The sequence below is a fragment of the Ambystoma mexicanum genome, chromosome 5p (genome assembly GCF_040938575.1).
Source record: "Ambystoma mexicanum isolate Mex_15411 chromosome 5p, UKY_AmexF1_1, whole genome shotgun sequence".
Taxonomy (NCBI): domain Eukaryota; kingdom Metazoa; phylum Chordata; class Amphibia; order Caudata; family Ambystomatidae; genus Ambystoma; species Ambystoma mexicanum.
In genome coordinates, this window is record NC_090930.1 from 1,079,893,570 (window position 1) to 1,080,470,285 (window position 576,716).

Genomic DNA, 576,716 nt, shown 5'->3' on the forward strand with positions numbered 1-576,716 from the left:
GACGACGACATGTTCTCCTCCAACTCCCTGCAAATTGCCTCGAGGCACTTGGCGCGCCTCAGGGCGCTCCGCACAGAGTTCTCCGCCCTGACCATCGTGAGCCGTGCCTCTTCTGCCCGCTGCCGCTCCGCATCTATGGCATGGCCTAACCGCTGCCACACGGAAGACACTTCCCGTCCTGGGTCCTTCTGCCCTCTGGCCGATGCCTGCCCCTCCGATGACGAAGGCCCTGAGCCATCATGGCTCCCACCTTGTTGCTGCTGCTGCTGTGCCTCTGCCCGTGCCCTGGCTCTTGCTGCCTGCACATCCTCCTCTGGCTGGGGTGCAGTTGTTGAGGTGGCCACCCCTGCTGGACGTCCGACTCCCGACTGTGGCAGGGATGTGTCCTCCACCAGCCTGGCCGCAGGGTCAGAGGCAGCTCCACTGGGCACCCAGGTGACACATGGGTGAGAAAATGGCACGGTGTATGACTGGCGCATTGGGGGTTCAGTTGAGGAGGGGGTCGGAATAAGGCCCAGCAAATGGAGGAATCGGCCCTGGTGACCTGTCCCAGTAGGTCGACGTGGTCAATGAGCCATTCGAGACGACATGCAGTATCCCCATGAAAAGACTGCATTTCGTCTTGCATGGCCTGTTGACGCAACGCCACACCACACAGGACAGGCTCAACCCGGTCCCGGATAGCTACGTCCGCAGGCAGAGGAAGGCCAGTTGTCGTAAGCTCATCCCCTGCCTTAAAACGGATCTGGACGTAGGTATCCCTGCTGGTGCAGGATGATGCAGTCACAGGATCAGGGACAGGATTACACAGAGGCACCTCCGTGGCGGCCTGTGCTGCCTCCTGTCCCTGCCCCTGCACTGCACCACTAGCACCAGTGGAATCCCCACCTCCAGACCCCGTCTCTGTCCCTTGCACGGCCTCCTCCTCCACCAAACCCCCCACCAACCTGGATGACTCCGTGCCATCTTCCTCCGTCGGGCCCTGTGGGGTCTCAGCTGCCCCTCTGCTGCCGAGAAGTCCAACTCCGACCTCCGCCTCTTGGACCGCCCCTCGGCAGCTGTGACCTGGGATGCGGCACCGGACTCCTCACTCCCCGACGAGATGACAACCTGGGAGCGGAGCCGGGCCTTGCGTTTCCAGCTGGCGGTGCGATCCCTGCCGCTGTGCTCCACAGCACCCTCTCCACCCTCTTCATCAGTCGACGCTGCAGACAGGGAGAGATAGGACACAGGAATCAGGGCACTGTACAATGGACTCATACACACATGACAGTTGCACACGAGTGTCATTGTCAAACTTCAGACATGGCATCACAATCCCCAACACACATGTAATTTCAAATCACACACATGAGCTATTCCACAGCCATATCGTAACAGCCATCACCATCCATACACATACAACAGCATGAGCAGGCAAAGGTGAGCCAGACATCACATGAGACACAGGGAGTGCACTAGACATGCACACACGCCACCACACTTACATGCATGTGTACACCTCCACCAAGTGTTGCAGTGATGAGATCGACATCCATGTCACATCTGGCAATCAGTCTTCTACATATCAGTCTCACATGCATCCATGTTGCATGACAGTTGCACACTTGTCAGATACACATACATGCACATGTACACAGTGCAGATACATGCAGCTGGAACCAACCTCCATGTGTGACACCACAACCTTGACAACTGACATACACAGTCATTCAAACATGTGTGCTCATACATCTGCATTTGGCCTGCATGCTTACCCACAAATACACCATCCATGTGTCTCACACATGAAAGGACTTGCATGTGTCAGCCTCACGGCCCTGTGCATACACATCCATACACGGCCCTACAAAACCATATGTGCAACGTGCACACTACTGGCACACCACCACACGCACAGCTTCCAATCAGTATGCATGTACACTTACCGCTTGACTCCAGACGGGTGTGCCTCTCAAGGACCTGGACGTGGAGCGCTGGGTATACGCATTCCAGGACCCTCATTTGGTCTTCCGACAGGTGGCCCTGGCGCCCCTTAGCATCCGCTGCCTTCAAGAGGCGCCGGGCCTTGTTGAGGGTCCTGGATCTGAACTCCTCCCAGCACTTCTTGACATGATGGAATTCGCGGACTGCCACCCCCTCCGCGTTGATGGCAGTCACGATGTCCGTCCAGATCCTGGTCCGTCCTTCCTTGTCGGCGCACGGCCTTCCGAAGAGGGCATCATACTGCCCCAGGACTTGCTCCACCAGGACACCAACTTCGGTGGCAGTGAAGCTGGTGGCCCTCTGCCTCTCCGGCTGGGGGTTGCCAGTGGCACCAGATGGTGTAGTGCTGGACATGGCAACCCCAGAGGCAGGAGTGGGTGGGCAACTGGATCCTGGGGCTGGGCTGTGGAGCGATGGAATCCCAGTCAGGAGTCTTTGGTTCCAGCAGGGGTGGTCACAGCAACAGCACCCCTGGCTGATGTGCAGGCAGCAAATGGCAGGGCACGTGGGCAGCAGGCAATCAGGCAGCAGCAGATGGCGGGTGGGAGCATGCTCGGGGCTCTGGGGGGCAGTAATTCGGCCTTCTGGGCAGGAGCGTGGTCTTCCCTGTGTGAACGCGTGGCTAGCTTGATAGGCAGTTATTTGGCACATGAAAATCTTGCACGTCAGCATGTAATTCGAGGAAAGGCCCTTAGCGGGTAAGCGCGTCAGCGCACATACGCAATTTCATTGGACCAAAGGTCCTTAGCGCGTAAGCGCATCTGTGACATGACGCGCGTGGGTGTTTCCCTCAGATCACGTGATGACAGAGCACACGTGGAAAAGCTGCATGTCCAAGTGTTAGCGCGTGTAATTGGAGGAAAGGGCGCATACACGCGTAAGTGACGTGTATGTGTGGGCCGGTTTAAAAGATATGTGTAGGATGCCATTTCCTTGTACATGCTTTTTGTGGAGAGCGAGTGGGTGGATTCTGTACTTCTTGTCGGTTCACACGCGATTACTTCACAGCGTTTCAAGTTCGTACTCCCTGTTACCTCTGACAGCTTTCATTTTTCTACTTTTTTTGGGCCTGTTTCCTCAAACAGCGTTCACTTCTCCTTTTGTCCTGTCTCCTCAGACAGCCTACAATTCTTCTTTTGGCGGGTGTGTTGCCAACGCGCACATGCGCGTACTTTTCACGTTCTTTTTCCAGGCAGACGGTGAGTTCCGCACGTACTTAGCAACTGTGCTTGCCCCGTCTGTCGCGTACCCCTTCAGAGGTCATTGTAGGCTGCGTGTATCACGTGTATGCTTATTTTTGTGTTTCTGGGTGCCACAGCGTAGTGCGGGTTCATTTTTCAATGCACGTGGTCTACGAGGGGTTGCGTGCACGTTTATTTTTGTTTTTGGGCTGCCTGTGCATTGCGTGACCCGTCATCTTCCCCCAGGGGTCACAGACAGCCTTGTTAGAGCACTAGGGTACGAATTCCATCTAGTACCCTACCCCTTTGACCCCCAATTGCCCAGGACAATAGTTTACTGCTCCTCCCATACGCACAACAACATCAGTGCCATGGTTGGGAGGCGACCAAGCGGTAAGGGAGGCACAGGTGGCCGACCTTCAAAAGGTGGACGTGGTGGGCGCGGTAGGGATGTGGCCGGGATTTGCAGGGTGCCCCTATACCCCCATGTTTGGAGGACCAATCAGGGGCACCCATGCCCCCCCCATGGTTGAGGAAAACGTGGTTGAGACCATCCCAGCTCAGCCCTTGTTGGACCAGCCCATTGTGGCACCTGACCTGGCACAGGATGACTCCCTGGCTGACTTCCAGGTCAGCAAGTCTAAGCCACGTGTGGTGGTGCAAGTTGTCACCAAGCCACATGGATCTGGGGCAGCTATGTCATCTGCTGCCCCAAGTATGTAGGGTGGTGAGGCTGCAGGGGCAGCTGCAGCTCCATCCGCCCCGGCTCTGACTCTCCCAGCCAGGACAGTGTCGGTCCTGGTCCATCATACTGATGTTCCCCCTGCCAACATCACACTTCAGACAATGCCTGCACCAAGTCCTATGGTCAATGTGAATTCGCACACTCCAACAACCCAGTCCACCGGTGATTCTGCCCCTACCGACCAGAGCGGCGTTAGCCACTCTGGCTCCGCTCCACCTTCTAAAAAGAGGAAGAAGGGTGCTCTGGCACGACAGACTGAGACCCCAGACAAGGCTACACACTCTGGTACCTCAAGGAAGCCTTGCTTCAATGATTCAGAACTTGATGCACTTGTGAGGTATGTGTTGGCACATAGCCACAAAATGGTGATGACTGCAGGATCCAAGACCACACCTGGTCAACGTAAGGCACACTGGCAGACCATCGCCAACCACATAAGTGCCCTTGGATTTGTGAGGCGCTCAGCTGATGATTGCTACAAGCGGTGGAACGACCTGAAACGCAGAGCAAAGAACAAGCTGGCCTCAAGTCATGCCGCTACTCTGGTGACTGGCGGTGGGTCTCCACAAGAGGACAACAAACTCACTGAACATGAGTCTGTTGCTGGGACCTTCGTCACAGAGGAACAGATCCGAGATGTGGGAGAACTACCCGATTATGACACATTGTCCGGTGAGTGCCCATGCGTATGTGTGTAATGCATGTGTATGTTGTTTGGGTGACGGGTTCTGATTGAGTGGCAGATGAGGGTGTGTGTGACTGGGTAGTATGGGTCACCCATGTGCTTCATCCAAAACATTCTGCGGCCTTGAATTTGGGTGTGACACTATCCCTTCTGCATACAGTAGTAATTTAGCACAACATTACGGCAGTTGCCCTTGAGGTGGCATCATGCAACAACATTGTATGTATTTTTCAGTGTTCTTTCAGGCTGATTGTTTCAATTCTCCCACTTTTGCAACACATTCCTCAGCCCTATTGTGACATATGTGACATGCTTCTGTCTTTGAAGAACCCCACATTTGCCCACATGTGTCACCTTGGTAGTTGAATGATTTGACCATTCAGGCTGAATGAGTATTGTCCTGATCACATGATGTTTTTGGGCCTGTTTGAATGTGGAACATGCTAGTTGTTTCATGTCATGTTGAAGTGCACAACCATTGATGTCTACATGGCCCTGCAATCACTGGATTTTTGTACACTGGATGTGTTGCAGTGTGTGGCACATGGCGTATCTTTTCACACTATGTTGCATTTTTCATCTCTCCATGTCCATCTCACATGGATGGGTGACAGTACTCATTCACTGACATATGGATGCACTTGTGGAATGTACCATGGCTATGGTACATGCCATCTGTGTGATGGCATGTGTCATTTATGTTTATAGGACATGCCACTCACAGGCCAATGTGTGATGGCAGTGCTACCCACCATGCAGCAAATGTGTTGCTCTTCCATCTTGGTGTCATCAGTGTCTGACTTTTTCCTCCCCTTCCAACTCTGTGACAGTGCATGCATGGGAGGGTTACAGTCATGTGGGACATGTGTAAATCATGTACTGGTTCTGTAGCTTGTCAGGCCTATTTGTGTGCTATGGTGCTAATGTCTGTTTCCATTTTTTGTCTTTCAGGTTTTTTGCAGGGGATGACGCACTTGATGCTGTTGAGGTTGAGGAGATGGTGCAGACCCAGTAGGAACCTGAGGCACAACCGGCCACCAGTGGGGGACGTGGTGTGGTGGTAGGTGAGAACCCACTCTTGCTGCAGACGATTCTGTCAACGGGTGTCTCTGGGTGCACCTCCCCAGACCTCTATTCAGGTGCTGATTTGGATGATGAGACCTATGTGGCGTCGCAGGTAAGTGTTTCTGGAAGGGGTTCTGCTCTGTCCAACCCAGCTGCACCAGGGGTCGAACCCTCTATGGGGATGTCAGTGTTGGTTAGTCAGCCTTTGGCGGTTACGGGTGCAGGGTCACACTCCACAACATCTGATCCTGTTCCTGGGCCAGCAGATCAGAGGGGGAATGCAGTCCTGCAGCCTTAGGCAGTGCCGGCACAGCAAGGCGCAGATCGGCTTGCCCCAAACAGGTGCGGTGCCCGCCGACGTGGTGGCCGTACGCCACCAGGCAATACCGCATGGGAACAATCCATGTACGGTATTGCAACCCAACAGGCAGCATCAGTTGAGATGATGGCTCAAGCAATGGAGAGGGTGGCCACTTCCATTGTCCCCCCTGAAAGGCAGATGGAGCAACTACAGCAGGCAACAGACTCCATTTGCCAATCACACAGGGAGGACATGTTGGCGTCCAACAGGGACAGACGGGCAGCACTGCAGACTCTACGCCAATCGATATCAATAGAGTCCCAGGGCCACAGGGAAGCCCAGAGGGTAGAACTCCATCACCTCAGGGAGACTCTTGTTGACCTTGAGACTTTCACTAACTTGAGGACAAAACAGCAGCTGGAGCGGCTCACAAGTTCGCTCTCAGCTGAGATGCAGGCAACTCGGGAGGAGATCCGGGCATCACGTCAGGTGCTACATGGGGATCTCTGCACTATAATCCTCCAGAACGAGACCTTCCACACACGCATGCTTGCTGCCATGGTGGACCATACCAGGGCTTTTCGTGGGCTGCCTCCCATAGCACCACCATCTCCTGTGGCAGCAGCAGAGGGTGATGAGAGCGACAGCAGCAGTTCTCCCACATTGGCATAGCCGTGCAGGCCATGAGCCCATGAAGGTGTTTTTTTTTCCCAACATCCACGCAGGTGGCTGTTGGTGTGCACCCTGTCCTCTGACCTCCTGAGTGCCCCCCCCTCCGGCCTCCACATGGCCATTTTTTTATTTTTTATTTTGTATTTTTTTTTTTTTTTGATTTTTTTTTTTTTTACAGTGTGTTGCCTTGTGTGGCTCCCGTGGGCATCCACTGTATTCCGGCTGGGCACATGCAGGCTTGTCCTGAGTTTGGGTTTGATGCTTGGGTTCGTGAGACACACACCCCTCCTGCTTTCCGTTTCCATGGCCTTGCAAAGGGTGTGACCAAGTGACAGTGATGTACACAGTGATGTTGGGCTCCCATGAGCTGTGTGGGCAGTCTGTAGTCAATGCTGTGTAGACATTCCTTGTGTATATTGTAGTTGTATTGTACACTGCATGTTGTAATTATGCATGCTTCTGCTTCCATGTCTCCCTCTAAATTTGCAGGTTAATTCCTCATGTCTTCACAAGGCCGTCTACTTTGGAGATGGAGTTCATGTTGTATGCAGTACACAGACAAGTTTTGAAGCCTGCAAGACTATAGTTGGAAGGGGGCGATGTGGTGGCATATTCAGGTTGTAAGACTACGACTACTTTAACTTAGTACTGTCATGTTTTAGTTATGTTTGAGCTTGTGTAGCTGCATTGTATTGTTGCTAAGTATTTGGTCATGTGTGTTGTTAGTTCAACATTACTGGGAGCATATTGTGTGTGGCCATTTTCCATTAGGTACACTGTACTTTGTGACACTTGTGTCAGGTTTTTGGGATTGCTTTGTTTGCTCTCACATAGCATGACATGCCATGGTGTGTTGGGTGGCGGTGCTGGGGATGGGTTGGGTGACATGGCACTGTTCTCATGTTTTATTTTGCAAGGGGGTAATGCATTTAGCAGCATATGTGTCTTTTGATGACACAGCATTGGTGGTGTTTCTGTAGGTAGGGATGCACACATTGTTACACTTCTAGGTGACCAATCTCAGGCTGGTATGGTTGTGACAGTTGACTGTCCCTTATGTCATAATCGATTGTCAGCTGGTATGTGGCAGGGCTGTGTGCACTCCACAGGGATGTGATTCTAAGTGAAGTAATTAGCCACCAGCTGCGTTCGGGCTGCCTCACCACATGCTCTTTCCCCTCCCATGCACAGCGGGCGTGCATGTGGTTGGGGATGTGGGGGCACCACCATGTCCACCGGCAGGCCCCGGCGTGTTGCTACATTGTGCAGGACACATGCTGCCACTATGATCCTGCACACTACTGGGGGAGCGTATAACAGCTGCCTGCCAGAACGGCCAAGGGAGTGAAAGCGTGACTTGAGCACTCCAAATGTGCGCTCCACTATGCCCCGGGTTGCAATATGGGCTGTGTTGTATCTTTCCTCGGGTGGCGTGGTGGGGTTCCAAATTGGCGTCATCATGTGGGTGCTCAGAGGGTAGGCACTGTCCCCTGGGGAGGTGGTGATGGGTATCATTAGTAGGGTTGTGACATTACTCAGTCTGGCATGCATGCATGTGCTGTGGCATTTATACTCACCAAGCAGCCATGTATCGCCATGCCGCCCAGCTTCTAGGTCCCGGTTTAGGGTTGACATTCTGTAAATGAAACTGTCGTGGGTGGACCCTGGATAGTTGGCATATGCTGAGGTGATGATTCCCTTGGTATCACATACTACCTGCACGTTGATGGAATGCCAGTGCTTGCGGTTTCTATAGATACGCTCTGATGCCCTGGGGGGACGTAGAGCCACATGGGTGCAATCAATGGCACCTAGGACTTTGGGGAATTGTGCCACCCCATAAAAATCCTGGACGGCAGCCTGTCTTTCTGCAGGTGTTCTGGGCAGGTATATGTGCCTGCGGACTGATGGATGAGCAGTCATGATGGCCAAGACCTGGTGTAGGCAGCTTGACTGCGTGGCCTGTGACACCCCCCCACTATGGCACTTGTCTGCTGAAATGATCCGGTGGCCAAAAAGTGCAGTACATTGAGGACCTTCTCCAGGGGGCTGAGTGCTTGGGAGCAGAGGGTGGGTGATGTGAGGTCATCCTCCCACTTACTGACCAGGTCGAGTATTATGTGAGGTGGAAACCTGTACCTCCCACACACCTGGTCATCAGGCATCCCAAAAAGGCTGGTTCTGGGTGTGAAAATTCTGGGCCTGACTATCCTCCTCCTCCTCCTGCGGTATCCCACGACCACTGCTGCTAGGAACGGTATGTTCATCCTGGCGTCTGAGCTTGCTTGTTGTTTGTGCGCACTTTTATGCTGCGCGGGTCCACGTACTCCTGCTTCCTGCTGGCGTACGTGTTTCCGGATTAGTGCGTCTTTTTTGGCGCGTGCGTGTGGGCGTACCCATTTGCACGTCATTTGTCCTAGAGGGCCACAGTATGGGACATTCATCAGAGCTGTATATACGTGCTTTTTTTAGCGCACATGTTTTAATGCGCAGGGATGCTACCGCCTGCCTTCGTGTGGCGGACATGTGTTGATGTGCATAGTTGACTTTTGGTTTGTGTCATGAGATCGCCATTTCACTGCTGGGGTGTGGGGGTTCTGGGGGACATGAGTGGGGGCCTGGTGGCAGGTGCCCTGCACTGCTGGGTGGTGGGGGTGCTGGGGGACATGAGTGGGGGCCTGCTGGCAGGTGCCCCTGACTGCTGGGGCGCGGGGGTGCTGGGAGACATGAGTGGGGGCCTGCTGGCAGGTGCCCTGCCCTGCTGGAGGGTGGGGGTGCTGGGGGACATGGGTGGGGGCCTGCTGGCAGGTGCCCTGCACTGCTGGGGGGTGGGGGTGCAAGGGGACATGAGTGGGGGCCTGCTGGCAGGTGCCCTGCACTGCTGGGGGGTGTGGGTGCTGGGGGACATGTGTGGGACATGAGTGGGGGCCTGCTGGCAGGTGCCCCTGACTGCTGGGGTGTGTGGGTGCTGGGGGACACAAGTGGGGGCCTGCTGGCATTTGCCCTGCACTGCTGGTGGTGGGGGTGCTGGGGGACATGAGTGGGGGCCTGCTGGCAGGTGCCCTGCACTGCTGGGGGGTGGGGGTTCAAGGGGACATGAGTGGGACATGAGTGGGGGCCTGCTGGCAGGTGTCCTGCACTGCTGGGGGGTGGGGGTGCTGGGGGACATGAGTGGGGGCCTGCTGGCAGGTGCCCTGCACTGCTGGGGGGTGGGGGTGCTGGGGGACATGAGTGGGGGCCTGCTGGCAGATGCCCCTGACTGCTGTGGGGTGGGGGTGCTGGGGGACATGAGTGGGGGCCTGCTGGCAGGTCCCCTGCACTGCTGGAGGGTGGGGGTGCTGGGGGACATGTGTGGGACATGAGTGGGGGCCTGCTGGCAGGTGCCCCTGACTGCTGGGTGTCGGGGGTGCTGGGGGACAGGAGTGGGGGCCTGCTGGCAGGTGCCCTGCACTGCTGGGGGGTAGGGGTGCTGGGGGATATGTGTGGGACATGAGTGGGGGCCTGCTGGCAGGTGACCCTGACTGCTGGGGGATGGGGGTGCTGGGGGACATGAGTGGGGGCCTGCTGGCAGTTGCCCTGCACTGCTGGGGGGTGAAGATGCTGGGGGACATGAGTGGGGGCCTGCTGGCAGGTGCCCTGCACTGCTGGGGGGTGGGGGTGCAAGGGGACATGAGTGGGGGCCTGCTGGCAGGTGCCCCTGACTGCTGGGGGGTGGGGGTGCTGGGGGACATGAGTGGGGGCCTGCTGGCAGGTGCCCTGCACTGCTGGGGGGTGGGGGTGCAAGGCGACATGAGTGGGACATGAGTGGGGGCCTGCTGGCAGGTGCCCCTGACTGCTGGGTGTGGGGGTGCTGGGGAACATGAGTGGGGGCCTGCTGGCAGGTGCCCTGCACTGCTGGGGGGTGGGGGTGCAAGGGGACATGAGTGGGACATGAGTGGGGGCCTGCTGGCAGGTGCCCCTCAGTGCTGGGGGGTGGGGGTGGAGGGGGTCATGCGTTGGTGATCAGTAGTGCTAGCTGACATGTGGTTTGCCTGGGGGGCATGCCCTTGGTGGATGGGCTGCCTGCGGGACATGACCAGGGGTGCAGGGTAGTCCCCTGTGGTGTGGGCTGCCTGCAGGGGCCGGGGAGGGTGTAGAGCGAACACCTGGGAGGAGCCACACTGCCAATTGACGTGTAGGACTCCACGGCACCCCCTAAATACATGTACCCTGCTGAAATCATGTGTGAGACTTCCCGCGAACCCCAGATTTACACGTACCCAGGCCAATCGCGTGTAAAACTTCACGTGAACCCCAGGAATACACGCACCCCACTCGCTAAGGGCGTATCGCATGTGAAACTTTCCGCGAACCTCAGATTTACATGTACCCCGCTCGCCCAAGGCCAATCGCGTGTGAAACTTCCTCCTCACCCCCGAAATACACGCACACGCTATTTTTGACACAGCGGTTGTCTGTGTTTGTTGTGTACCCCTTTGCACGTCATTTGTCCTAGAGGGCCACAGAATGGGACAATCATCAGAGCTGTATATATGTGCCTTATGTTAGCGCACATTTTGGCGCACATTTTTTTCATGCGCAGGGACGCTACCGCCTGCCTTCGTGTGGCGGACGTGTTTAGGCCTGTGCGCGTCTTCGCCCGTGCGCTGGTTTGCCCTCTTCGATTCCATGAATACGTGTTGTAGGCAAGCGTGTGGGCGTTCCGCGCACTTGCCTCCTGTACTTCCCCCGTGACGCCCACATATTGACACGTTGTTCCCCATTCCGCGTGTCACGCCCCATGTTACGCTTACTTTTGTTATATGCGACGCGCTATGTGTGCTTTCGCTGTGGCCGTAGCGCACACCGTTAGATGACCTGTGCGCCGGCGTGCGCCACGCAGATTTTCAGCGCACAGCCCAGATTTTACTCGCGCACGGACTTCCATGAATCGATGTGCGCGGGTTTTGCTGCGATTTTCACACTTGCACTGCGATTTTCACACTTGCACTGCGATTCGCACGGTTTCGCATGCTTGCGCAGGAATTTTCAGCGCACATTAATTCCATGAATCGGCCTCTTAATTGTGTGGCAATACCCATGCAATTTACCAATGCCTTTATGGAACACCTTATTAAACTACCTCCCCACCTCCTCCAGGAATTCTTCTGATTTATCCGTACAAATCATCCTTACTTGAACTTCTTTTTTAATATTAATTTGTTTTTATTTGGCATTTAGTTTATTACAAACTTTTATCACTCTAATACATATCTCCATTAAAAAATTAAAAACATGCTGCCAATGAAATGTAAGGTAAGAGGCAGGGAAAGGAGGAGTGAAAAAAACCTCAAAGCCAAAAACCAAGCAAGTAAATTCAGTAAACAATAAAAGCCAAAAAAGTGTAAACCCCACGGTGGCAGTCATTGTGGATAGAGGCTTAATAGCAATATTAAACCCCGCCGTTCCAATTCTGCTCCGGTCCTTTAACATTTCGAGGCAACTAGCAACAGCTTCTTTTTCCATTTTTCAACAAATTGATTTTCCTAAAAATTGCTTTAAGGAACTTTACGAGGGCATACATTGCTATGGTGTTTTTTTCCCCCATAGAGAGCCTCCCACCATATCTCTGTATCGGTCCCGAATGTCTCATTCATATGATTGTATAGATGTATTGTCTGCAGGTCTTTCAACTCAGCACAGAACAAAGTTAGATGTTTCATGAGTGCATTCCACATATGCAGCACTTGTCATTCCCCAACTTGTCTCCATATCTGAGGAGAGTGACATTTGCAAGGAGGACATTTATTCAGAATCTTAAGAAGAGGTCCCTCTGTCTGGTGCTTGGGAATCTTCTTAATTATTGTGGTGTAACGTTTGGAAGTGCAAAGATGCTCCTTGAGAGCGTATAACAGTTGAATTTGATCTTCGCTTTTCCGTTTCTCTCAAATCATCTGCCCACAGGATTATTTTACATATGATGGGTTTTTACAAAGGTTGTCGATTGAGGTGCCCAGATTTAATAGAATAGCTTTGCATCATTCAAGCCACACGTTCAAGTCATTCATACCTGACTGTTTTAACTTGATTACACCAAACTGCTGTGGACTGTCGGTGAGGTTTGCCTACCTGATTAAGAGCAAGGATTTCCATGTCACCCTGGCATATAACGATAGCAGGCCCACCTCGTGTCTAATTATTGCCATTGGTACTGAATTTGGTAGGCGCAGGACTCTTTTCCAGAACCACCTCTTGAGGTACTCCCAAAGTTCCCATGGGAGGCCAAGGCAGGCCTCTGCCCCATAGGTGAGAACTGGTGTAACTTTTTGGTTGCAATAGTTTATGACCGGTAGGAGCGAGAATTTGTCAAACCTTCGTCCGATCCTAATCCCTTGTGTCGTTAGATGTTTTATTTTCCTCTTTAGGCAGTCTGTCCATGGTGATTCACCAGCACTTGCACTTATCATGGTGCCGAGATATTTTATCTCGGTTGTCGGCCAAATACGCTTTCCATTCAGCACCCAGATCCGCTTTATCTTCTTCTTCTGGCCCTTTTGGTTTTCCAGCACCATTATTTCTGATCGTGCAGCCTTCATCTTTACACCGTTTCGGTCAACATAATTTTGAAGAATGTCTCATTTCCTTTGTAGACGAATTAGTGTCTGGTCTAATAGCACCAAGTCACCATGTGCGTATAAAAGCCAGCCAACTGCAATTCCATTTATCTTTGGTCGAAAGGCAGATTTGTGATCCATTACTTTTTTAAAGTCCTCAATGAAAGATTAAACGGGGCCGGTATGAGAGGGCATCTTTGCTTTAGACCCTTAAAGGTGACAATTTGTTTGGTTGGATGGCCCATCTGGACAAATATTATCTGCATTGAGTTCCTGAATAAAAATCCTTAATGGCTCGCACTAGATCTTTAGGGCATCCTCGTGTTTTAAGCTTCTGCCAGAGTAGCTCTTGGTTGATGCTATCAAAAGCCTGCTCCATCTCTATACACGTAAGATAGAGTTTGCCATCTCCACTTGTTCTTATTTTCAGGAGGCTAATTAGTAGTAGATTCAAACTGCATCCCACCTCTTTGAAAAATCCAGTTTGTTGGCAGTTGTCACCCACTAATTCAGACGTTTTAGGAGTAGGGCAGTAAATATTTTCCCCAAGACGTCCAGGAGGGTGATCGGTCGGTAGTTCTTCATTGCCATTCTGTCTCCCTTTTAGAACATAGGGACTACCACCACTGCTTTACAGGACATTGGGACTTTCCCCTTCAGGAGGATTTTCTCTAACCGGACCAGGCAGAAGTTGGGCCAAGCCTCCAGAGCTGCTTTTAACATTGCATTTGTTAGGCCATCTGGGCCGGGGCACACAACTGACTTTATTTGCATTAAGATTTCTTCCTTGTCCATCTCGATCTCCCATTTCTGTCTGTAAACCTCTGATGTAGTTCAATCAACTCGATCATGTGCTTCAAAGAGGCTCCCAAAGAAGCTCACCCAGGTGTCTTCTGGTATAGGTTTCAGCTCTAGTGAGGAAACGGAGGCCCCTTTCTCGTTCAGAAGCTGCGACAGTGTTTTGTTATTGTTAATGTTTAAAGCCTGTAACATTGATTTGTATCTCTCTGAATGATCATTGCTTTATGGGATATGATCCAATTCTTGTATTTTTTTTTTTACTTACGGGATTCCCCTTGATAGCACGTGGTAGTCCATTTAGCCCTCTTAGATTCCTACTTAGGAGTTTTTTCTGTGCTACCACTTCATTGTTGTAATTGTGTATTGGTTTATGCACGGGTTGCATTTCCTTAATTTGGAAATCTCTGAAGGCAGCCAAGACTCTATCGTATTCAACTCCTTCTTAGTCCCGAACTTGCCATGTTAGTAAGGAGCTGGTTAATTGGGGGACTTCTTGAGGTTTTAAGCAAAGTCTGATTCTTCCCCCTTCCACCTCTAGCTTTTTCTTCGAAAATGTAATTGTTTTCTTTTACCATTCTGGCACACCTCAGAATTATTGGATCATGGTCACTGTGGGTAGCGTGGGAAACTCTCAGACTTATCACTTGAGGAATCAAGTTGCCAGAGACAAATATTCCAAGATAGAATTAGTTTTCCATTGTGCGATGCCGAAGCTCCCCGGATGTCGCCATTTAGCATGTGTATGCCTCTCAACTCCATCTCATACAAACACTTTAGGCCTCTGTGTGTCTTGGGCCCAATATCTGCATCTGAACTTCAGACATTCCTTTGGCTGCTAATTATCAACAGAGGATCTGATAGGGTGTTGTACATTCTATCACTCCACTCTGTCACTATATCTGTGAAATTGGCTCCTTCTTCGGCGTCCAGGTTCCAATATAAATTAAACAAGATCAAGCAGTCCTTGCTCCTGTCGCAGCACTCCTCCAAGTCGATAATCAATATTTGAATATAAGGGTTTGGGTTGATTGTTTGAATTACCCACAGGTTCAGGCCTTTTCTTAATATTGTTAGAAGCCCAGACAAGGGCCTGCCCACCTGCCCCTTTTGGCTTGGTTTAGGTGCAGGGAAAAAACAATCCATGAGCAGAGTTTCCATCAACCAATATTCCTGAATAGATATTATATTCAATTTGGGAACAACCGGGTCCATGCTATGAAAAAGATGGGTGAAACTCTGGGTGTTCCAAGACACGATTTCAAGACACCTTGTCCCTCCATTCTTCTGGCTCTATTCTTTATCCCTCGGGGCCAGAGCCTTGGCTAACCAATCCCAGGAGTACTCATTCTCTCTGGGCAGTTTTTCCCCCAGATGGACCACTCTCTTTAGTTTATTCTCAGTATTTGGCCCGCATATGGTGATCTTTATCTGTTTTTTACTAGCCAGACCCGCGGCCTGATTCCGTGGGTGTAACAAGGCTAGCTGTAATTTCTGGACATTTTTCTTTGAGTTATCTAAGGGGGTTCTGGCTCTCTCTAACTGCGATTGCTTAGGATGCTCTGCCCTCTTCTCATTCATTTTCTTCCATACTTTTTCGCATTTCCTTAAATGAATCCCAGGGTGCAGAGCTCATCACTTGCATCCAAAAGCAATAGGCTCAGAGAGGCAGAGCCCGTATGCAAGTAGACTCCATCATTTTGTCTCTCAACGAAGAAGTCAACTATCTTGATGTCCTCTGTATCAATCACCCTTAGTTTATGGATGTAATGGAATAAACTCATGATGTTTGAGCGATTTAAGATCAAGCCATCAACCGCTCTTAATATCCTTTCCAGGGTTATAGTGTGTCTTGCATTAGTCTGATTATCAGATCCATGAGTCACAGCTGATTTAACTCTGTGGGGCTTTGCAGTCCCTCTTACTTTCCCTTCACTAGGATCTTTGGTGGATGGGACTAGGGTGTATTGTATTTTTGATTTTAGGAGTAGTTTGTTCATGACATTGGCAGCTTTAAAGGGACTGTCATCCAAATCACTTGTGCATATTACTTTATCCCTTCTCTCTGCCAAAGTGAGGAATGGGGGAGATTGGCATGCAATGTTTACTGGTTGGTATGCCAGCCTTGAGTCTCTTTCAGTATTTAATTGCTCAGCTGGTTTCATCTCTTGATCAAGTTTAACAATATCATTATCTTCGTACACAGACATGTCAAGTTGTGGATCCTTTGCACTGTCTAATTTGATGGGATCTCCTGATTGTATTGGAGCATTTGGTGTGACCTCTGACAGTCCTTCAGTGGCAACAGTTGTGAGCTCCAGCAGTCCTTCAGCAGCAACAGTTGTGGAGGATCCTACATTTTTCCTGTTCTTTCGCATTGTTGATGGGCGCCGAAGGACCACATCCTTGAGGTTTCTCAAGTAGCTTCTAGATCCACATGCTTTCCTCTGCTTCAGTTTCCTCATGTTTTTTGATTTCATCACTTGCTCACTTGTCTTTGTGGTATTCATGTCTTTTTCATTGGTTTTATTCTGGTTGAAGATTGAGAAGGTATTTATCCTAAAAGGGATTATTCCAGAATGATCATCATGGTTGGCTTCTGAAGATGCACTGGCTTCGATAGCGGTAGCTGGTTCCACCCTTTTCTGCACCAAGATAGCCTCTACTGCTACAGACTTAGATGTAAGCGCTGAGACTGATGGTTGGGGGGTTTCTTGTTGAGGCTCCTGGTCCCCTTCCACAATTCCGGACAGTCGTGTCCTTGCTGGGGCCTCTGCCTGCAAAGACTGCAGACAGCAAGTGGCCTGCCTTGGGGCATCCCTAAGGACAACTGATCCTTTAGGAACACCTCCAGTGATCACTGACTCGATGTCGTTGGCAGGATTTTGAGTCTTCGGTCATGAGGCAATTCCGCCAACCCCTTCAAGAAAGATTGTCTTATCGGAGCTAGCATCTTGCATCAGATCGTCCAGTGATTTGAGAACTACTCCCACCATTTATTTTTCCCTTGTTCTTTTTTCTCTCAGTGATTCTATAAAGGATTCCAGATACATTAATTTGGAATGCATCAGCGTGATCAGAGTAGTCTTGTCTTTATATTTGTCACTCAAGTTCTCATATAGTTTCAAGTATGGGGCCAGGGTGATTGTAACTGCGGAAGAATGTTGGTTTGCAGTTGGGTGATCCGGGGCTCTATATGTTCATGCTCGTCTGGCCACCTCTAGTTTTTCAATTTTTGTTTTGATGTCCTAAAGTTAATTTCCATAGCTTCCATTTGGGGGTTGATTCCCTGGAAGATTCCAATGCAGATGTTGATTCAACGTTGGAGGTCTCACTCCTGTTCATACAATCTCTGCCAGCCACTGACACTTGGTAGGATGTCCTGATGTCACAGATTGCACTTAGACGATCTTATGACAACTGATGGTACTAGAGTAGCATTAATTCTATGGTTTTTTGCCGGGATGGCTGAGACCAAGTCCAGATCGTCACCTGATTCCGAACTATGGTGTTTCTCCATTCTCGAGCTTGTTTTCGCACTTAGGCACAAAGCCAAGTGCACAATATCTTTAGTGAGTCTTGCAGCCAGGGTTAGGTTATCCTTTGGGCCGGGTGATGTATCCCCAGACTGAATACCTTCTTCAGGTCAGTGGGTAGATTCAGCTGTTTCTGTGGTTGGTCGCCTGTGCTCAGCCCAGTCGACCAACCATTGATGGTTTTGAGTCGAAAGATCATACCTCGTTGCTTCCAATGCCTCCAGTGCACTTTCGCTTCTTGACAACATTGTGCTTGGGACTGTTTCTTTTCCCTTTGGTTCACCAAGAGACAGCTCTACCGAGCAGGGTTCCACAGGGGTTTGTTAATTGTCAACATCGTGGATGGAAAGATGTTGATCTGGGCCCGGGTTTCCGCAATGCCCAGCATGCCTGTGTCGGTCAGGTTGCCCCATCTGTTTGTTGTGGCTTCAGAGGCTTCAGAGGCTTCAGAGGATTTGGAGGGGACCTCTGACAAAGGTGTGGGCCCAGGCTTTCCTCTCCTCCTTGCATGTCTGGTGTATCCAGTGTGAGGTTTGAGCATACAGAGTTAGCTTCAAAACTTTAAACCAGGGCATGCGAAGGCTCCTGGCGTTTAAAGTTCCACTTAAGTTTACCAATGACAGATACATAATGGCATCTTTTTTGGAATATGGGGCCACTTTACTCCCCGGCGGCTTTTTTGCTCCATTAGCTGCGCGTTCGATACTGTCCATGGTCATCATGTGGACGCAGGGTTCTCACTCCCCACCATATATAATCTCACTCCAATGTCATTGGAACAGAAACGCTGATTTTGTGCGCTTAAAACCCTTTTGTTTCCATGAAGGGTATTGTGTGGGGGCTGCATATTTGGCATTGATTTGGGTCTAGTTAAAACTGAGGCAGTTAAGTCAAATATTTCATAAAACGGGTATGTAGGGATTACCTATAGCATCCGTTGGGTCTCTAACAGGATTTCGAGTGGCTTCTCCCTGCTTGTTCCGTACTTGTAGGCGTGTCTGCTGTCTTGTTTGCTGATGGCAGCCGACTTCAGCTGACTGATGGTCTATGAAGGAGGCTGCTGGCTGCTCTCACCTCGGTGAAGACTCTGCAAACACTCTGCCATGCTCCATGTCCGGGGGGGTGGGGGGGGTTGATGATGCAGGTGGTATGGAAAGTGTAAACAGACTTTCCATGGTCCAAAGCGAAACAGCAAAGCAAGATTCTCCTCCATGAGTCAAACACTCGGCAAACACTGCAGGGTGTAATTCCAATCCAAGCTTCCCTTGGTGCTTCCATCCCAATAAACTATCACCTTTCTCAGCAACATACACTTTAGCATAGATATGCCTGTCCCCATATGCAACATTACACATTACAAAACACTATGTCAATTTTACCACCTCCATATGATTTGGGTCAGATATCAGATGAATGCAACTTGTGACTTTTGCCACCCCAAATCTCCTCATTTATTTTCTCTCAAATAATAGTATATGGTGACCCTGAATCTGCCACTGCCTTTACTGGACACCCAATAGCAAAACAAAAGAGTTGATGGCTGGAAGGTTTAGAATAAATCTTGACCTCTGGCATTGCTCTGGGCAACCCTCCAGACCATCGTTCTTTGCCTGCCAAGCCATTACAAAAAGGGGAAAAACCATATGCAAATCAGGCTTGGTCCCACCCCCAAGGGGGTAGTCCAGCCCGAACTGCTAGGTCACATCCCTTTTGCACGAGACCACAAGCATCCCCAGACATGTTTCAGCCTTGTTGGGCGTCATCAGTGAGGAGTAGCTTGGGTCTCTAGGCCCAGCAGGCAAGGGACCCACGTCTGGGCATACCCACAAGGTTCACCTCAGATGGGGTGTATTCTCCCTCTTCATGACCTCCCACCTCTCCCACAATATGGACTTTCGTGTTGGCCCACTCACATTTTTCATCCAACACACACTTTACACTGGCTTCACCCTCAGACATTGTATTAATAGATTTGCAAAACCTGGTGAAATGTCCCGCTCTGTTGCATTTCCTGCATTTTCCTCTCATTGCGAGGTACTCCTTGGCATTCATAGCTTTTCAAATCCACATCTGGGGCAATGTGCCTTTTGGATAGACTGACTGCCCCCTGCTTTGTTGAACCTTTTAGCCACACACACTCTCTCATTCTCACTGACAGACTCCTTTGTTCCCCCACAGAACTTTACCACATTCACACTCTCCCCAGCATTTTTACCTCCTTCAAACATCTGCTTGTAAGCTCCATACCCGTAGCTAATGTTAAAGCCTCCTGTAGTGGCGGGTTCTTTGCCTGCCACAACCATTCTTGGATTTTGGGATTAGATGTGTGCATCATTAATTGATCATGGATGTATTCATCCTCTGTCCTTGTGAATTAACACACATCTAATAGCCCTCTTAGGTCAGCCACAAACGCATTCACAGACTCACAAATTCCTTGCTTTGTCAAAAATAATGTATTTCTTTCCATCACAAGATTTCCCTGTTTCCCAAACTGAGCCTCCAATGTCCTCATTGCTTTCCCATATAAGCCATCACCATCTACACTTGCAACATCCTCACCATCCCCACTTTGAACTACTGGGAGTTTTTTTTTATTGCTCTTATCGCTTCCTCCCCCACACAACAAACAGTAGAACATGTCACCTTGCCTGAAAACGTCTCAAACCCAGATGCTACAAAATAACATTTGAAGAGCTCTTTCTAGTCCGCCCATGGTACTGGTGGTTACCCTAGTGTAGCTAAACTTTTTGGGGGCAGTTCTAGGTTCTGTGTGGTTTATATTGCAAAAAACAGTAAAGGTATTGATGCACACACCCCACACCCTGTGAAAATTGACAGCTGTAAATTTGAATCCAAAACAGTGAGTAATGAGCACTTATGTTCTTACTGTGATGACACTTCCCATGAACCCTGAGGTGTGCTAGTAAAGGGAAAATGTTCTTCAATATACAAGTGATAAAATAATATGCATCTCACCACATAACCAGCATGAAAAGTGGGCCTACCCAACACCCCTGTAAGAAAGGTAAAATCGAAATTTGCCAAAAAATGAAATAAAAACATGAGCAGTAAATGTCCCACCTGAATGACACTTCCCACCAACACCAGTGGAATAGAGGAAGAAATCCTGGAGTACGGGTATCTAGATTCCTCCCCTTCTATGAGAGCAACAACAAATTCAACCGGAATGAGCTCTAATTCGCAGGTCTAAAACCACACTTGCCGCCCACCACCAGCTCACCTCCAAGGCTCCAACACTGCTTGGGGCCACATTACACCCGCCGACACCTGCCCCACATGGCTGGGTGTCGATGCTGCTTCTCCAGGTAGAGCTTCACCACATCCCAACATAGAATGGGGATGTGAACTTTGCCACAGCAGACTCTGTGACAGTTACACCCCACAAAAAAATATCCACCGGGATGAAGGACTCTCTTCACCGCTGATGGGGTCTTGCTAGATCTGTCTCGTTGCCGCAAATGTTGGAAGGATATATGACACTAAACCAAGGTAAGGCACTTCACACACATTTATTTAGGTAGAGGAATGCAAATCAGGTCCACTCATCAAGACAACGGGGCAGGAGTGACATAGTATATATGTCTGCCATAGAATGGGATATGAAGTCTGTTCACCCATTCGATGGTGGCCATATAAAACAGTAAAAAAAAGTAAGCAAAGAAGATGGCCGCTGTGGAATAGGAGAAGGGAGAAGGGACAATATATAGTCTCTTTTCCCTTTCCCTAGCAGCCATTAAAAAGATAGTAGAAAAAAACAAAGAAAATAGCCGCCATGGAAAGGGAGTACACATAGTCCCTTCTCCCTTTCCATGGCAGCCACTCGCAGAACGAACACAGAGGGGCGTAGCGGTAACTTGTGCCTTGTGAGGCTGGTAAGGACCAGTGAGGGCCAATCAGATCATTTGTACCAATCTGATTATCCCTTGTCTGATACTAATTGTACTTTAAACTGTCTACTTCGATAACATTAGAAACATTTACACATTCAAGATATAGTGGAAAAGAAAAACTGTTACATACAAAAAAAGAAAAACAAAGTAAAACAAAAAATAGACAAACTGAGCAAATCACAAGACAAGGGAAAAGAGGATTAGGTAAAAGTGGGTAAAAAGAAGAATTAAAGGGTTAAAGCAACCAGAAATTCTTGCAGTTACTTGGATAACCTTCCACTAACAAACACTTATGGCAATGATCAATAGAAACATATTTCTTGTAGGTCGGGTGATTATTCGCGGCTGCCCTCATTGGTCACTTTTGCATGCACAGATTAAGTCATACAGCGCAGGCATAGCGGCGTCAACACATCGAAATGTGTGACTGGGCCATTCGTTAACGCGGCTAGGACTCATGTGAAGTTTTGCAACCGCAGCGCGTGATATCATTGGCTGGTATATCAGGTGCGAAGATGCATAGCCGTGTCAATGAAGCTCAATGACCTATTGGGTCTGGTTGCATGCATGGATTTTGCCATAGGGCATGGGCGTAGCTATGTTAATCCATCGCACCATGTGATTGGTCTGTTTGTTGACGCAGCCAGAAGTCATGTGTAGGCGCACAATCACAGCGCCTGATATGATTTGGTAACAGGCGCGAAGTTGGGTAGCCATGTTGATGAAGCATGATGTCCTATTGGGTCATTTTGCATGCACAGATTTAGTCACACAGCATGGGCGTAGTCCCGTTAAAACATGGCAGTGTGTGATTGGCTTGCTTTTTGATGCGGCTAGGAAGGTGACTGCAGCCCATGAGCCGATGTCCTGTTAAAAATAGGGGCAAAGCTGCGTAGCCACGTCAATTCAGCTTTCAAAGTGATTGGGCCTTTCCTCGACGCGGTTATGGCCATGTGCAGGCACGTCTTCTCGTTGTCTTAGTTGATTGGTCAATAATTTGGGCATGAACATGTCATTGTGCTTGGGCGTAACACATTCCGGTTTGCTATATCGGGTAATCAAGGTTATTCCCCTTTCCCAAGAACCTCTTTCCTGTTTCCTATCATTGCTTTTTGTCTTTTGGTGGGTACACTTCTTTGTAATCCTTCAGGAACTTTTAAAAAGTAGTACCTTTACCTCCACGGAAGAAGTAATGTGCACAAAAAACAATTGCTGACAGTTTGGAATATTTCCGGGTAAAGGACCAACACAGCAAGAGGGAGCTTGGGGAAGTGATGTGCAACTTCTGCAGTAAGGTTTTGAGGAGAGGACCTTCAAACAAGCCGTTGCAAAGTTTGGGAACCTCAAGTGCCGACAGGCTGTGGCCCCCTTACTCTACCCACATACCGGCTGAACACTCTACTGCCCCTCAGTATCTATAACCTTTGTTGCGGCACCTCATAGGACTCTGGACTTGATACTGCATTACCAGCCTACCACCGGCGGAGCACCTTACTTCCCATCTAAGGACACTTTGTGCGGGTTAGCAGGTAACTGCAAACAACCACTAGCCTTTGTCAAATTTTGTAACATAAGGCCTGTAATGAATGTGCTTTTATCACCCTGGTCTGATTGCAACGAGCGTATGCATATTATCAAATGCTATCCCTATGTGAGCTCCTAAAAGTTCCTAAAATCTGTGTCCTTTCATTAATTGCACTGTGACTAGCTGTCCATTATTTAGTTTACTGGATGCTCGCAAGTCGTGCCACCACTAGCACACCACATTATGCAGGATGTATCCTTGCAGACGGTATCCAACATAATGTGCCTTCCCTGCTACCTCTTTAGCAATTCTGAGACTTATGTGCATCAACACCTTTACAATGTTTCTCCTTTGCATTATCTATTGCATCTTGTTACCATTTGCTACTTTTAATGTCAGCATGTATGGTATTTCACTGTTGTCCCTCGTGTTTCTCCTTTGCATTATCTATTGAATCTTGTTAGCATTTACTGCTTTTAATGTCAGCACGTATGGTACTTCACTGTTTTCCTTGTGTTTCTCCTTTACATTATCTATTGCATCTTGTTAGCATTTACTGCTTTTAATGTCAGCACGTACAGTACTTTTTGTTTTTGTTACAGCACGTGCAGTACTTCACTGCAGTTCCTTGTGGAGCTTCACACATGCCCACCCATTATTGATATGTCAATAGGGGGGGTGAGTGCGTAGAGGGGGTCAGTGCGTAGAAGGGGAGAATGCGTAGAAGGGGTAAGTGCGTAGAGAGGGTAAGTGAGTAACGCGGATGAGTGCGTAAATTTCAGAGCAGAGAGTAGAATGCAGGAATGCGCAAACCAGATGAATGTGCAGAACGGATAAGCGTAAACCAGATGAGTATATAGAACAGATGAGTATGCGGAGCAGATGAGTATGTAGAGCCCCCGAGTATGGATAGCAGACGAATATGGAAGTGCGAAGAGTGTGTAGATTGTCAGAGCAGATGAATATACAGACCTGGCGAAAGTATAGAATGAATGAGTATATAGAGCACATAAGTATATAGAGCACTTAAATGTATGGAGTGGATGAATATATGGAGTAGATGAGTGTATGGAGCGGGTGAGTGTATGGAGAGGGTGAGTGTATGGAGCGGACAAGCGGACGAGTGTACGGAGCGGACGAGCAGACGAGTGTACAGAGCGGACGAGTGTACAGAGCGGACAAGTGTACGGAGCGGACGTTTGTATGGAGCGTATGGAGCGGATGAGTGTATGGAGCGGAATGAGAGTATGGTGCGAGATGAGAGTATGGTGTGAGATGATGCGAGATAAGTGTATGGAGCGGATGAGTGTATGGAACGGATAAGTGGACGCTGCGGATGTGTGTATGGAGTGGATGAGTATATGGAGCAGATGAGTATGGAATGGATGAATGTATAGAGCAGATGAGTGTATGGAGTGGGCTGAGTGTATGGAGCGGGCTGAGTGTATGGAGCGGGATGAGTGTATGAAGTGGGATGAGTGTATGGAAGGGATGAGTGGACGGTGCGGATGTGTGTATGGAGTGGATGAATGTATGGAGCGGATGAGTGTATGGAGCGGATGAGTGTATGGTGCTGATAGCTGGATAGAGCGGAGCAGACTAGTGCACGCGGGGTGGACCGGAGTGTATTATACCAGACTGGGGTGCACGGAGTGGATATGTGTGCACGCTAAAGACTGGAGCGCACAGAATGGGACGTACATACTATGGTTTGGAATGCAGAGAACGTTGAAAGAACATATAACCCATCATATCACACCACCATGCTTACTCTCTCCTTTACATCACCACTCAACTAGAACACAGGGATACTATGACACCATTCGGTATAACTGTTCTCATACCAACATCCGCCGCTTACTCCACATCACTCTGAATAAACACTGCTGGTTTCACACCCTCAGCCTGGCGTTCTCCTCAGGCCTAACACAGCCACAACCGTTCTGGATAAAACCTGCCAGAACTAACACATTCTCCTGATCCCTCAACCACCACACCTACTGCTAAGAAGCAGCTATTACACGAATACCGCATGAGCTGCACACATACCCGGTGCTCACATGCACCTTTGACCCTCTCTACTCTCTCTACTGATCTGAACTTCGGTTCCCAAGGGCGTTCAACCTACCAGCGCCTTCAGACCATACCAATGGTATATAAGGCGCTATATAAGTGCAAAATAACATAACATAACATAACATATAAATGCCTAGTAGTCCACTTGAACTTATTTTGCCTTGCATTCGCCTGACCGCACATAATTATGTACATCCTTGACCTACTCTGGAGCTCTCTCCTATTTATTTGAGCATTTACCCCTCTGACATCTACACTTAACCAATACCTTGCTGCCTTATATACACCATGTACGCTTAGTGAGCAACCCAATCCTAGTCTGCCTTGCATAATTAACTACCACCCCAACCACCAATCTAAGCTAGCACCGCATCTGAGCTCACCCCCCACAACCATGCCCATGACAGTACCACCCAATCCGTACATGAATGCACCCGCCCTATGGCTGGAGCACTTTGCAAACCTACCCCTAACCAACCATGCGCCTTACACCTAAGGAACTTCAGATTAGGATCCAGGTCCACAAGCACAGCACGTCACCTACCCACCCACCACCCCATATCTACTTCATCCCGCACCTCTAGCGTATCGCTTAACAATCTCAGTTAGCTCTGAAAACACTGATCAACGGGTCAAGCCCAACCTTAACCTGAGAAACCCCCTTTTAAACACTGATACGTCCATTAAGGGTGCCCTTGTCAATACCAGATCCCTCTATGCTCATGCACTGGACATTGCAGACTTTATCATAAACCAAGACTTGGATTTCCTTGCAATCACTGAGACTTGGCTACATGCAGCTTCTGGCCCTTCACTATCACTCGCTATTCCCACATATTACACCATTACTAGATGTGACCATAACACAAACAAACCAATGGCGGTGGTATTGCCTTTATTCATAAAAGCTCTCTCAGTCTCAGAGTCATACCTTACCAAAAGATCCCTCCGGCTGAGCTGTTAATGGTCAAATTACCAAATTCTCCTAACCAAACCGCCACCATGCACCTGGTTTATAGGCCACCTGGACCTATCACCACCTTCACTGACGACATCACTCCTATTTTAGCAGACAAAATTAAGAGCAATTCCCAAATTATCCTTTTAGGGGACTTTAACTTAGGTTTTCAAGACCCCAATGACCTCAAAGCACTGGATTTAGCTAATACCCTCACAGATCTGGGATTCTCTCACCGCAACGTTGAACCAACCCACAACAAGGGAAGATCTCTTGAATGGCTGGTTGATCTGAATTGCATCATTTCCCTACAGGAAAACTCTCCTTGTGCTTGGTCTGACCACCATTCTATCACTTTTAACATCAAAGCCAAAGCAGCACCCACCAAACAGGACATTGCACCACCAATTTATCCTAGAAATAAAAAAGACATTACTAGAGAGAAACTACTCCCCCTTATCTTACCGCTATTAAACAAATCTGCATTGTCATGCACTTACCCGACTGCCCTAGTGGATACCTTTAACGACTCCATGCTTAAAGCTTTGAACACCATTGCACCTATTAAACTACGGAAATCCAAACCTCGTGCATATCTCAACTTATCGTTCACACCACGACTGAGAGTGCTTCATAAAGAAAAGAGGAACTCTGAAGCCCGTTGGAAAATGCACACATCAGATACCAACGAAGATAGCCTCATTATAGCATCCCTTAACTATAAACAGGCAATCTTCCAAACTAAAAAAGAGACATACAATAAGCACATTATGCAAGCTGAATCCAACACCAAAGAGCTCTTCAAAATAAATTCTCAAAGAACTTGAATCTCCTTCTACCCCCACTGACACCTGCAGCAAAGACAGTACATGGTGCGCCAATATTCAAAAAGCTATCCTCAACAAAATCTCAACACTACAAACTAAAATCAACTCCAAAAAAAGTAGCTTAATGATCGACATTCAGCCTGATTCCCCCCACGGGATAACCCCCCGCAAGGTACACACTCCTCAACCTTTCAATTTCTCCCCCCTCACCATCTTAGAGGTTGAAAACATCATTAGCAATCTGAAACCTTCTAACTGCCAGGTTGATGTGAGCCCTGCTCCCATCATCAAGGAGACTACCCATGAACTAGCCCCTTTCATCACGGTCTTCATAAATACTTCCTTCAGCTCCAGCATCGTCCCTGACAACCTAGAGGACGCCTAGGTCCCCCTTCTCAAAAAACCTTTGTTAGACCCCAACATACCGACTAATTACAGGCCCATCACCACTGTTCCCTTCCCGCTCAAAATCCTCGATTGTGCGGCTTATCTGCAGATCCGGGACTGTCAGGGTGCAGGCATTGGGATTGTGTAGAGGGGAGCCTGGAGTAAGCTGTGGACGTGGTCCACACATGGGGAAACACAAAAAACCCCAGCGCAAACGGATATTGCCTTATAGAAGGCTTCTGTGCCCTCTTTGCAGGAACAAAGGCCTACAAACTCCACTTCCCAGCAGGCCCTGGGCCGGAAACTACAAAACCCCACCCACGTTGGATGGAGCACATCCGCGCATGCGTGCGCGCACGTTAGCACGGGGCTTGTGCTTGAACTCCCGAACGAAGAGGACGTGTTCATTGCAGCTCTGAGGAAGGGGACACAAACGAGGGGCCACACCCCAGCCAGCCATCACCCGGGCCCCTCATACGCCAGAGATAAGTACCGCAAGCGCAGGGGAGCAGCTGCAGCACATGCTGGGAAAGCCGCGCTTGGGCAGCAAAGCCGCGCTCAGGGGCGAACAGTCAGGAAACTCCCACGCAAAGCGGGGCACACGCAAGGGGGCACCGCCCAGACTCATGAAGTCCCCTTGTTCGGCAAAAGATAAGTGCAGAATGTAGCAGCCATTAATCCAAAGCTAAGACCCGCGCAAGACCCGCACCGAAGCGCAGCGATCCCACGAGCAGTGCATATTATTTGCTTGCATAATTAGCCATGTGCACCAGCTAAGGGAACCGCAACTGGGAACATGGCGTGGCTTGTACTGAAGTCGCACTGCGCCACGTGCGACTAGCGGCACGTTTATTATTTAATCTACGTGAGCATATTAACACGTGGATCAGTGTGAACTGCGGGGCCACGTGCGGCCTAACCGCATATCAGGGTGAAACCCACTCAAGGGGGCATACAAGTTAGAACATCTCAATTTTGAGATGAGTGGGGGTGCATGAAGGAATGTCGTTTACCCACTGGATGCATCTGTGTGTGTGTGAGGAAACACCCACAAGGTAGTAACTCATAACTCTCTTTGCAGCATTTATCTGCTCCGGAGACTGGACCTGAGAGTGCGCAGGCAGGAGGCCAGCACTCAAAAACAGAGATAAGTCCTTTTGCTCTAATTGCCTCATTGATGACAGTCTGTAATATGGGCATGTAATGTATATGCTGGTTTTGGGTATGCATGTTTAATTGTTAGTTCGTATTTATCCTGACTCCCCCAGTCCTGTCCACCTTCCCTCTCCTAACCCTTTATCCGGTGATCCTGAAAACCAGTTCCTGTCCAACCAACGATTCCCTAACCCTCTTTCCCCGCCGGGGTCTCGGAGGTCTGTGTAAGCTGTGACTTGCAGGCACCCAGACCGCGGAGGGGGTGGTTGGTTCGTACCACTCCTGCGCTTGAAGGTTGGAGCCTGACAGGGACTACGTGGAATCCAATAAACTTCTTGGACTTAGACAATCAGGCTTCCGTCCCAAGCACAGAACAGAAACTGCCCTCATAGACCTTAAAACCCAAATTGAGGACCTGAAAGACAACAGAAAATTAGCCCTCCTCTTACTACTCGATCTGTCGGCAGCCTTTGATTTGGTCAACCATCAAACACTCTGCCAGCATCTTAAATCGGCAGCCCACTTTTTGGACAATGCCACCACATGGATTAGATCATTCCTGGCCAATAGATCCATGAGGGTCTTCTCCCCTTCTGCAGCCGCGGAACCATCTCCAGTACCATGTGGGGTCCCCCAAGGATCATGTGTTTCACCGACCCTTTATAATGTATTCACAAAGCCACTCTTTGATATTCTTGATTCCCTGGGTGTCAGCTACACAAATTACACTGATGAGACCCAGATACTCATCACTATTACCGGAGACCACTTAGCTGATACCAAAGCCTTTAACAACATTTATCTAGTTATCCATGCCAGGATGGCTCAACATGAGCTGTGTCTGAATGATGAGAAGACATAGCTTCTCATCCTGGGCTCTCATCACCGACTCAGTAAACATGACCCTATTTTCAAATATTTTATTATCGATGGCAACACCATTACGGTCTCCAACGACACTAAAACTTTAGGGATCCTCCTCAATTCCACCTTATCTCTATCCAGACAAACCAATGCCATCATCTCAGCAGCTGCATATTCGTGCAAACTCATCACAGCATGCTGTCCCTTCCTTTCCACCTCCAACTGCACTATCCTTGCCAGAAACCTTGTCATGTCCAAACTAGAATATTGCAATGCACTCTACTTAGGAACGAGCCAACACAATCTTAACAAACTTCAAGTCACACAAAATAATGTCATCAAAGTTGCTTTAAACACCCCCAGAAACCAGCATATTTCCAACGCTAGGCACAGTCTACTCTGGCTCTAAGTAACACATAGAGTCTCACTCAAAACCCTGACCCTCACACATACATGCCTGGCCAAGCAAGCTCCTAGCTACCTGGCCAGTCATTTCACACTTCACACTACTAGTTGCCCTCAGAGAGCAGCCCAAGCACCCTGCCTCTCCTTACCTAGGTTTAAACTTCAGACAGCGGGCAGCTACAGCTTCCCTGTCCTGGCCATCAAAATTTGGAACTCACTCCTCATCCCACTCCGAGCTGAAACCTCCTTCCATGCTTTCAAGAGTAAAGCCAAACGATGGCTTCTGGCCCAAGACACCTACAAGCCCTGCCCACTTCCTCAAGGTTAAACTCAGCACCTGCGACTGTTACCTACCTTGCACTCTTCTGTAAATACAAGGTACATTATCATATAAGATGTTTATATTGTACATTCTTTAATGCTTTGTTCAACTTCTCCTCCATCCTATACTGTATATTCTGTAATTATTGTAAATTCCATCCAAATGTTGCATTTCTACATTTACACTGTTGATTGCATCTTGTAATGTAACCTAAGATATGTTCCCAGACGCCTGTGGGCCAGGTGCGCTATACAAATAAACAAATACAAATAAAACGTTAATACAACATCTTGTCCGCATGCATTGGGATGAAGTGGACGAATGTTATAGGAAAGCTCATGTGAACGCCTTATCTATAACCTTGATTGGACATACCTTTATCTTGGACTGTTATGCTTTGCTGTCTCGGTTGTTACTGTTTCACATTCACATCCCTCTTTAGAGTATAGCCTTCCCTCGGCCCACGTTACCACAAAAGGCAAAGGCGGTATATCCGTTAACTGTGCATGTTTTAACTTATATCGTGTTTGCTCTTCATTTGTAGAAGAGCACTGAGTAATCTTTGTACTCTTGCAGGGCAGAAGTCAATTTGTCACAGGGATCTTTTGTTATCTGCCAAATTGCAATCCTGTTGGGTAAATTGAAATGTCAATCCATACCACATTGTGAAACTGGAAACACAGGGCATCATGATAAATTATGCATGCCCATTCAGTTTGTACAAGTACAAATTCATTTTGGGTATGCACAAACAGCACAAACAGCAATTGTGACAAAGCAAGCACATATGCGCTGTATTTCTGTTTTTGCTAATGGTGGCTGAACATGTGCAAAGCATGATTGTGGATGTTGACAATGTAAATCTGGACGCACGATTTATTTTTTCACAATTTTGTCATCGATCGCTATCGCCTGCGTATATCGTTTGGCTTCCTGTGACCTTTCCTTTATTTTGAGAATGTGGCCCATTTGCCAATGCAAAGTGGGTTATGCATGTGTGATTTTCTTGCGATTATCTCTGCCTGATCAACTGAGATTATTTGCAGACTCTTTGTTGATAACATTAGGCCTACTGAAACCTACCTTTAACAATTATGGACTGCCTAACTGCTTCAGGACATTTGTTTTATTTTCATCTATTCACAAAATATTAAATATTACAGACAGACCAATTTTATATTTGAGATATTGAAAGCTAGATCTAACTAAAGAAGGCAGACGCTAGTTAACAATTATAGTATATTGAGAGGTGCAGACAAGTATATGAGTGCACATCATTGTGTCTCTTAGTTTTGTGCCTTCCCTATCCGCCTCCCTCTAGCTAGCCAATGTGTGTGACAACAGCATTGATCAAACACTTTCTCTTCTTGCTGTGCTGTGCAAAAAACATTCATTGTTTCATTTGCTCATTTAGAACTGTCATATCATTTCCAATTAAATGCACCTTACTTGCCCATTAATACTGCAGGCCTCTCACAAATAATTAAAACAGATGTGCAATGTGTTTAAATCTTCACAATTCAAATGTATTACCTGCTAATTACCATAATGTAACATTACATTTATTGTATCAGCTTTTGTTCCCTTGCATTTTAGAACCCTGGGGCCTTAAATAAGGAGTGTGTAATAAATCTGTGTTAGCATATGACAATACCATGCTGGAAGATGTTTTTTACCTGAGAACATAAGGCTGTAAATTAAGAAGCACATTGTTTTCCTCTTTACCATGATTACCTTTGCAGGCACCTCTAAAGTTCCGGTTTTGCAATATCATGTGTCTGCCTGTTAAAGCATGAGTTGCTTTTGATGTTTTCTTACACCACTTTGCGATTGTTTCCCCAAATCAAGCATTCATTCTTCACTTGACTAATTAATGTATTCATTCATTTGTGTGCTTGCTTGTTCATTCATTTATCTATCATTCAAATGCAATCCTTGATTCTCCAAAGTGGCTTGTTCATTGGACACCTCTTGTGGTGGACCTCTCCGGGCAGGTGTGGGTGGAATCCTGTGAGGTGAAGTGGAGAAGTATGCTCCCCAAAAGACAGGCCGTAGGAGAGCATCCTCTAAGATGGAATGATGGGAGGATGTGTGATGTACCTTCCTTTGGCCATCCCTGATTTATTTATCTATAGTGTGAATTAGGAGGGCAAGTGGGTGCACACTCTTTAAGTTTAATGCATGTGCCTTGTGCATAGAATAATAAAGTGCCTTCACCTGTAGTGCATGGCAGGTCAAATGGATGGGCCCTACTTTTAGCTGCAACACACATTTGTGATAAAGGAAATGCAATAATACAAATGTTTAAAACAGACAGTTTTCCACAAATAAAAGAACACTCAACTCGGTGGTAGTGACTTAGTACTGCAGATAGGTGAAGCAATTGTGTCTTTGATGATAGAAGCAGGAATTTTGGCAGACTTTTAGACCACACCCTAATCAACATTTTTGGCCATCTCTTGTTTTTCCTGTAACAAAGGCAGCAGTCTGTTGCAGCGAGATGAAAGCAAAAACAAAGAGGTGATGGCTGGGAGGTTTAGACTGAATTTTAACCACTGGCATTGCTCGGGGCAACCGTTCTTCGCCTGCCAAGCCATTACAGAAGGGGAAAGACCATATGCAAATCAGGCTTGGCCCCACCCCAAAAGGGGCAGTCCAGACCGAACTGCTAGGTCACATCCCTTCTGCACGAGACCACAAGCATCCCCAAACATGTTTCACCCTTGTTGGGGATCATCATTGAGGAGTAGCTTGGGTCTCTAGGCCCAGCAGGCACGGGACCCACGTCTGGGCATACCTGTCCCACTTGGGGTGACAAATCAAAAACAAAGAGATGATGGCTGGGAGGTTTAGACTGAATCTTAACCACAGGCATTGCTCGGGGCAACCCTCCAGACCATTGTTCTTCACCTGCCAAGCCATTACAGAAGGGGAAAGACCATATGCAAATCAGGCTTGGCCCCACCCCAAAAGGGGCAGTCCAGCCCGAACTGCTAGGTCACATCTCTTCTGCACGAGACCACAAGCATCCCCAAACATGTTTCGCCATTGTTGGGGCTCATCAGTGAGGAGTAGCTTGGGTCTCTTAACCACTGGCATTGCTCGGGTGCTGGGTAAGTAAGAAAGGACACTTGCTCCATGTGGATGGATTTCACTGCCTTTATTGCTGCACCAGATAGGAAGTGCCTCGCATGACACTAGATGTAAATAGGGCTGAAGGCCTGAACTCTGCCACCCAGGCTATCGCTCTCTCTCTCTGACTCTCTGTTCACTCCCTGTTCACTCCCATTGGTGGTCCTTAGAATCCCATTAAATGTCTTATCTCTTCCACCCGCATGCCACACATGCACGCATGTGACCAGGCAGTTTTCTGCCTTCCAGAAACTCACTATCATGAGATACACAAGACCTAGGCATAGCCCTTTTTAAAAAATGCAGACAAGTTGTCATTTAGGTATTTTAATGTTTGTAGATATTCATTGTTCAATCATTTACTTATGTTCACGGAATGCCTATTCTGCAATTTAGAAGTATTAATTAAGTAAAATAGTAAATAATATATTTTTTTATTTCATTATCAATTATTTATTGATGTTTATGTAATGCAAATACAGTGTCTTACACTACTGGCTTGTATGTTAGTGTTCATTATTAAATGACTATTACTAATCCTCAAACAGATTATTGGTAATAACCCCTCCCATATTTCAGTCAGTCCAAACAGCGCCACAAGTACAAAGAGCAGTACGCTGTAGGGCAGCCTTCCTACACTTTCACTGTAGTGTGCAGCCTTTGCTTCCCTGCAAGCTTGCATAGACTCTGGTAGGGTGGTCAAGGATATTTCCCACCCACCTTCATCCTTCTTCCACCCCAATCACTTGGCGATGAAATCTGTGGTGTTGCGACCATCTTTTCGGCCCAGCAGTAACTAGCCTTGTAGACAGCTCTTTCTGTATACTGAATGAGTGCATCTTGTGAAGTAGATTGAGAATTGCTTTACCTTTCTGAGTAAATAGGTATTTTCTTGCCTCATTAAAATGTCCGTCACTGCTAGTACAGTCATATAGCAAACCTGCAAATCTCTCCAATGGCTCCAGCATTTATTTCACTACCTGCTGACTAGACTGTCAGAAAATCCACAAAAAGCTGAGGTGACATCTCTGTATGCATTCCAGGTGTCCCATGCAGTCCAAGTGCCTCTTCCTCCAAAAAAGGACAGTGTCACACCCAATTATTGTGTGAAATATTGCTACGGCAGTAAGGCAATACAATGATCAGGACCCAAAGCTCATGCTAACTCAAGAACAGCAAAGAACCAGAAGTTCTTCCCAACTCCAAATGCAAGCCATAGTCCTCAATGTTCAGAAGTTGCACAGATGAGATGGTGAGAACTACAATGTTGGTAAACACAGTGCATATTTTGGCTTTGTTATATGCTTGCTGCACATAAAAGGAGTAGGATGTGAGTGTCTGTTTCTTCATGTGAGAATGAAGCCAGTCCCAAGATAACTTGACAATTTATAGAAAGAACATTGGTACTATTTGTGGTAAATACCTGCGTGTTCGTGTCAATAGCTGTTATGGTTTTTGCCAAGAAAGAGAACAAGTCTTATGTTCATCAACCCAGAGAAAATCCTGCCAATTTTTAGGAAGTGCCTTTCTTGGTTCAACACTTTTCTGCACACCTATTCACCTTTTAATGCGTATGTCACTCTTCAAGCTGTCAGGCCTGTGCACATCTCAGATGATATCTAGCCTTGTAACATATTGAAGCTGAGATTTGATTTAAGGTATGAACACAGTACTGGTATAATCATAACATGTTTTGCCAATCCTTTTGAAAGCATGTTGAAAATTGCAGCACCGTTAAGGATGGTCATTTGGACAGTTGGTTTAGAAGTAGTGTTTTTTCCGGATGTGAGTTTTTCCTGGCAAATCAATAAATCAGACTGTGTTCTGGATCTTAGACTCCCAAACTTCGACAGTGCTGGAGGATAGGCTTGGTTTTCTCATCAAAAGAAATCATCCAGATCTTCATTACGTATCTGTGATGCAATGCAGAGTCTAGAAAACAGTGAGCTGTCAATCCTCAGAGATGTCAGTTCTAACTGGTTACTTGACTTTTCATGAACTGGAGGAGGCTGAGGAGGTTGAGGTTACTCTGCTTAAAAAGATGTGTGATATTTTTAGGTTGGCTAATAAGCCTGTCACTGATATATAACTCATACTGGTGAACTCTAATTTGTTCAATATTCATAAATGTGTCTGCAGTTGCTGGATGTACTATAGTTATGCTGTCAAGTACCATTAGGTCACAGCTGGTTTCAGTAAATGTGTTTCCCGTATCTTGTATTGCATGAATAAGAGACTTGATATCTTTTGCAAAAGCCATCTGTGAATGCTTGTTGCCCGCATGGTGACGCTCATCTTTTTCCTATCTCTTTGTCTATGTAGAATTAAACTCTTGAACTAAGTGGCCATCTCAGTACCGGAGATCATTTGAGGATACAGAGCTGTTGGGTTTTTTGTCAGGCTGAAAGCCTCTACACCACCTTTGACTGATGCCTTATGTTGCTCATGGGCCTGATCAATAGCAATAACAGAGAACATACCCTTTGACATTGTTGTGACAAACCTTCCTTTCCTGAATTTTGCATCAGTGTGAGGATGATGCTTTTTTAAGTGAAAACATATTATGTAAGTGTGCAGGAATTCATTGGGCATAGTGAGTATGGTCCATGGAAAAGAACCAGGGAACAATCCTGGATAGCACCTCTAAATAGAGTGGACATCTCCTTCTTGTATCACTCTTTACAATAGTCATCAAAAGGATTTCTAGTTTTAGAATGATGTATCGGAGTCTAAATTGGGTACATACATCACTTCTTTCTTTACACCAATGTTCAAATGATCTAACCTGACTGCTATCCTCTATGTCCTGGCTGTATTAATTGTAGGCCTGCTTCACAAATAGAGACTTCACACTGTGATTTGATGAGCCCTACAGGTACGAGTCATATGGGAACCTTTTATAAACAAATCCGCTTTTCAAGCTGTGGCAACATCAACCCAACAGCTCCAGTCTTCCAAGAAACTTGAGAACTCCCATCTCAATATGCACCTCACTAAATATTACAATTACCTGATCTTTGCCATGAGTTGTTGTCCAGTTCCACTGGATTTGTGTTGCCAATGCGCAGAGTGACTGGTCAAATATAATGATTGGAATCTGTCCTGGATTAACTGCTGTCTTCACAATATCCATTGAATGGTGAATCATGGCCACAGAGATAACATGGTCTGGACATAGATGAAGCAGGGATAAAAGTCTTCATTCACAATCGTTTGGAGTTTCTCCTTGTTTACTTGTGTTTTATGCTTCCCAGGTGATTATTTCATCCCCTTGTAGGTTGTCACTAGCCATAAACTGTGTTGCAGGCTTTAGCCGGGTGGATTCTTTCTCCATAGCTTGCAACATATCTTGGTAGGCAACTCATTTCTCTTCTACTATTGGCAGAGGACGATCAGTTCTTATAGGAGGAATAGGGGGCACACTGGTGTAGCACTCAAGAAGATGTTTAGCAACTTTCTCTGCACAATTATTTTTATTCTTTGTCCAATCAGTCCCCATAGAATTATTATCTGGATGTTGAATTATTGATATTCCTGTACCATGGAGTCATGAGCTACAGTAGAGTTTGTATTGAGATCTATACTGTTGCCACACTAGTCATGAAGAACCCTCCTTTTAACTAAAGAGGAATTACAGCATATACCGTGTGATAGTGATGACATACTTCATTGCCAAGTTCTGATGAAATGTGTAGCACACAGCCATATGGTATGCTTAACCTGAGCTCATGCAGGGTTTCAACAAAGTTCACGCTTGTGAGTTATTGTATGAATTAAAATACCTAAGTAGATAGGCAAAGGTGTTTGCTATTCTCAGTTGTGCCTGAAGGCTCTTTCAGACTCATATTCCTGACGTCTCACCAAACTATTGTACATTAAGGATTTGTTGTGGCATTGTTGAAGAACTTGACAGTTCTGTAATGTTTGGGTCATTCATAACCATAGAAATCAGTGCAAACAGAGATGCTGCCACCGAGTATTCCTGACACTTTTTTTAAAAAGATATGTTGAAGTGATTTTTCTTTTTGAAATGTCTCTTCTCACTATATTTGCTACTTAAGCAAGATGAACAGTATCACTATCTGCATCGTATTCACGTATTCCGGCTTGAACAGAGTTTATGTAGTTTCTCTATTTATTTATTTATCTTCTATTTCTTCTTCTTAAATTGTCATACAAACTCCTTCATCTCTGAACAAAAAATAATATTACACTACTGTTTGTTCACACCCTTATTTTGTGTGTGCCTTTATATGAGCAATTGGATGTTTTGCACACATAGATACAACAGACATTCACAGAAAATCACATTTAATTTGGAAGTAACCACATCAAATAAAAAGAGCAAATTAACAATTATCAGAGGCTGTCATTTTGTATGTCACCATTACTGTTAGGGGGGAAATCTGGGATGGCCTTTTAGCCAAGATAAAATCTTTCCATATGTAATATATGTGTCCCACGTTTAATGCTTCTACCATCAATAGCACAATTCTTCCAAATATTGCACCTAACTGCTGTATTAATTGAAATGTCTTTGATAGTATATTTGTATTACGGGTTTTCAAACACAGGGAGGGGCAAAAGGCATCCATCTATAACTCCTGGTAAAACATTACCATACAAACAAAGCAAACTGCCAAGATAAAACTCTTTTCAAGATGAAACAGTCTGTGTAATCAATTACAATCAATAAAGCTTTGAAATCAATACATTGCAATACATAGCTAGTATTTGCAGACATAAATTGTGATGGTTGAGAATAAATATAATAAATAAGACCCTGGGTAAGGAATGAGTGAAATTAAAGTGCTAGGTAAACAAAAAATACAAATGATGCTTAGTCATATTGTGAAAAGAACAAAAACACTTGTAGAACAGTCAAATTCAATTGTCTCTATTTAGAGTGCCTTGCAGCGTATACCTTTCTAAAAGACTGATGCAGTCTGTCTAAAGCAAAAAAATAAAACAAGAACAAACGTACAAACAAACACATGATAAATGATAGGAAAATAGGCACATTATGCATTCACACATACTTCTTCATGGGAACCAAACTGTAAAGCTGCCTGACAGTGTATGCAGGTTAGTGGCACATGCTCTTCAGAAGAATGTTCTAGGTTCTTGAGGCATTGATGCCAGCTTTCGATTGGGCTAGGCAGCACTGAGATGCTGTAGAGACCGGACAGGCTGGTGCTGCTTGCCTTTTGTTCGATAGTCTCTGGTGTTTAGAAATCTGTCTTTGTCAGGCGCTGTAACATGTTCAGTGGGCCTCATTACAATTGTGCCAGTCTGGAAACAACGATGCCGGTAAGCCTACCAGCACCGTTGTTTCCGGACCGGCACAGTAAAACTCTGCAGATGGGTGCCGTCCCTCCTGTCAGGGTCAGACCTGTTGGGCAGGATGGCACCCGCTCACAGAGTTCCCATGGGAGCACCGGCACTGTTGTAACTGTGCCCGTGCTCCCGTTTCCCCATTCCCATGTAGTCCTATGAACCTCCATGGGAATAGGGAATAACAAAATTAACTTCCCGGCCACCAGACTTGGAATAGCCCAGTGGCACCGCGAAGTCAGGCACCGGTAATTCATTACCAGCATGGTTATTGCCGGACCCGTAATGAGGCCCATCTTCAGAGGTCAGAAGGACTGTGGCAGTGTTCTGGCAATAGTGAAACATCTTTAGAAGTAGTTGCAAGCACAGGTAAATCTGGAAGGGTTCTGGTGTTGGATCTGCTTTTTTACTACGATTTTCCAGAGAGATTGTAACAGGCCAGAAGAACTTGGGTGATATCCCATTGATATCCCATTGAAGCATTCCATTTGGAAGGCTTTATTTTTTGTGTTTTAGTTATCTGAGGTACTAGTGTGCTTGAGAAACGCCTTGGCCATAGAGGCTTCCTTATGAGGTAGTGTAGGCTAGACAGTTTTCATTTTCTGGAGGAAAGCTGTAGCAAGGGTGGATTGATGGGAAGACTTTGTGTTAGAACTTCTATAGTGAAGCAATGGTATTGACAGTCACTGTGGGCTCACAGAGGCCTGTGAGGCTGACATCTGTTCCTTAGTTGAAGGGGCCTCATCTGGTCATAGTAAATCCACACAGGCTGACCCATATCATGCAGCTGATACCCATTTGTTTTCATTTATTTTGTATTCTTTGGAGTGCACGGGCAGAAGCAATGGATATGGCATGTTCCTTATTTCCCATTCAAGGGCAAGAGGCATGTTCTCTTTGTTTTTTACAACTGAGCACACTTTCAGAAGTAGATGTGTCTGGAGCAAGATTCCCAATACTCTCCCACCAGTGCAAGAGCATTCTCAGATATTCTGAGACCTTGGGGTTTTTTACACTTGGTGCTCATCCAGGCCAAAGCATGAATGTCACGCGCTATCATAGCTGGCACTTGTGGGATCGCTGGTGGTCTTGCCACCATTGAAACACCCATCACGTTCTCTTTCACCATCACTATGTGCGGTGTAGTCTTTCCCAGTATGGCTGCCAACGGGAGGATCTTATTCTCCTCCCTCCAGACAGACGGCTCATTGCAACCCTGCATCTTTCCTCGCTTTCAGATTAACACACAGTTTTCTTGCTCCAAGCTCTGCTGAGTGCTTTTCTCCCTCCTCTCTCCCATCACGCCCATCCGCAGTGCACTCTCTCTCTCGCTCGCTGCTGGTCCCGCTTCTCCTCGCGGTTCCACAGGGGAGCTCTCTGTCTCTCCTCTCGCTTCCCACTGGCTCTCTCCTGGTCTTCTGGTCCCTCCTCCTGATCTCTCTTGCTTTCTCTGTCCCTTCTTCTTCCTCTGAAGCCGACAAAGAGTATTTTATTATTTTCTCTTTGCTCTTTGGTGGCACTATGTAATAGAGACACATTCATTTTTAAGGATTGCACAGGTATGCTTCTGAGCAAGAGGAACCGAGGGCATCAGAGGTGGCCACAATGGCCCCTCACTGCTGGAGTTGACACATGTGGTGAAGTAGCCAGTGGGATACTTTGCAAACATCCCTAGCTCTCTCTCTTTCACCAATTGCCAAAAACCATGGTGCTTTTTCTCTTGATTCCACATGGCTCCTACTGTTCTCCAATAGGCTGTCAGACACTTAGGTTGCACTTCCTCTCCAATCATGGGACCGACGCACATTTCAAGGTGGAGGCAGAAGCTCAGGGCAAAATATATCTTACTTGAAGATGTCAGGCATGTCCCTTTTTCTGAGAGGATTTGGACCACCACCAACAGGGCAGAAGTTAGGTACCCTATTTTTTATGCATCTCCCTAACTAGTATCATGGATGCAAAGAATGACTCTTGGTGACACTCAGCGCTTACCATCATGGAGCCAGTTGCTTCTTAATCTGTCTTTTCCTTTGCTTCTGGGCACAGGGTTAACTGCTGGGGCGGGCAAACAGGTAATCATAATCCTGAGATTCACATTGGGGACAATGACGAGGTCCAGGACAGGACTTAATAGGGTTGAAATATCCAAAAGAACGCGGACTGAAATATGTTAAAGTGCATCCAAGGAGCTACACTAATTTCATTGTCTTCATGGGGGGACAGATTAACTTTACAGTTTCCCCCATGATGAGGGCATGTGTCCCCCTTTTTGGAACTTACCAAAACAGACGTTTTTATTTAAAACATTTCTACAGGATTACATCATAAACAGGTTATTTATTACAGTTAGAACACGTGAAGAGTTCATTTAGAGTAAACAACCAAAGTACAAATACAAGAAACACATTACTTGCATTTTCCAATTTTATCTTCACTCAGATATATTTCTAAAATACAACGTTTTACTTTTGTATTATTGAAATTAATGTGTTTTTAATTCAAGTGAACTATCTCACATATATATTCACAATACAAAGAATACAATCCAATCCAACCAGTCATTATTATACATTCAATTAAAATTTAAAATCATCCAATTAATCATAAAAATAAAGTGCAGTTTCTATTTCATTTAGTTCTTAGGATGTTGGTATTATATAATTTCATCATTTTATAGTTTCATCTAAATACTGAAATATAGCTCCAAAAGACACTCTCACTTATCACGTTTGGATTACATACAAAGCCTGTAATCAATGTTATATATATAGGCTTTAGATGTACACAAGAGGTTAATATGTGCTGTGCTGTCTCTATCACATTTGGTGTACAACACAATCGGCAGAGACGTTCATTTCTGAGAATCAAGAGCCTTGGTCCCAGCTTTGAGAGGGTGGGAAATGGACTGTTCCAAAGAGCAGATCAAATCTATGAAACATACTCAAAGGACATTTCAAATGATAACTTTGAGGAGACGAGACCTTTTACGGGATTCAATTTGAGTGTAATTAGAAACCCAATCCCTGTCATAAATCTTATGCACACATTATTTTTTCAATTGGAAAAAGCCCATAGTGCAATCTGGGGTCTAATTTATCTGAGCAAACACATCAACTGTTAACTTTGCCCAGGTATATAGTCTGTTCGCCCTGGTGCCCCTCTACATGACATGACTCATTTCTCTCAACAGAGGACACTTTGGGTCCTTCATTGCTTTAAGAAAAAGGATACCTCATTGTTTAAGTACCATGGTGGAGAGTGATAAAAAAAAAAACTCAAGGCAGATCAGTTCAATAGGAACAGCACGTGAGAGATTCAGAAGAGTTCTCCAAAATGTACCCTCCATTTGTTTTAGCCATTTCAGTTTGTTCATGCTTATTAATTCCAGGCCATCTAGTATCACTGGGAAAAAGCTTTGCTTGTACAGCAGGATAACACCAGCATAACTGTATCCAGCTGTTCTAAGCTGGAATCATTTAATCAAAGCCAGCTGAATGATTGCCTTTTATCGGCCCTTGTTTCGGATACCATCCTCTTTCAAATTCCGCCCCCAGTACTTATACTCTGGGACCACATTTATCTCTCTCTGCTTAGTGACCAGAGGTGTTTGTCTACAGCCCGATCCATAACACATACGTTTGGTTTTTATCAGCATTCAGTGCCAACTATGCATGGTCAAAAGAGAACAATATCGCCTGCGTATGACAGTCAGCGAACATGCTCACAATTTATCATAGGAGGACAGAAATGTACCTTCTCCAAACAGTCAGACATATCAGATATATATACATTGAAAAGTAGAGGTGCCAGCATACAGCCCTGCTTAACTCCACGATTTGTTTAAACTCGGTCGGTGCCAGTGCCTACACCTCCCAACTGCACACTTACATTAATAGACTCATGCAACTGCCTTACTGCCTCCAGCAACCAACTTGAGATTCCTAGCCCGAACAGCTTCCACCGTAGCTGTCCATGGTCAACCATATCAAAGGCCGCCTTCAGGTGAATGTATAAAACATAAAGAGGATGCAAGCCCTCGACCAATGCATTCCTAATCAAGGAATCCACCAAAAGCAATTTATGTGTCATAGCGAGCCACTCCTAAAACCGGTCTGAAACCTTCCTAGTAGTTTATTTGGCTCTGCCCACTCCTGCAATGATCTTAGCAACAGGAATGCAAACACGTTGCTAGTAATATCCAACATGGACAGTAAACGAAAAGTAGATGGCACGCTCGGCCTCCCCTTTTTAAACACAAATATTAATATTGAGCGTTTCCAGGACGCAGAGATTAAACCTTCAGCACATACCTTTAAAAGAAAACATCAGAATCACTGCCCACGTGACCAGATCTTGTTTCAATACAGTGTTTACCAGCCCATTTGTGCCAGGTGAGTTGGATAGTTTCAACTTTTTTGATCAATATTTCCAGATCTAATTTATCAAACATGAGCTCAAAGGGCACTAGTGTACGGTTTAGCTCAAAGGGCACTAGTGTACGGTTTAGAATACTCACTGACAATGCATGCTCATCATAAAAAAACGTGTTTAATATGATGTATCCATGTTGAGGGTGACACAGAGGCAACAACTGTACGTGTGAAGTGGTTGCTTCTGTGAGTGTTCAATACTTCCAAAATCAATGTGGTTGTCCCTCCTGTCAGAGCATTTAGCATACATTGCCATCGTGCTTTATCCAATGAATATTTATACCTTCTGAGCCATTTAGTGTGTTTATGTTTTGCCTGCCGTATTTGCACATGGTGATGTTTCAGCTCTTCAAAATTCCTATTTATATTCCCAATGTTAGCTCTCAAAATAAGGTTTGCTTGCACAATGATTTTATCATATTTTTGGGAAGTTTCTGAGTGATCGGCACACAAAGGTCTAGTGGCCAGAGCAAAGGTACTGGTTAACCCAGTCATCCACTATTCAATACTGTTGGCTTTCATATTTTTAATATCCACCAAGTGTTCCATTAATCTATATGACATATTTTACAATTCCCATTGAGTGTGTGTGTGTAATTTTAATGACTATACACAAGCAGATTGCTAACACTTTATTTGTTTTACCATGTGCCTGAAGCATAGTGACACCAACGGTTAGATGGCATTACACATAAATACATCAAACGCCTATGGTGCAATCCCAATAGATTATAGATATCAAAAGTGCAGGTCAAGTATGCTGGGCATCATGGCCGTTGAAGGGGTACACATTCCACTCCAGGAAATGCATGCTGAGTAAGTGCAAGTCCAGACTTTCACTATGAGGCCCTTGAGCATGGTCAGCATGACGGGAACATCAGAGGTAGGGAGAGATGCTCTAGTCATGGAACTCAACCTAGAAGCAAACTCCAGGCTGTATTAATTCCTGTGCCACTGCAGGGATGCACGGTGGTCTGCGCCCCCAATCTGCTCACAGACCCCACCAACCATAACCAGCTACATCATTATGTGTTGTTGCCCCTTGCTGTTGTAGACTAATGAGCCTGGCCTTCAAGCTCAAATTGTTCTTATGAAATGCCATGCAGCGCTCTTTGACTTCTCCTCGGCTCATTAGCTCACGGGGGTTTTGGACTCTTTGTGCATCAAAATGTTTTCCATTTCATTTCCAATCCTTTTTCATGTTTGGTATCCAAACTGTGCCTGCTGAATGGATCTGTTTATGTGTTTTTAAGATTTTATATCTTCAGTGGCCTGTGTACATATTTGCATTGGAAGAGGGTGCAGAATATTTTGGCACATGAGTACATCGTTGAAGGAGTCTGCACAATGAGTTGCTCATCTGTACATTTATGAAGGGGCTTCATAGAGGTACCCTTTTGTATACTGGTGAGAGTTTGGAGGCTGTTATGAAGAGTCTGTGTGCTGAGGTGCTTTATACTGGGTGCTGTTCTGTGCATTGGCTAGAGGGCTATTGTGGTCTCAGGCTATTTGGCTCTTAGGTCTTTATTCCAGACCCACAGTGCTATGTATTTCCATGCAACAGTGGATTGCAGCCATACAGATTTGCTGAGGTGACATTTGTAAAGTGTCAAAACCTCCACCGCATTTATACAAACTGAAGGACCAGAGGATAGCACCTGCTCCTGGAGTAATTGTAAATCATTCACCATCAGATGTGACTGTGGCTAAGAGCTGGGTTGCTGTCAGGCTCAAGGTGCACAGTGTGGGCTGTTTGATTTACGAGTCCATGTGTGACACACAGGTAGTTTGTACCACGTCATTCCTCACTCTGGAATTTAACACAGGTCTTTCATATGTGGACATGATGACTCTGTGTAACCAAATGTAATTGTCACAAAGAACTTAATAGATTCCTGTGGTTCCTGCGCCACATTGGTAGGTGCACTCTGACAAGGCTCCTCCCTACTGATGAGGTCCAACCAGACCGAAACACGTGTCTGGGGATACTGTTGGTACTCTTGTTCAGAGGAGAATTGCCTAGCATTTCGCTGCTGGACTGCCCAGGGCAGTACAAAGACTGATATGTTTGGGATATTTCTTCTCTGTGGAAGATAGTGAGCTAAAGACTCTGGGTAAGTCCCTCGTAACCTCCCAGGACCCCCCTTGTCAATTTGCACTCTGACAATGCACCTTATTCTATATAATGAAGAGCATGAACGTTACGCCAATACCCTTTCTATAGTAAGTTACCTGTATTCCTTGAGAGATAAAACCAAACACAGGTCCTGCCTGCCTCCCCACCAAACCCCTTTAACTGTCCCTCTACAGGGTTCCACTTTCTCCTTGAAACCCTCAACTGCATACTCTCTCACAGCAAACAGTATCAGGCTGTGACTGCAGTAAATACATACACAGATACACAGTGATAGAGGTCACGTGTGAAAAGGGTACAAAGAATATTGGTAGAGACAAAAGATGCATTCATGAACAAATGACAACATATGAAAATACCTTAAAAAAACACAACAGTCTACAACTCGACCGTGCCTGTTGCTGCAAGCTCGAGAATGGCAGTGTCACCTCTTCAGCACACTTTTGACTGTCAATCCATTTGGAGATGGCCAGTGTCAAACGATATGCACAAAAACAAAACGTCTGCATAATAAAGGCCATAAGGCTAACACACATGAGTTAGAAGCACAGCATTTGCACCCCAATTCATTTATTTTGGGGACTCTTTTCACAACCAAGGTAATTGAATGTTATTTGTCAGCAACATATAAGATTTGCTGAATACAAAACAAATATATATATATATATATATTCAATGAAAAAACGTTGTTAAAAGGGACGTTATGGTTAAGTTGCGCTAGTAAAAACCTATCAAATTCAGTAAAAAAACTTTGTTAAAGGGACGTTATGGTTCAAAGTAAAACCGAAAAACCCCTGAAATTCGGCAGTTATGGTAAGATAAGCAACCATAACTCGCGCCACCATGCACTGCTAACACTAACACCCAGGACATCAACGATGACATCACAAATGTCATTGATGACATCACTGATATGCCAATTGTGCAATATTCAATTCCTCAATGCATTGCTCAAATGGCAAGACATACAGGCCGATTCATGGAAGGAATGTGCGCAGAAACCAGCAAACCAGCGCACGGGCAAAGGTGCGCACAGGCCCATACACGTCTGCCACACGAAAGCAGGCGGTAGCGTCCCTGCGCATGAAAAAAATGTGCGCCAAAATGTGCGCTAACCAAAAGCACGTATACACAGCTCTGATGAATGTCCCATACTGTGGCCCTCTAGGATAAATGACGTGCAAAGGGGTACGCGACAAACACGGACACCCGCTGTGTGAATAATAGTGTGTGCGTGTATTTCGGGGGTGCGCTGGAAGTTTTACACGCGATCGGGCCTGGGCGAGCGGGGTATGTGTATTTCAGGGGTGCGTGGGAAGTTTTACACGCGATCGGGCCTGGGGGAGCGGGGTACGTGTATTTCAGGGGTGCGCAGGTGTTTTCACACGCGATCGGGCCTGGGGGAGCGGGGTACGTGTATTTCAGGGGCTTGCGGGTGGTTTCACATGCGATTGGCCTGGGTACGTGTATTTCAGGGGCTCGCGGGTGGTTTTACACGCGATCGGGCCTGGGGGAGCAGGGTATGTGTATTTCAGGGGTGCGTGGGAAGTTTTACACGCGATCGGGCCTGGGGGAGCGGGGTACGTGTATTTCAGGGGCTCGCGGGTGGTTTTACACGCGATCAGGCCTGGGGGAGCAGGGTACCACTCACCGTCTGCCTTGCGTGTAGAAGAACGCGTAGCCAACACCCACCCGCTGTGAAGTAATAGCGTGTGAACCCCAACGCCTGGAAAACACAGGCACCGCACCCCACGAAAAGCACATACAGAGCAATGGAAATCCACGTGGGATCTTCAAGCCCTGCCAGGGCAACTCCTGTGCGCGATACGTCACAGACGCGCTTACGTGCTAAGGGCCTTTGGTCCAATGAAATCGCATATGCGTGCTGACGTGCTTACGCGCTAAGGGCCTTTCCTCGAATTACACGCTGACGTGCAGAATTTTCATGTGCCAAATCACTCCGTATCAGGCTGGCTACGCGTAAGCACACGGAAGACCACGCTCCTGCCCAAAAGGCCGAATTACTGCCCCCCAGAGCCCCGAGCAGCCTCCCACGAGCCATCTGCTGCTGCCTGCCTGCTGCCACCGTGCCCTGCCATTTGGTGCCTACACATCAGCCATCTGCAGGGGTCCAGTTGCTGTGTCCACCCCTGCTGGAACAGAAGACTCCCGACTAGGATACCATCGCTCCACACCCCAGGCCCAGGACACAGTTGCCCACCCACGCCTGCCTCAGGGGTCGCCATGTCAGGGCAAACACCATCCGAGACCACTGGCGACCCCCAGCCAGAGGGGCAGAGGGCCACCAGCTTCACTGCCACCGAAGTTGGTGTCCTGGTGGAGCAAGTCCTGGGGCATTATGATGCCATATTCGGATCATCACGCGCCAACAAGGATGGACGGGACAGGATCTGGGACAAATTTGTGGTTGCCATCAACGCGGAGGGGGTGGCAACCCGCACCATCAAGCAAGTGAAGAAGCGCTGGGAGGACTTGAGGTCCAGGAACCTCATGAAGGCCCGGCGCCTCGTGGAGGGGGGCCGGGGCACCATGAGTACCATCCAGCTGAGGGTCCTGGAAGGCGTACGCCCAGCGCTCCACGCCCAGATCCTTGAGGGGCAGACCCGTCCGGAGTTGAGCCGTAAGTGGCCAAGCATTGCTGTGTGAGACAGGGCATGTTGCAGTGTGTTGGTTGTCTGCTACGTGTATTTGTGACATAGGCCATGTACGTATGTGTGTGTGCAGGGACATCATGGTCATGCATGTGAAGCCAGTAATGTGTGAACCACATGGTTGGTGCATGTGTTCAAATGCAACATGGGGAGATCTATGCGGAATGGACACCTGAAAGCATGCCAGTCTCTGTTCCTGGACATGGGTGGGGGTGAGGGATGGGTGCTGATGCCATGCACATGTATGGTGTCCATGTCTGTGTGTCTGACCTGCGTGTCTGTGACTTGTAAATGGCATGGATGCATGACACATGTCTGTGACAATGTTCAGATTCACTGATGCAGCCTAGTCATCCTTGTATCCACTGAGTCTTGGGTGTACGAGTCCAGATGGATGAAACTACGGTGAAGTGTGTGCATGTGATAGGCATGATCCATGATGCATGTGAGTTTCAAACCAACATTGTATGTTTGAAGAGTCCCTTGGACATGTATGCTAATGTCCATAGCTTGTGCCATGCCTGTTACTCCATGTGTTTTGCCTGCACTCACTCATGTGTTGTGGAGGGACATGATGGAAGTGATGTTTGACAGTGCAACTCATCTGCTATTGCTTCCTGTCTAGGGGACCATTGTACAGTACCCTGATGTTTGTGTTCTATGTCTCCCTTTAAACAGCGGCAAGTGAAGAAGAGGGCGGAGACGGCGCTGTGGAGCCAAGCGGCGGGGATGCCCCCACGGCTGCAGCGGAAGGGGTGGGTGAGCCCCCACAGGGGCACGCAACGGCAGAAGACGGTGTGGAGACATCCAGGTTGGTGGTTTCCACAGAGGAGGAGGAGGCCGCTACTGAGCCGCGCATGGGGTCTGGTGGGGGCATCCCTGCTGGTGCAAGTGGTGCAGTCCAGGGCCAGGGGCAGGAGGCAGCACAGGTCGCCGCGGAGGGGCCTGTGCATGTCACTGTCCCTGACACTGTGAATGCACCACCATGCACCAGCAGGGATGCTCCATCCCAGGCCCGTCCGCAGGTAGGGGGGATGTCCATGTCATCTGACACTCCTCTACCTGCGGACGAGGGGACCCCCAGCCATATGGAGAAGGTCCTGATTGGTGTCTCGTTGCGCACGGGTGTCATTCGTGATGAGGTGCGTGCTTCCCGGGGGGAGCACGCACGTCATCATGAAGAGCACCGTGCCAACATGGCCCAGTTGGGAGCGACCATGGTCGGGGGCTTCGTACATGTGTCGGCCACTTTGGCGACCCTCTCCTCCTCTGTGGAGGCTGTGCGCCAGTCATTCTCCATGCCGTCTTCCAGCCCAGATGCCACCAGGGCCCCCTGTGGACCTGCCCCGACCAACGCAGCCAACTCGGTGGGGATCCCATCCCTGCCACAGTCGGGAGTCGGAGGTCCAGCAGGGGTGGACACACCAGCAACTGGACCCCAGCAGATGGAGGATGTGACGGCATCATCTGGCAGGGCACGTGCACGACGGCATCGGTGGATTCAATCAGCCTGGATGCCGTCATGCCGGCAGAGGCAGTGGCGTCGGAGGCAGCGGCAGGCTCGACGTGGGAGGCATCAAGGCTCGGGGCCATCAACATCAGAGGGGCAGGCATCGGCCGAAGGGCAGGAGAACCCTGGAATGGGAGTGTCTTCCGTTTGGGAGCGGTTGGGCCAGCAGATAGGTGCGGAGCGGCGGCGGGTGGAGGAGGCATGGCTCACAATGGTCAGGGCGGAGAACTCCATGTGGAGGGCGCTGAGGTGGGCTGAGTGCCTCAAGGGTATTCGCAGGGAGTTGGAGCTGGGCACTGCATTATCCCTGCGAGACCTCGGGGCCAGTGAACATGCCCGCCTCCAGGCCATTGAACAGGAGTTCGATGATGCCCTGGCCCATGACATCAACCAGTGAGCCGTTGGACATGCCCGCCGCCATTGTATATAGTTAGTTAGTTAGTTAGTTAGTGTTAGGTTTCATTTTGGTTTTCATTTATTTTGGGGTGCTTGGACAGTGCCCCACATTTTTGTATATAGTTCTTCATTAGTTCGTGTATTTTGGTAGGTTTCATTTCAACTGTTGGGCACATGGACCCAGGATTTCATCCTTGTAAATAGTTGGACTGTGTATTTTTCGCCATTTGGAATTTTATTTGACCATGGAGCAATGGATTTTACTTTTTTCTTGCAGCTTGGATTTGCTTTGTTGCAGTGAGAGTTTGGAGTCATTTTGTTTTGTTTTTTTTTGGATTCAGATTTCATTTTTTAATAATTTTCTGTCATTCAGCATTTCATTCCTTATGTCCATTGTTTGGTGTTGTTATTTGTTTCACTGCATTTTTTGTTCAATACATATTTTTCCTTAGTTCAATGTGTGGTATTCTCTAATTGGTTTCATACATGTCACGATGTGGCTTTTCACATTCACTGGCCCCCATTGTGTGTGTGTGACAGACATGTGTTGATGTACATACATGCCATTTGGGTTGTTTCATGTAATGGCCATTTCAATGTGGGGTGTATGTTAGACTTGGTTGGTTATTTGCCCAGGGGTGGCGTGCGGTTGGATTTGGGTGGACATGAGAGCCATGATTGTGGGTCATGTTGTCGTGTTGGGGGGGTACATGAGTGGGGGCCTGCTGGCAGGTGCCCCGCACTGCTGGGGGTGGGGGTGCTGGGGGACATGTGTGGGACATGAGTGGGGGCCTGCTGGCAGGTGCCCCACACTGCTAGGGGGTGGGGGTGCTGGGAGACATGAGTTGGTGTTCATATTGCAAGGTGACATGTGGCTTGGCTGGGGGGCATGCCCATGGTGGATGGGCTGCCTGCGGGACATGACCAGGGGTGCAGTGTAGTCCCCTGTGGTGTGGGCTGCCTGCAGGGGCCGTGGAGGGGGTAGAGGGGACACCTGGGAGGACCCACACTGCCAATTCATGTGTAGGAGTCCCTGCGCACCCCTGAAATACACGTACCCAGACCAATTGCGTGTAGAATTTCCCGTGCACGCTGAAATACACGTACCCAGCACAATCGCGTGTAAAACTTGCCACGCACCCTTGGAATACACTTACGCCGCTTCCCCAGGCCCGATCACGTGTACAACTTCACGCGCACCCCTGAAATACACGTACCCAGCCCAATTGCGTGTGTAACTTCCCGCGCACCCCTGGAATACACGTACACCGCTCCCCCAGGCCCGATCGCATGTAATACTTCCTGCGCACCCTTGAAATACACGTACCCAGCCCAATCGCGTGTGTAACTTCACGCGCACCCCTGGAATACATGTACACTGCTCCCCCAGGCCCGATCGCATGTAATACTTCCCGCGCACCCCTGAAATACACGTACCCAGCCCAATCGCGTGTGTAACTTCCCGCGCACCCCTGAAATACACGTACCCAGGCCAATTGCGTGTGAAAACACTTGAGCACCCCTGAAATACACGTACCCAGGCCAATCGTGTGTGAAACTTACCGCGCACCCCTGGAATACACGTACACCGCTCCCCCAGGCCCGATCGCGTGTAATACTTCCCGCGCACCCCTGGAATACACGTACACCGCTCCCCCAGGCCCGATCGCGTGTAAAACTTCCTGCGCACCCCTGAAATACACGTACCCAGCACAATTGCATGTAAAACTTCCCGCGCACCCCTGGAATACACTTACACCGCTCCCCCAGGCCCGTTCGCGTGTAAAACTTCACGCGCACCCCTGAAAAACACGTACCCAGCCCAATCGCGTGTGTAACTTCCCGCGCACCCATGAAATACACGTACCCAGGCCAATCGCGTGTTACCGCGAAACCCCGTAATACACGTTCACCGCTTGGCGTTTGCTGTTTGGCAGGCCGGTAAACTTGTCCAGGGTTTGGCGCAGCCCTTTGCGCTGGTTTGGGGATTTTGATGGCTTTTCCTTGCGCAAGGGCGTTCTTGGGGGCGAAACTGGCGCTGCTGCAGGGTCGCTGCGCCACTCTGCGCCACGGCTGGTTTTGGATGCGTAAATCCATGAATACGCTGTGTGCGGAAATCGATTTTAGCGCACGCGGCTGGCACAGATATTCGCACGGGCACACTGTGCGCCAGCCGCGTGCAACACTTTTGTGCGAAATTCCATGAATTACCCTGATAGTGACACAGACAAGTCGATGTTAGGTATTTTCTTTTTTGATTTCAAGGAGACTCTCCCTTGGAAGCTTAATTTTAAAATCTAATTAGTGTATCTCCGTGCCAGCAGGCGGTTTTTCATAATGTTTGCCTGATGGTAAAACTCATATAGATTGGTAAATAGTTTAAATAAATACTGTCAATATATTGGCACAACAGACATAAAAGCAGGGAAAGTACCCTTTTATGGGAGATTTAAGCACATTTTGTGTCTTTTTCCTGATAGTAGCTGGATTTCAAAATTTAATTTGAGATCATTTTAATTGGTTTAACAAAACATTGTTGTTGACTGATGGCTGAGTAATCCATATATAGATAGCATTGTAAAATGTATAAGTGTATTTTAAGTATCTGTTCAATTTATGAGGAATGTGAGGAACCTGAGGGCATCATCACTTCTTTTCCGGGTGGCCAGAGAAAAGCCATGGCTGTTGGATCCTGACCCTGAGTTGGATATGCGTGTGAGGATCACCTGGGTGGAGGGGTCTTGGGGAGTGGGGGAAGACTTCTTAAGGTGAGACATGGTATCCCCATTTCCCTTTCACCACAAACCTTCCATCCCTCAAGCCTTTATAGGCTTTTGTCAGCCTTTTTCATGTGACTCCCCTAAAGAATTCCCCAAATTGTACCTGTATGTTACTGGGATGAAGAAGAGGACAGTTAGAATAACACATCCTCACTTTGTGAAAGTGAAAGTGAACACTTGATCAACTCTTGAGAAACCAAAATGGGTCTCACCCGCTAGTCCCCGGAGTCTCTCTTAGGTGGCCAGGGCACGGCAATCGCCTTTGGATCCAGACCATGGGTGTAATGCTTACCTCTGTGGCCGTGCAGGAGAGCCTGTTCCGGTCTGTCGGCGAACTCTGGTCCGGTCTGTAAACGCCTTCTGATGATGCCCAAAAAACTCCCTCCACTCTGCTCACTGCAGGTGAGCTCACCCAGCGGTCAGAGGGGCAGGAGTCACCAGGATGTACAGAATCTGGATCACTCTTATGTTGCGCCTCCAAGGCGTGTTGCACCAAGACTCTTAGTCTCTTTAATGATGTTGATGCTTTAGCCCGGGTTACTCACTGGGCTAGTACCAGTCCTGCTCAGTTCCTTCACTGAGTATTAGTTGGTTTCCCCGGTACACTCGCCTCCAGTACCTTCACTGAGGCGTGGCAGTTTACCAGTTGCTCCACTAGTGAAATGGGCGCCCAGACCTGCTGCGACCCCCAATCCGCCTTCAGTTGTATTATTGTATTTAATAATAGGCAACTCTCCACTAGCTAGTGGGTAATATGTCCTTGTACCTGCTACTGCGCTGCCTTACTCTATTCTCTGCTTTCTTCCTAGGGTTGGGATGCTGATGGAATAGGTTGGCGAGGAAGAAGATGGGCACTGCTGCTGATATATATTGTCCAGGTAAGATATTGCGAGGGTGGCGGGTGGGGTTATTTGACGAGACTGCCACTTACTATATGTCTTTTTGTCTTTCTTTTTCAGGTGTGGAGGTTGCAGAACTCCGTTGTGCGGGTGGAATCCAGCGGGAGTTGTAGAGCGGGCGTTGCAGAAGAAGTCAGAAGATTTGCAGAAGAAGTCAGAAGAGTTCCGCGACCCGCATTCAGGTAAGTAGCCGACATTGACCCGCGTAGTGAAGACTCTGACTTCCCACGTCAGATGCCTTGACACGTCGTGCTGATCGGGAGTTCAAATCTTGATCCAACGTGCAGAATGAAACAGGACCGTGATAGGCAAGCGTCACGCTGGCAGCCGAAGAAAACCCTAAGCACTGGGTGTGGCCCAGGGCGGGGTTTATATAGCCCTGGGCCCACCCTGAACCGCTAGACCACCATAGGAACTACCACAGTTGCCCTCTAGGGGCCATGTTGAATGTAACTGCCTGGTTCAGCCTGGGGGCCATCTTGGAAGGGGCTAAAGACATACATAAGCCTGTGTCTGCGCCAGACAGCCAGTTTCTCGGTCCAGGTGCCTCTCTGAGCCTTAGGGGTTCCCGGAATCATGACAGCACTCCCCCTCAAAGCCCCCCATTGAGAGCCACTCCCGGGCTGGGTCGTTCCAGATGTTCTTTATGGTAACGAGCCATCAGGCGAGGTGCATGCAAATGTTCCACTGGTTCCTAAATCCGATCCAGTACCCCATAGCCTTTCCAGTCCACCAGGTAATAAAGCTTCTTCTGTCTTCGTATTCAGCTTCCCCCTGCACTACTATAGGTGGAGGCCTTTCAAGAGTGTGTCGGGTTCCTGGATGGACCCATTTCAACAATGAGACATGAAATACTGGATGTATATGGAGTACAGGTGGTAAATCCAGTTCCATGGCCACAGGGTTAACAATATTCTTTATCAAGTATGGGCTGATGTATTTTGGGTGGAATTTCCTGGGTCCCTTTAGCTGTATATGCTTTGTAGACAGCCATGCCTTGTCTCCGATCTGGTACTGGGGTTCAGGTGTTCTTTTCCTGTCTGCAAAGTGTTTCTGGTTGGTTTTGGCTTCCTGGAGAGCTTGCTTAGCCCTTTTCAAGGTTTCTGTAATGTTAGTATGCAGGGTGCTCACAGCTGGCGGGACCAAAGCCTCTGGTGGATCCAAGGTTGAAGTTTGTGGATCCCTCCCATATAAGAAAAAAAAGGTGATATGCCGGTGGAACTATGGACTGTGTTGTTATATGCATATTCCACTGGCCATAGTAACTCCATCCAGTTCTGATCTGTTTGGGCAAGCATGCACCAAAGGTACTGTTAAAGTGATTGATTTGCCCTTTTGGCCTGTCCATCGGTCTGTGGATGGTAGCTAGTTGATAGACAGACTTCTGCCTTAGCACAGCAAGCCCTCCAAAACGTGGACACAAACTGGCTTCCCCGGTCCGAAATTACCACAGAAGGGAATCCGTGTGACCTGACAAAGTTGGTCAGGAAAGTTTGAGCTAACTGTCCTGCATTAGGTATTCCTTTCAGAGCGATGAAGTGTGCCATTTTAGTTAGGAGGTCCACTACAACCAGTATGATATTGTAACCTCCACAGGAGGGTAGGTCTGTGATAAAGTCTAAAGATATTGTGTGCCATGGAGTCAGTGGAATTGACAAAGGGCGAAGCAATCCTTGAGGCTTGGTTCTGGATGCTTTGTTTCTAGCACAAACATTGCAGGACTTTTCCTGTTGCACAATGTCTTTCCGCCATCTTTGGTTTTGGCTATGCCAGGATGGCCTGCTGTAAGAGCATTGTGATAAGTGTCCATGATTAGTTCTCGCATTTCAGGATGTGGCAAATAGAGGTGTCCTCTGTAATATGGCAGATTGTTAACTACAGTGCGTTGTGGTCCTTGTGCGACCCATGTTTGTACTTGCATTGGGGTCAAGGCTTCTTTGATTTCTTCATGCAGTGTCTCCAGTGTGGTCTGGTGGTCGCTAATTAGTCCAATGAGTTTCTCTTCAGGTATGATGGGCTGAGGAAGAGGGGATGCATAAGCGTCTTTTTCAGTATTCCAACCAATCCGTGACAGCGCATCCGCTTTTCCATTCTTCATTCCGGGACGATAACTGACCGTAAAATCGTATTCTGAGAGATCTGGGCCCATCGCAAATGTTGTGGTGTTTGCACCCTGGCTGTCCATAGCAATTGCAGGTTGCGATGGACAGTAAGTACAGCGACTGGATGTCGTGCTCCTAAAAGATGGTGCCGCCACTCTTTGAAGGCTGCTTTTATGGCAAGAAGTTCCTTATCGGTTACTGCATAGTTTAGTTCTGTAGGATTACATTTCCTTGACCAAAAGGCCACTGGATGTAATTAGTTGGTACCTGGATCTCTCTGGGACAATATCGCCCCCATTGCCACATTGGAGGCGTCTCTTTCAACCATAAACGGGAGGTCTGGATTTGGATGGCAGAGTATTGGCACTGTGGTGAATCGTGTTTTTAATTCCTGGGAAGCCTTCTCGGCTTCTTCGGTCCATTGAAAGATACGTTTTTTTCCAGAGAAATGATGTAATTGGATGGACTACTTCTAAAAAGTCAGCAATCAACCTCCTATAAAAGTTCACAAAACCCAAGAAGCTCTGGACCGTCTTGATTGAAGTAGGTGATGGCCATTTCAGAATTTCTTCCACCTTGCGTTTGTCCATCTGGATGCCCTGGGGACTGAGTATGTATCCAAGGAATTCCACCGTGGTGACGTGAAAAGCGCATTTTTCAAGTTTTGCAAACAGATGGTATTGACGTAACTTAGTGAGGACTGCGCTTACATGATGTACGTGCTCTTCGTAGGTTCTGGAATATATCAGGATATCGTCTATGTAGACCATAGCGCAAACGTCCAATAGTTCTCTTAGTACATCTGTCATAAAATACTGAAAGGCTGCTGGAGCGGTGCATAGCTCAAAGGGCATGACAGTGTACTCGAATAGCCCAAACATGGTGCGGAAGGCTGTCTTCCATTCATCTCCAGCCTTAACCCGAACCAAGTGATAGGCCCCCCGCAGGTCCAGTTTCGTGTAATCTTTGCCCCTTTTACTTGATTTAGAAGTACTGGAATCAGGGGTAATGGATACTGTTTTTTTACAGTGATTTTATTGAGCCCTCTGTAGTCTATGCACGTCCTCAGATCTCCCTCCTTCTTGGGGACGAAGAAGAGAGCTGAGGAAACTGGAGATTTGGAAGGGCAAATGAACCCATTGGCTAGATATTGGTCCAGGTTTTCGCGTAGGTGCTGGTTTTCTTTTTCTGTAAGGGCGTAGATACGACTACATGGAAGTTGTGCTCCAGGGATCAGATCGATTTGACAGTCATAGGGCATTTGAGGTGGCAATGGATTGGCTTGTTCCTTGTGGAAAACATCTTGAAAATCGCTATACTCTGGAGGCAGTTGCTCTATGATCCCAAGGGCAGTTCCTGACGTCTGTACTGCCGACGTGGGTTCCTTTTGGGTTGTAACTGAAGCTGAATAACAGGTTTGAGTACATTTGGGTGAAAACCTCACCGTATGCTTATGGCAATCTATGACAGGATTGTGATATACCAGCCAGGGCATTCCCAGGATTAACTGGAACTGAGGAGCGTTAATAAGGTCAAAGACTATGTTTTCCCGATGACCGTCATGGCATAGCATCACAACTGTACCAGTATACAGGGTCACCGGCCCCGAAGTCAACTGAGTTCCATCCACGGACAATATGGTATCAGCCCTTTCCCTTTTCTGGGTAAGCACCACTATCCGTTGAGCCAAGGTGATGTCCATGTAGTTAACTACCGCTCCGCAGTCGATATACGCTTCCAAGGCGTGCATCCGTTGTGACTGTTCGGGGCATAGTAGGATGACTGGTGTTGTTAAATGCGAGACCGCTGACGTCTCTTCCTGTCCCTACAAGCTGGCCTCTACTCTTGCCGAGCCTGGTAGTTTTCCGATGACTCTTGCGACTCTGCTGTGGCTGCTGTTGTGGCTTCCATAGCCCCCAAAGGCCTTTGTTTTATCTTGTTTGGGCAGTCTTTTAAGAAATGTCCCGCTTTGCCACAGTACAGACATAGTGTTGTTTCCTACGTCGTTCCGTTTCCTCCTCGGTCAGTGGCCCTCAAATACTTCCCAACTGCATTGGTTCTGGTGTGTTATCAGTGGCCCGAGGTGAATCCCGGGGGCGGACATACAAGGGCTGATTGTCAAAACGGGCACGGTTGGATCTCCTCTCCTGCAGACGGTGGTCAAGCTGGACTACCAGGTCTATGTACTCAGCACAATGATCGGGCAGGTTCACGACATGTGCAAGAACGTTCTTCAACTCGTTTCGTAGACCTCGAATGAACAAAGTGGTCCTCTTTTCCTCTGGCCAGTAGTTGGTTTCAGGCACCAGGTAATGTAAGCCAGAAGATCCTGAGAGCCTTGTCGAAGACCTAGTAATTCGCCATCCAAAGCATGTCCCCGAGTATGGCGGGAGAAGAGCTTGTCCATCTCTTGCTGGAACTGTACAAAGTTGTGCAGAACAAAGTCATCTCGGTCAACCAATGGAACTGACCATCTAGCGGCATGCCCCCCAAGGTAGGATAGGATGAAGGCAACTTTAGTTTGATCCGTCGGAAAAGCTACTGGTCATCAGAAGAAATGGAGCCGACACTGAGTCATAAATACTCCATACTTCAGTGGGTGACCCATGAATCTTTCTGGCGGGGCCAAAGGGACGGTAACCGGAGTGGTTACCTGTATCTGAGAGGTTGCTGCAGCTGCTCCCATCCACTGCGCCTGGCAATGAGGTTTTTCCTGCTTGAGTACTGGTGAGGTGTCTTGCCAGTTCTTCAGTTCTGTCTCGGTTCACTTCCAACTCCTTTCTTACGGCACTGGTCTCCGAGCGTGCATCATGCACCTCGGCTCTCAATTTACCCTGCAGGAGGGCCAACTCGTTGACCACTGAAGCCATGGAACTCGGGCAGAGCAATTACGTGGGCTTAGCGTTCTGTAACGCTTACCTCTGCGGCCCTGCAGGAGTGCCTGGTCCGGTCTGTCGGCGAACTCTGGTCTGGTCTGTAAATGCCTTCTGATGATGCCCAAAACACTCCCTCCACTCTGCTCGCTGGAGGTGAGCTCACCCAGTGGTCAGAGGGCTGGAGTGGCCTGGAGGTACAGGATCTGGATCACTCATATGTTGCGCCTCCAAGGCGTGTTGCACCAAGACTCTTAGTCTCTTTACTGATGTTGATGCTTTAGCCCGGTTTCCTCACTGGGCTAGTACCAGTCCTGCTCAGTTCCTTCACTGAGTATTAGTTGGTTCCCCGATACACTCGCCTCCAGTTCCTTCACTGTGGCGTGGCGGTTTACCAGTTGCTCCACTAGTGAAATGGGCACCCAGGCCTGCTGCAACCCCCAATCCGCCTTTAGTTGTGTTATTGTATTTAGTTATAGGCACCTCTCCACTAGCTAGTGGGTAATATGTCCTTGTGCCTGCTACTGCGCTGCCTTACTCGATTCTCTGCTTTCTTCCTAGGGTTGGTATGCTGATGGAATAGGTTGGCGAGAAATAAGACGGGCAATGCTGCAGATATATATTGTCCACGTAAGATATTGCGAGGTTGGTGGGTGGGGTTATTTTACGAGACCACCACTTACAATATGTCTTTTTGTCTTTCTTTTTCAGGTGCGGAGGTTGCAAAACTCTGTCGCGTGGGTGGAAACCAGCGGGCATTGCAGAGCGGGCGTTGCAGAAGAAGTCAGAAGATTTGCAGAAGAAGTCAGAAGAGTTCTGCGACCCGCATTCAGGTAAGTAGCAGATCTTGACCCGCGTAGTGAAGACTCTGGTTTCCCACGTAGTGCAAACGCGATACCTTGACACGTCGTGCTGATCGGGAGTTCAAATCTTGATCCGAATGAAACAGGACCGTGACAGGCAAGCGTCATGCTGGCAGCCGAAGAAAACATTAAGCACTGGGTGTGGCCCAGGGCGGGGTTTATATAGCCCTGGGCCCACACTGAACCACTAGACCACCATAGGAACTAATATAGTGGCCCTCTAGGGACCATGTTGAATGTCACTGCCTGGTTCAGCCTGGGGGCCATCTTGGAAGGGTCTAAAGGCATACATAAGCCTGTGTGTGTGCCAGACATCCAGTTTCTCGGTCCAGGTGCCCCTCTGAACCTTAGGGGTACCCGTAATCATGACAATGGGGGTGGACCAGTGTAGGAGATAACTTGGGTGAGGGGTCTTCGGAGAGTGGGAGTGGGACACCTGATGGAGAGATGTGGTATCCCTCTCCCTGTAACAATTTTAGCCCATCCTACCTGGTAGGATATTTAGGAACTCTACCCTGAGAAAACAGACTCACACCAAGCATTGTATCTGACATGTTCCACTACTATGGTCAGACAATGTCAGGAAATTACTGGTAATCACTCACCACTCACACCTGACTTCCGTTAAGCTGTCCCCACACAGATAAAAGGCGTAGCATGAGAACACACTCGGAGGGAGGCAAAGCACATGAAGGAACAGTATTTTCCCAACAGCAGCTGGATGAGGGAAGAAAGGCAGCAAACCAAGAAGGGTCACAAGGAGGGGGATACCCTTGACCTTTCTGGGAAGAAACCGGTACTTTCCAGAACCCTTCAGATTAAAAAGCAAAAGGCCAGGAATCCAAACTGAAGAATCCTTTATTGCGTGCTGGAGATACCCGGGGCCCTCCTGCATGGCTGGCCGAGTCAGGGAGGGACAGCAGGTGCAGTGGTACCGCCATTGACTCCAAGATCAAAGCAGCGCCAAAAAGATCAACACAGCCGGTGAGTTGCGGAGACCGATGCAAGACCAGTCTGTGTTGAAGTTGAGGTTGTAAGTAACAACATTGTACGTAGAGTGCAAGAACGAAGATTGGTAATGCATGTGATGAAAGATGCAGGGAAAGCTTAATTGCTGATGGATGGGTGAACATTAAGGAAAAAGATACAATACCAGTGACAGAGTGCTCTGGCACTGTGAGGCTGCTCAATCAAAGGTCTCTGTAAGGTATCAAGCCAAGAAGTGACAGAATCGAAAGTAGAAGAATGATAAGTGACATGCATCGAAGTGGTCCTGCTACAGTTTAAGCAAAGCCCATTGCACATTCAAAAGTCTTGGATTTTTGTCTACAAAGAGGAAAACTTAGAAAGTGAGATTGATGGTATGTGCCCGACCAAGGGAGACAAATTGTGAACGTTGTGCTAAAGAGGTCCGAGTCCAAACAAGGGAGCCCAATTGTGAACATTGTGCTAAAGGGGTCCGAGCCTGAACGAGGGAGATCCATGGCCCAAGCCCGATCAAGGGAGACCAATTGTGAATATTGTGTTAAAAGGGGGTCCGAGAGTGAAGGAAGGAGACCCATGATGAACAATGGAAGCAAAAAACAGTGAATTTGAAAATCCTGATAGAAAGGAACTTTGGTGTTTGTTTGATACAGCAGGCCCTCTGCAATAAGAGACTGTTATTGGGGAAGAGGTTTTGACAGAAGGCCCTGATACCTTTGCTTTGAACTGTATCCTCATGGCAGAGAAGCCAGAGTGTGTGCGGAGCTAGAAAGTACTGCCTTGCCCTGTGCTGAAAAGGTGGGGAAGTGAAGCCAACTGCTCAACTATCCTGACATATTATTTCTTGAACACTTTATTATTTTTGCATATGATATGATATGGCATTATAAAGATCCATTATTGTCCCACACCATTTGTATTTAGAAGTACAGATTGGCAATATGTTTATTAGGATAGGCTCATTAATTTTGACAGAGAGTCCACTAGGACTGCGTTATTGTTATTTGATGGCTGTAGCTTGCTCCCATCCTTAGATTTAGACTTAGATAGGCGTTCAACCAACCCATTGAAGTTCAATAAATACCCTTGAACTGTGATCACTTGTGTATGTTTTGACTGTTTGATACCATGCCTTCCTCACAAACCCGAGCAAAGTACTGGGACGAGGAGGATGACAACAAGAGCAAAGCAGGACTACCTCTTTGATCGTAAGTCGTCTAGTCTTTTTTGGAATGGAAATGGAGGTGGTAGCTTTAAATGCTGGAATCCCAGAAGGAATGGAGTCAGCTGTGGGAGAACACCCACAAACTGCTGGTTGCAGGAAGACATCTCTGGTGTGGTGGTGTGGCAGGAGAAGCACCCGAGACCCGAAAAAAAAAGGGCAGAGCATATGCAGTGGGAAGCAAAGGTATAAGACACTGGAGGCCAGTGGCAAGCGGTAGGAAGAAGGCCAGTGGGACAGAGGAAAATGGTTGTGTGAGTCCTGCAGTGCAGAGGAAGCACTGCTGTGTGTGCCTGAGCCACAGTAGACCACTAGGAGAAGGCATGAGGGACCGCGCAAAAAGGAACAATACTATGGTGGCGGAAGACCTCACGGGGAGCCATAAGATGGACTGCTGAGGGCAACCAGAAAGGGGTAACCCTGGGCTGGCAGGCAGTCATAGAAATAAAGCTATGTACATTCATATAAAAGCAATTTAAAACAGAGAAAAGACATTTTGAATATAGAACAAAATGCAAGCAAGACATTTTGAATACCGGACTAAATGAAAGCAAGTTGGTAACACTCTGGCATCTTTAGAGAAGTGAAAGAAAGATTGTGAATCCTACTGAAGGGAACTTGTTGAACTGTATTGAAACAATGAACTGCATTAGTTGAGAACAAGCACTAGAAAAGCCTTGAAAGCACAACGCTTTGCATGCATGATATAAGAAATCCAGCATTGTTCACAGCCACGGAAGTGCAAAGAACTGTATATTATAAAGAAGCAAGCATTGGCAAGAGCCAATGGAACATAGGAAAGTGTAACAGGTGTGTGGTGTCCAACCAAGCCACAATTCAGTGTTAAGATTATGTGGCACATGTGACTGAGGCAAGCCTCACTGCTGGGGAGAAGAAGTGGACTGGTGTTAAAGGAAAAGCAGTCAAGGAGGGGTTCTGGTTGCGTGACCTGTAAAGGGTGGACCGTGTGGTATGACAAGCGCACTTAGACCGTGTGCCCCTGAATGGAATAATAGCTGAAACTACCAACAAAGAATCTTGTATTGTGAAAACATCTTTTTGTGACTTTGAAGTCAAGTATTATTTTGAAAGGTCTGAACTCTTGGTGAAATGAGCCCCCTATCTAGTTGTGTTTCAAAGTTGTAAGATTTTAACTCTTAGGGAAGGGAACCCCTGTGATTGATGAACTACATTGAACTTGGGGAAGGGAAGCTAAGATTACAAGACAAAGAGTCAGAAGAAGCTCTGAACTTTACTTTGAAATAATTCATGATATCATTACCCATTTTATGTAGTTAGCAAGTATCGTTTTTTGGACACAGACAGATGCTTTTACATTGGACTTCCTGACATGGACTATCCTTAGTTTTCTTTAGCTAGGGATCTCCCACCATAGTATTGGGCAAGTTAGGCATTACTCCATCATGCCTTTTTGAGTTAATAAAACTTGAAACTGCTGTCTGAGTCTGACTCATGATGCCTTCACAAATATTTTCAGGAGTGGGATCTGGCTCAACCGATACATGTTGGGGAACCCTAAAGTTTGAGAAGTGAAGTCCCAGAGCATCAGACCCTTAGCTAGCCATAAAGGGCTCTATTGGGTTTGATATTTGCAGCAGTAGGGAAGAGACCATTCTCCCAGGTGAAAGAAGAATAATACCTACTGATCGTATTTTGATTCCACTCCCAAATGCCTACATCACATTAGCTAACAAATCAGAACTAGCCTCGAACTTCAGAATTGATGTACTGGCAGGGTTATAGATCCAGACTTTAAGGGTTACATCAAAGTGTTGTTACAGAATCATGGAAAGGATCCCTTCCAAATCCACCAGGGGGGATAAAATGGTATTATGGGGGTTCAGGAGAGCTGTGTTTCCTAGGGTAAAGGAGTAGGCCGGAAAGGAGTTAACTGATTGAGGTGCCCAAGGCTTTTGGGAGGCTAATAAGACATCTGACAGTCCTCAACACACCGAGCACAGAAGGGTCAACGAAGAGGAAACAGAAACTCTTCTCGACCTAGCCTTTGCCCAAAGGAAAGATCCATTGTTGGCTGAAGCCTTTTTACAAATTGTCCCTGAGCAAGAGTGGCATGAAAGAGGAGGACCTTTTTTTCTTTTGGAAACATGGGTTATTATACTAGGGAGACACCAGTTCTGAGCTCATAGTAAAAACACATTTAGCCATCCCTAGATGTCATAAGCAGGTGCTTCTGGAAATAGCCCATTCCCATCTGACAGGAGGTCCTCTAGCACAGTCAAAATGCAAGCTCAAATTCTGAATATGTTTTACTGGAATTCTTGCTGATATTAAGATTTGTGTTTGGTCTTGTGCAATCTGCCATAATACCAGTACCCATAGACCACCACCAGTTCTCTTACAACCACTTCCAATTATTGAAGTCCCATTTTCAAGAACTGGCATGGACATTGTGTGCACCGTGGAAACATCAAAGATAGGGAACAAGTATATCTTGGTGATAGCTGATTATGCCTCCCAACATCCAGAGGCCTTTCCCCTTAGAGCCAATACCACCCAACAGATCTTGAAACACCTACTCCCTTTCTTTTCACGAGTAGCATTTCCCAAAGAAATCTTGACAGATCAGGGCTCTACATTACTGAGCAAACTCATGGGGGAAGTGAAAGGACTGTTACACATAACCACTCTAAGGACCTCAGGATTTCACCCAAAAACAGATGTCCTTGTCAAATGTGTTAACAAGACCCTGAAAACCATGTTACAAAAACTAGTAGAACAGGATGGCAGAAATTGGGATCACATGATACATTGGGCTCTCTTTGCCGTAAACAAGACTACCCAGAATTCTACAGGATTCTCCCCAGTCAAATTTCTTGAGATATCCTACCTATGTTGAGAAACCTGGGAAGAAAAGGAAGAAGAAGCAATTCCACTCTCACAAACTGCAAACCGACTAAAAGAACACATGCATGTAGTTAGGTCTTTAGTTGAAACCCACCTGGCCAAGGCCCAGGAACAACAGAAAACCTCATATGACAAAAAGGTTACCTTAAAATTCTGCTCAATAGGCCAAAGGTTCCTGGTATTGTTGCCCAATTCTGAAAATAAATTAATATCTAAGTGGCACAGACCATATGAGATATGATATGATAAGTTATTTATAGCACGCTTAATGCCCAGAGGGTTCTAAGCGTGGACCCGAGGATCGAACCTGTGTTGCTCCGTGTCGTCTTGCTTCCAAGGCAAGCACATTGCCCCTGAGCTATCCACCCAAGATATTAGAGCAAACAGGTATGCATGACTACATAATTTCCCAACGTGACAGATGAGTGAAAACCCAGGTATATCATGTGAATCTATTAAAAGAATGGAAGGAAAATCCTACAGGGTCTCCTGGCACTATTCTATAATGTCTGTTGCCTGAAGACTATGATAAATCCTGATTCCACAGGAACTTAGCAATAACCAAAATTAGAGAAAGTTAGGCATTACTCCACCCTTCCTTATTGAGTTAATAAAACTTTGTTGAAAGAACTTGAACCTGTTGTCTGTGTCTGGCTCATAATGCCTTCACAGGTTGCTGTGCCATAAGTTAAAGTGCAAATTATTATGGAATTTATATTGACCTCAGTTTAGGTTTGAGAATGTAATCGCTGTTTAAACATTGGCCTTGATAAATACATACTTCAGAAGCACTTCACCATATCTTGTAAGGCAATCTTCAATGCTTCGAAAGTGATGGGAATGTCTTAATTTTATGAAAGCTGTGAAAATGGAAGACGAGAGAATGGGCTTTGGGGCTAACCCCCTTAAAACTAGAGGAAACAGATGTGTGGGGCGGGGTAATGGGGAGTGTGAATAGTTGGATATGGAATGGGGGAATGTGGCCATTGGGAGAAAGCTCCCATTTAAAAAATGAATGATAAGGTTCCAATGTCAAATGTTTTCAGAAGTAAATTATTCTCCCATGGAATGTCATAGAATAAAACATGTTCATACACATGTTTACTAGCGTGAGTGTTTGAGCTAAGCTTATATGCAAAATCTCCCCCACAAGCTCCTGTAACCCCTTTTGGACATCATTTGGGGGTTACCAGGGTTTTCAGCCGTGACCCCTGAGGACTCCCTTGATACCCCTGTGGTCTCCCTTGCAACCTCTGAAAAATAAAAAGAATCAATATTTTCTGAATTTTTCTTTTAAATACAAATGCACCTGAGCTGTGGCCAGCACCATGTGGCTCTTTGTTTCTGGAGTGAGTGGCTTTCTTGTTCAGGCCTCTTAAAAAAAACAGGGGGTTCCACAAGTGCAACACTTTGAGCAGTGACCCTAAATAAGAAAGAATAGGAATAGCACATCATTTGTCTTTCTGGAATTCTATACAATAATTGCTAGAGTCATTAAAGGTTTATTTTTGACAGACTTCAGGAGGTGAGTCACTGGTTTAGTATGTTCTTAAACACCTCAACTCAGCCTTTCATCCTTCTGAGGTCGATAAATGAGTACCAACACAAGTTGGGTGATATGATATGTATATTTGTTGTATATAACACGCTTAATTGAAAGTGCTAGAAAATAACACATCATTATCATTTGGCCTTGGACGTCACAGCCATTTGGTAATATGGGCCTATAAACACTAATATTAACGATATATATAGTGATCCATTCTTGTATGAAATGTATATGACATTATAGTGATATCGTAGCCATGTTTTACGTAATGTACCTATGAACAATGCAATGTTGCTACCACTTCCTGTTTTGTCAAGAGGTGAAAGGCCGTGTTCCATCGCTTCCCATGATTTCACTTCAGGGTGGGATCAAATTATATCACGTCCGGTGATGCCATCAGAGGCCAAGGGTCGTGTGATGTCACTTACACTACACCTGTCACTTTGGTGAAATGACGTCCATGAGCCACCTAGCAAAGAAAGTACTCAAATTGTGTGTTCTATGTTGTATCAGAAGATAATAATATCTTCTAATAGATTGTTCCTGTAATAATCAGTGAATCTTATCTTCGAAGTAGTCCTCATTTCCTGTATGTGCCTACATATAGGATATTATTTTGAATACAAGGGGCCACATTTCAGTGGCATTTCTTCAAATGGCATGCATCACCAAAGCGAAAAATGTGAGTGTTTACAGTTTTTCATTGCATTTCACATGTGTAGGCCTGCATTTGAGTTGGCCCCCACAAAGAACAGATCGAGATCAAAAAGCATGCATCCTGGTGCACTAGTCATCATGTTACTGTTGTTAAATGAGCTGTAACTTCTTCTGGTGAGTAGAAACGTCTATTTGGAATCAGCACATTAGGCATAACACCCTCAGGTAACGCAGGATCCAAAGAATGCTTTTGGTCTGCATGCCATCCATCATGGCATCATTGATAATGTTAAAAGCACACCTTAAAGCTCCAATGACATGGGGGCCATACACTATATCCAAGAGAATGGTGTACTGTAGTACCAAGACTTAAGAAAACCCTCAGAAGGCAAAACATTACACTGAACCTGAGGAAGAAAACATTTTGGGTTTACACCAAAAACCTTGCCTCTGTTATATGGGCCACTGAAGTTGAGTATACAAAGCATTTGGGAGTTGAAAAGGGGCTCTGGCAAGGCTATGTACTTTCCCCAAGTTTATTCTGAATCTATGTGAACGAGATTGCCATTGACTTAGTAAACCTGTAAACAGACGCACCAATGCTTACATCCCGATGTTATTGATCGTAGATGTTGCTAATGGAGAGTTTTATCGAACTCTGCACATGGAAGGGGCTTCACCTTAAACCTAAAACTATGGAATTCTGGCAACTGTGACGGATGGTAAGCAGAAAAACGTAAGCAGGGATTTCGACACATGGGTTGTCTGGGGAAAATAGCTTGGAAACCAGACTTTAGACGTGGTACCTGCTTTGAAACACTAAAGTATATATTTAAAAAGAAGCTATGTCGTTGGGATTGGATGGAGACTTATGCCTGTTTGTATAGGTTGCGGTCCCATGTTGAAGATACATTATATGTTGCACCAGCCCTGCTTTGAGAATGTTTCTGCTGAAGGTTTGGACAAACTAGCTGCCTACATTGATGCATCTTGGTCCAATTTACCATATTGCTCGTAAGGAGCGCACATGCCGGATATGTAAAAGTAATAGCATGTTTGAAACCACCAGACATCTGTTAGCGAATGTGCGGGACTAGCATTGGCTATTATGGCGATATTATGGCAATCCTTGGGTGCTTTGTATATATTGAGGCCATTAAGTCAGACCCATTCGGGACATATTGGCTGAACCCTACGAATGGTAAGGTGCATCTTGCTCTGTCTAGACTGTATAAAGTATAGAAACCAAATGCCATACTGTACTTAACAGTTGTCTGTCAGGATGGGGGGTCAACTGAGCTTGGCACATGGAGTGACTATGGGATATTTTAAAACATAAGCTGGTTCTTATAATGTTATTGTTTATGATATAGATGAATCACTGTGCTGATGATATTATGGTTTTGACAATATAGATTTATGAGTTTTTATATGCAATATAATGCATTGTGTTTTATCAATTCAAATGTATTTATACTTGCTAAATTATTGTTTGTAAAAGTTGAATTACTGTATGCAAATAAATAAAAATAAATAAAATAAATAAAAAAACTATGGTATGTTCAACCAAGAGAACGAATATACATGAAATTAATATGCTAATCAAAGACTTAGTAATTGAGGCAGATGCCACCTACGTCTATCTGGGAATGCAATTTGACTAAAGAGGGAGCTGGTCCCATCAGGTAAATACATCTCTCTGTACTTTCCCAAGTTAGACAGGCAGCTAGCTATTTACAGAGCACAATTATTGGGATTTATGCAGAACACCACTACTACCACTGAAGGACATAACATTTTTTTAAAATAATTGTGTGTCTGCCAAAAAACAGCACCCCATTATATTATCCACCTTTAATTAGACTGACAAGGTATAAAAACCTTTGTCTTATGGGGACTGTCTATCATCATCCCCAGACCTAGAAAAATACAAATATGCCCTGCTGGACATTTTGAATATCCCATAAAGCATAAAGCTCCCCTGGTTTAAACATGTGTTGCAGATCACGCGCACATTGGGAATAGAACATTGGTGGACCTCCCCTCATTTGGTGGTCACATACTCAATAGTGAGTATTTGACTCACTAGCTGAAGAACATTGCTGTTGAGTGGGTAACACAGTCTCTGCTAGTTAATAGGTGTTACAGTAGCTTCCTGAGCTTTTGATTTTCCATCAAAGAAGAATGCCATTTTGGAAAATGTCATGAACATTTTCAAGGAACCATATGTGTGCTCTTTATTGTTCAAGCTAAGATCAGGTATGTTAACTGTGGCCATTTTGATGAGTGTATGGAAACCTGGCTCCACTCCACCCTTTTGTCAACATTTCAGTGAGAGTGTTCAACACCTCCTGTTCATCTGCCCCACGAATACTCGAATCAGGAAAAGACATTTCCGTCCATGGGCCTGATTTATAAAGCCATTCTCAATGGGGTTTTCCCATTTAAAAGTGCTTTTGTAAATCAGGCCCAGTAGCTGAGAAATCACTGGATTAGAGGCATCTATACAGCAGATCAGTTTTGCAAGCCTGTGCCTCAGCAGGACGCCATTTCTGCAGTGGCCCATTTTATAGGGAAAGCACGTAACACAAGGAATGCACATATTATCATGCTGCAGATGACCTTATTGTTCAGCGACAACATTGTGGATAAAAATGAAATCGTATTATTTTTCTTGAACAGTTTGACGTATGAATGGATGCCATCACAATTGAACACACTGCAATATTTTTTGTTTTAGTTTTAACACAGGAATCTGTATATACTAAATCAGGATAGACACGCGGATTAAATTTAAAAGGCCATTACTGCATCTACTTTTTTGCGCTCGGGATAACATGCATTTCCAATTGATTGCATGTGTGTTTTATGTGTGTTTAAATTCTGTATTTTAGAACTTTGATTTTCCTTTGATACAATGTGATATCAAACTTGTTTTTATGTATGTTCAGTGTTTTTATGACACTCGAGTTGAATCAAGATTGACTTGACTTGAGAACACTCTTATTGAGCGACTGAGGATAATAGGAAATGTGTCAGGAAGTGCTCTTAAAAGTTTCACTTTTTTTTGTCAGGACGACAACAATGTGTGAAACTAGGGGGCTTTCTCTCTGATTCCCGTTGGCAGTGTTGTAGAGTGCTGCAAGGATCTTCCCTATCACCAATATTGTTTAATCTTTACCTACACCCCCTAATGGACATCCTGTGAAGACACAAGGTCGGCTTCCAGTCATATGCAGATGACACCCAGGTGTTCCTTGGTTTAAACAACGTAGAGGAATCCTTCATACGGGTTAGTAACTGCCTGAAAGAAGTTGAAAGTTGGATTTCCACTAACTGGCTCCAACCTAATCCAAACAAGATTGAGGTGATTTGGTTCAGCCCAAAGCATTTGAGTGGTGGGAACAGATGTCCCCCAGTACCATCTTTTCTGGGATCAGAGTTGAAGTATGCCTCTAAAATTAAGAACTTGGGGTCCATAGGGCAGAGTGATTTGGGTTGTGAAGTCCAGGTTACGGCTAACGTTCAGGCCTTTTGTTTAAAGTGTACAGTTGCTTCGACAGGCATTCCCTTATGTTCCTAAAAAAGATAATGCCACGGTGGTTGGAGACCTATTAAACTCTAAATTAGAATAATGTAACAGTCTACTAAAGGGGGCCCCTGCCAAACAAAGACACTAATTCAAAGCCACGTTGAAAGTTTCTAATAACAATTGTTTACTTTTACTTTTCCATGCAATATTGGAACTTTCTCTCACGTCTACAAACCGCCTCAACATGTACAGTCCGACTTCTAATTTACAGTTCTCTGCAATTGCGAAGAAATTTAAAAGGTATGCTTTGACAACTGTAAAATCTACTTTATAGCTTTACATATTGACAATTGTCAAACTTTTCATTTTGACAAAGCCATTGAGTACTCATGAACATATTTTCTAATGACACATTGTACTTTTCGCAGTTTAATCACAATCACGAATGAACATGCGCATCAGAAATCCTTCAATCTAAGGTAGACCAGTTGATCCTAATTTTGATCCACATATGAATAATGTTATAACGAACGCAACACTGCATTGAGCAATTGGACTACAATAGTTAAATTAGTGCAACTGTTGCCGCTCTGTTTCCCTCCCCTGCCTTCTCTTTCCTGTGCATTTAATCCATCTCCTCAAATAATGAATCAACCTGTTGTATTTTGGTCTTCTTCAACTCTACCATGCATCTAAATTATGGTATTTAAAAATCTTTTACGTCTATAACTATATGGAATATTAATGTTTTACCATGTGTACCCATATGCTAATTTTGTCTGTCGCCTACCTTAACTTAAACTTGAATCTGTTAAGTGACATCCTTTCCACATGTGTTAGCTCGCGAAAATTACCTATAATTTTTTCTTGTTTTACCGCCCGTCTCGATTGGATATAATTTTCAAAACCATTGACAGCACATCAATGTTTCGTACAATCTACAATGTTTTTTTTCTTTGATACGTTTTCTAACTTTTATTTTTCATCAATTATCATACATATTTTTTTTTAAAATCTTTTTTCCCCTTTTTTATGTAACTTTTGCGCAAAAATTGTTTCTGTGTTGAATCACACATGTTACTTAATATGTACTAGCATTAGATGAAGAGCAAGGTTTGCTCGAAACACGTGTCAGGCTGTACACCACCTCATTAAATAAATCTGCAACCCAAGCAGTGTCTATTACTCTTTGTGTTGGTACGTGAGACTGGAAAAAATTTCTTTCAGTTCATTATTACCGTGGAGTACTTGGGCATCGTACCCACACCCTCCTGCCACCTGCTGCCTCCTGAGAGCTTACCTTACTCTGCAAGTTCAGTGTCCCACTAGGCCTTTTTGTCCAGTCCCTCTTTTCCGCTCAGTTTCCCTCCTCTGCCTTCTCTTTCTTGTGCATTTAATCCATCTCCTCAAATGATGAATCAACCTGTTGTATTTTGGTCTTCTTAAACTCTACCATGCATCTAAATTACGGTATTTAAAAATCTTTTACGTCCATACCTATATGGAAAATTATTGTTTTACCATGTGTACCCATATGCTAATTTTGTCTGTCTCCTACCTTAACTTAAACTTGAATCTGTTAAATGACATCCTTTCCACATGTGTTAACTCGCGAAAATTACCTATAATTGTGTCTTGTTTTACCGCCCGTCTTGATTGGTTATAATTATCAAAACCATTGACCGCACATCATTGTTTCATACAATCTACAATGGTTTTTTTCTTTGATACATTTTCTAACTTTTATTTTTCAACAATTATCATACATATTTTACATTTTTTTTTTGTTCCCTTTTTTTGTCATAATTTTGCACAAAAATTGTTTCTGGGTTGAATCACACCTGTTACTTAATACGTACTAGCCTCAGAGGAAGAGCAAGGTTTGCTCGAAACACGTGTCAGGCTGTACACCACCTCATTAAATAAATCTGCAACCCAAGCAGTGTCTATTACTCTTTATGTTGGTGCAGTGAGACTGGAAAAACCTTCTTTCAGTTCATTATTACTGTGGAGTACTTGGGCATCGTACCCACACCCTCCAGCCACCTGCTGCCTCCTGAGAGCCTACCTTACTCTGCAAGCGCAGTGTCCCACTAGGCCTTTTTGCCCAGTCCCTCTTTTCCATTGAAAATATCATGCCTATTAAAAGAGCTTAGGTGTTATGCCTTGTCTAAATCCTTGAAATAAGTGAAAACCTCAATAGTGAAAGGAAGAAATACACATACATGGTGCCTCATTACAGGTCAGGCGGTCCGGAATTAACAGTGGTGGTAAACCCGCCGCCACTGTTAATTCCAAACCGTCCGATCCCGACTCCTGCAGATCTGACCTGGCGGGTTTAACGCCTGCAGGCGGACATGAAAACACCAGCACCATCACGAGATGGTGCTGGTGTTTCCACTTCCCCATTCCCATTGAGTCCTATGGGACTCAATGGGAATGGGGATTTACCGAATTACGCCTCTGGAATTCCTGGGACACCAGGGTCGTAATGCCCTGGTATTTCCGGGAGTCACGGAGGCGGAATGGTAATACGAGTCCGGCGGTAACCAGGCGGTTTTACCGCCTCGGTTACTGCTGGACTCGTAATGAGGCCCAAGGTCTTGTATACCGCCCTCCTGCCACTATTGCTGGCATCGCTATACGTGGCCCTGGAATATAAAAAGGGCAGAGGGAGAGACAGATGCAAAGCCTGTGATTTTGGTGGATGCAGGTTGGAAGTTCCTACTTCCTTTGTGCCAATCTGGTTTCTGTGGGTTTGGCGGAAAAAATTCAGGAGTATGTTATCAATACGGAAGAACCAAAAATTTGATGAACAACATGTATGGTCTGGTTAGCTGCTTATGTGCGAAAGTGTGATAGGGCTAAACGGTTCCATGTGTTTATAAGATATTCACTCATAACGAAAATCTTTTGAATGAATTTAAAATAACGAAAACATATCACCTTTTCTTTTGTTTTTCAATTTGGGGGGTCCCTCCACCAAGCCCACAGTTTCCCTAGCATTATTACTCCACCAAAACACCCTGCCCTTTTTAATCCCTTACCCCACCCAACATATATTCTTTAACCCCAAAATTAGATATTTTTGGTTATTTTTTATTCACTGAAAAATTAATTTGTTATTTATGTTTCGTTATTTTCACTGTATACCAGGCTTAACAGGAGAGCTTAGTAAATGCGCTAATGCCTTTGGCTGCCTTTAAAAAAGACTGGCTGAACGACAGAACAGGAAGTTGCCTTGGCAGCGGGGAAGAGCGAAGACGCTGCCACGAGGGACTAGATATGCATGTATGTGTGTGTGTGTTGAAGAAAGGAAGCTGGGTTGTGGCACCAAGGTGGGCCCTGTCGGTGAAGTCCCTCCAGCACAGGAGCCGGTAAATGTGGGGGGCATGTTAGATTTTGGCAGGGTTGGTGGAGGCTGGGGTGGGTGTGGGGCAGGACAGCAGCATCATTGTGATTTCACAGGTTGAAACCCTATAATAAGCTGAAGATCCCTCCATTTGAGGCAGCTACAGGGTGGCCAATAAATTGTGGTCTTTTAGAAGAGTGGCCACCATTGGGCGGTTTTGAGACATGCAACGCAGAATCCCTGCTGTCTCCTACAAGATGCAAACCCTTATCAGACAGTCCAAATGAAAATGTTGCTCTGTGCCCCCAAATGCCACAACTCCCCAGTTTTTGACGTGGAACTAGGGCTTCAGTATCAGAGTGCAGCTGCACTCTGCAGGGGGTTCTTCATAATGAAAACAAGAAGCAGAAAAGATAAACACTGGAATGTGGATTCCTCAAAATATGCAGCACTTTAGCCTAAAACAGGGGGTTGGTGGGTGCAGGCAGTGACTTCAGGATGGAGGCACACAGTATGTTGTCAGTGGTAGGAATAGGTTTTGGATTGAGGAATAGGATGGACTTTCCAATAACAATGCAATCTCGAGTTTGGAGTCTCACTGGCCTCTTGCTTGGTAAGGGTCTCAGATGAATTTCAAGCAAAGCTATTTTCCACACCTAAATGATAGAACCAGGGCAAAACAGACATATTTTAGTCATCCACATTTTGAGGGCTGTCCTTCCTAGAGTAGGGAGGGACTGTCATGGTGTAAGCCTTTCCCAAAAGGGGGCTATACAATAATTGTGGCGTTAACTAAATTCTGCTCTTGCATTTACTATGTTTTTGTAAATTGTTAAGATGTCTGAGAAAATGTCACCAAAGTCAGAGCAGGTACCCCTCACTCACCCCTAATCTGTGCAGCTACGTTGTGTGCCCTCTGTGTCTGTGGGGGAGTGTGTTATGGTGTCCTCTGTGACCAAAAACAAAGAGGGACATTTGAAAGGGGAAATAATAAAAGATAGAGGATGCGATACCGAGAGGAGAGTGGGAGTGTGAGAGAGGGAGAGACAAAGATAGGAAGAGAGAAAGAGAAAGCAGGAGACTGAGATTGTGACTGACTGAGTTTGTGACAAGACTAGGACAAAGGTCTATGACTATGGTGACGGAGAAGGATAAGGATGAATGAGAAGGACTAGTATAAAGGACTATTGAAGAAGGCAAAATAATGGGATGATGGAGGACTAGGTCAAAGGACTAGGAAGAAGCGCTTGGACAAAGGACCAGTTCTAAGGAGTGGGAGAAGGGATTCAAACAAAAGGAAAGTACTAGCTGTAAAGGAGGAGTAGAAGCATGAAGGAGTTGGTAGAGACAAATTGGGAAGTCTAGGATGAAGGAGAAGGACCGGGGATGTCACTTCACCAAAATGCCAGGGGTAGCGGAAGTGACATCACACGACCCTTGACCCCTGATGACATCACAGGAAGTGATGTAATTTGACACCACCCCAAAGTGATATTGCGGGTAGCGATGGAACACAACCTTTCACCCGTTGACAAAACAGGAAGTGGCATCACATAGCATTGTACACTACGAAAAATATTGTTACGATATCACTATAATGTGATGTACATTTCATGCAACAATGCATCGCCATATGTATCGTTAAGATCAGTGTGTATAGGCCCATATTACGAAATTACTGTGAATGAATGTAAGCAGGCGTCCATGACCAAATGATAATGATGTGTTATCATATTGCACTTATGCTTAAGCGCTTTATATAGAAAAAATAATCACCCAATATCACCCACCCTGTGTTGGTACTCATTTATCAACCTCAGAAGGATGAAAGGCTGAGTTGAGGCATTTAAGAACACACTAAATCAGTGACTCACCACCTGAAGTGTGCCTGAAAGAAACCTTTCATGAGTCTAGCAATTATTGTGTAGAATTGCAGAAAGACACATTATTTGGTATTCCTATTCTTTCTTATTTAGGGTCAGTGCTGAAAGTGTTGGACTTGTCCTGTTCACAGCCCTGGAGTTTGCATCACAAAAAAAAAAGTAAAAAAAAAATACCATTTTTTTTTAGAGGTCGCAAGGGAGACCCCAGCGGTCGCAAGGGATACCTCAGAGGTTGCAGTTGCGACCTCTGGCCACCCCTAAATGACGCCCCTGAGAAGGACTCAAATGAAGTAGGAACTATGACAAATTACAAGTGTTAGAATAAAAGACTATCGCCTCATTACAATTGTGCCGGTCCGGAAACAACGGTGTCGGTTACCCTACCGGCGGCGTTGTTTCCGGACCGGCACACTACAACTCTGCGGGTGGGTGCCTTATGCCCACCAGGGTCAGACCTGTCGGGCGTAAAGGCACCTGCTCGCAGAGTTCTCACCGGAGCAACGGCAGCATTGTTAACGGTGCCGGTGCACCTGTGTCCCCATTCCCATGGAGTCCTATGCGACTGCATGGGAATGGGGACTAACAAAATTACTGGCACCTGACTTCCCGGCCACCGGACTTGGGAAGCACTGGGAAGTCAGATGCCGGGAATTTTTGATGGGTTACTGCCGGACCCGTAATGAGGCCGTATGACTATGAAAAAGGGGGAGAACTAGAATGGCAGACTATTAAGAAGGAGAAATGGTGTCCAGTCTTTATAACAACATTTGTATGTAGACATACACATATACTGAACATTTTACAAAGACAAACCGTAACAAAAATGTATGTGGGGTTGGGGGTGAGGTAAAGGGTTAAATATTGAGGAGGGAACACAGTTGGGGTGGGAATTTAGAGGTGGGAAACAGGGGCTGTGTGGGACCCCCCAAGAAATGTGTTATGTTTGTAGTTGCACATTTTTCGGTATAAGGGCATTTGTTATAAAGACATGTAACCAGGAGAAACACTATAATGGAGATCTGTGACAAAGGAAAAGGATGTTGATGATGGACTATGGTTTAGGGGTAGGACTATAATGAAGGACTGTGACAATTGACAAGGGGAGATGATGAAGGAGGACTAAGGTGAAGGAATATGATGAAGACATTTGAAGAAGGATTATGAGAAAAGAGAAGGACTAACATGACGTACTGCAATGAAGGAGGAGGACTACAATGAAGGTCTATTATTAAGGATAAGTACTATGATAAAGGACAATTGAGAAGTGGAATACCTATGATGAGGTACTATGATCAAGCATTATGAAGAAGGATTATAATGGAAAAAGGGCTATGTGAATTCCTAGTAAAAAGACTACAATAAATTAGATTTTCTACAACAGATCTGAAGGTCTTTGGTAAAGGACTGTGATAACGGAGAAGGAAAAGGGTGAAGGACTATGATGAGGAATGAGGACTAGGATGAAGGACTATTATGAAGGCGAAGTACTATGGGGAAACAACATGATGAAGGACAATAACAAAGAAGAAAATGTAGGACAAAGGATTATGATGAAGGAGAAGGAGTAGTACGAAGAACTATGGTGAAGTAAATGGACTATGACAAATGACCATGCTGCTAGAACGAATAAAGGATAAGGACCATGATAAAGAAGAAGGACCATGTTCAATGACCATTATGAAGGACCTTAATGCAGGGGAAGAGCTACATGAAAGGAGGAAGGGGAGAACAGAATACCATGAAGGATTATGGTGAAGGACTATGACTAATGACTATGACAAATGAGAAGGACTAGTATGAAGTCCTATGATGAATAGTCATGATGATGGTCTATGACGAAGGACTGTGGTGAAGGACTATGATGAAGGAAAAGGACTAGGATGAAGGACTATTATAAAGTGAAAGCATTTGTGAAGTAGGACAATGAAACATAGATGGACAATGATGAAGAACACTAGAAGTGTCAGAATAAAACACTATGATGAAGAAGAAGGGCTATGATGAATGACTAGTGTTAAAAGAAGCACTATGATATGACAGAGTAGCACTATGATAAACTAAATATGACAAAGGCCTATGATTAAGGATCATGAGAAAAGACTATGATGAAGTTCGATTATGAAGGACTATTGTGAAGGCAACATTCTAGAACAAATGACTATGATTAAGGTGAAGGACTAGAATGAAAGTTGAAGAGGAAGGAGAAGGACAATGAGGAAGATGAAGGACTCAAATGACCATCCTTGACATAGCACTATGATAATGTAAAAGGACTATGACAAAGGACAATCCTTCAAGAACCATGAGGACGGAAGAAGACTAGAGAGAAGTACTACGATGAATGAGAAGGGCCATAACATGGGACTATGATAAAAGAGAAGGACTTTGATGAAAGGAAAGGACTATGATGAATATTTATCTCTAAATAGACCTACTAGGTTAAATGACTTTGATGAAGGTCTATGATAAAGGAGAATGAGTATGTGTAAGTACTGTGATTAAGGAGAAGGATTAGGACAAATGACTATCATGAAGGAGATGGACTAGAAAGAAGGATAATGCTGAAGGAGCACTATGGGGATAGACTAATGGGAAGGACCAGTACTATGATGAAGGGCCAGGACCTGGACAAAGTAGAAGGACTATGACAAAGGACATTGGTGAAGGAATATGATGAATAACTATGATGATGGACTTTTAGGAAGGATAATCATGAATATGAATGACTATGCTGATGGACTCTGAAAACAGTGACAGACTGTGATGAGAAAAAAGATGTAGGACAAGCACTATGGTGAATAAAAAGGACTGTGATTATGGACCAGAATTGAGGACTGTGATGAAGAAGGATGACTTGGATTAAGGACTATGAAGAAAGACTATAAAGAAAGATTATGATGAAAGAGAACATTTTTGATGAATGACTATCATGAAGGGTGACAGAATATATTGATGGAGAAGGCCTATAATTAAGGACTTTGATGAGGGATTATGATAAAGGGGGACTCGGATGAAGGTGTATAATCAAGCACTACGATCAAATGAAGAAAATGGACTAGTATGGAGTAATATGATACAGATGGACATGGATGAAGAACTATGATAAGGCTTTATGATGAAGGAAAAGGAATAGGATGAAGGACTGTAATAATGGACAACAAATACGGACTAGCCCAAAGGAGTCAGACACTGATGAAGGAGTACAAATAAGGACATGTACCAGGACAATATTACTGTGACGACGGGCTATGATGAAGACCTGTGAAGGACAAAATAGTAAAATGAAGGAAAATGCGTAACATGTTTTGTTATGAAAAAGCAGAAAGATGAGGATGAATGGCTATGATATAGAAGGACTATGATGAAGGATTGTGAAGATGGATAAGCATCACAATAAGGACTTTCATTAATAAAATGGACTATGGAAAATGAGAAGGAATATGATGAAGGACTTTGATGAAGAAGGACCAGAATGAAGGTCCATGATAAAACAGAAGCACTGGGGCGGGGGTATATGATGAAAGGGAAGGATTATGATGGAGGACTATGGGCATAGCTACAGTTTTGCTGGTCTGGAAAAATTAGCAGTATAATTGCCTGTAATTCCGGCACTGGCCATTTTTACGTGCCGGCAAATGATTTACCTCCAGCCCTGATATGTCAGTAAATCAGAACCCCACAGGCAAAAAAATCCTACAATTACCTCCTTGCAGTCCAATGGGATTCCACGAAATGGGGATTTACTGGCTTTTTTACGCTGCCTGGAATATCCCGGTAATACTGGAATATCAGGTGGCAGAAACGGTAGGGGCAGTTTGCCAGAATCCCACCAGAATTAACAGCGGGATACAGGCAAACTCATAATGACCCCCTTTGCCTATTTAGAATTGTTCAGTCCATGATTTCCAGTTCCAGCTCACAAAATGAACTCAAAAGAAAACATATTCTACAATAAAGGGAAGTTTGATCTCATTACATCATTATAACCCTGACCAAATAAGTGAAAAGCATCATGCATTGTGACTATCCTGCTGCCTTCAGTGCATGGCATACTCACATATAGCATCCTTTGGACCTAGAGTCTTTGATTTGTGTGAAATAATTAAAGCAAATAGTGTTCTGCATGCATATTTCTCTACACCCACTGTCTTTGTTTGGTGGTTTAATATGTTAGCAGAATGGAATCTTTGGGTTTCATCAGTTTGTAGGAGCACCATGCTTCTATTATAATATGCTAATAGCATATACATAATCAAATATATGCAAAACCGAATTTTGGGATATTTAATGGTGCCCGTTGTAAAGTTTGCAACGTTTTGTACACGTCTTCATGATGAGTCTGCGTAAAGAAAGTCCTGCAACTTTGCACACCCGTAATTTTGAGTTGTTGTTTCCCTTGATTTATATTTCTGTATACAGTAAGCTTTACATGTTACACATGTTGATGCTTTCGAGGCCTACCCAGAACATTTAGGAAGTAGTAATGCCCACATTAATAAAGAAACAAGTATCTAAAGTTTATTTTGTGTGGTCAACAAAATCACTATTGTAATATGTTTTTTGTTTAATTTATTTATATTTTAAATACATAAAACTGGATCTTTACGTACTGTATGGTGTGAGCTGTTAGAGCGACTGGGCACAGATGTGTTTAAATGCCAATGGGCATCCTTATGGTTGAATTCAAAGATCAGGTATAACTCCAATACACTTTTTTGGCCTGACTGGTTTCTCTGTGGTATTAAAAAAATTTGTGATCACTATTGTGATATGTATTTATCAAAAGTCTGCCTGAGATGTTTTCTTGGAGCATTTGTATTATTGTATGGTGTATAGGTGTTAATGCCATACACCAAGATCATGATTGCTGGAATTCTTCAGCAAGAATGGGAAGAATTACCTGGAGAAAAATAAGATGCGACTTTGAGTGTAATTTAGGTGGGGACCACACAAGAACATTTTTACCTGTATCTATGTATGTTCCATTTTCCATGAATCTACTAACTTAAGTGGGTCACTATGTTGACTAATGATGCCTGATTACACATCAGTAAGGAATGGTCTAACAAAAGATTTAAAGTAATATTAAAATCAACTGAACATTTGGCTCATGAAAGATTAATCGTTCCAATGCTTATTTGTCCCAGCAGGCTTTATGTACACAATTTCAACTATAGAACATACACACAGTAGGTTTAACAGGGTGCAGTGGCTGTTCACATTAGATAATGTTCCAATGACTGTGTGAGTCTGACATTGCCCGATTTGCAATGATCTTTGTATGGAGCAATGCAGTAACTACCTGTGTATTACATGTCTGAGTGGTCAACCAATTTTCTAAAGCTCCAAACTGCTTGAACATTGATTTAGGTTTGTATCCCCTGTGTGACACCTGGAGACAAACACAATCAAAGTAAGTGATGAACTATGACCGCTTAGTAGGCTTTGTTTAGCAAGATAGAAGATTTCCATTATGCTATTCTAACACCACCCATTGTTAGAAATGTATGGTTAAAAAAGTGGACAATACTCCTACACATTGGGCCTCATTACAAGGCTGGCGGTAGCTGTGCCTGTACTACAGACACAGCTGCCGCCGGAATTCATTTTTCTCCAGCGCCCAGAAACAGGCAATTACCGAGTAATTACAGCCTTGCCGGACCCGGTATTTGCCCATTCCTGGGTGCCGGAAAAAATCTTCCCCATTCCCATCTCTCCCTTTACTTTTGTCTCTCCACATATCCTCACCAGTGAACCCTTGCTGTTTTGGATTGTCTGTTAGACCAGGTGCTAGTGCTAACCCTTGCGCTTGGAATGAAGCAATGGTTCCATGTATATGGAGGCTTTCTTAATGGTCCATTGACCCACCTTTGTTCTCAGTGGGGGCTGCATTCTGGGAGCTCTGACTAGCTGTCTCGACCCACTTAACATTGACATCAAATCACTCTGCTCTGCTACCCACGGCATGTTTCTTCTTCATATGAGCACACAGTTATTGTGAGAGACATTTGACAATTGATAGTGAGTTTGGGAGCGATACTGGGAATCCGACCCTCTGTTAACTGCTGGACTCAGCAAGAGCCCATTTTGAGCACCGTTCACTCTCTGTGATTGCACTGCAAAAAAATATGTGATTTTGTATTTTTGCAAAAAAAATGGGTGTCATTATATGTTATTTTCTGTTGCCTCGCAGAAAAGTGGTATCATTCTATTATGTTGTGTTCTCTCCTGCAAAAAATCATGCATCTATCTCTGATTGTGTGGTATTTCCCTCTTAATAATGTGTCACTCTCTATTATTTGTTCTTCCCACAACAATCATGTGTGAATCATTGCTGCTTTGTGTTTCCTTGAACAAGCATCTTATGTGCTCCTTGTATGTTTATGTTACTTCACAGAAGATCTGGTATCCCCCTCTGGTATCCCCCTCTGACTATGTGTTTCCTGCTATAAAAGTTATGTGTCACTCTGTGTGATCTTGTGTTCCCCCGTCAAAAACTGTCTGTCAATACCTGGAGTTAATCTCTACAAGTACTAATCTTCTGTAGGAGTAGGGGCACTGAATTGCAGTGGCTCATCATTATAGTGTGGTAGTGCACATGTAGATTATGTAGCTGTAGTGTGAGTCTCAGAGAGAAATGCAGAAATGTTCAAGGCACATGGTTGCCAATGCATAAGGTACATGATGGAAAATGCACAGGGTTCAGAAATGCAGAGCACATGCTTAAACGTGCATATTATTTCAGGATGATATTTCAGTTGACTGATTTGCATTAAAACTAATACTAACATATTAACATAATTAATCCAACCCCAGTCACATATGCCCTCGGTAACAAATAGTGCAAAGTAGTCTATGTGGAAATTATATAAGAAGAAATTGCATTTGAAATGGGAAGTGCAATGCCATTATACATTAATATTGAGAGAATGGAAATAGGTTTCTTACTATGCATCCCGTTTATCTATCAAAATAAGTTGGAGCATAAAGTAGGTTTTTGGCAAGTAAATAAATATGTAAAAATTATAACACACACACATGATACCATTTCACACATGGGAACCTGATACCTTTCTAATCCGGAAGTTAGATACCTGTGTGAAATTCAAGGAGCAAAATTATATATGTCCAGGAAAGCCATTTCTACCTGATACAGCAGATGCTATTTGTGGACTGAAGTCACACAGCAGGGTGTCTAAGGGGTGTGAGGTGATGATAAGTAACACAGAGATTTAAGAGTTAGCCCATGGTAAATTGATTAAGGATAGGTGGTTAGTGAGTACTTCAATGACCAATTACACATTTACTCACCTTAACCATTGATCTTTTATTGTGAAACAATTGAGAATAGTGTGTTTATATATCTATCCGTAAAGATATGGTGGTGTCGGTGGGTGGATTAACCCTATTTCATGCTGATGGCGATTTGCGGGAGGGGAATGTTGAGACCATTAACTTCTTTCCAAAAAATGCATTTCCTATTGATCCAGAACTTCAATTCTTACTGAAACATAAAAGCGTACATATAATTAGAATGAACCTTAAGAAAGATAACATTATTGTGAGCAATTTGGGCCTGACAGAGGGCAGACAGATTCAATAGGGGTACCTGGGTGGAAAGAGGTTTGGTCATTTTGGCGGTTCCAATGATAATTATTTTTATATGGTTGATTGTTCACACCATTAAGATGAACATTATTATCTTCATTTTGATGATGATAGGGAGGGAGAAAATTCAATTGGCAGCAGCACATGCATTTTTGAAAATATGTTTTTGTTTTTTCCTGCAGTGATTTCGGGTTGTATCCCAACAGTAAAACAAAGGAGGGAGTGTAGGAGTAGGGGCTCTGAATTGCAGGTGCTCTGAATGGTAGGGACTTATCATTGTAGTGTGATAGTGCACATGTAGCTTATGTAGCTGTAGTGTGAGTGTTAGACAGAAATGTAGACATGTGAAAGGCACATGGTTGCCCATGCATAAGGCACATGATTGAAAATGTACAGAGTTCAGAAATTCAGAGCACATGCTTAAAAGTACATATTATTTCAGTATGATATTTCAATTGACTGATTTTCACTGAACTAATACTAACATATTACCTTAATTAGCCCAACCCCAGTAACATGTCCCCTTAATAAGATATAATGCAAATAACCTGAAAAGTTTTGGAAAATGTGTGGTGCATTGTAAAACTGAGTCTTGTGCCAACTGAGTTTGGTGCAGTAAGCTAAACTAATATGAAGTTCTTTTCTGCTGAGGCAAAGAATTGCGGAATCAGGAACTAAAAAAAGTGTAACTTTTATTGTTCAGAAATGCAGTTAGCACAATGGGAAAAATACACAGAGCAGATCGGGTGATGTGGGTGGCTCTAGATGGGGAGGTATTGCATTGAGTGACTGTGGGAGCTATTAAAAAAAGCTGTGAGTGGGTGTAGTCAGATCAGACATCCTCGGACACTGCACTGAGAAGATACGGTGGAACGGGGGGGCTGAACGGAAAACAGAGTTCAGTGCTGGCAAGCTGCCTTGTGCCATAGCAGTCCTTATCTGAGTGGCCCACACTGACTGAGATAGGCGAAAAAGACTGGTGCGGATTCCCATGTTCTGCTGAGCCAGAAATATCATCTGCATATCTGGGTAAATATAAGTCTAAGGTGAGGGGTTGTTGGATTGTCTATTGGTCAGTTAGTTAGGGAGATATATGCATGTAATTTCACAATTATATGAATGCCATTGCTGTTTTGTTTTCTCTTTCCTCAAAGTGTATCTCATGCCAAGTTCCTCGCTTTTAAGGACAGATGGTAAGACTGGCTACAGTTTATTCCTTTTTTAAATGTGCCATTGCTCATTGCAATACATTTGCACTGTAAAACCTGATGTATGCATAACTGTTACCATATGTAAATTGAACGTTTATCTGTTGTGATAAAACAACACATTATAAAGTCACTTGCTGTTCTGGTGCATTTTTTACGGCAGTCAGTCATTTTATCTGACCTACACAAAGAGATGGGTGTGCGGCTAGAAATATCCCAAAGAGAAGAAATTGCTGTCAACTATCTAGTTAGAAAGTGAATGAATGTGCAGTATTTCAATGTGTTTGTTTTATGATTTTTATTGCATTATTGTATATAAAATACTGCGAGAAAGGTGAATAAATAATCTACTCAGAGTGTATCAAGTCCAGTAGTCTGTTTTGGCGGGTGGCCCTGGTAAAAAAATTGTTAGACAATATTCTGAAGTTAGTCTTACCACTGTAAAAAAAAAAAGAAATACCCCAACAAATTAACACAAGAGGTACTACCACCATAAACTACCACTCTTTATTACCATAATAAAAATACCACAAAGTAATAAACATAATCCCGAGAAATATACCCCACACCTCTCCACCTCTGCCCTCCTAGAGACCTTTCCCCTTTCACTGGCCTGAGCATTTTTGTCAGCCACTAGCCTCAGAAGATTAATATAGATTTGTAGGTATTAAGAGGCTCTATTTAACAGTCAACATTCACTTTCTCCCAAAGTAGATTCAGTGACACAGTTAGTACACTATTAACATTATTATTTATGTATGTATGTATGTATGTATTTATTGTGCATCTGTAAGGCACTTATACATTATAGATATTTGTTCTTATTAATTGTTCCATATTGTGCACATTTAATTCAGACAGGTATAATGTTCACATTGCACTACTTGATTCCATTGTGCATGGGTATTAGTAATACATTAATGGTTAAGCTCCAATTTGTACTGAATCGGTACTTTTCTGTTGCAAAAATCTGACCATAACTCATAAGGTGACAAATTAACTAAATATACAGTATTTCTCAAATCTGGAAAAGACTCAGTGGGGTAGCACTGATGTATTTACCCAATCATTTTGACTGGTGTTTACTATGCCACACTCGATGTGTCTTAAAGAAGCATAATTCAATGGACACTCCCAGAAGCTAACTGTCACCAGAGTGAGATCCTCCTCATTGGGACACCCGCTCCCTCCTTTCCTCTCTCTTTCTGGCTGGACACTCTTGGCCATCTTCCTGCTTCGTCCTGTGAGTCTAAGAACCTTGGTGTCATCTTCGACTCCACCCTCTCCTTCTCTCCTCACATCTCTCACATCTCTCTAGGCTGGACTATTGCAACACCCTCTTTCTAAATCTTCCTGCCTCTACTATTCGACCTTATCCAGGACAGGACTGCAAGACTTGTCCTTGGCCTCAAGCCCAGGGATATGATAAGATATGGCATTTATAACGCACCTATACACAAGTGTTTCAAGGCACAAGATCATATCTCTCCAGCTCTGAAATCTCTTCACTGACTCCCCGTGGCTGCAAGGATCAACTTCAAGACCCTCTGCATTGTCCACAAGGCTTTCTGAGGCCTGGGACCGCTCCACCTCCAACTTTCTCTCCCAAAACATCTTCCTTCTCGAGCTCTCCGCTCATCCACCTCCAACTCTCTGAGGGTCAGATGCTTCTCCAAGCAGAAAGTTTGGGGCAGATCTCTCTCCTCTGCTGGGGCCTCCCTCTGGAACAGCATAATTGCCTCTCTCAAATTTGAGCAGAACTGCCTCTGGTTCTGGAAGTATCTCAAGACTTTCCTCTGAACTCGGGGCAGGCTCCTGCATGTCCATTTGCCCTCACACTGCCTCCAGGCTCCCCAGCATTTAAGAGTCTGTATCTGCAACGCTACAGTCCCTTCTCTCTCCACTTATGACCCACCTGCTGGCTGCATTGTGAGTTAACTGCACTTCCCCTTCCCCTCCGCTCTGGCACTTCTCCTCTTCCCTCTTCCCGGCACTTGCATGATCTGAATGACACAAGGGCGAGTAAGATTATTATTTTGTCCTCCCTTGTTTCCCCCTCCTTGCCATGTCGCACCTAGAAGCACTCGTGCACAGGCATGTTATAAATGCCACATCATATCACAGATTCTGTCAGGGATGGATGGCTGGCAAGTCATGTAGTGTTCTACGAAATCGTCTGTGAAACACCCCCTGAAAATATAAGATTATGCACTTTTCTTGAACACTTTAAATAAAAAGCCTCAGGTAGTATATTTTAATTAATTACACCTTTAAGGTTTGGAAACTGCTACTAATTGAACATGTGTTATTGCTCCTTATGAGATATTTTCTTCTTTTGATGTTGCTTGCTTTGATCTATTGTAATGAGGTTGTATGTATTATTCTGCTTTAATAATTTTGTTTGTAACTGTTTGTTTTGTGATTTTGTAAATTGGCAGGAGTTCCTTGAACATGGTCTTACTAGAAGAGTGTTGTTCTTAATAAAAACTGTTCAGTACTACTGGTATTACTCTTACCAGAGTCTTTCTGTGATTGGATGTAATCCCTAAAAACAAATACAAGTACATTCAGGTTTCTCTTTGTTATTGTATGCACCCACGGTAAAAATGATCTCACTAATAATGCATAAATCCATGACATATATCTAATTTTAATTATATTTGTATTTACTATACTTATTCCTAAACTACACGCATTCTAAATAACACCCTTCCCTATTCTAACCCTGTGCCCTATCCAGAGCATCACACCTCATCAAATGCCTCCCCATGATTCATACTGAACCTCAAGTGTAAGTATATAGGTGCAAGGCATAAACTAGCTTCAACCACATGCAAACCCACAAAAGGTTTGATAAATGTTCCTTTTGGCGCATTTGAAGGTGTTTAGTTTATTCGAGTTCCCTTCAAACATGATAACCCCTTTGCATGCCACTTCCCACGTGCCCATACCTACCCTGAGGGCTGATTGTTAATAGTATACGGACCCCTTGCCGAGGGCCATATGACCAACATCATATAATGTTACGGGTGGGAAAATGTGGGCTGCTGCAATAGCGTGTACACTGTTCCTCAAAAAAAGCCTGCATTGTTGAGGAAGACTTGTGATATCATGTATCATGATATGACATCAAAGATTATTTATAACGCACTTAATGCCAAGAGGTTTCAAAGCACGGACCGGGATCAAACCTGTGTTGGTCTGTATTGTCTGGCTACCAAGCTGAGCACGGTGCCCTTGAGATATCCTCCTGAGACATCCATCATGACAGCACAGCCGTATTTGAAATTATGGATTCTTTATCAGAAAATCCTGCTGAGACTTCTTTAGACCGTGGTGAAAATGGTAATACCGAACTTAATTGATGAAGACAGTTCATAGAAATATAACGGTGGCACTTTTCACTATACTTTCAGGCTATTTCACTGAAAACTAATAATGATTGACTGAAATCATGTCTATCTTATCTAATCATTAACTTGATTTCTGAAACAACTTCTCAACTTCAAAGAATCAATAGTCTTAAATGAGTTGCTGAAATCTAGAACCTAAACACCCTTACCTTTAGACTGCACTACAGGGTATTTTATAGTGGGGCAAATAATCCTTCTGATACAATGGAAGTCAAGATATTCATTGGGGTTTATAGTCATAATGTCGAAAAAAAATGTCGACAAACAAAAATGTCGAAATTTTTTTTCGAAAACAATAATGTCGACATCCTATACTTATAATGTAAAAAGTCATTTTTTCGAAAAAAAAATGTCGACAAAAAAATGTCACTTAAAACTATCCACCTCACCCAACAACCCCCTGCCACCCCCCCCCCACACCCCCCACCACCACCCTCCCACCCCTCATACTCAACACATTCTAATTATATATTTATTTATTTATTTTTTCAATAAATAAATAACCAAAAAGAGTATCATTTACTATTGGGGGGGTCCCCCCCAACCCCCCCCTCACCCAACACCCCCCTGCCACCCCCCCCACACCCCCCACCCCTCATACTCAACACATTCTAATTATATATTTATTTATTTATTTATTTTTTCAATAAATAAATAACCAAAAAGAGTATCATTTACTATTGGGGGGGTCCCCCCCAACCCCCCCTCACCCAACACCCCCCTGCCACCCCCCCCACACCCCCCCAACCACCCTCCCACCCCTCATACTCAACACATTCTAATTATATATATATATTTTTTTTTTTTTCAATAAATAAATAACCAAAAAGAGTATCATTTACTATTGGGGGGGGTCCCCCCCAACCCCCCCTCACCCAACACCCCCCTGCCACCCCCCCCCCCAACCCCCCCCCACACCCCCCACCCCTCATACTCAACACATCTTAGTTATATATATTTATTTATTTATTCTTACAATAAATACAAAATTTCGAAAAAATATCGAAAAAATGTCGACATTATTGTTTGTCGACATTATTTTTTTCGACATTTATTTTTCGAAATTTTGACTGTCGACATTTTGACTGTCGACATTATGACTGCCCACCATTCATTGGATGTAGAAATCTGGTAATGAAACTCCTAAATCTGACCAATATCAAAGAATCATCCACATGAACATTACACATGAAAATACATAGACGGGGATCTGGAAATCATTTTTTGAATACTATGCATAATGACAATATGGGTTTAGCCTGCGTCAAGACATGTTTGAATAACGTGCGTATATGTATTCACTATTACGATATAATTTACCATTACCCCTCTTTTCACCTTACAATCTCTTCTCTTGAGAATAATTATATTTGTTCACCCAGGTCATGATTCAATGGTGGGCATATTCACCATTATCCTTCTGTTCTGATAACCATTCCCTCTGTCAGAGAATGGAATTCAAAATCTTTGGAATTTAATTCCATAAGGATGTTCGCAGCTGCGAGTAACGTGTTGGTTACCGATTATCTCTGTTGCAGTAAAGTTTTGTGCCCGGTGTCAAGTTTCTTTATGATAGCCTGATGTGCAGTGAAACATGCAGAGTCTGGTGTCTAGCCAATGTTCCAGACGTACATTGTCAGCTGAATGATCTGCACAGTTGATTCTATCATTGTTGTGTGAAGCTGAGACACAGTAACTGCGGAAACCTCTGGCCGCTAGAAATCTGTCATTTATGAAAACAAACATTGCCAATGCCAACAGTTTTGTCTTTTGTGTAGGCATGGGGAAGGGATTTGCAAAATGGTGTAAGTACCTGGGAATATAATATCAGTGTCTGGCAAATGCCTAATACTTATACACAAGCCCAAACTGTTGGTCTGCCAATGTTGTTTTTTCACAGGATTTTAGTGAAGGACACACATAGTGCTTATAATTCAAGTGTCTGGAGGCAGACCTGGTTAAGATATTTTTTTTATTACATCAGTAGTATGTTTACAGCTCCAACTAAGTCATTATCTCTCAGAACGCTGCTTTGAAAAAACACTAGTAGGCACTGTGAGCACAACGTTTGATAGTAAGGCTTGATCACCCTAATTCAAAGGATTAACACGAGGATGTGTTTTGGGTGGGGAGGGCTGGGAAATGGGTGAGAATGGCTTTCTGGATTAACATGGTTATGTGCAGTCAATGGTTGTGTAAATGCAATTTCTCTCTAGGTGTACTTCAATGCAATAGTTGTTTCTGTAGGTGTCATTTTAGCACCATTTAATAGCCAACACTAAAAAGGCTTTACCAGTTAGCAGAATCCTTCCATAGCCTCCAAAGAATAAGGTAGAAGTGTAAGGCCCAGCATTTTTCACAACTTTCCATTCTAAAGGCTGAGATTCATATCTAGCTGAGAAATCATCTGAAATCATCTGAAACAACATCACTAGAAACATCGCACTTGTCCTCTGATGATGAGCACAATCAGATTAATGAAGATAAAAGACAGAACGGAAAGTAATTGGAGTACTAGAAATCGAAGATGTACTGCTCCTCACCATCCCCTTTTCAAGGAAAAGACAAGACCATTCAGAAAACGTTCAAGGAAAGTCGTCGCTATCATGGCGCAGCATATATGAGTCATTTGTGAAAGAAATTTCGGAGAGGAGGACGTACTGCTGGTGTCAGCTGCACAACAGGCTGAACAAGAAAACAGCAAACACATTTTTTTTTACTTCGTTTTGTAAATATTAATTACAAAACGTTCCTGCTTCTAATACTAAGAGAAACGTGTTCAGTCCCTGGTCCCCTACTCCTTTGTTTACACGATCATAATTAATCTCAGAGACGTTGCTAGGGGGGGCTGAGGGGGGTATAGCCCCAGGTCTTTTGGTTGAAGCCCCGGTTAGAAGCTCAGGGACTACAACTAAAAGGCTATAGCTAGCCCGAATTTCACCAGTCTCGACATTAGCTTAGCCCCTGATCTTTTCCAGACCTAGTAACACCCCTGATTAATTTACTAGTGCGTGCCTGGTGAATGAACATGTCTCTCTCTAGGTAGGGGATCACGGTATGATCACCCTACTTCATAAGCAGCACCAGCATGACAGTAAATCTCTTTTTATAGTTTGATGACGGCGCATCACTCCCTAATGGCATGCTCATGTGGTACCTTCTTACCTTCGATTGATGCGCACAGCATTTCACTACGTAAGCTAGAAACGTGTAAACATCAGGGCAACTGGGAGAGCAGGTTGTGGAGACTACATTCTCCCTCAAATATAAAGAAGTCAAAGAATTGTGTACTTACCTCTCTTGTATGTATTGAGAAGATTGAGTCTACGTATACTGTGTTTTCCATATATTATTCATAGACCAAGACGTAGAGCCAAAAGGGTACAATGTTTAGATCAGCAATTAACTTATTAACAAAAAAAGCTGCAGAAATTAAAAGAGTTGTAACAATGAACAGCATTATAACTGGTCTAGATATTAAAAGGAACTAGTGTGTTTCATTTTGATTTATTTAATGTGCACGGGAAATCGAATCCATGAACTTTCAGTTAACTAATATACGTTCAATTAGTTCCAACCTATGTCCTGATGAATTCCTCTTGTCCGTCAGTGAAGTCAACACAAAAGGAGCCAGTCACTCCTTGGCCAAACAGAGCAGTATGGACAAATACAACGCGAATATTCATTTGGCACTGTAATACATGAGCTGACAGAAACATATTGCTCAGAGACTAGCCAAAGCTGCTTGGTATGAATGAGGGGTGGATGAACCTTTTGAAAATTGACCTAGGCTAGAGGACAAATATTTTAGTAAAGATGTGCCCCTATTGCAAGAACAGGGCTGGTCTTTAGACACCAACAATTTTCCAACCAGCATGCAGCGTTGTCGGGGGGGATTCTGCCGGGGTCGGCCGGGCCGTCCGCAGACCTCCGGGCAGGGAGGCCCCAACTCCTCCCGTGTATATCTCGGATCGAGACAGAGTATGAGGCACACACAAGGAGCAAGGCAACTTCTGTCGTTTATTATGCAAACGGCAGGGATGGGTCAAGGAGCGCACGCGTTCGTCCTGACACACACACAATAGTGGGGCTCGCAGGCCCTTTTTACTACATTATGACGCGCTACTTGCGTCATTCCAAAAAGTTACCAAAAGAACCTATCGCCACTCTTGATTGGTTGCTCGAGTGGTGGGGTTAGTATAGTACGCCTATAGAGAATGATATTAGTGGTTAAGGTGTAGTCAGGTGGTATATCTGGGTTGTCCCTACAATTAGATACATAAGAATTGTTACATGAAGACCCCTGAGGATTGGCTAACGTTACTGACGTCTGAGATAAGAACCTCATGTTCTGATTGGTGCATCCGTGAGCTCCCCAGCCTGGGACCACCGTTGTTCCCAGCACACGGTGCACCTGTGGTTGCAACAGTGTTTCAGTATGGGTACGTGCAGGCAATGTGAGGATTTATTCATAGGTGGGAGACTGACCGTTCCCACTGTAGCAGGTGCCCATTGAGCCTTTCAAGTATGTCGGCCTGCGTCTCGTAGCGAGGTACCCAGACGCCTTTTCTCTCCTGGGTTTTGGCATCTCGTCAGGTTCGGCTTGGTCACGTGGGGAGGGACCGTGTTTGAGGCATAATTCTGCACAATTAATATTGTTTTTCCACTGTATGTCTGGTTTAATTTGCAGATATGATTTTAACATTGGTACGTGGAGTGCGAGGTTGCAACATCGTGCCTTTGAAGATTTGTTTCTTGACTGTGGGTTTGCAACATTACGACCTTGGCTGGTTGCTCCACTGGGTTCTTTCTGCAGGCTCAGCAACCTGACTTTTGCTTTGTTAATGTCCACGGGAACTCTTGCTTGAGGCCTACTTGGGCCTGGTGCACGAGTAATCCATTTAGTGCATGGATGCTTTAGGTTATAGTGGCATACAGTTTCATGGCCAGTATCGTGTTTCCATTATATCTCTCATGATGGTAACGGGTTTCAAGAGAAGCGTGAGCAAGCGTTATAAATGAGCTCATGGTGCGTCTTGCGTTTCTGCATTCTGAAAGCCTATGTAAAAATAATAAAGATGCACGTCCGTGAATAAGCCTGTCGCCTACGTCAGAGCACTGAGTATGTTCTTCGTGTAGATTGGTGTGGAAATGTTCAGCGTGTATAATAGTTCAGCGGTGCTTCCCGTTATCTAGGTCGTCATGGCATCTCTAACGATGTGTAGATTTCAGTCTAGTTGGTCCGTGCCGCAGGTGTCGGCATGGCCAGTGCGGGCTGTTGGGCAGGCAGATGGACACATCCGTATGTTTCTGTACCAGGGTATTTGGTCATCTGGTAAATGGGCAAACTCTTCTCGTGGCGGGTGTCTGGGCCGCGACCCTCTAGGCCAAGCGCGAGAGGTGAAGGACGGGAGTCTGGTTTTCCATTCTCCCACTTCAGTCCCCCCTCTGGTCGACTTGTCGACCACAAACATATCCTTCTCGTTATCTCCTCTTACTCTCCATATCTTGGTTATCCCTCCGAGATGTCCATAATGGTTTACGTGATCTTCAAATGACCAATACATGTATTCGCATGTTCCTCCAGGAGTACAGTACACCCATCTTCCTATGTAGCTCCTAGGGTTCCTTGGGTTCTCGATCTTCACTGATGGTGGGTCTAGATGATTGGCGATGATTTGGGTGCGCAACTTCTCCCTTTCGTGTATTATCACACCTGTGTGCTGGCCGTCATCCGCTGGCATCAAGGGGTGCATTCCCACCATTTCCAGCAACTCATCAGTTGAGCGCGCCTTCCGGGCTTTCCAAAATCTAATTATTATCAGTGCAGCTCCAGCCAAAATAGCACATCCCACTATTATTTTCAGTCCATCTGACAGCCAAGATGGCATCCATGACCATAATAGTGAAAACCAGCTTTTATCCTTGTTTACGCCGTTACTTTCGTCCATCATTTTGGAGTGCATCTGGGCCAATTGTGAAACTGCTTCTGTTAGTGTACCATTGTCGGCATCGTTGGCAGGTATGAACGTGCAGCATGATTGTCCTATCTTTGCACAAACTCCTCCTTCCATTGCTGTGAGAAGGTCCAATACATATCTGTTCTGTAGTGCTACCATCCTTACAGCTCGCAGCTCCTCTTTAATTGCGTTAAACCCATTTACTGTCGAATTTATGGTCATCATTAGTTCCCATCTGGTTATTTGCAGCCATTTTGCGTTTGCGTATGCCTGCAGTCCCGGATGTATTATTGAGGAGAAGAACATTGCTGCTCTGCTGAATAGTCTGTGTTCTGGCGGTATTGAGGTTAGTTCCGTTTCCGACCTTCCCCACAGATAATTTCCTGTTAATGGCTCTCCTTGTCTTTTTCTCCTGTTTAGGACAGTATCATTGCTGTTGGTCCTGTTTTCTTGCTCCTTCTGGAGTGGTGCAGATCTCTTTCTTCTCCTGTCTCCTTCATCCATTTTCGGAAATTTCGCCACATCGACATGCTTCTTAGGTACCACTAGTGATGGTACATTGACGTGTACCATTGTGCACACACCACTCCACAGGGGAGGCAGTGTATGATATGCCTTTTCTCCGCAGGCCCAATAATGGTCCATTATTACTGCTGTTCCCGCTCCCCCCTCAGGTAACTCCATCACACTTGCACAATTGGTGTTATATCCCACGTCCACCTCTCCTTTATGCTGGTAACATACTTTGGGCGCAGTCAATGGTAATATAGTTATCGGGTCTTCATCTTCTTCTACCCACGTGAGCATTGGTACGTACTTGATCCATGTCGTCCAACATCGATGATTGTGTGTCTCGATGGTTGAGATAGTTTCTTTTGTTACCATGTTGCTGCCAACCACTCCTATCTCCCAGCTGGTACCCAGGAACACCTTTCCTGTTATCGTCAGTAATGGCCTCTCCCAGCATCCTTGTTTACCCGGAACTTCCGTGGCGTACCAATCACATGGTAGATACTGCAGTGTTACCTTCTTTGTTTCTCCTTTTTCAGGGCCACTTGTTATGTATCTGAATGCTTCAGCATGTAAACTGGTCTTGTGATAACTCAGATAGGTCTTGAGGAAGTTGTTTTCATATGGGTATGAGTCTCGTGTTTTCCATGTCATGTGCACTACTGTTCCTTGGAATCTTCCTTTCGTTTGGAACAGGGCCAAATATATTATGCACTGTGCTGTTTTTTCATCTATTTCTGTGGCAACAAATGTTCGTGAAGCGCTCATGGCGTATGGTATTAATGAGCAAACGTAACAGCTATCCTCAGTTGTCTGCTTACCAATGCGGGTCATGTGCTGGTACCATATGTTGTTTGTGACGTGTGCTGAATCTTGTACATAATTATCAATACCTTTATTGTCTGAGTATGTGCTGCGTTTAACTTTATTTCGCTTTTGTTCATTGTTACTGTTACCACCTGACGTAACACCTGTTGCAGCAGGGAGGTGGGGTACATTAGGTTTGGGTGCAGCAAAAAAACTCATAGCATAGCTGTACTGCCATACAGAGGCAGCCAAAACTCCGGTGATCATAAAAATCCCTATTATTTTTATTACATATGCTAACCTCACCGACATTTTTGCTCTTACCTTGCTGCAGTCCTGGCAGCGTATTCTTGCGACGTTAAAGTTGCCCGCCTAAAAATTCTCAAAAAGTGCTTGTTATTAAATGTTAGTTTTGTTTCATTAAGCTCTCCCTATCAAATAGTCATTCAGTGCCCAGGTGAAGAGTTGCTCCCATGCTACTCTAAGTGATCGGTCTCTCAAGACCGGCAAGTATGGGCGGAGGTGGGGCATGTAATTTTCTATGGCCAGGAGGAAGGCCGTGTAGTATACACGTACCCTTTTCTTTTTTAAGTATGTTGGCCTTTTTATTTCGTATACAAATTGGTGTGACAATTCTTCTGGGTAACTATCGTCTGGCAGCACCATCTACGCCTGCACACTGAATTTGTTAGATAACTTTTCTTAACAATACAATATTACGCAGCTCCTGTATGTGCGAGAGAAAAAGAGAACATTCACGTGTTTACATGTGTATTGGTGCAAGCGAAGTCCTTAGTTTTTATTACAATTGTATTTAGTAGTCAATGGGGGGGGGGGTTTGCTCAGATGGCGGGAGCAGTTTTACTCTTTGAACGTGTGACCATGGGGTGGGCAGTGTGGGGATCGCCCCCTTCTTCGTCCGTTATTCTCTCCGAGGGAACAATTGGGTCGTTGTCTGTGGTTGTGTTTTCTTCCGCTGCCGGGGATGTTGTTGGCGTTTTTCCAATGGACCTGTCGTTGGCGCTGGGGCGGGTCTGCAGTTTGTAGATTTTTACATCATGCAGGTGGTTCCACGCACGCTTATCCTTTAGTTTTACTGCTCTTGTTGATACGTCCTCTACTAAATGGGGGCCAGTGAACCTCTGCTGGTTCCACCTTCTATTAAAATTTCGAAGTAGTACGTGGTCACCTTTGGCAAGTTGGCACAAGTTCTCCTTTTCCAATTCTGTATTTTCGTCTATTTCTTGGTTGCTGGTGGACCCGCCCCGTGTGCGCTCGAGCTGTTGAGACACAAACACAACGCTAGTAATCAAAGAAGACACATATTGATACATTTCATCACCTAACACATTCGCAGAACTTTCTTGGTCGGTGAATGCCCTTGACGTTGGTGTTAGGGGAAGGCGCATTTGGCGTCCAGTAACCACCTCGTGTGGGGTGAGATGGTGGTCGGACCCTGGCCTGTTTCTAAGTTCGAACAGTGCTAACGGAAGGCAATACAACCAACTTTTCTTTGTTGTTTGCTGTATTTTAGCAATTGCCTCCTTCAATAGGCCATTCAGGCGTTCACATACACCATTGGCCTGTGGGTGGTACGCACATGCAAATTTGTGTTTAATGTTCAGTAGGGATGTGATATGCTGGAACATTTCATTTGCGAAATGGGGTCCGTTGTCTGATCTTAACACCTCGCACACTCCCCACCTGGGGAATACCTCCCTTACTATAAATTTGGCTGCTCTAAACGCATCAGGGTGTGAACAGGGCCCTGCTTCGATCCACCTAGAAAATGGGCATACTACTACTATCATGTATCTATTGCCTTGACAAATGTTGATCATATCAACATAGTCAATGTGGAGGTGCCGAAAAGGTCCTTCTGGTCGGGGTATGGTACCTCTTATCACCTTTAAAGTATGACCGGCCGTGAACTGTTGACATGTAAGGCAATTGCTGATAAAATTTGACACATGGGATGTTAACTCGGGACAGAACCAATCTTCTCTAATTCGTGCTGCTATTATTTCTTTGCCTGTATGGGCAGGGTGATGTAATTGGTTCAAGGCGGTATTTAACAATGCCAATGGTATTACAACTTTCCCAGTGCCACCCTGGCGCCATAGTGCGTCGGTTGGTGACATTGTGCATCCTCTTTTCACCCATACTTCTTTTTCGGCCATTGGTGCAGCCGCTTGTAACTCCATAATCTGGGTGGCTGGGAGATGGGTGTACCCTTCTTTTATTAACATCTCCCTCGCTATTCCCCTCCCTCTCCCTCTCTGTGAGTCTGTGGGGTTCCATATCTCACCAAAATATGCAGCATATTTTGCATGTGCGTCTGCTGCTGCATTTCCTTTTGATATATAGTCTTCTCCATTGGTGTGTGCTGTGCATTTTACTAGGGCTAGTTCTTGGGGATCGTTTATTACTTCAATTAGTTCAGCCAACAAGAGGGCATGTTGTACTGGAGTGCCGTCAGCTCTCCTAAACCCTCTTCTTCTCCACTTTGATAGCCCTGAGTGGACAGTGGATGTAACATATGCACTGTCGGAATATATAGTAACTTTTTTATCAAAACTTTCCTTTAGTGCCAATATGAGTGCAACCAGTTCCGCCGCTTGAGCAGAGTAATGCTGTGGTAATTGTACACACTTAATAGCCACACACACTGGCGCTTCCATCATTTGTACTACTGCTGCCCCAGTCCTCCTTATCCCGTCTCCTTGATCAATAGTTGATGACCCATCAATAAACAAAAGCTCACCTCCCTCTAGTGCGTTTTCTTCAACTTTCCTAGTACATGAGTACATCTCAGTTACTTGGGTGCAGTCGTGGGCGTAATCTCCCTCTTCAATTACTTCTGCTAGGAACCTTGCAGGGTTAACCGTGCTACATCTAACAATTGCCAGTTCAGCTTTGGACAAAATAATCTCATAACCTGTTGCCCTCTGTGTCGTCAGTGTGGACTTAGGTTTATTCAATATCGCAAATAGTGCATGTTCTACAAATAGTGTAGTTGGACACCCCATAGTTATTGATGATGCTTTTTCTACTGCAAATGCAGCTGCAGCAAGACCTTGTTCGCAAGAGAATTGTCCTAACATTATTGGATCTAAGTGACCGCTGTAAAATGCTACTGGTTTATAGCCCATGCTAGTCTTTTGGGCCAATACTGCTTTCATTACTGCTGAGTCGCAATGTGAAAATATAAAAAATCGTCGCTCATAGTCTGGGGATGCTAGTACTGGAGCAGTTGATATTGCTTCTTTTAATTCATCAAATGCCTCCTTCATTTCCATAGTCCATCCCAACTTTTTCTCCCCTTTATTTGCTTCCTTCAAACCCTCAAGCAGGGGTCCTATGTAAGAGCTGTAATCAAATACCCATGCTCTACAGTAGTTGCACAGTCCCAGAAATTGCTGCAGTTCTCTTACAGTCTGTGGCACGGGAGTGCCTGATATTGCCTGTGCTCTTTGTGGTGCAATCCTTCTTCCATATTGTGATATCAGTTGGCCAATGTAAAGTACCTGTTCCTGACAGTATTGTATCTTTTCCATGTCTACCTTGTACCCCTTTTCAGCCAATATCGTCAACATTTTTAATGAGTCCTCTCTACATTTATCTTCATTTGTACTGCAAATTATTATGTCATCCACATACTGTAACACTGTGCTTTCCAACTCAACGTTACCCAAATCCATCTGTATTACCCTATTGAAAATTGAAGGTGATTCACAATATCCCTGTGGTAATCTGGTATGTTTCCACTTCCTATTTCGGTAAGTGAAGCTTGTCAAGTCTTGTGAGTCTGGGTGTAATGGTATTGAGAAAAAAGCATTTTTAAGGTCAATCACTGTAAACCGTGATGCTTCTGCTGGAATGCCACACAAAATTGTGGCCGGGTTTGCTGTTACTGGATACTCTGCTTCTACTATGTTGTTCAACGGTCTGAGGTCCTGTATGAACCGCCAAGACCCTCCTTTAGCCTTGCGCACCGGGTACACAGCTGTGTTGCATGGGGATTCTGAGGGGACCAATATGCCATTGTTTATAAGGGCTGTTATGGTTTCGTATATGCCCTCATCTGCCTCTCTTGACAATGGGTATTGTTTCACTCTTGGTAGTATGGCACCCTTTTTTAATTTTATCTTTACACCCCCTATGCTTTTAATGCATCCTACATCATAAGGGCTAATAGTCCATAATGATTTTGGCACCTTTGACATATCTTCTTTAAAAAATGGGACTGGTGTGCCAGCGGGTGCCTCAAGTGCCATTGCAATTTTCTGTGCCACTTGTTTGTGAGCCACTGTTAGCCACATTTCTACACTCATCATGAACACCATTTCATTTTCCTCCTTTTCTTCTGAAAACAACTCTTCATCTGACACCTGGGTCAGCCTACATCCTTCTGCTAGTGCTATCACCGCCCTCCATGCTCTCCCTTCTTTATCTTGGGCGTGCACAGCAACATAATCAGCTGTTGCAATAATGCTCTCAATGTCCACTGCAATGACCTTCCCTTCCAGTTCATTAGCTGGTGTTTCTGGTCGGAATAGATAGGCTGCTGGTCTCCTCCATATTTTCCCTCCTATCCCTGGCATCCATGCAAATGCCATGTCTGTTCCGTACTGGAATAGCTCGCCGTCTACCGGCTCCGCCCTGATCGCTATCTGTCCACAGTATGCTTGCAAAATCTGTCGTGCTGCAAGCATGTTAATCCCTGGAGTAGAGCAAATTATGCCATCCTCTGTAAAGGAGATCGTCATATTTAATCTGTTCATTATGTCCCTCCCCAGTATGTTTACTGGTGAGGCACTATAATACAAAAGTGGTACTGACAGATCGTAATCTCCAATAGATAGCGGAACGTTATCAGTAAATGGAACCAACCCTTTAGCCCCAGAAAACCCTTGTGTGTTCATGGCTTCGCCTGACATCTTAAACTTACCTTCCCTTATGCAAGACCGGGTCGCCCCGGTGTCAACAAGGAATGATAATTTTTTGTCACCTATCGTTACCTCTATGCGTGGCTCCTCCGCACTATTAGGTGTTACTGACAGGATGGGACACACCAAGGCCGTCTGTGGGCTGTCCTATTGGGGGTACAATGACTGGCCATTCCCTGTGTAAGGGTTGTGCCCCAACACCGTCACCCCACCCAATTGCGTTCGTTCAGGTTGTGGTGGTGGTTGTATTAACGCTGCACCAGTTACTTGTGGCAGGTATTGTTTTATTTGTTGTTGTGGTAGGGAATAGTGTTGGTCACTCCCTTGTGGTGACATCTGCTGTGGTTGTATGCCCTGCTGTTCTTGTGATGTCCTATGTTGTGCTTGTTCGTTCCATGCTGGTGTTCCTGGCCTGACCCTGCATGTACGTGACATGTGTCCTAATAGTCCGCAGCTCCAACACACGGGTGGTTCCCTGTTTTGCCATGGGAAGTTCCCTGTGTTGTCCTGGTATACTGGTTGCCCTGTCTGGTAGTTATTTCTGAGTCCCCCAGCCTGTTGTTGGGTATTATATCCGTATCCTCTTCCCCTCATAAACCCTCCTCTCCCTCTATTATAATTATAATACCCAGCTCCTTGCATTGGGTACCCTCCTCCCATGTTCTGTGCGTGTGATTGCAGAGGCAGCACTTGCTCTATTACCTCTTGTGGAGGCGCTATTTGAGCTGGATTTTGTGCAGCCACTACTTGCGTTGGGCTTTGGGCCATTGGTGTTGGCGCAGTTATTAGTGCCCCTTCCATGGTATATTTAGTAAGTTTTTTCTGTACTAATTTGGCCTCTTCTGTTTTCCTGTCCTCTTCCTTTTGTTTCATTTTTCCTTGCCATGTTCTACAGTGATGTACTATAGTCAGTTGTATTTCCGGCCATGGTTTTGCTTCCATCCCCACTACTTTCTTTAATTGTCTCTGAACTCCTTCTGGGAGCCCTTGTACTAGTATATGATAAAATATGGCTGGTGTTTTGTCCCATTGTTCTCTAGTTTCCATGCGCCACTTCTCTTGAATATCCTGGATATAATCAACAGGATCCTCGTTCTCACCCATCTTACGGGAAGTAATGGCTCCTATGTCTGATGTGTCTGGGTACTGCACTCTTAGTGCCTGCCATAGCGCATGTCTGCAGTTTGCAAATGGTGCCCCATCATGCGATGTGTTTGTTATTGTTACCCCATGGAATCCCGCTCTTTTCCAAATGTCATCCGCTCTATCCCCTAATATTGATATTAACAGGCCCTTAACATCTCCCACTGCTAGTTTCTGTCCTGCGGTGTGTTTTTCCATTTCATATATCCATTTACCCGCACCTCCACTTAATGATGGGAGCCTACATTTTATGTTTTCCTTATCCGTATGTTTCCAAGGTACATATTGTGGTCTAACCCCTCCTCTCTCCAGCAGTGGCATTACATTCTGTCTTGTGTCATCCTTTATGCTCCATGATGTTAACTCTTCACACCCCTCCTCTTCCCCCATTCCTTTTACTACTTCAAATCCTTCCTTACTACCTCTTCTCCTACCTCCCTCTTCTTCCTTTCCCCTTTTTTCATCCTTTCCTGTGTTCAATATTGGCACGTCTGTTTGCCTGTCTTGCCTGCGACTAGGGAGGTCCCTAAGCCGACATGCATAAGGTGTAACTTCGTCCATGAAGGGTGCGAGCTTTATTCTGTGCAGAGAGCGTGCAGTTGTTGAACATGTGGGGTGTGGCGTTAGAGAGCGTGATGGTGATGTGGGTGGCGTGTGTTGGTTGGTGAGCGTCGGTGGCGTGTGTTCGTTAGTTTGTGTTTCTCCCATTCTTTTCACTTCCTCCTTACTTCTCTCCAGCTCCTCCCATCTTCTACTCACCCATGGCGAATCTATGTTTGTTCTAGTGAGGTATAGCTTATCTAAGCTTTCCCTTTCACTCTTCCTTCCATCCTCACTACAAAAATCATTCATAAATTGCGCCCCCCACTCTGCCTTTTTTCCTTTTATTGTTACAGTTTTTAAGTCTATTAGGTCTCCCTCTTCCTTTCCGTTGTTACCACCTGTTCCCCTTAGTGCTGACGTTGTTGCTACCTCTCTATTTTTATATACTTCTCCCCATCTTTCACTCTCCCTCTTACTCTCCTCTCTCTCCCCTTCACTCCTCTCCTCCATCTCCCTACTATTTTCCTCTCTTTTCCTTTTTAATTCCTCCATTACTTCGTTGCTCATCTCTTCCAATATCCTTTCATCCTCTCTCCTCCTTTCCCATTTCACCCTTTCTCTTTCTACTATACTCTCTATTACCTTCCCCTCTTCATATTTTTTAGCTGTCTCTGATATTATCCTCCTCCTCCATATTTCCATTTCCTTTTCATTTTCTTCTTCTTCCTTCTTCTTCTCCCTCATCACTACTCTTGATACCCTTTCTGCTGCTGCTTTTACCCTTACAGCTTCCCTCTTTCTCTCCTCACTTTGCTCCCTTAATTTTTCCAATTCGTCCTTATCTTCTTTCCTTTTCCTCACTCTCTCTCTTTCCTCCCCCTCAAGTTGTTTTATCAGTTCATTCTGCTCATCCCTTAGTTTAGCTAATCTTTCCTCCAAAATCTCTTCCTTCTGCCGTAGCAGCTCCTCTCCCCTCATTTCACTCTCTCTTTCACTATCCTCGTTTGTTCTCTTTACCGCCTCCCTTTCCTCTCCAGTTAGTGATCCTCGTAATTTCAACAATATCTGTGCAGCTACCCACTCATCGTTTCCTATCTCTACAGTCTGCTCTTCTCTCCTCCCGTCCCCCATTGGTATCTTTCCATGAGCCACATATGGTGGAGGGCTGTATGCCGGGTTTGAGTATCCTTCAGCCGCCCTTAACTGTCCTTTTATTTCTCCTAATTCTCTTAAAGGGTACAACCCTCCCCCCTCTGTTTTCACTCCCGGTGTTAAGGGTATCTCATTGCTCGGTTCCTGTTTTATGTCAGCTAATTTATCAACCTTTCCTCCACCCAGTTTTTCATTCCCCATATTCTTTGTTCCTTCACTCTCCTTTTCCCCATCCGTTCCTTCTTTCTTAATCTCCTTTTCTTCCGGTGTTTCCCCCATAGTGAACATTCCATTTGGTCCTGGTCTAGACCCCTGGAACATCCTCCATAAGTTAAACACCTCCACATGGTTTGCCAACTTCTTCCCCTTGTATGTATTGTGCAGATGGTTTAATAGTGAATGTTGGGCATATGGGTCAAAGCTACCATTAGGCGGCCATGGTGTCAACATTTTGTTGTCCGTCCCCTGGGTCCACTCTATGCTGTACTTAATTAACTTCTCCCTATGGGGTGGCAGTGTGGTGCATATATGTTGTAGTGGGGTAGTGAGGGTATTCCCCCACCCTCCCAACCCTCTCCCGTATGACATACTAGCGCACCCTTTCTTACCCTTCCCCTTGCTACCAGTTTGCAACATACAACCTTTTATTGCTTACCTTGCCCCGCAAGTGTGGGGACTTACGACAATCCTTTGACAATTTATGCAATGATAATAATCACAAAAAAAAAAAAATTATAAAACAAATATATTTATGATGTTATATTATATTCCTTCCCCTACGGCCCCCTGCGGCCGAAGCGCACGCAGCCCCCTGCAGCTGCGTACCCCTTACGACGATCTTACACAGTCGTCCTTTTTCCCCGTTCTCCTCCCACCTTTACACTTGCCGTGGCCGGCGTTCTCCGTGCGCAGCCACGCCCCCTTCCCCTTCTCCTCTTTGATCCACTCGTTTATCGTTTATCTCCGTGTCCGCTCCTTTATCATGTTTCTCTTCCCCACCAATGTCAAACCCAAAGCTTCTTGTGTTCACGATATCTTACTAAATCCCTACTGGTGACGTCACCTATTTCTTCGAACTACTGGTATATTCGTGTTATGTTCTTTAAATTCAAAATACACTTGCAATCTACCCCGCTAACCCTACAGCTGTCTTCCTGTCTCTCCTGGAACAAGGTAATCTCATCAATACTATAACCGGACTGCGCACGCTGCGTCGCCTCGCGTGTGATACGCCCCTCAACAGGAGGGCTTAACCAGCCAATTATCTTCCGTTTTGGGCAACTACGTAACTAGCCACCGCCCACAGGGAAACGTCATCTACCTATCGAGTTTCTTGCTCGAACAATAGGGAACCTCATCTACCTATCGAGTTTCTTGCTCGAACAATAGGGAACCTCATCTACTCATTGAATGATAAATGTCAAATCGTAGGAAACCACACACACCCACCCTCACACGTAGTCGCGATTTAGGCCAATCAGTGTCTTTCGAGCGGCTGCACGTGATGTTTTCGTGCCCCGCCCCCCTCTTTCGCGTAACGTTAGCTTTTTGTTGCGAGCGTCTGCACGTGTTGTTCTCGTGCCCTGCCCCCCTCTTTCGCGTAACGTTAGCCGCCTTCTCTCGCACTCAATTCACTACCATTCATTCCATTATCATCACTCAATTAAACCTTCACCCCACCTTTTTACAATACCTCCCTCCTCCCTTATTTACTTCCGCCCCCTCCCTCACAATTTCGCATTGCTTGTTGTGCGTGTCATGCTCACCAAGTTCCCTCGATGCAGGGCCGCTCGACTGCGTGCACCCCTCCAAGCGGCTCGCCACCTCCCCTCGTCTGGACCACGTCTGGACACTCGCCGACCGCGGGCGGGATACTTCTCAACCGGCTCCCGAGGGCCAATATCCGGATTGTGCTGTCCGGTCCTCTCGCAGCTCCGCGATTGTCCTGTAGTCCTCAGAAGGGGGCAACGGCAGAGGGGGCCGCGCCGCCGGGCCTCCCCGCAACGGGAGTGCCTGGAAAAATAAAAAATAAAAGTCGATCTTAAACAGATCTCAGCAGTGCCTCCAACTTGTCGGGGGGGATTCTGCCGGGGTCGGCCGGGCCGTCCGCAGACCTCCGGGCAGGGAGGCCCCAACTCCTCCCGTGTATATCTCGGATCGAGACAGAGTATGAGGCACACACAAGGAGCAAGGCAACTTCTGTCGTTTATTATGCAAACGGCAGGGATGGGTCAAGGAGCGCACGCGTTCGTCCTGACACACACACAATAGTGGGGCTCGCAGGCCCTTTTTACTACATTATGACGCGCTACTTGCGTCATTCCAAAAAGTTACCAAAAGAACCTATCGCCACTCTTGATTGGTTGCTCGAGTGGTGGGGTTAGTATAGTACGCCTATAGAGAATGATATTAGTGGTTAAGGTGTAGTCAGGTGGTATATCTGGGTTGTCCCTACAATTAGATACATAAGAATTGTTACATGAAGACCCCTGAGGATTGGCTAACGTTACTGACGTCTGAGATAAGAACCTCATGTTCTGATTGGTGCATCCGTGAGCTCCCCAGCCTGGGACCACCGTTGTTCCCAGCACACGGTGCACCTGTGGTTGCAACAGTGTTTCAGTATGGGTACGTGCAGGCAATGTGAGGATTTATTCATAGGTGGGAGACTGACCGTTCCCACTGTAGCAGGTGTCCATTGAGCCTTTCAAGTATGTCGGCCTGCGTCTCGTAGCGAGGTACCCAGACGCCTTTTCTCTCCTGGGTTTTGGCATCTCGTCAGGTTCGGCTTGGTCACGTGGGGAGGGACCGTGTTTGAGGCATAATTCTGCACAATTAATATTGTTTTTCCACTGTATGTCTGGTTTAATTTGCAGATATGATTTTAACATTGGTACGTGGAGTGCGAGGTTGCAACATCGTGCCTTTGAAGATTTGTTTCTTGACTGTGGGTTTGCAACATTACGACCTTGGCTGGTTGCTCCACTGGGTTCTTTCTGCAGGCTCAGCAACCTGACTTTTGCTTTGTTAATGTCCACGGGAACTCTTGCTTGAGGCCTACTTGGGCCTGGTGCACGAGTAATCCATTTAGTGCATGGATGCTTTAGGTTATAGTGGCATACAGTTTCATGGCCAGTATCGTGTTTCCATTATATCTCTCATGATGGTAACGGGTTTCAAGAGAAGCGTGAGCAAGCGTTATAAATGAGCTCATGGTGCGTCTTGCGTTTCTGCATTCTGAAAGCCTATGTAAAAATAATAAAGATGCACGTCCGTGAATAAGCCTGTCGCCTACGTCAGAGCACTGAGTATGTTCTTCGTGTAGATTGGTGTGGAAATGTTCAGCGTGTATAATAGTTCAGCGGTGCTTCCCGTTATCTAGGTCGTCATGGCATCTCTAACGATGTGTAGATTTCAGTCTAGTTGGTCCGTGCCGCAGGTGTCGGCATGGCCAGTGCGGGCTGTTGGGCAGGCAGATGGACACATCCGTATGTTTCTGTACCAGGGTATTTGGTCATCTGGTAAATGGGCAAACTCTTCTCGTGGCGGGTGTCTGGGCCGCGACCCTCTAGGCCAAGCGCGAGAGGTGAAGGACGGGAGTCTGGTTTTCCATTCTCCCACTTCAGCGTGCTTCTGGGTTTTGCTCAATACCTCATCAGGAGAACCATATCTTATGACATATAATGGGTATAATGGTTGCATTTGTCCTGCTAGTCAGAGTCTTCAAAGGTGATTCATAGAGTTTGTTTAGCAGGGCTCAAGTTGAGGGTACATGCTGGTGGACGGAGTCCCCCCCTTTTTTTCAGGAGTCCCGCCACTTTTTGCAGAGGACACCTTGATATGCTAATTTCTGGTAACACCACATTTGATTGGTATGTTAAAGAGTCCCTCCATTTTTTTTAGGACTTGGCCCTGTTATTCAGTATTCAGTCAACCAAAGTCACGTATCTCTGAAAGGAAGTTAGTCCCCAATAAAAGGCCCAGCTCACTTCATGTTCCTTTGTGGTGTTTGCTAGATTCTAAGGGAAGAGGTTGCATAGATCGGCTAACACTTGGAAGCTGATTGGTGCAGTTTGAAGCTTTTGAAAAATCTTTCGAGGAGTCTTGAGCTTTGCTGTCTGTTTGTTGTTGGTCCTTTTTGTAGTTGCTTGCTGTTTTGTGGGCCTGATTTACAAAGGATTTTTAAATGGGACATTCCAATTCGAAAACACTTTTGTAAATCAGGCCCAGTGTGTCTTAAGCCATTTTTTTTTTTTACTTTACATATCTCTTTGCTCAGTGTTTGACTGTGTCTTGTGTTATTTTCCCCATATAAAAAGAGAGAAAGATATTTGCCAATTTTTCCGTGTGGCTTTCCCCTTTTGTGCCCCTTTTGAAAAGATAATAAAACCAAAAAGGTTTCCCTAACCTACAGTTATTCCAATGACAACACAAACATGTGTTTAGCGTTTCTCTCTGTTATTTGTCATGTACTGTTTTCCTCTGCATTATTGTAGTAGCCATTTTATTAGTATTGAGTAGTGTTTTAGTTTTAGTTGTTTTAGGGAGAGAGTATATTTTGTTCATTTGATGGTTCATTTGAGTTATTTGGGTTTGTGATTTGTTTCTTGTGAAACACACCTTTGGGTAATCTGGTTGAACACACACAGACACTCTTCTTGGTGTTGCCAGTTGTTGCACTTGGAATGGTGCACTGGCTGCAATGCTAAGGGCGAACGAGAAGAAGTCTGGTGAGAGGAGGTCGAGAATAAGCTGAGTTTGTCCTCACAGGAGACGTATTCCAACATTCTTATTGAGTAGTGAGGAGGCATGTGTTCTTTCTGGCACCGCAGTGCTGATCCATTGAGTCAGTCGGAGTGGCTGTGGTATTCAGGGAGGCCTGAGGAGAGGAAGAGGATGCACGGCCATTAATGGACATCCCAGAAGTAACATGCACAGGCAGGGGAAGGCATAGTGTGGCATCTGATACAGGCAGGAGAAGTAGAGCCTCGCAAAGACACTCACACACAATCATTAGTGGAGCAGGAAGGCATGCTCTTCATTTAGGAGGAGGGGTGGATGCAGCAAGCACCTTGGAGGCATTGGTTGGCATTGATCTTGACTGGAGGAGTCTAGAGTAGGAGGTAATCTCCACGAAGCAGGGCAAGGATCAGGGGTGGACTGGCCTATAGGGAACTCTGGAGATGTCCCGGTAGGCCTCTGCACCCTAGGCCGGTTTTGTGTGGTATTTCCAATATTTGGCATAGGGAAAGGGTTGAGCTTGTTGAAAATGTGTAATATGGGTCCATATTGACCATTATTTCCAGGGCCACTTTTGTTTTCCAGTCCACCCCTGGCAAGGATGCCTCCACTGCAGCTGATGAGAGGTCTTTCAAGATGAGGCTCATGAGGAGGATACGTCACAGAATGGGGTAGAAGAGGGGCAGTTAGGGGCAGAGATGGTAGTGAAGGAGCATCTTCCTACCATAGCAGAAGGGGAAGCCAGAACAAGCTAAACGGAGCAGCAACCTCAAACCACCCTTCACAGCCTACAGACTTCTGGGTGTGGGACTATTTTGCCCTGCCAAAAGGGATGACCACTGGGGAGGTGTCAGAGCTCTTATGCATAGTGGTGGGCAATTGGAAGAGGAAATCGTGGAACTGGAAGAGAAGGGTTTGGCACCCTGGGGACAACAGGGATGAGGAACCAGGTGCACATGCCCTCATCCTTATGATATATGATAGGTTATTTATAACACGCTTAATACGCAGAGGTTTCTAAGCTCGGAAGGCTTGAAGACTTGAAAGGCTGCTAGCATACATTTAGGCGTCATCACCCCACAGTCACCATCTGCCATTCTTCCATGATCTTTAGTATATTGGATATTCACACCTCCCCCATTTGTCACATGCTGGGGGAACTGAAGTACAGTCTCCTCTGTCAGTTGTAATAGATTTTCAATGTTAAAGTGGAATAACTGTGCATTTTCTTGTGCAGGACCATATATCCGTGAGTGTAAAAGGAGCTGCAACAGGAGCTGAATGATTACCTCAATTGAGCATGTGCAATTCTAGTCTCCATTGTGCACAGAAACGGCTTATTCCGGAGTTAAAAGACCACAAGCTTCATATCTCTCTGTGACTCTTGCTTTTCTGGGTGCAAGCGTGGCGTTCCAAATATTTTGCCACCTGCGTCGCTGAAATTCTGCTGCTCCATCCCAGGAAAATCAAGTAAACATGACACATCCACAGGCTGGTTTCAAGAATTCTAGTCTTTTTTTGCTCCTGCCCTCAAGTGTCAACAAATGGAATGTAACTCGCCCACTTGTGTCAAGTCACAGCCAATGACTGGTGTGTCAGTTAGCTCCTACAATCACTGTTGCTCCCTCCTAGGAAAATCCAATAAGTTTGACTCACCATCAAGCTGCACTTAGGAATCACCAATTTCTCCTTCTCATTCTTACATTTGTCACTCGATGGTACATGTCTCACGAACGCATGTTAAGATACAGACACTGATTGGCATGTCACACGCCTGCCTGATTCTCTGCTTCTTCCTACCAGCAAAAACAGACACGTGTTATTCTGCCACAAGCCCCCATCTAGGATTTCCTGCTCCACTCACTCCTGCGCCAATGTGTCTCCCAATGTCACATGTTTCACCTACTTGTATCAAGAGATAGAAACTGACTTGTGTGATGCCCATCTTCCTGCAACTCTGCTCCTGCCTCCCAGGAAAATCAGGCACGTGTTACTCTACCATACAATTTCTGAGGGGATTCCTGGCTCATACCGCTTCTCTCTCAGCTGTCAGCACATGCCACGTTACGTGTCCACTTGCTTCAAGAGAATGAATCTGGCTGGTATGTCACCCACTGCCATTAATCTCTGCTGCTCCAACTCAGTGAGATTAAGTGGGCACTATTGTGCCACTCCCCACACCCCGAGCACTGCTGCATTGTTCCTGAGCTAGTACTGCACTTTGAATAATAACATAAATAAGAACGCTAAGGACTAAAGCTGGACACAGCAGGCATCCAGGAGGGTCAGTTCTAGGTTTGTGATGTCTTTTGCCTCAAACACCATATTCCACCCTAATCTATGCATATGTTGATTTCACCACTGAAGAAAAGGAGATCACAGCTAGCATGCCATGTTTTTTTTGTTTGTTTTATACCCGAGGAGATCGTGGGATGCTACATTACATGACGTTTCCATGACACAGCCAAGACACAAACACTCTGGTATCACCATATATGAGTTTATGTTTGTAATAATATTAATACTTTTATTATGTTTAAACTATATCATTTTAAATACAAAAAATAATAATAATACTTTTAAACATGAAGAAAACATAACACCTTTTTGGAATAGAATACATTGTTAAATTAATAGATTCTTTGGACTTCCATTGTTGGCAGCTAAGGCATAGTAAGATAAAACAATATGGTGTTCCAAATATGTTCAACTGTGTCACCTGCCTGCCTGAATCGCTGAGGTCTCTCGCAGTCAAATCAAGTAAGCAGGACTCATTTACACGCTGCTCTCAGGAATACCTGGCTCCTTCTGCTCCTGCCCTCAAATGTAAAAAAATGGCATGTATCTCACCTACCTGTCCCAAAGACAATAAATGAGTGGCATGTCAATCAGCTCCCTTAATCACTGCTGCTCCCTCACAGCTAAAACAGGTGAGTGTGACTCATCCCAAAGCTGATCCCAGGGATCTGCAGCTCCTTGCATATGTCACACAATGGCATGTGTCACACCAACTCATGTTAAGAGATGGACACAAACTAGTGTGTCACACGCCTCCTTGAATCTCTGATGCTTCCTACCAGCAAAGCATCATCTTGCCACAAACTTCTGTGTGGATCTCCAGCAATCCCCTTTCTTCCTCTCAGGTGTCTCCTGATATCACATGTCTCAACTGCTTACATCAAGATACAGACATTGACTGGTGTGCGGCACACCTCTCTGAAACTCTGCTGCTCCCTCCTAGGTATAACAGGCAAGTGGGATTCACTCAGAAGCTGAACCAACGGGATTCCCAGATCCTTCCACATCTCCTCGCAGGTGTCAGCTGATGGCATGTGATGTGTCCATTCACTTCAAGAGACTGTGTATCTGGCTTGTATGTCAACCGCAGCCATTAATCTCTGCTGCTCCCACGTAAAGTCTGAATGCCTGTCCCACAAGCTGCCTTCAGAAAGCTCTTCAGAGTGAATTATACAAATCATCAACAAAGATCTCTAACTCTGTTCCAGAAAATAATTCTTCTCTTTCTTGTTTGCATTTTAATTTCAGTTCAAGAATGCAGTCACAATGCTCTATAAAGTGTGGCTGACATTGCAAAATGGAACAGGAACTGCAACCAAAAAAAACAAGAGGAAAACCTAAGACCTTTCTTTTTCAACAACACCTGACCAAGAACTAATCCCAATGGATGCACAAACCTCAACTCACCTTGCTGGGCTACTTTCAAAAGATGCCTAACACTGGCTATACACACCTTATACAGTGGTCTGCTGTTCTTGAAAATAAAGACATACAATAAATAAATAAGAAAATCAAGGGCTAAAGCAGGGTACAGCATGTATTCAGAACGCCTGTTCTAGGTTTTGTGAAGCCCTGTGCAACCTCTAATTTCCATATATGTTGACATCACCACCAAAGTAAATGAGATCACATAGTGTGGCATTGGTTTTTGATACTCAAAGGATCATGGGAAGCTAGATTACAGTCAGTCAAACAACTTTATTCGGCCAAAAAAGGCCATCAAAGTACAACCTACAAATACAGTTATAAAACTAAAAATAGACACTAATACATAATAACAAAAACACAGCAAAGAAGGGACAGCTGAGCATTGCAAAAGACCGCCCCCCTAATGATGGCCCCCAAACGGATTAGTAAACCAGTGGTCAGGTCCCGCCTGCACCTAACCCCTGGTAGTTCCTAGACTGCCTCAGACCCAAGGTGGTCAGGTTTGCCCCTGAGAGGGGCTTGTTGCCAGGGGTGTCCACGGAGTGCCACACGTGGGCGTGAATGGTAGATGAACTGGCTGTGATGCCACTTTTCCATGACTGCCCGTGGCCATTACACTTTTCCAAGACGGCCCTTGCCATTTGGCTGTCCCCAAAGACTAATTTAACAGTATCCAACTTTCCTGAGCAGTTGGGCAGTCTGATACACTCCAACAAAGAGCCCCCGGACACAAACCCACATTCCCTCACTGTCCGCAGCCAATGAAGACATTTGTTCCGAAGGACATCCCTTGGTTCTCTTGAATCGATGGATAGTTTTGGTATCACCATGGAGGAACACCCTATAGCTACTGCAACCTTTACGTAAATGGTGCCCAGACAGAGGCTTAAACAGGCCAGGCGTTGGGGCATCGGCCTCCCTCCGCACTGGGCGTGATGGGCCCTGGGCTCTCCTAACGGGTTTCTGCAATGGTGAGGGCTCGGTCCCCAAGTCTGTACATCCGGTGGTGGACTCCCTTCGTTCGGGGGATGCTGGGAGGAGGGCCGCCTCTGGACGGCTCCTCAGAGAAGGGGGAGGCCTAGCCACATAGGCATGGGGCAGTCCAGGGTACGAGGAGTGTGTTCCTTTTACAAAGCCAAGAGTCGGTCGCCCTGGGCCGACCCCTGAAGAACCCATTCTTTCCCTTTCCACGCCTCCTTCCCCCTTGTCCCCAAAAACCCCTTAATTAGGACAAGAAGAAGGTTTTTGACCTCAGCCAGTTTAGGGAGCAGGAGGTGACAGGGACAACTTAGCGGCTTGGTGGAGTCGATGGAGGGTGGAGCTGAAGGGGAGTGTTCTCCTTTATTGGGGGGTTTGGAAGACCGAACAGGGCTAAGACAAAACAGAGAGCTAGACCCGAGCATGTGCTGGCTCCCAAGGCTAGATGGAAAGCTGGACTTCACCTCCACGTCCGGCCCCAAACCATCAACAGCCACACCTCCGACATCCAAAGTCATGGGCACGGGACGCGGACATGAGTATACTTTGGGAAGAACCAGTGTCGGGTGCAGAACTTGGGTAACAGGACCTGGGCCAGAACTTGGGTGAAGGGAGGCCAGTTCCAGAAAGGGAGTGCTGCAGGGTGCCAAGGGTGGGACCAGCACGTTCAGTGGCACAGGGGCAGGACCACCAGCCGGACCACTGGTCAACTACAATATGCCCATTGAGATTCTCTCACAGCCATTAGCCAGGTAATTCAGAAGATCAGCAGAGGCCACACAGTCAAAGCACCCACCGGGAGTAAGCAGGCTTATGGGAGATGCAGGACCCTCCCGGGCGGAACATGCTGAGCTGATGGTTGAGGGAGGGGGCAGCATGGTGCCACAAGTCCCAGGGGGCCGAGATAAAGGGCCTGCCAACAGGCTGTAGATAGGGGCGTGTAGAGGTATAGGCTCCCCAGAGGCTCCTTCTAAGACACTCTTTATCCCACAGGCAGTGACCAAAGGTGCTCCACTCCCACAGAGACTCCTGTTACACGCTCCATTTCCCTGCGAAGCCCCCAGAGCCCTGCACTGCAAGCCCCTTTTCATTCTTCTTCCCACAATAGGTTTGCGATCAGCCTGAGGGACCGGGGTACCTTGAAGTTTCGAAAGAAGGGTAGATTGCAGCAGATGGTGGGGGGAGAAAGGGGAAGAGATTTCTCCTTCGTCCGAGGCTCATAGGGTGGGGTCCCTAGGAGGGCCAACCATCATGTGAATTGGATAGTGGAAAGCCCTGCGTGACCGCCCCAAGAAGAACAGAAAGGTTCCAAGAGTTCCAGGGCATTCAAAGTTTGTTTCGTTGTTGTACAGCTCCCCCAACACTGAGGCTCCCCTGAGGCTAACCACAAAGTGAAGTCCAATCCAATCCAGGCCAGTCCAGTCCCGTGGGTCAGGTCCCCCGCGGAGCCGCTAACACCCCCAGCGGGCCGCCAACACCCCGCGCCCTTTCCCCGTGGGCTTCACCCGTTCGGGCTGGGGTCCGCGGCGGAAGTAGGTGAGGGGGGCGTGGCCAGAAGTACGACGTCCCTCCAGGGACAATGGAAGCGGCAGCGGGCCGCCAACACCCCACGCCCTTTCCCCGCGGGCTTACAAGAAGTTGACATTAATCAATTAAAAGTGAAGCACTTTAAGATTCCTCATATATAAATTTGCACGAGTATTAGTATTACTACTATTAAATATGAAACACATGTAAGGCCTTTTTGGAATATCTTACAATGAAGAGGAATAAAACCTCCCCTCTCTTGTAATAATAGACAGGTGAAATTGTCATTCAAGGGCATGTGGCCCATCCTCTTCTCCAACATTGTATAAGTCAGAAGCATTGATCATTGAGGCAGCCAGGGTGCCTATTATAGGCAGGTACATTAGAAAATAGGCGACACTACACACATGTATTTGGGACAAACATAAAACATAAAGACATGCTTGCATTATACACAACATATTTAACACAGCATATAGGTTTCTGTTATAGAATATAGGTCAGCAAAAGGCAGCCATTGCATTACAGATGGCTGAAGGTCTCAAATCTCCATGAAGATTAACAAGTGTAGAGCAAACAGAAAATATAGCGTTGTGTGAAAAACGGGGTGCATTGGGCAGAAGTCAGTATGCAGTGATTCAGCAGTTTAAATGGTAGAAATATACAGTTTCTAACAGTGGTGTTCAAAGGTTTTTTATAAATACAATTTGGCACTGGGCTGAAGCAGATAAGCAAAGTGGGATTACCTTGGACAGAATGTGCTAGAAGTCTGGAAATGAACGCCGTTTCCAAACTATAAGTATTGTCTAAAATGTAAAAAAAGCTGAGATATTCTTTTGTGATTAAAACATCATATTCCCAGCTAGTCGTTATCTGTGTCTGTCTTTTGCACATTGTGGTTCCCTCACAGGGAGGCTGGCAACAGGAGATTATCCTAAGAAATTAACTCTTTAAGAACAGTGTGAAATTCATAGATTTCCTGAACTTCCAACTTTGGCAGCCAAGGCACAGTGAGATAAATTGATTTGCCAATGATCACACATGTCCTTTAAGTGGTGAAGCCAGGATTCAAGACCATTCTGCACCTTAGGCTGTTGCCCACATATCTTCCCAACTCTAGTTGGTGGATGAAAGTCACGTTTGGCCTTCAATAATACTCTGTTTCGGAGAAATGCTATGAAAAGAACAAAACCCCTAAAAATGATTCTGATAAGTATATATATTGTTATAATATGTAAAGCAAAAAGAGAATGATTGTTTTTTTTTGTATCCCCCATCTTGAATGGAAGCCTACAAGTAACAGAATGCAAACCAGGTAAGCACTAAAAAGGTCCCCTGGGTTTCATAAATTTATTTTAATGACTTCACAAGACACAACAAATGAAACTGTGCGACAAGGTCTCCTTGGTTGTAGTCGACACAGGCACGCTACAAATGTGATGTGAAGAAAATGTGAGGCTTCAGAACAAAGCAAACACTTACTGGTTTGTCTGCAAGGGTCACTTGAAAATAGGAGAGGCAATAAAAGAGCAATTCTTGGACACAGTTTGATTGACTTGAAAGAAGGAGCAAAAATGGACAGTAAACTGGAGCTTTGTGTGGGTTTTCATGACAGAAATGCAACTATCACATGTCTTGCCATACAAACATAAAAACGTATTAGAAGCTTGATGGAAAAAATGTTTTCTTCAAAGAACCGTCACCAATAAGCTTACAATTTAAATGCCCTGAGGATAATAAGTAGAGTGTTAGGCACTCAGATATTAAGAGGCCCCATTAGGATATGCTTGGCTGAGTCTGCTGGGCAGTGGAGATGCGGGGTGGGTGAGAAGCAGCAGAGCCTCCAGTAGGTGTGATAGGAAGGAGGGCCTCACTTCAAGAATCTGCCCCACTGTCCTGTACGCTCTAAGCATGTGACAGCAGCTGCATCTTGGATCCTGGGTGATCTCACAGACTGCACTTTTCTACCCTCAGTGGTTTACTAAGTGTTTTCAGTAGAACATTGTCAAGCCTGTGGTTTTGTAACGCATGAGGTATACAGATACGGATGATCCATGATTTGAATTGAGACCGATTCATCCTGATGAAGGATTCTGTTATCAATAATGCATTGGCCACTATCGTCTGTCTGCTTCAATTCAGAATATCTTAGATTTGCATGGACTACTCATAATCTTTTACTATGATGTTGTGTGCATTTATTTCTATGTAACATGTTTTGATGTCAGGTGCCTTGTTTGTCATAAACCCTTTCTGTGAGCACACAGTACCTTTGCTAACTGCTTGGGGCTTCTTCATGGATCTCACAAATTGCCCATGCCTAGTACAAGCCCTGGGTTACATAAATCCAACAAAGTAAAAGGTGTACTAGTCCATAAAGAGATAATGAGGCACATGTCTCTGCAAGCAAATTACAGAAGCGCCAGTATTCAGATATTGCTGTAATCTGCCTTCATGACCTCATCGTGCTGAAGGATGTGCTGCCAGGGCCAGTCGAAGATGTTTCAAGGCTTGTGGAGGCCCATTTCACCATGATGTTGGGGGCCCCCTTGCCTGGGTGGCATGGCCAATATGAGGCACCCGTTGTGTGAATAAATTATAATAGAAATGGAGAAATGTAGCCAGGGGGTTATGAGCCACAGATTACCACAGGGCAGGCTTCTGGATGGGCAGGGAGGGAAAGGGGAACAATCCCATTGAAAACATCTTTGTAAATCAGGCCCATAATGTCCACCTCTCTAAACCTGACTCAAATGTCAACAATGTAGTAAGAAGGCTGCTGGATACCACCGTGGCCAAAAGGAGGCCATCAGCAGAGGCAGCCTGTAACCTGTGCACTTCTAAGCACACATTCAGTGTCCCAAATAAAAGGAGTATGTTGCCATTTCATATGAATGCGAATGCCAACATAAGGACATCTGCTTGCGACCCCTCTGAGGCTCGGGCCCATTTCAGTTGAACAAGTTGTGTGCAGCACACGTTGTTCCCCATCGTCACCGACAGGGATTAAGCCGTTCGCTGCAGATCACTGAATGTTTTGCAATCAGTTCATGAAGTGCAACTCTCTCTTACAGCAGGGCCATCCATAACGAGGGAGTGCGGGTGGGGGGGGCAAAATGCCCCGGGACTTGCATGGGGGGGCTTGAAGCACCCTCCCCTGATTAGAAGAGGCCCTGGGGTTATATAATGGTTCATGGCTATACTGGTTTACACATTCTCATTTGTACATAGAGAGGAGCGGATACGAAACAATGAAGGCTGCCTTTGCCGATTCCCTGCAGCTGCCTGAAAGCAGCCTTTTGGAGAGGGAAGACAAGTCACACAAATCCCTGCCTGGAATTGGGGTCCAGCATAGCTGGAACAGCTTTCCCCTACAGCAAGAGACCGATGGCATTGCCTGCCACTTGCAATTGTCCCTGGCTGGTGGAGACAGCAGAGAACGGAAGCAGGTGCCTTGCACCTTTTCCAGATGCATTTGCAGTGCCCTCCGCTGAAGTTCTGACAAGAAGACAGTAGGGTGTGCAGCATACACTACATGCTACTTGGAAGCTCTCACTTAATCTTGAGCATTGTTTACCATTTCATTCATGGGCGATCCGAGGCTCCTGTGGACAACATAGTAATGTTAGGTTTGTATATTAAGCTTCATGCTAGATTTCATCATCTTCTACGCACTGTAATGATTGCTGTTATCGTGCGACTAATGGTAGTCCATTTATAGACCTTGGAAATGTGATGTGTGCAGTCGGTCCAGCCAGGATTTGAACTAAAGAAGAACAGAATGGCCCAGTACCAGAGGCGAGCTACATGTATCCTTGGGAACAACCCTATAGTGCTAACTAGTGGGCCGATGATGGCTAGGGAAGGTGCAGTGCTCTCCACAAGGCATGTGTTTTATATGCACACTTGATGAAAGACACTTCTGAATGACATGCATTATATGGATATGCTGGTTATATTTACACAATCCACTGGTGGGGCTGGGGGGTGGCACCTACACCCTGGTTCCCAAATCCACCAGGACACTAACCTCGGGGATCAGGCAGATGGGGAGCAGGTGCAAGTGGATCTAGGTCACCTGGCCTAAGCCCTGCCCACCTGGGCCTTCCTGCCTGCCTCTCTTTTTCACCACTTAGCAAGCCCCACCCACCTGGTGCCTTCCTGCTTGCCGCTCTTTTTCCCTACTTAAGGAGCCCTCCAGCCTCTTTTCCTTTGCAGATGGGGAGCAGGTGCAAGTGGATCTAGGTCACCTGGCCTAAGCCCCGCCCACCTGGTGCCTTCCTGCCTGCCGCACTTTTTCACCACTTTGCAAGCCCCGCCCACCTGGTGCTTTCCTGCTTGTCGCTCTTTTTCACCATTTAGCAAGCCCCATCCAACAGGTGCCTTCCTGCTTGCCGCTCTTTTTCACCACTTCGCAAGCCCTGCCCACCTGGTGCCTTCCTGCTTGCTGCTCTTTTTCCCTACTTAAGGAGCCCTGTAGCATCGTTTCTTTTGCAGATGACGAGCAGTTGCAACTGGATCTAGGTCCCCTGGCCTAAGCACCACCCACCTTCTTAGCCCTGCCTCTTCCTTCCTGCTCTTAACTATTAGATCAAGAGTGTCTCTCGGCCAGGCGTCCTAAGTGAAGGGCTGACGCAGAAAAGGGCAATTCCTGTTTGGACCTGTTCGGACAAGGAGGACCCAGGGCCCGACCCCCTGCTCAGACAGCAGGTAAGCATGCACCAACATGTGTTGCTCCCCCTGTCCCCACAGTCCATCCCCACCCCTTCTGGTCCCCCCGTGATGTTCCCTTGTGCCCCCACCATTCTCGCCCACGGGTGTTGCCTGTTTTGCTTGATTCTTCTACCCTGCTCCCCCCTCGTCTTCTTCAAGCCTACTTCTGCAGGAGTCTGTCCTGATAAATTCTGGTTTTACCATCACCATCTTGTGGCCAATACTGGATTTGACTTTTAAGGCCTTCATTGATTCACTGTGCGTCACCCTTTCTCAACTCTCATGCTGGACTTCCTTTGCATCTTGTACTCATGGTGGCCGTGAATCATGCTGTACCCATCTTCATCTTGTATCCTGGCTTGCAACATTATGTGTTACTACTGACTTTTGCAATTGTATTTGCTCTCCCTTCTTGCTTCTCCACTCTTTTTGACTGCTTACGCTCTGTTCTCTCCTCCTCTCCCTTTCTCCCTTTTCCTATATCCTCCCCTCCTCCCCTTACTTTCTTCTATGCACTTAATCTATCAGAATTGTCCCTGGACCTAGTATGATAGCAACCTCGTCTGTCTCCTCCCCCTCCCCTTACTGGTTTTTTCCTCCCCAACCCCCTCATGCACTATCTGAAATGTCATCAGGCCTGGTATAATAGTCGCTTGTTTTGTTCATCCCCTACCTTTCTGCACCCCTCTCCCTCACCTTTTGTTGTTCTCCAGCTCTACCAGAAATGTCGTCAGCCCTAGTACGGTAGTCGCCTGTCTGTTTCCATTTCCTTCCCACTCCCCCCTCCCTTCCTTATCTATGTCTTAGCTCTTGCACTATCTGAAATGTCCTCAGGCCGAGTACGATAGTTAATTTCACATCCTTACTGTTCATGGACTGTAAGAATGTCATTGAATTTTCCCTTGTTCCCCCCTTGCCTTGAAGCGCTTTGAAACACATTGTGTATAGTTGCTATATAAATAAACTATCATATCATATCATATCATACCCCCCCTTTTCCTTGAAGGGCCTCCTTACAAGCACCACTCTCCGGCCAGGATTTTCTGTCCTCACCACTAGTTTTATTGCACTGTCATGATGCCTAACCCCAGAGCACCAGGCCAGGCCCAGCACCCCCGGGAGCAGGCATCACGCTCCCGGGTAAAAGCCCAGCGGCCCTTTATAGGGGCTCTTTGGACTCTGTCCTGGCGCCGTTGGCGCCAGGCTCATGTTGGACATCAGTCCTGGCGCCATAGGCGCCAGGCTCATAAGGGGAAGTGTTTGGTGCACTTACCTGAAGCAGACCATGCTGCACACTCACCTGATGCAGACCATGCTGCATGAAGAACCAAGCCAAATGAGGCTTAGGAGGGACTATTTTTCTGAAGAAACTATTTTGTTACTTGGGTGGGGCTGTGGAAGAATACTCACCTAGAACTTCTTCCAAGGCTATTTAAGCCACGCCCGGACAGCCACACGTGCTTCGCGTTGTTCTGCATCCCAGCAGCTGAATGCTCACTGTGTCAGCTCCTGCACCTGGACTTCAGCCACGCCGCCTCGAACCTGGAACACCTGTAAGGGGAATAAGAGAAGAGAAAGGTGAAATCCAAGAACTTATTCAACCTTCTTACCTGCATTCGGAATCTTCACACCAGCATTCCTGAAGGAAGACTTCCATTAAAAGCACTGCGTTGCTCGCTGCTGCGCCGCGCTTCACTCACCTGTTCCCGAGACGCCACCCGGCTCCATCGCGGCTCTCAGCACCGGTCGCCACATCTCTGCACCTAGGGGAGAGAAGAAGAGACAAAAGGGGAGCAAGGGAACACAAGAGGAAAGCCGAATTTTCAGCCATATTACTTACCGGCTTTTCTTGGTGAACCATTCCACATCTCGGGTTGGCGCCGCATCTTTGGCAGGTACCGCACCCCGGCCCCTATGGGGAAAGGACAAAAGACATTACTGGGGAATTATAAAGACATTTAGAGGGGTCGCCCTCATCACTAACTCACCTGATTTTACCACCGGCAATTTAACCCCTCAACGCATCGCCTTTGTTCTGCACCTGAAATAAAGGACAGAAAAGACAACATAAAAGGAGGCTCACACTTGAACTTTTGCATCTTCATACTTACAGCGTATCGCTCAGAAAAGTCAAGTGGATTTGCCAGCGCCATTCTGAAAACCAGTGAAGTAACTGGACTAACACGCGCCCCTGCACCAGAAGCAGGATGGAGAGTTCATCCATCCAAACCATAAGGTGAGCTTAAACCGGGGATTTTGGAGGAAGTCAGAGACGAACGAAGGGGGAAAGGGGGGAGCAAGCACACTATTCAGCAGACAGTTAATCCCCTTTTTCATCTGCAGAAGGATATTCCTACGGGCCAGATAAGCAAGATTTGGGGGTCCTGTTCAATCGGTGGTCCAAATTCTGCGCATCACGCTTGAAGAGGCCACAGCAACCCAGACCAGACCAGTGCCTCCGTGGGAGCCAGGTGAGCGTTACAGAACAGGGCTCAGGCTCAGATCCTTAAGTGGTCTTGTGGGGAAGTGACTCACGTCGAAACCTAGCGGACATGGTTCAAATCCCTGCCTCACATAGTTTAAGACACAAACACACCACAGCATTCTAAAATACATGTATAGTGCACATAGATTTCCCAGGATTGTGGAGCTGGCTCTGAGATCCATGAGATACTTTTTTTCCTGGATCCCAGATCTGGGCAGATCTGGCCTAATGACAGCACTGGGTACAGTTAGTAAGAAATGGCATATGAAGAGGGACACAAAGCTTGTAGGTTATTTACCCACCCATTGACTTCCCATGGCCATGCTAATCCCTATGGCAATTTCTACCTAGTTCCTGCCTGCCCCCAGCCAAAACACCTTGTCATTGGAACTCTCTGAGCTAGCTTTAATCAAATATCAACCAAATAGAGACGTTGAGCTATTTAACGACGTGTGGACCTGACTCTTTAAACAAAAAATGCTGGACAATCCTTTAACAAAAAGTCGATCACGTCTTCTTGTCACCTTTCTTAGACCTCCCCAGGTCTCTATCTTTTAGTACTTTGAACAAATAGGTACTAAGTGTCAAAAAAAACTTTGACAAAATTGAACCCGACTGCAGTGATGAATAATGTTATTACATTTACTTCACACAATGTCTTTTAACCAACATTACCATTCAAAAAAACCCTAGGTTTATTCTTCGTACTTGGACTGCAACTCAAAGTTGCTTACTGTATTAGTACCATTAGTTGTTGGAACCACCTCTACGTGGCTAATAGGTCACCATCTTCCACCTTATATACCGAGTGTATCATACCTCCTGCGTGCTGATTAGTCTGATATTTAAAAAAAATTTTTAGATGTAAAAAAAGTTTTGTTTACCAGCTCGGGGCACGCTCACATACCTAATGCCCACGGGACTTCCGCTTCGCGTTGGTAGGCCTTACTGCGTACGTTCGCAGCTCATTTATACTTCTAATATTGCCCCCACCTCAAGCCGCAATGCGTCCTTATTCACGGCAAAAATATTGCCGAGTTGATTGTCTGTTCTAAACAAATATAAAAAAACATATCTCTTTCTTAAAAATCGTCGCCCACATCATGGTGCGATTCCACCCTCAGATCACAAAAGAGCTTACCTCTTCCACAGGTTGCTAGGACCTCGTCTGTCACCTCTTTTCGCCATGTACTGCGCTACCGATATTCTAACATGGAAGATTATATCCGGGTGTCTGGCAACACGTACGTTCGATTCCGATCGCGTCACACGTAATGCGTCTGCTTTACCTGGATGGTCACATGATTAACTATGAACGCCTCGCTCTACTCGCTTAACGCTTTGTAGCCAGGGGACACTGAATTTTGTCCGGGTTTTTAGTACCGTGGCCGTTCTATTTGTGTCACACGATGCAAACGAAACGTCCGCACCTCACAGATGCCCACATGACCAACCATGCCCGAGTGACTCCAAAAAGTCAACTCGTCTGCGACCGTGCAAAGGACACCAAGTCCACATCAAACCCTTTATCCTAGCAATGCGCGACACAACGCATCTCAGAGTGCTGCCCAGTCCTGCATGGATTATAATGTACCAGGTACGATTACTAATACCTACCGCCTGTGTTGTTTTATTCTTACCCGTCGCAATAATTATAGTTTTTAACAACACCTTACAGGTTACTTTATTGTGCCATAGTAAAATAAGTGTGCAGTGGACTACTATAGGAATAGTTTTTATAGCAGTCCAATATGACTCTACATTATCCCTGGTCTGTAAATAGCTCTACCCTGCAATTGGAACTTTCGGAATTACATTTTCCAGTCGCTGAATTCGTTGAGCCCATTTTTCGCTGAATCGGTCAAAAAAATTAACCATTGTTCTTTATATTGGAGTTTCTTTAAATCTGCTTCTGAGTTATTCGTTCTTTCCACTTGCCATAGTACTGTCCACTTCAATCCCTCTACATTATGATCCATTGCCAAAAAATGGCTAACCATTGGAGCCAATATGTTCTTATTACGGATACAACTTCTGTGTTCTCCTATTCTTATGGTCACTCTTCGTTCAGTCATGCCTATGTAAATTTTCTGGCATGGGCACCATATGGCATAAATCACATGCGTTGAATTACAATTTGTGAATTTGGTCTGCTGCCACATTTTATGTAATTTCAAGTCAACTTCTTTTGTTCTCCGCGTGTACTTACAGTTGACACATTTGCCACATTGCGCATGTCCTACTAATGAGGGTAACCCCCATGCTTGTGTAACACTAATTTGATCTTTCGATTTTAGATAAACATCGTTCTTCGTGACCAATTCCTTTAAATTAGAGGCTCTCTTATAAGCACATAATGGCCTATTTAGCGGACTCTCACCGCCTGTAAGGATGTGCCAGTTTTTTTTTACAATTTTAACAACTTCATTGCTTCTTTCATTGAATGTACTGACAAATACGATCTCTTTCTTATCTGGATCTTTTGGATGGTACTCTAATAATGCGTCCCGATGGTTGTTAGTCGATCTTTTATAGGCTCTCTTTACGATCCTCTTCGGGTATTTTCTGCTCCGCAATTTCATTTTTAATAATTCTGCTTCCTCGTGAAACGTTATGTTCAGTGTGCTGTTCCTTTTTAACCGAAGGAATTGCCCAAATGGCAAATTTTCTCTTGTGTGTCTCGGGTGGAAGCTGTTAAAACTTAACAGGGCATTCTTATCTGTTTTTTTGTGATAAGGTTTCACTTGTAATATATTTTGAACTGTATCTACCCAAATGGTAATATCCAGGAAATAAATTTTTTCTGCACTATAAGTACAGGTAAATTTCAAATGTCTATTCTGTTGGTTGATCCATTCGAAAAACTCTAGAAAGGAACTCACAGTACCTTCCCATATTATTAAGATGTCATCGATAAATCTACGCCATAATGCGATTTTTGAAAAATATGGGTTGGTGTTTTGATAAATGTACTGTATTTCAAAATTTTCAACATATAGGTTAGCAGCTGTTGGTGCAACTGGCGACCCCATGGCAGTACCATGGATCTGATGGTATAATTCATTATTAAACATGAAATAATTCTCTGTTAGAGCCATCTCAGCGCACCATAGGATGAAGCTATTAGGTGTTATTCCTGTAGTCCTCTTGGTTAGTAAAACATTTTCAAGCACCTCCAATGTGTCGTGTTGTGGAATACACGTGTACAATGCTACTACATCTATGCTAACCAGCAAATGAATGTCAGGATCGAAACTCATATATTCTACGGAATTGATAATCTCTGTTGTATCTTGTATGTATGAAAACATCTCTAATACAAATGGTTTGAGAAATCTGTCTGCAAATTTTGCAAGCGGTTCTAGCAACGACCCCATCCCTGAGACAATTGGACGGCCAGGAGGTGCCAGTACTGATTTATGGATTTTGGGCAGGGTGTAAAATTTGGGGATGGAGGGTCTGTGGACAATAAGATATTCGTATTCCTGTTGGCATATCCATCCTCTCCCTAGTGCTTTCTCAACTTTCTCTCGAATGAGACTAGACAATCTACCAGTTGGATCCTCTGTAACCTTTAGATAATAAGACACATCTCTCAATTGTCGTTCGCATTCTGTTATATAAGCTTCCCTGTCCAAAATCACTACAGCCCCACCTTTGTCTGCCTTCCGGATGATGATACTATGATTATCTGCTAATGATTTTATAGCTTTTCTCTCTTCATTGCTCATGTTTTGAAATTTGGAGGGAACGTTTGTATTTTCCATTACTTGCAGATCGTGCCACACTCGTCTGGCAAAAACTGTGGCCTCGGGAGTGTGGCTAGCTACCGGGGGGTCAAAAGTGGACGGTTTTTTTAGACCACTCTCATTTACAGTTTTTTCAAACTCTTTATCCATAAAGTACTGTTTCAAGTGGATTTTCCTTAGTAGTTGTTCGATCTCTATTCTAGCTAGAAACTTATTGTAATGTGTAGTTGGGACAAATCCTAGTCCATAGTTTAACACTCTCTCCTCTACCACATTGGGAGTATATGTAGATAGATTGACTAATAGGGATGATTGCTCCGAGTCCTGCGCTCTTCTGATTCCCATTCGTTCATTCTCTCTCGTTCGTCCAAAAAAGATACCGTAGAATTGGCAGGTTGTGGTTGTTGTTGTGGTTGTGGTCTAGAATTAAATTGATTACTAATACCTCCTCTTCGTTGTGAACGTCTGTTGCGATAGTTCCCTCTCTGCTGTCGACCTCTATTTCTATAAGGTCTCTGATCTTGACCATTTTGAAAACTCCCGTCATTCGAACTACCCGAGCTATATGACGTGTAACCTCTCTTGTTTTGTTGTTGTTGGCCATAATTTTTTTGTCTTTGTAGTTGTGCTCCTTGAGGCACATAGTCTTCTTTAGTGTATGGATATGCTCCTTCGTGTGAGAACTGTATCAAGTCCTTTTTCATCCGAGTGACTCTATCTTTTGTGCAGAAGCTTTTAAAGTCTTTCATTTCTTGTGTAATTTCCTCTAAGCGTTTTTTATACGTGTCTAATGGTACCAGTTTTTTGATAGCTTCGCCCATTTTATCTAAGTCGCCTGTAATTTTCAATATCATTTCTCTGGCTGTATCAATTATCAAAATCACCCAATCTCTACCGCATTTGTTAGCTATGTAGCTCCACTGGATAATGAACTCCTTATTGTCCAAGAACAACCGTGGTTCGTTCCGTACAATTAGTCCCGTGGGTAACGTACCCGACCGCAAGTACTCTATCATGATAGATCCATGTAGTTCAGTGCGTATTAACCTTTTTTTGATTTGTACAAGTTCATCCCAGTTGCTCAGATTCACCGCCAGTGGCCCTTCTCCTTCTTCAGAGAAAAAGGAAGCTTGTGCTAATAGCTCTTCAACGTATTTAGCATCATAACTTTTAGTTTTATCCGCAGCCATAATTACCGGGTGACTGCAGAGATATATCCTGATTCACACTGTTACCGAAATTTCACTAGTGTAAATGATTCAGCACTTGTGCTTTTTTGTTCTGTCTCTCAAACTCTTTTGAAAAAAAACCCTCTTATTCTAGTCTCACGGGCTTACCCGCACTAACCATATATCAACCAAATAGAGACGTTGAGCCATTTAACGACGTGTGGACCTGACTCTTTAAACAAAAAATGCTGGACAATCCTTTAACAAAAAGTCGATCACGTCTTCTTGTCACCTTTCTTAGTCCTCCCCAGGTCTCTATCTTTTAGTACTTTGAACAAATAGGTACTAAGTGTCAAAAAAAACTTTGACAAAATTGAACCCGACTGCAGTGATGAATAATTTTATTACATTTACTTCACACAATGTATAAAACATGTAAAAATTGGAAAAAAAAAATTTTTCTAAAATCTTATACAAATCTAAAATACAATTACAAAATCATACAATGCGGTACAAAACCTGGTGCGTTTCAATTATGTAACCTCCTGCCTATACAGAACTAGATGGTGTATAGTGCTTCACAAAAACAATACCTTTCCTAAAGAAAGCACAATGGTCAGTAGCCCATAGGTTCCCTTTTAAATGCTGGATACCTTATGTTTACAGCTCTGTATATTGATACCCTTCCTAATGCTACTCAAGGGTTCCACCACAACTGAATTTTTAATGTTGTTTGCGTATTGTCATAAACTCACAATACTACTCAATTGCCCAACATGTTTCGTCCAACAATTCAGTTCTATATAGTGCTCAAGAACTTCATCAGGGGGACCATCTGTACCTTATTATCAAACATTGCCCTCAAAGTGTCTGTGAGTGTTTTCTCAAAGGAGTCTTCTGAGAGTTAATGACTTAATTGGAGTTGTAATTACTGGTGTAATACAAATGTCTTGACCAGGACTTCCTTCAGCCACTTGATTTAAAAGCACCACGTGTCTTTCACTGAAGTCCTGTTAAAACAAGCATTGGCAAAGCCAACAGTTTTGGCTTGTGCATAAGTACTAGCATTTGCCAGGCACTACTATTAGATGCTCAGGTACTCAAACCATTTTCCACCTGCTACCATAAATGACCAGTTAGTACCAAGACAGCAGTGCCTTTCCCATACCTACACGAAAGCCGAAACTGTTATCATTGCCAATGCTTGTTTTGTTTTACCCTCGATGCACAGGACCATGCATCAAAGGTAAAGCAATCTATATAAGAGAGTCTACAACAGCTTCCCACCTTCACACGTGTAAGGTATGTCTTATTGTACGATGCCACAAAAAACAATGTCATTAAATATATTTAGACAGAGTAATAGAGATTCTTACATATTTTAATTAATGTATACACATGAATACAACAAAAATGGTGTTAAAAAGAACATTACATAAAAGACACCACGTAAAAAACATCACGAAAAAACAATGTGAAGTCAACCAAAAGTAGCTGAACATCAATAGGCCCCTAATCAAGTGAAAAGAGGGAGAGTCTGTATCACAAATAATTATAGTGTGGTTAGTAGGGATGTGAGGAAAACATTGCAACCATTTCATTTATCCTCTTTATTTTGTATAGTTGTCCTTGACTAAGTCGACACTTAATAATGTGTTTCTGGGTCGTAGTCACATGACTATTTGACAATCTATAGCCAATTAAATATGTTTTTCGATGTCTCCTGGACCCGTCTTCAGGACGTTGTGTAGTAATACAAACTATTTTGAACTGACCCTTGGGTTGGGACGCCTCACGTGCAGCAATCTAAAAACCAAGACGAAAAACCGCATTGGTAACATTATAAAAACTTATTGTATGTTCTATCTCTATTTTCTGGCAAAAGTAACTAACGTCACTGACCTTCTAATTTCTTTCAAAGTGTGTGAGGCTACATCTGTAGTCAAGTAGCAGACTTATTGAGCTGGTGTTTCAATCATTAGCAACACATGTCTATGTAGTCAAACCATAAACATCGTCAACTACCATGAGCTGAAAAGATCCTCTTTTTAGGGGCTGTGTGGGTGAGGATCGTGAAATACAAACTCTAAGGAATCCCACAAAACAGCTTCCTTCCCTTTCTGCTGAGAGTGAGTTATCCTAGATGCTTGCAACCCTAGTCATGTTCACCCCTTGACCAAAAAAGGGCGAATAACCATGTAATTATCAAAAATACATATTTTAATATTCATCAAAAACACTTAACACATTACAATATATTTTTCTAAAACAACACAACAATATGTTTAAAACACACGCTAAAGTTCATATCTGTGTGTGTACATATTCTACAAATGGCAAACACGCAAACATTTCAAAATCGTTTTTTGTGCCTAACTGGAGGGAATGTCTCTATTTAACCCTCTACTGTTATTAATGATACCCTTCTTAATTCATACGGGAAAAAGAAACTGTGCCAACACTTGAAAAATGTGTTTCTACAACCAACATGAATCTCAAGAATAAACACAGGATTAAATCCCCATTGTATATCCTGTCGGTGCTGTCATCAGGGCACTTAATTTTTGTTATATACTTGTTCTCACGTATATCTTCACGTGCCAATTGCCATAGTTTCAATAATTCTAAAAAACAAACAAACATTTAATCTTAAAAACATGTTTTTCATTTTTTTACACAATAAGTCGTGCATAACATCTTTTTTCAACTTCATCTCCATTTCTAATATAAGCAGAGGGATTTAGTCATTCGTGGTCTTATTACTGTCCACTACTACACAATTTTTCAACATTTTACTTAACCTAATTTAGTGCAATGTCCTGATTTCATACAATTTTACAACTTTTTACATGTCCTACAAGGGAGAGAAAAACATCCCCGTCGTTCAGAACAAAACATGCCCTTATGTGAATGTTTACCTCTTGCTGGTTCCCCAAAAATCGACCAACATAGCACTAGTAACCATTCCGTATTAGCTATACGGTTCCACCCTTCACTCTTCTATTCCTCCAAGGGGTGGGGGGGAGGGGGACTGCGCGGAGTACCTCTCCGCTGTCCACGATATTCTATGCAGAAACAAGTAAAAGCCTGTATTACTAGGGACTGTCTAGAAGAACACTACACTTCTACGTTTTATTTCACATCGAGTCTACCAATTGAAAAATCTCCCCAGAGTCTCGCTTTTCAAAAGGACATGTGGAGTCCAAGACCTCACTGGATATTGTTGCCCACATTGTCACGCAATCTAGTCAAAACAAAAAACAGGAGGGCAATGAAACGTCTTCTCTTCGGGCAAACCGAGGGTATTTGTTCTAAGCGCATTCATCTTACCTTACAAAAAGACGTGTGCGCTTCCCATCTCCTGTTCGCGCCCTACGCTGTCACCTGGTATGTCGAAGCGGCAGGACGATCATTATTTGTCCTGGGCTATTTATCGAACAGCGCCTCGAATCACGTGAGACGCACGCTAATGCGTGGTCATATTACCACGTGATCGGCAGCCATCTTAGTGTGGGTATCATGTCCACCATCTTGAAGTGGTATCTGTACTTTGCTCACTACTCCACTTCAACTGACAGAAGACCGTAAATAAAAGATCATATGTCCCAGTCCAGATTTTTTCTTTAGATGTAATAAGATGTCAGGCACCATCTGCATTGTCAATATACACATATGTGGATTGCTTCAATGTCATGTTTAGTCATGATCATATCATCTCTCATGACACCTAGCTACGTGATTTAACCCACTATTTTTTGTAATGGATGAATAGAGACCATTCAATTGAAATGTTTGAACCGTTCCTTACGATATCCAAAGAATAGATCTACTTTTGTTCAGCTTGTCTCAATTTTAAATCTCTGTTCCCTCCTCTTGGTTGGGGACATATCAGCTCAATAATGACCCAGTGGATGTCATCCACACCATGGTGAACACCCTTAAAGTGTGCCACCAGTGGTTTCTCTTATACCTGGTTCTTCACACAGGATCTGTGTTTGCAGATCCTCTGCCGAATAGGTCTCTTGGTTTTGCCGATGTACAACAAACCGCACGGACACCTTATACCATATACCACCCATTTAGAGTTACAGGTGGTGAAGTTTCTTAGTTTCCACTTTCTCCCTTTCAACTCTACATATTTCATGTTTGATGTTAATTTACAAACCGAACATCTGCCACACTTGTAATTGCCTACTACCGGAGGCAAATTCCACAATGTCAGTTGGGGGCTTGAATGCCCATCCATGGGGGTTCGTTAGTTGTGTACCAATTTGTCTCTCAAATTAGGCATCCGGCGGAAGGCAAAATGTGGTTTATTGATGGAAAAGTCATCCGTATTGATAATGCTCCAGTGCTTCAATATACACCTCAGCAAATCGTTGCTAATAGGTGAAAATGTGGAGACACAAGTGATCTTGTCTTCTGCAATTCGGGGTTGTGGTACAAGACAGTCCTGTCTCTGAGTATTTTTAGCTCTTTTTAATGATCTCCTTACGATGTACGAAGGATAACCTCTCGCTTTTAGTCTAGCGGACAAGTCTTTGCTATCTGTGTCAAAATCCGCTCTACGGGTACAGTTTCTTCTAACACGTAGAAACTGTCCGAACGGTAGGTTTTGACGCAGCGATTGTGGATGGAAACTCTCAAAAAGTAGCAGGGTATTTTTATCTGTAGCTTTTCTGAACAGAGTTGTTCCAAACTTGTTGTTTGCATCCTTATAAATTTCAAAGTTTATGAGATTTTTTCTTTATTTGAACTCATAGTAAAATTGATACACTGTTCTTGGTCATTGACCCAGGCAAGAAACGAATCGAGCTCTACTGAGTTTCCTCCCCACAGCATGAACACATCATCAATGTAACGTACCCAAAATGTCATCAAATGTTTGTATGGGTTGTGCTCAGCATAGACTGATCGTATCTCAAGGTCATCCATAAAAAGATTTGCGAGATCTGGTGCGAAACTAGAGCCCATGCTTGTGCCGTGTTGCTGTAAGTAGAATGTGCTCTGTTCAATGAAAATGTTGTTGGTGAGGGCCAATCTGATGCATTCCAAAATGAATGCTGTTGGAACTGTCCAGTCCTCCCTCTTTTCTAGGTACTGTCCCATAATGGTGACACATTTCATCTGCAGGATGCTTGTATATAGCGCCTCAACGTCTGAGGTGACTAAAGTGTCATTGGCTCCCACAGCTATAGTGTCTAGTACCTTGATCATTTGTGTCGTATCTTGGATATACGAACGCATCGTTTTCATAAACGGTCTTAGAAAGAAATCAGAATATACTGATAAAGGCTCCAAAATTGAACCAATGGCTGCCACAATCGGGCGACCAGGGGGATCCTCTCGATGTTTATGAATCTTAGGTAGGCAGTAAAAAGCCAGTGTGACGGATGTTGCTGTGTCAAAAAAGCTTTTTCATCAATGTCTATCCACCCCTCACTCTCTGCATGGTTCACGAGGCTCTCAATTTCCTCCCGGATTCTTGGAGTAGGATCACAAGGTAAAGGTTTATAAAAAGTTATTCTTTCAAGTTGTTTTTTTACTTCCGCTCGGTATTTCTCCATACTCCACAACACCACACCTCCACCCTTATCTGCTGGTTTAATCACGAACATTTTATTGTCTGCTAGATCTTTCATAGCTGTTCTTTCCTCTTTAGACAAATTGTCTTTATGTATATTCTTTGCCTTGATAAGTGTTTTCATCTCCCTAATGATTTTATTTTCAAAGCTAATGATTTCCGGAGAGACCATGGCGGTTAATGGAGTGAACGTGGAGGGCGGTTTCAACCCTGAGACATTCCTGTCCCGGGATCTTTGATTATCATGGTCTTTGAAAAAGCACCTCAAACGAATTGTGCGGAAGAAGTTCCGCATTTCTACTTCTGTAGTGAAGAGGTCAGCTTTATGATCTTTTATTTATGGTCTTCTGTCAGTTGAAGTGGAGTAGTGAGCAAAGTACAGATAGCACTTCAAGATGGTGGACATGATACCCACACTAAAATGGCCGTCGATCACGTGGTAATATGACCACGCATTAGCGTGCGTCTCACGTGATTCGAGGCACTGTTCGATAAATAGCCCAAGACAAATAATGATCGTCCTGCCGCTTCGACATACCAGGTGACAGCGTAGGGTGCGAACAGGAGATGGGAAGCGCACACGTCTTTTCATAAGGTAAGATGAATGCGCTTAGAACAAATACCCTCGGTTTGCACGAAGAGAAGAAGTTTCATTGCCCTCCTGTTTTTTGTTTTGACTAGATTGCATGACAATATGGGCAACAATATCCAGTGAGGTCTTGGACTCCACATGTCCTTTTGAAAAGGGAGACTCTGGGGAGATTTTTCAATTGGTAAACCCGATGTGAAATAAAACGTAGAAGTGTAGTGTTCTTCTAGACAGTCCCTGGTAATATGGGCTTTTACTTCTTTCTGCATAGAATATCGTGGACAGCGGAGAGGTACTCCGCGCAGCCCTCCTCCTCCACGCCCCTTGGAGGTATAGAAGAGTGAAGGGTGGAACCGTATAGCTAATACGGAATGGTTACTAGTGCTACGTTGGTCGATTTTTGGGGAACCAGCAAGAGGTAAACATTCACATAAGGGCATGTTTTGTTCTGAACGACGGGGATGTTTTTCTCTCCCTTATAGGACATGTAAAAAGTTGTAAAATTGTATGAAATCAGGACATTGTACTAAATTAGGTTAAGTAAAATGTTGAAAAATTGTGTAGTAGTGGACAGTGATAAGACCGCGAATGACTAAATCCCTCTGCTTATATTAGAAATGGAGATGAAGTTGAAAAAAGATGTTATGCACAACTTGTGTGAAAAATTGAAAACCATGTTTTTAAGATTAAATGTTTTTTATTTTTTTTATAAATATTGAAACTATGGCAATTGGCACGTGAAGATATACGTGAGAACCAGTATATAACAAAAATTAAGTGCCCTGATGACAGCACCGACAGGATATACAATGGGGATTTAATACTGTGTTTATTCTTGAGATTCATGTTGGCTCTAGAAATACATTTTTCAAGTGTTGGCAAAGTTTCTTTTTCCCGTATGAATTAAGAAGTGTATCATTAATAACAGTAGATGGTTAAATAGAGACATTCCCTACAGTTAGGCACAAAAAACGATTTTGAAATGTTTGCGTGTTTGCCATTTGTAGAATATGTACACACACTGATATGAACTTTAGCGTGTGTTTTAAACATATTGTTGTGTTGTTTTAGAAAAATATATTGTAATGTGTTAAGTGTTTTTGATAAATATTAAAATATGTATTTTTGATAATTACATGGTTATTCGCCCTTTTTTGGGCAAGGGGTGAACATGACTAGGGTTGCATGCATCTAGGATAACTCACTCTCAGCAGAAAGGGAAGGAAGCTGTTTTGTGGGATTCCTTAGATTTTGTATGTCAAACCATAAACATTCATATCTATTGTTACTTGAAATGGCATCTTGCATGTTACCACCTAGTCCAAGAATTCACTTGACACTTATCATGCCCCACAGGTATTTTAACAGGCACGCAGCTGGGCTATGCATCATAGCGGTACGTATATAAATGTTGTAATTATATGCATTGCCTCCATCTGTGTTATCCTCTAATTATTATATGAGCGAGCAACATGGATAAGAAAATTAGCTAAATTTCAAAATGTTCTTGACTTAAAACAATGCCTAAAACATTAAATCATTGGTTGACACAGAGCTAGTTAATTGAGAAAAACACCAGTACCTGTGCGCGATGCATGCACACTCGTCTTTTTGCAATTTAGCTTTATGGATTGAAGAATGAATTCCAAAAATATATCACGGTGCAGATTTCACCCATTCTGTAAAACATCCAAATCAAAGTTGGATTAGCTTTGTGTTGAAAAGCGCAACTAGCTTTAGAGAAAAAAGCGTGTTCGGCAACACATTACTTACTATTCGTTTGTAGTTGATGGCTGTTCTGTGATTAATGCCGGGAAACTGTGAGCCGAGGCTTCCTCGGCTTCTTTAGATTATGTTTCGAGACTAGACTGAAAGGGTCAGTGGTCACAAGGCGTATTGCGGCCCCCATCTTGGAATATAAAATGGTGGTATACTCGCAATATCCAGATACAAGATGACTACATCTGTGTTGTTACAAGTGCCTACATATTAACAATGTCTTTGGTACTATTCTGTTAGTATTTTGTAAATTTGGTATAAACAACCATTTGAATTGAAAAATGGCAAAGAGTGTGACTCAAAAGATTGTGGGCAGGTTGATGTATAAACCAGATTCATGCAAACTACAAGTTGATGCTGAACAACAGTATTATGGCATGGAGAGATGCATGTCTAGGGTGTGTAAAGAGGAAGGGTGGGGTTGACATACCATACCCCTTCCTATAGACATCACTGCTTTGAATGGAACAATTACTCATACTTAACTTCTCTAGTGGTTGACTAGAGAGACTGACAGCTCAAATAAGGGTGTACTCATTATGTTGGATATTATAATTTTTCGGCCCTCTGATATTTCCCAAAAGGCGCAGATGTTAGTATCAAGCTTGTTGCATTGGACCAAAAGTGCCGGATTCGAGCAGTAAAAATAGCCACCTGAGTGATACAACCTCAAAGAGGAAGTGATCCCACAGGTGGCTATTTGTGCAGAAACGGATTCCACTCAATACCGATGTTTAAACCTGCCTGTACTGTGTTCAAATCATAAATCCATTTTTGTTCCAGTTGTCTAAGTTTGAGATCTCGGTCACCACCATGAGGGTGGGCTGGAACAGTTTGAATTATGAACCATTCAATGTAATTTTCAGTATGTTTAGCCTTAACAAAGTTGGCTCTGAGAAGTTTATCGGCAATAGAATTCTTGATGCAGGAGCGATGCACACAAATTCTCTGTTTGATAGGTCTTTTGGTCTTGCCGATATACAGTAGTCCACATGGGCATTTAATTCCGTAGATAGCCCAGGATGTATTACAATTCATGAATTTCTTTAGAGACCAAATACGGCCTTTTAGATTGACAGTTTTCAGGTTGTTTGTAAGTCGACAGACCAAGCAATTACCGCATTTGAAATGCCCACTAACTGGTGGAAGGTGCCATAAAGTGGTTTGTCGAAGATTGTTGTTCTGCTTTGAAACTTTATACTTGTGTACCAGTTTGTCCGCAGGCTTGGCATTCCTTTGAATGCAAACCGTGGTTTGTTTAGGGCAAATTCTTCAGTTTGTATAGTCGACCTGTTCTTCAAAATACATCTGCGAAGGTCATTGCTAATGGGAGAGTAGGTGGACACACATGTCACTTTGTCTTCTTGTGTCCTACACTGTTTCTCTAAGCAGAGTGTTCTATTTGTATTCCGAGTTCTCTTCATAGATCTCGGGACAATATATGCCGGGTAGCCCCGTGCTTTTAATCTCATTGACAGATTTTTGCTGTTACTCTCAAAATCTTAGTTGTGCAATTGGGCCTACTGCATAAAAATTGGCCAAAAGGCAGGTTTTCCCAAAGAGAATGAGGATGAAAACTAATAAAGAGTAAGAGGGTGTTTTTGTCGGTCGGCTTTTTATATAAGGTGGTGCCCAAGCTACCAGGTGGTGTCCTATAGATTTCTAAATCTAAGAGAGTTATTTTGTTGTGGTCCCAATTCATAGTAAACTTAATACACAGATCTTGTGTATTGACCCAGGAGAGAAATTCTCCCAGCGATGTCTCACTGCCATGCCATAACAGGAATATATTGTCTATATAGCAATACCAAGCCCCTACTTGAAGAATGTAGGGGTTAGAATCGTTGTAGACTGACTTCAGATCTAGGTCGCCTTTTTGAAGTTTCCAATTTTTTTGTCAATGGTGAAAGTTTTAAATTTCACCATTTGTTCTTGTATTTTGTCTAGCAGTGTTTTGGTATAAGGAATAACAGACTCGTCTTGGATATTTTTTTTGAGGATCGCTAGATTTACTTTTTGTTGTTTAGCCTCCTCTTCTGCCATAGCTATTACTAGAATAACCCAATTCCCCAAGCATTTGTTGCACATGCCACGGAAGTTCACCAAAAATGTAGGATTGTCGAGAAAAACTTGAGGGATGTTTTTGACCTGTAGACCCTCTAGGATTACTCCCGCCTTCAGATATTCAACCATGAGTTGGCCATGAGACTCTGTTCTAATGAGCTTCTTCTTTTTGTTGAGTTAGTAAGTCCAGGTCACTCGTGGCAGTGGGCAAGGCCGTGCTTGGGGGGGGAATGGGTGCATCCAGTATAGACGGCAGGTCCAGGAATTTTTTGTATTCATCATCGTTGGACGATACAATATTTACGTTCTCCATACTTTCAAACAGAGTTTTCTGCTCTACCAACCAAAGGAGTTGTCCAAAATATAGTGTACAAAGCTAGAGCTATCTAGTCCTCTTTTTTAAGGGGGCTGTGTAGTAGAGGACAAATAATACCAATGTATATAAGAGAGTCTACAACAGCTTCCCACCTTCACATGTGCCAGGTGTGTCTTATTGTACGATGCCACAAAAAACTATGTCATTAAATATATTTAGACAGAGTAATAGAGATTCTTACATATTTTACTTAATGTATACACATGAATACAACAAAGAATTTTGTTAAAAAGAACATTACATAAAAGACATCACGTAAAAAACAATGTGAAGTCAACCAAAAGTAGCTGAAAATCAATAGGCCCCTAATCAAGTGAAAAGAGGGAGAGTCCTTATCACAAAAAAATATTGTGTGGTTAGTAGGGACGTGAGAAAAACATTGCAACCATTTCATGTATCCTCTTTATTTTACATAGTTGTCCTTGACTAAGTCGACACTTAATAATGTGTTTCTGGGTCCTAGTCACATGAATATTTGACAATCTATAGCCAATTAAATATGCTTTTTGATGTCTCCTGGACCCGTCTTCAGGACGTTGTGTAGTAGCACAAACTATTTTGAAGTGGCCCTTGGGTTGGGACACTTCACATGCAGCAATCTAAAAACCAAGACGAAAAACCACATTGGTAACATTATAAAAATGTATTGTATGTTCTCTATTTCGTGATTTGAAGATTGAAACACCAGCTAAATAAGTAACATCTGCTACTTGACTACAGATGGAGCCTCACACGCCTTGAAAGAAATTAGAAGGTCAGTGTCGTTAGTTACTTTTGCCACAAAATAGAGATAGATTGTCAAATATTCATGGGAATCTCTGCAAACTTGAGACAAAGTTTCTCGCAGTTGCTACCTGTGATACATGTCGGCCTCTTCACCCAGTGATCATCCCAGCAAGGGTCCAGAACCATAGCTGTGACTCTTTTGAAGACCACCAGCCAATGATTTCGTTTGATGGAGGACATTTGTTTTTGATGGAATCAGGTGAGTTTGTTTCGAGCTTGTTTTGCAAAAATATTTTGCCAGGTGAGATACCGTTTTGAGAAAAAATGTCTGGTTTTAGTAAAATGCACACTTGTTGGGCCGCACTTTGTTGCTGTAGAAAACGACCCACTAGATTAGAATATGGTCAGCTAGCCCCACCTGATGGTTACCCTGCTTTTGATATGTATATTACATATAGTTAGGAGCAGTTGTTTTTAACAGTCTTTGGCACCGCCAGGCCAGACATGTACCTGATTCACAGTGACCTGAAAATGGTTCATTTGAATTAGAAGAATACAGCATTTGGAGTCTGTTTTATTGCAGAAAAAGGCTAGGCCAGATGCTTTTGATGAGGTTCGGGATTGGTGCAAAGAGGCCACCCAAAACATCAAAAGTAGGAAAAAGCAAACTTGCAGACATATGACGGTGATACTGGAAATGCATCGGAGGGACAGGGCCACTGTATCCTTGTCCTTTACTGCTTTTTATCTTGTGTTCTGTTGTGTTTTCCACGCAGGAGTTCATGTGGGACTCCTGGCGGTGCAGCTCTCTAACTTTTGGTTTGGTGAACAGACCCGTGGGATACCCTTATGGCACCTATGGGTAGGGGTGCAACCCTGTGCCCCTAGTGTATGTTTTTGGGCACCTGTGTGTGACCCACAGAGAAGGGTACGGGCTGGTGGCAGCTCTGTGCTGAAATGCCTGGTGCCCTGAGCGTCCTCCATTTTGGGATGCCCAGGCCCTGTCATTTGGAATCGGTAGATTCCAGATGGAGACAAAATGGCCCTCATGGCATCTTGCCTTCCATCACCTGTTACCTTGATCTTCCCGAAGTCCCGGGAAGCCCTGCCGCTTTCCCTTCTCCCTGACTGGCTGTTGGGTGGAAGTTCCATATATGGTAGTGTGGAGAAGTGCCGACCAGACTGGCTGGAGCCTTCTCAACAACTGTATGTTGTGGGTACGCCTGTAGGTGGGACCTGGGTGAATAGAGTGTGTGACGAATATGCTTTCTATGTTGTGGCTGTCTAGTATCTGGTGGTTGACACAATGGTTGAGACAGCCCTGCCCGAAACCGGTATGAATGCAGCTTGGACTGTTGAATGGCTTGGTACTTGTCCCAATACACATAACTTTGTGTGAGTGTCTGGAGGGAAGTGAATGGCCTGAATGCCCCTTGTGCCTGATTTGCTGCCTGCCTGCATGAATGACCATAGTCGTGATTGGATGCTTGAGTGCGACCCAGCGGAATGAATGGGAGATCAACAGTATATCTGGGGACCTCTCACTGCTAGGAATCGTGTTCAGAAGCTGAAGTCCACTACGACAAGTAACTGGAGTAACTGAAGCTTGATCTTGAAACCCTGCTGGATGAGAAGAATTGCTGTTGCTCTCCTTAGCAATCTGAAAGCTGCTGTCCTTCAAGAACTGACCCAGAGAGGACCTGGTAAGGCGGCCTCTTCTCGAGCTACGAGGGACCATCGTACACAGCTGATCTTTGCCTAAGATCCCTGGTAGACAGACCTTCGACAGGCTGCCGACCCAATACGGGGATAGCTGCTGAGCGCCCGGACTGTTGTCTGCCACTGTTGCCGTCTGCCATCTCCGACTGGAGCCGCCGTGCTCCCATTGCCTAAGAACTTAATTGATCCAAGGACGCTCTTGTGTGCATCGTTGCCATTTTATTCTGCTGGAGAAGGCCTGACCGTTGACGCGCTGAGGAGTATCCACTGGTGGGTTTCCCACCACCCAAACACCACAGAGACGCCGACGACTCGACGGCCTTGCTGAGCCACAGTTCTTCAACTCTTTGCGGCCCAGAACTATCAACACCAAGGTGCCCCGCACGCCTCTTCCTGGCAGGACATTTACGCTTCCCCGTCAATGAGCACCGCTAGGAATGGTGCAGCCACTTCACCGTCGTAGCTCAACCTGTTCTCTGTCGTGCATTCGACGACCCGTGACTCCTGCCTGAAAGGGAGGACACTCAAGAAGGGTTGTCGATTTCCCCGACAAGGAATGCTACAACGCCAGGTACTTAGGGGTTGCAGAACTATTGGAATGTCTAGTGTGAACAATATATGGACTGGGCTTGTATCTTTCTTCTACAGGTTGCCCAGGTGGGGGGATCTCCACACAGAACTGTGCCTAGTGGTACAGGGCAAGTATTCTGCCAATTGTTCAACCATCTTGCTTTCCTTCCTCTCTCTACTTCTGGTTTCCTCTTTATTTTGATCTGTGTGTCATTCTGACCGTATGCTCTTTAAGGAGAACTAATAACTTTAGTGGTACCACTTTAGAGTTGTATATATTTACCATTGTTGATTTTCGGAGTACAAAGTGAGTTATCATGATCGTGTATATGACCTTGAATATTAATTATATAAAGACTGTGTTTTAACCGATACAGTGTGTGGACATTCCTTTGTGGGTGCTTGGGGACTACACTGTACTTAAGAACCAGCTCGCATCACCTCCTGAGAAGCTAGGCCTTGATTGCTTGTCCATTGCTACCATAATAGCGAATCTTGGCAGGGGTCTCTGTGCCTCCCCTCTACCATATAGAGAGCGGAAGTGCAGACCCCCCTCCGGTCTTTACATCTGGTGGCAGCGGTGGGATGCTTATGGTTTTAAGACTCAGTGCACTTTGTTAGATTAAGGTTTAGTCGTGTATAAGATAACTGCATTACAAGCAATGGCATCTATTGCGAATGGTAAATTGACTCGGATGAGTTTAAAGGCTCTCCAGAGTGCTTGTGAAGCCAGGGAATTAGACTTTATGGATAAGTCTAGGGCTGAGTTGATAGTTGCCCTGGTGGACTACCAGATTGATTGTGAAACTTTTGAAGGCGGGATGCAACCAATGAGGACTCTTCCCCGGGGGTTGTCACCAAAACTGATTCTGGGAATGCTACCATTCCTGCTGCCTCTGTTCCGAACCCCAGAAGTTCTTTAGAGCTTGAGTTATTGAGGATGAAGTTAGCCTTTGAATATCACAAGTTGGATCTATATGCTGAGCTTAAGAAAGAGGAGTTGGCACAGCAAGTGGAGCTCAAGAACCAGGATCTTAAGCTAAAAGATCGGGATCTTAAACTCAAAAATAGGGATCTTGAACTCAAAGACAAGGACACTGAATGTCAGCGAATCCAGCTAGAGAAAGCTCGAGTGGAGACTTCAGAGAAACCAGTTGAGAGTGTCAGGTCCCCAGCAACGAAGTTTATGAAAGATTTGGTTGGTGTGTATGCGGAGGGTTCTGATATCCTCCAATGGTTTGAAGCGTTTGAAATGGCCTTTGCAATTCACGATGTTGATAAGAGAGATTGGGCTAAGTGTTTCTTAAGCAGAGTTCCTCAAACTGGATATGACTGTATTCTGAAACTGAGTGTGGAAGAAAGGGTCAGTATGAGTGCATGAAGTCTGCTTTAATTGCCACGTTTGGCAAGACACCTACCCAGTATCTTAAACGGTTCAGGGATTTTAAGAAACGAGAGAATGTGTCTTGGATTGACTGGGTGAGTGCTGCGCACATGAACATGATGGAGTGGATTGATGGTTACAAAGTGAAAACGTTTGCTGAATTGTCTCACCTCTTGCTTTTTGAGCATTTTTCGGAAGCCTGTTCACCAGAGCTGTGTCAGTATATTGCTGACTAGAACATTTTGGACCCCTTTAAGCTGGTTAGGTTAGCTGACAAGTGGGTCTCCCACCGGGTGTCCCCTAAGGACTCCAGTGGGAAGGACAAGGACAAAGAAAAGGGGGCCTCTCAGAAAGCTGAGGAGTCCCAAAAGCAGTCACAGTCGGGTATACTAAAACCTTCCTCTCCGAAGACCCAAAAACCTAGTGGGGATAAGTCTGTTGTGGGTGGGAGTAAGAGTAGTGGTCCGCCTGCTGAAAAGCAGCATCCCAGTGGTTCCAGTACCGTACCCCGCACGCCCGGCACATGTTGGGATTGTGGGGCTCTGGATCACCGAATGGGTGACCTCAAGTGTAAGGGTAAGGCACTTGGAGTCCAGGCTGTCAGCCTGACCTATCCCTACTGCGTACCTGAGGTGGAGGCCACCGTCCTCTCCTCCTCTACTGTGATCACCTTCGGTGCTCCCGTAAAGATTTCCTTAGTGTCTCTTGGGGCCTGGGACCAGTACGCAGAAGTACTGGCGACTATCCCACAAAACACTCGTAGGTTTTTGAGAAGTGTCCTCTTGAATGGCCAGCCTTCTACTGGTTTGAGAGACACTGGGGCATGACAGTGGTGGACAGGACCCTGCTCAAGCCAGAGGACTATGTAGGTGCTCCTCTGAGAACCACCAATTTAGCTGGTGGGCCTCCCAAATTATCGCCTGTAGCCTTAGTCAACATTACGATTGGAGACAAGACAGCAAAGCTTCCGGTCCTGGTTCAGGACAATGTGCCTGCAAACGTTTTGTTGGGAAATGGTTTGGTCGAGTTGGGGACGATCACGGATGGTCTACCCATGGCTGCTATGGCAGTCACCCGATCGCAGGTCACACAGGGTCCAGCTGCGAGCCCGGTATCCTTGCCGATGGGGAAACCAAAGGCACGAAAGAAACGGAGGAGTAAGAAGGCCGCCTCTGTGGAGGGAGCCCCTGCTCTTCCCGCTGTTCCGACAGCACCCATTGGGATCCATGCTCCGGACGGGCTGGGTCCAGTGGTAAATCCTGTCTCAACTCCTGTGGGAGACGAGCCAGAAGACTTTCCTGTGGGAGAGGCTCTTAACCCGGAGGATCATCCCGACCTTCAATGCTTGTTGGCTGAAGGGGGACCCTCCCGGGCGGACTTCTCTAAGGGACAGAGAGAGTGCCACTCTCTCGAGGGTCTGAGGAAACAGGCCCTGTCCCAGGCACAAGGAGAAGTGCCTAGGAACTTTCGGATTTATTAGGATGGTGAGCTCCTTGTTAGTGAGCCCACTAAGCCTGAACCTGGTGTCCTAAAGAGGTTGGTGGTACCCTAGGTTTACCGGTCCTTCCTGCCGCAGTTGGCACATGAGGTGCCCTTGGCTGGTCATCTTGGTACCAAGAAGAAAAAGCAGAGGCTCTCGACCCATTTCTACTGGCCCAGGATGGGAGTAGAAGTGGAGTCCCACTGCAGGACCTGCCCAACTTGTCAGTTGTCTGGTAAGACAGGAGGAAGAGTCATCGCCCCACTGCAACCATTGCCAGTGGTAGGCACACCGTTTGAGAGGGTTGGCATCGACATCGTCGGTCCCCTTGACCCTCCCACGTTGGGTGGACATCGGTTCATCCTAGTCTTGGTAGATTATGCCACCAGGTACCCTGAGGCTATACCCCTTTGGACGGTTACAGCCAAGGTGGTTGCCAGGGCTCTCCTGGGCATTTTCACCCATGTTGGATTCCCTAAGGAGGTTGTCTCTGATAGAGGATCCAACTTCATGTCGAGTTGCATGAAAACCATGTGGAAAGAATGTAGAGTAACTAACAAGTTCTCCACCTCTTACCAACCCCAGACCAATGGTTTGGTTGAGAGATTTAACAAAACTCTCAAAGGCATGTTGGGCGCTTTGGAAGAGCCCCTCAGGAAGAAGTTGGATCTTCTCTTGCCATGCCTGCTTTTTGCCTACAGAGAGGTACCTCAAGAGGGTGTTGGTTTCAGCCCCTTTGAGTTACTCTTTGGACATCCCGTGAGGGGGCCCCTGCCTTGATCCGAGAAGGTTGGGAGGCCACCCCGCCAGGTCCCGCCAAGCAAGTGGGGGACTATGTGTTAGGCCTCAGACGGAGGATGACACAGATGATGGGTCAAGCAACAGCGAATCGTAAGGCCAGCAAGGAATTGAATAAGTACTGGCATGACCTTAAAGCATCGCAAGTGGATTGGACTCCGGGACAGGAGGTCCTCGTGATAGAGCCTACCAAGCCTCGGCTCCGGCAGATAAATGGACTGGACCCTTCAGGATAATCTCCAAGATAGGCGAGGTCAATTATCTGGTTGACATGGGAGCCTTGGGGGCGGCCCCGCTGGTATTGCATGTCAACAGGCTCAAGCCTTTTCACAGGCAAGCCGAAGTCTCATGTCTCTTGCTAGCTTCAGGGCAAGAAGAGGATGAGAGTGAGCCCCTTCCTGATTTGCTGCATAGCAACACTCAGAATGGCTCAGTGGAGGGAGTGCATCTCTCTCCTGATCTGACGACAGAGCAGCAGAGGGCCTGCAGGGCTTTGCTCCGGCAGTACGCCTCTCTGTTTTCCCTTAAACCAGGCCTTACACCGTGGTGTAGGCACAAGATTGACACTGGTGACAGTGTGCCTGTCAAAAGCAGGTGCTACCATATGTCAGATACCGTCAAGAACCACATCCAGGCAGAGGTCGCCATGATGTTGGATCTGGGTGTTATTGAACCCTCAACCAGTCCCTGGTCCAGTCCCGCGGTCCTTGTCCCCAAGGCAAGTTCCCAGGCAGGTACCAAGGATTGGAGGTTCTGTGTGGACTACCGAGGAGTCAATGCCGTCACCAAAAAACTGACGCGCACCCATTGCCCCGGGATGATGAGCTCGTGGACACGATAGGTGCTGCCCAATTTGTGAGCACCTTCGACCTTACCTCAGGCTATTAGCAAATAGCTCTGACGGACCATGCCAAGGAAAAGATGGCATTCTCAACACTAGAGGGACTCTACCAGTTTAGAGTCATGCCTTTCGTGTTGAAGAACAACCCTGCCACTTTCCAGAGATTAGTCAACCATGCTCTCAGTGGGCTGGAAGCCTTTTGTGTGGCTTACTTAGAACACATTGCCGTCTACAGTTCCACCTGGGATGAGCATTTGACTCATCTGGATAAAGTGTTGCAGGCGTTAAAAAGGGCTAGCCTCACTATCAAGGCCACCAAGTGCCAAATAGCTCAGGGGAAAGTCACATATCTTGGTCATGAGGTAGGAGGGGGTCAAATCCAACCTCTCCCCAGTAAAGTATAGGATGTACATGACTGGGAGACTCTCACTACTCAAACCCAGGTGAGAGCCTTTTTGGGCCTCACTGGGTATTATTGCAATTTCATGGCAGACTATGTAACCATAGCTGCCCCCCTGACAGCGTTGACTTTGCCCAAACAACCTAGGAAGGTTAATTGGACTGAAGACTGTGGGCGGGCCTTTGATGGCTTGAAAGGAAGTCTGTGTCGGGCACCAGTGTTGTGCGCATATGATTACAGCAAGCCCTTTATCGTTCAAACTGACGCCTGCGACACCGGAATTGAAGCTGTCTTGTCCCAGTTAGATGACAAAGGACGAGAACATCCAATCATATTCATCAGTAGACAACTTAAGGGTAGGGAACTTAGGTGGGCTACTGTTGAAAAGGAATGTTTTAGTGTTGTTTGGAGCCTAAGGCGTTTTAGACCCTACCTTACCGGGTCTACCTTCAAGGTCCAAACCGATCATAAGGCTCTGAAGTGGCTTATGCAGATGAAGGGTGAAAACCCGAAACTGCTCTGTGAAAACAAAATCCAAATATCGAGGCTGAGTACCCCAAAAGGAAACACACCGAACACGGGTTACAAAGGAACATACAAAGTACTTTATTTTATACTGAATCCAGTCACTAAGAACAGAGCAAAAATCAGATAGCTATCGGCCCTCAGTACAACACAACGAACTCCAGCGTGGTTCAATGTGTTCAGTGAGAGACGCTGTACATTAGAATGCATTGGCTTTTTATATTTTTTGTGAGCACGATGTCCAGCCCCACTTCGGGTTAATATTCCACTAATACATCACCGATCTAGGGTTCATGCCAAGTCTCGCACATCCGCATATAACTGGTTTGCTTTTAATACATATATCAACAAGCCTATACGGCAACTGTGTATTCTGCGATTTTCCATGTAGGTCTTCTTAAACATTAATACAATGTAGTTAAACAAGTGTTCTACGTTCAGTATTTGGATACATTGTTTTTAATCGTATGCTTGTGGATAAGTTTCATTGCACGAGTAATCCTTTACACACAAGTCAACGAAGGACAAGGTCTCAGTTCACGACCTCAACAAGTGGCCTGCAGGCAATTTACATATTAGCTACATACAGAGGTCAAGACGGCCATGTTGTATTTTGGAATGACATCGTCCACCATTTTAACTCACAGGGTGATTTTACAAAGCAAACCTAAAATGGCAGATTGACCTAAAATGGCAGCTTACATTGATTTTAAGGTTAGGACCTTGCAACACGGATTCCTTTGCAAGCGACTTACGAGCAGCTTGGCATAGGCCAAAATACATATATTTATTGCAATAGGAGGCACGATATAATTTCTCTTTTGACAGCTCAGGTGGTCCATTAGTCTGCAAGGACTACACTTTACCATTGAGCACAGACCAGGGAAGAGTCACGATAATGCAGATGGATTTTCCAGAAGGTATGTTGACCGTCTGGATGAGGGTGTCTATCCCGTGGGAGATTAGGCACCCTCCACCTCAGTCTGGGGGGGCGACTCTGATGCTGGAAATGCATCGGAGGGACAGGGCCTGCATATCCTTGTCCTTTACTGCTTTTTATCGTGTGTTCTGTCGTGTTTTCTGCGCAGGAGTTCATGTGGGACTCCTAGCGGTGCAGCTTTCTCTCTTTTGGTTTGGTGAACAGACCCGTGGGATACCCTTATGGCACCCATGGGTAGGGGTGCAACCCTGTGACCCTAGTGTATGTTTTTGGGCACCTGTGTTTGACCCACGGAGCAGGGTACGGGCTGGTGGCAGCTCTGTGCTGAAATGCCTGGTGCCCAGAGCGTCCTCCATTTTGGGATGCCCAGGCCCTGTCATTTGGAATTGGTAGATTCTGGATGGAGACAAAATGGCCCCCATGGCCTCTTGCCTTCCATCACCTGTTACCTTGATCTTCCCAAAGTCCCGGGAAGCCCTGACTCTGTCCCTTCCCCCTGACTGGCTGTTGGGTGGAAGTTCCATATATGGTAGTGTGGGGAAGTGCCGACCAGACTGGCTGGAGCCTTCTCAATGACCGTATGTTGTGGGTACGCCTGTGGGTGGGACCTGGGTGAATGGAGTGTGTGACAAATATGCATTCTATGTTGTGGCTGTCTAGTATCTGGTGGTTGACACAATGGTTGAGACAGCCCTGCCTGAAACCGGTAGGAATGCAACTTGGAGTGTTGAATGGCTTGGTACTTGTCCCAATACACATAAATTGTTGGGAGTGTCTGGAGGGAAGTGAATGGCCTGAAAGCCCTGTGTGCCTGATTGGCTGCCTGCCTGCATGAATGACCGTAGTCGTGATTGGATGCTTGAGTGCGACCCAGCGGAATGAATGGGAGATCAACAGTATATCTGGGGACCTCTCACTGCTAGGAATCATGTTCAGAAGCTGAGGTCCACTACGATGAGTAACTGGAGTAACTGAAGCTTGATCTTGAAACCCCGCTGGACGAGAAGAATTGCTGTTGCTCTCCTTCGCAATCTGAAAGCTGCTGTGCTTCAAGAACTGACCCAGAGAGGACCTGGTAAGGCGCCCTCTTCCCGAGCTACGAGAGACCATCGTGCACAGCTGATCTTTGCCTAAGCTCCCTGGTAGACAGGCCTTCGACAGGCTGCCGACCCGATACAGGGATTGCTGCGGAACTCCAAAGAGAAGCGCCCAGATTGTTTTCCGCCACTGTCGCCGACCGCCGTCGCCCACTGGAGCCGACGTGCTCCCGTCGCCTAAGAACTTCATTGATCCAAAGCCGCTCTCATCCGCATCGTCACTGCTGTATCCTGCTGGAGAAGGCCTGACCGTCGACGCGCCGAGGAGTATCCACCCGTGGGTTTCCCGCCACCCATAGACCACAGAGACACCGACGACTCAATGCCCTTGCTGGGCCACAGTTCTTCAACTCTTTGCTGTCCAGAACTATCGATACCGAGGTGCCCCGCACGCCTCTTCCTGGCAGGACGTTCACACTTCCCTGTCAACGAGCACCGCTAGGAATGGCGCGGCCACTTCACCATCATAGCTCGACCTGTTCTCCGTCGGGCGTTCGACAACCCGTGACTCTTGCCTGAAAGGGAGGACACTCAAAAAGGGTTGTCGATTTCCCCGACGAGGAACGCTACAACGCCAGGTACTTTGGGGTTGCAGAACTATTGGAAAGTCTAGTGTGAACAATATATGGACTGGGCTTGTATCTTTCTTCTACAGGTTGCCCAGGTGGGGGATCTCCACACAGAACTGTGCCTAGTGGTACGGGGCCAGTGTTCTGCCAATTGTTCAAACATCTTGCTTTCCTTCCTCTCTCTAGTGTTGGTTTCCTCTTCATTTTGATCTGTGTGTCATTCTGACCATATGCACTTTAAGGAGATCTAATAACGTTAGTGGTACCACTTTAGAATTGTATATATTTACCATTGTTTTTTTTTATAACACATTTTATTGCATTTTGTGCAATAATACAAAAACATACAAAACATAACCATATAACTTTGCATACAAAAGGCAGAGTAGTACAATCTGATATGATCTGAATATAAGCGGACGTGGAGACACAGTTGTTGTGAGAAATAGGTGCAAACAGGTCAGCAAATGGCCGTTTACGTATTAGTCTTTCTCAAGCAGCCTCAAAAAGTGACGTCATCGTTCGTGGCCTTGGCAGAATTGCGCAACAAAGCTTGTTGTCCATTCTGGATCTGAGATATAATGTCTGTTCCCATTTACCCCAGATTCTATCTGCTTTGCCCGGACAGCCTCTAGCTTGATAGACTCTGCGTTCCATTAGGATGATGGCGTCCACATCTGACATCCATTGGTCATATTTCGGGGTAACTTCTGAGCCCCACAACTGTGCAATGTTCCTTTTGGCAATTCCTGTTGCTGACGAGAGAAGAAGCTTTTCAAAGCGAGACATGTCTACTGCATCTTCAATACCCAAAAGGAGGAGTTTAGGGTCTGTTGGGATCGGACGGCACATTACTTTAGTTGGTCTTTCGCTACACTTATGCCAGAAGTGTTGTATACTTGTACATTGCCAGAGGATATGATAGAAGGTCCCTTCTTCCTGTTTGCAAGGTAGGCATTTGGGGTTGGTCGTTTTGCCCCAGTTATACAAAGCCACTCGGAGATAATATATCCTATGAAGAATCTTCAATTGAACGAGTCTGATTCTTGCAGAGAGAGGCAGAGTCTCTAGGATACATCAGAGTCGAGATCCAGTCTTCAGGTAATATTGGGCCACATTGCATTCCCATTTCATCTTCAGGTTCAGCAGCTCTTTTGTGGCAAATGAGGAGATAGCATTATACATAGTAGACGTGACCTTGTTGTGCACACTGTCTATAACTATATTCCTTTCCATAGGCGTACATTCCGGCATGTCCGCCATTTGGGCCCTATGTATGGTGAGGGCATGTTGTAATTGTCCATAGTGGAAGTGTTCAGTGTCCGGGAGACCATATGTTGCCACTAGCTCGGGGAACTGTATCAACTGATCGTTCACAAATACCTGCTGATTGGTCAGTATGCCGGCTGTTACCCAGTTTGGCCATTTCGGGAGATTGCTGAGGCTCGAGAGGTGAGCATTGTTCCAGATGGGTTGGACTGGGGTAATTTTGTTGTCCCATCCTTAGTGTTTGTGTACTTCCTTCCACACCAGGGCTGTATGCGCCACTATCGTGCGTTCAGGAGGGCGAGTCTGTTTACATTAGAGGCTTTCAATCGGGGACATGCCGTGTCGTGCAGCTAATTCAGCTTTTATATGGGGAATGGACGGGTCTCCGTGCAATATATCATTGACTGTCACCATCTGTGTAGCCCAGTAGTAGATCTGGATGTTTGGAAGTCCTATTTCCCCCTCCCAGACTGAGCGTTGGAGAGTTTTGAGGGCAATCCTCAGGTGTTTCCCACCCCAAAGGAGTTTACGTGTTGTTCCATCTATTCTACGGAACTCTTCAGTGGGGACATGGAGAGGGGCGTTTTGAAGGATGTATAAGAACCAGGGTAGGGCCAGCATCTTAAATAGCGCCGCCCTGCCTAGCAATGTCAGTGGCAGTGCTTGCCAGTGGGCTGCATCTTGCTCGTATCTCTTAACTAGTGGATGCAGGTTTTGTTTTACATAGCTATCCAGCCCATTGGTGATTAGAATGCCTAGGTAGCGGAACTGAGTTGTTTCTACTTGATATCGGATGCCCGATGCTGGTATGAGGTCTACCCCTTTTACCGGAAACAGCACAGATTTGGACCAGTTTACTCTGAGTCCACTGAAGATTCCATAGTTAGTCAGTAGTTGCGTGACCACGGGGCAGGAGGTTGCTGGGTCGCCCAGATATACTAAGAGGTCATCCGCATAGAGGGATATCCTATCTTCCCAGTTCGGCCCCCATCTGAAGCCAGTCCACGTGGTGGTGTCCCGCAAAAGGACTGCCAGCGGTTCCATTATCAGTGCAAACACCATTGCCGAGAGCGGGCATCCTTGTCTGGTTCCTTTCCCTAATCGGATATTACGTGAGGGCAACCCATTTACTCTGACCTCTGCCGTTGGATTGTTGTAGAGGAGTTGCACCCATTTTATGAACGGTTCCCCAAATTGCATCTTGCACATTATTGCCCATAAGGCCTCCCAGTAAACTGAATCGAATGCTTTTTCGAAATCTATGGCCAACAATGCAAGTGATTGTTGCAAAGCAGGTGCTCTCTCCAGCGCCAGGTGCAGCCTGCGAATGTTCGTTCTCGTGGACCTTTGAGGCATGAAGCCGCATTGGTCAGGATGGATCAGTGATGTAATGACCAATTGCAGCCTGTTGGCTAGCATTTTGGCTAGTATTTTGGCTTCACTGTTGATTAGGGATATGGGTCGGTAGTAGGTGCATTCCTCCGGGGGTTTGCCCTTTTTGGGGATCACTACGATGGTGGCTTTACGGAGATCTGGTGGCAGTTCGCCCTTGGCCAGGGAGTGTTCGAACATGTTGAGCAAGTGCATGGGTATATCTAGATGGTTCAGCTTTTTCCAGTTGTCAAGTGGGAACCCATTGAGACCTGGGATCTTGCCTGTTTGGAGTTGGGCAATGGCTTTTGATATTTCGTCAGCCGTAATTTTGTTGTCTAGAGTGGTAGCTTGTTCTGTGGTAAGTGTTGGGATGTCAATGTCGTTCAGTATGGTGCTGACTGCAGCTTTGGTGGGGGGTTTGTAAAGGTCCTCGTAGAATTCTGCAAAGCGCTCTGCAATCTCGGCATCGGAGTAGACAAGATCTGTATTCAAGGTTCTGATGCACTTCACCTTCTGTTGTCCTTCGTCGCGCTTTTCCAGCCACGCGAGCATTTTGCCTGCTTTTTCTCCCAGCTCGTACAGCCGTGCTTTCATAGCAATGTGTGCGTTTTTGGCACAGTCCAAGCCTAAATTGTGGAGCTTCTGCTGTGCCATTATAAGGGCTCTGTTTGTCTCCGGGGTGTCTCTGGCAATGTGATCTAATTCCTTGGACGTGACTTTGCTTTCAGCTTCGGTGATTCTCTCGCGTTGTACCTTCTTTTTTGCCGAGGTCCATGAGATGATTTCACTGCGTAAGACTGTTTTGTACACTTCCCATAGTGTGTTGGGGTCGTCAACCGAGCCTGCATTCAACTCAAAATAGTTGGAAGTAGCTACCTCCATCTTTTCTTGAAGGTCTGGGAACCCCAAGTAGTAGGTGTTCCGCCTCCACAAGGGGGGGTGGTCGTGGTCTTACCGTTTTCAGTTCGAGTACCAGTGGGGAGTGGTCGGAGATCCCCCGCGGGAGGAAGAATGCGCTGGATATTTTATGAATATGTTGGCATGGTAAGAAGAAATAGTCTATTCTGGACATCGAGGCGCGTGCCCCAGAATGAAAAGAGTTCTGTCGAACCTCAGCATGCAGGTCTCTCCACGCGTCACACAGGCCCAGTGCTGACGCGAAGGAAGCCAATTTGGTGGTGGTGGCAGGATTCCTGGCTCTCAAGTGCGTGCGATCGAGGATATTGTTCATGACTTAATTGAAGTCCCCTCCTAACACCCATGTGTCTGCGGGGTTTTCTGCCAGGATGGGAGTAATTTCGGTTAGCAGGTCATTAAGGAGAAGTGGCGGGGAGTACACTGCCATGAGTGCCAGGGTTTGGCTCCATAGCGTTGCTTGGATGTGTACATAGTGGCCTCCTCTATCTTGTAGCATGTGCGTGATCACAAGTGGAAGTCTTTTGTGGATCAGTATGAGCACCCCTCTCGCATCCATGGAGAAACCAGCGTGCACTGCTGTGCGGTAGTTTGATCTTTGGACGAATTTGCACACATTTCCTGCAAGGTGTGTTTCGGGCAGAAAGACTATATCCGGGGAGTGTCTATTTAGGTGTTGCAGTACCAGTCTTCTTTTGATGCTGGATCCCAGCCCATTCACGTTCCATGACAGGAGTTTGAGCCTTCTCTGGGTTGAATTAGTCTCATGTGCCATTGCCTGTTTGGGGCGTAGATTTGCGCATGTGTTTCCTCGATTGTATACGCGGCAGTTGTACCGCGTTTGGTCTGTACAGCGGATGCCCTTGGATGCTAAACATTGAAAACAGAAAAAAACGTCATCCTCAACTCCCCCTTCCCCATACTCCACCCCCAACTGAAGCATCTGTCGACCCAATATAAACATTCAACCAATTAAAACTTTAACTTTTGATTCGTTGCCTTGATCGAGGGGCGGCTGTTCGGTCGGCCGCCAGCCTAGATATGCCTTATGGTTCGGTTTCCATTATGAAGCGTGAGCTCTGTTGCGTTACTTGTGCGATGTTTCAGGCATCCTCACTGGCTGCTATAGCTCCTTATGCGTTTTCTTGGTGCTGATTCTCAATTCGTTGTTGCTGTTGCAAGTCCAGGTCGGGTGGGTACTCAGGATGTGGTCTATTGCGTTCTCTTCTCCCCCCCTCCACCAGGGACCCAGTCTCCATCTATGTGCCTCTCAGCCCAACTCCACGCTTCCTTGGGATCTGTAAAATGCACCGATGTCCCCTTGTGGTAAATCTTGAGCTGGGCTGGAAAGATCAGTCCGTATTTGACACCCAGTGAGTGGAGGCGCCTCTTGAGCCAATCAAATGATTGGCGTGCCTTTTGCACCTCCTTGGTAAAGTCAGGGAAGAAGGCGATTTTTGATCCATTATACGTGATTGTCCCTTTCGATCTCACCAACTGCAGCACCGTATCCCTATCTCTATAATTTAGAAATCTTGCGATAACTGTGCGCGGCGGTGCTCCCGGGGTGACCCTGCCAGTTGGAATGCAGTGGGCCCGTTCGATGGAGAAAAATTTGGAGAAGGATTGCACGTCGTATGTGTCCACACGCCATTCCTCGAGGAATAGTTTCATACAATCCCCCTCCGCCTTCTCGGGAAGGCCAAGTATGCGAACATTTTTTCACCTGGATCTGCCTTCGCTATCATCCACTCTAGCCTCTAGGAGCTTGATGCGTGCCATCATGCCGGACACGTTGCGGTTTATCCCTCGTAGGCTGTCTTTGGTTTCCGAAATTCGTGCCTCCGCCTCCCCAGTGTGTGAGGTCAGTTTTTGCAGGTCATGTCTTAGTAGGGACACGTCCGCACCGATACTGTCCATCTTTTTTTCCATTGAAGTTCTGGAGCTGGCAATGGCACTCATTATATCTCTGAGGGAGATATCCTCTTCCACGCAGTCTAACTCAGATATTTGCAACCTCTCCGGGGAGCGAGTCACCGGCGTGGTAGCATATTGTTCAATTCTGCTTTGCGTAGAGGTCTTTCTGGGTTTATCCTTCCCCATTGCCGGGTATCTGGGCGGAGCGAGAGGGGACAGCGGCGGGGTAAGAGGCTGGTAGTGCTGCTGGGCCAGGAATGTTGTCGCCGAGTCCAGGCGTCCCGCGGGCGGAACACCCAGGGAACTGCGCCAGTTGTGATGTTGTTGGCCCAAAGGCACTTTGTGATCAGTGCGCCCACCAGTCACTGGGACCCACCCGGGTCTGTTGTGTCGTGGTTCCTTTCACTGGGTGGGGCAGGGTCGGGGGTGGTGTTAGTCAGGCAGTGGGTTCTTCCAGTTCCGGGCCCCTGTTCGCTTCGTAGATCCAGGGGGAACCCCAGGGCTTCAGCAGGGCCGTGCCAACGAGCAAAAAAGGGGTGGATCGGGGGGTCAACAGTGTCTTGAAGCTCGAGCCCCTGTCCGATGCCGCCCCCCTCTCCTTACCGCACAGTTGTTCTCCGGAACGGAGCAGCAGGTGTTAGTGGCTGCAGGGCATAGATGACTCCGTAGGTGCTCTACGCGATGCAGAGCACCCGCGCCTTTGCAGGCGGAGTGTCAGGTAGTGGCCGACCCGATGAGCAGGCCTCGACGTGTCTCAGTGTGTGAAGGACGCCGTCGGGGGTGGGTAAGCGGTGCACAAACGTGTGCCCTCTGTCGCAGAAGTCAGATCAGCCGACTCGCAGAGCAGCCAGGGCACAGTTGGTCATGCAGTATCGCCTCAGGGGCAGGAGCGCTGGTACCAAAGCACGTGTGCTGGTTTGCACAGGGGGCCCGTCCCTCGTATTTACAGGCACCAGGAGGATCGGTGTCTCGCTGCCACAGGCAGTCCCCAGACACCAGGACAGGCCTGTGTACACCTCACTATGGCTCGCCTTCCGCTGCCGCATCTCGATCTCTCCGTCCACTGCTTACATCGGTTTCATGGCAGCCATCTTGGGAGCGCTGCCCGGCGTGGAGGCCACAGCCACAAAACAACAATTCTACAGGATCTTACAGCACCTCTGCTCCGGTTTTCATCGGAGATCGATGCAGCATATAGTCACACAGCTGTCGGAGAATTTTAAGCCATCTGGGGTGGATAGATGCGCAGGATGGATGCAGGATTCAGCTGGCGGCACAGGAGTGATGGAGGTTTACGTCTCCATCGTTCGGCAGTTAGCCACGCCCCGATATTTACCATTGTTGATTTTCGGAGTACAAAGTGAGTTATCGTGATCGTGTATATGACCTTGAATATTAATTATATAAAGACTGTGTTTTACCCGATACATTGTGTGGACATTCCTTCATGGGTGCTTGGGGACGACACTGTACTTAAGAACCAGCTTGCACCACCTCCCGACAAGCTAGGCCTTGATTGCTCGTCCAATGCTACCGTAATAGAGAATCTTGGCAGGGGTCTCTGTGCCTCTCCTCTACCATATAGAGCGCGGAAGTGCAGACCCCCCCTCCGGTATTTACAATGACCCAAGCAGAAAAGGCTTTAGTGCATGACCAAAAGAACCAGGAAGAGTGTATTGTGGCATCAGACATAGCATTTCAGTTGGACGTATGCAAAATATCCCCATTCAAAGACTTGCATACATCTGATAAATGAATGGACGCACTATTGAATGAAAGACGAGAACCACCAATGTACCGCCACCACCACCCTGACCAACAACACCTGTACCCGACACTGACTCTTGGCCTGGCGCACCTTCCACAAAAGCAGTATTTGAGACTATGCAACCTAGCTCCCGTGCCACTTCCAAATCCAAAACTCCTCTACTGCAATATACACGTTCCCTCAGTAGTCAGAGGACAGGGCTTCGTAGCACACTGACAGAAAGAGAGAAAGAGGTTTTAGATTCAACCACACAAGACTACATGCTTAAAGGGACTGACTTGGCTGACTCTTGCTCCTTGAGAGACCATAACCCCAGGAATGAAAATATTTGATAAATCACATGGGAAAGATACTTGCCCATGTTTGGAGTAAATTCACTGATACCATGGTACCCTGAGATCTACAAGACCTGAACTATGTAGAATGCACCTGCAATACACTAGAGGAGGTACTCCAGCACGTATCTGACCTGTTCGTTCACAAGCAGGATATGGATGAGTTACATCTAGGAAGATTAGATGTTTTAGGAATATCTTGTCCCTTTATAAACACCTCGCACATTCAAAAGAGTACGCTCACCAAACACGGCGCACATACTGAAGAAATGTGTATCATCATTAGAGATGCTCTTAGATGGATTTCAAATGCCTCCCTCTACCCTATAGATATTCATGACACTTTCACACAATTCTACCCATCCATTCAGAAACAGGTATTACTGATAATGACTGAATACCTGCAAGATGAATACATCAAAAGAAAATTGTGTTTTACAGCAGATGTTGTGAAACTATATAAGCGCACCTTCACCGATGACACTCCACCCACTTCCCTGTCTCTAAACTTAGCTTTACTCCTGAACAATACAATCGAAAACCCCACCACCAAGATGCCCATGAGCGAGGTGCCCCCAACACTTGTACCACAGAATGAGGAACCAGCCAACGGATATGTGCCTATTAGAACAATTGCTGCACACTATATTGAACAATTTGTATATGTCCCCTTTTCCCGACAAGAAGTTAACACCATTAAGCTGTCCATCCCAGACATCAGAAAGAACCCGACAGGGTTCTATAAGAAAGTGCAATACGTTTTGGCTTCTTCAGGATTTATTAAAGACACAGATTTGTTATTTCCTGTCATTTTACCTTCCACTTTGTGTAAACAAATCAGGAACATAAATGATACTGATGCATTTGGTGGCACATGCCCAGAACTTATTGCCGCCGACGTACAAAGACAAGCAAGCAAGAAACCACCTAAGAAAATAATAGCATTACCTAATGCCATCCTGGCCAAACTTAAGACTTTAGTACCTGAGAAAAGGATACTATGGGACATATCAAAGGCCTGCATGCAAGGGAAATCTCTGGGAGAAACAGATTATTTTAATAGATTTGAGCAGGTTGATGTCTACAGCGAACCCTATTTGAGCCCTGAATTGGGAAAAAGATTGTTTGTTGACAAGTTTGTATGTGCTCTTTTGCCCAAAATTTAGTCTCAAATTACGGCTTCAGAAAGTGCCTGGCAAATCAAGACACCATCCAAAATATTACTTATGGCTGAGTATTATGAGAACAGAGTTAATAATGAGAAGGAAAAGATAGAAAAGAAGAAAGTGGATTTGAAGACTAGGGTGCAGTTACAGCAAGTGGCTAGAGGACAAAGTAGAAGCAGTGCCAAAACAGGGATAGGTTGTGTAACACTCTGGGATGCTGAATGAAAACTAGTGCGCCTACTGCAAATATCCTCGAGCAGAAGGGAAACAATATGTGTGAAAAACGGGGAAGAGGATGTAGTAATGTCATGCAGGGGCCAAATAGAAGCCAATTTTCACAGCCTCAGCAGTTCACCAATAATTTAGCAAATGCAGACACACAGCACACGACTAAGCCCACCAATATTTTTGATAACGCCACCACAGATACATTTTTTTATGAGGACTACATATCCGACAACATATTTTTTGGCTTGGACAGCCCGAAGCAGGGGCTGCAACCCACTCCGATCCCCATCAATCAAAAAGGGCCCTACGTAACAATGAAAGCTACGGATAGACCACACACCTTTCTAGTTCATAGTGGTGCAAAGAAGTGTTCCATTGATCACTCATCTGTTCCAGTTATTCATCTGTCAGGACAACAGAAGTTTTCACTAGGGTTTGCTGGCACACTTGTAATACGTCTCGTGTCCCAACCAGTACCTATTTCACTGGGACCATTTACTGATGCATGTCCTTTTCTATTGACAACTAACTGTGGTGAAAACTTGTTAGGATTGAATTGATTGAAAAGATTACATGTTGTTATTTACTGCTCACCTAATGGTGTATATTTGACTTTTTCACCCGAGCACAGTTCTACATCACAATTGTTGGCACCCCCACTACCCAGTGAATTACAAAATGTACCCACTCATTTATGGGCCCTTGGCTATAATGATGTGGGAATGCTCAATATTGAACAGTACACATCCAGTTAAAGCAATGTCACTATACCTTGCATACCCCAATACAAGGTTTCAGTGGATGGAGAAGCTGCACTTAAAGTGATTATTTCAGATATTGTACATCTAGGTGTCTAATTAATAGATTTCGGGTAGCACTTGTAACAGTCCCATACTTCCTGTATACAAGAAGGGTGACAACACCGTGCCTTACTGTTTTGTAATTGATTTATGGGCTATCAATAAAATAGTTTGTCCACAATTTCGCATTGTGCCTGATATCACGACTATTTTATCTATGATTCCTGGCCAGTCAACACATTTTTCTGTTGTTGATTTGAAGAACACATTCTTCAGCATACAATACATGCTAACAGCAGGTTCCTTTTTGCTTTTACTCTTGGGGATTGTCATTTACCTCCACTAGAATTCAACAGGGATACACTGAAAGCCCTAGCATTTATAGTAGAGCCCTTAAGGAGCAACTGGATACTTTAGCATCCCCTTCATCTTGAACATTGATAAAGTACATTGACAACCTACATACTGCTGCAGATTTTGAAGAATCATGAAATGAGGGCACTGTTGTTTTGTTAACGTATTTAGCAAACAACGGTCAAAAGGCTCTGTTAAAGAAATTCCAATATTGTCAAAAGGAGGTTGCCTAGTTAGGATACCTCCTGTCGAAGGAGGGTAGGCAGCTCACACCAAAAAGAAGACAGGCAATCTCGGACATGGCGGTTCCAAACACAGAAACTGAAGTCAGAACTTTTATCGGTATGACATACTACTGCAGGCAATGGATTCCGAATGATTCCCTTTTTATTAAGGCTTTGTCAGCACTAACAAAAAAAAGATGTCATTTCACCTCTACAATGGAATGCAGCTTGTCAAGATGCTTTTGATATGCTCAAAACTGCTTTGTGCTCTGCCCCAGTATTGGGCACAACAAATTATACTAAGAAATGTGTGTTATTTGTGCATGAGAAAGATGGTTGTGCTTTGTCAGTATTAACGCAGGAACTTGGGCGAAAGAAGAGACCATATAGCAACGTGTCCTCCATGTTGGACCCTGTTGCATATGCTTTGCCAAACTGTCTTAAAGCAGTGGTTGCTTCAGTAAAATGCTGACAAGGCATGTTTTTGAGTCATTTGTTATCCTTCATGGTGCCTCATTCAGTAGATGTACTATTGAACAGAATGCAAACCCAACATCTCAAATCTCCTCGCCTCACTAGATATGGGATCATTTTGTTTGCACCTCACGTTAAAATTAAACAATGTTCTACCTTAAACCCAAATTAACTATTACCTCCTCTAGAGGAGAGTAGCCTTCCTGATACCAATCATGATTGCATCTTCATCACTGAAAAAGGGAAAATCGATTTGACTGCCACAACTCTGACATCCCCAATGGAGAAATGTATTGTGATGGTTCTTGCTTTAAACTCCTGAACAGCACTTCTGCTGCTGCCTATGCAATCACCACACTAGATACAGTGGTAGTTACTAGAAGGATTCCTTACAACTTCGCCCAAGCAGCAGAAATAATCGTCCTAACTCGAGCTTATGAGCTATCCCAAGAGCTTAAAATAGATATTTATACGGACAGTCAGTACGCCTTTGGTGTAGCTCACAACTTTGGGAAACAATGGGCCGAAAGGGGATTTTTAACATCCCTTGGCACCAAGATTCAGCATGCTCCTTTGATAGTACATCTGTTATCAGCACTGGCCTTGCTTAAACAGCTAGCAATAAGGAAATGCGCGGCCCACCAGAGAATCACTGACAATTAAGGGAAAGGCATTGCATTCTGACCGAATTGCCAAACACATAGCCACAGACGTACAGTCTGGAATGTACACATTGGGGCCTGCTAGATGGGTCGCTGAGACTGGGATGATGGAAGAGGGCATTAGCAGTGTAAAAGAGATTCAAGCCGAGGCCACAGCTGAAGAGATCACTTCAGTCACATAAATAAGTTACTTAGGGCCTAATTCATAGAAGTGTTTCAAGAATGGCAAAACCCCAATGGAAAACGCTCTGTGAATAAGGGCTTTAATTAGCATGGAAAGAGGCAGCTGGAGCAGAGGGGTGCTGATGGCTTAGCTCCAGTTACTTGAGCAAATGTATAGCAGCTCCAGATGAAATATGCCCTTGAAAGCTTGACAAGATTTCAGATTCTCACTGGGATGTAGTGATAAAGGAGGCTTATGTTATCCCAAAGGTGACATTTATCAAGCCCTCCTTCCCCCAACTGCAGCTCAGCACTCCAGCTATTCATAGAGGAAAGTCAAACCAGGGCTCACAGACTCCTCGGTTCACCTTTGGCAGTCCAGATGGAAAAAACGAAGCGTAGCTCTACAGGAGGTGAGTGGGCGTAGAAGGAAACTGAAAACTGGACACAATCAAATAATTAGGAATGACCTGCAGGAGGAACTCGTGTTAAAAATAAAAATTCCCATGTTCATTACCATTGAAAAACACTCAGAATGAAACATGAGGCAAACTGAAGGAAACCACGGCTTCCTAGATAAAACAGTAAAAACGTTACAGGCGGTATATAGGTGGTATATATACCTTCTGTGATCAATGCTAGAACATTGCTGTTCTGCTCCGCTGACTACCCCTTCAATATGGGACTTTTTCTATGGATCACAACTTTGTGACACTGAGCAAAAGATGGATGTTCATTTTAAATTCATCTGGTCCCCGAACTTCGAGCGCTGATTTTAATTCTATTGTCTTGCGGTGCTCTTTTGGATTCCAGGGCCCAGATTATCAAAGCTTTGCACTGGTGCAAACAAGTGGAGCAAATTAATTTAGCTCAGATTTTACTGCTTAGATAATTGGGAATGGAACACTCAGATTTAGGCCCAATTTTTATTATCTAAGCATGTTTTACAACGGCAAAAGGGAAAGAAACTGTATTATTTGCTATGTTTGATGAGTAATATGAAAAGAAATGTGTCAAACAGATTTATTTTTATGTTATGCAGCAAGCATGGTACAAAAAACAGTATGATTTGTTTTTGCCAAAGTGCAAATGTTTTTAGAAAATACCAATTGTGACAAAACCTGTTTGCTCCATTCTATATTATCAAAGCATTTGCACACGTTTGAGATCTCATGCAAACGTTAATCTGGCCCCAGGAAGTAGCCAGCCGATATCCCAATATGCGGTACCCATGCTTCTCAGTAGCACCTTTGGGAGAGGGGCTTGTACTTCTTCATGCTCAGCGGTATTTATCGGCTGGATTGGACCATTAGTTGTGTCTTAGTGATACCACAATTGTCGTTTGCTCTTCAATGGTTCAGGGGCGCATATCTGATGGCACATCCAGAGTCTCTGCAACTCCTCAGTAGGCATCTTGCGAGGAAAGCTATTGACGTCGAATGAGAGCATTGCCAAATCTAACAAGTCTGGTTTTTGTTTACATATGGGAGAGGCATACTGAGTGACCATAAGATGGCAACAGCTGTAAAATGGTCTGATTAAATGGTCATATGATATCTGTGTCTGGTAAATGCCCATTTAATACCTATTCACGCACCAAAACAATAGGCTTCACCAATGCTCGTGTTTAGCAGGCTACAGCACAATGAACGGACGGGATGACATACATGTTGCTTATAAACCAAGAGGCTAAAAAGCACATTTTGTTAAGTCATTTGTATTACCCCATGAGCTCATTTATGACTGCAATTAAGACATTAACTGTCAGAGGTCTTACTTAGAAATATCACTGGCAGCTTCTATACGACACAAACTTTGGTGTGATAATGATAGAGCTAGCTCGTAGAGATCCCAGAAGGCTGTTTTTTTGGGATGAGGGGCAGTAGTGGGTGCAAATGGCCATAGAGATTAACATATTCATGTACAGAAAGCAGAACTTTCACAGGATGTAGCTCTCGCCCCCCATCCTATCGCCTTCCTATTTGTACTCCAGTGCAATAGTTTCTGCTCCCGGGTGGTGCCAAAGTGCCACTTAATAGTCAAAACTGAAAAGGGACCAGACACTGGTCATGGCAAGGTTGAAACCTAACATGAGTGACTAATGTAACAAGGGGAGTATGGATTCATGCAGAGCAAAAAGCTATCGGGAGGATCGCTCAGCGGCAACGTGCGCGCCTTGGAAGCAAGACGACACAGAGCAGCACAGGTTTGCTCCCCGGGTCCGCGCTTAGAAACCTCTGGGTATTAAGCACGTTATAAATAACCTATCATATCAAAGACAGATTGGTCACACTGCCTATTTGAAGGGGCATGGGGACTTGCAATGATGTGGCGCAGCCGGGAAATGAACACTACTGGGTTTGGTAACCATGTATAAAGAGGCTTATTCTGGAGTCAGATTACAAATACTGGGGCACTGGGGGAGGGGGGTTAGTCTACGGTTCAGGAAGATGGCCCTGATTGCTTAATGCTCTGATCCCCTAGTCTCCCAGTATACTCTGTTTAGAGCCCCTCAATGAGCATACATACGAAATAGGTTGTAATGTTGTTTAAGAGGAATAATGATGGTTGTAATCAAATATAGTAATCACATGGCTCAGACTGTAACATGGCAGTGGCAGAGAGGTGCAGTAGCGCCATGAATACAACTGTATTGCACATGTTTGCCGCATTCCCGTGATCCACACTGTGCATGCTGACAGATTGATGGAATGGGAAGGAGAACTCAGCAGCACTGCATGGCCTTTATTGCAATGGTGCCACCATGTCAGCAGAAACGATCTGGAGGAGAAAATACAACCATGCAGTGTACCAGGCACACCACGCAGAGCTGTTGCCAGCAGTTAAGACCAGATCAGTTGCTAGGGGAATTGTGGAGGTGGAGGGGTCGGGACACCTGTGGCTTCACTAAACCAGCATCATTACAAATACCTGACATCCCGGAAGAAATATTGCATGCAGAAAATGATTGACAAAATATCAAACAGGAGCTATGACGTGACATCAGATGCAACTAATATGAATTCTAATCGCAATACGTGAAGGAATTATGGTGGCATTGTGTGTTCAGTCATTGGGGCTGCCTTATTATTTCTCCATTTTGTAATGCCTAGCAAGAAGATAACGTATTCATGTTTTTCAAAGTAGCACCATATCACACAATATGGGCAAAAAGGACCCCTTTTCCATATGTGGAAAAAAATAAGTAACCACACCAAAGAGGCCCATGATGCAACGGCCCACCAGGAAATAACCAGAGTTCCCTGTATGTCAGTCAACCCCTGGGTAGAGTGATAATGGTCTGCCTGCCTTCAAGGGGGGATCTCCTACAGACTTTAGCACTACAAGAAGACCAGTGTGCACAGGACTACAACTCTTCAAAAGAAGATACACATCAGACTCACCCATCTGAGACATATGCTCCAGGTGGCCAAGAAACAAAACCTATTAATGTTTTCAGGCTAGATAATGTGTATGTCAACACATTTCCCGAGAAAAATAATAGATATGTGTACACTGTTTTTGCCACAGTTGACACATCTCAAAACATAGTATGGCCGTTTGGTCACAACAAGAATGATTATAACAAGGGAAATTTAAAGACAACAAGAAACTGAAACCACGTAGACCTTGGTCATTAAGAGAGAAGGAAGGGATTCTGGACAAGGAGGCCAGGGTCAGGAAGTTGACAACCAACCAGAATCAGGGAATTGCCTGACCACTTCCAAAAGACTTTCACCTCTGTGACAAATCTAGATCACCAATTATTCTAAAAAAAAAGTCTTAGTGCGTGGATGCAAGACAAGGAATAAGACTGGCCATCAGAGAGGTCCTCCTGATGTAACTTGTGCACACCACCTCATACAACAACACTTAACACTGACTTACACCTACCTGTGCCAATATGCCCACTTAGATCCAGCACAATGATGACATCACTCAATAGATTCTCTGTGCCACATTAAAAGTGAGAGCGGCAGTAAACAAATGAAAGCAGTAGTTGAAGTGTACACAAAGTAGTAGTGGAACTATGTTCTCTGATGGCCTGCTCCGCACCCCTCGAACCCCATCACCACACCCCTTCCCAAGCACAATACAAACCCCCAAACAAATGCGCCTGCTATTTAAGGGAACGTTCAGTGCAGCGCATTACAGTGCAGGTTTCATCTTCTTCCTATACTATTATTTTAAAACGAAATCATTCCTGAACGGTTTCTCTTTAGAATTAAAGTATATGAACCGTTAAAAGTAATAAAGAAGAGTAGAGGAGCACGGCTCCCAACTGCTCCCACCCACTTTGACTGCTGAATGAAAGTCTCATAAATGCTGAAATACGATCAGCATAAACAAATCGTCATAATAACTCTTTCATGGCTTGGACGTCAATGATTTCTTCTGGAACTTTGGATGCATATGTATGACCGAGGGGTAGGGAAATTGTTAACATCTTATGGTTCCAAATACATCTAACAACACAATGTGGGCGGCACAGATGGGAAATCACCAGCAGATGGGGAGCAGGTGCTAGTGGATCAAGGTCACCCAGCCTAAACCACGCCCACCTGGTGCCTTCCAGGTTGCCACTCCTTTTTCCCAATTTAGCAAGCCCCGCCCACCTGGTGCCTTCCTGGTTGCCGCTCTTTTTCCCTACTTAAGAAGCCCTCCATCCCGCTTTTCCTTTGCAGATGGGGAGCAGGTTCAAGTGGATCTAGGTCACCTGGCCTAAGCCCCGCCCCCCTGGCACCTTCCAGGTTGCCGATCTTTTTCCCCACTTAGCTAGCCCCGCCCACCTGGTGCCTTCCAGGTTGCCGCTCTTTTTCCAGACTTTGCAAGCCCTGCCCACATAGTGCCTTCCTGGTTGTCGACTTTTTTCCCTACTTAAGGAGCCCTCCAGCCTCTTTTCCTTTGCAGATGGGGAGCAGGTGCAAGTGGATCCAGATCACATGGCCTAAGCCCTGCCCACCTGGTGCCTTCCATGTTGTCGCTATATTTCCCCACTTAGCAAGCCACGGCCACCTGGTGCCTTCCTGGTTGCCGCTCTTTTTCCCTACTTTAGGTCACCTGGTCTAAGCACCACCCACCTTCTTAGCCCTGCCTCTTCCTTCCTGCTCTTAACTCTTAGATCAAGGGCGTCTCTCGCATGGGCGTTCAAAGCGAAGGGCTGACGAAGAAAAGGGCAATTCCTGTTTGGACCTGTTCAGACCAGGAGGACCAAGGCCTGACCCCCTGCTCAGACAGCAGGTAAGCATGTACCAACATGTGTTTACCCGCTCTGTCCGCACAGGCCATCTCCACCCCTTCTGGACCCTGTGATGTTCCCTTGTGCCCCCCACCCTTCTCGCACACAGGTGTTGCCTGTTTTGCTTTATTCTTCCACCCTGTTCCCCCTGCTCCCCTCTTCCCCTGGCCCCCTCCGGCCTACTTCTGCAGGAGTCTGTCCTGATACATTCTGGTTTCACCATCACCGTCTTGTGTCCAATGCTGGATTTGACTTTTATGGACTTCATTGATTCATGTTGTTCCCATCTTCATCTTGTATCCTGGCTTGCAACATTATGTGTTACTACTGACTTCTGCAATGGAGTCGGTGCAGAGTCACTGGAGTGAGTGGAAGCGTGGACCTTTGCTGCTCTGAATTTGTGTTTTTCTGCTGTGCCCACCTGGAGTCCATCTTCTCTTTCTACTGCAAGAGGGAGGTTCCAGGACTCTTAAGCCACCTAGACCCGCGGAGCGGAGCGGAGTCGGTGCAGAGTCACTGGAGTCCCTGGAAGTCCACGGAAGTTCGCGGTGCGCTTCTAATATCTGCAGCACCAGCAATATAATACAACGATTCAAATTGTCTTGCAGGTAAAGCTGTGCTACTTGGCACTTTACTAGAACTTATTATATTTGGAAGCTACGCCACGTGGGGACTGCGGGGAAACCTTTGACCCACGTGACCGTTCACCAGACAGCCCCCAGTAAAATGCGAGGAAACACTTAACGGATAACACTTTAAACGTGCGAAACTACCGGACATAAAGTCCTTGCTCTCTTGCAGTGTTTAAGGAGCCTTTTTTTTTTTTTTCTTTTCTGCCTCTCTCTTCCCAGACCTACGTCCAACAGTTACATAAATTTCAGACACCGCGAGGGGACTGCGGGGAAACCTTCCTTTGACCCTCGCGACCCAGTTTATTGGTATCTCTCCCCCTCGAAACCTTGCCCTCGTCTTGACACTAGATTGCTTTTCCCTAACCCAAATTAGCTTCATTCAAGCTAAATCCTGCAACTGTAACCTTACCGCTCCCGATTCATCTTTTCCCAGCGTTTTCCATTGGCGGACGGACTCTCTTACCGCCCTCGCTGCTCCCGGACCGCTGTGGCTGCAAGCACGGCGGGTGCCTCCCGGTGCCGCGCATCTCCCTTAGGCCGTTTGGTGCCCCGCTGCGTGTGGGAAGGGTCTGATTGACGGATCCGTCAGCGGTTGTCCCCGCGTTAAGTGCGGAGTGCGTGCAGGGCCCCGTGGCACCCATTGTTTTTGCGGCTTCTCTTCCCTGTGCGGGAAATCAACCGATTTCGGCGGCTCCCTGGCATTGAGGAGGCCCCGCCCATGAATAAACGTCTAGATTCTGCTATGTTAGCGAACCAGGGAGCCTCAACAAACCAGCCCCCTAGTGGTCAAGCTGGTACACTGCGGATGCAAACAAGACAGCAATCCGGCAAATTACACTCAATGCAATGTTCAAATAAAACTAATCAAAACATCAACCAAAACATTTCACTTACGTCTAATGAAAATATCTGCCTCATATCCAAAACAATTCTTAGAGAAACCACCACGTATATGAAGACGTCAGAAGCCCTTCAACAAACCTCTACTTCAGATACCATATCTGACCCAGCAATTACTGACGATATCTCCTCTGTGGTATCCACCACATTACAGACAACTGTGCCACAGTTACCTAAATTAATATCACCAATAGATCTTGAATCTCAACACACAGAAGTCACGCCTCGGACAATCCAATTGGAGAAGAATGACGTTCTGTGTCCTGACCCAACTAGCACTCACCAACAACAGAATCCTGATAACTCTATTCTTTCCAACCTACAACACTCCACTATTCTTCAACCAAAAGCAACTCTACTACCTAGTCACCAAGCCGACCCTCAACTTAGTGCAACTCCCTCACAAACTCGGGAAGACCAAAAAGATAGAGCAAAACTGGCCAAAGCAAAATGGAAATCCCTGCATGAACGCAGAACAAAATCAGAACGGCACGATTTGCTCCCGCAAGCAGTCTCGAAGCAACAACTGCAGCGTTTGTCGCTAGACTTAACGGAGATTGAAGCCCTAATGGAGCTTCAAGAAAACAAAAGGAAGACCTCTAAAAACACTTGGGACCGACTGCAAACCTCAAATAGTGATAGCTGCGGACCATTTACAAGTGCCAAAACACATCAAACAACAAGCACACCATTGCCGGCCATGAATGCAAGCATGCAACCACTACGGCAGTCTAAATGTGAGAATATATTCTCCACATCTGATCCCTACCAACCTCTCCCCGTGCCCAACCCACCCCAACATCAAGAGTCGATCCCTACGACGATGGTGGATCTTCAAAATATGTTGGTAACAGTTTGCACTCAAGCTCTAATTCCGTACATGAAACTACAAGAAGCACAGGCAGATACAGCACGGGATCATGCCTCAATCCTAGCCTCAATCTACTCGAAACAAAAAATCTAAGAGGTACTGATGATTAAAATAGAAGGCCGGATTCAAGCGGAGGCTGAAACCAGTGCCTCCTGGCAACAAAGGCTAGCTGATATAGCACAAAAGGAAAGAACCGAAAAAGCACATATCACTGATGCACTGATACAACTGATGCATACTAACATAGCTAATTCTGCATCAAATGTAGCCCCCCAGCGAGATACGAAATATAGTCCAAAAAATATGGCAACACAAACGGACCAGCACAATCAACACCATCATGAGACAGCTATACGCTTTTCCTCGGAATTAAACAATAGAGGAAGCACAGTTGATTGCTTAATTGACTTAACCATCGATCCAAAAGATTCAACAAGAGAGCCAGCTAATTGTTCAGAAGTACTTGCTGACTGTCCCGTAAAAACGAAGGCCTCCTACAGTATCTTCGATCCAACGCGGCCACACATCAGCGCCAATTCCAGTCATCCGAAATCAAAGAAACAATATAAACAGCATCAAAAAGGCTCACGAGCTTTCTTACGCAATCTCAATTTCCCAGCAAATCATACTACTAAACTATCAAGACTCACACCGCAACAGACTCTGACCCGATCTATCATCGAACCGGATCCAACAATCAGGAATCTGCAGCAACAGCAAATGCTGACAATTCCACCAAGTATTTCTAGTGAAGCTGACATACCTAAAATAGACCAAGCTGAGACAGAACTTTTACTAAATTTATCTACATACTCAAGCAATCATAATGAAGTTAGCACTCAAGAAGAGCTCCAATCCGATGTATCTGCCCAACTCACCATCGATCACTACGAACGGACACAGTCAGACCTCCAATCCATGACAAACCCTGTTGATGAGACCTTCGGAGATTCTGACTTTCAAGTCCCTACCATTGATTTGGATGGTTCTGCTATCTCGCAAACTTCATTAGATTTTTCAATTCTTAACCAACCGATGCCCGCCATCTTGAAACTTCCTTCTTTCATCAATCCACGAGAGAAATCTTCAAAAAACAGACTCCAACTCGCAAGAATTGATACTCAATATGACAATTTAATCCTTAATAGGACAAATACCTTGCGTCTCTTTCACGCCATTCCAGCACTGACTAAAGTTACTACGAAAGACATACACCTAATCGAATTTATAGATCACAAAAAACTTGATAAAATTGCGATTGAATGTGCTACACTGAAGATTCTGCGCTTGATTGAAGCCCATACCGAAGATCTCCGCACGTTGGGTTTTCATCTCAGCGTCACAGATATGACAAACGACTCTAACCTTGAACAAGAGATTGATGAAATGAGCAATACAACAATATATTCTTCATTTAGCTCCAGTGACAGCCATTACTTAGCAAACCGGCCCGCCTCTCACGCGCGATCAATAAACCTTGTGAAGAAGTCTACCCTTTATCATAGACATCAGTCGACAAAGGACCGACAGCCAATATGGAGAGACATGAGCTACATATCCACATCTATAAACATGAGCGTCCAAGAATCTACTTAGCAACGACCGGATCAACACTCAAGCTCTTTGACAATTTGCTCATGGAACACCCGCGGTCACCTTCATCTGTACCAATCTGTGAGACCCGAACTAACAAACTCTGATATAATTTGTCTCCAGGAAACATGGCTACATCAAAAATCAGTAAGTGATGGATACACTGCTTACATGAATCCAGCGATTTGCCGGCAAAAAGGACGGCCTTCCGCTGGTCTTCTAACTTTCATCAAAATGGGCTCTCATCTTAATGTAGTAGAAGCGCAAGACATCTCTCCGTGGATCCAGAGACTCATTATACAACAAGAGAGGACTCCGGAGAAGAACCCTACACAAGATCTTTCGATACCTAGCCACAAGCAATATATGGGCATCTTCAATCTATATTGGAATCCCAATAAAATATGTGACAAGCTCTTTTTAGATTCTTTCTTGACAACAATGGACGAAGACTCATTGAAATATCCTGGAACTATATTTATCATATGCGGCGACTTGAATATCCACCTTTTTTCATCCAACGGCGAAGAGCTACCCGACCACTTGCTAGAACCTCGTGCTCGGCGATGGTCTAAAGAAATGATAGATTGAAATATGATGCGGCTTGATGCCTTTAATGCATCTTCTAACTCATTTTCCCCAACGTGGTCACGCGGTGCTAGCTCTGGGATTATCGATTACATCTATCGTTCACGGAGCATCAAAGAGCCCATACGCCGGATGGAAAATATTGCCACAAAGGATAGCGACCACTACATTTTGATTAGATCATGGTCCAACAGCAAAGAACCTCCACTGCGACTTCAATTGCCTGAATTGGAAGTTAATCCTAGGGCAACAAGACTGAAATTATCACAACCTGAAATAAAATCCCTCCCAGACAAATTCACCAGCACAACGATGATAGATGAATCCAAACTAAATTATGAATGGATACTACAAAATTTCCATCATTCTCCAACAGCTGGACTCCAACCGAGAAAACAACATCATCATGCATACAGCCGCATGATAGCTCTAAGGAAAAAAGCCCTAAGAACTCAGATCAGGCTACTGAAGAAACTATCAAATCCAACCAAGGACATTCAGATCAAACACCTAAAACAAAGTCATAAGAATTGGTTGAAAAACTCTAAGATGACACTGGAACAAAATGACGCAGAGTCCATGTTAAGAGCTATGGGGACGCGAAACACACGAGATCTTTGGAAACTGTTGAATGAAACAACCACTACAGCTGACCACATGATCTCTGAGGTCCCTGAAACAAGCTGGATTATCCATTACAACCAGCTATATCAAAAGCGCCCCGTGAACAACTGCGACGAATCAGCACCCCGACAACCAGACTGGACGTTCGAGTGGAATCTTCCGGATATAAACGATGCAATACGCCATCTAAATGTATCTCGGGCTTATCTAATGCCATTATTAAAAAGAATCCTGACACATGGGCAGCTTTCTGCAGCCATCTATTTGTACTGATAAATCGCACCAAAAAAATCCCTGCGTCATGGCAAAGAGCGACAATAATCCCCATCTACAAGCAAGGACCAACTGAGAACCCTTCAAACTATAGGCCCATTGCGCTTTTGGACCCATTAGGCAAAGTTTTTGCAAACATCCTTCTCTTGAAACTGAACCAATGGGCCACCACAGCAAATAGACACGCCATTCGTCAAACTGGTTTCGTAAAAAATGTCGGGACCAATATCAATTTACTCATCTTAAACCTACTTAAACACGAAACCATCAGATCCAACACCCCGACCTACGCGGCCTTCATCGACCTCCATCTCGCCTTTGATAAAATCAATAGAAACATCTTATGGGAAAAACTGTCAAAATGGGGTTGCCCAGACAACATACTGGAACCAATAAAACTGCTATATTCATCTACACAAGTGCAGATCCGTTTGAGCAAGAGTGGTTTTATCACACAACCGATCAAAACCTGGCATGGACTCAAACAAGGCTGCCCATTGGCTGCAGCCTTGTACAATTTGTATACATCAGATTTTGAAGAGACTATAGCTACTCCACAAATGAATCCGCCAAAACTAAACTCCACATCAATTCCAATGATTCTTTATGCCGATGATATTGCAATCTTTGCCAAAACACCGAGAGGTCTGCAGACTGCCCTGAATAACCTCCAAAAATACATGGACACAAATCAATTGGAAATAAACACCAGGAAAACTAAGATCATGTCGTTAACCACACAAAAGGGCCCCTTTCAGAAAACACCATCATTTTTTCTACAGAAGGAAAAAATTGAGCAAGTGCAAACAATTAAATATCTAGGGGTCTGGCTCAATAAATCCTCAGTTGAACAACCATGGATTGACCATCTGAAAAGCAAAGCCCATTCTCTAGCGCGTCAGGGCTTAATACTACATAAAAAATTTGGGAAATATTCAATGAATCCAGTCATAATCTTCTACAAACAAAGAGTTGTTCCCATTTTAACATACGGCGGAGAGTCATTGATAAACCTATCAATAACCGTATGGGACCAACTGGAGCGAATCTTTTGGACAAAGGTCTTAGCCATCCCAAAATGTATTCCAACATCTAGAATCCGTTTTGAACTTGGCCTCCAATCCCTACACTCAATCATACGGTGGAAACAACTAGATCTTCTCAGGAAAATAAACAACAATGAGAAGATTCCCGCCTTGAATATTCTCCGTCCAATCGCTGGAAACATCAATGCAATGGCTCTGAACAAATGGAAGGTATTCCTTAACCAAGAAAGGATAAGATATGATATATCACTTGAAACCCTACTCTGTAGACCCCAAAGAGCCAAAATTCAAATTGAAAGATTCGATTGGATATCAACAATAAATGAAAAAAATGGATATAAACTTACGTTAAATTGTACCACCGAAGTTAGAGCCCTAAATGTGATCCCTCGCTATCTGAAGCTATTTCCCGACCATCTTATTAGAGACACCTTCATGAGGCTGCGTCTCAATATACTCCCAACACAACAAATCCTTGCGATACGAGCGCAGAAAACTCTCCGACATCAAATATGCAGGTATTGCAAGGAAGATGACATTATCGAAACTTTGCATCATTTACTAATGCAATGCCCAGCCTTAGCAGACAAGCGCCTTGCAGTTGCTATACTCTATATGCAATCCAACAAACCTATGGACCCTAAAGAACGATGGGCACACATTTTATCTGGCAATAATATTTCTATGACAACTGCGGTTATCCGCTTCTGGCAAACAATCCAGACACAAGTAATACCTGATCATGGACAATCGCTTTATCTTGGATAAATGCAAACTATCTTGTTAAACTTTTGTGTGCCCTAATGTAATGAGATTTTCTTGGATAAATGTAAGGTTTAAAGTGATAAACCATATGCATTTTAATAAAAAAAAAAAAAAAATTGTATTCACTCTCCCCTCTTGCTTCTCCACTTTTTGACTGCTTACTCTCTGTTCTCTCCTCCTCTCCCTTTCTCCCTTTTCGTATCTCCTCCCCTCCTCCAATAACTCTCTTCAATACATTTACTCTATCAGAATTGTCGCTGGAACTAGTATGATAGCACCCTCGTCTGTCTCCTCACCCCACCCCTTACTTGTTTCCACCCCCGCCCCCTACAGAACTATTTGAAATGTCGTCAGGCCAAGTACTAAAGTTAATTTCACATGCTTACTGTTCATGGCCTGTAGGAATGTCATTGGCTATCATTACAACTATGGCAGTAGTCGTGCCGTTCAAAACGGCACAGCTGCCGCCGCAGTTGCATTTTTTCCAGCACCCGTGAATGGGCAAGAACCGGGTCATTCTGAGTTAGGCGGACCCGGTAATTGCCCATTTTCGGGTGCCGGAATCAAGGGCCTCCCCAACCCCATTCTGCTCCATAGGGCTGAATTGGGATGGGGAGGTCGGATGAACCAGTACAACTCTGCATGTGCCGGTGCATCCGACGTGCTCTGTTCACGGGTGCCATTACACCCGCCAGGAAAAACATGGCGGGTGAAACGGTTCCTGCGAGCAGAGCCCGTAGTATGGCGGTCCGGGAAGTACTATACCGGCATGCTTACTGGTACCGTACTTTCCAGACCGCCATGCTCGTAATAAGGGCCATTGTATTTCCCCTTGTTGCCTCCCTTGCCTTGAAGCGCTTTGAAACACATTGTGTATAGGCACTTTATAAATAAACTATCAGATCATATCATAACCATGTCATGGGGAATATATGCGGAGACAGGAGCTGATCGGGGGATGGTGGGTAAAGGGATGGCAAGTAATTTAACCAATCAAACTTTGACTGGGTACAACAACCAGGGTTTGACGCAATGAATATGTACATATGCTATTTTATCAATTACAACTCGGAAATTGAGGAAACTGGAGGCATGCCCAAAAAGACCCTGTGAGATAAGCAGAAATAAGCAACGTTCACTGACACATCTAATTATTACAATTTAAGCAACAGGCAAATTGGTATTGTCCTAACATTTCGAAAATAAAATGCAAAATTTACATTTACTGTGCATTCGGCTGGGCCTGAAAATGGCGAATCCCATAATCCCATAATACCGAACAAGTGAAGCACGGATTGCAGGGGTACAATAAAGTAAAAACAAACACACAAAATAACGGATGCAGTGTCAGAAGCTCCCACCCACTTTGAGGTCAGGGAACTGACGTCGGGAGGAGCAGGAGGGTGGTCAAGGTGCGGGAAAGCAGGTAAGTACAGAGCAAATAAGTAAGTAAGTATGGGAAAAGGGCTACCCGACAGTGTGGGAAGCAGGAAAGAGTAATCTAGTTGTTGATCACTGCGCACTTCCATTTTCAGAGTTGGTTATAGGGGCACGCAGTAATCACATAAATCCAATGAAGTTCAGGATTATTAAAGACACACAATCCACTGAAGAACTGTTTGTGTGCAAAGTCTTGTGTTCAAATATGGACAATCTGTGAGGTAAGGGTGGCACAGATAAAGTTGAACCTTCAAAATAGTAATCTAATGCTTGGCTTTGTGTATGCCACAACATAGCACAATGAGAGATTTCCTGCCGGACTGATGGCTGGAGGCTGCCATCTTCCCCCGCCGGGGAAAGTGGTAAGTGGTGTCTCACTTCGCCTCTCCACTCCCGCCTCCCCCATTCACATAATTCCCTCCCCGTTCCCCATTCTCACTTACCTTTGTTAAAGTCCATTTCGGGAGTCGACGTGCTGGAAACATTTATGTCCCCAGCACGTCTGCTCCCGATCTGAGACCAGTTGTCATGGAAAGGAAGAAGGGACTGCTCTCCTTTCCGTGGTGGCCATTTTTTTTGTTTACTTTTGTTTACTTTTTTTTGGGTGCCATGCAAAGAGAGAAGGGGTTAAATGTAGTTCTTTCTCCTGTTTCCATGTCGGCCCTTTCTTTTGTTTACTTTTTGCTATTTTTTTCAATGGATGCATGGAAAGGGAAAGCGGACTTCATTTTCCCTTCACAGGCGGCCATTTTTTTTACATTGTTTTTGAACTAGAGCGTTTCAGAACAGAAAAAAAAAACTTTTAGTACCCTGGTCTTATGGGCCAGGGTAATAATAGCAATAGGTCTCTCGCAGGGGGGGCATTACCACTTCAGGTAAGGCTCAGGACCTTCATTAAGGCCCTCGCTTTGCTCAGGCTTGTAACTATGGGTCCTGCGGCATTACCTGAAGTGGTAATGCCCCCCCCCCTAATCAGGGCCTATTGCTTAAGTAAAACGCATGCAAGAACACTCAATAGAGAAAGATATTAACACACATAAAAATTTCCTTCGGAAACGCCCCTCCAAAAACTTGACATAATACTTGGAAAACATCTCAAATACCTGTGGCAATTGGCTACAACTAAATATGACCTGAACAAGCACAAAAAAGACTCCTAGAATACACTCATTAATACATTTAATCGAGAAGATATCAGCAACTGGAGAAGGGAAATGTTTGCCAGGAAGACATTTTACAAATAAACAAAGGCCCAACCTAATCACAATTCACACTGAGAACACAAAGTCATATGCAGATTTGAACACAGCCCTATACCATGCTAATTTATTTGAAGAACTTGAGTAAGAACACCGATTGCTGAAACAAATGCATTTACAAAATAGTCAACATGATAGAGCCTCCTTTGGGAACACATCCCAGAGAGGAATATGGAGCAAGGTCTTAAAGAAAGAATAAGGCCCATGAGATGACAGACTTCTGGTAAAATTTGACAATATATGTGATGGTTAACATCCTCTCCAAAGTACATGATACCTCACAAAATCGAACAGAGCACTTCTCACTGTGATATTAAAGACAGGTAAATGTGTATCCTAATTTGAGAATGGTTCATCTCTTTCCCTTGTAACTGAAGATGTCAAAATACTGATACGGTGTCAGCAGATGGGCTGTAACTCTTTATTCTACTGCTCATTCATTGGTCATAGGTCGGGTTTGTATGATGCAGAGGGGCCAAGGACAATGCATGAGAAATCCTTCACCTGCTCTGGCAGAAAAAATATTAACTGGAACGCGAAATAGCCCAATGATTATATACTGAAAAGGCTAACCTGTAAATGACTGTACTATAATTTACCAGCTAGATCCAGTCACAATATACACCTCAGAGTTCCTTTACAAAATTGCAGTACCTTACGGTAGAAGGGATCCCTATTGGTACTATTGGTCCTTCTTGCTCTGAAGAAATTATCCAAAGTGTTCAGACACAACAGGAATGTGCAATTTATATCAACACTGGCTAGAAGAAAAACACTGGGTCGATTCATGCAGCAAACGTGCGCCGAAAATCCCAGCGTAAGCAGGCGCAAGGTAGCACAAGCGCGAGAAACGCAGCGCACGCGCACGTGTGCGATTCAAGGAAGACGCTGCGCGTGTTTCCCGCTGTCCGTGCGCCCAATCGTGCCATGGCGCACGCAGGCACACACGGCATGCGCTACGCGCACAGCAAAAGCGCACATAGCGCGGCGCACACAACCAAAGTGGGTGGAACAGTGGGCGTAACACGCGGAATGGGGAATAACGCGTGAAAAAGAAGGCGTAACTGGGGAAGTACTGCAGGGAACTACACGGAACGCCCACACGCACGCCAACAACCCATATTCATGGATTCGAATACGGGAAACCCGCGCATGGCAAAAGACGCACACAGGCGTCAACGCGTCTGCCACACGAAGGCAGGCGGAAGCGTCCCCGTGCACAGTATAAAAGTGCGTGCAAACAACAAACACGTATATACAGCTACGATGAATACCCCTTTTGTCGCAGCACTGATCGTGGGACACCGCAGGAGGAGGAGAATAGCCAGGGCACGCATTTTCGCACCACGGACAAGCCTTTTTGGGATGCCTGACGACCAGGTCTACGGCAGGTATAGGTTTCCACCCCACATCATCCTAGACCTGGTCAGGGAGTGGGAAGATGACCTTACATCCCCCACCCTTTGCTCCCAAGCATTGAGCCCCTTGGAGAAGCTGCTCAATGTCCTGCATTTTTTGGCCACTGGGTCATTTCAGCGGACTACTGCCATAGTGGGGGTGTCTCACAAGCCACGCAGTCACGCTGCCTACACCAGGTACTGGCAATCATGACAGCGCGCCCCTCAGTCCGCAGGCACATATACATGCCCAGAACACCCGCAGAAAGGCAGGCCGTTGTCCTGGATTTTTTCAGGGTGGCACACTTCCCCAAAGTGCTCGGTGCCATAGATTGCACCCATGTGGCCCTACGTCCACCTAGGGCCACTGAGCACATCTACCGAAACCGCAAGCACTGGCATTCCATCAATGTACAGGTGGTATGCGATGCAAAGGGAATCATCACCTCTGTCTATGCAAACAACCCTGGCTCCACCCATGACAGTTTCATATACAGAATGTCTGCCCTGAGCCGGGCCCTGAAAGCTGGGCAGCATGGCGACACCTGGCTCCTAGATGAGTACAAATGCCCTTGCACATGCATGCATGTCACACACACACACACAAATAAACAAACCCCAATAATCACAACCATTTACACCTCCCCAGGGGACAGTGCCTACCCTCTGAGCAACCACATGATGACGCCAATCCGGAACCCCACCACACCACCCCAGGTAAGATACAACGCCGCCCATATTGCAACCAGGGCCATAGTGGAGCGCACATTCGGAGTGCTCAAGTCACGTTTACGCTCCCTTGACCGCTCTGGCGGGAAGCTACTCTATGCACCACCAGTAGTGTGCAGGATCATTGTGGCAGCATGTGTCCTGCACAATGTTGCAACACGGCAGGGCGTCCCGGTGGACATGGTGGTGCCCCCACATCCCCAACCACAGGCACAGGCGCTGCCCATGGGAGGGGACAGGGCACGTGGCGAGGAAGCCCGTACCCAGCTTGTGGCCACATTTTTCACCTAAACCCCCACCCCTGCGGAGTGCACACAGGCCTGGCACATACCAGGTGACAATCGATGATGACAAAGAGACAGTCAACTGTCACAACCCTACCACCCTGAGATAGTTGCCATGGAAGTGCCACATTGTCTGCATCCCTAGCTACTTAAACACAAGCTATCCTGTGTGACCAAAAGGCGCACATATGACATGACATGATATGACCTATACACAAGTATTTCAAGGTGCGATGAGGCAGGGAGGGGGGAACAAGGGAAGACAGACAACGGTACTACTAGGCCAGGTGTCATTTAGATTGTGCAAGTGCAGGGGTAGGGGGAAGGGAAAAGTCCAAGGGGAAGGTGGGGGGGGTGCAGTACAGGGTAAGTAGACCAAAAAACAAATACATAGGCCAGCTGGTGACAACTGCAAAGGTAAGTGCAGACAAGTGCTGGGAAGGGGGGGCTGTAGGGATAGAGAGACAGTCCCGCAGTACAGGGGTTGCCAGGGAGGCAGTGCAAGTGGAGAGTGGCTGGGCCAGGGACCGAGGTCGGTGAGAGTGGCCCAGTTGCAGATCCAGTGCAGGTCCAGTGAAGAATTTAGCAAGGGAGAGGCAGAGAGAAAGCAGAAGAAAAGAGGAAGGTCTTGAGGTGCTTCCCAAACCGGAGATGGTTCTCCTCAAGTTCCAGTGAGGCAGGAAGGCTGTTCCAGAGGGAGGGCCCTGCCACGGAGAGAGATCTACCCCCAGCTAGTTGCTTTGAGAAGCGGATGACCCTGACATGCAAGGTGTGAATCACACACACCTGCAAAACAGGCCATGGCCATCACTGTTATGTCACTCAAACCCTCCCAAACCACAACATGACATGGCAAGCAATACCCATACACCAACACAGTAACAATAAGGTACACATTGCCATGTCCAAAATGTACAGTGGCATCAGACAATGATGCCTGACCTGGAATCAGATGAAATGACTGACCAACAACCTCCCACCCAAAATAAGTCATTTCCAAATGCATTACAAGAGTTGTAGACGTAACATAACAATGAATGCCTGTCTACATGCACATTGTGCATTGCAAAATCAACACTGCAGCTTCTGTGTGCTGTGTCCTACTCCTGCAACACACTGCTCAGCGCACAGCACAGTGAACAGCCATTGTGTATGATGCACACCCTGAGCATCACATCTAAGCGACAGACCACATCAAAAAGCAAATTAGGCATGTACAGGATCCATAATTGGTCACAAAACATGTGCTGCAGGCACACAGTGGGCACCAGAAGGCAAACAGTGTACACGTGGATATGCAAGGGTGGTTGTACATGTAGTGCATCAGAGTGCAAGTGTGTGGGTCAGTAAGGACATGCACTCAACATATGCATGTGCAATCAAGTGACCATCAGTGTTCTCTACACATCACATGTGAACATTCACCATGTGTACACCCTAGCATGTCAAACCACAACTATCCCCTCGCACCTGAAAGGTAAACACAACACATGAACAGGCATTGATCAGCAGAACACAACATGTACATAGGATACCACCATTACAATGTCAGGGTTCCCATCACACTGCACGGCAAGGCAACTATCAACAACAACCCCCCCCCTCCCTCACAAATGACCATGACCCACTGAACAACTGCACCTGGGTCATGGAGCCTTCAACCCTCAATTCCACCTGGCCACAGGATCACCTTTCCCCTTCGTCACCATCTCCCACCTTGTGTGTAAAAAGGTGCCTGCACCCTCAGAATCCACACTCATTTCCAAAATCACAAAATCCAAGCCAGAAAAACGAACCAGAACACCCTCCAGTAGATGAACAGGCATTGATCAGCATAACACAACATGTACATAGGATACCACCATTACAATGTCAGGGTTCCCATCACACTGCAGGGCAAGGCAACTATCAACAACAACCCCCCCCTCCCTCACAAATGACCATGACCCACTGAACAACTGCACCTGGGTCATGGAGCCTTCAACCCTCAATTCCACCTGGCCACAGGATCACCTTTCCCCTTCGTCACCATCTCCCACCTTGTGTGTAAAAAGGTGCCTGCACCCTCAGAATTCGCACTCATTTCCAAAATCACAAAATCCAAGCCAGAAAAACGAACCAGAACACCCTCCAGTAGATGAACAGGCATTGATCAGCAGAACACAACATGTACATAGGATACCACCATTACAATGTCAGGGTTCCCATCACACTGCACGGCAAGGCAACTATCAACAACAACCCCCCCCTCCCTCACAAATGACCATGACCCACTGAACAACTGCACCTGGGTCATGGAGCCTTCAACCCTCAATTCCACCTGGCCACAGGATCACCTTTCCCCTTCGTCACCATCTCCCAGTAGATGACTTGACAAAGCAGTACCTCACAAAGGCCAAGTACTACCACAATGATGCAACAACCAAGGTAGCACAGTAAAACAATGTCACAACAGGATGTGAACGATGTGTGGTACATAACATAGAATGATGCACCATGAATGGATGTGTACTGTCACAGGTCCCGTGTACAGGCGCGGGAGTGTCACGAAACAACCACCCCCACCGTGTTCCGGGTGCCTGCAAGGTCAAACTCACACAGGCCCCTGAGACCCTGGTGGGGAAGGAGGGTCAGGGATATGCAGTCGGGACAGGTGTTGGCACACTGGATAACTGGAATGAGTGGCAGGAGAGGGGAGGAGGAATGACACATGAAAGTAGGGAATGCACGAAAATGTACTACCTGCATGAACACATACACAATCCAAACAAACTTGGACATCATTGTCATGGCCTTCTGTAGTCCAGGCTTAGGAGTGGCACGAACCAACCACCCCCTCTAGGGTTTTGGCGCCTGCAAGTTTGGGGCTTACACAGGCATCCGCAACCCCAGCGGGGAAAGAGGGTTAGGGAACGTTGCTTGGATAGGTACGGGAAGCAGGAACACCGGGTAGAGGGTACAGGGTTCAAAATTGCATAGGATTCCGGGTGATTAGGGGGAAAAAAACATACCAAATTGAATTACACATTCATCCATGCATTAGTGCACCCCCCAGCAAGCCTATGCAGAGCAGTTTGAAAGAAAAACAACAAGACACTTAGCTCTGGTTTTGAGTGCTGGCCTCCTGCCTGTGCACTCTCAGGTCCGGTTACAGGAGCACTGCAATGCTGCAAAGAGAGACACAGTCAACAACCTGTACGTGCCAATTACACAAAAACACACCACCAAACATGCCCCATAGCAACAAACTACTCTACAAACAGACAATCTGGTGTAGATGCTTCGTACCCATATATAACATTACCCCTGTGATGGGTCATACACAGTCAATGCAGTAAGTCAGCCGCCAGTGGATGCGTGGCAAATGGAACACCAATGTGTCACAATTCACACAACATGCAATGTTCCCTGGGTAAGCAGACATACCCATATAGCAAGCCATGACTTCAGAGCAAGTTGTGTACCACCATGACCGAAACAAAGTTGGCAGTGCATTTATCAAAATGTACATGGAAATGAAATGCACTGCACCCGAGTATGTCCCTTGCTGTATGTCCCTGTGAGCTGCCCCTTTCCATATCTCGGAAGGCTACATGGTTGATACAAGTGCCTCAATGGACCTTGGTGTACCGGAGGGTATGTGCCGCTGCCCCTGCAGGTGTCCCAGACAACCTTACAATCAACAGCCATCAGTCCACCAACACATATGAGCTGCATTGTGTGCTTCAACACCAATATTCGTCCAAGCTCACCCTCAGTGCTGTGACTAAGCCTGCATGTGCAACTCGCCTGGTGCAAGCTTTGCTGTGTTGTGGCCCCCCTGTGCTGCTCACCTTGCCTGGAGTTCCTTGGAACACGTCAGCAGTTCTAGGATGTAGGTCTGCAATCCCTGTGCCTCTGCTTGTGCACACATGTGCATGTGGACACCAACAAACGTGTCCAGAGTTCAGACGTCCAATGGGCCATGTCTGCTGGCAAAGGTGCTCTGGAGGCTCATCCCCCTGCAGAAAGGGCATGAAACACATGATTAATGCTTCAAAGTCATCTGTGTGTGTCTCTTCAGGCATCTCATTACTTGACCATGTCAGAGAGTCACATCAGAAATCACACCATCAGTCCGTCTTTCACATCCAAAGTGTGGAACACTATCTACGGCATGAATTGCAACAAGCACGTTTACAGTAAAGATAAGAAACATACTACACAATGCACAGCAATGAATGTACACATTAATCATGAAACACCCCATCTAGCAAAAGCTGAACAGTGGACAATAACACCAAAATCATCCCCACTAGGGGTGTAAACACAAGTCACACAGCACCAGACATGCCACAGATATGACAGTCCAAAGCCCTTGTGTAAAAGGTTGTGACACCGAACCATCCTTGAGAGCCCATGGATAAGGGAGGCAGGAGTGGCATATGTGAGTCAAGGACCCCAAGCAGGAAACACATACACAAGACAAGCCTGAAGGGCCCAGCTGGAACAGACAGTGGATGCCTTCAAAAGCCACAAAGCACCGCACCGTCACATGAAAGCACAATAGACAAGCAATTTTAAACTATATTAACTAATTACACTAACTATGGAAAACCTACATTACCTAATTAAACTAACTATCAAACAGAAACTTAACTAACTAAACTAAAAGAAAAATCAAAAATGGCCACATACTACCCGGGGGGGAGGTACCCAGGAGGGGGGAGGTACAGGGTGCTGCTCAACATCCACATGCGATGATGCTGAGCCAAAAAAAAAACCTCCATGGGCTCAACGCCTGCACAGCCCGACCTATGTGGGAGATAGATGGTCGTCCGAGTCTGGCTCATCCTGTAAAGGAGGACGTGGCACAGTAGCCTGGCCATGCCTAGCCGCAGCTTGCCCCTCGTCGGCAGCAAGTCTGCCGGACGGGTGAGCCTGGTTCTGTGTGGCGATGTGACGTAGGTCTGCATGCAGAACCTCACGTGATACACGTGCTTCCTCTTGCAAGGTAGCACGTGTAACACGGAGTTCCTCCTGCAAGGCCTGGCTGGACAACCGCTGCACCTCCCGGCAAGCCTGTAGCTCAGCCGAGATGGTACGCTCAAGCTGTGCAAACCTCTCCTCTGCCCGCTGCCTCTGGGACATCATAAGGACACCCAGAGTGGATTTGAGGGAAGCATACTCCTCCCTCAGGGCATCCATGTGCGCCTCTGCGTGAGCAGCAATTGCTTGACGCAGAGACAACATTTCAGCCTGGCGTGCCCTGTCTGAGGCCGCCATGCCCAGCCTGAGTGTTAGGCGGAAACCTGTGCAGTTCCCTCTGGGACCACTGCAAAAGATTTAGGACTACAGGTGTTTAGCAGTAAACCCACTTGGTAGCAGTCTGTACCACACAGATTCACTTGGTAACTGTGGCTGAGCAGTCAGACTTCCCTCCAGAAGAGTTAAGCAGTATGTGAAGTATACAAGATAGGGCAATTCTTCAATGTAAGACAAGCAAACACGCAACAAGGCTTCAGTGTAAAGATATAAAGGTATTTATTTATAACGGCACATCTATCGAAAACACTTTGGCACTATCACGGCAAACACTTCAATTACAATTACTCTACGAAGAGAACAGATCAATCCCCCTAACAATAGTTCGACAAGTCTAGGTTCTACCAGCATCACTTAATTGCAGACAGAGGTGTATGCCTCAACCTAGATGGCACTCTAGCATTTGTTAGGACGGGAGAGAAAAATAAGCAGGTTACAAACTCAACACAGTTCAATACTTCACGGGAAAAATGCAAGGCAAGAAGGCAAGAACCACTATAGATCATAAAGTTCAAAGGCCAGACCCACTCGGCAGGAGGCAAGGCGATATGTCCTAAAAAGTCTCTTTGTGGAAATGAGTTTGAGTCTGCGAAGCAAATTGTTATCGGAAGATTGGACCAGTTCAGAACAACACGCTAGAGAAAGCTTGGCGGCGACCCTATGGAGAGGCGAGGATTAAGACACCTCACTCTATCCGGCACAAGGGAAGCCAGGCAGACACAGTACTTTGATTGTGGAGAGACAGCTCCGGCGGGGGCAGTTGTTCCTGGTGGTGGATGCACGTCCGGTCTTTGCCAAGAGAAGAGAGGATCTCGTCGTCGAAGGAAAGTTGAAGATCGTTGCACCACCAGGGAAGAGACCAGCCGCGGAGGGCTCCGTCACAAGGCACCACCTTTTGATCACGGTACAGGGGTAGTGGCTATCCGGTTGCCGAGGTGCTCTGCACGGGCAATTCGACCACTGCGTCCAGAGGCGAAGAAAAAGCAAAAGGGACTGGTTGTTCCCACCAGTCAGGGGAAGAGACTCTCCGGCAGGGAGATCTCCTCTGTCGTCGGGAAGTGGTGAGTCGGTTCAGCAGGGCTCCACCGGAGGCGTCGTCGTTGCAGGTCGGCTCAGCTTTACCCTCGTTGGATTCTTAGGTCCTGTGGCGACTTCTGAAGATCCAGTCCCAAAAGCCCTGCTTTTATGCAGAAAACCCCCATTCATTCAGCCTAGCTGTCAATCAACACATGCTAAGTGGTGAGCGGGGAGGCTCACCACTTGGGCCAATCACACCAGAGTGCGACCGGAGTTGGCAAGGCAACTCGGTCCAGGGTGTCTAAACCCCCTCCCACACCGCTGTGGTAACCCAGACAGAATGGCACCACTTTGGAGGGTCTCTGTACAGAGGCTGCCAAAAGTGGAACAAAGGGCTCGACCTTTGGTTTAGGAGTCACAGAGACGAACACAGACGTCATTTTAAAAACCGAGTTCTGGCAGAAAATACCATCCGATAGACTTATCTAAGATAAGTAGACCGGTGGTATGTTAGAGATTAACGAGAAACAGTATCAATCTCTAACAATGGGAAGAATCCCATAGGGTTATATTCGGGGTCGAATATAACAAGTAGTTTCCACTGCCACCAGCCAAAACTCGACGAGGGGGGACGGGACAGTGCCCCCTCGAATAACAGACCTAGGAGTAATCGAATTACCCCTACTAGTACGTCCACAATAGGATGGTTTGTACTAGTTCTGTTAGTAAATGTAGGTCTAGTAAAGCCAATGGTGACTTTACATGCCCGGGGAGACAGTAGTCAGTCCCCGGGTATGGAGTCTATGATGGAGGTCCGCTAGGACGCCCCAGTGTTACGGCACGTAGGGTGCGGTGTAACACACATAGCAAAACATATGAGACCCTATGGAGTGAAAGACCCCATAGCCCATAGAACACATTGACATTCAAAGGAATTACACACATTCATGTCCAAGAGTGGGAGAAAAAGAGTCTCACTCTTGGCAGGATGGAACAAACTAACTCCAGAAATCCAGCAAAGCTGCTGGGGGACTCACTAGGTTAGGAAATTCAGCCTAAACAGAGAATTCTCCCTAACACTGAGCGAGCGGGCCGTGGACCGTGCTGCCTGCTGCTGGAGAAGCACCTGCCACGGGAAAAATGCAAGGCAAGAAGGCAAGAACCACGATAGATCATAAAGTTCAGAGGCCAGACCCACTCGGCGAGAGGCAAGGCGATATGTCCTAAAAAGTCTCTTTGTGGAAATGAGTTTGAGTCTGCGAAGCAAATTGTTATCGGAAGATTGGACCAGTTCAGAACAACACGCTAGAGAAAGCTTGGAGGCGACCCTATGGAGAGGTGAGGATTAAGACACCTCATTCTATCCGGCACAAGGGAAGCCAGGCGGACACAGTACCTTGATTGTGGAGAGATAGCTCCGGCGGGGGCAGTTGTTACTGGTGGTGGATGCACGTCCGGTCTTTGCCAAGAGAAGAGAGGATCTCGTCGTCGAAGGAAAGTTGAAGATCGTTGCACCACCAGGGAAGAGACCAGCCGCGGAGGGCTCCGTCACAAGGCACCACCTTTTGATCGCGGTACAGGGGTAGTGGCTATCCGGTTGCCGAGGTGCTCTGCACGGGCAATTCGACCACTGCGTCCTGAGGCGAAGAAAAAGCAAAAGGGACTGGTTGTTCCCACCAGTCAGGGGAAGAGACTCTCCGGCAGGGAGATCTCCTCTGTCGTCGGGAAGTGGTGAGTCGGTTCAGCAGGGCTCCACCGGAGGCATCGTCGTTGCAGGTCGGCTCAGCTTTACCCTCGTCGGATTCTTAGGTCCTGTGGCGACTTCTGAAGATCCAGTCCCAAAAGCCCTGCTTTTATGCAGAAAACCCCCATTCATTCAGCCTAGCTGTCAATCAACACATGCTAAGTGGTGAGCGGGGAGGCTCACCACTTGGGCCAATCACACCAGAGTGCGACCGGAGTTGGCAAGGCAACTCGGTCCAGGGTGTCTAAACCCCCTCCCACACCCCTGTGGTAACCCAGACAGAATGGCACCACTTTGGAGGGTCTCTGTACAGAGGCTGCCAAAAGTGGAACAATGGGCTCGACCTTTGGTTTAGGAGTTACAGAGACGAACACAGACGTCATTTTAAAAACCGAGTTCTGGCAGAAAATACCATCCGATAGACTTATCTAAGATAAGTAGACCGGTGGTATGTTAGAGATTAACGAGAAACAGTATCAATCTCTAACAATGGGAAGAATCCCATAGGGTTATATTCGGGGTCGAATATAACAAGTAGTTTCCACTGCCACCAGCCAAAACTCGACGAGGGGGGACGGGACAGTGCCCCCTCGAATAACAGACCTAGGAGTAATCGAATTACCCCTACTAGTACGTTCACAATAGGATGGTTTGTACTAGTTCTGTTAGTAAATGTAGGTCTAGTAAAGCCAATGGTGACTTTACATGCCCGGGGAGACAGTAGTCAGTCCCCGGGTATGGAGTCTATGATGGAGGTCCGCTAGGACGCCCAAGTGTTACGGCACGTAGGGTGCGGTGTAACACACATAGCAAAACATATGAGACCCTATGGAGTAAAAGACCCCATAGCCCATAGAACACATTGACATTCAAAGGAATTACACACATTCATGTCCAAGAGTGGGAGAAAAAGAGTCTCACTCTTGGCAGGATGGAAAAAACTAACTCCAGAAATCCAGCAAAGCTGCTGGGGGACTCACTAGGTTAGGAAATTCAGCCTAAACAGAGAATTCTCCCTAACACTGAGCGAGCGGCCCGTGGACCGTGCTGCCTGCTGCTGGAGAAGCACCTGCCTAGCAGGGGGGAGCACAGATCGGGCCACACGCTCCATGCTCTCAGCGATGTTCTCCATTGCTGCCCCCTGCCGTTCGGAATTGGCAGTCATGTCTTGCTCCCACTCAGTATACTGCGGTTGCGCGCGGCGACCGCGTTGCCGGGCTTGACCCCTGTGGGACCCAAGGACCGGGGGTCCTCGCTGTGTTGGCACCGCCCGCGGCTGCACGACTACATGCCCCCGTCGACGTGATGTCCCAGGCACATCAGTGACTGGTGTGGAGGGTGACCCTGCGTCCCGATCCACCACGGGCGGATGAACCAAGACTGTCTGATCCCTCAGTGCAGGTGTCGCAGACAGAGGAGTGTCCACATCAGAATCACTCACCCCTGACACATGGACTTGATGCTCATACAACTCAACATGGACGTCAGAGTCGTCATCAAGGCTGGACTCATAGGCAGCCAGAGACAAGATGGACTGTAGCACTTGGGGGTTTTCGTGGCCTACCACCCCACGACCCCCACTAGTGCCGGGTTGATGTAGTGGTAACAACCCTGTGTCTGGCATGACAACACCATCCTCCGCCTCCATTGCGTCATCACCTGAAAAATAGAGAGAAAAAAGGTCACTACACATGTCAGAAGCACACAACACACACACACACCGACAGCAAACGCATCAGGCAGACATGTGACACACAACATATAACCTGGCATGCATGCTGGGTCAACTATGAATTGCTTCTGTGATCAGACCTGTTGAAAGCTGGCAGTTTCCATGGAAGTGGGTCTATGAAGTGCAGAAAATGTGTACGCCACTCACTACCTACATGTACAAGGACTCCATGGTGTGTGCCAGGAAATGTGAAGGCAGTGCAATGTCAAATTCAGACATCACGTGCATTGTGCATTCAATGTGTACCATATCTAGAAGCCAAGCACCCTCCACCCCAGTACCAAAGCAGGGATGCCTAGCATGGTATCAAAAGGCTGACCATACACCTGTGTATTGACAGGCAGTGTTGACTGGCATCAACAGCTTAATGTGATTCAAGTGACAACACTGCAAATTATGCTGGGACAGTAAGCAGGACACATGATGAAAACTCTGGATGCCGCCCATGTGTGAAGAAGACACAACAACAGTTGGACAGAGTCATTGGCCATTGAACAGGCTGAGGCCTGTGAGCCACACAGATTGTCAGACCCTAAACATGTGTGCAACGCAGGACTGAGCCACAGTTGACATGGGAAGGCTGATGAGATGCCAGGCAATGTATGTAACCAAGGACTTGTATTACAGTGATCATCCAGTCAAGGACACATAGGGGCATGCGTGCAATGCACATGGAGCATGAATGGGCACTCATGTCCCTGTGGGACATCTGACCTATGCACAGTACAAGTGAGATACCCTGCATCAAGTACTAAGGCTGTACCACACGCCATATGTCTGGCAGATTCTACGCTGAAAGTTAGCATCTACACAGGACGCATCAACAAGAAAGTACACATTGGCAAGATTGAAGCAGACCAGTGCAAAAGTGGAACTGGGGTGCAGAGTGGCGGAGGAGGGGGAAGGGAGCATGCCTACATGGAGTCCCCGCATGCAGGCAGAGGAGACATGCATCACGGAAGCATTGCATTACTTACACATCAGAACCATGTACACGTCACATGTAGTGGCAATCATGCACAACAAATCCCACAAGTGAAACACACACGTCCTCAACAAACACGCATCAACACTCACTGGACTGGGCATCAAAGTCCAGCATCTCTCCCACTCCTTTGACCAATTCAGGTGGTATGAACTCTGCAACGAGTGCCTCATGCGGAGTGAGCACTTCCTCCTCTGGTGCAGGCCCACCGCCATTCACCAGAGTCAAGTTGTAATTAGAGGCACGCTTAGCCTTAGTGCTGCGTTTGATGTCATTCCAACGCTTTTTGCACTCTTGCGCCGTGCGCACCTCATGGCCGAATGAACTGACATGTTCCGCAACATGCTTCCAGTGGGTGTCACGTTGGGCAGCCGTAGTCTGACTATTGGAACCCACTAGCATGTCACGGCTGTGGCCCCGCACGTAGTCCATGAGGAAGTCCAGTTCCTGCTTGCAGAAAGGCTTCTTCCTCGACGTGCAGGAGGTCGTGGCTGTGTGTGGGGTTCCAGCCTGTGCTGCAGGTGCAACCTTCCTCCTCTTGGACTGTGGCGCAGACCCTGGCTGGCTAATGCCGCCCTGACCAGTATGGCCAGTGGGTTCGGTGGATTGAGCCGAGGGAGTGGCAGGTGGAGGGACGACCAAAGGCCTGACTTGTGTCAGTGGCAGCTGGGTGCCCTCTAATGGACCCTGCGCAGCAACATCAGCTGTGGCAGGGTCATTGACCACAACAGTCCTGGTTGGCAGACTCACAACCGGGGTGTTGTTGGGTGCATCTGCCCCTGCACTTGCCAACACCCGGCTGTTAGGGGCAGCAGATGACATGACTGCCCCAGGGAGACGTGTCTTTGTCTGAGCAGCCCGGCCTGCCCCTATGGTTTCCCTCCTGGCCTGTTGGAGATCTACCAAGAGCTCCTCAAGTGCCAACGCAGCCTGCGCTGGCAGACCCTGAGCCTGGGTGGCGGTGTCCACAGCTGCACCTGCAGCTACCACTACCCTTGGCCCGTGGCAGTCGCTGGAACAGACTGCCAGGTCACACGGGCGCCAGTGCCAGATGCAGAAGCTGCATCCCCTGGAACCACAGGGGGTGGTGGCATGACTGCACTGACACATGGCACAACATTGCCTGCCTCTTCCCCCTCTGTGGCCGCCCTGGACACCCTGGAGTCCCTCTACTCCCTGGTCACCACGGCCACGTCCCCGACCACGCCCGCCACGAGGAGGACGCCCAGCTGAGGCGCCCCTCACCTTCGGTGGCCTCCCAACCATGGCACAGATGTAGTAGTGCCGGCACAGATGGAGTGGTGCCAATGGGAGGTGTACACCACAATTGAGCTGGGCAATTGGGGTGAAGGGGGTGGGAAGCAAGATGTTAACAGCCCCCCTGCACCTGCAAGGCTGTATGTGACCCCAGTATGTGACCCCGGGATGTAGTGACGGGTCACGCAACGCTCAGGCACCCCAAAACTGCAGTAAAACCGTGCACGCAACCCTGCAGCCTACGTGCATGGATTCAACCTCCCGCAGTACGCGGTGGCACCCAGTAACACGAATAACGGGTACGCATGGGACATGCAGGCTACTATGACATCGAAACTGGGTGCGACACACAGGGGCACCCGCAGTGGGAAAAAGAGCGTGTGCGACTCACCGTCTGACTAGCGCGATGCAGAAAAACACGCGTAGCCAATACCCCCTACGTCCTTCATAGCTGTGAAGTTGTGATGGCGCGCGAAACAACAGGAAGCAGCAACACACGTCGGTCTACACGAAAGGCACGTACAGCGAACTGCTGGGCCCGCTCACCTTTAACCCGTGCTGAGGAAAACGCCTGCGCGCGTCATGTCACTTACGCGCATGGCCCCTTTCCTCGGATTACACGCGGACGTGCAGTTTTTCACGCATGCTGAAATGCCCATGCACGCCTGCGCGCGTCACGTCACAGGGGCGCTTGCGCTTGAGGGGCTTTCTGTCCAATTAAATTGCGTATGCGTGCAGACGCGCTTACGCGCTAAGGGCCTTTCCTCGAATTACACGCTGACGTGCAGAATTTTCACGTGCCAAATCACTCTGTATCAAGCTGGCCACGCGTAAGCACATGGAAGACCAAGCTCCTGCCCAGAAGGCCGAATTACTGCCCCCCAGAGCCCCGAGCACGCTCCCACCTGCCATCTGCTGCTGCCTGACTGCCTGCTGCCCACGTGCCCTGCCATTTGCTGCCTGCACATCAGCCAGGGGTGCACAGCCCAGCCCCAGGACTCAGTTGCCCACCCACTCCTGCCTCTGGGGTTGTCATGTCTGGCACTGCAACATCTGGCACCACTGACAACCCCCGGCCAGAGAGGCAGAGGGGCACCAGCTTCAGTGCCAGGGAAGTTGGTGTCCTGGTGGAGCAAGTCCTGGGGCAGTATGATGCCCTCTTCGGAAGTTCCCGCGCCGACAAGGAAGGACGGACTCGGATCTGGATGGACATCGTGACTGCCATCAACGCGGAGGGGGTGGCAGTCCGCGACTTCCAACATGTCAAGAAGCGCTGGGAGGACTTCAGGTCCAGGACCCTGAACAAGGCCCGGCGCCTCTTGAAGGCAGTGGATGCTAAGGGGCGCCGGGGCCACTTGTCGGAAGATCAGATGAGGGTCCTGGAACGCATCTCCCCAGCGCTCCACGTCCAGGTCCTTGAGAGGCAGACCCGTCTGGAGTCGAGCGGTAAGTGTACATGCATCCTGATTGTGAGCTGTGCGTGTGGTGATGTTTCAGTAGTGTGCAGGTTGCACATCTGTTTGTATGGGGTCGAGTATGGGTGGGGGTGTACAGGGCCGTGAGGCTAACACATGCAAGGGCTGTAATGTGTGAGACATGGATGGTGCTTGTGTGTGTAGGCTTGCATGCCAAATGCAGTTGTGTGGGCACACATGTTTGGATGAATGTGTATGTACGTAGACATGTTTGTGATCTCACGCATGTATGTTGTTTTCAGCTGCATGTATCAGCACTGTGTACATGTGCATTTGTGTGTATTTGACAAGGGTGCAACAGTGATGCAACATGGATGCATGTGACAGCGGGATGTGGAAGCCTGATTGGCAGATGTGACATGGATGCCCATCTGAAAACTGCGACACTTGGCAGAGGTGTACACATGCATGCAAGTGTGGTGGTGTGTGTACATGTGTAGTGCAGTTCCTGTGTTGCATGTGATGTCTGGCTCTGCTTTGCCTGCTCATGCTGTTGTATGTGTATGGATGGTGCTGGCAGTTGCGATATGGCTGTGGTATGGCTCATGTGTGCCAGTTGAAATGACATGTGTGTTGGGGATTATGATGGCATGTCTGAGTTTTACCAATGCCACTCATGTACAACTGTCATGTGTGTATGTGTCCATTGTACAGTGCCCTGATGCCTGTGTTTTATTTCTCCCTGTCTGCAGCGTCAACTGATGAAGAGGACGGAGAAGGTGCTGTGGAGCACAGTGGCGGGGATCCCACCGCCAGCCGGAGACGCAAGGCCCGGCTCCCCTCCCAGGTAGTGATCTCGTCAGGGAGTGAGGAGTCCGGTGCCGTGTCCCAGGCCACAGCTGCCGGGGGGAGGTCCAAGAGGCAGAGGTTGGAGTTGGACTCCTCGGCAGCAGAAGGGGCAGCTGGGACCCCACAGGGCCCAACGGGGGAAGATGGCACGGAGTCATCCAGATTGGTGGGGGGTTTGGTGGAGGAGGAGGCTGTGCAAGCAACAGAGACAGGGTCTGGAGGTTGGGATTCCACTGGTGCTTGTGGTGCAGTGCAGGACCAGGGACAGGAGGCAGCACAGGCTGCCGCGGAGGTGCCTGTGTGCAATCCTGTCCCTGATCCTGTCCCTGCATCATCTTGCACCAGCAGGGATGCCTACGTCCAGACCCGTTTAAAGGCAGGGGATGAGCTCACGACAACTGGCCTTCCTCTGCCTGCGTACGTGGCTATCCGGGTCCGGGTTGAGCCTGTCCTGACTGGTGTGGCGTTGCGTCAACGGGCCATGCGAGGTGACCTGCAGTCTTTTCATGAGGAGACTGCACGTCATCTCGAATGTCTCGTTGACCGCGTCGGCCTACTGGGACAGGTCACCGAGGGCCGGATTCCTCCGTTTGATGGGGCTTGCTACGACCCGCTCCTGAACTGAACCCCCTGTGCGCCAGTCGTCCTCCGTGCCATCTTCCCACCCATCAGTCACCTGGGTGCCCTGTGGAGCTGCCTCTGATGGTGCGGCCAGGCTGGTGGAGGAGGCATCCCTGCCACAGTCGGGAGTCGGACGTCCAGCAGGGGTGGCCACATCAACGACTGCACCCCAGCCAGCGGAGGATGTGCAGGCAGCAGGAGGCAGTGCATGGGCAGAGGCACAGCAGCAGCAGCAACGTGGTGGGAGCCATGAAGGCTTGGGGCCTTCGACATCGGAGGGGCAGGCATCGGCCAGAGGGCAGGAGGACCCAGGACAGAAAGTGTCTTCCGTGTGGCAGCAGTTGGGTCACGCATAGATGCGAAGCGGCAGCGGGCGGAAGAGGCACGGCTCACGATGGTCAGGGCGGAGAACTCCATGCGGAGAGCCCTGAGGCGGGCCGAGTGCCTCGAGGCAATCCGCAGGGGGTTGGAGGTGGACACGTCGACAGCCCTGCGGACCCTCGGGGCCATGGAGGAGGACCGCCTCCGGGACATTGAGCAGAAGTTCGATGATGCCCTGGCCCGGGGCATCCAAAAGTGAGCCGCCGGACTAGCCCGCTGCCCTTGTACATAGTTCTGTAGTTAGTGTTAGGTTTCCTTTGGTTTTGCATTTTTTTTGGACCTTTTGGACAATGGGCCACATTTTTGTATATAGTTTTTTTTTATTAGGTAGTGTTATTAGATAGGTTTCATTTCTTCTGTTGGGATCATGGACCCTGGCTTGTTCATCTGTACATAGTTGACTGTTGGATTTTTCTTTTTTTTTTTACAATTTACCCATGGAGCAATTGCTTTCAATTATAATTTTCCATTGGATTTTCTTTTGTGGACTGTGACTTTGGACACCATTCCTTTGGATTATGATTTTTGGTTTTGCATTTTTTCACGGACATGCTTCTTTTTATTTTTTTACATTCCCATTTCTGTTTGTTTATTTTTGATTCAATTTATGTTTCCTTTAATACATATTTTTTGTTCAAACTTCAATGTGTAGTATCATCTCATTGGTTTCATGCATATCATGATATGGGTTTTGAGATTCACTGACACCCATTGGGTGTATGTGAAGTACATGTGTTTGTTTCCAAACTTGCAATTGGGGTTCTATCATGTTATTGCCATTTCTAAGTGGGTGGATGCAATACTCGGGTGGGTGTTTTGCATTTGGAGGCTGACCATAGGGACCAGGGATCTAGATTGTGATGACATGTTGGCTGGGGAACATGAGTTGGGGCCTGGTGGAGGGTGCCCCACAGTGCTGGGGGGTGGGGGTGATGGGAGACATGAGTGGGGGCCTGGTGGAGGGTGCACCACAGTGCTGGGGGGTGCAGGGGGACATGAGTTGGACATGAGTGGGGGCCTGCTGGCAGGTGCCCCACAGTGCTGGGGGGTGGGGGTGCAGGGGAACATGAGTTGGACATTAGTGGGGGCCTGGTGGAGGGTGCACCACAGCGCTGGGGGGTGGGGGTGCAGGGGAACATGAGTTGGACATGAGTGGGGGCCTGCTGGCAGGTGCCCCACAGTGCTGGGGGGTGGGGGTGCAGGGGAACATGAGTTGGGGCCTGGTGGAGGTTGCCCCACAGTGCTGGGGGGTGGGGGTGATGGGAGACATGAGTGGGGGCCTGGTGGATGGTGCACCACAGTGCTGGGGGTGGGGGTGATGGGAGACATGAGTGGGAGCCTGGTGGAGGGTGCACCACAGTGCTGGGGGGTGGGGGTGCAGGGGGACATGAGTTGGACATGAGTGGGGGCCTGCTGGCAGGTGCCCCACAGTGCTGGGGGGTGGGGGTGCAGGGGAACATGAGTTGGACATGAGTGGGGGCCTGGTGGAGGGTGCACCACAGTGCTGGGGGGTGGGGGTGCAGGGGAACATGAGTTGGACATGAGTGGGGGCCTGCTGGCAGGTTCCCCACAGTGCTGGGGGGTGGGGGTGCAGGGAAACATGAGTTGGGGCCTGGTGGAGGGTGCACCACAGTGCTGGGGGGTGGGGGTGATGGGAGACATGAGTGGGGGCCTGGTGGAGGGTGCACCACAGTGCTGGGTGGTGGGGGTGATGGGAGACATGAGTGGGGGCCTGGTGGAGGGTGCACCACAGTGCTGGGGGGTAGGGGTGCAGGGGGACATGAGTTGGACATGAGTGGGGGCCTGCTGGCAGGTGCCCCACAGTGCTGGGGGGTGGGGGTGCAGGGGAACATGAGTTGGACATGAGTGGGGGCCTGATGGAGGGTGCACCACAGTGCTGGGGGGTGGGGGTGCAGGGGAACATGAGTTGGACATGAGTTGGGGCCTGGTGGAGGGTGCACCACAGTGCTGGGGGGTGGGGTGCAGGGGAACATGAGTTGGACATGAGTGGGGGCCTGCTGGCAGGTGCCCCACAGTGCTGGGGGGTGGGGTGCAGGGGAACATGAGTTGGGGCCTGGTGGAGGGTGCACCACAGTGCTGGGGGGTGGGGGTGATGGGAGACATGAGTGGGGGCCTGGTGGAGGTTGCACCACAGTGCTGGGGGGTGGGGGTGATGGGAGACATGAGTGGGAGCCTGGTGGAGGGTGCACAACTGTGCTGGAGGGTGGGGGTGCAGGGGGACATGAGTTGGACATGAGTGGGGGCCTGCTGGCAGGTGCCCCACAGTGCTGGGGGGTGGGGGTGCAGGGGAACATGAGTTGGACATGAGTGGGGGCCTGGTGGAGGGTGCACCACAGTGCTGGGAGTGGGGGTGCAGTGGAACATGAGTTGGACATGAGTGGGGGCCTGCTGGCAGGTGCCCCACAGTGCTGGGGGGTGGGGGTGCAGGGGAACATGAGTTGGACATGAGTGGGGGCCTGGTGGAGGGTGCACCACAGTGCTGGGGGGTGGGGGTGCAGGGGGACATGAGTTGGACATGAGTGGGGGCCTGCTGGCAAGTGCCCCACAGTGCTGGGGGGTGGGGGTGCAGGGGAACATGAGTTGGGGCCTGGTGGAGGGTGCACCACAGTGCTGGGGGGTGGGGGTGATGGGAGACATGAGTGGGAGCCTGGTGGAGGGTGCACCACAGTGCTGGGGGGTGGGGGTGCAAGGGAACATGAGTTGGACATGAGTTGGGACCTGGTGGAGGGTGCCCCACAGTGCTGGGGGGTGGGGGTGCAGGGGAACATGAGTTTGGGCCTGGTGGAGGGTGCACCACAGTGCTGGGGGTTGGGGGTGATGGGAGACATGAGTGGGAGCCTGGTGGAGGGTGCACCACAGTGCTGGGGGGTGGGGGTGCAGGGGGAGATGAGTGGGGGTGCAGGCTAGTCCTCCGTGGTGTGGGCTGCCTGCAGGGGCCGTGGAAGTTGTGGAGCGAACACCTGGGAGGACCCACACGGCCAATTCACGTGTAGTACTCCACGGAACCCCCGAAATACACGTACCCTGCTGATATCGCGTGTGAAACTTCCCGCGCACCCCAAGATACACGTACCCAGGACATTCGCGTGTGGAACTTCCAGCTCACCCCTGAAATACACGTACCCTGCTGATATCGCGTGTGAAACTTCCCGCGCACCCCAAGATACACGTACCCAGGACATTCGCGTGTGGAACTTCCAGCGCACCCCTGAAATACACGTACCCTGCTGATATCGCGTGTGAAACTTCCCGCGCACCCCAAGATACACGTACCCAGGACATTCGCGTGTGGAACTTCCAGCGCACCCCTGAAATACACATACCCTGCTGATATCGCGTGTGAAACTTCCCGCGCACCCCAAGATACACGTACCCAGGACATTCGCATGTGGAACTTCCAGCGCACCCCTGAAATACACGTACCCTGCTGATATCGCGTGTGAAACCTCCCGCGCACCCCAAGATACACGTACCCAGGACATTTGCGTGTGGAACTTCCAGCGCACCCCTGGAATACACGTACCCTGCTGATATCGCGTGTGAAACTTTGCGCGCACCCCAAGATACACGTAGCCAGGACATTTGCGTGTGGAACTTCCCGCGCACCCCTGATATACACGTACCCTGCTGAATTCACGTGTGAAACTTCCCACGCACCCCTGATGTACACGTACCCTGATGGAATCGCGTGTGGAACTTCCAGCGCACCCCTGAAAAACACATACCCAGCTGAAATGACGTGAGGTACTTCCTGCGCACCCCAGTGATACACGTAGCCCGCTTGCTGTGCTGGTACAGGGTTAGCGCAGCCCTTTGCGCTGGATTGGGGATTTTGATGGCTTTTCCCTGCGCAAGGGGCGTTCTTGGGGGCGTAACTGGCGCTGCTGCAGGGTCGCTGTGCCACTGTGCGCCACGGCTGGTTTTGGTGGCTGGAATCCATGAATACGCTGTGCGCGGAAATGTATTTTGGCGCACGCGGATGGCGCAGGGATTCGCACGCGCACACTGTGCGCCAGCCGGGTGCGCCACTTGTGCGCTGAATTCTATGAATTACTGTATAAACCTCAAGAAAACCAAGCCAAGGATCTGATTTTCACTGCACAGTGAGATTTCCGGTTTGTGAGATATGCACTAAAATAGCTGAAATGCCAGGCCATTACATAAGTTATTATTAAGATGCGTAGGATAACATGGGGATCTAATGGTGCAAAATAGCCAATACTGATTGACATAATGTCTAACTGCATCCACAATATGGGCACACGTCTCTTCAGACTTGGCAAGATGCAGGAAGTTACAATTCACTCAATGGTGTCAAAGAGTTGATTCATCAAATGTCTATAAACCCATATGTAGTTACTTGGATAGTATGTTACACCTACTTACAGGAAAGGCTGCATCAAGCTAATGAACTGATTGATTAACTAATGTGTGCTGGAATTTCCAAACAGAGATATGATTTTGAGCAGACAAACTATAGTCAAGACCAACATCACGTGGCCTTCAATTCCCCCTTATCTGGAACTTTACTACTTTTAACTTAAACTAAAGCTGTTGGAAATATTGACACCAACTTCTCCCTCAACCTGGAAGTCAATTTCAAGGTGAAGTAGTAACCTCACCTCCAACCCTAGTAAAGAGAGTTTTTTTCTGCTTAGACTATACATATTTCAGAACATTCCCCTACAAATACACGTATACCCTCAGATCTCGAGCAATACAACACTTTACATGGCAGGCACACACTTCACTTTGAATGACGGCTAAAACAAATGCATATACGCTATAACTGATATACGGAAGGGAGGAACACCTCATCATTAAATACCTTTCCAACTTGAATGTGTTTAACTCACTTGCAGAAATACAACTGAATGTAGTGCTTTTTGTTCAATGCTATTAACATCTCAGGTGCTAAGGAAGTGTATGTCAATTGAATTGCACTACATTCATAGGGATATGACAACATTTGCATGTCACCTAACTCAACGAATGGAGTGACTGAAGGAGAATAGTGTCTGAATGTTATGAGGAAATGTTATTCTGACGTAATTATGCTGGCAGATTCATGGCGTTCTGCTTGTTGCATCCGCCCTGCGTCCCGCTACGCGGTGACGCAGGGCGTTCCAATAAAAGCCCCGCCCCCGAGCACGGGAGTCAGTTCCGGGGCCGACCTACACTCTGTGTGCATGTGTTTCTTCCAGCTCCCACTGGAGCTGCGACACAGAGGCCGCGCGGCCTAGCCACAGATCTGTCCGGTCTCCCAGCGCACAGGGCCGTGGAGACACGGACGTAACAATGGCGACGAGGAGAACCACATGGAGCTCATGCGCTCAATGCTGCTGGTGGCTTGCGGCCATCGTAACTAAATTTTTGGACACTCGGTGGGGGAGGCAGCAACACAAACCCCCCCCCAAAAAAAAAAAAAAAAAATGTTTTCCTGTCTTTTGCCATCGCGGAGGACAACAATCCTCAGCAACATCAACCTGCCCCAGACAACACAAGGGCAGTCCTGCAATAAGGGGAAGCACCAAGACTCTTCCTCCACCATCCATGGGTCTGAAACCACAGACGACATCAGGGGAGGCCCACTGCTGACATTCATCAAGAGAAAAGGATCACCCAGGGTACAGCACTGCAGTGAGGTTAGTGAACCACCGCAATGGCAACTGGCACAACCACCCCTAGACCCGGCACGCCGGCCAGAATGGCGGCAAACCTGTCGACACCATCACCACAGGCTCGCCCGCAAGGAAACCTCTCGGGTATGATCCACCCATTTGACCCTTTCACCGACCCGTCATCAGTTGGCCCCAGGTGGCAGCTATGGATCCAGAAATTCGAAATGGCAATGGAATGCAAGGACATCACGACTGCCCGGAAGATGAGGTCGCACCTGCTGCTAAACGTGGGGGATGAGGTATTACGCATATTTAACTCTCTAACCATGGATGATGGCCAGGATGCATACCAAAATGCGAAAGATGCCTTGACGGCGCATTTCCTCCCGCATATTCTGCACCACCATTCAGGCAGAAGAAGAAACTCTGGACGCCTACCACACACGGCTGAGGAAGCTAGCCATTTCGTGTGAATTCACAAACGTTGAAAAAGAGATCCGGAGGCAACGCATCAATGGCATTCACTCGGAAAAACTGAGACGGATGGTGCTTAGTGAGAAAGGCATCTCCCTCACACGAATTCCCGAACTGGGCTGACAAAGAGAACTGGCACGACAAAGAGAACTGGCACATACCAGGGCTGCCAACATGGGGCAACGCTACAAAAATTACAGCCCGCCCTCACCACAGCTATGGTGTCCCATGTCACCAACAGACAACTCATGAGGGAGGAGGCTGGCGCCAGCTACGCACAAAACAGGTGGCAGCCACGTGTCCCGGGTCTCACTGAGTGCGGATGGTGCGGCGGTCTGCGACACGGACGGCGAAACTGCCCCGCGCAAGGTACAACATGCGGGGCCTGCGGCAGAAAGGACCACTATGCGAAGGTATGCCGATCAGTGGGCACCCCGGTGCAGCCCCCGCAGAACCCTCAAGAAAAGAGCGGGACCAAAAAGAAGAAGCAGGCCAGCGCAAGGCGAGTCGAGACCACCAACTCATCGACCGAGGAAGAAGGGGACGATGTCTCAGGCACACCACACGAATCCAGAAAAGAACAGTGGTGAAAAGGGAGGAAGGTCTACCTGGTGTCTGCGTTGGATCAAGGGCAGGCGACACAGAGAAAGAATCTCCGCAGGCGCAAGTGTTTGGTCACCCTGCAGAATCAGCAAGTATGGATGACTATCGACACGGGTGCCTCTGTGAATGTCATGCCCATAAGCATGTTTCAGACATTATGACCACAACCGGTCCTGAAGGACACGGACACACTGTTGTTTGCATATGGCAGCAGGAAGCCCCTACCGGTCGTCGGCAGATTCCACACCACTCTAGTCCAAAAAAAAACAGGCTTTGGTCAAAAATCTACATCGTGAAGGCGGGGATCGAATGCCTTTTGAGTGGGGATGCAGCGGAGGTTTGGTCAAGTTCATCTGCCAGATCGATGAAGTGCAAGACGTTGAGGACATTTTCAAGCACTACCCCAAACTACAAAAGGGGATAGGGTGTCTGAAAGGGAAGACCATCAGACTGCACATTGATGAATCGGTACAGCCAAAAGCAGTGAGACACAGGAGAACACTATTCCACATGCGAGAACAAGTGGAGAAAGAACTCAAAGCGTTGTAAGAAGCCGGCATAATAGAGGAGGTGACAGGGTCTACACCATGGGTTTCCCCGATGGTAGTAACAAGAAAGCCCAAACAGACCGGAAAAGTCTGGATTTGCATATATATGCGTTTCCCGAACACCGCCATCAAGCGGGAGCGCCACATCACACCCACGCTTGACGAAATCGTGGCCGACCTCACAGGGTCGCGAGTGTTCTCCAAAGTTGATCTGAAGGCGGGGTACCACCAGTTAAAACTTCACAGAGACTCTCGCTACATCACGACCTTCTCAACACATCTGGGGATGCGGAGGTACAAACGCCTGAGATTTGGGATATCGTCAGCGGCTGAAGTTTTCCAACAAACCATCCAAGAAGTCATCCGGGGCATACCTGGTGTCCTCAATGTGAGCGACGATATCCTGATTCACGCTCCTGACAGGGAAGATCATCTCAAGAGGCTCCAGACCCTACTGGGCAGGCTAGAAGACGCTGGATTAACCATACATAAGGAAAAGTGTGAGTTCCTCAAGTCTGAAATCACATTCTTTGGGTACAAATTCAGCAGTACAGGCATCTCCCCTGACCCCCAGAAGGTTGCAGACATTCAAGCGGCAAGCCTGCCAATGACACCCACTGAAGTGCGCAGCTTCCTGGGCATGGCCACCTACTGCGGTAGATTCATCCGAAATCTGGCAACTCTCTCGGAGCCCCTAGGCGAACTGACAAAACTAAACGCCAAATGGGAATGGGGGAAGGAGTGCCAGGAGGCTTTCGAAAGCATTAAGGAGTCCCTGTCCGTCGACACAAAAATGGCGTACTACGACACCGAGCTCCCGACGGAACTGTTCGTGGATGCGAGCCCTGTAGGGCTAGGGGCCATGCTCATGCAGGTCACCAAGGAGGGGGAGAAGAGGCCCATCGCATACGCATCAAGAGCTCTCATGATGACAGAACAGCGCTACTCTCATATCGAGAAGGAGGCCATTGCCGTGCTATGGGGGTGTCGTCATTTTATCTATACCTCTATGGACGGAGATTCACGGCGATCACAGATCACAAACCCCTATTACCCATCTTCATGGGTACGTCGTCACACCCACCGGCAAGGATCACTAAGTGGTTGCTGCACCTCCAGCAGTACAATTTTGAGCTGGTTTACCAGCCGGGAAGTGGAAACCCGGGGGACTTCCTCTCAAGGCATCCTCGAGCGGCAACCTCACAAGAAGTCCAAGTAGCCGAAGAGACCAAGGAGCACATATGCCAGGTGGTGCGAGCCATGAGGCCGAATCGGTCAGCATCGAGGACATCGAGTCTGAGACCCACGAAGACCCGTGCTGTAACCTAGTGAAGGACGCCATCATCTCAGGCGACTAGAAGACGTTCATGAAAAACACACACAACAGGACCGTGGAAGCGAAGGTTTTTCTCTCCGGGATGTTCACCGTCAGACAAGACCTGTCGATCACAGAGAGTGGACTGTTGCTTAGGGGTAATTGGATTGTCATCCCACCGAGCATACAAGACAGAATAGTGGCACTGGCCCACGAAGAACATCAAGGGATGGCACGAACAAAAGCTCGGATCAAACACCGGGTGTGGTTCCCACAGATTGACGAGAAGGTTGAAAAGCTGATAAGTACCTGCCTACCCTGCCAAATAACCGGGGCCCCGCCTGAACCCGAACCCATACAGTCAGCGGAACATGGCCGTGGCCGGTGGGAGGCAATCAGCATCGATTTCTGCACATTACAGGAAGGCCTCTACCTCCTGGTGACCATTGACGACCATTCCCGGTACCCCGAGGTCGAGATAGTGGAATCCATTGCAGCGGAAGTGGTCATCCCTGCCATGGAGAAGATGTTTGCAACACATGGTCTACCCACCACCATCAAGAGCGACAATGGCCCCCCCTTCACGGGGGAGGAATTCAAACAGTATTTGCACGAACTGAACGTAAAGTACCATCACATCATGCCAAGGTGGCCTCAGGCGAACGGCGATGTAGAACGATTCATGAGGACCCTAAACAAAGTACAAAGAGTGGCAAAGGCGAACGCTAGCCTGTGGAAGATTGACCTATACTGTTTTCTGCGGAACTACCGGGTCACCCCCCACAGCACGACGGGCGTCCTGCCAGATGACCTCATGTTTGGCACAGTCATTAAATCCTCGATTCCACATCACCCCAGCAGGAACCCGGACGAAGTTGATGAGGAGCGCACGGAGAGGAGGAGAATGAGCGCCAACGCACACATGAGCGTCAAGAGGAGGGCGAGAGCATCTAACTACCGGGTGGGAGACCAAGTGGTCATGCTGCGAAACCCAACAAAGTCAAAACTGGACACCAGATATGACTAGCTCCCATGGACCGTCAGTGGCAGGCAAGGGACCATGGTGACGGTAACGAGAGGGCGCCGCCAGGTGACAAGAAATGTGTCGTGGTTCAAGGCGGTGCCACGAAATCTATGGACTGATGGCGAGGGCCACCAGGAGAATGAAGAAGCTCAGTCCACTGAAGAAGAGCCCGCGCCCCTCCAGGATGAGGCAGAAGCGGGTGACAAAACGTGGGAGCAGTGGAGCGAGCCGGACCTGGGGGAGCCGGACAGAGAAGGTGAGCCACCCAATGGGACAGTGGGGGTCAGTCCCCGAGGAGGGCGATATAGTTTGAGAACTGCCACGCGACCGCCCGCCAGGCTCAAAGACTATGTATGGTAGTCGGCCCCCTGTGGACCGTGAGCACGAAGGGTCCTTGGACGTGAACAGTTGAACATTTGTTTTGAATTGAAGTTTATAGAATTTGTGTTTATCGTTAGTCTTGTTTGAAATAAAGGAGGAATGTTGCATCCGCCCTGCGTCCTGCTACGTGGTGACGCAGGGCGTTCCAATAAAAGCCCCGCCACTGAGCACGGGAGGCAGTTCCGGGGCCGACCTACACTCTGTGTGCGTGTGTTTCTTCCAGCTCCCGCTGGAGCTGCGACACAGAGGCCGCGCGGCCTAGCCTCAGATCTGTCCGGTCTCCCGGCGCACAGGGCCGTGGAGACACGGACGTAACACTGCTCTTGTTGGTGTTAATGCTGGCAGCTGTGCTCTGTCTGCAGCTGGTGTGCCAGAATTTGTCAGTTTTCTTCCTTTCTGGCGGCCCAAGTAAATCCCCCATGCTCCTGTTTCCTGCAATTCTACTCTTAGGACTCCTACCCGTGGATGTCTAATTTTCTGTGACGCTGTGAAACCTCTATGCACGTCCATCATATACCTATTTTGTAACTATGCCTTGTCTCCTGACAATGTTCTTTTCTGGTGGCGCCCCTGTGCTGCCGCCATATCCACTCATGTCTGTATTTACACCTCTTGCCCACACCCCAATTTAATGGGCAGTCGACTGCATTCCACTTCCATTCTTTGTACCCAATTCCGCTTCCTATACGCAGTCCATGTCTTAGTTTTCCACCATCAAACCATCATTTGGTCCCCTGAATCATTGTTCCAGCCGGCGTTAGCACACACATCTTTCATAATGTTGCTGTTCATCCCTTGAATGGGCAAATGCCCAAATGACCACCCAGCAGAGCATGTAAGCCGTTTAGATTATGTTTTGATTTAGTGCGCATTCTGCCAAACTACCTATGTATAAGGGTCAAATGTGTACCTGTGGACTTCATACACAGTGAACCAAATGGTGTTGCCTCCCATAATCCTTAGCACTTACCTGGTGGTATAATGCATGTCATCTCCATGCTGCCCCCTTTCCTCACCTGCTGATTCCCAGATCCTGTAGTACACACGCTACAATGTAGAGATAGAGGCAGACATACGCACAGGGATAACAGTGATAATGTGAGAAAGTGCAATGGGACTAGACTGCAAGAGGACGCCAAGATGTTTTGCTTTGTAAGGACTTTTTCATGTGTTGCTATGACTCTGTGACAACCTTGATGACTGCTATGACATGTTATGATCAGATATTTGTGGTTTTAGGTTTGACTAAGCACCTCACCAACCTGTCCATTGAGGTCAATGACTTCTACCCGCACTAACAAGCTCAACTACTACATTCCAACACACACAATGCATGACAAATAAGCATCTGACAAAAGGTGATTGGCCCACAAAAGCACCAGAACACTACATCTCTACAGCCGTCTTGCATCCCACATCATGAGCCAAAGCATCCTAGCATCATGGGCAAATGAGGATCTAGTTTATCAACACATGTCCTACATTCTTGACATATAACACCTAGAAAATAAGTGTGCAAAGAGCTTCGGGAGCTTACAATCTCCACTCAGCAACAGAAAGCAAAGCCATCTTGCACCTTCCCCTCTCTCCCAGCAAACCTCATGCACCCTACTCTCTTTCCTCTTTCAGATCAGCAACAGTGACTGGAGACTATGCAAATGGCAGCAGAGACTAATATAAATCCCAATAACATGAAATACCATAATAAAAAAGGACTTTGATAACTTTAATTGATGATGAAAGGTCAAGCACATTGGACAGCCATGGCAATGGCCTGCGGAAACTAATTCTAATGTTGTTGAATATATGAGACTCCATACCTGGTACTGGACACCACGTGAGCTCTACAATCAAGTCTGAAGAACAGAGACATTATGTTGAGATGTGTGACTGCAAAGGAGACCTGGTGAATGTTCTCTATGGATTCACTGGTTTGAAAGAGAACTGGAAACAATGTTTAGTCCAACTAAAAATAAACACTTTCTTAAAATATACACAAGCAAACTATTATAATATTTCATTATAGATTGTGGGACGGGTCATTGTCAGGGAATAATGACCTGCCACCAAGTTAAGGCCTGAGGCAATGCTGAAGTGATGAAGACCCCTCTCAAGGTCTATATTGTTATTAGCACAAAGTGGTAATAGCAGTACGTGTTTTGGAGTTTGATGGTTTAGTAAAAAAAAAGTCACAACAGTGATTAAAGTACAAATCAAACTGTGTAAATAAATCGACAAACACCTCTCCTTCAAGACACACTTAGCTAAGAAAACTCAGACAGCTTTGTATCATCTCTCCCCCCTCTGGAAAATCAAGCCCTTCCTGTATCCGGACAACTTTAGAACCACTGTTCAAGCACTGGTCCTGTCCTAGCTTGATTGGGACAAAGCCCTGCTCATAGGTCACCCATCATCTCCCTTGTTTCCCTGAGAAATGTCCTACACGCGCCCGCATGCCTCATCAAATGTTTATGCAGATACGAGGCTGTCCGCCCATCTCCTCCCTCCAACCCTGTACAGCTGTACCCTTCTGTGCTCCTCTATATCCTACCCACGCTGTATTTCTGTTGTATACCTCTGTAAAGTGCTCCGTTGTGTATCTGTATTGCTGTATACCTCTGTAAAGCGCTCCGTTGCGTCTCAAAGCTAGGTCCGTGCTCAATAAATACCATAATAAATGTAGTGTTTGTTTCGTCATATTTAAATAGCAAGGTTATCTAAATAAATTGAGCATTTTAATTGCAGACTTAGTAAAACTGAAAACGTTTTAACATGATCATTAGTTGAAATGTAAAAGTGAATTGTGAAGTGCATTGTGGAGTGCTTGTTGAGTGCAGTTATGCAGGATCCCTGCTTGCTTTGGATGTACTTATATTGATACCGGTGTACAAACTACTGCAACCAAAAAAACACTTTGTTTTGCTCTTCGTGCATTGCTTGTGCCCCCTTTTATTCCAACTGCCACTAAAAACAATGAGTCACGTGCATCTGCGCACATGCATTTTCGGAGTGCTTGTTGAGTGCAGTTACGCAGGATCCCTGCTCACTCTGGATGGTATGGACAATTGACTTTTTTCAAAACCTTGCTGTACTACAGAGACTTATATAAGAAATGGATGTTGACATAACATGTTGTGGTTTCCTCTTTTAACTCTAGTTCTTCTATTGATACCGGTGGACAAACTACTGCAAAAAACATAGTTTGTTTTGCCCTATGTGCATTGGCTCTACCCCCTTTTGCCCCAACTGCCCATGAAAACAACGAATCACACGCATCTGTGCATGCGCATTGCAGAGTGCTTGTTGAGTGCAGTTACGCAGTTGGTCAGAGGGGTGAGGGGTGAGAGCACTGTGAGTAAGGTGAAATCTTGGTACAATGTATACAATTTCTAATTGATTATTTGTTGCTATTGTGTCAATTTATTTATGATGTTTGGGTATACCCTAAAGTCATCTGTGCCAGCGCTAAAAGGACTAGGCAAATCTGCTTAGAGAGGGAGGGCTACTACTGTGAAATCAGAAGCAAATTAACTTCTGCAACCTCATAAGGTCGGGCAAAGTCAAAAACAAGCACAATCATTGACGTTGGATATTAGGGGGGTTTGTAATGTAAAGGGCTCTATGAAAGTAGATGTATTGATATGTCCTATTGAGAACAGGACACGCCCAACGATTTCGTCAACCATATACAGGCCTAAAGATGATGACTTGATATTTACCTCTCCTTAGATTTCTGACCACACCTTAGTGGCTGAGGGATTGCTGCTTGAAATAAATTGAGTTTGAAAGATCATCAAAAGAAAAACCAGCATCTGCCATGTCACAAAGTTGTAGAAAATGATATGGTAATTGATTTGCTTTAGGCACAAAAATGTTTGCATACTACATTAGAACAAATTCTCTCTGGTGCTCAATGCTTATCAGAAACCATAAAAACACCACAAAGTGTACACACGAGTAATTATAACATTGTAGAAACGGTAAAAGAGGAAATGACCGAATCTGTGCCTAACACGTCTACTGCCGTGACCATGCCGGTTAGTCCTATAGAACAACCGACGATTGACACAGTGATAATCCCAGACACACAAGTTCAGACCCCTGCACCATTAAATCTATCACATCTTATTTATTGATTTATTTATTTACTTATAGGTCAATTGTTAGACGCATAGACAATTAGCAAAACTGTTTCAAAGTGCCCACAGGGCCACTGGTTGGGTACAAGGGAAAGTAGACAATGAATTAAAACAAAGATAAATAATTGAATTAATAGTACAACAAACATGAGAATAAAAAGGAGGGGAGACAAATCTACTGTGCCTTGTGAGTGTTCAGAACGTGAAAGTGCAGAGGGCAGGGGGTAAGGGATAGGTTCTGTGGTGCTCATGGAGAAGTGCTCGGGTGAAGTGCTAAGAAGGGAAATCTTAAGTGCAAACTCCCATGGAGAGGGTGAGCATAAGCAAGTGCAGTAAATAAACAGTGGCTGGGATGAGAGATGTGGGGGGTCAGGTCCCTGAGGCTACATAAGGGCCCTGCAAATCAGTCATGCTACTGTATGATTAGCAGGGCAGAGAGGAGGAGAAGGAAGAGGTAAAGCGATAGGTTTTGAGGCTTTTTCGGAACTCAAGGAGGTCCTGCTCAAGACGCAGAGTTATGTTATGTTATGTTATGTTATTTTGCATTTATATAGCGCCTTATATACCATTGGTATGGTCTGAAGGCGCTGGTAGGTTGAACGCCCTTGGGAACCGAAGTTCGGGTCAGTAGAGAGAGAAGAGAGAGTCCGAAAGTGCGTGTGCGCACCAGGTATGTGTGCAGATGGTGCGGAATTCAAGTGGTAGCTGCTTCTTAGCGGTAGGTGTGGTGGTTGAGAGATCAGGAGTATGTGTTCGCTCTGGCCGGCTTTATCCAGGACGAGTGTGGCTGCGTTAGGCCTGAGGAGAACGCCTGGCTGGGGGGTGTGAAACCAGCAATGTTTACTTAGAGTGCTGTGGAGTGAGCGGGAGATGTAGATATGAGAACAGATATACCGAATGGTGTCATAGTATCTCTGTGTTCTAGTTGAGTGGTGGTGTAAGGGAGAGAGTAAGCGTGGGGTGTGTTATGATGTATGCTCTTTCAAATGTTCCCTGCATTCCAAAGCATATTATGTATGTCACGCAATTCCGTGCGGGCAGGTCCGTTCTATGCATTTTGTTCATTTCAGGCGTTCAAGATTGTCCTACACATTCATGTCTGCTCGACATATTCATGTACTCTGGTTCACCTTGCGTGCTCAAGACTATCCTTCATCTTCCAGTGTGCCTCGCGCATGCTCTCATGTGTTCCATACGTGTGCACTCCTGTTCTTCTTGCGCATGCACTCCAGTCTACCCAGCGCATGTGCTCCTGTCTGCCTACGCCTCCCGTCGGCATCCGTTTGGTACGCTCATTTGATCTACACACTCATCTGGTCTACACACTCATCCGGACTACACACTGATATGCTCAACATACTATTCATCAGCTCCACGTACTCATCCATTCAGCATACCGCTCTGTTCAGCATACTCATCCGCTCTACAAATCCATCCGCTCCATGCGTTCGTCCGCTCCCCACACTCATCAGCTCCATACACTCGTCCGCTCCACAGACTCATTGGCACCATTCTTACGCTCCATATACACTCATTCGCTCCACATGCACCCGTTCGTTCCACATACTTGTCCCTTCCACATACACTCGTCCATTTCACACATTCGTCCGCTCCACACATTCGTCCGCTCCACACATTCGTCCGATCCACACATTCGTCCGATCCACACATTCGTCCAGTCCGCACCCTCGTCCAGTCTACACACTCGTCAAGTCTACACACTCCTCCAGTCTACACACTCGTTCAGTCTACACACTCGTTCAGTCTAGACACTCGTTCAGTCTAGACACTCGTTCAGTCTAGACACTCGTTCAGTCCACAACACTCACCCGGTCCACCCACACATCGGCACAACATATTACTCGTCGGCTTGACAATACTACTCGTCTGCTCTGCGTGTCCATCCGTTCCAGACACTCATCCGCACTATGTATTTGTCCGCTCCACACATTCATCTGTTCCACACACTCATCCGCGCCACACATTCATCCGCTTTACACACTCGTCCGCTCCACATATTCATCCGCACCAAACATTCATCCGCTCCCCACACAACATCCGCTCCACATACTCACCCACACCACACATTCACCTTTTCGCACAATCATCCGCTCCATCAGCTCATCCGCGCCACACCTACGTCCGCTCCACATATTCGTCCGTTCCAGAACACTCATCCGCTCTCCACACTCATCCGCTCTCCCCACTCATCCGCTCTCCCCACTCATTCGCTCTCCACACTCATCCGCTCTCCACATTCATCCGCTCTCCACATTCATCCGCTCTCGACACTCATCCGCTCTCCACACTCATCCGCTCTCCACACTCATCTGCTCTCCACACTCATCCACTCTCCACACTCATCCGCTCTCCACCCTCATCTGTCCTCCACACTCATCCGTTTTCCACACTCATCTGCTCTCCACACTCAACTGCATCCTACGCTTCTGCGCTCTCCACACTTAGTCGCTCTGCACTTTTCCACATTCAGTCGCTCTCCACCCTCAACCGCTCTCCATGCTCCTCCGCTCTCCACGCTCCTCTGCTCTCCATGCTCTTCCGCCCTCTATGCTCATCCGCTCTTCATGTTCATCTGCTCTCCACGCTCATCCGCTCTCCACACTCATCCGCTCTCCACACTCATCCGCTCTCCACACTCATCCGCTCTCAACACTCATCCGCTCTCCACACTCATCTGCTCTCCAGTGGGAGGAGTGGGAGGGAGGTTCTTCCACAGAAGGGAGCATGCTGAGGAAAGGGATCAACCACCAGCTCCCTGTTTAGCAAACCACTTCACATGCAGGGAGTTGGTGCCAGAGAAACCCAGGAGTCTAGAAGGAGAGTATTTGGTCAGGAAGCGTTGAAGATAGAGTGGCACCTGTCCCCAGATAGCCTTGTGGATGGTACAGAGGGATTTGAATTTAATCTGTGCTGAGATCAAGAACCAGCGAAGGCTTTGTAGGGCAGGAGAGATGCAGTTGTTGGGCTGGAGGCTAAGGATAAGTCTTGCTGCCCTATTCTGGGTTAGCTGGAGGGGTCACAGGGTGGACCAAGGAAGATTAGGGAGGAGGCTGTTGGAATAGTCTAGCCTGGAGAGAACCAGAGCATGGGTAACATTGAGTCTCTAGGGGAAGGTGAGGAAGGGTAGAGTTCCTTTGAGAAGGAAAATGGGACTTCTTGACTATGGGCCTCATTACGAGTCCAGCGGTAGCCGTGCCGGTAAAACCGGCAGGCTACCTCTGGACTCGTGATGATTTACCACCCCCTGGCTTGCAGGAATAACATTACATCCTTGGCGGTCCGGTAAATCAGGCGGCGGCATTGGCAAATCCACATTTCCATTTGTGGACTCAATGGGAATGGGGAGGACGGAAGCACCGGCACTTTGCGCAACAGTGGGCAGGTGCCATCCCGCCCGCAGAACTCGGAGTGTGCTGGTCCGGTAACAAAGGTGCCAGTAGGCTTACCGGCACCGTTGTTTCCAGACCGACACACTCGTAATGAGGCCCTATGTCTTTAATATGAGGGATGAAGGAAAGAGAGGAGTCGAAGATGACTCCAAGATTCCTGGCTTCAGAGGAGGGGGCAGGGGTAGAGCTCATGGAGGAAGGCCAGAGTGAGGGGAACAAGTAGGGTGCAGGGAACCCATTAGGGAGAATCTCTGTTTTGCTGGCATTGAGGCAGAATTCATTAGCAGTGCACCAGACCTGGATGGAAGAGAAGCAGTCAGGGGTGAAGGAAGGTGCAAACGCATAGTAGGAAGTTTGATGAAGAGTTGTGTGTCATCAGCGTAGCACTGGAAGTTAGGGGAGAAGTAGGCAATGAGTCTTTCCAGCAGAGAAAGGTAAATGTTAAAGAACCAGGTTGAGAGAATCTAGCCCTGGGGGACACCACAGGTGGAGGAGGAAGTAGGGGAGGAGAAAGGGCCCAGAACGATTTTGGAGGAACAGTCAGTTAGGAAGGAGGTATGCCAGTCCAGTGCTCACTCCGAGATACCAAGGGTATCAAGGAGCCTTATTATGAGGATGTAATGGTTCACTGTGTCAAATGCAGAAGAGAGATCACAGAGGATGAGGAAAGCAGGGGAGTTGGAATCAATGGATGCAAGCAGTTTGTCACAGGTGTTCAGAAGAGACGTTTCTTTACCTCTGGATGCTCGGAATCCAGACTGGTGTCATGTAGTCTGCCAACACGTTTGGTATGAGAGATGAGTTAGGGGAAGGCCAACTGCTCAAGCAGTTTTCCCAGAAAGAGGGTGATGGAAATAGGGCGGTAGTTGGCTGGGCAGGAATGGTCTGCAGAGGGTTTTTTAAAGAGGGGGTGCACAAGTAGAAAAGGAGTGGTTGCAGAGATCAGCAAGAGCACATGCGATACAGGAGATGTTGTCCTTGATGGTTCTGGAAGAGCATGGGTCAACCTGTTTGGAAGAGACCTTCATGGAGTTAACCACTCTGGTGACTTCTTCAGTTGAGACAGGAGCGAAGGAGGAGAAGGAGGAAGGAGGAGAGTGAGTGGTAGGGGGGGCAGAGGGGTGAGGGTTGGATTGGAAGAGTGCGCGGCCAGACTGTTCAGTATGTCCTGGGTTTTGGAAATTAAGTGAGAGGTGAGTGCATTGAAAAGGGCCTGGGAAGGAGTAGGGGCAGAAGATACTGCAGACGGGTTGGCAAGTTCCGTGCCGATTTTGAAGAGTTCAGCCATGTTGTTGGATGCATTCGACACCTGTGCCTGAATGTGTGCTCTTTTTTTGGCACAGATGAAGAGTCTGTGGTGTCTCTGGATCAGGCAGCAGGCCAGTTTGTCAGAGAGTGAGCCTGAAGTATGCCACTTCCTTTCAGCAGCCCTGCACATACGTTTTTGGCCTGCAAGTTTGGAGTCATACCAGGTGCTACGCTTTGGAGGCAGGTTTCATCCTCATGACTGGGGCAAGGATGTCAAGGGTGTTGGTAATGGACAGATAGCGGTTACTGAGGGCAGAATCAGTGGTAGAGTCTGTGTAGATCATTAGACATTCATCAATTATGTTTGCAGATTCTTTAAACACATCATCTTCATCTTCAGTCTCATATGCAAACCCAACTCCACGGCAGTCTACATTTCCAAAGCAAAGAAATTGAAAAAGGAAGCACAGGGGAGATAATATGCTACAAAGGTAGTCAAGGAGGCTGAGTGGAGATTAGGCGAAGGCTTGTAGAGTTGGAAATAAGTGGATAGGTGTGCTGGTTCCTTACCATGGGTAGATTTGTGAACCAGGTGAAGAAACTTAAATCTGGCTTTGTTTTGCATCCATCCTGGTGACAATAACAGGAAGTAGGTCTGAAGTGAGAGTGTTCAAAGAGAGTCCTAGTTGCGAAGTTAATGATCTTGTTGAGAGGACAGAAAGCATAATTGAGGGCACCAAAGAGGCAGCTGGCACAGTAGTCCAGTTTAGAGAAGACAAGAGTGGTTTAGATATGCTTGCCAGTGTTGAAAGGAGCGAGGTGCCTGAATATTGTAATATTTAGGAGGTTGAGGTGATCCACCATTACAGTTTTGGAGATGAAAGTACAGGTGTGAGATCATAGGTAATGTTGAGGTTTCTAGCTGAAGAGGAGTAGGGGAGAGAGTAGAGTGGAAATTGAGTGGGCAGGGGAGGACTTGACAAAGGGTATTTGACAGGGCACCTCTGATTTGGTAGAGTTTAACATAAGAGAATGGGAAGCCATCCGATATTTAATGGCAGAGAGATTATTGAAAATTTTGATTGAGAGATCAGGGGAGAGTTTAGAAAAAGAGAAGAAGATTTGGGTGTTGTCCATGAAACGTTGGTACAAGAACCCAAAGGAGGAGATAAGTGCACTTAGAGCAGAGGTGCAGAGAGTAAAGAGAAGAAGACCCAGGACAGAGCCTTGTTGAACACAAACAGTTAGATAAGTCAGTTGAGAGGTGTTGCTGTTCCAGGAGACAGATAATTGTATAGGTGTCAGGTAGGATATAGTTTCTGTAATTTGGTTTTAACCATAAATATGTCTTTCAAATGTACTGAACCTCTCTATTAGATTTCACTATACATAAAATAAGTGATGGGGTGAATAGTCATTAGTATACTAGACATACATGACTGTCTATCCCTTCTTGTCAAACTGATTTAAGGTGATTTTTTCTTCAATGTCTTTTATGTCCTACTTTGGTATTATATGCTGTACTTCATATTATGATATGCTGTGAAGTGTAAATAATGTTCCAATTTGGATTCTCTCATTTACTTTTCTAATCTCTATTCTAGATGCTTATCTGTGCAGCATTTAACTGATGTGGTTCATCCTTATTTATATATGTTCTCTATTTGGATAATTAAGTGGAAACCCCAAGCCACATCCAATTGCATTACCACCCTCACACTCCAATGGATTAATATCATCAACTCATGTCTCTTACATGGTACTATCCCCTCTGCTCTCAAAATTGGAAAAATCTCACCCTTTTCAAAATAAATCTCTCAACCCCATGATCCCCACAAATTACCTCCCCATCACTATCCTGCCATGCCGTGTCTGAATCATGAAACACGTTGTTACTACTCTCCTGCAACATGACATCACCACAAACTTTACTCAACCCCTTCCAATATGATTTTGATCTGGACACAGCATTTTGACCTCTACACTTCCTCGCTGACCTCTACAACATCACTGATAAAGGACACACAGCACTACTTGTACTTCTCAACCTCTCTGAAGCCTTCAACAACATCAAGCATGCCATTATAGTCAACATCCTCTCCCACAGGATGGCATTCTCAGGCACTGTGAGTGACTGGTTCACTTCTTTCCTTACTGACAGGGAATACCTTGACTCCATGCTCCCTTTTCAATCTGACAGTACCACGGTCGAGTACAGTGTGATACAAGGCTCCTGCTTGACTCCACTCTTCTTCAACTTATAAATTGAATCCCTTGGACAGACCTTTAGAAAACACAACATCCATTTCCAACAATATGAAGACGACACCCAATCTGGAAGATTTCATTTATAGGTATGTTTTTGTTTTCCAGTACTTGTAGTAGGTACATTAGAAATTCATGTGGATCTTCTTGTGAGTTTATAGTGAATTTCACCATTCCAGCACAGTAGTCCAATTCTTGTCTTATTCCATGAACACTGTATGTGTTGTCAGGATTGTTGCTTGCATTTCTATGAAGGACTAACATTTGCAAACACAATTGGTCTGTATTGTGTAGGTAAATGTTGTCAACAAATGGTGGCAATTGGAATAGAATATTTATTGATACATTTATGTAGCAATTTACACCAGTTATATTTGAAAATTTGAATGGACCAGATAGTTCTGTGTCCAAGTCATTTCTTTGGAGTGTGTGTTGCTTCTTTGAAGAAGTACCTGAGTTACTGTGGGTGGTAGATTCTTCTTTGGTTGTAGTAATTGATGAAGTATTAGCTTCTTTTACTCTCTTTGGAGGATTTGCAGTGAGATGCTGTTGCATTTCTGTTTGAATTAGTTTTCTTTTACAACGTTTTGTTTTTTGTGGAACAGGATAGGTTTTTAGATGGGGTATACAGTGAACCTAGTCTATTGTATTCTAAAATGCAAGGAATATCAGCATTTACTTTACTTGCATCAAAGTTTATTAGAAATAGACTGTCAAGTGTACGTAAGCATGATAGTGCTACGTAGCTCATGCCTTCTTTAAAGACTGTGTTCCCAATATCTATTAATGCTTTATCTAGGGTAAGACCTTGTGATTTGTGAATGATGACTGCGTATGCTAGAGTTAGAGAAAATTTCTCTCTGCATACATACATGTTTTTGAAAAGAAGGAATCTAGCTGTTGAGCGTCCTATCTTTTTTTCTTCTGATAGTTTGTCAAAGAGAATATTGACAAACTGAATGTTGTTGTCACGTGGGTATGTTTGAAAGCCAACAACTGTACCAAGTGCTCCATTAACTAGTCCTTGCTCCATGGCAAGGTTACGTTTAAGCATTACTCTATAGTTTAAAGATAATTTTAATATTTTCTCCAAACCAGCTGTGTTGCATAAGAGTTTTCTAAGGTATTTAGTCTTGTTGTGGCTTGTTGACACAAGGGTAGTGTCATACCATATATGTCCAGTGTATCTGTGGAGTAAATTTCAATTATTGGTTGCATTTCTTTTTTCAACATTGTTTCATTGAATTTTGAACAGCTTGCAAGAGTTGGCATCAAGGACATACAAGTGAAATTTTGTGTGCTAATTTTTCCATGACATCAGTAGCACATGAATTATGGCCATACAGTGCATGGATGTGCCAGGTTTTTAATATTGATTATGCTTCTTGAGGTAGTACACCAACTCTAATACTTTTTAAAATGTTGGTGTATGTGAGGTCTGCAGACTGGAGCATGTTTTCTGTTAATTCTCTGTATTTGAAATGTTGCCAAAGGTTGACATTTCCTATGCTGCCAACAGTTTTACAGCAGAGTTTGTGTCCAAAGGTTTTAAAAATAGGTTCACCTTTCACTGGTGTCAATTGAAGAAGATCTCCAAAAACAATAATGTGTTTTCCTCCAAAAAGCTCTTCATGGTTTGTTTTGAGTACTTCTTGTAATCTGAGGTGAATCAAGGCCAACATTAGGTTTGAGACCATGCTCACTTCATCTATTAGTAGCATTTTCATTTGTTTTAACACTCTGCATAGTTCAATTGCAGCTTCTGTAGAAAGTTTGTAATATTCTAATTTGTTTTGGTGTTCTACTGGAAGGAGTAGTAATCGGTGTAAAGTGACACAGCCTATGTTGTAGGCAGCTAAAGCTGTGGTGGCAGTTACAACAGCTGACAGTTTGTTGTGTGTCAATTTTTGAAGGAACTTACTGATGATTTTGATTAAGAATGTTTTGCCTGAACCAGCTTGATCACTGACGTATAGTAGTATAGGTTTGTAATTTTGGCAGGTACATTCTTTATTTTCATGTTGTACACCATGTGCAATTTCTTTTGTTACTTCTTGAAAAATTGTGCGCTGCTCATTGTTAATATTATATTGCAGTACAGTTAAGTCTTCTGTATCTCCTTCATAGTGACACATGGTGTTTTCTACTTCTGGCATAGCTAATTCTGCCTCATTTGCTATTAGTGGCTGTCCCAGTGGCACTTGGCTTCCTTTTATAAAAGGTTGACTACTGTCGGGAGTGTCTTTATCTAGCTGCGCCTTGAGTTCTTCTTCGTGTTGCTGTTCATTGTGCAACAATGTTTTGTACTGTGTAAAGTTTACATCAGTTATAGTGCTTTCATTTGCTTTGAAAGCATCTTCATAGGAGTCATAGATATCTAGTAACTCTTCTTCTTTTATCCATGGTTTAAAAAGTTGTAGCAGGGACGTGTAATATAGTTCTTTATGTTGAGGAGTTTTTAATGACAATTTGATATGATTAATTAAGTTTTGTTTGATAAGTTTCACTAAGCTGCCTTCACAATTTGTCACTCTATATTTACCTTTATTTTCATCTGGTTTTTTATTATTTTTGTATGTAAAGTTTTGGGGTATGTGTTATAGACACATGGTTTCTAAAGTGGTACTCCTGTTTGGGTAGTATGTGTCTAGTAAATAGTTTTTCAAAATGTCTTGACTGTTGGGATCATTTTTGGCTATTGTTTCTATGTCGTTGTATGATTTGAGAACTCTTTTTCTAGATTTAGCAGGACCAAGACTTAGCCATACTAAATTTTCAGATTTTCCATACAAAGCAGTACCGGTTGAACAATCTGCAGCTTCATAGCAGCCACATTCTCTATGAGAGAGCATTTTTATGCCTAAACTGTACAATTTCTGAGACAGTGCTTTGTTCGATGATAGGTCATCCCAGAGGTCTTGAAGCTCTGTTTTTTCTGCTTAGGTTAAGTAGGCTGTAACATATTTTGCAACTGCAGTGGAATTGTCTGCAATGTACTGCACATCTATGTTTGCATTCCATAAGAGGGTAATGATTGCATTGTAATCATTGATATATTTTGCTTTGCTTCTTCTGTTCTTTTTATGTAATATGTGTTCTTAGGTGATTTACCTTTAACACTAAGTCTCACTGAAGACATGAAGTTGTTTACTTGACCTGTTGCTGTAACTGGTCTAGGGAAACAAAAGTGGCATTTGGTGTAGTATTTCCCTTTGTTTTTGTATTTGCGACGCCAATATTTCCCACATTTGTGTCTTTGAAATTGTAAAATTTGTGCATGAAGATCACTATTTGTTGCTTCTGATGGAATTTCACAAGTGACATATTTTTCGATAAACTGTAAAACAGTGGCATCACTGTCTTGACCAAATTTAGGAGCACCTTTAATCCATAAAAGCATGTGGATATGTGGTGCTCCTCTGGCTTGGTATTCTTTTCTCCAAAAGAAGTGTTGCACTTCTCCGAGTGGAGGAACAGTTTTATTACAAATAAAGTGTAGCATAGCAATGAAGCGATGATGGAAATATCTTGAAACATTAACAGGATCTAGAGAGCAAAGTTCTCCATTTGTTACTATATCTATGTTTGATTTGTTTGTGTTTGATATGCATAGGAAATCATGTAAATCTTCCCATGCATATTCTGCACAACTTAATGTAACAAACCAAGTAGGTGGGCCAAGGTTTGTTATCATACAATGTACATCTCCGTGACGTCGGAACCAGTACTCTTTAGTACCACGCATGTTTGCTAAAAGATTTGTAATGCTTGATTGTAAAACCTCGTCTTTTTCTTGCACTTTTTGTAGTAATTGCGTAGCTGACATATTTTGAAAGTGGGTACCTGATTTCAATGTGTGTGCAAATCCGTATCATAGAGTTGCTAGTTCACTTTCAAAGAGTAGGTGGAATATGTATTCCATATTTTGTCTAAATCTGGGATCTTCAGAATACATTCGTACCGAGCAGTATTCTGATGTTGTTATCTGAGTGGGCCTATCATCGTACCTTCCTCCTTTCCCAGTAGTAGAGGAAAAGCACGTGCTTCTATACTTTTTCCCCATATGCTGATTGGTGATCCTTTGGTTTGTCGCACTTGTTACATTTCTAGTGCATCATCTAGGGTGTCTTTAGAGTGTAATGGATGAATTATATAATGGTCTAAAATATTGGATACTGTAGCAGGATCTAGAAGTTCAAATTGACCAGTTTCTGGTGACTCTTGAATTATTTCAGTCGTTTCCCTCAGGTTTTCTTCAATATTCATTTCTTTGCAGTATTCATTGTTGTCTTTTAGATATTGCAAGGCTTGTCTAACTTTATGTAAGTCTACGAGTTGTTGCCAAATTATTTTGTATTTTGTAGGTACACCATTTACTAAGACAATTAAAGATTGCTCTATTGGACGTTGCACTCCTAGAGTGTGTACAATTTCTTTCAGATCAAATGGTAAATAAACTTCTTTGCCGCAAATGCCTTTCACTAATTCTGAGGGAGGTAATGTTGCTGTTTTTGGTTGAAGGCGTATTATTGCTTGAAATGGATGCACTGTTTGAATTATGAATCATATAAATTGAGTTGTTTCAAGGGTTTTGGTAGTAGGAATTGTTCTAAGTTATTTCTGATAGCACGTGAAGGAGTTTGGTTGTTGTCAAGTTTTGCAGTGCAGTAACTGCAAAGTATTAAGGGGTCATATATTTCGTATTTGTTTTCTGCTATAAGGTAGAGAGCTAATTCAATCTATTTGGAATCTTCATTGACTTCTATTTTGTATGTTATGTCAACAGTTTTTGTGCTAGTTTTATAAAAAGTTATGCAGCAACACACACACACATGGTTTGGTACTTCAGCGGATGTACTTTTAAATTTTAGTATTTCTTTTTTGTGTGAGTGTAGTAGAAGGTTGCCATTTGTAGAATTGCTCCTAGTCTGTTGTAAAGCTATTACATTTTGTAAGTGGCTTTCACTTCCAAAATATGTTCTCTGGATATGCTCTATTTCTTCGAGTAGGTCTTTGGCTGTACCATGTAGAAGATTGTTATTTAAATTGTCTAATGCTAAAGCTGGACTTTTAGCACAGTAGATTTCTTATAGTTGAATGATGTCTTGATATAATTTTGATATGATGGAAGGTGCTTTTGGTACTTTTGCAGTTAGGTCCTGAAATGCAGGCTAATGAATGTCCTTGTAGTCCTGTGTGTTTGCACACTGCACAGGTATCCATATTTGGTAGAAGTTTCATTTTGAATTTGTCTTTGCCTTTTACATATTGATTGAGGAACTGTCGTAAAAATGTGAAAGATTGACGTGCATGGCTATTTGTATACTGGTCGTTTTGGTTCAGTCTGATGGAGAGGTGATACTGAGTTTTCTGGGGTTATTTTTATGAGCAGCGTTTCTTGTTCCATAATGGTATTATTAGGTTTTTCATACCCTCGTCCACTGCTATGTATGGCAATTGCTTTTGTTTGTATGCTTCTTCATTGAAATATGGTTCTGTGCTCATGGTGTGACTTCATTCACCTCCACAGATATTTAAGAAGTTATTTTTGTTGACATTTTGTTTATTGAGAAGTCTTTTTTGTAATTTAGTTGTTAGTTTTGTTAGTGGTTTCATTCTGTTTAACACTAAAATAAATAACGTCCTTTTGAGAAGGATTGCACTGTCTATGAGAGCTTCTAAGATTAATTTTCTACGGTAGGTTTTAAGGGTTGTGCATGATTTCTCTCCTGTATTTATAAGATTCTGAAGGACCCTTTGACGGAACATTTTTTGAAAAATACTTTTTTTGGTATGGTTACTTGCCACTACATCAAGATTTATAGGAGCAGTGTTAGTAGTAGTGGTAGCTGAATTCTTGTTAATCACTTTCTGTTTCGTTTTACATTTTTAAAGAGGATGCAAAGTTTTTGTACTGGAAGCTTGTTTTGTTTCGCTTAATGACTCTATTAGATGTTTTGTTTGAAATTTTTGTACAAAATCTGCTTTGCTTTGGACACTTTTATTTTCATTTGCTCTATTTCTGCTTTGCTTTCTATGGACTTGCTTTTTGGTAGGCATTGTTTGGGGTCTGTTGAAAAAAAATAAGGTATGGGTTGGGCTGTTCTGCAATGTATGTGTGCTGTGTGCATGAGTGTCTGAGTATGATGGTAAGGATGTATGTGGTGGTGTGTGATTGTGCATTGGGCAGCTACAACTAGTTGGAAAGGCTATTCTTGTATTTTTGTGTTAGTATACTGTGGTTCAGATGACAGTAGAAAGTAAGCTAGTGGTGAGGAGAAGCACTAATACTAACAGGGTAATTCATAGAATTTCGCCGAAAAGTGTTGCAAGCGGCTGGCGCAGAGTGTCCGCGTGCGATTGACTGCGCCAGGCACGTGCGCTAAAACCGATTTCCGCGCACAGCGTATTCATGGATTTTAGGCTCCCAAACCAGCCGTGGCGCAGAGAATCGCAGCGACCCTGCAGCAGCGCCAGTAACGCCCCCAAGAACGCCCTCGCGCAAGGAAAAGCCATCAAAATCGCTAAATCATCGCAAAGGGCTGCGCTAACCCTGGACCAGTTCACCGGGCTGGCAAACAGCAAACGCCAAGCGGGGAACGTGTATTTCAGGGGTGCGCGGGAAGTTCCACAAGCGATTGGCCCAGTGCGAGCAGGGTACGTGTATTTCAGGGGTGCGCGGGAAGTTCCACACGTGATTTCATCAGGGTACGTGTATTTCAGGGGTGCGCGAGAAGTTCCACACGCGATTGGCCCAGTGCGAGCAGGGTACGTGTATTTCAGGGGTGCGCGGGAAGTTCCACACGCGATTTCAGCAGGGTACGTGTATTCCAGGGGTGCGCGGGAAGTTCCACACGCGATTGGCCCAGTGCGAGCAGGGTACGTGTATTTCAGGGGTGCGCGGGAAGTTCCACACGCGATTTCAGCAGGGTACGTGTATCTCAGGGGTGCGCGGGAAGTTCCACACGCGATTTCAGCAGGGTACGTGTATTTCAGGGGTGCGCGGGAAGTTCCACACGCGATTGGCCCAGTGCGAGCAGAGTACGTGTATTCCATGGGTGCGCGGGAAGTTCCACACGCGATTTCAGCAGGGTACGTGTATTTCAGGGGTGCGCGGGAAGTTCCACACGCGATTTGAGCAGGGTATGTGTATTCCAGGGGTGCGCGGGAAGTTCCACACGCGATTTCAGCAGGGTACGTGTATTTCAGGGGTGCGCGGGAAGTTCCACACGCGATTGGCCCAGTGCGAGCAGGGTACGTGTATTTCAGGGGTGCGCGGGAAGTTCCACACGTGATTTCATCAGGGTACGTGTAATTCAGGGGTGCGCGGGAAGTTCCACACGCGATTGGCCCAGTGCGAGCAGGGTACGTGTATTCCATGGGTGCGCGGGAAGTTCCACATGCGATTCCAGCAGGGTATGTGAATTCCAGGGGTTCTGGGGAGTACTACACGTGAATTGGCCGTGTGGGTCCTCCCAGGTGTACGCTCGACAACCTCCACGGCCCCTGCAGGCAGCCCACACCACGGGGGACTACCCTTCACTCCTGCGATTGGCCCAGTGCGAGCAGGGTACGTGTATTTCAGGGGTGCGCGGGAAGTTCCACACGCGATTGGCCCAGTGCGAGCAGGGTACGTGTATTTCAGGGGTGCGCGGGAAGTTCCACACGCGATTTCAGCAGGGTACGTGTATTCCAGGGGTGCGCGGGAAGTTCCACACGCGATTGGCCCAGTGCGAGCAGGGTACGTGTATTTCAGGGGTGCGTGGGAAGTTCCACACGCGATTTTAGCAGGGTACGTGTATTCCAGGGGTGCGCGGGAAGTTCCACACGCGATTGGCCCAGTGCGAGCAGGGTACGTGTATTTCAGGGGTGCGCGGGAAGTTCCACACGTGATTTCATCAGGGTACGTGTATTTCAGGGGTGCGCGGGAAGTTCCACACGCGATTGGCCCAGTGCGAGCAGGGTACGTGTATTCCATGGGTGCGCGGGAAGTTCCACATGCGATTCCAGCAGGGTATGTGAATTCCAGGGGTTCTGGGGAGTACTACACGTGAATTGGCCGTGTGGGTCCTCCCAGGTGTACGCTCGACAACCTCCACGGCCCCTGCAGGCAGCCCACACCAAGGGGGACTACCCTGCACCCCTGCTCATGTCCCGCAGGCAGCCCATCCACCATGGGCATGCCCCGCAGCCAACCCACATGTCACCTTGCACTACTGATCAACAATGCATGTCTCCCACCACCCCCACCCCCCAGCAGTGCAGGGGCACCCTCCACCAGGCCCCCACTCATGTCTCCCACCACCCCCACCCCCCAGCAGTGCAGGGGCAGCCTCCACCAGGCCCCCACTCATGTCTCCCACCACCCCCACCCCCCAGCCACCAGGGGCACCCTCCACCAGGCCCCCACTCATGTCTCCCACCACCCCCACCCCCCAGCAGTGCAGGGGCAGCCTCCACCAGGCCCCCACTCATGTCTCCCACCACCCCCACCCCCCACCATCCAGGGGCAGCCTCCACCAGGCCCCCACTCATGTCTCCCACCACCCCCACCCCACAGCAGTGCAGGGGCACCCTCCACCAGGCCCCCACTCATGTCTCCCATCACCCCCACCCCCCACCATCCAGGGGCACCTTCCACCAGGCCCCCACTCATGTCTCCCACCACCCCCACCCCCCAGCAGTGCAGGGGCAGCCTCCACCAGGCCCCCACTCATGTCTCCCACCACCCCCACCCCCCAGCAGTGCAGGGGCAGCCTCCACCAGGCCCCCACTCATGTCTCCCACCACCCCCACCCCCCAGCCACCATGGGCAGCCTCCACCAAGCCCCCACTCATGTCTCCCACCACCCCCACCCCCCAGCAGTGCAGGGGCACCCTCCACCAGGCCCCCGCTCATGTCTCCCACCACCCCCACCCCCCACCATCCAGGGGCACCCTCCACCAGGCCCCCATTCATGTCTCCCACCACCCCCACCCCCCAGCAGTGCAGGGGCAGCCTCCACCAGGCCCCCACTCATGTCTCCCACCACCCCCACCCCCCAGCAGTGCAGGGGCAGCCTCCACCAGGCCCCCACTCATGTCTCCCACCACCCCCACCCCCCAGCCACCATGGGCAGCCTCCACCAGGCCCCCACTCATATCTCCCACCACCCCCACCCCCCAGCAGTGCAGGGGCACCCTCCACCAGGCCCCCACTCATGTCTCCCACCACCCCCACCCCCCACCATCCAGGGGCACCCTCCACCAGGCCCCCACTCATGTCTCCCACCACCCCACCCCCCAGCAGTGCAGGGGCAGCCTCCACCAGGCCCCCACTCATGTCTCCCACCACCCCCACCCCCCAGCAGTGCAGGGGCAGCCTCCACCAGGCCCCCACTCATGTCTCCCACCACCCCCACCCCCCAGCCACCATGGGCAGCCTCCAACAGGCCCCCACTCATGTCTCCCACCACCCCCACCCCCCAGCAGTGCAGGGGCACCCTCCACCAGGCCCCCACTCATGTCTCCCACCACCCCCACCCCCCACCATCCAGGGGCACCCTCCACCAGGTCCCCACTCATGTCTCCCACCACCCCCACCCCCCAGCAGTGCAGGGGCAGCCTCCACCAGGCCCCCACTCATGTCTCCCACCACCCCCACCCCCCAGCAGTGCAGGGGCAGCCTCCACCAGGCCCCGACTCATGTCTCCCACCACCCCCACCCCCCAGCCACCATGGGCAGCCTCCACCAGGCCCCCACTCATGTCTCCCACCACCCACACCCCCCACCATCCAGGGGCACCCTCCACCAGGCCCCCACTCATGTCTCCCACCACCCCCACCCCCAGCAGTGCAGGGGAAGCCTCCACCAGGCCCCCACTCATGTCTCCCACCACCCCCACCCCCCAGCAGTGCAGGGGCAGCCTCCACCAGGCCCCCACTCATGTCTCCCACCACCCCCACCCCCCAGCCACCATGGGCAGCCTCCACCAGGCCCCCACTTATGTCTCCCACCACCCCCACCCCCCAGCAGTGCAGGGGCACCCTCCACCAGGCCCCCACTCATGTCTCCCAGCACCCCGACCCCCCAGCACTGTGGGGCACCCTCCACCAGGCCCCCACTCATGCCCAACTCATGTCTCCCAGCACCCCCACCCCCCAGCACTGTGGGCCACCCTCCACCAGGCCCCCACTCATCTCCCAGCACCCCAACCACCCAGCACTGTGGGCCACCCTCCACCAGGCCCCCACTCATGTCCAACTCATGTCTCCCAGCACCCCCACCACCCAGCACTGTGGGCCACCCTCCACCAGGCCCCCACTCATGTCCAACTCATGTCTCCCAGCACCCCCAACCACCAGCACTGTGGGCCACCCTCCACCAGGCCCCCACTCATGTCCAACTCATGTCTCCCAGCACCCCCACCACCCAGCACTGTGGGCCACCCTCCACCAGGCCCCCATTCATGTCTGCCAGCACCCCCACCCCCCAGCACTGTGGGCCACCCTCCAGCAGGCCCCCACTCATGTCTCCCACCACCCCCACCCCCCAGCAGTGCAGGGGCAGCCTCCACCAGGGCCCCACTCATGTTTCCCACCACCCCCACCCCCCACCATCCAGGGGCAGCCTCCACCAGGCCCCCACTCATGTCTCCCACCACCCCCACCCCCCAGCAGTGCAGGGGCAGCCTCCACCAGGCCCCCACTCATGTCTCCCACGACCCCCACGCCCCAGCAGTGCAGGGGCAGCCTCCACCAGGCCCCCACTCATGTCTCCCACCACCCCCACCCCCCACCATCCAGGGGCACCCTCCACCAGGCCCCCACTCATGTCTCCCACCACCCCCACCCCACAGCAGTGCAGAGGCAGCCTCCACCAGGCCCCCACTCATGTCTCCCACCACCCCCACCCCCCAGCCACCATGGGCAGCCTCCACCAGGCCCCCACTCATGTCTCCCACCACCCCCACCCCCCAGCAGTGCAGGGGCACCCTCCACCAGGCCCCCACTCATGTCTACCACCACCCCCACCCCCCACCATCCAGGGGCACCCTCCACCAGGCCCCCACTCATGTCTCCCACCACCCCCACCCCCCAGCAGTGCAGGGGCACCCTCCACCAGGCCCCCACTCATGTCTCCCACCACCTCCACCCCCCACCATCAAGGGGCACCCTCCACCAGGCCCCCACTCATGTCTCCCACCACCCCCATCCCCCAGCCACCAGGGGCACCCTCCACCAGGTCCCCACTCATGTCTCCCACCACCCCCACCCCCCAGCAGTGCAGGGGCAGCCTCCACCAGGCCCCCACTCATGTCTCCCACCACCCCCACCCCCCAGCCACCATGGGCAGCCTCCACCAGGCCCCCACTCATGTCTCCCACCACCCCCACCCCCCAGCAGTGCAGGGGCACCCTCCACCAGGCCCCCACTCATGTCTACCACCACCCCCACCCCCCACCATCCAGGGGCACCCTCCACCAGGCCCCCACTCATGTCTCCCACCACCCCCACCCCCCAGCAGTGCAGGGGCACCCTCCACCAGGTCCTCACAATCCCCAATCATGTGCGTTATGGTCAGCCTCCACAGCCAAAAAGCCCTACCAAGTAACCCATTCACCCACATGGAAATGGAAATTACATGTCACACCCCCAATGTTCATGAAGCTAATGAACCCATGTCCGTCACACACAATGGTTGCAATTGAATGGGAAAACACCCAACATGACATGCATGAAACCAACGAGATGATACCACACAGTGAAGTATGAAAACAAAATTGTATTGAAAAAAAGAAAGAATGCTAAAGTAATGAAACAAACTACAATGGGAAGTAAAAAATAATTAAGCTGCATTTCCGTATAAAAAAAAAAAACTGCAAATCATAATCCAAAAAAAATGTCGTCCAAAGTCAAATGTAAAAAAATATCTACCCAATTAAGAACTATGTAAAAAACTCGAAAGGGTCCATGAGCCCAACTGAACAAAGGAAACCTAAAAAAAAACCTAACTAAAAAGCAACTATATACAAAAAGTGGAGCAGTGTCCGTCGACTCCAAATCATAAGAACAAACAAAGGAAACCTAAAACTAAAGAACTATATACAAAGGCGGCGGGCAAGTCCAGCGGCTCACTCCGTGGTGTTCCGGGCCAGGGCATCATCGAACTCCTGTTCGATGTCCCGGAGGCGGTCCAGTTCCATGGCCCCGAGGGTCCGCAGGGACGACGCCGTGTCCTCCTCCAACCCCCTGCGGATTGCCTCGAGGCACTCGGCCCGCCTCTGGGCCCTCCGCATGGAGTTCTCCGCCCTGACCATTGTGAGCCGCGCCTCTTCCGCCCGCCGCCGCTCCGCACCTATGGTGTGGCCCAACCGCTGCCACACGGAAGACACTCTCTGTCCTGGGTCCTCCTGCCCTCCGGCCGATGCCTGCCCCTCCGATGTCGAAGGCCCCAAGCCTTCATGGCTCCCACCATGTTGCTGCTGCTGCTCTGCCTCTGCCCGTACACTGCCTCCTGCTGCCTGCACACCCTCCGGCTGGACGTCCGACTCCCGACTGTGGCAGGGATGCCTCCTCCACCAGCCTGGCCGCACTGTCAGAGGCAGCTCCACAGGGCACCCAGGTGACTGATGGGTGGGAAGATGGCACAGAGGACGACTGGCGCGCAGGGGGTCCAGTTGAGGAGGGGGTCGGAGCAAGCCCCATCAGACGGAGGAATCCGGTCTGGGTGACCTGTCCCAGCAGGCTGACGTGGTCAACGAGCCATTCGAGATGACGTGCAGTCTCTCCATGAAAAGACTGCAGGTCACCTCGCATGGCCCGTTGATGCAACGCCACACCAGCCAGGACAGGCTCAACCCGGACCTGGATAGCCACGTCCGCAGGCAGAGGAAGGCCAGTTGACGTCAGCTCATCCCCTGCCTGAAAACGGGTCTGGACGTAGGCATCCCTGCTGGTGCAAGATGATGCAGGGACAGGATCGGGGACAGGATTGCACACAGGCACCTCCCGGCGGCCTGTGCTGCCTCCTGTCCCTGGTCCTGGACTGCACCACTAGCACCAGTGGGATCCCCACCTCCAGACCCCGTCTCTGGTGCTTGCACGGCCTCCTCCTCCACCAAACCCCCCACCAACCTGGATGACTCCGTGCCATCTTCCCCTGTTGGGCCCTGTGGGGTCCCAGCTGCCCCTTCTGCTGCCGAGGAGTCCAACTCCAACCTCCGCCTCTTGGACCTCCCCCCGGCAGCTGCGGCCTGGGACGCGGCACCGGACTCCTCACTCCCCGACGAGATGACAACACGGGAGGGGAGCCGGGCCTTGCATCTCCGGCTGGCGGTGGGATCCCCGCCGCTGTGCTCCACAGCACCTTCTCCGCCCTCTTCATCAGTTGACGCTGCAGACAGGGAGAAACAAAACACAGGCATCAGGGCACTGTACAATGGACACCTACACACATGACAGTTGCACATGAGTGGCATTGGCAAACCTCAGACATGTCATCACAATCCCCAACACACATGTCATTGCAACTCGCACACATGAGCCATACCACAGCCATATCGCAACTGCCACCACCATCCATACACATACAACAGCATGAGCAGCCAAAGGTGAGCCAGACATCACATGCAACACAGGAAGTGCACCACACATGTACACACACCACCACACTTGCATGCATGTGTATACCTCTGCCAAGTGTCGCACTGTTCAGACGGGCATCCATGTCACATCTGCCAATCAGGCTTCCACATACCGCTGTCACATGCATCCATGTGCATCACTGTTGCACCCTTGTCAAATACACACACATGCACATGTACACAGTGCTCATACATGCAGCCGAAAACAACATACATGCGTGACATCACGGACATGTCTACTTACATACACATTCATCCAAACATGTGTGCAAACACAACTGCATTTGGCATGCAAGCCTACACACACAAGCACCATCCATGTCTCACACATTACAGCCCTCGCATGTGTCAGCCCCACGGCCCTGAACACCCCCACCCATACTCGACCCCATACAAACAGATGTGCAACCTGCACACTACCAAATAATCACCACACGCACTGCTCACAATCAGGATGCCTGTACACTCACCGCTCGACTCCAGACGGGTCTGCTTCTCCAGGACCTAGACGTGGAGCGCTGGGGATATGCGTTCCAGGACCCTCATCTGTTCTTCCGACAAATGGCCCCGGCGCCCCTTGGCATCCGCTGCCTTCAAGAGGCGCCGGGCCTTGTTCAGGGTCCTGGACCTGTAGTCCTCCCAGCGCTTCCTGACATGTTGTAAGTCGCGGACTGCCACCCCCTCCGCGTTGATGGCAGTCACGATGTCAGTCCAGATCCGAGTCCGTCCTTCCTTGTCGGCGCGGGAACTTCCGAAGAGGGAATCATACTGCCCCAGGACTTGCTCCATCAGGACACCAACTTCCCTGGCACTGAAGCTGGTGCCCCTCTGCCTCTCTGGCCGGGGGTTGTCAGTGGTCACAGATGGTGTTTGCCCCGACATGACAACCCCAGAGGCAGGAGTGGGTGGGCAACTGGGTCCTGGGGCTGGGCTGTGGAGCGATGGAATACCAGTCGGGAGTCTTCGGTTCCAGCAGGGGTGGTCACAGCAACAGCACCCCTGGCTGATGTGCAGGCAGCAAATGGCAGTGCACGTGGGCAGCAGGCAGTCAGGCAGCAGCAGATGGCAGGTGGGAGCGTGCTCGGGCTCTGGGGGGCAGTAGTTCGGCCTTCTGGGCAGGAGCGTGGTCTTCCGTGTGCATACGCGTGGCCAGCTTGATACGGAGTGATTTGGCACGTGAAAAGTCTGCATGTCAGCGTGAAATTCGAGGAAAGGCCCTTAGCGCGTAAGCGCGTCCGCACGCATACGCGATTCTATTGGACCAAAGGCCCTCAGCGCGGAAGCGCGTCTGTGACGTGACCCGCACGGGTTTTTCCCACACATCACGTGATGACAGAGCACACGTGGAAAGACTGCACGTCAGAGTGTCATCGCGTGTAATTGGACAGCACGTCAGAGTGTCATCGCGTGTAATTGGACAAAAGTGCGCGTACACGCTATTGGCCTATGTACGTGTATATCAGGGGTGCGCGGGCACTTACACACGCAAGTACGTCAGCGCACCTGTATCCCGGGGTGCGCGGGAATTTCCACACGCTATTGGACTGGGTACTGGATTTCAGGGGTGCGCGGGTCACACGCTCGCCTAAAACACGCGCAACGCATTAATTTGCGCGCTAACAAAATAACAAGCTCAGACCCAGGATGAACATACCGTTCCTAGCAGCAGTGGGCTAGGGCTACCAAAGGAGGAGGAGGAGGATAGTCAGGGCCAGAATATTCACACCCAGAACCAGCCTTTTCGGGATGCCTGATGACCAGGTGCATGGGAGGTACAGGTTTCCACCACACATTATACTGGACCTGGTGAGTGAGTGGGAGGATGACCTCACATCACCCACCCTGTGCTCCCAAGCACTCAGCCCCCTGGAGAAGGTCCTCAATGTACTGCACTTCTTGGCCACAGGATCATTTCAGCGGACAAGTGCCATTGTGGGTGGGGTATCACAGGCCACCCAGTCACGCTACCTACACCAGGTCTTGAACATCATCACTGCACGCCCATCAGTCCGCAGGCACATATACCTGCCCAGAACACCTGCAGAAAGGCATGCTGCCGCCCTGGATTTTTACGGTGTGGCACGATTCCCCAAAGTGCTAGGTGCCATTGACTGCACCCATGTGGCTCTACGTCCCCCCAGGGTATCAGAGCACATCTATAGGAACCGCAAGCACTGGCATTCCATCAACGTGCAGGTAGTATGTAATGCCAAGGGAATCATCACCTCAGTATTTGCCAACTATCCCGGGTCAACCCACGACAGCTTCATTTACCGAATGTCCACCCTAAGCCGGGACCTAGAAGCTGGGCGGCATGGCGATACATGGCTGCTTGGTGAGTATGAATGCCACTGCACATGCATGCATGTCAGATACTGAGCAAGGTCACAACCCCACCAATGATACCAATCACCACCTCCACAGGGGACAGTGCCTACCCTCTCAGCCCCCACATGATGACGCCAATTCGGAACTCCACCACGCCACCCCAGGTAAGATATAACACAGCCCACATTACAACCCGGGGCATAGTGGAGCGCACATTCGGAGTGCTAAAGTCACGCTTTCGCTCCCTTGACCGTTCTGGCGGGCAGCTGTTGTACGCTCCCCCAGTAGTGTGCAGGATCATAGTGGCAGCATGTGTCCTGCACAACGTTGCAACACGCCGGGGCCTGGCCCTGGACATGGTGGTAGCCCCACATCCCCAACCACATGCACAGCCACTGCGCATGGGAGGGGAAAGGGCACGGGGGGAGGCAGCCCGTACACAGCTAGTGGCTAATTACTTCACATAGAAATCACACCCCTGTGGAGTGCACACTGCCCTGGCACATTCCATCTGACAATCAATGATGACTCAACCTGACACTGATCATGAATGTCTGGAGAATGAACCGTGAAAACCATATCAGCCTGAGATTGTTCACCTGGAAGTGTCACAATGTGTGCATCCCTACCCACACAGACACCACCAATGCAGTTTTGTGAAGTAACACATTCAAGCAGCTAAAATGAATACCCACTTGCAAAATGCAACAAGAGGACAGTGCCATGTCAGCCAACCCATCCCCAGCACCGCCACACGACACACCGTGCCATGTCATGCTATTTGCAGGTAAACAAAGTAATCCCCACAACATGACACTAGTGTCACAATGTACAGTGTCCCTAATTGAAACTTGCAACACCTGAAATGCTCACAGTAATGCAGGACCAACAACAAACTTGAGCAGGTACTACCATTAACATGACATCACAAATGTTATATATTAGTAGTCTCACCACCTGGAAATGCCTGCACTCCCACCACTACCAACTGTGCAGTGTTGGCTCCATGTAGAGTTGTAGGTGCACTGCTGCCAACATGGACCCCATATCCAAACTAGAGGGCCTTGTGTAGACATGAGGAAGGGACCTGCAAATTGGGAGGTAGACACAGATGATGAGTTACACATCAATGCAACATGCAGTGTACAACACAACAGCAATATGCACTAGGAATGTATACACAGTATTGACTAGACTACCCACACATGTAGTGGGAGTCCAATGTCACCATGTACGTCAATGTCACTTGGGCACACCCTTTGCAAGCCCATGGAAACGGGAAGCAGGAGGGGTGTGTGTGACTCTAACCCAAGCATCTGAACCAAATACATGACAAGCCTGCATGTGCCCAGCCACAATGCAGCGTATGCCCACAGGAATCACGGAAGCCAACAAATTGTCCCAAAAAAATTGGGAAAAAAATAATTAAAAATAAAAAAAAATAAAAAATGGCCATTGAAGGGCCCGGGGGGGTTGGGGAGGCCACCCAGGAGGACCGAGGACAGGATGCACACCAGAACCCACCTGCGTGGATCCTGGGAAAAAAAAACACCTCCATGGGCTCATGGCCCACACGGCTACCCTATTGTGGGAGTATCACTGCTGTCGCTATTATCACCCTGTGCAGCTGCATCCGGAGGTGGTTGCACTATGGGAGGCAGCCCACGCAAGGCCCTAGTCTGCTCCTCCATGGCTGCAAGCATGCGGGTGTGGTAGGTCTGGTTCTGGAGGATGAGTGTGCGGAGGTCCCCATGCAACAACTCACGGGATGCCCGGACCTCCGCACTCGTTGCCTGCATCTCAGCTGAGAGCGTACGGGTGAGACGCTCCAGCTGCTGTTCTGTCCTTTGGTGTGTTGAAGCCTCAAGCTCAACAAGAGTCGTCCTGAGGTGATGGAGCTCCTGCCTCAGGGCTTCCCTGTGGCCCTGGGCCTCTATGGAGATGGCCTCCTGCAGAGTCGCCAGCGCCGCCCGCCTGTCCCTGTTGGACGCCAACATGTCCTCCCTGTGTGACTGGCAGATGGAGTCGGTTGCCTGCTGTAGTCGCTCCATCAGCCTTTCAGGGGGGACAATGGAAGTGGCCACCCTATCCATGGCCTGAGCCATCATCTCGGATGATGCTGCCTGTTTGGTTGCCATACCGTAAATGGATTGCTCCCATGCGGTATTGCCAGGTGGCGTACGGCCACCACATCGGCGGGCACCACACCTGTCTGGGGCAAGGCGAACTGCGCCTTGCTGTGCCGGCACTGCCTGAGGCTGCAGGACTGCATTCCCCCTCTGATCTGCTGGCCCAGGAACAGGATCAGATGTCGCAGAGTGTGACCCTGCATCCGTAACCACCAAAGGCGTAGCTTCCAACACTGACATCCCCATTGAGGGTTCTGACCCTGGTGCAGGTGGGTGGGACAGAACAGAATCCCTCCCTGGAACACTCACCTGCGACGGCACGTAGGTCTCATCCGAATCAACACCTGAGTACAGCTCGGGGGAGGTGCAGCCAGAGACACCCCTTGAGAGCACGACCTGCAGCAGTTGTGGGTTCTCACCCACCACCACACCACGTCCCTCACTGGTGGTTGGTCGGCCCTCGGACCCCTCCTGGGTCTGCACCATCTCCACAACCCCAGCAGTATCAGGTGCGTCTTCCCCTGCAAAGACATAAAAACAAAGAAATGGAAACAGGCATTAGCACCATGGCACACAATGAGGTCTGAGAAGCAAGAGAACCAGTACTTGATTGACACATGTCCCACATGACTAAAACCCTCCCATGCATGCACCCTCACTGCATATGAAGGGCAGGCAAATGGCACACACTGATGACACCAAGATGGAAGATGAACACATTTTCTGCATGCTGCCTGGCAGTGGCATCACACATTGGCCTGTGATTGCCAGGTGAAACAGACATGCCATCACACAGATGGCATGTACCATTGCTATTGAGTGAAGATGGAGAGGAGGGCAGCACCTATTCATTCAGTCCAGTTCCCGCATGTAATAGCTTTTCTAATTCAAACAGGTCAGATTTTTCACCTGGAGCTGCCAGTCCGAAATGGTCCAATTGCACAGGGACATGTGTGAACAAATGATATCCAGGTAACAAAGTCACTCCACTTTACCATAGCCATGTCAGACATGTGACTAGAGGACTGCGAAATGCCTAGTAAAAGTGGTGGAATGCAAACAATCTGACTGAATGAACAGTGAAAAATAAGCAACAATGTTGTGGCAAGGTGACACTTCAAGGGCAACTGGCGTGCAGTTGGGCTAGATGTCTACTGTTGGCAGAAGGGATACTGCTATGGCCAAATGCAGCTGCGCAGGATGTATTGCATGAAGCACATGGCTGACCCATACGACTCAGGCGCACACACTCTCACCTGGCACACAAACAGAAGCCCTCACACACACCATGCACATGGATGACACACACATGCATGTGCACTCACCGGACAATGCCTCGTAATCAGGCAGATCTCCCACGCCTTGGATCTGTTCCTCCGTGACGTAGGTCCCAGCAACTGACTCATGTGGAGTGAGTTCCATGTCTACTACTGGAGACCCACCTCCAGTCACTAGAGTTGCGGCATGACTTGAGGCCAGCTTACTCTTTGCCCTGCGCTTTAGGTCATTCCAGCGCTTATAGCAATCATTGGCTGTGCGCCTCACGATTCCAAGGGCACTTACGATGTCCGCAACGGTCTGCCAGTGTGCCTGGCGTTGTGCAGGTGTGGTCTTGGATCCTGCAACAATGACCATCTCGTTGTCATGTGCGGACACATACTCGACAAGTGCATTCAGTTCGTCATCCATGAAGCTGGGCTTCCTCGACGGGCCGGACTGTGTAGCCGTGTCTGGGGCATCAGCCTGTGCCGGACGAGCACTCTTCCTCTTCCGCTTGGAAGGTGGTGGTGATCTTGAGTGTCCTGCGCCGCTCTGGACACTAGGGGCAGGAGCCCTGGTGGACTCTGTATCAGGAGTGTGGGATTGCACACTCAGCATGGGAGTTGGTGCAGGCATTGGCTCAAGTGTGATGGTGTCAGGGGGAATGTCAGCAGGATGGACTAGGACCGACACTGTCCTGGCTGGGTGTGTGAGGGCTGGGGTGGATGGAGCCGCAGCTGCCCCTGCAGCCTCTCCGCCCTGCCTACTTGGGGCAGCAGATGACCTTGCTGCCCCAGATGCATGTGGCATGGTGACATCAACGTGCACCAGCGCACGTGTCATAGGCCTGCTGACCTGGAAGTCAGCCATGGAGTCAGCCAGGTCTGGTGCCACAATGGGCTGGTCCAACAAGGGCTGAGCATGGATGGTGTCAGCCACATCAGCCTCAACGGGAGGCGGGGGGGGGGATTATGGGTGCCCTTGACTGGTCCTCCACACATGGGGGGACAGGCTCACCCTGCAAGTAACGACCATGTCCCCTACCGGATCCACCACGGCCACCACTTGTGGCTCTTCCACCTTTGCCACCCTTACGGAATCCTCGCCTCCCAGCCATGGCACTGATGTAAATGTGCGTATGGGAGTGGCTGTAAACTATTGTCCTGGGCAATTGGGGGTCAAAAGGGTTGGGTACCAGATGGTAATTGTACGCTAGTGCTCTTGCAAGGCTGAATGTAACCCCTGGGGAAAGATGACGGGTCACGCTACGCACAGGAGCCCCAAAAAATGGAGATGACGTGCACGCAACCCCTCCTAGACCACGTGTGCAGAAAGAAAAACCTGCACTACGCTGTGGCACCCAGTAACACAAGAATGAACGTATGCGTGTCACACGCAGCCTAGAATGACCTCTGAAGGGGTAGGCTACACACGGGGCAAGCACAGATGTTAGATATGTGCGTGACTCACCGTCTGCCAGGTAAAAGAGCGTGAAAAAGGAGCGCGTTTGGTTGGCAACACCCCCGCCAAAAGAAGATTTGTACGCTGTCTGAGGAGACAGGACAACAGTAGAAGGGAACACTGTTTGAGGGAACAGGCCCAGGTAAACCAGTAAAAGAGAAAAAAGAGAAAAAGCTGTCAGAGGTAACAGGGGATCCGAACTTGAAACGCCGTGAAGTAAATCGCGTGTGAAACGACAAGAAGTACAGAATTCACCCACTCGCTCTCCACAAAAAGCACGTACAAGGAAATGGTGTTCTACACGTACCTTTTATACAGGCCCACACGTCCAGCGTCACTTACGCGGCGTGTACGCGCTAGGGCCATTTCCACCAATTACACGCTTTGTCACTTCTGCGTGTAGGGCCATTTCCACCAATTACACGCTTTGTCACTGCCGCGTGTACGCGCTAGGCCCATTCCCACCAATTACACGCGATGACACTCTGACGTGCTGTCCAATTACACGCGATGACACTCTGACGTGCAGTCTTTCCACGTGTGCTCTGTCATCATGTGATGTGTGGGAAACACCCGTGCGGGTCACATCACAGACGCGCTTACGCGCTGAGGGCCTTTGGTCCAATAGAATCGCGTATGCGTGCTGACGCGCTTACGCGCTAAGGGCCTTTCCTCGAATTTCACGCTGACGTGCAGACTTTTCACGTGCCAAATCACTCCGTATCAAGCTGGCCACGCGTATGCACACGGAAGACCATGCTCCTGCCCAGAAGGCCGAACTACTGCCCCCCAGAGCCCCGAGCACGCTCCCACCTACAATCTGCTGCTGCCTGTCTGCCTGCTGCCCACATGCACTGCCATTTGCTGCCTGCACATCAGCCAGGGGTGCTGTTGCTGTGACCACCCCTGCTGGAACCGAAGACTCCCGACTGGTATTCCATTGCTCCACAGCCCAGCCCCAGGACCCAGTTGCCCACCCACTCCTGCCTCTGGGGTTGTCATGTCGGGGCAAACACCATCTGTGACCACTGACAACCCCCGGCCAGAGAGGCAGAGGGGCACCAGATTCAGTGCCACCGAAGTGGGTGTCCTGGTGGAGCAAGTCCTGGGGCAGTATGATGCCCTCTTCGGAAGTTCCCGCGCCGACAAGGAAGGACGGACTTGGATCTGGACTGACATCGTGACTGCCATCAACGCGGAGGGGGTGGCAGTCCGCGACTTCCAACATGTCAGGAAGCGCTGGGAGGACTTCAGGTCCAGGACCCTGAACAAGGCCCGGCGCCTCTTGAAGGCAGCGGATGCCAAGGGGCGCCGGGGCCACTTGTCGGAAGAACAGATGAGGGTCCTGGAACGCATATCCCCAGCGCTCCACGTCCAGGTCCTAGAGAAGCAGACCCGTCTGGAGTCGAGCGGTGAGTGTACATGCATCCTGATTGTGAGCAGTGCGTGTGGTGATTATTCGGTAGTGTGCAGGTTGCACATCTGTTTGTATGGGGTCGAGTATGGGTGGGGGTGTCCAGGGCCGTGGGGCTGACACATGCGAGGGCTGTAATGTGTGAGACATGGATGGTGCTTGTGTGTGTAGGCTTGCATGCCAAATGCAGTTGTGTTTGCACACATGTTTGGATGAATGTGTATTTAAGTAGACATGTCCGTGATGTCACGCATGTATGTTGTTTTCGGCTGCATGTATGAGCACTGTGTACATGTGCATGTGTGTGTATTTGACAAGGGTGCAACAGTGATGCAACATGGATGCATGTGACAGCGGTATGTGGAAGCCTGATTGGCAGATGTGACATGGATGCCCGTCTGAACAGTGCGACACTTGGCAGAGGTGTACACATGCATGCAAGTGTGGTGGTGTGTGTACATGTGTGGTGCACTTCCTGTGTTGCATGTGATGTCTGGCTCACCTTTGGCTGCTCATGCTGTTGTATGTGTATGGATGGTGGTGGCAGTTGCGATATGGCTGTGGTATGGCTCATGTGTGCGAGTTGCAATGACATGTGTGTTGGGGATTGTGATGACATGTCTGAGGTTTGCCAATGCCACTCATGTGCAACTGTCATGTGTGTATGTGTCCATTGTACAGTGCCCTGATGCCTGTGTTTTGTTTCTCCCTGTCTGCAGCGTCAACTGATGAAGAGGGCGGAGAAGGTGCTGTGGAGCACAGCGGCGGGGATCCCACCGCCAGCCGGAGACGCAAGGCCCGGCTCCCCTCCCGTGTTGTCATCTCGTCGGGGAGTGAGGAGTCCGGTGCCGCATCCCAGGCCGCAGCTGCCGGGGGGAGGTCCAAGAGGCGGAGGTTGGAGTTGGACTCCTCGGCAGCAGAAGGGGCAGCTGGGACCCCACAGGGCCCAACAGGGGAAGATGGCACGGAGTCATCCAGGTTGGTGGGGGGTTTGGTGGAGGAGGAGGCCGTGCAAGCACCAGAGACGGGGTCTGGAGGTGGGGATCCCACTGGTGCTAGTGGTGCAGTCCAGGACCAGGGACAGGAGGCAGCACAGGCCGCCGCGGAGGTGCCTGTGTGCAATCCTGTCCCCGATCCTGTCCCTGCATCATCTTGCACCAGCAGGGATGCCTACGTCCAGACCCGTTTTCAGGCAGGGGATGAGCTGACGTCAACTGGCCTTCCTCTGCCTGCGGACGTGGCTATCCAGGTCCGGGTTGAGCCTGTCCTGGCTGGTGTGGCGTTGCGTCAACGGGCCATGCGAGGTGACCTGCAGTCTTTTCATGGAGAGACTGCACGTCATCTCGAATGGCTCGTTGACCACGTCAGCCTGCTGGGACAGGTCACCCAGACCGGATTCCTCCGTCTGATGGGGCTTGCTCCGACCCCCTCCTCAACTGGACCCCCTACGCGCCAGTCGTCCTCTGTGCCATCTTCCCACCCATCAGTCACCTGGGTGCCCTGTGGAGCTGCCTCTGACAGTGAGACCAGGCTGGTGGAGGAGGCATCCCTGCCACAGTCGGGAGTCGGACGTCCAGCAGGGGTGGCCACATCAACAACTGCACCCCAGCCGGCGGAGGATGTGCAGGCAGCAGGAGGCAGTGCACGGGCAGAGGCAGAGCAGCAGCAGCAACATGGTGGGAGCCATGAAGGCTCGGGGCCTTCGACATCGGAGCGGCAGGCATCGGCCGGAGGGCAGGAGGACCCAGGACAGAGAGTGTCTTCCGTGTGGCAGCGGTTGGGCCACGCCATAGGTGCGGAGCGGCGGCGGGCGGAAGAGGCGCGGCTCACAATGGTCAGGGCGGAGAACTCCATGCGGAGGGCCCTGAGGCGGGCCGAGTGCCTCGAGGCAATCCGCAGGGGGTTGGAGGAGGACACGGTGTCGTCCCTGCGGACCCTCAGGGCCATAGAACTGGACCGCCTCCGGGACATCGAACAGGAGTTCGATGATGCCCTGGCCCGGAACACCACGGAGTGAGCCGCTGGACTTGCCCGCCGCCTTTGTATATAGTTCTTTAGTTTTAGGTTTCCTTTGTTTGTTCTTATGATTTGGAGTCGACGGACACTGCTCCACTTTTTGTATATAGTTGCTTTTTAGTTAGGTTTTTTTTTAGGTTTCCTTTGTTCAGTTGGGCTCATGGACCCTTTCGAGTTTTTTACATAGTTCTTAATTTGATAGATATTTTTTTACATTTGACTTTGGACGACATTTTTTTGGATTATGATTTGCAGTTCTTTATTTTTATACGGACATGCAGCTTAATTTTTTTTACTTCCCATTGTAGTTTGTTTCATTTCTTTAGCATTCTTTCTTTTTTTCAATACAATTTTGTTTTCATACTTCACTGTGTGGTATCATCTCATTGGTTTCATGCATGTCATGTTGGGTGTTTTCCCATTCAATTGCAAACATTGTGTGTGACGGACATGGGTTCATTAGCTTCATGAACATTGGGGGTGTGACATGTAATTTCCATTTCCATGTGGGTGAATGGGTTACTTGGTGGGGCTTTTTGGCTGTGGAGGCTGACCATAACGCACATGATTGGGGATTGTGAGGACCTGGTCGAGGGTGCCCCTGGTGGCTGGGGGGTGGTGGGAGACATGGGTGGGGGCCTGGTGGAGGGCGCCCCTGCACTGCTGGGGGGTGGGGGTGGTGGGAGACATGAGTGGGGGCCTGGTGGAAGGTGCCCCTGCACAGCTGGGGGGTGGGGGTGGTGGGAGACATGAGTGGGGGCCTGGTGGAGGGTGCCCCTGGATGGTGGGGGGTGGGGATGGTGGGAGACATGAGTGGGGGCCTGGTGGAGGGTGCCCCTGCACTGCTGGGGGGTGGGGGTGGTGGGAGACATGAGTGGGGGCCTGGTGGAGGGTGCCCCTGGATGCTGGGGGGTGGGGGTGCAGGGGGACACGAGTGGGGGCCTGGTGGTGCTGCCCCTGCACTGCTGGGGGGTGGGGGTGGTGGGAGACATGAGTGGGGGCCTGGTGGAGGGTGCCCCTGCACAGCTGGGGGGTGGGGGTGGTGGGAGACATGAGTGGGGGCCTGGTGGAGGCTGCCCCTGGTGGCTGGGGGGTGGGGGTGGTGGGAGACATGAGTGGGGGCCTGGTGGAGGCTGCCCCTGCACTGCTGGGGGGTGGGGGTGGTGGGAGACATGAGTGGGGGCCTGGTGGAGGGTGCCCCTGGATGCTGGGGGGTGGGGGTGCAGGGGGACACGAGTGGGGGCCTGGTGGTGCTGCCCCTGCACTGCTGGGGGGTGGGGGTGGTGGGAGACATGAGTGGGGGCCTGGTGGAGGGTGCCCCTGCACTGCTGGGGGGTGGGGGTGGTGGGAGACATGAGTGGGGGCCTGGTGGAGGGTGCCCCTGGATGGTGGGGGGTGGGGGTGGTGGGAGACATGAGTGGGGGCCTGGTGGAGGCTGCCCCTGGTGGCTTGGGGGTGGGGGTGGTGGGAGACATGAGTGGGGGCCTGGTGGAGGCTGCCCCTGCACTGCTGGGGGGTGGGGGTGGTGGGAGACATGAGTGGGAGCCTGGTGGAGGCTGCCCCTGCACTGCTGGGGGGTGGGGGTGGTGGGAGACATGAGTGGGGGCCTGGTGGAGGGTGCCCCTGGTGGCTGGGTGGTGGGGGTGGTGGGAGACATGAGTGGGGGCCTGGTGGGGGCTGCCCCTGCACTGCTGGGGGGTGGGGGTGGTGGTAGACATGAGTGGGGGCCTGGTGGAGGGTGCCCCTGGTGGCTGGGGGGTGGGGGTGGTGGGTTGACATGAGTGGGGGCCTGGTGGAGGGTGCCCCTGGTGGCTGGGTGGTGGGGGTGGTGGGAGACATGAGTGGGGGCCTGGTGGGGGCTGCCCCTGCACTGCTGGGGGGTGGGGGTGGTGGGAGACATGAGTGGGGGCCTGGTGGAGGCTGCCCCTGCACTGCTGGGGGGCGGGGGTGGTGGGAGACATGAGTGGGGGCCTGGTGGAGGGTGCCCCTGGATGCTGGGGGGTGGGGGTGCAGGGGGACATGAGTGGGGGCCTGGTGGTGCTGCCCCTGCACTGCTGGGGGGTGGGGGTGGTGGTAGACATGAGTGGGGGCCTGGTGGAGGGTGCCCCTGGTGGCTGTGGGGTGGGGGTGGTGGGAGACATGAGTGGGGGCCTGGTGGAGGCTGCCCCTGGTGGCTGGGGGGTGGGGGTGGTGGGAGACATGAGTGGGGGCCTGGTGGAGGCTGCCCCTGGTGGCTGGGGGGTGGGGTGGTGGGAGACATGAGTGGGGGCCTGGTGGAGGCTGCCCCTGGTGGCTGGGGGGTGGGGGTGGTGGGAGACATGAGTGGGGGCCTGGTGGAGGCTGCCCCTGCACTGCTGGGGGGTGGGGGTGATAGGGGACATGAGTGGGGGCCTGGTGGGGGCTGGCCATGGTGGCTGGGGGGTGGGGGTGGTGGGAGACATGCATTGTTGATCAGTAGTGCAAGGTGACATGTGGGTTGGCTGGGGGGCATGCCCATGGTGGATGTGCTGCCTGCAGGACATGAGCAGGGGTGCAGGGTAGTCCCCCGTGGTGTGGGCTGCCTGCAGGGACCGTGGAGGTTGTGGAGCGTACACCTGGGAGGACCCACACGGCCAATTCACGTGTAGTACTCCCCAGAACCCCTGAAATACACATACCCTGCTGAAATCGCGTGTGGAACTTCCTGCGCACCCCTGAAATACACGTACCCTGCTGAAATCGCGTGTGGAACTTCCCGCGCACCCCTGAAATACATGTACTCTGCTGAAATCGCGTGTGGAACTTCCCGCGCACCCCTGAAATACACGTACCCTGCTGAAATCGCGTGTGGAACTTCCCGCGCACCCCTGAAATACACGTACCCTGCTCAAATCGCGTGTGGTACTTCCCGCGCACCCCTGAAATACACGTACCCTGCTGAAATCGCGTGTGGAACTTCCCGCGCACCCCTGAAATACACGTACCCTGCTCGCACTGGGCCAATCGCGTGTGGAACTTCCCGCGCACCCCTGAAATCCATGTACCCTGCTGAAATCGCGTGTGGAACTTCCCGCGCACCCCTGGAATACACATACCCTTCTGAAATCGCGTGTGGAACTTCCCGCGCACCCCTGAAATACACATACCCTGCCGAAATCGCGTGTGAGACTTCCCGCGCACCCCGGTATACACGCACACGTAATTTTTTGTCAGCGGGTGTCCGTGTTTGTGGGTACCCCTTTGTACGTCATTTGTCCTGGAGGGCCACAGTATAGGACATTCTTCATGGCTGTATATTGGTGCTATTTGTTGGCGCACCTTTTGGCGCACATTCCTTCCAGGCGCAGAGACGCTACCGCCTGCTTTCTTGTGGCGGTCGTGTTTGTGCCTGTGCGCTGGTTTGAGCGTGCGCTTTTTTGCCCTATTCTATTCCATGAATACGTGTTGTAGGCGAGCGTGTGGGCGTTCCGCGCACTTGTACCCTGTACTTCCCCCGTGACGCCCACGTTTTGGCAAGTTGTTCCCCATTCCGAGTGTTACGCCCCGTGTTCCGCCTACTTTTGTTGCGTGCGCCGCGCTATGTGCGATTTTCGCTGTGGCCTGTGCGATTTTCGCTGTGACCTGGCGCACGCTGTTAGATGGCCTGTGGGCCAACGTGCGCCGCACACTTTTTTTTCGCACATCCGATGGTTTTCTCGCGCAAGGCCTTCCATGAATCGATGTGCTCTGCTTTTCGTGCGATTTTCGCACTTGCACTGCGATTTTCGCTATTCCACTGCGATTCGCACGTTTTTGCCCACTTACGCCGCGCTAATTATTCCATGAATCGGCCTGTAAATCTAATGGTATAGAATTAAAACAGTTCTTTGTTCTGCAATACTAACATTCTAGAGGCTGAGTTATGTAATTTGTGCGCCAAAAAACTGGGATTTGTGCACCATTCTGCCTGCAAATCTTTGTTTAACAAATGGGGTTTTGTGGGCAGAATTGTGCACATATCTCAGTTTTTCAGTGTACAAATTCCATGAATCAACCCCACAGTGTGTTTGAGTAACAGTAAGAATATTATGGTAGTATTGTACTTACTTTTTTTGTTTGGAATAAGCAGGTTTCTTCTGAGGTGTTGTTTGTACTTCAGATGCTGCTGCTTTTCATGAGAGTGGTCTTCACTACAATTGTAAAAGAAAGAAGTTAGTAATTTTGTGTGTTTATAGCACTGATGTTAATTTAGATGTTGATGTTTATGTTTTTCTAGTAGTATTCTTGTCTGATAACTGAACATAGTGCGTGCATGCAGCTTCCTTTGACTATGTGCAGCCTTTATATTTTACTTACAATATGTTCGTTCAACATGCTTTGCAAATGAGTAGAAAACTAATTATATGAAACTCACTTGGTTTCTTAGGGTTTTGTTATTGCATGTTAGGAGATAGAAGAAATACTGGTGTACTTGTTTTGCAATTTTTGTAAGGTAAATACCAGAAACTGTATAGAAAAGCATAGAATGTATGCGTTTGTGAAGGTGTGGGTAATAAAGCAGAATGATGTGATGCACAGGGAGTGGTGTTATTTCAGCTGTGAGCTTTTCAATGATAGTGTCTATCTGTGTGAGTGTATAAAGATGCATGAACTTATCCTGGCTGTGTGTAATTTTATAATACACTACTAAGTGTCTTTCTACAATTATACTGTTATTTCTCCCATCTTTTAATATTATAATTTTTTAGATAGTTGTGTGTGTAAAAAGAATTTAGATAGCAGACAGGTTTGGAAGTGACAGTTGATTATAGCAGATGGAAAAATATAATAGTAAGTTCATTTTATAGGTCATACAGGTTAAATGGCAGTTACTCTGTTTATATGCATTTATAAGAGTTGTACATGTACTGTGCATAAAATATGCACACCTGTGGTTTGTATTCATGCGTGTGGATATGCATGCAGCTGCAAGTAGAAATCTTGGAGACTTGTACAGTAGTTTTTGTAGTAGGTGCTTTCAATCATTTGAGACTTGTACTCGGAGTGATCAACAGTACATTTGAAGTGCTGAACTCTGAGGATGGAGTTAGATGTAGAGGTCTTGGATGTGATTGATGGATGGTTGTGTGACTGCTTAGCTGTATCCAATGAGGGAATGGCACAGAGAGTGAAGTGGAAAGGGTAGAAGGGCTGTCTAAGAGTTACGTGGTCCGCGGACACCGCAGCTGTGCGCGGACAGGGTGTGCCACATCTGGGGTTTTCCAGCAAATCCAGCATGGAAAGGGGACTGTAGGGATCAGCCAATCAGATGTTGACGTCGTGGATTTGTGTTGAAAGAGACTGTGTGTAGTGAAGATGGCAGAGGTGGAGAAAGTCTGGGTGTTGGTGCTTGGAGATATGTTTGTGCATGGTTTACAGCAGTATGCTCAATGCAGGCATGTGGCAAACAATTGTGATGTTAAAGGAGTGGGGGTGGTGTGGAGAACTGTGCCTGATTGCAATGCACAGGGAATTGTACAGGTTTGTGAACATATGGGCAGGATGAACAGTCCCCATGTGGTACTTTTGCACTGTGGTGCTTTCCATTTGGGCTATGTCAGTGCCCCTACTTTGTTGGCAGATTTGGAACACTTGGTTCAAGCAGTAATGAACATCCTTCCAAATGACAAACTTATTTTTTCTGTGTTAGTACCTAGGGCAATATGGGACAATAGTGCTGTTTTTTGTCCTCAGCAAAACATTTCTAGGTGTGCGATCAACTGAGGCATGTGTGCTTTCATGCTTAGAGCTGGTATGTTCTTCTGTAATAATGAGAATATTGATTCCAGTAATGCTGTTTATTTTGAATAAAATGGCATTTCTTTATCTTTTATGGGAAATGCCATGCTGTTCTGGAATGTAAGGGTTGCTTTGGAGAAGGTTATGTGAAGATTTTAGGAGTAAAGTAAGAACAAAAATATACAAAATAACAGGTGTCTGTCAAGCATCTGCAAAACCCCCCAAAAAAACGTCTCTTTTCAGAGCCAAACTTAAAGGGGAAATGGGGAACACTATTTAAATTTAAATTCACCATGCTCAGTTTTTCGATATGTCCATGGACATGGTGGTTGTGCGCGGACACCGCTTATTACATACAGGGATTTTGGGGTGGAGAGGCATGCAAATGAGAATGAGTAGAACAAGTGATTGGTCAATAAAGTTTACTGGGTGTGTTGTGTAAGGAGAGAGTTTGTAAGAAAGTCTTTTTCTCAGAGAAGAACAGATAGCTATGGCTGTGTTTTTCAGAAAACAGATTATCTGGATTTTGGGACACTCATGGATACATTGGTTGGAGGTGCATGCAGAACGCTGTGGAGTAGCTGCAGATCTTGGATTCCCTCATGTGGAAGTGCATTGGCATGGAGTGCGTGGAATGAAGCTGGACTTGGTACCTCTCTGTGCTACTTTGGAGACACAGCATCATCCAGACATAATTATAATTCATTGTGGATTTGCAATGAAAGAAGGACTTGGGAAGGTCATGGACATGTTTCCAAATTCTCAAGTCATTTTTTCTCGTATTGCGCAGAGACAAATGTGGCTGCGTTCCTCTTCATTTGGTCCACAAATGGAGAAAGCGAGGCACAATGTCAATAAGGCTGTTTGTGCCTTTTTAAGAGATGTTGGCAAGTCCTCTTTTCACAATGAAAATATTATGTTTCGTAGCACATACATTTTTCGCAGAGATGGAGTGCATCTTACTTATGCTGGCAATCAGATTTTTCTGAGAAATGTACAAAATGCATTGCAACCTTTTTTGGAATTACAGCCATCCATTTTGCAGTGGGTGTTGACCATTTGAGGTTTTTTAAACACAAACGAACACCACCAAATGGCTTTTTTCAGACCCACCACTTCCTCCCAGAGAAAAGTGCAATGGTTATGATAGGGCAGTACCTCCAAATTTTACCTGTCTGCGAACTGACCGCATACTTCTAAAAAATGCACAGGGCCCTGCTCCATTTATTTGCCACTTCTATTTTTAAACTGTGAAAGGCAGTTCTGAAAAGAGCCTTTTTTTAGGAGGTTTTTGTTTTTTTATATGTTTTTTACACACGACAAAGGGCAGGTGGAGAGAGGAAGATTTAGGGTGGGCCTTATTTAGGTAGGTAGCAGACCTTCTCATGCTCTGTGACCGCAGCCTCAAAAGCACTCCGAAGACTCTCCCCCCTGCAGAGTACTGCGTCACAGTACATACATAATATTGTGACCCTTGAAAGGTAAGGGTCGACAGCATCATGGATGGCCTGTGAGGCAGCTGGAGGGATGTGCTGTCCCACAGGAGTGTCTCTTGTGGTGACAGGAGCGGAAACGGAGGATGTTGTAGAGGAACTCAACCGACTACGTTTATCACAAGGTACAACCTTGCGAACAGCCCCACCGTGGAACGACCTTAGGTGTCGCTTCATGGATGCCGTGCCAAAGCTGTACGAACCAGGCCCCCCATGACTCAGCACCATTTTGCACTGGTTGCAGGTGACCTTGTTCACATGTGCTTTAGGTACGTCACCATGAATGGTAAACAACCGCCACACCCAAGACTCACGGCGAGTGCTGGTAGTAGAGACTTCCACTACTTCATCCTCTTCATCCTCTTCATCCTCCTCCTCTACATCCTCATGCCTGTTCTCCTCTGCAGGCCCTTGGGGAGGTGTTGGTGGTGGAGGGGGTGGGGGTGGTGTTTAGGCACTTGTAGCACCAGCTGGAGCAGCAGCAACCACAGATGCCCTCAGGTCTGATGATGGGGAGCAGCAAGAGCAGCAAAATCAGCAAGATCACCAAAAGCCAAAATAGACAATGCTCTGTGAGGTAGCCAGAAGCACAATGAGGATGAGCTCTGGGGTGTGGCCTTTTATAGGGGTGCAGGTGCACACTCAGTGGACAGCTGCGCTGTCCGCGGACAGATCGAACACCCCAAAAAGGCTCAAAAAGTTCCAAAAAGTATGCAGAAAGCCAGTGTCATTGTCTGGGACATGTGCAATGGTGAATTTTTACTGTAAAATATTTTGGATTGTCCAGAAAAGTACTTTTAAAATGTTCGGGGACCAGGACAGTGTCCGCAAATCAGGACACACGCTCAGCGTGGGTGCCGTCACATGATGACGTTGCGAACACGTCCGCGAATGGGACGGGTGTCCGCAGGACACCATATGCGTAGGAATGGACGTGCGCATGCGCGCGGGTGTTCTACGGACAGTGTTTGTGTCCTCAAACAAATTAAAAGTGTGACACACGTGAGACGGACAGTTACGGACAGGCGCGATGTTCGTAGGACTTAGGGGTGTGGTGCGCATGTGCGTAGATCTTCTACAGACAGTACGGACAGGTATAGTGTCCTTAGGACACCTCCATTTTGGTTAATTGCGGACATTCCCGACACCAAGTGTGTTCTAAGAACAGTTCCATGTTGCTTGCAGACAGTACAGACAGGTATAGTGTCCTTAGGACACCTCCATTTTGGTTAAATGCAAACATTCTGGACACCGAGTGTGTTCTAAGAAAAGTTTCATCTTGCCTGCGGACAGTACGGACAGGTCTAGTGTCCTTAGAACAGCTCCTTTTTGGTTAATTACGGACATTCTGGACACCCGCGCTGTCCGCGGACACCTTAACTGCGTTTAATAAAAATAATAATAACTCAAAGGACTGAATTAAACCACACATAATATTAATTTTTTTATATACAGATATAAAATTTATGAAAGAGACGGGGAAGCAGAAACTGACACAAATACAGGGGAATTAGGGGTTTGGAGTGGATGGATGGGAGGGGATGAAGGGATGGAAGCCTCGTCATAACGTTTTTCTTAGTGGTGAGGGTTTGGGGATAGTAGACTGGGACATGGAGAGGGTGAACAGGTGCATGTGGGACAATGATATTGTTTCTTTAGTGTGGTCCTCCACAACATTTTTAAAAGATTGAAATTTTCCATAAGCATATCCATTTTATGTTCCATGCGCTGCAGTGTATTTTCTAATGTCTCTGTTGCTGTATTATTTTCAATGTTTGTATGGTCTGTTAAAAAATATATATATATATATGTTAAGTACACATAAAGTAATTATTATTAATTTGCTTATATAGAGATGTGTCTACCATTAGTATCACTGTCTTCAGACATTTCCTCACATGGGAAATTTTCTTCAAGCCATTCAAATTACTGGACATTTCTGTTTAAAAAAATATATATTACTTTTAGTGTACCAAATACAGAAAGTTTAGAAATATATAAGAAAAATTAAGTTTACTTACTAGTTTCTGGTAAGTTGTGTTCTTACTGTTGTGTAGGTCTGCTGTTGCTCCTAGCTGTGCAGTTTCTGTGAGGTAATTATGTTGGAAGCATATCTTTTTTGTTTTGGTATATTCCATTTTAGTACATATGGTATTTAAATGGATGGTTGATGTGTTACATATATAGGTTGCACTTACTATTCATTATTACATATAATGTGTTTATGTGCTGCTTTTTGAACTTGTTCAGTGTTTACATGATATGATGTGATATGACATTTTATTTGTATCGCGCTCGTACACAAGTGTTTCAGAGCGCGACTAGGCAAGGGAGGGGAACAGGGGAGAACACAACACAACAACGATCTTACTAGGCCCAGTGACATTAAGAATGCGCAAGTGCATGGGAAAGGCAATAAGGGATCAAGTGCACGGAAGGGGGAGAGTGGAAAGTGCGGAGCAGAGGAAAACAGAATAAATAATAATAAATAGAACATTGAGGCAATAAACAGTGGTAGTGCAGCCAGCAAGTGGCAAGTGCTGTGTTTAAGGCAGCAAACTGGGTAGTCTGATAAGCGCAGAAAAAGAAGAAAAAATGGGGGGCTGTATGGGTACAGATACAGTCCCCAGTGCAAGGGGTGGCCGGGAGGCAGTGCAGGAGGGTGGCAGGGTGAGCAAGTACCTGGGCCCAGGGGACAGAGGGTGGCCAAGTACGCAGTGCCAAGATAGAGCAGATCGGCAGGGGAGAGGGGGAGCGAAGGCAGAAGCATAGAGGAAGGTCTTGAGGTGCTTCCGGAACCGGAGATGGTTCTCCTCAAGTTTTAGAGTGGCAGGAAGGCTGTTCCAGAGGGAGGCCCCAGCCGAAGATAGAGATCTACCCCCAGCACGTTTCTTTGAAAAACGATTGACCCGAAGGGAGTTAGAAGTAGAGGAGTGAAGAGCTCGAGAGGGGAGGTATTTGCAGAGGGATAGCTGAAGGTATTTTGGACCAGGCCCCAGAAAGCCTTGTGGACGATGCAGAGGGTTTTGAATTTAATCGTTGCATCCACTGGGAGCCAATGGAGTGATTTCAGAGCTGGAGAGATTCGATCCCAGGGTTTGAGGCCAAGGACAAGTCTCGCAGTCCTGTTCTGGATAAGTTGTAGAGGGCGGAGATTAGAGGCCGGTATATTTAGAAAGAGGCTGTTACAATAGTCCAACTTAGAGAGAACCAGGGCTTGGCAAACAGTGAGCTTCTGAGGCAAGGAGAGGAAAGGCAGAGTACCTCTGAGGAGGTGCAGTAGGAAGTTTGACTTTTTAGAGACCTCAGAGATATGGGCGGAGAAGGAAAGTGTGGAGTTGAAGATGACCCCGAGGTTCTTAGCCTCGCAGGTAGGGGTAGGAGGAAGGCCAAGGGAGGCCGGCCAGAGAGTGAGGGAAAAGGATGGAGATGGTATGCCGATGAGGAGGATCTCAGTCTTTCTGGCATTCAGACAAAGGTCATTTGCGGCACACCAATCTGGAATGGCAGTTAGGCAGTCAGAGATGAGAGACGGCGAGGAGGTGGCCGAGGGCAGTCGGAAAATGAGTTGAGTGTCATCAGTGTAGCACTGGAAATTTGAGCAGAAAAAGGAAATGCAGTGGGCGAGAGTTGCCAGGTATTGGGGTGAGAGGTTAGACCCCTGGGGAACCCCACAGGTGGAGAGGAAGATAGATGATAGGAAGGACCCCAGTTGGACCTCAGAGGGCAAATCAAAGAGGAAAGAGGTCAGCCAGGCCAGAGCCTGATCAGTGATACCCAGGTTATCACGGAGACAGTCGAGCAAGATGGTGTGGTTCACTGTGTCGAAGGTAGAAGAGAGATCAAGAAGGATGAGGACAGAGGGAATGTTAGAGTCCAGGTTGGAGAGCAGATCTGCACGGATGTTCAGGAGAGCAGTTTCCGTGCTTCTGGCCGCTCTGAAGCCAGACTGGTGGTCATGAAGGCAGCCAACAGAATCTGAGTGAAGGTTAAACTGAGAGATGGCCAGCTTTTACAGGAGTTTGCCCAGAAACGGGCTAATGGAAATTGGGCGGTAATTAGTCGGACAGGAAGGATCAGCTGAGGGTTTCTTAAGAAGAGGATGCAAAAGGGTGTGCTTCAGAGAGGAGGGGAAGGATCCTGAGGCAAAGGAGTGGTTGCAAAGATCAGCAAGGGCTGGGGCGAGGGTGTCACTGTGGTCCTTGATGGTTTTAGAGGAGCTGGGATGAACCTGTTTTGATGAGGCTTTCATAGATCGGACTTGTCTAGCGACCTCGTCAGGGGAGAAAATAGGAAAGGAAATGAAGGACGGTGGGGGGGGGCGGTTAAGGGGGAGTCTGCAAGCACAGACTGAGAGGGAATGGGAGGGGCAGGGGAGGAGATGGTGGACAGGATGTCCTGGATTTTTGAGATAACGTGTGAGGCAAGGGCATTGCAGAGAGGGGTGGAGACTGCTGCAGGGTTGGCAAGCTCCTTGCAGATTTTAAAGAGTTCGGCCGTGTTGTTAGATGTCGCAGAGACATGGGCTTGAATGTGGGCTCTCTTCTTAGTGCAGACAGAGAGTCGGTTTTGCCTTTGTAGCAGGCGACAGGCCATTTTGTCAGAGGATGAGCATGAAGCCCTCCATGTCCTCTCAGCCGCCCTACACTTACGTTTAAGTGTAGATAGGTAAGAGTCATACCAGGAATTACACTTGGCTTTTGACTTCAAGCGGATCCTCATGACAGGGGCAAGAACATCAAGAATATCAGAGATAGAAGTCTAGAGAAGGGACAGGGTTTCGTCGGGGTGTGAGTCAGCCAGAGGAGATGGGGGGGAGAGAAGGTAGCAGTGAAAGCCTCAGCTGACACACGCTTCATTGGTCAGACGTCCGAGAAAGTAAGTGGCAGTGTTAGGGTGGGGTTGGCTTGGGGGGAAGAGAGTGAGAGATGGGAGGAGAGAAGGCAGTGGTCACTCCGGGAGAGAGGAGTGGTCAGGGGGATATAGAGGGGAAGGCCAGGGGAGATGAAAACATCAAGTGTGTGTCCTGCAGAGTGCGTTGGCCCTGAGTTGAGGATAGCGAGGGAGAGGGAATCACAGAGGTTGCGAAAGAGCAGAGATGAGGGACAGAGAGAATCGAGGTGGATGTTGAGGTCACCAAGGAGGAGGAGTTGAGTGGTTGAGGCCAGGAGGGAGGAGGAGAGGTCAGCCCACTCAGAGAGACAAGAGGTGATTTGCCCAGGGGGCCGGTAGAGAGTAGCAACAGTAAGAGAGTGGCTAGGAGAGATTGAGAGCCTGCAGACAAGGCATTCAAAAGAGGAGTACATTTGAATGGGAATGATAGTGGCAGGAACCCACTCTGGAAAGATCAGGGCTACGCCCCCTCCAGGTTGTGTGAATCTGGGTGCGGAGAGGATCTTGTAGCCCTCAGGAAGTAGAGTGTCAAAGCTCATGACAGAGCTGCCCGTGAACCATGTCTCGGTAAGACCGAGGACATCAAGGTCCAGTTCTTCAACGAGGTGGCAGATGTCAGAGGAGTGTTTGACAGCAGAGTGAGTGTTTAGAGTGGCAAGATGAAGAAGGTTGCCAGCCTTAAAGACCTTCCGGGGAGGGGTACAAATCAGAGGTACGCCCAGCGGAGTTGTGGAGGTAGCCTGAAGAATGGCAGAGGAGGAGGAAAAAGTGGAGGAGGAACAAGTGGGTAAGGTAGCCAAAGAGAGAGAGGAGGGGACAGCTGGATATGAGAGGAAGTTGATGAGGTGAGGGAAACGCCTATCGAAGAGGAGGAGATTGGCCTGAGGACCTTGGATTATGATAGTGCCATTTAGGTAGACATTAAGGATGACTCTAGAGGAGTCGAAAGAAGCCATGAGGACATCCCAGCGAGTGCCACCATTAATGGGAGAGGAGGAGACAGGACAAAACACAGACATCATATGGGGGGTCCATAGATCCGGTGAAGGAACAACAAAGAGGATGTCAGTGAAGGTCTGTCTGGAAGAGGCACTGGTATAGGTATCAGCGATAGGGAGACCAGGGTTGGAGGCTAAAATATCCTTTTTTAATTTCTTTTTCCCAGACTTAGTGAGAATGGAAGGATAGTTGATAAAGAAGCAGTTGGAGTAGATGGGAGAAACAGAAAGCGCCATGAGTGGAAAAGAGAGGAGGCAGAGGGAGGAGTAAGCAAGTAAAACAGTATTGAACAGTCACTGAGGTAGCAGGTTACAGTCAATGGGCAAAGTTAGATGCAAAAATACACCCAAGTTTGACTTTCAAGTAAATGCAATAATACAACCAAATTTGACTTTCAGGTAAATGCAAAATTACACCCAAGTTTGACTTTCAGGTAAATGCAAAAATACACCCAAGTTTGACTTTCAGGTAAATGCAAAAATACAACCAAGTTTGACTTGTCAGATGGTAGAGGTGAGTATAGATACAGCTTTAAATGAGTGCATAACAGGTGGGGAGTTTCGAGTACCCTCAGAGAAGGAAGTACAGTTAAATCAAGAAGTCGTGGCAGTCCGATAGTCCAGGGGTTGCAGCCTCAGTGAGGGTTTGTCTCTTGCAGATATCTCATGTTGCAGCCCGTAAAGCAGACGGGGCTAGCTGACAGGGCCTTATAAAAGGGCCTTGGAATGACTGGGCCGGCTAAAAGCCTGCGGTTCCCACATTGGTCCATAGATGAAAACTCCCCACCAATCAGGGAGCAAGTTGAAGGATGGTGCCCAGATCGGAAAAGCCTCCCTGGTACAGAGGGCCCAGGCATCCATGTTGAAAGCACTGCATGGTGCACAGAAATAAAGTCAAGGAACAGGCAGTGTGGCTTCCAATCACGTGCAGGGCAACAGAAATTAGCAGAAGGAAGCTGCGCAGAGCGCGTTAGTGTAGCGCTGTAATTAAGGCATATTATAGAACAATTTAAGATACCCCCTGAGTTTTTGGGTAGTGTTGATGTTGAATGCGTCCGCCCGTGAACATACGCACAGTCCGCGGACATCAAAATCACTAGCCGGGGGTTCAATATGTTCTATGTTAGATGTATATAAAGTAAGGGAATTCTAGTAAGCATCTATGAAATTCACACTATGAATATGTATATTCAGTAAAATAAAATTTGATAAAGGGAGGTTATAGTTAAGTTGCGCTATTAAAAACCTATGAAATCAATAAAAAGACTTTGTTAAAGGGACATTATGGTTAAGTTGCGCTACTAAAAACCTATGAAATTCAGTAAAAAAACTTTGTTAAAGGGACGTTATGGTTCAAAGTAAAACCGAAAAACCCCTGAAATTCGCTAGTTATGGTAAACTAAGCAACCATAACTCACGCCACCACCGTGCATTGCTAAGACTAACACCCAGGACATCAAAGATGACATCACAAATGTTATTGATGACATCACATTATGCTCATAAGCTACTTTCACAAAACGTGTAAAAAGGTCTTACATCAGGACAAGGCCGAGTAGCAGCCACTGTGATATTTACACACAAGTGGTGATACAGTTATACTGAACCATGGGCACATCAAACATACATTTCGAGGGAGTTTGGAGATCAGAGAGGTCCGAGTGGATGCAAAACCTTCAAATGTTGGGAGAGGCGCTAACTTCAGAGACAGTAAGGGTAGGCCAAACTTATCTGTGTGGGGGTCTAGCTTCTTTACACATTGTAATGAGACCATTCTAGCACAGCTTCAATGTTACAAGCAGTTAACACTCTCCTTTAAGTTTAAAAGTACCCACTTAAGGACTGCTGTGAGAATGAGCAGTACCCCGTGCCCTCCCTAGCCTTCCAATTAGTTTCCCGACATGCAGGTACTAAACCCACATAACGATTTCAATTGCCTAAAAATGTATACATATTAGTGCAGGTGCTAACAGTGAAATGCTTTACATTAGTAATTGCAGGACCTTTGTCAACAACAAAGTCCAAGTGTGGTTTAGCATCTGTGCCCTGTTCTCTCCGGAGGCCAGGCTCTGTATGTCAGCCAGGTTTAGTTAACATATCCCAGCTGGGGCGGCAGGGGTTTGGGGGGAAAGGCAGCTGAAGCCCGGTCAGCTGAAGTGTCTTGCCCCACTTGGTTAAAGGGAAGCATGAATGCAATATAATACTGCTTCGGAGCATTAAGTGATAACCTCTTGATCACGTGTATGCATCCAACAGAGTGGTTTGATGGGATTGGACAGAAGACATTGCATCATTTACTGTTATAGATGTGTGCTGCAAGATTCGTAAATGGACTCACATGTTCAATGTGTGAAGCAACACACGTGAGGTCAATGATGTTGCAGGCACTAAGAGATGACTTTCAAGCAAGGCCATTTATCTTCCCTGACTATCAAGTGATAAATGTAGTTAGTATCAGCCCACATGTAATTTTATTTGTTATTGTTTATTTATATAGCGCATATACACAGGGAAGTGTTTCAAAGCGCTCAAGGAGGGTGGGAATAGGGGGAAAAACAACAGTCACTCAGAGCCCTTGAAATTCAGAGAGGATAATTGTCTGCACAGGCAGGGCTTTAAGTGGGGTAAGAAATTAAGGGGGGGGGGGCGCATTTAGGGGCGTGGTTTGTGGGATGGATGTGGCTTTAAAAACGTACACAGACCATAGTAAGGTACGCAAACATTTTATATATGTGTATGCGTACCTTACTATGGTTTGTGTAGTATGCAAGCCATCTTTTATATACATATTTCTATGTTTATAAAAGATGGCTTGGATACTACACAAACCATAGTAAGGTACGCACATAAATATATAAATGCTTACATTTGTATATTTGTTTGCATGCCTTACTATGGTTTGTGTACTTTCCAGGCCATCTTTGTTAAACATTTCTATCTTTATAAAAGATGGCTTGAAAAGTGCACAATTCAATCCATCTTTTATAAAGCTTTCCTGACGGACAAAGCCCGAGGTGTCTTTGTCCGTCGGCAAAGCTTAATAAAAGATGGCTTGATTTGTGCACTTTTCAAGCCATCTTTTATAAACCTCAAAATATGTCGAGAAGTCCCCAGGTTCGCCGAGGGTTAAAGGCCCCTCGCTTGAGAGGTCACCATAGGAAGTTACAGTGACTGACAGAAGTGCCAGCCAGCTACAGCGATGCTGTGGCTGGCTGACACTTCTGTCAGCTTGCCTGACCTAATGGCGGGCGCATCTGCGGCCACAATGGGATAATGCATCCCACCAATGTTGTGGTGGGAGACTTCCGGGGCCGGCCCAGGCAGACTCAGCCCACTTAAAGCCCACTTAAAGCACTGTGCACAGGCAGAGTAAGTGCGTAACATACCTTTAATAATGGAGACACAGCTAATAGGCCTGATGGCGATTCTGCAGTTTTACCAGTGCAATTAAGGGTGTAAGAGATGGCTGGCTCACCAATGGAAAGTATCACAGCTATTTCTAAACGCAGCACCCTGATGTGAGTGTTTCAGCGCTGCAGCAGGTTGGAGATGTGGACATAATCCTGGGTTAAAATGACACCACTGACTTTAGTAATGTGGCACATCGCAAGTGGTGTGCATAGGCATAGCTCTCAACTCACCCGCTTTTGGCGGGTGTCACCCACCTTGCAAAAGGCTGACTCACCCGCCAAGCCTCCTGCACGCCCATTCATTCCAATGGGCATCTCACCCGCCAAAAACAGAATCGGGTGATTTCACCCGCCTTTGCGAGACAAATGGTTGAGAGCTATGGCAGAGGAGCACTGCATCCTTTGAAGGATGTTAATCTGCCACTCATGTGTTCACGTGTTGCGGTTTCGCTACGTGAGGTAAGCCTACGCGTACTTACTGTGAGTCCGAGGCGGTGGTTATTTCGAATCCTGCCGCATATGGTCCATGCATCCAACCCTGGCTGAATCTAAGAGAAATGGTGTGCATTCTGCCGAGGCCGAGTGATTAAGAATGAGCATGTGCAGTTTAAGACATGAGAGAAAGGGAGATCATTCTCAAGGCGTGTTGGAGGCAGGGTACATGAGGCACGGCATGTGATGATCAGTGCATGTTAGCAGGGGCAGCAAAAAAGGGTCATACACATCCTTGCACCGTTCCGTTGCACGAGCAATCACTCAAGCTCAGAAATCTTGAGTGACTCAGAATGTGGTGACAGTTTGCTAAGAGTGCGGAAGTAAGCCATTAACAACGCAAAATACAGTCTGCAGGCCATTCATCAAGACAGTTTGGCTGTGGAGGAGTGACATCCCCTGACGTGTTGCACCATTGCTGCGTCACAGGGTTCCATTCAACACTGACGATCGTACTCTTTTTGTTCAATAACTTGAGTCACCGGAACGTCTCTGTGTTTTAAGAAAACGTGTTTTTTTTTTCTAAATGTTCCAACTAAAATAAATAAGGCGTAAGCATCTTGTTTGAAAAACGCTTTTTTTCTCAACAAAATGTGCAGGGGCTGGCTGTTGCAAAACTTTGTTCCCCTAACGCGACGCTCACAAACAACGGAACTAGTTGGAACACACTGCCTCACCTAGATGGCACTAGAGGACCATCACTATGGCGACAAAGGGGTTTCAAGCAGTCAATGTATTCCACATGTGTCAAAGGCATTATCATGAAAGAACAATTAATTATTTGAGAAGCATAACTCTTCTGGACAAGTATCATTGCTAATTGTCAGGTGATTGGCGTTTCTCTTTGCATTTTACATTTGAATTGCTATCTGATTGCTTAAATGCCAAGTAAACAGCGATCCTTTATCATCAATTAATTGCATTTGGAGAGAAAAACACTCAAGTGTTAGATTCAGTGCACTGAAAGGCCATGCTGCTTAACAACAATTAGGGGCTGCGCGCAGAGCACTGCATGGCAATCCTGTAGTGCCTTCGGATATACTGCAGTCTGCATTAGCATATTCCTTTACCATAGGTACCGACGGTGCCTCTTTCCCTTTTCCCTAATTCGCGTGCTCTGATCGCATGTGGGTCATAATACATGGAATCTGAATCGCTTCTTGTCAATTTCACTAAAGTATTTGCATTATTGAGAGTGACTGAACAGATCTAGATCTCCTTTCATTGGACAGTCACAGGCAAATATCCTGGGAGGGGGATGCTACCTATGTTACACCTACCCACTGCCCCATACCCCCAACTCTCAACACAGTTTAAACATGTCTTTCTGGGGTATTACATAAGTCATGGTAGTGGACGAAGGTTTGTGGGTTGAATTATGGAGTCACATGGAAAGATCTTCAAAGAAAGGGTGGCATAGAAATCCGTGCAGCAGTAAGTATATACATGCTTAAAGCGTTGACAAAGGATTGAGCCAAGTGCATGACACATTTATCTTCAAAATGCACCCAGAATCCAACTTTTCGAAAGAAATCACCTTAGGACATTATCAAACGATACGTGTTTCTTTACCAGAAGCCCTTTCCATGTCCCAGCAGCACAAATCTTGACAGGCGACTTCTGAAGTCGAAATTGTTAAGCTATTGCTCAGAATAGAAATCCAGCAGAATATAGGAAATTTGAGGAGAGGTCCGAGGTGCAGGATCCCACAATCCTGTCCCCCACAGGCAACTGAAAATAGCAGTCCTCTACCACAAACGGCTGACCTCAAGGACAGCACTACTCATCCTCATTGTTGTAGCTTGGTTCTGGGTGTACTATGTTGTGGTGTCACTCTCGGGAGGAAGGAAGACGACACTGAGCACCACAGGTTCGATTCCCGAGTCCGCGCTTGGAAACCTCTGGGTATTAAGCGCGTTATAAATATCATATCATATCACTTAGGAATGTTGGGTGAGTGACTGGTGGCAGGGTTCTGAGAAGTGTAAGTTAGACCTGGGAACTGGCTGGCGTGGATGTTGTAGTATTTAATGTTCTATGTATTTACCTTGCTTGGCACTTTCCTGTTGGAGACACAGACAATATATCTACTTAAATTAATGGTGTGTCCAGGTGTCCTAATACCCACGTAGGCTACTGCATTTTGGTGATGAGTTGGTTTTAGTTGCTGAGGAGTTGGCAGCACATGGACAGGACACTGCCTTCCAGAGCACACATCCATCCATAGGTGCCAGCTGATATCAAGACCAAGTGAACGGTTTTGAGCCTGCATGGCCGGGCAGTGCAGGTACCGTGCTGTTTGTTGGTGATTTGCCCCAAAGGAGACAGTCTGGACAGTGAACAAGCCTAAGCCCAGCAGAGCCTGCGTAGCAGGAGCCGGCCGGAGGTGGGGACACAGAGTGGGAACAGTCTCTGGGTAGTGCAGGCAGGCCAGCAGACAGCAACACACCGGAAATGAGGCAGGTGTGGGAGCTGACAGTTCCAGAGTGGCTGGTGCCGGTGTAGGTGTTAGCCAGTGAGACATGGAGTGGGAGTTGGTGGTCGGGTGTACGGTGGCTGGTGGGACAAGTCAGCAGGAGGAGCCGAGCTGTTCTGGAGCTTGTTGCTCTTGGCTTGTGACAGGCGCGGCCATGGGGGAACCATGGGGGAACATTCTTCAAAGGAGCTCATGGAGTGCTGATCTAATGAAGTTGTCATCTCAGGATGGGTGCGCAGCTGTGCGTAAAACATTCTGCAACGTCACACAAGGGGGAGCAGACGTGGTGCGCAGAGACAGAACTGGCGAGCCCAAAGCCCTTTCCAGCTTGTTTTCTGAGGTGGCAGTGTTGGCTAGTGTGTGCGCTTCTAGGTCGTAGTGTCTCCCCGAAACAGCTGATGTTGGCGCGGGTTCCCAGGAAATGCCTTACATTTCGAAGTGGCACTGTGTCAGCGGATGCTTGCCAATTAGCCCCTTGTCCGTATCCATTGCTGGCCTTGAGTAATGACATAGACCCAGATTAATAAAACATACCAGTAAAGTGTGCATTTTTGATTTGTGACTGGGGGATTGGCAATAGTCAGAGGGGATACAGTGGGGGAGGGGGGGACTTTGGAAAGCCCAGAGGAGAGGGAGGCGGAGAGCACCACAACAGGCAACAGCTTACTTGCAATGAAGGCATTTGCCAGAGGAGTCAGTCTGTGTTCTGAGCAATCTGACTGGCTACAACCCGGCTCGTAGCCGGGTGCTAATTGTACTGTAGTAATTCAACCACCTTCTTCGTTTGCGATCTGGCTTGAAGCAGTCTTATCCCTTTCATTTTCAGATACCTAATATCTGAAGGGTATTGACAGTAATTCCCAAGTCAACTAGGCTAAACCTTGAATTAGAGCCATTCCCCTCTATTTTTACAAGAGCTTGTGATGCATTTGGGCTTTTGGTGGGTGAGAAGGTTAGCAAATTTTGGAGGCGCCTACTGTGACTTCTGAAACATTTTGCCCTTCATTTTTTGTTTTAGAACATTGGATATAAAAGTATATGATATGCCTTTCATCACTGACCTTGGGCGGATGAGGTACGAACTTTATTTAGAGAATACGTTTAGTTTGAAATAATGTATTTTTAGGGTATTGTGAATGGGACTTTGAGTAAACAAATACACTGATTGTAAAAAGAAAACGCTATTGCCAGCCATTCAAATTAAACTCTCAGCTAAACCAAGAGTAATTCACTCAAAACACCTGATTGTTTTCAGGTAGAGGTAGAAGGAGAGCTTTAATCAGGAATCCTCTCTTACTTCAGAAAAGAAGGCATCTAAAAAAAATAAGTATTATTTCAAAAATCAAAAAAATCAGCAGGGTAAAACAAATCAAATTAACACTTTTTTTTCTTTTTAGACAAAAACAAATATTTCTAAGATCAATATGCTGTTCCAACAATAAATAGATAAAGAAACACATTAAGTGAAACGAAAGACAAATACATTTGTAAGAAAGTAACTAGAAAATAAAAACTAAAAACAACCAGGCACTAGGGACCTGACTCAAAAACAAAGGCCTGCCTAATTTCAGAATAATTTTATATTATTCTTAATTTTAAATTACTTTCAAAGTGCACTCTTACAATAGACGCATTAGGCCTCTGTAGAATAACATTCAAAGTAATTAAGAGAACAATTTGAAACGTTATATACTTATGAAACAATGAAAGAGAAACATTACAATGTAACACAACTAAAAAGAGGGAGAAAATGCGATTGATCACAATAACATTTTATAAAATCACTAGGACATAAAAAAATGAGGTCCGATTCCTATGCCTGCTAAGGGGCAGCTTAGCTCAACATTTATGCTTTTAAAGCTTTTTGAAGGCAAGATCAGCAGATCTCCATAGGTTCCGGAAAATCCTCAAGACTTTCCTCTTTGGCTCCTCCTTCTCTCTCCCTCTTCCCTGCTAACCACCTTTTCCCGCTCTGTCACTCCTTCTCCTTTACTTCTGCTCAGTCTCGCTGACTGGATGCCTGGTGTACCTTCAGAGCCGCAGTGTTCCCAAGCTCTCCTCGTCAGTCTCCTGCACTTTCCCCCGGGCCTTGCACTGGCACAGCACTACTGCAGTTAGGTCACTACTCATGAGAGTGGTATCTCTCTGCACTTAACCCATGTTCTGATAAGACTGGGTGCACTTGGTCCCTAGTATCCCCCCCATGCACTTCCTTTTTCTGTGACCTGCATGATCTCAATGTACCATGCCTAGTAAGATCGCTTTATCTGCTTCCTTATGTCTTCCCCTCCCATGCATGGTTGCGCTTTGAAAACACTTGCATATACGCGCATAATAAATAAAAAATCAATCAAATATATCAACAGATAAGGACTTGTATAATCGTGTTTCAATCGGTGAGCAGCCCTTGTTGGAATGATGCTCCCACTAGCAATGCAGATGAAACAAATGAAATTGACATTTTGAGGGAAAATAAATAAAGCAGAAACCACCTAACCAAATTGCTGCACTGCACAATTGCAAAACATTGTAGTCAAATATCATATATTTTACTTACAAAAAGAACACGGTGGAAGAGCTGCAAGCTGACATAAAGCGTTGCATTGCTTGAAACAATTACAGATTTCTGTTTTGACAATGGATCAGTACAATTTCTGATCGCTCCACTCAAACCTATTGCCCCCCCTCTCTTTTTTCCTGCTCCCTTTGCTGAATTTAGCAATCAGAGATCCTCTGCCAACCCTGCAACCTACCTCTAACCCTCCTGAGTCTGTCCACCTGGTAGAGCGTTCCATTGCTTCTCATCACTGCACGTTATAGGCCCCATTACATTCATACAAACAAACATATATGCACACTCTATCGGATATTCTACAAGCAAAAGGCACACAGGGTAATTCATAGAATTTCGCCGAAAAGTGTCGCAAGCGGCTGGCGCAGAGTGTCCGCGTGCGATTGTGTGCGCCAGGAACGTGCGCTAAAACCGATTTCCGCGCACAGCGTATTCATGGATTTTAGGCTCCCAAACCAGCCGTGGCGCAGAGAATCGCAGCGACCCTGCAGCAGCGCCAGTAACGCCCCCAAGAACGCCCTCGCGCAAGGAAAAGCCATCAAAATCGCTAAATCATCGCAAAGGGCTGCGCTAACCCTGGACCAGTTCACCGGGCTGGCAAACAGCAAACGCCAAGCGGGGAACGTGAATTTCAGGGGTGCGCGGGAAGTTCCACACGCGATTTGCCCAGTGCGAGCAGGGTACGTGTATTTCAGGGGTGCGCGGGAAGTTCCACACGTGATTTCATCAGGGTACGTGTATTACAGGGGTGCGCGGGAAGTTCCACACGCGATTGGCCCAGTGCGAGCAGGGTACGTGTATTTCCGGAGTGCGTGGGAAGTTCCACACGCGATTTCAGCAGGGTACGTGTATTACAGGGGTGCGCGGGAAGTTCCACACGCGATTGGCCCAGTGCGAGCAGGGTACGTGTATTTCAGGGGTGCGCGGGAAGTTCCACACGTGATTTCATCAGGGTACGTGTATTACAGGGGTGCGCGGGAAGTTCCACACGCCATTGGCCCAGTGCGAGCAGGGTACGTGTATTTCAGGGGTGCGCGGGAAGTTCCACACGCGATTTCAGCAGGGTACGTGTATTACAGGGGTGCGCGGGAAGTTCCACACGCGATTGGCCCAGTGCGAGCAGGGTACGTGTATTTCAGGGGTGCGCGGGAAGTTCCACACGTGATTTCAGCAGGGTACGTGTATTCCAGGGGTGCGCGGGAAGTTCCACACGCGATTGGGCCAGTGCGAGCAGGGTACGTGTATTCCATGGGTGCGCGGGAAGTTCCACACGCGATTTCAGCAGGGTACGTGTATGTCAGGGGTGCGCGGGAAGTTCCACACGCGATTTCAGCAGGGTACGTGTATTTCAGGGGTGCGCGGGAAGTTCAACACGCGATTGGCCCAGTGCGAGCAGGGTACGTGTATTCCATGGGTGCGCGGGAAGTTCCACATGCGATTCCAGCAGGGTATGTGAATTCCAGGGGTTCTAGGGAGTACTACACGTGAATTGGCCGTGTGGGTCCTCCCAGGTGTACGCTCGACAACCTCCACGGCCCCTGCAGGCAGCCCACACCACGGGGGACTACCCTGCACCCCTGCTCATGTCCCGCAGGCAGCCCATCCACCATGGGCATGCCCCGCAGCCAACCCACATGTCACCTTGCACTACTGATCAACAATGCATGTCTCCCACCACCCCCACCCCCCAGCAGTGCAGGGGCAGCACCACCAGGCCCCCACTCATGTCCCCCTGCACCCCCACCCCCCAGCATCCAGGGGCAGCATCCACCAGGCCCCCACTCATGTCTCCCACCACCCCCACCATCCAGGGGCAGCCCCCACCAGGCCCCCACTCATGTCTCCCACCACCCCCACCACCCAGCCACCAGGGGCAGCCCCCACCAGGCCCCCACTCATGTCTCCCACCACCCCCACCCCCCAGCCACCAGGGGCACCCTCCACCAGGCCCCCACTCATGTCTCCCACCACCCCCACCACCCAGCCACCAGGGGCAGCCCCCACCAGGCCCCCACTCATGTCTCCCACCACCCCCACCACCCAGCCACCAGGGGCACCCTCCACCAGGCCCCCACTCATGTCTCCCACCACCCCCACCCCCCAGCCACCAGGGGCAGCCCCCACCAGGCCCACACTCATGTCTCCCACCACCCCACCCCCCAGCAGTGCAGGGGCAGCACCACCAGGCCCCCACTCATGTCCCCCTGCACCCCCACACCCCAGCAGTGCAGGTGCAGCCTCCACCAGGCCCCCACTCATGTCTCCCACCACCCCCACCCCCCAGCAGTGCAGGGGCAGCCTCCACCAGGCCCCCACTCATGTCTCCCACCACCCCCACCCCCCAGCAGTGCAGGGGCAGCACCACCAGGCCCCCACTCATGTCCCCCTGCACCCCCACCCCCCAGTATCCAGGGGCAGCCTCCACCAGGCCCCCACTCATGTCTCCCACCATCCCCACCACCCAGCAGTGCAGGGGCAGCCTCCACCAGGCCCCCACTCATGTCTCCCACCACCCCCACCCCCCACCAGCCAGGGGCACCCTCCACCAGGCCCCCACTCATGTCTCCCACCACCCCCACCCCCCAGCCACCAGGGGCACCCTCCACCAGGCCCCCACTCCTGTCTCCCACCACCCCCACCCCCCAGCCACCAGGGGCACCCTCCACAAGGCCCCCACTCATGTCTCCCACCACCCCCACCACCCAGCCACCAGGGGCACCCTCCACCAGGCCCCCACTCATGTCTCCCACCACCCCCACCCCCCACCATCCAGGGGCACCCTCCACCAGGCCCCCACTCATGTCTCCCACCACCCCCACCACCCAGCAGTGCAGGGGCAGCCCCCACCAGGCCCCCACTCATGTCTCCCACCACCCCCACCACCCAGCAGTGCAGGGGCAGCCTCCACCAGGCCCCCACTCATGTCTCCCACCACACCCACCCCCCACCATCCAGGGGCACCCTCCACCAGGCCCCCACTCATGTCTCCCACCACCCCCACCCCCCACCATCCAGGGGCACCCTCCACCAGGCCCCCACTCATGTCTCCCACCACCCCCACCCCCAGCCACCAGGGGCACCCTCCACCAGGCCCCCACTCATGTCTCCCACCACCCCCACCCCCCAGCCACCAGGGGCACCCTCCACCAGGCCCCCACTCATGTCTCCCACCACCCCCACCACCCAGCCACCAGGGGCACCCTCCACCAGGCCCCCACTCATGTCTCCCACCACCCCCACCCCCCACCATCCAGGGGCACCCTCCACCAGGCCCCCACTCATGTCTCCCACCACCCCCACCACCCAGCAGTGCAGGGGCAGCCCCCACCAGGCCCCCACTCATGTCTCCCACCACCCCCACCACCCAGCAGTGCAGGGGCAGCCTCCACCAGGCCCCCACTCATGTCTCCCACCACCCCCACCACCCAGCCACCAGGGGCACCCTCCACCAGGCCCCCACTCATGTCTCCCACCACCCCCACCCCCCAGCAGTGCAGGGGCAGCCTCCACCAGGCCCCCACTCATGTCTACCACCACCCCCACCCCCCAGCAGTGCAGGGGCAGCCCCCACCAGGCCCCCACTCATGTCTCCCACCACCCCCACCCCCCAGCAGTGCAGGGGCAGCCTCCACCAGGCCCCCACTCATGTCTCCCACCACCCCCACCCCCCAGCAGTGCAGGGGCAGCCTCCACCAGGCCCCCACTCATGTCTCCCACCACCCCCACCCCCCAGCAGTGCAGGGGCAGCACCACCAGGCCCCCACTCATGTCTCCCACCACCCCCACCCCCCAGCAGTGCAGGGGCAGCCCCCACCAGGCCCCCACTCATGTCTCCCACCACCCCCACCACCCAGCCACCAGGGGCAGCCCCCACCAGGCCCCCACTCATGTCTCCCACCACCCCCACCACCCAGCCACCAGGGGCACCCTCCACCAGGCCCCCACTCATGTCTCCCACCACCCCCACCACCCAGCCACCAGGGGCAGCCCCCACCAGGCCCCCACTCATGTCTCCCACCACCCCCACCACCCAGCCACCAGGGGCACCCTCCACCAGGCCCCCACTCATGTCTCCCACCACCCCCACCACCCAGCCACCAGGGGCACCCTCCACCAGGCCCCCACTCATGTCTCCCACCACCCCCACCCCCCACCATCCAGGGGCACCCTCCACCAGGCCCCCACTCATGTCTCCCACCACCCCCACCACCCAGCAGTGCGGGGGCAGCCCCCACCAGGCCCCCACTCATGTCTCCCACCACCCCCACCACCCAGCAGTGCAGGGGCAACCTCCACCAGGCCCCCACTCATGTCTCCCACCACCCCCACCCCCCACCATCCAGGGGCACCCTCCACCAGGCCCCCACTCATGTCTCCCACCACCCCCACCCCCCACCATCCATGGGCACCCTCCACCAGGCCCCCACTTATGTCTCTCACCACCCCCACCCCCCAGCCACCAGGGGCACCCTCCACCAGGCCCCCACTCATGTCTCCCACCACCCCCACCCCCCAGCCACCAGGGGCACCCTCCACCAGGCCCCCACTCATGTCTCCCACCACCCCCACCACCCAGCCACCAGGGGCACCCTCCACCAGGCCCCCACTCATGTCTCCCACCACCCCCACCCCCCACCATCCAGGGGCACCCTCCACCAGGCCCCCACTCATGTCTCCCACCACCCCCACCACCCAGCAGTGCAGGGGCAGCCCCCACCAGGCCCCCACTCATGTCTCCCACCACCCCCACCACCCAGCAGTGCAGGGGCAGCCTCCACCAGGCCCCCACTCATGTCTCCCTCCACCCCCACCCCCCACCATCCAGGGGCACCCTCCACCAGGCCCCCACTCATGTCTCCCACCACCCCCACCCCCCACCATCCAGGGGCACCCTCCACCAGGCCCCCACTCATGTCTCCCACCACCCCCACCCCCAGCCACCAGGGGCACCCTCCACCAGGCCCCCACTCATGTCTCCCACCACCCCCACCCCCCAGCCACCAGGGGCACCCTCCACCAGGCCCCCACTCATGTCTCCCACCACCCCCACCACCCAGCCACCAGGGGCACCCTCCACCAGGCCCCCACTCATGTCTCCCACCACCCCCACCACCCAGCAGTGCAGGGGCAGCCTCCACCAGGCCCCCACTCATGTCTCCCACCACCCCCACCACCCAGCCACCAGGGGCACCCTCCACCAGGCCCCCACTCATGTCTCCCACCACCCCCACCCCCCAGCAGTGCAGGGGCAGCCTCCACCAGGCCCCCACTCATGTCTCCCACCACCCCCACCCCCCAGCAGTGCAGGGGCAGCCCCCAACAGGCCCCCACTCGTGTCTCCCACCACCCCCACCCCCCAGCAGTGCAGGGGCAGCCTCCACCAGGCCCCCACTCATGTCTCCCACCACCCCCACCCCCCAGCAGTGCAGGGGCAGCCTCCACCAGGCCCCCACTCATGTCTCCCACCACCCCCACCCCCCAGCAGTGCAGGGGCAGCACCACCAGGCCCCCACGCATGTCTCCCACCACCCCCACCCCCCAGCAGTGCAGGGGCAGCCCCCACCAGGCCCCCACTTATGTCTCCCACCACCCCCACCACCCAGCCACCAGGGGCAGCCCCCACCAGGCCCCCACTCATGTCTCCCACCACCCCCCCCACCCAGCCACCAGGGGCACCCTCCACCAGGCCCCCACTCATGTCTCCCACCACCCCCACCACCCAGCCACCAGGGGCAGCCCCCACCAGGCCCCCACTCATGTCTCCCACCACCCCCACCACCCAGCCACCAGGGGCACCCTCCACCAGGCCCCCACTCATGTCTCCCACCACCCCCACCACCCAGCCACCAGGGGCACCCTCCACCAGGCCCCCACTCATGTCTCCCACCACCCCCACCCCCCACCATCCAGGGGCACCCTCCACCAGGCCCCCACTCATGTCTCCCACCACCCCCACCACCCAGCAGTGCGGGGGCAGCCCCCACCAGGCCCCCACTCATGTCTCCCACCACCCCCACCACCCAGCAGTGCAGGGGCAACCTCCACCAGGCCCCCACTCATGTCTCCCACCACCCCCACCCCCCACCATCCAGGGGCACCCTCCACCAGGCCCCCACTCATGTCTCCCACCACCCCCACCCCCCACCATCCAGGGGCACCCTCCACCAGGCCCCCACTCATGTCTCCCACCACCCCCACCCCCCAGCAGTGCAGGGGCAGCCTCCACCAGGCCCCCACTCATGTCGACAACCACCCCCACCCCCCAGCCACAAGGGGCAGCCCCCACCAGGCCCCCACTCATGTCTCCCACCACCCCCACCACCCAGCCACCAGGGGCAGCCCCCACCAGGCCCCCACTCATGTCTCCCACCACCCCCACCCCCCAGCCACCAGGGGCACCCTCCACCAGGCCCCCACTCATGTCTCCCACCACCCCCACCCCCCACCATCCAGGGGCACCCTCCACCATGTCTTCACAATCCCCAATCATGTGCGTTATGGTCAGCCTCCACAGCCAAAAAGCCCTACCAAGTATCCCATTCACCCACATGGAAATGGAAATTACATGTCACACCCCCAATGTTCATGAAGCTAATGAACCCATGTCCGTCACACACAATGTTTGCAATTGAATGGGAAAACACCCAACATAACATGCATGAAACCAATGAGATGATACCACACAGTGAAGCATGAAAACAAAATTGTATTGAAAAAAAGAAAGAATGCTAAAGAAATGAAACAAACTACAATGGGAAGTAAAAAAAATCAAGCTGCATGTCCGCATAAAAATAAAGAACTGCAAATCATAATCCAAAAAAATGTCCTCCAAAGTCAAATGTAAAAAAATTATCTATCAAATCAAGAACTATGTAAAAAACTCGAAAGGGTCCATGAGCCCAACTGAACAAAGGAAACCTAAAAAAAAACCTAACTAAAAAGCAACTATATACAAAAAGTGGAGCAGTGTCCGTCGACTCCAAATCATAAGAAAAAACAAAGGAAACCTAAAACTAAAGAACTATATACAAAGGCGGCGGGCAAGTCCAGCGGCTCACTCCGTGGTGTTCCGGGCCAGGGCATCATCGAACTCCTGTTCGATGTCCCGGAGGCGGTCCAGTTCCATGGCCCCGAGGGTCTGCAGGGATGACGCCGTGTCCTCCTCCAACCCCCTGCGGATTGCCTCGAGGCACTCGGCCCGCCTCAGGGCCCTCCGCATGGAGTTCTCCGCCCTGACCATTGTGAGCCGCGCCTCTTCCGCCCGCCGCCGCTCCGCACCTATGGCGTGGCCCAACCGCTGCCACACGGAAGACACTCTCTGTCCTGGGTCCTCCTGCCCTCCGGCCGATGCCTGCCCCTCCGATGTCGAAGGCCCCGAGCCTTCATGGCTCCCACCATGTTGCTGCTGCTGCTCTGCCGCTGCCCGTGCACTGCCTCCTGCTGCCTGCACATCCTCCGCCGGCTGGGGTGCAGTTGTTGATGTGGCCACCCCTGCTGGACGTCCGACTCCCGACTGTGGCAGGGATGCCTCCTCCACCAGCCTGGCCGCACTGTCAGAGGCAGCTCCACAGGGCACCCAGGTGACTGATGGGTGGGAAGATGGCACAGAGGACGACTGGCGCGTAGGGGGTCCAGTTGAGGAGGGGGTCGGAGCAAGCCCCATCAAACGGAGGAATCCGGTCTGGGTGACCTGTCCCAGCAGGCTGACGTGGTCAACGAGCCATTCGAGATGACGTGCAGTCTCTCCATGAAAAGACTGCAGGTCACCGCGCATGGCTCGTTGACGCAACGCCACACCAGCCAGGACAGGCTCAACCCGGACCTGGATAGCCACGTCCGCAGGCAGAGGAAGGCCAGTTGATGTCAGCTCATCCCCTGCCTGAAAACGGGTCTGGACGTAGGCATCCCTGCTGGTGCAAGATGATGCAGGGACAGGATCGGGGACAGGATTGCACACAGGCACCTCCGCGGCGGCCTGTGCTGCCTCCTGTCCCTGGTCCTGGACTGCACCACTAGCACCAGTGGGATCCCCACCTCCAGACCCCGTCTCTGGTGCTTGCACGGCCTCCTCCTCCACCAGACCCCCCACCAACCTGGATGACTCCGTGCCATCTTCCCCTGTTGGGCCCTGTGGGGTCCCAGCTGCCCCTTCTGCTGCCGAGGAGTCCAACTCCAACCTCCGCCTCTTGGACCTCCCCCCGGCAGCTGCGGCCTGGGACGCGGCACCGGACTCCTCACTCCCCGACGAGATGACAACACGGGAGGGGAGCCGGGCCTTGCGTCTCCGGCTGGCGGTGGGATCCCCGCCGCTGTGCTCCACAGCACCTTCTCCGCCCTCTTCATCAGTTGACGCTGCAGACAGGGAGAAACAAAACACAGGCATCAGGGCACTGTACAATGGACACATACACACATGACAGTTGCACATGAGTGGCATTGGCAAACCTCAGACATGTCATCACAATCCCCAACACACATGTCATTGCAACTCGCACACATGAGCCATACCACAGCCATATCGCAACTGCCACCACCATCCATACACATACAACAGCATGAGCAGCCAAAGGTGACCCAGACATCACATGCAACACAGGAAGTGCACCACACATGTACACACACCACCACACTTGCATGCATGTGTACACCTCTGCCAAGTGTCGCACTGTTCAGACGGGCAGCCATGTCACATCTGCCAATCAGGCTTACACATACCGCAGTCACATGCATCCATGGTGCATCACTGTTGCACCCTTGTCAAATACACACACATGCACATGTACACAGTGCTCATACATGCAGCCGAAAACAACATACATGCGTGACATCACGGACATGTCTACTTAAATACACATTCATCCAAACATGTGTGCACGCACAACTGCATTTGGCATGCAAGCGTACACACACAAGCACCATCCATGTCTCACACATTACAGCCCTCGCATGTGTCAGCCCCACGGCCCTGGACACCCCCACCCATACTCGACCCCATACAAACAGATGTGCAACCTGCACACTATCGAATAATCACCACACGCACTGCTCACAATCAGGATGCATGTACACTCACCGCTCGACTCCAGACGGGTCTGCTTCTCCAGGACCTGGACGTGGAGCGCTGGGGATATGCGTTCCAGGACCCTCATCTGTTCTTCCGACAAGTGGCCCCGGCGCCCCTTGGCATCCGCTGCCTTCAAGAGGCGCCGGGCCTTGTTCAGGGTCCTGGACCTGAAGTCCTCCCAGCGCTTCCTGACATGTTGGAAGTCGCGGACTGCCACCCCCTCCGCGTTGATGGCAGTCACGATGTCAGTCCCGATCCGAGTCCGTCCTTCCTTGTCAGCGCGGGAACTTCCGAAGAGGGCATCATACTGCCCCAGGACTTGCTCCACCAGAACACCAACTTCGGTGGCACTGAAGCTGGTGCCCCTCTGCCTCTCTGGCCGGGGGTTGTCAGTGGTCACAGATGGTGTTTGCCCCGACATGACAACCCCAGAGGCAGGAGTGGGTGGCCAACTGGGTCCTGGGGCTGTGCTGTGGAGCGATGGAATACCAGTCGGGAGTCTTCGGTTCCAGCAGGGGTGGTCACAGCAACAGCACCCCTGGCTGATGTGCAGGCAGCAAATGGCAGTGCACGTGGGCAGCAGTCAGTCAGGCAGCAGCAGATGGCAGGTGGGAGCGTGCTCGGGGCTCTGGGGGGCAGTAGTTCGGCCTTCTGGGCAGGAGCGTGGTCTTCCGTGTGCATACGCGTGGCCAGCTTGATACAGAGTGATTTGGCACGTGAAAAGTCTGCACGTCAGCGTGAAATACGAGGAAAGGCCCTTAGCGCGTAAGCGCGTCAGCACGCATACGCGATTCTATTGGACCAAAGGCCCTCAGCGCGTAAGCGCGTCTGTGACGTGACCCGCACGGGTGTTTCCCACACAGCACGTGATGACAGAGCACACGTGGAAAGACTGCACGTCAGAGTGTCATCGCGTGTTATTGGACAGCACGTCAGAGTGTCATCGCGTGTAATTGGTGGGAATGGGCCTAGCGCGTACACGCGGCAGTGACAAAGCGTGTAATTGGTGGAAATGGCCCTAGCGCGTACACGCCGCGTAAGTGACGCTGGACGTGTCGGCCTGTATAAAAGGTACGTGTAGAACACCATTTCCTTGTACGTGCTTTTCGTGGAGAGCGAGTGGGTGAATTCTGTACTTCTTGTCGTTTCACACGCGATTTACTTCACGGCGTTTCAAGTTCGTATTCCCTGTTACCTCTGACAGCTTTTTCTCTTTTTCCTATTTTACTGGTTTACCTAGGCCTGTTCCCTCAAACAGTGTTCCCTTCTACTGTTGTCCTGTCTCCTCAGACAGCGTACAAATCTTCTTTTGGCGGGGGTGTTGCCAACCAAACGCGCTCCTTTTTCACGCTCTTTTACCTGGCAGACGGTGAGTCACGCACGTATCTAACATCTGTGCTTGCCCCGTGTGTAGCCTACCCCTTCAGAGGTCATTCTAGGCTGCGTGTGACACGCATACGTTCATTCTTGTGTTACTGGGTGCCACAGCGTAGTGCAGGTTTTTCTTTCTGCACACGTGGTCTAGGAGGGGTTGCGTGCACGTCATCTCCCTTTTTTGGGGCTCCTGTGCGTAGCGTGACCCGTCATCTTTCCCCAGGGGTTACATTCAGCCTTGCAAGAGCACTAGGGTACAATTACCATCTGGTACCCAACCCCTTTGACCCCCAATTGCCCAGGACAATAGTTTACAGCCACTCCCATACGCACATTGACATCAGTGCCATGGCTGGGAGGCGAGGATTCCGTAAGGGTGGCAAAGGTGGAAGAGCCACAAGTGGTGGCCGTGGTGGATCCGGTAGGGGACGTGGTCGTTACTTGCAGGGTGAGCCTGTCCCCCCATGTGTGGAGGACCAGTCAAGGGCACCCATAATCCCCCCCTCCCCCTCCCGTTGAGGCTGATGTGGCTGACACCATCCATGCTCAGCCCTTGCTGGACCAGCCCATTGTGGCACCAGACCTGGCTGACTCCATGGCTGACTTCCAGGTCAGCAGGCCTATGACACGTGCGCTGGTGCACGTAGATGTCACCATGCCACGTGCATCTGGCCCAGCAAGGTCATCTGCTGCCCCAAGTAGGCAGGGCGGAGAGGCTGCAGGGGCAGCTGCGGCTCCATCCACCCCAGCCCTCACACACCCAGCCAGGACAGTGTCGGTCCTAGTCCATCCTGCTGACATTCCCCCTGACACCATCACACTTGAGCCAATGCCTGCACCAACTCCCATGCTGAGTGTGCAATCCCACACTCCTGATACAGAGTCCACCAGGGCTCCTGCCCCTAGTGTCCAGAGCGGCGCAGGACACTCAGGATCACCACCACCTTCCAAGAGGAAGAGTGCTCGTCCGGCACAGGCTGATGCCCCAGACACGGCTACACAGTCCGGCCCGTCCAGGAAGCCCAGCTTCACGGATGACGAACTGAATGCACTTGTCGAGTATGTGTCCGCACATGACAACGAGATGGTCATTGTTGCAGGATCCAAGACCACACCTGCACAACGCCAGGCACACTGGCAGACCGTTGCGGACATCGTAAGTGCCCTTGGAATCGTGAGGCGCACAGCCAATGATTGCTATAAGCGCTGGAATGACCTAAAGCGCAGGGCAAAGAGTAAGCTGGCCTCAAGTCATGCCGCAACTCTAGTGACTGGAGGTGGGTCTCCAGTAGTAGACATGGAACTCACTCCACATGAGTCAGTCGCTGGGACCTGCGTCACGGAGGAACAGATCCAAGGCGTGGGAGATCTGCCTGATTACCAGGCATTGTCCTGTGAGTGCACATGCATGTGTGTGTCATCCATGTGCATGGTGTGTGTGAGGGCTTCTGTTTGTGTGCCAGGTGAGAGTGTGTGCGCCTGAGTCGTATGGGTCAGCCATGTGCTTCATGCAATACATCCTGCGCAGCTGCATTTGGCCATAGCAGTATCCCTTCTGCCAACAGTAGACATCTAGCCCAACTGCACGCCAGTTGCCCTTGAAGTGTCACCTTGCCACAACATTGTTGCTTATTTTTCACAGTTCATTCAGTCAGATTGTTTGCATTCCACCACTTTTACTAGGCATTTCGCAGTCCTCTAGTCACATGTCTGACATGGCTATGGTAAAGTGGAGTGACTTTGTTACCTGTATATCATTTGTTCACACATGTCCCTGTGCAATTGGACCATTTCGGACTGGCAGCTCCAGGTGAAAAATCTGACCTGTTTGAATTAGAAAAGCTATTACATGCGGGAACTGGACTGAATGAATAGGTGCTGCCCTCCTCTCCATCTTCACTCAATAGCAATGGTACATGCCATCTGTGTGATGGCATGTGTGTTTCACCTGGCAATCACAGGCCAATGTGTGATGCCACTGCCAGGCAGCATGCAGAAAATGTGTTCATCTTCCATCTTGGTGTCATCAGTGTGTGCCATTTGCCTGCCCTTCATATGCAGTGAGGGTGCATGCATGGGAGGGTTTTAGTCATGTGGGACATGTGTCAATCAAGTACTGGTTCTCTTGCTTCTCAGCCCTCATTGTGTGCCATGGTGCTAATGCCTGTTTCCATTTCTTTGTTTTTATGTCTTTGCAGGGGAAGACGCACCTGATACTGCTGGGGTTGTGGAGATGGTGCAGACCCAGGAGGGGTCCGAGGGCCGACCAACCACCATTGAGGGACGTGGTGTGGTGGTGGGTGAGAACCCACAACTGCTGCAGGTCGTGCTCTCAAGGGGTGTCTCTGGCTGCACCTCCCCCGAGCTGTACTCAGGTGTTGATTTGGATGAGACCTACGTGCCGTCGCAGGTGAGTGTTCCAGGGAGGGATTCTGTTCTGTCCCACCCACCTGCACCAGGGTCAGAACCCTCAATGGGGATGTCAGTGTTGGCAGCTACGCCTTTGGTGGTTACGGATGCAGGGTCACACTCCGCGACATCTGATCCTGTTCCTGGGCCAGCAGATCAGAGGGGGAATGCAGTCCTGCAGCCTCAGGCAGTGCCGGCACAGCAAGGCGCAGTTCGCCTTGCCCCAGACAGGTGTGTTGCCCGCCGACGTGGTGGCCGTACGCCACCTGGCAATACCGCATGGGAGCAATCCATTTACGGTATGGCAACCCAACAGGCAGCATCATCCGAGATGATGGCTCAGGCCATGGATAGGGTGGCCACTTCCATTGTCCCCCCTGAAAGGCTGATGGAGCGACTACAGCAGGCAACCGACTCCATCTGCCAGTCACACAGGGAGGACATGTTGGCGTCCAACAGGGACAGGCGGGCGGCACTGGCGACTCTGCAGGAGGCCATCTCCATAGAGTCCCAGGGCCACAGGGAAGCCCTGAGGCAGGAGCTCCTTCACCTCAGGACGACTCTTGTTGAGCTTGAGGCTTCAACACACCAAAGGACAGAACAGCAGCTGGAGCGTCTCACCCGTACGCTCTCAGCTGAGATGCAGGCAACGAGGGCGGAGGTCCGGGCATCCCGTGAGTTGTTGCATGGGGACCTCCGCACACTCATCCTCCAGAACCAGACCTACCACACCCGCATGCTTGCAGCCATGGAGGAGCAGACTAGGGCCTTGCGTGGGCTGCCTCCCATAGTGCAACCACCTCCGGATGCAGCTGCACAGGGTGATAATAGCGACAGCAGTGATACTCCCACAATAGGGTAGTCGTGTGGGCCATGAGCCCATGGAGGTGTTTTATTTTCCCAGGATCCACGCAGGTGGGTTCTGGTGTGCATCCTGTCCTCGGACCTCCTGGGTGGCCTCCCCAACCCCCCAGGCCCATCAATGGCCATTTTTGATTTTTCTTTATTTTTATTTTTATTTTTATTTTTTATTATTTTTCCCCAATTTTTTTGGGACAATTTGTTGGCTTCCGTGGTTCCTGTGGGCATACGCTGCATTGTGGCTGGGCACATGCAGGCTTGTCATGTATTTGGTTCAGATGCTTGGGTTAGAGTCACACACCCCTCCTGCTTCCCGTTTCCATGGGTTGCAAAGGGTGTGCCCAAGTGACATTGACGTACATGGTGACATTGGACTCCACTACATGTGTGGGTAGTCTAGTCAATACTGTGTATACATTCCTAGTGCATATTGCTGTTGTGTTGTACACTGCATGTTGCATTGATGTGTAACTCATCATCTGTGTCTACCTCCCAATTTGCAGGTCCCTTCCTCATGTCTACACAAGGCCCTCTAGTTTGGAGATGGGGTCCATGTTGGCAGCAGTGCACCTACAACTCTACATGGCGCCAACACCGCACAGTTGGTAGTGGTGGGAGTGCAGGCATTTCCAGGTGGTGAGACTACTAATATATAACATTTGTGATGTCATGTTGATGGTAGTACCTGCTCAAGTTTGTTGTTGGTCCGGCATTACTGTGAGCATTTCAGGTGTTGCAAGTTTCAATTAGGGACACTCTACATTGTGACACTAGTGTCATGTTGTGGGGATTAGTTTGTTTACCTGCAAATAGCATGACATGGCACGGTGTGTCGTGTGGCGGTGCTGGGGATGTGTTGGCTGACATGGCACTGTCCTCTTGTTGCATTTTGCAAGTGGGTATTCATTTTAGCTGCTTGAATGTGTTACTTCATAAAACTGCATTGGTGGTGTCTGTGTGGGTAGGGATGCACACATTGTGACACTTCCAGGTGAACAATCTCAGGCTGATATGGTTTTCACGGTTCATTCTCCAGAAATTCAGGATCAGTGTCAGGTTGAGTCATCATTGATTGTCAGATGGAATGTGCCAGGGCAGTGTGCACTCCACAGGGGTGTGATTTCTATGTGAAGTAATTAGCCACTAGCTGTGTACGGGCTGCCTCCCCCCGTGCCCTTTCCCCTCCCATGCGCAGCGGCTGTGCATGTGGTTGGGGATGTGGGGCCACCACCATGTCCACGGCCAGGCCCCAGCGTGTTGCAACGTTGTGCAGGACACATGCTGTCACTATGATCCTGCACACTACTGGGGGAGCGTACAACAGCTGCCCGCCAGAACGGTCAAGGGAGCGAAAGCGTGACTTTAGCACTCCGAATGTGCGCTCCACTATGCCCCGGGTTGTAATGTGGGCTGTGTTATATCTTACCTGGGGTGGCGTGGTGGGGTTCCGAATTGGCGTCATCATGTGGGGGCTGAGAGGGTAGGCACTGTCCCCTGTGGAGGTGGTGATTGGTATCATTGGTGGGGTTGTGACCTTGCTCAGTATCTGACATGCATGCATGTGCAGTGGCATTCATACTCACCAAGCAGCCATGTATTGCCATGCCGCCCAGCTTCTAGGTCCCGGCTTAGGGTGGACATTCGGTAAATGAAGCTGTCGTGGGTTGACCCGGGATAGTTGGCAAATACTGAGGTGATGATTCCCTTGGCATTACATACTACCTGCACGTTGATGGAATGCCAGTGCTTGCGGTTCCTATAGATGTGCTCTGATGCCCTGGGGGGACGTAGAGCCACATGGGTGCAGTCAATGGCACCTAGCACTTTGGGGAATCGTGCCACACCGTAAAAATCCAGGGCGGCAGCATGCCTTTCTGCAGGTGTTCTGGGCAGGTATATGTGCCTGCGGACTGATGGGCGTGCAGTGATGATGTTCAAGACCTGGTGTAGGCAGCGTGACTGGGTGGCCTGTGATACCCCACCCACAATGGCACTTGTCCGCTGAAATGATCCTGTGGCCAAGAAGTGCAGTACATTGAGGACCTTCTCCAGGGGGCTGAGTGCTTGGGAGCACAGGGTGGGTGATGTGAGGTCATCCTCCCACTCACTCACCAGGTCCAGTATGATGTGTGGTGGAAACCTGTACCTCCCATGCACCTGGTCATCAGGCATCCCGAAAAGGCTGGTTCTGGGTGTGAATATTCTGGCCCTGACTATCCTCCTCCTCCTCCTTTGGTAGCCCACGCCCACTGCTGCTAGGAACGGTATTTTCATCCTGGGTCTGAGCTTGTTATTTTGTTAGCGCGCAAATTAATGTGTTGCGCGTGTTGTAGGCGAGCATGTGACCCGCGCACCCCTGAAATCCAGTACCCAGTCCAATAGCGTGTGGAAATTCCTGCGCACCCCGGGATACAGGTGCGCTGACGTACTTGCGTGTGTAAGTGCCCACGCACCCCTGATATACACGTACATAGGCCAATCGCGTGTACGCGCACTTTTGTCCAATTACACGCGATGACACTCTGACGTGCTGTCCAATAACACGCGATGACACTCTGACGTGCAGTCTTTCCACGTGTGCTCTGTCATCACGTGCTGTGTGGGAGACACCCATGCGGGTCACGTCACAGACGCGCTTACGCGCTGAGGGCCTTTGGTCCAATAGAATCGCGTATGCGTGCCGACGCGCTTACGCGCTAAGGGCCTTTCCTCGAATTTCACGCTGACGTGCAGACTTTTCACGTGCCAAATCACTCCGTATCAAGCTGGCCACGCGTATGCACACGGAAGACCACGCTCCTGCCCAGAAGGCCGAACTACTGCCCCCCAGAGCCCCGAGCACGCTCCCACCTGCCATCTGCTGCTGCCTGACTGCCTGCTGCCCACGTGCACTGCCATTTGCTGCCTGCACATCAGCCAGGGGTGCTGTTGCTGTGACCACCCCTGCTGGAACCGAAGACTCCCGACTGGTATTCCATCGCTCCACAGCCCAGCCCCAGGACCCAGTTGCCCACCCACTCCTGCCTCTGGGGTTGTCATGTCGGGGCAAACACCATCTGTGACCACTGACAACCCCCGGCCAGAGAGGCAGAGGGGCACCAGCTTCAGTGCCACCGAAGTTGGTGTCCTGGAGGAGCAAGTCCTGGGGCAGTATGATGCCCTCTTCGGAAGTTCCCGCGCCGACAAGGAAGGACGGACTCGGATCGGGACTGACATCGTGACTGCCATCAACGCGGAGGGGGTGGCAGTCCGCGACTTCCAACATGTCAGGAAGCGCTGGGAGGACTTCAGGTCCAGGACCCTGAACAAGGCCCGGCGCCTCTTGAAGGCAGCGGATGCCAAGGGGCGCCGGGGCCACTTGTCGGAAGAACAGATGAGGGTCCTGGAACGCATATCCCCAGCGCTCCACGTCCAGGTCCTGGAGAAGCAGACCCGTCTGGAGTCGAGCGGTGAGTGTACATGCATCCTGATTGTGAGCAGTGCGTGTGGTGATTATTCAGTAGTGTGCAGGTTGCACATCTGTTTGTATGGGGTCGAGTATGGGTGGGGGTGTCCAGGACGTGGGGCTGACACATGCGAGGGCTGTAATGTGTGAGACATGGATGGTGCTTGTGTGTGTAGGCTTGCATGCCAAATGCAGTTGTGCGTGCACACATGTTTGGATGAATGTGTATTTAAGTAGACATGTCCGTGATGTCACGCATGTATGTTGTTTTCGGCTGCATGTATGAGCACTGTGTACATGTGCATGTGTGTGTATTTGACAAGGGTGCAACAGTGATGCACCATGGATGCATGTGACTGCGGTATGTGTAAGCCTGATTGGCAGATGTGACATGGATGCCCGTCTGAACAGTGCGACACTTGGCAGAGGTGTACACATGCATGCAAGTGTGGTGGTGTGTGTACATGTGTGGTGCACTTCCTGTGTTGCATGTGATGTCTGGGTCACCTTTGGCTGCTCATGCTGTTGTATGTGTATGGATGGTGGTGGCAGTTGCGATATGGCTGTGGTATGGCTCATGTGTGCGAGTTGCAATGACATGTGTGTTGGGGATTGTGATGACATGTCTGAGGTTTGCCAATGCCACTCATGTGCAACTGTCATGTGTGTATGTGTCCATTGTACAGTGCCCTGATGCCTGTGTTTTGTTTCTCCCCGTCTGCAGCGTCAACTGATGAAGAGGGCGGAGAAGGTGCTGTGGAGCACAGCGGCGGGGATCCCACCGCCAGCCGGAGACGCAAGGCCCGGCTCCCCTCCCGTGTTGTCATCTCGTCGGGGAGTGAGGAGTCCGGTGCCGCGTCCCAGGCCGCAGCTGCCAGGGGGAGGTCCAAGAGGCGGAGGTTGGAGTTGGACTCCTCGGCAGCAGAAGGGGCAGCTGGGACCCCACAGGGCCCAACAGGGGAAGATGGCACGGAGTCATCCAGGTTGGTGGGGGGTCTGGTGGAGGAGGAGGCCGTGCAAGCACCAGAGACGGGGTCTGGAGGTGGGGATCCCACTGGTGCTAGTGGTGCAGTCCAGGACCAGGGACAGGAGGCAGCACAGGCCGCCGCGGAGGTGCCTGTGTGCAATCCTGTCCCCGATCCTGTCCCTGCATCATCTTGCACCAGCAGGGATGCCTACGTCCAGACCCGTTTTCAGGCAGGGGATGAGCTGACGTCAACTGGCCTTCCTCTGCCTGCGGACGTGGCTATCCAGGTCCGGGTTGAGCCTGTCCTGGCTGGTGTGGCGTTGCGTCAACGGGCCATGCGAGGTGACCTGCAGTCTTTTCATGTAGAGACTGCACGTCATCTCGAATGGCTCGTTGACCACGTCAGCCTGCTGGGACAGGTCACCCAGACCGGATTCCTCCGTCTGATGGGGCTTGCTCCGACCCCCTCCTCAACTGGACCCCCTACGCGCCAGTTGTCCTCTGTGCCATCTTCCCACCCATCAGTCACCTGGGTGCCCTGTGGAGCTGCCTCTGACAGTGCGGCCAGGCTGGTGGAGGAGGCATCCCTGCCACAGTCGGGAGTCGGACGTCCAGCAGGGGTGGCCACATCAACAACTGCACCCCAGCCGGCGGAGGATGTGCAGGCAGCAGGAGGCAGTGCACGAGCAGAGGCAGAGCAGCAGCAGCAACATGGTGGGAGCCATGAAGGCTCAGGGACTTCGACATCGGAGGGGCAGGCATCGGCCGGAGGGCAGGAGGACCCAGGACAGAGAGTGTCTTCCGTGTGGCAGCGGTTGGGCCACGCCATAGGTGCGGAGCGGCGGCGGGCGGAAGAGGCGCGGCTCACAATGGTCAGGGCGGAGAACTCCATGCGGAGGGCCCTGAGGCGGGCCGAGTGCCTCGAGGCAATCCGCAGGGGGTTGGAGGAGGACACGGCGTCGTCCCTGTGGACCCTCTGGGCCATGGAACTGGAACGCCTCCGGGACATCGAACAGGAGTTCGATGATGCCCTGGCCCGGAACACCACGGAGTGAGCCGCTGGACTTGCCCGCCGCCTTTGTATATAGTTCTTTAGTTTTAGGTTTCCTTTGTTTTTTCTTATGATTTGGAGTCGACGGACACTGCTCCACTTTTTGTATATAGTTGCTTTTTAGTTAGGTTTTTTTTTAGGTTTCCTTTGTTCAGTTGGTCTCATGGACCCTTTCGAGTTTTTTACATAGTTCTTGATTTGATAGATAATTTTTTTACATTTGACTTTGGAGGACATTTCTTTGGATTATGATTTGCAGTTCTTTATTTTTATGCGGACATGCAGCTTGATTTATTTTACTTCCCATTGTAGTTTGTTTCATTTCTTTAGCATTCTTTCTTTTTTTCAATACAAATTTGTTTTCATGCTTCACTGTGTGGTATCATCTCATTGGTTTCATGCATGTCATGTTGGGTGTTTTCCCATTCAATTGCAAACATTGTGTGTGACGGACATGGGTTCATTAGCTTCATGAACATTGGGGGTGTGACATGTCATTTCCATTTCCATGTGGGTGAATGGGTTACTTGGTAGGGCTTTTTGGCTGTGGAGGCTGACCATAACGCACATGATTGGGGATTGTGAGGACCTGGTGGAGGCTGCCCCTGGTGGCTGGGGGGTGGTGGGAGACATGAGTGGGGGCCTGGTGGAGGGTGCCCCTGGTGGCTGGGGGGTGGGGGTGGTGGGAGACATGAGTGGGGGCCTGGTGGGGGCTGCCCCTGCACTGCTGGGGGGTGGGGGGGTGGGAGACATGAGTGGGGGCCTGGTGGGGGCTGCCCCTGCACTGCTGGGGGGTGGGGGTGGTGGGAGACATGAGTGGGGGCCTGGTGGAGGGTGCCCCTGGTGGCTGGGGGGTGGGGGTGGTGGGAGACATGAGTGGGGGCCTGGTGGAGGGTGCCCCTGGTGGCTGGGGGGTGGGGGTGGTGGGAGACATGAGTGGGGGCCTGGTGGAGGGTGCCCCTGCACGGCTGGGGGGTGGGGGTGGTGGGAGACATGAGTTGGGGCCTGGTGGGGGCTGCCCCTGCACTGCTGGTGGGTGGGGGTGGTGGGAGACATGAGTGGGGGCCTGGTGGAGGGTGCCCCTGCACTGCTGGGGGGTGGGGGTGGTGGGAGACATGAGTGGGGGCCTGGTGGAGGCTGCCCCTGGTGGCTGGGGGGTGGGGGTGCAGGGGGACATGAGTGGGGGCCTGCTGGTGCTGCCCCTGCACTGCTGGGGGGTGGGGGTGGTGGGAGACATGAGTGGGGGCCTGGTGGAGGCTGCCCCTGGATGCTGGGGGGTGGGGGTGCAGGGGGACATGAGTGGGGGCCTGGTGATGCTGCCCCTGCACTGCTGGGGGGTGGGGGTGGTGGGAGACATGAGTGGGAGCCTGGTGGAGGGTGCCCCTGGTGGCTGGGGGGTGGGGGTGGTGGGAGACATGAGTGGGGGCCTGGTGGAGGGTGCCCCTGGTGGCTGGGGGGTGGGGGTGGTGGGAGACATGAGTGGGGGCCTGGTGGAGGGTGCCCCTGGTGGCTGGGGGGTGGGGGTGGTGGGAGACATGAGTGGGGGCCTGGTGGAGGGTGCCCCTGGTGGCTGGGGGGGTGGGGGTGGTGGGAGACATGAGTGGGGGCCTGGTGGAGGCTGCCCCTGCACTGTTGGGTGGTGGGGGTAGTGGGAGACATGAGTGGGGGCCTGGTGGGGGCTGCCCCTGCACTGCTGGTGGGTGGGGGTGGTGGGAGACATGAGTGGGGGCCTGGTGGAGGCTGCCCCTGGTGGCTGGGGGGTGGGGGTGGTGGGAGACATGAGTGGGGGCCTGGTGGAGGGTGCCCCTGCACTGCTGGGGGGTGGGGGTGGTGGGAGACATGAGTGGGGGCCTGGTGGAGGCTGCCCCTGGTGGCTGGGGGGTGGGGGTGGTGGGAGACATGAGTGGGGGCCTGGTGGAGGGTGCCCCTGCACTGCTGGGGGGTGGGGGTGGTGGGAGACATGAGTGGGGGCCTGGTGGAGGGTGCCCCTGCACTGCTGGGGGGTGGGGGTGGTGGGAGACATGAGTGGGGGCCTGGTGGAGGCTGCCCCTGGTGGCTGGGGGGTGGGGGTGCAGGGGGACATGAGTGGGGGCCTGGTGGTGCTGCCCCTGCACTGCTGGGGGGTGGGGGTGGTGGGAGACATGAGTGGGGGCCTGGTGGAGGCTGCCCCTGGTGGCTGGGGGGTGGGGGTGGTGGGAGACATGAGTGGGGGCCTGGTGGAGGGTGCCCCTGGTGGCTGGGGGGTGGGGGTGGTGGGAGACATGAGTGGGGGCCTGGTGGAGGGTGCCCCTGGTGGCTAGGGGGTGGGGGTGGTGGGAGACATGAGTGGGGGCCTGGTGGGGGCTGCCCCTGCACTGCTGGGGGGTGGGGGTGGTGGGAGACATGAGTGGGGGCCTGGTGGGGGCTGCCCCTGCACTGCTGGGGTGTGGGGGTGGTGGGAGACATGAGTGGGGGCCTGGTGGAGGCTGCCCCTGGTGGCTGGGGGGTGGGGGTGGTGGGAGACATGAGTGGGGGCCTGGTGGACGGTGCCCCTGCAATGCTGGGGGGTGGGGGTGGTGGGAGACATGAGTGGGGGCCTGGTGGAGGGTGCCCCTGCACTGCTGGGGGGTGGGGGTGGTGGGAGACATGAGTGGGGGCCTGGTGGAGGCTGCCCCTGGTGGCTGGGGGGTGGGGGTGCAGGGGGACATGAGTGGGGGCCTGGTGGTGCTGCCCCTGCACTGCTGGGGGGTGGGGGTGGTGGGAGACATGAGTGGGGGCCTGGTGGAGGCTGCCCCTGGTGGCTGGGGGGTGGGGGTGGTGGGAGACATGAGTGGGGGCCTGGTGGAGGGTGCCCCTGCACTGCTGGGGGGTGGGGGTGGTGGGAGACATGAGTGGGGGCCTGGTGGGGGCTGCCCCTGCACTGCTGGGGGGTGCGGGGGGGTGGGAGACATGAGTGGGGGCCTGGTGGGGGCTGCCCCTGCACTGCTGGGGGGTGGGGGTGGTGGGAGACATGAGTGGGGGCCTGGTGGAGGGTGCCCCTGGTGGCTGGGGGGTGGGGGTGGTGGGAGACATGAGTGTGGGCCTGGTGGAGGGTGACCCTGCACTGCTGGGCGGTGGGGGTGGTGGGAGACATGAGTGGGGGCCTGGTGGAGGCTGCCCCTGGTGGCTGGGGGGTGGGGGTGGTGGGAGACATGCATTGTTGATCAGTAGTGCAAGGTGACATGTGGGCTGGCTGGGGGGCATGCCCATGGTGGATGGGCTGCCTGCGGGACATGAGCAGGGGTGCAGGGTAGTCCCCCGTGGTGTGGGCTGCCTGCAGGGGCCGTGGAGGTTGTGGAGCGTACACCTTGGAGGACCCACACGGCCAATTCATGTGTAGTACTCCCCAGAACCCCTGAAATACACATACCCTGCTGAAATCGCGTGTGGAACTTCCCGCGCACCCCTGAAATACACGTACCCTGCTGAAATCGCGTGTGGAACTTCCCGCGCACCCCTGAAATACACGTACCCTGCTGAAATCGCGTGTGGAACTTCCCGCGCACCCCTGAAATACACATACCCTGCTGAAATCGCGTGTGGAACTTCCCGCGCACCCCTGAAATGCACGTACCCTGCTCTAATCGCGTGTGGTACTTCCCGCGCACCCCTGAAATACACGTACCCTGCTGAAATCGCGTGTGGAACTTCCCGCGCACCCCTGAAATACACGTACCCTGCTCGCACTGGGCCAATCGCGTGTGGAACTTCCCGCGCACCCCTGAAATCCACGTACCCTGCTGAAATCGCGTGTGGTACTTCCCGCGCACCCCTGGAATTCACATACCCTGCTGAAATCGCGTGTGGTACTTCCCGCGCACCCCTGAAATGCACGTACCCTGCTGAAATCGCGTGTGGAACTTCCCGCGCACCCATGTAATACACATACCCTGCCAAAATCGCGTGATAGACTTCCCGTGCACCCCGGTATACACGCACACGTATTTTTTTGTCAGCGGGTGTCCGTGTTTGTGGGTACCCCTTTGCACGTCATTTGTCCTGGAGGGCCACAGTATAGGACATTCTTTATGGCTGTATATAGGTGCTATTTGTTGGCGCACCTTTTGGTGCACATTTCTTCCAGGCGCAGAGACGCTACCGCCTGCTTTCTTGTGGCGGTCGTGTTTGTGCCTGTGCGCTGGTTTGAGCGTGCGCTTTTTTGCCCTATTCTATTCCATGAATACGTGTTGTAGGCGAGCGTGTGGGCGTTCCGCGCACTTGTACCCTGTACTTCCCCCGTGACGGCCACGTTTTGGCAAGTTGTTCCCCATTCCGAGTGTTACGCCCCGTGTTCCGCCTACTTTTGTTGCGTGCGCCGCGCTATGTGCGATTTTCGCTGTGGCCTGTGCGATTTTCGCTGTGACCTGGCGCACGCTGTTAGATGGCCTGTGCGCCAACGTGCGCAGCGCACTTTTTTTCGCACATCCGATGGTTTTCTCGCGCACGGCCTTCCATGAATCGATGTGCGCTGCTTTTCGTGCGATTTTCGCACTTGCACTGCAATTTTCGCTATTCCACTGCGATTCGCACGTTTTTGCCCACTTGCGCCGCGCTAATTATTCCATGAATCGGCCTGACAGTGTATTAAAGCAGCAACCTGCTATATGAATTGGCCCTGATAAAGTCACACACAGATTTCTGTGTTCAATCATTTTAAGCCAGATGCATCCAAAATTAAACTATACTCTATAAAGTGCAACACATTTTTTCAGCTGGATGGGTAGTGGAATAAGCCATGTCTCTGGATAAAGCACAGCTGCTAAGCACTGAAGTTCTCTCTGCCCTCTCTGCAATACAAGTTAACCAGGCTATAGGTGTTGGCTCTATTACATCATTAAGTTCATGCAATGGCATCCTAGAATTCCGTAATGTTCACATTGATTGTTGTCAACTTCGAATTGGGTAGACCCCAGGTACGTAAATTCACCAAAGAGCGAGGAGTAGCGGAAGTGATATCAGGCAGCCAGCGTCATCACATAAAGTGGTATCATATGACTTTTAACCATGACAATGTGACAGGGAGTGATTATTTCCCCAGGTGGCACAATAGAAAGTGACATCACAGAAGTTTAAAAAAATACTACAATATGTATGATGAATAAAATAACCAATAGTACTAAAGCAGACAAAAAGCTATTTCAGTTCAAAACTATATATTGAGGGAGGTGCTGTCCCAAAATGTAGTGGATGCAGCCATGATATGCTAGAGGGACACACAGCAGTAACATTATGGGCTAGGAACATTGCTTTCTTATGCCAGGTATGTCCCAAATTGCCAGTCACTGGCATATCTTATCTGATAGAGAGATGCCAGGCATAACAATGTTACGTTAAATAGTGTCTCACATGAAGTGCAACCATACATAGCCTATAGTGCTGCCTTATAACAGGTTCATCTTGATAACACGTAGAAGCTACTGCCTCACCAGCCAAGGTGCTATAAAAATTGCCACGTTCAGACTTAATCACCAAAATACTGTTATACTATGCCACATAAAGCCTGAAATTCCAGATACGCAACTCAGATTACATGTTATTTTATAGTACACACATAGCAGAATCACTTTTTGTTGTGTCAATTTCAGAAGTAAATTGCCCAGGTTCACACGTGTTTGTCAAGTGGAGAAGCTGGGACTTGCGCCTATTTCACTGTCAAAATGTACCCAGTCGACCACATTGCATGGATATGTGAGGCACTATGAAAGAATCAAACATCTGACCAACAGGCAGCCAATGACATGCTTTGGGTTCCTAAGCACTCTGCCCAGAAGAACAAGCCCAGTCTGTTAGTAAAAATCTGAAAATCTTTTTGGTCTCCATGACATTATTGAGGCAACTGCCCCACCCCCACCCATAAAATAAAGTTGTTTTCGCTCGCTTTTCAGGGAAATTTGCAAAAATAAAATAAATTGATTCAGACTTCTGACATACAACCGCTCCAAAAGATTGTTGGGGGTCCTATGGAAATAGGCAGAAGGGCATCACCATCAGTGTTTTCCTGGTAGGGATTCAACATGCTCATGGTCACCATGACATTGTGGAAGACTCAATAGTCTGCACAACACAGAGCCAATGACATGCTTTGGGTCTTTAAGCACTGTGCCCAGAAGCATGCACATAGGGTTTAGCCAAGTGAAAAAAGCAAATAAATAAATAAGTAAAGAACATTATTAAAAAACTCAATGTATGAAAGCCACTAGTTGTTTCAAAGGATGAGCCATCACTCTCCCACCAAAAAGCACCCACATGTTCCCCTCTCTGGCCAAGGGAGACAAAAGGAGGATAGCACAGGGGCAACGTGCTGGTTTTGGAAGCAAGATCACGCAGACCAACATAGGTTCAAATTCCAGATCTGCGCTTAGAAACCAAACTCAGGCACGGTATTAGACGCATTATAAAAAATAATTAAATACATAAAATAAATAAAACACCTCTGACTCAAAGGAGGAATGCCATCTCTTAACAAAAAGAAACAGCATTTTGACGCAGGGCAGAGTGAAGGAATGTGTGTTGGGTGGAGTCCTAAACTGATTTAAGTTTGCTATGCCAGACTGCGTTATGTTATACTATTACAAGTAATGTTTGAAGCTGTAGAAACATGTTTGTAATGTATTTCTCTGCTGGGATCCACATGTTCTTTTCCCATAGATAAATGCATGCTAACTAAAATATGCCTGAATGCTACAGCACATACTCATTTACTCCTTTTGGGGGAGTGTGGGAGAATATAATGTCAGATTTTAGGTCATCTTATATTACGTTGAGGTTTCATTATAAATGTATGCTTTAAATGTCTAATTTTGAAGAGATTTTGAAGCTTTCATAAGAGACCTGGTAGCAACCCCTAAACACGTAAAAAAAATTAAAAAAAACAGAAGATAGTTTTGCATCTAATCTCTTAACTGGACATTTCACTCCTATTTTGACTTAACATTTGCACGATTCCCTCTATTAACAGTACACTGTAACTGCAGCCCAGGGTGAAAAGGCTAGTGAAAGTCTGGATTATGTGAATTAACTCCCACAAGTGCCAAGACTCAGCCTAAGAGGATTCTTACCTCACACACCAACCTAACTATTACCTTAAATGCCCTAGCAGGGCTGGGGACCCCGTAGGAATGCAAGACTAGGGGATTTGCTCCCAAGGAAGACATTGTCGAAATTCCACCCTCAGTTAAAAGTGCCCATATTTTCCTTCTAGCTTTCCCATAAGTAGAATCCGGCCATTCAGGGCTTTGCATGCTGTATTTTCTTGGCTATGGTTTTCTACATGCCTTGGCTCACCATGCCACAGTGGAAGGTTCCAAGTCCGGCCATAAGTACTTTCCCCTGAAGCCTATGTTTTTCTGTAAGCATGGCATAAATGAGGAAAAAAATAAATTCAAGTTTTTTTTTGCTAGCTTTTCAGAGAGCTTTTGCAAAATTGGCAGATTCAAATTTCTGATATACAACCCCTCACAAATGTTGTTGGGGACCTAGGGAAGTAAGCATAAGGGTTTGTCCGCATGTCTTTTCTTGGGCATGACGTCAATATGCCCAGGCTCCTGGAGTGAGTAATTTCCAGACACACACCCTCGCGCACACCTCTCTCCAGCTATATCTCCTCTTTGCTCTGCACCCCATAAAATACAGTTGAGTCCCACGATACATTTGGTTCAGTTGTATACATACCTGCTCTACCTTTTCCTTCTCATGCCTTCGTGAGCATCTTATCTATCCCTTCCCCTCACCCCAACTATCTACCCGACTTTGTTTCTCCATACCACTAGTGAATGTTCTATCATACTCCTCATATTTTCTCTCTGATAGGCAAAGCACTCCAAAGTCATAAACTATGGCTGGCTGTGCTATACAAATTCCAGATAATGTAACATAACATGGCCACACTGAGTCTGAAAATATAAAAGAAATCTTTATTGTAACATTGTTGGGTAAAACAAGTATGATTTATTTTAATGGGATGCAGGGAGAACACAATAACTAGTGCTAATTACTTAATTCCATGAGCATCTCAATATATGTCTATACACTGCACACAAAATATGACTTTCCTAAATGTACAGAAATGTATAGAAATAACTTATGTGCACAGTTTAAAATCAAGTGTCACACATAAGTTAAAAATATCACACTTACTGGAGCTGCAAACACAGAGATGGTGCCATATATATATATATATATATATATATATATATATATATATATATATATATATATATATATATATATATATATATATATATATATATATATATATAACATGGCCACGGTAGTGGCCATGTAGTTATGGTTAAGTTGCTGTTTCCATAGGAAGAGCACTTTTTGGGTGGCTTATAACTTCGCTCTCCCTGGACGGATCCTCACCAAACATTGCAAAAAAAGTATTTGGGTCACTCTGAATTTTTCTGCGAAGTTTGGTGAGGATTCGTCCAGGGGGGGCAAAGTTATAGGGGGGGTCCCAAAACTTTTTTTTTCCATAGACTGAATGGGAAAACAATTTTGCTCGCGCCTACAGCCCAAACCGCTGGACGGATTTCCACCAAATTTGGACCAGGAGCAGCGGCTTGGTCCCGAAAGCGTGCTTTTGCAAATTTGGTGAAAATCCGTCCAGTATTTTTTTTTAAAATGACCAAAAAGTAGGTAAAAAAAAATTAGTGATATCTGTGTTCGGTTCGCGGACACACTTCCCTGTTTGCTCCGCGGACAGTGTCCTGATTGGCCAGTAGTCTTGCGTGATGTTCGCGGACATGCAACGTGTTCGCTGATTGGACGGCGTGGAGCGTGAAGCGCGTCAGATTTTTCGGTAGTGCCCGCCATCTTGGATTCGCGGACGTCCGCGGACAGCGCGGTGAAACTTTGTTCAAAATGTGTATTTTGTAGAGTGTGTTTTTTATGTGTTAGACGTTCTTTTTGTGTTCGATTTGTTTGCGGACATCACGGGTGTTCTGAAATGTTCTAAATAAACTGACTGGGGGGTGTTCTAAGGACTCAATATGTGTCTGTTTTGTTCGCAAGCAAAGTGAAACTGTTCTAAGAACACTCGCGGTGTCCGGGGAGTGTTCGTAGGTGGTGTCCTGAGGACGCTGTCCGTATTGGTCTGTCAAGTTGAATGTGTTCTAAGAACACCCGCGGTGTCCTGAAATGTTTGCAAATAAACAAAATGGGGGTGTTCTGAAGACGTTTTTGAGAACACTCCCGGTGTCCTGAAATGTTCGTAGGGGGTGTCCTGAGGACGCTGTCCGTATTGTTCTCTGTCAAGTTGAATGTGTTCTAAGAACACCCGCGGTGTCCTGAAATGTTCGCAAATAAACAAAATGGGGGTGTTCTGAAGACGCTTCTAAGAACACTCGCGGTGTCCGGGGAGTGTTCGTAGGGGGTGTCCTGGGGACGCTGTCCTTATTGTTCTCTGTCAAGTTGAATGTGTCCTAAGAACACTCGCAGTGTCCTGAAATGTTCGCAAATAAACAAGATGGTGGTGTTCTGAAGAAGCTTCTAAGAACACTCCCGGTGTCCTGGAATGTTCGTAGGGGGTGTCCTGAGGACGCTGTCCGTATTGTTCTCTGTCAAGTTGAATTTGTCCTAAGAACACTCGCGGTATCCTGAATAAACTCGGTGTTAGAATAAACAAGATGGGGGTGTTCTGAAGACGTTTTTGAGAACACTTCCGGTGTCCTGGAAAGTTCGTAGGGGGTGTCCTGAGGAAGCTGTCCGTATTGTTCCCTGTCAAGTTGAATGCGTCCTAAGAACACTTGCGGTGTCCTGAAATGTTCGCAAATAAACAAGATGGGGTGTTCTGAAGACGTTTTTGAGAAAACTCCCGGTGTCCTGGAATGTTCGTAGGGGGTGTCCTTAGGACGCTGTCCGTATTGTTCGTTGTTAAGTTGAAAGTGTTCTAAGAACTATCGCGTTGTTCTGAAATGTTCGTAGGGGGTGTCCTGAAAACGGTGTCCGTATTGTTCGCTGGCAAGTTCAAAGTGTTCTAAGAACACTCACATTGTTCGCGGACATTAAAAGTTTCCCATAGATCATAGTTGAACTGTTTGACTCTATGGATGTGATATGCTGCGGTGGTTGTTGCCAGGGCATAGAGTCTTGGGTGCATGGCCATTTGGCCATGCACCCAAGACTCTATGCCCTGGCAACAACCACCGCAGCATATCACATTCATATTTGCTTATAACTTTGGGTGAAAAACAAATGTATAAGGAACAAAGGCATTAGATACTATGGATGTGATATGCTGCAATGGTTGTCCTTATTATTGTATACTTACTGTTTGGTCTAGTAATGGGAGTCCATGTTTTTCTTCTTCATTTCTGTGATAAAAGAAAATAGCATGTTAGTATTAGTATTTTGTAATGACTTATTACATTGTATAAGCAATATACTTTTATTTTCTTTCGACCCTCATATTTAGTAGAGTACAAATCAGAGTACTGTGCAATTTGCTCAGTTTCTGTATTTGTTGCTAAAATCATTGGGTCTGTGGGAGAAAAAAAAATCCATGTTGGATTAAAAAAAAAAACCTTTTTCTGTTATGCTACAGTTTATTTGTTTGTTTGTTTTCAGTGTTCACTTGTTGTTTCTGGCTAATGCTTTATACTTTGCTTTGTTGTATTTTTTTTGGAGCAGTAACAGATTCTTCATTTGTTTTGATATTATAAAATTTTGGAGCAGTTAGATACCAATTGGCGTATTCTAACTGTCTATTTTTTTAATATATTTTAGTGGTTTTGATTTATCTATTTGGATATTGTTAAATTTTGGGACAGTTAGATACCAATTGGCGTATTCTAACTGTGTATTTTTTGGCCTCATTTAGTGGTATTCATTTATCTGATTAGTTGTTGTAGAATCTTTGAGCTGTTAGATAGCTTTTGGAGTATTCTAACAGTTTATATTATTTTAACACAAATTTATAATTTTGGGACAGTTAGATACCAATTGGCGTATTCTAACTGTGTATTTTTTGGTCTAATTTAGTGGTATTCATTTATCTGATTAGTTGTTGTAGAATCTTTGAGCAGTTAGATAGCTTTTGGAGTATTCTAACAGTTTATATTTTTTTAACACAAATTTACTTAAAGGTTTAAATACAGTTTATTTATCAAATTTTGGTTTTAAGAACATCAAATAAGTGTTTGTAAGATTTGCTGGTAATCTCTGCTTTAGAGTAATGGTACTATCATTACATTCAAACCATCCACATTTCTTTTTTATATATGCCGTGTAGTGCCCTGAATTGGTTGTGGCCCCTGCGTGGTAGATTATACCTATTGTTGTGAAGGTTTTCTTACCAAGTGATATTTGACTATATGTGAATCCAGTCAGCTTGCAGTTGTTTTTGGTACCATCTGCATTGTAACGTAGAAGCATTAGTATTACGTATTTACTATGTGTTTGTATTACTAACGTGGAGCGATTATCTGAATTGCAGGTAGAGCATAATCTACCATGGTTTGCATTTTGTACAAGTTGCTGAAATGGAATGGATTCACAATTTGGTATTGATATATATATGAAGCGTTCATTGGGAATTTCTTCTTGTGTCACATTGTTGCACAGAGTGCATGTATGTTTCCACATGTATGAAATCTGGAAGATTTCATTTATAGGTATGTTTTTGTTTTCCAGTACTAATAGTAAGTACATTAGAAATTCTTGTGGATCTTCCTGTGAGTTTATAGTGAATTTCACCATTCCAGCACAGTAGTCCAATTGTCGTCTTATTCCAAAAACATTATATGTGTTGTCAGGATTGTTTGCTGCATTTCTGTGAAGTACTAACATTTGCAAACACAAAGGGTCTGTACTGTGTAAGTAAATGTTGTCAACAATTGCTTTTTTTGGAGTTTTCCTTCCTTCTTTAAAGAAGTACCTGGTTTACTTTCTCTAATTGATTCTTTTTTGTTTGTGGTACTTGATGAAGTATTAGTTTCTTTTACTCTCTTTGGAGGATTTGCAGTGACGTCCTGTTGCATTTCTGTTTGATTTAGTTTTCTTTTACAACATTTTAGTTTTTGTGGAACAGAATATGTGTTTAGATGGGGAGTGTATAGTGAGCGAAGTCTATTATATTCTAAAATGCAAGGAATATCAGCGTTTACTTTACTTGCATCAAAGTTCATTAGAAATAGACCATCAAGTATACATAAGCGTGATAGTGCTACGTAGCTCATGACTTCTTTAAAGACTGTGTTACCAATATCTATCATTGCTTTGTCTAGGGTAAGACCTTGTGATTTATGAATCGTGACTGCATATGCAAGAGTTAGAGAAAATTGTTCTCTGCGTACATACATATCTTTGAAGAGAAGGAATCTAGCTGTTGAGCGTCCTATCCGTTTTACTTCTGAAAGTTTGTCAAAGAGTATATTGACAAACTGAATTTTGTTGTCACGTGGGTATGTTTGAAAGCCAACAACTGTACCCAGTGCTCCATTAACTAGTCCTTGGTCCACGTCAAGTTTACGTTTAAGCATTACTCTGCAATTTAAGGATAATTTTAACATCTTTTCTAAGCCTGCTGTGTTTGAGATTGATTTTTCTAAATTATTTAGTCTTGTTGTGGCTTGGTCACACATGGGTAGTGTCATACCATGTACATCTAGTTTGTCTGTGGTGCTAATTTCCATTATTGGTTGCATTTCTTTACTTAACATTATTTCATTGAATTTGAGACAGCTTGCAAGAGTTGGCATTAAGGCCATACAATTGACATTTTTGTGGGCTAATTGTTCCATAACATCTGTAGCACATGCATTATCGCCATAAAGTGCATTAATGTGCCGGGTTTTCAATGTTGCTTCTGCTTCTTTAGAAAGTATACCAACTCTCAAACTTTTTAAAATGTTGGCATAAGTTAGATCTGCAGATTGGCGCATGTTTTCTGTTAATTCTCTGTATTGGAAATGTTGCCAAAGGTTGACATTTCCAATGCTGCCAACAGTTTTACGGCAGAGTTTGTGCCCTAATGTTTTAAAAATAGGTTCACCTTTTACTGGTGTTAATTGAAGCAGATCTCCAAAAACAATAATGTGTTTTCCTGCAAAGAGCTCTTCATAGTCTGTTTTGAGTACTTCTTGTAATCTGAGGTGAATCAAAGCTAACATCAGGTTGGAGACCATGCTCACTTCATCTGTTAGTAGCATTTTCATTTGTTTCAATACTCTGCGTAATTCCATTGCAGCTTCTGCAGAAAGTTTGTAATAGTCTAATTTGTTCTGGTGTTCTACTGGTAATAGTAGTAATCAGTGTAATGTAACACCACCTATGTTGTAGGCAGCTAAACCTGTGAGGGCAGTGACAACAGCTGACAGTTTGTTGTTTGTCAATTGTTGAAGGAACTTACTAATGATTTTGATTAGGAATGTTTTGCCAGAACCAGCTTCACCACTGACGTACAGTAGTATAGGTTTATAATTATGGCAGGAACATTCTTTATTTTCATGTTTTACACCATGTGCAATTTGTTTTGTTACTTCTTGAAAAATGCTACTTTGCTCATTGTTTAGTTTTGATTGTAGTATAGTTAAGTCTTCCTTATCTTCATACTGACACATGGTGTTTTCTACTTCTATCATAGCTAATTCTGCCTCATTTGTTATTAGTGGTTCTCCCAGTGGTTCTTGGCTTCCTGTTACAGAAGGTTGACTACTGTCAGGAGTATCCTTATCTAGTTGGGCTTGGAGTTCTTCATGTTTCTGTTCATTGTGCAACATTGTTTTGTACTGTGTAAAGTTTACATCAGTTATAGTGCTTTCATTTGCTTTGAAAGCATCCTCATATGAGTCATAGTTATCTAGTAATTGTTCTTCTTTTCTCCATGGTTTGAAGAGTTGTAGCAGGGACATGTAATATACTTCTTTATGTTGAGGAGTCTTCAATGACAATTTGATATGATTAATTACATTTGGTTTAGTGAGTTTAACTAAGCTGCCTTCACAGTCTGTCACTCTATATTTACCTTTTTTTTTATCAGGTTTCATATTTTTTTTGTATGTGTAGTTTTGGGCTATTTGGTATAGACACATGTTTTCCAAAGTATTAATTCTGTTTGGGTAGTATGTGTCCAATAAATTGTTTTTTAAAATGTCTTGGCTGTTGGGATCATGTTTGGCTATTGTTTCTATATCTTCATATGATTTTAGAACTCTTTTACTAGATTTAGCTGGACCAAGACTTAGCCATACTATATTTTCAGATTTACCATACAATGAAGTACCAGTTAAACGATCAGCTGCTTCATAAGATCCACATTCTCTATGGGTGAGAATTTTTATGCCCAAGCTGTATAATTTCTGAGATACTGTTTTATCTGATGACAGGTCATTCCAGAGGTCTTGGAGCTCTGTCTTTTCTGCTTTAGTTAAGTATGCTGTGACATATCATGCAACTGCAGTAGAATTGTCTGCAATGTACTGCACATCTATGTTTGCATTCCATAAGTGGGCAATGATTGCATTATAATCATTGATATATTTTTCTTCTTCTTTTCTTTTTATGTAATATGTATTTTTAGGTGACTTACCTTTAACACTATGTCTAACTGAAGACATGAGGTTGTTTACTTGACCTGTATTTGTAACTGGTCTAGGGAAACCAAATCGGCATTTGGAGTAGTATTTGCCTTTGTTTTTGTATTTGCGACGACAATATTTTCCACATTTGTGTCTTTGAAATTGTAAAATTTGTGCATGAAGATCACTATTTGTGGCTTCTGATGGAATTTCAAAAGTGACATATTTTTCAATAAACTGTAAAACAGTGGCATCACTGTCTTGACCAAATTTAGGAGCATCTTTAATCCATAAAAGCATGTGGATATGTGGTGCTCCTCTGGCTTGGTATTCTTTTCTCCAAAAGAAGTGTTGCACTTCTCCAAGGGGAGGAACAGTTTTATTACAAATAAAATGTAGCATAGCAATGAAGCGATGGTGAAAATATCTTGAAACATTAACAGGATCCAAAGAACAAAGTTCTCCAGGTGTTAGAATATCTATGTTTGTTTTATTTTTATTTGATATGCGTAGGAAATCATGTAAATCTTCCCATGCATATTCTGCACAACTTAATGTAACAAACCAAGTGGGTGGGCCAAGGTTTCTGATCGTACAACGTACATGTCCATGACGTCGATACTCTTTAGTACCACGCGTATTTGCTAATAGATTTGTAATATTTGATTGTAAAACCTCATCCTTTTGTTGCACTTTCTCTAATAATTGTGTAGCTGTCATATTTTGAAAGTGTTATCCTGATTTTAATATGTGTGCAACTCCGTAACATAAAGTTGCTAGTTCACTTTCAAAGAGTAGGTGGAATATGTATTCCACATTTTGTCTAAATCTGGGATCTTCAGAATACATCCGTAATGAGCGGTATTCTGAAGCTGATATTTGAATAGGTCTATCATCATACCGTCCTCCTTTGCCAGTAGGAAAGAGTAGAGGAAAAGCACGTGCTTCTATACTTTTTTCCCATATACTGATTGGCGATCCTTTTGTTTGACGCATTTGGTAAGTTTCCAGTACATCTTGTACGGTGTCATTACAGTGCAAAGGATGAATTGTATAATGGTCTAAAGTATTTGATATTGTAGCAGGATCTAGTAGCTCAAATTGACCAGCTTCTTGTGTTTCTTGAATTATTTCAGTTGTATCTTTCAAGTTTTCTTCAATATTAATTTCTTTGTAATATTCATTATTCTCTTTAAGATATTGGAAGGCTTGTCTAACTTTATATAAATCTACCAGCTGTTGCCATATTTTTTTGTCTTTTGTAGGTACTCCATTTACTAATATAATTAAAGATTGCTGCATTGGGCGTTGCACTCCTAGAGTATGCACATTTTCTTTTAGATTTAATTGGTAAATAAACTACTTTTCCACGAATGCCTTTTACCAATTCAGAGGGAGGTAATTTTGCTGTTTTTGGTTGAAGGCGTATTATTGCTTGAAATGGGTGTACTCTTTGAATTATGATGCTCTCATATAAATGAAGTTGTTGTAGAGGTTTTGGTACTGGGTATAATTCCAAATTATTGGTGATAGAACGTGAAGGAGTTTGGTTGTTGTCAAGTTTTGTAGTGAAATAACTGCAAAGTATTAAGGGCTCAGTTATTTCATATTTGTTTTCTGCTACAAGGTAGAGAGCTAATTCAAACCATTTAGAATCTTCATTGTCTTCTATTTTGTATGATAGGTCCACAGTTTTTGTGTTACTTTTATAAAAAAATTCTACGGCAACATACACATACATGGTTTTTGGTACTTCAGCTGATGTACTTTTACATTTTAGTATTTCTTTTTTGTATGTGTTTAGCAAAAGGTTGCCATGTGTAGAATTGTTGCTTAATTGGTTTAAAGCTATTTCATTCTGTAAATGGCTTTCACTTCCAAAATATGTTTTCTGATATAGTGAATTTCTTCAAGTAGGTCTTTTGCTGTACCATGTAGAAGGATGTTATTTAACTTTGCTAGTGCTAAAGCAGGACTTTTAGCATAGTACAGTTTATAGACTAGATAGTTGAATGATGTGTTGATATCCTTTTGATATCATGGAAAGTGGTTTTACAAGTAGGTCCTCTAACGCAGGCCAATGAATGTCCTTGTAGTCCTGTGTACTTGCGCACTGGACAGGTATCTATATTTTGCAGTAATTTAATTTTCATTTTGTCTTTGCTTTTTACATATTTATTGAGGAATTGGCGTAAAGATTTGAAACATTGTTTGGGAATGTTACACATTGACGTGCATGGCCATTTGTACACTAGACGTTCTGATTCAGTTGAATGGAGGGGTAATTCTAAGTTTTCAGGGCATATTTTTGTAAGAAGTACTTCTTGTTCCATTATGGTATTATTCACTTTTTCATAACCTCGACCACTGCTATGTATGGCAATTGTATTCGTTTGCTTTTGTTTGTACGCTTCTTCATTAAAATATGGTTCTGTGCTTGTAGTGTGATTCCATTCACCTCCGCTGATACTTAAGAAGTTCTTTCTGTTGATATTTCGCTTATTGAGAAGTCTTTTTTGTAATTTAGTTATTAGTTTTGTTAGTGGTTTCATTTTGTTCAACAGTAAAATAAATACATTTCTTTTGAGAAGAATTGCACTGTCCATCAATGCTTCTAAGATTAATTTCCTACGATAGGTTTTAAGCTTTGAACCTGATTTCTCTCCTGTTTTTATAAGATTTTGAAGGACTTTGTGACAGTATATTTTGGCTAAAATACTTTTCTTGGTATGCTTACTTTGCACTATATTAAAATTTGAAGAAGTAGTTTTATCTGTACTGATAGCTGATTTTCTGTTAATTGTTTTTTGGTTTGTTTTACATTTTGATAGAGGAAGCGAAGTTGCTGTACTTGAAACTTCTTGTGTTTCACTAAATGATTGTATTAGCTGTTTCGTTTCAACTTTGTTTACAAATTCTGCTAGAGATGGATGCTTATGTTGGACACCTTTATTTTCATTTGCTCTACTTTTGCGTTTCTTTCTACGGACTTGACTTTTGGTAGGCATTCTTTAGGGTCTGTTGAAAAAAATAAAGAAGATATGGGTTGGGGTGTTCTGGAATGTATGTGTGCTGTGTGCATGAGTGTTTGAGTAAGATGATAAAGATGTATGTAATGGTGTGTGATTGTGCATTGGGAACTAAAACTAGTAGGGATAGGTATTCTTGAATTTATGTGTTACTAAACTGGGGTTCAGATGACAAAAAAAAAGTAAGCTAGTGGTGTGGAAAAGTACAAATAGTAAATCTAATGTATACAATTAAAACAGTTGTTTGTTCGATAATATAAAAATTGTAGTGGTTCAGTTGGGTAATTTGTGTGTCCAAAAATAGAAATTTGTGGGCCATTCTGGCTGTAAATCGCTGTTTAAGACATGGACATTTTTGGACAAAATGGTACAAAATCTCTATTTTTAGAAACCAAAATAGCTCGTATTAACTTTATAGTATATTTGATTAATAATACAAATATTATGGTGATATTTTACTTACTTTTTTTTCAAATTAACAGGTAACTTCTTAGTTTTTCTTTCTTCTTCGAATTCGGCTGCTTCTTTTCAGGAAACTGGTCTTCACTGTAATTGTAAAAGCTTCAAATTAGTAACTTTGTTTGTATATAGCACTGTTTTTAATTTAGATATTGATTTTTTTAATTGAAATCCTCAGTGCCTTCTGTAAAACCATTAAACTCATTTATTTACATAAGATACATTGCATCAGTTCAGCACATATGATATGTTCTTAATGAACAAATTGTATTGAATGACTAACTGTAGCAAAAAAATAATATCTTTACTATGTCTTGTGAAATTTACAATATATTAGTGAATACCACTATTTCTGTAAGTAAACTGTTCTAGGTAATAGCGCCTCAATGTCATGTCTAATTTAAAGTAATTAAGTAAATAAATAAATAAAAACAAAAAATATGAAATTGTATAAGTATTTTTATAAAGGTTTAAACATAGATTGTGTTTGCATGCAATTTTGTTTGAATATATGTAGTCTATATATTTCATTTAAAAAATGTTTGTTTAACATGATTTGAATGTGTGTGTATAAAGAAAGTAAATAGTATAAAGGTTTATAAGTGATAGTTGATTGTAGGAAATTGAAAAAAGTACAGTAAATTCATTTTACAGATTTTACAAGGTAAAAGTCTGTTTGAAAATGTGTTCATTTACTATACAGAAAATATGCATACCTGAAGTTTGTGTTCATGCATATGGATATGCATGGAGCTGCAAGTAGAAATCTTGAAGACTTGTACAGTATTTCTGGTAGATGCTGCTTGCCAATGATATGACACTTGTACTCAGAGAGATTCAGAGTACATTTGCAGTGCTGATCTATGATGATGCATTTAGATGTAGAGGTCTTGAATGTGATTGGTGCATGGTCATGTGATTTTTGAGGTACATCCAATGAGGGAATGGCAGAGAGAGTGTAGTGGAAATGGTAGAAGGGCTGTTCATGTTACGATATGTCCGCGGACATGGCGGTAGTTCGCGGACATTGGGAGTTACATCCGGGGATTTTTGGGTTCAGAAGTCATGCAAATGAGAATAAGCACTGAAAGGGATTGGTCAGGAAAGTTTGGTGGGTGTGTTGTGCCAGGAGAGATTTTCTCAGATACTCTTTTTGCTGAGAGAACAAAAGATAGCTATGGCTGTGTGTTTCAGAAAACAGATTGTTTGGATTTTAGGAGATTCGTGGATACATTGGTTGAAGGTGCATGCAGAAAGCTGTGGAGTAGCTGTAGATCTTGGATTCCCACATGTGGAAGTACACTGGCATCTAGTACGTGGAATGAAGTGGTTGGATTTGCTACCTCTCTGTGCTACTTTGGAGACAGAGCAACATCCAGACATAATTGTAATTCATTGTGGAGGGAACAGTTTAGGACATGTGACTGGAATTTCTTTGCAATTTGCTATGAAAGAAGGACTTAGGAAGGTTATGGACATGTTTCCTAATTCTCAAGTGATATTTTCACGGATTGCGCAGAGACAAATGTGGCTTTGTTCTTCTTCATTTGGTACACAAATGGAAAAAGCAAGGCGCAATGTTAATAAGGCTGTTTGTGCCTTTCTAAGCGATTTTGGCATGTCTTCTTTTCACAATGAAAATATTATGTTTTGTAGTACATACATTTTTCGCAGAGATGTAGTCCATCTTACTTATGCTGGCAATCAGATTTTTCTGAGAAATGTACAAAATGCATTGCGACCTTTTTTGGAATTACAACGATTTTGAAGTAGATGTTAAGCATTTTCAATTTTTGACTTACAAACACCACCCAAAGGCTCTTTTCAGAGCCACCACTTCTTTCCAGAGAAAATTACAATGTTTGTGATGGAGTAGCAACCCAATTTTTTTAATGTTCGCGAACTGTCCGCGGACTCCTAAAAAATACAAAGAGCTCTGCTTCATTTATTTTCACTTCTATTTTTTAACTGGGAAAGGCGGCTCTGAAAAGAGCCTTATTTTTTTTTGATTTTTGTAATTTTGTATTTTTTTTGGTTTTTCAGACACGACACACTAGGAGAGGAGGGTAAAGGAGGGTAAAGGGGGGGACACCAACCACAGGGATAAGAAAGGGCGAGCTGAGAGAGGAAGATGTAGAGTGGGTTTTATTTGGGTAGTGAGCAGGAGAGCACTCCGAAGTCGCTCCCCCCTGCAGAGTACTGTGTGACAGTACATACATACAACTGTGACCCTCGAAAGGAAAGGGTCATCAGCATTCTGTATGGCCTGTGAGGCAGCTTGAGGAAGACGCTGTCCCACAGAGGTGGCCCTTGTGGTGACAGGATCAGAAACAGAGGATGAAGTAGAGGAAATCAACCTGCTACGTTCTTCGCAAGGTACAACCTTGCGAATAGCCCCAGAGTGAAATGACCTCAGGTGTCGCTTCATAGTAGTGGTCCCAAAGCTGTACTTACCATGCTTCCCGCGACTGAGTATCATTTTGCACTCATTGCAGGTAACACGGTTCGCACGAGCCTTAGGAACATTACCATGAATGGTAAATAACCGCCACACCCAAGACTCACGCCTAGTGCGGGTAGTAGGGATTTCCTCTACCTCATTCTCATCATCCTCTTCTTCCTCCTCCGCATCCTCACTCCTGTTCCCCTCTTCAGGCCCTTGGGGAGGTGGTGGTGGTGGAGGTGGTGGGGGTGGTGCTGAAGCAGGTGCAGCACCAAGTGGCAGTTCAGCAGCCAAGGATGCCATCTCGATGATGGTGTAGTCTGCAGGTGGCAGCAAAAATCACTGTGTTCTGAAGAATAGCCAGAAACACAATGGGAATAAGCTCTTGGGCGTGGTCTTTTATAGGGGTGCTTGTGCGCGGTTCGCGGACATGCGCACTGTTCGCGGACAGATCGAACACAAAAAAAGGATCGGAAAGTTTCAAAAGGTATATAGAAACTCAAGATTGCTATGTGGGACTTGTGCCATGGTGAGATTTTATTCAAAAATATTATGGATTAACTGAAAATGTACTTTTAAATTGTTCGGGGACACGAACAGTGTACGCATTTCAGGACACACGATGAGCGTGGGCGTGGTCATATGATCCGTTCGCGAACTAGTCCGCGAAGGAAGCGCCTGTCCGCAGGACACCAAGTGCACGGAGATTGGTTAGCGCATGCGCATTGATGTCCTACGGACACTGTTCGGGTTCTGAAGTAATTAAAAGTGCGTCACAGGTGAAACGAACATTTCAGGACACCGCGTGTGTTCTTAGAACAGTTTAAACTTGGTAGCGAACAGTAATGACAGATATAGTGTTCTTCAGGACACGTGTAATTTCGTTTATGTACGAACATTTCAGGACACCAATTGTGTTCTTAGAACAGTTTCAATTGGGTAGCGAACACTACGAACAGGTATAGTGTTCTTCAGGACACCTCCATTTTCGTTTACGTACGAACATTTCAGGACACCAATAGCGTTCTTAGAGCAGTTTGAACTTGCTAGCGAACAGTACCGGACAGGTATAGTGTTCTTTAGGACACTTTCATTTTTGTTTGTTTACGAACAATTCAGGACACCCCGTGTGTTCTTAGTGCAGTTTCATGTTGCTAGCGAACACTACGAACAGTTGTACTGTTTTTCAGGACACATCATTTTCGTTTATTTACGAACATTTCAGGACACCAATAGCGTTCTTAGAGCAGTTTGAACTTGCTAGCGAACAGTACCGGACAGGTATAGTGTTCTTTAGAACACTTTAATTTTTGTTTCTTTACGAACATTTCAGGACACCACGTGTGTTCTTAGAACAGTTTCAACTTGCTAGCGAACAGTACAAACAGGTGTGGTGTTCTTCAGGACACCTCCATTTTCATTTATGTATGAACATTTCAGAACACTCGCACTGTCCGCGGACACTTTTATTGTTTTTAAAAAAAAAAAACGGAAACTATTCACAATACAATATAAAAATTAAACTTTATTTAACATATATTAATAATTTATGACAGAGAAGGTGAGGCAGAAACAGAAACAAAAACAGGAGAATTTGGGTTTCAACATGATTGGTATTAGGTGAAGAAGGCATGGAAGTCTCATCAAAACGTTTTGGATTATGGAGAGGGTTTGGGGATAATTGACTGGGATATGGTGAGGAGGGACAAGTACATGTGGGGCAATGGTATGAGTTTTTTGGTTTGAAATGATTTTCTACTAAAGTTTTTAAATTATTAAAATTAGCCAACAATACATCCATTTTTTCTTCTATATTGTGAAGACTGTTATCCATAACAGTGTTTTCTGAAGTTTTTTCTATTTTGGTATGCTCTGTACAAAAAAATAATATATATGTTAAATGTATATAAAAAAAATAATAAATAAATGGTTTATATTATAAACTGTTTACCATTAGTTTCACTATCTTGTGACATTTCTTCATGTGGGAAATTGTCCTCTAGCCATTTCTGTGAGAAAAAAAAAAAGATAATATGTTTTTTAATCTAATACAGAAAGTTTATAAATATATGAGTAAAATGAAGTACACTTACTATTTCTGGTAAGATAAGTCCTATGTATTCAGTGGGTCTGGTCTTGTTCTCAGTTCTGTTGTGTCTGTGAGGTAATTATGTTGGAAGCCAATTTATCTTCTTGTGGTATATTCCATTTCAGAACATATTGTATTTAAATGAATGGTTAGTGTGTTACATATATGGGTTACATTTCATATGTATTACTATATATAATGTGTTTGTGTGCTGCTTTTTGAATTTGTTAAATGTTCCTATATTAAGATATAACAATCAAACATACCCCACCCCCCCCCCACAGCTTTTAGGTAGTGGTACTGTACTCCGAACATGTCCGCGAACATTAAATATGTTCGCCGACATCAAGTTCATAAGAAGAGATCTAGTCAGTTCCATATGACATGTATATAAAGTCAAAGTCATTATTGTTAAGTTGTGCTACTAAAAAACTATATAATTCAGTGAAAAAAACTTTGTCCTGGGTGTTAGTCTTAGCAGTGCACGGTGGTGGCGCGAGTTATGGTTGCTTAGCTTACCATAACTGGCGAATTTCAAGGGTTTTTCGGTTTTACTTGGAACCATAACGTCCCTTTAACAAAGATTTTTCACTGAATTTCATAGGTTTTTAGTAGCGCAACTTAACCATAACGTCCCTTTAACAAAGTTTTTTTCACTGAATATATATATATATATATATATATTACATGGACGCAGTAGCGTCCATGTAGTTATGGTTAAGTTGGTGTTTCCATAGGAAGAGCATTTTTTGGGCGGCATATAACTTCGCTCCCTCTGGACGAATTCTCAACAAACTTTGCAAAAAAAGTATAGGGCCCACTCTGAATTTATTTGCAAAGTTTGGAGAGGTTTGGTCCAAGGGGGGCAAAGTTATAGGGGGGTCCCAAAACTTTTGTTTTTTCCCATAGACATAATGGGAAAAAACTTTGCGCACGCCTACAGCCCAAACCGCTGGACGGATTTACACCAAATTTGCGGCAGGAGCGGGGACTTGGTCCCGAAAAGCGTGCTTTTGCAAATTTGGTGTAAATCCGTACAGTAGTTTTTTTAAAAATGACCAAAATGTAAGGCAAAACAATTAGTGATATCGCCGTTCGCTCCGCGGACGGACTTCCCGGTTCGCTCTGCGGATAGTGCCCTGATTGGCCGAGCAGCTTGCGTGATGTCCACGGACATGCGACGTGTTCGCTGATTCGACGGCGTGGTGCATGAAGCGCGTCAGATTTTCTGTGCCGCCCGCCATCTTGCATTCGCAGACGACCGCGGACAGCGCGGTGAAACTTGGATTAAAAATTGTATTTAGTGGAGTGTGTTGGTGTGTAAGAGTGTTTGGGGAGGGTGGGGGAGTATGAGATAGGTTCAATGTTCTGTTTTTTTTATATGCTAGACACTTTTGTTGTGTTCGATTTGTCTGCGGACAACACGGCTGTTCTGAAATGTTCTATATAAACTAAATGGTGGGGTGTTCTGAGGACGGAGTATGTGTCCGTTTTGTTCGCAAGCAAGCTAAAATTGAGCTAAGAACACTCGCAGTGTCCTTAAATGTTCGTACATAAACAAAATGGGGGTGTCCTGAGGACGCTGTCCGTATTGTACTCTGGCAAGTTGAAAGTGTTCTAAGAACCCTCCTTATGTCCGTTGACATTATAATTTCCTATGGCCCTTACCAGACTTTTTGTCCACTAAACAAACGATAAATCAGGCTGCTGTGCGTCAACATTATGTGATAATCCTATCACTTGCCCCATCGACCTGGCTGACCTGCTTTTGCGACACTAAATCATATCTCCCGCCCCTAAGCCTGACATTATCAAAGCATTCATATTCCCCGTCTCTCTCCGTGACGGTACAGGGTGCGTAGCCAAACGCGCCCAGTCGTCTCCAGTCCTACGCGACTTTACACAGATCCCGGAAAACAACAAAGATCATCTCACAACACAGCGCGCAACAATTCGGAATATGAAACTGTGATTTAAAAGCAAACAGCAAGATTGTACATTTCGTAAAGTACTTTTATTTGACATCAAATGTTTAGAGAATATTCAGCTATTTGCATTTGTCTTTGCTGTCGATCCGCAAAAGTTCATCTTGAGTCACGCGCTGTTCCTTTGCGTTACACAGGGTGTTGGTTTATGATAAAAGAAGCACTATGGTCGTACTGATAATCGGAAGGCTGTTCCAACAATGAGGCATTAGACCACCATAATGGTTGGTATGTTGCTTCTAGCCGCTAGTACCGCGTAAGGCCCAGTCGTCTCCAGTCCTACGCGACTTTACACAGAACCGGGAAAACAACACAGATCATCTCACAACACAGCGTGCCACAATTCGGAATATGAAACTGTGATTTAAAAGCAAACAGCAAGATTGTACATTTCGTAAAGTACTTTTATTTGACATCAAATGTTTAGAGAATATTCAGCGATTTGCATTTGTCTTTGCTGTCGATCTGCAAAAGTTCATCTTGAGTCACGCGCTGTTCCTTTGCGTTACATAGGGTGTTGGTTTATGATAAAAGAAGCACTATGGTCGCACTGATAATCGGAAGTCTGTTCCAACAACGAGGCATTAGACCACCATAATGGTTGGTATGTTGCTTCTAGCCGCTAGTACTGCTTAAGGGCATATTGGTCCTTGGCGATTGTCCCATAAAATGGTGAGGGTCATGAAGTTGTTTAGAAGTAGCTGCACCTGGCAGTTAAAAAATCTGTCGGCCGGGGTCTGAAAATCGTGGCATTGACAGTACGAAGCACATACCTGTTTTAAAAAACATAAATTAGTCTCACCAGTCGATCTTCATTAAAAATATTCATTTTATTTATTAGGGCGTGAAACTATTTGCTAGCGAGGATAGTGCAACAGAGTATGTTAACTTATTCCCATTAACCCACCCTCTGTCCTCTGCCTTTTTCAGAGCCCTCTAAGCAACAAGGGACCAATTCGGTGGTGATAGTGCGCGGTAGAAAACACTATGCCATATTGAACGAACAAGTACAACTTAACGGGGCTTTAACGCCACGCTATTGTTATTATATTCCGGTATAAAATAATCTAAAGGGTTACTTACATTATATTGGCATTTTCCATTGTCTAAGCATAGTGCAGTCCCAAAATATGACTCTGTCTGTGCCAACGATCTTTCTCATAGTGATATAGTATATATAAAAGTGGTTTTGTTTCAGAAATTTCATCCTTATCGTGTCTTACGTTTTTGCAACACTCCTTCAAAAGAAGTCTTTTAGCACGATCCCTGTCTGTCAAGGTCAAAAAACAATAGAACCCTATAGTGCGAGTCGTGGGCCTCTCCGGCACGCGAGCAAAAAATGGAGGCAGCTCACCTTCACTGTAAACGACCATAAATTCTTAGTTTGCAACATTCTGTGTTCAGCCATCTCTGAGAAATTGCTTTTTACACTCCATCTTTGTATATTGTTTGCGTGCTAATAAAAAAACTTTGTTAAAGGGACGTTATGGTTCCAAGTAAAACCGAAAAACCCCTGAAATTCGCCAGTTATGGTAAGCTAAGCAACCATAACTCGCGCCACCACCGTGCACTGCTAAGACTAACACCCAGGACATCAAAGATGACATCACAAATGTCATTGAGGACATCACTAATGACATCACATGTGTATGTACTTTTCATGAAATATGTGTCCAAGGGATTCTTATTATAATGTTGCGAAAAAAGTGTCAAGGATCATTGCAATAAATATCATACCCTAATTAGTGCTTTGAACGATGCATTGATATAAATAGCATTCTATTATGGGGTTCTATCTAGTATACTAAGCTACTAATGCAGAAACATAGCATTGTGTGCAGCCTACAAGATGAAGGTATAATATTCGTAATGTTAATATGTTGAATAATGAAATGATAATTGTTTTCTTAATATATTTTTGTGTACTGTGAAATATTTAATAAGTAGCTAATAAAACCCATGTATTACATAATTGCATTACTATAGAGAAAACAGAAAGATACAGGATCACATACCAATATACATATACATAGGGTAAATAGCATCTTTGAAACAGAGAAATCATCATTTATTTGCTTGAAAATAATGCTGTCTTTAAAGCTTGTGTCTTCCCCTATGTATATGTTTCATATGATGTGACTGGACTCTAAGGGAATTACTATAAGAACCTACTTGTAGGATACGTCTACAAATAAAATACAATTTTTAGTTTCTGACTGTTACTGAAGAAAACCATGTGGCCTAGATATGTCAGCAAAAGAAAAAAGAGTGAGCCAGAAGAACACTTGCGGTGTCCTGAAATGTTCGTACATAAAGAAAATGGGGGTGTTCTGAGGACGTTGTCCGTATTGTTCGCTGGCAAGTTTCATGTGTTATACGAACACTCGCGGTGTCCTGAAATGTTCGAAAATAAACAAAATGGTGGTGTTCTGAGGACGTTGTCCGTATTGTTCGCTGGCAAGTTGCATGTGTTATAAGAACACTAGCGGTGTCCTGAAATGTTCGAAAATAAACAAAATGGGGGTTTTCTGAGGACGTTCTCCGTATTGTGTGACTGCTTAGCTGTATGCAATGAGGGAATGGCACAGAGAGTGAAGTGGAAATGGTAGAAGGGCTGTCCAAGAGTTACGTGGTCTGCGGACACCGCGGCTGTCCGTGGACAGGGCGTGCTACATCCGGGGTTTTCCATCAAATCCAGCATGGAAAGAAGACTGTAGGGATCAGCCAATCAGATGTTGAGGTTGTGGATTTGTGTTGAAAAAGACTGTGTGTAGTGAAGATGGCAGAAGTGGAGAAAGTCAGGGTGTTGGTGCTCGCAGATATGTTTGTGCATGGTTTACAACATAATGCTCAATGCAGGCATGTTGCAAAGAATTTTGTTGTTAAAGGAGTGGAGGTCGTGTGGAGCACTGTGCCTGATTGCAATGTGCAGGGAATTGTACAAGTTTGTGAAGATATGGGTGTTAGGAAAGATTTCGTTATTGTAGGGAATTTTCCTTCCATGTGGCAACCCCTAAACTTTTTGCTATTGTTTTTAACCTTGTTCTTGACTTTGCCAGAGAAGTACAGCCTTCTGCCGCACTTCTCTGGGCTTTCGCTCCTTTCTTACGGGGAAACTGACATGCCCTTAAGACAGTCAGTACCGGGGAACGTGGTTTCCCGTAGTTTCTTTTATCGTGTCGCAGCTTTAGTGCAACACGACACAAGAGGGCACTGTAAGCTAAGTTACAGCTCTCTTGGGTCTCTAGCCTTCTACAGGCCCTAGATACTCTTTTAGGATGGTATTTGATCGGTGCAAGTCATTCCGGGACTCGAATGGTGGCAGCGATCGTATTGTTTATTTTGAGCTCCTTTTGGCGTTCTGAGCACGTTTTTGCACTGAACCCAAAATGGTGGCCTGGCTCCCAAAATGGCCAGGCCGCGAGGCTCCTTTGTCTTGTCCACTGACCGTCTTGCTCCCTTCACCTTCCCCAGGTCCGGCGACCCGGGGCCTTCCTTATTTGGGCATGTACTTTCCCGCGAAACGTGGTTGCTTTCGCGGGCTTCTACATGTCGTTTGTGTGCCTCCAGGGTGTGGGCTGGGATGTCTGGTCCCAATACACATCCTGGGTGCCAAAACGGAGGGGAGCCAATGGGAGATCCGCTCATCAAAACACATACCATACGTGGACCAATCACGGACCACGGTGGTCCCAGGCATTCACACCACCCTAGACTGCCAGGTGGTGTTGTATTGCGAGTCCTTGTCCCTCTCCCACGATTCGTACGCTTGGCGTCCCCAGGTCTGAAGGGAGGAGGGTTCATTTGGCTCGAATACACACGGCCGCTCCGTTGTCCTGTGCGGCAACAAAACTGTGCCGGTTTCGTCGATTGGGACGTCTTTTTGCTCTACACGACTACAAAGCGTTCCCTGCTCTTCTGAACCTGCCAGCTGCTGAAACTATCGTGGAGAAGCCTGGGTCTGCTTGCTTCGGGGACCGGTGAGTAGTATATCTAGGATCTGGTCGCCCTCCTGCAGTATCCCATTGCTTTTCCCTGCTGTGTAAAAACAGCACCCTTTTGCCGCGCTCGCGCTCTGCTTCTGCCCGCTGTGGAGGCTGCGCTTGAGCTGCGGAACCTGTTCTTCTTCTGCTGTGCACTAACGTGAACCGCCTGACTTCCTCCGAAGAGCTTCCCCTTGTGCCCGTCGGCACCGGCGTGGCAGGTACTTTGAGCACAAGGCTCCACTCTTCGCAGGGCTCGGACTTCCATCTAGTTAGGTGCCTATGAAGGCGAACTGAGTCGAAAGCATTATCGCACTGCCTGTTTTCCTTCCCTGGCAGGTGGACTACATATTTCGTGCTTTAAACGCTTGCGACTGTGTATTTGTATATATATTGTGTTGATATGGTATGTGTTGGTTTAATATTGTGATATTGTGATTTTCTCGCTACGGTCATTATTTTAAAGGCCTTAAAATAAATGTGTATCTATTTTTGATATAACAACTGTTTGGAGTAGTTTGTCAGCGCTCTTGCTTTGTGTGCTCACTGCGGGCTTTCAGTCACCCTCACCCCTCTTGAGACCTAGTCTTGACCGCCGCGATCGCTACCTTGATTGGTCTGGCTTGTCCAGAGGTTACCCTGTTCCAAGTAATTAGGTTGGCCTTCTGAACTTCTGCGCCACCAGGACAGAGTTCAGAAATCCGTCTTAACAAATTGGTGTACAGCGGTGGGATACGACTGAAGGTATCCAGTGTTGCGCTCGAACTAAGGCATTTCAGGTTATTCCAAACAGTACACGTAGTGAATTGTTATAGTATAACTTTAAAAAGGCCATAGTCCTATCAAACAGTATGGAAACAAGTACGTTGTTAACTTTAAATGCTTCCAAATCAGAAACGCTGAAAAAGATGTGTGCGGAGAGAGGTGTTTCCTCTCAAGGCACGAAATTGGAAATGATCCAAAGAATCGTGGCAAGAAGCGCAGCTTGACGCTATTACTTCTGAGGACAGTGCGGAAGGTGGTGGGGCTGCTCTCACTGGTAGAACCGACGGTTCTGCCGCCGCACTGTTCCACCGCGACCACGAGGACAGGGAGGACGAGCTGTCTAATGTTTCCTCTGCCAGTGCTGATGGGGAGGCTATGCTTGAATTCAAGAAGCAAGAGCTGCGGTTTAGGCAGCAGGAGCTTGAATTCAGCATAGCCAAACTAAAAATCGAACAGGCAGAAAAACAAAAAGACAGGGATCACCAGTTGGAACTGGCCAAGCTTCAGGTTGCAAATGGATCCAAGGGTCCTGGACATGGGTCTGGGGCCTCCTCTCATCCACGGTTTCCAAAAGATCTGCTCAGTGTGTATGAAGAGAGGAATGACATTATGGACTGGCTGAATGCGTTTGAGTATGCATGCGAGGTCCAGGAAGTTGACAATGCTGATAAGATTGCGTGGTTGCTCAGTAGACTGCCCCATTCTGGCTGTAGTGCCATTATGGAAATGTCGAAGGCTGAGCGGGCTGATTTCGCAATGTTAAAGCAGACTCTCATTTTAAAGTTTGGGAAGACTCCGGCCCAATATTTAAAGCGTTTTCGAGAGTATAAGAAAAAGGAAGGTGGTACTTGGGTATCTTATGTCGCTGAATCTTTGAAAAACTTAACGGGCTGGGTCGAAGGCTATAAGGTTTCTACCTTCGACGGCATGATAAATCTTGTCATGCTGGAACACATTTTTGCTTCTTCTTCCCCGGAGCTTAAGCAGCATTTGGCCGATTCGAAGGAGATAGATCCTAAGAAGCTGGCCATTGCAGCAGACTTATGGGTGTCACATCGAGTGTCCCATAAGGACAAAACTCATCCTGGCAAGCAGGAGGAGGGGAAAAAGTCCAAAGATATGGAGGGTGGGGAATCTGCTAAATCTTCTTCCCAAAAGGGCCACAAAAAGAAAAACAAGGGTAAGACACAAGAGAACTCACAGGGTAGTGGAGGTGCGCCTCCGAAACAGAACTCTGGTTACAATAAGCCTCCCTACGTAAACAGACCCACTGGGGCTTGTTTTTCTTGTGGAGCAACTGACCATGTGAAGGGGGATCCCCGTTGTAAGGTTAGACCTTTGGGGGTCCACTCCGCTAATCTGGCCTTCTCCTCCTACGAGGAAGAAGAGATTACAGGAGCATCCTTCTCCTCGGACTCATTTCCCAGCGGAATAGAGTCCGAGGTAGTTTTAGTGTCCCTGGGTTCCTGGGAGCCTAAAGTCGCAGAGGCGTATGCTAGGATTCCGGATAATACCAAGCACTACTTTAAAGACAGTGGCCCTCATTACGACCCTGGCGCTAAGGGGTCTGCGCCAGCGTTAGCTGCGCCGACCCCTTACCGCCAACTACGAGTTCCCGGAGCGCCATGGTCATTTTTCCGCCCGCTTTTTGCAGGCGGAAAAATCCATGGCGCTCTGGGACCTTGGTGTTAATTACGCCACCGTAATTTACGGTGGCGTAATTAACTCCTTCCCCACTCCCATTATACCCTATGGGGCCGAAATGGGAATGGGGAAGGGTAAATGGGTCAATGGGGACTTACCGCCCCGCCGACCTCGGAATGGGGCGGTAAGTCCGCCATCCGCCATGGCGTAAAGGGACTTTGCGCCATGGCTGAAAAGTCCGCCGATGGCGGAAAAAATCCGCCAGGGTCGTAATGAGGGCCAGTGTGCTGATCAATGGAGTGGATACTCCAGCTCTTAGGGATAGTGGGTGCAGTCGAACTGTAGTGGATTCTACCTTGGTAGACTCAGAGGAAGTTGCCAGAGCTACTCTGATGCCCACTAAGTTGGCTGACGGCCCCCTCCGTATGTTTCCCGTGATCCCTGTTAATCTAACTTTAAATGGTACAGCTGTCAGGATTCCAGTGAGCATTCAGAGAAACGTCCCGGGAAAGGTCTTATTAGGTAATGATCTCAGAGCTTTAGGGCTCGTAGGAGACACTGCCGAACGACCCTACACACGGTCTCAAGCACGGGCGGCATTGGCCAAGTCCAATACGCCGCCCCAGCCGAAGGGGCAACCCAAGGCGAAAGGAGTCTACAAGTCAAGACGGGGGAAAGAGAATATTCCCCCGAGCTCGCCTACCACTGCGGTGGAGGGAGTTGGTCAATCGCCCGAGCCTGACGAGGAGGTGGCGATGCCTGAAGTATTCGACCCCAACGATCATCCTGAACTAAAAGACTTGTTAGTTGAAGGAGGTCCTGATAGGGACGAATTCAGTAAAGGCCAACGTGAGTGCCCATCTCTGGAAGGCCTAAGGAGACAGGCCTGCTCCCAGCTTGAGGGTGAACCTCCTGGGAAGCATAGGATTTATTGGGAAGGTGGACTCCTGTATAGTGAGCCCACAGAGTCTACAGAAGGAGACCATAGGAGGTTGGTGGTTCCCCTTGCTGTTAGGCCCTTCCTCCTGCAGTTGGCGCATGAAGTTCCCCTTGCTGGTCACCTTGGTATGAAGAGGACCAAGCAAAGGTTATCCATGCACTTCTACTGGCCCAAGATGGGGGTGCAAGTAGAAAGTCACTGCAGGAGTTGCGCCTCCTGCCAGTTGTCTGGTAAGGTTGGCGCGACAATCCAAGCTCCGTTGGTACCGCTCCCAGTTGTGGGGGTACCATTTGAAAGGGTAGGGATCGACATCGTTGGTCCCCTTGACCCGCAAACATCCTCGGGCAATAGGTTTATCCTGGTGCTGGTCGACCATGCAACCAGGTATCCTGAGGCCATCCCATTGAAAACTGTAACTGCCAAGTCAGTTGCAAAAGCTTTACTCGGCATATTTACTAGGGTTGGCTTCCCTAAAGAAGTTGTGTCAGATCGTGGCAGCAACTTTATGTCGAAGTATATGCAGGCTATGTGGAAAGAATGTGGGGTCACCTACAAGTTCTCTTCTGCATACCACCCCCAGACCAATGGTCTGGTGGAACGTTTCAACAGAACGTTAAAGAGCATGATTGGGGCTCTGGAGGAGCCCCAGAGAAGAAAATGGGATCTTCTTTTACCATGCTTGCTGTTTGCCTACCGAGAGGTACCACAGGAGGGTGTTGGCTTCAGCCCCTTCGAACTTCTGTTCGGTCATCCCGTACGGGGACCCTTAGCCATTGTCAAGGAGGGATGGGAGATGCCCACTCCCCCTGTTACTACCAATGTAGTTGACTATGTGCTAGGGCTCAGAAAACGGATGGTACTTCTGATGGGCTTGGCTAGTGATAAGTTGAAGGCCGGGCAAGCGCTGGTGAAACATTGGTACGACCAGAAAGCTTCCCTCATCAACTTTACACCTGGTCAGCAAGTCCTGATCATGAATCCAATAAGGCCTCGCGCTTTACAGGACAAATGGTCAGGCCCTTACACAGTGGTGGAGCCCCTGGGTGAGGTAAACTATTTAGTGGACCTTGGAAGGCCTGGACAGGCTCCAAAAGTGTTCCACGTGAATAGGCTGAAGGCTTTCGTCCCAAGAGTCGAAATCGCAGCACTGCTACTGGCGTCAGACGTTGAGGAAGAGGAGTCTGAACCTCTCCCCGACCTGTTTCAGAGCGGTCCTTCAGATAGCTCCGTTGAGGGTGTCCGAGTGGCCCCTCACCTGACTTCTGATCAGCAGGCTGAGGTGAAAAGTTTGCTTAGGCAGTTTTCCCCCCTGTTTTCACAGTCCCCTGGTTTGACACCTTGGTGCAAACATAACATTGACACAGGAGACAGTGTACCTACCAAAAGTAGGGGATACAGGATGTCAGATAAAGTACGGTCTTATATTAAGACCGAGGTCAACAAGATGTTAGACCTTGGGGTGATTGAACCCTCTAGTAGTCCTTGGTCCAGTCCTGTGGTTCTGGTTCCAAAGGCAGGCACTTCTGAATTGAGGTTCTGCGTGGATTACAGGGCTCTGAATGCTGTCACCAAGACAGATGCCCACCCCTTGCCTCGAACAGATGAGCTGGTGGATACTTTGGGTGCCTCCAAGTACCTCAGCACGTTTGACCTTACTGCTGGCTATTGGCAAATAGCTTTAGCAGAACATGCCAGGGAGAAGACAGCATTTTCGACGCCAGACGGCCTTTACCAATTCCGGGTAATGCCGTTCGGGTTGAAGAATGCACCTGCCACTTTCCAGAGGCTTGTGAATCATGTGTTGAATGGGTTGGACGAATTCTGTCTTGCATATCTGGACGATATAGCAGTTTTCAGTGCCACCTGGGAAGACCATGTGAAACACCTCAGGATTGTGCTCCAGGCTCTTCAGAAAGCCCACTTGACCATAAAGGCTAGTAAGTGCCAGATTGGACAAGGCTCAGTGGTTTACCTTGGACATGAAGTAGGTGGAGGGAGGATACAGCCTCTACCCAGTAAAGTACAAGCAGTACAAGACTGGCCTACCCCCACTACGCAAACCCAAGTGAGAGCCTTTTTAGGACTCACGGGGTATTACCGCAATTTTGTGGCAGACTATGGTACCATAGCTGCTCCTCTGACTGCCCTCACAACTCCGAAGAAACCCAAGAAGGTAACTTGGACCGACGAGTGTGAGAAGGCCTTCAATGGCTTAAAAGACTCCTTGTGCCAGGCCCCTGTCCTAAGGGCCCCTGATTATCAAAGACCTTTTATCGTGCAGACGGATGCCTCTGACACTGGGATAGGAGCTGTACTATCACAAGTAGATGAGAAGGGTAAGGAACACCCTATCGGTTTTATTAGTCGCCAGCTTAAGGACAGAGAGCTCAGGTGGTCCACGGTAGAGAAAGAATGTTTCTCTGTTGTGTGGGCCCTAACGAAGCTGAGGCCCTACCTCTATGGGACCCACTTCACTGTGCAGACTGACCATAAGCCGTTAAAGTGGCTAATGAACATGAAGGGGGAGAATCCAAAGTTGCTTAGGTGGTCCATAAGTCTTCAAGGCTTCGACTTCACTATTGAGCATAGGCCAGGTGTCCAACATAGCAATGCTGATGGGTTGTCCAGAATGTTTAACCGACCTGAACAAGAGACTCATCCAGGGGTGGATTAGTTCCCCCTGTCCATAGTCTGGGAGGGGCGAGTGTTAGGAAAGATTTCGTAATTGTAGGGAATTTTCCTTCCATGTGGCAACCCCTAAACTTTTTGCTATTGTTTTTAACCTTGCTCTTGACTTTGCCAGAGAAGTACAGCCTTCAGCCGCACTTCTCTGGGCTTTCGCTCCTTTCTTACGGGGAAACTGACATGCCCTTAAGACAGTCAGTACCGGGGAACGTGGTTTCCCGTAGTTTCTTTTATTGTGTCGCAGCTTTAGTGCAACACGACACAAGAGGGCACTGTAAGCTAAGTTACAGCTCTCTTGGGTCTCTAGCCTTCTACAGGCCCTAGATACTCTTATAGGATGGTATTTGATCGGTGCAAGTCATTCAGGGACTCGAATGGTGGCAGCGATCGTATTGTCTATTTTGAGCTCCTTTTGGCGTTCTGAGCACGTTTTTGCACTGAACCCAAAATGGTGGCCTGGCTCCCAAAATGGCCAGGCCGCGAGGCTCCTTTGTCTTGTCCACTGACCGTCTTGCTCCCTTCACCTTCCCCAGGTCCGGCGACCCGGGGCCTTCCTTATTTGGGCATGTACTTTCCCGCGAAACGTGGTTGCTTTCGCGGGCTTCTACATGTCGTTTGTGTGCCTCCAGGGTGTGGGCTGGGATGTCTGGTCCCAATACACATCCTGGGTGCCAGAGAGTCTAGGGTGGTGTGAATGCCTGGGACCACCGTGGTCCGTGATTGGTCCACGTATGGTATGTGTTTTGATGAGCGGATCTCCCATTGGCTCCCCTCCGTTTTGGCACCCAGGATGATATACACACACAAAGACGCACCCACACACACACACACACACACACACACACACACATACACACACACACACACACACACACACACTCACACAAATACATCTGCCCTTAACACTAATAACTCTCAAGATGCCATAGCAGATGTTGTGTAAAATGCTTAGTTTCCACATGCAAATAAACAAAGCCTACCCTCCATCACGAATTACTTGTGGTGGTTGCTTCCACTGTACAAGCAGCACAACTCTGAAACAGTAAATAGGATCAAACACACTTAAAGTCCGAAACCTAAGTGATTCATTGAGGGAAAAGGCCTGATTTCCTTAAGTCTTTTTCAATGGAAAAATGCCATTGAAAAGGGCTTTGTAAATCAGGCCCAAGCAGTTTTTTCATTGAAAAATGAATACTTGTTTGACATGTAAGCTTTGAGGGACAGATGTCTGGGGTCAGAGTGGCAATACCATCTACCCACAACTGACGTCCATAGAAGAGCCGACATGTACTGTTATCTATTTGAGGTTCTTGAATGTCAGTTGAAACCTCTCTAATCATGTTGCACTTCAGCTCCAATTGGTTTGAATCATTGAAGTCAATTAGGACCTTTAATGTTTGGAAAGGTTTGCATTAGAAATGAGGTCACTCGACCACTAATGCCAAAACCACTCCTGACACTAGACCCTGTCACACAAAGGAGGACACAGAAGTTCTCTGAAAATTGGAGTTCTAAGGTAACAACGTGCTGGCTCTTACAATGGAGCTGACTTTGGATAAACATGCATGGTTCAAATTGGCTGTGCCTATCTGTGCAAAGGTCAAAGATTAAACTAAAATCTGGACATTGGATAAAGAATCAAAATGTCGGATTGTTTTGTCAGTAGATCCCCACAAGAAAAAACAATAACATACTGTACTGCAGTAAAATTTAAGAGTGGCTGCCATATTCTTTGTATTTGTATTTTATTGAGATTTAGAAAGCTGTTTCGCCAACACATTACATCAATGTGGTTAAGTTCAAATTATGTTAAAACTAATAAATCCAGGTAAATTGGAACTTAAGAGTTAGTGAGATGAGAGAATATACATTTTGATTCGAAAATGAAACATGTAATAGGATGACATGGATTGGACATGCAAGGGAAGCACATTCCAGAGTTTTGGAGAAAAAAGAGAAACAGAGCGAAACTGAGAAGGAGCATGAGAGGTTTGGGACATAGAGAAGGAAGAGAAACTGGAAATGGAGGATGCAGGTTGGAGAGTACAATGAAAGTAAGGAGGAGAGATGGAGACAGGCAAGACCATAGAGACCTTTGAAGCCTATGCTAAGAATGTGAAAGGCGAGATGTGAGTCAAAGGGAAGGAGAGAGATAGAAAGAACGGAGGGTATTAAATAGAGAAGCGAGGCGGATATTGGAAAAAGAGACAAATTGCAGAGTTATAGATAGAAATAAGAGCAGTAAAGTGAGAACATGGAAGACCGACTAGGAGAGAGGAACAGTAATCAAGGAAGGAGAAGATGAACAAAGCTATGAGTAGCTTGGTCACTTGAAAAGAGAGAAATTGGCAAGCCCAGCGAAGGTTGAAAAGATAGAAGAAACAAATGCGAGCAGTGTCAAATGAAGAGGCAGAATGAAACACTTGAAGATTACATAGGGATTACGGGCTGAGGAAGAGAAGTGAAAGGAGCTGAGGGAAATAGGGGGACAGTAGTAGGAGAATGTAAGGGTGATGAAGTAAGGAAGAGCATCTCTGTTTCGGAAGGATTAAGGTGAAGAAATTGGGAGGTTATCCAAGATTGTAATGCAGCAAGACTGGAAGAGATGATAGTGTGGAGGGAGTCAGGAAAAGAAGAAAAGGAAAAGAATATTTGTGAATCATCTGCATAAAGTGTTGTGGGAGAGAGCAGCCAATTTAGAATGAGAGAGGAATGGTGTAGAGAGGGAAATGTAAGGGGCCAAGAACAGATTCTTTAGGAATGCTGAAAAGTAATGGATGAGAAGACAAAGAGTGTCCAGCCAGGAATCAGAGTTGGAGCCATCAGAGATGTACGAACAAAACCATTGAAGCTCAGATCCAGAGAGGCCAAAGAGGCAAGAGTGGACCAAAGAATAGGGTGGTCGACCATGTCGATTGCGGTTGAGAGACATTCAGAAGTATGAGTACCAAAGACTGTTTGTTAGGGCGTACATTGCGGAGATAGTTTGAGACGTGCAATAGAGCTGTTTCTGTACAGTGTGATGGGGTGGAAAGCCAAATTGCTAGAGAGGAAATATAAAGTGCTGATTAAGAATAAAGAATTTTCCATAAAGCATAATAGTACAAAAATGAAAGCCCTCCAACAATTTTGTTAATCCAAGAATTAGATAACCCATGTTGTGCCCTATAACCAATTACAAAATGGAAATGATACACGATTTTTTAAAAAATGTGATTCATATAGCCTGTGATGAATTTCGTTGTATTAGTAAACTTAATAAAATGCAACGAATAGGGACAAAGAATGAATAAAATGGAAGGGCAAGAATGAGTCACAAATATCAATCCCTCTTTAAGCCCATTAGCTTAAGAGCCATTCATGAAGGTACAGAAACTATCAGGCTGCACTAGGAGCATTTTTGCAGGCCTCGCTCAGTTGCATATAATAATGTGAATAAAATATTATTCTAAAACATGAATGAACAAATGGAAAACAATAAAAATGTAACAGATCTCCATACAAGATATGGGGGAAAATCTTCATTCCTCGAGAATCAGCATGGCTCACGCACACACACACGCACAGACGTTAGTCTGGTATGCTTATTTATAATACTGTTCCATTTGTTTGTTATTGTTTCCAAAAATACACTTTTCAGCAAAAAAAGTTGTTAGCTATGGAGAATATTTATGTGTTTTGATATCAACCAACAATTTGGATGAAACTGTTTCATAGTATGACCTACAGTGCCAATATTGAAGACAATTGTTACAATGCTTTGTAATTTTTGTCTCTGCGCACAAAATTGGGTCAGTGCAAATATACATTGTTGACTACATTTTTGCATTGGCAAACAAATCTGTACTCTTCCTGCATGTTTGTGTAGTGATCGCCAAAAGTTCCGTATGTAAATTGGAAATTTCACGCATGCATTAAAGTGAGAAATAAAGAAAAGAGCAGGGTCCAAAGCAAAACCAAAGGAACTAAAAGCGGTAGGAAACATTGAGGTTGTGTGTGTGGCGTAAATGACTTTGTAGGGTCCTTCGCAATCTTCAGATACTTCCACTTGCGCACAAAGTTCTGTATCCAAACGCAACCTCCTGGAAAGAGCTGTGCTCTCTGTAGCAATGATGATTATTGCTGTTGCTGTGATGAGTCGGTCACTGGTGGAGCATGCTTTTTTTGGTGGGTCACAATCTCCTGATATAAAAATATGACAGACTTTATAAGTTCCCTAAAATACCCCCCCAAATTCATCAACTGAAACTTCAGCAGAATTATGTACATCAGAGGCTGCTTGTGTGAGTGTGAGGAGTGTATGCAGCCTCCTGCCAGTGGCTATCTCATGTGGTGTAAGGTGGCGATCATAACCAGGCTGGTTTTTAATGTGAACAATGTGTGCAGCAGACAGTGTAACCAACTCTTGTGCAGATCATTGCATAATTTAGCAAGACTTAGTTTTAATACAGGATTTAAGTGCTCCACTTCCCGCTGGCCTGAGTGTGGTTAATTGAGCACAGCCTGTGCTTTATGCCCAATAAATCGGAGATCTCTTTCAACATCTCATTGAAAAAGTGAGCCTCATTGTCTGATCTCTGGATATTACATATTCTCCACCGGGGGACTACTTCACTCACTGGAAATGTGGCTGCCAATTTGGCACTGGGGTGAACTCAGGGATCTGCTTCAAGCCATCAGGAGAATGTGAACGCAACAATAATTAGATACCAAAAGTTACTGCACCTGCTAACCATGTCCATGTATACAATGTGCAAGTGTTCAAAAAGCCCTGAGGGCATGAGGCAATGTGGCTTTCAGGGTCCTGAGTGGGCGAACCATGGTGTATATTTTGTATTTTGAACGTGATACAATTGGATATGAAATCAACAAGGTGTTATTGAAGGTTTGGAATGAACCACACTTCCTGTTAATTAACTTCAATGTGCTGTTAGGATATTGTGTAGGGCAGTGCAACTGTTTTATGGCAACTGTAATTATTCTTGTGGCATAAATGGTTTCTCTGAAATATTTTGTCTCCATATTAGATCTGTGTGGATACTGACCACCCTCTCTTTGTTCATACCTCTTTCTCCTACTGTGGAGCTTGTCCTTGAAGTTCAATAATCTTGGAGAAAGGAATTGCAGTGTAAGTAACGGTGAGTTCTACTTGCTCTAACACTAAATCAGGTGATACTGTGGCTTTATAATTGTCTCAGTATGCTGTGTCCTTTGCTGCTTTTTCTGCTGTACTGTTGGCATAAGCAATTGAGTCTGTATTGTTTGTGTGGGCTGTGCACTTAACTAACACCACTGCAGTTGGGACTGCTAATGTGTCAATTCATCTGGACAGTTGCACTGCATGCTGCACTGGTGTGCTATCTGAATTTTGAACCCTTTCCTAAGCCATCTGGTTAGACCTGAATGCACTGTAGATGTGGCATATGCTGAATCTGAATACATGAGAGTAGGACAAACAGCAATAGTTCTAATGCTCTTATGGGTTCTACAAGCTTTGCTGCCTGTGCAGAGTAGTGCAAGGGTAGTCACTATTTTCCTAACACGTGGAAGTTCCCTGATTCAAGGCTTACCACTGCTTCTCCCATGTGTCTTTTTCCTGTTCCGTGTTCAATCATTGATGAACCACCCATCATTATCATCCCCTATTTCTCCATCAGTGTATACAGAGTCATAATCTACACTGTTATTGTGATTGTTCACATCTTGTAGACCCCGTAGCCTCCCCTTAGTTGGGTGTTACTTTCTATTCAGCTATCTGAGGATCTTTGATAGCTTTACTATTAATCTTAAACTGAATCTATCCCACCCTCCATTGGTCTGTGGCTATTGATGTACACTGCCCCTCCCCTTGCCCCAGTGCTGCTTTTGCCTGCTCCTCCTCTGCCTTCTGTAATGCTGCTTTTTGTCTAATTGTCTGTGAGTCTTATTCTCAATTTCTTAAATCAATCGGTCTCTGGGGTTCAACTTGGGTGTCCCTAATGTTCCCTTTGAGTCTTTTGTTGTAGGTGAGAACTGGGGGTTAGTGTATCCTATAGCAGGCTGTAGAGGGCAGGACACATAAGGGGGTGGGGTGGTGGCCTGACTGTGCACCTGAAGGAATCCTTCTTTACCATTGTCGGGAAATTCTCTTCCTCTAAATCAATTTCCATAGATCATGTATGCACTGTCTATTTTTCAAATGTGTCCCTTTATATGTTGACAACAAATACATATGCATACATTCTAGTACATTCTCATTGTGTATGCCCTCTCCGGATCATGGTTCAAACAGTCTACCCACCGTTCCCTACAACCATTCTTTGTAATACTTTAAAATCTTGTCGTTATATTGCAGAAATGCTTTAGATATATGCTTCAGTGGAATATTCATAATAACACGAGGTTTCAACCTCACTCAAAACAAAAATTCACAGATACCAAACCAGCAGTGTCTTATTTCCAAAGCTCACAGCACACCAATAAACCAATTATTCACATAACAATCACAAAACACCAAAAGCATAGAACACATTCACTTATGCAATTAAATAAAACTATCTACCCACAAACACAGCAACATGTATGCTCTGCAAACTACTAACAATACCTGCAATAAAAACATATTTCTTTTCAAAATGATGTAGATACTTCCTCTGCCTTCTTGCCTTGAGTTGAGGGTGCTCAACCCTCCTCAAGGTCCCTTGAATTCTTGAACTGAGGGATCACATGTCCTTTCCTCAACAGACCACTACTTTATATACAGCACCGTTTTTTCCCATTTAAAAGGAGCTTCCCTACATTAATTCATCACTTTTTATCATTTTATGATGTCACATTTCCCTGCATCAGGGAAAATTCACCTCAACACTTCATTAATACTCATGCAATATTGTACAACGTTGTAATTCCCTAATTCGCTATTTCATCAACTCATAAACAATAGAAATTCACAAGCAATAATACAATGTCAAGAATCACTGTGTTTCACACAAAATGTGCACTCATGTACTATGTGTCCTCTGAGGCCCCACAATACCATGCCCCCTAAAGTGCTTGCACAGCCTGGTGCAGTGCCCTCAATCCAGAGATCAGACATACATTTGGAGAACACAGCAGCTGCACAACTACCCTGTTTGAGTGCACACAAACTGCTCACCGAAGGCTGGCATCTGTGGGCCAGGATGTGCAGTGTGACCCCAGCATCCTCAGGGGGCACTGAAGATCACATTGGCAGGTCACCAGCTGCCTGACTCCAATATATGCAAGAAACAATAACGAGGTGGATAAATTGTAGAAAGACAGCTCTTTATTGCTTGCAATTATAGTCCGGGAGGTCAGTCTGTCTCAAGTGACCAAAATGCTGGGAACTCTCACCCCACCCACCCACATCGGGCTACAGTATTCATAGACAAAAACCACAAAGTTGCAATACATTCCAGAAATGAAATAAAGAACGACATACATTATCCTACTCTGTTGGTTAGTACATTACACATGATATTCCAAATCCCTCCCTCTGCAGATGACCCAATAGCAAGAGCAATTAGTAAACAGTGACATCAGCACCTTGTGTAAACAACAGTAAATACACTAACAAAATTTCTCATGACAACAGACATATTTGGCACCCTAGAGCATTCCCCGACCTTGCAACTTCCTCACTATGAAACATAGCTTTGCAACTACCACATTGCTACATGTTGCTGTCGGCATAACTCATCCTTCCAGCTAGGCCAAGGACAGAAACTGTTAGTTTGCAGGATGTTCATCTCGCATGGGGAAGAGGGATACTCATAGAAAACAGAGGCCTTAGTCTTGAGAAGTGATTTCTTGTATTATTTCTGCTACCAAGCCACTACACCATAACATTTGGCAATCCTTTACCTTCACTCGAGGGCAGTAGACCCAAAGCCGGATTCAGTAGTTTGGCAGTGCCTCAAAACAAGGCCCAATTCACACCAGGACACATCCAGTACTACCATTGTATTTCCATCAGTCTAATGCTAAAGACATAAATCATTATTATTCCATGTGCTCAGATTCCCTGGGAAAGCTTTGAGAGAGAGGATGACAGGAACCTCATTCTTGAAACAATAACTAATATGATTAATGTTTGCACTGCCTGCAATCCAGCCACTTACTCTGAAAGTTAAAAATGTATCTTGGATGCCGCCGACCCGATGGATATTCCAAAATGGCAGAGCCACCAAAACAACACCCTGACATTTTGAGTAGTCACACAGCCGGTATTTCCGTTTACATTTAGGACATTACATTTGCATATTAACAGATTCTTCTCCAGTCAAACAGCCATTTTATAGTTGTTACATGTGTATAGACTCTATTGCTACCCTGCAAGATGGATTGCCCTATCTGATCTTGCGAGTGAAAGGCTCCAATATGACATTAGATGTCCCCCTTCTTTAAGAAAATGGGCCTCATTACGAGTCCGGCGGTAGCCGTGCCGGAAAAACCAGCAGGCTGCCGTCAGACCAGTAATACCATTCCGCCTCTGTGATTGCCGGAATCACCGGGGCATTACAACACCGGTGACCCAGTAATTCCGGAGGCGGAATTCTGTAAACCCCCATTCCCATGGAGTCCAAGAGGACTCCATGGGGAAGGGGACCATGGAAACACCAGTTCCATCTATGATAGAGCCGGTGTTTCCATGTCTGCCTGCAAGGCGGGTGGTGTTACTTCCGCCAGGTCAGACCTGGCGGGAGTGACACCTCCCGCCTTCAGGACTCGGAATCAGCCGGTCCGGAAACAATGGTGGCGGTGGATTTATGGCCACCGTTGTTTCCGGACTAGCTGACTCATAATGAACCCCAATGTGTCATTCAGCCACGATGCATTCCTAGTTAACACATGAGAGCAAATATTAGGAGAGCACAGGAAAAATCGAAATCAATGTGTGATGCCACAATCCCTATGAAAGTGTGCCCATTGTTGTTCTAAAACAATTTACCAAATTCAGTAAACCCTTAATGGTGGCAAGAGTTACAAGATCCTCCTCAATCACAATTGTTGTAACATAATTACTTCCGCCCTTCACAAGTAAAAGGGTGAGTAGTGGCTAAAGCGCCTAGCCCGCCCTCAAACTACTACAAATCAAGAGTGATCCCAATCATCAAGGTAAAACAGACACAGTTAAGAGAGATACCTTCTTCACCTTTTGAGGTGACGTGGGCTTAGGAATGGCTATACTATCAAGAGGGATGTGAATGTGATCTAGTAGCAACCCAAACAGCAATAGCACAAAAGTCCAATTTAAAGGGATTGTCTAATCAAGGATCTATATAAAAATAGATATTTGTTAATGAAATACAGCATCTGCAGACATAACTAAATAGAAAAACACTATACAAAACCCACCAGTCAGGAAAGCACACAGGATAGGTACAGATATAACATTGTAGCAATCTGGGTCATTTCTATAATAATGAGGTACCTGGCTTAAAAATCACAAAGCAGTGTCAAGGTACAGGCGTGGGGGCAAAGGAGGAATTATATTATTAAAACTCCATCTGTTCCATGTCCTGGATTAACTACATTTACACTATCCACAAAATACTGCGGGTCATTAATTAGGGGTGCAAGGCACGTAAAAACAACATGTTTGTAAAAGGATGTGAGTGGGTGCAAAAAGGGATTAAAGGTGTCCTAACCAGTCTCTAGGGCCTAAAGGTGGACAGAGGGCTCAGTTAGTAGTCAGGTTGTGGCACCTGGAAATACCTGTGAATAGAAGCCATACAAATGTCCAATAAAATAAAAAAATAATACCTTCTGCGGTTCTTGATAGTTCGACGGCATTGACCCAGGCTTCTACATGCTGGTTGTGCTGTTCAATAAAGTTTGAGTGGAGTGGTCACATTGTTCTAGACTGGGAACAGAGATGGGCAGTGGTCGAACAGGTGAACAATGTGTTTCTAAAGTGATGCTTGATGAAGTGCAGTTCATTAGGGCCACCATGGTTGGTTGGACAGTTGGTTCAACTGCGAAGATGCTGGTGAATGGATGCATGCTTTTCAACTGATTGGTGTGATGAAGCATTCAAGGGGCTGCAGATCGTGAAAGCCACCAGTGTCAGTTTGTTGGTCTGTTAAGAGTCAAAGATACTGGACAATGAATGTGCAATCCGGGTGGAGGAGCTTCATACAGCATTCAAAGATCGGTACTTAATGATCCACCAGGGCAGGTTCAAATGGTGATGGCGAGGGACACTGTAGATGATGGTTGGGTGAGCAGCAGTTCATAGGCGGCAGATGCAACTAAGAGCTTGTGGTCTGAGCCGAGGCAATGACATGCTCAGCTAGTGCTGTGTGGCAGTGAACAGGTTGAACATGCAATTCAGTAGTCCTGGTACAGCAGTCAAATCATAGCATTGAATGCATTATAATGCATAAGATGTAGATAAAATTTTCTTTCTATACATTCTGCATATTTCACATACATTCTATCATTTCAACTTCCTTTACACAAATGACTATATTAGTAATCATACACAACACACACAGCTATCTAACAAAGTGTCATTTCATGTTAAAAGATGGGAGAAATAACAGTATAATTATGGAAAAAGGCTTTCTAGTGTGTTATAAAATTACACGCAGTCAGGATGAGTACATGCATCTTTATTTATGCAGACAGATAGCCAATTTCATTTCAAAGGCTACCAGCTGAAACAACACCACTGCCTCTTCAACTGTTCTTCCAATCTAGACAGCTCTCTCATTCCAGCTGGTTGCCATTCCGTTCTAGATTTCACAACAGCATTCAACTTTGCACAGGTGCAGTCATATCTATCACATCATCTAAAACTATGTACAGTGTTGTAAACCAAGACATACAACATCTCCCCCCTTCCCTTCAGTCTGCAACACAAGCACCAGGTCCTTCTTTGCAACCCTTACTTTTTTCTCAGACTCTCCCATCTCCAAGCACCACTGAAATCAGTACTCACATTTTTGAAAACATATTCCTGAGCAGACCCCATACCTGTCATGATGCCTACCCCCGGGCATCCGGATAGTGTCCATCAGCCCTGGGAGCAGGCATCCAGATACTCATTAAAACCCCAACAGCCCCGGCTGGGGGCTGTTTGGATTCAGTCCTGGCACCTTTGGTGCCAGGCTCATCATAGAAAACAGTCCTGGTGCCATAGGCGCCAGGCTCATAGACTTTACTTACCTTATGCAGACCATGCTGCAAATGAGTCCAAGCCAACGTGAGGCCTGGATGGGACTATTTTATTACAGGGAATATTTTTCACTCGGGTGTGGTTCTGGGGAACTTCTTACCTGGGACTACTTTGCAGGCTATTTAAACCACGCCCGAACAGCAGGCCATGCTTCGCGTTATTCTGCATCCAGCAGCGTGACGCTCACCGTGTCTGCAAGTTAGCATCCAGTCTTCTGCCACGCCCGCCTCGAATCCGGAGCTCCTAGACCAAAAGAAAAGAAAGGAGAAGAGGTTAGATCACGGACATTATTTGATTCCTTACCTGATTCCGGACCCAGCACATCTCCGATCCTGCAAAGGACATTATTTCAGCACGCGTCGCTTCGCCAGCAGCAGCGCCGCGTTATACTCACCAGTCCACCGCATTTTTTGACTCGGCGCTGCCTCCATCATTTTCTTCATCGAAATCCAGCACCTGGGGGGAAAACAAAAGGAATAACAAGGTGAGCCGAGAAAACCGACAAAGACAATCTCTTTGCCACTATAGGCTTACCTGCTTTACCACCGGAGTTATTATTCTTTAATTTGCTGCATCTTCCTATGCTGCACCTATAAAGGGAGAGAAAACAGCAAGTTAAACTCATGCAACTTTTACCGGACAGTGTTTGGTAATACAGACTCTTACCTGAATGCCATCAGCTGCCTCCAGGCAATATTCTTTTGGACCCAGCTGCAACCTAACGAGGGAATGGAACAAGAGTGAACATCGGACATATTGAACTCTTTGAACTTTATAGACACTGGAGTTAATATTCCTCCGGAACTCCTCCAGTACCTTCCACCCAGTGAAGTAACTGGTATCAATGTGCCCCTGCATGGCATGCAGGATGGAGAGCTCATCATTTAAAAACATAAGGTGAGATTACCAAAAGGGGATATCGGATGTGATTAGTGGGGAGAACGAGAACTTTTGGGGGGCCATCACTAAAGTCCACGGGTGGCTAAATCCCTTTCTCCACTTGCAGGAGAATACTTCTACGAGTCCAGCAGACAAGATTAGGCTGGCCAGTTCAGACTGTCATCTCTTCACTACGCAACACGTTGGTGGAGACCGCAGCTGTCCGGGTCCGATCGACGCACCTGTGGGAACCAGGTGAGCGTAACAATACCACAATCAAAATGTTTGGTAGCATTGTAGAGTAATGCTGTGGTGGTTGTGGCCAGGGCCTAGAGTCTTGGGTGCATGGACTACGGTCTACAGCCTTTGGCCATGTACCCAAGACTCTAGGCCATGCCTACAACCACTGCAGCATAACACACCCATAGAAACAAACACCTCCCAAATAACCACAACCCAAAAACATAATACATCCACCTCAAAACTATCCACTTCAATTAACATTCTAAAAATTAAATACAACAAATTAATTACAACCAACGTACAAACTCTTCAATACATGACTATATTAGTAACCAGACACAACAAACACAGCTATCTAACACAGTGTCATTTCATGTTAAAAAATGGGAGAAATAACGGTATAATTATGGAAAAAAGGCTTTCTAGTGTGTTATAAAATTACACACAGCCAGGATGAGTACATGCATCTTTATTTATGCAGACAGATAGCCAATATCTTTTCGAAGGCTCCCACCTGAAACAACAACACTGCCTCTACATCTGTTCTTCCAATCTAGACAGCTCTCTCATTCCAGCTGGTTGCCCATTCCATTTTAGATTTCACAACAGCATTCAACTATGCACAGGTGCAGTCATATCTATAACATCATCTACAACTATGTACAGTTTTGTAAAGCAAGACATACGAAATATCCCCCCTTCCCTTCAGTCTGTAACGCAAGCACCAGGTCCTTCCTTGCAACCCTTACTTTATTTCAGACTCTCCCATCTCCAAGCACCACAGAAATTAGTACTCACATTTTTGAAAACATATCCCCTAAGCAGCCCACATACCATAATCAAAATGTTTGGTAGCATTGTAGAGTTATGCTGCAGTGGTTGTGGCCAGGGCCTAGAGTCTTGGGTGTATGGACTATGGCCTACAGCCTTTGGCCATGCACCCAAGACTCTAGGCCCTGGCCACAACCACTGCAGTGTAAGTGATTTCAATCCAGCACTCCAACTAAGTCAATGCCTAGTATGGGATGCCTAATGGAAACCCTTATTTATATATTTTTATGTCAAAGTTTGTTTAATTCTGGATGATGTACCCTTATATAACACCGCTCTCTTTGAATTCCCCCGGTCTCACTGAACCAAGAAATAGGTTTGTTTTGCAAATTAAAAGATTTTTTTGAAGAATTGAACAATATATATAGATTACACTTTTAGGATTATGAATAATATCTGAATATCACACTTATGAATATGAACAATGGTCAGCAATGGGTAATATTACAATATCAACAATCTCTTTAATCAATTAGGAGTAGGAATAGGAAGAATAATCTAGCAGAGAATACTTTGTATAGGTTCAAGAAAATGCAATGATAGGAAAGAAGGCACACAGAAATAAAACTTCATATGACTTCAATCAAAAGACAATATGATCACTCTTTCCCCTGTTGATACTCACTCCCCCTTATATGCAATATGGAGCTATGGAATGAGAGCACACAGGTATCAGGAATAACAATCACAATGCTGTTCAATCCCAATTCCCCCAGAAAGCTTAGAGAGAACAGGTAAGATTTTAAACAGGCCAATTGCTTTTAAATGTGGTTTGAATTGAATGGGAAAAATGCTAAAAATGATTTTAATTCGCTAAATGGATTCAGAACTAGTGAGAGTTACGGTTCAAAAGTTACAGAGGATTTAGTGAAGGTAGATTTCAAAAATGAAAGATGCGCTTTAAAGATTAGGAATCAAGATGGACTTATACTAAGGAGTTATGAAAGTACAAGATACCCAACAGGACAACCACCAGAACAGGGCGTCTTCCCCTCTGATTGCTGTACGCTAGGACACTTGACTTTCTTCAGAAAATATCAGTGCACAGATGATTATCGCTACAATTATCACAGACTATATAATGAAAAGGATTCAGGTTGGACACAAGATTCTATAATGCAGTTCTGGATAGGTTGAAAATGGATTGAATAGGATTACTTTAAACTAAGAGATGACTATGGACAGTTCTATACTAAATACTCACTCCTATGGCTTTGGAATGGAATGGGCCCGTCAAAGATCTGGTCACGGGTTTGGCTGGGATTCTCTCGCCACCGGAAAGGTCTCAGACACTGGGTTCTGCTCTCAGCAAGGCCCTCTGGTCTGCACAGCCTTTTGGACTGGATCTGACGGGTTGGTTCAGGGTACAGCTCTGCTCTATGGGTCTGGATATTGGTTCTAGCACGAGGTTCTTAGCTAGAATAGCAAAACAGCTCAGCAAGGCTGTTGGATTTTGTGGTGCCCCTTGGAAGTTTAGGGGTTAAAATCAGGTTGTTTAAGATTCTGAAGGCCAGCTGAGAAGAGTTCAGCTTTTGGATTGGGCCTTCCTGCTTCAAAGTTCTAGAGTGTGGATTCTGGGTCGGGTTCTAAAGTCTGGAGCCTGGATCTTCCTGCAGGGTGCTTCACCAAGAAATCAGTTGATGAGTGGAAAGTGTGTGTTTTTGTCTGTTCTCAGCAGTCCTTATTTATCCATTTCCAAAGTGGGTGGGGAGGCTGATTATCTATGCCCAACCCTCAAAGGATCTGATAGGTCAGAGAATTCCCTGTCCCCTGATTTGAGAAAGGAACAGTGTGTCATCATGTGTCATGGTGATGCTGCCATTTACAACCTAGGGAAGAACCTCCCATTTGCTTTTACTTAGAAAATCTATTTTTCCCAAAAAACATATTTCCCATATGCACAACTTGTTAATATTACATATAGACATCACAGATTAATTAAGACACGTCTCTGTTCAAGTCCCATGTTCCTATGAGCTTTAGAACCTAAATGACAACTTTTTCGCACTTTTGGTGGGTTTCTCAATGTTAGTTCTGCACCAATTTTTATACATTAATACACATCCCATCTGGGCATATTCCTGTAATTTTTCAATTTCCTAACATAAACCCCCTGGCTGGAATATGAATAATTTCTGGGGTTCAGTGTCAGAACATTGCACAGATTCCAGATTAGTCTTAAACTGTGAGCACATTTTTCATTTTAACAATCTCTAAATTTCATATTTTTGTCAGTTCAGTACAATTTGCTATAAGCATTTTTCTAAAACATACATTTACTTCCACTTCAATCCACATTTTCAGTCTGTCCCACCTCTAAAGCTGGGCTGAGTCAGAGGGTCACATGGCCTGCCTTCCTGCCAGAGCTGTTGTTGTCAGTCACACCCGAATTAGCATTTTCTGTTCATTTCAAGGAACCCATTGTTTCTTGCTCAGGGCAGCAGAGGAAATCTCCTCCCCATCTGATTACCATGCCAATGCAAAATCCTCTCCTTTTGGTGGGAATGGACAAGGTGGGAGGTTCTCAGGGAAAGAAAGCCTTTGGAAGTTTTATCTAAATCAGGTTACCTTATGGTCAATTGTAACATAGTACCTTGTGAAAACATTATATTTATAAATTTAAAATAAGCAAACATATCTTTAATTCCAGTCTTTTTCCACATGAAATCAATGTGTGGCACTCTGGATGGCATTTGATGAAATACCTTCTTTGACACATTTAACTTTGAAAACACAAGTTTCTCCTGTCAGATTTAGAGATAGCCAGCGTCTGTCGGAGGCGAGTAACGGTACTGCACCCATTTTTGACCGATTTCTTTCCATCAAGTATCTTTAAAAGTGGATTTTGTTCTGATAACATATGATTCTTGCTGACATTGTATTTATATGGGCTCTTGAAGTAGCATGATGTGGAACACCCAACAAGGAGGTTGGATCTTTTGGGTGGTTTGTGAGCCATGATTTTTTCCAAATTTGACAACCAAGAAAACGGATTTCCAAACAGCTCTGTGTTTCTTTTGGCTATCAGCATTGCTTTTTCAAGTGGTTTCAGGCTACTTGTGGGTAGCCCAATAGTGGGTTTTGGCAGTGGTCTCCTGTGCTCACTGAGATAGGCAAAAGTGTATGGCAGTCTATTTTTCAGATTTTTACTGCGCAATTTTGGGTGATTTTAAGCGAGCAGCATGCTTTCCAGTGGCCATTTCTGAGGTTTCTGCTGCCAGCAATGCACAGTAATGTTGCAGGGCCCGGACTAGTGGGTTGAAACATCCCACAAGCCCCCCTCTTGTGATTGGCGTTCGATCGTCCATCAATGGAATTCGCAAGACTGGGATGTCAGTTTCATCTCTTCTGATTCCACAAATGGCAAAGCTAATCATCTTTTTCTCCATCAGGGTTCGATCGATCGGTTCTCGTCGCCAGTCCTGATGGGAGTATTGAGCGATACTCCGGGTCCCTTGGATCTTTGCTCCCGGTCCCCGGGTAGTCCTCCTTGGTTAGTCTCCATGGTCTCCAATCAACTATAGGTTATCCTAGGATGACAAAGCAAAAACATAATCGTAGACATTTTGACACCACTATTAATGTAGTGGGGCGGACACATACATTTTGATAATCAGGACACATTTTTATTATTATATTTTATAGACTATGTATGGAATATTTTAGAGTTGTAATTTTATGGAGCTGGAGTGGCCCCCTCTGGGGTTCCAGAAGACTCCTCCAGTTGTTGCAGAGTGTGCCTAGGATGGCAACACTTTAGTTGATTAATATGGACCCACTTGTCTTCCCTTTCTGCCAAACTGCCTTTGGGGATGCGGATCTTGTAGGCGACTGGTGAGATCTTGTCTACAATTTCAAAAGGACCCCTCCAGGTAGGCAGAAATGTTCACTGTTTGGCCTGGTTCCTTTGGAAATTGTATAAGTAGACACGGTCTCCTACATTGTATTCCTTCCGGGTAGTCTTTAAGTTATGGTGGGTCTTCATGCTGTCTGCAGATTTCTCTAGATTTCGCTGAGCATAGGCAAAGGCATGTTGAAGGTGTTTTCTTAGATTTTCAACATACTCATGAGTTGTGGAGGCAATGATCAATGACTGCTCTTGAGTCCTGTAGAGCAGATGCTAGGGAAGCACCATCCTGCGTCCAGTTATCAGCTCAAACGGTGACATTTTAGTTGCAGATGAAGGGGTAGATCTGATGGCCATTAGGACAAGAGGTAATCGAATATCCCAACTTGGCCCAGAATCTGCCACAAACTTTTTTAATATGATCACAATTGTTCTATTATATCTCTCTACTACACCGCTATAGGCTGCCGGTAAGCAATATGTAGCTTCCTTTTAACCCCAAGTATCTCCCACATCTTGGTCATTACTTCGCTGGTGAAATGGCTACCTCTGTCTGACTCGATCCTTTGGGGTAGACTAAAACACGAAAAGATGTGGTTGATCATCAGGGCAGCTGCTGTTTCTGCTTTGCAGTTTGGGGCCGGGAGACATTCCATCCATTTAGTAAACAAGCATGTCACGGTCAACATGTACTTGTTCCCCCTAGAGGAGCGAATCACGGGCCCAATGAAATCTACTTGCAAATCTGATCATGGCAGTGTCATCCCTCTCTTTTGGAGAGGCGCACGGTGTGTGAGGGATGTTGGCTGAAATTGTGCACACACAAGACACACCTTCAAGTATTGGTCGAGGTCCTGACCCATGTGTGGCCAGTATGCAACCTCCCTTAAGATTTCAAGTGTTGTATGAAACCCCCTATGACCGGCTGTGGCTGCATCATGGGCGAGACTTAACATCAGGCTTTGGAATGAGGTAGGAACCACCCACTGATCATGGCCAGCTAGGGATTTCCTCACCAACAAACCGTATTGGATTTGGAAAATGTTTGGACATTTCATCAACACTCTGAGGGCTTCTTTCCCAATGTAATCAGTATCCGTCAGGGGAAAGTTCTCAGGGTCCTCAATGTGTTGATAAAACTTACCAATTATTGGATCCCCTTTCTGAGCCGTAATCAAATCAGCATCTGGGGTCTCCTTACTCAATTGTGCAGTTGTGAGGTCATTGTGAGCATTTGTCTGGGACCTAGTGATAGCAGTGACCTGGATTTCCCCCAACAGGGACTCGATCTCTATTAGATCCCCTTGGATGGCCCCGGTTTTGGCCAGCCGATCAGCTAAGTCATTTCCAGTTTTGTCTGGTCACTCTACTTTGGAATGACCCTTGATCTTTTCCAGTAGATGGTCATCCCATTTGAGGTGACCAGATCATCAATATTTTGGATTAATTCCCCATGTTTCAAGGGTTTGTTATAAGCACATAACATGCCTCTGGTTTTACAATTAACCAGGTGCTCCACGAACCCCTTCCGTACATAATCCGAATCTGTGATTATGACCAGTTCGTGGAGTTGATGTTGGACAGCAGTGAGGATGGCTTGATGCACAGCCATCAACTCTGCCACTTGACTACTTTGGGGACCAATCTTGTACCCAGCGGAGGGTTCTGGGGTCTCATTTACCCATGCATTCCCTACGCCGGCCACAAGTTATTTTTCCCCGTTGTTGTCAACATGGTAAGAACATCCATTCACATAGACAGTGGGCATTCCCTCACACTTGTCTTCTTCAAAGACTTTGTGTGGGGAATTGACGTATGCCTCTATGTTGTCCTTGATTTTTAGACTCTCGTCCTCGAGACAGTTTTCTCTGGCACAATCATGCAAGTCAGCCAGACCTTGCGCAAGGGGACTCTTCTTGTTTTGGCCATATCTGACCTCCACAGGAAAGGCTTGCATTGACAGAATCCAGGAAGTAATTCGGGAATTTCTCACATTTCCGGTCCGGATTCTGTCACTTTGGAGATATTGCAGAGGCTGGTGTGGAGTCTCCACTATGATGTGTTCCCCCTGGATGAACGGGCGGTAATTCTTCAATGCCCACACCGTTGCCAGGAGTGCCTTCTCACAATCGTTGAATTTTTTCTCCACAGAGGATAAAGTTTTACTCGCATAGGATATTACTTTATTGACCTTGTCATGCTTTTGGTATAATACTACAGTCAAGCATGTATTAGAGAACCCTTTCTCCAAGAAGAACTCCTTGTTTCTGACAGGGTAAGCTAGGCAAGGCGCTTGTGAGAGGCTTCTTTTGAGTTGTCTTACTGCCTCAGCGTGTTCTGGACCCCACTCCCACTTGATCCCCCCCTTCAAAAGATGAATCAGGGGTCTTGTGATCTCTGCGTAGCCCTCAATGAACTTTCTACTGTAATTAAGGAGGATCCTGAGTTCCCGCAGAGTTGTGGGGTCTTTCAATTTCTGGAGGGCTTCCACTTTCTTTTCCTGGGGACAGATACACTGAGGAGTAATCTCATGCCCCAAGAAATTTACACGGGTTCTACACCACTGTGCCTTTTGGAAGGAAAGTTTTGCTCCTGCTGCCCTCAACTGTCTCAGAACATAACGGATCTCCACTATATGTTCCTCCACAGTTGAGCATTTGATGAAAACATCATCTACATAGGCCAGGTTACCCCTTTCACCCAGGTCGGGCATGGCCTTATGTAGAAAAATGTTGAATTCATTGCCGGAGTTGATGTATCCGAAGGGAGTCCGGGTCCATGTGTACTGCTGCCCCCCAAAGGTAAAGACCAGCTTGTATTGGTCCTCCCTACTGACAGGTACAGTCCAGTATTCATTGGTCAGATCTTTTGCAGTGAATACCTGTGAACCCTGGATCTGGGCCAGCCCTTGGTCGATGTAGGGAAGAGGCCATCGGGAAGTATGGACCAGTTTGTTGAGCTCCCTAAGGTCGGCGCAGAGTCTCCACTTGCCGTTTGGCTTCAATATTCCCGACACCGGATCATTGAAGGTGCTGTGGACTGGACGAATTATCCCACGGGACTCAAGGTTCTTAATTATTTCAGTAAAAGGGGCAAGGCAAGGGATATTGCTTCACAAACACTGGAGTCATGCCAGGGTCCGTGAGAATTGTGGTTGTGTGGATGTCAGTGCGACCACAGTCATATGAGTCCACCGCAAAGAGATCTTGAAAATCCAAGAAAACTTGTTACAACTTTATCTTCTGCTCCAGAGTCTCACAGACATCAGCTAGGTTGACTCTCTCTTCAACCATCTGCCTGAAGCCTGGAAAGACTTCTGGTTTCGCTATCTCAGTGGCCTCCTCCAACTGGGTGGAGAAGTCCCTGGTCAGAGTGCTGATTTGGACTGGTGGCTTCAGATTGGGAAGGCAGTGCTCACGGACCTGGAAAATCACCTCATCCCTTCTGAAGTCACAGGTCATATCTTCCTTACCATAAGGGCCGGAAGTGTACACCAGAAAGTTCCCCCCATGCCGGGTAAAGATCCTAGCTGGTGTTGGGTTGTCATCACTGTCACTGTCAAAACAGTCCTTGGGGATTGGTCCTAACAGTTCATTGCCTAAATCAATGGAAAAATGTCGGTCATCAACCGCCATTCCAATAATGGTGCCTGCGGCTAGAGTGATACTCCTTAAGTCGCTGTTATCCACCTCTATTGTAATGGTGTCATGTTATATATTGTCTAGTGGTGTTGGGTTTACCCCCAACCCTTGCTCATGGAGAGAAGCCTTCAGATGAATATAGGCATCAGGGTTTTTCAATGTATGTCCTCTTTTAACTTCACTTCCAGGGAGAATTGTTGGGTCCTTTCTGGGATGGTGACTTCCTCTCCAATCTGAATTTCAACTGCATAAGGCAGCAGTTGAGCTGACCTAAATGCTTTCTCTGGATCATCAAAGCCCATGAGATTATCTGCTAATCGGGACCAAGCTTTGAAGTTTATTAGGTCCAAACTAATGGCAAAGCGATTGAGAATGTCATTGCCTAGGTGAAAGGCAGAAGTGACGTCTCGCACGACCCAACAAATATGGAATATTTGAGCATACACCTGCTTGGCAGGAGATGTTTAGAATTGGGTGCTTCCCGGTCCATTTCCCATTTGTCTATAAGTCTAAATGTGGGAATGGTTGGATCTTTTGGGAGTTGGCAGAACATGGCTTCACTGATGAAGCTCTTACCATTGTTCACACACACTCGGGCGAGAACAGAGTCCTTCCCTTCATTTAACTGAACAGGGAGGAACAACTGCTCTCCAATTTGCTGAATATCAGCCAGGCTCTGAGCTGATTTCACATATTTCTGGACTATAGAAGTTGGAATGTCTGATTGTGGATTGGTAAAGAATATCTGAGTGTTTCCTTCCAGTGTGGAATGCCACCTTAAACTGGAAGGAAGGTTGATTTTCAGAAATAGAGAGGACCCTCCATCACCAGTCTGTTGTCCTACTGCTATTACTGTCACTACTGGAGTTTGGTTGTTCTGGAAGTGAAATTCTACTTGGTCAGATTTTTGTTCAACCATGTGGCATGTGCCATTTAAACTAACATGGTTGACACTCTGTTTTAACTTTATTGGTCGGCTAGTCTGGGTCCAGAGGACCTTGTTTACACAATCTATTAGGGGTGACAACCTTCTCAGGAGGTCATTCCCTAGTAAACAAGGAGTGTCCTCTGGAGTCGCAACTATGACCGGGTGCTTCACCTTGTGTCGCCCAATTTTAATATCCAAATCCTCAGTCCCCTCGACGGGAATTTCCTTCCCGTCAAAGTTCTGAAGTTGTCCAGGAAGAGAGGTGAGAGGAATTTGATAATTCTCCCCCCTTCCTGAATTCAGTTTATCAAAGGCCTTTTTGGACATAAGGGTAGCTTGGGATCCAGTGTCCACCAGTGCCAAAATTGTACCCTGCCCCTGTATTTGTTCCGGGGCATAGTATCTTCCCTCCTTCTCCGCAAGGGGGCACAGATAATGCAAATTTTTTGGACAACTGGTGGGCTAGTTTTTTTTAGTTTTGGACATTGAGAGAGGAGAGATTTGGACAGAATTCTGTGGGGAGACTTGGGAATCTGCAAAGAAAAGGTGGCAACTAGATATGGGAGGAGTTTTGAGTTTACCTGGTTCCGGTTCTGGCCTGCTCCCCCCCCCCCTTTTGGAGGCAGTCACCAGGATGGGTTTGAACCAGGGATTTTCATGCTGTTAGTTCTGGGGTTGGATGATGGGTGGCGCTAGCTTAGTCCCCACATCTACCCAGTCTGGATTTGAATCCTTTTGGATCCATTTTTCCTTGGGAGGAGTTCCCCCATCTCTGACGGAGAAGATCCTTTTCCCAGAATCCTCTGAGGACCCCTCTCCTTCAAATTGGAAGACCTGTACCTCCTCCACAAAATGGGTCCATTTGAGTCCTTTGTTTCTCCTACCCCCTCTCTGCTCCTTGGGTGGCAGATTTTCAGGGGCAAGAGATTTTGTTTCTAGTTCCTGGGTTTCCAGGGGCTTTTTACAAGTGGGGAAGGAAGCTTCCTCCAATGCTTTACACCCCCCTTCCCCTTGTGCCTCCTCCCTGGGAACCGGTGTGTTGTTGGGGTGCTGCCCCCGTCATTGTTCTAGAGCACCAGGTCCAGAGTTGGAGGCATTCTGTGTCGGCATGCCCATCTGAGGGTTCTGCTGAGCCCTCAGCATGCGACCCAGATCCTGTGCCATATTTTGGACCTGGTGCTCTAGCTGTGAAACCCGCTCAGGCTGATACAGGGTTCTGTTTTCTCCAATGGGCTGATCCCGGGAAGGGTAACTATCCCTTCTATGATAATACCCTGGGTTGAGAAGATTTGGGTACCCGTCCACACTTGGCCTCCCCTCTCCCGGATTGGGTTGCCTGGGCTCGAGAAAGTGGGGAAAGAAGGATGGATTATTCTGGGGTTGGAAGTTTTGTGGATACCTGGGGAAAAAGTTCTGCCCAGGTTTTGTGGAATCTCTGCCCTCCTGGGGGAAGTTAGGAGGGAAGTTCCCTGGGTTAGGTGCTTGGTTGGATCCCCCCCTTGGGCAGGAAGAGTCCACACATAACCCAGTATTGGTCTGTTCCCCTTGTAGCGGGGACTTACATAGTCAGGGGAGTAAGGGACCCCATTTGTGGGACTACCTCCTTGGCTCCCTGTCTGTGACTTTCCCGAGGGCCTTCTGGGCTTGGAATTATTCTGTTATGCAGGCAGGTTTTTAGGCCCTCCATCTCCAAATCCAAAATGGGGGCAACCTTTACCTCTGCCACCTTAGTAGCAGCAGGCGGGTTGGTTATTTTGGGGCTTTTTTGAGTATTTTTGTTGTCTATGGGCTTTTGCACCTCATAGATCCGGGTGGCCTGTTCAATGACCCAGTCTAGTGACCTTTTCTAATGAAAATCTCTCACTAGCTGGGTCATGATGCACTTTGGTAGAGCATGGAAAAACGTATTATCACATTCTCTGCTGTCCGTGCACACCCTTCTGGTAGTCTGCACAAAGGCACGCTTTAGCTCCTGCACAAATTCTTGTGGGGCCTGATCCTCCCCACATTGCAAGTTGTAGGCTGCCTTGCGAGCCTCTTGGGGATTTCTGTGTACAGAAAAATGCTTCAAGATGGCCGCCCTATAGGTGGACCATCTTGAATGATTTTGGTCCTCCAGCCCCGCAAAGAAACTGGAGTATTCTGGTGAGAATGTCCATTTTACATACTGAATGCAGCTACTGCTATCTTTCAAATGGAAAGTTTCCATCATCTGCTCAAAGAGCTCTAAGTGCTCCCAAACAGATGATAAGGCGTGATAACGCTCCTTATGGCCTTGATCTGTTTTAAGGGGTCCTTAAGCAAGGCGCTTTTTGCCTTATTGGCCTACTTGGTTTGGGTAACCCTGGTCCATTCATCCTTTGACTCAGAGGCACTGCTCCCAGGGGTGCCCGTCTAATCTTCCAGGTTCTCCCGGATTCTGCGAGCCTGAGAATGGCTGGCAGAATGTGGGGACCGAGTCTCCTGTGTCCTGGGACGTTCAGAGGAGTCTTCTGATTCCACCTTGCTCCCAGGTGGCAGAGTCCAGGGACTGGGAGAGATGAAAGCCTCTGGTACTAGGGTTCCTGAGGTTATGTTCAGGTGTTTCCCTTTCCCAGCAAACCTCATCTCTATCAGCCCCTGCTCCCTGTTGCCATGCAGGAACCTGAGCTTCCTGTTCCTCAATTAAGGCCTTACTAGTCTCTATCAGTCTCTCTTGCATGGCTACCTGCCTGTGGAAATTGTCATTATTCTCACAGAGAGCCTCATTTTCTCTCTGTGCTTCCTGGGTTGCTTTTGAGTACTGGGCCAGTCTTTGCTGCAGGAGGGTTACCTCATGAGTCCTGTCCCTACTGGCCTGCTCCCTTCTTGCCAGAGCATCCTCCACCCTCCTGGTGTGCTCTAACAATCTATCATGCTCTTTTGGAGGTCACCCAGTCCCTGGTAGGTGGACCATCTTGAATGATTTTGGTCCTCCAGCCCCGCAAAGAAACTGGAGTATTCTGGTGAGAATGTCCATTTAACATGTCCATTTAACATACTGAATGCAGCTAGTGCTATCTTTCAAATGGAAAGTTTCCATCCTCTGCTCAAAGAGCTCTAAGTGCTCCCAAACAGAATACTTAGCGTTCTTTTGATAAGGCATGATGACGCTCCTTATGGCCTTGATCTGTTTTAAGGGGTCCTTAAGCAAGGCCCTTTTTGCCTTATTGGCCTTCTTGGTTCGGGTAACCCTGGTCCATTCATCCTCTGACTCAGAGGCACTGCTATTTTATATGGAGTGAAATTGGGGCAAATTGCAAATTCACAGCAACTTTTCCGCGTGCGTGAAACGTGATTACAGCAGAACTATACGGAATTGGAATGTCGTTTTGGGTTTGTCGGAAAGCTGAGGATGTTAGCTTCAAACTTCGTTTCTAGGACGTACGGTTCAAAAGTTACAGAGGATTTAGTGAAGGTAGATTTTTCTCAAAAACAGAGTCAAGATTTCAAAAATGAAAGATGCGCTTTAAAGATTAGGAATCAAGATGGACTTATACTAAGGAGCTATGAAAGTACAAGATACCCAACGGGACACCCACCAGAACAGGGCGCCTTCCACTCTGATTGCTGTGCACCAGGACACTTGACTTTCTTCAGAAAATATCAGCGCACAGATGATTATCGCTACAATTATCACAGACTATATAATGAAAAGGATTCAGGATGGACACAAGATTCTATAATGCAGTTCTGGACAGGTTGAAAATTGATTGAATAGGATTACTTTAAACTAAGAGATGACTATGGACAGTTCTATACTAAATACTCACTCCTATGGCTTTGGAATGGAATGGGCCCGTCAAAGATCTGGTCAAGGGTTTGGCTGGGTTTCTCTCGCAACCGGACTTGTCTCAGGCACTGGGTTCTGCTCTCAGCAGCGCCCTCTGGTCTGCGCAGCCTCTTGGACTGGATCTGACGGGTTGGTTCTGGGTACAGCTCAAAACAGCTCAGCCAGGCTTTTGGATTTTGCGGTGCCCTTTGGAGGTTTAGGGGTTAAAATCTGGTTGCTTAAGATTCTGAAGGCCAGCTGAGAAGAGTTCAGCTTTTGGATTGGGCCTTCCTGCTTCAAAGTTCTAGAGTGTGGATTCTGGGTCTGGTTCTAAAGTCTGGAGCCTGGATCTTCCTGCAGGGTGCTTCGCCAAGAAATCAGTTGATGAGTGGAAAGTGTGTGTTTTTGTCTGTCCTCAGCAGTCCCTATTTATCCTTTTCCAAAGTGGGTGGGGAGGCTGATTATCTATGCCCAACCCTCTAAGGATCTGATAGGTCAGAGAATTCCCTGTCCTCTGATTTGAGAAAGGAACAGTGTGTCATCATGTGTCAGAGTGATGCTGCCATTTCCAACCTAGGGAAGAACCTCCCCTTTGCTTTTACTTAGAAAATCAATTTTTCCCAAAAAACATATTTCTCATATGCACAACTTGTTAATATTACATATACACATCACAGATTAATTAAGGCACATCTCTATTCAAGTCCCATGTTCCTACGAGCTTTAATTCCTGAATTACATTTTTTTCGCACTTTTGGTGGGTTTCTCAATGTTAGTTCTGCACCAATTTTTATTCATGCATACACATCCCATCTGGGCATATTCCTGTAATTTTTCATGTTCCTAAAATAAACACCCTGGCTGGAATATGAATAATTTCCGGGGTTCAGTCTCAGAACATCACACAGATTCCAGATTAGTCTTAAAATGTGTGCGAATTTTTCATTTTAACAATCTCTAAGTTTCATATTTTTGTCAGTTCAGTATAATTTGCTATAAGCATTTTTCCAAAACATACATTTACTTCCACTTCAATCCACATTTTCAGTCTGGCCTTCCTCCAAAGCTGGGCTGAGTCAGAGGGTCACATGGCTTGCCTTCCTGCCAGAGCTGTTGTTGTCAGTCACACCCGCATTAGCATTTTCTATTCAGTTCAAGGAACCTATTGTTTCTTGCTTAGGGCAGCAGAGGAAATCTCCTCCCTTTCTGATTAACATTCCAATGCAAAATCCTCTCCTTTTGGTGGGAATGGACAAGGTGGGAGGTTCTCAGGGAAAGAAAGCCTTTTGGAAGTTTTAGCTAAATCAGGTTACTGTATGGTCAATTGTAACATAGTACCTTGTGAAAACATTACATTTATAAATTTAAAATAAGCAAACATATCTTTAATTCCAGTCTTTTTCCACATGAAATCAATGTGTGGCACTCTGGATGGCATTTGATGAAATCCCTTCTTTGACACATTTAACTTTGAAAACACAAGTTTCTCCTGTCAGATTTAGAGATAGCCAGCGTCTGTCGGAGGCGAGTAACGGTACTGCACCCATTTTTGACCGATTTCTTTCCATCAAGTATCTTTAAAAGTGGATTTTGTTCTGATAACATATGATTCTTGCTGACATTGTATTTATATGGGCTCTTGAAGTAGCATGATGGGTCACATGGCCTGCCTTCCTGCCAGAGCTGTTGTTGTCAGTCACACCCGAATTAGCATTTTCTGTTCATTTCAAGGAACCCAATGTTTCTTGCTCAGGGCAGCAGAGGAAATCTCCTCCCCATCTGATTACCATGCCAATGCAAAATCCTCTCCTTTTGGTGGGAATGGACAAGGTGGGAGGTTCTCAGGGAAAGAAAGCCTTTGGAAGTTTTATCTAAATCAGGTTACCTTATGCTCAATTGTAACATAGTACCTTGTGAAAACATTATATTTATAAATTTAAAATAAGCAAACATATCTTTAATTCCAGTCTTTTTCCACATGAAATCAATGTGTGGCACTCTGGATGGCATTTGATGAAATACCTTCTTTGACACATTTAACTTTGAAAACACAAGTTTCTCCTGTCAGATTTAGAGATTGCCAGCATCTGTCGGAGGCGAGTAACGGTACTGCACCCATTTTTGACAGATTTCTTTCCATCAAGTATCTTTAAAAGTGGATTTTGTTCTGATAACAGATGATTCTTGCTGACATTGTATTTATATGGGTTATTGAAGTAGCATGATGTGGAACACCCAACAAGGAGGTTGGATCTTTTGGGTGGTTTGTGAGCCATGATTTTTTCCAAATTTGAAACCAAGAAAACGGATTTCCAAACAGCTCTGTGTTTCTTTTTGCAATCAGCATTGCTTTTTCAAAGTGGTTTCAGGCTACTTGTGGGTAGCCCAATAGTGGGTTTTGGCAGTGGTCTCCTGTGCTCACTGAGATAGGCAAAAGTGGATGGCGGCCAATTTTTCAGATTTTTACTACGCAATTTTGGGTGGTTTTAGTTTAGTTTAGTTTAGTTTATTCATTTGTTTTGCGTACCAGACCCGAGGGTATGAGGGCACAGGAGCAACAAGGTTATTCGCAGCTTGGTTACATTTTACAATGCAGTACAGTCATTACAATGGTTTTATGGATACAATGCAGTAAATACAGTGGATAATAGATGATTGAAGAAGTCATGAAAAAGGCAAAAGTTTATGGATTTACAAATATACATATTCACAGGTAGGTAGCAGTGAGGTGGGATGAATGGAAATAGCGGTCATTGTTCTTTATCCTGTGTATGTAGTGATGTCTAAAGTGTGTGTAGGTTTGGGGTGTTCTTAGAGAAGGTGGTAGGGAGTTCCAGTGTTGTGCTGCTTTCACCTGGAAGCTGTTGCCACCCATTTTGGTGCGTTTGAATCTGGGAACTGTGAGAAGATTAGCATTGGAGGTTCTAGTATGTCTGTTGGAGGTGTGTTTACTTATTCTATCGACTAAATAGCAGGGGCAGCGTTGTTGAGGCATTTGTGTGTTAGTGAGGCTACTTTGAGCAGGATTGTATCTGTTGTGTTGAGCCAGTTATGGTCTCCTCTAATGTTGGAGATGTGTTCTCTCTTGGGGATGCTGAGCGCTGCTCTGAGAGCGTTGTTTTATAGCGTCTGTATTTTGTTAGTAACTTGTTTGCTAGCTCCTACATAGAGGGCATTGCAATAGTCCAGTTTTGATAATACAAGGGCTCTGGCTAGAGTAATGCAGCTATGGGTGGATAAGAAGGGTTTGGCTTCTCTTATAAGCTTACATGTGTAGGCTGTGGAGGATGCCATAGAGCTAACCTGTTTATGGAAGGAGAGGGAGGAGTCAATGTATATTCCTAAGGTTTTCACTTCCTTAGCTACTTTGATCGTGTTCCCGTCTATAATGAAGCTGGTGTAGTTGTGGTCCAATTTGGTTAGGTTTGCGGTGGAACCAAGTATAATGAGTTCAGTCTTGTCATCATTCAGGCATAGACTGTGAGATGCCATCCATGCCTGGATGATGAGGTACACCCTGTTCACCAAGGCCAAAACATGGTTGTAATCTCCCGTCAGCGGGATGAGGATCTGGGTATCATCAGCATAATTAGTGTAGGTGATACCCAGACCATCTAGATCATCAAACAGGGTACAGTGTAGGGGAGACGCATGAGCCCTGGAGTCCTGGAGCCTCCGCATGTGATGGGGATGGGGTCAGCGGCAGCCGTGGTGGAGCAGACACGCATGGATCTGTTGCTGAGGAATGACTCGATCCAGCCGATGGCTTCTTGGGAAAAGTGGCAGCTGAATCCAGGTGATTGCATAAGATTTTGTGATCAACTAGATCAAATGCCGCGGAGAGGTCAAGGAGAAGCAGTAAAGCCGTTTTTCCGTTGTCCCTAAGAGTGTCAATTTGAGCCTTCAGGTCGATAAGGGCTGTTTCTGTCCCGTGTTGGGGTCTCAAGCCTGATTGTCGGATACCAAGGAGATGGTTTAGTTCAAGGTATTTTTGGATTTGTTGGTAGGCTGACTTGTCTAATATCTTGAGCAGGAAGGGGACGGTGGTAATAGTTCTGTAGTTGGTGGGAATGGTGGGGTCCAGAGAAGGCTTTTTGAGAAGCGGGAGGACCCAGGACTTTTTGAGGTTGCTGGGGACGGTGCATGAGGAGAAAGAGGCGTTGATGAGTCTTGTGATGAATGGCGAGAGGTTTGTTGCCGCATCTTTAATAATTTGTGGGGGGCAAAGTTCGCCCTGACAGTTGGATGGTTTTAGGTTGAGAATGATTTTTTCCACTTCGAGAGTGGAGACTTTGGAGAAGCTAAAGCGGGAGGGGTTGAGCAGAGGGTGTTGGGATGTGGGGCGCGGGGTGGTGTTAGTGGGGTTGGTTGGTTTGGCTAAGGAGTCTTTCTTATTTTTGATTTCAGTTTGAAGGCTTGTGTCTTTGTTGTTGAGGGCATTTTGGACACTGGTGTACCATTGTTTGTCCTTCACACAGGTGTCTGGGGTTAGCACAGGTGTTTCCAGTTCTTTAATGATCGTAAACAACTCTTTGGTGCTGGAGTTGGATTGGGCGATTCTCAGGTTGTACGACTCTTGTTTGGCGGCTATGATTTCTTTTTTGTAGTTGGACGTTATTTTATTGAGCAATATTTTGTTGTGGTCTGTGGGAGAATGTCTCCAAGCTTGTTCCATTTTGCGTTTTTCTAATTTAAGGGTTTTGAGGTGATTGGAGAACCAGTGGTTGAGATGCTTTTTCGGTTTACATTTTCATAGTTTTAATGGTGCAATGGAGTCTAGGGCAGTGCGCATAGTTTTGTTATAGCCTTCTACAAGGTCGTGAGGGTTGGAGGAAGCAGGGAGTTGGTTAAGAGTAGGGAGGATGAGAGGTATCTGTTTTTCCACTGTGATATTTTTTTTACTTCTCGTGGGGATGGCTGAGGCTAGCACATTGTTGGTGATGGGGCTCAAGGCTTCGAGGGTAAAGGAGAGGAGATGGTGGTCGGACCATGATTGAGGGGAGTTATCGGTGATGGAGGCTGCGCAGTTGTAGTCAGCTACCCAGTCGAGGGTCAATTTTAAGCGAGCAGCATGCTTTCCAATGACTATTTCCGAGGTTTCTGCTGCCAGCAATGCACAGTAATGTTGCAGGGCCTGGTCTAGTGGGATGAAACATCCCACAGCAGCATAACACACCCATAGAAACAAACACCTACCAAATGACCACAACCCAAAAACATAATACATCCACCTCAAAACTATAGACTTCAATTAACATTCTAAAAATTAATTACAACCAACGTACAAACTCTTCAATACATACCCCCTTCACCCAATGTTCTTCTAACGACCCAAAACCAACATCATACTAAAGTAAAATAGCCAGTAGTGTCCCCAGTGTTAGTATGTCCGAGTGTTAGTATTTCCGTGGACAACCGCAGTGACCGCAGACATCGGGAACACATCATAGCCTTCTCCCACCTAAACAAATACAGCATTTGACCCATCTCTTACTCCCCCACACTCTCCAAGCACTCATACACACCAACACACTCCCCAAAGTTGGATTTATGCTCACTTCCAGCGCCTGTCAGCGCATCCAATATCATGGGTGCATCGAAACAATTTGACGCACCTCACGCCTATTCCCAGCCAATCAGACAACACATCGCGTGTCCGTGGACATGACGCAAGCCGATTATCCAATCGGTGTCCTGTCTACAGAGTGGACATAGATATCACTAATTTTTTAGCCTTACGTTTTGTTTGTTTAAAAAAAAATGACTGGATGGATTTACACCAAATTAACAAAAGCACGCTTTACGGACCAAGCCGCCGCTCCTGTCGCAAATTTTGAGAAAATCCATCCAGCGGTTTGGGCTCTAGGCACGACAGAACCTTTTGGGACTGCCTTATAACTTTGCCCACCCTTGACCAAACCTCACCAAACTTTGCAGAGTGGGCCATTTACCTTTTTTGCAAAGTTTGGTGAAGATTCGTCTAGGGGCAGCAAAGTTATAAACCACCAAAAAGTGCTGTTCCTATGGGTTTAGCAACTTAACCATAAATACATGGCCGCTCCCGCAGGCCATGTAATATATATACTTTCCACCTCGTCTGGGCTCAGATCCTCCACATAGTTTGTTAAAATCTATTGCACTGCAATACTTCGCCATGTTCCCCTTCCTGTTTCAGTTCCTGCATATGTTGTGGTGCACCGGGCACACTGGGTTGCTTGCCCAATGCAAGTTGCTTGCACATCTGTAGCACATCCTTTGTTCCTGCTGTGTGGCCTAACAACCATAGCTCTGCATCGTGATACTATGTTGTATCATCTGCTTTGGAAACCAACGCCACCACCTCTGGCATTGGCATTCTGGACTGCTTTATGCTTCATATCACTCTGATCACTTGAATGTATGCAGATAGTTCATCATTGCTACTGGATGGGGTATCACATTGCCACGTTTCCTTTTGTCTGTGCTCTTCTGCAAGTGTTTTTGCTCACACCTCTGTGTTTTCCACTTCTTTGGTGATGCGAGTGACCTCCTCCGGTGGTGGGTCATTCTTGAACCATCATTTGACCCTTACATTGCTGTTCCTGCACTCCAGCATGAATTGATCACAACGCCTTTCCACTGTTTGTGGCCCAAAGTTGCTGTTATATATTGTTCCACTGATTCCCCTTCTTCATGGACTCTCTGCCCAGTAAGGTACCTCACTGGTATCATGCTGGTTCTTTTTTCATAATGTTTAACCATTTTCTTTATGGTCATTCCATACTAATTCAGGATCACTGCCTCCATTGCTGTGGGTTCCAGTGAATTCTCATATTGTTCCTGCCGACCCCAGACAATGCAGTACGAGTGACTTTCTTCTGTCTGTGTCATAGTTGGTGCCGCATGCTACTGTAGCATAGTGTTCAAATTCTTTCTTCCACCTGTCCTATGGCATGCGGGGGCTTGCCATGTTCTGCCGAAAAATGGTGTGCTAATGTTCTGCATCGTTGCAGCAGGTTTGAGTTTACCAGAAGCTGTGTGCTTGTTTTCTTTTTAATAGATGTATTCTTCTCATTATCTTCCTTCCTTTTCTCTTTTGTCTATGCTTCTCTCCTTTCACCTGCAGAAGGTACCAGCAGATGTGCCCATGCATCCTTTCCTTTAATGCCCCTGCACCTCTTTGTCACCAGCAGGTGGTTTCCCTCTTACCTTTGCTTTGCTTGGTGTCACTGATGCCAGCACTCGCCTTAGTGCAGGGCTAGCAGTGCAGCTCATGCTGAGTCAAGTGCTCAGACACTAATGAACACATTTCCTCATATGCTGACCTGGATCGTTATATACAATGCATCCATATTGGGTGAGGAGGCTGATTCTCCTACCTGGTCTCATAGATGTGGGACGGCCTTGGCACCCAACTGCCGTTGCCCGGAAGATTTGCTTGAACATCGCTTGCCTTCTTCTCTCCAGCTTGGCACTGGTGTAAGGAGCTCTTAATCCACTGCGTCGCCACCTTGAAGTGATGGGGCACACACGAGGTAGGTTTTATGTATATTATTTATTCCATATGAAGAGGCTCTGCTCTCATTGCTCCAACCGCCTTTCTCTACTTCTTCTCTCTGAGGGTTTGCGAACCTCGCAAACACCATATCATACCCACACATATGTGTGGATCACTAGATCACTGAACACTGGCTGCAGTTTTATTCTCCTAACAGATGGAAAACTTTTAATGAATCATAATGAATGAGTAATAGTCTGTGAAGCTTCATTGTTATCAATGTAGGCCTATCTTAGTAATTAAACATTGCATTACTTGATTGCATTGACATAGCATCCACATGTATGGGTTGTTCTGTTCCCTCAGGTACACCAAAAAGAAAAAAAAAAAGAAAAAAACACGTTTGTCACACTGAACCCAGTCACTGTGTTTGTATGCTACCTTGTGTGAAGAAAGTACATATGGTTGGCACATTGGCAGTCTCACTCTTTCTTCTCCTTAAGGAAGTACGATCTGTGATAATCTAAGTCATGTGTACGTGATATTCCGTAAATCAGGAACACGTGTGATTGTCATGATGACAGTCAATTAATGCTATATTCTACGTTCACTGGAACAGAATGTTTCACTCTGAACCAATTCATTGTGATTTTTGGTTCTCTCCTAAAATATATGGTGTGTAATCTCTCAGTCAATTTCATATTTGTTTTTCCCATGATATATTTTGTTTATTATTATTATTATTATTATTATTATTATTATTATTATTATTATTATTATTATTATTATTATTATTATTATTCATTTTGTATACTTCTCCGGATCGCCACCATAGTAATCTCAAAATGCATAAATCTTGTCCAAGTTAAGGTTAATTAAGTCTTACACAGGGGCAGCAGGACCTTTGTCTGCTTCAGATACATTGGATGGCAAATGGTGTCATTCGAGAAGAGAGATGTGCAGAAGTAAAAGCTGGCATGGAGCGCAAGCAGGTGCCTAGGCAGGTGATCAGTCAATTCAGAGACCTGCATACTAAAGTCTGGGTGTGTGAGGGTCTTGAGGTGTGCTGAGGCATTCTATGTATAGCAACAAAAGTATTATTTAAATGTGTTCAACTCCACTCTTGCCACCAGTAATGAGCTCTCTGTCAGCATCAAACCTCCCTCCAGAAAGTTAATGATATGTACTCTTAAACTGGCTATGTAAGGCTCTTAATGTGTTGTGGTGGTGTGAAGTGCATTTTGTAGATGTTTCCCAACACATCCAATGTGATTTTTGGATAAGGTTTCCTCAACGAGAATAATGTCATTATCAGCATAGAGTCACAGTGTCAAGTGTTGAACACTATTTTTTCCTTGACCACTCTCATTTTTTCTTCATATTGGAATAACAGGTGTGTGGGTCAAACATTCACACGGATATGACAGCTTTGATGTCATGGTTCTATTTGTGACTGAACTTAGAGGCCGTACCAATTGTCGAGTAATCACATATTTTGGAGAAGTTCATCAATATTTCAGTATTTGGCCCATATGTACTATTCATTTATCGACAATGTTGCCAAACGGGTCATTGATAAAACAAAAAAAAAGGAATACATGATTGAATGTGAAAGCTGTCACCCACGCAGCACACACCAGGTTGAAACAATAGCAAACACGTCAATGTTCAACTGAAAATCAGGCGGACATAGTTACATGATTAAAAACAGAAAATAATGTGGACATGTTCTATTGATAAGAAAATGAGAATCGTGTACCAAAACAATCAGTATCTTTTTCCGCTACTACAGAAGGAATAATGTGTAACACTCTGGCTGCATTTTACCTTCCTCCATCACATCTATCCCTAAACAACTTCCAAAAAGTCCAAGCAACTTCGCCACCATTCCTGCTACCAAACAGATGGGCCTGGTGTGACAGTGTTGATATATCTGATTTAGTAGGGGGCATTCTTGGGTTATGAGTGTTAAACGGTTCTGTGCCTTCTTCCAGAAGGCAGTGATGCATATCAGTGAATGATGGTAAAAGCACATTTAACTTTTTCATGTATACATTCCATGTGCTACCTACCACTGAACCCACCTCCACAGTGTCTTCCAGCAGTAGTGATGAGGACTCAAGGAATAGGTCTCAAAATGGTTGACACGTGTCATGCAAAGGGTGCACTGCATCACATGGAAACCTTCACCCCAGGTCCCCTTTGTCCCAGCCAAGAACAACCACTTCCAATAGACACAGGACAAAAAACGGGCAGGATGTTTTCCCAAGAAGAGGAAGTTGAGGTGGATCTTCCAATTTTGGTATTTTGATGGTACTGGCAAATGTGGTTTGCATTTTTATTTTATTTTGTTTTATTGCTTATGGCACACCGAGATTGAAATCTGCAATGTGCTTTACAACATTTGGAAGCCAGCACTGGGCATGGTGTTTGCCTGTATTGCTGTTCAACGGTCAGTCAGGGACAGCAAAAGTACAAGTTATTTGAAGATAGCATGGAGAGGCATATGCAGCAGCACAATCATATCCACTTTAATGTGGCTAGAGAATGGGAAAGAAAGTGGAGAAGGAAAGAAGCAATCATGATGGAGTTGATGTACTCTGAAGTAGAGCCATAAAGAACTGAAGAAGTGGTTCATTACTGTGCGAGAGCTGGAACATGGTGGTAGCAGTATCTCTTCATTGTTGGAGAGCTTAGGATATTGAGTGAGGGGTTAATTAGGGTGTGAGAGGTAGCAGAAATGTGGGAGAGGCGTATCTCTTCGTTGTCACTTGTTAATGTTTGTGAGTTTCTGCCTTCTTTCAGTCTAAGTGGTTTTGTGTTGCCTCACAGAAAATGACATATGCATCTCTGTTGTAGTATGGTATCTCAGAGAGATCACTGGTAAATCTCTATAATCCCTCCATGCTTTCTTGCCATCTTGCAGCACCTACAAGATGGCCACCTCCCTTTCTGCTGCCTACTGGGTTTGCCTGGTTGTGTTTGCTTCCTACCTACCTGCACACTGATTGGGCCTGGGGTTTGCTAAAGTGACCTATCAGATACTGGCAGGCTTTAGCCGGCCCCTGAATCAAATGCCTGCTTTCTAAGGTATTTTCTGCACCCCAGAACATGAATTTCCATGATGCAGCTACCTCACTCATCAAAGAAATCCGGACTACCATGACATTCACTCAGCCTTAACTATGGGGTAGTTCCCTTCCTCTGGACTGAATCCTACCATCTTTTGACTTTTACTGTCCTTCTCTGCTTGTTTCTTCCATGTTTACTTTATGAATTGCATTTCGTTTTCTACACCCTTTGCTAGCATCTGAACCCAAACTGTAAATGCCAATTCCTGCGGTATTTGCATTTTTGGTTAGAGTCAAATCTTGCTGTTTCTACATTTTTGGTTAAGCGCCAAATCTTGAAGTTTTGGTTAAGAGTCAAGTCTTGCTGTACTTTGCTAGCTTGCACTGCAATTGTGTTTGGCCTCTATGTTACTGGATGACCCAGTGACTTCACTGTTCTCTCTGTTCCACTCCTACCTGCTTTCCACTCCCATCCCTGCTTCTTCCCCCTTTCTCTCGCTACCACACCCATGGTGCTTTCTGTGTCTCCTCTCCTCATCAACTGCTTTTCCATTGACTATCCCTCCCTTCTAACTAAGTCTGGTAGGAAGAAGTTCAAAAAGGATATCTTGGCCTCCAGCCCTGGTCTTCCCATCGCTGACACCTATTCCAATGCTTCCTCCAGGCAGACCCTCACTGACATCCTCTTTGTCGTTCCTTCGCCAGATCTATGGACTCTTTACATGATCTCTGTGCTCTGTCCTGTCTCCTCCTCTGCCATTAATGGTAGCACCCACTGGGAAGCGCTCATGGCTCCCTTTGACTCCTCTAAATTCATCATTAATGTGTACCTTAACGGCACCATCATGGTCCAAGGCCCCCAGGCCAATCTCCTCCTCTGTGATAGGCGCTTCCCTCGCCTCATCAATTTTCTTTCATCTCCTGCTGTCCTGTCCTCCCCCTTTGGCTACCTTGCCCTCTCGTCACTCCTCTTCTGCCCCACCTCGGGCTCCTCCTTCATCTCTGGGGGCGTGCCTCTGATGTGTACCCCTCCCCAGAAGGTCTTTAAGGCTGGCAACCTTCTTCATCTCACCACACTAAACTCTCGCCCCATTTTCAAACACCCTCTGACATCTGCCACCTCTTGAAAGAACTTGACCTTGATGTCCTCGGTCTTACAGAACTTTGACACTCTCCTCCCTGATGGCTACAAGATCCTCTCCGCACCCAGAACCACCCAGTCCGAAAGGCGGTGTAGCCCTGATCTTTCCTGAATGGATTCCTGCCTCTATCATTCCTAGGCAAACATACTCCTCTTTTGAATGCCTTGTCTGCAGGCTTTCTCTCTCAACTAGCCACTCTCTTACTGTGGCTACTATTTACCGGCCTCCTGGTCAGATCACCTTATTTCTCTCTGAGTGGGCAGACCTCTCCTCCTCCCTCCTGGCCTCAGCCACTCAACTCCTCCTTCTTAGTGACCTCAATCCATCTAGACTCTCCTTGTTCCCCCTCAGTGCTCTTCCGTGACCTCTGTGATTCCCTCTCCCTTTCTATCCTCCCCTCTGGCCCCATTCACTCTGCTGGGCACACACTTGATGTCTTGATCTCCTCTGAACTCCCCCTCTCCATACCTCTGACCACTCTCTCATCTCTCCGTCCCTCCCCCCCAGGCCAATCCTACCACAACACTGCCACCTACCTTCTCGGATATCTGGCCCATGAAGCATGTGTCAGTTGAGGCTTTTGCTGACACCTTCTCTCCCCCCCTCCACCTCAGGCTGACTCACATCCTGACACAGCGATGTCTATGCTCTACTTCTCTATTTCCTATTACCTTGATGTTCTTGCCCCTGTCATGAGGATCCGTTTGAAGCCCAAAGTCAAGTGCAATTCTTGGTATGACTCTGACCTAGCTACACTTAAACGTAAGTGTAGGGTCGTTGAGAGGAAATGGAGGGCTTCTTCTTCTTCCTCTGACAAACACTCCTGTCTCCTGCTCCAAAGGCAATACTGACTAACTGTCCATATGAAGAAGAGAGCCCACATTCAAGCCTGTGTCTCTGCGGCATCTAACAACTTGACTGAACTCTTTAAAATCTGCAAGTAGCTGGCCAACCCTGCTGCAGTCTCTACATCTCCTGTCGCTTCCCAGACTGTTTGCACGGCCCATGCCTCTCACTTCATCTCTAAAACCCTCGATACCCTGTCTACCCTCTCGTCCCCTACCCCTCTCCTCCCCACTACTTCTGTGAACTCTAGCCCTCGTACAGCCACTCCACCCTCTTTCTCCTCCTTCCCTCTCTTCTCCCCTTACAAGGTCTCTAGACAAGTCTGATCTATGAAAGTCTCGTCAAAACAGGTTCCTCCCTGTTCTTCCAAAACATCAAGGACAACATCGACACCCTAGCTCCTGCCCTGGCTGATTTCTGCAACCTCTCCTTCATGTCAGGCCTCAGGAACCTTCCCCTCCCCTCTGAAGCACTATCTTGTGCACCGTCTTCTCAGGAAACCCACTGCTGACAATTCTTGCCCGGCTAACTATCGCCCAATCTCCATCACTCCCTTTCTGGGCAAACTCCTGAAAAAGCTGGCAATCTCGCACCTTAACCTTCACTCTGATTCTGTTGGTTGTCTCCACGACCATCAGTCTGGCTTTAGAGATACCACGAGCATGGAAACTGCTCTCCTGAATATCCGTGAGGATCTGCTCTCCAACCTTGACTCTAACATCAATTCTGTCCTCATCCTACTCGATCTATCTTCTGCCTTTGACACGGTCAACCATACCATCCTGCTGAACCATCTCGGTGACAACCTGGGTATCACCGATCAGGCTCTGGCCTGGCTGACTTCTTTCCTCTTTGAACATCCCTCCCAGGTCCATCTTGGGACCTTCCTTTCATCTATTTCCCTTTCCACCTGCGGTGTTCCCCTGGGTTCTAATCTCTCACCCTGGCTCTTCAACCAATAGGCAACTCTCGCTCACCGGATTGCCATATTCTGCTCCAAATTTCAGTGCTGTGCTCGCGACACTGAACACATTTTCAGGCTTCCCTCTGCCTCCTTCTCTCCTCCTCTCATCTCTGATTGCCTATCTGCCATTCAGCATTGGGGTGCCGCCACGATCTCTGCCTGAATGTCATCAAGATGGAGATCCTCCTCATCGGCACACCTTTACCCCCCTTTCCTGTTCCTCCCTGGCCAGCCTGCCTTGGCCCTCCTCCAACCCCAACTGCGAGGCTAAGATCCTCAGGTCATCTTTGACTTCAGGCTTTCCTCCTCTGCCCACATCTCTGATGTCTCTAAAAAATCAAATTTCCTACTGCACCTCCTCAAGAGGTATACTGCCTTTCCTTTCCTTCCCCCAGAAGCTCACTGTCTCACAAGCCCTGGTTCTCTCTAGGTTGGATTATTGAAACAGCCTCTTTCTAAATCTGCCTTCTTTTATTGTCCGCCCTTTGCAACTTATACAGAACAGGATTGCAAGACTTGTCCTTGGCCTCAAGACCTGGGATCATATCTCTCCAGCCCTGAAATCTCTCCACTGTCTCCCAGTGGCTGCAAGGATTACATTTAAACCCCTTTTCATTGTCCACATGGCTTTCTGGGGTCTGGGTCCCAAATACCTTCAGCTGTCACTTTGTAAAATCCCTCCCCACAAGCTCTTTGCTCCTCCACCTAAGGGTCAGTCGTTTGTCAAAGAAACGAGCTGGGGGTCGATCTCTGTCTTCGGCTGGGGCATCCTTCTGGAACATCCTCCCAGCCACTCTGAAACTTGAGGAGAACCACCTCTCGTTCCGGAAGCACCTCAAGACCTTCCTCTTTGCTTCTGCCTTTACTCCTCCTCTCCCCTGCTGATCTGCTCTGTCTCAGCACCGTGCACCTGGTTTACTCTCAGACTTTTCGGGCCCAGGTACCTGCTCACCCTGCCACCCACCCACACTGCCTCGTGGCAATCCCTTGCACTGGGGTATGTATCTGTAACCATACAGTCCCCCCTTTTTTCTGCATTTATCAGACACATCATGTCTGTTTACTTATAACTAGCACTTGCCACTTGCTGGCGGCACTACCACTGTATGTTGCTTTTTATTATATATTTATTCATTTATTACATATCTGTATTCCTTTGCCCAGCACTTTCCACTTCTCCCCCCTCCCATGCACTTTCCCCTTTCCCTCTCCAATGAACCTGCGCGTTCTCAAAGTCACTGAGCCTAGTAAGATTGCTGTTCTGTTCTCCCTTGTTCCCCTCCCTTGCCTCGTCGCGCTCTGAAAACCTATGTACGAGCGTGATACAAATAAAATATCAATATCAATAACAATATAATACTATTATATTGCCTACAATATGACTTATCAGTCTCTGTGCTTTGCTGTGACCTATCATCCCAGAAACAGAAACTGGGCACACGTTAAGATGTTCTGCCATTCGACAGAAAACATGCTTGCAACTTTCCATGCTTTTCTGCTTCTTTATGAGAGAAAAACACTTGTAAGTAAATTTAAAACAGTTTTTGTTTGATCACAAAAATACATTGTTTTTTTTTAATGCGTTGCCTCCTTATGAAGCAATCATGCCAGTGTCTGTGACCATGTGGTTTTCGCCATCCTCTAGGATAAATCAGATTATACTCACCATGCTTGTCTGCCTCACCACAGAAAGAAAATCACTTTATACACAATGTGATTTTGTGTCACCTGACAAAAAAAACAGGTGTCACTCACTTTGCAAATTCCCTTATAATACATGGATTACTCTCTGTGGTGTTCGAGTCATCATGGGACAAAATCATGTGCCACCATCAGTGATGCTGTTCATTATCATTTACAAATCAGATGTACCTCACTGTGATGATATGACCCTTCATAAAAAGAATTTTAAAAATTCCCACTCTCTGACATTTTGACATTTTGGCATGTTCATGAACAAATAATTAGTCATACAGTGATTTTATGGTCTCTTTCGGGGAATTCAGGTCAAACACTGTGATTTTTTGTTCAGTAAACGAAAACATGGTGGTCTTTATTTTCAGTGTCATGGCTCGTCATGGGAAAATTCTCATGTTGTTCTCTACTTTACGACCTGCGTGTGCTTCCACCGCAGTCCTCTTTCTGTGTTTATGAGGCCGAGCTTCCCTGGCTCCCACGTGACACTTAGCAAGCATTTATGTGCCAGTGCTCCTGTCCGCGCAGCGTAGAAGGTGAGGTGGCCATTAGGGGCCCATTTTAAAGCCTTGTAGCTGCTACTCTGATTTAATTGTTTTAGACCATTTTAACTGTTATTTAGGCAACGTGTGTTTCTCTGATTGCTGATCCTCTATTATTCTTGGGCTAACATTACGACCTGCGAAATATCTGACGCTGTTGTGCCTCGGGGAGCACAGGATAGGTATCTTACCCTTCTAATATCCCTGGCACCCTCTGACACACTGTGGCCATCTGGTTTTTTATCCTGTCCTCAAATTCAAACTACTGCTACTACCATTTTGGCCAGTCTTAAGTGTGGTATGCTGAACACACGCTCATTGGTAGCTCATGCTATGCACTGTCATGATCTGCTGTCCACTCACCAGTTTGATCTTTTTCTACTCACGGAAACCTGGCTTCAGGAATCCTCTGGCCCCTCAATAGTTCAACCACTACCCTTGGGTTTTAGTCTGATTCATGCTGACCGTACTGCTGCTCATCCTGGCGGAGGGGTCGCTATTCTGTATAAAAATACTTATACTGCTCGGTGCACCTCACCTATCCACTCTCTAAGAATGGAATGCCTCCTTGCTCACATGACCATTTCACCTCAATCTACTCAGACTATCCTGCTTGTATATCGACTTCCGGGTGCTGATCCTAATTTTTGCACTGCATTTCCTGAATTGATATCAGAACTCATGATAGAATATCCTAGCATCTGGGTTGCCGGTGACTTCAACCTGTCTCATAATACTTTTAATTCTAATCAGGTCTCATCCTTCCTTGCATCTATGGATGACTTGGGGCTTCCGCAACTGATTAGCAATCCCACCCACCAACTAGATAACATTCTTGACTTTATATGCACCCCTGTCTCCTTTATGGACATTGTGTCGCTTTGCCCTCTTCCTTGGTCGGATCATTTCCTCATTCAATTCAGCCTTCCATACCATTCCTCTAAGCCCTCAGTCACTAAACCTGCTGCCCTCAGATGTGACTGGTGGAAAATATCTCTTTCAGAGCTCTCTTTAGCTCTTCATCAACGTCTCTCTCCTGTTAATTCTCCTTGCCTTATGACAATTGAGAATGCCTTTTTGGAAGTAGCCAACCTCATGGTCCCACTTAAACTAACCAAAGGCATTAAGCATAGATCTCTGATGAATGAGCCCTGGTTCTCTGATGAACTTAAACTTAAAAAGATGGGCTGCAGACAAGCGGAATGCGTTTCGGCTACAAAGCTGCCTGGAAGATCTTGGCGCCTGGATGGCGACCAATTGGCTTAAGCTCAATGGCTCTAAAACTGACTACTGGTAGTGGGCACCTCCAATCCCCACATCTTTTGGACTCCTGATTTTTGGCATGCCTCATTAGGCACGTGCCCCACTTCCACTACATCAGTTTAGAAATTAGGTGTCCAGCTTTCCTCCTCCCTTTCTATGGCACCCCAGGTGGCATCGGTATGTAAATCTGGCCATTTTAAACTGAGGATTTTGCGTAAAGTGCTCCCTTTCATTCCTATCAAACATCATGCTCCCGTGGTGGTGGCCCTGGTCCTGAGCACCACGACTATTGTAACTCTTTTTACTTAGGTCAGTCGAGTCACCGTACTAGACGCCTTCAACTGCTCCAAAACTCTGCGGCTCGAGCGATGATTTGCCCACCTCCTCCGGCCCACATGACCCCGCTGCTCAGACAATTACATTGGTTGCTGATTGAGAAGCGCATCCTTTTTAAATCCCTGTGCCTGGTACATCGCGCCTTCTGCAATCTAGGTGCTGAATACATATGTGAAAAATTCTCCCGCTATGTGCCGTCTCGGCTCTTCTGATTGCTGTTCCTTGTATTAGGCTGTCCCGGATGGGTGGTCGTGCTTTCTCCGTGAGGGCCGCAATAACCTGGCACAGCCTTCCCCTTCAGCTTCGTGCCTGTGAAAAACACCTGGCTTTCCGTCGTGATCTCAAGACCTATCGGTTTTAGTCCCTGTTGCTGCACCTTTCCGTCTACCCCAGCGCCAAAATACCTCCGGGTGAACGTGCGCTTTAGAAATTCTTTAACATAACATAACTTAACATAACATAACAAAACATACTATCTGCATCAGCACAAACCATTATGGTTCACTGTTCTCTCACAAAACATCACAAGTCTCTGAGATGGTATGCTCACTCAAAAAATATTATATATCTGTATGATGGAATGAGCCCTCCAAAAAAATAACTTATCACGATTTGAAATAACTGTCACATATCTGTCTGTCACCCCATGAAAACTCATGTGATTCTCTGTGATTGTACCTTCACCCACAAAAAGATAACTTGTTATTGGGATTTTCCGCCTACTCACAAAAGAAAATCAGTTGTATTTCTATGTTATTTTCAGCCATCTATGAATAAATCACGTGCCACTACATTTGACTTTATTTTCCCTTCACATAATTGTGACTTTCTGTCTCCCCATGGAAAAGAAAGTCAGTTTTTGTCTCCTCTCGGAGGAAATCAGTTTGCTTGCATGCTCCGCTACAGAAAAACACACTTGTCACTCTATGTGTTTTTTTACCTTTTCAATAAAAAAGCTTTTCATTGCTTGCAATTTTCTACCCCATTACAGAAAAGATCCCCCGCCATACTCTTGTTCCATCTGATTTCATATTTCCGCCCAAAAATGTAATGTTCACTCTGTTATTTGATGTTCACTGCGAGCATGTTATAATTCATTGTGAATTCATGTTTTCTCTCAAAATATAACGTGTCAATATATGTTAATTCCTTCCTCATGGCAGAAGGCTCGCACACCATACTGTGATGTTTAGCCTCCTCACATACAGCCCACTGCTATGTTCTCCCACCTCAGTTGAATGGATTGTCACTGTATGTGATTTAGGTTTCCCTCAAAATAAAAACACCAGTTGCACTCCAATTTTCCACCTACTCATTGGGTAGAAAAAAAAATCAAACATCCCTCTGCAATTTTCTTCTCATTCACAGAGAGATCTAATCGCATTCTCTTTGTTTGCAGAGTTCCAAGTATATCTCATGGTGAGAGCTCATATGCCAGAGGGAAGGCATTACCGTTCCTCCAGCCAGGGGGACCCAAGAAAGACAGCTTTGTGGCTAATGCCTCACTGGGAGCAGCACATACAGCCAGGGTATCATGGATATTCATTGCCCTCACATAGCTGTTCTGGGCTCATGTGACTGACACTTGTATGACATCATGTTTGTGTGATCTTAATAATTGTGTTCTCTTATTAGTCATCCTACCATAACCCAATATGGCTTTTTGTATAGATTACATTGGCATCTGACAATAAAGGCACAATTCATATATTTTTGGATCGGAGGTGGAGAAGTTAAATGGCAGCCTCTGCCTGCCCTGATTTTGGGCCACAGCAGCTGTCAGGGTTGCACATATGAACTTTGTATCTGTCAACGAAGGTTGTCATGAGACTAACAAAGCGAAGGCACATTTATGCACTATGCTTTTGGCTGGAGCTTTATGAAAGGGGTGTTCTGGTTAGCTGACTCCCCTTTCTGAAACAGAACATGTACACAGAAAAGGGTCAGACCATTCTGATTATGCTCAAATAATTCACGTGATGCAGTTTCATTGGTTCCTTGTACAACTTGAGATTTTAAGTGAAGTTCGGGACAAATAAATGGTGGCACTGATATAGCAGCAATTTTAAAGCATACATTGTGTTCTCAATAGTTAGCTGATAGTTGGTCACTATGAGTCGCGCTAAATGCATTTTAAATGTAAATGCCTGTATTTGAAAACGTATCATGAGAAAGAACACACTTGTTTTCAACAATTAAATTGTAGATGTGAAGTTCCAACTTCTCTTCACAAATCCTATATGCACCAGTCATTTCCAGTCCTGATGTTCTTTCCAATTACAAACAGTAATTATGCATACAAATAGAGAGTAAAAGTGTCCGTTTTTTTCCTGCATTTTCTCACAATAAACAACCAGCTAGCTCTGGGTACAGCACAATCTAACCTTAGCTTTCTTTTATCTATCAGAGTTAGGAAAAGCTGCGTTTTCTGGGTTATCCAAACTGAATGTACATTTAACCTTATCTGATTTATTTGAGGTTGAATAGGAATGGTAAACTACTAGGATTTCCTTTGAAGTCACGGCTTACAATGGAAAGATTGAAACACATTTTACAGGGGAGATATGTCTGAATGTGGTGCTCATTAGGGCTGGGTGAAATTAAGAGATGATCTTCCGCCAGATGCGGAAGCAAAATCTGTCCGATTTCGATCCACTTTGCTCAAATCTGCCTTTCTGCCACCCTGGTGTAGCTAAAAAAGCGGCACAAAGTTTACTGTGCCGCTACGAGAACCCAGCACGACTTGTTCAGAGCAGCGCACATTCTGCCGGATGAAGAGCCCAAGGACTTCATTTTAAGTGGGGCAAAACAGAAAGTGGAAATCTAAATCAAGGCTTAATGCATGTATGCCTCCATTTCCTGCTCCACCCCATTTTGTAGGCTGTGGTTATGAGGGATAGTGACAGAGACACTTCATTGCTTCCGCACGCTCTAGATCCTACACATGAATAACGAAGTAGTGTGTCCTGCTTAATGGTGTGCTTTTGAGGTGGGTGTTCAATTGTGTAGATCACAGTTGCTAAGAGCAGATCATCTTGCATCAGAATTAATGGTGTGGACAAAGGGCAGAGCGATTGACAATTTATCCTCAAGACTGAAGTGATACAGACCGCCATGAAAAGCCTCTTGCTGACTATTGTTTATCTGGTACTCAGCAGGTGTGCCGGTGACCGCCATGCTTGTTCCAGAATCTTCCATATGGGTGAGTGAGCCATTTAAACGCCAGCCCGCTGCAGAGTGTGTGCAGTGTGAGTCACTTGAAGAAGTTGCTCAAATTGAAATAAGCTATTTTTGTTTTTTAAACCAATGAAGATTGATAAGGATAAGATTTGTTGAAAGATTTAAAATAATATCTGTGTGTTTGTGTGCATGTGTGTTTACATTTGGCTGTGTGTGTGTTTGTATATGTATGTCAGAGAGAGACTTATTTTTTGATACTAAAAAGGTGTGTTTGTTATGCTTCAATGCTTGCTTCCCGAGAACAACAATGCAGCAACAAATTACAACATTGTTTAACAATTGCATTTCTCTTACTAAGAATACCATCTTGCTATTGTTGCTTGATTGCGAGCAGTAAATAAATCAACAAAGCCTGTTCCGTAGACATATGTTGGCTGTTACCGCACACCAGAGTTGGGTGTCATGACTTTAATTATTGAACTGCAAAAAAGTATTGCGGCGGATCTTTACCCCAGAAATCAGCATCCTTTGAGAACATATATTGTAAGTTGTCGACACGTGTTCTGCTTATTAGTAACCACAGTCGTCATAGATCATAGGGTGCTGTCATTGCGCCTGAGCATACCAAGGAGCTTGAGCTGTCATGAATATTTTAAGCACTGATTCATTGGCAGGGATTGATTGTCCCAGTAACAGCCCAGATGGCTGGAGTTATGGATCTGGGAATTTCTTGTCAGGGAGTAAGTAGGAATTATTGCAGCGCTCCAAAGGGGCAGAGAGTCTTCTTAGCATGGGGAACTCATCACTCAGCCTCTGAATCTTCTAGGAAATGTGATTAAAGAGCCCCCCATCGCACCCATATCTCTATTCCCATCATGGCACAGCTGGGGGTAAATCTGTTTCTTTTTCAACATTTTCTGTAAGATGTGTAAACATGCAGCGTTCTGAAAGTGCATGTGTTGCACACAAAAAATATATTGTGTCATGGAAAGTGAATTATTACAATTTATGTAATAAGAATAGGTATGGGTGCACTTTATAAAGACTAATGTTTTCCATATTATCCGTCTGATGATTGCAACCTTTGCACAGCAAAACGATTTGCTCTATGACTCTAACTAAATTAAATTGCAGACGTATGCCGATCTTTTAATAACATACCCTATGAGACACCAGAGTAGGATAAGCAGAGGAGAACACATGGCTTGCTCTGCTCCACAGTAGCATGTTTATATAATTGTTGTGTCACTAGATCAAAAATGAAGGAGATTGATTTTATACTGTTATCTACCAGTCCATGGAGCAATCAGAGCTTGCCTCAAACACGGTTCAACCTTGCAGTTGCACATTTGGCATGTGTGCTAGTAGTCATGTGTTTTCCACAAATCATGAAGATGGCAAAAAAGGGAACAATATTTGTTATTTTTGCACAGTGTTATTCTGCTCCAAAGTGTTGTGTAGTGTGGTTCCAGCTGCATTTGGTGAAACTCCATTGTGCTGTAAAGCAGTCAAAACAAATGTTAAGAAAACATGTTTCTATTTTGCGCAAGCACATATATCGTGCATTGATGCAAACCATGTTTGGTGCAAATGCTAATATTGAAACAGCAAAAAGTTTGCTTTGATGGTACAAACACCGAATAAAGCGTATATGATGAATATTGAAAGAGCAAAAAGGGTGGTAAATGCAAGTGCAAAGTCAAATTAACCTGACCATGCAGAGCACCTTCTCTATTTAAAAATGATGTAGAAAGTCTTTACCAACAGTATCACATGCACAGTGTATATTGTTTGCAAAGTGTATTAAGTGGTTTTCACTTTATCAGCATTATTCATGGTCCACTGAACGGAAAATGTGTGTCACTGTGGCACCAGAATCAACAACAGTGGTAAACGAGAATCCAGCTTTGATGATGCATACCTTATTAAATGAGATGAAGAGAGCGGGAAGGAAACAATAATAGGACATAGTGATAGGGGATGAGGAATGAAACGACAATGGAACCTGATATGCATTAACATCAGACTCATCTCTACACTCATGTTAGTTAGAACATAATTCAAGACCCGTCTATCCGAGGATCACATTCTCCACACTCCATAACGTAAGCCCGAACCATCAAATCACAGAATCTCTTCTGATAACTTCCCTGTACAGACCCCCTGATCCCCCTCTGGTCTGTCAACACTGTTAAATCCACTGCACTAACAGTAATTTTTAACAGGCCGCTGCTACCATTAAAGGTTTGTTGTTGATAAATGCTATGTTATACTTTTGTGTAGGCATGGGAAATGCACTTACCAGACAGTACATAGTGGTATTACCTGGTCATTGATGATAGCAGATGCACAATGGTGCGAGTACCTGTTCATCTAATAGCAGTGCCATGCAAATGCCTAATATGTATACACGAGACAAAACTGGACTTCAGTGAAGGGCACGCATTGTGCTTATAAATGGAGTGGGTGAAGGCAGACCTGCTTAAGACATTTTTATTACACCATTGGCACATTTGCAGCTACATTTAAGGTATTATCTGAGCTCCTGAAGACCATGCACATGGCAGCAGTGCGTGATATAAATCATCATAACATAACATGAACTCTCAGAAGACTGCTTTGAAAAAACACTGGCAGGCACTTTGAGTGAAATGTTTGATGGTAAGGTTTGAATCAAGCGAGCTCGAAGATCTCCCATGAGGAGGGGTTTTGTGCGGAAGGGGCAAGAAGTGGATGTGAATGGCCATAGATATTAGCATGGCCATGGCCAGTTAATGGGTTGGCAAATAACCAAACAACGCCTACAATCTTTGTGTCCCTCCTCATATGCCATTTCCCCCCTTCTATACTCTAATGCAATAGTTTCGGCTTAGTGCCACCTAACAGCCCAAACCAAAAATGATGTGTTGAGTGCTGCTAAAGGGAAATCAATAGAGATAGATGTGTCTGCACGGCCCTCTTAGCAAGTCTGAAATTAAGTAGACCTCTGGATCATGGTGCTAGAAGAGCAAGTAGACTTGGGCAATTCTCATCTCTGATGAAATCTGATGAAATATAGTGCCTCTTTACAGAAGCTCGAAATCAGCTTTCTCTGCACTCATTAGAGGAAACACTCGGGCCTGATTTACAAAGCCATCACTGGCGTAGCACGGGCCCCCATAGCACCTGCTGGGGGGCACCTGCCACCACATGTCCTGGGAGGGTCCCCCTGAGACAATTTATTCTTAAACAAAAACAAAAAAAGAAATACTTTCTTTTTGAAGTCACTCTGCCTTCATAAATAAATTATTTCTGTTACAGCAAACAGAAATATATATATATATATATATATATATATATATATATATATATATATATATATATATTTATGAAGGCAGTGTGACTACAAAAAGAAACTATTTTTGAAGTCTGAGGGCTCCCCCGACCCTATGATATGGAAGCCTCCAGGCCGGTGGCCCCCATGTCATGGGGTCGGGGGGAGCCCTATGATTTCAAATAGAAATAGTTTATTTTTGAAGTCACTTTGCCATCATAAATGAATTATTTCCATTATGGTTTGTCCATTAACAAAAAACATTTCTTTATGTAATCAGAGTGAGTTCAAAAAGAAAGCATTTCTTTTTTCAGTAATAGGGTTCCCCTCCACCCCATGACATGGAGGCCTCCAGATCCTCTGCAGATGACGGGAACAAGCATTTGTGGATGCTGCAGGAAGCTGAAAGTCTCGTTCCTTGCTCCAGCGGATTAAAGGTAATCACATTTATTTTCTTTAAATGTTTGCATGTAAGTGTGTGTATATTACATGGACTCGGTAGCGTCCATGTAGTTATGGTTAAGTTGGTGTTCCCATAGGAAGGGCATTTTTTGGGTGGCTTATAACTTCCCTCCCTCTGGACGAATCCTCACCAAACTTTGCAAAATAAGTATATGGCCCACTCTGAATGCAAAGTTTGGAGAGGTTTGGTCCAGGGGGGGCAAAGTTATAGGGGGGGTCCCAAAACTTTTGTTTTTTCCCATAGACATAATGGGAAAAAACTTTGCACATGCCTACAGCCCAAACCGCTGGACAGATTTACACCAAATTTGCGGCAGGAGCGGGGGCTTGGTCCCAAAAACGTGCTTTTGCAAATTTGGTGTAAATCCGTCCAGTTGTTTTTTTTAAAATGACCCAAATGTAAGGCAAAAAAATTAGTGATATCTCCGTTCGCTCCGTGGACAGACTTCCTGGTTCGCTCCGCAGACAGTGCCCTGATTGGCCGAGCGGCTTGCGTGATGTCCGCGGACATGCGACATGTTCGCTGATTGGATGGCGTGGTGCGTGAAGCGTGTCAGGTTTTCTGTGGCGCCCGCCATCTTGCATTCGCGGACGACCGCGGAGAGCAATTGTATTTAGTGGAGTGTGTTGGTGTGTAAGAGTGTTTGGGAAGGGTGGGGAGTATGAGATAGGTCCAATGTTCCGGTTTTTTTAAGTGCTTGACACTTTTGTTGTGTTCGATTTTTCTGCGGACAACACGGCTGTTCTGAAATGTTTGTAAATAAACAGAATGGATTCGGTGTGAAGTTTAAAGTGTTCTAAGAAGACTCGTGGGGTCCTGGAATGTTTGCAGGGGTTGTCCTGAAGACGTTGTCTGTATTGTTCGTTGTCAAGCTGAAAGTGTTCTAAGAACACTCGCGGTGTCCTGAAATGTTCGTACATAAAGAAAATGGGGGTGTTCTGAGGACGTTGTCCGTATTGTTCGCTGGCAAGTTGAATGTGTTCTAAGAACACTCGCGGTGTCCTGAAATGTTCGAAAATAAACAAAATGGGGGTGTCTGAGGACGTTCTCCGTATTGTGTGCCTGCTTAGCTGTATCCAGGGAATTGTACAAGTTTGCGAAGATATGGGCAGGATCAACAGTCCCCATGTGGTAGTTTTGCACTATGGTGCTTTCCATTTGGGCTATGTCAGTGCCCCTACTTTGTTGGCAGATTTGGAACACTTGGTTCAAGCAGTAATGAACATCCTTCCAAATGCCAAAGTAATTTTTTCTGGATTAGTACCTAGGGCAATATGGGACAATAGTTCAGTTTTTTGTCCTCAGCAAAACAATGCTAAGTGTGTAATCAACCGAGGCATGTGTGCCTTCATGTTTAGAGCTGGTATGTTCTTCTGTAATAATGAGAATATTGATTCCAGTAATGCTGTTTATTTTAAAGAAGATGGCATTACCTTATCTTTTATGGGAAATGCCATTCTGTTTTGGAATGTAAGGGTTGCTTTGGAGAAGGTTATGTGAAGATTTTAGGAGTAAAGTAAGAAAAATAAAAAATAAAAATACAAAATAACAGGTGTCTGTCAAGCATCTGCAAAAAAAACCAGAAAAACGGCTCTTTTCAGAGCCAACCTCAAAGGGGAAATGGGGCACACTATTTAAATTTACATTCACCACGCTCAGATTTTCGATATGTCCGCGGACATGGCGGTAGTCCGCGGACATCGAAATCACTAGCTTGGGGTTCAGTATGTTCTATGTTACATGTATATAAAGCCAGGGATATTATGGTTAAGTTGTGCTACTAAAATCATGTGTAATTCAGTAAAAAAACTTTGTTAAAGGGACGTTACGGTTAAGTTGCGCTACTGAAAACCTATGAAATTCAGTGAAAAAACGTTGTTAAAAGAGACGTTATGGTTAAGTTGCGCTACTAAAAACCTATGAAATTCAGTGAAAAAACTTTGTTAAAAGGGACGTTATGGCTAAGTTGCGCTACTAAAAACCTATCAAATTCAATAAAAAAACTTTGTTAAAGGGACGTTATGGTTCAAAGTAAAACCGAAAAACCACTGAAATTCGGCAGTTATGGTAAGATAAGCAACCATAACTTGCGCCACCGTGCACTGCTAACACTAACACCCAGGACATCAAAGATGACATCACAATTGTCATTGATGACATCACTGATGACAATTTGCAATTTCTATTTGGCTGTCTGATAGCAGTGTTGGACTATTCTGCTCCTTGCTTTTTGCTTCGTGAGAAGCTCCATGTGAATCGTGGGAACCCTGCGGCTGCTGTTGCCTTAAGAGCCATTGCTCCACTGAGGCTCCGCCCCCTCATGGAAGTGGCACTACAAAAACTGGGAGGTGTGACCTTTGCAGCGTAAAGCCCGTGCAAGTCAAGGGCACTTTTTGCAATTATTGTTTGGCTGATTGCTGTGTTGCTGCGGTGCTGCCGCCAACAACAAGCATAAGGGATATATGTGATGGACGGTAAGCACTCTCTCTTCAGTGTATGCTCTTGAACTTCGGATTCCAAATACCAACTACAGCGTAATTGAGCCCATATTACCGTGACTGCGCTACGTGACTGTATCTATCACAGTCTACTAAAGCTTGTTACAAACACTGAAGTGTTTGCTCTAACTCCTGAATACTCACTGTCGAGTACACAAGTCAGCAGCCTGTCTGGTGATTGCAGGGCCCGTACAACAGCTCATAGAATCTGATTGTGACGAGGCTCCCCACATAAAAAAAAAATATATATATATATATATATATATATTTTTTTTTTTTTTAAACAAAATAATAATACTCAATTGCAGGGGAATCAATCTGGCCCTGAGGACTGTGGGCCACAAGCCTCTGACTCAGTAGCTCCCCGGAACCTGCTGACTGAAACCAGTAAGATCATATTTCAAACCAGATCCCATAATCTCATCACAGGAATATAGAAACTAGCCCTGAGGACTGTGGGCCATGAGCCTTTGACTCAGGAGCTCCACGGAACCTGCTGACTGAAACCAGCAAGACCATATTTCAACTTGGACCCTATAATCTCATCACAGGAACCCAGAAATTAGCCCTGAGGACTGCGGGCCACGAGTCATTGACTCAGAAGCGGTAGAGATTTGTTAGAGGTATTTAACCTTACTGGTAATTTTAGCGTACTCCTACTCGAAGTAAGAAACAGTGATTTACAACAAGCATATTGCATATTGCAGACCACTCTAGACCAAGCCACGCCACTGTAGATAGATACCGTCATCAAACTACAAAGCTCGGAACTTGATATACATACATGATGGCAGAAGATGCTGTGCTGGAGCCATTAATTGACACTCAAAGCGGTCCTCATACAAGACAACGCTCAAAAGCGATCTCTACATCTAACCTGCAAACCAAACCAAGAACGAAAACTCTGAAGCCAATAAAAAATGAGCAAGACTCAGAGGTATTTCCAGCAACAGAATCACAGTCACCATCCATCCTAACTGCACCAAAAGTCTATGATCTGACATCTCCAGACCCAGACAATGCCTAAGACACCCAACTCGCGACAATAGAAAAACCAAACCAGCCGGAAAAAATTATTTTAAGCGAACTGCTGAAGAGAAATGGAACTCCAATCGAGCCTTCTTCGCTGGAAGCAAGGAATAGGCTGACGCCTATTGTTACTACTAAAAACTCTTCTACCACCCAGAAACAAGACAGTACAAGTCAAAAGAAGATGCTGAACACCACACATGAAGAAAACTTCCCCAATGAGGATGCAGCAAGCCAAGGAACACAATGCGCTAACATCGAATAACAGTTTGATAAAAGGTTACAAAAACACCAACTTGAATGTCATCTGAAAAGACCTCTCGCATATGACGGTGAAATAGATCTTGCTGACTCACCATTAACAACCAATCAAAATGCGCCACTAATTGGGAACCATGTTTTGGAGGATCAATCTACACCAATGATCTCGCAAAGAGGCAAAGCAGCCTTAGCAAAGAGACATTGGCAATCAATTTACGAAAGTAAGCGCCTCTCACAGGATATAGCAAACTCAATGTCAGTACAACGCAAACCAAAAATAGCACGATTATCACTGGACATGATTGAGATCAAAACACTTCTTGTAAACCAAGAAAAATGTAAGGAAGTCTTTGGACACTCATATCACGAAAACTCAACATCTATGCTGCAACCAATTTCGTTAGATGACCACTTCAGACATATAGACTCAAATGGAGATGGCACAAAATCGAAACATACAACACAAACATCGTCTCAGATTAAAAGGATCTCCGCATATGAAACAAACGATGTGAATACATTCAAACATGAGAATGTGAACAAAACATCTAACATCGAACAGCTTCCTTCAATACCAACCACTATGCAGGACCTTCAAAACATGCTCATCGCAGTCACATCATAATCAATGATACCTTTTTTAAAAATGCAAGAAGCATGTCTAGAAGCAAGTAAAGATCAAGCCACACTACTGGCCTACATTCATGCGAAACATATTTTTATTGAGTCTTTCATCCACAAAATCAAAGACCGGCTAGACTATGAGGCCGAACAAGTAAAATGTGGCAATCACGCCTCTCAGACATTGCGAGAAAAGACAGAGCAGACAACACACAACTAACCTCAGCATTAATAACCATGATGACCTCTGGTAACCGACTACCTGTTTCTCATTTAACTGATATTGCCATTGCCAAACTAAAACAGGCACAGAAAACAAAAGCTCAACAAACAGTTTTTGCAGGCCAGTGATGCCATCGTCGAATTATTCCAACAACCCCACTCAATTGACGCAAGATCTTGGATCAAGTGCCTGCATACCAAACTTAAATACGCTAAATAAAAACAAAGCAAATAACTCCAACACACTAGCAAGCAACTATGCCATCTTTAGTCCTTCGGCCCCAAGTGCAAAGACACAAAAGAACTAAAAAAAACAAAAAAAAAACAAGTTGGTTCTAGAGCTTTTCTGAGAAATCTTCATGTCCCTAGACAAACATCTGAATTGCACCAACAATGGCAGCTCCTGGTGTAAGTGCTCTCCCACCCACCAAAAATATCACAACACAAGATATTTGACAGTAAACTTCATGGACATCTGGATAGGATTCAAGTACTCCTTAATTCCACCACAACAAACACCCAATTATCAACTGCAAGGAGACTTTATCTGCACTTGGATTGGAAGTGAATAACGCAAAGCCACAAGATGAAGCAGAAATGGAAAATACCCTACAAAAAAGAGCACTTTTTTCATTCAATCAAACTATTTCGATAGTCAACAAAGATCGACAAGAACTGAAAAAACCCAAAGAAACACCTGGACCGAGGAAAACATGCACCAAAGATCACATAAGTACCACCAAAGGTACATTGATCAAAAAGACCATCATATAATAAGAGTAATGGGTTGGTCCAAATCAAAATATTCGGTGCAAAGTGACACAAACCAATAACCATTATTGCAACAACCTCAATCCAAAGTCTCTTTATGCTCCTGGAATGCACGAGGAAACAGCCACCTTTTCAGAGATCAGGATCTGACAAGATATGATATTATATGCATTCAGGAATCTTGGATCACAACCCAACCGATTTGTGACAACTACACCGTGCTGATGACGCCGGCCTAAATAATAAAAAAAGAAGGCCGTCTGCCGGTCTGCTCACTCTATTCAAAACAAACAGTAATTTTCAAATTGTGGAATCAACTAGCGTCAATGAATGGATACAAATAACCATACTAAGAATAAGCAAGACAGATTTAACTAGTAATCTCGCCACACTCGGCATAGTCAACAACTACTGGAACCCAGTGGCTATTGCCGATGAAATTTTCATTGACAAAGTGTGCTCCGGTTTAGACGAAATTTCCCTAATTTTCCCTAAGATCAGCAAAATACTATGTGGAGAGCTGAACTTTCACCTGTTTGACAAAGCGGGCCTACCTTTAAAACCTAATAATATTGCTCCACATGCCCAACAATGGCTAAAAGAAATGTCAACCAGAGGCCTCACCATGGTACTATTTTTGGACCATATCACGTCTAAACTGTTGCACACCTGGTCCCGAGGTTCCTCCGGGGCCATTATTGATTATATATTTCTGCCTGAACAGATTCGCTCCAAACTAACCGAAGTGGGGATTGTGAAATCTGACAAAAGTGATCATTCTCTCATGACAACCTCATGACAAATGTACAATCCATCAAAAGAAAAACTGAAATTGCCAGATTTGACTATAATCCCAAGTCTAACTAGACTAAGAATGATAAGCTCCACTCTGGGAAAATTCTCTGGTTGCCTAAACAGTAATACACTGTCTGATACAAAACAATTGAACTACCCCCAACTGCTGAACAATATTGAACAACCCAGAACATTACCAAAACAACCGGTCAAACTCCATGCACATGCATATTCGAACATTATTGCGAATAAGAAAAAGGAGCTGAGACGTGAAATTAAGAATATACAACGGTCTCCAGAAATGAACCACGATGATATAAAACAATTAAAACAACATTACAAAAACTGGATAAAGAGCAATCGTGTTTTGCAAAATCAAAATGACGCTGAAACAATGCTAATTGCCTTACAAAAGCACAACACTAGAGATCTATGAAGATTATTAAACCCACAATCGACAGCAGCAATTCCATTGTCAACTAATGTGGACGAACATAGCTGGAAATTGTATTTTCCAAGCCTTTACAAGGAAACTACGAATGAAAGAAAGAAATCTAATAGACAACGGAAAGACTTCTGGACTTTCATTTGGGTGATTAAAGATATTGAGAGGGCCATCTTCAAACTAAATCCATCACGGGCACCAGGTCCCAATGGTCTCTCTAATAAAATCATCAAAGCCAACAAATCCACCTGGACACAGATCTGCACCCACATCTTCACAGCAATTGATAAAACCAAAGCCATCCCACCACCTTGGCAAAAAGCGGTATTGCTACCAATTTATAAAAAAGACGATTCAAAAGATCCAGGCAATTACAGACCTATCACCCTCTTAGACCCATTGGGAAAAATCTTTGCCATTATACTACTAGAACCGTTAAACATCTGGCCAAAAGCAAATCAAAAATGTGCCAAAAAGACAAAAAGGATTTGTAAAGCATGTCAGTACAAATGTCAACCTACTTCTCTTAAACTTGATAAAACAGGCAATTCATACTAAACGACAAATATATGCAGCATTCATCGACCTCAAATTGGCCTTCGACCTAGTGAATAAAACCCAACTATGGTCTAAATTACATCAATGGGGATGCCCAGATCACATACTGCAGCCGTTGAAATTATTATATGAAAATACTTCAATCAGAATCAGACTTTCAAAAGAAGGCACAGTCTCGGATAACATCCAAACCTTTAATGGTCTCAAACAAGGTTTTCCACTATCAGCAACACTATTCAACTTATTCACGGCTGATTATGAATCTGAGACAAACACTGAGACGGCTAATCCTCCAAAGTTAAATGCAACACCCATCCCCTGTATGATGTATGCTGATGACATTGTCATATGCTCTCAAACACAATGGGGGCTTCAAATAGCTCTGTCAAAACTCGAAACCTATATGAAGGAAAATCACCTTGAAATAAATACACAAAAATAGTAAGTTATGCTGCTAGCACCAACCAGAAAGATGAACCAGAAAATGAAAACACTGTACCTAAACCAACAACCCTTAGCCCAAGTTACAACTGTAAAATATTTGGGGATATGGGTGAATCAATCAGCATCAGAAACCAATTGGACCAACTTCTTGAAAACCAAACCTTTGTCTCTAGCACTCCAAAGTAATTTTCTCCACCACAAATATGGCACATTTTCAGTACAACCAATCACTACATTTTACAGACAAAATGTGGTGGCCATCCTTCTGTATGGCAGTGAATCGCTCATCAACCTAGACAGCACAATATGGGCATATTTAGAAGGTCTTTTTTGGAGGAAAGTATTATCATTACCCCAATCACTTTCAGTAGTTCGAATTAGATATGAACTGGCACTCCAATCATTATCATCATTACATACATGGAGAAAACCAGATCTATATAGCAAGATCTTGTCCGATCAACATATTCCAGCACTAGAAATATTTCAAACAAAAGAAATGCTACACAAGCAACAACTCTTTGGGCCTGGAAAAATCATATGGAAGACCTAAGAAAATTGGCAAATATCTCAATCAAACTACTAACACAACAACCAGGAAAAGCAAAAAAAAGAATCACCCAAAACGATTGGATAGCGACCATGGAAGCCAAAAGAAATTACAACCTTAACCAAGATTGTAAATTTGCAATCATCTAATTAACTGTCTACCGCCAACAATTTCCATCGACCGAAGTCAGAGACTTTTTTCTCCGGTTTCGACTAAACCTTTTGCCAACAAGGGAATCTCTATCAGCGAGGAAACTCTCACCAAAGGATATGGCCGTTTGCAGATTCTGTAAAAAAGAAAACAAAATAGAAACTTTGAATCACATCATCATGTCTTGTTTGGCCTTGACCGATACCAAGATCCGTATAAGAGACATGTATCTATCAGCAACAGTTCAATTGAATCCTGAAGATCGATGATCAAAGTTTCTTCGGGGCAATAGAAAAAAAGAGATTTTCACTATTGCATATTTCTTAAAAACAATCCTAGAAGGAAAACGTCATTAAGAAACAATCCGCTGAAGTATAAATATGAGTATTTTTTTTTTTTTAACTGAGCATCTCTGATAAAACAGTTTGCTATGTGTAATTAACTAGCGAGGTGCTAGGTGACATTTGGGTGCTGCCAGTCTAGCAGTTTCTTACTGTGGCATTGTATATTATCCTGGGCATCTGTGATTAAACAACCATGATAAGTGTTATTGCTTTGACTGGCATTTTGGTGCAACCAGACGGGGTATATATATATATATATATATATATATATATATATATATATATATATATATATATATATATATATATATGTATATATATATATATATATGTATATATATATATATATACATATAAATATGTATATATGTATTACATGGACGCGGTAGCATCCATGTAGTTATGGTTAAGTTGGTGTTTCCATAGGAAGAGCATTTTTTGGGTGGCTTATAACTTAGCTCCCTCTGGACGAATCCTCACCAAACTTTGCAATGGCCCACTCTGAATTTTTTTTGCAAAGTTTGGAGAGGTTTGGTCCAGGGGGGGCAAAGTTATAGGGGGGGTCCCAAAACTTGTGTTTTTTCCCATAGACATAATGGGAAAAAACTTTGCGCACGCCTACAGCCCAAACTGCTGGACGGATTTACACCAAATTTGCGGCAGGAGCGGGGGCTTGGTCCCGAAAGCGTGCTTTTGCAAATTTGGTGTAAATCTGTCCAGTAGTTTTTTTTAAAATGACCAAAACGTAAGGCAAAAAAAATTGTGATATCTCCGTTCGCTCCGCGGACGGACTTCCCGGTTCTCGCTGTGGACAGCGCCCTGATTGGCCAAGCAGCTTGCGTGATGTCTGCGGACATGCAACGTGTTCACTGATTGGACGGCGTGGGGCATGGAGCGCGTCAGATTTTCTGTGACGCCCGCCATCTTGCATTCGCCGTCGACCGCGGACAGCGCGGTGAAACTTGGATAAAAAATTGTATTTAGTGGAGTGTGTTGGTGTGTAAGAGTGTTTGGGGAGGGTGGGGGAGCATGAGATAGGTTCAATGTTCTGTTTTTTTTATGTGCTAGATGCTTTTGTTGGGTTCGATTTGTCTGTGGACAACACAGCTGTTCTGAAATGTTGTAAATAAAGAGTATGTGTCCTTTTTGTTCGCAAGCAAGCTAAAATTGAGCTAAGAACACTCGCGGTGTCCTTAAATGTTCATACATAAACAAAATGGGGGTGTCCTGAGGACACTGTCCGTATTGTACTCTGGCAAGTTGAATGTGTTCTAAGAACACTCGCGGTGTCCCGAAATGTTTGCAATTAAACAAAATGGGGGTGTTCTGAGAACGCTGTTCATATTGTTCGTTGTCAGGTTGAAAGTGTTCTAAGAACCCTCCTTATGTCCGCTGATAGTACAATTTCCTATGGGCCTTACCCGACTTTTTGTCCACTAAAGAAACAATAAATCAGGCTGCTGTGCGCCGACATTATGTGATAATCCTATCACTTGCGCCATCAACGTTCTTGACCTGTTTTTGCGACACTAAATCATATGTCCCTCCCCTAAACCTGACATTATCAAAGCATTCATATTCCCCACCTCTCTCCATGACATTATAGGGTGCGTAGCAAACGCGCTCAGTCATCTCCAGTCCTACGCGACTTTACACAGAACCCGGAAAACAACACACATCATCTCACAACACAGCGCGCCACAATTCGGAATATGAAACTGTGATTTAAAAGCAAACAGCAAGATTGTACAGTTCGTAAAGTACATTTATTTGACATCAAATGTTAAGAGAATATTCAGCGATTTGCGTTTGTCTTTGCTGTTGATCAGCAAAGGTTCATCTTGAGCCATGCGTTGTTCCTTTGCGGTACACAGGCTGTTGGTTTATGATAAAAGAAGCAAATGGTCGCACTTGTAATCGGAAGGCTGCTCCAACAACGAGGCATTAGACCACCATAATGGTTGGTATGTTGCTTCTAGCCGCTAGTACTGCGTAAGGGCATATTGGTCCTTGGCGATTGTCCCATAAAATGGTGAGGGTCATGAAGTTGCTTACATGGAGTTGCACCTGGCAGTTAATGAAACCATCGGCTGGGGTCTGAAAATCGTGGCATTGACAATACGGAAGGACGTACCTGTTTTAAAAAACATGAATTAGTACCAGCCGATCTTCATTAAAAATATTCATTTTATTTATTAGGGCGTGAAACTATTTGCTAGCGAGGATAGTGCAACAGAGTATGTTAACTTATTCCCATTAACCCACCCTCTGTCCTCTGCCTTTTTCAGAGTCCTCTAAGCGACAGGGGACCAATTTGGCGGTGATAGCGCGCGGTAGAAAACTCTATGCCACATTGAATGAACAAGTACAACTTAACCGGGCTTTAACGCCATGCTATTGTTATTATATTCCGGTATAAAATAATCTAAAGGGTTACTTACATTATATTGGCATTTTCCATTGTTTAAGCGTAGTGCAGTCCCAAAATACGACTCCGTCTGTGCCAACGATCTTTTTCATAGTGATATAATATATAAAAGTGGTTTCGTTTCAGAAATTTCATCCTTATCGTGTCTTACGTTTTTGCAACACTCCTTCAAAAGAGGTCTTTTAGCACGATCCCTGTCTGTCAAGGTAAAAAAACAATAGAACGTTATAGTGCGAGTCGTGGGCCTCTCCGGCACGTGAGAAAAAATGGAAGCAGCTGACCTTCACTGTAAACGACCATAAATTCTTAGTTGGCAACATTCTGTGTACAGCCATCTCTGAGAAATTGCTTTTTACACTCCATCTTTGTATATTGTTTGCGTGCTAATAAAAAAACTTTGTTCACGGGACGTTATGGTTAAGTTACGCTGCTAAAAACCTATGAAATTCAGTGAAAAAAACTTTGTTAAAGGGACGTTATGGTTCCAAGTAAAACCGAAAAACCCCTGAAATTCACCAGTTATGGTAGGCTAAGCAACCATAACTCGCGCCACCACCGTGTACTGCTAAGACTAACACCCACGACATCAAAGATGACATCACAAATGTCATTGCTGACATCATGCTGGGCAAAGTGAGGGAACATGGGACAAAGGAAATAGAATGCATTAATTAACACGATAGAGGTGGTCCTACTAGGCCTTGTGAGCATTCAGATCGTGCAAGTGCAGAGAGACAGAAAGGGCAGGGGGAGAGGGGTCAGTGCTAAGAGATTCTGCGGAGGGGGGAGCGACAGGGAGTAATTCGCTGGGAACCGGTAAATTGGTTAGCGGAGATCACATAGTAAACAATGGTTATCTGCCGAAGCAAAGTGCAAGTGAGGGAATGCAGGGAATGCAGGCCAGTGGGTGCCCAAGGGCAAGAGCTGGGAGCAAGAGGGGATGAAGTCAATCGGGAGGAAGGTCATGACCCAGAGGAGGACACGTTAGGGCCAAGACCACCAACAGACCACCAACCTCAGCGACTGAGGGGTTTAGCACGGGAAAGGGAGGGAGAAGGAAGAGGTGAAGAGGAAAGTCTTGAGGCACTTCTGGAATTTGAGTAGTTCTGGCTCAAGACGAAGAGTGGGGGGGTGGCGAGGTACATGCACAAGGTATTCTGTAGCAGTTTAACCCGTGGGTAAGCATTACATACAGAGAACTGAGGGGCATCCCTGTATGTCCGTGTAACTGATGATCACTCAGCCCTTCTACACAATTAGTAAACATGTATTATGCCCACAACAATTTAAGGACAGGACTTTAAAGATGAGGGTAAACAAAAAACAACAGGTATAGGTGGGTGCAAATAATCAATTATAGCAGGTGAGGGAGGGACAGATGTACGCCAACATTCAACGACCTGAACAAACTGGAAACAGGAAGAAAACAACCAAGCAACGGCAATGCCAACAGTTTGGGCTTTTGGTAGGCATGGGAAAAGCACTTGGCAGGCACCACCATAGTGATATTTACTACCCATTGTTGAGAACAGGTGCAAAAGGATGACAATACCTGGACATCTAATTGCAGTGCCTGGCAAAAGCTTAACACATATGCACAAGCGCAAAATGTTGGCTTTGCCAACGCTCATTTTAAACAGGGCTTCAGTGGCTTAGTTAATGCTTGTTTTTGAAAGGACTTCTGTGAAGAACACAGAGTGCTTATGCAGTGAATGAAGGCCTGCCGAATAAAAAGAAAAAGGTATTACAACATTAGCGTGTTTACAACTCCATACCTCTGAAAAGACTGCTTTGAAGATACACTAACACGTGTTTTGGGCAGGAATAGGCAGTAATGCGTGGGAAACACCACTGGGATTAGCATGGTAATGGGAAGACAACGGGTGGGCATGTAACCAAACAACACCAACAGGCTGTGTGTCCCTCCCCATTTGTCATTCCTCCCTATCTATACTCCAATAGAATAGTTTTGGCTTATAGGCGTCACAAGCAACACCTAATAGCCTCAAACTAAAAAGGAAACAATGTAAAATAACAATGTACAGATAAAAGGAGAAGACTAAGAGGAGATAGGGTGGAAAGAATGATGGAAAGGGACTGATAGAAATAAAAGTATTCATGTTATGTTGATTTTTACCGCGCACCGCTGCTACCCAAGGGCAGTTTCCAGGTGCTCACGGTGGCACTGCAAGAGAGGAGGAATGGGTGTGTTAGTGGGGATAGAATGATAGGATAGGTTCAGAAGAAGGAGGTACTGGCATCTCTGGGTGTTGTTTTGCATGTTGGAGTTGGTTCAGGAGGCCCCGTGTGTTGTAACTGTATGGGTAGGACTCAGTGCCTCGATGTGTGCAGGTGTTTCTGTTAGTGTGTGTGTCGTCTGATGTTATGGTGGATTGTCATTGTGTGCACTGGTCAGCTGTGTCCACAAGGGTTCCAGGTTCATGGATGGCTGTTAGGTGTATGAATATGTATTGTGTTGGTGTGCATTTGTGTAGTGTTGATGGATTTACAGACTATGTGCCAGGAGGATTCCTCTAGGTTTGCTTCCCGAATATCATAGAGATGGCAGGGTGTGTAGTGTGGCTAGCCCTTATTCAAGAGTAGTTGTGTTGGTTATGTTGGAGAAGCAGGAAGGGGGGAATGGGTTAGTAAGTTGGTCGGTTTTGGTAAAGCCTTTGGTATGAGTCTTCAGTTGCTGCTTAATGGTATTTAACAACATTCTTGGTTGTGATTTGTCAGCTTGTCTTGCCTCCTCTCTATGTTTTGAGTTGACTTCCCTACTAGCTATGATGGCAGGCGGATGGTTGTAGCTAGTGTGTTCTTGGTTACTCATCCAGGTTACTGTAGAATGTCGACCTGCTGTCTGGTCAGTTGTAGAGAGGGTGCGCATCAGGAGTTGTGAAGATAGAGGGGGGAGGTGCTTAGCCAGGTAAGTTGGGCAAGTTAAGGTGGCCCTAGTTGTGGTTGGGCAGGTAGGGGTGGTGTTTCGGTTTTAATGTTTATCTGTCTGGTTTACTTGGAGTTTAATTGCACATGGGTGTTATCCCTAAATCTCTCTGTTGATTGGGTGGCCTTCTCTTCATTGATCAATCTAGTTGTTGGGTATGGTTGGGGGGGGTGGGAAAAGGGGGGCGCAGTGTTCCGGTCCTCTAAACTGTTTTCGTTGTTATCTTTGACCGTGTCCTTTAGTGTATTTCTTTTGGTCTGTTATGTTATTGCTGGCAATATCCCTTTGCGGTTGTCATTGTCTGTTGAATACCCAGGATTTGAGTAATTTTCTGAAGGTGATGTGGTCTTCTGTGGTTCGAATTTCTTTGGGCACAGTGTTCCAAAGGTTGTCAATTAGACGTGAGAATGCTGTTCCTCCAAACATCCTTTTTTCATATTGTTTTGTCTCTATTTGTAGGTCGTCGCTTGAGCTTAGGTCCCCTCTTGGCTGGTAGTGGCTGATCCTAGCTTTCAGGAATTCATCTCCTTGTCTGTGTATGGCTTTGTGGGCAATGCAGAGTGCTTTGAATGTAATGTCTATTTTTTTACTGGTAGCGAGTGTAGATTTTTCAGCGCTGGAGTGATGTGGTCTCTTCTGTTTAATCTTAGTAGATTCCCGCTACAGTGTTTTACACCCATTGTAGTTTCTTGGTGAGTCTTTCCAGCATTCCTATGTAGAGGCTGATTGCGTAGTTAATTCTTGTAAGTATCAGGAATATGATTTTGAGGGTTCTGTGAGGAAAGGAGAGGTATGGGAGTAGTCCTCTGAGAAGCTTAGGAGGTAGAAGCATTTTTTTGGTGATTGCGTTGACTTGCGGGTCCAGGGATAGTTTATTGTCCATGAGTATTCCTCAGTTATTTACTTCCTTTGAAGTCTCCAGTAGTGTTCCCATGCCGGCCGGCCATTCCAGTTTTGGGTTAGTCGTATTGATTTCTGTGGGTGAGAGCATTATTTCCATTTCTGCAGGGTTCAGTTTAAGGTTGGATACCTGTGGAACTCTGCAGGAGATATTTTTGGTGTTTGAGCTGAACGGTGGTACGTAGATTCTTTTGGTTTAGCTTGTAGGGAATGAAATGAGCCACTTTATTGTGGATTCCTGTGTGCCACATTCCATTAGTCTTTTTATTAATGTTGTGTGGCTCATTGTGTCAATGGCTGCAGATATGTCCAATAGTATGAGGGCCGATTGGGTGTCATTGTATGCACTTATTTTCAGGTCATCCCATATCAAAAAGAGTGATGATTCTGTTCCACTCATCGTTCTGAAGCCAACTTGTGAACTGTCTAGTATTCCGCTTGTTTAGACGTATTTAAGCAGGATGTGGTACACATGGTTCTCCAGGATCCTTGCTGGGTAGGTCAAGCTGTATATCCATCTGTAGTTGCTCGGGTCTTCTGCGCTATCTAAATCCTTTTTAAACCGTAGTCTGATGTATGCTGATTTAGAGGCGGTTGGTACAATTTCGTTTCGAGTGGTAGGTTCATTAGGTTCCGGAAGTGTGTTGCTGGTGTTCTGTGGTTAAGGATTTCTCTGAAGATGTCCAGGGTTTCTTGGGGATCCTGCAAGGTTGGTGTCCTTGATCATGGTGGCAAAGGATTCTTCTGTGATTGGTTCTAGGCAGGGGAGTTTTGCTGTAGTCTGTGTATCACCTCTTTTCTGTGGTATGGCGGCTGTGGTTGTATTTACCCGTGTTGTGTTAATCGTCTGTTGGATTGTTTCTATTTTTGATCTCAGGTGGTTGGTGATGCTGTCACAAAGCGCTTGTGTTGGGATGACCAATCGTTTGTAAGATGAGTTTTTTTTTAATCTCTTTGGTTGATTTTGAAGAGTTATTTATGTGGATTATTTGCTGTTTCACTTGTTGTGGCCTATTATTTGTTTTGTTGCTTTAAGTACTGTTGATTTGTATAGTCTGAGCTCTTTTTGGTATTATATTCTATCCTGTTGGTTGTACTGTTCTCTCCATGTTTTTTTTTTCCCATGTTGCTGTTTTTTTCTGTTTTTTCTGTTTATCTGTGAACCATTTTGGTGTGGTTTTCAAAGGTTTTACTGGTGCCCGGCGGTCTAGGGCTTCAGTGATTCAGATGTTGACGTGTTTTTTTTGCTGCAATTAGGGTTGTTTCGGTTGGTTTTCTGGTGCTAAGTAGGGTTGAGTAGTATGTTTGTTAAGGCCTCAAGGTCTAGGTTCCACCAGTTTCTTTTCATTCTGGCAAGAAGTATTTTCTTTCCTTCCAATAGGCTGGTTTGGCAGAATGGAATCAGGTAATGGTCGCTCCATACCATTGGTGTGGGTGGCACAGATGGACATAGTCCTTTTACTGCAGAAAATTGTGTCCATGTTGCGAGTGGTTCCATTAACAATTTGCTTGCAGTGCAGTGTTTCCAGGAGTGCGCACAGGGAGTTAGGTGAGGGTTTGTTTTGTTTTTTGAACCAAACATTGAAGTCTCCCAATATGACTAGGTTGTCCTGGCAGGTTGATAAAATGGTGGCAGAGTATGCTAGTTTAGTCTCACAGTTGGTGTTGTACGATGATGTTCTGTAGAGCAGCAGGAACACTATTTTGGCTTGGTCATTGAGTTTGATCTTGATGAGCAGGGATTGACAATCTTCTATGTCGGTTGGGTTAAGTAGAACCGCTCGGATATTCTCTTGTGTATGATTGCAATTCTGCCTCCTTTTCAGTTTTCTTTGTTGGCTTTTACTAATTTGAAATTGTCTTGTATGGCTTTGTTTGTAATGGCCTTGTAATTGTCAGATAACAAGAAAGAGCATGTCTGTGCCTCCTTCGCTTACTAGGTCAAGATTTCTGTTGAGTGTTTTGCCATGGATCTAATGTTGAGCAGGCTTCAGTGTAGTTTGTTTGTTTTTCCTTGTGGGTTGTTGATTGTTCTTTTGTCAGTTCAGTTTGATGTGCTGTGGAGTGAGTTTCCGTCGCTGGTGGTTCTATCCTGGTTGTGCCTGTTGGGAGGAGGTGTTCTTTGGTGGTCAGTCTCTTCATCTAGTAGTATGATTAGGTTGTTTCCAGGTTTGTTTGGTTTTAGTTAGGTCTGGCTGGTGAGGTGTGTTGGTGCCTGTCCTTTGTTGCACTCTTTGGTGATGTACGGTATGTAGAAGGTGATGGTTTACAGTTTGTTCCCGATTCTGATAGAGTATTGTCCATGGTGTTCTCCGGGTTGGGGTGTTACATTAATCGTTGTGCTGCATTTGTCATCCTACTGTGGTTTATATCTGTTTAGCTTCTTGCCTGTGGGTTGGTTGATGGTAGTTTGTCTTTACTTACAAAACAGTTGTGTATGTAGAGGTAGCAAGCAATGTAGTCTGTCTTTGCTCTGTTCTTTGTATGTGTCCTCGTGCCATTTTCTCTCTACTTCGCCAAGTTTTTTTTCTGAGTTCTGGGGTCTTGCTGCGCAGCACCTTCCTTTGCAGAAGAGGTTTCCTTTTTATTTCTGTTGTCCATCGTAGCTTCTTTTTGTCTTTCTTGTGGTGGGGAATGGTGTTTGAGTTGTAGGGTTTGATTCCTTTGAGCGGTAGTCTTCTTTGGATTGGTATGTTTCCTGGGACTAAGTCTTCTCTGTTTGTGGATTCTTTTTTGCTTGTAGTTGATGCGGTTTTGGAACCAGGGGTTGTTTACCTTCGTGGTTCGGTCGTTTACCAATTTTCCTTTTGTAGCTCTGTGTGGTTTCTGGTGTTCTTTTGGGGGAATAGTGTGGTCCTTTGGTTGTTGTTGTAGGGTCACCTCTGCCTTTTTCCACAGCTTTGGAGTGGGTGATTTGCCTAGTGCTGTTCCAGCTAACTATGGGTGGTCGGTTTTACTTTGGCTCCTCTGAGTAACCGTACAACATATCTTAGTGTGGATAACTAGGGGGGTGGGTTTTAGTATTGACTATAGGGTGTAGTGCCATTTGATGCCTATTAATTAAGTGGCTGCAGGCAGGAACCGGAAGGATTTTGTGACTGGCTAACCTTTGCAGTGGCAGAGACATTGTGGTTCGAGTATAGCACTGTAGGGATGACCTCTAGGATTGGGACAACAGAGGGATGGGCAACCCCTTGGTTAGGGACCGAGCAGTGGAGGGGAAGCACCTAGAATTGGAACACAGTGCTCGGGGGACCTGGAGTAGGAGGACCCAGTGATGGGAGTTAAGTGTCTACATTGGGGTACAACAATTAATGGAAGGCACCTAGATTTGAGATACCTTGGAAGTAGAAGAAGGCCAAATTTGGAGACACAACAGTAAAAGCAACAATGCTTAGATTTGGGAGACCTAGCAAGTGGGGGGAAATCCTAAATTGAAGACACAACAGTAAAAGTAACAACACCGAGATATGAGATACCTGGCAAGTGGTAGAAAAGCATAAATCAGAGACTCAATAGTAAAATCAAAAACGCCTACATTTTGGATACCTGTCAAGTGGGAGAAAAGCGTAATTTGGAAACACAACAGTAAAAGCGACAATGCCTATATTTGTGAAACCTGGCAAGTGGAAGAAAAGCCTGAATTGAAGACACAACAGTGAAATCAACAACACCTAGATTTGGGATACCTGACTAGTGGGAAGAAATCCTAAATTGGAGACACAACAGTAAAAGGAACAACACCAAGATTTGGGATACCTGGCAAGTGGGAGAAAAGCCTAAATCAGAGAGTCAATAGTAAAATCATTAATGCCTAGACTTTGGATACCTGGCAAGTGGGAGAAAAGCCTAAAATGGAAACACAACAATAAAAGCCAGAATGCCTAGATTTGGGAAACCTGGCAAGTGGGAGAAAATCCTAAATTGGAAACAAAACAGTAACAGCAGCAAAGCCTAGATTTGGGATACCTGGCAAAGAGGAGAAAATCCTAAATTGGAGACATACAGTGAAAGCAGTAATGACTAGATTTTGAATACCTGGCACATTGGAGAAATTCCTAGATTGGAGACACAACAGTAAAACCGACAACGCCTAGATTTAAGATACCTGGCAAGTGGGAGAAAAGCATACATTTTATACATGACAGTCAAAGCAGCAAAGCCTAGATTTGCGATACCTGTCAAGTGGGAGACAAGCCTAAATTGGAGACACAACAGTAAAGCAAAAACATCCCTGGCTGGTACAGTTGGGTACAGTAATTGGATGCTATTTGTTTCCTAGCTGACTTTGGCATGATATGTTATGCAGGTAACAAAAGTGTTTTTTGGAGGGAATACAGTATTTGATTTACTCCCACTCAGACCAAGCTTACCATAAAAAGTTTCTGCTTGCTGGCTTCACAGGCAAACACAAGCAAACACGGGTGGAGCTGCTACTCCACGTCCTACCCTTTGAGTTGGTCCTGCCCTTTGAGTTGGGGGCTTTCTCCAAGGGCTGCCCGGGCAGGAGGGCTGCTCTGACTGGATATCCTAAATCCATTTGTTGGACAATCAGAGGTCTGGTGGGCAGGTTGGAGGAGGTTTGGTTTTGCTAAGAAACGCAGGTCTCGTTGGGATAGAAGAAGGAGGCACAACACACATGGGGCACTTTCAGGGGCAAAAAAGGCAACTAAATCAAAAAGAATTAAAAAGAAAGGAAAAGGAAAATGGCCCAGTAAACACTTACCTCAGTCCCAGCAAAAGTGGGTGGTGAATGCGAGAGCAACGGGGTATGGCCCTCGCTGGTGTTGGTGTTTGGCTTGCTGGCCAATCAGAGGCCGGGCGGGCGGGGTGGGAGGAGGGTGGGCTGTGCAAAGGGAAGGAGGTCTTGCAGGGAAGGGGCACAATGTGCACAGCACGCTTTCAGGGGCCAAAAAATGCAACTAAATCAAAACAAAAGAAAAAGAAATGAAAAAGAAAAGGACCTTGCACACATTTATCTAAGTTCCAGCGAAAGTGGCTGTGATTGCGAGAGCTACAGGCTATTCATGAAGAAGAGGGGACATTTGGGAAAAAGAGAGAAGGAGAAGAGAGAAATGACATGGGGTTGTAGTCTGCCTTAGTGAGTTAGAACTGATGTCATCAGCTTTCTCTAGAGTTAAGGGGCTGCTGTGAGGACAGGGGTTCTTAATAAGGGAGATAGGGTTGATAATACCCATTGCTGCTCAGACATGGCAGGCTGTAGCACCATCATTATCCAATTGGCAAATTTGCCAATCTATATATTTTTTTAAAGGCGCAGGGAAAGCAGAAATTACAGGTTGGCACTTACTCTTGCATGACCTGAAATCACTGCAGAAAGCACTTTAATGTGGCGATTGGTGGTGAAATCTACACGGAATGGCAGCCAAAGACAGCGAGGTGGCTGCTGTAGGGTAGAAAGAGAAACAGGACACAGAAACACAGACAGAGGCTTGGGGGCCAGCACAAGAGCCAAGATAGTGTCCCTGACTGAAACAGGAAGTGATGGAAGGGCGAATGGGTACAGGAGGATGCCCACCATACATCCAAAATTGGAAAGCCACCTGGAACAGCAAGAGGTATCAAATCTGGTAAGGGGGTGTAAATGGAGCAAAGTCGTTGAGGAAGACAGGCAGATCTTAAACAGACAAGTTAACATTCCAATGTGATAATTAAACAATAACCCGTGAGGTGGGTGACATTACAAGTCATGTTATGGCTTGAGTCCCAACTTAATGAGTGCCCCAACATTAATTTATTGGTAATGCACCCACCAAAGGTTTTGCAGCTATTAGCTCTGATTTCCAACGTGATCATATCTTTCTATATTTTAAGTTGAGAAATGTTGTTGTGGATATTTCTTTATTTAAAAAATAAACTAATAAGGAAAATGGCTACAAAGAAAGTGGAGAAGGGAATACGTACTAGTCCCTTATCCATTTCCATGCTTGCCAATGGCAGAGGGATCGCATGGGGAGGAGAGCAAACAAGCAACACAGGAGATTCCATGGCAAAAGGTAAGGGGATCAGGGAGGTGGGGGGTGCAGGGACATGGTTGGATGAGGGAGAAGGAGCCTCTGATCACATGCAGTACCATGGGATGAAGCCCAGATCTTAAGCTCCTTGATTGGCTAGGAGGTCCTGTGAAATGAGTACTAATCACACATGGATATTCACACAGAAAGACAGAGGTAAAATAAACATCTTGAATGACTGCAAGGTATAAGAAAGCCTAGGATGGATCAAAGACAGTTATGGTTACACCGACAATTACTAAATTAATAAAGAAGGCTTTTCCTTGGCCCACTTCTAATGGTCAACCACATTCTCTGGTTCCACCGAGCAGGAACCTGGCTTTAATCTTTGAGACCGCACTGATCACCACCAAATAGATTCTAGAGTTCTCTAAGAAATCCCATTTGCAGTGACTCCTCCTAAAACATGTTCTCATAAGAAAGAATTGATGAAGGCCTTGGTTCAGTCAAAACTGGACCACAGTAACATGCTCCATCTAAGCCTGCTGATGGCCTTGCTCCACCTTCTAAAGGTTTTCCAGAACAAAGATCAGACTCATTCTGGGGCTTTCACTCAAGGACAATGTGAATCCATACTTGAAATCGATAGCTGCACTAGCTCTCGATTGAAGTTTACATCCCCTTTAAAATTATGTGTTTGAATGTTTTTTGTAATCCCTCCTTCCCTCAGGAAAGGGAAGAGCCATGAGTGCTTCAGAAAATAAGAGGACTCACCTTTTCAGGTCTCACTTGACTTTTAGGTGGCCTCCTCATCTACCAGGCCTCCATTCTGCATATCTGGGAATTATCCTGGGCATGAGTATCCATGCCCTTTCAGGTTCTGGTTATGCAACACTCACTTGCTGCCAACTCTGTTTGTGGTTCTCTCCTCTAGTTCCTGTTTCCTGGTTGTCTACTCTGCTACTTGCCACATTGTGACCTATGCTTGTGCATTTGCTATTACTGTGTTATGGTTCTACTTTTCAGTCCCATTGCACGTATGAGTCCCTGATTGCTTTCTGCCCTAGGTTGTCCTGCTATTCCTGCTTGTGTCTTCATTCACTTACCCCCTTCCCTGTGCTACTGGTCACCTGTGGTCCTTGTCTGTTCACTTGTTATCTTACTGTGCTACCCTGCTGCACCTGGGTCCTCTGTCATTGAGCGTATGCTGCTCTACCTAGGTCGCAGTGCTAGTCGTTCTTCATTTTCCTGGATGTACCTCATCCCCACCCATTCACACTTTTCTGACATCAGTATTACAAGGCAGTGAGGGTCCTTTTCTTTCCCTCACTTGCTCCTTACTTTGTGGTGCTAGGGATTTACTATATTTCACTGCCAGTGTCTTATACATCAAATACTTACACGTAATAGTAATGATTATAGTCATTGCTGACCTCAAGGTCACACCTGAGGTCCCACCTGACCTCAAGAATCTTAGATCGAATACACGTGCCACTGAATAAATCTGGAAAGCCTCAAAATTGAAAAACAACAGGGATCTATTCATCTCCTCTGTTAAAAAATACAAACAAGCAATACTGCTAGTTAAAACGTTACACAGAATGAGCACATAGCAAATGCTAAATCTGGCAGCAAGGAATTATTCACTATCCTGAGGGAACTTGAGTCTCCCACCAGCCCACCTGACACCTGTCACAAAGACGAAACCTGGTGTGCTTACATACAGCATGCACTCCTGGACAAAATAGCTATGCTCCAAAACAAAATCGCAAACAAAAAAGACAAGTTAACACTGCCAGCTATTAACACTGACCCATCAATCACGAGAGAGTCTTTACCACCCCCCTTTTTGAATTTAGGCCAGTCTCCACCACTGAGGTCATCAAAATCATCTCCACTTTAAAACCGTCAAGGGTTCAAGGTGAAATATGCCCTGCCCCTATCATCAAAGACTGTGTTACAAAACTCACCCTATTCACCACCTCTCTCATCAATAACTCCATCTCACAAGGTACAGTCCCTAAGAATCTGAAAGAAGCATGGGTCCTCCAGCTTCTAAAAAAAAAATCCCTGGACCCCAGCATCCCTACTAATTACCATCCCATCACGACAGTCCCCTTCCTCCTGAAATACTTGACCATGCCACCTAACCTCCAGATTCAGGAACACCTAGAAAATAAAAATCTCCTGGGTCTACGCCAATTGGGTTTCCGACCCAGACACGGAACAGAAACGGCACTCCTTGACCTAAAAAAACAAATGGATACCATAACTGACAACAGAAACTTAGCCATACTGCTTCTCCTAGACCTCTCTGTGGCATTTGGCTTAATAAATCATAAAATGCTATGATTCCACCAGGACAGCGCTGCACACTTCTCAATCAATGCTATTACCTGGATAAAATCATTCCTCTCCGAGAGTACTTTGAGAGTTTTTTCCAACCTAGCTAATGTCACCCCTGCCGATGTTCCTTGCGGGTTTCCTCAAGGATCTTGCGTGTCACCAACACTTTACACCATATTCACCAAGCTGCTATTTGACTGTCTTGATGAAGGTGGAGTATCCTATACAAACTATGAGGATGATACATACATTCTAATCCACCTAACAGGAGACTACAACAAAGACTCCACCATCCTCAATGACATTTACCAGATGATCCAATCCTGGATGGCCCACATTGAACTTTGTCTTCATAATGACAAAACGGAGCTAATCCCGGTCGGCACGCAAACACACCTAAAGAAACGTGACCCAAAATACAAACACTTCATAATATATGAAAATTCCATTACCGTCTCCAAAGATGTAAAAACGGTGGGTGTGTACTTGGAGCACTCCTTAACCTTCTCTAGACAAGTAAACTCCATAATCTCATCAGCAGCATACACTGCCAAACTCATTAACACCTCCAGACCCTACTTATCAGCAGACAGCTGCCTAACCTTAGCAAGAACCCTCATTCTGTTGAAACTCGACTATTGTAATGTCCTCCTGGCTGGCATTCCAACTAGCAGCATTAACAAAACTACTGGTCACTCAAAACAACACCTTACGGGCAGCACTAAACATACCAAAAAGAGAACATATCTCTGAAATCAGACGCAAAGTGTGCTGGCTACCAGTTCAGGACCGGATCAAATTCTCACCCACAAATGCCTCACTAACATAGATCTTAAATATCTTACCAACCTGCTAACTCCAACACAAAGCACCAAGACTACATGCTCCGCTTCAGCCTTCCTCCTATCTGTTCCGAAATTCAAAAGAACAAAGACTGGGGTACGTAGCTTCCCAGTTGTGGCAGCCAAAGGCCGGAAAGCGCTATCTCTAGATATTAGACCTGACCCTTCCCACCCCTCGTTCGGTATAAAACTCAAAGCCTGATTCTTCACATCCAATGTGTAGCCTCTGTGCCTTTATCCTTACAGTTTCATCCTTAGAAAATACATCTGCTCTACTTCATTTGCAAATTACATTTTTTAAACAAGGTTGCACATGTAAATATTACTGATTACTGATTATGTACCAACTGGAAAAATATATATGTAAATATGTTATGTCTGTAAATATGCTTAATATGATTCAAGCCAAAACATTGTTTTCTATTGTTGCCTGTGGTAACCCTGTAATGTGTATTACCTGCTCTCCAGCGCCCAGATACCTATGGGTTTGGCGTGCGCTACACATGTTAAATAAATCAATGAAAAAATAAAAATTGCAGGTGGACCTGCAGACCATGGACATACTATCCAAAGGTTTTTCTACAGAAAATGACAGTGGATCACTTACTACGAATTTACCATCTGGATTACCAAACATTGGTTAATGACCTGAATGTTTACACGCTGTAGCATGGCCATAGTGATTAGAGGCATTGTACTTGGACACAAAGGTCACAGACACATCAAATAAAGTTTTTTATTTCTTCTAAAGCCAATGGGGATCATTACGACCCTGGCGTTAAGGGTTTAACAGCGCCGTAAAAGGTGTCGGCGCTGTTAAACCCTTAACGCCTGATTACGAGGTCCCTTTGCGGCTCCCGACCTTAACGGCTGGTCCCGCAAAGGGACTTCCGAGGTAATTACGGTACCGCAATTTGCAGTAACGTATTTACCGCCTTCCCCAGTCCTATGGGCAAAAATGGGAATGGGGAAGGGCCAATGGTAAATGGGGAATTACTGCCCTGCCAACCTTGGAATGGGGCGGTATTTCCCCATTTACCATTGGTGGACTCGTTACAATACCGGCAGCAACCATGATGCTAATAGCGTCATTGGTTACCGCCGGTGTTGTAATGAGGGCCCATGGCAGTAGAGCACTTACCACACATTTACTACCTGGATCAACAGTCTATCATTAACTTGACATATGCAAGATGCAGATGCTGCTAACCTTGAATGATAGCATACCTTCAATGCCACCACTTGTGAAGGTTATAAACTGCCTATATGTCTCCACTAGTGTGACTTCCCAAGTCACAGTGGGTGGGGGTGCCAGTATTCATTGCCATAATCACAAAGGTGTTGAAAACAATTATTTATAGCAATTAAATCCAGTTTCCAACTGAGTCCACAATGTCAATAACAGCAAAGTACTCTGTTATGGTGGGGCCGGCCTAAATATTGTAGTTAGTGTGATTGATCGAACAGAGATGGCATTTGTGCATGTTTCACACATTCAAATAATTGTACAATGCAGATTGCAGAATATATAATCACACACCCACAGATGTGTACATTTATGTGATCCGTCTCTGAGACCAGGGTCATGTAGAGAAAATGTTTTAATGTTTCATGAAAAACATGGTCAATGATAACATTGCTGCTTGGTGAGTGACCCTATGCCACACATCATGTAAGAGGTCGGATACATGCCACCTATTGAGACACATGCAAAGGAACTGTCTATCCTGTGTTCTTTGCACTGCCATGGATGATGAAGCACATCCCTGCCAAATATTGCTTCTCACCCCTGTGCACAAGTCCCAGACATCTGCTGTGAACTCTACAACCGAGCACTGTTTTGGCCATGCTTAAAAGGAATGGCAAGCATGCACTGTAGGTTGCACATATGTGTGGTCCAGAGCACTGCAATTTATAGAGGTTCACAATACCGGATAAGGGGTTATCCACTTGCCAAAAGACAGGCATTGATACATGATTACTTCCAGGCTGAGGCCAGTTCACGATATGATTGATGTCAACAAGGGGGTAAAGAATGTTGCACCATTTAAGAACAATATGAATACATGTTGGAAACCTCACTAGGCAGACACACACACAACCAGACACTGATGTGGTGGATGGGATGTTTCATAGTGAGTGTCCATACATGATACTTCATGTGTGACACCCAGTGTGAGTAAGCTGTGGCCAAAAAGCGAACCATGATGCAAGGTATTTTTACTAATATGCAACTCCAGTGATAAGTTAGTGATGGTCGAAGAGATGGCACTATGCATGTGTGTGCATATTTTATCATGAATATTCAGGTGGGCTTGAGTATAATGGGAGTGTGATGTGCTGTTGTTATTTTGGTGTTGTTGTCTGTTGGTGTGTGGATGCATGGCTCAAGTTCACTTGTGAGGATGCCGTTTGTGAAGTGATGGTAGTCACCAATGATGTTATGGATGATAGACAATTTAGCCGAAGATGGCCTAATGAACTGCTTGGACCAGCACTGATATGGGGTTGTACTGCATCCTACCATGGTCCTCCATACACTGGACAAGGTAAACATGCATCCCAGGCTGCACGGTGCTAACTGCAGAAAAGCAGGACTTCCACCTCTGTTGGAGGCAGCTACATCTACATTCTGCTGCTTAGGCTCAAAATACCTGTCATGACCTGTCCGTGCTCCTGGATGGATCAATAAGGAGGCTTTGCAATGCAGACATGTTCCTGTCCAGCATATTCCTCATAACTCTGTGTATGGCAATTTCGATCGCATTTGTGCACATTTTGGACCTCCACTTCATTATTTACTCCCGTTGAAGATTTTGCTCAGCAGCATCAGATTGCCTGAAGTCCTAGGTGTTAACCTGCAATAGGGCTTCAGACAACAAACACAGTGGTGTGTTCAAGTGTTCCCCAATCATCCAGCAGCTTTAGTGACTGTTGGGTTGTTGCCAGTATTTTGGTGTTGGGCCAAGTGTAGAGGTAGCCAACAAAATCACATCCACCATCATGAGAGACAAGTAAGAGTTAATCCTCCAAAATCCCCTGATCATTGTTCAACTCTTCAGACCCCTTTGTGATCCACCTGAGTTCATCTGTTCACTCTCACCACTAGTGGTCTAGTGGTTGGTGAGTTCTGCCAATGTTCCATTGGTAGTGACTGTTATTTACCACTGTTGGGTGGCAATAGCTTCCTTTCAGTGAATGTCTGGCAGGCATTTTCCTGCTTGGATATGTCAGATGGTGTTGCATGGCTGGTTGACCACTTCTATGGGTACATGATCCACCAGTGCCACTTTTGTTGCCCATATGATTGCATCCTGCTGGGATGCCCAGCATCTTCGTGTTCGATCGATGCCTGTGATAGGTGATTCAGTGTGATATGTACAAGTGATTTTGACATGGGTTCCCATGTGGGTGTGCCTCACAGCGTCCTCCAGCATGGTGAGTGAAAATGTAAGTTTAATTGGTCTCAGCAAATGTTGTTTTCATGTCCCCCATGCAAAAGTGCCTGTCCGTTGGACAGTCTGGTCTTTGATATCCTCAGCCTTTGAAATTTCCTTCTGCCTGGAAAGCTTGAGCTCATTCTACCTCTTGTGTAAGACATCATTTATTTGTGACACACTGCATTCACAATTGATGGGCTCTAAAGGGGACTACCACATCCCGTTTCTGTCCCATGGACATGCAGCTCCCAGAACTTGGTCTTCTACCTTAATCATGCTGTCCACCAACTCATCTAATCAGTCTGTGAAATGAGAGCTCTACTACCTATAGACATCTTCTTCTTGGCAGCAAGATTAGAGCAGTCTGCAATTGCCCAGTTCGAGAATGTTTTTGAGCAGCAACAAAGGTAGTCACTCTGAAGGTTTCCAGGAGTGGCGGATTGGTCGTTTACTTTTCTGTTGTTTTATGGGATTTTATGATTCTGATATTGAGTATGCCCTCACGTCTTCCTGCACATATGCGGCAGTCATGATAGCATCACTCCTGCCAATGTTTGGACCTCCATGAAAATGTGTGTGCATCCCTTCCACTGTGGGTAGCAGTTTGTTTACAATGTACATTCATCTGTGGTCTGGCAAATGGACCTAATACACCTTGTTGGTATTTTTCTAATGTGCAGCTATGGGTTCCAGTTGTGGAATGGCATACCCATAGTTTGGTGGTAGTCTGGCAGTATGAAGGCTAAACTCGAAAGAGACATCGATGAATGGCTTTGAGATGATGGGTGTAATAGTGATGAAAAAAGGAAGGACAATGGGGTCATTCCGAGTTTGGAGGCAGCCATGGTGCTTTTAGCACCATGGCTGCCTCCAAACCCAGGTCCGGTCTGGCTGAATGAGGACTTACTGGGTCATTCTGACCTTGGGGGACACGGTAAGTCCCCATTCAGTAAACCATTCCCATGTGAGCCTCCATAGGGCTCAATGGGAATGGGGAAGGCGCTAATTACGGGCCCGCAAATAGTGGGCCCGTTATTAGCGCCCTGGTCCCTTACCGGGACCCGCAAAGGACGTGTGGTCAGTCGCATGCAGTGGAGCAATGACCATTCACCCAACGGGGCACTACCCCATCCACAACAATGAATACTGAGGATAACATTACCTGGCTCACCAACATGACTGTCGGCAGGCAGGACACAGCACAGGAACAGACCTTGGGGATGCACTGATGACAAAGGTCCCTTCAACTGCAGACTTCAACCAGCACAACGTGAGCAAGAGCCAACACATTCATACACACATAGGTCACTGACATTATGATGGCACAACATCATTGGCATATAGGGTGCTGCTACTGCGGGCATGTGGTATCAGGAAAATGTTAATGCACACTGCATTCCTGGACTGCCTGGCATGAGACATTAGGGGTGAGTGCACTACTTGGAACAATAGTGACTGACCTCAAAGGTTCACCCTCACGTGGAAATAAGCCCACTTCATCCTCATAAGAATGTATTGATCCTCATACACACTGACTGTGGATATCACTTCTCTCAAAATGTGAGTGTTCAATATTCCTCCACACAACATGTCAGCCCATGTGCAACCCTGCACACATGTGCATATGAGCGAACCATGATTACCTGACATAGGACACTGCCACCATTGATGTGTGTAAGGTACCATGACACATTTACCTGAATACTGCAACAGGTGCCCTACATGTTCCACAAGGAATGTCACACCACCCCCCCATAGCCACTCAGCATGCAAACGTGAAGCAAGCTGGAAATTACCAGGGTTCTGCCATACAGTGCAGGACACCAGGGGAGCAACTATCGCCATGTATATGACACACAGACATGTTCATGGTGCCTGGGGTGACTCTACACATAACTACATCTGCATGTGTGTGTGTGAACTTTATTAAAATTACACTAGCAACACAGGGGAGCATGAAGGCATCGGTCACCAGATAGAGCATGGCACTGGGGCACATCAGTCCTGCCATGTCACTGGGCATGATCAACAGGGACCCACCAAATGCAGGTGAATGGCCTTGACCTGGCAGAAAAATTAATTTGCTGGTACAAATATACTGCATCTTGCACAAACACCAACTATGTACCGAGGGACAAGGAAATGAAAAGCACAGTACACTGCCAGTAGACAAAATTGGTCCTGAGACTCCATCACTTCACACACCGAGCAACAACACACATACGTGGGACCATGCAATCAAAGCAATGCAAAGAAGTGGCCTTACATCAAATGCAGAGGTACGGATAAATTGACATGTGTAGACATCCTTACACTGAGCAGGGGGACCTGGAAGATATACAGACCCATTCTCAGGCAAAGAGTCACAATGCACACAGCTCTTTACACATTTGCTCATTGTGGGTCACACGGGTACACACATGCTCGCAACGTTCCCACCTGTTGTCAGATAGAATCCTGAAGAGGATCAGCAGAATGTCAATAAAATACTAATTCCAGACCCTTGTGTTTCCAACACTGGCAGGCTGGAACAGGCTCTCATATTCGTAGGCAACTTCCGATTGACTGATGCCCCACACACAATTAGAGGCCTTACTCTGTGGCCGATGAGCACTTGAACCCCCTACACACAATGTTGCTGGACACAAGGGCCAAATTACCTTATCGACATACCAGAAAAGTTCAAGGTAAGTATTTTGTTCCCGGATAGAGGCAGGCCATGGCAGCTGTTTACAGAAATGCATAGCACATAACACCCTCCAACCCACTCTCCCTTCCAGGAATGCCATGCTCATTCCCCATGCATGTGGAAAAGTGTACATGACTCATGGATGGAACATAATATTTTGTATTGAAATTAACATAATAGGGTGGAAACAAATGATGGAAAAGGTGCACAGTAACATGGGCAGATAATAAACACATTAAATAATGAGTTCAGATACTAATATACTTGTGAATGAATGATGTATTCACGGAGGGAGTCAGAGGGCCAAACCAGATAAGGAGATGTGTAAACTAAATAAAATAAAACAAACACTTCGCAGTGGAAGGGAAATGGGCTAGACACATTATGGTAAATAATACTGGCTCAGATGCCACCCTCTGTCCCCTCATCACCATCTCCTCTTCCTTCACCTCACCATGTAGGGGCCAATGGCTTGGTGAGATGGACTCAAAGGAAAATGAGGTGCCCACTGTTTGTCCCCTCTAGGCCATAGGAGGAGTTAAAGGGAGCGAGAGTGCAGGGGATATGTGAGGCAAATGTGGCTGTCTGTGGCAGTGACAGATGTTGCTGGATACCACAGACAGCCTCCTTGTCCTCCCACAATTTGCCTATGGTCCCCTGCAACCTCCACCCTGAGACCCCTGCAACCTCCACCCTGAGACCCCTCAGTTCAGTACTGCCACCATCCAGTGTGTGGACCTGAGCCATGATGACATCGGGGTGGTACCATGCAGTGGCAGTGGTCTCTGGGGTGGGCACAATTGCCTCCTTCGGTGGGCAAACTGTGACCAGCACACATGATCTGGGTAGCACAATTGACAGTGTAGGCCCCTTTCATGCAGGTGTTGCTGAACAACGACATGTTGCATGCAGGGCACTCGGAGGGTTACATTCACTGTGCACTTGTACTGGGCCAAGGGAATGGCAGGGGGCAGGACTCACAGGGAAACAAGGGCATATGACAGTCCAGGGAGCTGGATGAGCTCATGCAGCTGGATGGGGGACACAAGGATGTGGGATGTTTCAACCCACTAGTCCAGGCCCTGCAACATTCCTGTGTGCTGCTTGCATCAGGAGCATCAGAATGGCCACCAGAGAGCATTTGGCTTGCTAAAAAATCATCCAGAAGTGCGCAGGAAAAATCTAAAAACTAGGCCGCCGTCCACTTTTGCCTATGTCAGTGGTAATAGAGGAGACCGCTGCCAAAACCCATCATTTGCTCTCCACAGAGCATGACTGATTGCAAAAGAAACACAAAGCTGTGTGAAAATCAGTTTTTTCTTGGTTGTCAAATTTGCAAAAATCATGGCTCACAAACCACCCAAAAGATCCAACCTCCTGTTGGGTGTTGAACATCATTATACTTCAAGAATCCACATAAATATAATGTCAGCAGAAGTATATGTTATCTGAACAAAGTCCACTTTTGAAGATGGTTGCTGGAAAGAAATCTGTAAAATATGGGTGCAATACCGTTACTCGCCTCTGTCAGACGCTGGTGATTTCTAAATCTGACAGGAGAAACTGTGTCTCAAAAGCTAAATATGCCAAAGAAGGGATTTCCATCAAATGCCATATAGGGTGCCACACATTGATTTTCATGTTGAAAAAGACTGGAATTGAAGATATGTTTGCTTATTTTAAATTTGTAACTGTAATTTTGTACAAGGAACAATGTTAAAATGGACTATAAGGTAACCTGATTCAGCTAAACTTCCAACAGGTTTCCCACACTGAGCTTCAAACACATTCCAAACCTCCTCCCTAAACAAAGGAATATTTTCTCCTGTGCTCTGCTGAAGATCTGACAGGCAAATGTGAAAGGAAATGGGAGGGGCACTCTGTCATGTGGCTCTGAGAAAGAGACAATGGAGTCCTTGAACTGAATGGAAATGGTAATTTGGGTGTGACTGATATCAACTGTCCTGGCAGAAAGACAAGCCATGTGACTCTCTGACTCAGCCAAGCTTTGGAGGCGGGCCAGACTGAAAATGTGGATTTGAAATTGGACTAAATATATGTTTAAGGAAAAGACTTATAAAATATTGTACCAAATTAACAAAAATATGAAACTTAGAGATTATTAAAATGAAAAATTCACTCACAGTTTAAAACTAATCTGGAATCTGTGCGACATTCAGAGACTGAACCATGAAAATGTTAATATTGTAGCTATTGTAATCATGCTAGGAACATGAAAAATTACAGGAATATTCCCAGAGGGTATGTGCATGTGTGTATAAAAAATCATGCAGATCTGGAAATGTGTAAACAACCAAAAGCACGAAAAACTGTCATTCACTCTGACACATCATGACACACTGTTCCTTTCTCAGATCAGGGGACAGGAATTTATCTGACCTATCAGATCCTTAGAGGGTTGGGCATAGACAATCAGTCTCCCCACCCACTTTGGAAAATGGATAAATAGGGACTGCTGAGGACAGGAAAGACACACACACTTTCACTCATCAACTGATCCACTGGTGAAGCACCCTGCAGGAAGATCCAGACTCCAGAACCAGACTCCAGATCCAGACACTAGAACCAGACTCCAGAACTCTGAAACAGAAAGGCTAACCCAAAAAGCTGGACCCTTTTCAGCAGGCCTTTAAAATCTAGCAACCTGATTTAACCCCTAAACTTCCACTGGGCCTAACCCATTCAACTGCCTGGCTGAGCTGTTTGCTGCTTCTGGCCAACAACCTTTGCTAGAACCCAAAATCCAGATCAGGCCAGCAGAGCTGTAACCCAGAACCCATCAGATCCAGTCCAAGAGGCCGCACAGAGACCAGAGTGCTCAGAGCAGAACTAAGCGCCCGAGACCTGTCCAGTGGCGTAGTGAAGTCCAGTCCAAACCTTTGACCAGATCATTGACAGGTCCATTTTAAACCAGAGTTGTGAGTATTTAGCATAGCACTGTTCATAGCCATCTCTTAGTTTAAAGTAATCCATCCAACCCATTCCAACATATCCAGACTGCATTGGAGAATCTCTTCTGTCCATTCTGAATCCTTTCTCATCCATCTAATCCTGTGATAATTGTTAGTGTAAGCCAACCTGTTTGTAATTCAAAGTGCAATTTCATTAGAAATCTTGATTCCTTTTGAGAAATATCGACCTCTACTAAAACCTCTGCCACTTTTGAACTGTACGTGCTAGGAACGAAATTTAAATGTCATTTTGAAGCTAACATCCTCAGCTTTCAAACATTCCAATTCCTTATAATTTTTCCGTAATCGCGTTTCCCACACGTGGAAAAGTTGCCGCGAATTTGCATTTGGCTCAATTTCACCACCTGTAAAACAGCTATTTCTTGTTTTCAACTTCTGAATTTCGTTTTCCATCTGCTAACCATTCAACACTCATTGCTTGTGTCTACCTGAACCAATCCAAAGCCACTCTCACTAGTTCTGAATCCCATTTAGTGAATTAAAATCATTTTAGCATTTTTCCCATTCCATTCAACCACATTTAAAAGCAATTGACCTGTTTTAAAATCATCCTGTTCTCTCTAAGCTTGCTCGGGGGAATTGGGATTGAAACTGAAATTGTTGATTGTTATTCCTGAAACCTGTGTGCCCTCATTCATCTCTTCGTATTGCATATTGGGGGGAGTGAGTAACAACAGGGAGAAAGAGTGATTATATTGTCTTTGGTTGAATTCATATCAGGTTTCCTTCTGTGTTGCATTCCTTCCTTTGCATTTCTTTGAACTCATACAAACTATTCTCTGCTACATTATTCTTCCTATTCCTACTCCTAATTGATTAAAGAGATTGTTGAGATTGTCATATCACCCATTGCTGATCAATGTTCATATTCATAAGTGTGATATTCAGATATTATCCATATTTATAAAAGTGTGACATATATATTGTTCAATTCTTTAAATAAATATTTTAATTTGCAAAACAAACCTATTTCTTGGTTCAGTGAGACAGGGGGAATTCAAAGAGAGGGGCGTTATATAAGGGTACATCATCCAGAATTAAAAATATATAAATAAGGGTTTCCATTGGGCATCCCATACTAGGCATTAGTTGGAGTGCTGGATTGAAATCACTTACAAGGACAATGGGTGGAGGGACAGTTGGAGCAGCAGGTTGCACATGAGCTGCAGCAGATGGAACTACTGTAGTTCCTTGGGGTCCACATGGCCCTGCAAATCCTGTCTTCTGCCGTTCTTGTGCCTCCTCATGCCGTTCCTGGGACACCACATCCAACATCTCCAGCCATTGCATCCTCTTCCTTGTATATGCCCTGTGAGTGGTTTTCAGCTCTAACACGACATGAGGTGTCACACACTGCAGTGTCCTGGCCCATGGGGTCACTGGCAACAGAGGATAAAGGGACAAATGTGGCAAATCACAGACTATGGGATGTACAGCATTAATAATTGGCTGACACGTCCCATCTATATGTGCAAAAGACACAAGATACATTTGCATATGCAGATACTAGGCCAATGCTTTCTTGCATATGGGAGGTGCAGTGAACATTGATGTAGCATACACAACTGGGAACTATAGACATGACACAAGCATTATCGACATGCCCTTGTGGCCGATAAAGAGGAAACCACCTACCATGCTTGGTACCCAGAGTCCCAGAAGGCTGATATGGGCCCTTAGTTTGGGCCTGGATGAATCTTCAGACTCCGCCTCCAGCAACCACTGTGCTTTCATACCAGTGACCTGTCCGAGGACGTCCCATCACTTTTCCACCTCCTTTTCACTGCAAAGGTTGACCACAAGCATGCGGATGTGCCTTGCTCTCTTGGACCAGGATCTGGCCCATGCTGCCACCTCAGTGTGCAGCAGGATGGGACCAGTGAGGTGCCCATACTTGTTGAGCACCTCATCTCCCAGGACCTCGACCTCCATTTAGGTGAAGTTGGGGATTTGCAACCGAGGAGCTGGAGAGGAGTGTCCATCCCCAGAAGGTGAAGAGTCATGCTGCGGTGTGTGGTGGGGGTCAGAGTGGAAGGTGCCGACTTTATGGTATGAGCAGTCATGCCTGGTGGTGAGGCAGAAGCTTCCACACCACTGGGAGGCTCCACATATGGCTGTAGATCCTCCTCCTCCCCCTCTTCCTTCACCGGAGTCAGGAGTCAGGGGTGCATGTGTAGTGGAGTATCCTCAATGTAGTCAGCAGGGGAAGTGGTGATGTTGCACTCAGTGGGGTGCATCCATGTCGGGGTGGCCTTGGCATTAGTGAGCATGCCCCTGGTGCAATTTCCTCACAGATGCCTCTGGTGGATAAGCCTGGATGTTCTCTGTGGTGTCCCCCCTGCCCCTGCTCCTCGTACGCCTTTTGCGCAGACCATAGGGTCCCTCCTATAGGTCTCTGATGTCCCTACCTCCACAGCATTTTCTGCTCCCTTCCATGTCAGCTGTTGAGCATATAACTGGCACGGTCTGCCTATATATGGTGAAGGACAGCTATGGTTGCTATAAACACTCACTGCTGTTATTGCAACAAACCAAGCTGGAAGTTATGCCATCGGGTGATGGGAATTCTGCATCAGCATCAGTGCATTGACACATTCCATACCTGTACCTGGAGTGCTCCATTCACACACCATTGGAGCATGTGATTGCTGCATACAGGGAGCATAGACTTTCTCACGAATAAACAATGACATTCACATGCACTCACATGCAAACGTACAAGGGCATGCAAAGCAACATTGTCATGTTCTTGTGCCACCTGTGTCCACCACTTCTTCTTGGAATCAGTGATTTGTGTTGAGCATATCGAACTGACAAGACAGTGGGCCTCATTACGAGGCTGGCGGTAGCCGTGCCTGTATTACAGTATTACATGTATTACAGGCAGGGCTGATGCCGGTATACATTTTTTTCCGGCGCCCGCAAATGGGCAATTACCGGGTCATGACGAGTTTGGCAGACCTGATAATTGCTCATTCATGGGTGCCGGTAATAATGGACTACGCATCCCCACCCGGCCCCATAGGGCTCAATGGGAATGGGGAGGGTGGTAGCACAGGTACCATTAATAACGGTACCAGTGCTACCATCATGTTCTGCTCGCGGATGCCGGTACAGCCACCAGGTGAGACCTGGTGGCTGCAAGGGCATCCGCGAGCAGAACTCCTAGTATGGCAGTTTGGTAGCAACGGTGCCGGTAGTGATACCAGCACAGTTGTTGCCTTACCACCATACTTGTAATGAAGCCCATTGACATGTAATTTCTTACCTGTGTACATGCAGCGGGCAGCTTGACCCTGTCAGTCATGAATGTAATGCAGTCTACATTTGTGGGCAATTCTGTCATTCGCTGCAACTTGCATATAGTGGTGGCCCACTTGCATGTACCTGCATGTGCCATCTGTACATATGACTCATAACCTCAGGCATCAATTTTCCTTGAAAAGTTGTGTGCAGCAGACATGGTTCACTGGTGTAGATGCCTGACATGCCGGGCAGTGCATCCATTCAAGGGGCTATATGGTAGTAGTGTCTGGTTGTATTGGTTCTGACCCACTGTAGGGAGTGCCCTCCATCAGCAGATTTGTGCCCCACATATGTGTCTAAGTGCCACCAAGATAAATCCAATGAAACAAAATAATGGATCACACCAGGTGCAAGAAACAAACCCTTCATTTACTTTATTTTGTAAAATTGACAGCTGGGATTACCCTATAGAACATTATACATTGAAATCTACCATTGGCTAATCTACTATCTTCAGAACCACCCAAGTTAAACCCATAAACTATAACATCATCACCATGAGCATCATTAACTCACTGTTTCATTGGTTAGCAGATTTCATGCTGACAGTAATACAAAGTCTTTATGCCATTGGTTGGCACTTCTTAGGGTAGCCTTGGATGTTGCATCCCTCCAAGACAACAATTAGCAATAAATGTGAACAGAGAGATTGAAACTTGGCTCCAAGAATAAACAGATATGCAAAGCTCACCTAACTTGCTTCAGCCTGAATGATGGCAGACAATTCCCTAACCTTTAATAGCTCATTCTGCAACTCTCCTCTAGATCCATGTTGCCAATGCAGATCCACAGTATTCTAATGAGGTCCTGGGATGAATAGCTGTTTTGGAAAAAACATGGTGAAGGCTGTGTGTGCAGAAAATAATTTCTCATATGTATTCGTCTCACCAATACATTCTACCACTGGTGCAATGGCACTAACTTGTCATTGGCGGCAGTGTGTATGTAACATAGCTTTGTATTTTTGGCAATGTTACTACATGGATCCTTGTGCACCTGTAACATTCTTACTTGTTCTTTTCTCTTACCAACCCCTCTTAAGCACCTCAACACTACTTGTAGCATGCAGCGGCTTATGTACAATAAAGTAAGGACAGGAACCAATACTTTAAAAATGTTGGCCAACCAGGCAGGCACCAATGACAACATCAGATCATACAAATCCTCATCTACCACTTGACCACTCTCCTTTTCCATAGTAGTGTGTAAAGTATATAAGGCAGTTATAGGATCAGTCAGGCTGCTATGTGGCCAGTCATTTGCCGGCTGAACGTGCAGAAACTCGTGCCTATTTTTGCACACATGCCCCCTCCATAGCCGTGAGGAGGTTGAGCACATATCTATTTTGGAGAGTTGTCAATCTAATAGCCCAGAGCTGCCCCTAGATGAAATGTAATCCTTTCTCAGTGGCATTTGGCAGTTGCAGCAACTCCCAATATGTTATCTGGATCCATGTATAATTTTCTGCAGCTTGTATACCAGATACAAGAAGGGGAATGAAAAAAGATGCCAGATTTGCTGAAGATTCGATACTTGGTGGGAATGTCTGCCAATTATTAGAAGATTCCTGTGAAAAATAATTCTCACACGTGTTCCTTTGTAATGTCATAAGAGTGACGGGTTTGCTTCTTAAAATTCACTTCATTAATGGCAGGATGCTCAGCAGTCAATGCAACATGACTTTGTTGCACTACGAGTTCCAGTGAGTGTAAAGTGGTTAGTGAACATTAACAATCCAGTTCGGTGAGAGCTGTGTATAAGCGTGTGTGCCACAGGACCAATAGTGGTCCATCAGTGCTGCCATTTCTAGTTGCAATCCTGACATGTCCATTGTACACTTACACCCTATATTCCTGCCACGTTCATTGTTCCGTTATATCTGAAGTATAAAGAAGGGTGTGTAAGTCTCTGTACATGAAAGGGTTCTTTCTTTTCAACAATCCAGGTAAATCATTTGGTGTTCTTTCTCCACTCAGCAAGACATATGTTATTAAGGTGTGCAACCATTTCTTTTGTCAGTCCTACCATTACCTCTGTTCTGCATCACATTAACCCTACTTCCCATCTCCCTCAGTGAAAAACCTCCTCAATTATGTGTAATTGCAGTCTCATCCAATACCAAGGCAACATCTTCCCTTCCGAATCTGTTAATTCTTTGATGCTGTGTGTCCTGAAACTCACCCCGCCCCCATGTGGCCCATGTCATTCATAGGGCATTACAATATTTTTTGATCCAAATTTATCTGCCATTTCTTTTAAAGTTTAATAAAACCATCAACAACAAGAGTCTGACTTTTCTACCCACTGTGTGTGCATCTACCACCCCTGAAATAACCCTCAAAGTAAGTGGCAATATCTTGGATTGGGAAATGTGAAAACTGGAGTTGGAAGTTCCAGGTGGTTGCAGTCAGGCCACAAAATATGCGCCCTCCACTAGCCATTGGCAAGTATAATTGTGTCTTGGCGATTTAGAGATGATGAGATGTGTGCATGCGTAGAAGATGCATTAATTCCGGAGACAAATAACTCGTATGCCTGGCTACCTGCTTGCAACTTGACTTTTTCTCTGCAGCAGACAGCGTACTGAAGGTAATGGTACCTCAATGAGTGCAAACAGTCTGGGGGCACTCATTGCATAGTGAATGAGAGAGCAAACATAGCATGTCTCGCACAATCTTTCCCTTTCCATCACCTGCATGTGGCCATAACACATATTATCATGATTGGAGGGAAGGCCATTGTTGGTACCACCCAAGCACATTCACGGGTCAGAAACATCCCCTTTCTTCTTAGTCACCATTCCACTACAGTCATCTAACACATTCATAACATCAATACCATTTTGTGCCAAAAACTGCTGAAATTCTAATCAAAGAAAAAAAGAGAATAAAAGTGTGTCGTGCCTCCTGTTTGTAAAAGGGTGAATGGAGTTAGAAACAGTACCATGAATCTGAACTATACTCCTCTTTCGCTTCCCTCCCTGTCTTCAGAAAGAGGGTGTTACTCTTGTCTTTCTTAATGTCACTGGTGTCACTGATGTGGACAATTGCTCCCTTCTTTGAAGTTTAACAGCAATTGGGGTTGTGTATTCAACCTTAAAAAAATGTCCCACAAGCAGCTGCTTTTTCCAGCATTGCATGACATTTCTAACTAGCACTCTATCCCATCGGTAGAGCTGTGGTGGTGGTATCAGCACTGTAATGTCTGGAGGTGTCTCTTCTTCTCCAGCAGCTACAGCTGGCTGTAAGTGTCAAGCCCTTACCTGGTTGGATATACATTTAAGAGAATTTGTCCTGGCCCTAAGGCATTTTTTAAACTTATCACACAAAACAGCTGCAGAGCTGTGAGCATCAGAAAGTGTGCATGAAGGCATAAGCAGAACATGCATTCATCTGTCTGTAACTATTATTATTATTTATTCAGATTTGTAGAGCACACATCAGCCTGGGGGCATTGTGGCGCTTGTTACAGACAATATCTTAGTTACATAGGATACAATATTTACATACAAGCACAGTATTTACATTAACCATGGACGTTTGTCCCAATTTACAATGCAGTATATTTACATAGAATCCTGAGAGTTTCCTATTAGTTTGTGAGGAATGAGGTTTTCAGTTTCCTGCGAAAAATCGGGAGTGAGTTTTCCGCTCTAATGTCTGCAGGAAGAGTGTTACAGGTCTTGGCTGCAATGTAGGGGAAACTTAGACCTCCGGCTTTGGCTTCTTTGATGCGTGGGATGTAGAGTAGGTTGGAGTATTGCGTCATAGAGGGACGGGAGGAGGGTGGTTTGAGGATGGTCTCTGACAGATAGGATGGGGCAGAGAGACAGAGAGGCATTTGTGAGTGAGGGTGAGGATTTTGAGGGTGATCTGCTCTTTGACAGGAAGCCACTGGGCTGATTGCCTGGCATGGGAGATATGCTCTCCTTTTGGGATGCTAAGAGCAGCCCGGAGAGCATTGTTCTGCATGACTTGGAGTGTGTTTAGGTTTTTGGCTGAAGTTCCTGCTAGGAGGGCATTGCAGTAGTCCAGTTTGGCTCCAATGGTTGCTCTAGCTATAGAGAGGCAGTTGGGTTTAGAGAGGTAAGGCTTGTTGGCGTTTATGAGTTTGGTGGTATGCGCAGATGAGGACGTGATTGCGCTGACCTGTTTGGTCATAGATAGTGAGGAGTCTAGGTATACTCCCAATGTTTTTTACAGCTGTGGATATGGGGATGAGTTGTCAATGGAGAAGTTAGTATACAGTTTGTCAAGTTTGTCTAGGGTGTTCCGTTGACTTTCTCATGCAGAGTTATGTAGTGATCAGAACCTGGCTGATTCTGCCGAATTAAAAGAGCCATCGGCAAGGAATGGAGGCAATTCTTGTGAAATAACTTTGCAAAGTGCTCTTTTAGAAGGCCGTAGAGACATTCCACAACTCTGTTGGGTTGGGGGTTATACAGTTTGTGTTTAATGCCCAAAAAAGATGTAATTTTCTTATAGAGGCCATTGAAAAAATGCTGTCCATTGTCAGAACACAATACTTCACATTTGCACCACCGGTGAAACACCTCACCTATGAGGCATTTTGCTGCTTATTTGGCATCGGGGTGAGCACAAGGACCTGCCTCAAGCCAAAGGGAGAAGGGGCACACCACAATAATCATATAGTAATGGTTGTTACATGTATTGATCATATCAATATAATCAATATGAGGATGGCTAAAAGGCCCAGAAGGCAAGGACAGAGTAGATTACACTATTAATAGGGAATGCCATGAAGTATATTGCTGACACACTGCACAATTATTGATACATTCTGATACACCCTCCTGTAAACTGGGGAAAACCCAGTTTTCCTGTAAATCTGCTGCTACATACTCTTTAGATGTGTGTGCGGGATGATGTAATTGCTCAAGGGCAATTGTAAGAAGTTCTAATGGCATATTGGACTTCCATGTAATAGTATGCCTCCAAATCAATTCTGTGGGTAATAATGAACATACTTTTTACTCTTGCTGAGATGCACATCGTTTTAGCTCTATTATTTATGTGAGGGGAAAATCATTATAGTGTTCAGTTATTTGCATTTTTTGTTGTGTGATATTACTAGATATTGCGACTATCTACAATATGCTTGGTAAATATGCTGCTTCTTTGGCTGCAGTGTCTGCTATGTCATTACCACGTGTGATCATGCCTGTTGCCTTGGTATGGGTGGCACATTTTACCATCAACACTGCTGAAGGGATCGTTAATGCTTTCATTAATTTAAATAATAATTGGACATGATGTACTAGTGCACCATCAGACTTTTGAAAACCTTTCCTTTCCCATTGTGATAGCCCTGAATGTACTGTGGAGGTAACATATGCAGAAACAGAATAAATACTGACACGGTGGTCTTTGTACATCTCTAATGCTGATATTAATGCTATTAGCTCTGCCTCTTGTTCAGAATAATGAGAGGTCAATCTTTTGTTTGCTACCACTTCATTCTCCCCATCCTCACAATGTACCACTGCTGCTCCTGTATGTCTCAATCCTGTGATCTGATCTGATTGTTGATGACCCGTCAATGAAAAATATACCTTTCCCTCTAATGCACCTTCCTCAACATGAGGTATGTCATCTTAGATGTCAGTGTATGTGGAGCGTCATGTAAATAATCACCTTTCTTCACTGGTTCTGCAATAGTATTAGCAGGATTAACATTACAGCACCTCAAAATGTTAATCAAGGGATCAGGATGAATCATCACATAGACTGATGTGCGATGTGTGGTAAGTGTAGATTTTGATTTTTCCAGAATTGCCAAAAGGGTTATTCACTACATAAAGAGTCACTGACCAGCCCATGGTAATTGTTCATGGTATTTCTATTGTGAAGGCTGCTACTGCCAAAGCCTGTTCACATGGGAAATGTCATTGCATTACTGGGTCCAAAAGGTCACTGTAGTAGGCCACAGGCGTGTGCCCCATTGAAGTCTTCTGAATGAGGACAGCCTCACATACCCATTAAAATGTGAAAATAAGAAGAAAAAAACTGTTTATAATCTGGCATAGCCATAACTGGGGCAGTGCTGATCACCATTTTAAGTTCATGAAATTATTCAATCATCTCTACTAACCAAAAAAGAGGACCTTACTCGTTTTGTGCTCGAGTAGAACGGGTCTAGTGTACGTGGTGTAATCAAAAATCCAATATCGGCAATAGTTGAACAGTCCCAGAAATTGCTGCATTTCATTTACTGTGGCTGGCTGTGTTGTGTATTATCTCTGCTTTTTCTGGTGTTCCTCTCCTTCCTTTGGATGATTTTAAGTGTCCCAAATAAATGACTTCTTTCTGGCAATATTGGAGTTTGTCCTTGTCCACTTTGTACACCTTTTCTGCTAATAGTGTCAAAAGCATCACTGAGACTTGTCTGCATTTGACTTTGTTTGTGCTGCACAACAAAAGGTCAACACATATTGTATCATTACACTCTGTGTTTGTAAATGTCCCAGGTCCAGTTGTAACACTCTATTAAAAACACTGGGAGATTCACAGTACACTTGTGGCAAACAAGTGTGTTGAAATCTCTTCCATCGTACGCAATCATAGTGACATATTCAGAGTCTGGGTGCAACGGTATAGAAAAGAAAGCATTCTTGATATCAATCACTGTGAAGTGAGTGGCGTCTGCAGGGATATTCCAAAAATGGTTGCAGGTTTAGGCACCACTGGAAATGCTGCATCTACTCTGTTGTTTAAAGGGCAGCGGTCCTGCATGAATATCCAAGACCCCCTTCACTTTCTTTACTGGGTACACGATGTATTACAATGAGATTCTCAAAGTTGTATAATGCTGTGTTACCAGAATGCCAAAATGGTGTCATACATTCCCTCATCTGCTTCCCTTGACATATGGTATTGTCTCAACCAGGGTAACAATGCCCCCTGTTTTAGTTTAATTCTGAATGTTTCTACTCCCTTCAGGAGACCTACATTGTGGGGATTGCTAGTTCGTAGCTCTCTATGCACTTTCTCCAAATATTCCTGAAAGTGTGGTGTTAGTGTTTTGTGCAAATACCCACTGGGGGACTTCTCTGTGCTCTGCTGGCAACTGGTACGGTATGAATATGTCAAAGAATCATCTCCCCATCATCATTACCATCTTTAACAGGTTGTTTGTCAGTCAACGGGTGGTGGAGAAATACATATTGAAGCCCTCCCACCCCACCTGAATAATATTTGGCTTTGCGGAGTAGGTTTCACAGTACACTAATCTTTAATATAAATTTGATATCTAGAATTCATATCGTGGGAACCTGGACAACTAGCAGATTGTTCAGTTTTAACGCGTGGCTCAGTGAATTTTATCCAGTACTAAGACGGGTCATATTGGCCCTCTATCAGTACAATTAGTGGTGGAGCAGGTGGTCAGGGTCTGGCTCCAACCATTCTTATTTCACAATTTTACCCCATTAAAAAATGCCACCACATCCTCAGGCTTGTTGCTATTGCCTTTCCATTGAATCCCTGAAAGGAGAGAATCCTTTCATGGGGGATATTTTCTCTTGCCTTGACAATGTACCCTTACCCAGGCTATCACTGTTGGCATTGGCAGGTAGGAATATGCTCCAAGGAGCATTTTCTACTTTTACCTGCTACATTTCTGTAGGGTAAAAGTTATGTCCTCGTATTTATCCTAAGTCTAGCCTAATGGCAAGTGTTACTCCGTTACTTCATTTGAATAAAACATTTTCATGGCTTTAAATCTTTTACTTGAGAATCACACATCAAGTATTAAAAGCCACATGCTAATATCTTGACCTTTCCTTTTATGGCATTTCTGTTTCTTTTCCTTTAGATTCTGCTATACGTTTGTGATGTTGCTAGTGGCCTTCGCCAGACCTCTTCCGAATTTGCGATTGCTGCCACTCCAGTCACCACATAAGCTGTGTGCTGCTTCTTTTTCATTGGTGGCTCTTGTAGCCACAGTGCTGGAAGCTGAAGTTGTCGACAGTAGACTGCAAACAAAGGTGATTCCTGCTTCCCCATCTCAACATCACACATGGGTGTGTGATGTCTATGCTTATACAGATGGTGTTCCCAAAAGTGATCTTAAATTGTTCTGATGGTTTGAAATATTAAATAAATGCTACAAGTGGGTTATTTTTCATCATTACATTGAATGCATCTCACTAATGGTTTCATTTGTTTAGGAAGAAATTATGTTTTATTTCCCCTTCATCTTCTGGTTGAACTACAGAAACATCTGCTCCTCAATCAACATTTCCACAATCCTAATCGCAATGACCTCAGCAGATAACCCTCCCACCAAAAAATATAATGCTTCAAACACATTATAGAATATGGAAAAGATATCCCTGACAACACCCTCCTTCTAGTGGACTAGGCGGACCACCTGAAGGACCACTTCATCATGTCTCCCTCTTATTTCTGCACCACCAAAGCACCCGCTCCATGAACTGTCAAATGATCCCACTCTAAAAGGATAGGATTTTCTGTCAGCTCAAAACAATATTTCATTGATGGCTTCCGAAACATACTTCCCAAAAGCCAACATAGCGACCTCACATCTAATTGGATGCACATCATTCACTGACAATTAAATCTGCCTCAAATGTAGGCCACACCTCCATACATCAACATGGGAAAAAACTCAGAAACAGCAAACCCACAACTGTTATGTTATATTTCATCAACCCCTGAGGTGTTCATCCTTGCAAGCATTCTTAATTCTTCTTACGTAGGACGCTTCCTATTCCAATCTTGCTGGATGTGTGAGGTTTTTGTGAACAGAAATACCCTTAAAATAGTGTATTATTTTTAGATTGCGTGTCTTTTCTTGCTTGTTTGCTTTATTTTCTTGTGTTCATCTTCTCATCTTCCATGAATTGTGGTGAGATGGTGGTTATCCCTCAAAATGGCATATGTCTTGCTACACATCTGTTTCTTTATTAATAACTTTCGGCAAATTCATCTCTGTGCCTGGTCTGCAAATGCTACAGGGCTCACATTAAGGCCCTTACTACTCGCTGGCCTGTACATTTGCCCCAGGGCATTACCTGACTCAGTAATGCCCCCGCCCATCTGAGTTTATTGCTTAAGTAATACATTATTAAATAATCATGATGCGGATACAAAAGCAAAGAGAGAATTTGTGTCACTTCATACTGGAACCTTCATCTCAATAAAGTAATACAAAATCCACACACTCCACTCACCACAGCCATCCCCCAGGACATTCGTCAACCTCAAGCTGGCGGCACAGGAAAACACAGTCTGGCAAGGGTCCTTCAGGCTTTTTATTGCCCACTTTTTAAATCGAATGTCCTGGTTTCTAGTGCTCTCAAGTTTGCATGAACATCCAGCATACTACACAGCCAGTTGATACTGCAAAACAAGCACCCCGATTCCCAGCTGGAAGCACCTAGGAGCATCACCTCCTGAAGAGTTAGACAAAAGCATTGTCTATATATGTGAGCATAATTTCGGAGGCTACTGGTGAAAATACAACGTAGTAGTAGAAATATAATTTCTACATAGATGTGGTGCATGGTAAGAGAAGCATTTGGCCTAAAAATGCTTGCTAATTAAAATGATGCCATTTATATCCAACGCAATCATCTGAAAAAGAACATGAACCAGACCCTTGTGTATGATACAACAAAATTAAAGAAAGTACGAGTAGGTGACCATATATTCCTACTACAGGTAGGACAGCATCAGTATTGTTGGACACATGATGCATGACACTGCATCATTACTCGGTGCATCAAGCAAATCACTTTCTCCCTTAGCCTCACAGGTCAGCCTTGACAAGGACATGGGACGGTGCAGACAGCAACCCATTTCCACAAAGTTAGGAAGGAATTATAGAAACTCAGCTGGCATTTTTAGAATCATTACTAGAAGTAGAACACAACATGTAATAATCACTCCCAGACTAGCATAATAAGTATGCCAAGTTTCTCCCATGCATGCAACTGCTGAACACCCCCACATGTGAGATCATCCCTGTGGAAGGCCCTTTACTGATCAGAGGGCGGAAGCATGTAGGGGATCAGCCACTAATTTTGAAATGATGATATAGGAGCATGCAAATGACAATCAAAATGAAAAGACATACAATCATTGTATTTGAGTAATTGTTTGTTCTGTTGTCAAGCGTCTTATATGTAATGCAAATATTTGTTATGGGGGTGAGTCAGTTTATGACTATAAGCTTTTAGAAAAAATCAGTGAAACACATCACAGTCTGAGACTAGAGAAACTGGGGTCCAATATGCAGGCTAGGGCTAATGGGAGTTGAATCTGAAACCACCTGGGAATCCAAATATCCCATACACCTGAATGTGTATTATAAGGTTGGCAAGAACTACATACGGGGACTTGTCACATTGCTCAGTGCACAAAACAGAAGAACAAATGCCTTCTCAAAAAAGGAGACCATCATTTTGTTGTACAGAAAACAATAGGAAATTAGCACAGGAAAGGTATTTCCTCGTGCCCTCATCCTCTCTCATGGGGAAGCTGTAATCAAATAAATCATAGTGTTCATTTTGATTGGCTGTACGGAGTTCATTCTAAGCAACTTCCTCAGTGCAGTAGCGAGAGCTGTTTATGCACCAGCACAAACCAATCAGTTTCAAGCCATTAATCCACTAGTCTTTTAAACGTGACCTTTATTTAAAAATGACTGCTAATTCAAATCACAATATAGAAACAAATAGAGCACAAACTTTGCAACCCCAAAATATCTCTGAAGAGTAAAAGACCATTTTCTATTATTTCCTTCAGTGCGTGTTTTCCTGCCCATGTGCGTCCTATTTATATAACATAAACGTGCCAATTCTCGGCACTGCTTGAAATGGGTCAGCCCCTGCTGATACGAAATAGATGGAGCTTTGAAAGGGAATTATATAATGCTTGGCTGCAAGACGTTATATAACATAAAGGGCAAAGCAATCTAATGATTACCTTTCATCTCTGTCAAAAGAGAGGAGAATGGGGTCTTTCAAGGACCAGCAGCTATTTATTTGAAACAAACTGTTTGTCCAGACTTCCCGTAAGCACGTAACGACGTTTTTGGAGCCGTTCCATGAAGGAAACACAATTGTTTGAACACTTTGCATGTTTAACAACGAAGTAAATTAATTAAAGAGAAACAGCCATTCAAAATAAATCTTTCTAATTGTAATGCATGTCATCAATAAAAGCATAACGGGTGGGTGCCCATCGCTTATTTCGGGATGATTCCACAAAACACATCATCCAACACACGCAGTAAAATAAATAAATAATGTACAGCTACAGAGAAATGCATGATTGTTGGCGTAGTACAAAAGCAAACCTACAATACTATGTTAAAATGGATGGACATTACTAGCACATAAGAGAGTTGCTAATAAATGGGAAAACGTGCAAAGAGCATAACGCTGCAGAATCTGAGCTACTACCAGAGTGGACTGCGTATGCGTTATTACTTCCTAGGTGACATAAGGTCAATGCTGACCTTGTGTATTCAAGGGGAGTCCATGCCTCGGTGGGAGTACTAAACATCAATAAGTAACGCAAGGCCGGTCTGAATTGTGTAACCTAACCACGCAATTTCGGTAGAATTGTGGTCTTTCACATTGTCCAGCATACGAGGCAGGAGTAAACAGAGAGTGCATAAGATTCTCATTTAGGTTGCCGCACAGTGGGTAGCTCCTATCACGTTAGAGTAGTGTTCCAAACAGCAGTGAGAAAGCTTAGAGTTAATAAGTCAAAGTGTGTTTTGGGGATCAATATACTTTGATAATTTAGCCCAAAATGAAGGTGCAGTACATTTCCTCACACCAGAACCTCCTGTCTTCCATTTAACAGGCATATATATATATACATCATATACTCTTTACCCTATCACATATGTTATGTTATTGTGATTTCTACCACGCACCGCTGACATTTTCATGGTCTCCAGGTGCCCAGGCGGATGTGAAAAGAGAGGGTGTTGGTATGGGTTAGTTAGCGGGACTGGGAGGGAAAATCATAAGAGAGCTTTGATGTGCTGTTGATAGCTTCAGTTTGGAAAAAAAATGGTCACTGTTTGTGACCATTGTTTTTTTTTTTTGGTTTGTTTTTAGTTGATCAGTGTTGTGTGGTGTTTCGTACGTGGTTGTTTATGGGTCTTTTATGTGCATGTTGGATGCTGTGGAGAATCAGTAGAGTACTTTTAGTTTCCTGTGTTTTTTTGCAGCAGATGTATGTGTCTGGTTCCTTCAGTGTTAGAGGGTGGCTATGCAGAGTATTAGAGTGTTTTTATTAGGGTTAGTCAGTGGTCATCTGAGTCTTTTTGTGTGGGTTAAGTTTGATCCATTGGGTTAGGTTTATTTTGCCGTGTTTGGTTTCTGGTGTTTTATTTCTCTGGGTGATCCAGTTTCTGCGTTTCGAATTGTGTTGCGTTGGCAGTTTCCCTTTGCTGGTTTTTCCACTTTAGCTTGGTGAGTTAGTTAAAGAGTCATGTTTTTAACAGTTTCCTGAATTTTAGGTGATCTTCTGTTGTGCGTATTTCCTTTGAGAGCGAGTGCAAAAGTCTCACCGCTATGCAGAAGAATGCTGATTCCCCCGAATGTGTGCATTGTGAATTCTTTTGGTTTGAGGCAAATGTCGTTTCTGAACTTTAGTGTTCATGTTGGTTTGTAGACAGAGATTTTTCCCTGTATGAATTCCACTCCTTGGCTGTAGATTGCTATGTGTTTTGCAGAATGTTTTGATTGGTAGCCAATGTAGTGTTCTCATTGCTGGTGTGATGTGTTGTCTCTTAGTGAATCTGAAGAGTAATCTTGCTGTACAATTCCAGATATAGGTTGACAATTCTGACATTCCAATCATGTGAGAAAGTGGAGGAAGGCACTGGACGTACCACATTTACTCTTTGATGAAGGAAATAGTTCTGGCTCTTATTCCTGTATGTTGATGCGGGCACATCACAACCCGCTGGCAACAAACCCACCCATAGTACATGTCCTCTTCATTGAATGCTAATGGTGATATATTTTATTGACGTAGAACATGCATGTGCTCCTACACATGCATATTGCAATACAAAGTAAAACATCAAGGAACTGGCATTTTGAATGCACAGCAATCTGCACATGATCTTTGTCGTTCAATGACGTGGCCTTAGTAATTAGTTGCCTGAATGCAAGTGCAAAACACTGGCTTGCGGACAGAACATTTCAATACAGTGTACCAAAATATCTCTCCCTTTGTTGGAATACAATCAAACAAGTCATAATAGTGGTTGAGGTATAGAAACAGTAATAGCCTACGTACCAATGAAAAGGGTATCGCTGACCTGCTCTTGCATGACACATCAGGGTCGGGCTGTGAAAGGGGCGAGGGTGGCAATTGCCTCCCAGGATGGCTAAGCTGTTGCGCCCTGGGCCAGTGGAGCAATATGCACACACATAAAACATAAAAAAGAGCAAATCCTTCAAAATCTAGCCTGCTCGTAAGGGACAAAGTACTTCAAGTCCTTCTCGCCATCTGTGTTATGGGATTGGGCTCTTGTTTTGATTTCAGCTATGCTAAATATAGATATATGGTTGCATGAACACAGGTGCATCCTTCCACATGTATTTTACACAATATCGAACAGATGCAAACGCCCACAGTCCCACAGACTGAAACGCAAACACACTCTCTCACACACACACACACACACACACCACATTCCTTGTAAACACAAATAAAAGTAATTGCTTTAACCTTACTCCCCTTCCATCACCAGATCTCAAGCAGACCACCCTCTTAGTTTTCTCTGACTCCATACATTTAAGTAGGCAGCTGACTTTCCAAGGTAGTGAACTTGGGAGCACAATGAAAGTCTGGTCCCCTTGATGTCCTTAGATCTGTGTTGTCCAGTTAAATGCTCCAGTGCCACAATTCCCAACAAAACCCCAGCCACAGCTTCTTGTTGTGTCTGACAGAGGCTGATAGTCAAATCAAGTTGGACTACTCTCTAAATATGGTGGTGAGGGGCAAATAATGAGCTTGGTGTGATCTCCAATTGAAGAGGAAAAGTAGCAAGGAACTGACGCCTAAGCAATATGGGTTAGGGAAGGGGGTTGAGTTAAGGGTTAAGGGATGGAGCAAAAGGGTAAAGGAGGTCTGAAAGTTATTAGTAAGTGAAGGGGAGAGTGAACACGTGTTGCGGATGTGGTTGAAGATGAGGTGCAAGAGAAGAACTCAGAAGGTGATGGGCAAGGACAATAAAGTAAATGTGATGGTGGTAGCTCCACAGATTGAATGACTTTTCTGACATGTGTGACTAAACTGCATGCCAAGGCCTCCACTTGTGAGATTTGCTCCAGCCAGCTATTTTTTGATGAACTGATGTGACACGTGACTTGGTGCTTTTGAAGACAGGTTTATTGAATAGTGTAGAAGTCAAGTTTATTGAACAATGTACTATTTTAGGCCTTAAATAAAAACTTTGCAGAAAGCGTGTCGCTTATTTTAACATGGAATATAGATTAGGAGAAGATGTAGTCTCTGGTGCTGTCTATCTGAGTGAAATCGAGAAACCAGGTCGGAAATCCCCACCTTCTACATTTCACAAACCGTGTGATCCCGAGCAAATCATTTACCCCACTATCCCTTATTTTCCTTAACTGTCAAAATTAGGTTTACCGAAAACAGACTTCTTTCTGTATGGAAAGGCTCACTCATATGGATTTATAGTCTATAGCGTTACACCATGAATACCTATAACAGTAACGATTTATATAATGCATGCTGGTGGGTTGGCAGGATACCTAGTGTAGGACCTGTGTTGTGGAGGAGACAGGATTCCAAGTTAGGATTGTATGTTTCGTCGGGTGGTTAGACAGGGTTTAATGTGTGGGTTTTGTGCGTGTGTACATACGTGTGTGATGTGGCGGCAGCAGGCTTGCTGTAGAGTGAAGCCCCACACCTTGATTCAGTGCTACCAATGGATTCTCTACCTTACCCACCTCATTGTATTGGTTTAAAACTAAAGATGGGAGGGAAGGTTATGCAGTCTGCTGTTAAATTGCAAACTCAGACACAAAGAAATCTGGGCTCAAATAACAGGTTCCATTTACCCAAATTATATTAAACTGGGGAAATCATTGCACACAAACCTGTACCTGCCTCCTGCCAGTTCTCCGCTGGGCACATTGTAATATAATATATCATGTTATGTCATATTATATTTGTATAGCATCTCCTGCCTCTTCAGTGGCCTGCTTGGACATTTGGTCATCAAGGGTAGGTGCCAACAAGGCACAGCAAGGTGTTTGTCAGTCGTTCGTCAGGCTTTGCTCACAGCAGGGGCAAGAATTCTTGCGTATTTTGCCCATAGGTCTACTCAGTTGTCATTGGTCTGGGCAGGGTTCAGAATACCGGCTTATTTTGGCCAGAGGTCTATCCTGCTGACTAACCTGGCCCCCTATATTCTTCTTACATAGTTCAAATGAATCCCCCCACCCCCTCCACCAACTGGCACTACTCTCCAGGTATTGATGTGGCTTCAGGACTTCTTAATCAGAGTGAAGTTGCAACCTTGCAGGTGGTTCTTCATGATGAAATGAGGAGCAGAAAGGATGTAAAGTGGAGTGTGGTATCCTCCAAAAAAGTCAGCACTTTGGCTTCGATGAGGGGGTGCGATGGCTGCAGGATGGTGAAGAGCAGTGTTTTGGCAGTAACAGGCAGTGATTATTTGGAATAGGCATTCTGGGTCTTCCCAACATGACTACAATCTCTAATTTCAGTCTCACTGACCCCTTGATAGCTAGGAGTCTCAGGGGGATTTCCTCACTTGCACCACAGCTAAATAATGGAACTAGGACATACACGTCCACACTGGAGTGTCACTGGTAACATGGCCATACCGGCCTCCTCCAGCCAACCTGCCAATCAGGAGCCACATACTTTTGTATATACAGCCTTCCCCTGGCGTCCTCATTGTAAGCATCCTCAGCTAAGGATGATGAAAAGGACATTGCCTGGTTGTGCCTATTAGGACCTGGACAGGGCCATGGGCCAGACACCATGCTTTTTTCTTTTCAACATCAGGGAGTCATCACAGTGTGTCTAGTGTCACATACCATTCCTTTGTTCTCAAGTGCCTGGGCCCATCAACACCCATGGAACACTCACTTTGTAAATCCTAAGAACCTCAGCTCAACTGCCAGCCCATCCACCACTACTTTTGTGCAGTCTAATGCTATTCAATACTCACTCAACCATCCTTGACAGTGTTGACAAAAGTGAACTTATTTCCACACACAGACCTGATGGCACATTTTTCATTGAAACATGTCTCTCCCTTATCACCTTGCACTTCTTTGACATTCTCATCCCAACCAAGTACAGCATACAACATGCCAACTGCACATGGAAATATGGGGGATGTTTGTCACACATCCACATATCCGACTGGCCCTTCACTGTTCTTTACTGGGTTCCTATGAACTCCACAGAGATCCTTAGTTGCCATTTTAGGCTATCATACAAACAAACTGCTACTTCATATATCACCCGCCCAGGTGTGGTTCATATCTGGATGTTACTTCAAAATGCATCACATGAACATCAACTGCACACTCAACTACAAATAAATGTCTTGGAAAGCACAATTTACCAGGAACATAGGCCATCAAAACACAATGGATGCTCTCCATCAACTCATGGAATTAATTACCATAAAACAAACTGAAGTGAACAGCACTCACATCTGGGGAAAAATAAAAGAAATGTCTCCTATGTTAAAATGTCTCCACCTGATCCCACTTGAGTGGTTGGACCATACTGCCATTCATATCATTTTATAGCTCCACTTCCAAAATAATAAGGGACAGGAGAAGCTGACTGTGTCTTCCTGCAGTACCTTTAAAAACGTCCTCTTGGAAGCGCTAGAACACAATCTTGAAATCTTAGCAAGTACAACCAACCCCACCATTGATGCTTTATTGTCAACCATCAACCAAACCACAAAGTAGTTGCTAGAAATAAATGCTTCTCTGTTGTACCATTGTCAAACACTCTGCTCAGTGGTATATCCAAGGACTGACTGGCAATAAACACACCATCCAAACACAACCACAATGCTGGTGCAAAATGCATAAGCACAAGTACCCCACTGCCGTAAGAGTGTGTTGAGGTATTCAGCGTACTAGAAAATACACAGGTGGAACAGAGGTTCATCGTCTTTCGCAGTCTACCGGGCATGCAACCTGTTAGCAATAAAAAATATGCTCTTTTCTAAATCCTAAAAAATACATCAAATTGTATTCAACACATAATACAAATCATCTTCATTATATATGGTTGTCTAACCAACAAATGTATAAAAACAACCCTAGATTTCTATTCTTCAGTATATTACCTATCGTACATTAAAGTGCTTATTTTCACCCTGTCTTCATTCTTTAATGAGCTATTACACAATCAGAGTCCAGGTCTAGAATGATCAACATATCATCACCCCTTTTGCCTTGCTCAACATGGTTCTATTCTTAAACCCTCACTGTGGTGAACATTCTTCAGGAGCTTTTGTTTCAGTCACCAATCATTTATTGCCAGAAGTTCAATCAACTGCTATTACCAAAAAAGATTTCAATGCCCTCCTTCTATCTTCCCTTCAAATGTAAAAAAGGACACCGAACATATTAGCCACAAATACTATTTTTGAAACATGGGTGTAAAGGGACATCCCCCATATACCACACCCCCTCCCTTTTCAGAAATAAAAATGTAACTTCTGGGGTGTATTTGGCTAGACCATCCGTTCTAAGTTGTCGCAATCACCATGTCAAATTTCATGTAGTGTCATCTATAAGAAACACTCGCACAATGCGCATGAGTTGCTTGTTTTTATTGTATATGTATCTGTATAGTTGAAGTTGTTATGTTTTATCCACAAGTTGGGCTCCCCACTTCTTCCCCCAGTTATGCATTCTACATTGCAACTTAATCAATCTCACTTCAACAAAGTTTCTTCTCGAGTGGATTCTCAACATGTCTTTTCCCATAGGACCTTAACCACTTTTCTTGTCCACGGTATCCTTTATTTCTTTAAGGACACTCTAGGCAAAGGAGAACAACATATTTTACTACATTGCTCCTTTGTTTCAATTTTCAATTTCCAGAGTTTCTGTTGCTTACCTGTGGTTGGTGCCCTCGCGTCACGTTTTCCTTGACTCCCTCGGTCGCTCAAAAATAGATGTCATATTTGTTTGAAAGGCAGCATATCGTTTGACTGTAACATATATACACAAGGGTATAACTTTGATCCAAGTTTCACAGTGTCCAGATCCTTTGACTGCACTTATTCACATATTGCCTTACCATCGAGTGTTCGTCTCCTTTGTACCACGGCACTCTCATTGAGTGTCCTGTGCACGTCGCAGACTTTCAGTCATCACCCTTTAGCTCGATCTCTGTGATCTATCACTGTAAAAAAGGCAGCCATCTTAACACAGGAAGAGACCACATGTTTTGTGACTAGCTGGGCACTTAAAACTAATCGCTACAATTCTAGTTCACCACTTGAATTGATCTCTATCTACAGAATATACGCTTAATTAGGGCACACATAATCATACCCCTTGATGACAATTTTTTAATATAAATATTGATGGCAAGATTTAGTCACCACACTAGCATGTTGTTTCATGCAATATTCCACAGTTTACCAACGTTTTGGTGGTAGTAACCATTCCTACTTTTTGTGGCCCTTGTAAAATGGACTGCCCACGAAGGGTATATTTTTTATTATTAGTACAGACTCGTAATAGATATGAAGAAGTGCTCTGTTTTTATTATTTAGATTTTTTATATAGATAATTATCCCTATATTGAGATTTACTGTCTTTCTGTACAGCTCTTATTCATGCAGGCTTCGGGCTGCCCCCTACGATGAAAGCATCATTATAGTGATTTATAATGTTTCGATCATGGCTACCAGATATGCTCTAGCCTCTACATTTTACCGTGGGCTGTCTCTTGTTTATTTATTTTGGAGCTTTTTATGGGTTGCCTTCAGATCTTATGCACCTCTTCATTAAGACCTTTCTTGTCACTCTTACTGAGACAACTTTGTTCTTTTTCCGTTCGAATACGTTTTCTTCTCCTTTTCCTTCACATTTTGGCCCAAGTTTTCTGTAGTAAGGTCTAGGTAAAGTTGTCCCAACCATGTTTAAATCTGCCAAAATATTTTACCAATGGAGCCTGCTTGATGTGTCCATAATCTGTCTCTTGGCTTTTCTGTTTGTCTTTCCTATGTAATTTAGGCCATACGGGCATGTGATTATGTATGTCACATGTTCAGTGTTGCAGTTGGTAAATGCATGCTGAACCCATGGTTTTTCCAAACTGATTTCCACCATTCTAGATTTCTTAGTCAGGTGACAGACTCCACATTTCCCACATGTTAAATGTCTTTTTATCGGGTTCTGCCCCCATGTACATTGTACTGAACTGATTCTGTCATTCATGTTGGTCAACCTACATTTACTCACCATGTTCCCAATTGACAATCTTTTTTGATATGCAAACAAGGGTAATTGGAAATCTGGCCCACATTTTTCAAAGATTCGCCAGTGTTTATTCATTATGTTATGTATTTTAAAACTGGGGCTGGTGTATGTAGAGACATATACCATTTATTCCAAAGTGGTTTTTTGTTGTTAGTCCTTTATAAAAGCGCTTCCCAATGGTTTTTATACACCTTCTTAGAGGCTCTTCTTATCACCTTTTTAGGGTAGGCCTGATCTTTCAATTTGTTGGATAGTGTCATCGCCTCTTGTGCAAAGGCTTCGTTGGTACTGCTATTGTGCTTTAACCATACAAACTTCCCAAACGGCAAGTTATCACATAGGTGTTTGATATGGTGGCTCGAGTATTCCAGGAGGGAGTTTTTATCTGTTGGTTTGTAATATGGTTTCACTAACAGCCTCCCGTCTTCGTGGTAGATGGTAATATCTATGAAATTCATTTCCTCATCACTAAAGTTCATTGTGAACTTTAAGTCATTATTACTGGTATTCAGTCATCTGAAAAAAGCATTTGCTAGCTCTACTGGGCCTACCCATATCATGAGGACATCCTTGAGACTATGGTCCTTTTGTCACCTGCATGCAATGGATGGGTTTGCAGAATAACTCTGAGGCTCCAACAGCCTCTTCCTAAATCTACCTGCCTCTACTCTCCGCCCTCTTCAACTTATCCAAAACAGGACTGCGTGACTTGTCCATGGCCTCAAGCCCTGGGATTGTATCTCTCCAGGACTGAAATCGCTTCACTGGCTCCCAGTGACTGCGATGATTAAGTTTAAAACCCTCTGCATTGTCCACAAGGCCTTCTGGGGCCTGAGGCCTCATTACATTCAACTTTCTCTCCCTAAATATCTTCCTTCTCGAGCCCTTCACTCATCCACCTCCAACTCCCTCAGGGTCAGTCGCTTCTCCAAGCAACAAGCTGGGGGTAGATCTCTTTCCTCTGCTGGGGCCGCCCTCTGGAACAGCCTCCCTGCCTCCCTGAAACTCGAGGAGAATCGTCTCCAGTTCTGGATACACCTCAAAATTCTCTCTGCTTCTGCCTTTCCTCCTTCCCTCCCCTGCTGACTTCCTGACTTCCTGACTGAATCTGACACTGCACTGGTTACGTGGCCACCTTCTGATCTATGGCCCAGGTGCCCTCCCCATGCCAGTTGCACACATGCACTGCCTTCCTTGTCTTGCAAGCCCCGCAATTTGGTACTGTTTCTGTATCCCTAGTAGTCCAACTACCAGCACTCAACACCAATTTTCTGCACTTACCCTTGCACTTGTCACCTACCTATTTACTTATTGTCATTTATTTATCCCATGTATTTCACTGTCCCCTCCCCCGCACTTTCCCTCTTACCCCTCCCATGCACTTGCGCGATCTGAATGACACTTGGCCTTGTAGGACCGTTGACCGTCTTACCCCTGTTCCCCCTCCCTTGTCTCGTTGCGCCTTGAAACACTTGTGTATAGGCACGTTACAAATGCCATATCATATCATATCATAACCAAACCAACTCAGGAAGATGCAACAAGCTGTTTTATTATCAATTTTCTAAAACAGGAAGTTACAATGAACATCAACGGACGTTCGCTCGATTTGTCTCAACGATCTTTTCACAAAACATACATTTTATACCAAAAAACGTCAGTGATGACGTCATACTACTTGGCAAATAATGAAACACCAACTAGGGATTGTAATTGGCTTAAGGGGAACAGCTGAGTATGCATTACATAGGAACTGGGATTGTGATTGGCTGCCCACTGTGGGGTGGACACTATATGCCCACCTCTAAAACATGTCATCCTTAAAATCATTAAGTACACAGTTTTCAATTGCTCTTCAAACTATAAGGTTCTTCGTTATAAAGCCCTCTACAATTGGTTGGCATGTTTGTGCCATGTCTGGAACATTCGGTTCACTTAACAGCATGTAAACCCAGACCCAGGTGCAAGGAGGTGGGCCTGACACTACCTCCCCACCCAATTAGACCAACATCTCTCATCGCCCATGCCTTCTGCCATGAAGATAGTCTTTAAACTTGGCCTTGCAATGTATCCTTGTCTCTGGCAATACATGGAATACATGGGAGTGCGGGCACTCACTATCATTGTTCTAGGACTCCAAGTTTGATTCTATGTTAATCCTTGGCTCACGTGACAGGAGACCTCGATTTGACCCATTTTGCAGCTTTTAAATGTCTTTAAGCAAATAAAAGTTGCCACTCTTGGTATTCTTTCCTTGCACCTGAACAAGAAATGGTTCATCCTTCGCACAATCATTCCTTTCATGAATAGATGGCCGACCTTGGCTGCTCCACTTTTGATACAAGGCCAGACATCCTCGCCACGCCCCATGATTGCAGCTTATTCGTGCTGCGACACAATTCTCCCTTCCTTATTCATGGGTCCTGTCTTACTAAAATTAATGATACCGATGTCCAGCTTTTATGCAGTGGCGGCTTTGTCTGCATTCTATTCACTCCATATAGCCAGCTTCTATGATGACTTAGTCTACCTTGAGTTTCAGTGTCTGTACAATTATTGAACGGTTGATTCTCTGCAGCACGTTGTGCACATGTAATCTTCTTTTCCGTATTTAAAAGTTCACTTGACTCCTTACTACATCATTAGATTCTGTAAGATCCATAAATCCTCTTTAGCCAGTATCTCGGGCTGTCACACATGTTTATTGTGACATCACTAGCTTCTCTCTTTGCTCCTTTTCATATTCCTTCAGAGAGTTCCTCCCTCAGTCTTCCATCTCTTTGGGTATACATTTGATAGGGCTGTCTCAATGAGTATCTCCTTTTGAATATATGATGTGGTATTGCCACAACTGCTGGTGTCAAACACGGTACAATCTCAGACTTCCCACATATAGGAAGTAGGGGGCGGGATTTCCTGCAGAGGCATGCAACTGCTCCTCTACATCATTGATGTACCTCATCCATTCCTTTATGTGGTCATTCAAGGGGTTGGTTTCATGCATAAATCACTAATTTTTCAAAGATTTCTACATATAGATTTTAGAGACTCTGTGTCATTGTTGAACCCATGATAGCCCCCTCTATTTGTTGGTATAATTTTCATGCAACCTCAAAATAATGTTGTGTTAATGTGAGTTCTGCACACCACATGAGAAAGGAGTTTGGTACAGAGTCTTGAACGGTTCTGCCCCATAACCCTTCCTTAATGACCTCAAGTGTAGCCTGTTGCAGTATGTTCGTATACAGCAACCCACATTCAATCCAATAAGTAGATGTTCTTTTGGTTTAAAAGCAACATTTAAAACTTAGAAAATAGCACTGTTGGTATCTTTTAAATACAATCGCATTGTAGATTAAACACCTTTTAAATAATGCTCCACAAATTAGGACACAGGTTCTAAGATCGAGTTTATCCCTGGTACTATTGGTTGTCCAGGAGGGTTATTCAACATTTTATGTATTTTGGGTAAATAGTAGAATGCTCGGGTAGTAGGTTCCTCCTTAAATGGAAAGGATGCCTCTTGTTTACCAATTCATTTTCTATCTAGGGCCTTCATTACTTTTGTCTCTATGTTTCTTTTCAGGGACTCTGTGGGTTTTTTGTCAAAGACCTTGTAACAGTTGGTGTCTGACAGTTGTCTTAGACATTCTCTGACATTACAAATTCTGTTCTGTATCACTATCCCACCTCCTTTATCCACTCTTTTAATCATGATGGATTCATTTTTTCCAAGGGATTGTGCTACCATCCATTCTTTAGTGCTTAGATTGAGAAACACTTGATGGGTTTGCGTTTCTAGCTTCTCAATCTAATCTTGGACCTTTTTTTCAAATACCTTTAATTATGATTGAGTGTGTGGCAGAGGCGTAAAAACAGATGTTTTTTTTTAGACCTGTGGCATTCTCTATTTACATGGGTTCCTTCATAGAAAAGAACTCTTTAAATTGTATTTTTCTCATAAATTTCATTAACTCCCTCCAAAATTTGAAAGGGTCATATTCTTTCATGAGGACAAATCCCAAACCTGTATTCAGAATCTCTTCCTCCATCTCACTCAAAGCAAAGTCTGATATATTGACTATGCGAGGGCCTCACTTCGGGTCACCCTCTGGTATTCCCACGGGCCTCTGTTTCGGCCCTGTTGAAAAAAAGCCTGATTCCCCTGTCTCATGTTTCCTCTTCCTCTTTGTCTAGTATATTTTTCCTGTCCCCTATTTGAGGGTGGTCGACCATTGGTAGCCCCTTCACCTGGATCTTCTGTCTCACTACTTTCACCACTTGTACTGTAAGATGTATCTCGAAATGTAACTCGACAATTCTTCCTAGGCTGCCCTGATCCCTGTACTTGCCCTATTGACTCATTCCGATATCCTACCTTTGTGTAGGTAAAAGCTCTTTTTTCTGGCTAAAATATGCCAAATCTTTTTTAAGTGTTTAATCCTCTATGTGCTGTTATTGAGTTTGAACATTTTCATTTCCTGTTCAATCTGCTTTTTATATCCATCTAGAGATACAATCTTTTTAATATCCTCTTCAGGTCCAAATCAATCTTTTATACTGACTCCTTTGCTGTATCTATAATTAATATCAGCCAGTACCTACCACAATTGTTAGTAATATAACTTCATTGGAGTTTGGATTTCTCATTATCTAAAAAACAGTTGTAGGTCATTTTTCACTTGTTGCTCCAGCGGAAGAGATTTGTGCTTTAAATACTCTAACATGATCGCTCACTGCAGTGGTGTATAATTAGCCTTTTTCTGAGCTGTACCACATCATCCCAGTCATTCAGGGTTTCTTCCCCCTCTCTAAGGTCACTTGCTGCTATAATGGAGATCACTGTCATTAGTGCTGCTGCATAATCGTTACTAAACAACAGCAGTTTTTCTTCTGACGTTTTTTATATGGAGGGCCAGCTCCTTGAATAAACATGCAACCCTACTTGTCCAAGCTCTATTTCTATGATTGTCTTGCCACCTTAAATCCACAATATAAAGAGAAACTTTGGGCCACCCTCTCTTACTGGAGGATGTAAATTAGTCCACCCGATGCCGGATTGACACAACTTAATAGAAAAATAGGGTTGAACAAGCATTCATCATCTTTTGCAGGCTACAGGGCAATAACCTATTACCAATTTTAAAAAAAGTATTTTCTAAAACGTAAAAAATACATCAAATTGTATTCAACGCATAATACAAATCATCTTCATTATATACGGTTGTACAACCAACAAATGTATGAAAATGGCCCTAGAATTCTATTATTCAGTATATTACCTGTAGTACATTAAAGAGTTTATTCAGTGACTTATTTACACCCTGTCTTGACTCTTTTAATAGCTATTACACAACCAGAGTACCGGTCAAGAATGATGAACATATTATCACTCCTTTTAACGTGCTCAACATGTTTTGGTTCTTATACCCTCACTGTGGTGAACATTCTTCAGGGGCTGTTGTTTCAGTCACCAAACATCTACTGCCAGACGTTCAATCAACTTCTATTACTCAAAAAGATTTCAATTTCCTCGTTCTATCTTCCCTTCAATTGCAAAAAAGGAAACAACACATATTAGCTCCAAATGCTATTTTTGAAACATGGGTCTAAAGGGTCATCCCCTATATATCCCATACCCTCACTTTTCAGAAAGAAACTTTTACCTTCTGGGGAGTATTTGGCTAGACCATCCATTCCAAGGTGTCTCAATCACCATGTCGAATTTCACAGAGTGTCACCCACCTATAGGAAACACACACACAGTGAGCGTGAGTCACTTGTTTAGAGTGTATACATTTTTTTTTATTTGAAGTTGTTATGTTTTATCCACAAGTTGGACTTTCCACTTCTTCACCATCCTCACCTGAGCAACAACCACAACACACTGCTGCATTACCCATAAAGGTTACAAAGAAATGTCCTGTTGTTCTAGTGACCTGATACTGACCCTTACTGACAGGGTTTTTTGACGTGTATGAACTAAGAAATTTGACCAGATCTCCCAATAAAAAGAGAATTGAACTGGCTAACCATGCCAGCTAGGATACACTTCAAAATGGCCTGCATCATAGGCAACTAGTGTCGGAATCCCAGCCTAACTAGCCAAATAACTTGTGGGTCCAGACCATTGTGAGGCTTGAGTCTAAGCTGACATGCAAACAAAAGAAACAGGATACAGACACATTGCTGATGCTCTGCAACCTACTGGAACACCATTCTGTTCAGAATCAGAATTGCTCTAATGCTCCTATCAGTATTAAAGAACTTGCTGTTGGTCACAATAAGCCAGCTGTGACTCCTCCACTTTACTGCCAAAAACCTCTGTGCTTAATTACCAATCATGATAAATCTGTGAAAAATCCCCTTTGAGTCCTTTCAACTTCAAAAATGATGATTTACTCCATCATACCACCACTCATAAACCTGTGCTAATGCCATGGGACTGACATGAGGTAATCGTAACCGATTTTGGCAGTATATTGGTAGATTTACCCTCAAATTCATGATTAAGCCGACTGTATTATAATAAGGACCTCATCCTAGGCCTACCACAGCTGCCTCCAGAAATCAAAAATCAAGGCCAGAGGCTATTTCTGTTTTACTCAATTCAATAAAATCTGACAAAGGAATCATTTTAGATACAAATATAGTAATGTATTGACAATCAGTTGTCAAGTCAATGTGACATGTTACAGATGCACTAAAACATACATAAAGTGATGGGTGGAGCACTTTTCTGTTACATTGTTATTTCCCTATCTATACCATAAAAAACAGCCAATGGTCCTTGGTCTGAGTCCCACCAGAAAAATGGGAAATAATCACAAATGGCAATGTCACATCCCTTATAAAATCAAGGAAGATCTGCTTGCACTTCACCAGCCACACTGCCAAAACTCGAATCTCCACCCTGGTCCTCATTAAATTTGACTACTGCACCATCCCTCACCTCTGCCTCCTCCTTTACTCTGTTGCTCCCGTCAATGAAATACTTAGCACTGCCACAAGCCCTCTTTTCAACCTACTCAGATTTTCTCCCACCTTAGCATGCCATCACCATGCTGCAAACCTACCTATACAAAATAGCCCTGTCTTCATGTTTCCAGACATTGGGATAATTTGACATACTCCTTGAATTGCACAGAAGGGGATCGTGTCAGATGGGACTTATCAGCAAAGGTTCTACTGCTGTGCAATTTTTGGCATTTTCAAAATGGAGAGGAAATGTGAAGAATAAAATGCCCTTTACTCTTCACTTTTCTGATCCCTTTTGGAGAATAAAAAAGAAACTGCTGTCGGCAAATAATACTTTGCAGGGAGCACTTACAATGGATTCCTATAGAATCCACAAGCCTCTAGCAGGCACAAAAGTCAGGAGGAATTCAAAGTGATAGTCAGGGTTTCCACATGCAATAAAATGCATGCAGGTCGAAAATCAATTTCAAGGCAGAGCAGGAGAGCAGCACATACAAGTATATCCACTCCATGCCATACTCTAAATTCAAATTGATTGCATTTCCCCATATAATTAAACTAAAGGGTAATGGAGAATGTCACTTGCATCTATAGTTCCTTTTAATTACATGGGGAACTATAACATGACCCAATGTCTTTGCCTTTAAATCCATGCATGGTCTAGCTCTCCACTGTCTGGCTGAATCTATTTTCCTCCAATCTCGTACTCTTGGGCTTTACTCTGTAACAGTGAAAAATCACTCTGTCCCAGGCCCCCACCAGTTTCACCTCTCCATCTGCTCCTTTTCTCTAGTGGCTGCTCACTACTGGAAGGCTCTTCCCTGGCATCACTCAGTTGAATAAGTATAGTTATTTAAGCCCAGGCTCATTGTAAATGTATTCATGTAGCTACTGGTCTGAGGCCTAATATATTACATGTATGTATGTCCCTCTGTCATGAGATGTCCCTTTGTATGTCTCCACTCTCGACACCCACATTACCAGATCAACTGCAACCATTAACCCATCAAAACTTTGCAAAGGCGCCCTGAGAAGAGACTCTGTGGGCTGTCTATTTTTCTTCTTTACATGTCACTTCTGGCCAAAGTGGCATCCCTAGTGAACAAATACATACAAATGCCAATATCTAGGACCACAAGTATATGCCATTTCTGTGATCATAGGTCCACAAAGGCTCTTCAATAAACAGTGTATCCTGTAACATGCAGTAACATATTGCAAACACACATAACTATAAACAGTTAAAGGATTAATCTGACCCCTACACCAGTGATTTTAAGTATCCTCGGATGCAACAGCAATTGAAATACAGGATATGATTCCTACTATTTCATCACACAAATATTTATGTACAGTACTAGTGACTCTCCCTTCCTTACACCTGGTAGGGGGTATCTACTGCACACTCCCTAAGGAAAGGCGGTATCCCAATGGAACTTTCAAAGCAAAGCAAAGGCTAAAAAATAAATTAAAAAAACAAAGCATCTCATTTGATGAATCTCAGTCTATGACCCCTCATCCAAGTAATTTCTTAAAGCACAGTGGGTTTCTTTTTTGCATCGGAAAATCAGGTTGAACTGAAAAAAGTGATAGTGAATTTGTTTGTCAAACACAATCAGCTCAGAAAGAAGGAGTCCTGACACACACACTGGAAATGTCACTCAAATAATTGCAAAAGTAGCAATGATTCACCTTCGGAGCCTTAGAAGCCAGATATTCACATGCGGGTGTAACGAGTTGCATAATCTCTTTATATGCCAGTCGATTGGATCGGTATTCCACTATTGTAATGCAGAACCAATGTTTCCAGTCCAACGAGTTGTAGTCTAGCATTAAGTGAGACGTGCCTTCTGTTCTGCTCACCAAAAAAGTCAAACTTTCACTGTCTCTATGTTTTGCAGAAATTAGATATTCGATGACCCAATGCAGAAATGTGGATTGGCCCAAGTTAAGATCACAGAAATATTGCAAACGCCTCACATCAAACCCATCTTCAAGTTTCCTTTCAATCCTAAAATAATGAAGTCTTAACTGAAGAACCATGTCAATGTTTCGTCTCACCATTGAAAATGCACAACCCCTTGTGATGGTTTGTGGCATCATAAATGAAAACAATGCATTTGATTACTGGCAGGTTATTATGCAAGTCTATGCAAAAAGGACGAACATACTCGTCCTTGGCACTTAAATAGCTGTGCTGGGAATACTTGCCCATGTCAGTGAGTGCATCAAAGAGTCAGTGAGTGAAGATGACTTCTACTCCCAAGCCTCTACTTTGTATTCTCTATCATGAGCACGCTGTTCCCTCCAGTCAGTTATTAATACACCAAGAAGCATCCACTAGTGGCTGTGCCTAGATTCTCCTCAATGGATCATTCAGTATACTGTGGATCTTCCCCTTGACTTGAATCCAGTAATTGAAATGATATGGCTGCTCCCTGAGCTTGACTATGTGAACATTATGTCTGCCCTAGTAATCCAGCCCCCTATGTATTAGCTTCTGCCTTGCTACTTATCTCACTGATGAACAGAGTAAGACAGAGGCTAGGTGGGTAAATGTACTACAGTGCATGAAACAGAAACTCTGGGAAACAGGTTATGTCATTGTTTGAGTGTGTGCCCAGAACAAGGAAAAACCTAGCTCGTCGTCATCATAGCTGATCACTCAAACAGATCACTTGATCCAGTGCTGCAGGGATCTACATCAAAGTATTCAACCTCTGGATCCGCCGTTCTCAAACCTCCAGATTTACACCTTCTACGTGACATATCAGGGCCTCATGTTACTGGTTGAGAGATCTTTGCAGCCACCCAGGTGTTTTCAATGATTGTTTTCAACTCTCAAAGCTCCTTCTGGATACATTATTGACTATTAAATGGGTACATCAGCTTGTTAGACTATTAACTAATGTCACAAGACAGACCCACCAGCTTATCTCGAGTTCACAGTCTTGCAAAATTACATAAGTAAAGCATTTTTTGAAAAGAAAACAGCAACAACTGCTGTTTAAAAAAAAGACACAAAGGACCACGAACACGTTCTAATAACATATTTTGGGCACAAGTGTTGAAAAAGGAGCCGCACAATCCACAGATGACATCCGAATGGGTGCATCTTATGTGCGTCCATTCAAATGCCCTTTTTAACGCATTTGAGAACACCAAGGATCGTTTCTGCGCATTGAAAAGTGCATCCCGAATTCACTAACAGTATGCGCTTTTAAATGTGCAGATAACTAAGGCAACCCTTTGTGCCTGTTTGGAATAGGTACAGGGGTGTGCGGATCCATGACAGGATATTCCCTGAGCCTGTCATTGAATTTCTCTTAAAGTGTGACAGCAGGGGAATTAACCACTTCCATCTAACTTGCATTTCTATTTATCGAACAGGGATAGAAATACTATTTTTTATATCAAAGTTTACAGTGACCGGCCCTTTAAGTGCTCGTCGTGGTGAAATGTGGTCCCAGCACTGTGTGCTGCGTGCCTGGAGAACATTAGTGTCTGAAGTGTATTTCCGACACTGTATTCAAGCGAGCAGGCCAGTGCATCATTTTCCCTACAGCTTAACCCCCAGAAAATGCTTTTGTCACCTTTGAGAATAAGGTGACCTGTTCCTTTCCCAAAATGGGGCATCAAAAAACAGCACATCCTCTACTCTATACTTATATTTGTTTGACGATCTGGCTCAGAATCTACATTGAAAGAAAAGTCACAATTTGAGGGGGGAAGGAGAGAGATAGGGAAGTGATGGGCCAGGTGTTGTAAACACAATTAAAAGTATTTATGAAGTTGGTGTCATAAAATGTGACGTTTTAATCTTTTTCTGGGAACGTAAAATCTCCCTTGGAATGAAGTAGAGCACAGTAGTGTTTACCTATTATTGAACTCCTTTAATTACTTTGTCCTGGTCCAATCTGTAAATTTCCCAACCCATAAAACTGCTAATAATTTGGACCAGGTTTTTTCTTCTAAGTCATTTGTTAAATGAAGTGACCCTTTACCTATTGATTGGTCTGGCAGTTCTCTTTTAGTGGAATCTTCCAATTAAAAGGAAGGCTACAATGGCATTTTACGCTAAATATAAAGCCACGTCTTTTAAAAACGTGTTAGCTACTGATTTAAGTGATGGATGTGGGCCACAGTTCTTTTATGTCTACATTCACTGATCCAGATGATAACACTAAGCACTGTCACTTGATTGAAGAAGAAGTGGATAATCAGATTTCATAGTAGAGCTTTGTCCTCAATTCCCTGAACTTCAACTAAATTAAAATCTGAAAATGTTAAAATAAGATGCTCTGAAGGGGATTGGATAAAAGCCTGCAATCCTGGTCAAGACTGTCTCTGAAACATATTTGCTGTCAAATAACTGTGCGTACTCCCATTGTTCTTTTTTATTTACCCAAATTGTTCTGGTTGTTAATTTTCCCCGGCAGCTATTTAAAGACATTAAGAAATTTGCAAATCCAATATCTAATGCACCAGTTTAATATTCCTCAGATTGTGTTGATTCTTTAAATGATTCGACAGCAAAGAGGATTTGATCATTTCTATGTGAAATCTGATAACAAGCTAACATTCAGCACATATCTCTCATGAAACGATTAGCTGTGTCTGTCCAATTTGGGATTCTTTTTCTTGTGTTTTTTTCAGTCAGAATTTTCACATTTTCTTTATCCACTAAGACCCAATCATTGTTCTGAGATTTCATGCCCTCCTTTCTTCAGAAATTCCTTCCCAACACTGTTTCTTTATTCTGGGGTCCTGTGATGAATGTGACTGTTATTCAAGGTGTCTTTCTGAACCCTTAAAGAAGGAAAAAAATGCTTTCCTCTAAAAAGATAAACAAATGTAAGCACTGCCAATAAGTCCAATCATCGCCCAGTTATGGTTTGCTTTTTTTGGGTCAGGCCCTAGAGAAATGTGCAACAGATCACCTTTCTTACCATTTGGATCAGCACGGTTACTACGGTACTATAAACGTGCACTGTTCCTGGTCTGATTGGTGCACTGAGAAAGTCAGTTTGCAGGTTGTGGATGATGCCTTGTGTTATTTGGATGCTGGAGAGACCTATTTACTTGTGCTAATGGAATCAATAGCTGCATTTGACATGATTAAACATGATGCATTTTTAAACATCTTATCATGCCAAATTGGCTTGGCGGGGCGAGTCCTAGCCTGGTTTGTTTTTGCATAAAAGGTAGACCCAGCTAGTTGAGGATGCCTTACCATGTGTGGTGAGTGTCCTAACAGTTCTATCCAGTCATCAATGTTATTTATCATCTAAATGGAAGCAGAAGGGGATGTGATGTTCAGATTGGGCTCGATGTTCATATTTAAGCTGTCGCAATCAGCGGACATCTCTCAGACTCTCTTGGTGCTATTGAAGGATGGATGTCTTCAAATTCTCTGCAACATAATATATATATATATATATATTTGTGAAAGTGTGTTTGTATGTTTGGGGTTGGCTCCAGCCCCGTAGCAGTTGGTGGCTGAAATGTTGGCCCACGGTCAGCATAGCAGTCAGGGGTGTACTGGTAATACTGACATTTGACCAACCCCACTCATTCACCCTGCACAGGGGTGGAGCGGGGTCCAGCCCTGTTCTATAAGTATAGGCGATTCCAGGAGATTGCTGTTTTTGCAATGTTCTAAACTAGGCAATTAGGACACAATATAACATACAAAAGGCTATGGCAGACCCCCACATGCATGTCAGCTACAGATCCAAGCAAAGCCAGGAGGCATGGCTAGTATTTAATAAACTGATTTTGTGTAATATCATCTTACACCTCCTCTTTGTCATCTATCCAGAAATGGTTCATTCCACTTTCCTCTCTTAGATTTAGTCTCATATTGGTGTCTTCTGTAAAATCCTTGTTTTTGGGGGGGATTCTAATTGGAATATTTCATCACATATTACTCGCTTATCTCAAACTTGATTTTGTTTCAGCTTAGTATTCATAGGAATGTATTTTTTTTTTATTTTCTTCAGATTTCTGTACAGTCATCCAGGCACTGTCAGGCTTGCTAGCTTCTTCTTTAGCTACTCCAAAGTGTGTTTTGCATTCTGCTGCCTGATTTATGTCCGGCATATGGAAATTCCAACACACCTATCTCAGTCTTATTTCACTTCACTGGCTTCCAATTAACTTTCAAATTTGTATAAAGATCTGCCGTACCAGTTACAAATCTAGTGTATTAGACAAAACAGATTATCTAGCTTCTATGTTGTCCATTTCCGGAAGTACAATACCTACACAGAGCCAGATGATTCAGAGTCTTTCCATTCCTAGGTGTAACGGGGCAGGATTCGCTGCAAAGCCTTTTCTTTTGCTGTCCAACCTGCCCACATTTATTTACCGCCCTAAATTTTCCTCCTCTGCTCTTCTGTCATTTCATAAATCATTGTTTTCATTTGCCTATTTTTGAACTTAAAATTGCTTTTAATATCAAGTGCACTTGTGTTTCATTGTTGTTGTTTTTTGTGATTATGGTATGTTATGTCTAAATATTGTGCTTTTATTTTTAGAAATGTACACCACAGCGATACTCTTGTGAGATTGCACTTTACAATGTTTCTAAATAAATAAAATAGAAGAAATACATGTTGTGTTATGTTATGTGCATGCTTTTAACGTGCCGAAAGCCTGCAGGCATCAGGGCGCGGGGAAATCAAAGGAGAAATAATGTTGCATGATACTTTCTGTTTAACTAAGTCAGAGAAATGATAAATGGTCAGCACATGATATAGGAACAAGAAGGTTTTCAGCAATTTCCTGAACCTTAAATAATCCCCTTTTTGCCATAAGGGCATAGGCAGCTTGTTCCAAACTTGTGCTCCCTTGACTGGAAAAGATTTCCCTGGCCCAAGTATTCAATTAACGTGAGGAATGTTCAAGGTACCACTGTCTGCTGATCTTAGGCATCTTTGAGATGTATAAAGGGAAAATTGCTTCTTGAAATAGCTCGGGGCGTCTCCATATATACAGCTACGAATTATCGTCATGGCCTTGAATTTTTCTCTTTCCTCACTCTTAGCCAATTAAGGGCTCTTCTCCCTGTGGTTACATGTTCTCTATTTTGAATGCCCTTGATTATGCACACTGCATCATTTTCCATGACTTGACAGTTTTGTATCTCTCTCTTTGTGGCTCCCAACAGTAGCGCATTGCCATAATCAAGACGTGACAATATGATGGCTCTATGATAATATGGTGACAACCAGATGGCTCTTGCAATGGTGGCAGCGTTTACTTCATTCATAAATGGTTTTATGGCTCTCAGGAGACGCAAATAGTAAGCATGGTTTTTCTGTAGATAGTTTACCTGAGACTCCTGAGACCTGATACTCCGATCCTACTGATGCTTCTACCATCATCCCAAGTGTTTTGACTTGGGTCATCACAGAGATTTTAGCCTCTTTGATGGTGAAAGTCTTGTATTCTATCCCCAGCATTGCTCTAACTTGTTCCGTACCGAAAATCATCAGTTCGTTTTTGTGTTGTTTAAGCACATCCAATGATGTTGCAGCCAGTTATCTATGATATGGTACACCTCTGTTATTCTTGCACTATCCGTAATATAGTTGTCCTTTAGTTCAAATATGAGCTGAGTGTCATCGGCGTAATTTGTAAAAAGTACACTGATGTGCTCTAATAGTTTGCAGAGGCTTCTCAAATATATATTGAACAATAAAGGCGACAGACTTGTTCCCTGAAGGACTCCATATAAAATGGAGGCAGCCTTGTAGAATTTGTCGCCGCAGTGTTCTCTACCACTGAGCTTTCAGAAAAGATGACAACCAAGCCAAAGCCCTAGGAGAGCAGCCTGCTAATTTGGCCAATGCTTCCTGAAGGAGCTGGTGGTCCACCACGTTGAAAGCGGCGCAGAGATCTAAAACCATGAGGATACCTGTTTCCTATCAAATCAAGCTTGTGGGTCTGAAGATCGAGCATAGCAGATTCAGTTCTATGGATGGCACGGAAACCTGACTGCTGTTCGTGCAATAGCTTCCTATCTTCCACATGCTTTTGCAGCTGATTAGTTGCAATTTCATCTATTATTTTCAAGACATAATTTGAGTTTGTGATAGGCCATAGGTTGCTGGGATCCTTAGGATCCAGCACTGCTTTTTTAACTAATGGGGTGATTGTTATTTCTTTAATTTTCTTGGGCACCACCCCTTCCCTAAAGGATCAATTGACCAACTTTGTCAAGACTGGGGAGAAGAGTTCCTTGTGCTCCAACATAATTTTGATGGGCAGAATGTTCTCTGCACAAGAAGTAGGTTTAATTTCAGCCAAGACCTTGCATAAATCATCCTCGGATATAGGTGAGAAATTGAAACTCTCTCTTTCTTCCTGATTTATGATTTCGACTGGAGTAACTGGTGAGTCTCCATACGTTCTGGCTGAAATTATATTATTGTGAGCTTTTGAATCTTAGCTGCAAACGCTTCCTGCGCACTATCACAGTCTTCCCAAGTAGGTAAGAGTGGCGGTGAAAATGTCTTCAGTTTTTCAATCCCCTTAAGTATTTAAAAAGATTTTGCTAGATGTATTTGAAGCTGCCTCAATTTCCTTATTATAATAATTCTTCTTTGCTTCCTTAACTCCTTTCCTGTATCTGAGATCTACTCTTTTCCAATTTTCTTTATTTACTTGGGTTGGGTTCTGACACCATAGTATTTCTTTGGCTCGTTTCTCTTGTTTCAGTTTGCTTGAATCCCCCACTGTATGTGGATCTTATCAACTTCATTTGAACAGGCTTTAAACATGATTCTGCACAAAAAGTCAAAAGGTAGAGATGAGTGCTTCAGTTACAGTCAGATTTAATTTATAAATTTGAACACCACAATGTTTGTGAAGGTAATTACAACTATGCTGTGTCCATTTATGACAGAACCCATTATTAAGTACTTAATGGACTTCAGGAAGGACAGATAAGGTATATATAAAATAGATAAAATGTGGCTATGTCTGAACATTTAAAGGTGTTCACAGAATGAGGTCAGTACTCAAATTGGTTGGGTAATGTTTTCCAATTCAATTGATGCCATCATATGTTCCTACCATTCAAAATGCTCTCAAACAGAATATTTTGCATTTTCATGATAGGAAGTCATAAGTGTTTTATGGCCTTCATCTATTTAATAGTTTCATTCACAAAATCTAATTGTGGATTCCTCTTTCTATGTCTTCTCACTTGGGTCTAACTTCCCGCAACAGAGTCAAAGCCTCTGCTTGAACCCCCTCCTTGTTTACATATCTACTAGTCATTTGGAAGTATTTTTATATATGCACAATATACTCCGTCATCCCATTTATTTTTTCTCCATTTCTCTTCTGTTTTGTGGTTCCAAAACCCCTTTTCAGGTCTTCAGTAATATGATGTTGTTGACAGCTAGTGTCCAAAATCATTGTTTCACTGTTAACCTAGTGATTCTGTGTATAAAATGTAACCATATGATATACAAAATTCACGTAATTTCCTTCCAAAAAAGCAATCCATGAGACATTCCAATCATCCCCCATTGTCACATTATTATGTGAACATAATGTGTTCTGTGGTTTCAATGTCCATTTCTCCCCAAAGTCTGCACATTCTCTCTGATTTAGGAAGACCAAGTTTAGCACCAACTATCTCCAATACCTTAGTGGCATTAAACTTAAACAGGAGATACTGCCTGACTATGCTACTGTTAGGGAATGCCTAAATATATTTAAGAAGCTGACTCTGCTAAAGCCTATAGTGTATAAAGGGGCCAGTATTCACATTAGATACCAACCCCACAATGTCCTCCTCATAACTATGCTATTTTACATTCCACTTAAACACTCTCTTCTGAGTCGACAGCAAGGACCCGACCAAGGTATGTGCTTGCACAGTGTTCCAGGTTTTATGTGTTCCCAGCAATCGTCCTAAAGTACCAAACCGCTCATAATCACATATCCCCCTAAAAGCCTGGAAAATTTCTCCCATTATCGTATCGTTTGCCAAGTTCATTAATTTATCATAACACATGGCCAATTTAAAGTGGCACTCTGCCAAAATGCTCATCCACTAAAACTCCAATTGAATAAACTCTTTTGGCAGCATCTTGGGCATTCTTAAAAGTAATCGCAAAATGTTCCCCTCTAGCTAGGCCAACTCATTCTTATAGTTATGGCTCCATTCTACAACCCCATATAAAATACAGGATACAATTCCGGTGGCATCGAGTAACAAGACTTTATTGATGGAATTGCCACCCTGTTTTCCAATGAAAAGGCTCAATGCGTGGGCCCTCCTCATGCAATTAGCCTGTGTATATTCCAATGCAGCTTCCAATTGAGCTTGTCATCAATTAGAACACCAAGATATGTGTAGCAGCCTACTAATTAAATGGGGTTTGAATCGATCGTCCACACAAATTTGGGGAAGGACTTATTTATCCAATGAATGCCGTGATTTTGTCTTTTCCAATATTTATACGCAAACCCTTAGCCATGGCATATTCATCAAGCGCATCAAGCAACATTTGGAGCACTCTCAGGGTATAGGGCCTCATTACAAGTTTGTCGGCCTGGGAACTACAGTACCGGTAAGCTTGCCAGTACTGTAGCCCCAGACCAGCAAACCATGAGTGTGCTCACGGGTGCCTTTCTGTCCGCCAGGTCTGACCTGGCAGGCAGAGTGGCACCCACAAACACAGCATGTCGTATGCACCGGCACCATTCATAACGGTGCCGGTGCTTCCGCCTTCCCCATTCCCATTGAGCCCTGTTGGGCTCAAAAGAGAACGGGGAAGATGTTTTCCTGGCGCCCAGGAATTGGCAAATACCGGGTCAGGCAAGGCCGTAATGACCTTGTAATTGCCCATTTCTGGGTGCTGGAAAAATAAAATACTGGCGGCAGCCGTGCCTTTTATACTGGCAGGGCTACCACCAGCCTCGTAATGAGGCCCATTGTCAAGAAAGAGGATGTTGTCTGATTATCCTAGCCAACCCAATTCAGGTGCCCAACTTTCACTGGACAGACGGCAGACATATTTAAAACCTCAGTCAAGTCTGCAGATATACATTGAAGAGGATTTGTGTGAGTTTACTGCCTTGCTTTAACCCCTTGATGTGAGAAACCTCTTTGACACTCTGCCCTACCCATTCAGGCATACTCTCACACTAGTGTCCTGGTGCAGCTACATTATCATTGTCAACCGCCCATGAGAAATGTTCCTGGCATCTAGTTTTGTCCATGAACAATTCCTCATGACCGTGTTGAATGCGGCACTAAAATCAATAAAGGCGCCACATACCGGGAGGTGGCATCTGGCCCAGCCATATTCCACTGCAGAAACCAATGAGAAGAGATTATGTATGGTGCCAGATTGGCCTCTAAAGCCAGTCTGGTTGGGCGGCAGAATCTTATTAGGTCTATACATTGGTTCATCTCATTCAATAAAACCCTGGCAAATATTATTACAGGTATATCAAGCATCGCTAGCATATGGTAGTTGGCAGGGTTCTTCCAACAACCTTTTTTATGTATTGGAAGAATATTGCTCTCCTTCCAGTTTGGAGGAACTTGCCTCGGTTTACTAATATACTGAAAAAGTATATGCAGCGCATGTGCCCATCGCCAAGGAGTCATTTTAACAAGCACATTATATGCCCCATCTGGGCCAGCAGCACAGGATCTCTTCAGCTTCCCAATTATAGTAGCAATATCTTGCACAGTTGAATTACAGGTCCAGGACTCAGAGATATTCAAATTACCGAGATCGACCGGTTGCTCAGCCCCTATAGTGTTCCATGTGTGTATGCACTATGCCTCTTCAGACACATTATTAATGGGTAAGGCCTTCTTTTCTCCTACCCTAAACACTGTCTAAATTCCCATATTCTTATTAGCCCTAACATAATGAGACAGCTGCATCCAGACCTCACTATCACCCAAAATAAGATGTCCCTGCCACCATCTAGGGTACTTCATTTTGATATTTTTAATTTCCTCTGTGACACCAAGAGCCGACCATGCTGCTGATACATCTTTAAGTACGAGGGCAATATTGTCTCGCATTTTCCTTTTAGCTGATTGAATTCTGCCCCCATTCCGACAAACCTTGTAGCTGTCTCTATTCTAATGCTCACATGGACTCTTAACTTCTTTTCTTAGATATTACATCCTTAATACCATTAACCATAGCTTCAAAATCGTGAATGAGGGTAGATCCCATGTTGTCGTGTCCAATCAGCCATCTATCAATGCATAAGGGAATCTCTCTTTCATCCACCAGCCGTCCCTTTTCTAAATTTATTGAATTCCATTGAACATGATTGGTACCATTATTAACAAATATATCCCCAGCCATATCATACTGACCTATACTTTCCTCGATTATTAACAAACACACACTGGCATATGGTTGCTCTCCTCATGACTTAGTATAGCCACCTCCTCCACTATATCAAGAGCGATAGAGTTCACAAAGATATTGTCAATGGTAGTGGCACTCTTCTCCCTTATACAGCACTCTTCCCACTTATACACGTGAAAGCCCTATGCACATGATGCGCACAATAAACATTTAACATTGTGAGGTGGTGACAATAGAGCATTTATGCCCATGCTTTGCCCTGCCTGTTACAGGCCTTTAAATCAATAGGTGTAGATTCACCAAGATCAAGGAAACCTTCTGGGGTAGACACAATTTTAGCATTAAAATCTCCTACTACAAACATAGGAATACTAGAGTCGATCTCAGCAATCATCTTCCCCACGGTCACAATATTTTGTCCATAGGCTACAGCATTAGGTGCATCATAGATGTTAATAAGGATCAGCTCTCTAACCTCTTCAAGATCACAGCAAATTCAACCTGCTTGGACCATGGAGGTCGACCCCTTTATTTTCTTAATAGTCCATGGATGGCACACAGATACCAAAAGCACCCCTCGGCTCTTCCAATGGCCTTCTGCTGCCAACTTCTTCAGAGTACTTCTTCCATCAAATTCAAAAGCCTCAGTCATACATGTATCCTGGACAGTGACTATGCTACTCTATGTGTGCATCAGTCGAGTGCTGTTGGCTGACTGTCCTGACCGGTGGAGCCACGGAAGCCGCAGGAGCCTGAATTTCAATTTGACTTTGGCCTTTGAATTTTAGCAAGGGGACAGCGTTGTAGTGTACTACTGAGTACAATTGAGTAATCTCATTGTGGATATGGACTTCGAATTTTAGCAAGTAACAGAGATAGGCTCCTCCCCTTTTCACCCCAAAACAGTATTTAGCCAGCAGCGGTGCACCTCTGCATGTGGGGACCGAGCAGAGTGCATCAGTCGAGTGCTGTTGGCTGTCTGCTCTGACCGGTGGAGCCACGGTAGCTGCAGGAACCAGAAATTCATTTTTACATTGGACTTTGAATTTTAGCAAGGTGACAGCGATATAGTGTATTACTGAGTACAATTGAGTAATCTCATAGTGGATTGTGGATTTTAAATCATTAGATTACCAGCTTCTTTCTGTTAAATTTTAGTGACAGCAATAGGCTACTACCCCTTTAACCTTGAAATAGTATTCATCCGGTGGCAGCGAGCATCTGCGTGCGGGCATCTTGCTGAGTGAATCAGTCGAGTGCTAGAAGTGATCTGCTAGACCCACCATGATGAAGGGTAGCACTGTAGATGAAACAATCATCAGTTTGAAAACACCATTGAAATTATGAATGTAGACATTGTTGCAGGTAATGGTCTACCAAATGAGACCAGCAGCTATATTTATCCCCTGAGACATCGGAAAATCTGTATCCCAGAGGTGATATTGGCTACCGTGTCATCTAATGCCACTAAAAACTCAACCAAAATGACTAAATAATATCCAAAAAAAACAGGACCAAATGTGCATCTGGAGCAAGTCTCAAATGAGATTATGTGAGATTTGAATCAGTCTCTGAAATGTGTTGGCTCTAAATTAGTGGAAAGGGTTATGAGCCCCACTGTCTCCTGTGTTTATATCAACCTCTCTTGGATGCAGGAGTTATCATCTACCTATGCGAATGACAAAGAAGGTATAGCCAAGGGTCACATTTTGGTAGAAAAAGCAATTGGTGGCGATTTAGAAGTTAGCAGTGCCAAAAGGATAAAAGATACAGCCGCAGTAGGCTTACAATCTATTGAAATCACTGTGTTGTCACATAATATGTCCCATGTAACTGTATCCGTAATGCTTCTGGAAACTCAGGAAATGGCTGTACCTGAGCCGCTCGATGCTAATATGCTTCAGTGTACCAAATAGTATGACAGATTGGTTGAAAAGTGTGTGGTAATAGACCCCATACCTGCCAGTAGGCTACACATGTGTGCTGGAGTTAGGTCTGAAGCTGATGGAATTGAATGTGTAATAGAGAGTGAGTCTGAGGTTGTAAACATGCACCTTATGCCCTAAAAGTTTATCCCAGGTCAGACTCAGTTTATACTATCGAGCGATACTAGCGATATTGTTGCCAAACTTGTAATGACACCTAGTTCTAACCATGATACACCTCCTTCCCAGGCACCTTCTTGGCTTATAACAATATGTCTATTCATTTAGATCACAAATTACATTGAACATTTAGTGAAAATATATTAGACACCTCGGTCGAACACAAACAAACCTTGAACAACAGCAATGTAAGTTCAATAACGCTCACCTCAAATGCGATGTTTGAAGTTTTTGAAACATTGTTAACTTCAGTAGTGGATCGATGTGTAAGATTATAAAACAAATCACACATACAATCTATACTTCTTCATAAACCCATAAACCACTATTGAAAAACCCTAAAAGCACAAAGCACAAATAGAGATAGTATTAAAAGTAATGTGTGTCAGGCTCAGGAAACTATTGACAAAGGAGCTAGTTGTGCAAAGGGTGGCAAGATAATTGGAGGTAATACAAACATAGAGCAAAAATCACCCCCCTCTTTAAAAGCTCCATCTGATATGCTGAACATGAATATGCCAAACACTGATAGTACATTAACCTGACAAAAGACTGGAATATTAGGAAAAAAAGAAAGATTACAAAGAAGTGATAGAAACTATCACAGGCTGTCGTTTATGGGCACTCAATTAAAAGACACACCAAGAAATCCTGTGTGATAGAGCATGACTCCAAACAACTAGAAATAGTCGAAACAGCTCAGTCCACTAGTACACTTGTACTAAATAAGGCACCAAAACTAACGGCAAATGAAAAATTTAAAACATGGCCTCAGAAAATAGCTCAGCATTTGTGTACAGGTAATTTGATTTCCTCAGCCACAGATGCCCCAAGGAGTGGGCAAAAGACACATTTGGTACGCGATATCTGTAGCTATATGGTTGATGATAATGTAAACACTAATATAGTAGGGTTACAGGGCAATATACCTGGTAATGCTAATTTACGTTGAACACAGAAGCAAGAGGAAAGGCAAGTAGCAATTGGGCATGAAGATTGTGTGCAAAATGATGTACAATTCATGTTTGTGGGAACCACTGATCTGGCAAACAAATCAGTGAATAAGAAGATAACTTGAGAGACTACCGCTACACAAACCAGTAACCCCTGCCAAGCTGCAGCACTTAGCGACCTCTAATATCAGCAGGCAGAGTGAGCAACCCAATGATAATCATATGAGATGTGCAAATCAAGCACTACATTTGCGGTACATATTACATGTCCTTCATCCACTATTGAATCAATCATCTGTTCTGCAAGTAATTTATAGTGTGGTCCCATTATGGGCTATAACAACTGAGGTTATCAAAATGATGTACCAGGAGGAATACACTACCAAACTCTCTGCTAACATATGTTTCACTCTAGACTATTTCACCCAATATGAAAGTGATCCCTATAGACTTGGCTATAGGAGTATGATTGTTTCCATCATGCTAACTAAAAGTAGACCTGTAGGACAACACCATAACAAAATGCAGGAAAGCTACACTAAAGACAATTCAAATGTGTGCTCTGATACCGGGAATAGTACTGAAAGGAGTGGTGAGCCAAATCAATGTAAAAATGAAAGCAAGGCGAGTAATGATGTAAACAAACATACTGTCAGTGATGAGGGATATTGGCAATGGTTACCGAACACCTTTAAACCACTCTTTGTGAACCTACCTCGCTTTCAACACATGCTAATGTCTTGGAATACTAGGGGTTTCAACCACTTGACCGAAGATAAAGGGCTCCTATTGTATATAGACCTTTATGATGTGGTCATCCTCCTGGAAACATGGATGACAGAAACATGCAAATTTGATGTCAAGATACATAATTACTAGCCGTAAAGGGTCCAATTGGATGCCTTAAGGGTGGGCTCTTGATATCGTCCCGACACCTGCAAAATAGAAACCTTGACTGCGATGCCAGCGGTTAAAGAGGTCAAAATAAGCCATGATATTTTCCGTGGAAAAGACATGGTTGCAATCAATATCTATAATCCGCCCAACCTCGCTTTGTATAAGCAAAACATTGCTACAGTAGAAAACACCATTGAAGCCCTTGCTTGCAATACACTGATCTGGATAGCAGGCGTTTTTAATGCTAAAATTAGTTCCCATGTGATACACTCTTCTACCCTCCATGAATTTGCTCCAGCCACCTCTTCCCAAAAAAACAAACATGGAAATGTTTGGGATGAAATGCTATATCGCCATAATTTTATTATGCTGAATGGCTATTGCTGTGGTGATGCTGATAGAGCATATAGGCGGGTAGGTGGTCTGAGTGTGTTGACAATTAATAATGGGTTTGTAAATTGGGCTGCTCTTGCACTAGTGGATGACATGTCAATCTTAACTCGAGAGGAAAGTGATCACCTACCACTATGTGTGTTGTTAAACTCCAACAAAAGGAGCTGTGATCTTGATATGAATGGTATCATCTATGTGAATGCTGGCTCAACCCGTATTCAGTTGAATCCCACTAATCTGGTGAATGCGAAAGCATTAGCAGACAGTGTAGTTGGCTCATACAGTACACGCTATCAGACTGTACCATGATATCAGACTGTACCATGAGTGACGGCCTCTCATCCATTGTTGCTTTTTCAGCGCTAACCCGAAGTATAAAAGAAACAATCCACAATAAACAGGTTTATATAAGTGCACCTGAACGTTGGAATTTGGCTGCTAAAAACCATAATCAATATGACCATAGGATACAAACAGAAAAAAGAGTTTTCCAGAACAACATTTCAGACACATAATCAGGCAAAAATGGTGTCCTTAGTGATATACAAATTAGAAACCAGATAAAAGATCTGAAAATAGTCTACCGTCATTGGTTACGAGCCCATCAGATAATGTGTGAAACTGAGCGTTGGCAACAGATTGCATATTATGCTAGATCAAGCAACAACATTGGTAATTGGAAGGAGGTTGCGAGTGGGAGGAAGAAAGATCTACCTATAATCAGTGTGCCTGCAGAAACCTGGTGTACTCACATTGCAAATGCATTGGGGACTGTAGAACCTGCTGATTCCAAGGGAGATATATCATGAAGTAAGTGGCTGGGCAAAGCATCTATCAGCGATATAGTGAAGATTATCGAGCAATTAAACACCTCCTGGGCAGCTGTTCCCGATGGGACATGTAACTCATTAATCAATCAAGTCCTCACCTGTTTTCTGGGCTAATGCGTTGCACATCGTTTTTGTAAACATAGGAACATATAGCAAACTACCTATAACTTGGACAAAGAGAAATATATCACACGTCTACACAAAGGGATGCTGGAAAAATCCTGCTAACTACCACATGCTAGCCATGCTTGCTATTCCAGCTAAAATCTTTGCGAGGTTACGGCTTGATGAAATAAATGAGTGGATTACAATGAACAACATCATACCTAAAAACCAAACTGGCCTTAGGAAAAAAGCTGCTACTATACCAAACATCCTTACACTGGTCTCAGCAGTAGAATATGAAATGGCAGAGGCGACATCTACCTGTCTATGCTGCATATATTGATTTCAGTGCAGCATTCAATACAGTAATGCGGAACCGATTAAGGAGAAAATTGGCAGGTTGGAATATACCAGCAGGTCTCTTAAGTATGATCATGCTCCTTTACCAGCACACAAGTATTAGAATGCGTCTGGATGACCAAGGTAGCCTGTCCAACGCATTCAACACTAAGAGGGGAGTTAAACAGGGATGTATCCTGGCTGCCACACTTTTTAATTTGTAATTGGCTGATCTTTGTCAAGCTTTGTGTATCCGGGAAGCATGCCCTGTAAAGTTTGGAGCATTAAAGGTGGGTTGGTTAGGATAGGTAATCAAAAGGTGTGGGGTTTGCCTAATCTACCAGTGATACTAGGGCAATTATATAAACATCAACATCTAAATTTACCTCTGGGAAATTGCGCACATTCATACAGGATGGATCAAACTAACGGATAGATCCAAAATTTAGGCTGTCCTGATTTTTTGCTGGGTCTTCTTGTTTATAGTTTCCAGACCTGTCCATATATCTGCACTTTATAAGTCCCTATTTTTCCAGGCATTGAAAGATGGTGCATATTGAAGTTCAGAGCACCGAGAAGAAGGTGCGTGCTGTGTACCAAAAAACGAAACTATTTTTAGTTAGGTATTGATAAAAAGATATGGTGCGAACAGATGAGTGCTCTTTGTCAAAACAGTAATCTAAAAGTTTAAAGTAATTTTATTTCTCACTTAAAACAATGCTTTCCGCAATGAAATACATTTTTAGACCATGACTTACAGTTGAAACACATAATCAATATAATAAAATGCAGACAATAATTCACAATTGAAACATGAAATACACAAATGATCCAACAGAAAGGAAAATTACATTATAACAGGACAGTATAGTTCAAGGTTGTGAAAATCAATTCCAAGGTATAGTACAACCTTGCCTGGCTTCCTACCACATATCATAGGATGCCAGGATCAGGAGGAAAACGTTACATGGGATTGTGTTGTCATCTATAGAGTCAAAACTACTGTGCAACACTATTCTGTGGTCAGGGAAGGTGAGTTGCACATAAGAGATGTGCCATCTATTTGGGCGGATCAAATATTCTACAGTCCTCGTAGCATAATCCGCTAATTATTCAAGGAGTTAGGGGCATACAACTCTATTATTTTGGCACAGCCCAAGGGTCTTGTAGCCCTCTTAGGGAGGTGGGAGAGAATGTGGAAGTATTTTTTCTGCATGTATTAGTGCAGAAAATATCGTCAGGGTCTTTCATCAACCAACGTGAAAGCAAGGGATGTCAGGATCTGGTAACTCCTAAGCAGATCGTACCTTCGGTAGTCATATTGTGGTGGTTTGTATCAGTTATATGCAACCTTTGTCAGAGCTTCATATAGATGACCCTGTGAAAAACATATATGGACATTTAAATTGGAGTGCATTGCGAGGAGTGCTTGGAAAACCCTAAGCACTAGTAAAAATGGATGACCTCTAGCAACCGTTGGTCAACTTACCCTCCGGTGCAGAATCCCATTCCTTGATCTGGTGTGAGGGGTTAGGATATGCTGATGATCTACTTGTATTAGATCATACCCCAAAGGGACTATAGTGTTTGCTTAATGTATTAGGAAGTTACACAACGATGAATTGGCTGTGCATAAACATCAGTAAAATAAATATAATGGTAAAGCCAAGCGTACTTACCCGAATTGCATGTGGAAGATCAATCAGGAACCCATTGAAATTGTGAGCTGCTACAAATATCTAGGAGTGCTCATAGATGATAGACTCACTTGGAACTCCCACTGGCGCAAACATGCTCAACTGCATGAGGATTGCATATGCTATAAGTACATTCATTGGCAGAGAAGGTGGCTGATCCATCCACACAATATTGATGTTGTAGGCTTCCAAAATTGCTCCTTGTATGCTCTATGGAGTAGAAGCATGGGGTGAGAAGTACCTATTGCTGCTGGGGAAATTGGAATCAAAGATTTTAAGTTTGCTGTTTAGAATGCTGTGAAAATCTGCCAATAGAATATCTGAGAATGGAGTTTGGGCAAAAAAGCATTCTTGTCAACGATAACTGTAGGATGGCTATGTGTTACGTGAAATTACAGCAAAACAGCACAATTATAGTTGATGTCTTTAATGCATTCCTGAGACTAGACAACTATAAAAATGTGGCACCTTGAGTAGACTGATGGGCAAGTATAAGTTCTGGGGATCTGGGTTTGTACAACCAGAAACGGGAGATCGTCTATTTGCACAAAAAAATGGCTAAAATATAGACTAACTGTATATAGTAGTGAAACAGATATCATTCGACTTGCAACTGTTGTCAACAGACACTGACCCAAAATCAGATACCGAACTACGTAATAGCGTATCCAAATAGTTATATAGAACATCAATATGTGTTACTAAAATCAATGTTACCAGTCTGCTTGAGGTTTGTAGTCCCTACATTGGGCTGTGTAGAGAAAAACAAATGTGTTTACCCTGAGACTGAGTCTATACAGTTCATCTTAGTTTACTGTGAAAGGCTAAATGGAATACGGAAAATGACTATAAATCATTTGATAATATTTTAAATTGTGATGAAATGAAAAGTAAATGGGCGGAAATAATATACATTTTATATTACACATGTTCAAGTTGTATATGTGATGTGTAGACATTTTAGATGAATTATCACCAGGATTGTTTCAACCTATGATAGTTTTATTAACTATTAGAATTAATTGATATGCTTTTATAGTTTTAATGTATGCTACGTCTGTATACACAATGCCTGTTAGGGTTTAAGTATATTATAATAAAATAAACAACTCTATATTCACCAGTAAACCATCATCAGAAGAAACGTGAGATAAGACCCTAGCCTTCCATGAGCATATCATTCTTTTGTCACCGCAATACATGTATAAAGTGGGGTTTGAAGACGTTCGGGAGCTATTGCCAATACCCCTCAGTACACGTCTCCTCAGATTTTATTATGTTTTTACCCAACTCATGTGGACTCTGCTTCACTGCTACCCACTTCTTCTTTCTAAGGGAACTGGCATCCTTTGACTCAAACTCCTCATCATTACCCTGAGCATCGTTTTTTATTAAAGACAGGGTGTTCAGTTGAATTCTTACTTTCCAACATATATAGCACAGCACAACGGTATCCACATTTAAACAGGTCATCTTCGTACTGCAGTGTGTAGTCCAGTATCACCTCAGATCTGAGCCAAAAGTTGCAAGTAGTAGCTATCACATTTTCTACCTGGTCCACAATTATAATATCTTTTTGTGGAGAATACACATAATGGTACCATCCTATGAAAGATAGACAAAAACACGTCTATGTTTAACTGATGATGACAGTCAAGACTAGAAACAACCTTGAGTTGTAGGTCTCTAACCCCTTCCTGATTAGTAGTCATCACATTTATTACCCTATCATTCTCCTCACCCTTAGATACATTGTTACATTTGAGGTGCACATTTGCCTGGTTTTGAGAAGCGTCATTTACTAATTGTGGGACCACCCTAGTTGTGGTATTAGAGACAGATCAGACCTTCCGTTTTCCACCAGAGCCCTCCCCGAGTTGCAAACACAGAGAATCAACTTCCTCAATAAACAAACAGTGCACATCTTCCAGCACTGTATCCTGAATGCCAACTCTCATCCTCTGCATATTCAGTTGTAATACTTTTTGCTTGGTGTAATGATAGTTTACAGTGAAGGCATGCATATAACATTCTGTTGCCATGACGGCATCTTCGTGTATGATTCGAGAATGTTGATCGGATCATACACGAAGATGTTGCTTAAAGAGGTTGGCCTTCCCGGGGCCCCTACCATTAAACGTAGAAGTTCGTTACACATATAACGCAGAGTTGTGTACTAATTGCTGAAACTATACACAACAATTGGCGACGAGGAATTACTGCATGGAGGGAGTTCCGGGTGCAGCGTGAGCAGTGAAATACACGCTTAGCTTAATACTGTTGCTGGTTACGAGGAACGGTAATCGTGACAACAAAGGAAAAGAGAAATGCATTCACATAAAACAGGTGAGCAGCGCGATCAAGAAAGAAGATAATATTTTGATTAAAACTCACAGGGAGCAGCAGCATACGGGGGACGCGCGCGAGCGGCCAACCGTCTGATGCACTAGAGGAAAGGACCTCAGTGCGTGCTGTACGTGCCGCCATTTTGGAAAAAAAAAACGGTGAATGCTACGAAAAGCCAAACATTGGTTCACTGTTAATAACAGTGAAGTATAGATCGACGAAGAAGTTCAAACGAAAGGAGAGAGCGTTGTGGAGACGCTAATATATAAAAAAAAAAAGAAAACATTTTTTTTTTGTTTGTGATTGCATGTGCACAATTTATGAACAGTATTCAATAATAAAGAGTGAAGCACACGGAGTGGAGTGTGATATAGAAGACCTAAAACAACATCGCGTTGGAATTTAGAGCATCATGCAGACCATATCTGCCCCAGTGAAGTTTTTACCATTGCCTGGGAATCCAACATGCCCTTGGGAACAATGGCAAGATAATTTCCAAGTATATCTGAGGGCAATAGGAGGTTCAAGGTACAGTGATGATCAGAAAGAGGCCACTCTTCTAAGTTGTGTAGGTGCCGAGGCATTAAGGATTTTTAGGACATTACCTGAATTAGAACATGATGAAGTGAGTTGGGAGGAATCTTCGAGTGGAGCTAGAAAATATGACACAGCGATGGCCAAACTTAATAAACATTTTGGAAATAAAACTAACACAGTATTGGAAAGATATAGATTTTTCACAAGAAAACAAGGTAAAGAGGAAAATATAGACTCATATTTCGCCGCATTGAGGGGATTGATGGCCACTTGTGCTTTCACGTGGGTAGCAGATGAATATTTAAGGGATCAGATGGTGTTGCATGTGGCGGATCCCCGGATTCAACAATGTTTGTGGCAGGCGAAGAACCCCACATTGGAAAAAACAATTGAGATAGCCAGGTCAATCGAACTGGGCGAAAAATGTATGAAGGAAGTTCAAAATAAAATGGAGAATATGGAAGTCAAATCAGTTCAAGATATGGAGGATGGGCAACATAACAGTCAAGAAGATGATTTGATTGCTATTGTTAAAAGATTAGTCAAGTCAGACGTGAATGGTGGAATCAAACAAAGAAGGGCAGGCATGTTCAGACAAAATAACAGATGTTTGAGTTGTGGATGGTATAGACATGTCAATCCTGAAATAGAGTGTCCAGCTGTGTCAGCAGAGTGTTACAGATGTGGTCAACTAGGACATTTTGGAAAAATGTGTCACAACAGTAGAGCAAGAGGAAGATTTAACAGCCGTTTTGGAAGAAATACTGGACGCTACAATAGAGGCAGAGGTGCAGCGATGACAAGTATAAAGGCATTGGAAGACATGAGTGGTCCAAGCAATCTATTAGGAATCAAGGATAGGCTTGAAGACAAGGTTCAAATACTAGCTGTTGAGCCAAGTGAAAAAGGTGTGGGACCATGGGTTGCCATGGAGATAAATGATATAACGCTACAAGTGATGGTGGACACTGGCTCTCCTTATACGATGGTTGATGTGGAGACATACGTTAATGTATTAAAAAGGAAAATGGGAGAACTACAAATGACAAAAATCAAGGCAACTGGATATGGAAAAACACCCATCAACATTATAGGGTATGTTTGGGTACATCTGAAATTTGAAGAGAGAAAAACATACTGCAGATTATTTGTGGCTGCGAATGGGTTTTCGATAGTAGGATGGTGGGAGCAAGCAGCTTTGAAAATAAGAATTCATCCTGGCGAAAAGGTGCCCATTTTATGCATTACGGAGAACAGTTGTGATACCGCAGAGAATTTGGCAAAGGCTTTTCCCAAAGTTTTTAATGAGGAAATAGGTTTACTCAAAGGATTTGAACATCGGATCATACTCAAAAGGGGTGCAAAGCCAGTGGTACATAGAGTGAGGAATATACCCATTGGTACCAGAGAAGCATTGAAGACCGAATTAGAAAGGTTCTGCATGCAGGATGTCATCGAACCTATAATGGTAATTGTTAAAAAACAGGATGGATCCATCAGAATGTGCGTGGACCTGAGAGATTTGAATGCTAACATTTGGGTAGATCGCCATCCTTTGCCGAACATTGGGGAAATGTTGACTACCATGAAGCCGGCAAAGTATTTTACGACGTTAGATCTATCGTCAGCATATCACCAAGTAGTACTGGAGGAAGAGAGTAGACATTTAACGTCTTTTGTAACACCATTAGGAGCTTTTAGGTACAAGAGAATGCCTTTTGGGTTGGCTTCAGCAGCCGCAGTGTTCCAGAGATTGATGCATCATCTATTTGAAGGGTTACATGGAGTACATTATTTTCAGGATGATATATTGGTGTCAGGAATGTCTCAGGAAGAACATGATGCAAAGTTATTGGGAGTATTACAGGTACTACAGCAGAAGGGAATGACATTAAAAATTGAAAAATGCAAAGTCAAGAAAAATGAGGTAATGAGGTAATGATGGAATAATGCCAAAAGAATCATTAGTGGATACCATTTTAAAAATTTCTGATCCCAAGAATATGGGTTTAACAGAATACTACTCGAAATTCATTGACCACTATTCGGACAGAACTGAGAAAATGAGAAGTTTAATGTGCAAAGGTGTCAAATTCGAGTGGACTGAAGATTGTAAAAAGGAATTTGAGCAAATCAAAACATTGGTCAATAGAGCACCGGTGTTAAAGTTGTTTGATTCAAGTGCCAAAACAAGGATATCCGTGGATGCAAGTAACATAGGACTGGGAGGAGTCCTAGAACAAGTTCAAGCTGGTGAAATCGTTCCCATTGCTTTTGCTTCAAGGACATTAAGAGGTACTGAGAGACATTATTCAACAATAGAAAAAGAAGCTTTGGGTGTTAAGTGGATTTTGGAACATTACAAAAGTCTCATTTGGGGCATTCCAGTGGACATTATAACAGATCACAAACCACTCGTACATGTTTTGAACTCAAAAAATCCTCAAATTACATCTCCTCGCATAAGAAGGTGGACACTGATCATCATGCAATTCAATGTGATTATAAAATATACTCCAGGAAAAAACAACGTGGTGGCGGAACGTTTCTCTCGCCTACCGTGTGAGGATGTAGCGGAGAATGGCGAGGACAACGAGACATTGATGGAAGAACAAAACATGGATTGTATCATTGCTCAAGTGCATCCCAGTTTTTCAAAGGAGGAATGGATAAGAGCTGGTGAATGTGATCCTGAACAAGAAATGTTGAGAAGAGCCATTGAGAGTGGTTGGAAAGACATTGATGACAATGTAAGATACTGGGAGAAATTTAAAGATGAGTTGTCTAGTGATAAGGTTTGTGTGTATCGAGGAGAACGTATCATACCCCCAACAAATTTGAGAAAGAGGATTATGGACATTGCCCATGAAGGTCATGTGGGAAGAATGTTGACGAAGAGAAGATTAAGAACTGCTTATTGGTGGCCTAACATGTGGGGTGAAATGGAATCTCTAGTCAGAGATTGTACTGCATGTGCAGTGAGTGACAAGAGTAAGTTAAAAAACACAACCCCATTGCAGCCGGTGAATATTCCTAGCACGGTATGGACAAAATTAGCTATTGATATAGCTGGGCCCTATGAGACATTGGGATCACAAAAAGTGTTCCTCATAGTGTTGGTAGATTATATGTCCAAGTGGGTGGAGTGTGGTATTGTTGAGGACTCTGTATCGGCTATCAAAGTGGTGAAATTCTTGGAAGAAATCTTTAACAGAGAAGGAGAACCACAAGAGCTGGTGTCGGATAATGGAGCCCAATTCATGTCTGTGGAGTTTCAAAAGTTTCTGGAGGACAGGGTCATTAAACATAGCACCACGGCCTTATACCATCCAATGGGAAACGGGTTGGTGGAGAGGATGAACCGTTTCATAAAAGGTATTATTCAACTAGCCATGATAAATGACCTACCCTTGAAAGAGACACTCAAAGAGGCTCTCAACACATACAAAGTCACGCCACACTCAGTTACTGAAGAAATTCCATTCACATTGATGAGAGGAAGAACACCTACAAATAGACTTAGGCCTGCTTGGATGACAAAAAAAGGAAACAAAGAGATAAATTTGGAAGACATTGTCAACAGAGTAAAAAGAAAACAAGAAGAGTATAAAAGATATTATGACAAGCAAAAACATGTTCAAGAAAGTAAAATCAAAACAGGCGATTGGGTAAGAGTGAGAGATCCAAATCACGTGATGAAAGGGGAATCAAGATTTCGTCCTCCTCAAAGAGTGAAAGAATGTTCAAAGAAATCTGTGATCTTAGAGGATGGCAGGAAATGGTCATGCGATGATGTAGTTTTGGCAAAGGAAAGGGAGATTATGAGAAATGGAGGAGAACAAGGCTGGTATGGAGAAACATTTCAAGACAAGATATTCAGAGATGATGTTGGAGAGACAAGTATAATGTGTGAAGGTAATACACAAGAAGAGAAAACCCAAGGAAAACCACAGGAAGGAAGGAGTGACAATTCTCAGACAATACCAAGGCACAGGAGAAGATTGTGGAACCGTAAACAAGACTATGGGCCTCATTACGACCCAGGCGGTAAGTTACCGCCTGGGCCGTGACTTTACCACCATGGCGTAAACTATGTTTACGCCATGGTGGTTGGCGGACTTACCGCCCCATTCCGAGGTCGGCGGGGCGGTAAGTCCCCAATCCCCATTTACCCTTCCCCATTCCCATTTTTGCCCCATAGGGCATAATGGGAGTGGGGAAGGCGTTAATTACGCCACCGTAAATTACGGTGGCGTAATTAACATCAAGTTCCCTTACCGCCATGGTTTTTTACACCCGCTAGAAGCAGGTGTAAAATCCGCCATGGCGGAAAGGGAACTCGTGATTGGCGGTAAGGGGTCGGCGCAGCTAACGCTGGCGCTAACCCCTTACCGCCAGGGTCGTAATGAGGCCCTATGTGTATTATTGAGAATTGGTAAACTGAGTATTCGGATCCAGATGACAGGTTACACCTCTGATGACATGAAGATACTGGGCCTCATTACGACCCTGGCGGAAAGGGGTTTGCGGCAGCGTTAGCTGCGCCAACCCCTTTCCGCCAATTACGAGTTCCCTTTCCGCCATGGCGGTTTTTACACCTGCTTTTAGCAGGTGTAAAAAACCATGGCGGTAAGGGAACTTGGTGTTAATTACGCCACCGTAATTTACGGTGGCGTAATTAACGCCTTCCCCACTCCCATTATGCCCTATGGGGCAAAAATGGGAATGGGGAAGGGTAAATGGGGATTGGGGATTTACCGCCCCGCCAAGGTCGGAATGGGGCGGTAAATCCCCTTACCGCCATGGCGTAAACGTAGTTTGCGCCATGGCGGTAAAGTCACGGCCCTGGCGGTAACTTACCGCCAGGGTCGTGATGAGGCCCACTGTATCCTTTATAAGCAGACAAAGTTAAAGTTATGATTTATAGATATATATATACAACATAGCAGCAATGTTATGATAGTAGTTTTCTGAGTTTTGAATTTGTTAATTTATTAGGAGAGAAGATGTAATGATAGTTTACAGTGAAGGCAAGCATATAACATTCTGTTGCCATGACGGCATCTTCGTGTATGATTCGAGAATGTTGATCGGATCATACACGAAGATGTTGCTGAAAGAGGTTGGCCTTCCTGGGGCCCCTACCATTAAACGTAGAAGTTCGTTACACATATAACGCAGAGTTGTGTACTAATTGCTGAAACTATACACAGCACTTGGCCCCTCGGCCTTGAGAGCCTAATGCCAAAATATCTCTATTAGCTTCAAGCATGTGCCTGCGTATGTATTGCTATTTGACTTGACTCCCCTTGAGTTAGGCAGTCTAGAGGGCATACCAGATTGGTGAATCTCAATGACCTTGTCAACAGTTGAAAGGCTTTGCATATGCTGACTTCCGCTCTTTCCACTTTTAAAGACTGTCACCCAACCACTTACAGACCGAAGGCCACTGTCCACCGGATACCTTTCCATAACATTTAGATTATTATCAGCAAAACTGATACACACATTACTAACTTTCACACACTTCCGTTTTCCATACATAACACTTTGTGTTGTTTTCCATTTATTCCTAACCCTTTGACTTTTCTTCACCAGTCTAGTTTCCTGCCATGAAGGGTTAGCATCAGTAGATACAATAGAGGGACCTATACCTACAATAGAGGTGCCAGCCTTAATATTTCTACTCACTGACCTAGATAGGTCCCGCTCATCCACTGTGCCCAAACCTACATTGTTCATTCCTTGATCTTTATATGTCTCTCTACCCCTCTTGATACATTTATGTAGGCACAGAGATTGCAGATCCAGCGTATTATCCATCAACTCGGTCATTCACACCAATGTTTTTAACAAGTTTTCAAATACAGCAAACATGGCCGCCGATGTAATACTTGAGGTACTGATTTGTGAATCATGTGAGATATCCATGATTCTCTGAAGATAATTGAACTGGCTAATCATGCCAGCTAGGATATTCTTCAAAATGGCCTGCATTATAGGCAACTACTGACAAAACACCAGCCTACCTAGCCACATAACTTGTGGGCTCAGATGTGATGCACTCCGCTGGGAACCAGATCATTGCGAGGCTTGAGTCTAAGCTGGCATGCATAAAAAAGAAGAAACAGGAAACACCCATTCCTGATACTCTGCAGCCTACTGGTGTAAATCGCTACATAAACCGCTATAATAAGCGCTATGTAAAAAGCGCTATTGCAGCCCGAGAACTACGGCACCTGAGTACTCTTAATCCTGCACAAGAAATGGCCACATTTTCATAGGATCACACAGAAAGCTACAGGTATCATCTTGCCACCATTAAGGTACACGAGGTACCTGGTAGATCCAAGATGGCTGCCCGTTTGATGCCCAAAGCCCCTCTGCCTAACTAGGCCTTCAGCAGCCATCTGATTGGCCACCGGGCCTATCTCTTCCCCCATTGGCCGCCGGCAGGTGAAGCCGGCCCACTCCCACTAAGGCCCACGGGAGGTAAGGCCAACACCTGTTTTTGCCGTGTCTGCGGTCTGCTAGACACCCTGGCCCTCTCATGCACACCCGCCAAGGTAACCTTTATGCATCTATTGTGCACTGCCAACAGCCACAGCCGACACCTCCATAAGCGCACTAGACATTCTGCTACCATTGGCTCTGGCCCCTGTGCACCCACACTTGTACTATCAGTGACTGGCATCTGCTCTAGCCTACCTAATAGCTAATGTCTTTATCTTCGCTTCTTGCAGCCCAGTTTAATGCATGACCTGGTGCTTAGAGTTACCACACTCCTAGCCAAATGTGTCTGACTCTGCATAATTTGTAATTAAACGTACCTGTCTCTAACAGGCTTGCTAACATAACACGGCCTACTGCTCTACTCCAGACTCGATTCCCCTGCCATCCTGTCTACTGTTCCTCTGACTACTGTTATTGCTCCCTGCAACTGACTGGCTCATCTGATCCAGGCGCTGCCCAATCGTTTATTAGCCCAATCATGCTATGTACTATGTTCTCTTGAAATGTGTCTCACTATGCCTCGCAATTTCGAATCTAATTGCATTTTCAAGGTTCACCCTGCCCAATTGTCCATTGAACCTGGTTGATCTCTAGCCAGAAGTGTTCCCATAGCCAGGTGTTGTCTAACCTATATGCAATTTAGAATCTAGCTGCATTTTCAGCCATAGTCACTATAGCGCTCCAAGTGTACTTTGCCCAATTGTGCCACTGAACCTGGTTGTTTCTCTAGCCAAATGTCTTCCCAAATCTAGGTGTTGTCTTACCTATATGCAATTTCGAATCTAGATGCATTTTCAGCAATAGTCACTATAGCGCTCCAAGTGTACTTTGCCCAATTGTGCCACTGAACCTGGTTGTTTCTCTAGCCAAATGTGTTCCCAAATGTAGGTGCTGTCTACATATATGCAATTTCGCATCTAGATGCATTTTCAAGGTGTACCCTGCCCAATTGTGCCATTGAACCTGGTTGTTTCTCTAGCCCAATGTGCTCCGAAATCTAGGTGCAGTCTAACATATATGCAATTTCGCATCTAGACACATTTTCAGCCATAATTACTATAGCGCTTCAAGTGTACTTTGCCAAATTGTGCCATTGAACCCGGCTGCTTTTCCAGCCATACATGTTATCTTGAAACTAAAGGCTGCCCCTCCGCTCTTTAAACTATCACTCCCTGACCTTAAAAACGACTGCAACCTCAGCTTGAGTGCATTGCTTAAACCAGCCACGGCCCCTCAAGCCCACCCTACTCAGCTCAAACTAGCCACCAACAATCATAGCTTGACCCGCTCCCCCACCAGTGCCACCAGTCTCCAGCATTACGCACTGTTGCTACCAGACCATGATCTTCTGGCTTGCCCTAATCATGTTCCCCTTCTGCATAACGCTGGACAATGTACCTGTAGCAGTAACATCTACATAGCCTACCAGAACGGCCTGGCTAAACTAGGGTACCCTAGACATCACCCCATCCCCTGCCTCACACCGTTCCTACCCTCCATATCCCCCTTCCCTCCCACTCACCACCACCCTCATACCTCCCATGTCAACCCAGGCCCCCCAACCAACACTACTCATAGCCACCCCAGTCCTATCGCTAAATCCAACCAAACTAAACCGAATACTTTACATCCCGCCCGCTCCAAGCCACCTAGCCTAACCCCCCCCCTCCCTTACTCCCAACCTCACAGCCCGCAACCACAGACTAGGCTCCAGGCTCCCCACCACAACCACTAGGCCCAACTTCAAAACCAATACAAAGCACAATGCGCCAAATAAGCCCACACCTCCCCCACTAAAAGGTGCCCTACTCAATGTCAGATCCCTGGCTGCCCACCCCACAGAAATTGTTGACATCATTCTCACCAATGACCTCGACTTCATAGCCCTAACGGAAACTTGGCTTCATGAGGCGTCCGGTCCAGACGTATCACTAGCCATCCCGGAAAAATACTCTATCCTCAGAGTTGATAGACCCAACGCTAGAGGCGGAGGTGCAGCAATCATTTCCAAATCCTCCCTAGACCTCAGATCAGCCTCCACAATGTCACTCATATCCTGCGAGATACTAACAGCCAAACTGCAAACCTCCTCCACAACCACGATCACCTCCACCTCATATACAGACCCCCAGAGCCCCCCGGGGTCTTTGAATAAGACATCACGTCTCTCATCTCTGAAAACTCCAAACCATCGGCACAAATCATGATCCTCGGGGACTTCAAACTCGGTTACCAGGACCTGAACGATGCACATGCTGCATACCTAGCCGATGTCCTAACAGAAAGTGACTTCACACAGCTCATTGTACTCCCCACCCACCAAAAGGACAGAACCCTTGATTGGGTTGCAACCTACCATTGCAATGCAACCTGCAAGGACCCCCAACCTCTGGCATGGACTGATCATCATATGATCTCTCTTGAGGTTTTCACTAATCAGGCACAGCCCAATAAATACCCCCTGCACCAGCTTGTCCAACCAGAAACAAATGCAACATCACTGCTGAAGCCCTACTACCACTGGTCCTACCGACCCTCAATGCTCTCCCAACCAATGCTGACTTAAACCTGCTGATTGACACCTTCAATGACTCCATGGCTAGAGCAATGGACACCGTGGCCCCCCTGAAACTATGCAAAGACAAACCTAAAGCTCATCTGACCTCGTGGTACACCCCTGAGCTCAAATTACTCAGAAAAAGGAAAGCCAAGGCGCACCACACTTGGAAGACTAACCCCTCCGCGGAAAACAAATCCAACCTCACAAACTTATCCTCACTTTACAAAAGCGAGATAATTCGCACCAAAAAAGATGTATACAACACCAGGATTACTCAGGCAGGATCCTCCACCAAAGAATTATTTAAAATTATGAAGGAACTAGAAAACCCTATTTCACCTACAGACACTTGTCTGAAAGGCAAATCCTGGTGCACCAGCATCCAAAATGCCCTCAACAACAAAATCTCAGGACTCCAAACCAAAATTGAGGACAAACTCCAACAACTCTCCAATAACAAGATCACCGACCCTGGCCTACCCACGCCCAAGAATACTAGCTCGGGCTTCTGGTTTAAGAAAGTCACCACTACGGAAGTTCAAAAAATCATCTCCTCCTTAAAACCTTCAAACTGCAAAGGAGACAGCTGCCCTGCCCAGATCATAAGAGATGCAGCTAGAGAGCTCTCCCCCTTCATCACCAAACTTATTAACCTATCCTTCACCAATAACTCAATCCCTAGCAACCTAAAACACTCATGGGTTCTCCCACTCCTTAAAAAACAGTCCCTTGACCCAGCCATACCCACCAACTACAGGCCCATCAGCACAGACCCATTCCTACTAAAGATCCTGGACAGAGTCGCCTACATCCAAATTCAGGAATACCTGGAATCCAACCAATTACTAGGAATACGTCAATCTGGTTCAGACCTCAACACGGAACAGAAACTGCCCTTGTTGATCTCAAAAGCCAGATTGATGATATTAAAGACAAAGGCAATGCCGCAATTCTACTCCTCCTAGACCTCTCAGCGGCCTTTGACCTGGTCAGCCATGAAATCCTTTGTAGTCACCTAGCCACCGCAGCCCACTTCTCCGCCTCTGCCATCACATGGATACAATCCTTCCTGGCAAACAGAACCATGCAGGTTTTCTCAAGAGCAGCTGCAGCAGACCCCATTCCCATCACATGTGGGGTCCCACAGGGATCCTGTGTATCCCCCACTTTGTACAATATATATACAAAGCCCCTATTTGACCAACTGGACCGTCTGGGTGTCACCTACACAAATTACGCAGACGACACCCAGATAGTCCTCACCATCACAGGCAATTACCAAGCAGACGTCGCCCTGATCAACGAAATATTCTCCATCATTCAGGCATGAAGACAGAGCTCCTCATCGTCGGCTCCCCCAATACCCTAACTAAACTCAATCCCAACTACAACAACATCACGATCGATGGACACACCATCCCTATTGCCAAAAGCGTGAAAACCCTTGGCTTCTATCTGGACGCCAACACCAACCTCTCCAAACACACCAAAATGATCGCCTCAGCCTCAGCCTACACCGGCAAGCTCATTAGGGCCAGTAGACAATTCCTATCACCTAACAGTTGCCTCACCCTCGACAGAGCCCTTATACAATCCAAACTGGACTACTGCAACAGCCTGTACCTAGGTGCTAACCAATCCGTACTTAACAAACTTCAGGTACTACAAAATAACACTCTGCGCGCAGCCCTCAACATTCCCAGACGAGAACATATCTCTGCTACTAGGAAAGCCTGCAAATGGCTCTCCATACGCCAGAAAATTGATTTAAAAACCATCTGCCTCACGTACAAGTCCCTCAATCACCTAGCACCACCATATCTAGCCAACAAAATCACCATGAAACTTGCTACCAAAACCACTTTATCCTCCAACACTTTATGCCTGACAGGCCCAGATTCCACCTAATAAGAGCTGGAGGGGCAAGCTTCACAGTACTCGCCTCCCAACTCTGGAACACCCTACCTCTCAACATCAAAACTATCGAGTTCTTCCAGATCTTCAGGAAGCAGGTCATCAGCTGGCTCCTAAACAAAGAGTAGCCCCACTAGCATCTGACCTCTCACCCCCTGCGCGGCAACTGGCTCTTGTACTGTATTATATTGTAACTGTATATGTATAACTGTATATATATGTATGTATTATAAGTATGAATGAAGTATGCAACACACAGATACTTCACAATGTTGTAACCGTGTACTTAAGCGCCCTTCTACCCCTGAGTTTGGAGCGCTATACAAATAAAATAAATAAACAAACAAACAAATAAATACAAATACAAATACTGGAACACCATCCTGTTCACAAACAGGATTGCTAAAAATACTCTGAGAAATCCCCATTGAGTACTTTTGAGTTAAAAAATGATGTTTTACTCCATCGTACCACCATTTGTAATCCTGTGGTAATTCCACGGGACTGAGTGGAGGTAATGGTAGCCGATTTTGGCAGTAGATTGGGAGATGTACAGCCAATTCACCCTCAAATTCATAATTAGGCTCACTGCATTATAATAAGAACCTCATTCAAGACCTACCACAGTTGCTTCCAGAAATCAAAAATAAAAGCTAGAGGCATAGCTGTTTGACTCAATCCAATACAATATGACAAAGGGTCCATTGAGAGAATCATCTTAGATAAAAATATAGCAATTTATTGACAATCACTATCAGCAAGTCAATGTGGCGTGTTACAGATGCACTAAAAAAGCCATAAAGTGATGGTTGGAGCACTTTTTGTTACATTGTTTTTTCCCCTATCTACACCATAAAAACGTGCCAAAGACCCTTGGTCTGAGCCCCACCTGAAAAGGAGAAGTAATAAGAAATGGCAAGGTCACATCCCTTATAAAATCAAGGAAGATCTGCTTGCACTTCACCTGGCACATTGGCAAAACTCTTACTCCACACTGTTCCTCATTAAATATGAGTACTGCACCACCCTTCACCTCTACCTCCTCCTTTGCTCTTTTGCTCCTGTCAACTAAATACTAAACACAGCCACAAGCCCTCTCTACAACCTACTCAGATCCTCTCCCACCTTGTCATACCATCACCATGCTGCAAGCCTCCCTATACAAAATAACTCTGTCTTCATTTTTCTATACATTGGGGGTCATTTTACATACCCCTTGTATTGCACAGAAAGGGAGCGTGCCAGATGGCACGTATGCACAAGGTTTCTCCTGCTGTGCAATTTTTGCCATTTTCAAAATGGAGATGAAATATGAAGAATAAAATGCGCTTTACTCTTCACATTTCTGGTTCCCTTTTGGAACAAAATGTAACTGCTGTCCACAAGTAACACTTTGCAGGGGGCACTAATAATGGATTCCTATAGAATAGACAAGGTTTTAGCAGGTGCAAACGTCAGGCGTATTTCATAGTGATAATTGTGCGGGTGGGAAATCATGAATTTGAAAGCAGGTCAGGAGGGCAGCACAGAAAAGTATATCCCACTCAATGCCCCAATCTAAATTAAAATTGATTGTATTCCCCCATATCATTAAAGTAAAGGGGCAAGGCGAAGGCCCCTTGCTTTTATAGTTCATTTTAATGTAAAATGTGTTCATGTATCCACTTGTTAAGTCCTAAATGTATGTTACATTTATCTATGTCCCTCTGTCATGAGATGCCCTGCTCATCTATCCACTCTAGACACCTACATTACCAGATCACTTGCAACCACTTACCCATCAAAACTTTTCAAAGAGGCACCCTGAGAAGGGACTGGCTGAGCAGTCTTTTTTTCTTTATATGTCACTTCTGATCCAAGCGGCATCCCTGGTGACCAATTACATACAAATTCCAATATCTAGGACCACAAGTATATGCCATTTGTGCAGTCATATGTCCACACAGGCTCTTCAATAAATGCTGTATCCTATCACATGAAGTAACATATTGAAAACACACAGAACTATAGTCAGACCACTTTTAAAGGATTACTCTGACCCTGCACCAGTGATATTAAGTACCCTCAGATGCAACAGCAATTGGAATGCAGTATATGATGCGGGATATGATTCCTAAAACATCAATTTACAGTACTAGGGACTCTCCCTTCCTTACACTGGGTATGGTGTCCCTACTCTACACTGCCTAAGGAAATGAGATATTGAAAGGATCCGCAGGACAAGTGATGGATTGGAGACTGTTTTATTGACTAACACATGTACACCCCACCAGCTTCTACTCTGGTTCCCTGTTAACTGCCCTACAGTCCTGCATAATTTCTAGTACATTCTTAGTTCCACATTCTCTGATGGCATGCCACATATTAGAGAATGCCCTTTTTCACAACACTAAAAAACTATTTACAGAGTATAACTATTTACAGGCCTTCACAGTTTTAACAAATCATAACTAGCATCCAAACCTGGATAAATCCAAATTTGTACAAGGACATTTAACACATACAAAAACAATTTTGCAATTCCAATTGACATGGCAGTTCATTAGTATAACTATTCGTGATTGGGCCCTAGGTATGGAACCAACCTTGCTAGGCTATAATAATTAGTGTTATGTTTTGATTTGATTTCTCCGCTAGGTCACTGGATGGGGTTGAGGTGAAGCCCACACCTCCTTTGGTTAGTGTTTAGGGTTTTTACCCTGGTTACTATGCATTTTGATTGATTTCTCAGGTAAGTAAATTTACCATACTTAGTACAATAAAGTCAGTTTTAGCGTGGACTTTAACCTTATTTATCAATTGTTTAATGTGGACTCATGGTCCCAATTGTGGTCACCCAACATGTGTTTCGACCATGTGGGTCTTTATCAAAGCAATTAACGTTGACGGACATCGGACCTAGACGCCATCACGCATCCACATCTAATCTATTGCAGGGCATACCTGAAGCCCAGCTGTCAACAACTGGACTGACCGCTCACCAGCACCCCACCCCATTTGGGGCAGCTATTCAAAGTGAATTGCCTTGATAAAGACACACGCGGTCGAAACACGTGTCAGCTGACCACAATTGGGACTATGAGTCCACATGAAACCATTGATAAATAAAGTTAAACTGCCCACTAAAACGGACTTTATTGTACTAAGTATGGTAAATCTACTTACCTGAGAAATTATTCAAAACGCAAGGTATCCAGGATAAAAACCCTGAACACTAGTATAACTGACATCCAAATATGTATGAATCCAAATTTGTATAAGGACATTTAACCCAGCCACGGCTGTTTTATTTTTCAAAATTGTCTTTCTGCTATGAGGGTCTTCCACAACCAACTATGAGGCAAGCTCTCATTCCTCTCTGCCTTGACAGGTCCTTCTCTTTATGAACACTCCACACCTGCCCTAATACAGTTTTCTCTTTGTGAACATTCTGGATACTCAACTCTCTCCTGACCTGCAAATCCACAGGATCTATAACACACCTGCACACTCTCTTGAAATGTCACACTGACCCATCTGCCACCTTCACAGCACCATGTAGTCCTTTGTAACTTCTGCTGGCTCAGACCAACAAACCAAACCTCCTTCCACTCTGCTGGGTGGAAATTATATTCACATCCAATCCCCTTCTTTGACGGCACATTTCCTTGCAGCAAACTGTATTGCATATCTGCCTCTTGATAATGTTGTCCTTGACCAGATCCATGTTAATGTCCTTCAAGCATGCTCTGTCTAACCACCCAGGACAAACTCTAGTATTGGGATTCCTCCCTCTTAACATTTCAAAAGGGGACACAACAGTGGTAGCAGTAAACCTATAAGCCACCACATTGTCTTCAGCTGCTTTTCCCCAATCACCCCCTTCTGAAATGGCACACCTGATGCTGTTCTTAATCACTCTGTTACATTTTTCAACTACACCATTTGTTTCTAGGTGATATATCGAACGGTTTTGTGTTCTATGCCATTCCTTTTCAAAAATCCTTCAATTTCCTCAGAAACGAGTTGAACACCATTGTCTGTTAAAATGGTAGATGGATAGCCTTCTCGTCTAAAGATTTCATCCACAAACTTAATGATATCCCTGGTACACACATTCTGCATCTAAGAAATTTCTACCCAATGTGACAGCATATCCACACAAAGCAATACTTAAATGTTCCCTGACTTCTTACTTGTCCCACCATATGTAGACCTACTTCCAAAGGCACAGATGGAAAGGGCATCAAATGTATTGGTTCTGCTCTCGTGATACAACCCTTGGCAGCATCCTCACATACTGCAACATCTCTGATGACGCTCTCAACTTGCAAATCCATACCTTGCCACCAATAGTCCTGCCTTATTAATTGCTTAGTTTTGATCATTCCCTGATGACCTTCATGTAACATTTCTAAAATTGTCTCTCATACTCCAACAGGAGGTAACAATGTGTCTCCTCGCAACACCATCCCAACTTTAATGAGAAGTTCATCAAAGATATGTCTGACAGCATCAGGAATTACCCCTCTTCTAATCTCATTACTCTTCACACCACATTCAAGCCTCTCCTTTAAATTAACCAACACTGCATCCGCTAGCATAGTTTCACGCCATTCACTCTCCATCACTGCCTCTTGGCTGACATACCAAACTTGATATTCCTTATCTTCCTCATCCTCTTCATCTTCAATCACATTTGTCAATCTTGAGAGACAATCCACTTCCTTGATTTTTACACCCGGCAAATACTCTATCTCCCAATTGTAATCCTGCAAACTTGCAACCCATTTTTGAATCCGAGACGCTAATTTATCTAACCCCTTCATCGTAAGAATCTCTTCCAAAGGTGTGTGTGGTTTGACCATCCATTAAATTTTACACCCCACAGAAAGTGACATCTCTTTTCAATTGCCCGTCTGATTGCTAACAATTCCTTTACAATTGTGGAGTATTTTCTATCTTTATTCCTCAATGACCTGGATGCGAATGCAACAGTGTACTCCCCTCCTTCACTCTTTTGGGAGAGTACAGCATCTAATCCATAATTACTAGCTTCAGATGTTACCACACCGTTCTTGCTGGGATCAAAATTGCTCAACGTGGAGCTCTTGGTCAATGCCAATTGTATCTCTTGAAACCCTTGTTCACATTGTACACTCCATTGAAATCTCAAACCCTTTTAAACCAAAGTCCTCATGTGGATAGATTTGCCTGCTAGACCTGGGACAAATTTAGCATAATATTCAGCCATGCCAAGGAATGACACTATCTTCTCCTTGTTTATGGGAATAGGACAATTCACAATATCTTTTACTAAATTAGGGTTGGGATGAATACATTATTCAGAAATCTAAATATTGGATGGAAGTTTTACCAAACTTACATTTATCTCTACTCAACGTTAAGCCTGCATACCTGAACATATTTAAAACCATCCTTAATCTCATGTCATGCTCTTCACAGCTCTCTCCATACACCAAAACATGATCCTGGAAACACAAGACCCCTTTTATGTGATGAAAAAGTTGAGACATAATTCACTGAAACACAGCCGGAGCAGACACCAAACCAAAGGGCATGTGTCTGTATTGAAACAGACGCTCAGGAGTAATACACAGTGTGATATTCCTGGAAGATGGGGGCAGTACAAGTTGGTGATAGGCTAAATTTAAGTCCAAGGTACTCATGACTTTTGCACCCTTGATGGTTCCTAGCATCTCAGCTATGTTGGCCAAAGGGTGTCTGTTGGGTATCACGCATCGATTGACAGATCTCAAATCAAGGCAAAGCCTTAAATTCCCCTTCAGTTTATGTACCACCACTAAAGGAGAAGCCCATTCAGAACAGTCAATACTTTCTATCACCCCTTGCTTTTCCATAATTTCTAATTCTTCCTTTACAGCGGTACGAATGGCTATAGGAACAGCTCTCAGTTTTTTTTTAGAACCCGGAACAGAGTTTGGCTTTATTCTAATCTGGTGCAAAAAATCTTTCATTGCCCATCTCCGCTCGAAACACTTCATGCTGCGACAAATAATTCACACGTTCTATCACATGAACTTCTTCAGCATTCTGATCAAGCTTTATTGGAAGCCTTTTCTGGTGTGACCAATTTAAAAGTGGATCATTCCCACTTTTTTAACCATAAACTTTACCTTTGATTTGATCTATCCTTAAACCCCATTACTGTATAGAACCATCCCTCTATCTCAAATTCCTTTGACTCCATATGCCTCTGGTTTGATATCCACTACATTGGGAGAGATACTTCTTTGTAACTTAGTGTTAAAGACGGACTTGGGAAGCAAAGTGTATTTAGCACCTGAATCTCTCACCATCCCAATGATCTAAATGATAGACATGGGCTTCTCAATATAAGCATCATCATCTTGAATAATGGCAATTTCGTCAGCTGTAGATTCAAAGAAACACATGCATTTTTCCATGTCCTCACACAACTCATCCAGGCAGTCAATGTTTTCGCTCGTTATCCTACAACATTTCTTGCAGAGAACTTTGATCGATGGGCACTTATTGCTACTCACAAAATGAGACAGGCTGTCACATTGGAAGCATTTCTTCCTGTCATCTTCTTCCTTTCTCTCTTTGTGCTTCCCAAATTTCCTTTTCACACTTTCTTTCTTGACCCCTTGTTTCTTTTTGTCAGATCTACTTTGCTGCCCTGCTGAAACCTCCATGATCTGTGCATCTTCAGTTCTCTTCACATCAGACTCTGCATGTTTTTCTGATTCCTTCACACATTTCTGTGTATGTTCTAACTCCTTTGCTACTCTGATAACCTCATCAATAGAAGGGTTACTTTTGGACCACAACACTTCTCTCACTTTTTCATCGCTACACTCATGCATAATCTTGTCCTGTAGTCTCTCAGTTAAGGTACTACCAAATTCACATGAAGCTACCAATCCCCTAATAGCCGTAATATACTGTTCTACAGATTCTCGATGATATTGCTACCTTTTGCAAATGTGGTATCTTTCTAAAATAATGCTTATCAATTTCTCATAATGTACACACCAACGACTTCTTTTCTAGTTCCCTCTTAACGGTGCAACAGTCCTGCATCATTTCACCCACATTCTTGGTTCCACATTCTTTGATGGCATTCTACATATTAGAGAATGCTACAGATACCCCAATGGAACTTTCGGTACCAAGTCTAACAAAGTCTAACAAAAAAAGAAAAACAATGCATCTCATTTGATGAATCCCAGTTTATGTACCCTCATCCAAGTAATTTCTTACAACACAGTGGGTTCCTCCTTTGCTGTCGAAAATCAGGTTGAACTGAACAAAGTGCAGAAATGTGATTGGTCCAATTAACTTTCACATTTGTATTAAGATCTACCACACCAGTTACCAATCTGGTGTACTAGACACCCCATTATCTAGCTACTATGTTGTCCATTTCTGGGGGTACCATACCTACACAAAATCTTTCCATTCCTAGGTTTAACTGGGCATGATTTGCTGTAAAGCCTTTTTTCTTTTGAGCCCTGTTGGGAAAGCAGTCCTTTCCAACGTCCTCTGCCAGTGGTGAAGACTGTGTTCATAAGCAAAGAAATGCTCTGCTCCCTGACCACAACCAGGGTGCATTGGGGGTGACTTTGCTGAGGATCAAGGACTGCTTATGTGCTAGCAAAACTCCCTAGACTGGGAAAGCAGAGATTGAAAAGGATTAACCTTGCCCTAGTGCCCTTTTGCAGTGGAACAAAGTAGCCAGGACTCATGTTTTCATTGCTTCAACCACTTCGAACAGCATATTCAAACCACGTTTGCTGCTTCCGAAAAAACCAGGAGCAACGTTGCAACCTGTGGCACTCACCAACGAAATTCAGACTGCTGCTTGCATCAATCGGAACTGGTTCGACACTGCCTCACCATATCAGAGCCTTGGCACCTGCCTTGTCCAAAATAGAACAAGAGGACTGTGTGACATAAAAAGTCAATCCTTTTGTGGTGTTATTGCATATCTCTGAATTATACCTGTAACATGAACATTACATTCAAATTACATCTTAACTATTTATCTCACAATTGGGATCCCAAAACATAGAGTGATCTTCTATTCTGTTTCCAAAACAAATCTTCCAATCGCACCAAACGATATTCAAATACGTTTATTGGAGAGACTGGCAAACACAGGACTGTCACCCTGTTTACTTATAGTAGAAGAAGGAATTAATAAAAAAATGTATTTATGGATTCCCAGACAAGTTGACTGAGACAGAAGAAGATTTTGCTTTGTGGATTCCAAGCCCAGATTTGAGAGAAAAACACATATGTGAAAATCTTTATCAGTTCAATATGTTTCTAGTTGAGAATCACTGAAGAACAGCAAAAGGCATATTTCATCTCATACCCCAGGTGGATTACTGTTTAGATCAAATAAAGCTGGTTAAAAGATGAATACCTTCTCCTGGTACACTATTGGACACTCATAACAGACATGAAAATGGTGAAATGGATAGAAAGTAATGACTTTCCATTACAACTCGCATTTACTTCATGGAAAATATGGCATCAGTTATCCACAAATCACTTGGAAGAGCAACTCAAAATCAATAAGATGAGAAGGAGATGAGAAAATGTAGGTTACCAAAATATCGACAATGATGTTATACAGAGTGTGTATGATGTTACACTTACATGCTTTAATGAGGACATAGATGGTGGCCAAGTAATAAAGAATTGGAATAGCTTGTTGATGAATTTGTTTGGGATATAAAAGTACGAAAATTCATGGAACACAAGAATGGTTTGATGAAAAATTTAAAGACATAAGTAAACCCTAACGATAGCTTTAAACAAAGAGGGTGGTGAGGGCGCTAGAGAGCCATGCAAGATGGCCGACCTGGTCTAAGGCTCCCGCTTCGCCCCGTATTAATCCTGCGGAATCCTCTAGTTTCCGGTGAATCTGTGTGCCAGCCCGCAGCTCCTTGTCTTTCTGGGGCACCCAGCGACACAACTGTGAAATTTGGAGCCGAATCGGTGCCCCTGAGCCAAGTCCCGGTCCATGCGGCTCTGCCTCTGGACCCTGCGTAGCTGGCTTGCGGGACGACAGCCACCCTGAGCCCGGCCCCCTCCCCAGAGTTAATCTGACCCTCCCCCCCGAGGAAGAGCTGCGACGGGGGCTTGTCGCGGGCCGACGACAAATCAGCACCGGCAGCAACCGCTGGCAGACAGCATCTCGCCGAGGGTCTTGGCCCCGTCCCTCCTCCCGCATCGGTCGCCAGTGCTCGAGCGGAGATCGTGGCCACGAGGTACCCAGGCATCCGTTGCCGGACCAGAGGAGACGGCGCTCTGAGGAAGGATCAGCTGCTCCCTCACTTCGCCCCGCCCGCTTCCATCGCGCCAGCTCCGGCATCCAGCTCCAGAGCTGCGGGCCGTTGAGCGGGAAGCACAGCGGCGGTGGGGGGCAATCCACATCTCCCTCCCCTGCACAGCAAAAACTTTCAAGTGGTGAGCCTATACGGCCCAGCGGACAGATGGCCGACTCCATCGACGGCACCAAGGCCACCTCCCCCCGTTTTCAGCCACACTCGTCCGAGCCTGCAGTAGTCACCGTCGGCCCAGCTGGAAGCCCCCGCCAAGTCTCATAAGCACCCTGGGCGACTCAGGCCTCGAAGAAGGAAAGGCCGAGTGCAGAGGTAAGGAGTTGGGGGGGAGGTCTACATCTCTCTCCGCATACGGCCACCCCCCTCTCCAGCCTCCCACAAGCAAGCCAGATTTAACAGTGGGCTGAGTGATGGGAGAGGCCCTCCACAAAGGTGGCGCTGATGCTCCGAAAAACACCAATTTGACCCTGCCCTATCTGTGACTTGGGCCTTGCGCCAAACACGCCACAGTGCACACTGGGACCCACCTCACTGGGGTGGGCGGCCTCATCCTGGTTCGGGAGAGCCAACAACGCCGGAAGGAGTACCTCACCTCCATTGAAGACCACAGAATCCACCCCCACTATCCACAAATTCTGGCCTGAGAAGCCTCTCTCCTTTTAAACCAGCAAGACCGCCATCCACATTGAGCAACGTTCAGTCCAGTCCAGTGAAAGGCCTTCAAGGTGCCCTAGTTATAGTCACAAGCAGCCGACAACAGTCACTCCCATTCCCGCTGGCACGATGGGGAAGACTGACAAGTCTCAGAGGAAATTAAACTTTGAAAGCGGCCCAACCCCCAGGGCACCCCTCTCTCAAGAAGACCTAGCTTCAGTGTCTCAACAAGATGATTCTATTGGCAACTCCTCTGAAATAAAAGAAATCCTCCTTGACTTGAAGGCTGGCATTGGTAATCTGAGCAACAAAATGGATGGTCTGGCGTCTAAAGTCGACCTCCTGCAACATCGGATGGACTCTCATGCGGAAAGAATGAACGATATGGAGCAGAGAGTGTCCAATCTCGATGATAGTTCAGCAATTCTAACCAACAAAGTCTCTCAACTGGAGTCTCAAATTAAAACAACCATTGCCAAATGTGAGGATTTAGAAGGCCGCTCAAGAAGGAATAACCCACGGATAGTGGGAGTGAGAGAACATCAATCGCAGGAGAAAATGGAAAACTTCGTTGAGTCCCTTTGCATCAACCTATTCGGATGCGATGCCCTGTCCCACCTTTTCATAATTGAGAGGGCTCACAGAGTTCCCGCGTCGAGACTAGCATCGGGCTCCCCGCCCAGGCCTATAATAGCGAGGCTATTGAATTACAGAGATCGGGACTCCATACTTCGGCTTGCTAGAGAAAAAGACGATCTAAGTCACAAAGGGGACAAAATACACTTTTTTCCCGACTTTTCCCCCTCGGTGCAGACACAACGGAAAACATTTGCCAGCGTCGAGCAAAGGCTCCGTAACAGTCAACTGACGTACTCAATGCTTTATCCAGCGCATCTTAGAGTTCAGCACGAGGGAAAGGTCCAGTTCTTTCAAACCCCGGATGAAGCACATCTATTCCTAGACCGATTGGGATGCACAGATCAGAACCAGGCTTGCCCCAGACCTCAGAGGGATAGAAACCCAAGGGCTCCTCCATAAATGGTAATTCAGGGCAGAGGCTCTGAATCTATCTTGCTGCAGAGAGTATGCCGGAACGTACACACCTAGCGAAAGACGGGGCTGGGACAGTTGGCAGGCCTTGTGCGCCCCTAGCACAGCTTCTGTTAAGTTGTTTCTTCCCCCTTTTTTTCTCTTCCTAAGTTGAGTTTTTTCCTGCCGAGGTGGAGGTTCATTCCTCGGGATGGTAACTCCAGGGATCATTTGGGTTGTCCGTTGGTTATTGAGGGACCTCTCGGTGGGCCAGTTGGGGGTTGCCCACCCTATGGAGAGTAACGTCCTGGGCCTGTTGGGGTTAGCCCATAGACCGAGCCCTCAGTGTTCATTGGGAATGTTCAGCGCCACTAGTCCCCGTCCTTCCGGCTTCCCGCCAGCGTCCTGCCCACTGTCGGCGCAGTAGCCCCAGCCAGGCTCCCCTCCTCTGTGCACTGACCCTGGAACTAATCCAAATACAACCAGTCCATCACTGTCCACTGGAATAGTAAAGTGGTCCCATATAAAAGCTAACATGCTCCATTCAATGTCTTAACGTGGAATATAAGAGGCTGCAATATCCCAGCGAAAACCAGGAAAAATTTGCATTACCTCAGACGCCACGAAGTGGACGTGGCCTTGATTCAAGAGACTCACCTCACCCCAGGGAATGACTACCAGTGGGCCAAGAGCTGGGGATGCCACAGATACTTCTCTTCCTACTCTACATACTCGAGAGGAGTCGCCATTCTCATACACAGGAGGCTCAGCTTCCGTCTACTACATACGGCAAAAGACACCTAAGGGAGGGCGATCTTGGTGTGCGGCATCATCGCAGGTCAGAAAATGACTTTCGTTAATTCAAATACGCCGAATGTAGATGGCCCCGACAATTTCGGTTAGGTGTTGTCTCAGCTATCCACCCACGACCCTGCAACAATTATTTGGGGCAGGGACATGAACACGATTCTGGACCTTATAAGAGACAAATCAAAGGCCACACGGCAGCCGCCCTCTAAGGCTAGTCTTCAAATAAAGGAAATTTGCAAAGCGTTTGATCTTCAAGACGTTTGGAGAGTATCTAATGGGGAGCTGCGAGATTTCACCTTCCATTCTGCAGACCACAACACAAGTTCCTGGATCGACTATTTCCTCATCTCAACAAATGGCCCCCTGTCATGTGGCCGGTGCTGTATTCATCCGAGAACGCTCTCAGACCACTCAGCTCTTTTTCTTAATCGTAAACCATCCAACCCCTGACCGTCATTACAGCACTGGCGCTTCAAAATGGGCGCGCTACACGATGAAGTCTTCGCTGCTGAACTAAGGGAGGAGATAGACATGTTCCTTGAGGCCAACTTGGGCTCGGTCCCCTCAGCGGGCACAATCTGGGAGTCTTTGAAATGTTTCTTTAGAGGAGTTTGCCAGGCTAAAGAAAATGGTATCCTCAAGCTCATTGGGAGCAAGATTAAAACCAGCAAAGACAAATTAAAGCTTCTTGAGACCCAGATCACAAACACAGCCGACCCAGAGTCAGCTGCAGCTCTGAAAATGGAACTGCAAAAATTCAACGCCGCGGCTGAGCGGGAGGTCAAATTCCTAAGCCGCACCAGCCACGTCCGTCAATACGGCGAGGGCCAAAAACTAGGGGCCCTGTTGGCGCACCTAATCCGAGCCGACAACAAACAGTCCCAAATCGAGAGGATCCGAACCAAGCAAGGCGAGGTGGTCCACACCGACGAAAAGATTGCAGAGGAATTCAGCCTATTCTACCAAGATCTTTATGGTGCTAAACTCCCAAAAGAGTCAAACGTCCCACTGGAATATCTAGAAGACACAGAGCTCTACTGGGTTGAACACCATCTGCGTGAACCTCTGAATGAGATGATTAGAGCTGCCATAAAGACCCTACCCTCTTCCAAGGCGCCAGGCCCTGACGGCCTAACGGGAGAATTCTATGAAGCCTTTGCTGACACCCTGGCTCCTCTCCTGGCGGCTGTGTACGAAGAAGCGTTAGAAATGGGGTATCTCCCTCATTCCTCCTGTGAAGCCAATGTCATCCTTTTGCACAAACCAGGCAAACCACCAGAAGAATGTGCTTCGTACCGCCCTATCTCCCTGCTCAACCTAGACAACAAAATACTCGCCACGGTTCTAGCCAAAAGGCTGATGCCCTTGATGCCTGCTCTTGTACTAGCAGACCAAGCCGGTTTTATACCAGGTCGCAATACGACCTTCGGCATACGGAGAATGTTCGGAATCATCGAGGCACTAGATCCCACAAATCAGGCAATGGCGGTCCTCCTAGATGCCGAAAAAGCGTTTGACTCGGTGGAGTGGCCGTTCATGTTCATGGTTCTCACCAGAATGGGACTAGGTGCTCGGTTCATCAAGCTGGTCTCCCTCCTGTACACCAAGCCACAAGCTAGCATCATTGTAGGCACTGCAAAATCAGCTTCAATAAACCTGCAGCGAGGCATGAGACAAGGCTGCCCGCTTTCAGCTTTAATCTTCACCCTGGTGATGGAGCCATTAGCCTCCAACCTTCGGGAACTCAGACAACAGAGGGGACTCATCATCGGCCCACACAGGCTCATCGTCTCGCTTTACGCCGACGATGTGGCTCTGTTCATACGCAACCCTGAAGTTAACCTGAACCCGGTCATGAGGGAAGTCATCAAATTCGGAGCGGCTTCTGGATTGAAAATCAATCATTCTAAATCCGTCGTCTTTCCACTGACTCGAGCCACAAAGCAGTTTGCAGATAAATTCAAACTCACATGGAAAACCGCCAGGGTTCGGTACCTGGGGATACAGCTATTGCTGGACCAGCACGAGGTGTTTCGAGATAATTACGAGGAAGTGGTCAAGTCCCTACAAGACAAGGTTTCACGCTGGAAGACGCTTCCACTAACGCTCTGGGGTAGGGCCTCCCTAGTCAAGATGGTGGTCCTGCCTAAATTACTGTACCTCTTCAAAAATATTCCTCTGCTACTACCGCAATCCTTCCTGAAAAGGTTGAAAAGCTTGGTTCTTGAGTTGCTTTGGGCGGGCAAACCAGCCATAGTGGCGCATTCTATATTGACGCTTCCCGTGTCCAAAGGGGGGCTAGCCCTCCCTGACTTGGAGAAATACTTCTGGGCAGCTCAGGCTCAATATCTCAGCCATTGGTATGCGACACAAACAATCCGTCCCCATGTACAAGTGGAACGAGCCCTGGCAACGCCCAGCTTTCTGACTGCAGTGGTCTTTGGCCAGATCCCCGTGCCCTGCCCCTCGATGAATGTGATGCTCACGACGTACAAGGTCTGAAAGACTTTAGCCCATAAACTCGGGGTGCAAACAAGGTACTCTCCTCTCTTGCCAGTCAAGTTTATTCCTGGAATCTCCCTAACTTCAGAGAAAGTCTTCCACCAATGGGTCGACAAGCTTCATATACAAACTCTAGGGGACCTTTTTACGGAGGAAGGCTTTCTAACCCCAGATCAAGCAAAAATGAAAGGGGGCAACACTGCTCTGGACGTGTTCCTCTACTTGCGGAATAGTTACACCCTACAGTCCCTTCTGCCAGACTTCCTGGCTCAGCCACCTACCTGGCAACTGCTGCACGACGTTATTCAGGCACAGGGTGACGGCAGGTTGGTGTCGCAAATATATAAAGCATTAATCTCTCACACGACCCACGTCAACACAGGCGCAAAGACCAGATGGGAGAGAGCACTACAGACAGCAATTTCAGATGAGGGCTACATCCTGAATCAGACTCAGAAAATCGCACTTAATTTACGTCTTAAAATTATCCACTTCAACTTCCTCCACCAAACCTACTACACACCTGAAAAAGTAAACAAACATCATCTAGACACGCAGGTGGAGTGCAGAAGCTGCGGAATCTTGTCTGCGGAATTTGTCCATCTATCCTGGGAGTGTTCTGAAATAGCCCCTTTCTGGAACCGTGTGCTGGACACAAAGACGGCGATTGTAGGGGAAGCAATACACCCAAGGCACACAGCAGTGCTGCTGGGTATGACAAGGCTGATTTCCACTCCATCAAGGAAGTTGACTGGCATACTACTGACACTGGCTCGTAGGAGGGTTGCCATGGCATGGGGCCGGGGCCCCCCTCCTTCTTATGCAGCTTGGCGTAAAGACTTACTCTACTACCAGGATATAGAATCAGACTTTATAAAACATTTACCACTACACGCCCGCCCACCGGACATATGGGGCCCGTTGATAATATTCTTGATGAGTGAGGCGGAAGCCTCTGCAGCTAGTGCTTCGGAGACGGACAGCACATCTTGATGTAATCTCAGTCCAGTTTGACCTTTCCTCGAGTCAAGGATCGGGAGGAGTGAGTTGATTTCCAGCGGTGGCGCCGCTTGGGCGGGGCGGGGGGGGTTGAGGCGGGGTTGTTGGGAGAGTTCAAGTCGACGGCGGAAAGTTAATGGCCACCCTAATGTGGGTGTGTATTTGTATGGTGTGTTAAATACCAAAAATAAAGGTTTTAAAAAAACAAAAAACAAAGAGGGTGGAGATCGAGAGGATGTGAACAGAGAGCAAAACAAACCCGAGAAACCTCGAGAATGAATTCTGAAATGTCATGGGAAATAGATGATGTGACCCACGACACCAATGTCTTCTCAAACTCTTACTTTGTAACAACTTTATGAAGGTGACAGGGTATACCCTAGATACATTTTTGGCATTTAACTATCTCCAAAGTTGACTTTCTGGCTTATTAAGGAGAAAATCACTCATAGACAAGAAAGCTACAGCTATGATAGAGGCGAATAATGCAGTAGTAACACATTCTCATTATATCCGATATCAACTAGTGGATGTAGTAATAAGAAGATATATGGGAAAGCTCTAGCCTAATCATTATGCAGAACTAATATATTGGGCTTTGAACCAGCTACCAATATAAAAATAGCTAAAATGTAATTCTTCCCAAAACAACTTGAATTTCTTCATCACAATCCACTCGCAACTGGGGATAGGTTTACATGAGGAGAGTGAGCCGTAGCTATGATTTTACAATGGATAGCAACACCATCAAATACTAGTGCAAAATAAATGGTGTGGGCTGCAAAGCAGTTTTAAAAATCCCATGAATCACACATATTAAGAAATATTTGCAACCAATAAATGCATCAAATTGGTACAATAAACCAAATTAGTTGGTAGAAACCTTTGAGGAGAAACAAATATATTCATCCTAAAACGTCTGTGGGAATAAAGGGCAAATGTCGAGCTAGCCAAAAATGCTAATTCTTTGCATGAAATGATCTCAAAACTTCTTGTCATGGAACCATGCCTGGGATGATTTACTTCCATATGCTACCTTTGTTTTATTACTCCACTGCGATTACATTTTCTCAAAATTAAAACAAATAAAGCAGTAAATATCTTGCTCTGTGCTACATCGCCATGAATCACATAATTTATCGAATGGGTTTTCCTTTTGGGTAAGGGTCTGATGCAACACATTCAATGGAATAAAAATGGAATCTAGTTAAATACACTTGATTACAAGACAGCAGATAGATAAGGAACGGATCTAACAAGAAGACTTTTAATTGACATTAAAAAAAAAAATAACATATTGGAGATATTTGTGAACAGTTTTTGTGTCATTATAACTTCATAAGTGCTGAATTAGCTCACAAGTGGGTCATGAATGGAGATTTTACCCACGACATGAAGCACATTTTGCCAAGCAGAAAGCTATGCCTCAACATTAACAAAAATTGAGTAGAGTTTTAGCAAAAAAACTCTCTGTGGAAAGAGAAAACTGTTTTACTTTTTCCAGGTAATATACATTAATATTTTCATATTTGATCCAGTAACTTAACATGGATTAAAGTTTGATATAAATGATTGTGTACCTGTAGCACAGTGGAGGGTGTGTGCCTCTTGATGCGTTTACTTTTATGCATTGTAATAGACACTGGCATATGTAGTGCTATGGCAACCTTCATGAAGCTATGAAATTTGAGACAAATTGATCATTGCACATATTGGAGGTCATAACATCATACATTAACATGACAGACCCATTTGGAGCCTGTATGCTAGTGAATAGTGTGTCTCTCAAATGTAATACACTAACTAGTCAATGGTCTGGTAAAGACAGTGACATAATAAAATGTCCTTTGTATCCAGAAGAATCAGAAACACTCATTCATTGTATGTTCCTGCGCCCCAAATACAGCAAGATATATTTAAGAAATATTCTTAGAGAAAAACAGTTTATGGAGCTAGTGTCAGAATTAAAGTATCTGGTGGAGGTTTGTCATGCATCCTCCAATTTTTCAAATAATTTATTTCTGAGGATAGCTTTTAAAATTATAAACGCTTTGTAAAGACTCTATGAATGCTTTTGAATGAATTACTGTTTCAGATGTGTTGATATGATATTTAAATTATACAATTTTTATTTTTATGAAAACCAGCATATAAAATGGTACCTCATTATAGATTTTAAAACAGTTTGAGAAAAACGTATATTCATATGTCTGTTTAATGTATGCATGGATTGTTTTATGAATGTTATTGTACATTAAAAATAAATATATGAATCACATGAAATTGGTCCATCGTTGTTGGGTTCTGGGTGGAAGAGCAGGACTGCTATTTCAGTTAAGGCATCGACTCATGGAATTAATGTGCGCCGAAAATTCCCGCGCAGAGGTGCCAAAACGTGCGATCGCAGTAAAAGTGCGAAAATCTCAGTGCAAGTGCGAAAATCGCAGGGAAACCAGCGCACATCGATTCATGGAAGTCCGTGCGCGAGAAAAACATTGGATGTGCACTGAAAAGCTGTGCCGCGCACGCCGGCGCACAGGTCATCCAACAGCGTGCGCCAAGGCCACTGCGAAATCGCACATAGCGCGGCGCACATCACAAAAGTAGGCGGAACACAGGGCGTAACACACGGAATGGGGAACAACGCGTGAAAATATGGGCGTCACAGGGTAAGTACAGGAGGCAAGTGTGCAGAACGCCCATACGCTCGCCTACAACTCGTATTCATGGAATCGAATAGGGCAAACCAGCGCACGGTCAAAGACGCGCACAGGGCCAAACAAGTACGCCACAAGAAAGCAGGCGGTAGCGTCCCTGCGCCTGAAATAAATGTGCGCCAAAATGTGCGCTAACAAAAAGCACGCATATACAGCCATGATGAATGGTCCATACAGTGGCCCTCTGGGACAAATGAGGTGCAAAGGGGTACCGACAAACATGGACACCCGCTGTGTGAAAAATAGCGTGTGTGTGTGTTTCGGGATGTGCGGGAAGTTCCACATGTGATTGGCCTTGGTACGTGTACTTCGGGGTGCGCAGGAAGTTCCACAAGCGATTGGCCTGGGTACGTGTGTTTCGGGATGCGCGGGAAGTTCCACACGCGATTAGCCTGGGTACGTGTACTTCGGGGTGCGCGGGAAGTTCCACACGCAATTGGCCTGGGTACGTTTGTTTCGGGATGCGCGGGAAGTTCCACACGCGATCGGCCTGGGTACATGTACTTCGGGGTGCGCGGGAAGTTCCACATGCGATTGGCCTGGGTACGTGTGTTTCAGGATGCACGGGAAGTTCCACACGCGATCGGCCGGGGTACGTGTACTTCGGGGTGCGCAGGAAGTTCCACACGCGATTGGCCTGGGTACGTGTGTTTCGGGATGCGCGTGAGGTTCCACACGTGATTGGCCTGGGTATGTGTGTTTCGGGATGCGCGGGACGTTCCACACGCGATTGGCCAGGGTACGTGTGTTTCGGGATATGGCGGGAAGTTCCACACGCGATGGCCTGGGTACGTGTACTTCGGGGTGCGCGGGAAGTTCCACATGCGATTGGCCTGGGTACGTGTACTTCAGGGTGCTCGGGAAGTCCCACACGCGATTTCAGCAGGGTACGTGTATTCTGAGGTGCGCAGGAAGTTTCACACGTGATTTCAGCAGGGTCCGTGTATTTTGATGGTGCCAGGGAGTGCTACACGTGATTTGGCCGTGTGGGTCCTCCCAGGTGTTCCCTCTACACCCTCCACGGCCCCTGCAGGCAGCCCACACCACAGGGGACTACCCTGCACCCCTGCTCATGTCCCACAGGCAACCCATCCACCATGGCCATGCCCCCCAGCCAACCCACATGTAACCTTGCACTACTGATCACCAACACATGTGTCCCAGCACCCCCACCCCCAGCACTGTGGAGCAGCCCACACCAGGCCCCCACTCATGTCCAACTCATGTCTCCCAGCACCCCCACCCCCCAGCACTGTGGGGCACCCTCCACCAGGCCCCCACTCATGTCCCACTGAACCCCTACCCCCCAGCATCCAGGGGCACCCTCCACCAGGCCCCCACTCATGTCCAACTCATCTCTCCCATCACCCCCACCCCACAGCAGTGCAGGGCACCCTCCACCAGACCCCCACTCATGTCTCCCACCACCCCCACCCCCCAGCGTCCAGGGGCACCCTCCACCAGGCCCCCACTCATGTCTCCTTGCACCCCCAACCCACAGCAGTGCAGGGCACCCTCCACCAGGCCCCCACACATGTCTCCCAGCACCCCCACCCCCCAGCAGTCCAGGGGCACCCTCCACCAGGCCCCCACTCATGTCCAACTCATGTCTCCCATCACCCCCACCCCCCAGCAGTGCAGGGCACCCTCCACCAGGCCTCCACTCATGTCCCCCTGCACCCCCACCCCCAGCATCCAGGGGCACCCTCCACCAGGCCCACACTCATGTCCAACTCATGTCTCCCATCACCCCCAACCCCCAGCAGTGTAGGGCACCCTCCACCAGGCCCCCACTCATGTCCCCCTGCACCCCCACCCCCCAGCATCCAGGGGCACCCTCCACCAGGCCCCCACTCATGTCTCCCAGCCCCCCCGACACCCCAGCATCCAGGGGCACCTTCCACCAGGCCCCCTTTCATGTCTCCCTGCGCCCCCACCCCCCAGCAGTTCAGGGCACCCTCCACCAGGCCCCCACTCATGTCTCCCACCACCCCCACCCCCCAGCACTGTGGTGCACCCTCCACCAGGCCCCCACTCATGTCTCCCATCACCCCCACCCCCCAGCACTCTGGGGCACCCTCCACCAGGCCCCCACTGATGTCCAACCCATGTCTCCCATCATCCCCACCCCCCGGCAGTGCAGGGCACCCTCCACCAGGCCCCCACTCATGTCCCCCTGCACCCCCACCCCCCAGCATCCAGGGGCACCCTCCACCAGGCCCCCAATCATGTCTCCCAGCACCCCCACCCCCCAGCATCCAGGGGCACCCTCCACCAGGCCCCCACTCATGTCTCCCTGCACCCCCAACCCCCAGCAGTGCAGGGGACCCTCCACCAGGCGCCCACTCATGTCTCCCAGCACCCCCACCCCCCAGCAGTGCAGGGGCACCCTCCACCAGGCCCCCACTCATGTCTCCCAGCACCCCCAACCCCCAGCATCCAGGGGCACCCTCCACCAGGCCCCCACTCATGTCTCCCAGCACCCCCACCCCCCAGCAGTGCAGGGCACCCTCCACAAGGCCCCCACTTATATCCCGCTGCGCCCCCACCCCCCAGCATCCAGGGGCACCCTCCACTAGGCCCCCACTCATGTTCAACTCATGTCTCCCATCACCCCCTCCCCCCAGCAGTGCAGGGCACCCTCCAGCAGGCCCCCACTCATGTCCCCCTGCACCCCCACCCCCCAGCATCCAGGGGCACCCTCCACCAGGCCCCCACTCATGTCTCCCAGCACCCCCACCCCCCAGCATCCAGGGGCACCCTCCACCAGGCCCCCACTCATGTCTCCCTGCACCCCCACCCTCCAGCCGTGCAGGGCACCCTCCACCAGGCCCGCACTCATGACTCCCACCACCCCCATCCCCCAGCAGTGCAGGGGCACCCTCCACCAGTCCCCCATTCATGTCCCCCTGGACCTCCACCCCCCAGCATCCAGGGGCACCCTCCACCAGGCCCCCACTCATGTCTCCCACCACCCCCACCCCCCAGCAGTGCAGGGCCACCCTCCACCAGGCCCCCACTCATGTCCCCCTGCACCCCCACCCCCTAGCATCCAAGGGCACCCTCCACCAGGCCCCCACTCATGTCTCCCTGCACCCCCACCCCCAGCAGTGCAGGGCACCCTCCACCAGGCCCCCACTCATGTCTCCCACCACCCCCAGCCCCCAGCAGTGCAGGGGCACCCTCCACCAGGCCCCCACTCATGTCCCCCAGCACCCCCACCCCCCAGCATCCAGGGGCACCCTCCACCAGGCCCCCACTCATGTCCCCCAGCCAACATGTCATCACAATTTAGATCCCTGGCCCTTATAGTCAGCCTCCAAATGCCAAACACACACCCGAGTATTGCATCCACCCACTTAGAAATGGCAATAACATGATAGAACCCCAATTGCAAGTTTGGAAATGAACACATGTCCCTCACATACACCCAATGGGTGTCAGTATATGTCAAAACCCATATCATGATATGCATGAAACCAATGAGATGATACTACACATTGAAGTTTGAAGAAAACATATGTATTAAAAGCAACATAAATTGAAGCAAAAATAAACAAACAATAATGGAAATTAAAAAAAAAATAAATAAACCAGCATGTCCGTGAAATAATGCAAAACCACGAATCATAATCCTAAGGAAAGGTGTCCAAAGTCACAGTCCACAAAAGTAAATCCAATGGAAAATTAAAATCGAAAACCATTGCTCCATGGGTAAATCATAAAAAAAAAGAAAAGCCAAAAGTCAACTATATACAGATAAACAATCCAGGGTCCATGATCCCAACAGAAGAAATGAAACCTATCTAATAACACTACCTAAAAAAAAGAAACTATATACAAAAATGTGGCCCATTGTCCAAAAGGTCCAAAAAAAATGCTAAACCAAAGGAAACCTAACACTAACTACAGAACTATTTACAAGGGCAGCGGGCTAGTCCGACGGCTCACTTCGGGATGTTCTGGGCCAGGGCATCATCGAACTCCTGCTCAATGTCCCGGAGGCGGTCCTCCTCCATGGCCCCGAGGGTCTGCAGGGCCGTCGACATGTTCACCCCCAACTTCCTGCGGATTGCCTCGAGGCACTTGGCCCGCCTCAGGGCCCTCCGCATGGAGTTCTCCGCCCTGACCATCGTGAGCCGTGCCTCTTCCGCCCGCTGCTGCTCCGCATCTATGGCGTGGCCCAACTGCTGCCACACGGAAGACACTTCTCGTCCTGGGTCCTCCTGCTCTCTGGCCGATGCCTGCCCCTCCGATGTCGAAGGCCCTGAGCCATCATGGCTCCCACCACGTTGCTGCTGCTGCTGTGCCTCTGCCCGCGCACTGCCTCCTGCTGCCTGCACATCCTCCGCTGGCTGGGGTGCAGTCGTTGATGTGGCCACCCCTGCTGGACGTCCAACTCCCGACTGTGGCAGGGATGCCTCCTCCACCAGCCTGGCCGCACCGTCCGAGGCAGCTCCACAGGGCACCCAGGTGACTAATGGGTGGGAAGATGGCACGGAGAACGACTGGCGCATCGGGGGGTCAGTTGAGGATGGGGTCTGAGCAAGCCCCATCAAACGGCGGAATCCGGCCTGGGTAACCTGTCCCAGTAGACCGACGGGGTCAACGAGCCATTTGAGATGACGTGCAGTCTCCTCATTAAAAGACTGCAGGTCACCTTGCATGGCCCGTTGACGCAACACCACACCAGTCAGGACAGGCTCAACCCGGACCCGGATAGCCACGTCCGCAGGCAGAGGAAGGCCAGTTGTCATGAGCTCATCCCCTGCCTGAAAACGCGTCTGGACGTAGGCATCCCTGCTGGTGCAAGATGATGCAGGGACAGGATCAGGGACAGGATTGCACACAGGCACCTCTGTGGCGACCTGTGCTGCCTCCTGTCCCTGGTCCTGCACTGCACCACTAGCACCAGTGGAATCCCCACCTCCAGACCCCATCTCTGTTGCTTGCTCGGCCTCCTCCTCCACCAAACCCCCCACCAACCTGGATGACTCCGTGCCATCTTTCCCCGTTGGGCCCTGTGGGGTCCCAGCTGCCCCTTCTGCTGCCGAGGAGTCCAACTCCGACCTCCGCCTCTTGGACCTCCCCCCGGCAGCTGCGGCCTGGGATGCGGCACCGGACTCCTCACTCCCCGACAAGATCACAACCTGGGAGGGGAGCCGGGCCTTGCGTCTCCGGCTGGCAGTGCGATCCCCACCGCTGTGCTCCACAGCACCTTCTCCGCCCTCTTCATCAGTTGACGCTGCAGACAGGGAGAAATAAAACACAGGCATCAGGGCACTGTACAATAGACACATACACACATAACAGTTGCACATGAGTGGCATTGGCAAACCTCAGACATGGCATCACAATCGCCAACACACATGTCATTTCAACTTGCACACATGAGCCATACCACAGCCATATCGCAACTGCCAGCACCCCATCCATACACATACAACAGCATGAGCAGGCAAAGGTGAGCCAGACATCACATGCAACACAGGGAGTGTACTACACATGCACGCACACCACCACACTTGCATGCATGTGTACACCTCAGCCAACTGTCGCAGTGTTCAGATGGGCATCCATGTCACATCTGCCAATCAGGCTTCCACATCCCGCTGTCACATGCATCCATGTTGCATCACTGTTGCACCCTTGTCAAATACACACACATGCACATGTACACAGTGCTGATAAATGCAGCAGAAAACAACATACATGCATGACATCACAAACATGCCTACTTACATACACATTCATCCAAACATCTGTGCCCACACAACTGCATTTTGCATGCAAGCCTACACACACAAACACCATCCATGTCTCACACATGACAGCCCTCGCATGTGTTAGCCTCACAGCCCTGTACACCCCCACCCATACTCGGCCCCATACAAACATATGTGCAACCTGCACACTACTGGCACATCACCACACGCACAGCCTACAATCATGATCCATGTACACTTACCGCTCGACTCCAGACGGGTCTGCCTCTCAAGGACCTGGACATGGAGCGCTGGGGATATGCATTCCAGGACCCTCATCTGATCTTCCGACAAGTGGCCCCGGAGCCCCTTAGCATCCGCTGCCTTCAAGAGGCGCCGGGCCTTGTTGAGGGTCCTGGACCTGAAGTCCTCTCAGCACTTCTTGACATGTTGGAAGTCATGGACTGCCACCCCCTCCGCGTTAATGGCAGTCATGATGTCCGTCCAGATCCGAGTCCGTCTTTCCTTGTCGGCACGCACACTTCCGAAGAGGGCATCATACTGCCCCAGGACTTGCTCCACCAGGACAACAACTTCCCTGGCACTGAAGCTGGTGCCCCTCTGCCTCTCTGGCCGGGGGTTGTCAGTGGTGCCAGATGTTGCAGTGCCCGACATGACAACCCCAGAGGCAGGAGTGGGTGGGCAACTGGGTCCTGGGGCTGGGCTGTGGAGCAATGGAATCCCAGTCGGGAGTCTTCGGTTCCAGCAGGGGTGGTCACAGCAACAGCACCCCTGGCTGATGTGCAGGCAGCAAATGGCAGGGCACGTGAGCAGCAGGCAGTCAGGCAGCAGCAGATGGCAGGTGGGAGCATGTTCAGGGCTCTGGGGGGCAGTAATTCAGCCTTCTGGGCAGGAGCGTGGTCTTCCGTGTGCTTACGCGTGGCCAGCTTGATACGGAGTGATTTTGCACGTGAAAATCCTGCACGTCTGCGTGTAATTCGAGGAAAGGCCCTTAGCGCGTATGCACGTCAGCACGCATATGCGATTTCTTTGGACCAAAGGCCCTTAGTGCGTAAGCGCGTCTGTGACGTGACACGCGCGGGTGTTTCCCTCATAAAACGTAAGGACCAGGGACAGGAGGCAGCACAGGTCGCCAAGGAGGTGCCTGTGTGCAATTCTGTCCCTGATCCTGTCACTGCATCATCTTGCACCAGCAGGGATGCCTACGTCCAGACGCGTTTTCAGGCAGGGGATGAGCTCACGACAACTGGCCTTCCTCTGCCTGCGTTCGTGGCTATCCGGGTCTGGGTTGAACCTGTCCTGACTGGTGTGGCGTTGCGTCAACGGGCCATGCGAGGTGACCTGCAGTCTTTTCATGAGGAGACTGCACGTCATCTCGAATGGCTTGTTGACCGCGTCAGCCTACTGGACAGGTCATCCAGGCCAGATTCCTCCGTTTGATGGGGCTTGCTCAGACCCCCTCCTCAACTGAACCCCCTATGCGCCAGTCGTCTTCCTTGCCATCTTCCCACCCATTAGTCACCTGGATGCCCTTTGGAGCTGCCTCGGACGGTGCGGCCAGGCTAGTGGAGGAGGCATCCATGCCACAGTCGGGAATCGGACGTCCTGCAGGGGTGGCCACATCAACGACAGCAACCCAGCCAGCGGAGGATGTGCAGGCAGCAGGAGGCAGTGCACGGACAGAGGCACAGCAGCAGCAGCAACGTGGTGGGAGCCATGATGACTCGGGGCCTTCGACAGGAGGACCCAGGACGGGAAGTGTCTTCCGTGTGGCAGCAGTTGGGCCACACCATAGATGCGGAGCAGCAGCGGGCGGAAGCGGCACGGCTCGCGATGGTCAGGGCAGAGAACTCCATGCAGAGGGCCATGAGGCGGGCCGAGTGCCTCGAGGCAATCCGCAGGGAGTTGGGGGTGAACATGTCGACGGCACTGCGGACCCTCGGGGCCATGGAGGATGACCGCCTCCCGGACATTGAGCAGGAGTTCGATGATGCCCTGGCCGGGAACATCCCGAAGTGAGCCGTTGGACTATCCCGCTGCCCTTGTAAATAGTTCTGTAGTTAGTCTTAGGTTTCCTTTGGTTTAGCATTTTTTTTTTACCTTTTGGACAATGGGCCACATTTTTGTATATAGTATCTTTTTTTTAGGTAGTGTTATTAGATAGGTTTCATTTCTTCTGTTGGGATCATGGACCCTGGATTGTTTATCTGTATATAGTTGACTTTTGGATTTTCTTTTTTTTTATGATTTACCCATGGAGTAATGGTTTTCGATTTTAATTTTCCATTGGATTTACTTTTGTGGACTGTGACTTTGGACACCTTTCCTTTGGATTATGATTTGTGGTTTTGCATTATTTCACGGACATGCTGGTTTATTTTTTTTTAATTTCCATTATTGTTTGTTTATTTTTGCTTCAATTTATGTTGCTTTTAATACATGTTTTTTCTTCAAACTTCAATGTGTAGTATCATCTCATTGGTTTCATGCATATCATGATATGGGTTTTGACATATACTGACACCCATTGGGTATATGTGAGGGACATGTGTTCATTTCCAAACTTGCAATTGGGGTTCTATCATGTTATTGCCATTTCTAAGTGGGTGGATGCAATACTCGGGTGGGTGTTTGGCATTTGGAGGCTGACCATAAGGGCCAGGGATCTAGATTGTGATGACATGTTGGCTGGGGGACATGAGTGGGGGCCTGGTGGAGGGTGCCCCAGCACTGCTGGGGGGTGGGGGTGCAGGAAGACATGAGTGGGGGCCTGGTGAAGGGTGCCCCTGGATGCTGGGGGGTGGGGGTGATGGGAGACATGAGTGGGGGCGTGGTGGAGGGTGCCCCTGCACTGCTGGGGGATGGGGGTGGTGGGAGACATGAGTGGGGGCCTGGTGGAGGATGCCCCTGCACTGCTGGGGGGTGGGGGTGATGGGAGACATGAGTGGGGGCTTGGTGGAGGGTGCCCCTGCACTGCTGGGGGGTGGGGGTGGTGGGGGAAATGAGTGGGGTCCTGGTGGAAGGTGCCCCTGCACTGCTGGGGTGTGGGGGTGATGGGAGACATGAGTGGGGCCTGGTGGAGGGTGCCCCTGGATGCTGTGGGGTAGGGGTGGTGGGAGACATGAGTGGGGGCCTGGTGGAGGGTGCCCTGGATGCTGGGGGGTGGGGGTGCAGGGAGACATGAGTGGGGGCCTGGTGGAGGGTGCCCCTAGATGCTGGGGGGTGGGGGTGATGGGAGACATGAGTTGGACATGAGTGGTAGCCTGGTGGAGGGTGCCCCTGGATGCTGGGGGGATTGGGGTGATGGGAGACATGAGTGGGGGCCTGGTGGAAGGTGCCCCTGCACTGCTGGGGTGTGGGGGTGATGGGAGACATGAGTGGGGCCTGGTGGAGGGTGCCCCTGGATGCTGGGGGGTAGGGGTGGTGGGAGACATGAGTGGGGGCCTGGTGGAGGGTGCCCTGGATGCTGGGGGGTGGGGGTGCAGGGAGACATGAGTCGGGGCCTGGTGGAGGGTGCCCCTGCACTGCTGGGGGGTGAGGGTGATGGGAGACATGAGTTGGACATGAGTGGGGGCCTGGTGGAGGGTGCCCTGCACTGCTGGGGGGTGGGGGTGCTGGGAGACATGAGTGGGGGCCTGGTGGAGGGTGCCCCTGGATGCTGGGGGGTGGGGGTGATGGGGACATGAGTGGGGGCCTGGTGGAGGGTGCCCCTGCACTGCTGGGGTGTGGGGGTGCTGGGAGACATGAGTGGGGGCCTGGTGGAGGGTGCCCCTGCACTGCTGGGGGGTGGGGGTGATGGGAGACATGAGTTGGACATGAGTGAGGGCCTGGTGGAGGGTGCCCCTGGATGCTGGGGGGTGGGGGTGATGGGAGACATGAGTGGGGGCCTGGTGGAGGGTGCCCCTGCACTGCTGGGGGGAAGGGGTGGTGGGGGACATGAGTGGGGGCCTGGTGGAGGGTACCCTGCACTGCTGGGGGGTGGGGGTGCTGGGAGACATGAGTGGGGGCCTGGTGGAGGGTGCCCCTGGATGCTGGGGGGTGGGGGTGATGGGAGACATGAGTTGGACATGATTGGGGGCCTGGTGGAGGGTGCCCCTGGATGCTTGGAGGAGGGGGTGATGGGAGACATGAGTGGGGGCCTGGTGGAGGGTGCCCCTGCACTGCTGGGGGGTGGGGGTGGTGGGAGACATTAGTGGGGGCCTGGTGGAGGCTGCCCCTGCACTGCTGTGGGGTGGGGGTGATGGTAGACATGAGTGGGGGCCTGGTGGAGGGTGCCCCTGGATGCTGGGGGGTGGGGGTGGTGGGAGACATGAGTGGCGGCCTGGTGGAGGGTGCCCCTGGATGCTGGGGGGTGGGGGTGCAGGGAGACATGAGTTGGACATGAGTGGGGGCCTGGTGGAGGGTGCCCTGCACTGCTGGGGGTGGGGGTGCTGGGAGAAATGAGTGGGGGCCTGCTGGAGGGTGCCCTGCACTGCTGGGGGGTGGGGGTGCAGGGAGACATGAGTGGTGCCTGGTGAAGGGTGCCCCTGGATGCTGGGGGGTGGGGGTGATGGGAGACATGAGTGGGGGCCTGGTGGAGGGTGCCCCTGCACTGCTGGGGGGTGGGGGTGGTGGGAGACATGAGTGGGGGCCTGGTGGAGGATGCCCCTGCACTGCTGGGGGGTGGGGGTGATGGGAGACATGAGTGGGGGCTTGGTGGAGGGTGCCCCTGCACTGCTGGGGGGTGGGGGTGGTGGGGGAAATGAGTGGGGTCCTGGTGGAGGGTGCCCTGCACTGCTGGGGGTGGGCTGCTGGGAGACCTGAGTGGGGGCCTGGTGGAGGGTGCCCCTGGATGCTGGGGGGTGGGGGTGATGGGAGACATGAGTTGGACATGAGTGGTAGCCTGGTGGAGGGTGCCCCTGGATGCTGGGGGGTGGGGGTGATAGGAGACATGAGTGGGGGCCTGGTGGAGGGAGCCTCTGCACTGCTGGGGTGTGGGGGTGATGGGAGACATGAGTGGGGCCTGGTGGAGGGTGCCCCTGGATGCTGGGGGGTGGGGGTGGTGGGAGACATGAGTGGGGGCCTGGTGGAGGGTGCCCCTGGATGCTGGGGGGTGGGGGTGCAGGGAGACATGAGTTGGACATGAGTGGGGGCCTGGTGGAGGGTGCCCTGCACTGCTGGGGGTGGGGGTGCTGGGAGACATGAGTGGGGGCCTGCTGGAGGGTGCCCTGCACTGCTGGGGGGTGGGGGTGCAGGGAGACATGAGTGGTGCCTGGTGAAGGTTGCCCCTGGATGCTGGGTGGTGGGGGTGATGGGAGACATGAGTGGGGGCCTGGTGGAGGGTGCCCCTGCACTGCTGGGGGGTGGGGGTGGTGGGAGACATGAGTGGGGGCCTGTTTGAGGATGCCCCTGCACTGCTGGGGGGTGGGGGTGATGGGAGACATGAGTGGGGGCTTGGTGGAGGGTGCCCCTGCACTGCTGGGGGGTGGGGATGGTGGGGGAAATGAGTGGGGTCCTGGTGGAGGGTGCCCTGCACTGCTGGGGGTGGGGTGCTGGGAGACATGAGTGGGGGCCTGGTGGAGGGTGCCCCTGGATGCTGGGGGGTGGGGGTGATGGGAGACATGAGTTGGACATGAGTGGTAGCCTGGTGGAGGGTGCCCCTGGATGCTGGGGGGTGGGGGTGATAGGAGACATGAGTGGGGGCCTGGTGGAGGGAGCCCCTGCACTGCTGGGGGGTGGGGGTGATGGGAGACATGAGTGGGGCCTGGTGGAGGGTGCCCCTGGATGCTCGGGGGTGGGGGTGGTGGGAGACATGAGTGGGGGCCTGGTGGAGGGTGCCCTGTATGCTGGGGGGTGGGGGTGCAGGGAGACATGAGTTGGACATGAGTGGAGGCCTGGTGGAGGGTGCCCTGCACTACTGGAGGGTGGGGGTGCAGGGAGACATGAGTGGGGGCCTGGTGGAGGGTGCCCCTGCACTGCTGGGGGGTGGGGGTGATGGGAGACATGAGTTGGACATGAGTGGGGGCCTGGTGGAGGGTGCCCTGTACTGCTGCGGGGTGGGGGTGCTGGGAGACATGAGTGGGGGCCTGGTGGAGGGTGCCCCTGGATGCTGGGGGGTGGGGGTGATGGGGACATGAGTGGGGGCCTGGTGGAGGGTGCCCCTGCACTGCTGGGGTGTGGGGGTGCTGGGAGACATGAGTGGGGGCCTGGTGGAGGGTGCCCCTGCACTGCTGGGGGGTGGGGGTGATGGGAGACATGAGTTGGACATGAGTGGGGGCCTGGTGGAGGGTGCCCCTGGATGCTGGGGGGTGGGGGTGATGGGAGACATGAGTGGGGGCCTGGTGGAGGGTGCCCCTGCACTGCTGGGGGGGGTAGGGGTGGGGGACATGAGTGGGGGCCTGGTGGAGGGTACCCTGCACTGCTGGGGGGTGGGGGTGCTGGGAGACATGAGTGGGGGCCTGGTGGAGGGTGCCCCTGGATGCTGGGGGGTGGGGGTGATGAGAGACATGAGTTGGACATGAGTGGGGGCCTGGTGGAGGGTGCCCCTGGATGCTGGGAGGAGGGGGTGATGGGAGACATGAGTGGGGGCCTGGTGGAGGGTGCCCCTGCACTGCTGGGGGTTGGGGGTGGTGGGAGACATGAGTGGGGGCCTGGTGGAGGCTGCCCCTGCACTGCTGTGGGGTGGGGGTGATGGTAGACATGAGTGGGGGCCTGGTGGAGGGTGCCCCTGGATGCTGGGGGGTGGGGGTGGTGGGAGACATGAGTGGGGGCCTGGTGGAGGGTGCCCCTGGATGCTGGGGGGTGGGGGTGCAGGGAGACATGAGTTGGACATGAGTGGGGACTGGTGGAGGGTGCCCTGCACTGCTGGGGGTGGGGGTGCTGGGAGACATGAGTTGGGGCCTGCTGGAGGGTGCCCCGCACTGCTGGGGGGTGGGGGTGCAGGGAGACATGAGTGGGGGCCTGGTGAAGGGTGCCCCTGGATGCTGGGGGTGGGGGTGATGGGAGACATGAGTGGGGGCCTGGTGGAGGGTGCCCCTGCACTGCTGGGGGGTGGGGGTGGTGGGAGACATGAGTGGGGGCCTGGTGGAGGATGCCCCTGCACTGCTGGGGGGTGGGGTGATGGGAGACATGAGTGGGGGCTTGGTGGAGGGTGCCCCTGCACTGCTGGGGGGTGGGGGTGGTGGGGGAAATGAGTGGGGTCCTGGTGGAGGGTGCCCTGCACTGCTGGGGGTGGGGTGCTGGGAGACATGAGTGGGTGCCTGGTGGAGGGTGCCCCTGGATGCTTGGGGGTGGGGGTGATGGGAGACATGAGTTGGACATGACTGGTAGTCTGGTGGAGGGTGCCCCTGGATGCTGGGGGGTGGGGGTGATGGGAGACATGAGTGGGGGCCTGGTGGAGGGAGCCCCTGGATGCTGGGGGGTGGGGGTGGTGGGAGACATGAGTGGGGGCCTGGTGGAGGGTGCCCTGGATGCTGGAGGGTGGGGGTGCAGGGAGACATGAGTTGGACATGAGTGGGGGCCTGGTAGAGGGAGCCCTGCACTGCTGGGGGGTGGGGGTGCAGGGAGACATGAGTGGGGGCCTGGTGGAGGGTGCCCCTGCACTGCTGGGGGGTGGGGGTGATGGGAGACATGAGTTGGACATGAGTGGAGGCCTGGTGGAGGGTGCCCTGCACTGCTGGGGGGTGGGGGTGCTGGGAGACATGAGTGGGGGCCTGGTGGAGGGTGCCCCTGGATGCTGGGGGGTGGTGGTGATGGGGGACATGAGTGGGGGCCTGGTGGAGGGTGCCCCTGCACTGCTGGGGTGTGGGGGTGCTGGGAGACATGAGTGGGGGCCTGGTGGAGGGTGCCCCTGCACTGCTGGGGGTGGGGGTGATGGGAGACATGAGTTGGACATGAGTGGGGGCCTGGTGGAGGGTGCCCCTGGATGCTGGGGGGTGGGGGTGATGGGAGACATGAGTGGGGGCCTGGTGGAGGGTGCCCCTGCACTGATGGGGGGGTAGGTGTGGTGGGGGACATGAGTGGGGGCCTGGTGGAGGGTGCCCTGCACTGCTGGGGGTGGGGGTGCTGGGAGACATGAGTGGGGGCCTGTGGAGGGTGCCCCTGGATGCTGGGGGGTGGGGGTGATGGGAGACATGAGTTGGACATGAGTGGGGGCCTGGTGGAGGGCGCCCCTGGATGCTGGGAGGAGGGGGTGATCGGAGATATGAGTGGGGGCCTTTTGGAGGGTGCCCCTGCACTGCTGGGGGGTGGGGGTGGTGGGAGACATGAGTGGGGGCCTGGTGGAGGCTGCCCCTGCACTGCTGTGCGGTGGGGGTGATGGTAGACATGAGTGGGGCCTGGTGGAGGGTTCCCCTGGATGCTGGGGGTGGGGGTGGTGGGAAACATGAGTGGGGGCCTGGTGGGGGGTGCCCCTGGATGCTGGGGGGTGGGGTTGCAGGGAGACATGAGTTGGACATGAGTGGGGGCCTGGTGGAGGGTGCCCTGCACTGCTGGGGGTGGGGGTGGAGGGAGACATGAGTGGGGGCCTGCTGGAGGGTGCCCCTGCACTGCTGGGGGGTGGGGGTGATGGGGGACATGAGTTGGACATGAGTGGGGGCCTGGTGGAGGGTGCCCTGCACTGCTGGGGGGTGGGGGTGCTGGGAGACATGAGTGGGGGCCTGATGGAGGGTGCCCCTGGATGCTGGGGGTGGGGGTGATGGGGGACACGAGTGGGTGCCTGGTGGAGGGTGCCCCTGCACTGCTGGGGGGTGGGGGTGCTGGGAGACATGAGTGGGGGCCTGGTGGAGGGTGCCCCTGCACTGCTGGGGGGTGGGGGTGAAGGGAGACATGAGTTGGACATGAGTGGGGGCCTGGTGGAGGGTGCCCCTGGATGCTTGGGGGTGGGGGTGATGGGAGACATGAGTGGGGGCCTGGTGGAGGGTGCCCCTGCACTGCTGGGGCGTGGGGGTGGTGGGGGACATGAGTGGGGGCCTGGTGGAGGGTGCCCTGCACTGCTGGGGGGTGGGGGTGCTGGGAGACATGAGTGGGGGCCTGGTGGAGGGTGCCCCTGGATGCTGGGGTGTGGGGGTGATGGGAGACATGAGCTGGACATGAGTGGGGGCCTGGTGGAGGGTGCCCCTGGATGCTGGGAGGTGGGGGTGATGGGAGACATGAGTGGGGGCCTTTTGGAGGGTGCCCCTGGATGCTGGGGGGTGGGGGTGGTGGGAGACATGAGTGGGGGCCTGGTTGGGGGTGGGGGTGCAGGGAGACATGAGTTGGGCATGAGTGGGGGCCTGGTGGAGGGTGCCCTGCACTGCTGGGGGGTGGGGGTGCAGGGTGACATGAGTGGGGGCCTGGTGGAGGGTGCCTCTGGATCCTGGGGGGTGGGGGTGATGGGGGACATGAGTGGGAGCCTGGTGGAGAGTGCTCCTGCACTGCTGGGGGGGTGGGGGTGCTGGAAGACATGCGTGGGGCCTGGTGGAGGGTGCCCCTGCACTACTGGGGGGTGGGGGTGATGGGAGACATGAGTTGGACATGAGTGGGGGCCTGGTGGAGGGTGCCCCTGGTTGCTGGGGGGTGGTGGTGATGGGAGACATAAGTGGGGGGCTGGTGGAGGGTGCCCCTGCACTGCTGGGAGGTGGGGGTGGTGGGGGACATTAGTGGGGGCCTGGTGGAGGCTGCCCCTGCACTGCTGTGGGGTGGGGGTGATGGTAGACATGAGTGGGGGCCTGGTGGAGGGTTCCCCTGGATGCTGGGGGTGGGGGTGGTGGGAAACATGAGTGGGGGCCTGGTGGGGGTGCCCCTGGATGCTGGGGGGTGGGGTTGCAGGGAGACATGAGTTGGACATGAGTGGGGGCCTGGTGGAGGGTGCCCTGCACTGCTGGGGGTGGGGGTGGAGGGAGACATGAGTGGGGGCCTGCTGGAGGGTGCCCCTGCACTGCTGGGGGGTGGGGGTGATGGGGGACATGAGTTGGACATGAGTGGGGGCCTGGTGGAGGGTGCCCTGCACTGCTGGGTGGTGGGGGTGCTGGGAGACATGAGTGGGGGCCTGATGGAGGGTGCCCCTGGATGCTGGGGGTGGGGGTGATGGGGGACACGAGTGGGTGCCTGGTGGAGGGTGCCCCTGCACTGCTGGGGGTTGGGGGTGAAGGGAGACATGAGTTGGACATGAGTGGGGGCCTGGTGGAGGGTGCCCCTGGATGCTTGGGGGTGGGGGTGATGGGAGACATGAGTGGGGGCCTGGTGGAGGGTGCCCCTGCACTGCTGGGGCGTGGGGGTGGTGGGGGACATGAGTGGGGGCCTGGTGGAGGGTGCCCTGCACTGCTGGGGGGTGGGGGTGCCGGGAGACATGAGTGGGGGCCTGGTGGAGGGTGCCCCTGGATGCTGGGGTGTGGGGGTGATGGGAGACATGAGCTGGACATGAGTGGGGGCCTGGTGGAGGGTGCCCCTGGATGCTGGGAGGTGGGGGTGATGGGAGACATGAGTGGGGGCCTTTTGGAGGGTGCCCCTGCACTGCAGGGGGGTGGGGGTGGTGGGAGACATGAGTAGGGGCCTGGTGGAGGGTGCCCCTGGATGCTGGGGGGTGGGGGTGGTGGGAGACATGAGTGGGGGCCTGGTTGGGGGTGGGGGTGCAGGGAGACATGAGTTGGGCATGAGTGGGGGCCTGGTGGAGGGTGCCCTGCACTGCTGGGGGGTGGGGGTGCAGGGTGACATGAGTGGGGGCCTGGTGGAGGGTGCCTCTGGATCCTGGGGGGTGGGGGTGATGGGGGACATGAGTGGGAGCCTGGTGGAGGGTGCTCCTGCACTGCTGGGGGGGTGGGGGTGCTGGAAGACATGCGTGGGGCCTGGTGGAGGGTGCCCCTGCACTGCTGGGGGGTGGGGGTGATGGGAGACATGAGTTGGACATGAGTGGGGGCCTGGTGGAGGGTGCCCCTGGTTGCTGGGGGGTGGTGGTGATGGGAGACATGAGTGGGGGGCTGGTGGAGGGTGCCCCTGCACTGCTGGGAGGTGGGGGTGGTGGGGGACATTAGTGGGGGCCTGGTGGAAGGTGTCCTGCACAGCTGGGGGGTAGGGGTGCTGGGAGACATGAGTGGGGGCCTGTTGTAGGGTGCCCCTGGATGCTGGGGGGTGGGGGTGATGGGAGACATGAGTTGGACATGAGTGGGGGCCTGGTGGAGGGTGCCCCTGAATGCTGGGGGTGGTGGGGGTTATGGGAGACATGAGTGAGGGCTTTGTGGAGGGTTCCCCTACACTGCTGGGGGGTGGGGGTGCTGGGAGACATGAGTGGGGGCCTGGTGGAGGATGCCCCTGCACTGCTGGGGGCTGGGGGTGATGGGAGACATGAGTTGGACATGAGTGGGGGCCTGGTGGAGGGTGCCCCTGGATGCTGGGGGGTGGGGGTGATGGGAGACATGAGTGGGGGCCTGGTGGAGGGTGCCCCTGCACTGCTGGGGGCAGGGGGTGGTGGGGGACATGAGTGGGGGCCTGGTGGAGGGTGCCGTGCACTGCTGGGTGGTGGGGGTGCTGGGAGACATGAGTGGGGGCCTGGTGGAGGGTGCCCCTGGATGCTAGGGGGTGGGGGTGATGGGAGACATGAGTTGGACATGAGTTTGGGCCTGGTGGAGGGTGCCCCTGGATGCTGGGAGGTGGGGGTGATGGGAGACATAAGTGGGGGCCTGGTGGAGGGTGCCCCTGCACTGCTGGGCGGTGGGGGTGGTGGGAGACATGAGTGAGGGCCTAGTGGAGGCTGCCCCTGCACTGCTGGGGGGTAGGGGTGATGGGAGACATGAGTGGGGACCTGGTGGAGGGTGCCCCTGGATGCTGGGGGGTGGCGGTGGTGGGAGACATGAGTGGGGCCCTGGTGGAGGGTGGCACTGGATGCTGGGGGGTGTGGGTGCAGGGAGACATGAGTTGGACATGAGTGGGGGGCTGGTGGAGGGTGCCCTGCACTGCTGGGGGTGGGGGTGCAGGGAGACATGAGTGTGGGCCTGGTGGAGGGTGCCCCTGCACTGCTGGGGGGTGGGGGTGATGGGAGACATGAGTTGGACATGAGTGCGGGCCTGGTGGAGGGTGCCCTGCATTGCTGGGGGGTGGGGGTGCTGGGAGACATGAGTGGGGACCTGGTGGAGGGTGCCCCTGGATGCTGGGGGGTGGGGGTTATGGGAGACATGAGTTGGACATGAGTGGGGGCCTGGTGGAGGGTGCCCCTGGATGCTGGTGGTTGGGGGTGCTGGGAGACATGAGTGGGGGCCTGGTGGAGGGTGCCCCTGCACTGCTGAGGGGTGGGGGTTATGGGAGACGTGAGTTGGACATGAGTGGGGGCCTGGTGGAGGGTGCCCCTGCACTGCTGGGGGGTGGGGGTGCTGGGAGACATGAGTGGGGGCCTGGTGGAGGGTGCCCCTGCACTGCTGGGGGGCGGGTGTTTTGGGAGACATGAGTTGGACATGAGTGGGGGCCTGGTGGAGGGTGCCCTGGACTGCTGGGGGGTAGGGGTGCTGGGAGACATGAGTGGGGGCCTGGTGTAGGGTGCCCCTGGATGCTGGGGGGTGGGGGTGATGGGAGACATGAGTTGGACATGAGTGGGGGCCTGGTGGAGGGTGCCCCTAAATGCTGGGGGGTGGGGGTGATGGGAGACATGAGTGGGGGCCTGGTGGAGGGTGCCCCTGCACTGCTGGGGGGTGGGGGTGGTGGGAGACATGAGTGGGGGCCTGGTGGAGGCTGCCCCTGCACTGCTGGGGGGTGGGGTGGTGGGAGACATGAGTGGGGGCCTGGTAGAGGGTGCCCCTGGATGCTGGGGGGTGGGGGTGCAGGGAGACAGGAGTTGGACATGAGTGTGGGCCTGGTGGAGGGTGCCCTGCACTGCTGGGGGTGGGGGTGATGGGAGACATGAGTTGGACAATAATGGGGGCCTGGTGGAGGGTGCCCCTGCATGCTGGGGGGTGGGGGTGCAGGGAGACATGAGTGGGGGCCTGGTGGAGGCTGCCCCTGCACTGCTGGGGGGTGGGGTGATGGGAGACATGAGTGGGGGCCTGGTGGAGGCTGCCCCTGCACTGCTGGGGGGTGGGGGTGGTGGGAGACATGAGTGGGGGCCTGGTGGAGGCTGCCCCTGCACTGCTGGGGAGTGGGGGTGGTTGGAGACATGAGTTGGACAAGAGTGGGGGCCTGGTGGAGGGTGCCCTGCACTGCTGGGGGGTGGGGGTGCTGGGAGACATGAGTGGGGGCCTGCTGGAGGGTGCCCCTGGATGCTGGGGGGTGGGGGTGATGGGGGGCATGAGTGGGGGCCTGGTGGAGGGTGCCCCTGCACTGCTGGGGGGTGGGGGTGCTGGGAGACATGAGTGGGGGCCTGGTGGTGGGTGCCCCTGCACTGCTGGGGGGTGGGGGTGATGGGAGACATGAGTTGGACATGAGTGGGGGCTTGGTGGAGGGTGCCCCTGGATGCTGGGGGGTGGGGGTGATGGGAGACATGGGTGGGGGCCTGGTGGAGGGTGCCCCTGCACTGCTGGGGGGTGGGGGTTGTGGGGGACATGAGTGGGGGCCTGGTGGAGGGTGCCCTGCACTGCTGGGGGTTGGGGGTGCTGGGAGACATGAGTGGGGGCATGGTGGAGGGTGCCCCTGGATGCTGGGGGGTGGGGGTGATGGGAGACATGAGTTGGACATGAGTGGGGGCCTGGTGGAGGGTGCCACTGGATGCTGGGGGTGGGGGTGATGGGAGACATGAGTGGGGGCCTGGTGGAGGCTGCCCCTGCACTGCTGGGCGGTGGGGGTGATGGGAGGCATGAGTGGGGTCCTGGTGGAGGGTGCCCCTGGATGCTGGGGGGTCAGGGTGGCGGGAGACATGAGTGGGGCCCTGGTGGTGGGTGCCCCTGCACTGCTGGGGGGTGGGGTGATGGGAGACATGAGTGGGGGCCTGGTGGAGGCTGCCCCTGCACTGCTGGGGGGTGGGGGTGGTGGGAGACATGAGTGGGGGCCTGGTGGAGGCTGCCCCTGCACTGCTGGGGGTTGGGGGTGGTGGGAGACATGAGTGGGGGCCTGGTGGAGTGTGCCCTGCACTGCTGGGGGGTGGGGGTGCAGGGCGACATGAGTGGGGCCTGGTGGTGGGTGCCCCTGGATGCTGGGGGGTGGGGGTGATGGGAGACATGAGTGGGGGCCTGGTGGAGGGTGCCCTGCACTGTTGGGGGGTGGGGGTGAAGGGAGACATGAGTGGGGGCCTGGTGGAGGGTGCCCCTGGATGCTGGGGGTGATGGGAGACATGAGTGGGGGCCTGGTGGAGGGTGCCCCTAGATGCTGCGGGGTGGGGGTGGTGGGAGACATGAGTGGGGGCCTGGTGGAGGGTTCCCCTGGATGTTGGGAGTGCAGGGGGACATGCGTTGGTGGGCAGTAGTGCAAGGTGACATGTGGGTTGGCTGGGGGGCATGGGCATGGTGGATGGGGTGCCTGCGGGACATGTGCAGGGTAGGCCCCTGTGGTGTGGGCTGCCTGCAGGGGCCGTGGAGGGTTTAGAGGGAACACCTGGGAGGACCCACACATGCAATTCACGTGTGGTGCTCCCGCGCACCCCTGGAATACACGTACCCTGATGGAATTGCGTGTGATACTTCCTGCGCACCCCTGAAATACACGTTCCCTGCTGTTTTTGCGTGTGATACTTCCCGGGCACCCGTGGAATACACGTACCCTGATGGAGTCGCGTGTGATACTTCCTACGCACCCCTGAAATACACGTACCCTGCTGCTTTTGCGTGTGATACTTCCCGCGCACCCCTGGAATACATGTACCCTGCTGCTTTTGCGTGTGACACTTCCCGCGCACCCCTGGAATACACGTACCCTGATGGAATCGCGTGTGATACTTCCCGCGCACCCCTAAAATACACGTACCATGCTGCTTTTGCGTGTGATACTTCCCGCGCACCCCTGGAATACACGTACCCTGCTGCTTTTGCGTGTGATACTTCCTGCGCACCCCTGAAATACACGTACCCTGATGGAATCGCGTGTGATACTTCCCGCGCACCCTTGAAATACACGTACCCTGCTGCTTTTGCGTGTGATACTTCCTGCGCACCCCTGGAATACACGTGCCCTGATGGAATTGCGTGTGTTACTTCCCACGCACCCCTGATGTACACGTACCCAGGACAATCGCGTGTGAAACTTCCCACGAACCACTGAAATACACGTTCCCCGCTTGGCGTTTGCTGTTTGGCAGCCCTGTGAACTGGTCCAGGGTTAGCGCAGCCCTTTGCGATGATTTGGGAATTTTGAAGGCTTTTCCTTGCGCGAGGGCGTTCTTGGGGGCGTAACTGGCGCTGCTGCAGGGTCGCTGCGCCCCTCTGCGCCAAGGCTGGTTTTGGAGGCTAAAATCCATGAATACGCTGTGCGATGAAAAGGATTTTTTCGCACGCGGCTGGCGCAGTGTATTGCACGGGGACACTGTGCACCAGCCGCGTGTGCCACTTTTGTGCGAATTTCTATGAATTACCCTGTTAATGTTGATTGTTATCACAACAGTGTGCATTTAGTTTCTTGCAATCATACATTATTCTGAATGTATTGGATTCCACCATGAATGATGTTTGCCTGGTAACCAGAAGAGTGTCTTCTGTCTTATTCTGACAGCTTGTCTTTCCTGCCTTTCATTATGTTTTAAAAATCTGTTTTAATGTTTGAGTATCAACAAAGACAATGTTCGTTTATGCTATTATAACCACCTCTTATCCTGCTTCCTTGAGATTCCCCCATTGAGTATGTTTGGCTGTTAATCAGGACAGTACTTCTTTCATCATAACCATGCCTGGTTCTGAATCCTTTCCTCACCCAGCACCCACATTATATTTGTGTGGCAACCAGGGAATAATGAATTTCTTTTTATTTAACCCTCCCCTATTCTTGCTGAATATATTTCCCTTCCCTACCAAGCATTAGGTTTGGATGGTAGCCAGAACAGATTCAATTTCTTTTATTGTACAATTTGCATGCTGTATTTGAACTCTGCAGTCTGTGCCTCATCGTTATCAAAATCAATAAAGGAAAGGCAGTATCCCGGTAAATGGTCTGGGTAGAGACAGGGGAAGACTTTGAGGGTGCTCTGCTCGTGGTGTAAGGGTGCAGAAGTAAGAGTAGGAATTTTGACACAGGTTCAGAGGAAGTGGTTGTCAAAAAGTTTAATTATTTATTTGTGTGTATGGTTCAAAGAACTTTCACATAGTAAAAATACAATAATTACAAAAAATGAAACACATCAAATAACTTGCATCTATTAAATACATTAATCCTTAGTCATTTCAAAACATTTAATTTCTTTCCTGTATAGGATATAACCATATATGCAAACAATTGATAATCATGCCTTAGAAATTCCTCTATCCTAGTTGGTGGGCCTATCAAGCTTCCCCGTGGCCACCACTGATTTCCAGACCTGATAAAGCATGATATTTACGAATTTCTTCCATGTTTTTAGGCAATATGACCAATAATGGTTGCTTTTTATGTCATCATATTTTTCTACATATGGCACAAAGAGATTTATGTATAAAATGCCGAACCCTCTGCATTCAGTCAGAACATGAGGAGTTGTCTCGGGTATGTTCGGAACAAGGCATAGTGGTCAATTCCTGGATTCACTGTGGTTCGAAACTTCGGGTCTCAGTATAGATAGTACAGGTAGTTTGTTAATTTGCAGAAGTAATAGAAATGTGTGTAATGCTGGGCTGGGGCACAATTTCAAGTAGCCCTGCAGTTCTCCGAAAGTGTGCGTCAGTAAAGGCATCACCTCCCCGAAACCTTTTAGTGAGCACAAGTGGGTATAGTTAGAACACCGATCCCACCTCTCCAGCTTTCCATCAAGCTTACTTTTCTGACTATGGTAGTTCTCTTCCCAATTAGGGTTCTATTCTATCGATTTAAATACATCATTTGACAAAGTTGCTGGACTGTTTTTACATTCCCTTTTTTTTCCATACCAAGGTGGCACAAGAGTGGGCAGAAGGGAGATAGTATAGAAGACATCCTCTTTTCAATGCTTGAGCTACCAAGGATATCAGGCCCAGCTGTAGCCTTAATATTTCGATGGGTCGACTTGGGACCAGCCCCAGAACATTCATCTAAAATCTTCCCTCGAGTGCCTTCAGCCTTGTCAGGACTTTCAAATGTAATGACTCTAACCCATATAGAATAACAGCACAGAAGCTTTGCTTATGGGCAATATAATGTATAGAGTAAAGTCTGAGGTCTCCTTGATGCACCTTGTAGTTACTATTGTCAGGGCGACGTCTTTGCATTTCTTCTCAGTAATAATTGCTGCACAATAGCAATCGGGTGTTATATCTAATCCCAGTACTTATACTGTTTCACCTGTTCAATGTGAGAACCTTCTAACATCAGTTTTGCTATGGCCATGTTTTTAGAGGCAAATCGCATATATTTAATTGTTTTGAAGTTTATCATTAGGCCATTCTCGTCTTCATATTTACAAAGGGCAATTAGGGAATGTTTTAATCCTGCATAGGTGTGATCACACAGAATAAGACATTTGCGCATAACAGGCATTTAATTTGGGTACCAGCAATATTAGGTGATTTCATAAAAAAGAATAAGGGGTTCAGAAAGCCCTATCTGTCCATAACCATTAAGAGGGGTTTCCCTGCCTCAACAAAAGAATACTGTGGACCTGGTCTGGATGTCCGTCAAACAAAAAGTCCACCATCCTGTGTCGAAGCCTATTTCTGCCCCTTTCACTTGCAATCTAACTAAAGGAAAAGTGGGTGTCTTCTTAATTCTGGAAGGAGACCTTTCACTTCATGGATGTTGACACCAAAAAGCAGTTCTGCTGCAAAATGTATGTATACAGTTCAATGTTCAATGTTCAAAAGTTCATAAGCTTAGCCAACTTAAATATAACTCAGTAACCCACTCTCCTGGGAAGAAACTCTTCCTGGGTTCCTAATTCCTCTTTTCCACAATATAACATTCCTCAAAATCCTCTGGGGAATACCTCTTCCCCAGTGTGTAGGACCAAAAATCATCCTTTCCAGTCTATTGTCAGGCCTCGTTCTCTAACCTGCCAGACCTCACAGTAGACTTTTCCAAAAGTGTATCAAGCCTGGTTTACTCATCAGCCAGACTTCATTTCCACAACTCTCACCCTCAAAGTTGTTTTATTTTTTCGGCTCCAGCCCAATGATTATAAATTGTCTTGTTTGGAGGTGGGTCCTCGCCCCTTATGCAATCCACTGCTGATCTTTGCCCTCTTTCATCTGGGTCCCAGCCCCTGTTTCGTTGGCTTGGTGGGATCCTTGTCCCTTCTTTACCTAGTGAACACTTGGACAGACCTGGTATACTCCCTTGCAGGTACTCTCCTACCTAGGTGCACTCTCAATATTTGTTTTCACATGTTTGTCTCCTCTCCTATTCTCTTGTGTCCCTCAGGATATGTTTATCTGCTTCACAAATTTCGTAGTATATTTCAGATTCTCTTTCTCACCCCCTTGTGCTTTTTGGGATGTTCTTAATGTGTTTATAAAGTTTGTATCTATGTGTATGCCTTCTTTTTCATCCCCTTGTAATCTTCGTGGTGTTGTTATAAAGTGTGCCAAGTTTGATTTATACTGCACAGGTTCCCTTTCACCCCCTTGGGCTTTTCAGGATGTTCCTGTTGGGTTTATCATGTTTGCAAAGTTTGTTTTATACTGCACAGTTTCCCTTTCACTCCCTTGGACTTTTTGGGATGCTCTTATTGGGTTTATTATGTTTGAGCTCCCTTAGCTCCCTGAATGCCCTCCTGGCTGGTCCAGCTCTTTCACTACCTTTGGGAACTTTCGGGCAGTCTCCGGTCTCTTTGTGCGTTGAAGCAAAGCTTCTATGAATCAATCCTTCCTCCCTTGTTACTATAAGCTTTCCCTTTTGGCAGCTGTACCATGTGTGTTGGTTCCACACTGGGCTTTTGCCTCATTTGTTCAAAATCCTTGTCATAGTGCTATTATTTATCAGGTTTGGGACAGTCTCCCACTTCCTCATTAGTGTCCTTTTAAGGGTGTCCTCTACTAAACCATACAAATTAGTGGCGTGGGGGACCACAGGGACTTGATAAGGGGATAAGACAGTTGGGGACATCAAAGCGGAGTATAACAACTGCTCTCCCATGGTCATTGTCGCCAATCCCATAAGGGTTTTCCTATCCCATGAGATCCACCCCCTGAGTGCCTCCCCCATGAAAGATGTGACAATACCCTGGGATTTGATTCGTCACAATGGACATGATTATCATTACAATGTACCAATTCAACAGGATGGACTTCAGGAGGAAAGGTCACCTTTCAAGTAAGCCTGCCCTGAAGCATCTGGTTAAAGTATATGTCTGTGGTGGCATTTAGAGTAAAGGTCTAGGACCACTGATTTATTGTTTGGGTCCCACGTACACAGCCTTCTTTAAAGAAAACACAATTATGCAGGAACTGTTGCTGCATATTAGGCATCATTACCCAGAAGATGCCTCCAAATTACACATCATGCAATATAATGGCTCCAAGCACTCCTGTGCTGTGGCCTGTAACTGGGAACACAGCCTCACTTGAGCCCCAACTTCCCTGGCTCTCTTGACTAAAATGATATAGAGTTTTTTAGAGACAAATTATGGAGTGCTCAGGTGTGTGCACAAGCCCACCAATCATGGGTAACACTTACAGGACATATTTTATAATACACTCGTCACAGAATAGATACAATGAAATAGTGCATACTGTAAATGTGTTTTTGCAGGTACAAAAACACAGATGCAGTAGGATAAAGTTAAGTTTATGCAGTAGTTAAGCAAAGAGTTTCTTACTGAACAGTGGAACTGAAGTAGGACAAGGAGAAGGAACAGTCAGGGTCAGAATAGGGAGAAACCTGAAGTTTTCAACTGACCCGTCAATGGTGTGGGGGTCTAAGAGGGGAGGGGTGCGAGGTTCATTGGGTAATGTGGACGACTGCCAGTGGACCAGCCACGGGTCTGAGGGGTATGGGATGATACAGCAAAGGAAAGGTAATGACTGCCAGTGTCCCAGCTACTGGTCTGGCAGACAAAGTGAGGTGGTGGGCCTGGAGATGTGGGAATGGGGTGATAAAGGTTAACGTCCTTAGAACAACAGGATACCTAATCCATCAAGGTTCACCTGCCTGAACCACTGATCATACTGCTCACAATTGACCGAATGCTTGAAGAGCATATGCACCCTATTGCTTGTGCAGTGCTTACAGACACCCTTAATTGAAAATCCTCTTCTGAAATTGTTTTCTGCATAAAATCAGCACATGGAGTACCTAGATTCATCTTCCTCAGATATGTGGAGTGGTGATAGGGGCACTTGCCAAATGGTACATTAACTAGTGAAGCAGGTGGACCCAGTGGTGCCAGAGAGGCTGGGAAAAGGTTACAGACCCATTAGAACCTGCATTGGTGTGGGAGAGAGGGCATGGTTGCCTTTTAAGGGCATACATGAGGAGAAGTTGAGGTCAGCCTTGCAGCTGTCAAACATGTCATTAGGTATTCTACAAAGGAATGCTACCTTGTTCCCAGCCAGCCAATACAAAGTGATACTGAGACACTGTTCCCTAAGGATGGGATTTCCCAAAATCCTCCTCAGCCCCATCTCAACAAGAATCCTCCACTTACTGAGTGTGAGTCATAACATAATATGTAATAATGAATGCAAAATGTACGCGATACAGATAAAGAGAAAGTGGTAGACAAACACCTATAGGCTACAAAAGCTGCTTGAGAGAGAGAGGCAGCAGTACAGGGTAAAGCATAAATCCCAGTAACATAACATAACATAATGAATGCTGAATATACACAGACAGCATTGTGACCACTCCCTCTCTCTGATGGGGCATATATCGGTCGTGAAGATGATTATACTCTCAAAGTTTCTATATTTCTTCCTCAATATTGATATATGATATGACATGATATGATAAGTCATTTATAACATGCCTGTACACAAGTGTTTCTAGGCACGACAAGAGAACGAAGGGTAGACAGACCGAGGACAAAACAATCTTATTAGGCCTTGTGTCTTTCAGATCGGCAAATGCTATGGGCAGGGAAAAGGAGAAATGCCGGGGAGAGGAGGGGATGTGCAGTGGCAAGAACGCAGTAAGTGCTGCCAGGGTGGTGTCTCCGTAAGTGCAGATAGGCATTCACACATTTACAGGGGATAGTTACTGAAATATTGTGGGGTGGGAGACAATCTAGAGTAGCCAGAAATACGTTAGCCCAGTCATAAACCAAGGGTGGTATGGCTCTACCGGATCTGGAGCAATACTATTGGGCTGCACACGCCATACTTGCCAGTGCTCCCAGCTAGGCATGTGGTGGGGTTGGAATCACGAAGGAGAGGGCATACTTGCAATGGATCAACGAGGTCGGGGTGACTTCCCTTTTGGACTATTCCTGAATGGTACATTTCTGTCACACAGCAGATGAGAGACAGGGGGTGTCGACTACACTGGATCTTTTTATGTACTTAAGGATTGAGAATGAACTGAGGGCAAGATTACCCTACATGGGGGCTACTACACAGGGTTATATAAGCACAGAGGCAGGGTTTTGCAGGTCTCTAGGCTATACCACAGCCTGATGTCAGACATTCCATGGGAGGGTGACACCCCCAGAGGATACGCTTGGGAAGGTGATATGTGAGGAAGACTGGTATTACATTTGTTTCAGATCCAGAAGGTCTCTCTGAATGACAGACTAAGGATGATTCACTTCGTTCACCAAACATTCTACTCCCCAGTGAAGTTGCATGAACATGTCCCTGAGACAACAGATGCATGTGACACCCGTAAGGCTAACCAGGCAGAGTTTCTGCACATAGTCTGGGGATGCCTGTTGATCGCCAACTTTTGGCGAGAGGTTGTGGATAAGATCTCACTTATTCTCGAGAACAGGTTGGGCTGTAACCAATGGCAATGTTGTTGGGATGCTTGAAATTCCTGCACAAGCACACACGTTGGTTTGCCAGTCTCCTTCTTGCTCTGGCCACAGAAGGGTGGCCATGACGTAGTGGAAAGGTCCCCCGATTGGGATGTCGGCATGACTGCAATATGTAGCATATCGCTATCACCTGGAAAGCGTATTTATTTACACTTTGCCCAACATGCTCGCCCACTGGATGTCTGGGGCCCCTATGTTGAATTCCAGTTGATAAACCAAGATGCAACTTCGGCAGCAACTCAGTTATGAGGCAATTTGTATGTATTGTTGTTAATCAGGTTGAACAGTTTTGGCAATTCATTCTCGAGCTGTCATTCTGTAATTGGGACACTCACACCTTGCTAATGTGTTATGGTTGTGAAAATGCAATAAACAAAACAAAACATAGAAATACATAGACAGCATTGGTTGGCCATTGTAGCACTTACTAAGTTCAATTCTGGGCGTCTTGTTCATCTGTGATAAGTTTGGAGGCTTATTGGGGAGGATCAAATGGCGCGTGGGCATGAGGTCCTGCTCTCCCTTAAGGGGCATAGGTTGTCTTCCAGGCTGTGGGAAATCAAAGGCAAGCTTCAGTGGCCGGGTGCAGGTCTTTTAAGAACGTCTTGATTACATGAGAACAGAACAGTGAAGGTCTGGTGACTGTGAAACTGTGAAATGTTTATTGGGCTTTAAGCATGAAACAGCCCATCGGCCAGTATTCAGAAAAATGTGCACCCTAAGCACAATCATCTTCAGTCATTAGGACAAAGTCAGTCCTGAGCAGATGGGTGATGAGAGTTAGACGAAAGTAAAACATGCATGTGTGTGCCATCATTGTATTCTGCTATTTTGTGTCCCAAATATATGATACAGAATGCTCTTCAGTATTAGTCCCACCCTTCTACTGTAGGACTGAGGCACTGTCATGGAATTTTGCAACATCATGCAATCATTAAGATACCCATACACAACCAATGTCAAGGGAATAACATCTATACACAATTGTATTGGGTGGTACTTCATTAAAACACATCATATTCAACTAATTTCCCAATTATTTTTTAGTCAATAAATAGCAATGCTGTAATATAGTTCAAATCTAATAGTTGTTGCTATTTTTCACTTATTTTACATCATAATGTTCATTTGTATTACATATTCCAAACTTGATAAGAAATATGTTTACATATTCCACTATAATAAACCAATATGCATTTTACATAATTACAAAAAGTGTTCCAAGTGGAAAGAACAGGAAAACGTCTAACATCTGTGTGTCAAAATTCAAAATAATGAACCAATAATACAGAATTGAAAAATATGCAGTGTATCACAAAATAAATGTATTTCAACAAATGTCATCTCTGATCATTAAATACTAATCATTCGTATGTTAGTCACTCCAATGGGTTGATACATTTGTCAAACAACTGATTGATCTAGACCATATTATGATCTATGATTAAGGCATGTTTCGGCACTAAAGCATCAAATAATCAGCTTTGTTCAGGACGTTGCCATTCTTTCCCAAAACCAAACCATGTGGGTTTACTTTATTTTGGTGGCCCCGCCAGAAAAAGACAGATTTTTCATTTTATTGATAATTAATATTAATACTCATTTAAAGAATACAGTATAGCTGCCTAGTCTTCCCACGTGGCAGATATTTTTATTGTTGCTAGCATAATAAACATTCAGGCATTTTTCTGGCTTCTTGGCTGTGGTATGTTACAAATGTTAATTTCGCTAAATTATCAAATAGTCAAAAATTAAAGAGTGTTAAGGACTACCCATTGACACAATGGGCCTCATTACGAGTTGGACGCAAAGGGATATCGGGCGCTGGTAAGGACACCAGTGCCGGTAATCCCTTTGCGCCCTCTTCCTATGGTGGCTCAAATGGGAATGGGGAATGGTATTTTCAATGGGGACTTACCGGTCCCGCAAAGGTCCAACTAGACCGGTAAGTCCCCAATGAATTAGTGCCATGGCTACCTCCAATCTCGGAATGAGGCCTAATGTGTGTTTCATTTTGTAAAGATTTGTTTTTATTTTTTATTCTAGATCCCTAAATGGCTTACAAAAGGGTTTCTTCGTCATTTGAGGTTTTTTCATTCAGTTTGATAGTCTGTCTTTTATTCATAGCCCCAGTCAATTCATGTGTCAATTTCTAGTCACAGATTTTTATGCAAAATATATATATATATTAGTAATGGGACCTTTTTTAAATTAATTCCATATGACAACCACTAACAGAAAATAAACAGCAAGTAAACACGTCGATTTTACTACCGACTGCCATTATTTACTTTATGCATTATCGATTACCAATGTTTCACAAACCTGCCATTATATATATAGAAAATGACAACAGAAATATAACAACAGCATACATGGTAGTGATATTACATACTATTCCAATAGGCGCAATCAGCATTTAACTAGCTATCGTTTGATGTCCATTCGTTTTGTTCATTCAAACAGTTGTGACTGCATCTGGAAAATATATTGTTCGTTATTGGTCAAATTCATTTACAGGTGAACATTAGCTAACACCCACAACACTAGATCATTTTCGAAATTATTATTTTCTAAGAAATGTCTCTCCTATGGTGCATTAATGATTTGCACTGGATTCTCAATCTGTGTTTGACTATGCCTATTTACTTATTTATTTATATGAAGGGATGAACACAAAAGAACGTGCCATAGATATGAAATCATATTTGACAGCAAGCTATGAGCTTCTTGCAATGGGGTAAGTTTGAGTGACATTCTAACCAGGTGGTGGTTGGGAGTAAATGGGAACAATACATGAGTGGGCTTACATACATTAAGGACCATGACTGTAGACCATTTTAATTGCAGATAGGCGGTACAGCCACTTGTGTTAGGGATGTGACCATGATGGATGAAGTGCAAGAGTGGAGGCCAAGAAAGTGTGGGAGAGAGGCTAGTTAGAGCGATCGAAAACATGTCAGCTAGAAGGCAGATGAGAGGTAGGTTAAGAGGGTAACTCAGAGTCGACGAGGTAGGCCTTTAGTTTGGTAAAATAACTTTTTGTTAAGTGTGTAAATTAAATGTTCTAGTGTTGTGGCCCACTTAACATAATCTGGCATTAACTACAGTAAAGGACTGCTCTACTGTTACAATTTGTTATGCTACTAAGAACCCACTCACGTTCCTGGTTCATGATAGAAGTGATTTTTTTTTTTTTGCAAATGTTCATGTCAGACACATTCTACACGGTTAATGTTACTGCTCTGGGCTGGGATTTTTTGTTTTAAAATCACAAAATAATATGGCGTGCACTAACTAATCTTTTAAGTCTGTACCGATCTTCAAGACAAAAAAAGGAATTTGTGTCATCCTTGAAGCTTTGCTTTGCCAAAGGACAATATTTCTTTATAATCTTTGATGTTCTGGGTGTTAAAGCTGAAAGTGGATCCACGTGCTAAACGGTCTTCTGAGGGTTTTGAAACTACACGTGTTAATCTCCCTATGTGTATTTTGTGTTGGTTTATTCGAGTTTTGACTAGACATTTTGGGTATACCAGTGTGAGGAGCCATTGATCTAGTGTGACTGCTTGTTGTTTACATGTTTACACATTACTTGAATTGCTTCTGACCCTCAAAAGCTGTCCATATGGACGGTTGTCTACAATAATGCTGCAAAGTTTTCCTGTCACCTGGATTTCAAAATAGATCACATGCAATTATTACATCTTCCAAAACATTAAAGATGTCCAAAAAATGAACACTGTGTTGACTATAATTCTAACCGAATTGAATACTGTTGTTCCTATTATTCAGCTATTCAATAACATTGTTCAGCGATTGCTCAGTAGCTGTCCATATCATAATAGCATTATCAATATGTAATCTCCATATATCGATGTGTTCCCGAAATGGGTTTGGGTCTGCAAATAAATGCATTTCAAAGTCTGCCATACATAATATTAGTAGGCTAGGCACAAACGCTACACCATGGCTGGTAGTGCTGATAGCATTGTTTATTAAACACAAAATAGTTCTCTTCCAGTCCTATTATCACAGCATATATGATAAAGTCAACTGGATTATATGCCATATGCTCATTATTATGATACATCTCCTTGAGCATTTTATGGCTTCTTGTTGTGAGATATTCGTATACGAAGCCTGGATATCAGGTTAAACCAAAAACGGAGTATTTACATCAAATGGTTTGATATGCAATAAATGAATCACTTATGGACTTACTATCTTGTAGAAATGATACACCCAGGGATCCCCTTTACAATGAGTGAGGAGTTAATTAAACTTCAAAAGGAAGTGCGTTCAAAAGAAGTTTAAACATAAAAACAGAAGTGTGCTCAACCTTATCTTCATGGGTATTTCTTAAGAGAATATTTGAACGCAAACATCATTCCAGTTGGCCTAGTAGTACAAAATGAACTGTGCATGCTCCAGGATGATGCAGAATATAAACATGATTCCAGCTAGATTGTCACTAAATGTAGCTGTGATCTGATTGAGTTGACCATCACTACAGCACAGCAAGTGAGTATTTTCAGGCTCCCTTCAGCCACCTCTTCTCCTTCTCTAATTTCCAACTGTCTGTCTGCTATCCAGGAATGGTGTGTCGTGAATGATTTTTATCTTAATGCCATTAATACTGAGAATTTCCTCATCGGCACACCCGCTCCCTCCTTTCCTGTCTCTCTCTCTGTCTGGCCTCTCTTGGCCCTCTTCCTGCTCCCACCTTTGAGGCTAAAAGCCTCTGGGTCATCTTCGACTCCACACTCTCCTTCTCTCCTGACATCTCTGACATCTCTAAAAAGTCACACTACCAGCTACACCTCCTCAGGGGTATTCTTCCTTTCCTCTACTTCTCCCAGAAGCTCACTGTCTCCAGAGTTCTGGTTCTCTCTAGGCTGGACTACTGCAACAGCCTCTTTCTAAAACTGCCTGACTCTACTCTCCGCCCTCTGAAACTCATCCAGAATAGGACTGTGAGACTTGTCCTTGGTCTCAAGTCCAGGGATCGTATATCTCCAGGACGGAAATCTCTCTCAGTTGCTGTGAGGATTAAGTTCAAACCCCTTTTACATTGTCCACAAGGCCTTCTGGGGCTTGGGGCCTCAATACCTTCAACACTCTCTTCCTAAATATCTTCCTTCTCGAGCTCTTCACTCATCCACCTTCAACTCCTTAAGGGTCAGTCGTTTCTCAAAGCAACAAGTTGGTGGTAGATCTCTTTCTTTGGCTGGGGCCTCCCCCTGGCACAGCCTCCCTGCCTCTCTGAAGATTGAAGAGAACCATCATATCATACAAAAGAACCAAAGGCTGAAGAGAACACAATTGTATATAGCATTTTAATTAGCTATGTAAAATAACCTAGAATAAACTAACATGCAGATTAATGAGTTCAGGAGTTTTCCTACAAACGAAACAAGGCCATTAAATTAAACAAAAATATTCAAGACTTTAAACCAGAACTCATATATCCTAACCTAGCAGAACATTTTACCTATAATCAGAGTTGGAAACGCCCAAGTTGGCAGAATCAGTTGAGGGTAGACCTTTTAAACAATGAACAATGTTAAAAGATCATGAAAGGAGTGTATGAAAATACTGAACTCAAGATCAATAAATGTCTGCACTTCTTTCGCCATGTGTCTCTTAATCATCCCGGATGACACCACAAATTGTATAAGACGTAACATGCCGGGCTTTGTGGATGATTCACTGCAGGTCTTTGTGACAAAAAACATGTTTATTAGATTGCTGTTAAACATCGAAGCTCGAACATATTCCCCTTCCCTGGATCTAAAATATCAATTAGAGCGGATACTCCCCCGAATGATGTGCAAAAGGAGGTTATTCGATCCGGGACATTGGCTCCACAAGAGCTAGAATGCATTAGGGATAGAGGTGACCCGAGATAACTGCAAGTGACATGAGGAAATCAACTGACCCAGACTCATGCGTATTTAGATGAGGTGAATTTACAGGTTCTTTCCCCCGGACCAGTTAATAATACAGACAATTCAGCTAATCAAAACACTGTACAATGTCTAGAAAGTAAAATAAAAAAACAACTGGACAACCACATACCCCCAAATAAACCTGTTGTTATAAATGAAATGAGTTTGGATACGTTCTTAACTTGTTGAATAGTTATTACAATGTTACAGTAATTGGCAATATATTTTAAAAGAAATATTTACCAGACTACTGCACATACACATTTTATTGCAGATTTTAATGCATTATACAAGAATTTCTGTTATGGCTCAGGGTAGCGATCGTTCTATGTCTATGCACTTGGCAAATATTTTTTCTTAAAAATCATTTATGATGATGAATTCACCAATTTCAAAATGGTTTTGTGAACATATCCCTAGCGTCTAATTTGGAGAAATGTTTCATTTTTTTAAAAAGTATGTCCATAACACCATACTAACAACATTGCAGAGTGCACGAGGAGGCTCCGCCTGTTTACCACGGACCGAGCAATATGCAATTGTCCAGTTTGTAAATACTAACATCTAAAGACTAGAAATTGTGATTTCATTACTTTTGTTTAAAAGTCATGTTTTACTTGTGCAATACAAACTAATCAGGTTTTTTGGGCGTTACTTTGCATGATTAGTAATGAGACCTAGTAGCCCAAGCCAAAATGGCTTACAGCCATCATGTTGATTTTGTAAGTCACCTTTTCTCTGTTTTCACTGAGGTGTGTTTTTTATAAAAACAAACTTCCTGTGGGTGATGAGTGACTGTGAACAAGCCACTGGGTAGTGGCGAAACGCGTCAGGCTGCCGTCTGGCAAGAAACTCTCACTGGGCGAATTTAATGGATTTTTTAACTGCTGCAAATGAAAAATAAAGGTTGTCTTATAACATACAACCGGTGTAGATTATATTTATATTTATGTATTTATTTATTTATTTGTGTATTTATTTATTTATTTATTATAGCCGTGTCTACTAAGGATACATGCGGGTCTACACGCAGCATTGACTGGATGCGCGGGGGTAACCCCTGTGTGCGAAATGAGCCAATAGAGCATCCGCATCCTTCAACATTGCAGTCACATCTAAATGCCCTCATGCTAAATGAGATCGCAAAAATGCACTGCAAGAAACCCCACCACCTCCCACTTGCGTTGCTTTTCTTTTAAGTTAAATTAGTTAAGATTAAAAAAAAAACATGCAGCCTTCAAGGCCCATCATTTAACCAGTAGGCCAAAATCGCTTGGTGCTTTGTGGGAAACATATTTCATACTTAGCCTATAATTTAATATATTCAATGATAAAAGGCTAGGTAAGAAACTTGTAAAATCCAAACAATAACTTAATTGAGCATAATGGTGAAGTGTTGCATCTTGAACTCCTTAAAGCCAGGGTTCTCTGTTAGCAGCGTTCAGCATAAATCATTTTTTTTAATTTTTTTAATTTTTTCTGTTTTATAATGTTGCCCAGAGATGTTGTAGTCCTCTTTTTGAATATATGTGCAGTGTAAGGGGGAATGTGTGGTGTGAGTGTGTCCATGTCATCTGAGCGGGTGTGCTTGCAATGTCTGTGTGTTTGATGTGAGTGTATGGATAGTTTTATGCAGTTTTAATGTTGCAGTACATAAATGTGTTTCATGTTTAATAAGTGTTCAATTCTGCAATGATGATGTAATACCTGTCCCATCCTTTTTTATAATGTTGTAGTATATAAATCCTTTTAACGTTTAATCTTTATTACAAAGTGCAAAATGCCTTCAGGTTCATGGCAATAACAACCTCTCGCGCCAAAACATCCTTGCGCCGAGAGGTACAAAATGCGATGTGCCTGCAGGTTCATGCCGCGCCAATTTCAAAGTCTCATGCCAAAACATCCTTGGGCCGAGAGGTCCCTGTCCCAACTGGCTGTGTCTAACTGGGCAGGCCCAAATAGAACCTGCAGCAAAATGGTCATGCCATAATGGCATGCACCTAACTGGCCATGCCAAAATGTCCTGTCCATTTTAGTCCTGTCCAAGTAGTCTTGTAACATTAACTCATTTATTAGGCACCATGACCTGAGGGGACTGGCCTTTGCCTCAGTTTGAAGTTAAGCAGAATCAGTCCTGGTTATTGCATGTAAGATCTGAATCACCAGTGATTTTTCACCTTCGATGTAACTGTAAAAATATATATTTTTTAATTATGTATAAAACATTACAGGCTTTAAGAACTCACAATGTTTTTAGTTAATGCCCTGTGCAATTAAATGATTTGCCAAGGATCACACGCTTTGGTTAAGCAACGTGCTACAAGCCCCTTGTTTTATGGCCGGTCTCTTGGTGACTGTTATGACATATCACACAACCCCCAACTACCCGCATTTAAGCAGCACAGAAAATGGTACAAAATTATCTGCTGCAAGAATAACGTATGCCCAGTTACTTTTGCCCCAATAGCGAAAATCAAAAACTGGCCCCTATGAACATATGCACAGGAAGTGGCCACACATAAAGTGAATATACAAATGTAGCTCAATTGACCTTCTCCTTAGAGGAAAGTGCACAAGACAAAATATAGCATTGGACGTTTAAAAAAAGTAATGAACACCCGAAAAATAACATAGGAGAGGAACATTTCAATAAATATGCTGGCAAAGTGTAAAAAGGTGCTCACCTTTTAAACCCAGCAATCTGTAGTGAAATATTCCTTGGAAAACAAAATCCCAATATGAAACAAATGCTTGTGGTTACTGGTGCCCTGAGAAGTAACCACAATCAGGGGAAAATAACTGCACCAGTGTCCAGGATTGCAAAATCTCTTGCCAAATCGTAGGCAAATACTTATGACTTACTTGCCTTCTCATCAGATCCCCTTCTCACTCCCATGTCTGGCTTTCAGCACAGAAAATGGTAAAAAATTATCGGCTGCAAGAATAACGTATGCCCAGTTACTTTTGCCCCAATAGCGAAAATCAAAAACTGGCCCCTATGAACATATGCACAGGAAGTGGCCACACATAAAGTGAATATACAAATGTAGCTCAATTGACCTTCTCCTTAGAGGAAAGTGCACAAGACAAAATATAGCATTGGACGTTTAAAAAAAGTAATGAATACCCGAAAAATAACATAGGAGAGGAACATTTCAATAAATATGCTGGCAAAGTGTAAAAAGGTGCTCACCTTTTAAACCCAGCAATCTGTAGTGAAATATTCCTTGGAAAACAAAATCCCAATATGAAACAAATGCTTGTGGTTACTGGTGCCCTGAGAAGTAACCACAATCAGGGGAAAATAACTGCACCAGTGTCCAGGATTGCAAAATCTCTTGCCAAATCGTGGGCAAATACTTATGACTTACTTGCCTTCTCATCAGATCCCCTTCTCACTCCCATGTCTGGCTTTCAACAATACTCTGCTTTATAAAGCTAGCTTGTCACTCAAATATATAAATCCTTAAAGAACTATGTTAGGCAAAAAGTGTACAATTGTGGCATTATTCCCCCATCTTGGCTGTGAGACTACAAAAAACAGACTGCAATTCAGCAAAAGGCAAAGAAAATGTCTCAGAGTGCAAATTTTTCCTGGACTGACAGTAGCACGTTTTGAAAAAACATTATGTGGATGCCGTGTGTTATTAGATGTTTAAACTTTTGAGAACTCACAATGTTTTTAGCCAATGCGCAGTGAGATTAAATTATTTGCCATGCAGCACACACTTTGGTTAAGCAGCGTCCTCCAAGCAGTACACCCCTTACGGCGCCATCATTTTGGCATGGGCCGATTTGGCACGGGCATTCTGCCGCAGTGCACATTTCGGCGCACTCTTTTTGGTGCGAAAGCTATTCTGGTGTTGTTATTTTGTCGCAAGGGATGTTTTGACGTGGCTGACATTACAGCAACATCTAAATGCCCTCATGCTAACTAAGATCACAGGACTGCAATGCAAAAAACCTCGCCAGCTTCCACTTGCGTTGCTTTTCTTTTATTTAAAATGAGTTAGTTAAATAAATAAAAAATACAGCCTTGAAAACTAGTGTGCCAGAGTTTAAGGTCCTGCTTTTAACCACTAGGCCACAATGGTTTGATGTGTCAAAATACAGCCTTGAAAACTGGTGTGCCAGAGTTTGAGGTCCTGCTTTTAACCACTGGGCCACAATGGTTTGATGCGTCATGGGGCATACATCTCATACTTAGCCTATAATTTAAAAAGTTCAATGATAAAAGGGTAGGTATGAAACTTGTGAAAATGCAAACAATAACATCATTGTAGCATAATAGTTGAGTGCTGCATCTCTAAGTCCTTAAGGCCAGGGTTCTCTGATAGCAGTGTTCAGCATAAGTGTTTTTTTATTATTTCATTTTTTCTGTTTTATAAAAATGCGGATGCCGTGTGTTATGTGATATTTAAAACTCATAAAACACATGGCATTCAGGACCATGGACTGTCTGCCATTCATGCAGTAACCGCGACCGACCCTGCTTACTTTCAAAGAAAGGAAGGATCCAGCCTCCTTTGGCCATGTTTCTCTAAGTTTTCTTTTAAGGGCGGACCATATATTAGGCAACATGTCCTTAGTGAGCTGACCTCTTTCTAACTTTGAAGCTAAGCATGGTTCGTCCCAGTTACTGCAGGGATGGAAAACCTCCTGTTGCTTTAAAAATACCTGATTTTTAATTTCTTTATTATTGACTGGCAGACTACAAATACCAGAATGCAATTCAGCAAAAGGCAAAAAAAAGTCTCTAAGTGCAAAACCTTCAAGGACTGACAGTTGCATGGTTGTAAAAAAGTAAATAATTCAGAGGCCCATTCGGTCACCCATCGATGCAGTAACTGGGACTGACGCTGCTTAGCTTCAAAGCGGGTCTGACCCTGCTTAGCTTCAAAGCAAGAAAAGGGCTGGGACAATTCATTCTTCTCACAACATGTGATTTATCTCCCCTGCCTTTGAGATCTACGGGGCCCAAACATAATCTGCTTCCATTTATGGATCTGACATTTGGGGCTATACGATCTGTGCTAGTCTAGGGTCTGAAAATACCTTTTTGAAAATTCTTTTCAGTTTACCTACTAGTTGCCCTTATCCCTCCCTCTTCTTTGAACTTGTCTTGAAACCTATTGCTGACAAACAAAATTTGAGACCAGTTTTATATTGGCTTATGATCTGATGTTTCATGGACTAATTGATTTCAGGGACTCAATGTCTCATGTACTAAAGACAGAGGAAGGGAGATTGCTCCCTTGGTTGAAGTATGTAAAAGGTTACCTGCAATGTTGGAACCTGGATAATATGTGGAATAACCCTGCTTCTATTACTAAAACAGGTATCATGCTAGTGAAGAATTGGGCTGCTGAGTTATCAGGGGTTAATGTGTTAGATGCATATCTTAGACTGGCCAGATGCCCTACTTATTCATTTTAACGCTGGGACTCAATATACTCAGCATTGCAAGTGTTACTTGAATTTGGCATGATACAGGTATTGATGTGTGTCACACTTGTGGTTTAGGTAGTGAAATATGTGTACATTTTATGTTTTTATGTATTAGCTATAGAAAACCCTGGGCCAAATACTTGAAGCCATTTCTTAGTGCTATTAATATCCATTGCACAGAAAGTGCCTCGATTTTGATCAGACAAACAGAGGATATGTGAATTGTACACAATGTGGCAACATTCTGGTATAGTACTTGGTGTATAGGAATGAAAATTAATTACATTATATGCTTGCATTTGTCATGATAGAAGGGTTTATTGCATTTATTGAATATCATGTATTTTGTAGGTATGCCAAATGACGGGCAAAGAAAGGCATTATAATGATGATGATGAGGATGATAACATTTTCAGAGTCAACTGGGAGTCAGTGAGAACCCAAATAAACATATATTTTCCATTTTCCTTTTTATAATCTTTAAATCAGGTTGTACTAAAAAAATGTTTTTAAATCATCCAAAACATTACTAGCAAGTATTGCCACCGATTATATTTTGGCAGTTGTTCGAAATCAAAGTGTAGCCCCACAATGGGCCATACGGTGGAGTATGTGCCTCTGGTCTAATCAGCTCACTTTTCTCCATGTTTTTCTGTAAATATATTTTACACCTTTGACAACTTTCCTGGGCCATAGCCATAATATGTGGTGAAAACCAGAATTGCCCAAACTAACATTATCATTCCATCAGTTCCAACATGTCCCTACCCATGATACATCCTGATTAGGTGTGGCACTGATAATTTTGGAGCTAGTAAGTGACCCTGTTTAATTCGACACAGAGAGTCCTCATGTAACCAGCACCCCTTATGGATTAATTTATCATGCTCATCAGATGGCGCATTCTCCCGCATATGTGCAATGTCTACTAATGTTTTGTACAGAGTTTCCTTGTACACTGTTTGCTCTGACAAGATATACTCAGCATTGCCCTCCAATGTGGTCATCAATTTGGTGGTTCCATCAGCAAAATCATTTCCACAACTAATAGAGTCATCCAGTGTCTGCTAGGTGGCACACTTGATGATTGCAATCCACTTGGGTAGTATTGTAGCATCTAAAACTCCTAAGACATACTGACTGTTTTTTCATGGATGTACCAGTTGAAGTCATGAAACATCTCTGCTTCCAGAATTCACAAAAGTCATTGGCTACCCCAAATGCATATTGTGAATCAATATAAATAGTAACAGATTTTTGTGCTGTCAATTGGCAGGCTCCTGTAAAGACCAACAGTTTGGCCACATGTGCTGACATCACTTCGGCCAATTTACCACTCTTCACCACTTTGGCATGTATGCATATCGTGATATTGTGTACCCTGAGACCACATCTCCATTCCGATTTCTAAAACACAACCTGTTAAGAAAGTACTAGGCATCTGTGCCTGGCAGTGGAACATTGAAGAGGTCTCTGCAGCATTACCAAACAGTCAATCACGGACACCCAGTCATGTGTCGGTGGAATCGTGTGACTCGTACCTCCAGGGTAATATTCGAAGAGGTTAGTAAAAGTATGTCATATTTGCTTGCTCTTGAGTCCAACATGAGTCTTTGTCTTCAATAATAATGATAACACTGCATGTGGAGCAGCCACCTCTAGCAGTGATCCCAATACAATATTCTCACTTTGTTCAACTATCAGAGGTGCAAAAGCTACTGATTGCAAACAGGGTAGCATTCCTACCGCAGCCATGTCCAACTGTTTTCTGTAGTATGCTATGGGTCTATGATGGATCCCATGCTTCTGGACAAGGGCATCCAGGGCAAAACCTTGTCTATTGTGGCAAAACATTGTAAATCTCTTTTTATAATTGGGCAGACCCAATGCGGCTGCCTCCGCTAACAACCGTTTTATCCTTGTGAATGCCTTTTCTGCTTCTGGCGTCCACTGCAGTGGTTTGATAGTGTTCAATCAGGCATAGTCCTAAAGTGGTTTGACTATTCCTGCAAATCCTGTGATCTGTTGCCTGCAGTAGTCTACTATCACTAGGAAAGCTTGCATTTTAGTTATATGCTGTGGTTTGGGTATATTATAAACTGTCTTTTTCAGAGAAGCGGATATCAGCCGGCATGCCATTGTAATGTCATGTCCCAGAGAAATGTACCCTATGCATGCATAGCTGTAGCTTCTTCTTGCTCTAATAATACTCTTGGTAGGAACTTTCTATCTTCTTTACACACCGTGTATGAGGGAGAGGCAATTACCAAATCATCAATGTATTTTATCAACATTGTCTTCCTTGGTAATTTTATATCATTCAAATCTTTCTTTTGTTTTTGTGAAAAGCGGTTGGGAACTCTGTATACCCCTGGGGTAAATAGGTCCACGTGCACTAGACCCCCATTTGTAAAAATGAAAACAGATACTGACTGTTCTTATTTATAGGAACAGAGATGAAAGCAGAGAATAAGTTGACCACTGTTAAATGTGTTGCTTCTGGTGGAATACAAGAAAGTATGGTCGCCAGATTCGGCACCACAGGGAAAGGAATGTATCACCACAGCATTAATGGCAAGTAGGTATTGGACAAAATGGTGTACCTCCTTTCCTGACTTCTTCATATGGAAAATAGGAGTATTGCACTGCTGCTGGTTTGCAATATTATTCCCTGACTCATGAAATATTCAGTGACTGGAGTAATCCTTGCCTCTGCTTTGAGCTACAGAGGGTACAGGGGCATGTGAGGCAACCTTTTAAATGGATCTACCTTTTTCCTTACTGGTTTAGCAGCATGTGTATATCCTGCCTGATTATCTTGAGTGGCCCACAAACACCCTGATATAGAATCAATCAATTCATGCATTTCCTACGACCATTGCATGTTTATCTTCACCATGTTCCCCCTGTTTCTTCTATTAACATAGCAATCATTGCTACCTCATTGTCTGAGGGTACACTTAAAAAAAAAAACATCAGGGGTGCAATAACTAGTCCACCTCACATTGCACAACAAGTCTCTTCCCAATAAATTGATGGGCAAGGTCAGACATGTTGGAAGGTAATGGGCCCTTATCTAACGGTAAGTAGCTCCGTCACCTGGTGTATGACAGTGGTATTCAATTTGACTACTGCACTACTGGCTCCCCTGAAATTGAAACATGAGAACAACGGTTCATTGGCAGAGCACACCCGTTCATCCCTGTGTTTACCAGACATGATATTGGCCACCCATGACTGAACCTTGCATTGCACATAAGGTCCCTCCTGATCAACTGGGGTCATTGGTGCTTCCCGAGTACCTTCCCCTTCTGGTTGTCAGAATCCGTTTGACTCCCTCTCTTGCCCTCGTGCGTGTATGGGGATAAAAGGATAAGTGTTTGTGTTTAAAAACTGGGGCATTGGCACTGTGGGAGCGGTCTGTCTCTTAGCTTGCCCTTCCAGTTGTGGCATCTGGACATTATTCAGAGTTGTTCAACCCTGTTGCTGTTCTCTCTGTGGACAAAGTGGGCACTCATGTTTCCAATGGCCCTCCTGTTTACAATAATTGCATTTCAAAGGATTCGTTACCATGGCTCTATGAGCATGCTGATTATTCCAATTTCTCTGCACCTGCTAACAATGTACTCCCCATGCCTGTTGTTCATCAGACTGTCCCCACTGTCTCAGTTGCTGTTGTTGTGCTGTGTCCTCCAGTTTTGTAATAGCAGAATGCTGAGTAAACACCAGCTTCAGCCTGTCTAAGTAAACAGTGAGAGATGTGCCCATATTTTTTTCACAGTTAGATATTCTTCCCTAATCAGTTATCCTAGGGCATATCTCTGCAACCTCCATCACTATCCTTTCCTGTGCCGGCACCAATGTGTTCTCTGTGCCTGGAGAGGCGGGTGGTCAAGCCGCCCTTCCACCCTTCCACCCTTCCACTAACCGCTGTCTTACCTCTGTCTGCATCACTATTCTCATTAGTTGGTTCATGCGATGGGCTATAACCCTGAATTACAATTTGCAGTTCCTGCATGGATAGCTGGGGTTCCTCCCTTGCATTCAGAAATTCTTTAGCTAATGGTCTAAGATCCCCAGGTGTCCAAGGCACATGGACAGTAACCAATGTCTGTTGTTCTTCTCCATACTCATGACAAGACGGTTCTTACCTGAGGGGAGCTTTAAACACATTGGAGTCAATTCTGTATATCAGCAATCCCCTTGTTGTTGAGGGGTTGTACGATGGTGGTGGCCTCCTTGGCATCTGCACCCTCATGGATCCCAATCTACTCAGCCCAGGTGGATAGGAGGTTTTGGTACATTGTGGGGCATCTGCCCTACTAATGCACCCTGCTGTGCCTCCTCTGGTCCTGAGCCTGTACATTGTCTCATACTAGTGAAAAAATCAAGTTTATCTTCTGGTGTCTCTCTACCCCGATCCTCGTAATCCTCCTCTGCTATTTGTCTCTACAGGCCCTTCCTTTTCTACCATATGGGTGCACAATCATGCCCATTTTACCACTCTACTACCCCTCCTAAATTGTATTTGTCCCCTTAACTGGTCATTAGTGTCCCTTAGTCCTCTAACCTTTCCGTCACAGCTTCTCGCTGTGGCCTCTTCTGGCCACATGGTGAATGTTCCCTCACTGTAATTCTGGTATCTTCGTACCTTCCTTCTTCACTGCCCTTGTAAGGGTGCTCAACTTGTTCATAATAAATGTTTTCCCTCAATTGGGAATTGTGTCTGTCTGTTTAGTCATGTCAAATAATGCCATGAATCCAAATACTAACAGGAAAAACTGTTAAATTGCCTAAACATGCAATAGGCATGCAACCCCTTTGGGAGTTCCACCCCTTTTGGAGTTCCTGCTGTTTACCTATTTCTTTTCCCTATTTACCTCTATGTTCACTGCTCACTTGCCCCATTTTCCAGGTGCCCTTGTTCCATAAAATCATTTGACTACACTCCGTTGCGGTTCTGAGAGATAAAATGGTTCAAAACAATCAGAGGCAATGTGGACACAGTTACCCAGCTGTCCCTATTTACTTGTGGGCTTTAGCCTGTCCGCCTTTAACCTGTTTCTCTAATCTGTGTTGTGAGTTGCACTAGGCTCATTCCCTAACCTTTGTATTTTTCTAGGTTAACATCTGGATAAAAAAGAGATAGGGCTACACGAATCACAGTTATGCACAGGCCACCAATACTACAAACCCAGCCCTAAATCTCCATTCGTTTTCCCTCCCTTTTCAGTATATGCCTTAAACACAACCAATCCCGTGTTGTCCATTCCCTGGTCCCAACCAGGACACTCAGTTCCCCAAGCGGCCTTGCATGCACTCTCTCGTTGGACGATCTTCACCTCTGGAAGACCCCAATGCAGATTGTTTCAACCACTTGTGGGGGTGTCTTAGTGGATGCTCTCAGGTTCCAGTGGTCAGCAGCGTTGCACGACAGGTTCGAGTCATGTTCACCATCCATGAACGTACAATCAGATATAAGGACTCAGGAGTCGTATTGGAAGCGGACAACGCAAGACATTATTTGTATAGTCTGCAAACCAACAATAAAACAATGTTTTCCTTTGTCCATTTCCAATATGACTCCTGAGCCCTTTTATCTGATTTAACGTTCATAGGAGTTACAGTTTGACAGAACTCTACATCTCAAAAGTGGACTAATGAAAGTGGTATTTCTGAATCCACCAGTAAAGTATCCTTTCATGAATCATGAAATATGGATTTTGTGGAATTTGGGATGGAAGCCTGGTCTCAGAAAGGTGCCATTTGAAACTGAGTGGAACTCATCAATAGGTGATCACATGAAACACCAACAACACAGAAGTAAAACACCCCAAAGAAGATCTGGGACAAACCGCTGAGCCATCCAGGACCTGCAAATTGCCTTTAAAGATTGAACCTTGTTATAGGGAGGGTACACTTTTACTAATAGTATGCTGTATAAATACCCAACGAATAGAATGTTCTGTATTGAGGAAAAGAGCACTTTCTAATGCTGAATGAAAGGTTCAAATGACACACTGGTCGTGAAGATTTTTCAAACCCTTGTAAGGTAATTGCATGGCGATGTAATTGGTCCAGAAAGAAATAGAGCAGGACTCCTTTAAGCCTCAAATGAGCTGGCAAAACCAAAAGAACTTTGGTAAAAACATATCGCACTGTGCTTACCCCTAAATGGAGGACCGAATTCTGATAAAAAAAATTCATCTGAAATATAATGGGAAGGACAAATGGGTAGATAGCGTTAAGCACCCTGAAGACCAATTCCACAAACTCAGTGACTTTGTTGAATATTGAAAGCATTGGATCCAGTGTGACCATCTTCACCAAAGGTAGACAAAGACTGTCCAGAGAGCAAAATGGTACTTTTTCAACACAGCAATAATTTCTGGTTGATATCCAAATGGGGTATCTGGCTGGTGGCATTCATGTAGAACAATTTCTGTAACTCGATGATCAGCTGTGTGATTATTTGTTAATTCTGGACATGGAAAAATAGCAGGGTGAACGGGTCCATACATTATCACTTGTTTACCACTGACAGTGTTCAAGCATTCTCATTGTCATCATTATTATTACTTTATTTCGGCCTTGAAGCCATAAAAGTACATAAAAACACAAACAGAATACAACAAAATTAACACTAATAGCAAGCTATCAAGATCCATCCATCATCACTTTCAATGATTTAGCTCAGTTAAAGTTACCCATCACCCATTTCCCCAAGGCAACTGAGTTTGCACCAGCAGGTACAAATTGGCGGGGACTTTTGTTCAGATTGATGCCCATGTTATCCCTGGATGGGCTCTAACTTCAATTACTGAATTGTTGGTGAAATGGCATCTCCTGACAAAACCGAGTATATTTTCCCCAAAATTTGGGTCCCGAAAATCAGAAAATCAATCTGCACATAACCATAAGCGCTTTCCCCCTTATCAGAAAACCTGATGCACCTTAAAATCTTATCCCGTTTGACAGACAACCTTGTGCCCCCCGGAGCCAGTGAGGGCACTTATTCAGCATTGCTTCCTTAGATTCATACCTATTAGGGGACAATCTGGAAACCATATGAAGGTATATAGACCCTCCCCTGTGAGGCACTCCCCCCTGGGTCAAATTAGAATCACAGTTAGGAGCCAGATTTGATCACACTTGGCCAGTTTTACTAAATAACGTTTCCCTTGTGGCATGGGTTCTCAACCCGCCTTCTTTCCTTTTGGTAGTCATTGACATTGGAGAACATGAGAGGGACTGTTGAGGGTTTTGATTGAGTTCCTACCCTCTTTGAACCATGGGCATGGTATCAGAGATGGCACTTCACATTCGGCAATTTTCAGTACCACCGGTAGTGCCCTCCAGGCTGCATGTTTAGGATGATAGTGAAAGGGAATGGGGTTAGCAGTTACTACGGACAGCAATATGTTTGATTCGCCCGGGTTCTCCTCTTGAATAGTAGAAGCCCCCCGTGGGCCCTCATTTCCCACACACTTCCAATTATCATGCTGGTAGATTTTTAATTGATGCCAACTCAAGAAGGAGGAGGTTACATTTGCAAACATGGGCCCCCTGGTCACCGGCCCCCACCCAGTCATTGGAAATTGTAGATACCAATCCGGAAGGGGTAGAGTCCAGGGGGTGGGGGTTAATATGATGGGGGGAATTATAAACAGAAGAGGCATCAATAACCCGACAAGTTCCCCCAAAGTCAACATATTCACCGAGCCCTGGGTCGTCAACCCACAAGAACCCCCACCTTCTTCACCCCTCTGGAATACACTGTCTTGCAGTCCAGTAACAGAACCTACGTCCCTGTGTACTTCCATCATCATCTGTAGACCTCCCACCAGACTGGATGCAACAGATATTTTGATTTCAACAATGCCACTAGTTCCAATATTGTTCCTCGGAAGCCGGGGAATTGTTGAACTGGGGGGGAGTTTGTTGGAAAAGAACATATCCATGAAAGAAAGCATAGTGGCAACTGGAGTGCCGTAAGCACAGGATTTAAAGTTCTCTATGGTCACAGGTGGACAAAGACTCTTGTGGGCCAGAACCAGGGGCACTTTAATGTTCTGTTCACTGAGCTTTGAGTGTCTAGCTGCCAAATTAGTAGATCCCTTAGTTAAGTCCTTGCCACTGCTGCCAGAACCTACAACTCTGTTACTGGCTTTTGTAATCTGCATGGCATCTTTGTTTCCTTAGGGATCAAAACTTACAGGAATACTAGTTGGGCCAATAAATGTGCTAATGAGGCTATGGGCTCCTCTACCTTTTTTAAGTAATTATCAATCCTGGGGTTGGCCACAGCCAAAATTGGAAATAAGGAGGGAACCACAGGCATTATCTTCTTGACAGAAATAATCTTTTGTTTGGGCAAGGGCGAAGGCAAATGCATTGTGTATGAGGATGCAAGGGTACAAACACTACAGACAGGATCACCAATTGTTGAGATGAAGCTGAGATAGGACTGGTTGAAACATTAAACACAACAGTCAATATTAAGGGTCGGTAAAGTCTTAAATTAAGTTGGATAAAATGATTACAGACATGCAGGGATGTGGCTGCCAGAGTATTGCAATAACGTGGGATATAAGGGAACCCCCTCCGGCAATCTCACCAGATCAAATGAACAGGGATCAAATGGTACTCCATTGGCATACAGACAGGGGCTTCACATCCTCTCACTCCCAATTGGTATACTCATTCCACATATGGTATGGAGCCCCTTGTCAGTTGCGGGCAACAATAACCCTGCAGGAAAAATCACCTGCACCCTTAACTCCCCCTGGCTTCACCCGCGCAGTGGAAAGCAGGGCCTTTGGACTGCAAGAAAATGCTTTTCTCCTCATCTATCCCTGCAGGATCTATCAACCGCACCCTTAACCCCAGCGTGCTTCAGTCATTCATTGTTATTGATTGCTATGCATCAAGATACATGTGAGTCTTCACCCAAGCACTTTGGATGAATGTGAGGAAACTAATAGCAAAGAGGAAAATTACTCTTATGAGAGACCTGTTTGTCCTGTCAATTTCTTGGCTCCCGTTGTCTAGTCTGAAAGCCTCACAAGGCCTCAAACATTTCAGCCAACGCCCTATGCTGAGATGAAGCTGGTATTTTGGTTGATGTTGTGAAATGGCACCCTATAATTATCGTTAGTCATATGCACATAATTCCTAACTTTTATAAGCTGTTCATCAGTTAATGGAACATTCATTCACCAGCTAGGGGAGAGTCAACAAGCTTTTCCTGGACCTTTTTGAAGTATTTAGTGCTGAACAACCAGTGGTGACTTTTGAGGTCATATGTCCCTAGATGCTGTATCTACAAGTTTGGCAATAGACTCTAACCTGTATATTGAAAATTGTTTGCAATTATAGTTGGTTACTCAAAGGTATGTCAGATGTAAATGGGGTGATTTCTTTCAACAGTTAAAGCCTGCATGCTGAAATGATCATGGCTTATGTTGGCCTGATGGAGCTGAAGGGAGCGATTTTCAAAAGCCTTCCTGCTGAAAGTGTCTAGGAGCTTTTTCTCCTTACTGGAAGGTGTTGCCCTGGACAACTGCAGCACCTAGCAGAGGCTGAGCTGAAGGAGGTTCTGACGTTATATTTATGCATCAGGGAGCAGTCTGTAATAAGCCTCCTAACATTTGGTTGTGTGTGCGCCACAATGTGGGATTATTCCCAGAGCATGTGTTCTTCCTTCAAGACATTGACCTGGAAGGGGATTCCAGATTCCTAGAAATTAAGAGACAACGCTTTCACCACAATGCTTGACTGAATAGGATGATGTTCATGTATCTTTAAATGAAGGAGGTGTATGACTCCTTTGATTATCATATCACACGCTCTTGCTAAGGATGAAAACTCCCCGTCCCCTTCCAGTGTGGATATTCGAAGAGAACATAGTCCAGAATGTCCCTGTGAGAAGGATATAATTTCCCCATAACCAACGCCAAAGAGGTTTGTTTGGAGGAATGCAGTTAAACTGGCTGAAGAGGTGAAAGACTCCAGTGAGGATGAATGATTGGTGATAGCTTTACGAGGGTTGGAGCAGAAGAGATATGTGGTGTAGGTTCAGGAGCATTGGGGGATAGACGTTCAGTAGCCCATGGTGTCATTATGCCTGAATCTGTGACAGCTCATCAATTGCAATGACTATGAAGTATGGCCTAATTGAAGAGGATATCTTACATTGATTAACACTATTGTTTGATGGGTTCCCCAGAGATTATGTAGAGAATGCACTATGGTGTTGATGGAGAAGGAGCAAGGCCATGAATGGTCAATCCAACTTGGCTTTATTTTTGTTCTGCCCGGAATGTCAAGTTAACAATATTCCCTTCCTGCCTATTGTCAGAGGATAGGGAGTCAGGCCTTGGATATGGATGTAATAATTCTGAACAATAGTGTGGTTTACACCCTCTATGGTATGGTGTACCTCAGGTTTGCTCTGGTAAGAGACATCAGGTACGATACCCAAGAACCCTTTCAAGTATGGGGTGCAAGTTCAAATGAAAAACGTATGCACTTTTATTTCAGATGTTGAAGAACGTTTGACTAGAAAGTATATTCCTAACCCTTTACCCATGACTCAAGAGACCTGAGGGAAACGATGGTGCAAAAAATGCATGTACACCACAATTGATCTCTGCTTAGGCTGCCTTGGGGCGGACAGTTCACAAAAGACGCAGGCCTTAATGCATTCTTTGCTTACATGGTTTAAAATACATGCAAAAAAACTATTGTACAGATTTGTTAGCCTGAATAAAATCAATGACTGCCAAATAGCTTTGCAGATTCTGCAGAGCTCCAGTCCCCGCTGATGAAAGGACTAGCATTTGGGCAGAGGGAGCACACACAAGAGTTAAGAACGCAGGTGTGACTGTACATGCATCCACAATGCTGTCAATATTTTTATTGTATGCCCTTAGGACATGTCTCTGACCTGGTGGCATTTCTGAGGAAAACATCCCATTATTATAAAGTAAAAGGAAAGAGACGTACAAGGGCTTAAGGTGATTCTTTTAGAATTGTGCCATAGGTCCGGGAATGCCACTCAAATACAAATGTTATTATGACTTGAAAGAAAAACATGATGAAAACATGGGATGCACATTTAACAACTGTAACTACTATCTTTACTGTTTTTAAAGTGTGATAGTCAAATTAAGCAAGCTTTATTGAATGGAGTATTGTAAAGCTCTGGGTTCCCAGTGATGACACTGACATCTCTTGATGTTCCAGTTATTCCTTTAATGAGTTTCCAGTACATCTTTTAAGTTTCTTATGTCAAGTTCATCAGAGCTTCAGGAAAACATGCACCGGCATCCTCCCAGGTAGGCTACATCTCACCAACTCTCTTACTCAGAATTCTCAACCATACAACAACATTCTCACCAGCAAGATTCCATGTCACTCACTCAGCATTCTATTAATTCTGCAAAGACAACATGGAAACCTAAATCACTACAAATCCCCCTTCCTTACACAACAACAACAACGCCTACCAAAACCGGTCACACTCACAACACACAGTACACACACACACTCCAACACATGCACATGGATCTCAACCCCATGAACTATCACCACACCTGTATAACCTGAACGCGTCACCAGATCAAATGGTACCATAACACAATACTAACGATGCACCTCCTCTTTATTGCACAGTAAAGGAAGGACACCTACCAATGAAAATTGTACCACTAGCAATCATTCTTCAACAGCTCAGGTATCTCTCTAACCTCTCTCCTCCTCTACCACTCAAAACCATAACCGATACTAACCTCATAGGCACACCACACACACAACTCCAAGCTATGCACCACACACACCAAAGGAACAAGGCTGGGCATTCCCAACACCCAAGTGAAACGACACAATAACACATTGCACCCTAAGGTACCTATGCCGCCACCCCCACTTTGTTGTCTGTGTCCTAAAGATCCACCTAAAGACCAAACACAACTATGAGAAAGCATTGTCACACCCAACATATACATAAATGCATCACTTTCACCATAACAACAGTACTCTTGTTACACTCAGCCACTCATAACTTCACAGTCAAATAAATACACACCACTATGATGTGCACCTCACACTCAAAGAACCAGGTTGGACGTTCCAAACATCAGAGTGAAACAACATCCAAACAGCACAAACAGTGCAATATTTCCACCCCTTATCCGTCACCTGTGTTCCTTAAAACAAACAAAACCAACACCATTCCTGCGAAAAACCACTTAGAACACACTATGCACTAGGCCACCAAGCACAAGTGTAAAAATATCACCAAAATGCTAAAACTCTAGCACACCACAAAGACTCCCACATACAGATCACCACACTGCAACAATCTAACACTGCTCAAAATTAATAACTTTTCTGCAGAACTCTAACAAATCTTGAAGCTCTAACTAAGCTTCTTAGCTCTCATCACACTTATAGTCCCACCTGCAAAGGAAAAAATAGTAAGCATGTTCCATTTATCACATTTTCCGTGCCATGTACTATAACTATATCAGTCCACTTTGCCTATTGCATTGAAAAGTCCATCTGTGGAAAAAACATGCGTTAAACACAACTGTTTCAAAAAACGAACATTGCTCACATCAAATATATGTCTCTCAACAAAAGCCACGACACCACACTCTCCCATCCAGTGTACATTCTCTCATAAGTGCTCATGTTGCAATTATAGTGTCAAAATATCACCACTATCACAGGCCTCACATGACAATTAAAACACAGCATGTTAACCTAAAGTCTGCTGCATTCTATCTAATGCACCCATATAACCAAAAGTAATTCTGTAGCCATGTTCCTTCTCCTGCAAAGTAATTCTGTAGCCATGTTCCTTCTCCTGCCATCTCCATCCATAGGAAAAAGTACCTTATGGGACACAGCTCCAATTTGCAATGGGCTCTAAACACCACCAAAGTCAAATTTGACTCTCACAGGAACACAGTTCTCATTGTGGGCACCTAGCCCCTCTGCCAGAGAGCAGTGGTCCCCTAGTCACTCCTAGGCACAGCTCAGGCTCCAAGCCTCTCCTATTGCTGCTGCCCTGGGCTCCAGGCCCCTGAGCTGCACAACATGACCTCCAGATTCTTCAATCCCCAGGTGCCACTTAGGCTTCAAGCCTCTCCTATAGCTGCTGCCATGGGCTCCAAGGCCCTCAATTGCGCAACATGGCTTCCCAGTTTTCCAGACGTAGCAAAGACTCCAAGCCTCTTCACTTGCAACTGCCATGGGCTTCCAGCCTTTCATGTCGCAGATTTGGGTTCCCACACCCCTTCAAGACAGTCAATGAGCCCTCAGCCCTGACAATGTTGCTCTGCCAGTCTCATGGTCCTCTGAGTTTAACCTGTCCAACTTCCGGTTAGACAAACCAACCCAGATGGCTCTTGCATGGTGCAGATCACTACATCCTGAGCCAGCGGCCCCAGGTCTGGGCCCTACTGTGCCTAAAGCCAATAAGCGCTGGCCCTACCTGGGTGGGTCTTCTTCTTAGATTGGAGGGCGGTGCATGTGCCATCTTCAGTGCTGTCCCCCCAGCACAGCCAGCATCCTTGTCGTCAATGTAAAGCTCTGCGTTTCCAGTGATGACACTGACATGTCTTGATGTTCCAGTTATTCCTTTAATAAGTTTCCAGTACATCTTTTATGTTTCTTATGTCAAGTTCATCAGAGCTTCAGGAAAACATGCACCGGCATCCTCCAAGGTAGGCTACATCTCACCAACTCTCTCACTCAGAACTCTCAACCATACAACAGCATTCTCACCAGCAAGATTCTGTGCCACTCACTCAGCATTCTATTCATTCTGCAAAGACAACATGGAAACCTAAATCACTACAAGTATCTTCTCTAGGTTTGAGGTTATATAATAGCCTTTGACCTGCTCGACATAAAAGCAGAAATTAAAAAAATGTAGGCACAATCTGATGGAAAAACAAATCGATATCAGCTCAAACTACCAACAAAACCAGCAAAGGACAAACAAACCCCAGAAAACAAAATGATGCACTGCAACCTAGTCAACACCAGACAAATGTGAAAACACAACCCAAAATATATATAAACTGCTAAGCAATGTAGCGACAGACATCCTATTCCTCACCAAAACCTGGCTAACACAAAACTTCAGCATAGGATTCCTTGCCCCCTTACTTCAAACTTAAACAACCCAACTGGAACGGAAAAAGAGGAGGGGGTCTCACTGTTGCAAAAAACAGACGAGCTAAAGATGACAACAGCACCACCACTAAACATCCCAAACTGCATATCACTCCTCCTGCACCTAGCCTTAGATCACCAAACCAACCTATCAGTCATACTTATCTACAGGCCAATGAGACACAACCGTACTTTTATGGACACATTTGTGGATGCCATCACCAACATTGCCATTAAACATGATCACCTGATCATACTGGGAGATTCACAACATCAGTTTGAAGACAATAACATTGATTCACTCAATCCTCTAACAAATCATCTCGCAAGAATGCATTTACAACAATTGGTGAAGGAAGAGACATAACAAAACAGCGAGACAAACGTATGTATACTAATTGACCTTTTTAAAATTGACCTCGGGAAATTGACCTCAGGAGAATGAACCTAATTTAAAAGGTCAACTAGGACATATATGCAGGGCGAAACCCCCTGCAACCCCCCACCCAATCCAAAACACCCCACAACCCTCCACCCAATCCCTTTATATTATTTATAATCCAAATCCAACCCAATACATATATAAAGTAACTAAAATAATATAAAGGTCAATTGTGCAGAAGGTCAATTAGGACCACTATAATTAGGTCAATTAGGACAAAAGTTCAATTTTAAAAGGTCTATTTGTGTAATAGCACACAAACAGCAGGCCATACCCTAGATGTCATCTTCTGCAGCAAAATCATGGTCACAACGGCACCTCCAGTACTAATCCTCTGGAGTGACCATCTCATAATGCCCTTGGTAATCCACCAGCCAACGTGATTACTATCTAAGCCCCCAAAATCATCCAATTAGGAAAGGAAACTGGAAATCCATAAACATTGTGGACCTAAACACCAGATTGGAATCCACAAAGTCACCAATCACTGTTTTCGACTCAAACAACACAGCAGTAAAAACTGAGACAATCCAAAAATGCATCACAAACATTTTAAATGACGTTGCACCAGAAAAAATATTCACCCCATCACTAAAGAAAACAATGTCGAAATGGTTCACACCCCCACCTCAGAGCTCTGAAAACAACTAACAGGAAACTGGAACAAGAATAGAGGAAAACAACAATCAAAAGAAAAAAATCACACACCAAAGACAGGTACAACTAAACAAAGCTGAAATACTCAAGTCAAAAAAGGCAAACAAAACAAAAAGATCACAAACTCAAGCCACCCAGAAAGAGAAGTTCAAAATCATCAATGAGCAAAGAAACCCTATGCCATGCAAAAACACACCCACACCATCACAAAAAACTATGCGTTGATCTTGTGGACCACTTCAAAAACAAAATTACAAACATCCTGCAAGTCATTAGGAAAATGCTTACAAACACCAACAACCCCCCAATCTAGCCAGTGCTGGAACCATCTATAGGATTACACAACTTCCCTTCAATCTTGACAGGAACATTCAACAGTCTAGTGAGCAATTGCAACTCCAGACATATACAAGACTATCCTCACTCAAAAAACACCTGCACAATATTTCCTCAACCTCTTCAACCACTCACTAGCAACAAGAGCTGTGCCACAGGCCTTTGAATCAGCATAAATCAAACCACTCCTAAAAGACCCATCTGGAAACACTGAACACCTAACCAACTACTGACCACTCTCAAACATCCCATACCCGGTGAAACTCCTTGTAAGCTACATCTACGAACAAATCTTGGAACATGTGAAAAACAAACAGACACTAGACTGGATACAAGTCAGCTTAAGGTCCATTAGAGCAATGGAAATAGCATACCTTGCAATGGGGTATGATCTAAAAACCACCCCAGACTCCAACGTCAAATCAGCACTAATACTACTTGAACTTTCAGCAACCTTCAACACAGTCCATCGTGAAACACTCCTCAAAAGACTTGAAGATATAGGAATCAGCAGCACAGCATGAGTCTGGATAAAATCTGTCATGACAAACTGAAAAGAAACAATCTTGGCTAATAACCTTCAACACAATCCCCTGCACAACAAATTGTTGAGTCCGCAAGACTCATCCCTCTCACCACTACTAGTCAACATCTACATTATCCTTCTAATCAATCTCATCAAAAGACTTGACCACAACTGCTACAATTACACAGATGACACATAATTCTTTTACAAAGTCAATGCTAGCGAAGAACAACACAAAACCCTTACCAACTGACTCACAGATATAAACCACTGCATGAGTACCAACAGCCTTAAAATCTACCCGGGCGAAACAGAAATGAGACATTGAACCATCACCACATTCCATGGCCTACTGGAATGGTAAACCCACCAGAACCATTCAAAGTGCAGAGAAAACAGACAGCAACTTAACACTTGAGACGCAGGACAATGCAACACTAAATAAATGCTTCTTCCAGCTACACACAATCAAACAGATACTTCCATTATTCAACTTCCCACATAGAACACTAACCGTAATTTCTCTCGTCATGTCAAGAATAGACTACGCCAACAGCATCTATCTCGAAATGTCAGAACACCTTATCAGAAAACTACAATGAATACACAACACAGAAGCAAGATTACTCCTCAGACTCACTAAAAGACTCAGTAAAATAAGTTTTGCATAAGTCACCCTGAGTGTGACGGGCATGCCCAGATGTGAGTCCAGAGCTTGCTGGGCCTAGAGACCCGAGATAATCTTCAATGATGACTGACACTCAGTGTTGCTGAAACATGTCTCGGGATGCTTGTGGTCTTGTGCAAAAGGGATGTGACCTAGCAATTCAAACTGGACTGCACCTTTTGGGGTGAGACCATGCCTGATTTGCATATGGTCTTTCCCCTTCTGTATTGGCTTGGCAGGCGGGAGAAATGTGGTTTGGAGGGTTGCCCTGAACTGTGCTAGTGGTTAGGATTCCTTCCAAACCTTCCAGCCATCACCTATTTTGTATTGGATGAACTTTAGCATGCAGGCACTCATGTAAATCATCGCCCCGGCAGTCTTCTCAATATATATGAACACAATTAAAAATAAAATGTTTCTGTTCATTTGTATGATCTCATGAATCTTTCAAACTCATGAGCTCAAAGTGCAGGTTTCAGCTGCCAAAAACCCAATTGGAGGACATGCCCATTAAAGTCAATTCCCTCAGAGCCATAAAGGGACCACCATTATGTTAGCCAGCAATAAAGTAATGCCATAAACAATAAGTCAAAGACAGTTTGTCTGACAGCTACCAAGCAGCGTTTCCCATTCTGCAGATGTGTCATGCTGTGCTGGCCGGCACACTGTCAGAATTGAAGAGTAAGGCAACGTGTTTGTCTTGGAAGCAAGACAATGCAGAGCAATGCAGCAACTTCTTCTTTGTGGACTTCTGATTTGTGTCTGTCCACACTTGGCCTGTCCCAGTCCCAGTGCAACTAGTAAAACATCTTGGAGTTAAAATCTCAGCCTTTCTATCATCAGACACACAGATTAGTGCAACCTCCAGTGCTGGTTTCTTTAAACTTAAACAATTTAAAAAGATTTCTCCTTGTATCCCAGCTATGTTTCAAGCTGTTGTGAGTGCTGCAATGGCCAATGACAGCCTGCAGTTTGTTTAGCCCCAGGTATGCTATATGGTCATTCATTTTCTTCAGCCCGCAGGAACCTTCATTCACACCTGGGAAAGACAGATTGACCAATCACAATCTGCCTTTCCTGTGCACGAATGTGAATTTACCGCCAGCACCAGAGAAAAAAAAAATCAAAACATGCCTGCCACCATTAAAATAGAAAAGGGACTTGGTCGGATGACAGCGGCCATTTTGGAACATGTTTTCCATGGCCACCGTCATCCGAAAATGGTCCTAGTCCCTTTTCCATCACAATGTCGGCTGCCATATTTTTTTATTTCAGGGTGCAAATAGCTTTCACGCCCCAGCAGGGGGGCAGACATGGCGTTTAGCTGCCCGCAGCCCAAGCTGAGGTCCTTGCTTTACTCAGGCCTACCAAAGTTTGGCCTGGCTGGCCGTTAAATCCAATGTGCACCCACCTGCTGGGGTGTGGAAGCTACATTGGCTACCTGTTGTAGCACACATTAAATTTAAAGCCCTCTGCATGACCCACTGTGTCTGTCATGGACTTGAGGAGAATCGTCTTTGGTTCTGGAAGCACCTCAAGACCTTCCTCTTTGTTTCTGCCTTCTGCCTTCCTCTCCCCTGCTGATCACTATCCGTTTCAGCACTGGGCACCTGGCTAGCCTCCGATCTCCGTCCCACATCCCTGCCCATCCAGCCGCACACCCGAACTGCCTCCTGGCAACCTTTGCACTTGGGTCTGTATTGTAAGGGATATTCTGTCAACACTACATCCAGGTCAATGCCTAGTCTGGGATGCTGTGGAAAACCCTTATTAATGTATTTTTATGTCTAGTTCAGTACTCTGGATGACCACCCTTGTATAACACCCACCTCTTAGAATCCCCCTGACCCCACTGAGCCATGAATTAGGTTTGTTTTGCAAATTAAAAGGTTTATTTGAGGTTTTAAACAATATATATATATATATATATATATCACACTTTATAATAAATTAATATCTGATAGTACACTTAGACATATGATGTTGATCAACAATGGGTAATCTGGCACTAGCACACTTCTTTACAATCAATGAGGAGTTAGTATAGGATGGATAAAGTAGCAAAAATACTTTTATGATTTCAAGGGAAAAGCAATGAGGAATAAAATGCAGTACAGAAATACTTGATATGATTTTAGAAAAAGATAAGATAATCACTTTTTCTCTGGCAATTCACCCCCCTCCCCTATCCAATGTAAGAAATGGAAGGAGATGGAAAGAGGAGCACACAGTTCTCAGGAATGCAATCAAATACAATACGAAATTCAGTTCCCCCCCAGCAAGCTTAGAGGAAAAAGGTAAGAGTTTGAAACACAGGCCCAAAATGCTTTTTAAATGTGATGGCAATGGATGGGAAAATGTGCCAACTGATTTTAATTCCCTCTAGAGATTCAGGGTGAGTGGGAGATGCATGTTGGTATTAGTTCAGGCTCACTTTAGCAATGCTCTATGAGTTATTACCAAGTTGCAACAGATTTTAACAAAAGAAAGAATGAGCTGCTATTTTGACAAGTGGAGAAATTGAGCCAAAATCGCAAATCGCGGTCAATTTCGCGAGTGCATATATCGTGATTGCGGAAAAATTGCAATGCTTGTTGGAAAGCTTAGATTCCAAGCTTTCAGAGGAAAGTTAAATCTCGTTCCTAGCCCAAACGGTTCAAGAGATATGGACGATTTAATAAAGGTAGATTTTCGGATTTAAAGTAAAACTCAAAATGACAGGTGACAGCTTGCAGCTTCAGAATTGACAGGTGACAGTTGTGCAGCTTTACAAATGACAGATGACACGATTTCTAGGAGGCTGTTCTACTTATGTTAAAATAGTTTGGATTAGATTATTTTAACTAAGAGATTGGTTCTGCACAGTTCTGCTAAGTACTCACAATATAAATTTGAACTAGGCCTCGTCACAGATCTGGTCAACACGTCCGGCTGCGGTTCTGTCTGCTCAGCGGGTCAATCAGGCACCGGTTCTGCTCACAGCGATCTGGGTCAGCTCTGCTCTGCTGGTCTAGCCTCTCTGGATTCTGGATGTAACACTGCTTTCTGAGTACTGCTACAGGTTCTGGAGATTGATGGATTTGAAGTCTGGATCTCTGGATGTGAAGTCGTCGGTCAGCATGCTCCGCAGCTAATGGAATTGAATGTCTCTACCTGTCCCAGCAGTCTCTTTTTATGTGTTTTGGAAAGTGGGTGTGTGCGTTGGTCATAACTAAACCTGCCCCTCTCACTTATTATTGGCCAATTCCTCCTCTCTCCCTTGATTGGGGGAACTGAGTTGTGAGTCAGAGTGATGAGGTAGATTTTATGGCCAGAGGGCCCTCCCCTGTCATCTTTAAACACAAATCTATATTTGATCCAAATACATATTTTCCCAAATACACAGTTGTTTTTACATCACCTACACACATCATATATCACATGAGGTAGGCACTGTTCCGACTCTGGCGTTTCTAGGAGCTTGGGTAAAGAAATGGCAACTTGTTTTCGATTTTAGTGGGTTATGCAACATTGGTTTTTCATTAAAAAATTATACACATATACACGGCCTGTCCATACATACTCCAGTAAATTCCCATGTCTCTAGCTTAAACACAGAGTCTGTAGTATCAATAAACAGCAGGGTTCTGCCCCAGAACATCACACAAATTGGAGTTTGGGCTTGAATTGTGGGCAAAGTTTTCATTTAAAGGATCCCCAAATTTCACATTTCTGTCATCTAGTTACCAAGAGTTATCAGTGTTTCTGTAAAATATATATTTGCTTTCAATTCAAAGTACTGCAGTGTTTGAGTCCGCCCCCAAAGTTTGGGGATGACAGTGATCACATGTCTCGCCTGGCTGGCAGATCTTTGTTGACAGGAAACAGTCAAAATCACCATATCCTATTCAAGGGAAATGGTCTTTTCAGTGGGCTCCAGCAAGCCGAGGTCAACAGACCAGGGGGCCACTTTGCATTTGGTTAGCATGACCATGTGATATCCTGGGCTTTCTGAGGTGAGAAGGTTTCCCAGCCTTTTGGCCTGTTAATCAAATCAGATTGTCTCTGGGAACAGCAGTTGGTTAGATCTTCAATTAACTAACAAGCTTTGGAGTCCCAATTGTCACAGAAGGCTGATTAGCTTCTGAAGTAGCAGTTCTCCTGTCAGAGTTTAGACCGCTAGCGCCGCCTTGAGTCCAAAGCGGGTACTGCATGCATTTTTTTTTTGGATCAGTCTTGAATTAATGCATTTCAAACAAGAGATTTTACATGGATGTATATTATCCAGGTTCAGCACATGGCACTGGCGTGGTTCTGCAGTAAAATAATTTTGTGCCCATAATTTAGCCATATTTGACCTGAAGAAAATGAATTCCCAATAGTTATGGGTTGCTTTTGGCAATCAGATTTGCCCCTTTTGCAATGGTTTCAGGCTACTGTGTGTAGCCCAATGGTGGTTTTAGGCAGTGCCCTTCTGTGCCCACAACATAGGCAAAAATGGGTGGCAGCCTATTCTTCATGCATTTCCCTGTGCATTTTCTGGGAAGTTCTGGTCATCATGATGTTTTCAATGCCAGTAAGGCACAGTTTTTGTAGTAGGGCTCGGATGCATGGGTAAAAACATCCCACAAGCCCCCCCTTCTTGCGATGGCCATTCTGATCCTTCACAGATGGAACTCGCAAGATCTGGGATGTTCGCCTCCTCTTCTTCCAATTCCATGGATGGCACAGTTCAGCATCTTTTCCTCCCTCCAGTCGATCAAGCAGTTCTCCTTGCTGGTCCTGATGGGAGGATTGGGCGGTACCCTGGGCCCCTCGGGTCTCTGCTCCCGGTCCCCGGTCGTCCTCCTTGGTCAGTCTCCATTGTTTCATCTCTCCTAGGATGATAAAGCAAAGCGGCAATACCTATTCGTAGACATTTCTTCACCACTATTAATGGTGTGGCGAACATATACATTTTATGAATCAGAAGATATGAACATATACATTTTCTTTTTTAAATTTGGAGACATATATATACAAGGATCACAGAATTTGATATGCTATATGTGGAATATTTTAGGGTTGGAACTGAATTACTCTGGAGCGGCCCCCTCTGGGATTCCAGTGGATTCCTCCAGTTTTTGCAGAGTGTGCCTGGGATGGAAACACTTTAGCTGATTTATATGTACCCACTTGTCTTCCCCTTCCGCCAGACTGCCTTTAGGGATGCAGATCTTATAGGCAACAGGGGAGATTTTGTCTATAATTTCAAACGGTCCCTTCCATGTAGGCAAGAATTTTCGCTGTTTGGCCTGGTTCCTTTGGAAATTGTATAGATAGACCCGATCACCCACCTTATATTCCTTTCGGGTAGTTTTCAAATCATAGTGGGTCTTCATACTCTCAGCTGATCTTTCTAGATTCCGCTGAGCATAGGCAAAAGCATGCTGAAGGTGTTTCCTTAAATTCTCCACATACTCATGAGTTGTGGAGGCATTTATCAACGTTTGCTCTTGGGTTCTGTAGAGCAAATGCTGGGGAAGCACCATCTTGCGTCCCCTCATCAACTGAAATGGTGACATTTTAGTTGCAGATGAAGGGGTAGATCTGATGGCCATTAGTACCAGAGGTAATCGGATATCCCAACTTGGCCCAGAATCTGCCACAAACTTTTTTAATATGCTCACAATGGTTCGGTTGTAGCGTTCTACTGCCCCAGAGGAAGCTGGCCGGTAAGCAATATGTAGCTTTCTTTTGACCCCCAGTATCTCCCACATCTTTGTCATTACTTCACTGGTGAAATGGCTACCTCTGTCTGACTCAATCCTTTAAGGTAGACCAAAACGGGAAAAGATGTGGTTAATCATCAGGGCAGCTGCTGTTTCTGCCTTGCAGTTTGGGGCTGGGAGACATTCCACCCACTTGGTAAACAAGCATGTAACGGTCAACAAGTACTTGTTTCCTCTAGACGAGCGGATTACAGGGCCTACAAAGTCGATTTGCAAATCTGACCATGGCAGTGTCATCCCCCTCTTTTGGAGAGGCGGACGGTGTGTGAGGGATGATGGCTGAAATTGTGCACACACAAGACACCCCTTCAAGTATTGGTCGAGGTCATGAACCATGTGTGGCCAGTATGCAACCTCTCTTAAGATTTCCAGTGTTGTGTGAAACCCTCTATGACCGGCGGTGGCCGCATCATGGGCGTGACTTAACATCAGGCTTCGGAATGAGGTAGGAACCACCCACTGATCATGGCCAGACCTGGATTTCCCCCAACAGGGACTCTATTTCTATGAGATCCCCTTGGATGGCCCCGGTTTTGGCCAGCTGATCAGCTAAGTCATTTCCAGTTTTGTCTGGTCCCTCTACTTTGGAATGACCCTTGATCTTTTTCCAATCGATGGTCATCCCATTCGAGGTGACCAGATCATCAATGTTTTGAATTAACTTCCCATGTTTCAAGGATTTGTTATTAGCACATAACATGCCTCTGGTTTTCCAATTGACCAGGTGCTCCACAAACCTGTTCCGTACATAATTCGAATCTGTGATTATGACCAGTTCGTGGAGTTGATGTTGGACAGCAGTGAGGATGGCTTGATGCACAGCCATCAATTCTGCAACCTGACTACTTCGGGGACCAATTTTGTATCCAGCGGAGGGTTCTGGGGACTCATTTACCCATGCATTCCATACGCCGGCCACCAGTTCTTTCTCCCCGTCGTTGTCAACATGGTAAGAGCATCCATCCACATAGACGGTGGGCATTCCCTCACGATTGTCTTCTTCAAAGACTTTGTGTGGGGAATTAAGGTATGCCTCCATGTTGTCCTTGATTTTTAGACTTTCGTCCTCGAGACAGTTTTCTCTGGCACAATCATGCAAGTCAGCCAGACCTTGCGCGAGGGGACTTTTCTTGTTTTGGCCATATCTGACCTCCACAGGAAAGCCTTGCATTGACAGAATCCAGGAAGTAATTCGGGAATTACTCACATTTCCGGCCCGGATTCTGTCACTTTGGAGATATTGCAGAGGCTGGTGTGGAGTCTCCACTATGATGTGTTCCCCCTGGATAAACGGGCGGTAATTCTTCAATGCCCACACCGTTGCCAGGAGCGCCTTCTCACAATCGTTGAATTTTTCCTCCACAGAGGATAAAGTTTTGCTCGCATAGGAGATTACTTTATTGACCTTGTCATGCTTTTGGTATAATACTGCCGTCAAGCACGTATTATAGAACCCCGTCTCCAGGAAGAACTCCTTGTTTCTGACAGGGTAAGCTAGGCAAGGCGCTTGTGAGAGGCTTCTTTTGAGTTGTCTTACTGCCTCGGATTGTTCTGGACCCCATTCCCACTTGACCCCCCCCCTTGAAGAGATGAATCAGGGGTCTAGTGATCTCTGCGTAGCCTTCAATGAACTTTCTGCTGTAATTAGTCAGTCCAAGGAGGCTCCTTAGTTCCCGCAGAGTTGTGGGGTCTTTCAGTTTCTGGAGTGCTTCCACTTTCTTTTCTTGGGGACAGAGACCCTGAGGAGTAATCTCATGCCCCAAGAAATTAACACGGGTTCTACACCACTGTGCTTTCTGAAAGGAAAGTTTTGCTCCGGCGGCCCTCAACTCTGTCAGAACATAACGGATCTCCGCTATGTGTTCCTCCACAGATGAACTTTTGATGAGGACATCATCTACATAAGCCAGGTTACCCCTCGCACCCAGGTCGGGCATGGCCTTATGTAGGAAAATGTTGAATTAATTGCCGGAGTTGAGGTATCCGAAGGGAGTCCGGGTCCATGTGTACTGCTGGCCCCCAAAGGTAAAAGCCAGTTTGTATTGGTCCTCCCTACTGACAGGCACGGTCCAGTATTCATTGGTCAGGTCTATTGCTGTGAATACCTGTGACCCCTGAATCTGGGCCAGCCCTTGGTCAATGTAGGGCAGAGGCCATCGGGAAGTATGGACCCGTTTGTTGAGCTCTCTAAGGTCGGCGCAGAGTCTCCACTGGCCGTTTGGCTTCAATATTCCCAGCACCGGATTATTGAAAGTGCTGTGGACTGGACGGATTATTCCCCGGGACTCAAGGTTCTTAATTATTTCAGTAAGGGACTCCATGGATGCGAGAGGCAAGCGATATTGCTTCACAAACACTGGAGTCATTCCAGGGTCTGTGGGAATTGTTGTGGTGTGGATGTCGGTGCGACCACAGTCATATGAGTCTACCGCAAAGAGATCTTGGAAATCCAAGAAAACTTGTTTCAACTTTTGCTTCTGTTCCAGAGTCACACAGGCATCAGCTAGGTTGACTCTCTCTTCCACCATCTGCCTGAAGCCTGGAAAGACTTCTGGTTTGGCTATCTCAGTGGCCTCCTCCAGCTGGGTGGAGAAGTCCCTGGTCAGAGTGCTGATTTGGACTGGAGGCTTCAGGTGAGAAAGGCAGCCCTCATGGACCTGGAAAATCACCTCATCCCTCCTGAAGTCACAAGTCACATCTTCCTTACCATAATGGCAAGAAGTGTACACCAGGAAGTTCCCCCCATGCCGGGTGAAAATCCTGTCTGGTGTTGTGTCGTCATCACTGTCACTGTCAAAACAGTCCTTGAGGATTGGTCCTAACAGTTCATTTCCTAAATCAATGGAGAAATGTCGGTCATCAACCGCCATTCCAATAATGGTGCCTGCGGCTAGAGTAATACTCTTTAAGTCGCTGTTATCCACCTCTATTGGAATGGTGTCATGTTCTATGTTGACTAATGGTGTTGGGTTTACCCCTAACCCTTGCTGTTGGAGAGAAGCATTTAGATGTATATAAGCATCAGGGTTTTGCAATTTTTGTCCTCTTTTAACTTTCACTTCCAGGGAGAATTGTCAGACCTTTCTGGGATGGTGACTTTCTTTTTGATCTGAATTTCAACTGCATAAGGTAGCAATTGAGCTGACCTAAATGCTTTTTCTGGATCATCAAAGCCCATGGGATTATCCGCTAATCGGGACCATGCTTTGAAGTTTATTAGGTCCAAACTAATGGCAAAGCGATTGAGAATGTCACTGCCTAAGTAAAAGGCGGCAGTGACGTCTCGCACAACCCAACAATTATGGACTATGCTCTTGTTGCCAATGGAGATTTTGATTTGAGCATACACCTGCTTGGCAGGAGATGTTTGGAATTAGGTGCTTCCAGGTCCATTTCCCATTTGTCTATCAGTTTGAATGTGGGAATGGCTGGATCTGTTGGGAGTTGGCGGAACATGGCTTCGCTGATGAAGCTCTTACCGTTGTTCACACACACTTGAGCGAGAACAGAGTCCTTCCCATCATTTAACTGAACAGGGATGAACAACTGCTCTCCAATTTGCTGAATATCAGCCAGGCTCTGAGCTGATTTCACATCTTTCTGGACTATAGGAGTGGGAGTTTCTGATTGTGGATTAGTAAAGAATTTCAGGGTGTTTCCTTCCAGTGTGGAATACCACCTTAAACTGGAAGGAAGGTTGATTTTCAGAAATAGAGAGGACCCCCCATCACCAGTCTGTTTTCCTACTGCTATTACTGTCACGTCTGGAGTTTGGTTGTTCTGGAAGTGAAATTCTACTTGGTCAGATTTTTGTTCAACCATGTGGCAGGTGCCATTTAAACTAACATGGTTGACACTCTGTTTTAATTTTATTGGTCGACTAGTCTGGGTCCAGAGGACCTTGTTTACGCAATCTATTAGGGGTGACACCCTTCTCAGGAGGTCATTCCCTAGTAAACAAGGGGTGCTCTCTGGAGTCACTACTATGACCGGGTGTTTCACCTTGTGTCGCCCAATTTTGATGTCCAAATCTGCAGTCCCCTCGATAGGAATTTCCTTCCCGTCAAAGTTCTGCAGTTGTCCAGGAAGAGAGGTGAGAGGAATACGGTAATTCTCCCCCCTTCCTGCATTTAGTTCATCAAAGGCCCTTTTGGACAGAAGGATAGCTTGGGATCCAGTGTCCACCAGTGCCGAAATTGTGCCCTGCCCCTGTACTTGTACCGGGGCATAGTATCTTCCCTCCTTCTCCTCAAGGGGGCACAGATAATGCACATTTTTGGACAACTGGTGGGCTAACTTTCTGGTTTTGGACATGGCGAGAGAAGAGATTTGGGCAGAATTCTGTGGAGCGTCTTGGGAATCTGAAAGAAAAAGTTGGCAACTGGAGATCAGAGCCATTGTGGGTTCCCCTGGTTCCGGTTCTGGGCCGCCCTCCCTTTTTGGAGGCAGTCACCAGGATGGGTTTGAACCAGGGGATTTTGGTATTGTCGGGACTGGGATGAGATGATGGGCGGCGGTAGCTCAGTCTCCACATCTCCCCAGTCTGAATTGACATCCCTTGGGACCCATTTTTCCTTGGGAGGAGTTCCCCCATCTCTGAAGGAGAAGATCCTTTTCACAGGATCTTCTGAGGATCCCTCTCCCTCAAATTGGAAGACCTGTACCTCCTCCACAAAGTGGGTCTGTTTGGGTCCTTTGTTTCTCCTACCCCCCCCTCTGCTCCTTGGGAGGCCGGCTTTCAGGGGCAGGAGATTTTGTTTCCGGTTCCTGGTTTTCCAGGGGCTGTTTACAAGTTGGGAAGGAAGCTTCCTCCAAGGCTTTACACACCCCTTCCCCTTGTGCCTCCTCCCTGGGAACCGGTGGGTTATCGGGGTGCTGCCCCCGTCATTGTTCTGGAGCACCAGGTCCAGAGTTTGGGGCATTCTGCGGTGGCATGCTCATCTGAGGGTTCTGTTGAGCCCTCAGTATGTGACCCAGATCCCGTGCCATATTCTGGACCTGGCGCTCAAGTTGTGAAACCTGCTCAGGCTGATACGGGGCTCTATTTTCTCCCCTGGGCTGGTCCCGGGAAGGGTAGCTATCCCTTCTCTGGTAGTACCCCTGGTTGGGAAGATTTTGGTACCCCTCCACCCTTGGCCTCCCCTCTCCCGGATTAGGTTGTCTGGGCTCAGGGATTTGGGGAAAGAAGGATGGATGGTTTTGGGGTTGGAAATTGGATGGATACCTGGGGAAAAAGTTCTGCCCAGGATTTGGTGAATTTCTGCCCTCCTGGGGGAAGTTAGGAGGGAAGTTCCCCGGGTCAGGTGCTTGGCTGGATCCCCCCCTTGAGCTGGAGGAGTCCACACATAAACCAGGATTGGTTGGTTTCCCTTGTAGCAGGGACTTATATAGTCAGGGGGGTGGGGGACCCCACTGTGGGACTACCTCCTCGACTCCCTGTCTGTGACTGGCCCGAGGGCCTTCTAGGCTGTGAATTATTTGGTGCAGGCAGGTTTTTTGGCCCCCCCATCTCCAAATCTAAAACGGGGGCAACCTTTACCTCTGCCACCTTGGCAGCAGCAGGGGTGCTGTTGGTTTTGGGGTTTTTCGGCGCATTATTTTTATTTTCGATGGGCTTCTGCACCTCATAGATCCGGGTAGCCTGTTCAATGACCCAGTCTAAAGATCTTTTCTCATGAAAATCTCTCACGAGCTGGGTCATTATGTATTGGGGTAAGGCATGGAAAAACGTATTGATAAATTCTCTGCTATCCGTGTGCACCCTTCTGGTGGTCTGCGCAAAAGCACGCTTTAATTCTTGCACAAACTCTTGTGGGGCCTGATCCTCCCCACATTGCAAATTGTAGGCTGCCTTGCGAGCCTCTTGAGGATTTCTGTGCACAGAAAAATGTTTCAAGATGGCCGCCCTGTATGTGGACCACCTTGAATGGTTTTGATCCTCCAGCCCCGCAAAGAAACTGGAGTATTCTGGTGAGAAGGTCCACTTTACATATTGAATACAGCTTTGGCTGTCCTTCAAATGGAAAGTCTCCATCATTTGCTCATAGAGCTCCAAGTGTTCCCAAACAGAATACTTGGCGTTCTTATGATAAGGCATGATGACACTCCTTATTGCCTTTATTTGTTTCAATGGGTCCTTAAGCAAGGCCCTTTTTGCCTTATTGGCCTTTTTGGTTCGGGTAACCCTGGTCCATTCATCCTTCGACTCAGAAGCGCTGCTCCCAGAGGTGCCCATCTGATCTTCCAGGTTTTCCCGGATTCTGCGAGCCTAGGAATGGCTGGCAGAATGTGGGGACCTGGTCTCCTGTGTCCTGTGACGCTCAGAGGAGTCTTCAGATCCCTCCTTGCTACCAGGATTTGCTGGGTATCCCCCCCACTGACCTAACTGGGCAGAGGTTTTCAGGATGCCCTTAGTGGGCCTACTCTCCTGGGGTTCCCCACTAAATTGCACTGTGCTTGGGTGCCCATACCCGGATGCCCGCCCCTCCATTCCTGGGTGGTGCTGGCCTATGAGCCCCATACTTTTAGCTGGATAGTGATCTGCCATCCCTGTGGCCCTGTGCTCATGTGCGCCAGGGAACATGGGGGTGGCAGATTCCAGGGACTGGTAGAGGTGAAGGCCTCTGGCACTAGGGCTCCTGAGGTTATGCTCAGGAGTTTCTCTTTCCCAGCGAACCTCATCTCTATCCGCCCCTGTTCCCTGTTGCAATGCAAGAGCCTGCACTTTCAGTTCCTCAGTTAAGGCCTTACTAGACTCTATCAGTCTCTCCTGCATCGCTACCTGTTGCTGGAGCCTATCATTGTGCTGGCAGAGAGCGTCATTCTCTCTCTGTTCCTCCTGATTAGTCCTGGAGTACTGGGCCAATCTCTGCTGCAGGAGGGTTACCTCCTCAGTCCCATCCCTACTGGCCTGCTCCTTTCTTGCCAGAACATCCTCCACACTTCTGGTGTGCTCTAACAAGTTCTGGTGTTCTTTTTGGAGGTCACCCAATCCCTGGAGGGCCAGGTGATTTTCTTCCATTTTCCTTTTTAAGTGGCAGACTTCCTGGCCTAAGGTATCCCTTTCCTGACTAAGAGCCTGCATCTGTGCCGCCAGGTCGTCCCTTTGCCTTTGGAAGGCACCAGCTTTCTGGCGCTCCTGGTCAAACTCTGCCTGGGTATCCAGGTCTTTCAAAATCAGTTTATTGCTTTCCTCTTTTCCCCTCTCTAGGTGGCTTTGCAGGGTGACTACCTGCTCAGCACATGCCTTATTGAAATCTAATTGTTGCTCCAGCTTTTTCTGGCTCTGCAGTAGGGAGTCCAAACCTTCTTGGTACTCCTTCTGCAAGGCCAGAAATCTGGTATCCTGGTCAGCCTTTCCCTGTTGCAGCACATCCATATCCTCCTTTATTTTAGTGATGTACTGTCTGCTATCATGTTCTGACTCCTGGCTCCTGAGCAGCCTCTGCTCAGAAGAGTCCAGATCAGATTGGGCCTTCTCTAATGCCATCTGTTGCCTATTTGCCAGATCTTGGCCTTCAGCACATTTGTCCTGCATGGCTCCCATATATAGATACAAATATGCCGCTATCCTGGCAATCTTATTATGTTCATCTTTGGCTTTAGGGGCCATATATAGTTCGCTCAGGGCCACATGTAGGGGACCCTGATCTCCCCATATATCTGACCCTGTTTCAGTGACCTGTTGCGCGATTGCCTGCAACCAGACCGTTTGGTCCTGATGAGTCCACTCACCTCTCACAAATAGCTTATGTGAGAAGTGCTCTCTGGCTATTTTCATATCTACCAAGGTCGTCATTCTGGAATTTGAGTTCCTTCCTGACTTACAGAAGTTTGTATTTTATTTAGCAAAACAGACCGTTTCCTTAGAGCGTTCCTTTGAGGGATGCTTTCACAGTGTAAAACAGCGTGGTGATCTAACCGGATATGTGTATCTGGTCAGTTGGCACACTGTATTAATCTGCACAAGTGGTAATTCTAACCCAGAATATCCCGGCTCCGAGCCCCCAGTTTTGTAAGCGATATTCAATCAACACTACACCCAGGTCAATGCCTAGACTGGGATGCTGAGGAAAACCCTTATTAATGTATTTTTATGGCTAGTTCAGTACTCTGGATGACCACCCTTGTATAACACCCCCCTCTTAGAATCCCCCTGACCCCACTGAGCCAAGAAGTAGGTTTGTTTTGCAAATTAAAAGGTTTATTTGAGAATTTAAACATTATATATATATATCACACTTTATAATAATTTAATATCTGATAGTACACTTAGACATATGATGTTGATCAACAATGGGTAATCTGGCACTACTAGCACACTTCTTTACAATCAATGAGGAGTTAGTATAGGATGGATAAAGTAGCAAAAATACTTTTATGATTTCAAGGGAAAAGCAATGAGGAATAAAATGCAGTACAGAAATACTTGATATGATTTTAGCAAAAGATAAGATAATCACTTTTTCTCTGGCAATTCACCCCCCTCCCCTATGCAATGTAAGAAATGGAAGGAGATGGAAAGAGGAGCACACAGTTCTCAGGAATGCAATGAAATACAATACGAAATTCACTTCCCCCCCAGCAAGCTTAGAGGAAAAAGGTAAGAGTTTGAAACACAGGCCCAAAATGCTTTTTAAATGTGATGGCAACTGATTTTAATTCCCTCTAGAGATTCAGGGTGAGTGGGAGATGCGTGTTGGTATTAGTTCAGGCTCACTTTACCAATGCTCTATGAGTTATTACCAAGTTGCAACGGATTTTAACAAAAGAAAGAATGGAGCTGCTATTTTGACAAGTGGAGAAATTGAGCCAAAATCGCAAATCGCGGTAAATTTCGTGAGTGCGTAAATCGTGAATGCGGAAAAATAAGGCTTGTTGGAAAGCTTAGATTCTAAGCCTTCAGAGGAAAGTTAAATCTCGTTCCTAGCCCAAACGGTTCAAGAGATATGGACGATTTAATAAAGGTAGATTTTCGGATTTAAAGTAAAACTCAAAATGACAGGTGACAGCTTGCAGCTTCAGAATTGACAGGTGACAGTTGTGCAGCTTTACAAATGACAGATGACACGATTTCTAGGAGCTGTTCTACTTATGTTAAAATAGTTTGGATTAGATTATTTTAACTAAGAGATTGGTTCTGCACAGTTCTGCTAGGTACTCACAATATAAATTTGAACTAGGCCTCGTCACAGATCTGGTCAACACGTCCGGCTGCGGTTCTGTCTGCTCGGCGGGTCAATCAGGCACCGGTTCTGCTCACAGCGATCTGGGTCAGCTCTACTCTGCTGGTCTAGCCTCTCTGGATTCTGGATGTAACACTGCTTTCTGGGTACTGCTACAGGTTCTGGAGATTGATGGATTTGAAGTCTGGATCTCTGGATGTGAAGTCGTCGGTCAGCATGCTCCGCAGCAAATGGAATTGAATGTCTCTACCTGTCCCAGCAGTCTCTTTTTATGTGTTTTGGAAAGTGGGTGTGTGCGTTGGTCATATCTAAACCTGCCCCTCTCACTTATCATTGGCCAATTCCTCCTCTCTCCCTTGATTGGGGGAACTGAGTTGTGAGTCAGAGTGATGAGGTAGATTTTATGGCCAGAGGGCCCTCCCATGTCATCTTTACACACAAATCTATATTTGATCCAAATACATATTTTCCCAAATACACAGTTGTTTTTACATCACCTACACACATCATATATCATATGGGGTAGGCACTGTTCCGACTCTGGCGTTTCTAGGAGCTTGGGTAAAGAAATGGCAACTTATTTTCGATTTTAGTGGGTTATGCAACATTGGTTTTTCATTAAAAATTATACACATATACACGGCCTGTCCATACATACTCCAGTAAATTCCCATGTCTCTAGCTTAAACACAGAGTCTGTAGTATCAATAAATAGCGGGGTTTTGCCCCAGAACATCACACAAATTGGAGTTTGGGCTTGAATTGTGGGTAAAGTTTTCATTTTAAGGATCCCCAAATTTCACATTTCTGTCATCTAGTTACCAAGAGCTATCAGTGTTTCTGTAAAATATATATTTGCTTTCAATTCAAAGTATTGCAGTGTTTGAGTCCGTCCCCAAAGTTTGGGGATGACAGTGATCACATGTCTCTCCTGGCTGGCAGATCTTTGTTGACAGGAAACAGTCAAAATCACCATATCCTATTCAAGGGAAAAGGTCTTTTGTGTGGGCTCCAGCAAGCTGAGGTCAACAGACCAGGGGGCCACTTTGCATTTGGTTAGCATGACCATGTGATATCCTGGGCTTTCTGAGGTGAGAAGGTTTCCCAGCCTTTTGGCCTGTTAATCAAATCAGATTGTCTCTGGGAACAGCAGGTGGTTAGATCTTCAATTAACTAACAAGTTTTGAAGTCCCAATTGTCACAGAATCTGATTAGCTTCTGAAGTAGCAGTTCTCCTGTCAGAGTTTAGACCGCTAGCGCCGCCTTGAGTCCAAAGCGGGTACTACATGCATTTTTTTGGGATCAGTCTTGAATTAATGCATTTCAAACAAGAGATTTTACATGGAAGTATATTATCCTGGTTCAGTACATGACACTGGTGTGGTTCTGCAGTAAAATAATTTTGTGCCCATAATTTAGCCATATTTGACCTGAAGAAAATGAATTCCCAATAGTTATGGGTTGCTTTTGGCAATCAGATTTGCCCCTTTTGCAATGGTTTCAGGCTACTGTGTGTAGCCCAATGGTGGTTTTAGGCAGTGCCCTTCTGTGCCCACAACATAGGCAAAAATGGGTGGCAGCCTATTCTTCATGCATTTCCCTGTGCATTTTCTGGGAAGTTCTGGCCATCATGATGTTTTCAATGCCAGTAAGGCACAGTTTTTGTGGTAGGGCTCGGATGCATGGGTAAAAACATCCCACAGTATCTGCAACCCTACAGTCCCTTTCCTGCACTTAATAGACACCCGTTGTCTGCGCCTTATTCTTGCACTTGCCACCTGCTGGCCTCACTACCTGTTGTTGTTTATCATATGTTTAGCACGTTTCCACTGCTCCCTTCCCCCTTGGACTCCCCCCTCCCTCTCCCCCGCACTTGTACGTTCTCAATGTCACTGGGCCTAGTAAGATCGTTGTTTTGTTTGTCCCTTGTACTCCTCCCTTGCCTTGTCGCGCTCTGAAACACTTGTGTATGGGCGCGATATAAATAAAATATCATATAATTTCATATCATAGTAAAGGATGTGCATATATGCAAGAGCCCATTCATCAGTTGCATAGTAATACCGTGCTTAGAGACCCAGTGCTCGATTCTCAATTAGGTGCTAATTACCAAAAAAGTCATGTCAAGGCTTTCCGACATTTTTCGGTTATTAACACCTATTCTGAAATACGTGCATTTTAGATAGGGTGCACAGAAAGCACCACTTTTGGAACATGTGCACCGGTTGCTAGGATTGGCTGGAAACCAACCTAGTAACCAGCATTTTCGGAAATGTTTTATTTGCATGGCTATTCTGGTGCCACAATAGGCTGAAATTGGTGCAGATGTATGATACTTCTTTGGTGCCGGTCTGCATCGCTGTTGTGGAGGAGTGCCACCAGAAAAGCCAAATCTCGCTATATTTTTAATTACATTGAGTTATGATTGCAATATTACTTTGATCTGCTGATTTAAAAAGGTTTCATTTTAATAAACCCTTTCCAGCGCTACCTCCATGCTAAACTGTGACATCTGTTCATCAGAGTCTTGTGTCCAGAAAATGTGTTGTCGTTAAACCTTATAGGATTCCTGAAATGTACTATTTAATACACAATGCCAGAGTTTCCATCTTGTGTTAAGTAGAACACTGTAGTGGCAGCCGGATGGGCTTAGATGCTGCTGAACTGTGGCGCTATACACGTGCGTGTCTGGCGCTAAAGCCAGACACGCACGTGTCTTTCTTTTATACACCAGCCCGTCATAGGGTATATTGGGGTGGCAGGAACAAGTGTCACAGAGCGGCTTTGAAGAGCTTGGTTCTGCATAGCTCATGCTTTAAAAGTTGCTGGAGCTTTATTACGATCAACTCTTTATTCACTGTCGCTATCCAAAGATCTGTTCTCGGCAGCACTTTCGTGAAATTGCGATTATCATGCAATTTAACCAAAATGCTGCCGAGACTGCAATCCACCCGTTTTCTCAGAAAACGGGTGGATTGCAGACAGTGCACTGTCGTGCATTGCGCTGACGCCCAGGCCCACTTGAGAATAAGCGTGGTGTCTGGGCTTCAGGAAAAGGCGCAGTGCAGCATGCTGTTTAGCATGCTCACTGCGCTTCGTTCAGAATCGGGCCCCCAGTCTCTGGTTTTGAAAGATGAATTAATTAAACAGGCTAAGGGCCCAATTCTTATGCAGGCACAGTGAGCGTGCTAAATAACATGACTCACATCGCCATTTCTTAACATCCAGGCACCACTGCTATTCTTATGTGGTGGGCCTGGGCGCCTTCTCAGAACACAACAGTGCTCTCGTGCCAATCCACCTGTTTCTTGGGTTAACGGGCAGATTGGTGAATCTCTGCAGCAGTTTTGTGAAATAACAAAGGATTCATTATTTAACGAAATTGTTGCAGAGAGCATAGCAACTGCACGTGCCTCAGCCGGGGAAGAGGGTGGGGAAAGTCGTAGTCCTAGCATTGTGGTGTAAGTATAAAGTGGGTAATACCTTAAATGGCCCACTTTTTTAGGGCATGGCAAGATCCCCTGGGGTGTCCACACTCCGCGCATACTCTAGGGCTACCTACCACCATCCCACCATTATGATTTGGCCACACTGAGCAGTCTCTTCTTCTGGCACTCCTCCTGTATGACACCAATTTGGTACCGTACTTCAGCGCCATTTTCCCGCACTTACGAAATTGGAGGAGGGCCACAAGAATACCCATGCAAAAGGACAGATAATGAAAGTGCCGGTTGCTAGGTCAGTTTTCAGCCCTTCCTAGCAACCGGCACCAATATTCCAAAAGTGGTGCATTCAGTCCGACTTCGGAAGAATGCACCACCTTCAAAATAGATGTTTATTACCGAAAATGTTGTTACCACTTTTTACAACATGTTTCAATAAATAACACTCACTTAAGAATCGGGCCCTCAGGGCTTGAAACTGTACGTCTGAATGAATGACACAGTCATTTTGTGGAACATGAAATCTGCTTTTTTCGTGTACAGTATGCAACCCAAACCTATGAAAATCACACTTGGCTTAGAGCACAGCTTCTTTAAAAAGGACTAGACCTAATCTATTGTGTATGTGATGTGTCAACAAAAGCAAGGGAGTTTTAGAGTTACTTGAAAGATTTTGTTTGTATTAAATGAATTTGCTTAAGTAGTGCAGCATACCATATTCTGCATCGTTCATATTTATCGGGATTACTGGTCGAATTGTAATGATCCGGTATCCTCCTAGCCACTTTCGAGCATTTAAATGCTGACATTCTACATAAGTGCATTTTCAGACAAAACCATATGAAATATGAGTATGCATCTCTCCTTTTACAAATATGCTTTTTACACTCTCTTTAAAACAAATCTCTCGTGGATCGAAGGTGCCCTCTCCAGGTGTCTCCCTCCAACCTTTCCATTGAAGTCCTTCCCATCTCTTCCTTCCCCACCATCATTGGTGTCTAGTATCTTGGATTCACAACATTCATGCAAAGGTGTAAGATACATTGGGGCTCATTTCGATTTTGTTGTATTCCAGCGGTAGATCCACTGGAATGCCGCCACTTGGTCAGGCACTATTACCACTGGAGGTATCACCTCTGGCGTTAATACAGCCAGATTACAAGTGGCATTTTGGCAGTGTAAATCCCCATTTTATTGTGTGTATAGTACTCCATTGGGGGATATTGGCAGTATTACCTCCACTTTATTTTTTAAAAATCTGCAGCATTGCCATCCGGTAATTCCACTAGAAGCAATACCTCCAAGTTTGGCGATGCGGGAAAAATGGAGGTAAACAGAATTACCTCCACCTTTTTCCCACACCGACAAACTCGTAACAAGGTTAATTCCAGGTACCTGGAGGTTATTTCACATCTTATAATTACCGGTTTGGAAATCTATGTATTAGTGAATGTATACAAATGTTCTAGTTTCCCAAGCGTGCAAAAAATAATTTGATAAAATATCCCAGGCCAAAGTGGTTTATAAAATACACTCCTGTTTATTCGATAGCTTCATCACCCTTCAAATAAAGCTTTTGCAGTGCAGTCGTTCAGCTCTTTGTATCCCCAACCTCCCAACAAAAAAATAATACTATAAATGGTATTGAAGACAGTTCAACCGTATGCATTTCAAAGCACACGCTTTCCTTGGAGCAGGAAAAGGGCTGTGGGCCGGGCAGACCTGGGGTCAGGGCAGAAAGAAGACATGGCATGACAGGCGGGACCTCTGTGTTTCAAATGTCACATATCCGCCTTTAAGTGACAATCACCAGCTTTCGAACAATGTAATTCCAAGAGCTGCAAGAAGCTGCAATCAATATTTAATGAATGAATGGCACTTATTTATACAGCAGCACAATTCCAGGAAACAGAGCTGCTGGGTGATTGTTCACTGCAAATGTGTACAGTGGAAAAAAAAGAAAGACAGGAAAGTATTATCATCATTAAGTTGTTTCAAAGGGTTCTATAGAAAAGCTAACTTGGTACCCACAAGCTTAATGGAGTAGAATTTGAGTATGGATGAATGAAATCCATAGGGAGCAATGTAGCAAAATATTTTCATATTATATTGTTTTACATTAGAAGCAAGACATGGAGATAAAAGAAGGCCAATGTAGAAATGGAAGTAAGGTGTTAGAACGGAGTGGATGAGATCTATTGTGTAAAATGGTAGGTACACAGAGTGAGTCAATTACACGGCACGGGAATCCAAAGCGTAGAGCTTCTCGTTTCTGTGATGGAATTGTAGAGAAGCAGATGTACACATCACTCATGGAGCCCACCCCCTCACCTCCATCATATTGGTAGAATAGCAAGAAAGCACTGTGCATGACAGCGGGTCCCAATACCACATCAAAGATATAAAGGTTGTTATGCGCTCAGACAACCATACGAATGTACCCGCAAACTGATGTGGTAGAAGGAAGTCTGCAGAGACCACTGGATATAGAAGTCTAAAGTGAAGACTTACGAGTTTATAGTGACATCATGAAGAGAAGGACACACTGAAACGATATACAAATACTTGAAAAAATGAAGATGTAACCGAATATGCAAATGATGGGAAATCATATACACTGAGACGATAAGTGAGAAGAGATGGAGGAGATGTTTATGCAGAGAAGCGCAAGGTAGATGAGACCTACAGAAGTTTGCTAAACGTAGGAAATATAACTCAGCTAAAGCAGCCATGATGAAAAGATGGATGTTTGACTCTTTATAAATAATAAGCTAAAACCCCCAAGGAGAGAGATCATGGGGGTAATTCATAGATTATTTATGCTGAAAGAAATGGGATTTGTGCGCCATTCTGCCTGCAAATCCCTGTTTAACAAATGGGGATTTGCAGGCAGAATGGTGCACAAATCCCGTTTTTTTCGCCGCAAATAATCCATGAATTACCACCCCTGGCTGCAGAGCTGACAGGCACTGAAGTACAAATTTGTGCAAGAACAAAGAATATTTGTTTGGCTCAGGATGAAGGATGACACATCAAGAAGCAACTGCAAGGTACAAATAGAGATGAAGAGGATAAGCTACATACGCACAACATATTTCTAAAGGTGGGAACATTTGCAAGTTTCAAATATTGAACAATTAAAGATGTAGAAAACACATGCAAGATGGAGCAATCAAGTCTCCAGAGGCCAAGAGGACTAATTGCATCCAGTATAAATAAATCAAATAGCTATAAATAGAAGTATAAAATGGACAAAATCATGGTTCCTCACACGTAGTGCAAGACCCGAAAACAAGGCTTTTTTCATAATGCTTCAGACGAAGATAGCAAAGTACCTTCACTCCCATTAAAGTTCAGATGAAGAGAACAGTCAGCAAGATCAACTACAAAGAAGAGGTCTTGGCTTAGGGCCTAACTGATGAGAGATGGTAGGCTAATTGGCCAAGTGGGCAGTTGTCTGACGTTAACCGTGTCTGGGTTTTGTTTTGCTTATGTGCTGCTAACAAGCCGAATGTCCAAAGTTGGACAAGAGTGACAACCAATCAGGATGGCCTATTTGATGATGAACCATACATTGTTGCAGGAGACAATTTGCTGCTGTTATTCTACTATCATCTGTATTGTATGTAGTTAGAGGTAGTTCACGGTGTGGCTACTCGATAAGGGGCAACCAATGATTTTATTAACTCCTAAATAAACTATAGGTATATATGTTCAATTAACCTATCTCTCCACCTCTTAGTCATCCTACGTTGTCAAGGAGGATGATGTCATTGCTGACGTACATTGAGGTATAAAGCATTTGTGTAATTGAAATGTATTTGAGAGTGTGTGAGCTGTGATGTGTTATGCTTGCCAGATTTCCCTACTTTTTTGAACTGTTAATAAAGTTGCCATATTCTTTGAGTCTGTCCAGTTATTTGGTCCTAAAATCAGTTATCATGGTAATCCCGTCTAGCACTTGACACACTCCAAGTGCTACTGCATAGACCCAATATACCCGACAAATCCAAATGTAAGTCTAGAGGCCCAGCATGTGATGATTGACATAGTGGAGCAAAACATGTCTCAAACAATGCAGGATGCTCCTCTGGTGAAATGTTTCCTACTAAATTGTTATGATGACTTCTAGTATAAAAAAAGTATGGATGATCTTTTGGATTGTCTCGTCAATAGTATGTCAAACAGCTTTTTCTGCCATTGTTATGGAGTTACACTACCCCAAACTTCAGTCTGCTTAGGCTGATGTTTACCAATTATTTCATGGTTCCTTCAAATGCAACATGCTATGTCTACACTTCCTTGGTGGCTGAAGATCAGAAGCCTGCAGACAACACAAGATTTGCCAAAAAATACTAAAAGTGCCCATGTGATTTCCCAGTAAAAAGTACTGGAAGTAATGTTGTAAGTCAGAAACCTCAAGAGCCTGATCGACTAAATAATATGCAAATCTCGGATGACTTTAACTAGTTAGATAGTAAACAGGTTGTACATCCAATTACTTGATAATAATTGACTCTGAAAAATATCTCTTTTCGGTGTCATTCTTATAAGCATTCATATTGTATTATTTTTTTTATTTTTTTTATTTATCTAGTGCACCTAACTCTGAGGTATGTGGGCACATTGCTTAGGCATACAGTATAATTGTAAAATCATTTACAGGTACATTATACATTTCTTTGTGTAACTGGTGCAAAACGTTTTTTAATGTTTGTATTATTTTGTCCATTTTGTATGTGCTTTATGAGTGCTACTAGTTTCTTAGCTTTACTGAAATATTTTCCCCTTCAAGCTCTGCAGACCTATTAGGTTTTCTTCTCCGGTTTTTTAGACAATTATAAAGAAAAACAACAAAAGCAATAACATTCTTGTCCTAAACAGGTCATAAAAGACAAAGGGCACCACAGAGGAACATTGTCCTTTATCCCTTTGTTGACAAACATTAAGTGTACCATCTGATGCCTCATACCTGTGTGTGTGATACGGCAATAGCACAATCCACAGAAGTAAATGGTAGTCACTCATTTGCATGGAGGCAATGTGCAGCCACAACAGCCAGGGAAGGTAGTATATCTACTCTATTGTCCTAGAATGTACCCTCTCGTTTCTACACAGCCACAACAGTGTACATTTTCAATTACCCAATGGACCTTACAGCCCCTTTTCTGCTAGTAATATAGGGCCCATGCATGACAAATGGCACAATGTTTGTAATTGACAGAGTTTAGCACATTGTATGATCTATCCCTCAGTCCATAAATCACAGAATAACTGAAAGACGAGACCACATTCCTAATGGAAGGTATATCAAGTAAGCAGTAAATAGTGACACTGCTGGCATTGTGCAGCCGCTTCAGATTAAATTACGAACAACTAGTGATAAGGGTGTTATCTAAATGATAATCCATGCAATATTACATTCGCTATTCTCAATCTTCAATTAGTCATGTTCTCCATATCAGCATGTATCACAAACCTATTTCAGTCAATTGCATTCTCCAATGAGTCGGAGCTCAACAAGTCTTTTCCATTTGGTGAACAGATCAGAGTAGATAGAAACAGTTCTCTGGATTTTGATTTCCAACTTTACGTGAATAGAATTTCATCAGAATGTGAAAACAGTGGTTACAGTGTACAGCTATATTATGATAGAAAGTCCTTATAACATAAAGTTAGAAATTACAGTCAAACCAAACAATTTAAAACTAGATTTAACAGATGTTCATCTGAACCAGTACAAATTCTTATTTTTTTTTAGATGTTTAGATACATTGGTATTTGTTGACAGATGATGCAGTCTCTTGATTACATTTTTTAGATTTCCAAACTTAAAAGATAAATTGCGTTAAAGATATCATCCTTCTAGTTCAGTGACATCTAATTAGGGTTTTTGGTTAAACAGTTGTAGCAGGGACATGTAATATAGTTCTTTCTGTTGAGGAGTTTTTAATGACAATTTGACATGATTAATTAAGCTTCTTTTGGTAGGTTTCACTAAACTGCCTTCACAATCTGCCACTCTATATCAACCTTTGCTTTCATCAGGTTTTAATATATTTTTGTATGCAAAGTTTTGGGCTATGTGATATAGACACATGGTTTCCAAAGTGGTAGTCCTGTTCAGGTAGTATGTGTCTAGTAAATTGTTTTTTAAATGATCGTTCACCTCGATTCTTTATATGTGGCAAATTTATAAATCGAGATTGTTTCATTAAAATATCTTTTTTTTTTTCAGATGGAGTTAGTACATACAATGCTCTGTTCTGCATTTTGTTACCTGCACAACAATTCATTTGGTTTATGCTTTAAAATGTCGAAGTAACTAGCAATATTCTGGCTCTACTGTCATGCTATTGAAGACTTAGATCCAGGAACATCCTAGAGCAATTATGAATGGAAACCAGGCCTACCCAGTGTCAACATATTTTAGGAACAACATGGAGAAAGTCTAGCAGGTTTAGGCAGAACTAGGAACAATGCATAACCCAGTCACTATTTTCAATATTAGGTTGGCTTCACCAGGCTCACAATGTGTGGGCACATGTTGAGAGAATGGGCCTCATTACGACCCTGAGGATCCCGTAATGAAGGGTGCCGGTACAGGACCAGCACCTTTCATTACGGGAGTGCCTATTATGAGATTCCCTTTGCGGGACCCTGTAAGGACGCCTGGTAAAACCAGACGTCCTTTCCGGGTCCCGTGAGGGGAAGAGGGAGCTAATAACGGGCCATTTGTAATGTGCCCATTATTACCTCCCTCTCCATTCCCATTGAGCCCTATGGGGGCTCAAATGGGAAGGGGGATGGGTTCCTGCAAGGAGGAATTACCGGGTCCTCCAATGTCGGAATGACCCGGTAATTCCTCATAGCAGGAACCCGGTATTGGAGCCCGGTATGGAGGGCAGCCATGGTGCTAATAGCACCATGGCTACCTCCATACTCATAATGAGGCCCATGCATGATTCGTTTGTTGGGTAACTCACCAGGGTGCAGTTGCAGAGCATTAATCGTTGCATTGCTTCACATGATTACCATCGTAATTGCCCCTAAAATGTATAGATTTTTTAGGCAATATATATATAGTGAAATGTCCTATAAAATCCACTGCTCTGGTACAATTATTAAAAACCTATATTTGGAACTGCTTTGAAAAGAAGTAAGAAGTGATACCCTGGAGAGCATGATGTATTAACCACAGTAACTTGTAGTGGATAAGTCAGTGAACTGGAAACTAGTTTTGTCTGGCGACAGGCGTGTGAGATGTAACTGAATCAGTGGGTTCCAGAAAGCAGCTGGAGTGCAGCGCTCTGCACACACTGCAGTGATTCAAGAGATGGATAAAATGTTGCAAGTTCGTCGCCTGTTGTGAGGAAATAATTCAGTCTCACTCAAGCACACCACAGTCTAGAAAAAGTGAAGATATGCTATAAAGCTTTGTCATCAGTGCTGAATAATTATCCTTGCATTATAGTCAGTGGCACCAATCAATGACATATTTGTTTTGCCACTGTTCAATGTATACTACAGAGATATATGTTAAACATAAGACAAATAATGGAGCAGGTGCAGAAATCAATCCCCAATAATTCAATATTTCAGGAGTATGCCCAAGCCAGGGGTCGTCAACCTGTTCATATACAGATGTTGTAGACTATAACACCCATCTTCACCGTTGACTTCGCTGGCTGTGGCTTATGGACGTTGTAGTCAAAAACAGCTGCGGTGTCAAAGGTTTCGGACTCCTGACCCGAGTTGTTGTCATGAGAGCACTGGCTTGCTCTTTATATTTGTTTGAGCAGTACATTCAGTGGTGGCTCATCCATAATGGGTGGATGGGCCCCGACCTGCCAATACCCTTGCCCATTATGAAGGAGCCACAGATTTAACTGTCAAAGGGAAATATGGTTTTCCTTTGAATGTTTATGTTCCCAAGTGTGCATGTCCGTTTCATCATGCAAAGCTAGGCCATTTTGCCTCTGTTGTCTTTCGCGGCCCATTGGCACGCTGGAGAACTGCACATATGAATGTGCATAAGTAGTGCTCCTGCACTTCCCCGCAAATCCAGATTGTTTGGGGTGGTGCATAAGGAACACTCTGGCTCATTTCCACATGTGCAGGAACCAGAAAGCGCTTTTTGCTTCCGGGTTCATGTTCATGCCCTGGGAGCCAAATGGCTGTCAGAGAGGTGTCGATGATAATGAAGATTGCAGTTAAAGTTACATATTTATGTATGTATGCGTTCTTGCATGCGTGTGTTATGAGTGGGTGTATGATGTATGGGCGTGTGTGTGTGAATGAGCAAGTGCATTGTGTATGGGTGTGAGTTTAAATGAGCAAATGAATGTTGTGAGAATATGAGAGTGTTTGTGCTTGTGTTAATTTTTGCTGGGCCGGGGCACTGATTTTGGAGGGGGAAGTGGGAGGAGGGTGCAGACATACGTCATATGAGTATCATTTTGGAGCAGCCATTCTAGCCTGTGGAATGACATTCCTTATTGGGCATCTATGATAATGTAAGCATAACAAGTGTTATTATGTGTCTAGACTGGCATTTTCGTGCTGTCAATCTAGCCAAATCTCAGTGTGGCATGACATTTGTTATTGGGCATCTAGGATAAAGGAAGCATAATAAGCTTTATTATGTTGCTAGACTATCATTTTGGTGTAGACAGACAAGACAATTATTACTTTGGCATGACATTCTTAACTGGGCATATTGGATGAAGCAAGCATGCTAAGTGTTATTAGATAGCTAAAACGGTGTTTTGGTGCAGCCAGTTTAGCCTTCTATATGGTATGGCAATGTGTACTGGGAATCTATGACAATTCAAGCATGATAAGTAGTATTGTGTGGCTAGATCGTCATTTTGCAGAAGCCATTCTAGCCAATTTTACTGTGGCAAGACATTTTTCACTTTGTGGGGTGAATTGACCTATGCCCTGCAGGACTACAAGGATGAGTAGACACATAAGCGTTGTCCACCCTCACACTTCTACAAACAATGAGCCAACACAATCATAATGGTAAAACAGGCACAGTTACGACATACACCTCCTTCACTATTTGTGTTAACATAGGTCTAGAGAAGGTTATACTCTCAGGAGGGGTGTGAATATAATTCAGTAGCAACCCGAACAGGGGAAACACACCATATGCACTGATAACTAAATAGAAAATACTATACAAAACCACACGTGAGGAAAGAACACAGATATTAATAAGTACATATAGCAATATGTGGCTCTCTGCGTGCTAAACCAGGGGTAAAAAAGCAAGTAAAAACCACATTGTTCTTCAAAAGGATATCTTCTCTATTGCAAAAGGGAGAAAAGTGACCTAAACAGTCCGTAGGGGCAATATATGGACCAATGGGGCAGAATTAAGTCAGAAATACCTTGTTGTGGTTCTTCGGGGTCCAACAGCATCAAACCAAGGTCCAGGCTGTTGTGTAAGCTGTTTGAGCAAAGTTTGGGTACAGCGAGTCGTTTTGATCTAAGTGGCAAACTAGCATTGAGTTGAATAAAATGCAGTGGCTGCAAGTGGTTCGAAGGCAGCGTTTGGCCGATAAAGGTTGGGGATATGATATGATATGATATGATATGGCAGTTATAACATGCCTATACACAAGTGTTTCAAGGCGGCGAAAAGGATTGCTCACAAGGATCGCTTCGGGGTCAAGCGGTACAAGACATGTAGTAACCACTGGGTAGGGTCAGAGAGTGATGCTCCAGCAGATCAAGACGAAGGTCAACAATGGATCGAAGTGATCATAATTATGCTCCAGTGTGCGTGATGAAGCAGAATTTCCGGGTTGAGCTGGTTCAAGTCATTTGGTAACTGCTGGCGAGTGACACTCAAGTTTTTCTAATAAGGGTATAGCGACCATCAGTCGATTCAAGCTGAGCAGGAGACGGGATCTGCAATGACAATGCTGCAACAAGGTGATTCGAGATGCAAGCATAGCGGTTCAAAGAGTGACTGAATGCCAAAGATAGCTCCTCTGGATCATGTGGTTTGAAATGGTTTGAACACAGTTCGAAAGCTGTTACACCCATTTGAGGTGGTGCAAACAGGGATTCTTGCTTTGGATTGCTTTGAGTCCCACTTCAGGGACTCAGGCTCAAGATAAATCCTTGTTCTCGGTCTTCCAAACATGAGGGAGGCTGACACACAACTGCAGGGGTACTTCAGCATGGTAAGGTGTTAGGAAAGATTTCGTAATTGTAGGTAATTTTCCTTCCAGGTGGCAACCCCTAAACTTTTTGCTGTTGTTTTTCACCTTGTTCTTGACTTTGCCAGAGAAGTGCAGCCTTCTGCCGCACTCCTCTGGGCTTTCGCTCCTTTCTTATGGGGAAACTGACATGCCCTTAAGACAGTCAGTACCGGGGAACGCTGTTTCCCGTAGTTTCTTTTATCATGTTGCGGCTTTCGTGCAACATGACACAAGAGGGCACTGTAAGCTAAGTTACAGCTCTCTTGGGTCTCTAGCCTTCTACAGGCCCTAGATACTCGTTTAGGATTGTATCTGATCGGTGCAAGTGATTCAGGGACGGGAATGGTGGCAGCGATCGTTTCTTGTGTTTTAAGCTCCTTTTGGCGTTCTAAGCGCGTTTCTCGCGCTTAACCCAAAATGGTGGCCTGGCTCCCAAAATGGCCAGACCACGAGGCTCCTTTGTCCTGTCCGCTGACCGTCTTTCTCCCTTCACCTTCCCCGGGTCGAGCCGACCCGGGGCCTTCCTTATTTGGGCATGTACTTTCCCGCGAAACACGGATGCTTTCGCGGGCTTCTACATGTCTTGTGTGTGCCTCCAGGATGTGGGCTGGGATGTCTGGTCCCAATACACATCCTGGCTGCCAGAGAGTCTAGGGTGGTGTGAATGCCTGGGGCCACCGTGGTCCGTGATTGGTCGACGAATGGTGTGAGTGTTGATGAGCGGATCTCCCTTTGGGTCCCCTCTGTTTTGGCGTGAAGGGAACCGTGGATAAGAGGGGGCTGGAACCACCACTACCAGGTCGATCTCCTGAGTTCTCACGAACAAAGGAATACAGGAGCCAAGTATCCTGCAACCAAGAGGCTGGACCGAGGAATCGCTGGTGACCCGCTGAAGGACTTCTCCTCTGCACTGCTGTCCCCTTGTGAAACCCATTTCACCTTTGATCGAACCAGAAGGCCTGTACTGGTACTTCGACCCTTGGAATAGCGGGAACAGCTATTCTTGGCATCTTCACTACCTCCTGCCAGTAAGCCTTCGGAAGCGTCTCTGGGCCATCCAGCTGACTGACCAGCTTACACGGGAGTCTTGCTCTGTAACCGCCGCCAGGTTGTGTAGTATTTCGAGTCCTTGTCACTCTTACACGCTTCGTACAATTGGCGTTCCCAGGTCTGAAGTGAGTAGTGTACATTTGGCTCAGATACACACGGCCGCTCCGTTGCCCTGCTGTGGTAACAAACTGTGCCGGTTTCTTCGATTGGGATGTCTTTTTACTCAACACAACGACAAGGCTTTCCCTGCTCTTCTGAACCTGCCAGCTGCTGAAACGGACGCGGAGAAGCCTGGGTCTGCTTGCATCGGGGACCGGTGAGTAGCATAGCTAGGATCTGGTCGCCCTCCTGCAGGAGCCCATTGCTTTTCCCCGCTGCGTCAAACAGCACCCTTTTTCGTACTCGCGCTCTGCTTCTGCCCACTGTGAAGGCTGCGCTTGAGTCGCGGAACTTGTTCTTCTTCTTTTGTGCACTAAACTGAACTGCCTGATTTCCCTCGAAGAGCTTCTCCTTTTGCCCGTTGGCACCAGCGCGTGCAGGTACTTTTGAGCACAAGGCTCCACTCTTCGCAGGGCTCGGACTTCCATCTAGTTAGGTGCCTCTGAAGGCGAACTGGGCCTAAGCATTATTTCGCACTGCCTGTCTTCCTTCCCTTTTAGGTGGACTACCCATTTCGTGCATCTAACGCTTGAGACTGTCGTATTTGTATATATATTGTGTTGATATGGTATGTGTTGGTTTACTATCGTTATATTGTGATTTTCTCGCTACGGTCATTGTTTTAAAGGCCTTGGAATAAATGTGTATATATTTTTAAAATAACAACTGTTTGGAGTAGTTTGTAAGTGATCTTGCTTTGTGTGCTCATTGCGGGCTTTCAGTCACCCTCACCCCTCTTGAGACCTAGTCTTGACCGCCACGATCGCTACCTTGATTGGTCTGGCTCGTCCAGAGGTTACCCTGTTCCAAGTAATTAGGTTGGCCTTCTGAACTTCTGCGCCACCAGGACAGAGTTCAGAAATCCGTCTTAACAAATAAGGTCATGGGTATCATTGTGGCTAGAAGAAAGGCATGTCTTGCTCCGGCAGCAGCCATGCACAATGTACCCTGGGGATGGTTAGGTAGAAGATCCTTTAAACAGATCAGCTATCCCAACAAAGGTCCAATGAATACTTCCTTAAGTGTCTGTCTAAAAGTGAATAAAAGAAGCAATGTTTGACCCCTTCTTTTAAATTCAAGTGTCTACAGGTGATTGGACAAAAGCAAGCCTACTTTAAGTGTTCCATTTCTGCAGTTGAAACAAGTGGGCTTTGCCTTCCGACATCACACCCAAAGTGATAACGGAAATGCAGGTGACAGGAAGGAAAGAGCTGTGAAGAGATAAACAAGATGGAGGAACTTTCATCTAGCTGTAAGCTGCTCCCTCTGCCTCTGCACTACCCCTGCTCCCTTCTCCCTTCTCTTGTAAATAGATTCAAATGCCCTTTGGTGTGCAGCACCCTGGCGTGCACATTAATTCCTGTTCCCAGGACATCTTCCTGTGAAGTGCCTCTCTCTCTCGGAAGGATATCCACCTTCACAAAGGAACAAACAGAGGCAACCCTCAGACCTAGCATCTTTCTAGCAGCATCAAGGAGAGCCTGGCTGACGGAATACACATCACACTTCCACAGCTGAACTGGGCTCAAGGGGGTGACACATGTGTGATAACAATTTGATGTGGCTTGGATATTAATTCTGCCACTGGAAGAGCAGGTGCTCCAGATCAGGCTAATCAACCATCATCCATCAGGACACATGTGCAAACTATTCTTTTAGCATGGAGTTTATGAAATGGGAATCTGACTAGCAGATAGCCTTTTATCAGATGGAATTACCTGCATAAGTTTATTAATTTGACAAAATCTAAAAAGACAGGCCTTGCCAGAAGACTATTCCTCACAATGAACATCTTTGATAATGATAGAATGCTAAGAGTTATTCGTGGCTAGACTGGTCTTTTGTTGCAACCAGATTAGCTATTGTGTGCAGCCATTCTGGCCATTTTGTACTGTGGCATAACATGTTTCACTAGGAATCTATGATAAATCAAGAATGATAAGTGTTATTAGATTGTTAAACTGGTGTTTTGTGCAGTCATTCCAGTTATAATATGTTACTGTGGCATTGCATTTTATTCTGGGCATCAAGGGTTTAACAAACATGATGTGTATTACTATATGTCTAGACAGGCGTACATTGGTGCACCCAATTTGGACATGTGTTCTAATTGTGGCAACACTTTTAATTTCTTAGATGGAGATACTGGCATATATTGGTAAAGCCAGCTTGGACATGTTTTCTTAAAGTATCATTACTGGCATTAGATTTCTTTCATGAGTTAGCCTATCAAAACTGATTGCAAACTGTCTGGCTTTTTCCCCAATTTGCCACAGAAATTGGGTTTTGCAATGCACCATTTTAACCCATTATTAAACAAAATGCTTAGGGGGAGAATCCCTCTAACCCTCACATACCCACTTGGTTGGTTTGAGCTCTATCACTACGCTTGGCTGCTGTCACATATTTGTGGCAAATATGTACACACCTCCAATTAAGAAATTCACCAGCAGCCACTGACTAACTTTCAGAAGATGGAGCAGAGATAGAGATCAGAAAGAATCACTTACAGATTTGCAACAGATGTCCATTTCAATGTAACATGTGACTTCTCATTGCTTGTGTATTTCCGTGTACATCAGTTCAAATCTGAAGGTGGCTTAACGTATTCTGGATCCGCCAATATCTCCCAATAAGAACTCACAGGCATATTGAAGATGGCCCGAGCATCTCAGATATGAAGCATTCTTCATACATTTTCCACTGCAACTTATAATGAAGGTGGGATCTTGTATAACTTTTGAATCTCTGTTCAACAATCTTAATGAGTTGATATCAGGACATCTACACCATGTGAGCTGATGCACGAGCATAAGACATGCCTTGTTAATCTGTGTATCACTCAATATACAAAAGATGCCTTTGACTGTTTGGAATCTCTGCACATAGTCGATGTCCTGCTTTCCCAGAGCTGCATACCTATCTGGTTTAAAAAATAATTTTGGAGGTGTTGTTTTTTATCTCTAAATACAGTTTTGAAACCTTTGTTATATCACCAACATGTTTTCAAAATATGCCTGCCTAACCCCAGTGGAAAAGAGGTATGTGTGCTTGCAAACAAAATTCTATTAATTCATACTATGCGTTTACACGCTTTAAGATGAAAAGAACATGTTGTTTTCTTCACCAGCTCTCCATGCTAAAGATGCTCAGCTATGGTGCAACAAGTCGGAAGACATGCCATCTTTATGAATGGAAATGGGGAGCTTAAAGACCAAAACACGCTTAGACAACACACAAAGCCTTTAAAACTGGTACTGAGATGTGTGCCACTCTCATGTCCACCATGCACCACTATTTGTAGTACTTTTTCTGTCATCAATGTATTCTCGTGGGCATCTTTGTTTTTGGAAATTGAATATCTCATTCTCAGTAGACTACTGTCTTCAACATTTCAAAAATACATTAACGTCTTATAGACTAAGGAAGGGCCCATACGTTTAGGATAATGACCAGTAAATAATGTGTTTGAGGCAAAACCAAATGTTATTCATTGGGGAGGGGGCATTAGACCAAGCAATCATGATTCGTCCTGAGGTCCATAAAGCTATTAGCACACAAAGCTCCTCAAATGAAAAGGAAAGGGGATGCTTTGATGATGCAGCTCAGCTGAAAATGTTTGGGAAGAAGTCTATAGACAATGATAAACCTGCAGAGCCTCCCCAGGTACTATTGTGCTCAACACTGGGTAAGCAAAGCCCCTTGAATGTTATAATACGAATTATTCTTGGCATTTCACAAGAATATTTTAAAAGAATTTCGTATATACTAATGATGATTCATTAATTTAATACAAATGCTTAGCAAGGAAACTGATTCAAACCAAGGCCAATGCATTTTTGACATCATCAGGGCTGAATCTACAAAAACAGAGAAAAAAAAACAAAGAAAAGAAAATAGAACAAAATCAAGTAAGCTGTAATATTCAATCATTGGTGATTTCCAAAATACAAGTAATACATAACCCAGCCTCCAAGCATACCTGTATCATTATGAACTAAGGGAATGAATCATCAATTTGCTAATCCGCAGAAGAACCTGTGTTAAATATACAAGATAATCTATGTAGCATCTTCCTTTGAAAAATCATTACACTGCTCTGGGGCAGGGTTAAAAATGATATACCTGTGTCACTAGTGTCCAGACTATGGAAGTCCTCCTAACCAGATATCCATAGAATACTACTAAATACCATCGGTTTGTAGGTAAATGAAAGGTCAAAGTGTAAAATGTGTAAAACAAAGTGTAACATAGAAGAAATAGAAAACATTTGACAACCGTTAGGAGTCAACATCGATTTCATTTTGCAGCCACTCATTCAGAAGTCCATGGCATACACCAAAGATACAAACCACAAGATGGGCAGCCCCTTCTTTGTGTGCATCTGAGGAAGAACCTATTATACATCAAAGATACCACACATTTTCTACAGAAACTTGATTCTTGAACATGGTGGATACAAAACATATTTTCAATATCTGAATGAAATAGATCATCCGATTCAATTCACTGCAGAATAGGCAGTCCAGGGATACATTTCGGAACATTAAAATTGTTCTAAGTGATTGAGGCTTAACAACTATGTGTTTTTGTAAACCTACCAACAGGAACAACTTCTTACTCAGACTCAGCTTCCACCCACCTTGCCTGATGAAACATTTACCCTATAGCCGACTACTATGAGAGTGTCACGGATCATCGGCGATGACACTAGATGCCATGAAGAAATGCAACACATGGCTCAGAGATATAAAGACAGCGCTTATCCTATTCAGGAAGTGAAGGCATTCATGGACAAGTTACAACCCATCTGACGTATGTCTTATGTGAACACTGCAAAACCACCAAAATACAACTCATTGTTATATGTTTCTAGATTCTCTTTACACAGTCACAAAATCAAGAAATGCATTATGAAACGGTGGGAGATACTAATATGTGATAATAGGATCAAGAAATTGTTTCAGAATATTTATATTTGTTCATACAACTGCACTCCCAACCTCACAGACGGCCTCGGAAAACTGCCATTGGCCATTGTAAGAAAAAGGTTCCTAAATGAGTTGGCACATTTCCTTCATTTCCTTCCTTGCATTGCTCTAACTCTGGTTATGTTACCAAGGGGGACGTGGTGTTTCATCCTCGTTCTGGTGAAATAAATTAAGATTGTATGATTATGCTGCTTGCAACAATGCAAATATCACCTATTCCATCAGATGTTCACGTGGCATATATTGCTTTGGAAAGTCCTCCAGACCAGTGAAGAATAGATGGAATGAACACAAATCTAACATATGCACCAACCATCAGAACTGGGCAATGTCATGACATTTTTGTGAATTTCATCAACAGAATGCCCAAATTCGTTTCCAGATTGTGGAAATGGTTTCTACAAGAGAACGCGGGGATATAAGGACAAACCTTGACCATATACAATACGTGATGATATTGTCTTTAATAAGATCCTCAAGTTACCTGTATCATGATTTGCATTTTCGTTTGTAGTGATCAATTGTTTGTGCATTTTTTTGTTTTTTGTTTTCCTTATGGTTCTCTGACACCTGGGTGCATGTGCTCTTCATTTAAATGTTTACTTTTTTCAATATTCAATTTTAATATTATTTATATTGTTGTTTTCCGATGTCATTGTTGTTTTTCCCTTTTTCCATTTTGAACTTTCTATTTGTATTAATTTTTTCACTTCTATGTTTCCATTTTTCATTTTTTTAATTTTCGTTTTCATTTTCATTTTCATTTTCATTTTATTGCACGGCCACGGTAGTGGGCGTTTAGTTATGGTTAAGTTTCTGTTTCCATAGGAAGAGCACTTTTTGGGCAGCTTATAACTTCGCTCTCCCTGGACGAATCCTCACCAAATTTTGCAAAAAAAGTATATGGCCCTCTCTGAATTTTTTTGCAAAGTTTGGTGTGGTTTGGTCCACTGGGAGGCAAAGTTATAGGGGGGAGTCCCAAAATGTCTTTTTTTCCCATAGGCTGAATGGGGAAAAAACTTTGCTCACGCCTACAGCCCAAACTGCTGGACGGATTTTCACCAAATTTGCGGCAGGGGCAGTGGATTGGGCCCGAAAGCGTGCTTTTGTAAATTTGGTGAAAATACATCCAGTACTTTTCTTTAAAACGATGAAAAAATAGGTCTTTAAAAATTAGTGATATCTATGTCCACTGCGGTCACACTTCCATGTTCGCTGTGCGGACAAGAAATCAATTGGCTAATCCAAATCGTCATGTCCACGGACATGTGGTGCTTTCACTGATTGGTTGTGGAACAGCGTGAAGTGCGTCAGATTTCTTCACGGCCTCTGCCATATTTGGTTCATGTTTTGGTGTACACGGACATCGCCGGTAATACATACAAAACAAGACACTAATGCACTTGTTACAATTATGAAATACTGTTTCCGAAGGTGAGCTTTACTTAGTTTGGAATGGAATGTGGCCGCGGAAAATTGAAAAAGTGATGTTTTCTTGCCACCAAATTCATACGGTAAAGTGGAAGTTGGTGCTCAATGCACGGCGACCAATGCCTACGTCTGTGTTACAATGTTTTCAGATTAATATTGAAGTCAGACTGGCGTCCTATGTTTTGAAATCTGAGGCGGTCGCTTGGAGTGTTTGATGGAAACAGTGGTTTACGCGGCATATGGGAGTAGCGGTTCTCATGATAGGATGCTCTTATGTTGTTGCAAAGTGAGAATGTATTTGCCTTCTGAGTGAAGGTCAGTTGATTTGCTTTTTTGGTTGTGAGCTCAGTAGGCCCATGCATCCAAGTCAATTCATAAAGGGCTATTGTTTTTTTGACCTTGAGCGAAAGGGAAACTTTAAAAGCTACGCAAGGAATGAAAGCTTGGAAAAAAATATTATTTGATAAGGTTATATATTAAAAACGTTTGTAAGGAACATTAAATATCAGTTCACAAATATTCTTTGATGCGAACAGTTTGCTGTCTGACTTTGGCAAAAATAATGGAGGCTGTCAAGATGATGTAAGTTTAATTTTGATGACTGTACACTAATTGTGACAATGTAACTGAAGTATTATATTTTTGCGCAGTTGTAATTTTCCTCCAATAACAGAGAGTGTACATTGTTCGCGTTTGCAGGCTATGACTAGAGTCACTGTTGGTGACCGTTATTTCTTTTTCTTTCAAATGTTATGCTTGTCCATATAGCTTTGTGTATCAGTTTGCACCTTCTTTTGGTCTTGTGTAACATTACGACATGTAATTTTTTCTTGCTTGTCCATTCATGCTGCCTTCATAACTGAATTACCATCTCACTGTGTAGTTGTCCTTTTTTTAACCCTTACGGTGAGTGCTGTTTATCTGCGTTTGTAGGGTGTCATTATATGTACCCATGGTCAACTCTAATATTTCTTTAAAATGTCATGTTGGGCCACTTACATTTGTGTAGTACTTTTCCGCAATCTTTGTGCCTGTTTTGGAATTTGTTCCTAAAGGTTGGATATTGACACATATTTTCTCTTACGTTTTCCGCCTAGCTACATTTTGCCGTACTGTGCTTGCCATGGCTTCCAGATGGCGAGTGACGGCTTCTTTCCGCGCCAGATGCGACTGCTGGTGACCGGTGCCTGTCCATTATAATGTTATGGGATGACAGGCCAGAGCCGCTCTGTCCCTACGCTGAACTAGAGACAAGGAGCAACATAACATCATTTATGGTGCTGTAAGGCAACAGTGAAGTTGCCGTCTTGGAAATACCTGTGCAAACAAAGCGGGTGCTTTAACAGAAACACATACTTTGTGTATGCAAAATTAAATGCATGTGTCTCTCCATGAACATTTTCAATGTCGGCCTTAGACTCATTGCTACAAATTATTTGGAAATGGAATAAGTCCGTTGATCTCTGACAGTTGTTTGTTAAATAAAAGTACTTTCCAAATTCTAAAATGTTACTGTTTTCTTTTAAAATCACATGTATCATTTTGAAATGTAAAGTACCACGAGATACATCGCTGTATGTTTATTTACAGGTTCTGCGTCACGGCACATACTGTTGCTTTTTCCTTGCTGTCATGGAAAGCAAAGAGGGGCTATGTATGGAAAAACCGCCTTTCCTTTTGATGGTGGCTATCTTGAAAAAGGATTTTGTTTTGTAACCGGGCCAGATCATAACCAGAAATCCTATTTTTCCATACCACACATTAATGCTTTGCACATCTATACTATTATTGTCAAATCTTATTGCGTCTATGTCCTTTACTGTGAAAGGTGGTCCTTAACGCAACATTTACTTTGTTAACGGATGGCTTTCTTTTTTGGTAGGACAGCTAATAAGGCCATTTGCGAACGGAAATGAGGAAAGAGGCATCAAACAGTGATATGGGGGAGTGGCTGGCCGGTGCAAAAATATTGTGCGTTTGTTATTTCTAAGGTTGGGCCAGTGTTTGTCATGCTCCTTCATTACAGTAGTGCTGATGTTTCTTGGGGAGAAGGGATGGCCTTAGCTGATGTCATTTTCAGATAACTAAAACCTTTGCTGAAAGTATGCAATGTGTACTACATTGTTAATGGCTAACTACCAATATTTGTTGGTGCTGTGCAGGGCAAATGTTGCAAGTGGACATTGCTACATCAATATAAAATCTGTTTCCACATTGTCCACGAGACAAACATCTTACTGTTTAGAGTTTACGGATTCTGGGACACGTTACCGTGCTGTACCGCAGCATATTGTCAAGTGGTATACTCCGCAAGGTGTTTAAATAAGTCAGAAGTTGCTTTACATTATGGTTATGTGGCACTACTGTAAACCGATCATCTTTAGCAAAAGAACTTTGAAAAAAGGGACGGTATGGTTAAGTTGCTCTACTGAAAACCTGTAAAATTGAGTAAAAAAAAGTTTGTTAAAGGGACGTTATGGTTAAGTTGGCCTACTAAAAACCCATAAAATTCACTAGAAAAAACTTTATTAGAGGGACGTTCTGGTGCACCACTGTGCACTGCTAACACTAACACCCACGACATCAAAAATGACATCACAAACCAGACAGAGCGAGAAAGAGAGAGAAAGAGAAAGAAAAGAGAAGGGTATTTTTCTCATTTAGTTGTATTATAAAGATTCTTGTGCTTTTAGTAGCAGGAAGTATAAATTGATTGTACATATGAGGTAGAGTTGTTGTGTGAGGAGAATTACTGTGAAGTAGCTGGGGGTACTCTACGAACATCCGAAAGGTAAATCCAATACAAAAGCCCTTTCACTTTTACAGCGAGAGGGGTCGAAAACACCACTTTGTATGGCCATGAAATAGGGGAGTGTTCCACTTATGTGTGAAACTCCTGATGTAAATTAATTCTCCTGGCATCAGCAGTTGGGTGGGAGTGAGATCCATATTGGATGCCTCTGCAATGTCCTGTGTGTCCTCTAGTCGTGGCGGTGCAATCTGTCGGAAGACATATTTAATTGCACATGTTAAATTTGTTAGGTAATCTTTGAAATTGTCACCTGAAATGGCTGCTACCATATGGGTGTCTGATGCCCTCCTCAATGGGGAGATGGGACAGCTGATATGCCTGTCAGTTACAATTTCATGGGGCAAAAGGTGATGGTTCTTGCTTGGTTGCATGTGCAAGCTGAATAGAGCCAGGGGTAGGCAATGGACCCAGTTCTTTTTTAGTGTGGTGCAAAGGTTGGAGATTTTGCTCTTGAGGAGTCCATTGATCCTCTCCACAACGCTGTTGGCTTGTGCGTGGTAAATTGAACACATCACATGTTTAAGGCCAAGTATTCTGTGATTGCCTTAAAGCGCTGGTTGAAAAAGTGGGTGCCATTATCAGACTTCAAAACATCAAACACACACCCCATTGGGGAAAAACCTCACAAACCAGAAATTTGGCAGCACATTTGGCATCCGGGTGCGCACAAGGACCAGCCTCAACTCAACGGTAGAAGGGGCACACCACAACAAAGAGTTAGTGTGCTGACGTACTTTACTCCCCCATGTCCGCAAAATCAATGTGAAGCTCACGGAATGGCCCAATGGAGTGGGACAGAGTGCCTCTTAATGTGCGGAGCATCATTCTAGTGCTGAACACTTCGCATATGGTGCACTATATGACCATTTTTTGTGAGATGTTCTTGGAGGTTTCGTATAAACCAATCCTCTTGGATATCTGCGGCAATGTGTTGTCTGGAGCTGTGGGAGGGGTTTTGTAATTGTTTGAATGCTGTCTGTAATAACTCAATGGGCATTACTGCTTTGTCTGTGCATTGTTGTCTCCACAAGAGGTCATTAGACGATTGTTTGCATCCCTGTTTGAGCCAGATGTCATTCTCCTCTTGTGGTGCTCTGCGTTGAAGCTCTGTTATCTGTGCTGTGGGCAGTGCAGTGTAAGGGCCCTTCTCCGTTTGTGTTGAGTGGGTGGTGACAATGTACTCAGCAGGTGTGGGTACTCAGGGATATGCTGCTGCTTTGGCTGCCGTTCCTCAGCTGCGTTTCCCAAAGAAAATGTGTCAGTATTGTTGGTATGGGCAGCACATTTAATGACTGCCACCACAAATGGTTCTGCTAAAACAGAAATCAGGGCATCTAGAAGTGCTGCATGGGGGAATTGTCTCCCCTCCGGAAACCCCTCCTTTTCCAGAGCGAGAGACCATGCATGCACCGTTGTGGTGATGTATGCTGAGTCTGAGTAAATGGTCATATAATAGTCTTTTAATGCTTGAAGTGATTCAATGAGCGCTATGAGTTCGGCTGCTTGTGATGAGTAGTGCATGGGTAGCCTTTTTATCACTAATGTCTCATTTTCACCCGCCTCTAAGCACACCACTGCCACACCATTATGTCTTTCGCCTGTGTCCTCGTCAATTGTCGCTGACCCATAAACAAAGAGAAATTCACCTTCATCTAGCCGGTGATCTAGTGCAACAATTATTGTTAGCTAAATCCTCTTCAGTGCACATTTCTGTGAGGAATGAAGCAGGGCTAACAGTTTTGCACCCAACAATATGGATGTTTGGGCTGGATAGAATAACCTCATAAGGTCCTTTGTGTGATCGATGTTGATTTGAACCTTTCAAGGATTGCAAATACTGCATGTTCTACATACAATGTGACAGAACATCCCATTACAATTGTGGAGCTCTTTTCAATTCCAAATGTGGCAGCAGCAAGTGCCTGCTCGCACGCAAACAGTCCCTGCATTACTGCTTCTAATGTTCCACTGTAATAAGCCAATGGCTTGTGACCCATGATGCTTCTCCTTGTCAGTACTGCGGACATGAAGTGTCTGTTGCAGTGTGAAAACAGATACAATTCCTGTTTATAATATGGGGTGGCCAACACTGGTGCTGTTGAAATTACCTCTTTCAGGTCATCGACATATCTGCCGTCCATTGGAGTGTGTCATTGTTTTTCTGTGCTTCTTTGAGGCCTTGTAGTAGGAGTCTTATGTACGCAGCATCATCTAAAATCCATGCTCTGCAATAGTTACATAGCCCTAAGAATGTTTGAATGTCAGTTATTATGATGGGATGAAGTGTTTCCTGTTCTGATGCAGCACTGTCTGGGATTATTCATTTGCCGTTATCTGAAATCAACTGTCCGAGATATAACACTTCTTGTTGAAAATACTGCAACTTTGCTTTCTCAGCCATATATCCCTTCTGTGCCGATAGTTGGAGAAGTGTAATGGAGTCTCTGTGGCAATGCTGTCACTGTGACTACAGAAAAAGAGAGCACAAGACACAAACCTGCCATTTCCAGCTGGTAGCCCTAAGCTGCACTCCTCATGGGACAAAGTCCCCAATGTTACTTCAACCTCGTAAGTAGAATTCAACTCCCGATGGGAAGTATTATGACTTACGTTGGTTGCTTCTGTAGATTTATTTCAACATAATAAGTTTCTCATCAATTAGATGGTATTCCCTTAATAAAGAGTGTATATTGACCTCTGTCAGTCTGCTTGTCTACAGTCAGGAACCACAAGGCTGAGACGAAACAGGTGTTAACCAGATATTTATATTGACAAAAGAATTGACAACAAAAAATCAATTAGCCCCACACTATTTACATATAGTGTGGGATACCACTTCAGTACAATTATGTAGTCAAACAATTCACAAAAAATGACAGTAATGTAGTTGAGCTGAAAACAGCCCTCACAAAAAAACGTAAAGTATAAAGCGTAATGAAGCTTATCCACAAAGCAACTCATTCAAGAAAGGATTGATTTGTAGCTAAGAAACAACATTAGTATGTTTATCCTTCTGGGCAGTATTATTCACTCTGCTCAGAGCTTCCTAAAGACACTCCTACAAAATCATGTATGCCAACGTGTTTTGGATTAATCAAAATCTATCTTCAGGGCAGGACGTGTTTTAGTTTCAACAGTATTCAATTTCAATTCCTAAAACAAATAAAGATAAACTAATTAGACCTCTGAGATAGCAGGGAGATTTATGAAGTAGCACTCATGTAAGTTAAACTGCACTAACCTTAATTACTGTATAAGTAGGAAATGCTGGCAATTACCTGCATGGTAAATGTAAAACAACACAAATTGTAACTGTCCATTATAAGGCAAGAGTCTCACTCTATAGTGGTACACATGTTGTTTAATCCATTTACCCGGTCGGAAGACCAACTCCTCTTCCCAGGTAATGTGAAGGTGGCAGGCTGTGGTTTCCAGTGTAGGTCGGCTGAAGGCAAGCAGAGATATGAAAGGTCAAGTCTAGGGGATGTGCACCATGGCTTTTAAATAGATATAAAAAATCAACCAAATTTATTGTTAAAGTGGGCTCTGTCCTGAGCCAGATAAGTGTAAACATAAGTGGCTGTATTTGTGTATGGTAAAAGCTGAACTCAGTAATAGCATACACTAACAATAGTGTAACGCTAAATGGCGGCTTTCCGCAATGTTCCCCTCGACGAGTGCTCGTTCGTCTACAGAGGGACACATGCGCTTCTGCAATAAATAGCCGTTCGTCTAAGACCGGCGGAGTTAGGGCTCAGGGTATCCCGCTAAAAAGGCTTACCTTCAAAGACCACGGTAAGCAGAGAAAAACAAGCAGCCCGTCACCAAGACATGTTGCTCGTCTCTGACTTGTAAATAAGGTTGCCATGGAGGTGGCGCGCACACGCGTCCTGGCTTCCGATGCCATCTTTGTATGGGACATTTTGTCCCCAATTTATATGTGCAGGAAGTGGATGTCAGTACTGACACTTGCTCGCAGGGCCTTAGCCCTTTGAAGGCACAGGTTCCAATAGGGCCAGGTGCCTAAATGTTTAGTGAAGCCCCACGGCGTGGGGGACTGAGGTTAACATAATTGTGACGTGCTTGCGCATCGGTACAGCAGTCGCGAAAGTAGCACAACCGTGTGCGAATGTCCTAGAGATTGCATAATAGTGTGCATTAAAATGTTACTGCAGCGTCCCATGTGGCGCGGCTAACTAATCGCTTATGCTACTTCTATGGAGGGAAAATTGTAAGTGATACCAGTTAGAAATCATGAGAAGAGATAGAAGTCTGTCTAGGTGAGTTCTGGTTCGTACCTTGGTCGAAGCAAGTGATGGAAATGGTAATAGTGGCACTTGTGGAAGATAAAGAGCGGGAGGAGGGGCACCAAAGCAGTATTCACCTGCGTGGTGCCCCTACCTCCCACTAAGAGTTATGGGGACAATCTAGCCAAGGTGAATAGCCAGGTGTCTTGTACCATAGCTATAGAATTGGCTGTTGAGTAAGATTGTTGCAGAACTTGAGGAAGATTAAAGGCGGGAAGAGGGGCACCACAGCAGTACCCCTAACTCCCGCTACAATTAAGATGACCACATGTCGAAAGGTGGATCAAGAACTGGCAAACTGCCGACCCCCTTCTCTCTAAGGGTCACTATTTAAGTGGCACTGTGCTACAGAAAAAGAGATCATCAACGTACTGAATGATTGTGCTGGGTACTTCGATGTTTCCTAAGTCAGTGTGGAGTATCCTGGGAAAGATACTTGGGCTTTCACAATACCCTTGGGTAGGTGGTAAGGTACTGCAAATCAGGGTGCAGAGGTATTGAAAAA